The sequence below is a fragment of the Balaenoptera borealis genome (assembly GCF_965194805.1).
Source record: "Balaenoptera borealis genome assembly, chromosome: 20".
NCBI lineage: Eukaryota > Metazoa > Chordata > Mammalia > Artiodactyla > Balaenopteridae > Balaenoptera > Balaenoptera borealis.
In genome coordinates, this window is record NC_138879.1 from 42,752,665 (window position 1) to 43,211,094 (window position 458,430).

The 458,430-nt window shown below is 41.3% G+C and overlaps 3 protein-coding genes, 1 long non-coding RNA gene and 2 pseudogenes across 19 annotated transcripts; 2 read left to right on the plus strand and 4 right to left on the minus strand.

The window, feature by feature from the left end:
• Nucleotides 1–6,981: 6,981 nt before the first annotated feature.
• On the minus strand, nt 6,982–19,006 carry LOC309617944. Its single transcript, XR_014238209.1, has 3 exons — nt 18,874–19,006; nt 17,218–17,581; nt 6,982–7,096 (listed from the first exon to the last, which is right to left on the minus strand). It is a non-coding gene; the product is annotated as an uncharacterized lncRNA (long non-coding RNA).
• Nucleotides 18,511–368,472, plus strand: MYO1D (myosin ID). 10 transcript variants are annotated; one of them, XM_082370869.1, is made up of 22 exons: nt 18,511–18,989; nt 118,382–118,590; nt 120,582–120,675; nt 123,456–123,621; nt 125,862–125,915; nt 127,095–127,190; nt 131,081–131,197; nt 132,859–133,062; nt 137,372–137,517; nt 137,597–137,711; nt 142,512–142,682; nt 146,238–146,308; nt 149,781–149,855; nt 155,012–155,144; nt 166,322–166,488; nt 175,836–176,043; nt 209,829–210,052; nt 213,637–213,781; nt 214,644–214,748; nt 227,427–227,540; nt 238,438–238,569; nt 242,517–242,735. In XM_082370869.1, the coding sequence occupies exons 1-22, from the start codon at nt 18,895–18,897 to the stop codon at nt 242,718–242,720; spliced, it is 3,045 nt and encodes a 1,014-aa protein (XP_082226995.1). In that variant the 5' UTR covers nt 18,511–18,894; the 3' UTR covers nt 242,721–242,735. The 10 variants fall into 10 exon arrangements, 7 of the variants coding, with proteins under 7 accessions (XP_082226995.1, XP_082226997.1, XP_082226999.1 ...); XM_082370870.1 differs by lacking the exons at nt 238,438–238,569; nt 242,517–242,735 and adding exons at nt 261,731–261,885; nt 366,329–368,472 and having other exon boundaries at nt 18,512–18,989; XM_082370871.1 differs by lacking the exon at nt 238,438–238,569.
• On the minus strand, nt 236,279–238,431 carry LOC309617941 (small ribosomal subunit protein eS24 pseudogene; annotated as a pseudogene). The gene has a single exon. The product of its transcript is annotated as a small ribosomal subunit protein eS24 pseudogene (transcript).
• A 1,296-nt stretch (nt 368,473–369,768) lies between the features above and the next one.
• CDK5R1 (cyclin dependent kinase 5 regulatory subunit 1) lies at nt 369,769–375,291 on the minus strand. Of its 3 annotated transcripts, none has more exons than XR_014238204.1 (3): nt 373,911–375,291; nt 371,979–373,590; nt 369,769–371,288 (listed from the first exon to the last, which is right to left on the minus strand). XR_014238204.1 is itself a non-coding variant. In XM_082370933.1 (2 exons), the coding sequence occupies exon 2, from the start codon at nt 373,448–373,450 to the stop codon at nt 372,527–372,529; it is 924 nt and encodes a 307-aa protein (XP_082227059.1). In that variant the 5' UTR covers nt 373,451–373,590; nt 373,911–375,291; the 3' UTR covers nt 369,769–372,526. The 3 variants fall into 3 exon arrangements, 1 of the variants encoding a protein (XP_082227059.1); XR_014238205.1 differs by having other exon boundaries at nt 369,769–370,304; nt 370,766–373,590; XM_082370933.1 differs by having other exon boundaries at nt 369,769–373,590.
• A 2,697-nt stretch (nt 375,292–377,988) lies between these two features.
• On the minus strand, nt 377,989–408,019 carry PSMD11 (proteasome 26S subunit, non-ATPase 11). 3 transcript variants are annotated; one of them, XM_082370905.1, is made up of 15 exons: nt 407,859–408,019; nt 405,383–405,484; nt 399,953–400,077; nt 398,020–398,040; nt 393,106–393,177; nt 392,648–392,705; nt 390,382–390,576; nt 385,860–386,004; nt 384,861–384,921; nt 382,968–383,030; nt 380,963–381,088; nt 380,423–380,458; nt 380,107–380,158; nt 379,665–379,807; nt 377,989–379,546 (listed from the first exon to the last, which is right to left on the minus strand). In XM_082370905.1, the coding sequence occupies exons 1-14, from the start codon at nt 407,947–407,949 to the stop codon at nt 379,665–379,667; spliced, it is 1,290 nt and encodes a 429-aa protein (XP_082227031.1). In that variant the 5' UTR covers nt 407,950–408,019; the 3' UTR covers nt 377,989–379,546. The 3 variants fall into 3 exon arrangements, with proteins under 3 accessions (XP_082227031.1, XP_082227032.1, XP_082227033.1); XM_082370906.1 differs by lacking the exon at nt 398,020–398,040; XM_082370907.1 differs by lacking the exons at nt 377,989–379,546; nt 379,665–379,807; nt 380,107–380,158; nt 380,423–380,458; nt 380,963–381,088 and adding an exon at nt 381,095–381,229.
• LOC309619350 (very-long-chain (3R)-3-hydroxyacyl-CoA dehydratase 1 pseudogene) lies at nt 388,241–390,364 on the plus strand (annotated as a pseudogene). Its single transcript has one exon. The product of its transcript is annotated as a very-long-chain (3R)-3-hydroxyacyl-CoA dehydratase 1 pseudogene (transcript).
• Nucleotides 408,020–458,430: the final 50,411 nt, after the last annotated feature.

The following is a 458,430-nucleotide window of genomic DNA, read 5'->3' on the forward strand; positions in this document are numbered from 1 at the left end:
CCTACATGCCTTATCTCATTTGATCTTCCCACCAACCCCGAATAGATGGTATGATTATGTTTGCAAGGAAGGAAATAGACTCGGAGGGGCAAGGCCACTTCCCCAAGCTCTTTCAGCTTGTAAGTGGTAGAGCAGGAGTGGAACTCAGGACTCCCTGGCATCAAAGCCCAGACCACTCAAACCAGGAAACTGCCAGCTCTTCCAGTGACCTGGGTATCAGAACACAGCAGGTTGCCATGGCCCCAGCAACAGCTACAATAGCTAGAGCCACTCTATCCCAACTCTGTGTGCACCCCATCCTCAAAAATACACTTCCTCTGGTCCTGGAAGTGAGCCTGTCCCATTGTGATATCCTTTCACTTTGTTTTGTCTTTTCCTTCTGATGCCAGCTGCAGAGTTGTATCTGTGTCATTTGATCCTCCTGGGTGATTCCTTTTGCAGCACCTAATGCTGTGTTATGTCCTAGTAATAATAGATGGGGATAGTGCTGCTTGGCGGGCTGGGTGCCAAGCACCTAAGATACTCGTGCTCGTCCACTCAGGGCAGCTGAGCGTCCCCTGAAAGGCAGCTCCGAAGACCGAGGTGGGAAAGGAGTGAGGTAGACAGATGTCGATCACCTACCTTCCCCCCCAGCCCCCAACCCATAGCTCTGGGCAGCAGCCCCTTCCTTCCAGACAGGCAGGACCAAAACCCCCTCCTGCCCCAGCAAGAAAAGCACCTCACGTGGCCTGTAACCCTCACTAAACCCTCCCGACCCACCTCTGGGCCATCAGAGGGACAGCAGAACGGCATCCTTCACCCCCACCAGGTAGGCGGTTGAGAGTAGGAGCTGAGCCAAGGAAACTGCGGTCTGAGGTCTGCCTCCTCTGCTTGGAAGCTGTGTGATCTTGGACAGTTTCCTCCAAGTGTCCCCATCTGGAGAATGGGCATGACAGCAAAACCTATGGCCTCCAGTTGTTTTGAGGATTAAATGAGATGATGCATTTAAAATGCTCATCACAGAGAAAGTGGAATGGTGGTTACCAGGGGCTGGAGGGAGAAAGGAATGGGGAGTTGTTGTTTAATGGGTACAGAGTTTCCGTTTGGGAAGATGAAAACATGCTGGGGAGGAGTAGTGCTAATGGTTGCCCAACAGTGAGAATATGCTTAATGCCGTGACCATATACTTAAAAATGATTAAAGTGGTCAAGTTTATGTCATGTATATTGTATCACAGTTTTTTTAAAAAGTGTTCATCACAGTATGACATACAAAAAAATGGGGGCCTCTTTGACATTCCTCAAACATGCCCAGCTCACCCTGCATCCTGGTTGGGCTTTGCTCAAAAGTCAGGGCACAGGTTGCCATCAGGAGGGCAGGATCCACGCTTCATTTCCGTCTCTCGATCTACGTGCTGGTTAAATAGGTGGATCCACTTCTTTAAAATTCCCTATATTCCTGGACTCCTTGCTGCTGCTGTTCCCACGGCTCCCTCCCTCCCTTTGGTCAGATGGCTGCTCAAGAGTCACCTCTACCGAGAAGTCTTCCCTGATCACCCCATCTGAAGGAGCATCTCCCATTGTCCACACTCCCCTCGCCTGATGTGGTTTTTTGAATGGCACTTTTGCTACCGGACAGTGCACTAAATATTTGTTTATTGTTTCTTCCCTTTCAGAGTGTAAGTTCCACGAGAGCAGGGACTTGACTGTCTTATACTTTACTCTGCTGACCTCCAGTTCCTAGAACAATGCCTGGCATTTAGTAGGTGCTCAATAAACACTTGTGGAAGGAATGAACATAAAGCTTAACTATTGTCACTGTCATTCTACAGCGGGGATAGGAACTCTAGACCCATTCCCAGCACTCGGAAGCCCCCTGGGGTGTGGCCGCCAGGGGGAGGTTTAAGGCAGGAGGGTTAAGCCCGTGGGAAGCACTCAGAGAGGGGAAGGCAGCAAGCACTGGAAAGAAAGGAAAGTTGATCTGAATTTGAGTCGCAGTTTTAAATCCCTGATTTGATTCCGAGTTCATACTTGTTTGAAGTGTTCGGGCCCTTTTACGGGCTAGTGAACAGCTTTCCAAGGAGACAGAGGCCAGCAGGGAGGGGTTTGTGTACACGCACGTCAGTCCTCCTCTGAGCTATGGGCGTGGACAGACATCACAGTGAAGCCAGTCTGCCTTGCAGGAGCAAAAGCCAGCAAACTCTCAGAAGGGCTGGGTCTGGCAGCAGCGAGGGAACAGGACCAGAAAGCAGCGAGAAGGGAGAAGGCTGGAGGAGGGCAGGGCTGGGCCGGGCTCCCCACTGGGAACAAAGGCCAGATTTGCATTTCCTCTATATCAAAGCAACTGGACCAGTGGACATAGAGACCATTAATACAGATTTCCCCCAGGGGACATTAGGGCATGTGCACGTGGGCAATGGAGCGGGGGCGGGGTGGGGGGTCTCGGGGGGTGGAGCAAGGGAAATTATACTGTCAGTATGAGAAACAGTTTCATGTACATCACTTGACTTTTACCACAACTGTGTGCAGGGGGCATTACCATCACTATTTTACGGATGTGGAAACAGACGTGAGCAAGTGACTACCTGACTGCAAGTTCAGTGCAGACTCTTGCCACTACACCAGGCGGCCCCTAAGTTCAAAGTCAAGATCAAGCATGTGACTGTGAGATAAGAGATGGGGAAGAGGGTTAGAGGCGAGTTAGACAGTCTTCCTCCATTTCCATTTCTTGACCACCTTCGAAACCATCTTCTTCAACCTGCCCCACTCCAGGGTTCACGCCTCAGCGACACATCCTCATTTCACCCCCTTGTGCCTGGACTTAAAACCGGATTGGCTAACCTCTTAAAGTGAAAGATAAACAGCAGGTCTTAGTGAAAGGTAGTTAGACAGAATAATAAAAGTATCGATAACTTAGGTCATTGCACAGGGAGTTAGGCGTGCTATCTTGGTCCTCTTTGTATTTCTCGTGAATACAAAAACTAATTTGACAAGATACAAGCACCCCTATGTTCATTGCAGCATTATCTACAATAGCCAAGATATGAGAACCACCTAAGTGTCCATCAGTGGATGAATGGATAAGGAAGATGTGGAATATATATACAATGGAATACTACTCAGCCATAAAAAAAGATGAAATCTTGCCGTTTGCAACAACATGGATGGACCTGGAGGGTATTATGTTAAGGGAAGTAAGTCAGACAGAGAGAAACAAATATCGTATGATTTCACTCAAATGTGGAATACAAAAACCAACAACAAAAACATAAACAAAAGATAAAATAAACCAACCAGACAAAACAAACACATACAGAGAACAGAGTAGTGGTTATCAGAGGGGAAGAGGCAGGGGTGGGGGGAGGATGGAATGGATAAAGATGATCAACTGTACGGTGATGGACGGTGAGACACTGCAGTGTATACAGAAGTAAACATATAATGTTGTACACGTGAAACTTACACAATGTTATAAAGCAATGTTAGCTTAATAGAAAATTAGTTTTAAAAATAATGAAGAGGGGTAATAAAATACTAGAGCAAGAGAGGAAGGCTGTGAAATCTGTCTTTAGACGTCTTTCCAAAAAAAGTGTTTTGACAATTTTAAGTGTTTTGGCCAAGAGTACAGAACAGCTCCTAACTGAGATGCAACCAAATCCTTAGCCCAGAAGTCAAGCCTGGTACCTGTGATGGGTGACAGGATTTGGGGAGAAACTGTGTTTCCCTCTAGACTAAGTCAGACCCCAGCGCTTGGGGAAGGAGAATCGCGGGGGAGTTTGAGACATTAGGACCCTCTCAGCTCTTGAGTCAGCTGGGTTGACAATTCCCCAGGACAACCGTGGGCTGGAAGAGGTTTGCGTCACTACCTGGCATTTGTCTAAACCCTAAGGGTCTATACATTCCCAAAGCCATCTTAAGATGCTTGTTCTTGATCCCCAGGACGGCAGAGACCTAGCAGGGAAGCCCATGTCTGGGCTTACAGCTGCCAGGTTGCCTTCAATGCCTCGACTGTCCATGTCTAGTTACCCACCTGGGCAGCATCTCTACCCCCTTCGAGAGCGCAGGGCCAGTGGTCCAACTATGGAGAGAATCGGGGAGGGCTTGAGTGCCTCCCAAGTGGAGCAGAACGCCCCCTGATCACTTCATACAAGCTGGCTTTGGGGTCTGCTGACAACATAAAACCGAGAAGGTGCACTTCAACGAGTGGTCACTGGGTGTCACCCCTGCTTCTTAGGCAATAGCCCTCATGCGTTAGCTAACACTGAACGGTGCTGGAGAGAGAAAATTCCTTCTTTGAGATTCAGTTTACAGGCCTGACATCTTCCGTGCCTTCTGTGAATCCCATGAGGTTTTGCCCCTCTCTTCCCACTGCTCCCCGCCACATCCTGGCTGGCCTGGATTCGACGGTCCATCATGCAGTAGCTCCCTTGCTCCTCTCTCCTTCCTAGTTCACTCTGCAGAACCCACACTCTGCATTCTGCAGCCAGGCACTGGAGCAGATACATGCCGTGGAGAAAGTCACACAGCAAGACTGGCTTTGCTTTCAATTCATGACCACAGACCTTAAGCAGGTGCTCAGTCCTGGGGAGCCATCTGTCCACGTATGTCCCAGCTTCACACTCTTAGTCCCTTAGACAACAACTTCATATCTTATCTGCAAACTTCCCATGTCCCTCCTCCACTTTCACTTGTTTCACTCAAAAAAAAAAAAGTACTGATTTCCTCATTTTTTCATACCAAATCTCTAAACTTCCCATATTGGTACACATCTTCTCCTCTTTCATTTCTACTCTGAATCCCATCCCCACCATCACCCTCTCAAGGTCCTTGGTCCTTTGCCTTTTTCTACGTTCTTCTGAATCTCCCTCTACGCTGGAGAATTCCCATCAGCAAACAATGGCGTTCTAGTACCTATCATCTTCAAAATCTCTGAACCCAGTGACTCTCCAACTACCAGCCCAAGTCTCTGTTCCCTTTCAGCGCTAAATTTCTCCCTTTGTCTCAACACCATCAGAAAAGCTGTCTCCACTGACTAGCTCCCATTCACTCTTCAACCTGCTCAAATCTGGCTGATACCCACCCTGCTCCAGTGGGCAGATTTCTCAATGGCACCATGATCCCCTTGTCACCAAGTGCAACAGACACAAGCATCTCCTTTTAACACTCTCCCCAGGATTGTGCACAGTGGACTGGACCCCTTTCTCCTCTCCTGGCTTCCACGACACTACCCTCTCCTGATTTCTCACATTTCCCGCCCTTTGTTACCTTTGTCTGTTCTCCACTACCTGAATCTAAATATTAGAATTTCTTTGGTCTTGGTCCGAATTGTCTTCTCTTTTCCTTTTTATCCCATCTTCCTAGGTAATCACACCCATTCCTGCTGATGTATATGTTGCTATTTTATGCTGATTCCCAAATTTGTATCTTTGGTCCTTCCTACCTGTTTGACATCTCCATTTGCATGTTTCACAGGTATTTAAGACTTAACCTGTCCAGAATGCAAATCTCAATTTACACCTCTCCCAAAACACCTGTCCTCCTTCCTAGAGTCTTGTCTATTTCTATAACCAGCCCCACTGTCCACCACACTGCTCAAGCCCTAAACTTAGGAACCATCACTTTTTCCTTCACTTCTCATATCCATTCCATCACTTTTTCCTTCACTTCTCATATCCATTCCATTAGCAAATTCTATTGATTTGATCTCAAATTCTGTTTCATGTCTCCTCACTTCTTTTCATTGCTACCCACCATCAAGCAGCCCACCATCATCCCTCCACTAAACTCATGCAAAACATTTCGAACAAATCTTCCCATTTCCACATTCCCTTGAATCTATTCTTGACACGGCCTCAACAGTGAAGGAAATGTGCTGTATCTTATTCTGAGTATATATAAACATATATATGTAAAACTTTGAGGTATGCTTAAGATTTATACACCTTACTGTGGGATAAACCTCAACTAAAAACAACAAAAACCTAAACAAGATGTCAATTCCCTAGTTAAAATTCTTCAGCAGCTTCACATTGTCCTTGGAATAACAAACCAACCCTTCATGACTCGGCCCCAGGCTTTTTCTCCAACCTCATCTCCTAATGTACTTCTTTCTTGCTTGCTAGAACCCGGCTACTCTGACTTTCATTTAGTTTCTCTAACAAGCTAAAAGCTTTCCTGCCGGCCTCAGGACCTTTGCTCATGCTGTTCCCTCAGCCCAGAATCCTTCCCCCCTTCTTTTCCTTCATGTCGCCTACCCACGCTTTCCCAGACCACAATGTCTAAAATATATCAGCCCATTTATTCTTTCTGCTCCTAAATTATTGTATTTTTATACTACTATTATAATTGGTTTGATTTTCCATGGTTGGGACCAGCTTTTACATTTGACTGACACTTATTACATACATGCTATTATGCTAGGTGCTATATAGATAAACAACGTCATGGGTCTTATACTCAAAGAGCAAACAGACCCCTTTTCCCTTTATTTTTTAGTTTCCATAAGTCAAGGTAGGGGTGCTTAAATTAAGAAAAAAAAATGCTCAGTTCATATCAGGGCAGCAGCCCCTACCCTGGGGCTGGAGTGGGGGGAGCGATGGTAAGTCCACAGTGTAACATGTTGAATTGTGTCCAAAAATACAATAGGTAAGCTCAAAACAGGGCAGATGCATGCTTCAGAAAAAATGTTAAAAACCATAAGCAAGCATCACACACAAGAGAAAGTGCCTTTCCTTTATTTATTTATCTATTTTCCCAAATTAAGTCAGAGGCTAAAAATGCAAGACCCAGAGACCAGGTGTGTCACACCGAGACCACCACTGCAGCGGGTTCTTCTCAGATACTTCATCTTCCAGCTCAGTCCTCCAGCGGATCCAATTTTGTTTGACAAGTGTAATCATTTCAACAACAGGGCCATCCAGATTCACTTCATTTATTCCCAAGCTCTTCCGAGAGCATCTCTGCTTGACTGCCTCAAGGATCTCTCTGCTGGTGACGGTTCTTCTGTGGTTGTAGAGGGACAGTCTAACCGCCTCCAGGCTAACCCGTTGAAGCCACCAATCCTCCAGAGCTCCCAGTGCATCCAAGATCCAGGAGCACCCACTGAAGTCTGGGTGGGTCTGGGACAGAGACAGCATAAGGGTGAGACAGAGAAGTGAAGGCTCCCACAGTCAGGAACGTATGGTCCAACCCAGCACCTGAGTACCCACGGCTTCTGTGGATTCATGCGTCCGTGGAAACATACGACCCACCCAAAGGGACAACGGTAGGGATATGATGAAGGAAACTAGGCCATTGTACCTATCGGCTCTCTCTGAGGAAGAGGGAGGGAAGGGAATTTGTAGGTATGTGAGAAAGATAACCTTTGGATAATACAAACTAACTCTGGTTACTTCAACTTTTGCGCCTTGGTTTTTCCTAATAGAAGCAGTTAACATCTGGCACCTTCTGAAGATGGAAAATATAGTTTTAGCTTCCAGTATACTTTCACACTCTATATTCATACTAGTGAGCATTTAACGCTTTCTAATTTCCCGCCTTACTTCCTTGTGCCAACAGGATCTCCAGCCAACCTGGGAATACTTGCTCTTCCTCAGGTGTGTCCCTATGTTTTCCGGTCCCCATGCCACTGTGGATCTGTCACCTCTACCTCCCATGCCTGCACCCAGCTCCACCTTTCAAATCCCATCCATCCTTTAAGGCTCTTCCCCAAGTGCCACCTCTGGCTTTTCTGCATTCCACACAATCCCCCCACTGAGGACCAGAGCACTTTTTGTTCTCAGAGCCTGTGTCACACACTGCCTATGTCATTAGTGTCCTTGTCCGAAGTTAGAGAGGCAGCAGAAACAGTCCAAAGAACGCTGCCCTGAGAATCACCCCTCCTGGGCTCTAATCCTAACTAGACACGAGACATCATGTTAGCAAGTCATAGACTCACACTGGGCCTCAGTTTCTTGAAAGGAAAGGTTTGAGGTGGGATTCTAAACATTCCTCGTGGTTTTCATAATTTACAGGTATTTCCTCAGTGCGCCCCCCAACACACACACACACACACACACAGCAGCAGCACTGTGAGCCCCTCTACAGCAGAGCCCTCATCGTTTTCATCTGAGCTCCCGCAGCAGGCCTGGCTGGCACTTAGGCACTCAATACGTTTATCCTACCGACATCTGGTTTTATCCTCGCAGCGCCCTGAAAGGCTGACCCAAGGTCACGGACCTGACCCTTTGGAGGCTTGAAGAAGCAGGGCGGCCTGCTAGACCCACAAGGTTAAGGACAGGCCAAGGAAAAACTAATGCTCAGTAGACTTCTTAGTCCAAGTACTCCCACCGAAGGCCTTTCCAGCCAAATGCAGGATCTCCTGCAGGAGCTTGCAACTGGGGGGTGATTTTGCCCTCCAGGGGACATTGGGCATTATTTGTGGACATTTTTGGTCGTCACACTGGGAGGGAGGGTGCTACTGGCATTTAGTGGGTAGAGGCCGGGGATGCTGGTCAACATCCCACAATGCACGGGACAGCCTCCCGCGCAAAGAATTACCCAGACCCCACTGTCAACAGTGCTGTGGTTGAGAGCCCCGTTCTGAATCACACACCTTCTCTCCTTCTCCTGTCATTCCTTAATCCCATTTTCCCTACTTCTCCCAGGATAAACAACAGATTCCAAATGATACTACTGGAATACAGGGGGCTTCGGTACAATTACAGACATGAGCACTCAGCCTTGCTTCATGGGCATGAAGAAGTAAAATCCCATTAACATATGCACACTATTGTATATAAAATAGATAACACGGACCTGCTGTAGAGCACAGGGAACTCTACTCAACACTATGAAAAAGAATAGATACATGTATATGTATAACTGAATCACTCAGCTGTACACCTGATACTAACACAACATTGTAAATCAACTATACTCCAATATAAAATAAATATTAAAAAAAAAAAGAAGTAATATCCCAAATCAAGCCTTAACACATCTTTCAGAGAATCTCCTTCCTGTCTTCCCCATAGCTTCTCTTGAAGGGGAAGACTTTCCTGAATTTGTTTTCTACAATTTGTATGCCATGGGGTGAGGTGTTGGGTGGGCAGGAAAAAAGGAATGAGTGCCTACCTACTTAAAGAAATTTCTAAGTGTAATACAGATGACCATTTAATGAAAACCTGCTAGTTGCAACTCTTCAAAGCGACAGAACAGACGAGGTGGTGAATCCCCTCTCTGCAGGAAAAGGGGAGGGCATTTAAGAATCACTTTACAGATTAGCTATCAACAGATACAAGAAAGGGAGACACCAAGGGCTCAGGTGTTCAGAGTTGCTGCCAACAGAAAGAAAGGCAAGTAGGAGAAGATAGCAGCCATTCACAGATCCAGTTTATAGCAGCAACTTTTCGGGAGCTCAACGTGTGAGGAAGGACTCCTGCACCAGAAGTTGAAGTTAAGGTCACACCCAGGGCCACTAACATGATACCTGTCTTGGCCATCCTCAGTTTGCATAAAGAGAGTCCCAACTCACTTGCTTTAGGATTTTCCCCATGTAACTAAAATATGCCTCTTTCTTCTTCCTCCTCTTCTTCCCAAAGGCGGAGCTGGCCCGCTCATCTTTCTCTTTGGCTGGGATATAAATTGTGGGCTTCTTCTTAGGGAATCGTAGGCCATGTAAGCAAATGAAGTGCATGTGGAAGACTTGTCTTTACACTTCTAGCTCAGAGCACTGGCCGTAGGCAAGGGCAGTGCTGAAGAGGTTTTATAGGGAGTGCTGGAAGACACTCTTTCCTAATAAAATCAGTCATTAGTGACTGCACTTGCAAGAGATGAAGGCTCTCAGAATCCTCAAGAGATATTAGACGTAGGGTCTAAAGCCAGCTTGTGTTACCTTCCCGAAGGAGCATGAGGTGGGAAACTCATGTGTGCTTTGGCTCTATCCCAGGTGAAAGGGAGCACCCATTTGAGGTAACAGCCATCCATTTACCAGGTAATGCTCATTTCAGAAGTTATTCTTTGTATGTGCCTAACTCCAGGTGTTCTTATGACAATGGTTCTTAGCCATGAAAATTCCAATTCAAAAGGACCAGAAGTGGGATCCTGGAAGCCGTATTTTTCGAAAGCATCCCAGGTGTATCTAATGACCAGCCAGATTTGGGATTCATGGGTCTATAAGACCTTCCTAAAGCAACTACACCAGACTCGGGGGTGGGGTTGGAGAAGCTCCTCACAGATGTGATGCTTAGGCCCCGTGTATTTCTATCTGCCTTGCGAGAGAAATGTCTCTCTTGAAAGGCAAGTGTGTGCCTGGTTATGCAAATGCAATTAGGAACTCAGGAGGCAAAGCTTGGATGGGAAAGCCAGCAAGTCACTGTACCTTCAAGACTGAAGGTTGAGAAATTGTAGATAGAGAGGCCGTGAACTGCCTGCGATCAGTGTATCAGCTCAGCTACAAGGACGTGACCAGCCTGACACGAACCAGCAGATAAGAGGACACCAGAGAACCAGGGTTCAAAAGACAAAAAGGACCAGAATGGAACACTCTTTCCTCTCCCACCTGGTTATGAGCCGTATCGAAGTCCCAGTAGAGGGACTGGTGAATAAGGAAGTACTATCAGCTTACATTTATTGAGTCCTAACTATGTCCCGGACCCCATGCTAGGTGCTTAACATACTTTATCCCACTTAATTATCATAGCAATATTACGAGGTAAGATGTATGTATTACTTGAACTTTACAGAAGAGGAAACTGAGTCTCAGAGGGCTGACGTGACTTGCCTGATGTCACATCAGTGCATAAGTGTCAGAATCAGCCCCTGAGCCTTTGCTTCTAACCCCACACTCTACCACCTTCCAGACCTGAACACCAGAGCCCCACGACCCTTATAATTGCCCGTGTGTGCTCTGTGCAGTCGCTATGTGTATCATTCATTGATGGAGAACTTGGAATGTAACTTATCCATAGTGTAGGCTCAATTCTTCTGAATTAATCATTTGATCACCACCACGGAAGCTAAACTGAACCCTTCCGTGAAAGGAAAAAGTGATTCCCTCTTACCTGTGTCAAAGCCACGTCCCGCCCACCACTCCAACTCCTCCTCCCATTTCACCATTTCACCAGCTTCCTCTCTCATTATTTCTCTGTTTAAAACATAATCTATGCCTAGAGCACACATTGTATGATGAAGTGAATTGGACGTTTTAATGCACAGAAGTAAATGAAAACTGGCAGGTATCATCAAGGCATTGTGGGATGGTTCACTGGAACCGGGCAGTGGGAAGGGTCAGGCCAGGAGGGAACTGAATCACTGCCATAATGTCAAGATGCTGGAGAGCATTTGGGGGAAGGGTGAGAAGAACAGATGTGGTGTTGCCATGGGAACGTAGCACAGAAGGCCTAGCCAGATGGCATTCTCTCGATGCAAAATATTCGGCAATTTTTGATCCCCTACTAAGTGTGAGGTCCATGGTTATGCATGGAAATGGTAATAAATTACCAGTACGAATCACAAAACTCAGAGGAAAACATGATCAGAAGACGCACCAACATCTATTAGAAATCTCAGTCTCCTAAAAAGGACATGAAATCAATGATTACATGCTAATAATTTCCCTATCCTGAAGATAAAAGAAGAAATTACACTAATAGGCACGCTAGCTCATATTCATTGAGTGCTTGCTACCTGCCTTGAATTATACAAATCACCTTATAGACATCATCTCATTTCATGGTTTTAACACTCAGAGATGGGTTTTATCATCTCTTTAACAAAGATGAGGAAACTGAGGCTTATCAAGATGACCTAAGATGTTCAAGGTCACACAGGTAGTAAGTTGCAGAACTAGGAATTGAGCTGCAATATGTCTGACATCAAAATTCCCATCAATATTTCTCTAAATTAGGCCCCCTGCCCACCGGCAGCAGAATCCCTTGGGCTGCTCATTAAAATGAAGACCCCCCCAACCCCTATCCTACACCACCAGTACAGGTATCTAAAGTTTGGGTACCACTGTACTACCTCCGCCTCTTGAGGATGGGAAAAATGCTACTCTGAACTGAAGGGCTATTCTGGACAGAAGGGCTAAATAGAGACTTGGAAAGGATGGGAACACTGGGAGAAAGTGACTGTGACATGGCTAAGAGATAGCAGTCAGACACAGAACTTAACATTGAGAAGGCAGAGTTCAAAGAGATCAGAGAAAATAGTGTTAAGGTTCTATGGATAGAAACCCTAAAAGGCAGGTCAGCTCAAAAAAAAACAGGAGGCTCTTCCTTAACTGGCTATGACCTCGGCTCCTCTCCTTGATTACAATTCACTTCAATCTGGTCCTCTCTTGGTGGAACAGCAGATGCAAAGGGCAAACCAAGTTCATACATGCGGATTATGAGTAACCGGAGCAGAGGATGGGAGTGTTGGGAGCTGGCTGACATACAGGGCACGGAGCAAGTCTGAGCAGTGATTCAGGAGTCAGATTGAGTGAAAGGGTGTTGAGCCCGCTTTTGTGTGGAGACATCTGCATGGCATGGAGGAGGCCTAATGAGTCAAATGCCTGGTAGATCCAGGCATTGTAGTCAATAGCATATGGTAGAGGGGATTCAGGCATTGGGTGGGATACTGGATCACTTGGCCACTGAGGTCTTCTAGGTTTTGTGGATTCTACTTTTCAGTCATTAAAAATTCCCCCCTGTATCATTTCTTTAGAGTTCAGGTTGTCAGAATTTGGATAGAAGTACTGCTCATCGTATTCTACCTCTAGGTAGTCTGAAGAATGAATCCAGTTGACTGGATAAAGTCAGAGGGTCACACTGTGCATTTTAACATCATCTTATTTCATGATCTTAACTGTAGGAGATGAATACAGCTGCAGCTCACCAGCTGAGAAACTTCTCATGAACGGCAGGAGGAGATGGGGTCTGGGAGGCAGATTAGAAGACGTTACCTTGAGTATGATGTCACACTCTTCCTGCAATGTCAGTTCTCTGGATACTAATCAAACATTAATGGCGGATGTTATCTGTACTAACTACTTGCTATTCTGTCAGGTGGAGGGGAGAAAGGAATTGGACTTTTCCTGACCCCAGCAATATTTTCTCTAGCCTCTACTCCAAGCTTTTAGAAGAGAACAAGGGGAATGGGGAAAAGGAGGACATCAGCCTCCCACTTAGAAATGGGGTAGGGGGGTCCTGGGGTTACCCAGGGGAGATCTAGGGTGCTGCTCTCCCTTTTCTTTACTACACACACACACACACACACACACACATACACTGTCTTACAAGTGAGTATTCATGTTGGATAGTGGAAGCAATCCACTACCCAAATCGGAAGTTGTAAGTTCTGGTCTCAGCTCTACCAGTGCCTCACTCTGACCTAGTCAAAGTCAGAAGCTCTTCCTGGGGCTCACTTTCCCCATCCGTTAAGGGGTACATATGTTTGATTACATGGCCATTAGGATTCCTTAGAATCCTGCTACCCAGGGAGGTCTGGTCTACAATCTGGCTGCAGCAACATCACTAGGGGATCCTGTTAAAATGCAGATTGCAATTCAGTGAGTTCAGATCTACTCAGGTGGGACCCGAGACTGCATTTCTAACAAGATCCCAAGTGATTCTTATACACCTTAAAATTTGTGACATCCTGCCTTAAGATGCAGGATTCAATCCATGAATTGATTGTGGATGTGTTTTCCCTCTCATGGGTTCCTAACACACTCCCAAATTTTCTAGCTCTAGGACTCCTTCTAATGGCCAGAATAGCTTGAGTTATTGATTTTCTGGCATAGGGCACAGAGAAATGCCACATGCTCCCTGAAATATAACCCTACATCTACACACCCCCATTTACAAATAAATTAACTCACTAATTAATTCACCTACTCGATTCAAGAAATATCTAAGGGGCATCAGGCACAGACTGAGGGCTGGAGATAAAAGGATGAGTAGGGCGTGGCCTCTGTCCTAGCGAGTTGAGGGACGTGCCTGGACAGCCAACTCCTACCATCTGACCCTGTCTTTCCTGAGGCCTTAAACAATGTGGCTCCAGTGCCAACTCCTGGGGACGTGCTCTTGGGACAGCCCTTTTCTGGTGACTCACGGGATACTGACAGTCATGCCTTGCTTAAGTTCTTCTCCATTCCCCAATGATTAGGACCTGTGGTGTGATCCCCCTCTTAGCTCAGGGGTTCTTTTTTTCTTTTTTTTAAATTTATTTTTTGGCTGCACCTCGCGGGATCTTAATTCCCGGACCAGGGATCAAACCTGGGCCACAGCAGTGAAAGCGCCAAGTCCTAACCACTGGTCCACCAGGGAATTCCCAGGGGTTCTTTTTTTTTTTTTTTTTTTAACATCTTTATTGGAGTATAGTTGCTTTACAATGGTGTGTTAGTTTCTGCCCAGGGGTTCTTAACTTGGGATCCACAGACAGGTTATTCTGGGCCTGGGAGAATCAGGAGAGTCCACGTGCAAACTGTTTTGCATGTGTGCTTAAGACATTTGTCTTGGGAGAGAAAGTTCCCGTGTTTTCATCAAAGGACAATGAAACCTAAAAATTGGAAACCAGTGTCTTGTTACTATCCACTTGCTGCCCTGAGACCCTGGCAGTTGCAGCCACTTTCCTTCTCTTCTTCCTCCTCCATCTCCTCCTCCTCCTCAGCTGCTATCATCTCCCAACTTCCTTTGCGCTTAGGTTGATTATGTTAAAAGTAGCTCTGTCTATAGTATCAGCCATTTCAAAGAGCTAAGGGAAGACCCTTGTCCCCAACTCAGCATCGTCACAGGTAAGCACAGCTGAACCACAGGCACAGCGGGCAAGAAACTCCTAGAACCCGGAGACAGGTCTTGAGCAATTGGTCCGCCGTCCCTCTGTCTTTAATAGCTAGAGGTGAGAAGGTGAGCTTCTTAAGTCACTTTCTGGGCTTTCAGGGTAGTTTATGACAGTGACCTCTGCTATGAAAATTCCCTTTCCTTTGGGCTGTGAGATGTCTAAAGAGTGAAAGGCAGGGGTGAGGGAGTTGGGGGTGGGTGGGGGGAGGGGTCCACAGGTGGGCAAGTCATCAATGACACCAGGGAGACAACTGTTGGGTCTGTTTTTACTCTAAAAAATTTAGGCTTCAGAAACCATAGAGAGCATATACGCTGTCTTTGATGTATCGTTCTTAGTTCAAATCCAACCTTAGGCATGAAAGAGGAGGATGTATGTTTTGGATAATATCTAAGGCAGAGGGTTCCATATCATTTCCATATGGTTGTGAGTGCATTAGGAAGTTATTTTGCAACATAAATTCGCCTTTCTACTTCTGCTCTAGAATAATTGGGGCTTATACAATAAATTTATAAAATGCCCTTTGAATGTACTTTGTGACTATGTCTCTCCTGGCCTTCCTGCTTCTGTCTTGTGGGACTTATGCTGAGCCATCTTCCCGTATACAACGCACCTGGTAAAGAGAGGGAGGGTGGGCAGCCCAGAAACATTCTGGGAAAGTAGAAGAATGGGAGCAAATATCTGCTGTGGAAAATTCAGAGTTGATTTTTTAGGGAGAACCCAGAGCAGATCCTCTGCAGCTGGTGTCAACAGCAGACGGGTTTTTCGGACAACAGCTTTTGTTCAGTGTGAACATGTAGCATGCAGGCCTGGCCCCAAGAGAGAAGTGAACACAGCCCTGAGACCTGCCTGCAGGGGCAGGAGATGAGAATGAGATAAACGCTGCACAAAGAACGGCTTTTAATGCAGAAAATCTACCAACAAGGGTGGATTTACAAACTCACATTACATAACCCATAGATTCACAGATCATCCCCTATTCCTTCATCAAGCAAGCGCCTATTAAGAGCTTCACACGCTAAGCACTGTGCTACTAGGGGCCAGAGCTACATCCAAGAACAGGACAGACACAGCTTCCAGTACTCATGGCCCTGACACTCTAATGTGATAGATGGACAATAGGTTTGTTAAAGTGCATTCAGCCTGTAACGAGGATGACACTTCCAGGGTGCTGTGGGGGCACAGAGGAGGGACTTAGCCAACCCTGACTTAGGAGATCATGGAAGCCTTCCTGGAGGAAGTGACGTTGAGGCTGAGGGCAGAGGGATGAGCAGAAATTAGCTAGGCCACAGGGGTGAGAGGCAGGACAAGAGGGAAGAGAATTTCAGGCAGGGAACAGGTTGTACCCTCTCTGGGGCATATTTGACAACTAAGGTAAACATGAAATTATTTCATCTAAATTATAAAAACATATTTAAAATAGAAATTGTTGAAATTATTTTTGGTTTTAGAATTATTTTTGGTTTTAGTGTTTATAATCTCCTAGCATATGTATGGCAACCAGAGCGAATAGATAGTCTGTACCAGAGCTTTCAAAGTGTGTGCTGGTTTTCCAGTTCTGGAATGTCCGCAAACTTCCGATGTGACTTTCATTTCTAAGTGTTACATGATTGCTTTCTCTCTCTTTTTTTTTTTTTTCCTTTTAAGTATAGTAGATTTGTAATGTATTAGTTTCAGGTGTACAGCAAAGTGATTCAGATGTGTGTGTGTGTGTGTGTGTGTGTGTGTGTGTGTGTGTGTGTGTATTCTTTTTCAGATTTTCTTCCAAAATAGGAAAAAATTATTACAATGTGATTTCTTAAAAATAAACCTTTTAAAATTTTAGAACAGTTTTAGATTATTTGATTTTTAACTTTATATTTCAAAATAATTTCAAACTTACAGAAAAGTTGCAAGAAGACTGGAAAAAAAAAAGGCTCCCATATATTCTTTATACACCAATAGTTAATATTTTCCTACAGCCCCACTGGACAGATTTGGGTTCAGCAAAAGAGCTTCATTGGTCTCAATGCCTGATTTTATACTAATTTGCACTTTAAGTTGATACACTACACTTTGCATATGTTGTGTATATGTTTTACACATTGGGCTCCTGTACAAGACACTGATTAACACAGGAGTCCCCTTGCTTTGGCCATGTGAAAACCACAGCTGCATCCCACCATAGATCCTACCCACTGTACAACTGCTTTTGCCCTAACAACCCAGGGGATATACCTACCTCCATCTTCCAATAATCGTTTCCAATGAGTGTGGTCCCTGGTTGCTCTAAATTGCACAGAATTTGAGATTTCTTCCTTTTCTTTTTGAAACTCAGTTTTATTGTATACTAAAACATACCAATGCAAACATTTTAGGAATGTACCACACTCTATGCAATCACGCACTTAGCCACTGACCCACCCACACAAATGACCCAAGCAAAGGATGGTCCTACCTTGGAAAGTATCTAACCCAGAGGTCTTATTCCACGAACAAGGATGCTGAGATTCAGAGAGGTGTCTTCTGAAGAACGAGAGCTGCTAATGGTAGTCAGACTACAACTCATCTCTGCCTGTGACAGAGATTGGGGTGGCTTTCTCATGGCAGACGTGCTCATGCAGGAGGTGATCAAGCTGTCTTACCCTCTCTCTTGGCCAGGGTGGGTTGTTGGAAGCTGAAGCAAACGTGAGCAAGGTCCTTAGGTCTGGCTTACGCATCTCACAGTCAGCCATAGTGTAGAAGTCCAGCCAGGTCTATGGGGGCTTCTAGATTTCCTGGTAGGTTTTGAAATAGAAGATGGTCCTAATAGAAACACAGGACTGAAGAGGTGCAGCTGCCTTAGAAAGCCATTTATAATAGATTTTCACTAATAAAATGCAGTCTAGGTTCCAAAAGAATTTTCCAAGATCAACCAATATATCTATAAATTGGAGACCACTTAAAACCCATTGTATTCCATTGAACCATTGTGCATTTCATATGTACATGTGCAAGGCACTACACCAAGCTCCTTGGTGTGTGTCAAGGGGGATATGGAGAAGTTCAGGACATGGTCCCATGCTCAAGAAGCCTACAGTAATCCCAGGGAGATGATACATAGATAGATGAAAAACTTAATAACAATATAAGATAATGTTTGATGACATGCTTAGGTGAGTGGAAGAGAAAAATGGATCACGGAACACTGGAGAAGGAAAGCAGTCTGCCATGTGGCTAAACGCTGGGGCTCATAAGTCAAATGACCTGGATGAAATTGCAGCTTCCCCACTACTTAGGTAGCCGTGCGCAAGTTACTTAAGTTCTCTAAGGCCCTTATAAAAGCTCTGGGCACTTTTGGTACCCCCAACGTGTTAATTATTATTACTATCTCTCAGTCTGAGCGTGAACCATCATTTTAAGGATGGAGAGGATGTGAGCAGAAGAGCAGGAGAGGGCTTCGCAGCAGGGTGACAGAATCGTAATGAATTATCCACGCGAGAAGCTCCACAAGATACTTTCGTAACTTTGTTGGCATATACCAAGCCCGGGCGGAGGCGGCAATCCTGGAAACTTGATTCCACCCACCTCCTACGTTCGCACGCCTCGGCACCGCCCCCCTGAGCTCCCAGCGCCCGTCCCCAGAGGGCGCTGCCACCCCGCCGCCTCTGCCCGGCCCGGAGCGCGCCCCCGCCGGCCGCCCCGCGCGTGCGCGCCGCCCAGGTGAGGAGGTGGTGGCCTGCGCCGCGGGGGCGGCTCCTCGGCCGGGGGGGGGGGGGCGGGGCGGGGCGGGGCGGAGAGGCCGGGCCGGGGCGGGTGGGGCGGGCAGCCGCGGGGCCGGGGCCAGACAAGGCCAGAGGCGGGACCAGCCGCCGCCGTCTCCGTCTCGTTGTCTCTTCCCCCACAGCGCCGGGCAGCAGCCGCGGGAAAAGCGGAAACTGCCGGGTGAGCCGCGCCGGACGAGAGCGCGCTGAGGAGCAGCGGGGCGGCCTCCGTCCCGCCCAGCCCCGCCGAGCCGCCGCGGCGCCCCCTTCCCCGCGCCCCGCCCCGGCCCCGGCCCCGCCCGAGCTCGCCGCGCGCCCCCGCCCCCGCCCCCGCCGCCCGAGCGCGCCCACCTGAACCCGTCCGCGCCCACCTGAGCCCGTGCGCCGGCGCCATGGCGGAGCAGGAGAGCCTGGAGTTCGGGAAGGCGGACTTCGTGCTGATGGACACCGTCTCCATGCCCGAGTTCATGGCCAACCTCCGGCTCAGGTGAGGGCGGAGCGGCCGTGCGCAATGCCGCGAGCCTGCGCTTTCCCGAGAGGGGGCGCCCTTGCGGTGCGGCCGGATTGGGGGTGTCGGGGGTGCACCGAGAGCGAGGGATGGAGTGCGGCCGGATTGGTGTGTCCGGGGTCCGCTGAGCTCGATGGTTGAGCTTTCCTGAGAGAGGACGCCCTGGGGTGCGGCCGCATTGGAGTGGAACGGGCGTGCCGAGCTCCAGGACTGCGCCTTCTAGAGAGGGGGTGTCCTTGGGTGCTGTCCGGACGGGGGAGGGGGTGTCGGGGGGAGGCAGCGCTTGGGGCCAGGCAGCTAGTGCGCTGCCCCAGGTAAGTGCTGTGGGCGGGCCGGGTGACCTAATGGAAGCAAGAGTAAAGGGAAATAAAAACTTTTGGGAGAGTCGTGGCGGCCGCAAGGCTCTGGGAAGACTGGAGGGTTGTTTTGGAGAGAGGCTAGGGTCTCATCGCGGTTTCACACTTGGTTCTTTTCTTTTTTCGCTTTCGTCTTTTTTTATTTTTTCCTGGCGTGGTTCCATCACGTCATTCAGGACGCTATGGAGTGATCCCTGAGCTGTCTGTTCCGGGACACCGGCTATTTTTTAGTTACTCTCTGAACGTAATTAGACACGTTTCCAGACATCGAAGAGACTGCTCTGCTTGCCAGTGCCAAGATAAACTGTCTGAATTTGACAAGGCATTCGTGGTTTCAGTTTTTTTCAAGGAGTTGTGGATGGAACCCTTGTGTTACTGACATCCTTGAGAATGTAGTCACAACTCAACGCCCCGGGATGGGCTTCCAGGACGAGTTTGTTTTAGAAAGGCTTCTACATAGGATTATTTCACTCCTGATAGAGTAATATGTAAGCAGAGCTTTAAAGTAGTTTGACCTTTTTTTTTTTTTTTTTTAAAGAAAACATTACAGTAAATGGAGTTTCAAAATAACTGAGTTGGGGGGGAGGGAGGTGTTTCCTGGAAGTTCTGACTCCATTTCTTGTAGGTTTTAAATATCGCTCCATAAACTTAAAAGTGAAAATCTTAATCTCTGTTTGGGTGCTTAACTAATCCCACTTCTCAGTATGAATTCCCCTGTTAACTTTAAGAATTTTAAAAACTTTTTTAATCTTAAAAATTGCAGTCTCCATAGTCTTCATCTGCTCTTAGCCAGGCTTCATTATGTCCCAGAGTAAGGAGCAGGGGCACAGACTGGAGTTCTACACCCACCTACCATAAACGACTTTGAGCCAGTCCGTGTGTTTGAGTTTCCTAATTTGTAAAATAATGATCTCCAAGATTTTTCTGCCCTTAGGTTCTGTTTTTGCTTTCACATATCATTGGTTGCAAAGTCTTGTGAGGCTTGCCTCTTAAGAAAGATTATTAATGTGAGCCTAACTTAGCTCAGAAGAGAACTTTGCACAGGAGAGAACTTTGCAATTTAATTCTGCATTATGCAGGGTACTTTAAGAGGTAAGGTGGGAGGGTCCAAAGAACCATCAGATGTGTCCTTACCTCTCAAAGACATGCAATGTTTATGAAGACAGGGAGCAAGGTGAAAATTTTTATTCATTTAAATAATAGGTCAAGAAAACAACAGAAAAGCTTTGTAGAGCTTAGATGATTCTTTGCCAAGTAATTGTACAACCTGATTGTTCTGGAAGTTCAGCAGAGGGAGAGATGCCTTAGGCTGGCTCAGAAACACCATCGAGAGGAGAGGAGGGGTTGAGAGGAGTTGCAGAGGATGGGTAGGAGCTGTGTAGGTGGAGAACGTTCCAGGTGGATAAAGTGCCAAGCAGAGGAGTGGAGCTTAAAAGCTGACTCTGGGTGATCGTGAATACACTGAGTTGTCCAGAGGGGAAGGAGTGGGTGTTGGGGAGTTGTGGAAGGAATCGCCAGCTCTCATTAGTATGACCCTTGGCTAACGCCCGGGTTTCTAGGTCTACCTTTATTCCCAGTCACCAGGTCCATCAAGATTCACATGTTGTATGCGTCTCACCTGTGTGTGTACTCGACCACTCTGCAAATTGTCTGCAAGTCTCAGCGCACGGGTTCAGTGATTGTTCATGGTTTATTTATAAGTTGGGAGGGGTTGGTTCCCGGGAGCTGTAAAAAAGGGTAGCAGTGCCCTTGCCTCCTCCCCAGCTGTAAATCTTGATGACCCAGGTGGAAAGCAGGCCGCTCTCTGATAGTTGGAATTTCCTATCAGCCTGGTGTTCCTCCAGACTGTTCCAGTGTTTTAGCTGTATGAGCTACTGGGCTCATGCTCGTGTGGACCCTTGGATATCTGTGTCCCTCTGCAGAAGGTGACCACAAACCCACTGTAGATCCAGGTGCGATTATGTCATGTAATGTTTTCATCTCCTGGAATATGGGTGGTTGGTCCATACGGGGTGTATATTTATGGTTGTATAGAGGCGAAATTTGAGTGTATTTCATCTCACAGTGGGTATGTGCGCATGTGCTCTATCATTCCTGCCTTCCCCAAGCTGCGGCTTCTCCTCTCACTCCCGTCTGGAATGTCCTGTCCCCTGCTGTCTATCTGGCTCTTCTGCAAGGCCCCTTTCCTTCATTTATGGCCTGTGACATGCATTTAGGCACTTACAGCTACAGTTGTTTCAGGGGTCTGTGTCATCCAAACTGAATTTTAATTTTCCCTACAGTAGCACCCACTGTGACAACATTTTTTATAGAGAGAGAAAAAAAGGAATGTTTCGGTTACTTTTTTTTTTTAAAGCTTTTGTGACATTGTCCATTTAGAATTATCTTCTTATTTTGCTACTAGTCTGGCTTTCTTTTCCTCTCTTGGGTAAAAGCTTTATTTTTAGACATCTGCTATAATCAATGTCACTTTCCCCTTACTGTTATTATTTTTAAAAATTGACGTAGGCATGTGTCTGTGCCTGCGGGTCTGGATGAGGCAAGACTCAATGATGTGGATTAGTGTGAGTTAGCATATCTGAGAAGGAGTTTCAGTTTGTATTTTACCCTTATACCAAAAACTGCTAGGATCTTGAGGGCTGCCTTCTCTCCCTCCTAGGAGTCTCTTGCTAAGGGAGATTTGTTCTATTTATTTGCTTTACCTTTTGGTGGAGGCAGAGGTGTCGGTGGTTTTGGTGATGGTGGTAAGCTCCTCACTCCACTTCCAAGGGTCCGATCCAGGAGTCAGATGCCTGCACAAGCACCTCCAGCCTTCATGGTCAGGCCTGGTTCCCGCCAAAGCCCCGCATGGCCACCTGAAGGCCCGACCTCGGCATCCCCGCCATGGTCTGCTTTCTTCCTAGCCACTTCCTTTTCAGAGCCTTTGGTTCCTTTTCTTGTGGCTTGGGCCGTTCCTGGACTTGAGTTCTAACAAAATTCACATCAGCTCTGCACCGTGTCTCGCAGTGAGAGACCCACCTGGTGCAGCCACGTGGAGCATCTGGTCCTCACTGTGCTCTTACTCGCCACTTAGCCGTCCTCGAGGAAGGAGGAATGCGGGCAGCTGTTCCTGGGGACAGTGGCCTGAGATATGTGCTTTTCATGTCACAGGTCGAGGAAACCCACTTTAGGCTTCCAGTTTCTAATTTTGCTGGTGGTGGTTCCTGTTTTGAGAATAAGGCATCTGCTCAGCCTGGTGTCTTGGCTCTTCGGAAATTTAATTTGTCCTCTTTTCTTACCGGTTTTTCTCTTCCATAAAAGCAGTGATTTGAAGCACTGTGTTTACCGAAGCTCCAGGCAACTTCTCACCTTTAACCTAACACAATGTTCCTTTTGTACCTTTGCTGAGACCAGGCTTTCCCCAGTCTTGGTGCTGTTGACAGTGGGGCTGGGTCATGCTTTGCTGGGGGGTGGGGGCTGCCCTGTGTGTTGTCGGATGTTTGGCAGCACCCCTGGCCTCTACCCACCAGATGCCAGGAGCACCCCTCCCCTCCCATATGACAACCAAAAATGTTTCCAGATGTTGCCAAATGTCCCCTGGGGGAGGGGGCAAAATTGTCCCCAGTTGAGAACCACTGGCCTCGGCTGTTCTCACTCCCTGGAATGCCCGGGAATGTCCCCCTCATTCTCTGCTGGTCAGACTCTTACTTGTCCTGCGAGACCAGTTCTGAAAAGTCTTTCCCAAACCTCCAAGGCAAGGGTTAACCATACCCTCACCTGTGCTTCCAAGATATATGGGCACTTGATCATAACTGTTAGAGAGGATTTATCATGCTATGTTGTTTTCTCTGCATGTCTGCATTCCCACCAAATTGTGAGATTCCCTAAAGCCAGAGAGCCTGTCCAGAGGTGGATCCAGGTTGTGTGGTCCTTTGAAATTCATTACAGTTGGGGAGGGGGGAGCCACCTCTAAGAAAAAGAGTATAAATTAATGAATGTCAAATTAGATACACGGCTTTGGAAGGGCAAGCACAAGTGAGTAGCTGTGAATCAAACCCACCTCTAGCCTTTCTGCATTTTCTATCATGCTCCAGAATGGGGCAGCTATGTGTTCAACACATTTTAAAATGAGTGAACTGGGACTCCCCTGGTGGTCCAGTGGTTAGGACTCCGCGATTTCACTGCCGAGGGCCTGGGTTCGATCCCTGGTCAGGGAACTAAGATCCCACAAGGCACGCGGCGTGGCCAAAAAGTAAAAAAAATTAAAATAAAAAAATAAAATGAGTGAACTAAGCCGTCAAATGTTGGCTGATTATTCTTCAGCCCATGGAATTCTTAACTTTAAAAAAGCATACAATCATCTCAAAATGTTGTACTTAATTTAATACAACTTCAGTGTGTGGGGGGGGGCGGGCAGGAGCAATGAGCTGCAGAATTAGTAGAAAGGCAGTGAACAGGTGCTCGCTTTCGCTCTCTCACTCGCCACACAACCTCTGTACTCTTTCTGCAGCTCTTTGATCATTTGGAAAATTAGGACAGAGGGTCCCTCTTGCTTCCTGGGGCACAACCTTAGGTACCCTGGTGGTCCTCAAGCACGTGTCAATCTGTGATTGGTTCAGAGCGCTCCTTCAAAGGAGCTGTAGTTAGATTCATAGGAGAGGTGAATGGCACACTAAATCTTTTTGGCTTGCATGTGAAATTCTTTGGCAACCACTTTTAGAGGCCTTCGGAAAAGGACAGTTTGCTCTGGGCCTGTTTTGCACATTGGCTTCATATTGGGACAAAAAAATGAGAATTTGGGTTTCGGAGCTGCCATTTGGAGTGAATCACCCAGCCGTCTTGTTTCCTTTCCTACTCCGTGACAGATTTCCAAGACTATTTTTATTCGGGGTCATTTGTTGACCCTGGAGACTTCTGCTGAATTTAGCTCCCAAACAGAGCCAGATGTGGGTGGAATCAAGCACTCAGAAGCTGCTACTGGTGTGTTTCATCACAGGTTCTGAAGGGTTCTTCTTCTTCCTTAAAGAGAGGAGCTTTGACTTTTTGCTCAACTTGGAGACGAAAATGGTGACGCTGGTATAGACAGAAGTGTGTTTGTTTAATGACTCGTGTAAGCTGTCAGTGTTGTGAATTATCCTAATGTGGAGAGCTGTTTGCTGACATTTTCACCTAAGTCTGAGCCACCTCAGCAAAAAGGACCAGATCTCAAGGACCGGCCTCATTTTATGCTAACTCTCTGGCATCCCTTGCTGTGTTGCTGTTGGGACAGGATTGGGTCATGTGTGTCACTGCCAAGCCTATCTAGTGGGATCTGCTGTCAACAGTGGCTCCAGCCCCACTGGTGATGAGCCCCACTGACATGGCCTATCAAAAAGTCAACTAGATTCAGGAATGGGTTCAGAGGGTAACAGCAGTTTTAAATATACATTGCAAGCCTCTCTCTTTCTGTCTATTCAGTTCCTTGGTTGAGATAACAGTTTTATTTCCTCTGGGATGGAGGCTCCCTTCAGTTTACCTGCTATGTAGTAACTGGGCAGATCTCTTAGTCGATGGTGTTTCCCAAACTTTAGTTTTTGTCATTTATGGGAAGAAGAAAGGGGAGCATATGCTTACATCGGAAAGCAGTGAAGAGAGCACAGGCTTCGAGTCCTGCCTGACCAAGTTCAAATCCCAGCTTCACTTTCACTCTTTTTATTAGCATTATATCTTAGGGTAAGTTAACTTACCTAAGGCCTCAATTTCCTTATATATGTAAAATGATTGCCTCTTAGGGTAATTGGGATGAAATCACATGAAGTGTAAAAAGTGTCTGGTCGGTGCTTGGTACATAATTCCCTCCCAACTAATGTTAACTCTGTTTCTGAATCCTTCCCACATGGCCTCACCTCCCTGCCCTGACCCTGAAGGGCTTGCTAATCTCACCTCTTCCTTCCTCACAAAGACAGAGTCATTCGTTTTGGCTTTATTTGGGGGGCAAGAATGAAAAGTGTTCCAGAAGGAGTTGGGGTTACCTAGTGGAGAAAGCAGAAACATTGGAGATAAATAGCCCTGGACCTTAATCCTGTCTCTGTCCGCTACTACCACCCACGTGGGCTTAGACAAGTTGCTTAGCCTCCCTGAGTCTCGGTTTCTTCATCTGTAAAGATGAAGCGTTAACTGCAAAGATTAAATTCTACCACCTGTAAAACACCTAGCGTGGTACCCGTAGCATAGTAGATGCTCAGCAGATGGTCCTCTTGTCTCTCTTCTCCATCCCCTCTCAGTGCAGCCCTGTGGATCAAGTGCCCTTGTTGGTCCCAACTGTCTCCGTGACTGTCACACTCATAACCCTGTTCCCTCCAGGGTTACCACTATTTAGTTCCTGAAAATTGTTTTAAACTCTTTGGCAAAGGAGATCAGCTGTTCATATTATTCTTAAGTGTTCCAAAATATTTCATTCTTCATGTTTACTGTTCTCTGCTTTCATGAAGGTTGGTGGCATTGGTGCCTGAAGTCTCCAGGCACTATAGATGGGTGATTTAAATATAGTCTTAAAAAAAAAAAAAACCTCTAACTTACTTCCTTATTTAACTATAGACCTTATGTATTTTTAATATAATCTCCTGGCTTTAAAGCTAGCAACTACTTGAATTCTTGCTGTGTGCTCATCACTATGTTGGGCACTTTGGTGGGGGTTACTTTATAAAAAGTCATTCTTTGGGGGATAGCTTAATTAGGAGTAAAAGATACCTTAATAAATAGATCCAGGTCAAGTAGAATATGATTGAGCCAAAATGAATATTGCAGACAGTCAATTATTTTTAGGGCTTCCTAGAGAGAAGGAGCCAATGAAGCAGATTTTTTAAAAACAGAACTGATGACAGTGTAATTAAGAGTTGTATATATGTTATGTACTAGAGTTCTCGGGGAATTCAGAAAAAGAGAAAATGGGATTGGGAGTAAGTAGACAGTGCTCTGTGGAAGAGGTAGAATGTGAGCAGACCCTTGTTGGAAGGAGAGAGAGTTTCTCATCGGGAGACACCCCTTTCACCTGGGCCCTGATGTCCTAGCCCTTTGCTTTCTCACCATCCACTTTCAGCGCCAGTGGGCTGGCCATGCTGCCCGCCAGCTTCCACTGCTTGAAAATATCCACCACCACCACCACCACCCCACGCATTGTCGGCACTTTTTTCATTCCTGTCTTATGCTACCCCCAAATTCTCCCAACTAGAGACTGAGTCAGGCTGATAAGAATCCTCTTCCAAAGTCAAATACTTCTAATGCAGCCCAGGCACATGAGGGTAAATTTGCTGGGTCCTTTCTGTCTCATGCCTTGATGAGGTCAGTTAGAAGGAGGGACTGAGAATTTCATTGCTGAGTAATAATTTTGCAGCCTGTCACTGCAGACCTGCGATGGAGAGCTGAACTCTGGTGGGAAGGATGGGCCAAAGATAGTGTGAGCCCAGTTTATTCCTGGGGAGGCAGGCTCTGAGGACAGAGAGGGAGGGTGCCAGAGAAAAACTTGGCTCAATTAAAAAAATTGTCTGTGGCTTATCTTTGGGCCTAGAAGAGGAAATGGAAAAAAAATTTTTTTCTTCCTTTATTTTATGCCGAATTACAGAACTTTTAAGACTCAGCACCCAGACTGCGTGGTGAATACTATGGTCATTCCATTGTGGGTTAGAGACATATGTGAGCCAGCCTGTGACTCTAATCATGGCTTTCAACATTTCTTGGTGAAATAGAATGGTCCACTTTTGGAAAGTAGGCCATTTTAAAGTAAGGGTTTCTGATAAGTGACTTTAATTGATGGAGAAGGGATTTGAGAGCCTCAACTGGTTCCTTTCTGATACTTCGCCCACCTTCCCGTCTCCTCCTTGTCTCAGCCTCACCCCCGAGGATACCCCAATTTGTATTCCAGACACAGCTGCTCATGGGGGAGTAGTTACTCTATGTCTCAATGAGACCGTCTTCATTCTCCCCACCTTTCTGCCCCTTGGTGCACAGTGTGGAAATGGATTTCGCTTTAGTGAGATTAAAGCATTAATTTTAGTAAAGCTATTTTGCTTTAATAAAAAGGTTGTTTAGTGCTGAACATAGCTTTTTTCCAAAAAATACACAGGCCAATTCAAGGTTCTATTAAAACAAAACAAAACAAAACAAAAACTTCTGGAATAGATGGGGAAATGCATCAAGAGACAAACCCAACTTTGCTTTCATTCCTCCTCTCCATTTATCACCCACAGTCATATTACTAAGACTTGGGGGAAAAAAATTACTGCTTACATACACCAGGGTCCCATAAGCGCTAGAAGCCAATGAATTAGTCAAAAAATGGCTTCGTCTAAAACAATGAAGCAAACACCAAGAGCAATTCAAACAATTTTTTCCCCTCTGGTCACAAAGTCTGCTTTGAGTAACTTGTACAATAGAGGATCATCCGTAGCCGGGTCAGGGCGATCCCGAAGGGCTTTGTCTCAAACCGCTGCTCTGTGCCCAGTATAAAGTCGAGAAAAATTTCATAGTCAATTTAAAAAAAAAAAAGTCAAACTCCATTTAAAAAAAACACAAAACCTTACACTTATTTTGTTTTTTGTTTTTTTAAACATCTTTATTGAAGTATAATTGCCTTACAATGGTGTGTTAGCTTCTGCTTTATAACAAAGTGAATCAGTTATACATATACAATATGTTCCCATATCTCTTCCCTCTTGCATCTCCCTCCCTCCCACCCTCCCCATCCCACCCCTCTAGGTGGTCACAAAGCAATACACTTATTTTGGATCACCCTAAAATCAGTTATGTTTCAGTTTTGGCTTTCATGGACATCTCGGTCATTTAAAATTTATTGTAAGAATAGCCTTTGATCATGAGGTTGAGTTAGCCTGATTCTGCCATCCTAGCCTATGTTACTTGTAACTAAGAAGAAAACCTTTTTTAAAAAATCCTCCAAAGAACATCTCTAGAGTAGTTCAAATGTCAGGAAGTACAACTATGAGGAGTTCTTTTTTTTTTTTTAATTGCATTCAGCCCATGCTGTCAATTCATCTTTGTGTCCTACCTCTAGTCTCGAAGTCCCGAGGGCAACTTTATCTTCTTTATCTCTGAAGGCTTCTTTCCAGGCATTAAGAACAAAATGTTTTCACTTCTATCAGTGAATGAGTAAATGAACGCATAATATTTCCACATCTTTGATTCCTGCCTGAACTATGTATTTTCTGGATTTTATGTATTGTATTTTGTATATTTAAACAATCTGATTTTTCTGTTGTAACTCTAGTCTTTGGGAAGATAGGAAAATAAAACTACCATTACTCTTGGGGGAGAAAAAAAGCACTAAAATATATTTGGGATCCTTGTGAAATGATAGACATCTTTTTTCTTTGCAAAGACTTGTAGAACTCAGACAGGTGGAGCTTGTCATCCATACAACAAGGGGGAAACCTACTTGAGTGGTTCTGTAGTCTCGTGTTGTTGCTTACCTTAGCAAGTTGATGACATTTTTACCAGCATCGAGAGGCCTTTATATAACTTGGTATCATTTGTTGAATGTCTCTAAAGGGACGCTCTTTCATACAGCAAACCCAGTGACTCAGATCATATGATTGGTGCTCTTTCAGTCTGCATCCTGTGGTGTCCTGGGCCATGAGAAGCCATCTTGGATGCCAGGTAGGGGTGGAGTAAGGCTTTAGCCCCTCTCCTTTCAACAGAGCAGCTCTGCATTTACATATTGGGGTTCCAAGGAATTTTTTTCTTGATGAGCTAATTTATTTTTATTTTTAATTTATTTTTCCAATGAAGTATAGTTGATTTACAATATTATACTAGTTTCAGGTATACCACATAGTGATTCAATATTTTTATAGATTATACTCCATTTAAAGTTATTACAAAATAATGGCTATATTTCCCTGTGCTGTACAGTATATCCTTGTTGCTTATTTATTTTATACAGAGTAGTTAGTATCTCTTAATCCCTACCACTATCATGCCCTTCCCCTTTTCCCTAACCACTAGTTTGTTCTCTATATCTATGACCAAGGAATTTTTTGTTTGAGAAGAAATGCTATCACATTGAAAAACCAGTTTGAAAACCACTGTTCTAGGTGCTTGTTTTCCAAATGGCTTTTAGTCTTACAACCACACACATACACACACACACACAAAATTAGAAATACTTCTAACCAAGATGATTTAAAAAGTGGCAGTGCGGTATGATATAATGAGCAAAGGAAATATTTCAGTTATCCGAACTTAAGCATGGCTCTGCTATAGGTACTATATGACGTAAACAATGTACTTCAGTTCTCTGGGCCTCTACTGCCTGGTTTTAAAATGGGACTGATCCCTTACAAGGTTATTTCATAAAATGAGATCATAGATGGGTTGTTTATTGTTGTAAACATATCAAGGATGCTCAAATGCTAATGCTGTCTCACTCTTGCTTCCTTAAACAGAATGCAAGCAACGTAATTTAACTTTTTCCCTAAAGGACCTAGATCATGATAGTCATAGTTATGAACAATTGTTTTCACACCTCTGGGGTTTATTGAGGTACTGTGATGTTTTGTTCCACACCAAATTGATGTGAACAATGTAACATTTTAGAGTATATGGTTAAATTTCTATAGTTTCTCTTCGTGTGCCTCCCTATGGATTCTCTACCCCCTCTTAATCTACAGATGTGATCTGCTCTGGGACTGTCTCATGGAAAGGAATAGAGAGGAGTTAATGAGTTCTACTGAAGACTGAGGGGTTGCCCTCAGTCAACTCAGGGTTGCCCTCAGTCAAACACTGAGGGGTGTTTCAGTTCTGGGGCATGAATTTTGTGACGTCTGTTTTTGTTTTTTGTTTTTTGTTTTTTTAATTAATTAATTTATTTATTTTTGGTTGTGTTGAGTCTTCGTTTCTGTGCGAGAGCTTTCTCTAGTTGCGGCAAGCAGGGGCCACTCTTCATCGCGGTGCGCGGGCCTCTCACTATCGCGGCCTCTCTTGTTCTGGAGCACAGGCTCCAGACGCGCAGGCTCAGTAGTTGTGGCTCACGGGCCTAGTTGCTCCGCGGCATGTGGGATCTTCCCAGACCAGGGCTCGAACCCATGTCTGCTGCATTGGCAGGCAGATTCTCAACCACTGTGCCACCAGGGAAGCCCAAGACGTCTGTTTTTTATCTTCTCTGCTCAGAATTATTTTTTGATTGCTTTGGTGCGTGAAGCCAAGGCTGAGTTCTGAGTCGTAGGCAAAGTGCTAGTCCAAAACTTACTCCTGCCCTTGGTATTTGAATTATTTGTGTGGTTGAACAAACCAGCGCATGCTGCATGGGTTTTTCCACACTGCATGCACTTTATGATTGCTTGTTGATTCGTGGGAGGCGGCAGCTGTTGGCAGAATCTGTTACCATTTGCATCTCTGCCTCCTAGGTTCCTGGTTTATCTGAAACCATTACTGAAAAGAAACCTGTTCTTTAACTTCTTCGTTTATCCTAGGCTGGTGGTTCTCCAATTTGGCTTTGTATCAGAATCACCCAGCTCTTAAAATACCCAGATTCCCAGGACTCTACCTCCCAGAGACTCTGATGTATTGAGCCTCCTGAATGCCCAGTGATTCTCAGGTGCAGCCAGGTTAGGGACCACGATCCCGATCCTAGGCTACTGGTTTTTCATCCACAGCTGTGTTCTGTTGAAGCTATATGGGATGTGAACTGACTGGCATAGTAACAAATGTATCATAACTTATCCAGATAATCCGTGTTCTTAGTTCTATTGTGATTACTAAAATCAATTTAATTATTTGATAGTCACCTTTTTATCTTTTTCTTTTTTGGCTGCGCTGCATCGCATACGGGATCGTAGTTCCCCGCCCAGGGATCGAACTTGTGCCCCCTGCAGTGGAAACACAGAGTCTTAACCACTGGACCGACAGGGAAGTCCCGATAGTCACATTTTACTCTTCATCCTTACAACACATTTTCTTTCACTCTGTGGTTATGGTTGTCCACTTTTAGCATACCGTATATTATTTTTCTGTCACCAGATTCCCCATACCAAACAAACAAAAAAAAAGTGTAATCATACCATCCTTGTGAATACCTTGTTATATTTCCTTATAGTATTTTGTACATATATAAATGTATATATTTAAAAATTTGGAATCTTCCTGCTTAAACAAGATACACTTTTGTAAACAGTTTTCTCACATAATGATGTAGTGTCCTCAGCATGTCTTTCGTGTCCTTAAGTTGTCATTGAAAGTATGATGGCAGCCACAGCATGGTCGTTCTTTTCTGGGTACGCAGGGGCAACCCAGACAGACGTGGTTTCTTCTCCCATAGAGCTGAGGGAGACATACAAAACTGGTAAACAACAAAAGAATAATTACAGGTGGTAATAAGTGCTAGGAAGGAATGAGCAGGGTTCCCTCCCAGGGGAAGTGGCAGCGGTATGTGTTCACGCCACAGAGAAGGCATTTTATGAGGAAGTTGACTTTAAGTGAGATCAGAAGGATGAGGTATCTGCGTGGGGGGGGGGTGGGGGGTGGAGGCAGGTATGGGGCAGGGAAATCAGATAGGGAAGGGTGGTTCAGGCCAGGCAGAATGAGTCACTAGAGAGGGAGAGAGGCAGCTACTGATGGAGCGCTAGTCAGGACCACACTTTGCAAAGGGCCTTGGGAACGAAGGGCTCAGACTTTAAGTGCACTGGGAAGCATTGAAGGGCTTCCCGCATCTTGCAGTCACTTCAGGTTGATAGCGTGCTTTTTAAGTGTCTGGGTTCAGCTGCCCAAACTCCCCAGGTCTGGTGGCTGTGCTGAATGTTTTTGTCAAATTGGTGAATGGAGTGAGGAGTTGGCAGTTGCTTTCTACACTTGTCGTTCAGCGACGGTAAACACACATACAGTTCAGTCTTGATCTGTCGTATAACAGAGCTGTTTCTTGGAAGAGGCAGCCCCAAAACAGTGTTTTGTTGATTTGAAGTCAATCTCAATTAATGACTAATAGGCTACAGCTGATTTTTGGCAGCTGCTTTTTCTGATTTTATGCTTCAAGCAGTAGAAGAAGGATTCTGAGCCATGAATTCCCTGATGAAATCTCTGAGTTGTAGGACTTTAATGCCAGAAGGGAACCTGGAGGTTATCTCCCTGATGTACAGATACATGAAATTAGGAACACAGAAATTATGTGATTTTTTTCCCCCCAGGATTCTTCAGTAGTCTAGTGGCACAGTTATAACTGGAGCAAAAATCTCTGGTGTCCTAGCTCTGTATTTGTTCTTCTGCTTCTGTCTTCTTTACTCTGGATTGCTTTGCAATCAAGTAGCAATTCTTTAACTTCCTTTTTCATCCCCCCCCCCCCTTAAAACAAACTTACTTTAAAAGATCTGAGCAGGTTGAAACAATGAAGAAGCTAGCAATGTAAATATGAAGTAAATCTCTAGTTCTCCTACTGAAGGGTAACAGTACAAATACAAAGTAACATTTTAGGAGTGCCAAAGATGAGGGTTTTAGGAGCCAGTGTTATGTGTCAACATCCACCTGGGCTCTATCAAGAAAAAAGGGGACTTGGAAGTTCTACCCTGGTTCATCCCACCTGCCCTGGAGGGGTGTGTAGTTCTCACTGTTTTATCAGGTAAAATGCTGTTGGCTGCAGTGAAAAGAAAACCTGACCAAACTGGCTTACACAGAAAGGAAACACATTATCTCGCACAACCAGAAGTCAGTGATAAGAGAGGCTCTGGCTAGTCGTTAAGGACTCTGGCTCCACTAGTCTGTGATTATCTCAGTTTTGTCCTTCTGGGGCTGGTTTCACCCTCACACTGGCTGAGGATAGTTACAGCAGTTCTGTGCATCTCATCCAGACACAGTACCCTCCAAAGGAAGAAGAGGGGACCATCTGCTTGTCTTTGCTTCTTTTTTAGGAAGTCCCTAGAAGACTTCCTTGTGTTTCATTGGTCCACATTTGCTCACATGCAAATTATTAAGCCCATCACTGGTTCTGAGGAATGCGGTTATCATGATTGATTTAGAATGCACACAGTTATGTGGAAGGGAGTAGATACTGGAACAAAATCAGCTTCTTTTAGGGAGGAATGGATTTTAGGGGGGAGAATAGGATGTTGAATAGGCAACCAAGAGTGCCTACCCTGTACACTTTTATAAGCTGTGTAGACAGAATGATGTTCAGAAAAGAATGCTCAGTGTGATGAGGGCGCATGAAACTATGTCATTATGAAACGATCTCATTTTTAAATGACTGAAGGAGCCATGGAAGCCACCTAAATGTCCATCGATAAGATGAATGGAAAAGAAGATGTGGTACATATATACAGTGGAATATTACTTAGCCATAAAAAAGAACGAAATAATGCCATTTGCAGTGATATGGATGGACCTAGAGATTGTCATACTGGGTAAAGTAAGTCAGAGAAAGACAAATATCATATGATATCGCTTATATGTGGAATCTAAAAAAATATGGTACAAATGAACTTATTTAGAAAACAAATAGTGTCACAGATGTAGAAAACAAACTTATGGTCACCAAGGGGGAGATAAATTAGGAGATTGGGATTGACATATATAAACTACTATATATAAAATAGATAACTAATAAGAACCTATTGTATAGCACAGGGAACTCTACTCAATATTCTGTAATGACCTATATGGGAAAAGAATCTTGAAAAGAGTGATGTATGTATGTATAACTGATTAACTTTGCTGTACAGCAGAAACTAACAGCATTGTAAATCAACTATACTCCAATAAAGATTAATTAAACAGTAAAATAAAATGACTGAAGGAATAAGACAGGATGTGATAACTTTGGTGTGTTTTCCAGCATCACCAAGCAGTTCTCCACTTCTCAGTGGACACCAGCTGGGTGTCTAACAAATTTAATGTGCACATTAAATGCACATTTAATGATCTGGTATGATCTACAGATCCTACAGGCTAAGGGCTCCGTCCCACAACACTGCCCGCCACTTCAGACAGCAAGTCCAGGCTGTCACTTGTGCTTCGGACCAACCAACTGTAACTTGGAGGTTCCCACATCCCCTTCCTCAGTTTTGATTTAATTTGCTAGAGTGGCTCACAGAACCCAGGGAAACATTTACTTATGTTTACCAGTTGATTATAAAGGATATAGGTGAACAGCCAGGTGAAGAGGTACATAGGCTGAGATCTGGAAGCATCCTGAGCACAGGAGCTTCTGCCCATCCACACTCTGCAATATTATAGACCAAACTAAAAGAAAAAGGCTGTGTATGTATTGGCCTGAATATATGCCATGATATGTGATATTGGGTTGGCCAAAAAGTTCCTTCAGTTTTTAAGTAAAAATAAAAGACACATTTTTCATTTTCACCAAGAACTTTATTGAACAGTGCAGTCACCATTCTGTTCCACTACCTTCTGCCATTTTTCAGGCAACTTCATAATTCCGTCTCCCCAAAACTTTTTATCTTTTTAAGCAAAGAACTGTTCCAGGTACCTTTTACAGTCTTCCAGGGAATTGAAATTTTTTCCATTAAGAGAATTTTGTAAAGACCTAAATTAATGGAAATCCTAAGGTGCAGTGTCTGGTGAATATGACAGATGAATCAGAACTTCCCAGCCAAGCTGTAGCCATTTTTACCTGGTCATCAAAGAAACATGCAGTCTTGCATTATCCTGTTGGAAGATTATGCGTTTTCTGTTGACTAATTCCAGACACTTTTCGTCGAGTCCTGCTTTCAGTTGGTCTGATTGGGAGCACTGCTTGTTGGAATTAATCGTTCGGTTTTCCAGGAGGAGCTCACAATAGAGGACTCTATTCCAATCCCACCATATACACAACATCACCTTCTTCGGATGAAGACTGGCCTTTGGTGTGGTTAGGGGTGGTTCATTTCGCTTGCCCCCTGATCTCTTCTGTTCCACATTGTTGTACAGTATCCACTTTTCATTGCCCATCACAATTTGTTTTAAAAAAGGAACGTTTTCGTTACGTTTCAGTAGAGAATTGCATGCGGAAATACAGTCAAGGAGGTTTTCTTCGCTTAACTTACGTGGAACCGAAACATCAAAGTGATTAACATAACTGGTGCAAATGATTTTCAGTGCTTGATTTGGATATTTTGAGTATGTTGGCTATCTCCCGCATGGTATAACATTGATTGTTCTCAGTTAATGTCTCGATTTGATTGCCGTCAACTTCAACTGGTCTACCCGCCTGTGGAGCATCATCCAGCGAGAAATCTCCAGCACGAAACCTCACAAACCACTTTTGACACTTGGACCAGTCACAGCACCTTCTCCATATGCTGCACAAATCTTTTTTTGTGTTTCAGTTACATTTTTACCTTTCTTGAAATAATAAAGCATAATATGCCAAAAATGTTGCTTTTTTCTTCCATCTTCAGTATTAAAATGGCTACACAAAAATTCACCAATTTTGATAAGTTTTTTTTTAAATGTGACGCTGATATTACAGCTGTCACAATACAGTCTAACAAAATTGTTTCAAATGAAGTTAAAGATAACTAAGTGCTACTGGAGCCATCTTATGGAAAAAAACAAATGAACTTTTGGGCCAACCCAATCTATTTAATGAAATAGGTGGTATAATTCCATTTTTATAAATAAAGAGGTGAATGGTATCCCTTCCTGTTTTAAAACAAACAAATAAAAAACAAAAAGCAAGATGAGCCTGCGGCATCTTGCTGTGCCAGAAACAAAAGAAGTCCTCAAGGAATAATGGACAATGTAAAGAAGATACAAAAACCAGCTCGAAGGAGCTCCCTCTGGCTAAATCTGGATCAGCTTGAGCATCCAATTGAAATAGGAAACCACGAGTCCATACTTACATAAACTAATCCGCTAATATCTTGAAATTTGTTGAGGAATGAGATCTTAGTATCACGTTCTTAGTATCTCAGTATCTCCCTGCAAAATACTCATTAATTAATATCAAAGAAAAACTAGAATATTGTTGCAGTAGAGAAGCCTGGTAGACACCACCTAAGTAAGTGAGCATAAGGGACTGCATCAGTAATCGGACAAGTCAGATCACATACTACGGGCACAGGTGCAGTGAGAACACAGTATAGCATCTTCTGAGACATTCTTGCTAAAGATGCATAACCTGGGTCTAATCAGAGGAAACATCTGGCAAATTCAAAGCAAAGGACCAAATAACTATAATCTTTAAAAATGTCACATTCATAAAAATCAAGGAAAGACTGAGGAGCTATTCTAGAATGATATAACAAACTAAAGGTAAAGCACGATTCTGAACTGGATTCTTTTGCTAAAAAGGACATTATTGAGACACTTGGTGGAATTGGAATGGAGTTTGAGAATTCATTGTTGGTAAATGTATCACATATTAATTTCCTGATTTTGATGATTGTGTTGTGGTTACATAGGAGAATGTCACTGTGGGAAGCACATATGAATGGGTGGTAGGGCATCAGGTCAGCACATTACTCTCAAGTAGCTCAGGAAGAAAGAGGTAGTTGCAACTTTTTTGGTTGCAAGTTTGAGATTAAAAAAAAAAAAAAAAAGTAACTGCTACCTAGCCATCAAATGGGTTCCCAAAGGTGGTAGTGAGCCTCTGGTTGTAGGGATGCATTGAAACAGAAGTTGGAAGTTCACCCGCTGAGGCCATTGCAAAGGGATGTTGTACATCTGGAAGGCTGGTCTACATGGCCTCTGAGGTCCCAGATGCTAAGATTCTGGGTGTCTATATACATATTTTAAAGTAATAGTTGAATTTATTAAATGATGTTTATGCCTTCAGTTATTGCAAATCAAAGGAGCTTGACCTCATACCAATCAGCAGGTGTTATTTAAAACTCTTTGCTAGAGGGCTTCCCTGGTGGCACAGTGGATAAGAATCTGCCTGCCAGTGCAGGGGACATGGGTTCGATACCTGGTCCAGGAAGATCCCACATGCCGTGGAGCAGCTAAGCCCATGCGCCACAACTACTGAGCCTGCGCTCTAGAGCCCGCGAGCCACAACTGCTGAAGCCCACGTACCTAGAGCCTGTGCTCCACAACAAGAGAAGCCACTGCAATGAGAAGCCCACGCACCACAATGAAGAGTAGCCCCTGCTCGCCGCAACTAGAGAAAGCCCGCGCGCAGCAACGAAGACCCAACACAGCCAAAAATAAATAATACAATTTTTAAAAATGAAAAAAAAACACAAAAATACTCTTTGCTAGAGACTTTGTATACTAAGGACTGTGTATGACTCCCTACAGGAAACGTTAATGATGTCATTGGGTAAAAAGGGCACTGACATAAAAAAGAATCTGACCCCCATACAGTAGTATATAATAAATACCAGATCAGTGGGACTGATATTCTACAGTTCAGACTGGGGGATGTTTCTGTGAGCTCAGGAAGGCCTTTAAAGAGCTATGGGATGGGGCTGGGTGCTGGAGCATGAGTAAGACTTAGGTATGCATGGAGTAAGAGTGGAAGGGAGACATTCTATGCAGAGGTGCCTCTGTGAAGGGGCACAACGTGTTCGGGGACAATGAGAGGACTAGTCTGACAGGTTTGGAGGGTTCCTATAGGAGAGCCCTGCTTTAAATACAGTGTAGTCAGGGAGACAGGACTAGCTTCCATAAAAAGGAAGACGGGGAGGAAACTCAGGATTGGGACATCAGGCACTGGGTTAGATGGTTTTTTAATTTGTGAAATTCATTCATTCATTTCTCTCTTAATGCATTCAGTCCTACAAGATAGGTGTTGCACTCATTATACGAATGTGAAACATTGTATTCAGAGAGAGGAAATGACTCTCTGAAAGTCACAGAGCTGATTTAAGAGGCAGTTTGAATCGGAAGCCAGATCAGCATGACTGCAAAGCCCCTACCCTTCCTCTACCCCATCTGCTTCTTACACGTGGAAAAGGAATAGAGGGCAGTGATGTACGCTGGGGTTGCTGACTGTGTGTGTAGAATACTGGAAAGAGTATTGGAAAAGGGAGAATGTCTCTCAATACCTCCTGTCACGTTGAGATGGAGGTGCCCATGGGACATGCCGTGAGATTATCGGAAAAGAGCATGAGGTGTGGGAAAAGGGCCAAGGACTGAATCCTGAGGAGCATCTGTGCTTAAGGGACAGTCAGAAGAACACCCTCACGGGATCCTGCAGAGGAGCGTCCAGGGAGGTTGGAAGTAAACAGGAGAGTGTGATGTCACAGGAGTCCAGAGGAGAGGGTGTGGTTGGCAGAGCTGAGCACTGCCTAGAAGTCAGGGAAAATGCAGGTGGAGAAGCGTCCATTAGACCCAGCACCAAGGAGGGCACTGGGGACCTTAATGAGAGTGGTCTCAGTTGCGGGCAGAGGTGGAAAACAGTCACAGTGGGTTGAACAGTGAAGGGGGAGGGGAAGAGAACTAGAAACCGTGAAAGGTGAGAAGGCTTTCAGGAAGTTTTCTCTGAAGGGAAGGAGAACAGGCCGTAGCTACAGGAGGTGGTGGATGGAGTTTTGCTTTTCTCTTATTTTTAAGCCTGGAAAGTTGAGTAGGAGTAAATGATGATGGGAAGGAGACAGGAGAGAGAGAGAGAGCTTTGAGAGAAGAGAGGGTCTGATGCAAAAGGTGAGACCCCTGAGGAGATGGGCAGGATGGGGGGGGGGGATGGAGGCACCATGCTCATTGTCTACACTGCCTGCTTCCCCCCACCCCCAGACACCAAAAGTCTCCGTGTGCCCATGCAAGGTGGCCTTACTGACCATAGCTTCCTGGTCCCCGCCATTTCCAAAACACATCATCCACAAAGAGCATCTGCTGCACATTACATTTGGAACAAGGGCAGCGAAGGAATATTCTGTTTAAAGTGGCTCAATTCAGTGCTGTCTGTTTGTGCTCAATTCAATGCTATTTGTTCTGAAATAGCTTCCTTTAAAAAAATAGGTGTCCAAGGAGAATGAGGGAATGAGAATGAATACACTCAGGCCAGGAAAGCCAGTCCTGCCGAGACCACAGCCTGGGCCAGCATGGCCTTGGATGGGCCTCAGCCTCATCCAGGAGAGTCTAGGCCATGCTTCTCAGGGCTGAATGTGTTTTGAAACACATGGTGTTTACTCTGTCATGGCCTCATTTACCACCATTTAATTGGGCATCTGAAGAACTATTTTGATCTGTAATAGCTGACAAAAACTGTTTTGAATAAATGAAGCATGCAAAAAAAAAAAAAAAAGTGCTAGACCTGTATGTTAGATGTTAAAATGCAAGACGGAGTAAGAGCCCAATCTTGGGAAGAACACAAGTTCCCATCAGGAGTGGGATGGAAAAATAAATGGTGGTATTCGTACAGTAGAGGAACTAGATAACAACAGAAAGGAATGGATCACAGCTCCATGCGTCAGCACGAATTAATCTCACAATCGTAACACTGAGCAAAAGAAGTTGGACACAAAACAATCCCTACGCTGTGCCTTCATCAATATAAAATTCAAACCCAAGCAACACTGATCTGTGGCGTTGGAAGTCAGGGTAATGGGAGTTTGGGCAGAGGAGAGAGGGAGCAGTGATTGGGAGGAGGCTAGAGCAGGGCTTCCAGGGCTGCGGGTCGTAGTCTTCTTAACACAGGAGTGTCGCACAGGTGTGTTCCCTGCGGTAATTCATCACATTGTGCTCTCATGATTTGTGCCCTTTTATGTGTGTGTATTACGCTTCAATAAAATGTGTTTTTTTTAGAAGAGACAATAAGGAAATGGTTGAGGAAGCAGTATAAAAATCAGCAAGCAGTTCAGAGTTGGTGGAAGTCCTTTGACTTTACGCACGGCATCGTAAATCTCATTGCAGCCAATGAGGATTAACTACCAGTTTATCAGTGCCAGCTGAAGGGTGGCATGACTGCAGTGGATTTGCAGAGGCTGGAAGAGCAGCTACCAGATACGGCATCTGTGCGTGTGTGTGAGGTGACGTTCACACACGATACGTACACACTTGTATACCAGGCGTCGGTGTCTGAGAGAGACCACAGTGCAGGGACTCAGTATAGGGTGTGGATTCAGCCAGTGTGCTCACACCCAGCAGTGTCCCAACTCCTTATCTCCAATTTGTGTGTGCTATAGGCATAGTTACAGATTTTACTGGGCTTCCTCAACCTTTACTCTGTGTTTATTGCTTCCCTTCAGATTACTTTCTGATTTCATTTTGAGTCTCGGATGCCTTCAAGAATTGCACACTTACGGGATGTTTTGAATCCCCAGCTCTGCTTCACTGACTCAGTGGGTTTGTGTGCAGAAAGTGCAAACTGATTCTAATATTAGTTTGTCAAATAAAATTAAATCTCTAACCACTGCATAAAGTGTATAGTGTATCCCAAAGTGAGGCAGAATTATTTTTGGATTATTTGTTGTTTGCAGTTGACTTCGTCAATGATTTTCTGCCTTAGGCCGGAGAAAAACTAAAGTTGTTTTGCTTCCATGTGCAAGCTCGTTCACTTGCAGGTTTATTTCAGGTGGAACTTTGCTTTTTTGGAGAAGGGTGACTCACTTGTGAGGAATTTTGAGTAGTTAAGCAAGGAAGAGATCTGTTTTTCAGGGTTTCATAAATTGTCAATAGTCTCTACTTTGCCAGGATACATCTTTATTTCTTCATAACCCCTTATGAGTTAGATCTTCATGAAAATTCTGGTTAATTTAAATTCCCAAGGGTTACCTCTTGCATGTGTTTGGAATGAATGGAGAAGAAGCTCTCCATGAAGTGAAATGGAGATTTTATTTTTCTTTAGTTCAGACTGATTCCAGTATGATTCCAGTTGTTGACATTGCTGGTAAAAAGAGTATTTGACTTTTTCTATTTTTAGGAAACTAAGATAATTTTTGCCTATATTTGAAATCAGTAGCTCTGAAAGGTGACTTTCAAACATGTGCCTCAGAGAGAAAAAAAAAGTTAGGGAAAGATTCTTACGAATTAATCTAAAAACGTGTACACTTCCAAAGTGACTACAAGATAGCTATGTAAACTTAGTCAGATACCACACTTCATAATGTTCAACTTATTACTTGTTTCAGTTATTTATTTAGTAAATTTTCCACCTTGCATGTATTGATTCTTAGAGCACTGGTTAAGTTGTGTGAGAAAAAAAAAAATCCATAATTTGTTAATCCATCCTGTACTTATCTTATTACCCAAAGTAGGAATATGGGGATGGTGGGGCTGTTTACCGAGACTAGAGAGAAGAAGATTTGGAGTGTGGGAAGGAGGCTAAGACAACAGGTAGAGGCCATGGTTCTTGTGAGTCATCACAGGGAATTGTCTAGAAGCCACATGGAAGCTCAGTTCTGAAGCTTAGAAGAGTGACCTGCGCTAGGGACACAGGTGTCAGTCATCTGTAGATGGTGACATTTGGTGCTTCTGGAGTACATGAGATTACCTGCTGGAGAATGGGCAGGGTGAGAAGTGAAGGCAAATATCACCTTTCAGGAAAAAAGTTTGGGCCCTCTTATTGAATTTCTTTTTCATACATGGGTTTTTTCCTCTAAAATACAAACGATCCCTGTCAAAAACTTGGAAAGTGCAAAAATATATAAAGACAATAAGATTCACCAATAATGTAATTCTCATTTCCCAAGAAAATCACTGTTAACATTTGGAATATTTCTTTCCACACTTTTTCCTATGCACATGCTTTCCACACAGTTGAGATGCCACTGTGTAGACAATTTTGCATCATATTTTTTTCCACTTAACATTAGTTCAAGCATAGTGTCATCTTACTAAAATTATAAATAACATTGCATTTAATATTTCTGTGCAAGAATTATTTCTTTCATTATTTAGGATTGTCTTCTTAGCATGGATTCCTAGAGGTAGAATAACTGGGTTAAAGGATATGAACAATGTAAAGTTGTACAGTTTATTAAGTGTTTTTCAAAATTTTTGTATCAATTTCTACTCCCATTGATAGATGGCTCTAATTAACATTTAAGGGTTTCACTGGAGGAAGAGTTAATAAAAGAAATAGATGAACCAGAAAGTAATGGTATGAGAGAAACTAATAAAAGAGAGAATTCCTAGAAAGAAACATCAGCAGTAGTAAATGCTGTAGAGAGGTCACATAAGCAAAGGATAGCCGGATCCATTGGGTTGGGTGCCTGGAGGCATTGGTGTAATGGTAGGGTGTTAGCCAGGTTTACAGTGAGCTGACAGATGGATGAAGTAGATATGGTTTATTCCAGAATCATAGCTGTGAAGGGCAGGAAAGAGAGGGTTATTAGGTAGAGGGGCTGCAGAATTGATAAAAGGTGTTATGTTGTTTGTTTTTAAAGATGGGTGAGACGTAGGCCTATATGCAGGAATTGATGCTGGAGGACGTGAGAGAGGCTGGGGTCCAGAGCTCTAGGGCCACCTCTTTTTCAGAGACAGGAGGAAGGGGGGTCAGGATGGGAGTGGATGCAGGTAAACTGGTAGGAAGTTGGAGGAGTTTCTGTCTAATAGCTTTATTTTTCTCTGTGAAAGAGAAGGCAAGACATTGGCTGAGAGTGAAGGGAGTGGTAGAAACATCCGCTCGGTGACGAGGTGACGGTGAACAAGTTTACTTTCTGATGCAGGTGACAGTCCAGGGAGCTGTCTGAGGACAACCATGGGCATCACCAAGTCGAACCTTCACCAGCGTCGGAGGTTTTCCTGAGGTTGAAAACCACAAATCTGTAGCGTTTCCCATCTGTCAATATGGGGGATTTCTCTGGCAGTACTTTAACAGCCCAGGTGCAGGGGAAAAGCAAAGTAATCAGTTGGTCCTCCGAAAAAAATTTTCCTTGCAAGTATATTTAAATAACTTTAAAGTAAGTACAGCGAGGTTTATTCTCTCATAAACAAGAAAAAAGAAACGGATTGACTCCCATGGTAAGCTGGTGATCAAGCTCCATCCAGACCTTGATAATGACTCTGTTCCCTTTGAATTGACTAATGCTTGTAGTTAGGTTTTAGAAAAAAAAAATTTTTTTTAAGTGCTGGTAAAAGAAAAGTTGGCATATCCTTGTATGCTAGATCTTAGAAAAATAAAAAAACAGGGCACATAGTTTAAGTGAGGAGAAAGAAAAAAAAAAAAGAAGGCATCATTACTATGCTATTCCTGTTCAAAACTGCTGAATGTTATTGGAGGGGCAGTAATTATTTAGTCATTGGAAGTTTTAGAGAAGCAATGACAGAGAAGGCAATAGAGCACTCACAAAAGCCATTTAGTTTTTGTACTGCCCAGACATTTTACGTGAAGGATACCTTTTTAAAAATTATCTTCAAATACAATTTCATTTCAAAATAAAATGGCTGTGTTCTATGGTAGTATTGCTGTACAGACAGTAAAAGAGCAGTACGATAGTTCAGGGCCAATGGTGTGATGTGTTAGAGGATGGGCAATTGTCCATCTAAACGTTAGTGGATAATTAGCATTATGTTTATGAGAAAAGTTCACACAGTTTGACTCACTCTTCAAGTATTATAAAGAAACAATAATTTCTTTATCCAACTACCTTTTTTCTCTCTTAACATGGTTTTGAGTGAATCAGTTTTTAGTGAATGTAAACAACCATCCTCTGGAACAGTAGCTATTAAAATTGGTTTGAAAGCTGCTTGACAACGATGAAAAAAAAATATTTTTTCCCAAAGGACTGCAGTAAGACTGATGATTTTTATGCTAGTGGAAGGCCAGTTTTTACCACAAAAATTTCCCTGTAACCTTTCATGATTGAAAACATATTACTTGCTATTCAAAAACACAGGCAAATTAGTGAGGAGAGTTTCTAAAATAAGTTCAAGGGTTAGACATATACTTTGCGGATGACATGTAAAGTGTAGTCATGATAGTGAAGTGTATTTCCTTCTGTGTTTTGTTTTAAACTGTAGAAAGTATATGAAACACCACAATTCAGGCTTCAGACATGTTTTTACAGCTGTAAGATGAGCACACCGAATTTTTAAGGGACTGTCTGTTTCAAGTGTCTATGTCTTACTCCAGAATGTTTATTGCTCGCAATGTATTTCTTCTCTTATTTTATAATATATGTTTATCTGACTTTGCATGGGTCCATAGGAATGTCAGGGAACTTGGCGTTGCCTTTGAAATGTTCATCTAGGAGCCTCTTCATTACAGGGCTGTTCTCTTAAAACATATATTTTAAGGAACAAATGTGAGATTTGGGGCTGCTGGGGTGAGTGAGCCCAACTACAGACTGTGACAATAAGGGTGCAGAAGACAGTAGCTAGATACTAACTGCCCCAAGAATTCATGCTTTAAGTAGTCATTGAATGACCCCACGGTAAACAGCCATGTGCTCTGCTATCAGGAGTGAATCAGTTCTGGATCCAGCATGACCATCAGAGCTAGCAACAGAATACAGTGGCCCTTCAAGCCAACTAAAGGCCTCTGCAGCATCCAGAACATTCCATTTCCTTGCTCACTCTGAGACTGAACCACCACAGAACCACTTGTTTTCTGAAGGAAATGTCAAGAAAAAGATGAATTAACTCTCTGGTAACTTTTTAGTTTGGCATAATTTTAAATTTCTGAAAAGTGACAGGACCTCCCTTGTACTCTTCCCCCAGCCTCACCGATTGTTTGGCATTCGCTTTGCTGCTGCCCTCACCAGTAACGTGAGAGTAAGTTGCAGGCGTCATGCCCTGTATCCCTAACGCTTGAGTGTGCATTTCCTAAGAACAAGGAGAGTCTCTTACCTAACCCCAGTGCAGATACTGGAAGCAGGAAATTTTACTTTGGATTAGATAATTGTCTCGTATCAAAGTCCATGTTGAGATTTTGCCAGTTGCCCCCAATAATGTCTTTTATAGCAGTTTTTTTTCCTGGCCTAGGATTCATACCATATCTCTTTGAGCTGGATTAATCTTAAATGAATTAACTATTTTGAGTGAAACGGAGAGGGGGGCACGTTTTCATTGCATGCTTTTGTTGCATGCGTGTCCATTTCAACATCTTTTCTGAAGCAGAGTGACAGGAGATTTTATAGAGCAGCTGTCATGTAGTAAATACTTGTACTTCATGGCTCATGAGCCTAGTACCTTTTTCAGCAGGTGAACTACTTTCTGTACAAGCAACCAGTGGTTCTTATGAAGTCTTGCTGTAAACGTATTATTGTTTGCTGAGTACAGTACCAAGCTTTCTTTTGTTCAAGACTGTCTTTTTAACATGTGAGAGCTGCTATTTCGTCCCATTGAACATTTTGTATGAGTTTTGAGCAAGTTGTGTAAGTTCAACTTATCTGCAGCTTGTCTTTCGCTGAGGAAGGATGACGGGTCGCCATCGTTTTTCTGCCTAAGGCCAGCAATTGGGCTGTGATTATTCTCTGGAGCATGGGAACAAAGCAGCATATGCTTGTTACTCAAAATCACTCATAACCTCTACCACATTTGTTCCATTGAAAACTGCATGACAGTTTTCTGTTCTGATGTTTCATTCTATAAGGTGTGGCAGAGCTCTGCTTTCAATTCATTCTCACAAGATATGAAGAATTCCCAAAATGAGATTTTTCTTAGAAGACTCATGGCCTAAATGGAATCACATAACTAAGAAATTCAGTACAGTTTTTAAAGGGTTATTTTGTCTAATGTTATGATTCTACAAAGATGAGAATTATGCTATCATCTCATCTCTGTATCCTGTCTTGATTATTTAAATTGTTATAAATGTTTGGCTACAAAAGGATATAATGTTCTTCCCTAAGTTGATCTAGGAATGTGCTCTTAATGTTTATACTGTCAACCTATTCCCCTGTTTATTTAATGATTTGAAATTTGGGGATAGTTTTTGTACATAAAATTATTAGGTTTCTTAACTACCACCAGTTACTGTAGTTTACTTTTTTGCAAGACTGTATTTCTATTTCAGATGATAGAATTTCAACACATAAAGTACAAAATTAGATTTTTTTCCCCAGGATACATCTAGATACTTACCTATAGATGGACCTGTATTAGTAAGTCGGATGACACACTTTGTCCATATTGCTGACTCCGTAATGCTGATCAGATATAACTTTAACAGTCGTGTGTGTGATCACATGATGTATGTGCACGTTTTGGGTAATACCTGAGATGATGTTTAAGTAGGCATTCTGCTATTTGACCTTTCAGAGGTCAAGACCAAAGCCACAAGAAGGTGTTACCCTGTCAGCTTTCTTCTCATCTTGTTTCATTAAGCCCAAGTTGCATTGCAGACCAACTCTGAGGCACAGAGGCTGTGTGGGGCAGGGGTAGACACCTAAACAAAATCTTAGCTCCATTACAAAGGAAGAGGAGGGTGACTAGATGCTAGGTAGGCAGCCCCCCGAGTTCACTGTACCACCTTTCGGGTTCTTCTGGTGCCCCTCTTCTGCTATTCACTGTTCCCCAGCTATTCCAGCCACCTTTCAGTTATCCTAATTAAGCACAGTTTTTTTTTTTCCTATAACTTTTCAGAGATTCATATGTTGTAGGGAAAGATCATCAAGTGATATCTTCCTTTTTTTCAAGAGGGCAAAGCAAGGGTGTAGAAAGCCACCACATGAGTGGAAAATGTTATTGGCATGGAAATCGCATCATTTCTGTGGTGATGGAAATATCTGTATCTGCCACAGTCCAGCACAGTAGCCACTAACCACATGTGGCTACTGAGCCCTTGAAATGTGACTAGTGCAACTAAGGAACTGAATTTTAAATTCTGTATCATTTTAATCAACTTAAATTTAAATAACCACTTGTGGTTAGTGGCTACCATCTTGGATGGTGCAAGCTAGCACCATTATTCACCAAACTGAGACCCTGGACTCATCCTTCCACCTCTCCTAACTCAGGCTACTTATCTTAAAAGTGAGGATTATGCTTCCCCTGCCTTTTACGTAGACTTGAGGACCAAATAACATTGTGGATATAAAGGCTCTTTAAAAATTGTAATTGAAAATGTAAAATGACATTGTCAGTATTAAGGCACCCCTGTCTTTTTTCCATACAAACCTGGAAACAACCACTTTTTATTGGTTATCTCAGTCCTATTATTTCTCCTGTTCTACTGCTGATTATTTCTTTTAGCAAGGATAAACTTAGAGTCTATTGTATAAATAGGGAAAGGAAACAAAATTAAAATAATTCATTATTTGATAATAATTTTTGAACCTTATTCGCTCTTAAAAAGGTTTGAAAGTGAATTGAAGATAGATTTGTTAAAATGAAAACTTAATGTATAAAAATAATATATGGTCCTTATTTTTTTTTTAATGGAGTCAAGACAGAGTTACAAAGAGGAAAGTAAAAATCACTCCAAGTCTCACCTCCAGAAAAGCCATTGTCAATGTTTTGGTATATCCTTCCAGATTTCTTTTCTTCTATATGTATAACATTTTATAAAACACAAATATGGGAACATGCTCCTTTTAGCCTGCATTTTCCACTTAAAACGTCTTATTGATATATTTACATGTCAATACATATACATGTACTTTGAAATAGCTATAGGTCTCCAATTACAAACATAATACAAAGTCCCACAAAATTAAAAATTCAAGCATTGTATAAATATAAAATAAACAAAGAGAAATTCCCAGAATTCACATCCCCCATGACATTATTGTTCGGTGCACATTTCTTCTATCTTTATACACATATTGAATATGTATATACATGTCTACATACACATTAACATTATTTAAATTTTTATTTTTATAAAAACTAGATGACACTATATATACTCTTTTTAAACTTGCTTTTTTCACATAGCAACATATGTTTAATACATGTATTTTATATACAGTAAGTCCCCTACATACTAATGGGTTGCGTTCCGAGAGCGCGTTCGTTAAGTCCAATTTGTTCATAAGTCCAACAAAGTTAGCCTAAGTACCCAACTAACACAATCGGCTATAGAGTACTGTACTGTAATAGTTTCTAATACTTTTCACACAAATAATACATAAACAAACAAAAAATTAAGAAAAAATTTTAATCGTACAGTACCTTGAAAAGTACAGTAGTACAGTACAACAGCTGGTATTCAGGGGCTGGCATCGAGTGAACAGGCAAGAAGAGTTACCAGTTGGAGGAAGGAGAGGAGGTGGGAGATGGTAGAGCTGAAAGATCGTCAGCAGTAGGAGACAGAGGGCGAGCTGCAATTTCACTCACGTCTGACATTCATGGAACGCACGTTTGTGTCTTTGAAAGTTTGCAACTTGAAGGTTCGTATGTAGGGGGCTTACTGTATTATTTATTGTATTCTATACAGTAGAATATTTAATCAATTTAGTGGTGAGCCGCTTTCAGTTTTTTGCTAATAAAGATATAATTGCGCTAACGAATATCTTTGTGTGTGTGTGTGTGTGTGTGTTTATAAAACTGTGTCTTTTTTCCTTAGTATAGATTCCTAGAAGTAAAATAAGGGGTCAAAATGTATGTACCTTTAACATTTTTATATTTATTGCTAGATTGCTCTATAATTAAAGTGATGTTAATTCAATAGAACATGAGAGTGTCTTCAAAATGGGTATTGCCATATTCATTTGGGGCAAAAAAAAAAGAGTTTTATTATTGTTAATGAATTTTGTTTATGTTTTTCCTCGGTTGAAGTTGAGCTAGATGAGTCTGTGTGTATGTGTCCTTAGGGGGTTGTAGAGCACTGCCCCCCACCCCATTTTGCCTGCAGTACCTTGATGAAGCCCACTGCCTTTCCTTCAGTCCTGGTTCCTGGGTCTGTAAACTACTTCTTCCTCCCTTATTTCTATCTTTGCATACCATCCAGAAAATACTTAGTGACTAAGAAACATAAGGCTGGCAGTCATTACTAAGCATTCCATTTGATTCATTCAGCATTCCATTACTAATTCGCCAGGTTGTTGGGCAGCTTTGAATACATTTTATATAAACACACTTCCCATTTTCTCCTTGGTCACAGGAGTTTGTTCTTTATAGATACTCAGTGTGGTGTATGAGCTTTAGAATAAGAAGACAGTTGTCTACTTCTTGGGCTGTCTCAGTCCTTTCAATCAAGAGTATTTCATAGTCTCCAACTACACACATACATTTTGGCTTAAAAATTGAATTTAAGAAGAATTCCTCTCCTTAAGGAGAATGAGAAATAAAACAAATGACAGTATAATTTTGTGGAATAAAAAAAAAAATCTCTGTATTGGAAGAAATAGTGATTTGTGTTAGGTAAAATCTTGGAGAGCTTCCTTGAAGAAATAGGGTACTTACCCAGGTTTTGAAAGTTGGTGAGATTTTGCAATCTGGGCACATGGAATGGGAAGTGTATTCTGAATGAGAGTGGAGAGAAGGTGTGTAAAACGCCGTGGGTGGAAGGTTGAGTCCCGCCGCATCTTGGAAATAACATGTTGTTTTCTTTGGATTGGAATAGATAACCTGACCTGAGAAAGAATGCAAGTAGCTTATCAAGGGGGGGTAGGGAGAGAGAGAGAGAGAGAGAGAGATGGGGGCACCCCCCTTTAAGTGTATACTGTATATAAAGGCTTTGAGGAATAATTGAATATTTCTGACCAAGCAAAATATCAGAGAAACCATCAATCCAGTGTGCATCTGACTCATAAGGGGCCTATGTGATCCCTGTTGGGACGCTGCTGGGATTAACTGTCTCAGAAACCTTGCAGCTGACTAAACTGGTCATGCGTCACATCCCTGTGCTCTTGGTCATCTCCCAAGATGTCATCTGTCTTCCCGTTCTCATACTTCTTCCTTCTTCCTTCTGACCTGGGATTGTCAACCCAAGCTCCATTGCATCTGTCTTCTCAACCTTAGACTGCACTGTCCCGCTGTCCTTCAGGGGCCCTTACCTGCAAAAGTCCAGCCCTGGACCTATCAAGTTGCTCTTTTTCATTTGCCTCTATAGATTCTATAGATTCTATATTAGGGCAGCTGAGACTTGCAGGAGAAAATTATACTACTGTACAGATAGGTATCAATAAATTTAGAGTTGCTACCCTCACTCAGGTGGTAACACTGCTGGCATTCCTCCTGCGCTTTCCTAGGCTGCTCGCCGTTATTTCACATAGCATCTATTTCATATTCTTTCCACTAATCTCATATTTCTATCCTGCCCCCTCCCTCCTGCATCACTTTCCTGCTTCTCAGAGAGATACTTCTTCAGACCTGAACTATACCAATTCTGCCGGCACATCTAAACCCTGTGCGTTCACCCACTCCTTCCTCCTTCCTTCCTGTCTACTCCTCCTCTGCAAGGCCGGTCCCACCTACCCTACCATGGACCCTGTCTCTTCTCACCCTCACAGGGACACTGACCTCGCTATTATCATTTTGCTCTTTTGAACCTTCATCCTTGCCCTCTCTCCCAGATTCTTCCCTTCAGCGTTCAAATCTTGTAGTGAACACCTATTGTTTTTCTGACTAGCATCCCTTCCTGCAGTCTACTCAAATGGTAACTCTGGGACCTGCAATTTAAATACAAGATACTCTTCCTTTTTTTGGCCACTGTTGATTGGTCCAGGAGTGGACACCTGACTCAAGCTGGACCAATCATAGTTCTTCACCAGAATTCTATATTTGAAACGAAATCGTTTTTCTCTCTCTTTTGGTGGCAGGGAATTCAGAATGTGTGTATTTTGGAACTGTTTGGAATTGAATTCTGCTTGAGTATTGAAGAGTAGAAAAAAATAATAGAGAAGAATGAGGTAACGGAGACAGAGAGAGAGAGAATATGAATGAATGAATTTGAAAGAATTACAGCAGAGGGACCAAAACAGCATTTCGTGAGTTCTTTACAAGTAGTAATTGCCAGCCCTTTTCATGTCATGACCCACATACAATAGGATAATATCAATACTGCCCATTGAGGGAAATGAATAAGGCTGTGCTTATGGCTGGTGGGTACACCTGTGATCTGAGCACAGGTTAGGAAGCTGTATTCTACAGTGTTCTGGGAGAGCACACCTTTAACCCACACCCAGGTGGGGTTACCCTGTTCCAGTGTCTGGTTCCAGGTCTTAGCTTGGGTCCCAGCCTGTGGGTCCTATGGGACACCCACATAACCTTCCCATGGAGTCACTTCCTCCAGGCCGCCTTCCTGAACTCCCCACAGGCCTCCCCCATGTGCTCCCGTGCTCCAGTCCCCCATGGGACCTTGCACGCTGTACTCTAATTATCAGTGATTTTTCTCTCTACCCCCTTGTACTTTGAGCCCCAGGAGGACAGGAAGCACATCTCCCTTTTCATCCTGAGAGCCCCAGTGCCTTGAGTGTAGTAAACATCTCTGGAATGAAGAAATTATGCTCTGCCCAGGTAAAAAGATTAGGGGGAAGACTGTAATTGGAGCAGAGTCTTAGGTGTAAGATTCTTTTTTTCTAACAGAGACCACTTTGGGAGCCCTGGAAAGGAAAGTGCATGAGAACTGTGTCTTTTTGTCATTATCAATCTAGCAGTTTTGTCAGACTGAAATCTTTCAGTTTCCCATATTTTGACTTAAATTACATATCTCAGCGTTCGAAGTGGAAAATAAGACTCAAACCATTTTCAGAATAACAAATCTCTTGTGAAAAAAATGCCCTTAAAGACCCTAAGAATAGTGTCCATCGACAGATGAATGGATAAAGAAGATGTGGCACCATATATACAATGGAATATTACTCAGCCATAAAAAGAAACGAAATTGAGTTATTTGTAGTGAGGTGGATGGACCTAGAGTCTGTCATACAGAGTGAAGTAAGTCAGAAAGAGAAAAACAAATACCGTATGCTAACGCATATACATTCAACCTAAAAAAAAAAAATGGTTCTGATGAACCTAGGGGCAGGACAGGAATAAAGACGCAGACGTAGAGAATGGACTTGAGGACACAGGGAGTGGGAAGGGAAAGCTGGGACGAAGTGAGAGCAGCACTGACATATATATATATACTACCAAATGTAAAATAGATAGCTAGTGGGAAGCAGGTGCATAGCACAGGGAGATGAGCTCGGTGCTTTGTGACCACCTAGAGGGGTGGGATAGGGAGGGTGGGAGGGAGACACAAGAGGGAGGGGATATGGGGATGCATGTATACGTATAGCTGATTCACTTTGTTATATAGCAGAAACTAACACACCATTGTAAAGCAATTACACTCCAATAAAGATGCTTTAAAAATAAAAAACCCTAAGAATAAATATAGATGTAACAAATATGGGCAGTTTCTCTGCTTTGTCGATTGGCAGAGTGATGTGTCCATTCTTGTTTATCAATACTGAAGAGTGCTCCGAGGCATAGTTTCTTTCTTATAGGGTGGACCTCCTTCCCTGGGTTTCCTTCATTCTCTCTCTTTCTCTGGAGGAAGCCTTTTAGCCCCAGTTTGCTGTCTATCACAGAATTTGCACGTTCACCGCTCCACTTTGCTTTGGTGTGAGAGAATCCAGCCTAGAACTGATTAGGTGAAGCCATACACAGATACAGTTTTGAAGCACCTGAGGTCTGCTTTAGGATCGTTTTCACTCCTTTGGTTCTTCGCCCCCAGTACTATGGCTTATAATTATTTCGGTAAAACTCCAGCATGCTTTGAATTCTGGTCAGAGTTTTTTTCTTTATTCACTTCTTGGCTTTTGGAAAAATAAGGTTCTTTCTTCATTGGGACCTAGGCATACCTGTATTTAATGCTGGAGTTTAAAACGTCCATCTGGCTCTCTCCAGACAGCTTGGTCTGCCTTCTTGGCTTAGACCTTAGTCCTTTTTGTTTTTGCTTCCCTTTGGCTTTTGGCATTTCCTGTGTTTTTGGTCAAGATTAAGCCTCTCCTGTCCCGCCTTTCCCCCTTCATTTGTGTTTTGCTAACAACCATGCATAACCACATAACCTTCCCATAGAGTCAGTTCTTCCAAGCTGCCTTCCTGAACCCCCCCAGATGCGTCTCCCCTGTGCTCCAGCAGCACCTTGCACCCTGTACTCTAATTGTCTAATTATTTTTCTCTACTTCCTGTTGTATCATGAGCCCCAGGAAGACAGGAAGCACATCTCCCTTTTCATCCTGATAACCCCAGTGCCTTGAGTGAAGTAAACATCTTTGGAATGAAGTAATTACGCTCTGCCCAGATAAAAAGATTAAGGAAGTCTTATGTTCCAAAAATACATGGTGAAGGGAGATATATGGTTTAGCAGCAGTTATTTAAAAACCGTAGGGAAAATGATACATAGAATTGTCATTCTTCATAAGTTCATTTAAACGTTTAATATCATTTCAAATAAAGTCACAGTTGGATTGGAATGGAGTCAGGTGTACAGGAGGGAACTTGGCTAAATAATTTCAATATTAATCTGGAAAAATAAATATGTCATAGTAGCATAGAAAGTTTGAAAAAGAAGTACTGAGTCAGGACTTAATTCTACTACTGGTACCCTAGGTAGGCTCCTTGGCTGTTCTCTTGACTTCTAGTAAATGATTTTTTCATCCTTCTATAGCCAAAGTGGTCTTTCTAAAATACATATCCAAAGTGGTCTTTCTAAAATGCATATCTGAACACTTTGCTCCATGATTAAACCCTTGAGTGGCTTCCCTTGCCCTCAGGAGAAAGTACAAAATCATTTTTAAAGTCTAGCGTGATCTTGCCTTTGATACCTCTTCAGCCTCAGCTCTTACCACACTCCTCCTCCCACTCCATGCTCCACTTCCAGTGCCCTTTTCTCTTTCACTTCCCGATCTTTTCAGCACGCTTTCTGCTCGGCCATAAGACATCACCTCCTCCAGGAACCGTGTCCTCATTCCCCACGTCCAGGTTAGGGGCCCCTCAGCTCCCTGTGCATCTCCTATCATACGCATCGCACTCTGTTGTCACCACCTGTTGACTTGTCTTCGTCCTCCCACTAGTCTGTACATGCCATAAGGACAGGAACCAGGTGTGTGCCTTCACCACTTTAACCTTAGGATCTAACACAATGCAGGGGCTGAATGAATATTAGTCAAATGAAATAATTATAAGGCTACAAGAATGGAAACAATATAATTGTATTGTAAGAACTGACAGACAAATTGGTGGAACTGAAAAGAGCCCAGAAAGAGATGATCACCTGTATAAAAAATTTAATAAGCGATAAAGTATGCATCATAAATCCAAAGAAGGAAGGAATATTTGTTTGATAAATGGTACTTCCACAGCTGGTTATCAGTTTAAGAAAAGATAAGATTTAGAGATAAGTCCACTACAGTACTGCCCAAAAGGTTGCTAAGGGACTAAAGAGTTAAATACTTCTAAAAATAGAAGAAAATGGATGTGAATATTTATAGAGAAATACTCATAGGGAATACTTAATAGGCAATATTGTTGGGAGAAGACATTTCTAAGCTTGGATGTGATCAGAGATTTGACTACATAAAACTTTTAGAAGCACAAAGCACATTACATCTTGGGGAATGATTGCAGTAAATAAAATAAAATAAAATAATATTAAAATAGTATGGAAAAGGAAAAGAAAAGCTTAATACCTTGAGTGAATGAGAAAAACTCTAAAGACCCCAGTAGATAAATGCACACACACAAAATGAACAGACCATTTGCAAAAGTGAAAAATAAATGGCTAAACAAAAATATTTTCAATTTCACTGGTAGTCATAGAACCAAATATTAAAACAATAAAATACTAAATTTTTTTCTATCAAACTGGTAAAAGATTTTTTTTTTTTTTAAAGCCAGAGTCAGGACATGGTGAGCAGGTATTCTCACGCACTGTTGAGTATCAATATCAATTGATAAAATTCTTTCTGAAGCAGCTGGGCTCTGTCTGTATCAATACCAAATGGTCATATGCATTGATTCAGTAATTCTACTTCTGTGAATCTAGGTTAAGGAAAAATTTTTAGATACAGATAAAGCTTTAAAAGTTGGTAATCAACAAGTTTGATTACAGCAAAGATTAGAAATAATCTAAATATCCAGCAATAGGAAAATAGTTAAATGATGACATATCTAATTGATAGAATAATACATAACTATTAAAAGTGAATATGAGCCACATTTGGAAAAAGATTTTTGCAATACATATATCTGACAAAAGACTCATAGCCAGAACATGTAAAGAACTCCTACCAAAAAAATAAATAAAAATAAAAAATAAAAATAACCAAATGATCAATAAACACTTGAAAAGTCTACAGTATCATTGCACATCAGGGAAGTGCAAGCTAAAAACCGCAGAATAGCATTACATGTTCATCAGAGTGGTTCAAATTTAAAAGACATGACAAAAATCAAATGTTGGTGAGGGCATGAAGCAGCTGGAACTGTTACCTATTGCTATGAAGACTATAAATGAATTCAGTCACTTTGGAAAACTCTTTGGCAATGTCTCCTCAGGTTAGATATATACCTGTCCTATGACCCAGCAGTTCGACTCCCAGGTAGATAAATGCACACACACAAAATGAACAGACCATTTGCAAAAGTGAGAACTCAATTCATTCAGGAGAGTGAATTCATATGTCTACCAAAAGACCTATGCATGGTTGTTCAAAGCAGCTTTATTCAAACTAGCCCACAACTGGAGACAACCCACGTGATCATAAGAAGAGGAGCATGGATTAATAAACTGGTATGTTCCTATATGGAATACCGTGTAGCTATAACAAAAGAACAAATTAGTCACGCACATGACAACATGAATGAATCTTACCGACATTATCTTGAATAGAAGAAGACAGACTGAAGGAGTGCCTACTAAATGATTCCAGTTATATGATGCAAGAACAGGCAAATTAACTGATAGTGAAAGAAGTCAGATCAGTGGTTACACCTGGGTGGGAGAACTGACTGGGAACGGACGCAAGAGAACCTTCTGGGGTGATGAAAGTTTTCTAAATGTTAATCTGTATGAGGGTTACATAAGTCTATACATATGTCCAAATTCAACAGACTGTACATTTTATATGTATGCACTCCTTTACATTTCTCACTGATTTAAAAAAAAAAAATCAGGAAATAAAGGACACGTGGCCTTGGACCAGTCACTTCATTTTCCGAAGCTTCAGTATTCTCATCTGTAAATCATAAGGATACTTAACTTGCATGTTCGTTGTTAGAATAGCACATGGTCAGTGTGTAATATATGACAGTTTCTGAGCAACTAGAAGTATTTTTAAATGTTTATGACATGTGAAATATGTATAAATTGAATATATAGTATGGTTGGAGAAATAGAAAGCAAAACTCCCTTATATGTTAAAAAAATTAATTCATAAGATATACTCAATGAATTAGATGTCGTTGGTGGGATTTATTTTTCCTATTTTTAGTTTACAAAAATGTTTAATGACTGTTGGTTTTGTAATGGAAACCTATTAACCTTACTTTAAACATTAAAAATTTTTCAGGCAATAGTAAGCTCAGTAAGAACCAACAATTAGTGTGAACCTGCACATATTAATTCTGTTTTAGGTGAGGTTAATTGAAGAGTGGAAACTACGACAAGGGAAGCGATAGTCATTTGGTTCTAGGGGCCACCATTCTAAAGGGATATAAATAACCTAGAACCTATTCAGAAGAAGCACAGCCAGGAAGGTAGAGAGAATCCAGGTTGTGATATATGAAAGAAGGCTGAAAGAACTGGTCATGGTTCTCTGGGAGAAGAAATACCCAGGAGGATCTGACGGTTGTTTTCAAATTAGAAAGGCATTCGTGTGACAAAGAGTGTGTTGTCGGGGGTGAGAAGGGGAAGCTGGGACGAAGTGAGAGAGTGGCATGGACATATATACACTACCAAACGTAAAATAGATGCTAGTGGGAAGCAGCTGAATAGCACAGAGAGATCAGCTCAGTGCTTTGTGTCCACCAAGGGGGTGGGATAAGGAGGGTAGGAGGGAGACGCAAGAGGGAGGGGATATAGGGACATATGTATACGTATAGCTGATTCACTTTGTTATACAACAGAAACTAACACACCATTGTAAAGCAGTTATGCTCCAATAAAGATGTTTAAAAAAAAAAAAAGTGTGTTCTCTGTGGTTTCAAGCAGAAGCAGTGTCAGCAGGTAACGGCCATTCCAGGGAACCAATTTCAGGGCTGTGTAAGAAAACTCTGTGGCGATTGTATTCATTCATTTATTCAAGATATTGATCGAATGCTTTTCTGTTGTAGGTGTTCTGCTTAGCCTAGAGTTTGGAAAATAAGTAACATGTGGTCCCTTCAGTGAGCTTGTGTAGTGGCAAAGGAAGCTCTGCAAACAATAACAGATAATGTCCTCAGTGCTGTGATAGAAGTAGGAACGGAGTGTTAGGAGAGCATAGAGGAGAGAAGCATTCTCTTCTGCAGGGAATTGGAGGAGGTAACCTTTTAGTGGAGCACTGAATGATGGGTTAATCAGTGTTTGCTAAGGAGCCAGACAGGGAATGGTATCTGGGGCAAAAAACCAGAGCTGTGTTGGATGAACCTACCAAGGTATGTTTGGGACCAGATTGTTCAGGACTTCGTAAGCAATGAGAAGTGATTAAAGAAGTTTAGGAAAGGGAATGCAGTGGTGTTTTTGTGGGGGGCAGTAACTCCAGCCACATTGTGTGAGACAGACCGGATGGGGGGAGACTGGTAGCAAGATGCTAGTTGGGGGAATACTACTGCATCTCTCAGGGAGCAGACTGAAGGCTGGGGAATTGACTGATGGAGGAGCTAGAGGCTTTGACTGTGTATGACACATTCCTGAGGTAGACTCAAGAGGTCTTGATGACAGATCTGTTCATTGGTTTAGAAGGTAAGGGAGAAAAAAAATTGTGGGTGATTCACAGGTTGCCAGCTTGGGAAACGGGGCCTGCTGACCCCGACCTTATCTACAGGCACCTTTTGATCATGGTTGCAGGGACAGGGGAGTAGGTACCTTCACTTGACTGTCACCTTCATGAGGGCAGGTACTGATCTGCTGTTTTCCCAGTGACAGTGACCCTGAATGAGTGAACAGGTTGCCTCCCAAAGGGTCCTACTAAATTGGTGGCAATTCTTGGACTTCTGTCTTTTGTACTTAATTACTATTGATCAGGTTAAACATGATATCAAATATTATTAAAGTTTGGAAAGCTGACTCATTTGTTTATTCAACAAATGCTGATTGAGTGCCTACTGTATGCCAGGCACCATTCTTGGCTCCGGAGGAAACAAAAAAGACAAAATCCATGCTTTCATGGAGTTTTTATTCTGTGAGGGGGAGTAGAAGGAGATGTAGTCAGAGCTGGGGGTGGATTGGAGTCAGAAGGCTGATGGAAGGGTGTGGCATTTTTCTGAGCTGAGAAGCCTTGGAGGGTTGGAGCAGAGGAAGGACATGACCTGACTTACATGGTAACAGAATCACTCGGGCTGCTGTAAACTGAACAAACGGAAGAGGAACCAAGGGCAGAGGCAGGGAAGCTGTGCAGGGGGCCGTGCGATAATCCAGGTGAGAGGGATGATGATTGCGTGGACCAGGATGGCAGCAGCAGAGGTGGGGAGAAGTTGGATTCTGGATGTAGTTGGAAGATAGGTATTGCTGACGGATCAGGTGTGGGGTGTAGAGAGAAGATGGGGCAGGCTCAGGATACCAGGAGCTCAGTTTGAACATGTTATGTTTGAAATGCCCAACACACATCACCCACGACTCAGGGGAGTGCCATATACAACACTACTTTAGAATCATGTAAAGGTCCCTTGGGAAGATTTCAGATTATGTTTTGTAGGCACAAAAACATTTTATATTGATAGATCAGGTAAATTAAGCTGCTACCTTGTACCCAAGTTAAAAATTATTTGCATTTTAAAAACAGTGCCTTCTTAAATCACGTATAACTTCTGTTCTTTACATTTGCTTTTTAGTTTTACTTTATTTTTTAAACATGCCTCTTAAGTCAGTAAAATTGGTGACATTAACAATTTTTTGTGTGTGCAGCCACCTTTACTCTAAACATCCATTCCTTTCTTTTTTCTTTTTTCTTTTTTTTCTTTTTGGCCATGGCATGCAGGATCTTAGTTCCCTGACCAGGAATTGAACCTGTGCCCCCTGCAGTGGAAGTGTGGAGTTCTAACCACTGGACTGCCAAGGAATTCCCCCATTCCTTTCCTGTCTTGCTTTGCCCTTCTCATTAATGTGTGTTCACAGACTGCAAGTTAATTTTAACAAATGTATGATGTAATTAGGAAATAATGCGGAGTATACCAGACTTAATTCCCTAATTTATGAATGATAGCTATAAGCAGATTGGGAGCTATAAGTCATATTTAAGCATTTTTTATAGCTAAACACTTTATAATGTATAAACACTGATATTCTATTTACTGTAGCATTACTTTGAGGACCCTGAATAGTACTTACTTTAGTAAAGAATTATGAAAAATAGCCATCTTGATACAGTGGTATAAAATGAGGATTTGTTTGTTAATGAAATCTTTTCCCTTTCTTTTAATATTTAGTCTCACACACAATTAATTAGCATTTGTTAAGTGTATCTGTTATGGAAAGCATTTGGCCCCGTCTGGGGTTGGGGTAGTTGCCTCAGACACCACCTGAAAAGGTAAATAGATTGAGTTGGTGAAAGCGTGGAACTTTATTCATTCTTTCTTCTAAGCCTACTATGTTTCAGGCATTTCATTTAATCTAATAGGTGTTAGATGTAGAGAAACTAAAGATATTCTGGAAACAGAACACAGTACAATAGAAGTACTCTGATAGGGGAAAATAGAATCAAAAAGCGATGAGAGGCAGCAGCAAAGGATCCTACTCGGCTTCACATCAGTGATGTAATGACAGGAGCCTGACACTCATGTAACAGTATGTGTGACGCACAGTGTAAACCCATTACATGTATCAGCTCTGAACAGCAGCCCTACTGAGGTTGGTGCTCTATCTCCATGTGCACTTGTGGAAACTGAGACAGAGATGTAACTTGCTCAAGTTCACAGCAAAGTGGTAGAGCCAGGATTTGACTAGGCAGGTGTCACTCTCGAGTACTTCCTTCCTGCCAGACACTGTGCTGAATGCCTTATATACATTCATCTAATGAATCTTATTCCCCACGTAGAAGATTGTAACCCCCATTTTTATACCTGAGGCTGCAGAAGCTTAGAGAGCCAACTACCCAAAATCACACAGCTAGACTAGGGCTCAAGTCCGGCTCAGAATCTGTGCCACTGCATTGCCACAGCTAGAAAAAGTCAAGAGATGCTGAAAGATGCCTTGCATTTATGTGTTGTGACGGTAGCATGCCTAATTACCTGATCAAGCAATTCAAATCCCAGGAAAAGAAAGCAGCAGGTCAACATGAAATTATGTCAATATTTGTTTAAGAATAATACATAAACCTAAGTACAAATACCCCAACATAAGTTATTTTAAGTGTTTTTAAAAAAAAAAAAGTAATCAAATTCTCTGGGGCACAAATTGAGTTAATAAATGCAATGCAGTTTTCTTTTTTTAACTGCACACAATTCTGGTTATTATTTTGCATCGCATCAATAATTATTGTTTTTTCCTCATTTACTTAGAATTGAGCATATGTTACATTGTAATTGATCCTAAGCCTTCATTTTAAAAACAAATTAGTAGAAGCCTGATAATCACATTCCTCTTTAAACAGTTATTTTAATGGAATTACTAAGTATTTCATTATCTGAAAGCACTTAATTCTCTATCAGCATGGGTTCTCCTAAGCAATGTTCACACATTAGTTCGAAAGAGAGTGAAAGAAATTCCATCTGTGAAGATTTCCCTGGGTGTCATTAGTAGAGAGTACCCTTTATAGATTTCCTGCAGTAAAAATTCAGCATGCTCTAACACAGAAAAAAAAAAGCAAAAAGCAATTTCTTTTTTCTCCCAGTGAATATTATGTGCTTTGAAAAAATGTTACTCTCTTTCTCAGCAGAATTTGGAAGCATTTTCTGATTAACACTATCAAAATTGCTGCTTAGAACTGTGCCAAATTCTATTTTCTTTTTAATTTGTGACACTGTTTCTTCTCTCTGTATATTGATCACAAGTCAGTAATATATTTGTTAAAACCTCGTCTTTCCCTGCCCTTTGCTCTCACATCAGTATCTTTTAAAACCTTTTTCTTTTGTTGTAGAAAATAGAAATTGAGTATTAGGAAAAAGAAAAAAAAAACCTGTAATTCTTCCATTTAGTGATAACCAGTCTTAATATTTTGTGTTTATCTGCCCAGACTTTTTCTTGCATATAGATACAGATATACAGATAAGAGAAATGCCTATGTGATTTTTAAAAATAAAAATGGATTCCTACCATAAATAGGTATAAGACTGTATCTCATTTATTGTTTTTTAAAACTTTTTCCTTTGTCAGTAATGTCTCTTCAACATTATCTTTATCAGCTTCATACTCTGTTTCAAAGCCTTGCCTCTGCCTACCCTGCTTTTAGTCATCCCCACTTTAATCCAATGATAGCAGTTCCTGGGGGTACACGGCTATTATGCATTTTTAGTATTATATTAAATGAAAATTAAGTTGTGATAATGCCATTTTCATTGGATGGAGAATTTTGCTTTAATGATGAATATCTTGATTTAAATGTTACCATTTTCTTTATTTACCCCAGTTATTTAGAACACAGTTGAGGTCAGAGTAAAATTTATTTCATGCAAGCTAAAATAGATACTGTAATCAATTCACTTCATTCCTAGGAGACCGTCCCAGGCCTTTATTTGGAGCCTTTTTTCTCTCTAACTTTACATATGACTCTAGAGCTAAATACTCTAGAAATTAGGGGCTTCAATTACCTGGAAAATTTGATGACATTGTAATTAAAGTAACTACACCTATTAAGTCAACTCTCTTATCCTTAGAAGAAATGTTTGTTTGATTGATGGTAAGGGGGTGCATAGACCTTTTGATGATGAGTCCTATGCTCACCTTTTCATTACCCCTTTGCAAATTCCCCAAGGCAGGTATTCCATCGTCTGTGTCTCTGTCTCTCTCTTCCTTTCCTCATTTGTTTAAAAAAAAACAACAACATGAGATCATGTTCCTGCTCCTACCAAGTGATAGAATAAAGGTCCAACCTCAGGAATGATGGCAAAGCCCATGGTTTTAGGATTCATGCAGAGTGTAGGTATATGTATAATTCAAAGTGGAAAAAATAACTTTTGATTTGGGATAAACACAGTTTTACCATTCGTTTGAAAAATAGGTATGTCTGATGTTCTGATAAACACCAGCCCTCCCTCCCCCAAAAAAGGGCATAAAAGTGCCCCAAGAAGACCTTTCTCAAAGATGCCCTTGAGAGATCCAGTTTCCCTGTTGAGTGTCTGCCCGGCCCCTCCCTGTGAGTCAGCTCTCTTTTGCTACTATTTCAAGATCTCATCTTAAAAGTAAATGTTTTGTAGTTTATTTTGGCATCCACCAGAGCATATTTTCCTTCTATCATTTCCATTTTTACTCCTGCTTTACTGTGTCCTGCCTGTGTGGAACTGAGGCTGCGCAGCTCAGGAAGCCCTGAGCCTTGGAGTCAGTCCTGGCCTTGCCTCCCACCTCCGTTATTTACTATGAGAGTGTGGCTTCAAGCAAGTCTACCCAACTTGCATGCGCCTCAGTTTTCACGGCAGTCAAATTGGAATATAATAATGTGGAATCAATAGAACGCGTGATACAGGATACAACCCCAGAGAGTCGCTGTGACCTTCAAATGAGAAAAATGCATAGAAGGTAGCGACTTGCCTCTCAGCACAAAGCAAGGACTCAGAACTTAGCTCTTACACCCCTTGTACTCCTTTAAGTAATATGAAGTCATCGATCTTGCTCAGTGGCTTACACTGCCCATTCCCCCGTCCCCCTGCCTCCACCCCCATCCTGCCCTTGAATACAGAATTAAAGAGAACACTGGAATGTGGCATACCACTGCCAAGGGTCTACTCATGCTCTGATGGACTCGTCCACATATGCACCTGTTTCCTGTCTTCTCATCTGAATAACACACAAGAATGAAAACAGTCTGATTTACTTACACAAAACAATTACCTCTTACCCAGAGCCTTTCTGGTAAATGACACCTGCCATTTGTATTACTGGCTTCCACGTCAGCCGGATCGCTGGAGGCCTGAACTTGAAGTGTTTTCCAGTGTGCATTTAGCCTCTCCCAAGTTCAGTGTTCTGTTCTTTGTCCAGTATTTAACAGTTAGTGATCGTATGCTTTCGCCGGTGGTATGGTTCTGACTCGGTAAGTGTTATCTTTTTGATGCTTTACAGTGACATCCCTTTTTTCCCTTGTTGAAAATGTAGTTAATAAGTGAGGATAGGCATCATCTTTTACCTGCAAACCAGACTTCTGAAAATATTTTGCAGATAGTTGCTTAAGTGAGTTTCGTTTTAAGCTCACTTTTTCCTCATTGCCTTGGCATGAAAGACAATTCCTTGTGTACATAGTCACTGACTAACTGTTCTGTGGGCTGTAGATTCTAGAGAGGATCTAGAATCTACTAAAGTTTAGTCTTTAAACTTAATGACTTTTTTATTTTCTACTTTGTGTGTGTGTGTGTGTGTGTGTGTACACATTAGTTGACTAGATTGGAGGTTGGAAATATAGAGAAGTAAGGAAAAGCTTTTGTTTTTCAAAAACAGTGAAATGCTTCCTACTCAATTTTTATTGTGGTAAAATAAAGTGTATTATCTTCACCCTTTTGAATGTACATTTCAGTGGCATTAAGTACATTCACATGATGTATAGCCCTCCCCACTATCCATCTCTGGACCTTCTTCATCACCCCAAACCGAAACTCTGTACCCATTCAACACTGACTCCCCTCAGCCCCAACTCATCCCACCCTACCCCCATCCCTGGTAACCACTCTACTTTCTGGCTCTAGGAACTTGACTATTCTAGGGACCTCATGTAAGTAGAATTTGACAATATTTATCCTTTTGTGACTGGCTTATTTCACTCAGCATAATATTTTCAAGGTTCATCCATGTTATAGCATGTGTCAGAATTTCATTCCTTTTTATAATTAATTTATTATTATTTATTTTTGGCTGCGTTGGGTCTTCGTTGCTGCACGCGGACTTTCTCTAGTTGCGGGCAAGCGGGGGCTTCTCACTGCGGTGGCTTCTCTTGCTGTGGAGTATGGGCTCTAGGGCGCAGGCTCAGTAGTTGTGGCGCACAGGCTTAGTTGCTCCGCAGCATGTGAGATCTTCCTGGACCAGGGCTCGAACCCGTGTCCCCTGCATTACCAGGTGGATTCTTAACCACTGGACCACCAGGGAAGTCCCTCATTCCTTTTTAAGGTTGAATAATATTCCATTGTATATACACCACATTTTGTTTCTCCATTCGTTTGGGTTATTTCCACCTTTTGGCTGTTGTGAATAATGCTGCTGTGAACACTGGTGTGAAAATATCTGAGTTCCTGCTTTCAATTCTTTTGGGTGTGTACCTAGAGATGGAATTGCTGGATCATATGGTAATTCTGTGTTTAATTGTCTGAGAAACCACCATACTGTCTTCCACAACTGGCTGTACCACTTTACATTCACATGGTTCCTAATAAAATTATATAGACTTAAAAAAAATTTTTTTAATAAATAATGTATACCTTTCCAACAATGGTCCTATCAGAATTGAGCAGGAAATCATGGAATGGCATGAGAAATGCATAACTAAATATTGCACTCTTTCATGTTTCTTCAAGATAATTTTATGTCCATCAAATTAGTTTACTGTTTGGTATGAGTTGTCTTCTGTTCAAATAGAAATTTTCTACTATCACAATAGTGTGGAAGATCTAGTGCCCACTGTGTTCTAACTCAGCCCAGGATTTTTGGTATCCTAGGTGGTATCACCTAGGTAGATTACATTGTGTCCAGTTTTATTAAATATCAAGTTTCGATAGATTTCAGATTTTAACAGTAGCAAAAAACAATTACTGAAGGGATGCACATTTTTCTACAGGTAACTTTTCAAGCCATAGATTTACTCATTTGCCACTAAATATTTAAGTTTCTATTCTTTCTAAGGTAATAAGATGGTGTCAAAGAAAAAAATATTCAAGGGCACTTGTTAAAGCTCAGTAAGGAAGACTTTATTCAAGTGGGCTGCACACTATCTCATAGGGACCACCCCTGCAGTGGGATTTTACAGTGGGTGGAGAGATTGGGCTCAACCCTAAAAACAGCATGGGAATGTAGGAATTTTTAGCCAAGGAGCAGGGTGGGTGTCAGTGGATGGAAAATTACTAAGAGGAAACATTAGGAGTAAGGGGTGTTCTGGCTAAACCGACGTAACAGAATTCTTGCTGGAAACAGGCCAGGGTGATCAGACATCAGTGAGGGGGCTGGTGGGGCATGGAGGGTGAGGAACCTTATCAGATATGGAGAGTGATCAGATATTGAGGGTGGGGCGTTCTGGTTAAACTGACTTAGAAGGGTTCTTGCTAAAACTAGATTTTGCAAGGAAGTGCACAGATGCTGCCTAGGAAAGGCTTCAGGAGCCTGATTAGTTTGGTCAAGCAGGGAATCTTTGTCATTGGCTATTGTAACTGAAGTATCCCTAAACATTTTTCCACGTATGTCTAAAAGCATTTATGTCAGCCAACTTTTATTGACTTGCTGTGTGCCAGGCTCTGGGCTCAATGGGTTGGGATGGGGATGCTGATTACAGACAAGCAAACAGACAAGTCCTTATGGTAAGTTCTGTGAAAGGGGAGGTACAGAGTATTTGGGGAGTGGATGGGAGTAAGCAAGCTACCTAAGATTTGGACATGAGAGGAGAACGTATCACCAAGATCCCTAAAAGACCTCAAAATTCTTCAGGAAGTATATTCTCCCTTGAGTAGTCAACTCCCAGGATAAAGAAGTAATAAACATTTTCATAGCATTTTAACATCATCTCTTGTTTGTAAAATGAGTATTCTGTTAAGAAAGCAGCAATTATGCTCAGGCTATTAAAATACCAATAGAGTTTCAAAACTCTATGAATATGAGCATGTTACTGTACTTAAAGAAAATTCACCCTGAAATAAGGAATAACCTGCATTATAAAGTAATGTATTATGGAAAAATTTCCCCCGGTTTTACTGAGATATAATTGACATATAACATTGTATTAGTTTGAAGTATACAACATAATGATTTGATGTATGTAATACTGTCAAATGATTACCACAATAAGTTTAGTTAACATCTGTTACCTCATGCAGTTAGTTTTTTTCCTCATGATGACAGCTTTTAAGATCTACTCTCTCAGCAACTTTCAAATATATAATACAGTATTGTTAACTATAGTCACTATGCTGTACATTACATCTTCAGAATGTATTTATCTTATAACTGGAAGTTTGTACCTTTTGACCATCTTCACCCACTTCTCCCACCACCTACCCCCTGCCTCTGGCAGCTACTAATCTGTTTCCTGTTTCTATGAGTTTGGGATTTTTTTTTAGATTCCACATGTAAGTGGGGTCATATAATATTTGTCCTTTTCTGTCTGACTTATTTCACTTAGCACAGTGCCTTCAAGGTATGTGTGTGTGTATATATATATATATATATATACACACACATATACCTCACATACACACACATACACACATACCACATTTTCTTTATCCATTCATCCACTGATGGATACTTGGTTATTTTCATATTTTGGCTCTTATAAGTAATGATTCAATGAACACAGGGGTGCAGATAGCTCTTTAAGAGGGTGATTTTGTTTCCTTTGGAATTGCTGGATCATATGTTAGTTCTGTTTTTAATTTTTTGAGGCACCTCCATACTTTTTTCCATGGTGGCTGCACCAGTTTACATTCCCACCAACAGTGCACAAGGCCTTCCTTTTTCCACATCCTTGCCAACACTTATTACCTCTTGTCTTTTTGTTGATAGCCATTCTAACAGGTGTGAGGTGATAGCTCATTGTGGTTTTGATGTGCATTTCTCTTATGATTAGTGGTGTTGAGCACCTTTCCATGTACCTGTTAGCCATTTGTATGCCTTCTTGGGAAATAACTATTCAGTTTCCCAGCCCATTTTTAAGTTGGATTACTTGGTTCTTTGCTATGGAATTGAATGAGTTACTTATATATTTTGGATGTTAGCCCCTTATCAGACATATGACTTGCAAATATTTCCTCCTATTCCATACATTGCCTTTTCATTCTGTTGATGGTTTTCTTTGCTGTGCAGAAGCTTTTTAGTTTGATGTAATCTCACTTATTTATTTTTGCTTTAGTTGTCTTTGCTTTTGGTGTCAAATCCAAAACAATCATTGCCAAGACCAGCGTCAAGGAGCTTACTCCCTGTGTTTTCTTCTAGGAGTTTTATGGTTTCAGATCTTACATTCGAGTTGATTTTTGTGTATGTTGTAAGGTGTAGGGGTCCACTTTCATTATTTTGCATGTGGCTGTCCAGTTTTCCCAATCACCATTTATTGAAGGGACTGTCCTTTGCTCATTATATATTTTGGGCTCTTTTGTTTTAAATTAATTGACCATATATGCATGGGTTTATTTCTGGGCTCTACATCCTGTTCCATTGATCTGTGTGTCTGTTTTTATGCCAACATCATACCATTTTGATTACTATAGCTTTGTAATGTAGTAGTATTTTGTTAAGGAAGCAGCAATTAACTTCCGTCATGCTCAGGCAATTAAAAATATCAATAGAGTTTCAAAACTCTGTGAATATGAGTATGTTAGCTTAATTAAAATTCATCCTGAGATCAGAAATAAACTGTGTTAAGAGTAATGTAATATGGATATTTTTGTTTTAATAGTATTCAGTACTTCATTTGGGTGTGAAAATGTTCCACACAAAGCTAAATAAGCTCAACAAGTATTTCTAATGTCACAGTTTTCAAGTAAGCCACAGCTGAGATGTAACAAAGATATGCTGTTCTTTGGATAAACCTTCTCTTTGAATTAATTTGTTTTACATCTTAGTTACTTTTAATTTGGCTTACTTTTTTTTATCCTTATTTTCTTTTTAATTATTAAAGGAAAACATCTTTCCAACAAGCCAAAGTAAATGAAGTAAAATGTGAAATTTCCCCCCTTCCTACTCCTCCCCCAATGCTACTCCCCCAGAGTAAACACTGGAAGTTTGGTGTATCTCTTTCCAGAGCGTGCAAACATTTGGACAACTAACTAGTTACATATATAAGAGGTAGGAGAGAGTAAGGAAGGAAGAAGAGAGGGAGAGAGATTGTGTGAGTGTGTTTGTGTGTGTGTGCACAGGCATGTATACACACATGTATAGTTTCAGCTTAAAAAATAATATAATGTTGTATGGTATTAAATCTCCATAAGAACAAACAAAATTTTAACAGGGACCATGCCATAATAATGTTCTATAGTGTGGTTCTTTTTCCATTTAATACAGTGTGTCCTTAACCTCTTTCGGTGTTAAGTGTATTGGATTCTGCCTCACTCTTTCCACTGGCCACATCATATGTCATTGTTTGGATGTAATCATTTTCCTAGTCATGATTGTTTGTGAAGTGTTGGCATTACAAGCATACTGCAGTGAGTACCCTTGTGTATGTATTTTTGCACACTTGGGCTAGTATTTCTATAGGATAGATGCCCAGAAATGTGATTGCTGAGCCCTTTGTATATGCACATATTCATCATTTAAAGCTCTTTGATGCAGTTTACCAAACTGCTCTTTCAAATACTTGAACCTGTTAACCAAAAACCTTATCCCTTTAACACTCGATTTTACAATTGTAAACAGCTTTTGCTAATCTAAGGTGAAAAATGCTATGTCATTATTTTATGGTACATTCCTGCATTGTTAGGTTGAGTATCTTTTCCTAGATGTATTAGCTATTTATATTCTCAAAGTGCCTATTTTTATTAGAGTGTTTGTTGTATTCCTATTGATTTTAATAACTTTTTAAATATTATTCCTCTCTACTGCATAAGGTGGGAATATTTTTCATCTTGTTCTTTTAACTTTATGTGTAGTAACTTTTTTTTTTTAAATTAATTAATTTATTTATTTATTTTTGGCTTTGTTGGGTCTTCGTTTCTGTGCAAGGGCTTTCTCTAGTTGCGGCAAGTGGGGGCCACTCTTCATCGCAGTGCGCGGGCCTCTCACTATCGTGGCCTCTCTTGTTGCGGAGCACAGGCTCCAGACGCGCAGGCTCAGTAGTTGTGGCACACGGGCCTAGTTGCTCCGCGGCATGTGGGATCTTCCCAGACCAGGGCTCGAACCTGCGTCCCCTGCATTAGCAGGCAGATTCTCAACCACTGCGCCACCAGGGAAGCCCTGTGTAGTAACTCTTGACAGAAGTTTTTAATATTTATATAGTCAAATCTATCAACTGTTTCCTTTATGGCCTCTGGGTTTGGTATCATGATAATAAAGACCCTTCCAAATCCAAGATTATGAAAATATTCATCTACTTCTATCTGTTCATTTATTACATTAAATTGTGAATGCATTTGCAATTTATTTTTATGTAAGATACAAAAGATCTAATTTTATTTGTTTCAGCATAGAGGTTCACTGGTCCCAAAGCAATTTATTGAATAATTTTATCCTTTATTCGTTATTTAGAAATACCACGTTTTTCTTATGAATGGCGTCCCTTATATTCTGTTTCACTGAGCTACCTGTCTTGCTAGGAAGCAGTTTTGTGTAGTGAGCTAGGCCAGAGCACCAGCTCTGGAGGAAGAGGTCCTGGGTCAAACCTGAGCCATCACCTACTGGCTGTGTGACCGTAGACAACGATGCAATCTTCCTAAATCCCAGTTTTGTCATCTGGAAAATAGGGGTGGTATCCTGGCTACTCTGCAGGGTTGTGAGGATTAAATGAGATAATTCATGTAAAGCACTTACAGCAGTGCTTTACACATGCCACACTGGACAAACAGTATTATTGTGACTACCCTAACTATGATTACCTACCCTTTATGCTGTGTTTTCCTGTGTGAAAGGATACAGATCTCTTTATTGTTCTTTACTTTTCCGAAGTTGAACTTTAAAGCCAGCTTTTCAAGTTCCAAAATGAAAGTTCATTAAGATTTCAAGTGTGATTGCGTTAAATTTGTAAATTCAATTTTGGGAGAATTGGTACCAGTTTTCAGAGTTGCTTTGTTCCAATGAGTCACTTGTGTTCAGCCTATAGTTTGCTTTTACTTTGTGATCATTCTGAGTCTTGCTTTAGATGATTTTATATGATCCTTTATTGATATGACAGATATGTTTGGTCTTAGTTCTATCTTAATTTGTGTAATTTTTTTTTTTTGCTTTTAATACTTCTTAAATAGTTTTTACCCCAGGTCCCATGTTTGCCTTGCTTTGTGTTGTGTGTTATTTTCCTTCTGACAATTTGTACATTTATAATTAGTTTTTAGTGGTCTTTTTTCCTGTAGTTATCTTTGTGACTACAACTTTACATTGCCCCTCTCCCGTTCATCACCCAATTTTTGATTAGTTATATTACAACTAGTCATTTTTCTAGTGATAGTTCAGTTAGGATTGTGTTTGGTTTTTATGGAGTGGAACTCCCACATCAGTGGCCTCACCAAGTAGGGGTGTATTTTCCTCATAAAATGAACAGTGCAGAGGTCAGCGGTCAGGCTGGTTTCATAGCTACCCGACGTCATCAGCATCCCTGGCTCTTTCTTTTTTTTTTTTTTTTTAACATCTTTATTGGAGTATAACTGCTTTACAATGGTGTGTTAGTTTCTGCTTTATAACAAAGTGAATCAGTTATACATATACATATGTTCCCATATCTCTTCCCTCTTGCATCTCCCTCCCTCCCACCCTCCCTATCCCACCCCTCTAGGTGGTCACAAAGCACCGAGCTGATCTCCCTGTGCTATGCGGTTGCTTCCCACTAGCTAGCTATTTTACATTTGGTAGTGTATATATGTCCATCCCTGGCTCTTGGTGCCCTCCCCCACGCTAGCCTCGGCTTTTGTGCCCATGCTTGCCTTAGAGTGGAATGCTGGTTGCTCCACCTTCAACCTCTCATCTGCATTCTAGATGGGAAGGAAAAAGAGGAAAAGGGAAAGGGGTGCCTGAACTGGAGAGGCAGAACTTTCCTAGAAACCCTCCACTGTGTCTCATTGACCAGAACTACGTTGCACCGTCATACCCTGGCTGTCATCGTGGCCGGGAGGGTGAGTGTGGTTAACGGGGCCCGATGCCTCTCTGAACCAAATCGTGGTTCTGTTGGTCAGGAGGGAAGGTGACAGGACATCGAATAGGCAGTTAGCTCTGTAAGGCGCAGTATGCGTTCACATCTTTAAATAGCAACCCGTATCCTCTCATAACTTAGCCTGTGAGCTGTGAATGGTACCTGCAGACGCCCAACGGGGAAGATGAAGTCAGAATATTTAAACGAACTTCTGCCTTTTTTCCTCTCCTGCATTTTGTTAATGATATTACTGTTCTTAATACACATTGTCACTTTTTTACCACATTTTCATGCTGTCCACTCATGAATCCAGCACTTGCCTCCCGCCCTTTTGCTTCCCCTCAGCCCTTGGTTGAAGTGACTCCTCTCTAAGTGTCTTCAGAGGGGACTCTTGTGAGCATTTCCATTCCTGCACTTTTCCAAATCCCTGCGTGATGCCTTTATACTAAAGGGATGGTTTGGGTAATAAAATTCCCCTGTCGTACTTTCTTTTCTGTGTAATCATTGCTGTGCCGTTGTCTGAGGTTGAATATTACTGAAAGTCTGAGGCTTGCCTAATTTTTCTCTTGCGAGTGACTGTGGCCTGATTTTTTTTTCTCGTTTTAATGTCGATGGAATTATTTTGTTGCTCTTTTATCTTTGAAGCACAGTAACTTCACTCCCGATATGTCCTGGTGTTCGTTCATCTCTATTAGAACATATTTAGCCCTTCAGCGCTTTAAAACGACCTCTTGGATTTCTTGAATTATCCTTTGGAGCCTTTTCATTTCTTTGTTCTTCAGAGATACCAATGAGGGGAATGTTGATTCTCCACGGCCTCCCCCTATATCTGTTATTTTCTCTCAAATCCTTTTGTTTTCCTTTGCGTTTTCTCACTTTTCTCAAGCTTGTCTTCCTTAGCCTCAGATGCCTTTTCAGCAGGGTCTTTGCTCCTTTTCATTGCTTCCAATGTGGCCTTTTTTATGTGATGACTTTTACTCTTCCTTTCCTTTCTGAGCGCCGCTAGCTCATTTTTTTCCACCTTTACTTGTTGTATCATTTCTTTTCTCTTTTGAGCTGTTTTAAGCTCTTGTTTCATAAAGCCTTTAAAGATTACCTGTAACAAACTACCACAAACTAGTGGTAAACAACAAAGGTTTATTATAGTTCTGGAGGTCAGAAGTCTGACGTGGGTGTCACTGGGCTGCAATCAAGCTGTCGGCAGGGCTGGTTCCTCTCCGGAGGTTCTGGAGGAGAATCCCCGTTTTCTCACCTTTTTCAGCTCTTGGAGGCCGAAGATACTCTCACCTCGGGTCCTCTCTCTCCACCTTCAAAGTCGGCAAAGCCCTTCCCACATCGAATAGCACTGCCCTTCTGACCTTCCGTTAGTCACATCTCCCTCTAACTCTGATTTTTGTGCCTCCCTCTCATTTTTTTTTTTTAAACGCTAACCTAATAGGGTACCCCTATTTTAACTCTCCATTTCCTTGCTTTTACTCTTTTTTTTAAAAATTTATTTATTTTATTTACATTTATTTTTGGCTGCATTGGGTCTTCGTTGCTGCTCGCGGGCCTTCTCTAGTTGCGGCGAGCGGGGGCTACTCTTCTTGTGGTGCGAGGGCTTCTCATTCCAGTGGCTTCTCTTGTTGCTGAGCTCCGGCTCTAGAACGCAGGCTCAGTAGTTGTGGCTCACGGGCTTAGTTGCTCCGTGGCATGTGGGATCCTCCTGGACCAGGGCTCAAACCCGTGTCCTGTGCATTGGCAGGCAGATTCTTAACCACTGTGCCACCAGGGAAGCCCTCCCTCTCATTTTTAAGGACCCTGGTGATTCCATTGGCCCCATCCGGGTAATCTGTGATCATCTCCCTATTTTAAAGTTAGCTGATTAGCAACCTTCATTCCCCTTTGCCATGTAAGGTGACGGATTCACAGGGGTTAGGACCTGGACATCTTTGGGGGTAAGGGTGAGGCATAATTCTGCCTACCAGAAAGATCATGTTAAAAGTAATGTCTTTGCTCACAGACATAGAGATCAGACTTGGGTTGCCAAGGGGTGGGGGGAGGGAAGGGAGAGGGATGGAGTGGAAATTGGGGGTTGGTAGGTGCAAACTATTACATGTAGAATGGATAAACAACAAGGTCCTACTGTGTAGCACAGGGAACTATATCCAATCTCCTGGGATAAACCATAATGGAAAAGAAAATTAAAAAAAGAATGCCTATATGTGTAAAACTGAGTCACTTTTCTGTACAGCAGAGATTGGTACAACATTGTAAATCAACTATACTTCAGTTAAAAAGTAAAAAATAAGTAAAAGTAATATCTTTGGCCATGATCTTTTACCTGGTCTTGCAAAATTATGGTATATATTCTTTTTTCATTTCCCACATACATATTCCTTTTCCCTTTCTCCCTCTCTCCTTCCTTCTCCCTCTTCCCTCCCTCCACTCCCCCTTCCCTCCCTCCACTCCCCCTTCCCTCCCTCCACTCCCCCTTCCCTCCCTCCCCCCCAGTATTTTTTAGAAGTACTTCTGTGTTTGTTCTTAAATAAGAGGAGTTTTTCCTTGACCCAGGCTGTTCGTGTGAGCCACGGGTTGGAGAATAAGCTGCCATAGCTGGTACTTTGAATTTAGATCTGTCCGTGGAAATTCAGTTCTAAGGCAGGACCTGATTTTTCTGGATCCATAGGGAAGCCCCCTCTTAATCAGGGGTGTGTATTTGTTCGTGTGTATGTACGTGTGGCGGGGGAGGTGACTTAGTTTTATTTCTCTCCAGCTGACAGGCTCCTGGCACCCCTTATTTCTCTACCACAGTACTACTCTTACCTGACTTGTAATTCTTAAAGATAAGTTTCAGTTAGTTGATTTTGAAATATTCCTAGAAGACAGACAATGAAAGGGATGGTTATACTAGATGTATGAATTAATTAAGTATGCCTGCCTCCCACCTATACCCTTTTTAAGAGTAACCACTGTCTACAGCCTGGCCGAGCAGAGGCTGTGTTTTGAGCCGTCGGATCCCCCTGCTTCCCTCCACCCTCACCCTGCTGCAGCTGGGATAGGACTTGATCCAAAGACGGCCAACCTGTGGTCTTACCAACAACCCATGGCTTGATTCAGAGAGTGTAACTCAACCCGTTTTAAGCACTACGTATATTATCTGTGCTCAAATTCAAGCTCAGCCAGTTACTAGTCGGGTAACCCTGAGCACCTCCCTCAGGGTTCACTATGCCCCGGTTTCCTTTCTGTAAAATATTAGATCCTATATAATGTTTTGAGAATTAAAAATAGTTAATTCACTTAAAGTTCATACAGCAGGGTCTGGCTCATACTCAAAGCTGCATAAATGGTGGCCATTCTTATTATTCTACTAGGAATTTGGAATTAGGAAACTGAATGACTATGAGAGTCACCAGTAGAAACGAAAGCTGGCATGTCAGGGGACAGAGCAGAGTGCCTCCCTCCTTTTACGGAGTCATTGCCTTCTTGAGGCATCTGATGAAAGCACGGGCAGTTCCCTGCAGAAGGGGACACATGCATATGTGAATGTACACAAAGTCAAGGTGGAAAGCGCCTCATCTAGAGAAGGAAGGGAAGGGCTCTGGCAAGTCAAAGCCACGTGCAGGTCAGATTCATGAAGGAACAGAAACACATCAAAGCAAGGGAGCTGTTTCATAAAGGGCGGAGGTGGACTGAGTAAGCAGAGAGAAACAGGAGCCGGGAGACACCCCTCAGTTCCCGGTCCCTCGATTTCTCCCCCAGGCTTCCCCTGAGACCCCTGCCCTTCTCCTCACTGACCTGGACATAAACACGCTGGCCCACTCTCACATCTTGCGACCAAATTAGCCAGACAAAAGCAGTGATGACGCTGACCTATACATGATGAAGAATTACTGCCGTGTCATCTCAGATTGCTTGTAGCCAACATTATGAAGTTTTCCTGTGGTGTGATTCTATCAACAGCCAGTGCTCTCTGAATAAAGTGAATAACCAGCTGCCGCAACTTTTCAACGACTGCCGACTTCCTTTTTTGTAGGTTGAACACATTCCAGGAGTATCCTATTTTGTAATATTCCAGTTTAAGGAAAAAGCAAGGAAGAGGGTGACATCAACCTCTTCAGTGGAATTCTTTTTTTTTATTTTGGTTAATCTTCACAAGTGTTTGAACTGAAAATGGGGCCGAACTTCGTAAGATTTTTAGAGCTGGAAAGGATTTTAAAGATTTTCTAGTCTCGCTACTTTTCGAAGTAAAGGAAACTGGACCCAGTATCACATTGCACGCCCCGCCTCATCTAGTACTCACAACACCCGTGTGTGGTACAGTACCCTCCCTTTACAGATGAGGACACAGGCTTGGAGAGATGAACTCCTTACCCAAGATCAAAGATACAACAAGTGGTGGAAGTAGGATTTGAACCCAGGTCTTTCTGACTACAAAGCATGTTAGAAATGCCTCTGTGGGCTCTAAAGCTCGGGCTAGAGAAGAGCGAGGCTTTTATTTTACATTTCCTTCCCTCTACATGGTCTTTCTTTCAACGTCTCTTCCAGAAAAGAAGGCCAGAAATGTACAGTCCCCGCTTTTTAACCCGTGAGCTAGAAGGGTCTTGAACATAGCCATCGACCACCTGCCTCCAAAGCAGTGAAGTATCCACCAATTAGAAATCTTCCTACCGAGCTGGAACTGCTGTTGGAGATCTATCCAACCTTCCTTCAATATAGAGGCCCTCACGTGGAACCACAGCCAGGCGGCGCTAGGGGCGAAGGTCAGAGACTGCTGGGGCCTCAGTGTCCAGTTTGAGCATGACCTGAATCATATTTGATGACAGATTACTTGCAGAAGACAGGAGTGGTTAAGAGCTCTGGCTCTAAAAGAAGGCTGCTTCCGTGAATCCCAGCTCTTCTGTTTGATGCTTGTGTGACCTTGAACCAGAATCTACTGCTTCTCAAAGTCGTGGTTTCTTTATCCATAACAGAAGGGATATGTGATACATTGGATTGTTGCGAGGATGAAATGCAATCATGTATATAAACCACTTCACACAGGGCCTGGCATAGTCATGCTCAACAGATGTTGGCCATTATTATACTCCTTGAAAACAGTGTGCAGAAACAGCAAGGAAGAGGTGACATCAGTCTCTCACTAGAATCCTCTTTCATTTTGGTTAATTTTTAAAAGTTTTTGAACTTAAAACAAGTAACTTTATAGGCTTTCATAGCTGGGAAGGATTACTTTCCTTGAGAGTGGTTACTTGAAAATGGCAACTCCAGTGTTGAGCTGACAAGACCAATTTTTAAAACTGCAGTCACGTTATGAGTGTAAAGTATTCATTTCAAAATGCAGAAGATGTACATACGTTTTATGACTATAATGAAGAGAGGTAGAAATATGTTCTTGCTCCGAGTTTTTTTGTTGCTAAACCATTAAATAATATGGCTGTGGTTTTCCTGATCCTCAGCAGAATAAGGAAGCTTTAGTGCCCATGTCTTTTTGGACTGAAAAAATTTTATAGATTTTTTAATGCATTCTTATAACATTACTATGAAGTGGCTAGCAGGTGAATACTATTTTTATTTTATTTATAACAATATACCAATATTCGATTTTAAACAATAACTCAAAATTCTCTTCTGGTTCACTACCCAGATGAATAATTTTTAAATATTTTTTGTTCTCATAGACTACATGATTTGTGTTGGGCCATAGTGATTTTTGTAGTTTCCTAGACATTTCAATGTACAGTGGAAGTCTTGGTTTGCACAGTGTACTACCAATTAATGTATAAATTGTGCCAGTGTACAATTTATTATCGTGCAATGTACTTATTGTACAAACTTACAAAATACAGTAATGTGGGAAGTTCTCTGGTGGCGCAGTGGATAAGAATCCGCCTGCCAGTGCAGGGGACATGGGTTCAATCCCTGGTCTGGGAAGATCCCACATGCCGCGGAGAAAATAAGCCCATGTGCCACACCTACTGAGCCTGCGCTCTGGAGCCCGTGAGCCACAACTACTGAGCCCACGCACCTAGAGCCCGTGCTCCGCAACAAGAGAAGCCACCGCAGTGAGAAGCCTGCACACTGCAACGAAGAGTAGCCCCCGCTCGCCGCAACTAGAGAAAGCCCGCGTGCAGCAATGAAGACCGAACGTAGCCAAAAATAAATAAAATTAAATCTTTAAAAAAAAAATACAATAATGTACAATTTACCATTAGGTGATTTTCTGGGGCAGAGTTACACATAAATTTGAGAGGCTGACATTTGACAGGTACAAAACCACATGCATTTAGAATCATAATAAGTTGACCTGGAAGGGAATTTAGAAATGATTCCAGACTAGTACCTCATTAAATAGAAAACTGAGGCGCAGATAGTCACTTGTCTAAGTTACATAGATGAGTTGTGATCGTTTTTCCTTTCCAAAAATTTTTGTGCTGTGGCTTCTATTGCCATTTGTCTTCCCCCTTATTGTTAAAAATATTAATTAAAAAAAATTATTTTAAAAATCCCCAAACAAGGGCTTCCCTGGTGGCACAGTGGTTGAGAATCTGCCTGCCAATGCAGGGGACATGGGTTTGAGCCCTGGTCTGGGAAGATCCCACATGCCGAGGAGCAACTAGGCCCGTGAGCCACAACTACTGAGCCTGCGCGTCTGGAGCCTGTGCTCCACAATGAGAGGCCGCGACAGTGAGAGGCCCACGCACCACGATGAAGAGTGGCCCCCGCTCGCCGCAACTGGAGAAAGCCCTCGCACAGAAACGAAGACCCAACACAGCCAAAAATAAACAAATTAATTAAAAAAAAAAATCCGCAAACAAGATAGTATTGTATTTGAAGAAGAAAGGCTGAATCCTCTTTTTATGATCAAGATGGATTAGGGTTTTGATAGTGCATTTTCCGGGAGTTTTCTACAGTGTCTGCAGTTAAGAGCATCCATCTATTAGATTTAGACCACTTTTTAAACATAAAACAATATCTAAAGCAGAACTAACTCATGGTCTGCTAATTGCAAATAAATAGTGTAAGTATTTTCAAACAAAAAATGCATTCAAGAGTTTTCCTCTCCTCTAGTATTTGAAGATACTGTTAAAGAATTGCAGTCTATTGCAAACTGGGCTGGTTAGGATCACACCGCATTGTTTAAAATTCAGTTGTAATAGTGCTCCAGCAATCAAATGGGGAGAAAGCAAAAGAAGTATTAAAATGATTTCAGAGCTCAAAACCAGAAGTAATAATATCGGGCTAGGTTTCCAGTCTTTCCTACCACAGCCTGTCCTGCTCCCTTGGTCTGGAACATTCTTTTTTTTTTGTCTGTTTGTGTTTTTGTTTTGGCCTGCGCAGCTTGCAGGTTCTTAGTTCCCCGATCAGGGATCGAACCCAAGCCCTTGGCAGTGAAAGCACGGAGTCCTAACCACTGAACCGCCAGGGAACTCCCTGGTCTGGAACATTCTTAACCTTCTTCCGCACCTGTCTAACCCTTATTTATCCTTCAGGGTCCTGCTTTCATCTCAGTGGAAACTTCCCTAAACCAGTGAGGTCTCAGGTTAAATACTATGTTAGCATTCTGCTGTCCTTCATATCTCTAATTTATCTGGATCGTAATAATAGGGTTATTGGTAGTTTTTAAAAAAACTGTGTTCCTCACTTGACTATAAGTTCTATCAGCTCAGGAACCAAATGTCTTTTTTACTGCTACGCCCTTCATGAAGAGCATCATGCTAGATGCATAGACATCCTCCAGAAATATTTATTGACTGATGGATGAATGGATTCCTTGTTTAGGATGTTGTCGCAAAGAGACGTTGAGAGGACTCAGCTGGCTGCTTCACACAGGCCTTCAGGTCACGTTCATTGCTACTAGGTCACTGTGAGTAAAGGATTTGGTTAGGTTTGCAAGCCCAGAAATTTACTTTGATCGTTTTGATTGTCAGATTCATTTGTAAACAAACTTACAAGAAGCTAATTTGTGTGCCAGAATACAACTTTTCAGTTTACAGTAGGAAATGTACCCAAGAACTGGGCCTTACAATCTGTGCAGGTGTGGCCGAGACACTAATCACTGAATAACCTTGTACTTTTTTTTTTTTTAATATTTATTTGGCTGTGTGTGCCGGTCTTAGTTGCGGCATGCGGGACCTTTGTTGCCGTGTGCGAGATCTTTTAGTTGCGGCACGTGGGCTCTTTCATTGCAGCATGCATGCAGGATCTAGTTCCCTGACCAGGGATTGGACCCTTGCCCCCTGCATTGGGAGTGTGGAGTCTTAACCGCTGGACCATCAGTGAATAACTTTGTACTTCTCTACATTTCCCAGCCTGGCCTGCTGTTAGGTTGGGACTGCATAACTGGAACTGACCAGTGGATTCTGAGCCAAAGTGATAGATGTTACTCTGGGGCCCAGGTAGTTAGAGCTGATGTGCTTTCTTCATTTCTTTCTCCTCTGCTATGGCAGCTAAGCCATGTGTTCTAGTTGGCAAGTCTACAAGATGGAAGAGGACTGGCTAACCAGGATGGGACTCAAATGAGCAAGAAATAAACCTCAGTGTTAGTCACTGAGATTTCAGCGGTTTATGTGTTACCATAACATAGCCTAGTATTACCTTGATTAATAAATTAGAAACTTTCTCTTGGTTTATAAATTTCCATTCAGAGAAACAAATTATAAACATGAAGCTTGTTTCGTGGGAAAAACCTCCATATTTGGATCTTACCTGTTCCCTTGACCTTGAACTACCTCAAACGATAACTATGCTTTATATAAAAATGATGAGAATAAGAGCTAACGAATGAAAATGTAAAACATCTAAGTAATTCATAGCCAGTAACTGGGATTTTGTAGTACTTTAGAAGCCGTGTTCATGATTCCTATTGAACCACAAGTTTGGCATGTTTCTTCCACAGTAATAATTTTGGTCTCTTCTTGGTAAATAAGAAAAATTCCAGGTTGAAATGAGCAACTGCTATATATCAAGATCTTAGAAATCATCTTTTTCCCCTACATTCCTTCAGTTTTTGTATTCCACAGTTCTTTTAGCAGCAGTTTATGCCATAATGTGGGTCTCTTACAGGGTAATATTTTTCATAAAGTATTTTTTTCAATACGATTGTATTTGAGTACTGGGATTCCAGTTCTCTTTGAGATACTGTTAGGCTTTGCCACTTTGCAAAGATGAATGAGTCAGATGTCTTGTCCTCAGAATTTTCCCATCTGTGACAGAGACTGCTAACTATTCACCAAAACTTGTTTCCTCTTCTTTATGGGCACACCCTCCCTTGCAATTCCGTGTCTCGTGTGACCAAGTTCTTGCCAGTGGAACTTCCGAGGTCCAGCCACTTCCAAGCCTAGCTCGTAAAAGCCTCCCGCGTGTGATTCTTCATTCTCTGCCCACTTCCGCTTCGATGCTCACGGTGACCTGGAAGTCTTGAGCTGAAGATGGAAGAGTTTCTGTGAAACAATTCACTGTATGATTGCCAGGAGCAAAGGCCCGCTCCCTCTCCCCAGAAGCATTTGTGTTGGACTAATGTGTGAATAACAAACTTCTCTTGTTAAGCCACTGGAAGTTTGGAATTTATTATTGCAACTAACATCACCCTAAGGCAGCATTTCATAGCTAACACAGCACTTTCAGAGTAAATATTGAACAGTTCAAGAGTGATGAACTTATGTCTTAATTTGTAATGTAACTTAGAAGAAACAAAGGTTTCATTTTAAAATAATCTGCTAGTTCTCAGTCTTTCATTATTCCAAATGACTTGGCTCTTCCTAAAACAGCCAACTAATGGCTACTCTGATTAAGTAGGCCCTTTGTTTATCCTCCTTCCTCTCACACCATTTTATAAGGTCACATTCTGTGTTTACACATCCAGGGAGCATTTACTCTTACTTAAAAGCGCAGTAGAAAAAAGAGAAGGGAAGACATTTAAAATGTCAACACAAAAGTGTAATTTATGTGGCTGACGCAGACTCTGGCAGGTCACTTTTCTAAAACGTGTCGCTGCCTTGAGAAATTTACCAACATGTAAAAGCTGCTCTGTGTTCAGCCTTCCACCTAACGCCCAAGCCAGAAATCTGGTTATTCTTGATTCGTCTCTCTTTTTAACCATCTCCACCCCCATCTAGTCAGTCACCAGATGGGGTCAGTTCAGTTTCCTAAGTGTCTTTTGAATCTGTCTCCCACTGTGTTCTAGTTTAGGTCTCTATTAAGGGTCCCATGGATGCAGTTTCTCCTAACTGGCCTCCTAGTTGTCTCCTGTCTTAATACTTCCATGCCATAGCCAGAATTCGCTTTCTGAAATGCAAAACTCAACACCTATGCCTCTGTGTTGAAATCCTTCAGTGACTCTCCCTTTGGGGATAAAACCTAAACTTAACGGGACTTGCAAGGCCCTGTGTCATCAGTGATTAGTTCTCCTATCTTCTCTCTCACTGTCTTTCCTTCCCTTTACCTGCACTATCTTTCATGTGCTCTGTGCTCCAACCTTACGGAACTTCTTTTCTTTAAACATACCTTCTTCTGTCTTAAGCTTCTCAGCCTTTGTTCCCGCTGTGACCTCTGTGTGGAGCACTGCTTTCCCACCACCCCATCTGTATCCCCTGATCATGCCTACCCATCCTTTAGTTCTCAACTTAGATGTTCCTTCTTGGATCACCTTCTCAGATCCTCAAGGTCTGGGTTAACTGCCCTTCATTTGTACTCCAGTATCACCCTGCATTTTCTCTATCATGATAGCTCCTGTGCTGTATTTTCTACTTACTTGTTTGTATACCCTGCAAGGCTGTCCGGAGGATCTCAGGCCATGATTATATTGATGACCATTGTACATAAGCCCGTAGCACACTGTGTAACACAATAAACACTTGGATAAATGAGTAATAGGAACCCAGTCTTTTTCAGGTTTGTCCACAAAGCGACATTTGAGGATATAATAAAGGTGACTAAACTTAGTGCCAGAGTATCTTTCCAAATATTGGGAAACCATTGGTGCTGAAGACCATTTATAGGAGAAATGATTGATTCTGGATACATTTTGAAGGTTGAACTAATAGGATTTGCGGATGGATTTGCTGATGGATGTGAAGGACTCTATGCTTATAAATTCTATTTGCATGGTGAAATTGTTCATGAAAAGATGGTGTCACGATTATGGTTAAGGTAATTGTGAGGATTAAATGATATAAAGTTTCTACTAGCCTAGTGCTTGGCATTTGGGTAGGTATTCAGTAAATACTATTTTCCTGTTTGTAAGTGACTTAGTATCTTGTTAAGACCAGAAAGTGAAATGCATTGTAGCTGCTCCTCAACCAAAGCGTGCATCGGGTGTCGTCGGCGTCCAGCCTCTGCCTGCACCTCTGCGCCCTCTCTCTTGTCCTGTACAGACTGTCCACAGGCTGTCTCGGGGCCAGAGCCTCGCCCCTGACCTGGGACTCTGGTTGTCTCCCCAGCTCCCTCACTTTCAGAGTTTGTGACTGTTACACCTCACTCTTTCCCTGCAGATGAAACTGCGCCTTTTAAAGTTTTATGCTTCGTCTTTACTTCTCTGATTACTGCTCATTACGACTCCACTCTTTTCCCTTCCTGTGATTTAAGCGTACGTCGCGTGGCATAAAGAGCTGAGCGTTTACTCTGTCGTCAGCCAGCTGGGTTTGAACTGCGGCACTGATACCAACCACCTTTGTAACTTTTGGCAACTTACTAAACCTCTCTGGTCCTCATTTCTGCCGTATGTAAAGTAGGGATGGAAACTTCATTGTTGCGAGTTGTGAGGATAAGAGAGAGATTCTTTTAATACATTTGGAATGGGGCCTAGCCCATAAGAAGCACTGAATAATTGTTAGCCGTCATTAGTCATAATCATACCTGGTGACTGCAGCTACTCTGATGTAACTGGAAATGTCACTTCTGTACTTGAATCTACTCTCCTCTCCTCTCCCCCATTCTCATCCTTTGATCTTGTTTCCACTTGGATGTCCCACAATAAACTCAAACTCAGTATTCATAGCTAAGCTTATCAAACTGTTATCTGTAGCAGGATGCTTTGGCTACAAGTCACAGAAAACCCAAATAAAAGTGGCTTATAAACAACAAGGGAAGTTATTTCTCTCCTGTAACCAGAAGTCTGGAGGTAGGATAGATCCAAGTTGGATAACCCAGTTGCTCAACCCTGTCCTCAGAGACCCAGGTCCTTTCCATTCCCTCAGCCATTTCACTGATCCTTTTCAGCCGGCTCCCCTCACATCAAGATGAAAATCCAGAAACCGTGTACAACATTCTAAAAGGATTTCTCCCTCATCTTCGCTCAGATCAAGGAGACTTTCCTAATCTGATCACTGACAGGGGGATTGGAATTCCCAGTTTCAGCTTGCTAACCAAGATCCGTTTTCCTGGAGCTGGGGAGAGGATTCCATTCCCTGAGCAGACTGAGGGGGTGTGTGGCGGGAATGGGGGTACGGGGGGTGGGACGCTGAACACCTGTACGGAATCAGGGCTCTGCTGGCAAAGAAAGAGGGTTGGGGGATGGATTTGGGTAGAGACCATACAGAGTCTGCTACCGTGTTCGAAATATGTCATACTTAGAGGGGAAAAAAATCTAAAACTGAAGAATTGGGAGTCACCATTGAAGTCAGGAAATCTGGGTAGTGGGTATTGTAGAAAATCAAGTCAGACCAAGGAGTGAGGCTGGAGCAGAGGGGGTGGATTTGAGAGATGCGTCTGGCGTCCTCAGTGGCTGGTAGAGGGTAGGGAAGAAGGGCCTCATTTGCTTTCCAGTTTCTTCATGGCTGAGTGGATAACCATTCATGGAGATGTGGAAAAGAACAAGATTTGCAGGCTTCATTGATAGGAGTTTAAGTTCCAAACACATTGAGTCTGAGGTACCTGTGAGACATTCCACAGGCAGTAGGAAGAAATATCTGAATTGGAAATACAGATTTCAAAATGCCACTCTTTTGCCCCCCAAAGTGCTGCCTTTCCCCTTTCCTTCACTCTCGGAGCTGTTGCCCAGTGTCAAGCCCTCCTCTTCTTCCTTGATTGCCTGTCTCCGGTCACTAGCCTTCTCCTAGGTGACAGCCTTCTCCCTCTCTTCTTAGGGAACCCATCCTCTTTTGGCGAAGCCATTGCTTCAACCACTATGTGCCCAGGTTTCAGTGTAAGGATGGAAGTCAAGTAACCATCCGCCGTTAAGATTAATTCAGAATTTACAAAGCCAAGTGATTTAGTTAGCCTACTTTTTAAAAGGCCCATAAACATTATTAAATTACAAAAAAAAAAAAGCAGCTCCCACACCAGAATACTTCTACACTCATGCCCAGGAAATTGTGATAAGTGGACAGAGTTGTTTAAAGGCATATTAAAAGTTACAGTCTTACCTTAGGGATTCTCCCAAGTTACAACCATGAAAATAGTGTTCAAAGTATCCACTTTCAGTTTGCTCTTTAGACCTAAATTAGCAGGGAAAATCAGCACATTCTGACAGAGGACACCCAACCATCTGTACCTTTACTGAGTCTGTGAACCCTGGCCTTCAGGGTTGCCCTTATCAACTCTTTGCCTGCTCCCTTCTGTTTCTCTTGCCAACAGCTCCCCAGCCTGCCCTTTCTCCGCCTCACATCTGGTGTCCTGGCACTCTCCTCTCCAGCTTCCTCACCCTTCACATGCGATCCATTGTCACGTTGGTCCCTGGCACTGGTCACTACTTTCAGTGTCCTACCACGTCTCTGGAGTGTTTGCAGACACCTTTCAGCCACATCAGTCTCCTTGCTGTTTCCCGGTCAGACCTCTCCACTCACCTGCACTGCTCTTGCTTCTTCCTGCCTGCCCTGTATTACCCTCATCCTTTACTTAGCCCATTTCCCTGGCCTTTAGGAGAGGAGAAGCGTTAAAGTAGTTTGGACCTGACATTGGGGCAGCTTGATCGCTGTGAATTTGTTTTGCAAATACTACATAGATTATGAGTTCATCTGACGGTTATAGCTGGACCTCTTCCCTTAAGATAATGCAAAAGGCTTGCCCAAATATTAGCAGTTGTTATTATTGCTGTCACAGAAACACAGCATGAACGCCTCTTATTTTAAAGACAGCCATAGAAGAGTGTGGGGAAACAGGCACTCTCATGGAGAGGCAATTTAGAAATCTCTCTCAGAATCTACCCTAAATATACATAAGTGCATGCGTATCTCTATATATGCATATACATATATCCATACAGAACTATATAATTTTGCATATATATTCATATATTTGAAATCTCTCAAGATACATATGAAATTGATAACATTGGTTATAGTCAGAGGAAGGCACTGGGATAGGGTGTGAGAGAGACTTTTCGTTGCATTCCTTTGTGTGCCTTTTGAATTTTGGTCATTGAAGTATTACTTATTTAAAAAATATTTTTAGTGTACTATTCTATGCCCAGCAATTCCACTTCAAGGAATTTATCCCACAGAAATATTTGTATACGTGTTAGCAAAACTGCATGTAAAATAGTGTTAATGGTGACATGTCTATAGTAACAACAATAACAAAACTAGGAGCAACCTCAAAGTCCATCAGTAGGGGCTGGTGCATCAGTTACTACTTACCTCTACTGTTGTTTAGAAGAATGAGGTAGACTAATACGGAAAGGTTGCTGAATTAGGATGTGGTAGGGTATGCTGCAGTCACAAACAACCCCCAAGTCTCAGCAGCTTAGTGTAACAAAGGATTGTGTCTCACTCCGAGAAAACCTGTGGATCCAGGAGACTCTGCAGGCAGCCACTGAGCACTCAGGCTGCTTGGATCTTGTGGCTCTGCCGGCTCAAACACAAAGCTTCCTCAATCACCAGGGTGGCGTGGACGCCAGCTTCTCTGCTCTTTGGCCCAGGAGTGTGTGTATCCCATAGCCCGTTGGCCAGAGCTAATCACATGGCCTGCCTCACTGCAAGAGGGGCTGGCAGTGCGGGAGAACAGATGGGATGTTTGGGGTGCAGCCACCTTGGCCATATCATTTAGAGTAGACTAATTTGAAAAAGCAACGTATAGATCAGGTTATATAGTGTGTGTGTATGTTTTATATATTATACACACACACATATATAATTTTATTTTAAAAATAAATGTATCTGGAGCATAGGCACATAAAGTTTTCTGGAAGGATGTATAAGAAGTTTTTAACAATAGGAACCTCTGAAGAGTGGGACTGAGGTTTCCTTGTTTGAATTTTTTTACCGTTATTTTTAATATTTTCAATCTAACAAGAAAATGTTTAAACTGCCTTAAACACTATAGTGTAGTCTTTACCTTCTATTAATATATATTGAGGGTAGAATTAACAAATATTAATTTTTGTGGTTTTTTTGAATCTGGTCTAAATTGACTCCATGAAATGATTCCTGAAAAAAAATTTCAGTTTTGAGAAATCTGAATTGTACCACTGTTAATTTACCTTAAATGAAATTAATTTAGAGCTCCAACATGTATGTGTGTATATAATATGAACAGAGTAGAGAGAATAGCAAAATCCACCTATATTTGTACTTCCTTTTGTTCTTTAGTTAAGCCTCACATTTGCCAGTTTTTTAAAATGGGAAATGCCCTTCACCATTTACTCTGTACCACTCCTTTCCTGAATATGCTGGAATTAAAGGGCAGGCAAAGAAATAAGCAATTCATTCATTGTGCAAAAGCAAGGAACTGCCTTGCGTCACCTTGGAAAGCCAAATACCCAGCGAGCTATAAAAATACAGTAACAGATGACATAATCCTTACTCCTACGAGAAATATCTTAAAATATATTAATCTCTTGAGGCATTCAAAACACGAAGGTTCACTTTTACAGGTTAATGCCCTCTTTCTACAAAACCAGACATTTTTATTTACAGATGGAGTATATATTCAATGTACATTTAAAAAATACATTTAAACTCTGATTGAAAAACCAAACAGCATACCACCTTGGATGCAGTGGCCTTAGGTTCCTTTTACAGTCGGCATCTTCTCTCTCTCATCAAACCCTCAAAGGACAATGTAATCCCTGAAGGTGCCTATGGCCTGAAAAGAACAATGCGGTTTGAGCTTGTCTGTCTACCAGCGAGAGTCTCTGAAACCCCAGGAAAGAGCCTGCAGCCTCTGATATAGCTCTTCCAGTTCAGGTCCAACACCTATGCTTCTTTGCCCGACTCCTATCTTGATGTCCTTATGGACTGCCTTGACCAGGCTGAGACTATCCTGTAAATGTTAGCTTTTTCTCTCAAATACATCTTTTGATTTTGAAGTTATTTCTTTATGTGTAAATGCTGCCTTATTTTGATGCTTTTATGGCTTTATTAGTTAGTCATCTCTGCCAATAACACACCTCCCCATCAGTTGTGGCTCCAAAACCAGACTCAGTGTATGAGGGACTCATACCTCTCAGTGAACTTAGTACAAACTCTTTTGGTCTCCATTTCTCTGGACCCACTTTCATCATTATCATTTGGTTAACTACGACTGCTACATTCAGAAAAGATGTGTCTTTTCTGGACAAAACAAGGCTGTGAAGCTTATTTTGCTGAGGATTAGGCTTAAGTTAAATTAGATTAAAAATAAATAATACAAAGGGGGGGGCCTTCAAGATGGCAGAGGAGTAAGACGTGAAGATCACCTTCCTCCCCACAAATACATCAAAACTACATCTACATGTGGAACAACTCTTACAGAACACCTACTGAACGCTGGCAGACGACCTCAGACTTCCCAAAAGGCAAGAAACTCCCCACTTACCCAGACGCCCTCAGGGGACCTACACGCAGAGACGGGGCCAAACCCAAAGCTGAACCCCAGGAGCTGTGTGAACAAAGAAGAGAAAAGGAAATCTCTCCCAGCAGCCTCAGGAGCAGCAGATTAAATCTCCACAATCAACTTGATGTACCTGCATCTGTGGAATACCTGAATAGACAACGAATCATCCCAAAATTGAGGTGGTGGACTTTGGGAGCAACTGTAGACTTGGGGTTTGCTATCTGCGTCTAATTTGTTTCTGGTTTTATGTTTATCTTAGTTTAGTATTTAGAGCTTATTATCATTGGTAGATTTGTTTATTGATTTGGTTGCTCTCTTCCTTTTTTAAATTTTTTATATATATATGTATATTTTTTTCCTTTTTCTCTTTTTGTGAGTGTGTATGTATATGCTTCTTTCTGTGATTTTGTCTGTATAGCTTTGCTTTTGCCATTTGTCCTAGGGTTCTGACTGTCCTTTTTTTTTTTTTTTAATATAGTTATTAGCGCTTGTTATCATTGGTGGATTTGTTTTTTGGTTTGGTTGCTCTCTTCTTTCTTTTTTTTATTACTTTTTAAATTTTTTATTTTTAATAATTTTTTTCTATTTTAATAACTTTATTTATTTATTTATTTATTTTTCTTTCTTTTTTTTTCTCTGTTTTCTTCTGAGCCATATGGCTGACAGGGTCTTGGTGCTCTGGCCAGGTGTCAGGCCTGAGCCTCTGAGGTGGGAGAGCCAAGTTCAGGACATTGGTCCACCAGAGACCTCCCAACCCCACGTAATATCAAATGGCGAAAGCTCTCCCAGAGATCTCCATCTCAATGCTAAGACCCAGTTCCACTCAACGACCAGCAAGCCACAGTGCTGGACACCCTATGCCAAACAACTAGCAAGACAGGAACACAACCCCACCCATTAGCAGAGAGGCTGCCAAAAATCATAATAAGGTCACAGACACCCCAAAACACACCACTGGACGTGGTCCTGCCCACCAGAAAGACAAGATCCAGCCTCATCCACCAGAACACAGACACCAGTCCCCTCCACCAGGAAGCCTACACAACCCACTGAACCACCCTTACCCACTGGGAGCAGACACCAAAAACAATGGGAACTACGAAACTGCACCCTGTGAAAAGGACACCCCAAACACAGTAAGTTAAGCAAAATGAGAAGACAGAGAAATACACAGCAGATGAAGGAGCAACGTAGAAACCCACCAGACCAAACAAATGAAGAGGAAATAGGCAGTCTACCTGAAAAAGAATTCAGAGTAATGATAGTAAAGATGATCCAAAATCTTGGAAACAAAATGGAGAAAATACAAGAAACGTTTAACAAGGACCTAGAAGAACTAAAGAACAAACAATGAACAACACAATAAATGAAATTAAAAATTCTCTAGAAGGAATCAATAACAGAATAACTGAGGCAGAAGAATGGATAAGTGACCTGGAACATAAAATAGTGGAAATAACTACCGCAGAGCAGAATAAAGAAAAAAGAATGAAAAGAATTGAGGACAATCTCAGAGACCTCTGGGACAATATCAAACAACCAACATTTGAATTATAGGGGTCCCAGAAGAAGAAGAGAAAAAAAAAGGGACTGAGAAAATATTTGAAGAGATTATAGTTGAAAACTTCCCTAATATGGGTAAGGAAATAGTCAGTCAAGTCCAGGAAGCACAGAGAGTCCCATACAGTATAAATCCAAGGAGAAACACACCAAGACACATATTAATCAAAGTATCAAAAATTAAATACAAAGAGAAACTATTAAAAGTGGCAAGGGAAAAGCAACAATTAACATACAGTGGAATCCCCGTAAGGTTAACAGCTGATCTTTCAGCAGAAACGCTGCAAGCCAGAAGGGAGTGTCAGGACATATTTAAAGTGATGAAACGGAAAAACCTACAACCAACATTACTCTACCCAGCAAGGATCTCATTCAGATTCGACAGAGAAATTAAAACCTTTACAGATAAGCAAAAGCTAAGAGAATTCAGCACCACCAAACCAGCTCTACAACAAATGCTAAAGGAACTTCTCTAGTCAGGAGACACAAGAGAAGGAAAAGACCTACAATAACAAACCCAAAACAATTAAGAAAATGGTAATAGGAACATACATATCGATAATTACCTTAAATGAAAATAGATTAAATGCTCCAACCAAAAGACATAGACTGGCTGAATGTATACAAAAACAAGACTCATACATATGCTGTCTACAAGAGACCCACTTCAGACCTAGGGACACATACAGACTGAAAGTGAGGGGATGGAAAAAGATATTCCATGCAAATGGAAATCAGAAGAAAGCTGGAGTAGCAATTCTCATATCAGACAAAACAGACTTTAAAATAAAGACTATTACAAGAGACAAAGAAGGACACTAAATAATGATCAAGGGATCAATCCAAGAAGAAGATACAACAATTGTAAATATTTATGCACCCAACATAGGAGCACCTCAATACATAATGCAAATGGTAACAGCCATAAGAGGGGAGATCGACAGTAACACAATCATAGTAGGGGACTTTAACACCCCACTCTCACCAATGAACAGATCATCCAAAATGAAAATAAATAAGGAAACACAAGCTTTAAATGATACATTAAACAAAATGGACTTAATTGATATTAATAGGACACTCCATCCAAAAACAGCAGATTACACTTTCTTCTCAAGTGCTCATGGAACATTCTCCAGGATAGATCATATCATGTGTCACAAATCAAGCCTTGGTAAATTTAAGAAAATTGAAATCGTATCAAGTATCTTTTCAGACCACAACGCTATAAGACTAGATATCAATTATAGGAAAAAGTCTGTAAAAGATACAAACACATGGAGGCTAAACAGTACACTACTAAATAACCAAGAGGTCACTGAAGAAATCAAAGAGAAAATCAAAAAATACCTAGAAACAAATGACAATGAAAACACAACGAGGGCTTCCCTGGTGGCGCAGTGGTTGAGAATCTGCCTGCCAGTGCAGGGGACACGGGTTCCAGACCTGGTCTGGGAAGATCCCACATGCCACGGAGCAACTAGGCCCGTGAGCCACAATTACTGAGCCTGCGCGTCTGGAGCCTGTGCTCCGCAACAAGAGAGGCCGTGACAGTGAGAGGCCCGCGCACCGCGATGAAGAGTGGCCCCCACTTGCTGCAACTGGAGAAAGCCCTCTCACAGAAACGAAGACCCAACACAGCCGTAAATAAATAAATAAATAAATAAATAAATAAATAAACCCAAAGTTTAAAAAAATGTCAGGACTAATCTCTACCTTCGTTAAAAAGAAAAAAAAAGAAAGAAAACACAACGACCCAAAACCTATAGGATGCAGCAAAAGCAGTTCTAAGAGGGAAGTTTATAGCAATACATTCCTACCTCAAGAAACAAGAAACACCTCAAATAAACAACCTAAACTTACACCTAAAGCAATTATAGAACGAAAAACAAAAAAACCCCAAAGGTAGCAGAAGGAAAGAAATCATAAAGATTAAATCAGAAGTAAATGAAAAAGAAATGAAGGAAACAATAGCAAAGATCAATAAAACTAAAAGCTGATTCTTTGAGAAGATAAAAATATTGATAAAACATTAGCCAGACTCATCAAGAAAAAAAGGGAGAAGACTCAAATCAATAGAATTAGAAATGAAAAAGGAGAAGTAACCGCTGACACTGCAGAAGTACAAAGGATCATGAGGGATTACTACAAGCAACTGTATGCCAATAAAATGGATTACCTGGAAGAAATGGATTAATTCTTAGAAAAGCACAACCTTCCGAGACTGAACCAGGGAGAAATAGAAAATATAAACAGACCAATCACCAGCACCGAAATTGAGACTGTGATTAAAAATCTTCCAACAAACAAAAGCCCAGGACCAGATGACTTCACAGGCGAATTCTATCAAACATTTAGAGAAGAGCTAACACCTATCCTTGTCAAACTCTTCCAAAATATAGCCGAGGGAGGAACACTCCCAAACTCATTCTACGAGGCCACCATCACCCTGATACCAAAAGATGCCACAAAAAAATAAAACTATAGGCCAGTAGTTTGATGAACTAGATGCAAAACTGATGAACATAGATGCAAAAATCCTCAACAAAATACTAGCAAACAGAATCCAACAGCACATTAAAAGGATCATACACCATGATCAAGTGGGGTTTATCCCAGGAATGCAAGGATTCTTCAATATACGCAAATCAACCAATGTGATACACCATATTAACAAATTGAAGGAGAAAATCCATATGATCATCTCAATAGATGCCGAAAAAGCTTTTGACAAAATTCAACACCCATTTATGATAAAAACCCTCCAGAAAGTAGGCATAGAGGGAACTTACCTCAACGTAATAAAGACCATATATGACAGACCCACAGCCAATATCATTCTCAATGGTGAAAAACTGAAACCATTTCCACTAAGATCGGGAACAAGACAAAGGTTGCCCACTCTCACCGCTATTATTCAACATATTTTTGGAAGTTTTAGCCACAGAAATCAGAGAAGAAAAAGAAATAAAAGGAATCCAAATGGGAAAAGAAGAAGTCAAACTGTCACTGTGTGCAGATGACATGATACTTTACATAGAGAATCCTAAAGATGCTACCAGAAAACTACTAGAGCTAATCAATGAATTTGGTGAAGTAGCAGGAGACAAAATTAATGCACAGAAATCTCTTGCATTCCTATACACTAATGATGAAAAATCTGAAAGAGAAATTAAGGAAACACTCCCATTTACCACTGCAACAAAAAGAATAAAATACCTAGGAATAAAACCTACCTAAGTAGACAAAAGACCTGTATGCAGAAAACTATAAGACTGATGAAAGAAATTAAAGGTGATACAAACAGATGGAGAGATATACCGTGTTCTTGGATTGGAGGAATCAACATTGTGAAAATGACTATACTACACAAAGCAATCTACAGATTCAATGCGATCCCTATCAAACAACAATGGCATTTTCACAGAACTAGAACTAAAAATTTCACAATTTGTATGGAAACACAAAAGACCCTGAATAGCCAAAGCAATCTTGAGAAAGAAAAACGGAGCTGGAGGAATCAGGCTCCCTGACTTCACACTCTAATACAAAGCTACAGTAATCAAGACAGTATGGTACTGGCACAAAAACAGCAATATAGATCAATGGAACAGGATAGAAAGCCCAGAGATAAACCCACGCACATATGGTCACCCTATCTTTGATAAAGGAGGCAAGAATATACAGTGGAGAAAAGACAGCCTGTTTAATAAGTGGTGCTGGGGAAACTGGACAGCTACATGTAAAAGAATGAAATTAGAACACTCCCTAACACCATACACAAAAACAAACTCAAAATGGATTAAAGACCTAAATGTAAGGCCAGACACTATAAAACTCTTAGAGGAAAACATAGGCAGAACACTCCATGACATAAATCACAGCAAGATCCTTTTTGACCCACCTCCTAGAGAAATGGAAATAAAAACAAAAATAAATGGGACCTAATGAAACTTAAAAGCTTTTGCACAGCAAAGGAAACCATAAACAAGACGAAAAGACAACCCTTAGAATGGGAGAAAATATTTGCAAACGAAGTAACTGACAAAGGATTAATCTCCAAAATATACAGGCAACTCATGCAGCTCAATATCAAAAAAACAAGCAACCCAATCCAAAAATGGGCAGAAGACCTAAATAGACATTTCTCCAAAGAAGATATACAGATTGCCAGCGAACACATGAAAGGATGCTCAACATCACTAATCATTAGAGAAATGCAAATCAAAACTATAATAAGGTATCACCTCACACTGGTCAGAATGGCCATCATCAAAAAATCTACAAACAGTAAATGCTGGAGAGAGTGTGGAGAAAAGGGAACCTTCTTGCACTGTTGGTGGGAATGTAAATTGATATAGCCACTATGGAGAACAGTATGGAGGGTCCTCAAAAAACTAAAAATAGAACTACCATACGACCCAGCAATCCTACTACTGGGCATATACCCTGAGAAAACCATAATTCAAAAAGAGTCATGTACCACAATGTTCATTGCAGCTCTATTTACAATAGCCAGGACACGGAAGCAACCTAAGTGTCCGTCGACAGATGAATGGATAAAGAAGATGTGGCACATATATACAATGGAATATTACTCAGCCATAAAAAGAAATGAAAGTGAGTTATTTGTAGTGAGGTGGATGGACCTAGAGTCTGTCATACAGAGTGAAGTAAGTCAGAAAGAGAAAAACAAATACTGTATGCTAACACATACGTATGGAATCTAAAAGAAAAAAAAAAAAGGTTCTGAAGAACCTAGGGGCAGGACAGGAATAAAGACGCAGATGTAGAGAATGGACTTGAGGACATGAGGATGGGGAAGGGTAAGCTGGGACAAAGTGAGAGAGTGGCATGGACATATATACACTACCAAATGTAAAATAGATAGCTAGTGGGAAGCAGCCTCATAGCACAGGGAGATCAGCTTGGTGCTTTGTGTCCACCTAGAGGGGTGGGATAGGGAGGGTGGGAGGGAGACACAAGAGGGAGGGGATATGGGGATGTATGTATACATATAGCTGATTCACCTTCTTTTACAGCAGAAACTAACACACCATTGTAAAGCAATTATACTCCAAGAAAGATGTTAAATAAATAAATAAATAATACAAATGTTACTTTCCTGAAGTAGCTGATAGCGTTAAACTGCTAATTCAAAACCAGGCCTTATTCAAAATTTAAAGAATTGTAAACATAGAAAGTAATAAAAATAAATACATGCTTACATTGCTGAGATTTTTATGTACTTTTGAGTTAGATTTTATAAACTATTCTTAAGTATTACAAATTGTAACTTGGTCCTGCCGTGGATGACGAATATCCAGCCTGGGTCATGCTCGACTACACCATAAGAGTTTAACAGCATCCAGAATGGTCCATACTTTGTTGAACAAAATGAGTTCACTGGTCTCACTCTTGGCTGTCACTGTAATGTCAAATTGCCATAAAGAGTTTCTGAATGCCCTCTGTTTCCGTACTTACCACAGACCAAGCAACAAACAATTTGCAGACTGGAACACTTGGAGTAACACTTCTTGGAACTATTGGAGAATATAAGGAAATATAGAAGCACTTGAAATATTAAACAGCAATAAAAATTCTGTAGCTTAAAGGGTAATAAAAGAATGGCCCCAGTGTAGCATCCAGTTCATTGACAAATAAGTTGTAGGGTCAGTGAATCCTTAGTATCCAGTAAAGAGAGATTATTCAGGCTAGAGGGGCCAAGGAGAGAGAGTGGAGCTGGTGGGACTTGAAACACTTCTTAAAGGATAATTAAATGTTTAAAAATATAATTCGGATCAATTTTATTTTAGTCATTGTAGTATCTTGATTAACTAACTGAATTGTTCTATAAGCCAAAACTAAACATTAGTCATACTAATTAGTAATATGTAAATACTGATTTTACTACATAAATCTTAATGTCAGCCTTTGAATGCAAAGGACACTTCCTTGCTCGTGTTCTTTTTTAAAAATAAATAAATTAAAAGTCTTTGTTCTTTTGAATCATTACAAATTTCTTGGTAATTACTGTGTTTGAACCAGATTCTTTGTAAGTGAGAATACTCTGTAAGTTTCCTTTAAAAAGCTCTGCTTTGCAGATGTTGTTTTGTAATATGGGATCAATTCTTGCCAGCTCAATCTTCCTTTTTTATTTATCCTGCATGTAGTTTGTATTGCATCACTTCCTTTGCAAGGGAATTGACTACAGGATCCGAGGGTAGGGTCATTTTTTCATTGTTTTTGCACAGTGTCTATTACCTATTTATGGAATTATAACTTTCTGTTAGTCATCACCAAAAATTAAATGGGAGTTATTATTGCACCTGTCAACTGGTAGTGTGGTGAGCTGTACACAAGTGAGAGATGAATTTTTTTTCCTCAGACCAGATTTATTATTTTTAAGCCTTAGTCCCATTTTAAAATAGGATACTATCCCTAAAAGAATCCATATTTCTACCTTCTCTTGAAAAATCAGAACTTCTGGCGCAGCTCAGTCTACATTTCAGAATAGGAACCATCTATGAAAGTAATAGCTGCACCCTTTATACAGAGCACACACTTGTCTAGTCCCAGCCATGCCATTTGACTGACTTTCTGCTTCTCTTGTGTTTCTTGATGCCTGGCCTTCATAGACAGCTTGATTTGATCATAGGACTAGTGTGTAAGAGCATGATTTACCCACCAAATTCAAAACCACACCAAAACAAAACCTTCAGCTTTAGCAGCACCATCAGTTACCTTTCCTAACTTGACATATGTCATTTGAGTAATTAAATTATGTATAAATCTGTGGTTGAAATAAATTGGTTGATCTCAGAAATAGATTATTATCTGTATAAACAAATACTGTGTGTATATGGATATTTACACACACATTTATGTGAGAATAAGACAAATCTGAAAACATGCTAACAATTGGAGAATCACCTGAGTGAAGGATATTTGAGAGTTTCTTAATGCTCTTCCTACAACTTTTAAGTTTGAAATTATTTCAATATGAAAATTATTTTTAAACGTCAAAGCTAACTCTCAGTCACAGATTGTCAGTGAGAAAGATTTTTTTCTTCCCTAAGTGATTAATCTTTTAGTCTGAATTTAGGGAAGGGGAACATTTAAGGCCAACCTAATTGATACCATGTCTTACAAGTTATCTTCCAGTAAAGAAAAATTTTTTTCTTCTAGTTGATATGCAGAATAAAACTTAGAAAAAAGATTTTTTGTATGTATGAGCAACCGAAACAACTTGTCTCTGCATCTAATTGTTAGTACCCTGACATAAGCAAGCATTCAAAGCACAAATATTAATAAATGCAGGCTTCTATGTATCCAAAGAAGGACCTTATTAGCAGAGTTTATCCATATTTCTGATGGGTAGACATCCACATCTTACATATTTTAAACAAGCAACCATGTTGTCAAGAGGGCACAGATTTGAGCTACGTGTTCATTTGTGGTGAAGAATTTGTGCCAGTTTAGTCGCACACTTTGGCCTCATCAGCAGTATGTGTCTCCTAGAAGGCTGGTAAGGATACCAGCTGTAGCGCACACAGCCGCAACAGAGAACAAAGATAAATCGTCAACAACCAAATGCATTCTCCTTACTTTCCCAAATAAGCCAGACGATTTGTCCCAGATTTGGGTAGTGGAAGCCTCTTTGTGCTGGCAGCAGTATCCTTTTGACATGTCCCTGTCATTCTTGGAGCACTTCCTTACTCCCTGGCTCAGGAATACTGATTCCAGGTTCATCTAGTGCTTTCCCTGGCCGGGTGATGGATTCAGCCATTTCTTCCAAGAGCCTTGGTTCCTGTTGGTGGTGTGTGGCTTTTAAGAACCAAGATCTGGGTCATGGGTCCAGTTGTTGCTGCCAGTGTATCATTACTTCCAGGCTTGCTCAGCAGAATTTGAGGGGGAACATGCTTACACACATATACATACGTGGGTTTCTATTTCTTTGTCTATTTATGTGAAATATCAGGAGTTCATCCCAGTACCTCCCATTTCAGTCTAACCCCCTGGGTTTGTTTGCGCCGTCTCGCTTCCGTATTTGTAATTTCCTTCTGCAGAAGTGAGAAGCCTGGCTCCCATCATCCTCAACATATTTACTTATTTCCTTAATCCTCCCGTATGTAACTGATTTCCCCACCGTGCGGCCCCTACCCTGTTGGACACCCCAGCTGCCCTGGTGGAATCCTTCTCCTGGCCTCACCACTCAACACCGAGCCAGCCGAGTCCTCGGTCCTGGCTCTGCCAAGTACACTAGCCATGCTGGCCAAACCTTGACTTTTTAAACTTAGATGACTTATAAGCAAAAACTCGAGACAGCGTATTTCCTGAAATTAGAAAATGAGAGGATTAATATTTTTCTTTATTCAATCGCATAGTTTCAATTCTTATTCACAGAGGACGATGGAAGTTATTTCAGTTAAAGATTTGGAAATAATGCTGTTTATAAGTAGGCTTAGCTTTTCTTTTCCTTTTTGAAGTGTAACGTTAACAGACATTTAGAGAAACTGCGTGCAGCTTCCATGAGCAAGGCTGAACTTCAGGGACAGCTGCTTTCTGAGGGCAGCTAGAGCTTTTCCTATTGGCCCGGTGACAGGGGGACACTTAAAAGAAAAAATAAATATTATAGTATTTGTCTTACATTGGCCACCAGTCTACTCACATAAATTCCTTTCTCAGTTTGATCTTAGCAATAATAAAAAAAGATTTTTTCTGCTTTAGGAACTTAGAAAAAATAGGGAAAATTATTTGTTTTTTCCATTTCCTGATGTATTTGATCTGTTTTTAGTTTTTGACTCTCTTCTTTGCCACCACATTCTTCCTCTCTTAGTTCACTTCCTGATGTCTGCTGCTCCTGAGTGTAAGACAGCACTTGGTTATTTTCACAAGTGGAAAAGGACCGATTGGATCAAGCAGAGTCGTTGATTATCCATGTCTGTGTGGCTTCAGAATGTGTTGATTTTTATCATTTGAATATGGGCCCATCTAATACTTTCCAATTCTAATAATGAATCTCTTATGGTGCCAGGTCCCTCCTCCCTTAATAAAAATTCCCTTGGGTCCCACGGCAGCGTGCTAGGAATGAGTAAAAATAAATTTAAAAGAAATCTGGCTCATGGTTTCTTAGGGAACTTGATGACAATTTAGGAATAAAGCTGTAAAATGCAACATCTCAAATATCATGTAAAGATGAAAACACTTTGCAGAGCTGTAAGAGTTGATGGCTTTTGACTTTTATATCTTCTCAACCCCTTCCAAAGTCAGCTCCCTTCTCCTTACCATAATAACTTTATCCCCAAATGAACAGCCATTATTGAAGGACCCTGGTGAGCAGCTCTTGATATTTCACTTGGAGATGCCATGTGACATTCTTAGTTTCCTTTTAAAGCTTGTTGGCATCGGAGGAGTTGCAGTATTAGCAGATTAGCACTGTGAAAGTTCTGTACGCCCCGGACACTTCCAACATGGGACAGTAAGTGTGCCAACTTAACCTCCCTCCTTCCCCTGAGGCTACTGTCCCCAGCCCCAGAGTCAGGCTACCAAAATGACATGTATCCTACACCACTGATAGGGGAAAGGAAGTTAACCCTTCACTCTACCTTAGACACAAAACAGGTTGTTTAAAAAAAGCAAAACAAAAAACCGCAAGCCAAGAGAGAAGGCCAGCTCTAGCAAGTACGAAGATAATGCAACATTAAAAGCTTTACATGAGGAGATGTGGCCTTAATAGATGTTGCAGACTTCTGACAAGGAAAGCCAAGGAGAGAGCCAGGCGACAAAGTTTCTGGCCATTCATTCAGTAAATATTTTTGCTGGTTTTAAAATCCTCTGCTCAGTGGCGGCTATTAATTCACCCCAACAGAAACAATAGCGGAACACATAACTTAGGATCATCTGGGCAAATTTGCAGTTTCCTTACTCTTATGAAACCCCTCTGTAGTAGAAACAGATCTCCCTCCCAGGCCAATGAAAGCTTTGCTTTGTGGTTCACATTTCTCCAAGCAGAGATAATGGTTAGGAGATTGTTTTAAATCTGTGGTGATTTTCTTCTTACCTGTAACTGGGCATGTGACATCAACAAAAGGTTTGGGAAGATTTTCTGTTAATATTTAAAAACATATGATTAGCAACATATGTGAAAGACATCTAACGCAGTTCTTGATACAACAGGTGCACAATAAATATAAGTTTAGTGTGACTTTGTTTATTGACTTAAAGCAGGTGTTTAAGTTCAATAAACAGGTGTATTTAAGACAAAAAACAGCTGTATTTACAAAGGAAATCATTCATTCACTTGGCTACAGAGCCATTTATTTCTCTTCAGGGTCACCTGCAACATAGCTACCACCCAGCTTATACCCAAAAGCTGCCTACCTGGTTGACCCAGGACTGAATAGCAAAGCCTTCACATGTTATGAAAACCGGGATAAGGATCTATAGTTTTTGAAAAGTGATACAGTGTATTGATCAGGTGTTCTGTCATTTACTAAATTAGGCATAGTTGTGAAAAAGTGACAGGGTATGCCTGTTAGCTTTCCTGTCTCCCAGGGAGCTCAGGGAGCAGGACACCTGGGTACAGGTAAGGTAGAGGGGCTTCCTACCAGTATAAGTTTGAGGGTGGGGTGGGATAAGAATCCTAAGTTTACTATATATAAAATAGATAATCAACAAGGACCTACTGTATAACACAGGGAACTCTACTCAATATTCTGTAATACCCTACATGAGAAAAGAATCTGAAAAAGAATGGCTATATGTATATGTATATGTATAACTGAATCAGTTTGCTGTACACCTGAAACTAACACAACATTGTAAATCAACTATACTCCAATATAAAATAAAAATGAAAAAAAAATTTTTTTAATGCTTAATAACTAAACATTCAAAAAAAAAAAAAAGAATCCTAAGTTTATCCTATTTAGTTTCAGTTCTCAGACATCTTTGGGATTTATATATGTGTTTTTTAGGAGTGTTCAGTACTGTAGTTTAAGTGGTTTATAGTATTATTCAAAATGCATAATTGTTATCCATTTATGTAATTGTGCATTCCTACCGAAGAGTTTTCTGACTCACTTTCCTGAGCAGTGTTCGGTTTATAAATAGGCTAACTCCTTGGTTAAGGCAAAATGGAGTTAACTACTTCCCCAGGTAGACAAATGGTTACTGTAATCAAAAATCATTTTTAAATGAAATGGATATAAAGGAATAAATATGTAACAGTTGAGCCCTGTGTTGGATAAATTATATTTGTTACTTGTCGATTGGAAGAGAAAATATTGTGTCATGTCATTAATAGGACAGTTTCCTTTTTTTAAATATTTTATTTATTCGGTTGTGCTGGGTCTTAGTTGCAGCCGGCAGGCTCCTTAGTTGTGGCGTGCGCACTCAGTTACAGCATGCATGTGGGATCCAGTTCCCTGACCAGGGATCGAACCTGGGCCCCCTGCATTGGGAGCATGGAGTCTTGGGTAGTCCTAGGCAGTTTCCCTTTTATCTTTGGTCTAGATCTTCATGCCTGTCATTATCAGACACTCAGCATCTCATAGCTAAATAATACTATTGTGATATAGTCATACACTGACATTGTAAGATACATAACATCTTTATTATGGGAGTTTTTTGTTTTGTTTTTTGTTTTTACTGATTTTACGTTTTTTGTTTTTACTAATATTATTTGAATATCTGAGCATCCGTTCTCTTGGTCTGAGGGTCTCTAGTTTCTGTGGACTCTTATAGTTTCTTATAGTGACTTTACTGTGGTTCAGTTCACCCATCTTTGTATTTCCTCGACTAGGATTTGAGGAACATCAGTCAATTAAATATTTAAATACTATCTAAAAGCTACAGGGTGGCAGATGACCAAAACAGATGATGCGAGTTCCATGGTGTGGGTTTGGTAAGCTTACAGACCTTTTATGATCTCATGGGAAGAACAGCTTTCCTTGAAAGATCAAAATGTGGCCATTTCAGATTCATTTTCAACAGTGTGTTGAAGGTGCAGGTGCTCCAAACCTAACAGTGACTCTCTACCCTGTGTGGACATGTCCTGACACCAGTAGTAGTAGAGACTCACCTATTGTAAAGTGGCTGGTTGGCTGAGTGCCCTGTGAGTGGGCAGTGTCCTTCTCATGATGCTGACCGACTTGAAATTTGAACCTTTCCAGACACCCCAGCAGACAAAACAACACAAACTGAAAAGCAGTCCATTTACAGATGTCAACCCAACTGCTGTATTTGACAGATTATGTTTTATATCCTCAAGACTTATCTTGTTTTCATTGAACTATACCTTAAAATGCTCTGTTTCCTTTTGCCAGGTGAATGAGTTGTGATCTTTGGTAAAAGTGTCTTTCATAGGCAAGAGATTTAGACAGTGTACTGAGAGCTAGTCATTGTATTTTAGTTTTTAACCAAATTGCCTGGGACCTTAGGAGATAGCCTTTATGGAAGTGGGTGTTGGATTGTTTCTAGTGTTTTCTTATACCAAGAAAGGAGAATCACTGAGTAACTTGACATGACCAAATTCAGTTAATGAAAAATTTAAAATAGAACCCAGATATCTACTATCTCTTTAAAATCTTTTTCTTGATTTTAAATTGGGCAGTAGAGCATGTGGTCCCCTGGCAATGTTTGCCCACCATGACAGGTAAGGATTTCTGGCTGCCCTTTCTGTTTTCTTTCTTTTTTTTTAAATTTTATTTTTATTTTTTTAAAATTTTATTTATTTGTTTGTTTGTTTGTTTGTTTATTTATTTATGGCTGTGTTGGGTCTTCGTTTCTGTGTGAGGGCTTTCTCTAGTTGCGGCGAGCGGGGGCCACTCTTCATCGCGGTGCGTGGGCCTCTCACTATCGCGGCCTCTCTTGTTGCCGAGCACAGGCTCCAGACGCGCAGGCTCAGCAACTGTGGCTCACGGACCTAGTTGCTCCGCGGCACGTGGGATCTTCCCAGACCAGGGCTCGAACCCGTGTCCCCTGCATTGGCAGGCAGATTCTCAACCACTGCGCCACCAGGGAAGCCCCTTTATTTTTATTTTCTAAATTTTATTGAAATATAGTCAGTTTACAGTGTTGTGTTAGTTTCGGGTGTCCAGCTGCTGTTTCAGGTGTACAGATCTTAATTGCAGCACGCAGGATCTTTCGTTGCAGCACTCGGGGTTCTCTCTAGTTGTGGCACGCAGGCTCCAGAGCGCATGGACTCTGTAGTTGCGGCGCACGGGCTTAGTTGCCCCGCGGCATGTGGGATCTTAGTTCCCTGACCAGGGATCAAACCTGCGTCCCCTGCATTGCAAGGCGGATTCTTTACCACTGGACCACCAGGGAAGTCCCCCCTCTCTGTTTTCTTAATACTCTCCCACCCTCTGTGGTGTTCCTTTTGTGTCCAAGGGATCAGATTTAATTAGATTGTGAGAGAAAGAAGAGGAACGTCTTCAGTTGGCTGTCTCTCAGGAATTAGCCTGTCTAAATCCCGGCCACCTCCTAAAATCCTGCTCCTCCTCCACTGTCCCCGTTCTCATTCACAAGCAGCATCGCGGTCTGCTCAGCTGTGGAGGTGAGAAGCCTCGACCCCTCCTTCTTTCTCACCTCGCACATCCAGCCTGAGTCATCCTGTCTCATCAGTTCTGCATCTGCGCTTCAAGCCTGTCTGCTGCTGCGTCTCTCCACCGCTCTGTCCCAACCAAAGCCCTGGTCATCCCTTCCTGGGGCTAATGCAGAAGCATCCTCACTGCTCCACCACCAGGCACTCAATCTTTTCCAGCCCGTGGTCAGAGGGGGCTTGCAAAAAAGCAAATGTGATCAATACTTAGAACCCTGCCCTTGAGGTAAAGCCCAAAACCCCTACGATGTGCCTGCAAGGCTTGCATACTCTAGCCTCTCCCCTCACGCCCCTGACGTCACTGTCCCCTTGCTCTCTCTGCTCTGGTCACATTGTCCCGCTCTGGATTCCCCAGGCACGTGTTCTCCCCTCCACCCATGCAGCGTACGTTCTGTTGCCTCTTCCCCACACCCCTGTTGAGTGCTGTCCTTCTCGTTACCCTGCACTGGGGCGGGGACAGGTCTGCCTGTTTGTTCCTCCACCCATGGCTCCCAGCACAGTGCTTAGAACATGGGCACTAATAATGGTTTATTGAATGAATGAATGCAAATAAAATTAAAGACAGCAATAAGAACATTTAAAGTTACTATTTCTCTACAAAGAATGCCTTACTATATAATAGAAATGTGTTTTGAAAAAGCAATCATAATCTTAAAAGGTATATATCAAAAATAAATTATTTCCATTGGGAGGGAGGGAAGGGTAGGGACGGGAAGGGAGGAAGGAAGGGGAGAAAAGGAAGGAAGGGAGGGAGGGAGGAAGGGAGGAAGGAAATGAATGAATGAATGAATAATTCAGCCAGGCATCTCCAGACCACACTTTCTGGTTGACTACCTTTGGTGTTGCTCACATGAAGAGATGTTGCTCTGGAGAAGAAAACCAAGAGATGAACTCAGGAAGTCCATAAAACCACCGCCAGTGGCCCTAGCTAGTTTCCTATATCCTGTGAAAAGCCTAAACGTTTTTATGGAGGGGTTTTGGCTTCAGAGGGTCCGTCCTAGAAGAACGCTTTCTGTCCATGATGCCTAGCTGGATCACGATTCATTCCACTAACAGAAGTGACCCTTGCCTGAGGATAAACGCAGCGCAGCACAGCACAGATGCAGCAAGCGGGACACTGGGACCTGAGCGGGGGAAGGACACTTCCTGCCATTCAGAGGGCTGGCGGTGCCGCTCACGGTAAAAATAGGACCTGGTCTTCTGCACCGCGTGCCAGTAGTGTGCCTCGGGGTCCGTGGTGGAGTGTTTCATTTCTTATCACGGTCCTGGGAGGTGAGGTAGACACTAGCATTGTCCCACCTTCCAGATGAAGAAAGACCCTCTCTAGCAGAGAGGTAAGATCACTTGCCCGTAATCATAGAGCTGGTTGGTGCTGAACCGCCGTCAGGTTGCAGAGCACGCTTTCTTAATGCGCCCTTCTGTCTGCTGTGAGGGTCCAGGGAGGCCTTGCGCTGCACTGGTGGGCTGAGGTGGTACTGCTCAAGCCCGCTCTTCCAGGACTGCAGTGTGTTAATAAAAAGTCAACATCGAGCATCCATCCTATCTCAGATGCTCTTAAGGCAGTGTAAACCAAGAGGTGCCTGGAATTACCTATATGGAGGCTGTATAATCACATAAATAACGTAAATGTCAAGTAACTTAATTTTTAGGATGCCTTGCTTGAACCTTCCCACTGCTAGAGATGGATTAGGTGTCTTTTCTCTAAGCTTCCATAGCATCCTTTCTATCTTGTTGCCTTAAATCTTTTCTGAAACAGCATGTGTGTGTGTATCTGTGTGTGTGTATCTGTGTGTGTGTGTGTGTGTGTGTGTGTGAGAGAGAGAGAAAGAGAAGGAGGGAGGGAGGGAAGAAGGGAATGATTTAAAAAATTATGTAATTTTTAAACTCTCTTTCATTATGCTTACCACATGGCCTTGTCTGTTTATGTAAACCTTTTAGTACAACAATGCCATGCCTTATTCTTTGTAACTCAGGCTCCTGGCATAGCGCCTGGCACACGGCACTTATTAGTTACTCACATGTTTATGAACACACACAATCAGCAACTAGCAGAGCAGGATTCAAACCCAGGGCTCCAGGGCCGTGTAACTCTAAAGCTCGTCATCTTTCCAATGTAGTCCCTGCCCATCTCAGGAACATACAGTAACAAAGGGGATAAAACGAATTGACTCCATCACGTTGAGACCATGATTTTGCCAGAAGCAGAAACAAGATGCTTTCACCCTTGGGAGAGATTCTCCCCTAAGAACTTGGGGAGGTGAACTGAGCCATATTAAAGTTGGCAGTAAGCTAATGAGTGTTGCATAAGTTTGGTACACCAGTAAAGAAAGGGGTCAAAGTTTTGTGTACTTTGAAAATAAAACTGCAATATAGTCTGTCCTTTTGAAACGGGCCAGCATCATTGATTGAAAAAACCCACACCCAGGAAACAGAAATCTCATAGATTGTAAGTGGAAGTATAAATTGCTGCAACCTCTTTGGAAAATAATCTGGCAATAATTCATAAATTTAAATTGCAGATAATCCTCTGAATTACCAATTTCAATTCTAGAAATGTTTTCTACAAGTATATATACACATATGCACAAAGAAATATATGCCATTATATATATAGTTGCATTGTTCATAGTAACAAATGATTGATAATAATCAATTAAATATTTTATTGTATATTCACCCATGAAATGAAGTACTATACAGGCATTAAAAATGAGGCTTTTCTCTATTTACTTACATGAAGCCATTGCCAAGATATATATTTTTTTAATTAGAGAGACAGAAGTCATCCATGGAAAAAACTACATGAATGCATATGTGTGTGTATGCCTAAACTATTTCTAGAAGAATTCACAGGAGACCAGTGGCAGTGGTTACCTCTGATGAGGGAAGCTGTGGCAGAGATGAGAGAAATACTTTTCACTACCTATTCATTGATATCTTTTGAATCTTTTACTAAGAGTCTGTATTGCCTATTCAAAAGTAATAAATTAATAAAATTTAAACCTACTATATAAGGAAGCATGGAAGTTGGATTTTTATTACCAACTTTTAATTTTGATATAATTTCAAATTGACAGAAAAATTTCAAGAATACTACAAGAAACTTCCTAGGAGTATACCTTGCATTTAGTTGTTATCTCTCTCTCTTTTTTTTTGTCTTTCGGCCACGCTGCATGGCTTGTGGGTTCTTAGTTCCCCAACCAGGGATCGAACCCATGCCCTCAGCAGTGAAGGAAATGGAGTCCTAACCACTGGACTGCCAGGGAGTTCCTGGTGTATCTCTTCTAATCTGGACTGTTATTAAGCATTTGTCTGTTTTCTTGACTGTGAAGTTTTCTACTTATTTTGTAGACTGTCCTTCAATTTAGGGTTGTTTTCTGTTTCCTCCTGTTTAGATTCGGGTTGTGTGTTCTTGGGAGACACCACAGAAGTGATGGCTGTGTCCTCACTGCCTTCTACCAGGAGGAACTGTCTTTCTCTGGGTTCTCAGCCCCGAGGCTACAGGAGACACAGCTCTCCTTCAGGGCACACATAGAGGCTTTCAGGTCATTTCATGGCTCTTAAGCTGGGAACTTGAATCCCTGAGGTCATCCTTTTCATTCACCACTTTGTCCAGGGACATTAGGACCTCCCAGCCAACTTCCTATACTTGTTACTTTTCCAAGAATGTTTGAAAATATCATATATAGTCACCCAGCTCTTTGTTTCTTACAAAGGTTGATTAGGAGTATCCAATGGAGATTTTTTTTTTAGGTGAGTTTATTTTTATTTATTTATTTACATTTTGGCCACGCCTCATGGCATGTGGGATCTTAGTTTCCTGACCAGGGATCGAACCCGTGCCCCCTGCAGTGAAAGTTTGGAGTCCTAACCACTGGACCGCCAGGGAAGTCCCCACGATGGAGATATTGATGTATCTCTATGGCCAGATCACACCATGGACTATCAGTGCTCTCTTTACTATTAGAAATAGAGTCATTAGTGGCTGTAAATCTAATCATATTAGAGAGCCAATTCCAGAACCCCCAGAACCAGTTCAGAAAACTCATCCTGAAACGGGAACCTTCCTGCACTGTTGGTGGGAATGTAAATTGATACAGCCACTATGGACAACAGTATGGAGGTTCTTTAAAAAAATAAAAAGAGAACTACCATATGACCCAGCAATCCCACTACTGGGCATATACCCTGAGAAAACCATAATTCAAAAAGAGTCATGTGCCACAATGTTCATTGCAGCACTGTTTACAATAGCCAGGACATGGAAGTAACCTAAATGTCCATCGACAGATGAATGGATAAAGAAGATGTGGCACATATATACAATGGAATATTACTCAGCCATAAAAAGAAATGAAATTGAGTTATTTGTAGTGAGGTGGATGGACCTAGAGTCTGTCATACAGAGTGAAGTAAGTTAGAAAGAGAAAAATAAATACCATATGCTAACACATATATATGGAATCTAAAAAAGCAGTACTGATGAACCTAGTAGCAGGGCAGGAATAAAGACGCAGATGTAGAGAATGGACTTGAGGATACGGGGAGGGGGAAGGGTAAGCTGGGACGAAGTGAGAGAGTGGCATGGACGTATATACACTACCAAATGTAAAATAGATAGCTAGTGGGAAGCAACCGCATAGCACAGGGAGATCAGCTTGGTGCTTTGTGTCGACCTAGAGGGGTGGGATAGGGAGGGTGGGAGGGAGGCGCAAGAGGGAGGGGATATGGGGATATATGTATACATATAGCTGATTCACTTTGTTGTGCAGCAGAAACTAACACAACATTGTAAAGCAGTTATACTCCAAGAAAGATGTGGGGGAAAAAAAAAAAACTCATCCTTAAAATTCTGTTCCTCTGGAACCACTCTTGGTACCAAAATCTGTGTTAGTTTAGGTTACCCAGAGAAACAGAACCAAAAGGATAAGAGAGTGTGTGTGTGTGTGTGTGTGTGTGTGTGTGTGTGTGTGTGTGTGTGTGTGTGTATAAACAGTTTTTGGCTTATGTAATTTTGGACACTGTGAAGTCCAGGACCTGCAGTCGGCAAGCAGGAGACCCAAGACAGCCGATGGTGTAAATTCTAATCTGAGTGTGTACTAAGGCAGGAGACCTATGTCCCAGCCAGCTCAAAGACAGCCAGGCAGAAAGGATGCCTTCTTACCCGTTTATTCTAATCAGGCCTTCGACAGTTGGATGAGGCTCGCACATTGGGGAGGGCACTCTGCTTTGCTCGGTCTACTGATTCTAATGTAATCTCAACTAAAATGACCCTCACAAACACACCCAGAAAAATGTTTGACCAAACGTCTGGGCACCCCGTGGCCCAGTCAACTTGACATATCAGATTAACCACCACAGGCACATGCGTTTGTTTGTTTCAGTATGGGTGATATTAATTTTGATCAGTTGGTTTAAGTGGCTATAAGGTTTCTCCACTAAAAATTATTATCTTTCCCTTTTGTAATTAATAAGTGATTTATGGGGAGATCCTTTGAGTCTGTGTAAATATCCTCTTCCTAGTCACACTTTCAACTCCTTGTTTAGCATACATGGATCATTTTCTAACTCACATCATTCCTTCTGTATTTCTTAAGTGGCATTCCACTCTAAAGAAGGGCTTTTCCTTCGCTTATTTATTTCTTTTTTACATTGGTGTGGACTCATAGATTCTTATTTTATCCAAAGGATTATAATGTTCCTAACCTTAATTATTTTAATGCTCATATGGTCCTAGATTTGGCCAGGAGCCCATTCAAGCTGGCTGCTCTGGCCTTTTGACATGTCCCCGTTGTTCCTTGAGTACTTCCCTACTTTCTGGCTCAACATGCTATTCCAGTTTCATCTTCTGTTTTCCCTGTCCAAGCTCTGGAGTCAGCTTTTCCTCCAAGGAGCCCTGGGTCCTTTTAGTTAATTAAGAAGGACGGTATTTATAAGCCAACATCTGGGTGCCATTGCCTCTAAGCTCTCTCAGCAAACGGAGCTAGGAAATGTATGTGTACATACATCATCCCCCCTTTTATCTCCCGTAATCCATAAATTTATACTGAAATCTCCAATTCTAAGTCAACCCCATGTATTTTGTAACTTCCTTCTCTAACAGTGAAAAAAACCTGTCTTGGTTGGAGTAGGTACCGTTCAATCATATTTTCCTGGAATAAAAATTGCTATTTATATCTAGATTATGTGAAGTTTCCCACATGAAGGGAAAGATTATTTTATGTTGGGTCATGGGGATATGGCCCATATTTAACTAGATGACATCTTGCTATATTTAGTACTCCCCCCACCCCAGTTTTTGAAAGTCACAAGGAAATAAGAGAAGTGAAACAAAGTATATAAATAGGAAAAAATGGTAAGGATGGCAGGTGATTTAAAGTTTTGCACACCTGATAGCCTGGAAGTAGAATGTAAAACCATTTTCTGAGAGAGTAGAGGTGGGATAAAGGAATATATTCATTCATTCCTTTATTTTTTCATTCATCAAATATTTAACCACCCCCTATAAGTTCCAGGAGCATGTTGCATGCTGAAGATAAAACAACGATCAAGATAGATATGATCTGTACTCCCCCTCTGGAGACAGACAATAAACAAGAAACTGCTTGTGGTAAATACTATAAAGGAAACAAGTAAGTGTGAGATGATGGGGGTGGGGTGCAGTTTAGACGGGAAAGAATTTGTTTTATTCTCAGCCAGAGCACACAGTGACCGGGAGTAGTTGGCATGAGATGGGCCAGTATCTCAATATCAGATTGGCCTGACATTGAGGTTTTCCACGGAAGATATTTAAGGATAGGAATGAGTAGTTAGATTTATATTTTCAGATCATGCTTCCTGCTGTATGGAGATTGAAAGGGGACAGACCAATTAAGACGATACCTATGATGGGGAAGATACCTGTGACTCCATATTCTTGCTAACATTGTTCACTATAAAACTCTTGATCTGTAGGTGAAAAATTGTATCATATTGTTGGTTGGATTTGCATTTCCTTAAATGTAAGTGAAATTGAGACACATTTTCATGGAATTTATTTTGGTATAACTAGTTGCATCAGGTTCCTAGAGTTGCTGCAACAAATTACAACGAACTGGGTGGCTTAAAGCAGTGGGCATTTATTGTCTCACGGTTCTGAAGGCTAGAAGTCCAAAATGAAGGTGTCAGCCGGCCATGCTTTCCTCTGAAACCTGTAGAGGAGAAATCCTTCCTTGCCTCCTGCTAGCTTCCAGTGGTGACCATGAGACTGTGGCATTCCTTGGCTGGTAGCTGCATCTGCCTCTGTCATCACAGGGCATCCTCCCTCGGTATCTGTCTGTCTTCACAGGCATTTTCCTCTTCTTGGAAGGATACCAGTCATACTGGATTAGGGCCCGTCTAATGACCTCATCTTGATCACATCTGAAAAACCTCATTTCCAAATAAGGTCACCCTCCCAGGTACCAGGGATTAGGACTTCAACATACCTTTTTGGGGGAACACAATGCAAGCCACCACACTAATAATCTGCATTTTGTTTTTTCAGGTGGCTACCTCATTTTCTAACACTATTTATTGACATTTATTATTGGTATTATGCTGTTTTGAAATGTCACCACTGCCATATACTAAAGTCCTCAGGAATACCAATTATGTCACCTCCGTTATCTCCTACTTCTAGAATTCCTTCTTTCTATTTTAATTTTGTTTTTCCATTTCATTTTGCTTACATTTCTCTACCCCTTCTTCTTGTCCCTGGCTATTTTCAGCAGTGCCCATTCCCCTTTTCTTTGTCTTTTAATGTGACCTTCATTTCTTTGGGGTTTTTTCCTTGAGCTCTTTCAATTTACCTCCTTTAAAAAAAAATGGTTTTAAATATCCTTTTGCTCTTTTTAAACAATGTTTTCTTTGATCTCTTGGTTTATAGGGCTATATTTTCTTTACATTCTTTGCTTTCATGCAGAAATACTTTTTCATAGTTTTTCTCCTTTATGGCACACTTTTTTTTTTCGTGGGTATTCTTGATCTGCTTTTTGTCCGTCCAATTCTTTGCCTCCTTTTTTCCTTTAACATCTTATCATGGGCGCCATTCTGTTTCACTTTTGGTTACTGCCATCTTTTTTTTTTTTTTTTAACATCTTTATTGGAGTATAATTGCTTTACAATGGTGTGTTAGTTTCTGCTTTATAACAAAGTGAATCAGTTATACATATACATATGTTCCCATATCTCTTCCCTCTTGCAACTCCCTCCTTCCCACCCTCCCTATCCCACCCCTCTAGGTGGTCACAAAGCACAGAGCTGATCTCCTTGTGCTATGCGGTTGCTCCCCACTAGCTAGCTATTTTACGTTTGGTAGTGTATATATGTCCATGCCAGTCTCTCACTTTGTCCCAGCTTACCCTTCCCCCTCCCCATATCCTCAAGTCCATTCTCTAGTAGGTCTGTGTCTTTATTCCCATCTTGCCACTAGGTTCTTCATGACCCTTTTTTTTTTTTCCTTGGATTCCATATATATGTATTAGCATACTGTATTTGTTTTTCTCTTTCTGACTTACTTCACTCTGTATGACAGACTCTAACTCCATCCACCTACAACCAAGATTACTCATACTGCCATCTTTGAATAGGTGTGTTTCATTCTGAGTTGGTTAGTGGCTGAAAGATAGTGTGTAGAAGGACCAGTAGATCGCTGAGTTTGGGATCTGTTACTTCTAGACTCCTTCTCACCAACACTCTGCCCTGAAATGGCAAGAAGTTTGCTTGACTAGCAAGCAGGTCCCATACGTACGCCATGAGACTCCAGCCTGGGAGGTGAGTTAGCATTACCTCTTTTCATTTATGAAGATCACCTGCCATAGAGCAGTTGTGTCTAATTTTTCATTTTCTCCTCTCCATTCTGACAGTCTGCTTTTTTGCAAAAACGTATTGAATAATTTCTACTCATTTCTTCACGTAGCTCCACCTTGCAGCTATTCAGAAGTGTCAAATGGGACGACCCATTTTGTTCCACAGCCACCTGCATCCTGAGACCCTGCCACTCTTGTCAGAAGGCAGTTGCCTTGGCCGCTTAGGAACTGCAGCCACTTCTGGAGGACTTGCCTGGGCTTTGCAGAGGCACTCGCTCCCTCTTGGCAGCCTCCTTCCATGAGGGCTTGTTTTCCAACACTTCACACCCTTTCTTCACAGATTGTGTTTCCGAGTTGTAGCTCGTTTTCTGTTTCCTCATAGGTAAAGTTTTCTTTTCTGGTTTTATTTTGTCTTGTTGATTTTCAGAGGGTAGAGTAGGACTAAGGTATCATTACTCCAGCCTCCTTAAATGGGCATCCCTTAGGTGGTATATGAAGTTGATACTGGACCCAACCCTAGAGAACTTAAGTGTTTAGAGATCTTTAGGAAAGAGGAGCCAGCAAAGGAGACTGAGGAGGAAAACCCAGAGAATGTGGCCTCACAGAAGCCAAGAAAGAATGTGGGGAGGAAATAGGAGTCAATGTCAGATGCTGCTGGGACACCAGTAAGTTGAGGACAGTCAGCCAGTGGATTTAGCAGTTTCATTGGGAACTTACTTTGGGAAGTTTGATCAAGGTTTACTGAAGTGCTGGACAGGAACCCAGATTGGAGTTGGTTGAGGAGATAATGGAAGACAAAAAAAAAAAAAAAAGGCATGTGTAGGTGAACATTCCTGAGAAATGCAAACATTCAAAGCAATTTAAGATTGCCTTCGCATTGAAAAGGGGAAGAAAACAGGCCAAATCGATGTGGTTAAGCATCACCTATTTGAAAACGTATGTTCTCATGAAATAAATAGTATTTATTCGTGAATAAAAATATTATTAAGTACATAGTAGACTATTTTTTTTTTTTTTATTTATGGCTGTGTTGGGTCTTCGTTTCTGTGCGAGGGCTTCCTCTAATTGCGGCAAGTGGGAGCCACTCTTCATCGCAGCGCGGGCCTCTCACTGTCGCGGCCTCTCTTGTTGCGGAGCACAGGCTCCAGACGCGCAGGCTCAGTAGTTGTGGTTCACGGTCCCAGTTGCTCCGCGGCACGTGGGATCTTCCCAGACCAGGGCTCGAACCCGTGTCCCCTGCATTGGCAGGCAGATTCTCAACCGCTGCGCCACCAGGGAAGCCCCCCATAGTAGACTATTCACAGAGAATTTTCCTCCTGGTGATAGAGTCCATATAGTTTAAGAAGTCGATCAAGGGTAACACTGAATTCTGTTAGTGGGTGAACTTAGAATCCTCGGGAGTACATTTTGGAATCTCATCATCCAAAATAAATTCCTTTTTCTCTTCCACCCGACTCAAAAGTTAAATGTAGTTTTATCTCTTGTGTTCAGCAGGTGTTCAAATTCTGCCCACTCTCCCTTTGAAACAACTCAAATTTCTCTTTCTCTCATTTCTACTGTTGTTCCTTTCATTGAGGCCCAGCCTTATTGATCTCTTTAGCTAGAAAAGTCTTCACTTTTTTTCTTGTTTCCAGTCACATCAAATTTAGACTTCCTCAATCTGGTTTTCAAAGCCTATCGTGTCAGAAAATAACCTAAGTGTCCATCAGGGGATGCATGGATAAAGAAGATGTAGTACATATATACAGTGGAATACTATTCAGCCATTTAAAAAAAGAAAGAAATCTTGCCATTTGTGAAATGAGGGCATTACGCTGAGTGAAATAAGTCAGAGAGAAAAACAAATACCGTACTATCTCACTTGTATGTGTAATTTAAAAAAAAAAAACCAACAAAAACCGAAGCTCATAGATACAGAGAACAGATTGGTGATCACCAGAGGTGGGAGTTGGGGCGGGGGGGGGATGGGAAATGGGTGAAGGGAGTCAAAAGGTACAAACTTGCAGTCATAAATAAGTCATGGGGATGTAATGCACAGCATGGTGACTAGAGTTAATAACACCGTGTTGCCTATTTGAAAGTTGCTAAGAGAGTAGACCTTAAAAATTCTCATCACAAGAAAATATCTGTAACTTTGTATAGTGACAGATGTTAACTAGACTTATTGTGCTGACCATTTCACAGTATATACAAATATTGAACCATTACGCTGTACGCCTGAAACAAATATAATGTTGCATGTCAATTATACCTCAGTTTTTTTTAAAAAGCCTGTCATATCAAATCTGACTCCCTCCTACTTTTCCAACTGTTCCCTGACATTCCCTAGTACAGGTTTTCTGCTCTGGTTAGGCCAGCCTCCTTCCCGTACTTCTAATCTTGCCACATGGTTCTGCCTTCATGCTTAAGTTCATGTTCGCAATTAGCACTTCATTATCTTTAGGATTGTTTTGTGTGTGTTGCCCCACCCGCAGTGTCATACTTCTCTATAGGGTTGTACACATAGTCTGTCCATGTCTGATCTGAGGGAGCTGCATACATCTTGACTTATAGGTAATCTTTTATAGAAGCACATGTGCAAATTAACGAGGCTACGTTTTTAAAAAAATAAATGTTTCAGGGACTCCCCTGGTGGTGCAGTGGTTAAGACTCCGCACTCCCAACACAGGGGGCCCTGGTTCAATCCGTGGTCAGGGAACTAGATCCCACACGCCTGCCGCAACTACGAGTTCACATTGCCACAATTAAGGAGCCCACCTGCCGCAGCTAAGACCAGAAGCAACCCAATAAATAAATAAATAATTTTAAAATAATAATAATAGATGTTTCAGAATTGATGTACGAAAGACTATTGTTCTCCAGAGGCATAACCTTGGTATTTTCTCCATTGCTACTCACTAATTCAAAAACTTTTTAGAACCTCTTTGTTTCATTCAGAAGCCGGTGAAAACAATCCAGCGCATTCAATACATATTTTTAATAAACTCCTTAAAGAAATTGTTTTAAAAATCAATTGCTGTTAAGCTATTTTCACTATTTGGGAAGTTTCAAAGGGAAAAAAAATATCTGAACAGAGCGAAGACTATAGTAGCCCTAGTGTTGGGGATGGGTACCAAGAATGGCTTCCTCGAGGAGCTGAGTTTCAGGCTTTTGAAGAAGGAGTGGGAATCTGCCAAGCAGAGGGGGGAAGAAGAGGCCGGTGGAGAAGGGCATTCTAGGCAGAATGGACCCCGTGGGCAAACCATGCAGGCATGGTGGCCTTGGGAACTGGAACTAGCTCATTAATGTGAGAGCAAGAGTGACATGGGCTGGAGGGGTGGGAGTGGGGTTGATGTGTGGAAGTGTGTGGAGTTAGGAGGGTCCAGTGGAGAGAAATGTGGAGGCCAGAACACAAAAGACTTGTGTGCCCTACTGTAGTTTGTATATTACCCTTCAGAGTTCCATATCAGAAGGAGTTTGTCGTGATCTTTGCCACCATGGTACCTGCTTTTAGCATCTTACCTATCACACTGTGTCATTATTATTTATTTATAATACTTCACTGTTCTTTATTCCTTTTTTAATCCCCAGGGTCACACCCAGTGCCTGGCACAAAGTAGATATTGAATAATGAATTATAAAATTTATGAAACCTGAAATATTTCAACTATGCAGAATGAGTGATAAAAGTTTGTCATAAAAGGTTTGCACACAGAGGTCCTAGAAATGCCTTCCTTGGTCTCTTGTAAGAGGTGGTATCACGCATTTGTCATCTAGGATAATTACTGACATTCCTCCTAGAGGCAAACCAAAGAGGTGAGGATTACCTAAGTGCTTGCTTACTTCATACCCTGAGGCTCTCCAAAGCAAACGGAAATCTTGGGTTGGTGTTAAGGTGTATGCTGACACCATCTAGTGGTGATTTTGAGACCTAACCGAATTGAAAGTTTCGGCTTTAACAACCAAACTTTTGCTGAAACATTGTATTTAATGTCGTATTTTGTTAAGCCTTTGCCACTGTCTTCAAGTTCATAGCTACTCAGTGGATGGTTTTACCTATTGTGTTTTACAAAGATGCTCAGAAGTTTTGATAAACAAAACATTCTATTTGAAATAAAATGGAATTTCAGAGAAGGTACATGATTGGACGGACCTGGAGTCTTAGAACAACATTGTAATCTCATATGTTATTTGCTGTCTCTTAGTCACAGAGTTCCAGACTCATGAGGCAATTTTTTTTTCCTAATATCCTTCTCCTTCTCTTTACTTTTCTGTTTGGACAGTGTTTTTTAAGCTAAAGAATTTTGTCCTTTCAATTCTTATCTTTGAAGATAGCTATCGAGCATGTCCTTCAAATTTTCAGGTTAAGCCAGAAAGGCTTAGCTTCTTATTATGTTTGTGGGTCTTTGAACATGAGTTATGTAGACATTTTGCTTGTGACTTGTGTTGGTTGACAGCTGAGGCAGGGAATCGAATTAGGATCACTGCATTAATTCCTCGCGTGTAGGGATTGCTGTGATTTTCGTAGCAATGTTAATAAAATAAAAGCATTCATAAAAAATCTCCTTCATGCAGAACGTAATTGGATGCATAAGATTAATTGCTTTTTTTTTTTTTTTAAGTACTCAATGCCAGAGGGAGGGACGGGTATAATTATCACCATTTTACAGGTGAAGGAGGCTGAAACTCATGGAGGGTAAGCAGCTTTCATAGGCTCGCTGCTCTTAAGTTTGCAGGGTGAGCCTTTGGACTCAGGTGTCAAGGATTCCAGGGTTGGTGCATTTAGCTAGCATGTAAACTTTCTGTCCAACAATGGGGAGGATGCCTTGGAAAAGCACAGGAGAAAAATGCACAGAAAGCCTTAACGTGGTCAGTAACTCTTATTTAAACATACACTAACTACTTGATAAAAATCTTGGTCTTAATTTATTGTTGACATTATCAGCATGTTTGTTTCCACTCCTAATTATAGCTGACAGCCTTCATTCCAGTGTAAAGGGAGTTTAAGGGTCTTGCCCTTTGGTCTCAAATGCTTTAGTTATTTCTCTGCTGCACTGACCCTACAACAGGAGTGCTCAGAGACCCGGCCGCTGTCCATAGACCAGCATTCTCCCACCCTGGTGCTCCCTTCTCCCAGCTCTTGGAAGCGAGCTCTCTGTGCCTGTGCCTCTCGGCAGGTGGAGAGTGTAGTGGCAGCCACTTGTGTAGAAACGTCCATTTGGGTGTTGGCCTCGCTCTGGTTCATATGTGTTTATATGTGTGAGTTAATGTATCAATGGTAAATATATATGGGTTTTCTAAATTTTATATTGAATTTTTTCTTTGCAAATATAGTCACATGATTTTGCACAATTGGAGTCATATCATGTATGCTGGGTTTGTTTTTTTTACTCTTTTTTTTCTTAGTTCCTCTGGCTTTCTTCCAGCTGCCCACACGGCCTTCCTCCTCATCACCCTACTGTATGTATTTAAAAATACGTAAGACATAATATGCAGCCTTCCATATTTTTCCATGCTCATGTAATCATTTACAAAATATATTTATGTACAATTTATATACATATCATATATATATACAGGGTGGATTTTTAGCTTCTTATATGTGTGAGTGGTGGGATCATGTTATACTTTTTAAAATACACATACCTTTCAACCAGCTATCCCATTCCTGGGAATCCGTTTCACAGAAATAAAGGCACTGATTTGTAAGATTATGTGCCAAGAGTACTTTCTATAATATTGTTCATAATAGCAGGAAGGATGGGGGGATGATTGAACAAATAAGGGTATATCTGCACTGTGGAATTTTAGGCAGTCATTTTTTTAAAAAGTGAATTCGATTTATGCCAGAAATGTCTCCTGTACCATTCTCTCTGGTATGGATTTTGCTGTTTTTATTCCTTTACTGACATTTTAGTGGGATTTCAAGAGGGAGAAGAAATAAACGTATTTGGACAATTTTCTTTACAACTGAAAAACTGCCTAAATGGATTTCAAGACCTGCTCCAGCTTCTGTTATCTTTTCCTCCTAGAGCTCTAAGGTTGTCTTCAACTCTTTTTATTTCTTACCCTTCTGTATTTTGGAAATTAGGAAATCCCCAGCCTCCAAAATATTAAATTCTTTCTTCTCTCTTGGCTTATAACCCCTACTGGTCTTTTCTACCAGCAGCATCCAAAGGAACCCAGCCTCAAGCATTATCTCTAAAAGTAAACTCAGAACCGTGAAATGTCAGTTCAGAAATAGTTCCTGGGATGTTTAGATTTTCTTGGAAATAAGAGACTCACAGGAAAGAAATAGCATCTCTGTATAACCACAGCTCCATCTTCCTTTTCTTTGGCTTCTGTGCAGATTTGAAAAAGGGCGCATCTACACATTCATTGGAGAAGTCGTTGTCTCTGTGAATCCCTACAAGTTGTTGAACATCTATGGGAGAGACACAATCGAGCAGTACAAAGGGCGTGAACTGTACGAGAGACCTCCGCATCTTTTTGCCATCGCCGATGCTGCTTACAAGGCCATGAAGAGGCGATCAAAGGACACTTGCATTGTGATATCAGGTATTTAAGGAGTTCCCTGTACTTCCAAGGTCAATATATATTTAACTTACTTGGTACTCAAGGGTCTGAACAATTGATTAGGTCTTTTTTGAGGTTAAAAGCTTAAATAATTTTATAGGAGGAAAAAAAAAATGTAATGCCAGATTACTTCTATCATTTCTGAGCATCTGCTAATCTTGGTTCATTTACACATTACATATTATGTTTGGATGGACTTCTGGTCAATTTTGTAGACTGAGGTGACATGGGAAATTCATCCTCCCATCTCAAACACGGAAAACTACTGGATAAAAATGTAACAAAAATTATTTTAAATAATCACAGAATGAAACCAGGAAAATGAAATCCTGAGGTACCAAAAAGGAAGAATGAACTCCAAGTCAGACTGGTGAACGGGAGCTAGTGACCAGGGACATACAGAGGCCTGGGGGCTGGAAACAGGCTCTCAGACCTGGGGGCCAGAGCTTTAAAGGCCGCAGAGGGGGAGTCAGGTGACAGACCCTGGGTGCCCAAGTACAGGAGCCAAGCCCTCTGTGTAAAGCTGAGCTCTTCAAGGAATCTTGTGTAGTGAGTTGGGAACAAGAAAATACTTGCCCACTGACCCAAGATACCCTCTCCCAAACTGTGGGACTTTTTTTTCGTGCTAATAATACCTCATATTCGCATGAGTGGCTTTATACTTTTACAAGGCTTTGGTGATCTTTATTCCATTTTGGTTATCAGTGCAGCTCTCTGATTGGTAAGTAGGACAGTTGTGTTTCTACTTCACAGATGAGGATATTAAGGGTCAGAGAAGTGAGGGAACTTAGTGTTGGAGTTGAAGAATTATATCCTAGGGCTACATTTTATTAAAACAAATTTTGAAGGCAGTATTATTGCCTGATTGTAAAAGGTGGCGGGGTGCGGGGGAGGCAATTTTACAAGTGTATAAAGTGAAAGCAAAAAGTTCCTTTCCCTTGAATACCTTGTTCCCCCCAAAATTCTAGCAGTAACGCCTGTGAACAATAAAGCATTTATCCTTTTAAACATTTTCTCTGTGTGTGCACATATGTATAGTCACACATGCATATGTAATTATAAATATAGAATTATAGAATTATGTTATAACTGCTATTACATAACTTGTTTTTCCATTTAACAATGTCTAGTGGACATCTTTTCATTAGAGTACCTATAGAAGTAGTGCATTCTCTAACAGTTGTGTAGTATGCCATTGAATAGTTGAATCATAATTTATTTACCCAATCCTCTACTGATGGGCATATTATTTTCAGATTTTAGCTATAACACATAGTGTAGGCTGCAGAAATAGTCTGAAAACCTTTGAAGATTATCATTGGATTATATTAGTATTTTTAGTATTTCTAGAGTATAAAATTCTACAAGTGGAGTTTTGGGTCACAAGGGATAAACATTTAAAAATCTGGGTTGATAATTATAAACTTATCCCTCTTCCCCTCCTTATGTAGGTTGTCATGCTTTTTCTGTGACACCATATGTCTGGAGCTTGCTGCTTTTGTTTTGTTTTTTCACTAAAATTTCTCTAATTTTCTGAAAAAATTATTTCATCCCCATTAAGATTTTTTAAAACTCTGCCATAGAAAACAAAGTTATATGAGTTTTGCCGTGGCCACTGTTTGTCACCTTCTTGTTTCTTTTCCAATGGACTTCAGAGTCACTAAGTACTAAGACTTTAAGGAATTAGTTTACCACGTTTTATCCCTCGATATTTTTACTAAGTAAATCTTGATCTGTAATCTGTTATTTTGCTTCTACAATAGTTTTAATTTTTTCAACATGTTCAGACCTGTTAGAACCAATCCCATATCAAGACAGGATGAAATAACTCAAAAAAACCCCCCAAAAAACCAAACAATGAAACATAAGGGATTTCAAATGAATAACTAATGTCAAAACTTGAAATTATTCTATTAAAAATTATTCCTCTTGGTTTAAGTTGTGATCTTAAGCCTTGCACAATTTTTCCCCAGGGGAAAGTGGAGCTGGTAAAACGGAAGCCAGTAAGTACATCATGCAGTACATTGCAGCCATCACCAACCCCAGTCAGAGAGCGGAGATTGAAAGGTAAGGGCAGTCTAACAACGCGAGGAAGTTCTCACTGGAGCTTCATTTTCTATACAGACTTGACTAGGTTAGGCCTAAACTCTGATATGCGTGGAGTGTTTATTAATGGTTAAGCTGCTTTGATTCCCTGCCTGCATACTGTCCCTGTACTTTTATTTATATCCCTCGATTTCTATATTTGTTTTTAATAGAAAGATACTGCTAAGGTGATTCTAGTCTATCACCGCTGCCTTCAGTGTTATGTGTGCTCAGCAAAGATGTTATACTTACTGGTAGCTGTATTGTTCAAGCTCTCACAGGTTTCTTGCTCTTTCTACTTTACCAGCATCTTTTCTAAACTGTGTTCTACACTCCCTAGAGTGAAAGGGGGACTCTAGGAGGCAGATCCATGCTGTTCCATCATTGCTAGAAGCAGAACCTTGGTATTAGAAGCTCTGAATAGGGTTCATTTCCTGAACGGGTTTCAGGCCGCATCATGCTCTGCTCACAGCAAGATGAGTGATAAAGTGGGTACGCACTGTCTGGGGCCCAGTGTTCAGCAGAGTGTCTGGTACGTGGTATTTACGTAGTAAATATGTAAGGAATGAAGGGATGGGTTTTTTTAAAAAAAAAAGAAAGTAGGAAGTGTGGCTATAAAGCAACATGACTTGACTTTCTTATGTGGTGTGGACTTTTTGAAGAGGAAAAAGCAAGAGCTTTCCAAAGTTGCTACTTTGAGGCTCAGTATTTATTTACAGAAGAATCACATTCTGTATATACATCTCAATCTTCAGTTTTATGAGTAGAGAGAAAGGAAGCTGGGTTGGTCTGAAAGCAGAGAATTTGGACGAGACTACCCTGCATGGGTAGAATTGGGCTAGATTGCCAGGTCAAAAGAGGTATTTTTCTTAATAGTGATACATCCCCAATTCTGATTCTGACTTTGCAACCTAATAGGACAAGAACAAGGATATAAGTAAGTTTTTAAAATTTCCTTTGGAGCTGAGGAGAGTAACTGGCTGAGAACTAAATTTTATTTCTAAACCCAGTTGGTACAGTGGAGTAAGGCATATTTACATTTACTAGTTTATTTATTTATTTTTTATTATTATTATTTTTTTGGCTGCGTTGGGTCTTTGTTGCTGCGCATGGGCTTTCTCTAGTTGCTGCGAGCGGGGGCTACTCTTCGTTGCGGTGCACGGGCTTCTCATCGCAGTGGCTTCTCTTGTTGCAGAGCACAGACTCTAGGCGCACGGGCTTCAGTAGTTGCAGTGCGTGGGCTCAGTAGTTGTGGCTTGCGGGCTGTAGAGCGCAGGCTCAGTAGTTGTGGTGCACGGGCTTAATTTCTCCGCGGCATGTGGGATCTTCCAGACCCGGGCTTGAACCCGTGTCCCCTGCATTGGCAGGCGGATTCTTAACCACTGCACCACCAGGGAAGCCCCATTTACTAGTTTTTTTTTTTTTAGAAATTCACGTTCTTTTATTTATTTATTTATGGCTGTGTTGGGTCTTCGTTTCTGTGCGAGGGCTTTCTCTAGTTGCAGCAAGTGGGGACCACTCTTCATCGCGGTGCGCGGGCCTCTCACCATCGCGGCCTCTCTTGTTGCGGAGCACAGGCTCCAGACGCGCAGGCTCAGTAATTGTGGCTCACGGACCCAGTTGCTCCGTGGCATGTGGGATCTTCCCAGACCAGGACTCGAACCCGTGTCCCCTGCATTGGCAGGCAGATTCTCAACCACTGCGCCACCAGGGAAGCCCCATTTACTAGTTTTTTAAGAGCATATCTTACCACAGTTTTATAGACACTTTCCTTTATTTACCATAAGCAAGCAGTTTCCCTTGCCCCAGTTATAAGTATACTTTCATTCGGGAGGAGATAAATTTGTAGGGTCACTGAACAGTGGTAGTGGAAGGACCAGGGGATCCGGTACATCAGGTTATTTCGGCGATATGCCCATGTAAGAGGGATTTTGTCAGTGAAATAGAAACAAAGGCATAAAGACTAGAATGAAGTTAAAATATATCCACTGGGAGAGACTGCTCTATAAAGAGTTAGCATTCATCGAATAAAGAATGACTTCAATACCTGGTACCAAAGAGAGATTCCGTACAGCGTCAGACGAAATGACGAGCAGTTTCTAAACTAATCAAGACCACATTTATGATGTATTAACCAAATGCAGTAAATTTCACTAGGCTTTATAAACAAGAACTTTAAAAAATGGAGTCATTTTCTGTATCATCCGTTCTTTTCAGAACATCTCTTTTTAAGATTTTTCTTTATGTAAATAAAATATGTTCATTTAAAAGAATAACTAAAATTTACAGCATGATGTAAAGCATGAAAGTTTCCTGAAATTCCGCCCTGCCTACCCCATCAACCTAGGTAACCATAGTGAAGTGTGCTGTCCCCTCCAGATCTGTAAGCATTTACTAACACGTGTGTGTGTGCACACACACATGCACCCCCCCACACACACACACACATGCACCCCCCCCCCACACACACACACAAATCCTGCAATACATATTATTTTGCAGCTTCATCTCTCATTCATTAATATATTCTGCACATCTTTCTATGTCACTACATATTATACTGGGAAACAAAAATTTATTTTTATCCATCCCTATTGGTGGACATTTAGGTTGTTTGCAATATGTATATTTTTTGATGTTACAAACAATGTTACAGTCAGCATCTTTGTACACAAATTTGCATGTCTTTTAATGAAATTTAGTTTCTTTAAAGTCCCAGCCTTTAAAACTGTTACAGCGACTTTCATTTATCTGTGTTAAAGAGTGAAGAACATGTTGCTTAAGTCCAACTGTGTCTTGGAAGCTTTCGGAAATGCCAAAACCAACCGCAATGACAACTCAAGCAGGTTTGGAAAATACATGGATATCAACTTTGATTTCAAGGGGGACCCTATTGGTGGACATATCAATAACTACTTACTGGAGAAGGTAAAAAGTGCTTAATTTCTGAGGGTAATGTTTGCAAATGCTGATTTTTTTTTTTTTTTTTTTTGCCCTAGAATTGTCTTTTCAAATTGAGTTATAATTAACCTACAATATTAGTTTCAGGTGTACAATGTAGTGATTCAGTATTTTTATACATTCTAAAATGATCACCACAGTAAGACCAGTTACCATCCATCACCATACAAAGTTTACAGTATTATTGACTATATTCCCTATGTGTACATCACCTCCCCGTGACTTATTTGTTTTGTAACTGGTAGTTTGTACTTCTTAATCCCCTTCACCTATTTCATCCATCCCCCCAACCCCATCCCCTCTGGCAACCACCAGTTTGTTCTCTGTATCTATGAGTCTGTTAATGCTGAATGTTTTTTTTAAAAACCTGATTATATTAATAGAATTTCTTTCATTGCCCCAAAGTAGCTTTTAATCCTGTTCTCTGTCCCTTCCTGCTCCTCAGTCAGCTTTCTATGGCAAAATAATCTCTTTTTGTGTTCTCTTATTAGCACTTACAGTATCAAGCTGGGAAAAGTTATAGACTTTGTAGGTAAAGGTTTAGGTGGGGGGAGGGGTGAGGGGTGCCAACTTTGGGTAAGGTTTAACAAAAACCTATCTAGGATTAATCACTTCTACTCCTTCTACACATCCTCCCATGTTTTTATTTTAATTGACTGGCAATCTCGTTTTCTTCTAGTTTCTCTTTGCTCACTGCTTTATAGTTACATAGATGTACTTTGTGATCTTACAGCCTAATTACGAAGCATACTGCATTTGGTCTGTGAAAACTTAGAGTGTGTTTTTATCTGCCCATGTGAATGATAGGCCCAATTTGTAGAAGATTCCAGTTAAAACTCTCCTCTTGGGACTGCCAGAGAGATTGTGTCCTAACTAATCTTGAGTAGATTCGCCTGGTTATTACAGTTAAGATTGAACTTTACTAGGTTAAGTCTCCACCTTGAATTGTACTCAGGTTTGAACTGACATGCCTTCTCAGTTAAGTGTTTTCCATCTCAGTCACACCATAGCAATCTTTATGGCAGCAGAATGCAGTATAAATCTTATTTTTGTTTGTTAAACTGAAGTCAAACTGTTAAGGAAATCTTGTTTTATCAGAGTCAGTTGAAAAATGACAGGAAATGCCAGTTATTATCAGTCTTTTTTCCAGAATGTTTCATGGCTTCACTTTTATGTACATGCTCAATCAAAAGAATCCCCTTGAATGAACATACATTTTGAGTCCTCTCTCAAGAGCAATCTTTTTGAAACCATCTAAAGCAGAGGTCTCTGTATATGGATTTTGTTCAGCTCACTTTATTACAGGATATAAGGCATTGCTCTTTGAAATACCAGCAGACCCTCAGGAAGGGAATGTTGAGAATATTCCTCCCTAAACATTCCTTCCTGCTCGCCCCACTTGCAATCCCCCCACCCAAAAAATTTCCTCTTTAGGCTCTAGGTTTAAAAAATCAAAATAGCTTCATTTTCAGAAAGTTTAAGGAACTCTGTTTTTAAAAGAGTAAAAAGAATTATCAAAAAATTGCACAGAAAACCCCATAGAGGAGATCTAGTTTTAGGTTGGTCCCATCCGTGCGGTCTTTAGGACATTTCAGTGCACTGTTGATACAGGATTCCCTGGGAAAGTGGCTCTCACTTTCTTTTAGGAGTACATTCTCAGATTAGTGATTTTTTAAAAATTTATTTTATTGAAGTATAGTTGATTTACAATGTGTTAATTTCTGCCATACAGCACAGTGATTCAGTTATATATGTATATTCTTTTTCATATCCTTTTCCATTATGGTTATCACAGGATATTGAATATAGTTCCCTGTGCTATACAGTAGGCCCTTGTTGTTTATTCATTCTATATTATATATTCTATAATAGTTTGCATCTGCTAATCCCAAACTCCCAATCCATCCCCCCCCATCCCCTCTCCCCTTTGGAGATCACAAGTCTGTTCTCTATGTCTGTGAGTCTGTTTCTGTTTTGTAAATAAGTTCATTTGTATTATTTTTTAGATTCCACATATAAGTGATATCACATGATATTTGTCTTTCTCTTTCTGATTTGCTTCACTTAGTATGATAATCTCTAGGGCCATCCATGTTGCTCCAAATGGCATTATTTCATTCTTTTTCATGACTGAGTAGTATTCCATTGTATATATGTCCCTCATCAGATTAATGATTTTAATGTGCTTTTTTTCTTTTTTTTTTTAGTCTAGAGTGATTGTGCAACAGCCAGGAGAAAGAAGCTTTCATTCTTTCTATCAGGTTAGTAATCTGTTATGCAGATAATCAACCATTTGCTCAGTTGTACAGGAAGTGGATGTTTTTATTTGGGACTCTCTCCTGTCCTGTGCCTCCCATGCCTCCATTGGCCCACGACACATTACACATGCGTGCACACACGCATACACCCTACCCCGTGGGCTTCTTCAGAGACTTGACGAACATGGCTGTTATAAAGAGCCAGCAGGTGGTTAACCAACCAGACGACTGCCTTAGTTGAGCATCCCTGTGTTTCTTTGCAGTGTAGGTAACATTTTAATGACCCTAAAAGCTTTTGAAATGGTACATTCTGAATATGTTAAATTAATTTTGTCTTATTTTTGAATTGAAGCTTTTGTTCCCATTTTGGGGTGTTCCAGAGATGGGAATAGAAATTCAGGTTGTTTTCGTTAAAAAAATCAATTTTAAAAATCCAATAGTTACATCTTTTCAGTAAACCAAAGTGTGCAGTTTAATATAGAGGATTTAAATGTATTACCTTCTAAAATGCACGTTCTATGTAGAAGGACTATGCGTATTGTATTTGTGTTTTTGTTGACAATTCGCCATGTTTCCAATAAACTAGCTTTCTACCCAATATAAGAGTTCTGTTCATTTCAAGAACCTGTAACTTTTTCCGCACTTGAGTGAGAGTGTTGGAATTTGTCTTTGTCCACCACTACAGTCCTGGTTACCCAGTTGTCCTTTCCTGGGATATAGAGATTGATGAGGAAAAGCTGTTTGTTTCCAGTGTGATTCAACATATGACTGGCTGCTGACACCTCTTAGTTCTGAGGCAATATTGACTTTTTCTGAATTTGAAACATAATCCTATGCTGTCCAGATAGCAAGGCTGCTAAACACGTGACCACCACAGAGCGCGAGCTCCTGTTTTACAAATGGCCACAGTCAAAGCAAAACCTTTCATGCCAGTTATGTTGTGAAAGGGCTAAGACTTTTTTAAGTAATCTTCCTCATGACTGTATAACATTGTCCATCACTGATGATGTTGAAGCCATTACCTTCGAGGTTTAAAAAAAAAAAATCTTCAAAGCTAGAAACAGGAGGACCTAAGTGAATTAGCCCAGAAAATGAAACAAAGCTAGACTACCAGTAAGAATACATGGTGTGTTGGGTTCAGGATGTATTTTGCTAACTTATTTTTAATTAAATATGTTTCAGCTACTCCAAGGAGGTTCAGAGCAGATGCTCCGCTCTCTGCATCTCCAGAAATCCCTTTCATCCTACAACTACATCCATGTGGGAGCCCAATTAAAGGTAAGAGTTTCCTTTTTGAGATGATTCAGAAATAGAATCAGAGAATCAGAAGGGACATTAAATAATTATCTGGTCCAGCCTGCTGCCTTTAGGCAAATGAATGGCTCTTTTATTCTATTCTATTTTTAAAATTCTCAGGGACGGAGATTCAATATATTATTGACTCAATACTTTGCTTAATAACCCATTACTGTATTTTATCACCATCTGATAGGAAAGAAGTTTCTCTCTTATGATCTTGTGGGGTTTTTAAAAATTTTTAATCCTATTACTTTTATTTTGACACTATAAAAATATTGTTACAAGTAGGAAGTCCACCACAAAAGAAGGTACCATATCATTTGGCCAAAGGCAAGTTGGTAAGACAAAAGAAAGTTTAAAAGCACTGTGGTTATAAATAAATAAATAAATAGATAGATAGATAGATTAGATAGATAGATAGCACTGTGGTTGAAAATGGATGTCAAAGATTGCCATTCACTGTTTTTTCCAATAATGATTTTGATGTATCCTAGAAATAGTTTTGTGACCCTTGGAGCATTTCTATTCAGCCTTCAATTTTTTTCCATTTTTTTCCCCTTCCTTTGCATGTAAGCCCTTGCTCACACATATGCAGATCTTTTTGCCCTTTTATTTCTAATTAGTTTTCTGCTATATATATAATACAATTTCTGCTAGCCATTTTATAGCTAATCCTAGTAATATAGTAGTTTATTGATGATAGGTTATAAAACAGTAATTGCAGTGTTATCCAATTTTGTTGGGGGAAAGTGTGTGTGTGTATATATATACACACATACATACACACACACACACATATACACACACACACATACATGAAATAAGATTTGGAGGGAAATAGACCAGGGTTTTACTTGTTTACTCTGGATGGATGAGATTATGGATATTTGTGTTCTTCTGCTTTTTCCACATTTCACATTTCTTCTATAATTAAATATGCACAGCTTTTGTAGTTGGGGGAAAAATAAAAGAATTTATAAAAGGAAAGAATCTAGATGTGGAGGTGTTTTGGGTTTTTTTTGTAATTTTTGCTCTTCATCTTAAGCTAATTATACCTGCATTACTTGTTTAATGGTATTTTTATTATTGTGCATATAAATAAATGATATTTAGGGTTTTGCAATTAATTTTCCATTGTTTGAAATTTAAGTTGCACGAATTTTTTACTTTTACAGTCATCTGAGAACAGGATGTTTGGCTGAAAATTAATTGAAAGCAAACAAAACACCAGAGGGCAATACTCCAGCTTTCTGAGAATAGGTCAGAGGTACTTAAAGATGTATAAAGGATTGTAAAATCAACACTTAAAAAGCCAGTGACTGAAAATATTCTTTTTAAATCAAATTGTCTTATTGACCAAGTGGCTTTTGGCCCGGTCATGTAGAGCCCCACAGAAAGCAAGTATTAAATAAACATTTAGCCTTTTTTTTCAAAGCTAAATTTAGCTTAGGTTCCGTTTCCATCAAAGTTTTCCATTCCTATTCCTCCCCCTCCTTTTTTTCTGCCTCTCTAATAAAAACAAAGAAGCAATACATGATCACAGTCAAAACCTAAAATAAAGATGAACCAAAAGGAAATAAAAATATGCTAAAGCTCACCATCCAGAGATAATTATTGATAACAACAGTTTATGTGTATATATTTATTCATGGAATCATATAATAAATCCTGATGAAATAAACCTTTTATTATATTATAATATAATCATTAATATCTTCCCATGTAAACAAATATAAATTAATAGAATGATTTTAGTAACTATAAAGTATTGTACTCTGTGTATCATACTTTTACTTAGCTGTTCTAAAATATAGGACTCACGTACAATTACGACCCTGTGGGTTTCAGGTAAGGTAAGACCCAATTAAAAGTCACCAAAAACAATAAGGAACTTGGTTATCTCACATAACAAGAAGCCCTAGGATGGGGCAGCTCCAGACGTGGTTAATTCAGTGCCTTAACAATGTTGATAGGGACCCAGATGTTCGTTTATTTGTTTCTCCCACTTACCATTTCTGCCATCCTCGCTGGATCGGGCTGGTCTGATACAGCTGATTTTCCTCATGGTCCCCAAATGGCAGCAGCAGTTCTAGGAGTCACAGGCAGAGGAAACGTTCCTGGCTGTAACCCTTGATAAGCTAGGGAAACCTCATGTCTTATGGACCAGAATGGCATCACATGCCCATGGCTGACCAATCACTTGGTAAAGGGAATAAGGTCCCTGTGATTTGTTTAGACCAATGAAGATTTACCTCCTGAGGCTGGCACCAATCCTGAAGAATGGGTGCACTCAGAGAGGGGTAAACAAATCAGGGTTCTATCAACAAGAAAGAAGTGGGGCTGGGGAATGCCTGTTAGGTAAGCAGCCGACAGTTCTCCTCAGTAGGACACGTAGACTTTGTGTCTGGTTTCTTTGCAATTTTGACATGGTTACAGCTTCTAATAATAGTAATATCTGATACTCGAGTGCTTTTTATGTGCTAGGAACTAGGGAGGTGCTTTATATAAATTCTCATTCCATTCCCACAACAACCCTGTAAGAAAGGTATTATTATGCCCATTGTACCCACGAGGGAATTGAGACTTGACAAGGTTAACTGTCTCACTCAGAGAACTGGGAGGGGGAAGAGCTTGCCTGGTCGTGTCCTGGACGTTAGAGGACCACATGCTCATCAGGCAGAGGGGAGCCCTCCCTGTGCTCTTCCGTAGCAGGTGAGCATCTGGCCAGGTCTCTGTGTCCTGGCCAGAGCAGAAACTCACCAAGGAAGAGATCAGGCCCTCCGCAGATGCTGCTTTGGGAAAACAGCTAAGATAGGCAGTTACCGTTGCTTTATTGTAAATTTTATTGACACGCTTGTATTTCCAACCTGAGGGCTACAGATCCTCAAGGCAGGCGATTTATCTTTGAACCCCCGTCTTAGTCTAGCTGGGCTGCTACAACAGAAATACCATAAACTGGGGTGCCTTATACACAACAAAAGTTGATTTTCACAATTCTGGAGGCTGGGAAGTCCATGATCAAGGCACCTGCAGAGTCAATGCACGCTTCCTGGTTCAAAGGTGGTGCCTGCTTGCTGTGTCCTCACAGGGCAGAAGGACCAGGGATCTCTGGGGTCTCTTTTATATGGGCACCAATCCCATCGTAAGGGCTTCACCCTCAAGACCTAATCACCTCCCAGAGACCCCACCTCCTAACACCATCACCTTGGGGGTTAGGATTTCAACATACGAATTTGGGGGTCAGGGGACAGACATTTATTCTACAGCAGCACTTCTGTGCCATTTAAAGATCTGACTTGCTGAATGTTTGTTGAATGCCTGAAAAAGTGAAGTGATAGTCCCAGACTAGCTTGCTGAATGATCAAGGCAGGCCACTTGGCTTTGGGAGGCCTGCTCTTCCTCACCTGTGGAGTAGAAAGCCTGACCGTACAAGCGTGGGAGTGTTGTTACAAGCCTAGACAAGACTAATTGTGGAACAGAAAGCCACAGACGACAGTAGCTAGGCATATGTCTCGGAGGCTCCGTCAGTCAGAGTTTCCATTTGTGGTCTCACATCTCATGCCACTTCCTCCACACATCCTGGAGCTTCTCTGTGCCAGCTCAGGACTTGCTTCCTCACCAAAGGTTCCAGAAATGTTCCTGGTGCTTGTCTTAGGTGACGACGACTCTCACAATTGGGCATTGTGGGTGCTGCGTTATGTTTCTACCCCTGAAATCATTTTTATTTTCTTTGGATACCCATCATCCCTTCAATGACTTACTCCAAAGGCATCAAGACCGTGGCTACACTTGAATTTAGTCTCATAGTTTTTGGATGTTAATGCTCACATGCAGTGTCTGTGACCTCAGTTTCCTGTTTTCATTCCTAGTCGTCTATCAATGATGCTGCAGAATTCAAAGTAGTAGCTGACGCCATGAAAGTCATCGGCTTCCAACCCGAGGAGATTCAAACAGTGTATAAAATTTTGGGTGCTATTCTTCACTTGGTGAGTGGGGACGCCTCTCAGAATTCTTCGCCTCCCTGTGGGACTAGGATGTTCTTTCAGAAGGTTTGGGGTTTTGTAAAAGGTAATTTATGTAGAGAAAATTCCTCTGACATTTTGAAGAAATTACTCTATCTGTAGTTTCCTCCAACGTGTTATAATAATATGAGGGATTTTCCAAGCCACTGTGGGTTTTGAGACTGTGGCTTTAGTTCACTGCCTTCCTGGTATGTCAGACTTCGAACTGGTTAATTTCAAAGGTAAAAGAGTTCAGCAGTGATGTGACCACCAGTGGGATAAGCTAAAATCTTTTGAACGGAGCAAATTTCTAAAGGCATTTGAAACATAGAATCATAGATTTCTAGAACTAGAATTTTGATGATCTCATTTTATAGATTGGAAATGACTGGCTTAAAAGCACATCCAGTTCATTGCAGCCAACACCACGGACCACCCTGGCCCACTTAGGCACAGGTTATTTTCCACACATCACACCAACCTTAGAAGTAAAGAACCGTCGGTCGGAGTCCTTTCATTACTGGCTATATGATCAGAGATGTTGAAAACATAATGAACATGTAACCTGGTAGTAAATGAGTGACAACATGGATACAAATCTGGAGTAAAAACGACCTTTCACTTTCCTGCGGCGAGATTTAACTCTAAGTGAATCAGAAATACACAGGACCTATATGAAAAATATTATATAGTAGTATATAAACAATCTCTTAAATGTTCCTGACTAGGAAGACTTTAACATTCTAAATTGTCTCATTCTTTCAACTAGTTTATACATACGGTGCAACAATAATCCTTCAGAATCCAAAGAGGAATTTTGTTTTTCAGTTGACGTAATGATTCTAGAATTTACCTAGAGCAATAAACATGTAAGAAGGTCGAATAAAATGTGTTAGAGTAGTAGGGTAGGGGGAGCAGGGGAGAGGAGGCACGACTAATTCCACCAGGTTTAAAATGATAGTAAAAGCCACAGTACTTTAAAACTTGCTGCATAAATTCAGCACCAGATTAATCAACAGATTAGTTCATGTGCTGGACACTTGGTAGATGGCTAATAAGTATTTATTGCTTATTGAATGAGTGGAATATAAATAGACTCAAAAACTTGGTGGAAATTAATATGTAATAAAGGTGATATTTCAAATCAGGAGGAAAAGCTAGACTATTCGATTAATGGTGTCGGAGCAACTAACCATCTGAAAAAAATAAAGTTAAATTCTTACTTTACACCACATACCAACATACATTCTGGTGGATAAAAAGCTTAAATGTAAGAATAGCTGTATGAGGAATAGAAGAAAATATTAAATATTCATAAAATCTTCAGAGTAGGAATGATCTAAGTATAACACCAAAGAAAGAGAAACCCGGAAGCAAATGAGTCATAGATTTGACTACATAAAAATGTAAAATTTCCATCCATCAAAAACATATGCTGAAAATTAAAATACAGATGAGTGTCGGGGGAGGAAAAAATGCATAAAACACTAGGTTTTTATATGCTGAGATATTAATGTATTTAGGAAAATAGGCGCTCCAAACAAGGTCCCTTGGAGTTCTCTCTTAAACTAGCAAATATATCCCTGACATCGTGTTTCAGAATCTCATTGGAAGTGGTGTGTCTTGGTTTTTCTCTTCTGATACAGGGAAATTTAAAGTTTGTAGTGGATGGTGACGTGCCTCTGATTGAAAATGGCAGGCTTGTGTCTATCATAGCAGAATTGCTGTCCACCAAGACAGACATGGTTGAGAAAGCCCTCCTTTACCGGACGGTGGCTACGGGTCGTGATGTCATCGACAAGCAACACACAGAACAGGAAGCCAGCTACGGCAGGGATGCCTTCGCTAAGGTGGGATTTTAAAGGCATTGTGTCTGCCTTGCGAGGGTTCTGGTACCAGAATTTCTAACATCATGGGGAGGAGGTGTTTCCATACACCGCCAGCTCTCTGTGATGCCAGCTGGGTGTCCTACAACTTAACTCAATTCTAACACTGTCTACCAGAGATAGTATCACATCCCACAGGTTAAGGGCTCAGTCCCGCAAGTCTGTCCCCCAACACACACGCGCGCGCGTGCACACACACACACACACACACACACACACACACACACACACAGGCTTATCACCTGTGCTTCTGACCAACCAGCTATAGGTGGGAAGTACCAGCAACCTCCTCCTTGGATTCCATTAATTGCTAGAGTGGCTCACAGAACCCAGGGAAACATTCACTTACATTTACCAGTTATTAAAGGATATGATAAAGGATACAGACCAACAGCCAGATGAAGAGATTTACAGGGCAAAGTGTGGGAGGGTCCCGAGAACAGGAGCTTCCGTCCCCATGGAGTTGGGGTACATCACCCTCCCAGTGTGTGGATGTGTTCGCCAACTGGGAAGCTCCCAAGCCCTGTACTTTGGGGATATTATGGAGCTTCCTCATGTAGGCATGGTCAGTTATTAACTCCATTTCCAGCCCCTCTTCCCTCTCTGGAGGATGAGGGGTGGGACTGGAAGTTCTAAGCTTCTGATCGTGGCTTGGTCTTCCTGGTACCCAGCCCCCAGCTAGGAGCCCACTCAGAGTCACCTCAGTAGAGTAAAGATGCTCCTAATGCCCTTATCACGCAGAAATTTACAGGGGTTTTAGGAGCCCCGGGTCAGGGATGGGGTCCAGGACCAATATCAGAACAAGAGACGCTCCGAGTGTTCTCATCACATAGGAAATTACAAGGGTTTCAAGAGCTCTGTGCCAGGAACCAGGGGCAGAGACCAGTGTATTTTCTATTATCTCACAGCCTGGTGTTGATCTCAGTTTCATTTTTAGTGAAATTCTGTGAGGAGGTGTTCAGACGTTCCTTGAAAGCAGGTTAAGCCTCTTGAAACCAGAGTGGCGCTTTTTGACCATCACGGTCTCAACAACACCCCATGGCTGTGAGCATCGCTGCCAGAAACATTCTCAGAAAAGCAGAAGCTGACTGACCGGGGAGCTCAGGGCCCCTCGCTTGCACAGGCCCCTTTTGTGGCCCTTCGTTTTGCTTTCCTCACTCGATAATGCTTCGTGCAAGTCCCCTTCAGGCCAACTGATGGACCCATTGTTTTAGTGTCTGTGTGGTGATGGGACCATAATTTATTAACCATCCACCTCTTACGTCATTCACCTTGTTCTCTTTTTTTTTTGCCACTACAAACAATGCTGCATCCTTGTCCATCTTTCCTTACACACCAGTGCTTTTATTTCAGTTAGATGGCCTCCCAGGAATGAGCAGGTCAAAGGACACCCCGATCTGAAGCTTTAAGTGACTGATTTTCTGGGTGTACAGTGATACCTCATTGTTACTTTAGTTTTCATTGCTAGTGTATTTGAGCATCTTTTCCTATTTTTGTAAAGTATTTACATCTATTCTGAGAATTGCTTGGGTATATGCTTTGTACATTTTTCTTTGGGGCTGTTATCTTTTTACTGTCCATTTGTAAGAGCTCATAACTTTAACCCATTATCTGTTATCCATGTGGCAAATATTTTATTTTCCCAAGTTTACATTTTCTCTTTTTCTTGTTTGCTGGTTGATTAGGTTGCTCCATATTCCATTGTTTACTCTTATAAACCTCTTGCTTGGTTTTTAGTCTTCAGAGGAATTTGAATTTATCCAAATGCAATGGAGAGTGGAATATTTTAAGCAGAGGCAATGTCATCAAGTTTGAATTTTTAAAATGATGGCTCTGACCTTAGTATGAGAATCTTATGGGGCAGTGGGTAGGGCAAGGGTGGAAGCAAAGAGACCAATTAAGAGGATATTTCAGTAATCCAGGAGGATGCTGATAGCAGCTTGGACAGGGAAAGTAGCAGTGGAAATGGGGAAAAGAGGATGATTTGAGACAAACTGTATCTGGAGAATAAAATCCACAGGACCTGTTGTTCTGGGGATGAGGGAATCAAGGATAATTTCTGACATGGTCCAACCCACCTCTCCTGTCTCATTTCCTGCCATATTCCAGACTCGTTTCTCCCCTTTACCACATTAGACTTCTCTCAGGCCTTACATGTTGTCTTTATCCCTTTATCCTTCCAGCCACAGGGCCTCTGCACATGCTGTTTCCTCTGCCTGGATTGTTCTTCTCTCCCCTCTCACCTGGTTAACTCTTACCATCCTTCTGATCTCAGCCCACTTTCTCAGAGAAGCCATCCCTGACCTTTCTGAACACTGAACAGGTTGAAGTCTCCTCACATCCCATGCTCCTCATCTGTGTGCGTGTGTGCACGCATGTGTGTGATTTTCCTTCACTCTACTCCCTGAGCTCCTTGGAGACAGAGACAATGTTCATTTTACTTGGTACAGTATCTCCCACAAACTGCACAGAGCAAGTACCCAGCAAACATTTAATGAGTGAATGAATCCCCACGGTTCTGTTTCTATTTATTTATGGTTAACAGTTGGGTAGGAAGGACTTCCCTGGTGGCACAGTGGTTAAGAATCCACCTGACTATGCAGGGGACACGGGTTCGAGCCCTGGTCCGGGAAGATCCCACATGCCGCAGACCAACAAAGCCCATGCACCACAACTACTGAGCCTGCGCTCTAGAGCCCGCGAAGCCACAACTACTGAGCCCGCGTGCCACAACTACTAAATTCTGCGCACCTAGAGCCCATGCTCCTCAACAAGAGAAGCCACCGCATTGAGAAGCCCTCACAATGCAACAAAGAGTAGCCCCCGCTCACCGCGACTAGAGAAAGCCCACGCACAGCAACAAAGACCCAACGCAGCCAAAAATAAAAATAAATTAATTAATTAAATTAAAAAAAAAAAAAGTTGGGTAGGAACAGTTTTAGGAGGTGGGAAGATCAATAGTCCAGACAGGACATAAGTTTGAGACAGCTGTGAGACATCCAAGAGTGTTATCGGGTAGGCAGTCAGACACGGGAGCCTGGAGCTCGGAGGAGAGGTCTGCATTCAGGTGATACATTTAGGGGTAATATTATATCACCGTTCTTTAATGTTGTATGAAATGACTTAGAGAGGAAGAGATAGGGAGTGAAGAGGACTAGGAAGAGATCCAACTTTTAGAGATCAGGTAGAGGAGGAGACCTACTAAAGGTCACCGAGAAGGAGCAGCCAGTGAAATAAGAGGAAAATGAAGAAAGTGTGGATTCAGGACTTCCCTGGGAGTCCAGTGGCTAAGACCTCACTCTTCCACTGCAGGGGGCGTGGGTTCGATCCCTGGTTGGGGAACTAAGTTCCCACATGCCACCTGGCATGGCCAAAAACAAACAAACAAACAAAGTGTGATATTACGAATCCCAGAGAGCCCAATGTTTCAAGACAAGAGTAGGAAATTGGGTTGAGTGATGCTGAGTATCTGAGTAAGATGTCCCTGTAGAGGTACAAGAAAGGGTCCATATAGAGGTGCTTGGGGTCCTTGATGAGCCATTTCAATGGAGTCAAGAGAGAGAAGTGAAGGCTGGAGTGGCTGGAAGCATAAAGGGGGGAGGGGGAGGGGAGGAATGGAGGTGATGTGTATAGATGTGTGTAGGTGAAGAGAGAGGGTTGCTGGAGGGAGATGTTAAGGAAAGGTTTTCTAAAGATGTGACATTGCAGTGCACATTTGTGTCAGGATGTGAATGTGTGTGAGTGTGTGGTGCCTTTGTCCCTGTGTGTGTTTGCGTGTGTATGCTTATGCATTGACTGTGTATTTGATTCTCAAGGAATTTGAAATGGTGGCCTTTTGGCTCAGATCTTTATTTAGCATTATAAATCAATGTTCATATATTTAGAATCCATAGGGCATAGAACTCATTGGTTCTCTGCTTTTTATAGTTGATGAGATTAAAATAAAGCAATGAAGTGACTTATACGAAGCAGTAGGCAAATTATTGGTATTAGCAGGGCACAGAAACACACCTAAGGAATGTTGTTGGAATACAACACATGTAGTGACCCATAATAATCTTTTAAAACTCCAAACGTCATGCATACGTCGTATAATTTTTAAACAGATGATGTGCATTTCTCATTTTTCAGCTTAGAGGATTAACAGCTATGCTAAACGGTAAGGAGGAGGTCAGTAGGAATTTAATTCAATAGGAATTTAAAACTTTTCACAAATCCAAACAGGGGACGCATTTCCAATGGGCAAGAATTTACGATGTCATTTTCATCACAGGCCATATATGAGCGCCTTTTTTGTTGGATTGTTTCTCGCATCAATGATATTATTGAGGTCAAGAACTCTGACACCACCATCCACGGGAAGAACACTGTTATTGGTGTCTTGGATATCTACGGCTTTGAAATCTTCGACAACAACAGGTAAACCAGATAAGATACTGAAAACCCTATTGTTTATTTTTTTTATTTGTTTGAGCCTAATTGATTCCTTTTCTTGCAGCTTTGAACAATTCTGCATCAATTACTGCAATGAGAAGCTCCAGCAGCTGTTTATTCAGCTGGTCCTGAAGCAAGAACAGGAGGAGTACCAGCGGGAAGGGATCCCCTGGAAGCACGTGAGTGGACTCGTACAGACTGTTCACGATAATGTCAACTCTTAGCATCTTGGGTATCTGCTGATCTTCTTGGGTGCTTGAAACACCTAAACCTTAGCTTTCCTTTTTGGGGTATTGAAATATTACAGTTCATTTTCAGGGTTGATAGGTGGGATTTCTCTAATTTGGTTGACTGTCGGGTTGGTGCCCAGAAAAGGCTGAGTTAAAAATCAGTAAACTTATGTTCACTTTACAGCTGATACCACATAGTTTTTTGATTCACATCTGTCTATTAGAGTTTAGCATCATTTATAAGTTATTCAGAGCAGCAACTTATGCCTTCAGTTGGCTGAACTTTGCTTCCAAATTGAGTTTCTTCCCCTTCCTTCTTTCTTTTTTTGCTCTGATTTCTCCTTTTTTCTTCTCCTACTTTGTAAGCCCGGTGGCATTTTATTGTCTTTGGTTAATGAGGTTCATATTCCCTGAAAGCCATGCATGAAAACATGTGTATTAACTTTGATTTCCATTTACTTTACTTTGTGTCACACAACAGCTGTCACCTCTCTTTTCCTGGCTCTCTGTGAACTTTGTACTCGTCACTAGTCCGATAAGATGCAGCCAGGCAGTATGATTGACGCTGGGTGCAATACCACAGATCACAGCTAAAAACATGACAATTAGACCTCCTGCTCACGATAGAAATGGGACCCTGTAATTTTCTTTGAAATTTGTATTCTTAAACAATTTTGAGGACAGACATGAAAAATTCAAAAACTTGAGTTTCCATAAATTTCTGTGTTTATCCTTTTGCCAAATAGCATAGATAATGAAGTCAGTATTTGTATTTTGATATCCAATGTAAGCAGTAAAAAGCTATTTGAAATGCTGTATTTAAATTACTTTTATATTCCTTCCCATCTTCCTACTTTCCATCTCCTCTCATTCAGAAAAAGGATAATAACTAGCTTTCCTGCTTCAAATTTCTTCTTTGCCTTCCATCCATCGTGTGTTAAATATTAGAATACCATTACAATTTTGTTCAAGTATAGTAGTATGAATTCTACGTATTTACAAATAAAGCAAAGGGTGTATTATTACTTTTTAATAGGAATACCTACAGTTTTGATTTAAAGAGTGAAGTCTCATCACATATTTAAGATGTAATTCAGTTCAATTAAGTTTATATGCAGCTTTCTTAGAGTGAATCTGTTGCGTAACATAATACACAACTATAACTAGGGCTTAGGTTTTTACAGCAAACTTAATCATAAACCTTGTTATTCAGATGCGGTTCAGAGATACTGGTCCAAAATATCCTTTAACAATCAGAATATCAAATTCCACAGGCATAGTTGATAAAGGGAAAAGTCAACAATTGCAGGAGACTATTTCAAACATCCGAAAAAGGAGCAAAAGCCCTTTAAAACAATTCTTAGTGAAATAAACCAAGAAAAATGTGACCTAGAGGTAACAGAAAGCTCACTCCAAAATAATAGTTACTGAATACAGCCCGGGTCCCCAAATTAGAATCTCCATTCTGGGCAAGTGTTTCCTTTAAAAACTCCAAACTTTAGAACATAGTGATTAATTTAAAAAAATTTTTTATTATGGAAAATTTCAAGCATACATAAGAGCAGAGATCACAATATAATAAACTCATTGTACCCATCACTCAGCTTTAATAGTTATCAGTGAATTGCCAGTCTTGTGTCATCTGTACCCGACCCACCCCCAGATTATTTTGAAGCAAATATCAGACATCACATTATTTCATCTGTAAATATTTCAGTGTGTTTCTCTAAAAGATAAAGACTTTTATAAGAAACCATAGCCACGACACCATTATCACACCTAAAAAATTAACAGTAATTCCTTAATGTCATCAAATATGCAGCCAGTGTTCACATTTCACATTTCCTCAGTTGTCTTAGAGTTTTTGGTTTTGCTTTTACAGTTTGTTTGAATTTAGATCCAAATAAGTTACTTACGTTGTGATTGGTTGATAGGCCTCTTGAACATCCATTGATATTCTCCTCTCTCCTCTCTCTCTCTATTTTCCTTGCAATCTTTTGTTGAGAGAATGAGTCATTTGTTCTTTAGAGTTTCCCACTGTCTGGATTTTGCTAATGGGGTTCCTGAGGTGTCACCTAATCTGTTTCTCTGTTCCTTATATGTCCTGTACATTGGTTATTAGATCTAGAGTCTTGACTGGTGTCAGGATCACCGTCTACTTCATAGGTGGTATGTGAACTTCCACCAAGAGATTCATAATGTCTTGTCTCCCTAATTGATTCGCCTTTACATGATTTTGGTGCCGTAGTTTGCAAGTCATCTTTAGGTGCTGAGAACTTGACTCTATTTGGCACAAAGCTGCTCTATTTGGAGTGAGGATGGGAGGCCCAGAGCCCTGTGCCCCTGAGCCATCCCCTCTCATCTCTCTTTGTCCCCTGCATCCGCTAAGAAACCTCCTGGGAATACCAGGTTGCCAGAAGAACCTAGTTTGAAAACCACGACTGTAAGCAGTGTTTGAAGCAACGTTAAACTGTGAACCAGAAGCTACTGGACTCTTCAGCAAAGACTAATAATCACTTTTAGTTAGACAGTTGGAATTTGGGGAATTTAATGCTTTTGTTCTTGGCACAAAAGACTTAATCTTTAATTCCATAGTCGCAAAGTCTACGATTTCAGCTGTTAATTACTACAGAGTTCCTGCTTTTTGAATATTTTAAGGATATTTTTTCCAAAGATAGAAATAACTTTTCTTCATAATGAGAAATGTAATAAGTGCCCACAATAAAAGTAAATACTTAGACCAGGGCTCCTCCATCTCTGTACTAACATTTTAGACCAGATAACTGTTGTGAGTCTGTCCTGTGCTTTGTAGGATGTTTAGTAGTATCCCTGGCCTCTTCCCACTGGATGCCAGTAGCATTCTACTAGTCATGACCACCTAAAATGTCTCCAGACATTGCCAAATGCCCCTGGGGGGCAAAGTCACCCTCTGTTGAGAATCACTGATTTAGACAAACCAGAAAAGTATAAAAAACAAAGTAAAAACCACCCAGTTTGGGGGCTTCCCTGGTGGCGCAGTGGTTGAGAATCTGCCTGCCAATGCAGGGGACACGGGTTCGAGCCCTGGTCTGGGAAGATCCCACATGCCGCGGAGCAACTAAGCCCGTGAGCCACAACTACTGAGCCTGCGCGTCTGGAGCCTGTGCTCCGCAACAAGAGAGGCCGCGATAGTGAGAGGCCTGCGCACCGCGATGAAGAGTGGCTCCCGCTTGCCACAACTAGAGGAAGCCCTCACACAGAAATGAAGACCCAACACAGCCATAAATAAATAAATAAATAATTCCCATTTTTTAAAAAAAAAGTCAAAAAAAAAACAAAAAAGGAAACCAAAAAAAACCCACCCAGTTTGCAGACTTTCAGTCCATGGAATACAGAGGAGGACTTGGAAGACTAGGGATGGAGCTGAAAGCCACAGACAGATAGCTGGCATGAGCCCTTGGATTTTAAAAAGCATTGAACAGGGATCCATGAGACACCGTAATACTCTATCGTGAGTGTGTCGATCTTACAGAAGGTAGTGGGGACAACCTGCAGTTCAGGTACCTCCTAAATGAGGCGGGACACATCAACACACAAGATTAAAATGTATAAGCCGCCCGTCTTCAAATGAGGTACTAGAGCTTTCCTGAGTCAGGCCCATGTGTGCTTTCTGTGCGTGTGGTGATACGTATGCTGCAGGCTATCGGAATAGACCGGTGTAGAAGAGGATTATTACACAAACCTTGTGTGTGCTGAAGTGGCTAAAGAGCCTGCAGTTATTTACAACTTTATTCAGCCTTGTGGAAGCAAATGAAAAGCTTATTCTTATCCTTTACGGATACTTATATCTCAGAATTAAATTTTTTATATTGTACCCTGGAAACCTCTGTTAGACCCATATATGCTTTTTAACTTTGGAAAACTGAAGGAGATACTCTTTGGGATTTTTAGTCAGCCAGGGCCGTGTAACTAAAAATGCAAGTTCTCGGAAACACCTTAACTCCATCAAGTTCAATATCAATGAATACTTCAAGGTTATTTGTTGATACTTATTGGAATCTGGGTCTTGCGGTTAACAGCCAGCAGATTGAGGGATTGAGGGTCTGACGAATAAGGTTAGGTGCAGGATATGAAGACAGGATTAAAACAAGAGTTAGCGAAGGGAGAAACATTATCTACTTTATAATTTTTGCCTGGAGCTGTACTCATTTAAGGCAAAATGTTTTATGATAAAAAGTCCACAAATACATTTTTAAAATAAATTTATTTATTTGTTTGTTTTTATTTTTGGCTGTGTTGGGTCTTCGTTGCTGGGCACAGGCTTTCTCTTGGGGCGAGCGGGGGCTACTCTTCCTTGCGGTGCGCGGGCTTCTCATTGTCATGGCTTCTCTTGTTGCAGAGCACGGCTCTAGATGCACGGGCTCAGTAGTTGTGGCTCGTGGGCCCTAGAGCACAGGCTCAGTAGTTGTGGCGCACGCGCTTAGTTGCTCCTCGACATGTGGGATCTTCCCAGACCAGGGCTCGAACCCGCGTCCCCTGCATTGGCAGGCGGATTCTTAACCACTGCGCCACCAGGGAAGCCCCACAAATACATTTTTTTAAAAAACCTCTGTTAGAATGTGTGCTCCTTTTAGCGTTATACCTCATTAGTGTTATTCACCTCTTTGACGCCAAAGTGACTTAAATTCCTGATACCTATGGAGGCATTGCTGTTGCACCTGTTCCTGGTTTCCGTTGCCTTTGGAATTGCCGCTTTGCTGTGTCCTGCAGATCGATTACTTCAACAATCAGATCATCGTGGACCTCGTGGAACAGCAACACAAGGGCATCATCGCCATCCTGGATGACGCCTGCATGAATGTCGGCAAAGTCACCGATGAGATGTTCCTGGAAGCACTTAACAGTAAACTGGGCAAACATGGTCATTTTTCCAGCCGAAAGGTAGTGTGTATAATGAGAACTTCCTCTCATTTTGATCATTAAGAGTTTCCTCATTGTTGGACAGAATTCAATGACTTTATATGTTGGGTTGAAAGAATGTCCACTCAAGTGAGAGAGACCATAAACATCCATGAAATGATTTATTGCTGTGGCTAAATTCTGCCTTTCTGGTTTGTAGGATGACGAGATTGATAGAAATCACAGTGTCCAGGAGAGGGAGCTCTAGACTATTCCATTTGCTAGAAATAGGAAAAATGAACATGATGCTTTAGAAAGCATGATGTCATTTATAACCAATAGGTACAGAGTCCTTGTTCATGTGCTAGAATTTTGCTCCTGCATCTGATAATTCTGGCACTGAAAATAGCTTTTGTCCTTGACTTTCTACTGTAATCCTCAGTTATAAAAATCTAGTATGTGTTCTCTGCTGTAGTTCTTCCGACTATGTGACTTTCTTGAAAACAGAGAAATTCTAGCTGAAATCCTAGTGTTACAAGGAAACTCATTCCTTAAATGAATGGTGATCCTTCTTAAGTCCCTATTTTTCACATTCTAAAAATGTTATAAGCAGATCATATCTCCATGATAGTTGGTGGCAGTCGTGGTTATCCGACATTTGTGCTGTGCCTAGCATATAGTATGTTTGCCATAATATTTGTCATAGAAGAGACACGCCGTCATCCCTAGGTGTTCCCTACAAATGTAGGCTTGTCTAGCAACCATAAGCTGAAGGAAAAACAGGCCGCATTCTTCTTCACTTCCAGAAGGAAAGGGGCCAACATTTCTGCTCCTCCATAATTCCATATAAATCTATGACCCACTGCCACTTTTTAGCATGAATAAATCTGTATTCTGACTTTGTCCCTTCTGAAATTATATAATCAGAACAGTAAGAGTCCCCAATTAACTGGAGACAGCACAAATCATCAAGAAATATATTACTGGCTGATATTTATTTTAGACTAGTTTATTTCTAAAATATTCTCCTTGGTCTATTACTGAGGACTAACTTGTAGCCTGCTGTAAGTCGGCTTTCAGATGCTACAGTCTGATCTTTGACATTAGGGGTCTAGCTAGGGTTATTCCTTCAGTCATTTCCTATTTATAACACAAATACTTCAGTGCCTCTCATTTTCCGGGTACAATCCTGGGTGCTGGGGACAGAGCAGCGAGCCAAGTTAGAAGCCCCGTAAATAATTTACAGAGGTGCTTTGAAAGACGGCATGATTACAGGGCAAATGTCCTGTCTCTGAGGGGTTGGGTATAAATGTCCTTTATAATCTCAGTTCAGGTTTTGGAGACTCGCCTGGCATTGGTAGACAATCTGTGTTTGTCCAATTCAGTTGAATTGGTCACAATCATACCAAATAGATCTTATGAAATATTGAATTCCAAACTAAAACAGGCAAGGCTCCACTTTGTTTAAATAAATAACTGTGATTCTCATGTGAGAAATCACTTCATTTTGTTATGTTTCACCTTGGCCATTTATACACTCGAATTTATCAACCAAATATTTTGAAATATAATTTCATATTTACAGTAGAAACTGTACGTACGGTACTTTTAAGCAGCTGCTACTGACTTGATAGGAAATGCTAAATAGTAATTTATCTGTGGAGGTGGAATTGTTTTTTTCTTTCCTTTCTTTTCTTTTTTTTTAATGTGGGAGCCCAGGTTTTCCCAACTCTCAGACCAGGTGGTTCCTTTCTCCCTCAGCATCCTCCCCCAGACAAATCCCGAGATGGAAATTTTTTGTGTGTTCTTTTCTGGGATTTTTGCCTAATGAAGGAAAGAAATGAAATAACCAAGCTGTCTGGATATTTTCATCACTATGAGTCTTTCTGTTAAATAAATGCTATTATTCTGTATGTTAAAGCAGGTATTATCATTGCTATTGGTTATTAACGATTAGCTAGAATTATTGACAGGCTAAATAAGAAGTTTCTGGCTTGTGCTTATTTAGGGGCTAAATTGTTTCTCGTGCCTTAAAGTTATCATGGAGAGGCAGGCAGATGATCCAGTAAACCATAAAATAAGTGTGTAAAATATTATTAACATATAAAGTTGAATGATAAATACATAACTTGTATTATTTTTTTATAAAGTAAAGAAAAATCTAAAAACTTCTGTGTTTAGATCAGTTAAGACTTTGCAGTATCCAAATGTAAGAATATTCAATTATAATAGTATAGATATCTCTTGGGTCCTTTTCCTTTGGGCATTTTGTAAGTAAAAGGGTTTTGTAAAAGTGGTTAATAAGAGAGAGAGAAGGAAAGAGGAATTAAATATTTTGGAGACCCCGCTGAATGTTAGACACTTTGGTCTCCATAGTTCATTTAACCTCCAGACCAACTCTCTGAAATAAGTGATTACTAAAGGAAACAGAGCAAGTAGATGGTAGAGCCAAGATTGGAACCTCAGAAGTCTGACACTAGCTTCCTATAATTATTCACTTGTTGAATTAATAGACTAATTATTCCTTTAATAATCTAGACATCCACATAGAACCCACCAACCTGGTTGGGGTTGTTTGCTGTCTAACACTACAAGTCAAGTGGTGTTTGTATGTAACTGCACTCAATGCTTATGGATTCTTAGACATCTGCTTTTGAATCTATAGGATATCAAGTGATCCTTCACAGGGCGGTCAAAGAATCTAGGTGCTACTGTAATAAGGAAATTGCAGAAAGTTATAGAGACCCAGGGCTATATAAAAACTGCCTTCCCATAAAGTACCTCTTCAGTGAGAAACAGCTGCAGAAGGTTGATCTGTGAAGCGATAGACCTGGAGTCCCGGCTTAGCAGAAGACAGGTGAGCCAGGTTGTTGTGTACATAGGAGAGTACAGACATTGCATTCAGTCCCAAGAATCCTTCCCAGAGCTACCACTTACCAGCTGGACCTTGGGCCAGTTACCTAATGTCTTTGAGCCTTAGTTTCCATGTATGTAAAAGAGAGCCCATAATACTTAGTCTAGATGTCAATTGTGAGTATTGAATGAGATGTCCATGCCTAGGAGATAGCAAACCCTCAATATGGTCCTCCTTAAGTGGGACATGGAGGAGAAAGAGACTCTATCAGTCAAGGTAGGCTGGGCTGTGTTAAGATAGCAACCAAGATTTAAGTGTCATAGACAATAGAAGTCTGTTTCCCTCCCAGGGACCCAGACTTCTTCCATCTTCTGGCTCTTCCAGCCCCTGGGGACTATCCTTCTCTGCATCCAACTAGTGGGAGGTGAAAAGAAAGTACAGAGGAGAATCACCCACTTCTTACCAGCTTTGGCCTTGAACAGCCTCACCTCACTTGCACTCACCTTCCATCATCCAGAACTTGATCACTCGGCCAAGAAATGAAGTCTGACTATGTGGACTTCTGGTGAAAGTTCTCAGTCTTTACCACATTCGCCAAATTAAATCAAGCCCCACTCTCTGTGATTTCCTTCATAATGATATCGTGATTTGTGACATGATTATCCTCTCCTATTAAGTTGGAATATATTTTTAGGAAAGAGAGAATGTCTGTTTTCAAGATCATCCCCTTCTTGATTTCTTAGCTCTGCGCCTCGGACAAAATCCTGGAGTTTGATCGAGATTTTCGAATTCGACATTATGCAGGTGACGTGGTGTGAGTATCTTACTTTGGTACCCGATGTGATGATTTGCATGCAGCCTCACTTCAGATAATATAATCGAGGAAAATGGAAATTGTTTTTGTATTCATTTGCATTTTCCAGCCATTTCATATGCCAGTATATTTTAATTTCTTCACTTAAAACATTGGCATAGCTTCATTCATCCCTTGCTTTTCAAACATTTATTGAAGACACACCACGTGACCATACACAGTTCCTGGCATTGTTGGCACTCAGTCAAAATCAGCTGATGGTTAAATAAACCATGGAAGTATGTTAAGAACTGGGATAGAAAGATGGGTAATATGGGCCGTGCCCTGAAGAAGCTAACAGTTTAGTGGAGGATACAGGCAGAATACATGATAAGTTGTTATAATGGAGAACGGAAGGGGTTAAATTGGAGACATGCAAGGCATTATGGGAACACTGAGGAGGAGTAATTAACCCAGAGTGAGGAGTGTGGCCAAGCCTTGTAGGAAGTGATGTCCCAGCTGAGTCCTAGGAGTAAAAGAGGCTTAGTCAGAAGACAGAATTAGGAAGAGAAGAGTAAGAGAGGGCATTCCAAGCAGAAGAGATAGCAGGCCTGCAGGCCCAGAGGTGAAAGTCACCATTGTACATAAAGAACTACTAGTGGTTGGGTAACTATATGAGCAAAAACCGGTTTACCATATGAATTTTCAAGTGTTATTTGAAAAAGTGAAATTCTCACAAGCTACATTTTCTGGTTATAATACAATAAAAGTAGAATTGGGGAAGAAAATGAAGCTAAAAAAATATACCTAAACTAAAAAAATACGTTAGTATTTTCGTTTCCTAGGGCTGCTGTAACAAATGACCACAAATTGGTGGCGTAAAACAGTAGAAACTTATTCTTTCACAGTTCTGGAGGCCAGAAGTTAGAAATCTAGGAGTCGGCAGGGCCACACTCTGGAGGCTTTAGAGGAGGATTGTTCCTTGCTCTCTCCAGCGTCTGGTGGCTGCCAGCCTTCCTTGGTTTGCGGCTGCATCACTCCAGTCTCTGCCTCTGTGGTCACACTGCCTCCTCCTCTTCAGGGTGTCTGTGTTAAATCTGCCTCTGTCTTAAAACTACACTTGTGATGGCATTTAAGGCCCACCTGAATAATACGGGATGAATTTCTCTTCCCAAGGTCCTTCATGTAATCACATCTTCTACCATGTAAGGTAACATTCGCAGGTTCCAGGGAATTTGACATGGTTGTCTTTCAAAGGTGGCATTTGTCAGTCTGCTACGCTTACTATGTTTTGCCCACCCAACACTGCTTACTATCTTGTTTTTGTTTGAAGTCCCCTCTTTTCCTTTCTGCTTATTTTTTACATTAGGAATTCTATTCATGTAACCCATTACAGGAAGAAATTAAACAACAACAGAAAGCAAATGATCGTCTCTATAAATGCCAAAAAGACATTTGAGGAAATTTTAATAGCTGTTCCTGATTTGAATTAAAACTCTAGAATCATAAAATAATATGGCTCAAAATTATCACACACACACCCCTCTGTCAAACTAGCCGTTAGTGCTGGGATGGCACCATTATCCACTTTTTCTGGTGCTATTTCCAGGTTCCGGAATACTGAAGAGGGAAGATCCAGTATCATGCAGATATCTGCCTCTGAAAATCCAGGCCTCACTTATAGAGAGTACTTTTTATACAGCCCAGATTGGCATAACTGCAGAGCTGGACAGAGGCCTTAGAGAACATGCAGGGCATGAAGAAATTTATGCAGATTGTGTAAAATTCTTACCCAAGGTCACACAGCAAGCTTACGGAATAGCTGAGACAATAACTAGGTTTTCAGACTCGTGGTCCAGAAAGCTAACCGGCCCCATAGCGGAATATTTGATGCCTCAGACTTCCCCTCCTCTTCTTAAGCTCTTCAACCCTTTTTCAGATTTTTGCTGGGTATCTTCTGTGTGCACAATACTTTATAAAGTATGTTCCCTGCCCACAAAGAGCCTTCCATGTAAGATGCATACATACATATGTGGTTGTGTGCATGTATTTGTTAACACACACTCCCATATATATATACACATACACACATTTATATACATACACTGATACCACAAAAGATGGTTGAAAATAATTGCCATATGAGTAATAATGTGTTGCCAGAATTAAGAATAAGCAAATGATATAATACTTCTAACTGTGTGTGATAAACCCAGGAAGGCAGATGCTGGTCCTTGGGTGCTAGGAATTATTTTTATAGGAAAAAGTGGGAAGGAGGCTAAAAATATTTAGGAAGTAGTAACTAGACCCATTTGACTGGAGTGTATCCTTTGGTGGCATAGAGAAGTAGAAACGCCTAGAAAAGTAGATTGAGATCAAATCACAATGAGTCTTAAAGGCCAAAATAAGGAGTTTGAAGTTTGAATTGTATGGGTCTAATGATAGATTAAGAGTCAGGTGACTTCAAGGGCTCAGTCAGAAGAGACTTGAAGGTATTAGGAAGAAGACCGAGGTTGGAGGAGGCAAGGAAATAATTTTGGACCTGACGGCCTTAAAGTATGCCCACGGGCAGCACAGCCTGAAGGAACGTCCTTGCAGAATTAAACATGTAAGGCTGGAACATCGGTGGGGGGTCAGGGTTAGGTGCGATTGTCAAGGAAGACAATACAGTCAGGCAAGAAAGGAGAGCTGTAAGGAGCAGCTGCCTCTATAGGGTTACTACTTACCCAGCCTCCTCTCAGCCTGTTTTAATCATGCAGAACCCTCCCTTCCTGTTATCCCCCCTCATCCCCTAGTTTTCTCCCTCTAGAGCCATGCCAGTCACTGCAGCAGAGCAACCCCCATTCCTACCTTTGTCACCAGCTGCAATCTTAGCTAGACCTTCAGGACATTACTCACGTCCCTTCCTCCAAACCATGAACACTGACCTTTTCATTTCCTCTTGAGAACGCCGCGCATGTGCCTGCTCCCGCCCTTTCATTTAATCTGTTTCCCTGTGTGATCTGCCTTCCTCTGTCTCTTCTGCTTATCCAAATCTTACCGTCCTTTGCAGCTCTTCTTGGATTCTTTTCTCCCACCCTGAACACAGTGAGCGAGCCTTAGGCAAGTCATTTGACCTCCCTACGGATAAGACTGTTAGATCCTGTACGTTGCCGTTTTGCTTTTATCTTAGGAATGCTGGATGATAAATACAGCTGTCTTTTTAAAAGTCATCGTCTTGAGGTAAGCAACAAACCAGTAGAGAATGATGGTCTTAATCATAATGATGACACTGATGTTGGCTCTCCTTTTGAGGAATAGAAACAACACCCCCTCTGTACAGTAGGTGAATTTGTTATTCTTTAGCCCAGAACCGGGTGGACAATATCAGCTTTATAGATGATTGGTTGCATAATTTAACTGTGGAAAGGCTTGTAGACTTCTAGAAAAGCTTAAAAGTGGCTCTCGCGTGGTGAATAATGTGTTTTCTTTTTTTTTTTTTTTTCTCAACTAGCTATTCTGTCGTCGGTTTTATTGACAAAAACAAAGACACTTTATTTCAAGATTTCAAGCGCCTCATGTATAACAGGTAGGATTGAAATTTTATTATTTGTCTTTATGTTAAGCTCTTTGACATGTATATTACATAATATATATGCACATGATTATTTTATGTCACCATTTTAAGAGTTTCTGGTAATTTTTCTAGTTCTGCTTGATCATACTTAGTGAGTGAAATAATATATTACTTTATGATGATAAAATCTGTAAACTTAGGGCAGGAACCCTGTTATTAATATGATGTTCCTTGATTTCCCTTGGGTTGCCTCAGTTTCTCCGTTCATTGCTGCCATCCTCTGGCACCCCCGCCAGTGTACTCAGCAGTCCCCCGGCCAGGCCAGTGGCCATGGGAGAGTGTCAAATAGCCTCTGGCCCAGCCGAAAGCTTTACATACTCAGATTCCCACTGTAGTGTCTTTGTAGTGTGTCCAGCTAAGGGACCACCCTAATATCAGAGTGGCTATGGTGTCAGTGGTGATAGATCCTGAGTGGTCAGAATCTTCTCACAATCCAAGAAAATGTGAAAAATCTGTGGAGAAATAAAACCAGGCAGAGGATAGCAAGTTCACACCCAGTACGGATACCTTGGAAAGAAGGCCTACGAAGAAGAGAAGCTTCCTAGCCAGCTGCTTCTTTTGGATTAAAGTGTTGTCGCTCATGTATTAAGTCTACTCAGCCCGTTGGTCAGTAGGTCAGACAAGGTGTATGGAGCACCTCTGAGCTACACATTCTTCTGTGCTCTTGGGGTGCAAAGCCCCTGCCCTCCTGAGGTCTTTTATTCTAGTGGAGATGACAGTTAATAAAATAACGAACTTTCAGGTGGTAACAAGTGCTGTGAAGAAAAGTAAAGTAGGTGAGAGATTGAAGGGTACAGACCAGGAAGGGCCGGGGAGGCATTACAGGTAGGGTGGTCGGAAAAGGCTTCTTAAAAGAGGGGTCATTTGAGCTGAGACCTGAGTGAAGTGACAGCGTGAACCATGAACAGGGCGGGGAAGAGAGGGGGAGAGCATTCAGGCAGAGAGAAGGGCTAGTTCACCAAGGCACTAAGGTGGGAACGAGCTTGGGTGTGTTGAGGACGGCAGGAAGGCCAGTGTGGCTGAAATCAGTGAGGGGAGGGGAGAGCGATTGGGAATGACTGCAGAGAGGTCCGCAGGGCCCAGCTCACGAAGAGTCCATGAGCCAAGCATGATGGGAAGCCGTTGGAATGGATGATGTGAGGTGATCTCTAATTTAAAGAAATCATCGGAGCCGCTGTGTAAAACCCAGACTGTAAAGGGCAAGAGTAGACATGCAGAGACCAGGTAGGAGGCTCGTTGAGTGATCCAGGCTGAGGCGTGGATGGGGGTTACAGAGATGATGAAAAGTGGTCTGAGTGGGTGATGTTTTGAAAGTAGAGCCAGCAAGGTTTGCTGATGGATAGGATGTGTGATATGAGAGAAACAGAAATCAAAGACGATGCCTGAGCAATGGGGAAGGGATGCTCGATTGTGGGAAAGACAAGAGAAGGCGCTCATTTTGGGGGGAAATCAAGAGTTTCGTTTCGGATGTGTTTTGTCGGAGGTGCGTTTTGGGCATCCAGTTGAAAATGCCAAATAGGCGATTGTTTGTGTGCATCTAGAGCTCAGAGTAAAGGCAGGACTAGAGACGTAAATTCATGGTCACCAGTCTGTTGATATTATTTAAAGCCATAGTCCTGGGTGAGTTTGTCTAGGGTGAGCAGAGATAAAAAATAAAAGAGAGAAGGGGTTGAAAGATGAATCCCTGAGATACTCCACCGTTTCGAGTCAAGCAACGAAAGAGGAACTAGCAAAGGAAACTGAGAGCATGCCTGTGAATTAAGAAGAAAGCCAGGAATCTGGTGTCAGGGAGGCCAGGTCAAGTAAAAAAGATAAACTGTGTCAAACACTGTCAAGAGCAGAGTCCTGTGAGGACCAAGATTCACCATTGGATTTGCAAACATGAAGTTCATTGGGACCCTGACAACACTGGCTTCAGTAGAGTCGTGAAGACAGATGTCCGACAGAAGCGGTCGCGAGAGAATGCAGAAAATGAGAATGTGGAGAAAGTGTGTTTCAACAGTTCTTTCAAGAGGTCTGGGTATAAAATGTTTCATCTGGATGGATGAAGCCTCCCAGAGCAGAGATGGACCCATCATCCATGACTAGAAAGTCACAGAGACGTGGGAATGTGAGAGGGGACCCATGTAAGAGCTGATTTGGGGAGAAGAGAGTTTCAGAAAGAAGTTTCAGTGCTCGGTTTATCAGGTAAGGTGCACCCATTTTGAGAGAGAAATCAAAGAGTCTGGCATTGCTCTGTGTGTAGAAAATGTCAAAAAGTCAAATCGGAAAAACGGCCTCAGTCGGCCAGTGACAAAGTCAGGGTGTGTTGCCCGGGGAAGGCAGCCAGGCTGTGTACCGGGAGGCTGCACAGGGTGACATTCGTTACCTTCTTGAATTATCACAGCCCAGAGGTTCAGCTCACAGAGAACAGCTGCACCTTCTAGTGGTGGAGTCACGTAACCCCCAGCTCGCAGGACCGATGCAGAAACAGACCAGCGAGCAGATTTATTTCCAGCGGGCAATCTAACGGTCTCATGGTATGGAACACTTGCATGGGGATAACGGCTCTTCTTCCCCATTGGAAAACCTGCCTGGGAAGTCAAATAGAACTCTGTTAATTGCCCATGAAAAATATCACCTATAGAATGCTTAGTTGCTTGGTAAGCCTGGAATCAGAACAGAGGAACTTAGATAAATCCAACAATTAAGGGCATCAGTCTGAGATGAATCCATTTCACAACAGGGATGGTCTTGCCAAAGGTATAAAAACATTAAAAGTCTGATCATTGCAACTTGTTGTATATATCTCCGTAATAGGAAAGGCCTTGCCAGTGGGATGGAAAGTCTTGAAATGATTTTGGTTAAAACCATCCTCCTAGATGGTGTTTAGATGGGCTGCCTTTGCCTTTTCGATGCTTCCATGGCTAAATGACCTTTCCAAATTCAATCCTTTCTTTCTTTATATCTGTTTAAAGAGTAATCCCTGGACCTCTAGTTCTGTAGAGTATCCATGCATGTGTGCAGGCACATGCATGTGTGTGTGTGTATATAAAGGGAAGGAGGCAAGGAGCAAGCAGGTGGCATGCGAGGTGCACAGATCGCCCTTTACCACTCTCGTTAGCCAGCTAAGTTCCACCTTATCTGTTACACGTACTGGGTTTCTGGATAAATAAGCTTCCCTTTTAAGGGAAAGTTTCTTCTAAATAAGTTTGAAAACTATGTTGACTTACTGGCCTGAAAGTTCTTTTTCTTTAAAACAATTGTATGTGTCTGTTTTGATTCATTATGCATCAGTTCTACCGTTTATAACGTAATAATAATAAACATCTTATTTCCTTCATTCCCAACATTCCCCCCTCTCTTCATTTACAAGGTAGTGTCTGAAACAAGACCAAAAGGGAGTAAGGTGGCACTGAGGGTAGAAACTGTGTAGACAAAACGAGTGATTTTCTGTTTTTGATGTGCATCAGGATTTTCAAAGTGCACATGCTCTAGTTTCTGGAAATTCTATTCCAGAGGTGTTAGGAAGGCATCCAGGCATTGTGGGCACTAAAGGTTGAGAACCATTGCCTCAAGTTCTCTCTCTGCTAAAGACTGAAATGGAAAAGTTAAGGAAAAGCAATATACATTTATGTGGTCATTTTTATTGGTACGTGTATCATTGGAAAATTGTGGAATAGGATTAGAAGGTAGTAAAACTGGATCCATGAACCACAGATCATGCATTATTTTATAGCCACTTTTGATGGTAGTTGGCACAGCTTGCTGGCAATGGAGAGGGTTAGGACTGTTTTTCTTTTTCTGCCTTCATTCACAGACCCAGTCAGTCTTCACCTCACCGTTTATCTTCTTCACTCTTGTCATCCATTCTGGCAGTTTGCTGCTATTATTTAGAGCCTTTTTGTACAGAATTTTACTAGGTGTTCGGGGAACCAACTCAATTTTCTCAGTTTTATATCAGGAAAAGAAAAGTGGGCAAAATGATGGCAGCAGTAAACACAATTAGAAGAAAAAAAAATCCATGTTAGGTCTTTTCTATTCTCAATCCCCAATTTAAAAAAAAAATTCTGACGAGAGAAAAGTTTCCAGGATGCAAGCAACATTTCAAGTTCCAGTTACTTTAAAATCAAAAGCACCCAATGTTGTGTTCGTTTCAGGTGTACAGCAAAGTGAATCAGTTACACATGTACATATATCCACTCATTTTTAGATTCTTTTCCCATATAGGTCATTACAGAGTATTGAGTAGAGTTCCCTGTGCTATACAGTAGCTCATTATTAGTTATTTTATATATAGTAGTGTGTATATGTCAGTCCCAACACAACATTGTAAATCAGCTATACTCCAATAAAAATTTTTAAAAAATCAAAAGCACCCAAAATGAAACAGGAAGAAAAGCAGAGCTGAGACCACCATACATGTTTATAAAAATGTCTCCACTGAGCCAAATAAAGAATACAGTATATCATTTTTAGCCTGAAAACTGGCCTTAAGTACACTTTAAGAATCGGATTGCAACCGTCTTAGTGTCACATCAATAAAATACTGTAACCGCCGCTGCTACCTATAATGTGTTCATAATTCAGCTGCAGTAAAGGGATTTACTAGATGACAATGTAAAAGTGGTTATTTTCTGTTCCTATCTGTATTTTTTGAAAGACCTGGCTTTTTGTGACCTATACTGAATGAATATTTGTTTCAATTAAAAGATGCTTTCTCTTTCATGATTTCTGCCCATGACATTGAGGATCGTTTTCCTACTAGTGGTTTGTTCTCATTCTTATAACGACCACCAATACCATTTTATTTTAGGTATATGGTATCAGAGCTATGCAAACCATTTGAGGATCCTGCATAATAATAACATCGAGGTCACTTTAAAGAAGTTTAAAGAATTTTTCGAATGTGGTCTCGTTTGGACACATCTTCTCACTCTGTAGTGCAGTATCTGTCATTATACCCTCAGCCTAATTTTCTGGGTGGAATCATTTTTCCAATCAGGGCTTGTGAGTTCTGTCTGCAATGCAATCGTGGCTCCCAGGATACAGTTCAACAGGATTGCTTAGCAATTCATATTCAGCTTATTTGAATGTAGCATTCAAACCACGCTTTCTTTGCTTCTCAGTTCAAATCCTGTGCTGAAGAATATGTGGCCCGAAGGCAAACTGAGCATTACAGAGGTGACCAAGAGACCTCTGACTGCCGCCACCTTATTTAAGAATTCTATGATTGCTTTAGTAGACAACCTTGCATCAAAGGTAATTACTGTCTTTTTTAAATATCCATTTCATTTCATAGATTCCCTCTTGATATATGTTATAGAGAATGTAAGTGTGGTTTGTTTTGTAGGTGATTATAGTAAATCAAATTGAAGAACATATTTAAAGTGAGTGTTACAGTAGAATTCTTAATCCTGTTTTGTTTGTTTGTTTTTTAACATGGCTTGGTAAAACAGTTGTTTGTGTCCCAGATGGAATGCTCTTCTTAAAATTTGGGCCTTTTATCCTACTGTAGTCATTAATGGGAAAGTCTTAGTAAGATCTTTAAAAAAAAAAAAAAGCAGTATACTACAGGCATAGTATATGCCTGACAAAATAAACTTCAGCCCTGTGCTGAAGACAGGGCCTGGCTTAAAAAAAAAAATCTTGAAATAAATTGTAACATACCATCTTTATGTTGTATCTGAAGACAAAATGACCAGATAGAGGTTTAAGAGGAAGTTTAGTATTTAAGTATTGTCCTTAGGCTGTTTTAAATAGTTGAACTAAAAAGATGTATTATTGGCAGTTATTTCTGCTTTTTATTGTTCCTTTGAGGTCTAATACTGTTTGATAACTTTAGTCTGGGATTTTTTTTCCCCTTAAAGAACAGATTTCTACTCTTAACTGCTGCTGTTGACAAGTTTGATAAATTAGGCAGCATTCTGGGACTCATTATTTTTAGTGCCTTCATTTTTATCTTTCTCTTCTGATGCTTTTCCAGTATATTTTTTCTTCTTCATTTTTAACTTTTTTTTTTAAATCAACTTCCTCTCTAAAAATTTAAATCTATATTATTTTTGGTTACTTCCCTGTGGATAAATTAGGCAAATGCCACAAGAACACATCTATTCAGTAGCTTTCTATTCTGTTCATCAGGATTCTTTGGCCTCAGGTGACAACAGATAAGCACAATGTGTTGGCTTGTATAATCAAAAATCCAGAAAGGCAGGGAGGGGTAAGGACACGGAATGGTAGACTAGAATACCCTTAGGGCCCCTCCTCTTGTCCCTCAGCTTCTCTCTGCATGTCAGCTTCAACCTGTCTCATCCAGCAAGAAGGCAAGTGAATCTAGAAGGAAGGCATGGGACACAAGAAACAGAGTTGAACACAGAATTTTATAAAATGTATTTTATACAATACATTAATTATAAATATATTGTTTATAAAACATATTCGATTTATTCAATTAACTAGAAAAGAATCACTTTTGTTTTCTAAATTTGGTAGTTAAATGTGAGTTTTTTTAAAATAAAAATTCTAGAACCATCTATAATTTCTGTATGGGCAATTGCATTCAGCTACTAAACAACTGAACCCCCCCTCCCCAAATTAGTGGCTTAAACAAGAGACACATTTATTTCTCTCTCTGTAAATGAAGTACAGAAGAAGGTATCCCAGCACTGGTACAGCAGCTCTAAGGTTATTAGAGACAAGTTCCTTCTGTCTTTCTGCTCTACCATCCTAGTGCTTGGCATCCCTCCTCCTGGTCCGAGATGGCAATTGGAGCCTCTTCCCTTTTAAAGAGACTTCCTGGAAGTCTCATATAGCAATTTAGCTACATCTCATTTGCTGTACCTAGTTGCCAGGGAAGCTGGGAAGTGCCTTTTTATTCTGGTCAGCAGTGCACCCACCTAGAAGTAAGTTTTCTGTTTTGAAGTAGGAAAAAAAATACTGTGTGTGAGGTAGGCAATGAGTCCAGCAGTCTCTGCTACAGCTCCCCAGTCTGTGTGTTTGTAGAGGTGGGGGAATGAGGGAGGGAGTAGGGACAAGCAAAAGAATAGAGACAACCTATCAGTCTAATAGAAGGCAGGAAGGTGGGCAGGGCAGAAACAAAGGAAAAATGTTACATTTAGAAAATACATACATGATAGAAATAAATCTAATTAATTGGTACTCACCATAAATGTAAATAGACTGAACAGACTGGATAGGTGGAAAATCCAGGTACAGGCATACCTTGTTTTATTGCAATTCACAGATAGTGCATTTTTTACACATTGAAGGTTTGTGGCAACCCTGCAACAAGTAAGGTTACCAACACCATTTTCCCAGCAGCATTTTCTCACTTGTATCTCTGTGTCACAGTTTGGTAATTCTTGCAGTATTTCAAACATTTTCATTATTGTTATATTTGCTGTGGTGATCTGTGACCAGTGATCTTTGATGATCTACGGCTCGCTGAAGGCTTAGGTGATGGTTAGCGTGTTTTAGCAATAAAGTATTTTTAATTCAGGTGTTGTTTTTTTTTAGGCATAATTCTGTTGCACACTTAATAGACTATAGTGTCATGTAAACATAACTTTTATATGCACTGGTAAACCAGAAAATTCGTGTGACTTAGCCTGTTGCAGTATTCATGTTATTGCCATGGTCTTGAACTGAATCTGCAGTAACACCAAGGTTTTGCCATGTTGTTTATAGGAGCTACCTAGTTGACACTATGCAGAAAGATTAAGAACAGAAAGGTGGATAAAGATATATCAAGTCCCCACCCCAAAAAAAAACCCTGGTGAAAGCAATATTAATGTGAAAAAACATAGAATTTAAGGGAAAAAAGTATTATTACAGATAAAGAGACTAATCATAATAAAATGAAAACTCAATAAAGCCATTTTGAACTAGCTACCTAACAGCACAGCCATGAAGGTACTTGAACTCTATAAAGCAAAAAAAAAAAAGAACCTGAAAAACTGTAAAAGGCAAAATTGACAGGTCCACAATCCTAGAGGGAGATTTTAAACCAACTCTACCAGAAACTGATAGATCAAGCAAAAACCTTAGTAAGAGTGCAGCAGCCAAATTTAAACTTTATCTAATAGATCAAAAGATCTCTGTACCCAGGAGATAGGAAATACATATTCCTTTCAGGTATACATGCAACATTTACAAGAATTGACCACCTGCTAGATCACAAAAGAAGTCTCAGCTATTTTAACAAATGTATATATAGATGCATCTCCATCCTCACAGCAAATGAAATGAAAATCAGCATTAAAAAAGTTTTGTTTTTGTTTTTAATGTGCTTGGGAACTTAAAAATACTCCTAAAGTGGTCTACTTGTTATGCCTTTATTTAAAAAAAACAAAAAAACAAGGAAGACTGAAAGTAAATGAGTTAACTTCAACTCAAGAAGCCAGAAAGGGAAATCCAAAAAAAATCTAAAGAAAAAATTAAGAAAATTTTTAAATAGCAAAAACTAAAAGTAATCAAAAAATTAATCAAATAGACCTTTAAAAAACTTATTTTAAAAAGAGAAAATAATGTTAAGAATGAAAAAATGATACAACTTTATATATTGCAGAGATTTTTAAAAGTATCAGAATATTATGAACAACTGTATGCCAGTGAATTTGAAAAATTCGTTTTCTAGAAAAATATTATCAAAATTAACTCAAGAAGAAATAGAAAGCCTGAATAAATCGGTAACCTTAAAGATTCTGAATCACTAATCAGAAGTCTGCCTTCCCCCAATTCTGCCAAGAACTTCAGGCCCAGATGGTTTTACAGATAAGTTTTACAAATCCTTCAAGGAGCCAGTAATTCCTATCATACATACACTGTTTTGGAGGATGGGAAGAAGAGAGGCCACTACCCAATTCATTTTATGAGCTTAGTATTACCTTAGTACGAGGTTAACGTGAAAAAATGAAATTAGAGATGATTTTCACCTAGGAACATAAACATGAAGATTTTTAAAATACATGTAAGTAATGCATTTTCCAGCAACAGGGTGAACAAAGCACCCCCTAAAACCAACTGAGAGCAACCAAAAATTGGTAACTTATAAAAACCAACTTCCTGAATACGGTTATGAACTAACAAGAAAGCAAAGAATATGCAGGCCTGGTGCTGAGTGAAGGCAGAAATTAACTGAATGAAGGGAAAAATAACTAGAGCACCAGAGCTGCTTTCACCCTGTCAGCATCTGTTGAAGTGGGTGACTTTGAGTATAGGTATCCAAGGCTGGTCCTTGGAGGGAAGCCCAGGGCCTGCCCAGAGTAGGGTGACTAACAAGGGATCACAAACCACATGCATACTCACACATATGTACACACACAAACACATGCACACACACAATGGTAGGTCTCCAGAGGGCTGCCTCCTCAGAGAGCTACCTCTGGAATGAGCTAGAAATAACCCCTCATTATCTGAAAGGAAAACTGCCTGTCTTGGTCCTCGGCACTGAGCCAAGCAGGGTGGGTGACCATCCCTTGAGAATTTATAATTGTAAGCCAGCTTTTGTGAGATTTGCAGTCCAAATTCATGCTACCTGGGTGGCCTGAAAAGGCTCAAGCCTGGTCAATTCAGGTCTGGTATTGCCCCCAGGCATCTGATGGAAGCAAGGTGAGGGAACCACCTTCATTCCAGACCTTAAAGAACTTCCACAGATGGAGTTCTAAGGAAAATAAGGAGTTCATAGTAAAAGATCTCCACACACATAAAGAAGCAAGACAGGACACAGGGAGAGTCAGACTAAACAACAGACTCATGAAAATGTCTTATACTGGATTATCAGAAACAGACTATAAGAATGTTTAATATGTTTCAAGAAATGAAAGGCCTAAAAATATGAGAACTAGTAATTTAGAGCAGGTAACTAGGCAATTGATAGAAATAAAAACTAAATAATTAAAACTCAGTGGATAGGTTTAACATCAGTTTAGACAAAGCTGAAGAGAGAATAGGGAAATGAAGGAAACAACTGAAGAAATTATCCAGAATCCCACTTAAAGAGACCAAGAAATTAAAACTATACAAGACACATTAAGAGACATGGAAGATAAAATGAAAAGGTCTAACATGCATCTAACCAGAGTCAAAGAAGGAGAGGAGAGAATGGGCAGAACGATAGAAGGAAAAGAAAAAAGAATTTCAAGAATGATGAAAGACACTACTCTACAGGGTCAGGAAGTCCAGTGTATCCTGAGCTGGAAAAATTAAAAGAAATCTGCTCCCAAGCACCTAGTGAAACCCCAGAATACCAAAGACGAAGAAAATACCTTAAAAGCAGATTAGCTTTGAAGAGAGAAAATAACTAAACCAGAATTCTATACCAAGAGAATTTATATTTTTCAAGAACAGAGACACAACAAAGAATCTTTCTGAAAAATAAAAATAGAGAGTTAGAACCACAGTAAAGGAAATTCTAAAAGATATATGTCAGATAGGATGATGTCTGATTACTGAATGAAAGTCTGAAATGCAAAATGAAGAGCAAAGAAATTGGTAAATATGAGGGTGAATATAAATAAGCTGACTCTGTAAAATAATATTTTACTGGATTAAAAATACAGGTTAGAGCTAAGTAGCACAACAACAATAGCATATAAATTGGAAGGGTGGGTGATTATAATTCAACTGTTTAAGGTCCTTGGTTGTTCAGGAAAAGGATAAAAGTATTGGTTAGCTTATAACTCTCATGAGTTATAAATACATATAAAATTTTCTAGTGTAGTCATTGAAAGAATAGAAATGAGTTTATAACTTCCAAACTAGTGGTTGGAGGTGGGGGAAGCCAGAATGAGAAAAAAAATCATTAGTCCTAAAAAACATAGGAAAGAGGAGACAAAATAACATAGGAAAGCTGGGACAAATAAAGATGGTAGAAATAAATCCAAATATATTAGTAATTACAGTGAATATAAATGGAGAAAAATTATCAAATCAGATTAAACAAAAAGAATACAGATATATTGCCACTTATTAATGACATCTAGTCATAACAGAAAAGTTGAAAGTTTACATTTAAAAAGATATATCAGGCAAATTCTGACATTCTGGAATCACCTTAATCCAATTTCAGGACCTGTAGTGGCTCAGCAGTGAGCTGCCTCCCATCCCTGAAAGTGCCAGACTATTTTCCATTCACCTTTAACTCCCAAGTTTAGCTCTTCAGGATTCCAGACCAAAGTGTAGTTCTGCATCCAAGGTCTCGAGTTCCAGCTTTCATCCCCTGAACCCCACAAGGCTGTCAGCAGCTGTGCTCAGCCTCACGGCTGCCTCTCCAGATCGACGGTTGCCTCTAAGACAAAAGCAGCCCTGAAGGCTGGCTTCACCCATCTGGGCTTTAGTCTTACTCTCATCTTGGCTATGTTATTAGCTCTGATGCATTGAGATTTCTCCCCTCTCCCCATATTTTGTGTAGCACTTATTTTCAGTGACTTCCTCAGGAAGGTTGGTATGAATTGCCTAGTCCTCCATCACGAGAAGTGCATTTTCTCAGAGTCCACACAGTGGTTTTGTTTTGTTTTGTTTTGTTTTACTTTTTAAATGTTTATTTATTTTATTGACATACAATTGACATACAACAGTATATCAGTTTCAGATGTACAACATAATGATTCAATATTTGTATATTTTGCAAAATGATCACCACAATAAGTCTAATTAACATCCATCACCATGCACAGTTACACTTTTTTTTCCCTGTGATGAGAACTTTTAAGATTTACTCTCTCAGCAGCTTTCAAATATATAATACAGTATTATTAACTATAGCACACAGTGTTTTTAAATGTATGTCTTATCGCCACCTAGATTATAAGTCTTTTGAATCTAAAGAATGACTTCTACTAATTTTATATACTTCTTGATACCTCATAAAGCACTCTGGGGCTTCCCTGGTGGCGCAGTGGTTGAGAATCTGCCTGCTAATGCAGGGGACACGGGTTCGAGCCCTGGTCTGGGAAGATCCCACATGCCACGGAGCAGCTAGGCCCGTGAGCCACAACTACTGAGCCTGCATGTCTGGAGCCTGTGCTCCGTAACAAAAGAGGCCACGATAGTGAGAGACCCGCGCACCGTGATGAAGAGTGGCCCCCGCTTGCCGCAACTAGAGAAAGCACTTGCACAGAAACGAAGACCCAACACAGCCAAACAAACAAACAAACAAATAAATAAATAAATAATTTTTAAAAAAAGTCACAGGCTGGCAATCATGCACTCCAGCAATATTTAAAAAAAAAAAAAGACACTGAACAGATGGTCAGTAAATTATTAAATGAACCTGAATTTGCCTTTGACTCTATTTATACTGTTCAACACATGTTAAATATCAATAGATGAATATCTATCTAAATCAGGTATCTTCTGCCTAATACATATACTGATTGGTGTACTTTGGCAAAGGATGTTTTTCACAAAAATATAGGGAGAAATAGGTTTGAAAGCACAAGATAATAAGATCACTATCAACTTTGGGAATTTAACTTTAATAAGACACTTAGAATTTGTCAAATTTAGGATTTCTTAGGTTGAGTCAATCTGGATATTTACAAAGGAGAGAGGAGGCGGCGTTTATAAATTGAAACAGAATTCTGATTAAATATAGAGAAAGTATTTCCACTAGCTTCCTTATCTGAAGGTTTTTATGTTACTAACCAGGATGAAAGGGCATTCCCCCACCCCTTAGCTGGTCATGAAGTGTCTATTCCAGTGTTACCACTTCCTATGCATAATCAGTCAATACTGGTAAAATTCCATTCAACTGGGTTCTGTTTAGTAAAGTTACTTATACTACTCAAATGATACCTTACACTAAGATTGCTTTGCCCACATGATTGCATAAATTATTGAGTTCAAAATATTTTCTAATTCATACTGTAATTTTCTTTTAGACCTGAGGGTAATTTAGAAGTATATTTCTTAATTTCCAGCCTTATAAGATTTTCTAATTATCTTCTTGCTCTTGATTTCTAGCTTAATCTCATTTGATCAGAGGATAGACTCTGTGTGATTTCAGTCCTTAGAAATTTGTGAAGTTTTCTTTATGTGTTAAAATTATTTGCATTTAATATTCTACACACATCCATTAGTTTGTTAGTCATATTATTATTGTCCAGTGTTTCTGCATTCTTACTAATTACTTTGTTTTGTCAGTGCTGAAACGTGTGATAAAACCTACTTTGATTCTGAACTTGTCTACTTCTTGTTGTACCTTCCATTTTTGCTTTAAATATTTTGAGAATTTATTAGGCTTATTCAAATTAGAACTGTTATATCTTCCTACTGTTTGAGTCATTTATCACTATGAAATGTCTTTATATTGCTTTTTGCCTTAAAGTCAGCTTTGCATGAATAAAAAAGTTAAAAGCAGCTTTTCTTTTGGCCAGGGCTTGCATGGTCTATCCTTTTCCACCCTTTTACTTTCAACCTTTCCATATCCTTATGTTTCAAGTTTGTCCCTCATAAATAGCATATAGTTAGTTTTGTTTTTTATCCCTTCTGACCATCTTTGTCTTTCAAATAAATCACTTAGTTCATTTATTCTTTTTTTTTAATAAGTTTATTTTATTTATTTTTGGCTGCGTTGGGTCTTCGTTGCTGTGTGCAGGCTTTCTCTAGTTGTGGTGAGCAGGGGCTACTCTTCGTTGTGGTGCACGGGCTTCTCATTGCGGTGGCTTCTCTTGTTGCGGAGCGTGGACTCTAGGCGTGCGGGCTGCAGTTGTTGTGGCTCGCAGGCTCTAGAGCGCAGGCTCAGTAGCTGTGGCGCACGGGCTTAGTTGCTCCGCGCATGTGGGATCTTCCCAGACCAGGGCTTGAACCCGTGTCCCCTGCATTGGCAGGTGGATTCTTAACCACTGTGCCACCAGGGAAGCCCAGTTCATTTACTCTTAACGTAGCTACCGTATGTTTGTTGTATTTAAATCAACCATCTCATTAGTGCTTTCTGTTTGTCTCTTCTATATTTCTTTTTCTTTGCTTCCTAACCTTTTTGATTGATTACTGTGGGCAAAAGGTAAACAGAATTCTATTCCTTCTGCTTGATAACCTCAGTTAAATTTCTAGCTCTGTTCCCCTGTTAACCTAGTATGATGTATATTAACTATATTACTAGGCAACATCACTTAAGATAAAAATTACCCCTATTGGTAAATTGCACCTGTACTGGGAAAATGATAATTGTCTGGTGGGGATGACATACTTTTGGCTTCCTGAGTGTGATGACTCATGTATTAGGCATGTCCCTTTCAAGGACCCTGGAAGCTATGTCTTTAGAGTTGTTACAAGAGATATTGAATCCTATGGGGCATGAGGCTTTTAAACCAAGGGCACTTCCCACATCTGTCTGATATGGACCTCATCTTACTGTGCCCAAGCTATTACCTGACTGTGGTATGGGCTGCTGCACGACCTTGACATGCCTGCTGGCAAACCGTGTTCTTGTCCTCCTGGGTAGACTCCTGCCAAGTGCGGGCTGTAAGTCTTTTGAGTCAGAATGTTTAGTTAAACCTAGGGAGGCATCCTTTCCTTGCACTGTCACCGCCCCCCCCCACTACCACTCAGTATTGCAATGATTTTTTATTACTACATTTATTCACGTTATTATTTTGGAAGGTTTACATTATAATATTGTTTTGGTGGTTACTCAAGTTATTACAGTGTCATTTTAGACTATAGAAATCTAATCTTATTTGGTGCTTCTAGCTCCTTCCTGGACAATGCAAGGTCCATAAAACATCTTAATTCCATTTGTCTTCCTCCCAACTTATGCGCTCTTTTGGTCATGTACTTATAAATATTTATTTTATTTATTTATGTATATACACACACAGATATATGTTATATATCTATATATATATAAAGCCAGTAAGATGATGACATCATCATCATCATTATTATTACTACTAGGTATAGTCAATATCTGTTTAGATTTACTCATTTATTACTTCTTTTTTCCTCTTTCTATATCACTGAGCTTCCTCTTGGACCATTCTTCTTCTGCCTGAACTTCATCCTGTTATATCTGAGGCCTGATGTTGACAAACTCTGAAAATATTTTATACTGTTTTCCTTCTTGAAGAATATTTTTGCTGGGTGTAAAATTCTACATTGGCAGTTCTTTAAGCATTTCAAAGACAATACTCATTTGTCTTCTGGATTCCATGTTTTCTTTTGAGAAGTCAGCTGTCAGTCTATTTGTTGCTCCTTTAGGTAGTCAGCCTTTTTTCTTCTGGCTGCCCTTCTTTAGTTTTCAGAAGTTTAACTGATGTACCTAGGTGTAAATTTTTCTTTTTAAATCTTGCTTGCAGTTTGTAGCACTTCTTCAGTTTGTTACAGCTTGATTGTTTTTCATCAGTTTTACAAAGTTCTTGGCTATTAGCTCTTCAAATATTGCTTCTGCCCCTTCTGTCTCCTCCCTTTGGGACTGCAGTTACTTAGACCACTTCACGGTGTCTTCTGTGCCTCTTAACCTCTCTTCTTTATTTTCCATCTTTCTGTCTCTCCATGATCCATTCTGGGAAAATTCTTCTCACCTTCCTTCTAGTTCACTAATTTTTTTCTTCACCAGTTTCTAATCTACTCTTCTACTGATCCACTGAGTTCTTAATCTCCATTATTGTATTTTTAAGTCCTAGGTTTTCCACTTGTTCTGGTTCTTTTTTGTAGTTTCTGGTTCTCTAAAAAAATTCTCAATATTGTCTTTTGTCATCTTGAACATGCTAAGCATAGTTGTTTTAATATTTCTATCTGATAACTCCAGTATCTGGACCCTTACAGATCTTTTTATTTTGTATGTTGTTTTGCTATTTCTGATTCATGTTATCTTGGCTCCTTATATATCTGGTTAACTTTTATTTTGTTCCAAACATTATATTTGCAAAACTGTTTATAGAAATAATTGGAGGCCCAAGTTTATGTAATCTTTCTCTAGGGAAGATTTATCTTTGCTCCTTTTAGGCACCTAAAAGCACTGATATTCCAAAGAAGCTATTCCAGTTTGAAGGACTGAAATGATTCAAAGCTGAAAGGAGCACTTAGTATGTACCAGGGCTGTGCCAATTATTTTACATTCTTCAACAATGCATTTTTACCACAGCTTCTGCCTCTTTCTATTAAATTACTCCTTCTGTTACTTTTAACCATGTTTCTGTAAATACACAAAAACTTGATGTTTACATGTCTCAGTTGTTTACACCCTAGTTTTATCCCCTTTCTACTATTCCTGATGAGTCCTAAAATATAATAATACAAAATTTTAACTGAATGCCTGAGAATTTCCAGGCATTAAATTGAAGGGAAATTTAAGTTGAAGGGAAAGGAAGAATTTTTTTATAAGTCAAATGAGAGTCACAGAGCTCAATTTGACACAGCTAACACTAATGACATGTTAATGTCTTTAGTCCGGGATTTTTCTCCAGTGAAACTTATCATTTGCCGATTCATTTCTTTAGGAACCATATTATGTACGTTGCATCAAACCCAACGACAAGAAGTCCCCACAGATCTTTGACGATGAACGCTGCCGGCATCAAGTAGAGTATCTTGGACTCCTGGAAAATGTGAGGGTGCGTCGGGCAGGGTTCGCCTTCCGCCAGACCTACGAGAAGTTTCTTCACAGGTGAGAATAGACTAAACAAGGAAACCTGCTAGCACACTGAGAATTATGGAGTCCTCCCCATGTTTAAACATGCATCAGCTCCTATCAGACAATCTAAATGTTTGTTGAATGAACAGAAGAGTTGAGGAAACTGCAACTATGAAAGACCTTCCCAGAATCGGCAGGAGTCCCCTTGAGTCTGTGGTTTACGGACCATGGGGAAAAGTTTTATTCTTCATGGGGAAAATGGGGGCATATAGTATAGGAGAAAAAACAAGGATTTGGAGTCACAGCTGGGTTGGAATCCTGGCTATGCTACTCATTTGCTTCATGACCTTGAGCTAGAAATTTAACTTCTTTGACTCTCCTTCTGCATCTATAAAATGAGTATAGTAACACTACCTCATAAGCCTTTTGTTGTGAGGATTAAATTAACCAAAGTAAAAAGGCTAGGTGCCTGGCACATAATAGATGTTCAATTAATGCTGCTTAGCATTATTGATATTGCTAACTATAATAATAACAAAATATTAAGTAGTTAATCATGGAGCCCCTAAAATTAGTCTACCTGATTGAATCCTGGCTTTGCCATTTCTTAGCTTTTTGACCTTAGGCAAATCATATAACCTTTCCATGCCTCAGGTTCCTATGTATAAAATGGGGGAAATTAATTAATTTTTTTAAATGGGAATAATAATGGTAACTACCTGGTAGGGCTGCTGGGGGATGAAGTAATATATGTGAAGTACTTAGAATGGTACCTGGCATATAGTAATCACTCAATAAATGTAAGGTATCATTGCTATTGTTATTTATTTTTACTAACAATAATGATAGTTGACACCTGGTATCATAAAAATAGTGTTTTAAATGCCATCTATTCATTTATTTTAAAATATTTATTGAGCATTTCCTATGTTGTAGACTGCAGATTCCACAAAATATGAATAAACAAATACATAAAATACTGATTGGTGAGAAGAGTATCTAAGGAGATAATAATGACAGGAAGGGGTCAGCCATACAAAGGTCAAAGAATAGAGCAGGTAGAGCAGAGGAAACAGCGGAGAAAAGTCTCTCTTGCAATAATAAGTGGTGTTTTAGGTACCAAACATCATCCAGTGCGGTTGGAGGATGCTGAGTGACAGGGCAGTGGTGTAGGGTGAGATCAGAGATGGACATAGGCCAGATCATGTTGAATGTTGTAATCCAGACTAAACAGTTTAGATTTTGGCTAATTGTGGTAGAAAACCACTGGTGGATTTTATGCAGGGAGCAACCCAATCTTATGGATGTCTTAAGATATCACTGTGGCTGCTGTGTGAATAGGAAGCAAGGAGACATTTAGAGATGCTATTCCAGGAAACCAGGAGAGGCAGCTCAACGAGAGTGCCTTGAACAAGGAATTATTGTAGATCCAAGAGTAGTGGACTGATTCAGGGTATGTTTTGTGGAAAGGTAGACTAGACTGGCTCACGGATTGGCGCGATGAGAGAGGAGGAGAGAGGGATGAAGGGTAACAAGTAGATTCTGGCTGGAGCATCTGGGTAAGCATGGTACCATTTGCTGAGGCGAGAAAGATGGGGGAAGAGAAGTTTGAGGAGGAGGACATGGAACTGGGGCAAAGATGGAATCAAGATTGTCTCCTGACTGTGTTAGGTTTGAAATGGCTACTAAATGTCTAGGTAGAAATACTAAGTAAGTTATTAGCCATACAAATCTGGAGTTCCGGGAAGAAGTCCAGGCTGGAAATAGAAATTTTGGAGTTATTGGTATACAGACTGTATATAAAGTCTTGGAACTGGATAGAAAAGAGGAGGAGGCCCATGCCAACATTTAGGTTTGTGGTCTGACATGAAAGAACCAGCAAAGAGAAGAGAAGAAGCAACGAAGAAGATAGAAGAAATATCAGAAGAGGGTTATGTCACAGAAGCCAAGAGAAGATGGCATTTCAAGAAGAAAAGTACAGTTATCATATTAAATGTTGCTGTGCCATCAAGTAAGATAAAAGCAGAAGCTTAACCGTTAGACTAGGCAACATAGAGGTCAAAGGAGAAAAGGCTGGACAGAGCCCCATTTGAGCAGGATGGGGAAGTGAAGTGAGAAGTTGGATGTCTCTGGACAACTCAAGAATGTGTGCTATGAATGAGAGCAGAGAAAAATAGAAGCAGCAGCCAGAGTGGAATGTGAGGTCAAGGAGATACTAGAAAATGTTTGTATGCAGGTGGGAATGATTCAGAACAGAGGGAGAAACCAGCGACACAGGAGGGAGGGAGATAATTGTAATAGTAACATCCTTGAGAAGGCAAGGAATGAAATCCCAAGCACAAGTGGGAGGTTTGTCAGCTTTAGATGGGAGCAGGGATGCTTCACCCTTAGCAACAGGATGAAAGGCAGAGAATATGAATACAGATGCAGGAAGCCTCAAAGCTTGGCTGATGGCAAAGATGAAGATGTTCCTATCTGATTGCTTCTATTTCCTCAATAAAGTATGAGGCAGGGTCATGAGCTGAGAGTGAAGATTAAGAGATGTGGTGTAGGAGGTTGGAGGGGAAATGAAAATACTCATTTTGGAGAGTGGGAAAGCATAGGTGTGTATGGTAGTTTTGCTGCTAGGAAGATCTGAGCGCCCACTTGGCATTTGAGGTTATAAGTGTACAGTGACACCACCCAGCACTGTCTGTTGTTCTCCACCAGTGTTCAGCTACTTGTGTGAAGAAGTGAAAGGGATTTACACTAATTGGAGACTCTTGGAATGAATAAAACTTTATAGCAGAATAGCCTAGAAAATTGAAACAGTTTTATATTGATCAAAAGGTTATGCTCAAAACTGATCATTTTCCTTATTGAAATCATACTGTTCTTTAAATTTGGTTCTTTTTTTTATTGAGGCTGTCGAGTAGGAATGTTGTCATGAGTAGAGATGTGTTCATTCTGAGTCTTGACTTCAAACAGTGTCAAATTATATTAATAGGAAGATTGTTAGTCCCTTGTCATTACTCAGAATTCTAGCAATTACTCAATTGTAGTATTGATTTTTGTGTTGTCGCATGTATAAGATCAGCAGAAGTTAAGTATTAGAATGAGCAGGGTGGGAATGGGTAACTATAGGATGGGGCTGAACTAAAAGTATATTTACCTAAAATATACATTTATCTAACTAAAAATATATTATCATGACACCATGATAATAGAAGCCATGGAAAGAAGTTGAAATAAGAGAATAAGCAAGCTTGATTTGGAGGGGACACGGACTTTTGCAAGTGCGTATCCTCACTCTTAATCTCTTTATGCACCTATTTTACTTTCAACTCAAGATGTTTGGTGTGTTTTTTGGCATGAAAGACATGCTATAAGGATTGGATTCTGTTTTCTAATACTCATGTAAAAATAGAAAAGATTAAAAAGAACCTATGAATTTCAAATATGATGGTCTTAGGAGTACAAGCTTAAATCTCCCATTCCCACTCCAGAACATCCCCCAATAATATAAAATATGTGTATTTAAAGCCACATTAATGCATAGCCACACTATGGAATCAAAAGGGGGATTCTCAGTGAACCTCCTAAATACCTCCTAAGATGTGAATCACTCCTAAATACAATATGAAGCAGACATGAAGACCCAGAAGTAAGCCAAGGTCACAGTTTTAAGGAAAGACTGCCTTGTGAGGCTTGAGCTGCCATTCAGGAAGCATCTCAGCTACTGTGCTGGAGTTTACCCAGCTGCAGCACCGGGAGGTTGCCATAATGGCCAGGCCAAGTAACCACCTCAGCAACTGGAACGGAGACATCATAGGTATATTGGCCGAGACTCAGGAAGCAAAAGTAGCCACGTAACAAGAGGCCAACAAAGGCCAAGATGTACACGTACATAGAAGGACTCTGGGGAAGGAGACAAGATAACAAACATCTGAGAAAGCCCAGACCAATGAAAAAGAGACAATAAGCTCAACAAATAAAAAAAAAACCTCACCCCCAAGGGACCAGAGCAAGGAGTGAAAGACATTAGAATAAGCCTATTTCATATTCTCCAAGAGATAAAGGAGAGAATTATGGTCCTAAAATAGGAATACAAAGTTAGAAACAAGAACAGGTAGTTATTTAAAAGAACTAATTAGAGATTTAGAAAATGAAAACCAGATCAAGCACAATGAAAGAGTGAATTGTCCATCAATAGGAGTCAGCAATTTGTAGTGTAATCATACAATGGTTACTAATCAGCATTAAAGAGAATGAATGGCTAATACAGCAACAACGTGGATGAATAAAACATTATGTGGAAAAGGAGTCACCGAAGAGTAATTTCTTTATGCTGCCATTTATATGAAGTTTAAGAACAGATAGAAATCAGAGCAGTGCTTTGCTCTGGGTTGGGGGTTAACTGGAAAGGGGGAAGGGCAATGGGGGAACTCTTTGAGATTATGGAGATGATCTGTATCTTGATTGGCATGTCAGTTCCATGGGTGTACACATTTTTCAAACTTACTGATTCGTGTACTTAAATGTGTGCATTTTACTATACGTAAAGTTTACCACAATTAGAAAAATTTTTTTCTTAACTAAACTTCTTTTAAACAACTTAGTGAGCTAGAGGATCAAGCTGCAGACTTCTTCCAGACCTCTTCACAAAGAAAAAGAGATGGGAAGTACTAAAGAAAGGTCAAGCTGCGTGTAAGGTTAATCCAGGAGGGCCAAAAGCCATCTAACTGGAGCTCCAGAAGGAAAGAAGAGTCTAGGGGTCAGATTGAAAGAATACACTGAGTGTAAAACATACGAAGTTTTTTAATGAAACTTAAGTACATTATGTTCACTTTCAGAATGTTAGACATAAATAAAAATGCTTAGAGCTCCCAAGAAGAAAGGCAAACTACCTATGAGGGAGTGAGACTCATACTGACATTAGACTTCTCATTAGCAACATTCAGTGTAAACAGACAAGGGAGCAGTATCTTCATAGTGAAGGGGAATGAAGTTTATGCTTAGAATTTTATTCCATGCCAAGTTATCATTCAAGAGTGTGGGCAAAATAAAAATGTTTTCTGACATAATACAGGCTCAGAAAGTTTACTATTCTGAGAGGGTCATAGACCCTCTGAAAAATCTCTAGAGGGTATACTTTAGCAAAAAGGAGAATAAATGCAGGAGGGAAATATGGAATGCAAAAAAGCAACATTGAACAAATAAGTAGGTAAAACTTTTTGTGAAATCTGAACAAGTATTGATTGTAAGGGGGAAAAAGTCTAGTAATCATTTGCAGCAAAAATTAAAATAGTAGTGAGAAATATAGAGAAGTAAAGACTTTTGTACTCCTTATGGGAAGAACATAGATGTTAATTAACTAGACAGGAAATAGTATGTATTTTTACATAAATAAATTTTTACATATTTAATTTTTCAGAATGATAATAATAATAGTGCTGACATCGTGAAGTGCTCCCACCATATGTACCCAGCACTGTTGTAAACAATCTGCATGTAGTCTGTCCCTAAAGCTGGCAACCAGATGAGGAGAGTGTGTTACCCCCATTTTATGCAGATGAGGAAACCGAGGCACACAGAGGTTAAGGAACTTGCCTCAGGTCACGGAGCCAGGTAGTGGTGTAGCCGTGTCTGAGCTCAGGCAGTTGCCTCCTGAACCTACCGTCTTTAAGAGTGCACCGCCTCACAACTGAATGTGCGGCTTTATCAGAGGAAGGAATAAAATGGAATAAAGAAAACTCAGTCTACCCAAGAGAAAACAGGGTAAAAAGCAACGAAGAGAAAGCACAACTAATAGAAAACATTAAATGAGAAGTTGAGAAAATTGAAACATATTAATAATCACAATAAAAGTGTCAGACTTGCCCTTTAAAAGACAGAATTGTGGGAAGACTGAAGTCTCTCCAGTTGATGACTATCTAAGTCGAGATTAGGTCCTCTCTACTAGACTCATCTAGGAAGAGTGCTGGATGAGATGGTGGGATGTGCATCTGGGAAGATGGTCTATCCCTCCTCTGCAGGCTGTGTTTATCTGCCACTTTACATAAAATGAGTTTGTTCACATTGAAAAATTGACATTTTATTGTCATACTGATTGAACTAATTAACAATGGGACATGGGGTAGGATGGAAGGTGTGTAGGACATTGGATCAATGTTTTCAGTCCTGGTGGGAGAAAAAGTAATATTTTCCGCAATGAGTTTGTGCTTTTAGATTCTGCAGATTTTTTGTAAGCTAGCTTTGAACCTAAATTTCTACTTGTCATTTTCATTTTCATTCTTTTATTGAAAAAGAGAGAGAAGGATTTTAAATGTACCAATAACCTTAAAAGCTGCTAAAGTCTTTCAGGGAGGTAAAACTAGTTGTCAGAAAGCAGATGAATTTAGCTTTTTAATTTGCAAGTTCAGGATGCTGGTTTGCTGAAGAACTTGAGGCATGCCCTTGACCGTCAGGAAGAAAGGAAGGGCGCCGTTATCCTGATGTGTTAGCTGAGCAGTGTGGCAGTAGGATTGCTTCTAGTTTCTGCAACATGCCTAAAACTTTAAACAAATGCCATTACTCCCTGTTGACTCTTATTCTATCGAGAGTTTTATAATGAATTTGGAAGTTTTTAGATTTTATTTCCTTTTTTCACATGACGTTGCTTAATATTACCTTTCTCTTCATATTAGAACTCTGGATTCTGTTTCTGTCTCTATCTGGCAAGTGACTAGACTTTTAAATGTATTTTCTTCCATTCTTTCATTCAGTAGATATCTCGTTCCTCATTGTATGGTGGACAACACGATAGGCACATGGCATATAGTGGGGAACAAAACAAAATTCCTGCCTTCGTGGTACCCATAGACTGACATTCAACAGACAAACACACAAATCAATATGATTACAAACTGTGATGAATGGTGTGAGGAAAAGAAACCCATCTGGCTGCCCTAGAGAGGAATAATGGGGGTGAGGGTTGATGGTTGATGAAGGAAAATCAAAAAAAGACTCTAAGGAGTCTCAGCCTTTCAAAGAGTAGATTAAAAAGCATTCCAGGCAATGGGAACAGCATATGCAAAGTCTCCAAGGCAAGAAAGAGGCAACCGCATTACAGGGCCCTAAAGAAGGCCAAGGTGACTGGAGTAGAATAATGAAAGCAGGAGAGCAGTAAAAGATAAAAATGATGTGAGGCTTTTTGGAATACTACTCTGGCTGCTAAATATGCAGAATGGATTGAAGAGGAAATGGAAAACTGGTTAGGAGTCTATTGTAGTAAACTTGATGGTGGCTTATATTAGGATTGTAGCAGTAAAGATGAGAATAGTTGAATTTTAAATATATTTTGGAGGTGGAGTCAATAGACTTGATGATGGATTAGAAGGAATGATAGAGAAGAGAAGGGATCAAATATGACTCCCAGGATTCTGGCTTTAGTAACTGAGGACATTGAGGTAGGAAGGACTGAAAGAGGAATTTAAGATGCCTTTAGGTCTATATAGGCATTGGATATGTGAGTCTGAAGCTCAGAACTGAGAACTGGGCTTGGGATAATAAATGCATGAGTTGAAAAATAAAGTGGATGGAATAGATGAAGTGATGTGGGAGGTTGTACATAGAGAGAAGAGGGCCTGATATGAGCTCTGGGACACTCCAACATTTGGGGGTCCAGTAATGAGGAGTTGCCAGAAAATGAGATTGAGAAGAGATATCCGGAGAGACAGAAGGAAGCCAGAGAGTGTGCTGTTGTGGAAGCTAAGATGGAAATCAGGAAAAGAGAGAGACATCAAGAAGAAGGGATCACATGCCCCTTAGATACATAGTATCTTAACCAGAAATGTGTAAAGCCCTAGGAGGAAAATGTGAAGACTCCTGAAAGGCACGAAAGTAGACTTGAACTAATGGAATGATATCCCTTTTTCTTGGATAGGACAACTCGACATCATAGCTAAATTTAATGAATTTAACATGGGAACCCAATAAAAATACCAGAAAGGATTCATTTGTTTTGTGATAGTTTTTCCCTGGAACTATGCAAATTGATTCTAAAGTTCATATAGAAAAATGAACACATAGGAATATCTAGAAAGACCTTTAAAAAGGAAAAGAAGGAGAAGAGACCACCAGATATTAAAATATACTTATAACATCTATAATTAGAAATTTGCAGTACTGGTGGGGCAGAGGGACAGACAAAGCAATGAAACAGACCAGAAAACCCAGAAATGAACTGAAGTACATATGAAAATTTAGCATATGATAAGATGGCATATTAAATCAGAGGGAGAAAGACAGACGTTTTAGTAAATCATATCGGAAATAGCCTTTTGTCAAAAGTTGGATCCGTATCATGTGGACCCATATCAAAATAAACTCCAAATGGATCAGAGATCTAAATATAAAAAATGAAAACATATAAGTACTAGAAGAACCCATAGGTGAATTACTCTGTAACCTGAATGTGAGGAAAGCCTTTCTCACTATGACTTAAAATTCAGATGCAGTATGTGAAAAACATTACTAAATTTGACTACATGTATTAAACAACTTTGCACCAGGAGTGGAGGAAAAGCACTGCAGTAGGCAGCCTTCTAAGCTGGTCCCAGTGATCCCCACCTACTGGTATTCACGCCTGTGTAATCCCCTTCCTGTGCGTATGGGCTGGCCCTAGTGAATTGCTTCTAGCAAAATGGAATACGTCAAAAGTGATGGGATGTCACTCGTGAGATTAGGCTACAAAAGGCTGAGACTCTGTGACTACTGTTTTGCTCACGGTCACCCTCAAGAAGAAGCTGGTGTGTAGTAAACTAACCTATGAGAGGGCCACGTATTGAGGAACTGTTGGCTGCTTGTATGTAGAATTGCAAATGATCTGTGTATTGACCTTATGTGCAGAACTGTGCTTAGTTTTCTTTTAGTGATGATAGTTTATCTGAAGATCTGCTTGATGTCCTTTGAAGCGAGTTATATTGTTCATAAGTAATGTTTTGTTCCTTCCCCAGTCATTTACCAGTTCAAAAACCCATGATAGAGGCATCCTTTTCTTGTTTTTGTTTGTAAAGACAATGCTTTCCAAGGTTGCCACATTACAAATAATATTTGCTGCAAGTTTTTGGCAAATAGCTTTTATTAAATTAAGGAATAACCTTCTAATCCTTGTTTAGTGAGTGTTGTATTTTATTGAAGGAGTGTTGTATTTTATTGAAGGAGTGTTGTATTTTATTGAAGCCTTTTTCTATGACTCTTATCAGGCTAATGAAATTCATCCCTATTCCTAGTTTGCTAAGAAGTTTTTTCTTCTTTCTTTCTATGAAGCATCTTGAATTTTATTGGATAGCTTTTCTGCATCTATTGATACCACATGGTTTTTCTCCCTTAATCCGTGCCGTGTTCTTTTTTTCATCCAGGTACAAAATGATCTCTGAATTCACCTGGCCCAACCATGACCTCCCTTCAGACAAAGAGGCTGTCAAGAAACTGATTAAACATTGTGGCTTTCAGGATGATGTAGCTTATGGGAAGACCAAAATTTTCATTCGAACACCCCAAACATTGTTTACCTTGGAAGAGCTCCGTGCCCAGATGCTCGTAAGGATTGTCCTCTTTCTACAAAAGGTAATTTAATATTTTATATATAAGGATAAGACCTTAGTTTTATGTTCTTAAAGATGAGTTGAATGTTTTCTTTGATTCAAGAAATGTTCACGATGGTATATTTTTTGCATCTATATGCATATCTTAAGAGTGTTTTCTGTTGCCTTCACACATGGAAAACTTACTGGGCTGTGTGAACTCAAAATTATTTTATCCTCAGAACTCTGAAGCTATTTTGTCTTCTGGTATTTAGAATCAGAGAGATGTCTGAAGCAGTCTGGTTTTTGTCTCTTGCAGTTAACTGAGTTGTTTGCCTCAGCTTAACTGCATAAAGGACTTTTTCTATCTTATAATTCAAAAGCTTGGCCAGCCTGTGTGAAACCACCTCCCTCACCCATCACGACCCACCACCAGCACTTGCCAAGGTGTGCAGTGCTCACTCAACGATCCTCGTAAGACCATGGTACCTGTCATCATTGATCTGTGCAGGGCCCCTTCTCATTTCATTCAATCACTCAGGTATTTCTTTTTATCCCTCTTACCCATTTCCATACCTTCTGATTGAACCATTTTAATGTAAAAAAATTATATATGCATATAAAAAGAAATCGTGTTCCTCTAGGAGAATGTCCTTGAGGTATCCATCAGGGGAAAGGTGGCTGGGTCATTGGGTATATGTAGACCTAATTGGTATAAGTAGTGCCAGGCTCCTCTCCAGAATGTCTGCCAGTTTGCACATCACCAGTTTGTATGTAGAGGTTACTATGTGCCCACATCCTTACCAGTATCATCCAGGTACCTAAATTTTGCCAGACTAGTAAGTATAATGATATCTCATTGTTGTTTTACTTCCTATTTCTCTGATTACCATTGAATTTGAGCATCTCATTAAATGCTTGTTTGCTTTTTGGGGTTTCCTATAAACTGCCTGTTCATATCTTTTATCCATTTTTCTACTGTAATTGGTATCATTTTCTTGTTGATTAGCAGGAATTCCTTGACTATTTTAGACATTAATCTCTTATTCACTTTAGATATTATAAATATATTCTCCTATTCTGTCGGCATTCTAATGAACTTTCTAATGTGCTTTGTTGAAGAGAATCCTTAATTTTGACATAATCAAATTCTTCGATTTTTTTTTTTTTTTGGCCTTATATTTTGTGCCTTGGAATTTTATTTAAGAGGGCTTTCCTTGTATCTAGGTCACAAAGGTACTATCCTGTGTTTTCTTCTATGAACTGTATAGTTTTACCTTTCACATTTAGGTCTTTAATCCATTCAGAATCCATCTATGTATGTGGTTCTCTCTAGGAATCCAGTTTTACTTTCTTCTGTATGGTGAGCAAGTTTTCTCAATACCATCTAAATACTAAATAATCTGTTCTTTCCCTATTGATTTGTGGTGCCACTTTTATTATGTATGAAGTTTATATATATATATATACATATACATATATACGTATTCTGTTTCTGAGTGCTCTATTCTGTTCCATTTTTGTATCTGCCTCTTTTCATACTAATGCCATATAGTTTTTATTGTAGTATGTTTTAGTATATGGTAGGATAAGTCCATCTTCTCTACTTTTCTTTATTGAGGTTGATTATTCTATACATAGACCTTTATTCTGTAATATAAATTTTAATCTGTTTATTGAGTTCATTAAATTCAACAATACTTTTTATTAGGATTGCATTGAATTTATAGGTTAATTTGAAAGGATTAACATTTTTATAATATTAAATCATCTTAAGAGTATTGAATAGGCTTATTTAAATCATTTTTTTGACTTTTAGACTTAGAGAGGTCTTATGAAGTCATAGTTAATTCCTAGATATTTTATTGTTTTTGTAGCTGCTGTGCTTTTATTATTGTGTTTCTATTATATTTTCTATGTGTCAGTGTTGGTATAGAGAAGTAATATTGGCTTATGTTGGTTTAACTGTATCCAGAATGAAACGTTTCTTGATTCATATTTGTTGATTCTATTAGTTTTTCTGGGTAAAAGATTATATCATATGCAGATTATAAAAGTTCTCTTCCAGTTGCCAAGATGTTTCTGAGTGTTGGTCTCATTCATTTATTTTTCCTAGAACTCAGGAAAACTTTTGAAGTGGAATACTAAATTCTGTTTCATCTTAGAACAGTTTCCTTCTATTAATTGTTTTTTTTAATATTGCTTTTACTCCGTTCTGTTTTCTTTCTCAAGACAGCTTGTAAATTTGCAAGGTGAATCTCTGTTTTTTGTCTGCCATAGTAAGTTATTTTCACGCATCTGTTCTTCTGTATATTCAAATCCTTACTTTTGATCTTCCCTACTTAGCAGTGGGATATTTTGTTGTTGCAGATCTGCTACTTTGTCTTTCTTCTTCATACCTATCCAAGACATTGACCAGACTCAGGGCTTGGCCCTGAGCCAGGATGACCATACCTGTCAGTTTGGTTGGGACAGTCCTGGTTTATGACTGTGGTCTGTTGTAAATATTAGTAGGAAACCTTTCACTCTCAAAGTGTCCCAGCATGGGTGACAAATGATACAATAGTCACCCTACCGTGAACTCACTTTCTTTCCACTTGTTGGCTGGTAGAATCCTCTTCTTAAATCTACATCGGCATTTTGTTTACTTCTTTCACAATTGTCAGTGTCCCACAGACTTTAACCTGTTGCAGCTCTCAGCCAAAGATGGGGCCCACCCTGTCCCTCCCCACCCCAGGGCCCAGCCCTTACAGAAAAGGTTGAATTCGAGATAATACACGCCTACTAGGACTCGTCCTTTCTCAGTCCTCTCTCTCTACAGCACCTCTGCTTACTTTCTGGTGAGAAATTACAATTTCTACCCAGAAAAGAGAGATTCTAAAAGACAAGGGATGGCTGCTTCAAAAACCATCACCTGCACCATGGAGGGAAAGCTGTCCAGTCTTCTCTGTGGTGTAGATCTTGCGTTTCTTAACCATAACGCAGTGAGTAGGGGATGACCTCCCTCTAAATTCTCAGGCACACCATCCTAGAGTACGATACATGTGATCTACTGATTATGTTCTTCGAACCAACTCCATGGGCCATAAAATTCGTGAGAATTTCAGTTTCTGGGAAGAGGTCATCAGTCACCTAACTTTCCATGTGACGTGTTTTCAATTTTTCTGTTTCCTTATGGGAATGTCGTGTGACGCTGTAGAGGCAGCATCAGGAGATGCTATTTTAAACAAGACTCCCCAGCAATTGATTTTTTTAATTTCCTTTTTAAATAAAAATTAGCTTTGTCTTTTTTATCGTATAATTAAAGTGCGCTCATTGTAAAAACAAATTCAAACCATAATGAAAAGTATAAGGAAATCCATGGGAAACCACCTAAAATCCCACCATCCAAAGGTAACACACCAAGTGTGTGAATTTTTTCCATTCTTATCAGTAAGAAATGCTACCTCGTTTCTACTATTTCATTTTTTATTTTCATGACTACTAGCAAGGGTGTGTTTATTGGCTTTTTGGATTGCCTCCTCTGTTACTCATTTTTATCAGTGGCCCATTTTTCTGTTGGATTGTTTGCCTTTTTCTTAGGAATTTCTGGGAGCTATTATCTTTATGTGTTGCAGCTATTTTTCCCAAGCTGTCATTTGTCATTTGATTCTGTTCATGGTATACTCTTTGATGTGAAATTTTTTCACTGAATGTAATGAAATATGTCTTTTTCTTTATAGTTTTTGAGTTTCTTCCAGAAACAAATTATAGATCTGGGATTTCATTTTGTACATGGTGTGATGTAAGGGTCCAACTCTATTTTGATCCAGCTATTCAATTCCATTTATTTAAAAAATTCCTCTCTTTTTTCCACTAAATTGAAATCCCACCTTTGTCTAATATTAAATGCCCATATATGCTTGAATCTATTTCAGGACTCACTATTTTGTTCCATGGTCAATTCCTATGCTAGAATCATACTGTGTTTGTTATAGTACATCTTAATAGGTTTTAACATGTGAGAACGTGCCTTTCAGTACCTGTTCTGTGCCTTAGTAGAGATTCAGTGTCAAGTTGGAAGAATCAGTGATGTTGCCTAAAACCAGAACCTCCAAAATTAATTGTTCTTAAAGGAATAAACTGTATAACCACAAAGATTGCAGAGGAGATACAAACTATGTTGCTTTCTGATTCATAAAAAAATGTCTAGTTCTCCACTGTCACCATCTAAACCATTAACCACTTGGTATCAAGAATTATGGATAATCCGTGTAGTGCATCTTGTTTCTCTTCATATACTTGGTCATATGCTTGACATTTTAGAGGATTTTTGAAATTGCTAGAAATATCTTTTTTTAAGAAATAACCCTCTAGATTTCAAAGAATTTTATTGGTTTTATAGTACATAAGTAATAGCAATACAAGTTCATGTAGAATCGTGAAAAAATATAAATCCTTTTATAGTTTTAAAATGTAATTTTTTTATATTATACATAAATTTAAATCATAACATACCATTGTATAATATTTTTTGTTATAACTTTACACGTGTAAACACTTATTTGCATATTTATAATAACTGACTTAGTCCTTAATATGATTTACTAGAGTTTCCTCAATCTGTCTGCTATTACTGGATGTTTGGGTATTTCCAGTGATACATTCTTACAGGTCCCATTGCAGGGCACATCTCTGTTTACTTAGAGTACTGCCTAACACCAAGTTCAATAATGATACCTGTTGTTATTACTACTGCTACTGCTATTACTACTATTAATTATTTGTAAACATCCTCGATTATTTTCTTGGAATAAACGCATAGACACAAAATTGTTGGGTTAAAAGATGCGTACTTTTAAGATTTTCTATACCTGTTATCAAATGGCTTCCAGAAAGATTGTGCCAGTGTATGGTCCCACCAACTGATGAGTGAAAGAGCTTGCCTCACTGAAGCACTGGATATTTTCATTCTTACAAATACCCTTTCTGGATGACCTAAAATCTGAATGTTTTGCCTGAATACAGGCATACCTCAGAGATACTGCAGGTTCGGTTCCAGATCACCACAAATAAAGCGAATATTGCAGTAAAGTAAATTACATGAACTTTTGGTATCCCAGCGCACATACAAGTTACGTTCACATAATACTATCGTCTGCTAAGTATGCAGTAAAATTATATGTAAAAAGAATGTACATACCTTAATTTAAAAACACTTTCATGGCTAAAAAATGCTAACCATCATCTGAGCCTTCAGCGAGTCATAATCTTTTTGAAGTAGTAACATCAAAGATCACTGATCACAGATCACCATAACACATATAATAATAATGAGAAGGTCATCTGCAAACAGTGACAGTCTTACTTCTTCTTTTCCAATTTGGATTCCTTTTATTTCTTTTTCTTCTCTGATTGCCATGACTAAAACTTGCAAAACTATATTGAATAATAGTGGTGAGAGTGGGCAACCTTGTCTTATTCCTGATCTTAGAGGAAGTGGTTTCAGTTTTTCACCATTGAGGACGATGAGAAAACCATAATTCAAAAAGAGACATGTGGGCTTCCCTGGTGGCGCAGTGGTTGAGAATCTGCCTGCCAATGCAGGGGACACGGGTTCGAGCCCTGGTCTGGGAAGATCCCACATGCCGCGGAGCAATTGGGCCCGTGAGCCGCAATTACTGAGCCTGCGCGTCTGGAGCCTGTGCTCCGCAACAAGAGAGGCCGCGATAGTGAGAGGCCCGCGCACCGCGATGAAGAGTGGCCCCCGCTTGCCACAACTGGAGAAAGCCCTCGCACAGAAACGAAGACCCAACACAGCCATAAATAAATAAAAATAAATAAATAAGAGAGAAAAGTAATAGCCAAAAAAGAGAATTATAAAAAAAAAAAAAGAGAGACATGTACCACAATGTTCATTGCAGCACTATTTACAATAGCCAGGACATGGAAGCAACCCAAGTGTCCATCAACAGATGAACTGATAAAGAAGATGTGGCACATATATACAATGGAATATTACTCAGCCATAAAAAGAAATGAAATTGAGTTATTTGCAGTGAGGTGGATGGACCTAGAGTCTGTCATACAGAGTGAAGTAAGTCAGAAAGAGAAAAACAAATACCGTATGCTAACACGTATATATGGAATCTAAAAAAAAAAAAAAAAAGGTTCTGAAGAACCTAGGGGCAGGGCAGGAATAAAGACGCAGATGTAGAGAATGGACTTGAGAACACGGGGAGGGGGAAGGGTAAGCTGGGACGAAGTGAGAGAGTGGCATGGACATATATACACTACCAAATGTAAAATAGATAGCTAGTGGGAAGCAGCCGCATAGCACAGGGAGATCAGCTCGGTGCTTTGTGTCCACCTAGAGGGGTGGGATAGGGAGGGTGGGAGGGAGGCTTAAGAGGGAGGGGATATGGGGATATATGTATATATATAGCTGATTCACTTTGTTATACAGCAGAAACTAACAAACCATTGTAAAGCAATTATACTCCAATACGGATGTTAAAAAAAATAACGAGAAGGTTTGAAATATTGTGAGAATTACTGAAATGTGATACAGAGACACGAAGTGAGCAAATGCTGTTGGAAAAGTGGCACTGATCGACTTGCTAGATGCAGGGCTGCCACAAACCTTCAATTTGTTAAAAAAAAAAAAAAAATCTGTGAAGGGCAATAAAATGAGGTATGCCTGTATTTAAAAAATCATTTTCTAAGAAGCCCTGGATGTAGTACCACATGTTTGCATCATTGAATTAAAAGAAATGAAGCTGTGTAGCCAGTGGGATTTTTTTTTTTTAAGATCATCTTCTCTTCCTTTCATAATATGCAATTGCTTCATTTCCCCACACACCCTCTACACTGGAGCTTGTGTGTGTTCCTTACATCACATTTGAATGAGAAATCAAATAAGGTGGAATTTCTAGACAGCACCGAAGAAACTACAGTTTTCAGAATTACAGCTTTAAGCAAGGAGGTGCCGAGACATCGGTAGTCAGTTCAGCAGCAAACACACAGGGCTGTCAACATGTGTAATGATTGTTTTAAGTGTGTTGTGCAGCAGAGCTGTCCGAGCTGATTTCCTTTTAGCTTTTTTCCATCTTCATCCTGTACCTTCCTGATTTGGTGTTTCCTATCATCCATCTTCTATACGTTGTATTCATTAATTCCCAGAAAATAAAGATGCTTACTTGTTGTGTGGTTGGGGAGATCCTGAAAGAAGACTATAGTTTTCACTGTTAACTGGTAGTTAACCGTTAACTGATTTTTAATGAAAATATCTCACCAAATGCGTTACAAAGCATCACCGTTCTCTAATATTCTGTACTCACTTAGTTTTAAATATTTTGCTCTCTCAGAAAAGGAGTGGGGGAACTTCCCTGGTTGTCCAGCAGTTAAGACTCTGCGCTCCCAATGCAGGGGACCTGGGTTCGATCCCTGGTCAGGGAACTGGATCCCACATGCCACAACTAAAGATCCTGCATGCTGCAACTAAGAAAAGATCCCACGTGCCGCAGCTAAGACCGGGCACAGCCAAATAAATAAATATTAAAAAGAGAGAGAGAGCTTATTAAAAAAAAAAGAAAGAAAGAAAAGGAGTAGGGTACAGAACCCCTCAAGAAACTCCCTTATTTTTTTGGTGCATGTGTAGTTTTAAATGTATGTTCTCATCGTAGGGTATCATAGGACAAGATCAAAATCATCATATAAGGTGATATTAAAAATGGATTCTCCAAGGGAGATAGAAAAGTACTGGGAGACTTCATCTTTTGTGTGGCCATTACCAACAAATGTGGAATGAGGTGATGGATTTTGAAGAGTGGCTTTCTTGACCCACCTATAAGACAAATAGATGCTTTTGTGAATTGTGTCTTCTTTTGGGGAAATTGGCCCTTTCTTAAAGGGCATCTATAATCGATTATAGACAGACATCTTAACTGGTCACTGTGTTATGTATTTGGGCCAATTCAGATCCCACAGCTTTGATCCTAGCTCTAGGAATAGATTTATCCTTTCCAGTGTGCCGTGTTGTAGTTAAGAGACCAAGGCCCCTCCTCTGCCACATACTGAAGGCTACTAAGCATAGATATTCTTTCTTAAATTAATATCTTAAGGCTCTAATCATTTTTCTCCAAGCAATTTGTGGTCACCCTGAGATCACAATTACAACTCCCGAATTCCCCAGCAGCAAGAGCTGCCAGCCCTTTGAAAATTTAAATTATGCTAGCCTCTGACCTGCTCCACACTCCATGCCACGAGTTTTTGTGGGTTTTATTTCAATCCTAAATATGGCTCACAGCTTGTAGCACCCATGACACATGAGCTGTGGGGTCCATAGTCAAGCTCGAATCTGAAATCAGTTGTCAATCTTCTATTATAGTCATGTGAAATTACAGACATGTTTATATGGGAAATACAAAAGCTTCATGCTATCAGTGTTCAGATCAGTCAGCCTCCTGGATCACTTGGCTCCCAGAATTTTATTTTTGCTTGTCTGGTATCTGCCTGAAAGGATAGTAGTGGCTTGATTATTAGGTCATAACAAAATTGGTGCAATCTCAAAGGCAGGACAGGGGAGAACAAAGGAATGAGTAGAGGAGAAAGTGTGGAAAAGATGTGAAAGAGAAAAAAAGGTAATGTAATGCTGAGAAAGGAGGAAAAGACATCAAGTTAGTGAAATAAAATACTCAAAATGTAGGCTAAAATGATATGTGATTGTCGTTTCTAATTTCATGTGGAATTCAAGATGGAATTGTATAGGGCTTCCCTGGTGGCACAGTGGTTGAGAATCCGCCTGCCAATGCAGGGTACACGGGTTCGAGCCCTGGTCCGGGAAGATCCCACGTGCCGCAGAGCAGCTAAGCCCGTGCACCACAACTACTGAGCCCACATGCTGCAACTACTGAAGTCCGTGTGCCACAACTCCTGAGCCCGCGTGCTACAACTACTGAAGCCTGTGCGCTCTAGGGCCCACGTGCCGCAACTACTGAGCACGTGTGCTGCAACTACTCAAGCCAGCGCACCTAAAGCACTGAAGCCCATGTGCTCTAGGGCCCACATGCCGCAACTACTGAGCCTGTGTACCGCAACTACTGAACCCTGCACACCTAGAGCCCGTGCTCCGCAACAAGAGAAGTCACCACAATGAGAAGCCTGCGCACCGCAATGAAGAGCAGCCCCTGCTCGCCACAACTAGAAAAAGCCCGTGTGCAGCTACGAAGACCCAGCGTAGCCAAAAATAAATAAGTAAATATTTTTAAAAATTATTAAAAAAAGGCAGCTCATGTATCACAAAGACTGCCCTGGTTGTTTTTTCCCAATTAATAATTTAATATTATTTTTATGTTCTTGTATTTATTTGTTAAATTCGCATTTTTCATTCTTTTTTTAATTAATTTTTATTGGAGTATAGTTGCTTTACAACGTTGTGTTAGTTTCTACTGTACAGCAAAATGAATCAGTTATACATATACATATATCCCCTCTTTTTTGGATTTCCTTCCCATTTAGGTCACCAGCACTTTACATTCTTATTGTTGGGTTATATTATAGTCCCAATCACAAGAAGGATCTTGTGAAGAGTTAAGAGTGACTCATAAAAGCATAAACGTATAATGAAAATAGCAAATTCTGAAACTGAGAATAGTATCATCACTATTAATTATAAGTAATCGCAAAGGTTAATATAGGTCTGAGTATAATAATTTTGTAAACCAACCAGAGAAAAAGTGTGAATAGAATCATTATCTGAAAATTAGATCGTATTGGTGTAGTTATTCATTTGCCCCTATTCCCTGATGTATTGTTTATTGTGAAACTTTGTCAAGTAGTAGCATGAAGCTATGGGGCTTTCACGTTATTTTCAAACAAAGCTCACCGGCTTCTTTGTGAAACCAGTCAAGTGTTTTATTTCTCAGACTAAAAGCAAAATAATTATCTCTCATATGAAATTGATTACTTTTGCCCTTAAATTAAAAAAAAAAAAAAGCTACTAATGTAGCTAATCTTTACTGAGTGGCAGGCACTATTCTGAGCATTTTGCATATATTAACTAAATCTTTATAAGAACTCTGTGAATGAGTGTCTATCAGTATTTTTCATCTAATAGGAAAGGGAACTTAAGCCACGTGAATAGCTGAGTGCCTTGCTGGAGGTCACACCAATAGTGGACCCCACAGCTGGGGTTTGAACCCAGTGGTACAGCCTTCTGCACACTTTTAACCCCTATTCACTTATACCACACTAGCATCATTCAGTGTGCACTCCTTATAGGAAAAACAGGTATGACTCACACTATTGAAGAAAAGTTTATAAAACCAGCCACGAAGATGATGATGGCATCATGCTCCGAGAGGAAGAAGAAGGTGATTTGGCCCTAGTGCTGTCTGAGTCATTGACTATTGAGTATGTGAACTAAGATATATCTTTACTACGATTGGAAGGAAACACTGATGTTTTCTGTATGAATCAGCTCTTGACATATGTACGGTAATGAAAAGTGATCAGTGACTCTCTTTTACTGAGAATACATGCTCCAGGAGAAGAGTTTTACTTGTTGTGGTAAAAGTTACTTTCGAGCCAGGAGTGGGTTGGGAAAGGTGTGTCTGGATGACTGTGGACAAAGCATGAGCTGAATTACAGGAAGGGTGGGGGAGGCATGGCTCTGTGATAAGAGAGGTTGCCCCCAGTGCCAGTCAACTCACTGCTTTATTCATGGGGAATATTTATGGTCAAAAATACGCTGCTTGACCTCAGCTAGTATTGAAAGAAATAAAGAAAGATGTGCCTTTGATCAAATGACCACCATTGACATTATGTCTTTTCAGTAGGAGGTGAGAAGAAACAGGTAGCTAATGTCCTTTCCAACACTGTGATGTGTGGCCGCGTGGGAGAAGAGCACTCATGTATTTTAAATGAGTAATAAACATGGATTTGTCCATTCATTACTGAATAGGGATATACAACGAACAAGACAGGGGTCCATCCAGAGGAAGCTGACAGCCGAGGCAGAAGGGAGATGTGTTAGCACTCAACCAGTGCAGTAGAGTAATGGTGACACTGTTGAGTAGGTAACGACTGCCAGGTGGGCTCAGAGAAGCGTCACCTACCTGAGCTGGGAGAGAAGGCTTTTTGGAAGAAGGAGAGATGCCAAAAAGTTGGAGAACAACTCTGTTAGATTTACGTTTTACTTGAAAGTCCATTGTAGGGAGGACAGATCTTAATCTCTATTTCATAAACCATTTATACAGATTGAGTTCATTGGAGCTGGGTCATTGATGTGATAGCAGGTTAATTGGCACTAAGGTTAGTGGGTAAACTAAACTTCCTATGACAAAAACAGGGAACAAAGTTCTACAAAAATACCAAACAAATGTTGTTTTCCATAATAAATGTATACTAGTCTCAGTCCTTGGAATTACTGAAACTGCCCTTTCAATGTTACAGGAGAGTTCTTTGCCCTCCTTAGAAATTAGGACAATTAAGATGCAAATATACATGGCAGCCATGCAACTTGTGATGACAGAATTAAATTTAGCTGAATTTTATCACAAGTTTATAAATATTTACTAACCTTTCCCCTGTTTATCTAACAAGAGGTAAAGAGCTAGCTGTGGATTTGTCTTCTCAAAGCACCTGGGTCAACCATTTCTATTCTGTCATGGTTCCTCATTAATAACTGCTAGTAAAGGCTGGCAGCCTCTGATTTGATTGGGGGTTTTTTTGTTTGTTTTTGGTTGTGGCTTACAATATTCTGTTTCCACACTATACTGTACAAAGTCTCTGCAACTTGAGAGAAGGGGTGCAGAGGCAGGAGCGTATTTGGAGGAAATTAATAGTTCGGGGCATAGTTCAAAGTGCCTCTGAGACATTCGAGTCAAGATGACCAGCATATTGGATGTATGAGTCAGGGAAGCAGAGGAAGTAACAAATTTCAAGTAAGAAGGAATGATCAGCAGTGTCAAACACAGAATCATCCAACAAAATAAAGGACTGAAAGTGCTCACTTAATCTGGCAATTGGGAGATCACTGGTTGATTAATAACCAGCATGTTAAAGATGATCAGGATGAAAGGCAGAGTACAGGAAGAGAAGAAAAACACACCAAGTACTAGAATCCTCCAGGAAGAAAGTATGTTGAACATTTGTTGGTAAATCATGGTAATATGGTAATGAACATAGGTATGGGAAAGTATGTATGTTCTTAATGAAGAAATCAAGGAGTATTTATCATCTACAAGACATTTAATAAGTGATTATTGAATGTTGAAGCCTTACCCCTACATATGTTACTAAGCAGTCCTAATAAAATAACATTATTCAGTACAAGTCATTGATTTTTATTATTGTGAAGAAAATTTCTGTTGATTTATAATGTAAGCCAATAACTGATGCCATTTAGTATTTACATATTGACAAATGCAAAGCCCTTTTAGAACAATAAAAATGCTTCAGCAAAAATTTAACATTAGAACAACAGAGCATCCTTTCTTTCTCTCTCTCTCTCTCTCTCTCTCTTTCTTTCTTTCTTTCTCTTTCTTTCTTTTTCCGTACCCCCCTCCCCACCCTTTTCCTCCTCCCACCCAACTGAGGAATAAAAAAGATAAAAGCATATTTGGAAAATAATGATGACATGTCAAAAATAATTTGTTTATTTATCTCCTCTCAGATACTGCCAATAAGAAGCCACTGCCGCCCCTTCCCCAGCCTGTTCCCCTGTAAGTTGGAAGCAGATGATTTGCTCTCCTGAAAGAGCAGCAAATCCGTTGCCCGGGTGATATCTCATTACTAAGGCAACCAATTTGGTGCATCAGTGTGAATCCCAATTTTAAAATGTAATTATGCCAAGATATGTACATATGCTTGAGATTTGCTTAAAAGAAATCTGTTCTCCTTTGGAAGGAAAACATTTCCTATGTTAGTTGAAAGAAAGGGGGAAATACTTCTTTTATTCTTTGCTAGTTAAATACACCTTTCAACTGAGCTCCCACCATGCTTAGTGAAAGAGCTTGCATTCGTTCTCTCTCACCACTTTTTTTTTAACTTGAGATCTTCCCTTTCCAAGACACTTCTCTCTTGAGACCTGTCACTCATAACCCAGCAGCTGTTGTCACCATGACAACATTTTCTGGCCCCTATAGGTGGCGGAAGGAAAAAAAAAAAAAAAGTGGCTCCATTTTCATTGCACTTTTCTTTTTAATTGCTGGGAACTCAAGAGATTGACTCTTTGTAAGGAATTAATTAGTGAAAGGGAAGTGATTCAATGAATAGGTGTTAACATTAAATTAAAAACTTGTGAACAGTTCAGTGAGGATTGCTATCCCGGACTCAAATGAAAGATCTTATAGATAGGAGGTGTACACCAAAAGCTTGGCTGGAGGAAGACAGCCAAGCCAAACAAAATACCATCAAATCACTGCTGAGCAATTAATTTTTCTTCCTCCTCGAAAAAAATTATTGTTTAAAAATTAAAAACGTATTTGGGTGCAGGGAATATTTAATTACCAATCTTATTAAATAATGAAACCCATGCAACTCATTAAGTTTCCCATTTGCTGAAGCTGCCAGGAAGTTCAGGGTTCAGATTTGTACTCAGATCCAGGAACCATTCTTAGCTGGGGTTTCAAGTGTGACTGTCACCCTTCCTACTGAGACCCCCACCCATTGCCTACCTGTCCTTTTATCCTCAGTTGGGTGACTATGTTGTCTATGTACCTTTTTTTAAAAAAAATTATTTATTTTATTTATTTTTGGCTGCGTTGGGTCTTCGTTGCTGCACGCGGGTTTTCTCTAGTTGCAGCGAGCGGGGGCTACTCTTCGTTGCAGTGGGCGGGCTTCTCATTGCAGTGGCTTCTCATTGCGAAGCACCGGCTCTAGGCGCATGGGCTTCAGTAGTTGTAGCACACGGGCTCAGTAGTTGTGGCTCGCGGGCTCTAGAGCACAGGCTCAGTAGTTGTGGCGCACGGGCTTAGTTGCTCCGTGACATGTGGGATCCTCCCGGACCAGGGCTCAAACCCGTGTCCCCTGCATTGGCAGGCGGATTCTTAACCACCTTGCCACCAGGGAAGCCCCCTTGTCTATGTACCTTTTATGTAAGTTCCCTCCGATCCTTTTGGAAGTAATTGGGTGACACATATTAAAGGCAACGATGAAAATATCATAATGGGTATTCACTACCTAGTGGCAATGCTGATATTTCACGTAAAATATCACCCCCCAAAAAAAATGATTTTCAAAACTACCTTTTTAAAAAGGCCTTTCTGAAGTACATAATTTTGCCACATATTTCATTAAGCCAAGACACTTTATGGGTGACAAAATATATCCTCATATCCTATTAGGTATATAAAAGAATATATGTGGTTTAAATGTAAGGGCTATGGTGTTGAGGTTTACTTTAGTCTTTTTCTTGCTATAGCACCAAGAAATCTAAGTGTGTCAGAAATTGCTTATATCTTTGTCCTGGCACATTTAAACACATTCTGCTTGGACTATTAAGTTTTGCTAACCAAAAAAAAAAGTTTATGAAATATTCAAATGTTCTGGGAAATGTATCATTATTTATTGCATATATTTAGAGCATTCAGTTTCTCTTTATGGGGAGACGTATAGTGGCTTTAAACTCGATCTTTTTCATTTCAGCACATGCAGAGTATAAATACCATTAACGTACAAAAGGCCCTTCCAAAGAAATGAAATAAATACCTCACTAGAAAACTGAGGAAAACTATAGACAATAAGTCCACCAGAAAAAAAGAAAAATGGCCCGCCACTATATTTTCACCTATCAAATACTCAGGGTTTGTTTTTTTTTTTCTTTTAATCCTACACAGTGTTGTTGATGATATGTTTACTACCGGCATGAGAGTAAATTGGTGAGAACTTTCTGGACAGTAGTTTAGCAGTGTGTTTCCAAAAAATCTAAAAGTTGGGTTTGCCTCTAATCTAGCAATTATACTTGTAGAAATTTATACTAAGGAAATTCTTGAAAATTCATGTAAAAATTCAGTTGTAAGAATTTTCTCTTCAGTATTTCTCATGAAAGTGGAAAATAATGGAGAAAAATGTTAAGAAGTGAGTCATATAAATTGTGGTAGATCCCTACAATAGAAAACTAAGCAACCATTAACAGTGACAATATAAATAAATTTAATAACATCAAGTGCTCATGGTAAATGTTAAGTGAGAATATATGTTACAAAACAGGATGTTCAGTATGATTCCTTTTTAACCACATTGTTAATTCTAGACATACCTACACATGCATGCACGTGCGTGTGTGCATGCATGTGTGCACACACACCCATTATATAGACTGAGGAGGAGTCATTCCTTTGGGGGGGCTTTATTTATAACTAAAGAAAATTTAGGGCTATTTATTTATATTCAGTATTTTTTGTCAGAAAGTCTTACTGTTGCCAAACATCACTCTCCATTCAAATTCAGTACTACAAGGAGAATCTGTATTTTTTCTAAATTGAAGTATAATTGAATTACAATGTTGTGTTAGTTTCTGCTGTACAGCAAAGTGATTCAGTTAAATATGTATATGTATATATATACATATATATATTCTTTTTCATATTCTTTTCCATTATGGTTTATCACAGCATATTGAATATAGTTCCCTGTGCTATACAGTACAACCTTGTTGATTATCCACTCTATATATAATAGTTTGTATCTGCTAACCCCAAACTCGCAATCTCTCCCTGCCCTACTCCCCTCCCCCTTGGCAACACAGGTCTGTCCTCTATGTCTGCAGGTCTGTTTCTGTTTTGTAGATAAGTTCAATTGTGTCATATTTTAGATTCCACATATAAGTGATATCATATGGTATTTGTCTTTCTCTTTCTGACTTACTTCGCTTAGTATGATAATCTCTAGATCCATTCATGTTGCTGCAAATGACATAATTTCATTCTTTTTCATGGTTGTGTAGTATTCCATTGTGTATATGTACCACATCTTCTTTACCCAGAGACTCTATATTTTTAAGAAAATTTAATTTCAAAATAAGATGTTTACTAGCCAGTTGTCCTGAGTTGGTCTTATTGTATTTGTGTAGATACAAACACCCAAAGAAATCAAACACTCATAGAAAATATGTCAGTGACAAATATCCTCGGGGAACTAAAAATACAATCAAGCACTCGTGATTTAAATGCAGGTTACAGACCAAGTACTTTATTCACAAGTTTACTGTACTTTAAATGGATTATAGGGCTTCCCTGGTGGCGCAGTGGGTAAGAATCCGCCTGCCAATGCAGGGGACACGGGTTCGAGCCCTAGTCTGGGAAGATCCCACATGCCATGGAGCAGCTAAGCCCGTGCGCCACAACTGCTGAGCCTGAGCTCTAGAGCCCGCAAGCCAGAACTACTGAGCCCGTGTGCCCTAGAGGCCATGCTCCGCAACAAGAGAAGCCACCACAATGAGAAGCCCACGCACCGCAATGAAGAGTAGCCCCGGCTCGCCACAACTAGAGAAAGCCCATGCGCAGCAACGAAGACCCAACACAGCCATAAATAAATAAATAAATAAATTTATTTTTAAAATGGATTATAAATAGGAACAACATAGAGCTGTAATCACATTATTTCCATCTAAAATTTTAATTGTTTTTATTATAAAGTAATATGTATTCATTGTGAAATTTAAAAATATACTTAAAGAAGGAAATAACATCATCCATCATCTCACCACCAAAAGGTAACTACTATTAATGGTTTGGAAGGTGTCATAACAGTCTTTGTCCTACTCTCTCTTACACACACAGTTTTCTAAATTGAAGTCATGCTGTGTACACTGTAAAGGGCTGTTCCAGATGAAAATCGGCAGAACCACGGTGATGGTTGTGGTACGGGGTCCCTGGACCACTTCTGTGTCATCTTCCAAGCTTCTCTCCTTGACCCACATCTGCAAAGCATCACCATCTGAGTTTTAATGATGTTCCTCTGTTCAAAAGCCCTTCAATCACCTACAAAATTCAGACCAGGCTCTGCCAGCATCTTTCACTGTGCCACCATGCAGCGTCATCGTGTTTTTCCCTGCACTCTCACATACATCTCTTTCCCACTTGTGCGCTTTACACATAACCATTTGCCTTACCTTTTGTATCTTCAAATTAGACTCCACCCCCTCACTCAAGCCCTCCTGGCCAGACTAGTCTAAATAAAGTCATCTTTACTTCCTTCACCAGCACCCATTTGTCGATTTTATGTGGCTCTCTGAGGCAGTAACTTCAACAGGAGGTAGGAACTGTGGGCCTGCTGTTAGTTTGGGGGTTGTGTAAGGTTTTAGGTCATCACTTCCTTTATCTGTAAAACGATAGGCTTGGATATGGGCACATCTGTTACAATCAAGTATGAGGTGTATTATGAGTAACTTGGTACTAATAATAAGTTAGCAAAGATAATGAATTAATTTGTAAATAGCTGATGCGAGGTTATTTCTATAAAATTTATATTTGCTTTCTTGAGTGGTCAAGAAAGGCCCATTTCAGGGATGGTACAACCCCCGAGGGTTTTTGCACGTGTGTTGCAAGTGTGTTGCACGTATGAGTGTCCTTCCTAAGGTGTGCTGTGGAAGAATCAGGGCAGAGAACCTCCCAGCTGATGGTTTATAAGAGGTCTTCAGCTCAAAGATTCCCTCCGAATTCTAAGATTTCTGTAGTCTGTAGAGCATCTATTAATTTTGCACCTTTGTCTTCTCTCCTCAACCAGATTATAAATTGTTGAGGGAAGCAGCGTCCTTACGCTTGTTTGTACTCCACCCAGGGGCCCCAGCATGGTGCCCTGTGCACAGTGGCTCACGTGGTATTTTGACAATAATGTAGTATCATGACTCAATACTAGGTGCTCTGGGATTATAAAGATTCCTATTAGCTATGTTATGTTTATTAATACTTAAGAGCTAGTCATATGCATTTAAATGAGGTACCTTCATCATACCAAGCAAATGGAGTAATTAGTAGGCATAAGAGTTATTCCTAACTGGGAAAGAAGCCTTTAAGTTTTAACTCTGCTGCCAGAGTTGAAGAATCGCTAATTTCTGTGTAATTTCTAGTCTCTACTGCTGCCTTACCAGCAGGTAGTTCTTGGCTTCAGTCAACCACAAGGCGCTTGGGTTCCAATCCCAGCTCCAACACTTACAAGATGAAACTTTGGGACCTCTCTGTTCTTCAGTTTCCTCATCTGTAAAAGGGAAGTAAGAGTACCCACCTTATAGTATTGTTGTGAGTATTAAATGACTTAATATATTCAACATACTTTGATCAGTGCCTAGCATATGGCAGGTACTATATGTTTGCTATTCTTATTAACATTGATATTATTAATATTATTATTATTGGTTTGGGTATATATCAGTTGACCATTGGCATAATTATGCCACAAACCACCTGTATTGGTTTCCTATGACTACTATAAAAATGATCACAAACTCAGTGGCTTGAAACAACAGAAATTCATCCTCTCACAGTTCTGGAGGCCAGAAGTCTGAAATCAGTTTCACTGGGCCAAAATCAAGGTGACATCAAGGCCACACTTCCTCTAGTGGTTGTAGGGGATTATCTATTCCTGGCTTCTTCCAGCTTCTGGTAGCTGCCAGAATTCCATGGTTTGTGGCTGCAGTCTCTGCTTCCATAGTCATATGTCATCCCCTTGTCTGTCTTCAGATCTCCTACCACCTCCCTCTTATATAGATATATGGGATTACATTTAGGGTCCAAATAGATATATGGGATTGCATTTAGGGTCCAAACAGATAATCCAGGATAATCTACCCATCTCAAGATCCTTAACCTAATCACATCTGCAAAGTCCTTTTTTTGTCACGTGAAGTAACATTTACCGGTTCCAAGGATTAAGAGGTAGAAATCTTTTCGGGGGCGGGGGGGGCGGGGGGTGGATTGTTCAGCCCACCACATCTCTAAAACACAGTGGCTATAACAGTCAGAATTTACTTCTTCCTCATGCATCCAAGGTTTGGCCATTTTTGGCTGAGCCCATCCCAGGCCGTGGGCTGAGTACAGATTGGCTCCACGTGTGGCTTATTTTTTTCTGGTGTCAGTGGATCCCAGGGGCATGTTCTTCTCATGGTTAACAGCAAAAGCCTAAGAGGGCAAGGCTGACCACACAAGCACATTTCAAGCTGTTCAGGTCACATGCATATGTATCTCGTTGACCAAAGCAGGTCACATCAATGGGGTGACCCATGGGTCAAGAGGAAAGGAATAAATATTTGCTATCATAACAACTTAGCATGGGGTTTTCTGTAGATGACAGCTAACTTAAAGCTACATTAACAATATATGTATTTGGAAGAGGAAGAAAATCCAGGATTCAAAGCAAAGTTATTTAGTAATAAGACAGTTTCCTATAGTTGTTATTTGAAGGTTAAGTCAAGAAGCTATGTGTTTTGTAGTCTTAGCCTGGCCAGATACAGTCGTGAATGTGGTGATCACAGGAAACTTGTTGCATGATTTTTGATTTAGAGGATAAACCTCCACAGACGTGGAATGAGCTACCTAGCTCCTTTTGCCATAATGTAGTGACTCGGTGAACTCCTTGGAGATGTGAAAAAGAAGCAAGAGTTTTCTGCCCCTCTGGCAGAACAGAATATGTGCTGGGTAGCCTCGCAAGAAGAGAAGGGAACTAGAGAATACCTGTCAGCTGCTGAGTTAAAGCCAAAGCTACATTAATTACAGTATCTTCTCAGTCATCCTTGACCTATGAGCCTGAATAGATAGTTCATCTAAGTGATCTAACCAAGAGCTGGTTCCTTATACATTCATTGGAACCTGATTTTTGTTAATTTGAGAACTAGTATACAATATTTGTATATTTGAATTGGATAGAATTTCCCAGTCTAGGGGTTTTTTTCCCCCTCTTTCCTCTCATTCCAGTAGTAGAGGAATTAGATTATTCTCACAGGCCCAGTGAAAGAAAGGAATAATACACAGTAGAGTCTATGAGCTCTTTCTCAGTCTCTTTGGCTCCAGGACAGAATAAAGGATGTACCAGGTCACATTTTCCTCGGTCACTTGATAAAAAGCAGTGACACTAAGGTGTTGACTTGTGTCAAGGAAAAAAAAAAAAAAAAAGGAAGAAAGTAAAAAGGCAAAGGGGGAACTTTTCATGAAAAGTCCTGTAACTGGGATGAATGGAATTAGGAACTTAATTTAGAGTATCCATATTTAAGATGAAGATTTTTACGTTTTTAGTGAAAGAAATTCTTTTAACGTAAACGAAACATTCACTGAAAACCAGACTTCTTCACGCCTCGTGTTCCTCACTGGCAAACTGGCAGCAGTTTGCCAAGCAGATGCTCATTCATGCTAGACTGCCCTAGAACCATCAAGCGTCACCACTGATCTTGAAATTCCATTAAGGCTTGAGAACCGCGTGGCAGCTGCCGCGTGTCACTTCCTTGGATGTTTCATCATTTGCTTGGCTCGGCTGCACTGCTGTGTAACGGGATGGGTTGTCTGCTTCTCTTAAGTGAGCTCTTAAACCCTAAGGTCACTTGGTTGTCAAACATTCCGTGGGGCCTTTTTCACAGATAAGTAAGTCTTCTTTTAAACTTGTAAGAAAAGATCTTTAGTGTATTCAAGCCAATAAGTATCCATTCATTCAACAAATGTGTTTATTGCCAGACACTCTTTGGAGACACCGGGATGAATATAATAGAAATAGTCCTTGTCTTCATGCAACATACATTCTAATTGAGGAGTAAGACAGAAAAACTTAGTCAACAAATAATTATAAGTTATGTAACAGGCATGAAGGAAAGGAAGGCCTGAATTGGGACAGTCATTCAGAGGACAAGGGAAACGGGCTGGTCAGGGAAGACCTCTCTGAGGAGGTGACATTAAAGTGAGACCGAAAAATTGAGAACGAGCTGACTCTAGGAGAAGTCCAGGGAGAGGAGATGCAAGCAGAGGGAACTACATAAGCAAAAAACTCTGCAGCAAGAGAGGGTGTGAACATTTGGAAGGCATTTTCAGCAGTATCACTGCCGCGTCTGTGCTTCTGTCACTTTTTTTTTTTTTTTTTTTTTTTTTTTTTGAAATACTGGTGCACATTCCTTTCTTCAAGGCTCAGTGCAGCAGAATTTCTGTCTGTGAAGTTTTCAGCTGGAATTTGGGTTTAGGTTTTCTGGAAGGATACCTAGAGGGCAGCTAAGGAAGAGTTCCCTGAAATATTGATCACAAGCCAGTTGAGATGAGTGAAAAAGACCAAAAAGAAGGGTAGAGTTTGATGGTCCAAAAATATTTCACAGACAGAAAGAGTTGTTTATTGGCAAGTCTAACGCTGATGTTCGTTCTAAAAGCAGTCTGATTATTCTCTAAATCCAAGATATGGTTGAGCTGACTTTGTATGAAAATGCTGATTTAATATGACTTATATATTAAAATCTATAGAATATACCCTTTCACTATAGCTTACGCCTTTTGCAGTCAAGTAGTTTTATGTATGTGGGTGGGTGGGAGTGTGGCTATATATATATCTCCTGGTTATTATATATTCCTGATTATTTCCCAGTGATTTTTTTTATGCAGCTATTTCAGAGGAGACATCCTCATAAAGATTTCCAGTGTTAACTCTTCTTAATGCCTGACCAGGTAGGATCTGACTTAGATTCATTCCACTCACATAAGTTTGATCCAAATAGAACATTTCTCCTGTCATACTCATCAGCCGTAGCTGGTAACTCATTTGTATTTCAAAGAATCCAGAGCTTTAGTGGGCATTTCACACATCTTTAATTATGGATAATCTACTAGAGTAGACACAGTTTCCTGCCATTCATGAAGTGATTGTGAAATAAAGGCTCTCTCCTATTTGTGATTGAGACCACTCCTCCACATAGAACTTACATTTTAACAAGACAAATTCTTTTTATAGACACACATTTAAAGTTTTTTTCTAAGAGATGTGCAATTTATTTATTTTTATTTATTATTTAAATTTTTTGGCCACACCCCGAGGCATGTGTGTTCCCCGACCAGGGATCAAACCCACACCCCCTGCATTGAAAGGCAGAGTCTTAACCACTGAACTGCCAATAAAGTCCCTAGACACATATTTGATTTTAAAGTAGGGAGGGCCTTTCTGAGTTTAGCAGCAGCAAAAGAAGAATCATAAGGGCAAAGGTTGATAAATATCTCTGAATAAACATTTAAAATTTCTGTTTCTCAAAAAATATCATTGTATCACAATGTGTTCAGTTGCAAGGAAGGGAGAAGGGGAGAAAGAGAGAGTAGGAGGGAAGGGGAAAGGAATAGAGGGGAGGAGAGGAGAGGGAAGGAGAGGGGAGGGGAGGAGGGGAGAGCGTAAAAAGAAAACTCAACTCAGACGGGCACAGAGTATAACGGGGATTTATTTCATACATCAGGAAGCCTTCTCTTGGGTCATCTTCTTTCTCAGTGTGGCTCCCCCTTGTGGTTGCCAGATGGCTGCCAGCAGTTACAGAAGCCACGTTTCGTTATTCAAGGAAATCTCTTCTAGAAGTACTTGGACATTCTCTCTGAAGAGTGAGACATTTTCTTTCTCAGAAACACCTAGAAAATGTCTTCTCATGTTTTATTAGCCAGGACCAATAACCATGGCCAGGAGATGTTAAAAGGCAAAATGCTAAAGAGCCTTTGTAAATGTAATAAAAGTTTAGCTTATTTCATGTATAAAAAGCCCTTACAAATCATTATGTAAAATTACAAATATGTGATGGACAAAAACAAGGAATGGAAAGAGAATTCACCACAGAAAAAATTCAAATAGCCAGTGAATTTTTTATATTCCTAATCAAAGCAATTGAACCATAGCAACAATATGTTATCCTATATCAATCTAGTTAATTCTTTTTAACTCTTCGCATGGTAGAGTTTGGAAATGAATACTTTAGCATGTGGCATTTGGAAATGTAAATGAGTCGCAGCAGCAATTCTATTTCTAGAATTAGAATTAGAATATGTACAATGATACTCCTAAAATGATATTTTAAATTGCAGAAAACATCAGAAATACCACACAGTAGGAGGTTGGTTAACTGAATTATATGCATGTATCTGGTTGAGTACTGTGAGGCCGTTCAGAATCACATTATAGGAGGATATTTGATCACATGGGAAAATGTGCTTGATGTATCAAATAAAAAACATTGCAAAGCACTTTATGATAATTATGTGATCTCAGTTTTGTGTAAAATATGTATGTAACCATAAAAGAAAAATGAATACATTTGACCGCACACAATTTTTTTAAAAGACAACTTCTGTATGGTAGTATACCATAAATAGTACCAAAAGATCATTGGCCTACTGGAAAAAATATGTAAAATGCTAATAACAAAAAGATGATTCCCTTAATTTATAAAGAGCTCATACAAATCAATAAAAGACAATCCAAAGAAAATGGATTTAAAAAATAGAAATATGCCGTTTATAAAAAAGAATTTTAAATGACTGATAAAAATATACACATTATATTTATATTTATATTAGTTGAAAAATTAATTATATTCCTGTTGACATCCATTTTAAATCTGTTCTGACTTGATTGGCATATAACTAAGAAACGTCAGTCTTCAAATATTGTTATAAAACATTTCTTGGGAAAGAAATAGATTAGGTAGTAGGATTTTTCAGATTTGTAAGTACAAGGTTGTGTTTCCGATAGGATTTTCAGTAATATAGTTACAGCTATGTGTACAAGTATAAAACCTCAACATCACTGAGAAAACCTAGCATTTCAGTTTAGATTTTTCTCTAAATAGTAGCATTTCTGTCTGTCTCACCACAGCATTTTTCCAGCATGAGCTACTTAATACTCTGATCATAATAGTGTGTTGCCTACTATTATGATAAATCATGCACCCAACAGCGCAGTTGTATTCTTTTTTTTCTCTTTGGCATTGAGTTATGACCAGGAATGATCTTCATAGTTTTTTAATCATATTATGTTGAACTTGTGTAAATTTGAACTGTTGAAAAAGTATCTGTCCTTAGTAAGTGTACTTTTTCTTATCCTGCCATTTCGCCTTACATTAATTACAGTCTAAGACAGAAAAATAAAAAGAGGAAGCATATTTAATGTTTACCCAAGTAATCTAAGGGGCCTTTTCCAAATTATTTCCTTTCCCCCAACATTCTGAAATCCCCCCCCCCAGGAAGCATCATCACCCCACATCACCATTGGTGTGAACACTGGGAACCAATAGCATATTTGGGGTACAGGGATACATTGAAGAGCGCTGGTCTCAACAAAACCCTGCTGGCACCATCACCCATTGCCTACAGCCAGAGCCAGACTCCTAGCAAGAGCTGTTAATATGAATCACATTCCTCTGTAGAAGCAGGGTTTTAGGTCTGAAAAATGACTGTTTCTCAAAGCCAGGTGTTTGCCAGCAAAAAATATATTAATGTATGACTTCAAGAAACTTATGTCAAATGTATTCCCTGCTGTTTTTTAATGTTGAATTATTAGTAAGAGAAACATAAAGCAGCAACGTACAAATATATGTCAAGCATAAGTGCTTTAAAAACCTATTTTTAATGTATATCAAGTGTCTAGCATAAGGCCTAGTACATAATAATGAAATAATGTTTTCTCTCCCTAGTCTGAGGAGTCATAACAGTAATCTGATGAAAATCAAAGATAGTGGTTGTCAATGCCATGTGCACTTTAGATCAGAAAGAACCTTTAACACTTAAAAATTTTTGTTCATTATCAGTAGCTGTTAAGATAGAATATGAGTATGTGCTCTTATAAATCATCTAGTGTAACATCCTTGCTTTACAGCCGAAGCACCTGAAGCCTGCAAAGTAGTCTGTAGGGAATGCTGGCCTCTCCAGGGAAAGATTCTTTCCACTCTACCCCAACTCCCTGCCAGACAGGGAGCTGTCCCTCTCGCAGTGCTGGACTTCTTGAAAGAGCCTCACTGTGACAGGAATTCAAGCTTCTTTACATTGAGGTTTCCATTGTTGTGGCCTTTGACCAGATCTCACTTTTTAGGGGATCAGTTGTAGTTGTTTCCCAGTTATCTCATAGGCATGTTTGGTTTTTCCTAGAATATCATAGGTGTCCCCTGTTTTCCTCTGTGTCCCCGATAGAAACCAAACATACAGTAGGAATTTGGGAAATTCTTATAGAATGAACAAATGCTCAGTAATGCTTATGCCACCATGGCATGTTTTGGGATGGCATATATTGATCCCCTTCAAAATGAATGAGTAATCTGTGTACAAAGGGTTCTGTAGTTAAATTTTGGTTTTAAATTTTAAAAATTGAAATGTTTTTTAAATTTTGTTGAACAAAGTTAAAATAGGTTTACTTACATAGAACTTCTTAGAGCTTTTAATATGCTAATGTACATTATGAATCTCCAAAAAGGAATTGCAGTATGCAGCCTTCCTGAACTTACTGAAAATGGAACCCTTTTTTCAAGGAGCATTTCAAAGGCCTTATGTTCCAGAATTCACTTTTGAAACTCTATAGAAAAGAATGTTAGGATGCACCTTTGGCTGGTCCTTTCAAATACCAGTTATTATCTGAGTTTTTGAGAGACCTAGGGAACCATTCAAAATTGAGTTCATTTGCAAGCGTCTGAAACAAAGGTTACTGGGTTTTGGGGGGTTTTTTAAAGGATTTCTGCATGTTCTAGATGCTAGACATAAAGGAAGAAAAGTCAGAACATTTGTTACATAAGATAAAAGCCCAACCTGTCCCCTGACTGGTTGATGAGCCACCTCTGTCTTGGATGACAGTGGATCTGGGGGTGGACAAGGCAGCAGGTGTCTTCACACAAACTTAAAACATCCCCAGATGCCTCGTTGGATCTACTGAAATGCCCAAACACTTGACCCAAACCCTGAGGTTCTATGTCAAAAAGCAGTTCTGAAATAGACTTGACCTGACCGATATTTGAAGATGAATTATCAACTTTGTAACTCTTAAGAAAAAAAATTTTTTTAACCAAACAGAAGAAAGCAACCACTTCAATAGAGCTCCACAGGCAGTTTACTTTTGAACAAGATTGAATCCTGAAAGGCCCATCAGAATTACTTAACCTGTTAGCTGGAGTAATTTTGTTTTCGTTTATCTTCAAACTAATTGCAATTTGGGTTTTGACAGAGTTAATGTTGAGCTAGTCTTCTGACAATAATTGACTAAGAGGTTCAATTGCTTCTTGAAGTTACAGTTACAAGGAGGTTGTCAGACTATAGCATCATCATATTAGGCAACAGTTGTATGCACTAAAGAATTTCTAGGCTAATGGATCTGGAGAAGGCCATATAGAAAATGTATGAGTCCCAAATGAAGGTCACAAGTCAAATAACTTGGCAAGTTAGTCTGCCAGACCAAGGTAAAGCTCAGGGGTGATCATTTCTAAATTACACTCACACGCACATAGTTAAGTTCATCAGGATAATTTATAATGATCAGGCTCACACATGCTCTTTTTTTTTTTTTTTTTTTTTTGGCGGGGTGCGGGTCTCTTTATTTGAAGGTTTTACATCTGTTTATTGACTGAAGATCTGGTTATTTCATTTCTTTCTTTAATTTTTATTTTATATTGGAGTATAGTTGATTTACAATGTTGTGTTAGTTTCAGGTGTACAGCAAGGTGATTCAGTTATATGTATACATGTATCTATTCTTTTTCACATTCTTTTCCCTTATAGGTTATTACAGAATATTGAGTAGATTTCCCTGTGCTATACAGTAGGTCCTTGTTGGTTATCTGTCTTATATATAGTAGTGTGTGTATGTTAATCTCAAACTCCTAATTTATCCCTCCCCTCCACCTTTCCCCTTTGGTAACCATAAGTTTGTTTTCTAAGTCTGTGAGTCTGTTTCTGTTTTGTATATAAGTTCATTTATATCATTTTTTTAGATGCCACATATAAGTGATATCATATGATATTTGTCTTTCTCTGTCTGCCATACTTCACTTAGTATATTTCATTATTTCTTAATTTCTCCCCTGGGTCATCTGAAATGCTATTAATTTATCTGTAAAACCAAGGAATTTTGTGTCAAAATTTATGCTAAGAACTTACAAATTATATTCACTGGGTCTTAGTTTCTTCTTGGTACATATTAACCTGCTATTCTGGTAAAAACATGGGTACCGCACTAGCATTTTAAAAATAGCACATCAGGTCTTTATTCATTTTGTCCCTCATAGAGATATTTGGGTTGAAGAGGAATAACTCAGAAAATTTTTTCTGTCTTTGAATCTTCCTTTAAAATAACTCCTAGGAGGGGCCTTCCTTTAAAATGACTCCTTCGTTAACCAATCATGAAATATTCCAAAATGGGTGTCGTATTCTAAATATGATGGGGTATATGGATACCAAAGATAGATTTTGTGTGTTTTACAATTTGCTCAGAGTTCAGCCTGGTACCTAAATAAATTCTCCTCCACCACAACTCTTTAGCAACCATATACTGTCAGAACTCAGCCAAAATGACTGTATGGAGGACTTAAGGCTAGAAATAGAAGAAAGATGCTTCTCCCAAAGTTGTCCCTAGGCATGGAGGGCCTCGGAAGCTTGGAAGCTGGAATTTTGAAGGATTTCGGTTGTAGAAACTAAGAGAATATCCAATTCAAGGCAACAGGGAGCTGTTTGAGAACAGGCAGAAAAGACCCAACACCCATAATGACTAGAAAACAAAAACATGGAGAACTAGAGAAAAACAGAAAGCTGACCTGTGTTTGTTTCTGAAGCTAAACTGAAGCTGTGTAATTGACCTACTTCTTAACAGAGTGTTACCTAGAATCCTACATCTTTTGCAAAGTGTATCTTGTACTTTAATGACTGACAGATGTTGCTTTGAAATGCTTGACCACCAAGGAAGAGGAAAACATGGTCGAATTAAGATGGCATTATAAAACATCTGGTTAGACATGACAGACTGTGCTTATATCTACTCCTCTCAAAACCCCTCAATCAGCAGTAGGGGATGAAAATTGGAGAAACCCACAAGGACAAATAGAACCATAATGGAAACAACAGCAGAAAAGAGGCATCATCATAATTTTGGAAGTAAGTGAACATGTGGTTAGTCCCCCAAGCTGGTGGAGAATGCTGAAATCTAAGTGCCTGCAGACAAGCAAGCCAGGTTACCCAACCATGGGGCTGTAGGAAGATTCAGGATGGGAAGGACCAGGTACCTCTGTAGGTAGGGGTGAGGGGTAGAGCTGGAGGAGTAGAATGGTTGAAACTCTGTATAAAGAGCAATTATAGTGACTTCCCTGGTGGCACAGTGGTTAAGAATCCACCTGCCAATGCAGGGGACACGGGTTCCAGCCCTGGTCTGGGAAGATCCCACGTGCCACAGAGCAACTAAGCCCGTGTGCCACAACTACTGAAGCCCGCACTCCTAGAGCCCGTGCTCCGCAACAAGAGAAGCCACCGCAATGAGAAGCCCGCCCACTGCAGCAAAGACCCAATGCAGCAAAAAATTAATTAATTAATTAATTAATTTAAAAAGAGAGCAATTATACATCCAACTCTCCTAACCTCACAAAGTTGGACGAGCTACCTCAGTCTCATTCTGATAGAAGACAAGAAGTTTACTCTGAAGAAATTGAACCAGAGAAGCTCTGGGCTTGGGGACATCATGCACCAGTGGAGGAGAGGGGTCAGGCACCATGTTGAAATCAAGTAAATTAAGCGAAAGTCTAGATACGAAAGATTTCCTCCAGCCCCCTTCACTCAGAATTCTGGCAGCAATGAGAAAACAGTTTAAGGTACAGACATTGCTGGGGTCCCCCAGAGATGGTTGGTCCCCACCTAGTCACCCTGTAGTGAAGTCCACCACCCACAAAGCACACATACAGAGCTTCCAAGTGGCTTTTCACTTTTCAGTGAATGGACAGCCAAGGATCCCTAGACATTCAAGCAAGACCTCTAGCTCAAAAGACCAAGACCAAGACAAATGGGAGAAGAGGGGATTTATAGGTAACAGATGCAATGTGGGGAGCAGCATAAAAAGTAAAACCATAATTCATCTGCTTGAGAGGAAGGATGCTTTTGTAAAACAAGAACAACATGCTTTTAAAAGGGATATTTGGAGAACGAAGATGAGTTCTTGAAAGTGGAAAACGTGACAGCGAAAATGAAAGATTCAATATCAGGCTTGCAAGATGAAGTTGAAAACATTCAGCCACTCAACAAATACTATTTTTTTTTTAAACATCTTTATTGGAGTATAATTGCTTTACAATGGTGTGTTAGTTTCTGCTGTATAACAAAGTGAATCAGCTATACATAAACATATATCCCCATATCTCCTCCCTCTTGCGTCTCCCTCCCACCCTCCCTATCCCACCCCTCTAGGTGGACACAAAGCACCGAGCTGATCTCCCTGTGCAATGCAGCTGCTTCCCACTAGCTATCTATTTTACATTTGGTAGTGTATATATGTCCATGCCACTCTCTCACTTTGTCCCAGCTTACCCTTCCCCCTCCCCATGTCCTCAAGTCCATTCTCTACATCTGCATCTTTATTCCTGTCCTGCCCCTAGGTTCTTCAGAACCTTTTTTTTTTTTTTTTTTAGATTCCATATATATGTGTTAGCATACGGTATTTGTTTTTCTCTTTCTGACTTACTTCACTCTGTATGACAGACTCTAGGTCCATCCACCTCGCTACAAATAACTCACTTTCATTTCTTTTTATGGCTGAGTAATATTCCATTGTATATATGTGCCACATCTTCTTTATCCATTCATCTGTCGATGGACACTTAGGTTGCTTCCATGTCCTGGCTATTGTAAATAGAGCTGCAATGAACGTTGTGGTACAGGACTCTTTTGGAATTACGGTTTTCTCAGGGCATATGCCATACGACCCAACAAATGCTATTGAGTGGCTACTATGTCCTTGGCACTGTTCCAGGCAGTGGAGATTCATCAGTGAGCAAAGGAAGCAAAGATCCCTGGCCTAGTAGAGCTTAAATTCCAGTAGAGGGAGAGCATAAACAATACAATCATATGTAAATTACAGGTGTTATAGAGTGTTAAGTGCCAGCGGCAAGAGAAGAAAATAGAGCATGGTACAGAGAGTGGAGAGTACCAGGAGGGGAGGGTGGACAAGGGGAATTTTTCCATAGATGGTCAGGGCCGGGCTCATTGGGAAGGTGACAGCTGAGCAAGGACTTAGAGAGTGAGGAAGATAGCCATGTGATATCTGGAGGAAGATCCTTCCAGGCAGAAGGAAAGGCCCTGAGACAGGAGGCCTGTGCAGGGTAGAGCAGGGCCCAGTGTGGCTGGAGTGAGCCAGGAGAGGACAGTGGAAGGAGCTGGCCGGTGACAGTACCAACTCATGTGGCGCTTGTGGGCCAGGGGAGGGACTTTCTTTGGCTTTCACTCTGCGGGAGCTGGAGCACCGCGGCAGAGTTTTAAGCAGAGAAGTGACATGATCTGACTTTGGTCTTAAAAGGATCACTCAGGGGACTTCCCTGGTGGCTCAGTGGTTAAGAGTCCGCCTGCCAATGCAGGGGACACGGGTTCGAGCCCTGGTCCAGGAGGATCCCATATTCCGTGGAGCAACTAAGCCCATGCGCCACAACTACTGAGCCTGCGCTCTAGAGCCCGCAAGCCACAACTACTGAGCCCGTGCGCCACAACTGCTGAAGCCTGTGCGCCACAACTGCTGAAGCCCTCACGCCTAGAGCCTGTGCCCCGCAACAAGAGAAGCCACTGCAATGAGAAGCCCACTCTTGCTGCAACTAGAAAAAGCCCGTGTGCAGCAATGAGACCCAACACAGCCAAAATAAATAAATTAATTAATTTAAAAAGAAAAAAAGGATCACTCAGCTGCTGTGTTGAAAATTAACTGTAGGGGGTCAAGGTACCGAAGAGAGGAATTGTGTCTAAAATTCAGTAGCAGGGATGTGTGACCTGTGGCCCTAATGTTCTCTTTTTATACCTCAGTGTGTCCTCCAATTCACCCGCTCTGTTCGCCTCTATCCTCGGTTCCACCTAAGAAATGACTTGCTTGCCCTCTCCGTCAGCCTGATCCCTGCCTTGTACCTTCTGATAACTTCCTTTCCCAGATCCCATCAGGTCTCCTTCAGGGTTCAGCCCCCACTCTCTTGCATCAGATCCTAAAGCACGTAAGGTCTGGTTGGTTCCACTTTTAGTGTTCATATTGTTGAATGAGGGCCCCTCTGGCTCCCTGGTTTTTTGCTGAACCTCTCTAGGCATAATCAAATGAGCATTAAGCATTTGCTTATTGAATATAACATTTAATTTTCCCCCTTTAGACGCTCTATCATCAGGCTAAGTCCTCTCTGGAGGTAATCTTTGTATGACTTGAAAAACCCCACAGTTTAAGCTCTTTAAACAAAGAGGGAAACGGGAAGATCTGTCTCATACCTTAAGTTCCAACCTTCAAACCCTTCATGAGACGATCAACCACAGCCCTTCTCCCACACAAAGTCCTGGGGAGCATATCCGTTTATAAGGCATTATAAGGGAAAATACATGAATCATTTTTTTGCATAGAAATCATTTGCCTCCGTAGTTTTCACTGCCACTTTTTCTCTGATGTTAGAAAAATAAATAAAGCCGAAGGGACTTCTGATAAAGTTGATGATATTACTGCAGGCTTACAAAATTCCTTTCTCCCAAATAATATAGTTAATATAACAGATGTAATAATGTAAACACTATGGACTTTAAATTTTTGATGTAATTATTATTGGGATTATAAAGGAGAGGTAATAGTGATGGTAGGAGAGCTAAATCACCAATTTCTGTAATTTGGATAGGGTCTCAAAGGATCCACCAAGAAATAACAGTATATATGTATTATACAGCATATGTGTATACTGTGTATATGTATGTGTATACATATAAATAAATTATATGTGTATTTAACTGTCACGAGAAGAAACAGTTAAAATAGTTGGCATGAAATGACACTGTGAGATGGGGAGGTGGGCTTAGGTGGGCAAGGGGAAGGGCTGCTGTCTTTTTTATAGCATTTTTGTGCTATCTGATTTTTCAACTACACAAAACCTAAATAAACTAAGGACACAGATGAAATCTAAAAGGTTGCCCAAAAAAAAAAAAACTACCCCTTAAAAAGCACCTACTTATACATTTTTTTTCAGATTATACTAGAGTCTAACCAAAAACATTTAAATAAAAAAATCTTTATAAAACACTTTTTGAAAATTATAAGATTGATTTCCTATATAGATGTGGCTCCAGGGGGGTCTTAATTTCCTTCCTCTTAAAAAAAAAAAAAAAAAGCAACAAACAGTATGAAACTTTAAAAATGTGTTTTCTTTAAAAAATTGAATTCCAGATTTCTACCTTCTAATTGTACTCTTTTGGTTTTTCAAGATACTAAAGAAGGGACCTTTATTTTAGCACTTGGGTGAAGGCCTGACAAAGCCATGTGCGTGATAGATTCGTCCACAAGAAGCGAGGCATCTTGACTAGAACAAGTTACTGTGCTGATGCCACACGCAGCAACGAGTGACTTTTCACTGCCTCTTTGTCTTTATATATTCTGTTTATACGTGAGCTCCAGGTTCATCCGAAATTGCTCCTATGTCGTGTTTCCCTCACATATCATGGTTTTTCTTGACCCATTAGTTCCTCTTTGGGGTCCGTGGATGACCTCCTCATATTTGTACAGCAGGCTGGAAAGGGAGGGCTTTGCAAGCACATGGTACCTGTTGAGGAGCCTTCGTGAAGACCAACCTAAAATGGCTGAATAAAAGACGTATCATACCAGTTTTTCTGAGAGAAAGTGGTGGGCACAGATGGGGATCTAAGAAGAAATAAAAGAACCCTGAGTGATCCTGGAGAACCCATACTGTGGGCTTTGAACTGGAGGTTGAATATCTTGGTCCTGAGAGGCCAGAGACAGGGAGGGAAGTAGTACCATCAACCTAAGAATTGGGACAGTCATTTAAGTAGCAGCAGTGAGTATCACCTGGAGCGTGATCCCGATGTGTACGAGGAGTTTATCCAAGAAAACAATGAGGAAGTTTGGGGTCTTGGGACTGTAGTAGCAGAAAGGGAAAGAAAGGGATTTATACTGGAAATACCGTGGAAGAAAGAATACGTTTGGTGGTAGAAAGCGTATTTAGGCGAAGAGCCAATAATGAAGATTACACCAAATTTCTTTTTACTTGAGAGATTGAGAAGTATGGGGTCCTGAAAAAAATATAAGTATCTGTGACTTCACCATGTTTGGATAAAGCAGGCACTGAGACGTTTACGTAATGTCTGATTGATTTCTGATCACTGAAAAAATTTAACAGATTCATATTAGTAATTTGTTTTTTACCCTTTCTCCAGGAATACATCTAAATTCTTGGGAGTTTACCTGGGGAGGGGGGCTGCACAGACTGTGTATAAATCAGTTCATACATCCAACGTGACATTACACTAGTGGCCAATGTGTATAATCTATGCAAAGCTAGGTTTCATAAGAGAATTATGGATGCTGATGGCTTTGTGTTCTGACTCATCTTGCTTCCTTTCAACATTCTTAAAATATTTATCCAAAGATAATGGTATTTTGGCTTTCTTCTTTACACGACCGTAAAGTTAGAACAGGGCTCTGCTTCAGAATCCGCACACGCCTCCTTTGGAGATAACGAACAGCTAGACACTGAATCAAAATGAGGGACGTGACTCCTAGTGCCATCTGTTGGTGGCAGGCAGAATTGACATGCTCTGGCTGATTTTGTGACGCATACAAATTGCCAGGTTGAGCTTCTAAGTAAAGGAGCTTCTGTGATTTCAACGTGATCTACTACTCAGCCAACCAGCAACATTTTCCTTTTTTTTTTCCTCTATTGCGAAGGTGTGGCGGGGCACCCTGGCCCGTATGCGGTACAAGAGGACCAAGGCAGCTCTGACAATTATCAGATACTACCGTCGCTACAAAGTGAAGTCATACATCCACGAGGTGTCCAGACGCTTCCACGGCATCAAGACCATGAGGGACCACGGCAAGCACGTGAAGTGGCCAGCCCCTCCCAGAGTGCTCTACCGTTTCGAGGAAGCCCTACAGGCTATTTTTAATAGGTAAGGACTTGGTATGTGCTGCATCCATTTGTGGCAGTACACGTACTGTATAAATTTACAGATCTGAGACCGTGACATTAGCTCTACCATTTGCTACATGACGTTGCTTTTACCTTGTGTCTCCACCTTCATAGATTTCACTTTCAAAGGGCATTTGCCTACCCCTCCAAATAATAGAACTGTCCATTTATTTTTCCATTAGCAGTAGACAGCAGTATGCCACAAGGCCTGAATCAAGCCAAGTTTAAGATAAGCTAGTGGCATGATGTCTCTACTTTCTTTTATTAGCAAAAAGATAACTTTATTAAAATCACCACACGTCACTCACACTAGGAAGTCTGTTCATCCTTTCAGAGCAGGGGTTCTCTATCCCGCACCTGACATTCACAAGGAGTTTATAAAACACACTGATGCCCAAGTCCCACCTCCAGAAAGTCCTGTTTAATGGTGCCGGGGAGAGGAGCCCAAGCGGAGGTCCTTTTTAAAGTTTTCCAGGTGATTTTAAAGTAAAAGGCAGAAAACACTGTTATAGAGCAAGCTATTTTTTTAAACAAATAAGTAAATAAATTAATTAACACCCATGTAACATTTGATACCTTTCCAGCTAATCTTCATTTTTTTAATAAACTGCCCTGAATCTGACTTTGTAGTTATTCGTAGCTCCTTTCTCCTCGCTTTTTGAGCTTGTTTGTTGACAGCGTGCACCAGATCTGTTTAGCTATGTCTTAGACACAGCCATCTAGTTGCATAAACTAAGCTGATGGTTCTCAAATGTGGTCCTTTGGCATTTATGGTATTCCACCAAGAACACCATGAACTAATTAACGTATTGATGTAATTGATGTATTGAATGTAAATCAATGTACTGAATGGCAGATATCAAAAGAAAGAAAATGCATGCAAGGAAAACTCTTTAATACGTATCTCATTTGCTTTTAAAAAAATGATTGCTCATAAAAAGAAAAAAATAAAACAGTAGAGCATTATTGAAAGCAAAAGCACCCCAGCCCTCCATTCTCCCATACAGTACTATAAATGTTAGCTGTAAATCTTGGCAGCCTTTTTACTGCACAGATAAATTTTTTTTCATGAATTGTATCATGTCACCTGCATATTTGACATAATCTAAAAAGTGATTACATGATACATGAATAAATGCTCATTTTTTTTGAAGTGACATAGGGACTTCCCTGGAGGTCCAGTGGTTAAGACTCTGTGCTCCCACTGCAGGGGCATGGGTTCGATCCTGCTTGGGGAGCTAAGATTCCACATGCTATGCGGTGCGACCAAAAAGAATTTTTTTAAGTAAATAAAGTGACATAATATAAAAATTTGCAGGATATAAAGTTGAAATCCTCCACACCTCCTCTTGTCTCTCCCCATTTTCTTTCTTTCCCCTTAGATAACCACTCATTAACAATTAGTTTGTATCCTTCTAAATCTTTGTCTGTGCGCTTACAAACACATACACACATAAGAGAAGCATGATACAGTGGTTAAGAACACACACCCTGGAGCCTGGGTTCATATTCTAGCTCTGCCACTGACTAGCTGTGTAACCTTGGGCAAATGAGTTAACCTCTCTGTGCCTCAGTTTTCTTATCTGTAAAAGGGCCATAGTCATAGCACCTGCTCGTAGGGTTGTTGAAAGGATTATGAGTAAATATGTATAAAGCATTTCAGATAGTGCCTGACACATAATAAGTACTATGGAAATGTGTGCTTATACTGTGAGTGTGTATGCATTTGGGTTTTTTCCCCTCTCTTTTTTCCACAAGGAGGAATATATGTATGGTTATATGACTTTACTTAAAAATAAGTCTTGGAGACCTGTCCATCACAATAAGTAAAGATCTATGTCATATTTTTAATGGCTGCAAAGAATTATTGATTTCGATGATGTCGCACTATAGCCTGTACAGTCTTCTTTTTTAGACTTGGAGGTTTTATGTATGGCCTAGAATTGATTATTTTTTGTAAAATTCAGTTTATTCATTCAGCAAGTATTTACTCAACACCTGCTGTGTCACAGACACTGACCTAGGTTCTAGGGATACAGTGACAAACAAGAAGGATGTGAAATACTGTCCCAGCCTTCTTAGGGCTTATAGTCAATGAGCATTTTGAAAATAATATATCTGCTCTGTGTCTTGACTGTACACACACACACACACACACACACATTGAATGAATCTTGCCAGCTGTGTTAATCTAGTTCAAAGGCACACTTTTTCTGTAAAGGGCCAGATAGTAAATATTTTAGGCTTTGTGGGCTCCATATGGTCTTTGTCACATATTTTATCTTGTTTGGTTAAACACGTAAAAACTATTCTTAGCTGTATGGGCCGTGTTTGGCACAGGCTGTAGTTTACCAACCCCTGGTCTAGTCACTGTATCATATTTAATTTATTCTTGCATTTTTGATCTGTGGAATCCTGAGAGAAGTGTGTTAAAGGATTTTGCTGTGATTGTGGGGTCTTGTTTTCCTCTAACATCTCCGTGTGTGTCTAATCGTACTTAAGCTCGCTCCCACTCCTCCTAGTAACTCTTTCTCATCCCGGGAAGGCTGGGAGCCTTCCTCACGCCCAGCTTCTTCATGTGGTCAAAAGGCTGCTCACGTTTCCGGCGGCAGCTGTTGTCGGCTACACGTGTTTAAAGATGGCAGTTTGCTTGATCAGGATGAGAAGTGTGTGCTTCTGTTTGCCATGGGTCTCTGGAGTCAGTCAGCTGTGGACCCTGTCCTGGGCCACTGTGGGCAGTGAAGAGGGGAGAGGCTGACCAGGCACAGGGCCCCCTTGGCTCTGTGGATCCTGGCCCCGGCTCTCCCTCTGACACCCCCTCCTGTTCCCCTCCCCCAGGCCCCTGCTCCAGCTCACAGGACTCCTTGCTTGTCCTCTCACACACCAAACCAGCTCACACTTCAGAGCCTTTGCACTCACTGTTTTCTCTTCCTGGAACAAGTATCCATACAGCTGGCTCCTCCACTTCCTGCTCACATATCCTCATCAGGGGTGCCTCCCAGACCACCCTCTGTGACTAACACCTGCTCCCTGGTCCTTCCCTCTGCGGCACTCCTGTCCCCCTTTCCTTGCCTTATTTTCTTCCATAGCACTAATCACATCATCCATCCTGTGTACTTAAGCATTGGTTTGTACCTTGTCTGTCTGCTCTCTAGACTATCAGCACCTAGCAGAAAGGACCTTCATCTGTTTGTTTACTGCTGTGCTTCCACTCCCTAGAACAGCATCTGGAGTTTAGTACGTGCCTAGAAAACATTTGTTCAATGAATGAGTGATGAATCCGAAGTTCCTACACCCTAACTATAGATATAAGAGAGTCCACATATCACTAGATTCTGGTTGCTTCCAAAACACGCAAACAGCAAAGGAAGTTTTACCAAAAATCTCTGTCCACATACAACTATGTGTATTTTAACATGTTCTGTGTATATTTTGGAGGCATTTTACTTTTTTTAGGGTAGCACGCAAGTAATTTAATTCTATTTAATGGCTGCTTCAGTTATTTTTGAGAATGAATGGGATGTGATTTCTAAAGTCTCATACATTTTGCTTGTTTACTTATAGATGGAGAGCATCCCAGCTCATCAAGACCATACCTGCTTCAGACCTGCCCCAGGTTAGGGCAAAGGCTGCAGCTGTAGAAATGTTGAAGGGCCAAAGGGCTGACCTTGGGCTCCAGAGGGCCTGGGAGGGCAACTATCTTGCTTCGGTAAGTCCAGGAGGACAAAGTGGAATCCACTCCTGCTCCCCTAACAGAGAAAGAGAAGGATTTTTCTCCAAGTGTTTGTAGAAAGACTAAGACACCTTCAGAAACTAAATTTCTATGAGAGATACTAAACTAAAAGACTTTATTGCTTCTCAGTGTACGATATTTGATGTTTCCCTCACTTTAAAGAGAGTTCTCTGTCTTGTATCCATATGAATTACGTACATTCAGTAATCTGGCTTTGATCATTTAAACCTTCCCTTGCATAAGTGAGCAACTATTTTTAATTACCACCTTTGTATCAATTATCTCCGAAGCTGGATTTCATCCTCTCTCCCATTCCTTATTTTTAAAATATTCTAGGACCATTGGTGTTATAATAACCCTTTAGTAGCTTATCATCTGGGATGGGGAGGTAAAAAGTACATGTGTGAAGTTATGTGAGTAGAGTTATAAAGCAGTAAAAGACTGCCTTCTCATCTAAAATGTTAAGCAGGGCTTCCCTGGTGGCGCAGTGGTTAAGAATCTGCCTGCCAATGCAGGGGACACGGGTTCAATCCCTGGTCTGGGAAGATCCCACATGCCGCAGAGCAGCTAAGCCCGTGCGCCACAACTACTGAACCTGCGCTCTAGAGCCCGCGAGCCACAACTACTGAGCCCGCACGCCTAGAGCCCGTGCTCCGCAACAAGAGAAGCCACCTCAATGAGAAGCCTGTGCACTGCAACGAAGAGTAGCCCCCACTCGCCACAACTAGAGAAAAGCCCGAGCGCGGCAACAAAGACTCCACGCAGCCAAAAATAAATAAATTTTAAAAAAACAAAATGTTAAGCATACTCATTTTATCGTGTTTCCTTGATCTTTCAGAAGCCAGATACACCTCAGACCTCAGGCACATTCGTCCCCGTTGCGAACGAACTGAAACGGAAGGACAAATACATGAACGTCCTCTTTTCCTGTCATGTCCGTAAGGTAAGGCAAGCTTGAAACAGACCTCCTTGGAAAGAAAAGTCTGATTCAGGTGAAACTGACTTAGCTATGACCACAGTAAAACAGAACAATAGGTACATAACTGGCTTCATCATCAGTGAGCTCTACCTGTATATATATGGTGAGGCATTGATGGAATGGCTGAAGTGACTACAAGTTTGGGGTTAGGCTATAAAGACTAATTAGGGAAGTGAATATTTTTGGTAGCCATTTCTTTTTAAGACAGGAGAAGGGGAATCTCCCTGAGGTCAGGGATTTGTGTTTTATTGCATGTATCTTTCATAGCACTTTGTCTATAGCATACTGGTCTGGCTTGTATTTAACGGTCATTCAGTACTTTTTATACATGTTTTATTATGATTTTTTTAAAAAACAGGGAACGGGGAGAAAACGTAATTTGGAAAAGGGAGAAGGACATAGTGAGACTTGGAAGTGGGGTGGAGGGGAATTATGTGCTATGACTATATTTGCGTATCTGAAGCAGGACACATGAGGACTGTTTTTTACCTGGGAATGAGAGCAGTTGAGCAAGGGGAAATATGGAAGCTGGAAAGTGGAAGGAAAGGGATATAGTTGGTGTTTAAAACCTTAAAACACTTGTTTTCAAAAAATAGAGGGAAAACTGAGATAATTGTAAAAGAGCATTTTGAAAAATTATGCAAATAAATTTTAAAATACCAATGAAATGGGTGAATTTAAGAAAAATATTGCCTAGATTGACCCCAGAAATGATATTGACATAAATATGCCAATATTCCAAAGGAAGAATTAAGAAAATTATCAAAGAATTACTTATAACAAAGGTCCAGATTTAGGTGATTTTAGAGGTGTTTTGTATCACATCTTCAAAAAGTGCATAATTGCAGTATTATTCAGATCAAAATAGTGAAATATTATTTTTCAACTGTAAATTTAGCAAACTTTAAAATGTTGATAACAACCAGTATTCTCAAGGGTTTGGGGAAATGCTATTGGTAGGAGTATAAGATACAGTCCTTTTGAATGGACAATAAATAACACAGACCAGGACTTCCCTGGTGGCACAGTGGTTAAGAATCCGCCTGCCAATGCAAGGGACGTGGGTTCGAGCCCTGGTCCGGGAATATCCCACATGCCACGGAGCAGCTAAGCCTGTGAGCCACAACTACTGAAGCCTGCACGCCTAGAGCCCAAGGTCCGCAGCAAGAGAAGCCACTGCAGAGAAGCCCGCATACCACAACGAAGAGCATGAAGAGTAGCCCCCACTCGCTGCAACTAGAGAAAACCCACGCGCAGCAATGAAGACCCAATGCAGCCATAAATAAATAAATAAATAAATTTTTAAAAATAAATAAAATAAAATACACAGACCACTTTATCTAGGAATTCCATAACTCAGGATTTATCCTGCAATATATTTACACATATATCCAAAGATAGATATATGAACAGTTTCATACATTGTAGCAGTCAAAAAACTGGGTGAAAAAACATAAGTATGCATCAGTATGTGATTGGATTAATAAATAATCATGTATGTACACAATAGAATACAGTGTATCTACTAAAATGAATGAAAGGATAAAGGTTAAAAAAGCAAAAGGACAAAATATGTGTAACTGTGGTTTTCAAGACAGTGCACATGCGGGAGGGAGGGACTGGGAGTTTGGGGTTAGTAGATGCAAACTGTTATGTGTAGAATGGATAAACAACAAGGTCCTACTGTATAGCACAGGGAACTATATGCAATATCCTGGGATAAACCACAGTGGAAAAGGATATAAAAAAGAATGTTTATATGTGTATAACTGAGTCACTTTGCTGTACAGCAGAAATTAACACAACATTGTAAATGAGCTATACTTCAATTTAAAAAAAAAAATACAGTGCACGTCCAGCAAGGAAAGGCAGTGATCCCCAAAGGATGAGAAACAAATGAAGTGATGAGCCCTACAATTAGCCAGTTTACTTCCTGGAGAGAGTTCTGGTCTGTGGCGTGAGCAGGGGGCAGCCAAGGCAGAGCTGCGAGCTGGGAGATACTAAGACAGCTAGAGTTTGCAGCGCAGAGTACCGGAGCAGAGAGAGTGCACAGAGAGAACTCCAGAGATCTTCAGAGGGTCCACTTCAGGTATTCAGCCGAGTAGTTCAGCACATGCATGTGAGGAAACCACCCAAGGCTTGGGAAAGAACCACCCAAAGAATTAGAGGTAACAATACCCAGTGCTCACACAGGGTTGCAAGTAGTGCCTGTCTCTGCAGCCAGATTGGAAAAACCTCATGATTCATGGGACATTGGGTAGAATCCTAACAAGAATCTTGGCCTCAGTGGTGGGGTATAATTAGCCCTGACTAAACACTGCCCTAATCCCACCCAACAAATCACCAGAAGAACCAAGTAATCTAACAGTGTCCCAGAACAAAGCCCTCAAATATTTACAGGAATACATAATATCCAGCACTCAGAAGATAAAATTCAGAGTGCATGGCATCGCCAATCAAAAATTACCAGGCATACAAAACAGCAGGAAACTATAACCTAAAATGAGAAGAAAAATCAATCAAACTGATCCAGAACTGACACAGATTATAGAATTAACAGACAAGGTCATTAAAACAATTGTTTTAATAAAATATGTATATTTTATTAATATAAATGAAAAATATAGTGTCTGAGGTTTTAAAAAAATACACTTGATGGAATTAACAGTTTAGACATATGCAGAAGAAGAGTAAACTTGAAGATATAGCAATAAAACTACCCAGAATGAAATACATGGACTTCCCTGGCGGTCCAGTGGTTAAGACTCCATGCTTCGGGCTTCCCTGGTGGTACAGTTATTAAGAATCCACCTGCCAATGCAGGGGACATGGGTTCGAGCCCTGGTGCAGGAGGATCCTACATGCCGCGGAGCAACTGAGCCTGTGTGCCACAAATACTGAGCCTGCGCTCTAGAGCCCGCAAGCCACAACTACTGAAGCCCACGTGCCTAGAGCCCCTTGCTCCGCAACAGGAGAGGCCACCGCAATGAGAAGCCCGTGCACCGCGGCGAAGAGTAGCCCCCGCTCACTGCAACTAGAGAAAGCCCGCGCGCGGCAACCAAGACCAAAAATAAATAAATAAAATAAATAAATTAAAAAAAAAAAAAATGACTCCATGCTTCCACTGCAGAATGAAATACACGGGGTGGGGGGGCGGGGGGAGATGCTTCCCCGAAAGAACAGAATATTAGGATGCCATAAGCCAACTTCAGGTGGCCTAATATAAGTGCATGTGGAGTCTCTGTAAGAGAGAGGAGGAGGGAAAATTTTTTAATATTTGAAAAAATAATGGCTGAAATTTTTCCAAATTTGATGAAAACTATAAATTCATCAACAGACATCAAACACAAAAAAACATGAAGAAAACTATACCAAGGCACAACATGACAAAAAACTGCTTAAAACCAGTGATAAAGAGAAAAGAGACAGAGGAAAGAGGTGAGGATGCATCAGATTTTTTGTCAGAAACAATGCAAGTGAGAAGACAGTGGAGCACCAACTTTAAAACTTTTTTTTTTTTTTTAATTTTCATTTATTTATTTTTGGCTGTGTTGGGTCTTCGTTTCTGTGCAAGGGCTTTCTCTAGTTGCGGCAAGCAGGGGCCACTCTTCATCGCGGTGCGCGGGCCTCTCACTATCGTGGCCTCTCTTGTTGGGAGCACAGGCTCCGGATGCGCAGGCTCAGCAGTTGTGGCTCACGGGCCTAGTTGCTCCACGACATGTGGGATCTTCCCAGACCAGGGCTCGAACCCGCGTCCCTTGCATTGGCAGGCAGACTCTCAACCACTGCGCCACCAGGGAAACCCTAAAACTTTTTTTACTGAAAGAAAAAAAAAAAAACCTGTCAACCTAGAATTCTGTATCTAGCAAAGGGTATCTTTCAAAAACCAAAGTGAAATGAAGACTTTTTTAGGCATGTCTGAAGATATGCACTCATAGGAAATGTTAAAGGGAGTCCTTCAGGCAGAAGGAAATGTGGACATACCCCAAAGAATGAAGAGCAAGGGAAGTGGTAGCTACATGGGTAAATACCTAAAATTTTTCTTATCGCTTAAATCTCTTTAAAAGATAATTGACTGTACTGCAGTGTTCATAGCAGCATTCTTCACAGTAGTTAAAGGTGGAAATAACCCAAATGTCCGTCAACAGATGAATGAATAAAGAATATGTGTGTCCATTCAGTGGAATACTGTTCAGCCATTAAAAAAAAAGGGGGGAGGGGAATGAAATACATGCTACAATGTGGATGAACCTTGAAGATATTATCTAAGTGATAAGACACAAAAAGACAAACATTGTGTGATTCCACTTCCATGAAATATCTAGAACAGTCAAATTAATAGAAACAGAAAGTAGAATGGTGGTTACCAGGGGCTGGGGGGAGGGAGTAATGGGGAATTATTATTTAATGGATATTAGTGTTCAAATATTCTATGGAAAAAAGATCAACTCAGTATAATACAGACTTTTTAACAAAATAGCAGCTTGTTTTAAACTTAGAATGAAATACACGTCTCCAAGAAAAGCTTGCTGTCAGTAGCTTGGGGTGGTTACCAAAGTGTAGAGTCTAATTCTGAACTCCTAGATCCAGAAACTCTATTTTATAAGTATACCTAGAGCTGATCAGACAACCAAGAAATGACTTTTGCTAACCAGATGCACACACCCACACAAAACAGTATAAGCCATGATGCCAGTTTTTGAATTTGACAAAGGAATGTACCATTTTAGTGAATTCATTTAGTGAATTTATCTACTATCTAGGATACCTTCCTTTCTAGTATCAAGATATCTGGGAAGTCAAATTAGTCATCAGAACAACTGATCAGAGAGAGTTGGATGGTTTTGAGAATTACATCATCTGCTATAGAAAAGCCTGGCATCTCTGGTTCTGTCTTTCTAGTGATAACAATTTGATGTCTGACAGCATGTCTCTCCCTGGGTCCTACTGCATAAAAACTGAAAACTTTTTAGTCATGCTTCTGTATTTCTAAGTTCCATGCAAAATAATACAGTGTATTTCTTCACATTATAGCTTAGATAATGTCATCTTTAAAAACTTTTCAATCCCCAAGGATGTACCGAGGGAAACTTGATATGATTTTACTAAAGCCCTCTTCTTTATGCTTTGGTTCTTTTCAAAACAGCCACTTTCCATTAACTACAATTATAAAATGTCCTTTAAGGTCGGAGACCTGTGTAAATAGTTAGTTGCACCCATAATGTGTCCTCTCCTGGTCTGACTCCAGGGAAACTTTATCTCTGGCCCCCTGTGGAGTTGATGAAACCTACAGACAGATCTCTGGAGGTGTTCAGGCAAGAGCAAGTGATAGGGATTTTTCTCTGGTTGAGGGTTTTAGCTTGGGTAATAGAATACATCAGATGAGATCTTATCTAACACTGAGTCTGTGATCTAGTTTTTCTTTTACATTATGAATTTAGGAGGACAAAAATTGTGTCCCTATGCCAGAACTACTTTAAGTAAGTCTGAATTTACAAATTCACATGTGTATGTAAGACATTTGTCTTTTCCGTTTTGATTGAGCTAAGTTTTGCAACTCAAAGCTTTTCCTTCGTTACATCAATGTCCTTCCCACTCATTTGATTCATGCTTTAAGGATGATTTGAGTTGCTAAACCTCAAGGTAAAGTCTTTTGACCTGTTCTCTTTAGAAATTACATTTCTACATTAAAAAGAATGAAATGTTTCTAAACAGTGCTTCAGTGGAACTACTGCTTTTAGGTTTTTGTTTGTTGGTTTCCAGATTAACTCATGGACACATCATAAGAAGAGCTATACCCTCCACTTTACCACTGTGCCTATTGTTTTTCTGAATCTTGTGTGACCTTGTGAAATTATGCAACAAGTTTTGTTTTTTTCATTTTCTTTTGCAACACACATATATTTCTCAGCGTGACTTCACAAAAGATGAGGAGCCCTACTTTTACTTGTTATTCAGATTCTATTTTAGATGTTCTCCGTTTTCCATATTCTAAGATGGATACAAATGACTAGTGTTCTCCCAGAGGGTTTTCACAAACCAATGTTCCATTGAATATGAATTTGTTTTTTTAAAAGAGTTCCACAACTAAATGTGTTTGGGAAAGGCTGGGTTAAACAGTTAAACATGCTTTTTAAGTGCAGAATTCTATGAGCCTTTGATGTATCCCTGGGATCTGAACACCACTGGTGGGGTGGGGGGGGGGGCGGTGAGGGAGGAGGAGGGTGTTTGCAGTTCCTCAAACCAGCTTGACTTGGAAACCTGTCTCTCACAAAGCATTGCACAAGGCTAGGGTTGTGCAAAACAACTTAGAAAAACGCTGATGTAGAAGCTCTGCAACCACCTTGTTTCAACTCTTATGACAAGTGCCAGTTCTCTTTTATGGCAAAAACCGTTGCTATGTGAAGTAAATAATTACTACCAAGACTGGTTATTACTTTACCACATAGACTCTGTTTTTCTCTTAATTACAGATACCATTTTTGTCAAGTTGAAGACTGGAAAATATGCTCTGTGTAAAGGAATGTTTAGAAAATGGACTGATTTCTAAGACTATGAGGCAAAGGGGAGAAGACAATAAAATTCAAACTAAAACTTGAAGTTTAGTTTGCTATATCCTACCTATAGCAATATATTCCACTACATCCTACCCTACCTATCCTAATTTAGTTAACTGTATCACAACTATACCTTCTGGTCTACTAAGGGGAAGGTTCTTAGTTGGTTCTTTCATTGTTTTCTTTTGTTTTGTTTTGTTTTGCTTTCCTTTTCCTTTCAGTCACTGAGACACATGACATGGTAGTTGTTCAGAAATTTTTAGTGCTTGGTATCTTGATTTAAATATTACCCAAATCTAAAATTGAACCGTCCTCATCAACAAGTTGTTAACTACTTATTTACAAAAATATCCTGTGGTTAATTCTGTCTGTTAGGAAAAGATTTACCTGCAAATGTGGGCATTCTCTGACTCTCTAGCAAAGTAGCACTCTGTAGCATCAGACACGTACATTTTCTCCCAAACCCATTATCCAGTTTTGTTTTCTTTATGTGAAATTATATTTATATTTATTTATATTATGTTTTTCTTTCTATGAAATTACTTTCACTTTTTAGTTTCTTATCTATCTCAACTCCCATCTACCAGTCTCAGATTCCTATTGTTAACAGAGGACTTCATGTCATTCCTTTGTATGTCATCAGCAGTTTTTAAAGTGCTTGAAAATGCACATTGTAAATTTTGGGGAAAAAAATTATCAAATTACTTAACTTGAGTAAATGCTTACCAGTATAATTTTTTTTCAATTAATAGGAGTTGGGTGCTGGATTTCAAAATGTAGAAATAAATAAGCTCAATCCCATCTTTAGATTTCTGGTAATAAAAAGACACATTACTCAATGAAATTGTGAGTCTAAAAGAGATCTTAGGGACTTCCCTGGCGGTCCAGCGGTTAGGACTCCGCGCTCTCACTGCTGAGGGCCTGGGTTCAATCCCTGGTCGGGGAACTAAAATCCCACAAGCCGCACAGGGCAGCCAAAAAAAAAAAAATTCTTAATAAAAGTAAATAAAGAAATAAAAGAGATCTTAGAAGGGTAGCTACTACCAAGCAACGCGTCATTGCAAATACAGACTCGGAACCACTGAGGACAGCTTCTCTGGTCCATTGGCATTCTGTGTGCAGAGTCTTATAGTGATGGCTGGTCGTAAACGTCTTGCCCTCCAGGGACTTAGACTCCGAAGGGAAAAATTAAATTAATGCATGGAAAAGATACTTTATGAGAGAAAAGAAAATGTACAAGTAAATCTCAACAATTTCAACAAGGAGAATAAAAAATAACAAAACAGTAATCCGTGTGCTTATGTAGTACATGCCATGTTAGGGAGCTTTTCATTACAGAGACAGCTGACGAATAAAATGGCTGCCAGCCTCAGAAATAAAAAAGCGAGAAGTCCGAGGTTGCCCTTTCTTCAGTGAAGACATGAAGTTTTTCCACGACCCAACTGGGCAGTGGGGACTGAAGCTGTTGAGCCACTGTGCTTTCACTTGCCACTGGGGAGATGCTTTTCTTACATAATGCAGCCTCCGCAGTGTGCTGCAGCCGTCTTCCATCTGTTTTCCAGCCAGACAGTTCCTGTCGTCAACACTGATTGGCTCATGTAGGGAAGAAGACTTCTTGAAATTATCCTGTGGGATTAAAAGTGCTCTCAAAGCCTGTTGACTTCTCTGGTGGCGCAGTGGTTAAGAATCTGCCCACCAATGCAGGGGACACAGGTTCGAGCCCTGGTCCGGGAAGATCCCACATGCCGCAGAGCAGCTAAGCCCATGCGCCACAACTACTGAGCCTGTGCTCTAGAACCCGCGAGCCACAACCACTGAACCTGTGAGCCACAACTACTGAAGCCCACACGCCTAGAGCCCATGCTCCGCAACAAGAGAAGCCACCACAATGAGAAACCCGCGCACCACAACGAAGAGTAGCCCCCGCTCGCCGCAACTAGAGAAAGCCCGCGCGCAGCAATGAAGACCTAATGCAGCCATAAATAAATAAATAATTTTTAAAAAGAAAGTAAAAACAAGCTTTTAAAAAAAAAAAAAGTGCTCTCAAAACCCACTGATAAGCAAGGATGTACTAAGTCCTACAGGTTGCCCACTTCTGTACTGGGGGCTGTGAGGTACAAGAAAAAAGGCACCATACGGTCATTACCCTCAAGGAGCTTCCAGGCGGGCTGGAACACAGGAGTACTGTTCATGAAATAGTAAGGCAATAAATAAAAACCTGCCCTGGATATCTGAGATTCTACATTGTTCTTGTTCTGTTCATGCATTTGTTTGTATTACGGTATAATTCATGTACAGGTAAATGCACAGATCTCAAGTATACAGTTCACTGAGCTTTGACTAGTGCATACACCTGTGTAAATCACAACCCCATCAAGATACAAAGCATTTCCATCACGAGAGAGAGCTCCCTCAGCTCCCTTCCCAGCCAAGCCCCACCACTACCAAAGGCAACCACTGTTCCGATTTCTTTTACCACAAATTAGTTAAGCTGTTTCTTAACCTGCATTAAAAAAAAAAAAAAAAGAAATCCTACAGTTGTATGTGAGATTTTTACTTTGTTTTGAAGTGAATTTGTTAGTCTTATTTATGACTATTTTGATAACTTATTTGTAGCTATTTTATAAGGAAAGTAGCTTTTGGATAGACTTCCAATTTTAAGACAATCTGTATAACCTTTGATATTGGCTCAGTTAATTAGAGCTCGATTAGTGAGGATATAGTCAGTAGATTTATTATCACAAGATTAATAAGTAAAATCAACCTCTTTTGCTAAACATAGCTTCAACTATAAGTTTAAAAAACACAGCATTCCACACAGCTATTTTAGCAAGTATATTTTTCATGACAAGCATCCATGGTCTAAAAGTTACAAGTCAGCTGTCCTTAAAATTATTAAAACATTCCAATTATTAAGTGAGAACTTCTGCCTTTTAATAAGAGAGATATAAATAGTAACTCCACTTCATACAGAGACTAAGGATAGATGTAACTGAATTGTCTTGGTTTTATAAGCATCGGCCAACCTTCCTTCCTCCCTATCATTTTCTCCAAGCAAAGAGTAATGATGTAGCCAGTGTTTTCCGTTAGCAAAAGCACTTAGACTAATAGTTTCTCCTATTCTCAGGTATCCTGCTTTAAAAGTAAAACCTGTGCTTTTTAGTTTCAGGGTCAGTTTTTTGTTTCATTCTTAATTCTGCATATATCCTATATATTGATTCTACAACTGTGTTGTAGAAGTTCAGAAAAAAGCCATGAAAAAAAGAGTGAAATAATGTCATTTGTGGCAACACGAATGGACCTAGAGATTATCATACTAAGTGAAATAAGCCAGACAGAGAAAGGTAAATATCATATGATATCACTTATATATAGAATGTAAAAAACAAAATAAGATACAAATGAACTTATTTACAAACCAGAAATATAACCACAGACATAGGTAACAAACTTATGGTTACCAAAGAGGAAAGGGGTGGGAAAGATAAATTAGGAGGTTGGGATTAACATATACACACTACTATATATAAAGTAGATAACCAACAAGGACCTACTGTATAGCACAAGGAACTGTGCTCAATATTTTGTAATAACCTATAGGGGAAAAGAATCTGAGGGGCTTCCCTAGCAGTCCAGTGGTTAAGATTCCACACTTCCATTGCAGGGGGCACACGTTCGATTCCTGGTCAGGGAACTAAGATCCGTCATGCAGCACGGCATGGCCAAAATAAATAAATAAATAAAAAGAGTCTGAAAAATAATAGATACATATATGTATAACTGAATCACTTTGCTGTACACCTGAAACTAACACAACATTGTAAATCAACTATACTTCAATTTTAAAAATAAATAATTTTTAAACTTTTTAATTAAAAAAATTTTTAAATAGAAAAAAAGAGAGTGATCATTTTTTACTAGAGGAATTGAAGAGGTTTTATAATAAATGAGAAATTGAGCATTATCTTGACATATACATGGGTAAAGAGAAAAAGGAGGGAGTAGAAAATCATTTAAGAGAGAGCATGACATGAGGAAACCTGTCAGAAAGGAGCCAGAGCCCTTGAAGAAATATGTAAAGTCAAATAAGTAGAATAGTGGCAGATAGGAAAACTCTTGAGAGTCAGATAAAGGAATCGTAGAATCTGAGTGGCAGGGTACCTTGGAGATCCTTAGACTTCCTATTTAAAGCCCTTCCCTTCCACCGCACCCACATCAGATGTCTATTTAGCTTACGCTGAATCTTTTCTGTGTGGGCACTTACTGCCTTCTCATATGGTGCATTCTTTTTATGGAGAGTAATAATATGAGGAAATTATTTATGCTATATGCAATAGGAAGGCACTATCTGTTTTTGGATATTTAATCTTTTTTATTTTGTATGTTACAGCTGTACAGTGTAGTGATTCACAATTATAAAGGTTATACTCCATTTATAGTTATTACAAAATATTGGCTATATTCCCCATGTTGTACAATATATCCTTGTAGCTTATTTTATACCTAATAGTTTGTACCTCTTAATCCCCTACCCTTATACTACCCCTGCCCTCTCCCACTGGTAACCACTAGTTTGTACTCTCTGTGAGTCTGCTTCTTTTTTGTTATCTTCACTAATTTGTTGTATTTTTTACATTCCACATATGAGTGATATCATACAGTATTTGTCTCTCTCTGACTTATTTCACTTAACATAAGTAGATTTAATGTAGAACATATAGATTCATAAACATGTTTTAGGGAATTTAATCTGAAATATACCTGCCCAGTGCGTTAGGAAAGGGACAGAATGAGTTGTTTCAAACAGGTTTTTTTTTAACAGCTTTATTGAGATATGATTCACTTAACATACAGTTCACCATTTTAAAGTATACAGTTTTAGTGTGTTTAGAGCTATATATCTATCTCTACAACCAATTGCTAAACATTTTCATTAACCCAAAAAAAAACCCCACACCCCTTAGCTGTCCTCCCCGCAAACCTCCCATCTCCCCCAGCCCTATGAAACCACTAACCTATGCTCTGTTTCTATAGATTTGCTTATTCTGGACATTTCATATAAATGGAATCATACAACATATGGTCCTTTGTGACTCTCTTCTTTTACTTGGCATGTTTTCAGGGTTCATCCACATTATAGCATGTATCAATACTTTATTCTTTTTATTGCCAAATTATATTCCATTGTATGGATACATCACATTTTATTCATTCATCAGTTGATAGATATTGAGGTTGTTTCTACTTTTTAGCTATTATGATTAAGGCTGCTGTGAACATTCAGGCACAAGTTTTTGTGTGGATATGTTTTCAGTTCCCCTGTGTATATACTTAGGAGTGGACTATCTGAGTCACATGGCAATTCTATGTTTAACCATTTAAGGAGCTGCCAGACTATTTTCTAAAGCAACTTCATCATTTTAGACCCCGACCAGTAGTGAGGGTTCCAATTTCTCCACATCCTGGCCAACATTTGTTACTGTCTTTTTTATTATTGTCATCCTAGTAGGTGTGAGGTGGTATCTCATTGTTGTTCTGATTTACGTTTTCCTGATGGCTGATGATGTCAAGCATCTTTTCATGTTTTTTACAGCCATTTGTATGTCTTCTCTGGAGAAATGTCTGTTCAAATTCTTTACCCATTTAAAATTTGGAGGGGGGGGCGGTCTTTTTATTATTGAGTTATATACTCTAGATACAACTTATATTCTATTCTTTATTTATTCTAGGTAAAAGTTCCTGTTCAGATATATGATTTACAAAATTTTCTCCTATTCTGTGGGTTGCCTTTTCACTTTCATTATAGTGTCTGGGTTACGTGTTTTTAGTTCTTTAATTCTTCTGTGTTCTTCTTGTTTTCCCTGTTAGATGGTAAACTTGGGAAATTTACACTGTAAAATTCCACAAATCTGGAAACACTCCTTTTCCATCTCTGTTGCATCCAGAGAGTGGTCATAGGTGGTGCACATCAATTACAGAATCTGGCTTCACAGCCAGCCACCTCTGCTCCTAGATGTTTTCCTGACAGATCATTTGATTTCATTCTTGATGAGATATTATGGTTTATTATTTTGTTTTCTTACAGGTGAATCGCTTTAGTAAGGTGGAAGATCGAGCAATTTTTGTCACTGACCGTCACCTGTATAAAATGGATCCCACAAAGCAGTACAAAGTGATGAAGACTATCCCTCTATACAATGTAAGTGTTCTCTGCTTCTCTCTGAATAAAGGATTCTTAACCTGGTGTTCATAGACCACGAGTGGGTCACCAGACTGATCACTAGAACCTCTGGGGCTTTAGGGAGTCCATGAATTCCTAAAATTTTCTGCCAATCTCATGTTTTATACAAAAGTACGATTTTCTATAAGGAGGATCAAAGCTTCCAGTAGAAAAACGAAGGCGTTTTGTTTTAAAGTGTAGGACTCTGCATTCTACGTGACCTTTATCACTAATCCCACTCACTACTTAAATGTTATGACATGAAATGTATTTTCTTATTGATTTTCATAAGGCTTGTTTTTACGTGGAAATGGAATCAGGTAGAGAAATAGTAGGGAATTACTTTATGAAAACGTTACCTCTCTTTTAAATGTAAAATGTATGCTGTTTCCAGAAGTTATTTTCACCAATATATTTTACCTCTGATCTAAACCCGCTTAGTTATTCACTTTCTCCATGGGGTTTTCAAATTCTCTAATCATTCCTTATTTGAAATATGAAATTTGGTGGGTGTCTCCTTGAATTTCAATTTGAGACGTTAAAAAATTTGTTTATCCTGCTGTATGGGGTCTGCTTTACAAGTGACAGTTTGTTCTGATCTTTAAAAAGATCCTCCTGGACTGCTGGATCTTTCCATGTGTCACGTGACTTTCCTCTGTCCGCTCGTTCTTAAAGAGGGAGGTCTGGGTTTGTCCAATCATGGGATCTATGAGGAGTACTATTTAAAGATTGTTTTAAATCCTTTTGGCCTCTGCAAAAGGGAATAGGAAACATACTGTTTTATAGTTTTATTTCGTTAAATCAGGAGTCCTGTTGGCTGTGAGGTTCAATGAAGACAAACTATTCCTGGCTTTGCTAAATAATTTAGAACATCCCTGCAGGCCTGTCACCCGATGATGAGGCTGAGATTTGTCTCCGTCACCCAGTCCCGCCATCCCACACACACATGCATACACACCTTTCTCCCTTTAGTAGGAAGGCGAATGGATTGCAGCTAAGAAGGAAATGATGTTCTGAGACATTCTTGATCATATGTAGTCTTCTTAGCAAAGACTTGTAGTCTTATATAGCCATCACAGTTTAAGCCTAATAACCCTGCAGTCTCGAAGAAGGAGATGAAGGAAGATACAGGAGAAAACCAAATTTTGTCAAAGTCTAATAAAGTGTACCTTATTTCTTTTCCTTACTTTCTATTAAAGGGAAATCAATCAGGCACGTGATACGAGTTCAATAAGTAGTTAAGCAGGTCTTTGAACCGAAGTTATTTTCGCAAACTACCTTCCTTTTTCATGTTGACTGGTGTACACTTAGAGTCAGTGTTACCCTTCATCATCATTGTCATCATCAGTGTTATCAATAATATCATATTATACAAAAATTAACCATGCTTAACACTCGTAAAGGTAAACGATGTCAATAGGATGGATACACACTGTCACAGATGCTGTCGGTACTCTGCCCACCTCCCCTTGTATTCCCTTACCATTTTTGTACACAACAGCCTAACTTCTGACAGCCAACACCTTTGTCGAAAGGCTTCCCTCAGGCTGCTGGAGTCCATGGAGGGCTGGAAACGCCCAGCCACCCAAATGACTAGTGGGTGTGGGGTATAAATGCTCCATCCCCACCATTCATCGGTCACAATGATTCTCAGGTGTGTTTCACACCATTTGCTGGAGCTCTTCTGTAGGAATCGGCTGCGCTGCCCACCGTGTTAGCTGCTTAGTAACGGGCCCTACTGGCTGCTTTCCCTTCCTGAGCCACCTGCCCACTCCCTCGCCCGTGTACCTGCACCTCCCGGATCAATTCTGAGGCTCATCGGCCTTTGTCTCGGGACCTGCTTTGGGGAGGAACTGCCCTCTTAGGAGGGAGCAGATTGAATGGGGCACAGGACCTCCAGCCGTGTCTACCTATAAAAATGTTGTTCAGTCTGAAGCAAACACAGCCAGATATTAAGTCTGGATCATAGGGACATGGGTGTTTGTTATTTTATTCTTTATCCTTTTTGTATGAAATGTTTTGCAGTTACAAAGTTTAAGACAAGGAACCTTTAAAAATGATACTGCTAATAGCAGGGATGAAGAAGCTGGGAGGGGAAGAAGGAGAAAGATTTCAATCTTAACTAAGTTGAGTTTCAGGTATTGGTGAAACTTGTAAGTATATACCCCATAGATCACTGGCGTCTAATATTGTAAAGGAGTGGTGGGTAGCATTCAGCACTTAGGGTAAAAATTTAAGAGCAGACAGATGCATGTATAATTGGAGGCTGAAATTATGAGTCTAGAGGGAGAAGGGGCAGGTGATTTGAGAACATCCATGCTTAAATGGTGGGGAAAAGAGAGTGGCTGAAGGAAATGGAATAAAAAGGAGATCTCTTCTTTCTGGACCTCCATTTTCTCCTCTCTCTTCTAATGTGCCAAATGAGCTCTAATTTCCCTTCAGTTCCATAAGGTTATGAATTATTCCAGGAAGGGAAAGAACTTTGGGAACACTGTGTTTCAGAATCAAGTTGGAAAGTTTTCAGAAATAAGAGTAATCAGTGGAAACATATAGCTGAGGATCCCACAGTTACTCTTCCCCTTCTCTGCTCTTCATTCCTCCTTCTGCCCGGGTGCCTTTCCTGTGTTAGTTGGACTTTTCTGGCTCCAGGGAACAGATTGGTATTAGGGGGAGGGGGAAATTTCCCCCTGTCCCTGTTGAGTTCCTGTGGCTGGACTAATAATAAAATTGACACGAGGCAGATTAACAGGAGAAAACCCAACTTAGTTTTGTGGGCACAGGAGATCATAAAATGATGCACAGAGAGTGACCAAAAGCAGGTAACTTTTATGTCTTTATGTACAAAAAAACAATAAATTTGTGAGGATTGGACAGGACAGAGAAACTTAGGTTCGGGTGCATAATTATAAGGAATTTAAGCAAAGATTGGGCTTGGGTAGTAAATTAGTAAAGAAGTAGCAAGGTTTATTTATACAGGCTTCTCAGACCTGAATTCCCTGTCTCTGACGATAATGATGTCTTTCTACCTCCCAGCCCAGGGAAGGCACCTTTCACATGAGAGGTTTATTTCCTAGTTTCAGAGAAACAGAGAGGAGCATCAAAGTGTCCTTCTTGCATTTGGTTGTTTCTTAAGTAACTTTAATTCAAAACAATCGATATGCCATTGAGACATATTTGGGGGCCTGCCCTGGGCCCCAATATGACTATATACTATCTCAAGTAATGCTTTGCTTTGTTATTGATAGAGGATACACGTGGTAGTAAGGGAAAGGAATCTCACAGAAACCCAGGAAGCTATTCAGGTTTTAAGGCAGCTCTGAGGGATCATATTATTCCGTGACCCCCTCAGCAACATGATGCTTAAGATGGTCTAAGTTTCTGCCATTCTCTGTCTCTACTTCTCCTTGTGTGTCTTCTTACTAACAATTACCTTTCTTGCCAGATGGCCTGGGCCAGTGCTAGGCTTAGGTCTGAGTCAGCCAACCCACCAAACCATTAGAGTTTCATCCTGCAGTAACATTGAACACCGTGTCTCTGATGAGGCCTCACCATAGCAACCAATTCTGCAGGATCCAAACTGGTACTTCAGCTCCTTGTCAAGCACTTGCAAATCTATGCATAGTCTTCCCTGACTTCTCCTAGCATAGCACCGATAATGACTACAGTTCATTTGAGGTGTAAATGATCTCTTCCCTCTACAATTTTTGACTGTTGTCCTTAGGCCCCAGCCACATTTGGACGTGCTGATTATTGAGGTGGGTCATTAGGTTTTCCTAGTGGGAAAGAGTCAGTGGGAGAGCAGTGCTTCAAGTAGGCTACATTCATCAGGCATCCTTGGGTCCTTGGACTCTCCCACCTACCGCCATTCCACTTGCCAGGATCCCAGTCTTTGTCAAGCAGGACCTAAATTGCGCCCATGGACGACCGCCATAGGTAAAAATTCAGCTGATGCTGCAATTTGACAATGGGTCTAGCCAGTTTTTGAACCTGTGCTTTCAGCAGAAAAGTATTTCCTCAGTTTCTTTATAGCTCCCAGCCAGGCAATATGGGACCACTATTTGTTGCTTTCCTAATGCACCATAAAAAGTACCCATCCAATTCATTATCTATATCTTCTAATTCATTGAACTTCTATAACGCAGCAGCACCTAAGTGCCCCAAGCACTTAACTTTAATGGGCACTTGGTGTCATTTAAGTAAAACTGAGAGCATTGGATTGGCAGACCCTTGGAATATTTTATTGACATGTAGCACACCCTCTACTGCTATTCACATCTGGGCAAATATTTTCACTTGCTTATTGAAGTATGCCCTACATGCAGAAAAATGCACAGATCTTAAGCGTATAGCTTGACAGATTATCACAAAGTGAGTTCACCTGTGTAACTGTCCCCAACGTCAAGATATAGGTCATTAACAGGACTCCCCAAAAAACCCCACGTGTCCTCTCGCAGTCGCTACCTCTTCCTTCCTTTTCAGAAGCACACTTTTGCTCGTTTTGAATTTAATGTAAGTGAAATCAAACACTGTGTATTCCTTTTTGTGTTTCTTTCAACATTATCTTCACGAGAACAGCCACGTATTTCATACAATTCTAGTTTGCTCATTTTCATCACTGTGTAGCATTCCCTTGTGAGAATATACCACAAGTTGTTTATCCATTCACATGTTGATGGATATTTGAGATTTTAAAAATCACTCCTGTGCATGTCTTTTGGTGTCTATATGATGCATACATTTTCATTGGACAAACGCCCAGGAGTGAGACTGCTATTGAATTTTAGTAGATAGTTCCAGTTTTCCAAAGTAGTCATACTGGTTTACAACCCCCATCCCCACCCCCAGCAAAATGGGAAAGTTCCAGTTGCTCCATTTCCTCTCCAACCCTAGGTACTGACAGTCCTGAATTTCAGCAATCCTGATAGGTATGTGGTAGTTACGGTTCTAGCTTAATTGAGGTATAACAGACATATAACATCGTGTAAGTTTAAGGTGTACAGTGTGTTGATTTGATACATTTATCTGTTGCAGTATGATTACCACCATAGCATCAGGCAACACCTCCATCACGTCACATAATTGCCATTTCTTTTTTGTAGTGAGAACATTGAAGATCTGATTACTTGGCAACTTTCAAGTTATGTAATACTGTATTATTAGCTGTAATCACCATGCTGTATAACAGATCCCAAGAACTTATTCATCTTCTATCTGGAACTTTGTACCCTCTGACCAATATCTCCCCATTTTCCCCACCCTCCCCTGAGCCCCTGGCAACCACCACTCTACTCTTTGTTCCTCCGAGTTTATCATTTTTAGATTCTACATATAAATGATATAATAGAGTATTTGTCTTTCTCTGTCTGACTTATTTCCGTTATAATGCCCTCAGGATTCACCCAGGTTGTTGCACACGGCAGGATTTCCTTCTTTCTCACGGCTGAACAATATCGCATTGTGAATGTATACCACATCTCTATCCATCCATCCATTGACGGATACACATTGTGGGTTTTCTTTGTAATTCCCTTATTACTAATAGGGTTGAGCCCCTTTCTATGTGTTTATTGGTCATTTGGATGTCTTTTATGAAGTGCCTGTTCAAGTCTCTTGCTGTTTTTCTATTGGGCTGTCTTCTAAAAATTGATTTCTAGGAGTTCTTTTTATACTCTGCCTGTGTGCCCATTGACAGTTACATGTGTTGCAGATATTTTCTCCAGCTCTGGGACTTGCCTTTTCATTCTTTTAGTGTTGTCTGTGAACAACATTTTTCACGTTGATATAGTTCAGTTTATCAGTTTTTTCCTTTAAGGTTGATGCTTTTTTATTTTTGTTTAAGAAATCACTCCCTGTCCCAAGGTCGCGAAGATATTCTCATCTGCTGTATTCTATAAGCTTTATTGCTGTGCCTTTCACATTGACATACTACAGTCCACCTAGAATTGATTTTTGTGTATATGCGAGGCATCAGCCCAGGGTTTATTTTTCTCCCGTATGGGTAAACAGTTGAAAAGACCATCTTTCCCCCATTGCTCTTCAGCCCCGCATTTGTCCTAAATCAAGTGTGTCCATATGTCTCTTCCTAGTTTCTCTACTCTGTTCTGTTGGTCTATTGTCTATCTTTGTGCCAAAGACAGTTTTAATGACTGTTGGGCAAAGATTTTATGAACTCTAAAATTATAACAAATTTCCAAAATCTCTCCCTTCAGTTTCACCCTCCTCCCAATATAATGTTCTCATTAGCTGTATCCATGTGGAGGAAAAGAGAGCTGGGGATGCTGGTAAAGCAGATCCTAGCAGAAGGGACAGCTTGCTGTTTACCCATTTTCTTTGTCAAAAAGTCAGATTCCTTTAGGAGTCAGTCAGGTTCAGAAATGAATAAAGTTCATACCCATCAAGGGGCAGTCACCACTCCACTGTAATCGGTTGTGACCACGCCAGAGTCTAGTATGCCAGACCTTTGGATTCACCTAGAAAAAAAGCTGAAGTCTGTATTATATGTAAGGTCTCCTGATTGTTAAATGCCATGTAAGCCAAACAGAACACGTCTTGTAAGCCGTATTCAGCCCACGGGGCACCAGTTTGCTGCTCCTATTAAAACAGGTCTTTACCATGGAGAATGGACTTGGAGACACGGGGAGGGGGAAGGGTAAGCTGGGGCGAAGTGAGAGAGTAGCATTGAAATATATACACTACCAAATGTAAAATAAATAGCTAGTGGGAAGCAGCCGTATAGCACAGGGAGATCAGCTCATGCTTTGTGACCACCTAGAGGGGTGGGATAGGGAGGGTGGGAGGGAGGGAGACGCAAGAGGGAGGGGATATGGGGATATATGTATACATATAGCTGATTCACTTTGTTATATAGCAGAAACTAATGCAATGTCGTAAAGCAATTATACGCCGATGAAGATGTTAAAAAAAAAGGTCTTTACCTATTTGTTACTCTAAGTGAGCTATAACCATATTCCTTGGCCTCCTCCCTGCCAACCTTTAAAAATTCTAAAATCTGTGGTATGTTTTATTCTGGATTTTACGTATCAATAGTAGAAACAAACACTAACCATTTCTCACTTATAGAAAGCTATAACTGGGTGTGAGCTTTAGAAGAGTATATTTTCTACTTCAATTAGCCAGGAAGGAAAGGAATAAAGGAAATCTTTGATATAGGTGTATTTCCAACCTTTAGAACCTTCTACCCCTTCAGAGTTCACTGCTAATTCTATTCTTCTGACTTTTTATTATAAAATTTTTCAAATGTACAGAGAAGTTGAAAGGATATTACAGGGAGCACCCATATGCCCTCCACCTAGATTCAGTATTTAATTTACTTTTTGGCGTATTTGTTTTCTCTCTCTCATGACACTTCACCACTAAAATGCTCCCGTGTGCATTCTCCTAAGAATAAGGACATTCTCCTTCATAACCACAATACCATTTTCATATCTAAGAAAATTAATAATATTTCCATAATATTTAATATAATACATAATCATTATCCATTATGTGTTGGACAACTCATATTCAAATTTCCTCAGTAGTTCAAAGAATGTCTTTTATACCCATTTTTTTAAAATCCCATCTAGGTTCATATTTTGAATTTGGTAGTTACATCTCTTTTAGTCCAAAACTGTATCTCTACACACACACCCTTTTTTTCATTATAATGACTTTTTAAAACAGCATTACTGAGGTATAATTTACTGTTATAGGCTGAACTGTGTTCCTTCAAAATTCATTTGTTGAAGTCCTAACCCTCAGTAATTCAGAATGTGACTGTGTTTAGTGACAGAATCTCTAAAGAGGTAATCAGGTTAAAATGAGAGCATTAGGGTGGGCCCTGATCCACTATGACTGGTGTCTCTATAAGAAGAGGAGATTAGGACACAGACACATACAGAGGAAAGATCATGTGAGGACACAGGTTGAGACAGACATCCGCAAGCAAGGAGAGAGGCCTCAGAAGGACCCAGCCTTGCCCACACTTTGGTCTTGGACTTCCAGCCTCCAGAACTGTGAGGAAATAGATTTCTGTTGTTTAAGCTACCTGGTCTGGTACTTTGTTATGGCAGGCCTGGCAAACTAATACATTTAGAGTACTTACCCCAAAATTCACCCATTGTAAGGTACAGTTCAGTTACTTTTAGTGAACTTATGCAGTTGTACAAACATGACATAATTCCAGTTTTGGAACGTTTCCGTCACTCCAGAAAGTTCTCTCGTGCTCATTTGCAGTAAATCCCCACTCCCAACGTCAGCCCTAGACAATCACTGATCTTTCTGTCTCTATACTTTTACCTTTTCTAGAAATTTCATGCACACAGAATTAAACAATAGATATTGTTTTGTGTCTGGCTTCCTTTACTCAGCCTAATGTTTTTGAGGTTCATCCATGTTCCATATATCATTGGTCCTTTCGTTTCATTGCTGAGTAATATTCCATTGCATGGATCTACTGTATTTCATTTCTCTATTCACCAGTTGATGGACATTTGGCTGCTACGTATGTTCTCATACAAGACTTTACATGGGCATGTGTTTTCATTTCTCGTGGGTGGCTATCTATGAACGGAATTATTCCATATGGCATTTGTTTAACTTTGTAAGAAACTACCAAACTGTTTTCCAAAGTGGATGCTCCAATTTTACATTCCCTTCAGTATGAGACTTCTGGTTTCTCCACGTCCTCACTAACACTTGGTATGTATGACGCTGAGTTGTTTTTTTTTTGTTTTTTTTTTTAAGGGACAATATTTATTTAATTTTTTTTAAACATCTTTATTGGAGTATAATTACTTTACAATGGTGTGTTAGTTTCTGCTTTATAACAAAGTGAATCAGTTATACATATACATCTATCCCCATACCTCTTCCCTCTTGTGTCTCCCACCCTCCCTATCCCACCCCTCTAGGTGGTCACAAAGCACCGAGCTGATCTCCCTGTGCTATGCGGCTACTTCCCACTAGCTATCTGTTTTACGTTTGGTAGTGTATATATGTCCATGCCACTCTCTCACTTCGTCCCAGCTTACCCTTCCCCCTCCCCGTATCCTCAAGTCTGACGCTGAGTTTTTAAAGAGTCCAGCACTGGTCTCATCTGGATTTGTCTGATTGTTTCCTCATGGTTCATGTAACTTACTCTCCTAGTGCCTGTATTTCCTATAAACTGGAAGTTAGATCAGGAGGTGTTAATTTTGTTGTTTCAATAGTACACTTCCACATACTTCAGATTATACCTTGCATCTCAACAAAGAAGGCACACATACAGCAAACTCTGCCTTGTGGATCGCCTTTGGAAAATGTTTCATTGTAGCCAAGCTATTATTATGTTGCCCTCCCTGTAGCCTAAATTTCTAACTGCTTGTAGAACAGATCCCATGTTTTCCTGTGAACAATTAGAATTTAGCATAAAAAACTTAAGATAAATATTGCCATCAAGTATTTACCTATTAATAAGTTGCCCATCAGTAACAATACCTGTTATTTTCAGTTCCTTTTCCCAATCTCTTTTTATAACAAAGTTCTTCCAATGCTTTGCTGCTTGATAGTTCTTTTTTTTTAAGTTTTCACAGTTTTTTAATCCTCTTATTTAAAATCTGCACAATCACAGCAGATAAAGTCACTGCATCATCTTGACTCCTTCTTTCTGTCAGCACCATCAGTGGCCTTTACAGTCCCCCTGACTTTGTTCATTCTGTTCTTGTGTTCCTTTCACTGTTTTCTTGAAGTCTTTTTCTTCTCATACAGGCCAGGTCTTGCAAGTCTATGTATGGCTTTATTTTTCTTTGCATCATCCAAGGAATCGTAAATCACACCAAAGCCATTTATCTTGCCACCACTGAAATGGTTCTGAATCCAAACACAAAGATGACACCTAGTGTAGTCTTGTACATTTTGTCTGGTTTTTCCCAAATTTCTTAGATACTGTTGCCTTTCCAGGATGAAGGACATCAGTGACCATTTGTTTCCATAGTTGGTTGGTCATGAACTTCCTGGTCCAGATAGTTACTGTGTCATTCCTAATGGTGGTTGATCCTCAGGCAGCCAGGAAGGAAAACCTGGATACTTCTTATATGTTTCTACAACTATTCTCTCTCTTCCCCAAACCTCTGGCAACCACTGATCATTTTACTGTCTCTATAGTTGTGCCTTTTCTAGAATATCATATAGTTGGAATCATACAGTATGTAACGTTTTCCTTCTGGCTTCTTTCACTTAGCAATAAGTATTTGAGGTTTTTATATACCTTTTTGTGGCCTGATAGCTTATTCTTTTTATTGCTGAATAATAGTCCATTGTATGGATGTACCATAGTTTGTTTATCCATTTGCCAATTGAAACATCTTGGTTGCTTCCAGTTTTTGGCAATTATGAATACAGCTGCTAGAAACATTCACATGCAGGTTTTCGTATGGGCGCGAGTTTTCAATTCATTTGGGTAAATACCTTCAAGTGCAATTTTAGCTCCTGTGATAAGGCCAAATTTGGCTTTATAAGAACTACCAAACTGTCTTCCAAAGTGACTGTCATTTATGCAGTCCCACCAGCAATGATTGAGAGTTCTGTTGCTTCTTACCCTCACCAGCATCTGCTATTACCAGTTTGTTTTTTTTTTAATTTTAGCCATTCTAACAGGTGTGTAGTGGTATCACATATTTTTCTATTACCCTAAATTATATAACCCAGCACACACTGGGGTCTCAGTCAATCTTTAATTACAAGAATCATCTCTCCCCTCTCTGTGGTTAGTTCGTTTGTGTTCAGGAGATAACGACTGATCTTTACATAAGCCTAAACAAAATATAATTAAAAGATAAATTTGAGACCTTTTTTTCCCTTCCATTAGCAAAAATTATTCAGTCAATTTATCATTTAGCCATGGTTCCAGTCACTCTTCACAGGAAAGATAAAAATAGGAAACCGTGAAAGGTTTTTGCGAATACCCTCACAAATGGCATGGTCAACTAACTGTACACAGAAATCTGAGGATGAAACACTCAAGTTACAGGTGACCCCTTTATTAACCACAGAGTGACTTTCTAGGTACAAATGCTGCATAGTTAGTTAGGTTAGGAATCGGTGTTATTGTCAAATTAGTGTCATCCCCCTTGAGTCACTCTCAACACTATATTTGTAAATGGTAATATCGAAATAAAGCATTAATTCCAAAACAGTTGTCAAGAAAGGTTAAAATTTATACAGGGTGGGGGGCAGTGGGATCAGAATCCAAATGTTTTGCAAAGCAGGGAGACTCGTGGTAGCCACAGCTTGATGCAGAGAACAAAGGCAAGAAGTAGCCCACACAATTAGTCACGTTGTATGCAAAACTCTGGTCACAACCTCTTTAACTCTGTGTATCATCCTAGAGATCACTATAAATCAGTGGGGAAAATTGCATCCCATGGCTGTGGCACATTGCTCGAATCAATGCACTGCTGCCCCTGCCTTTCGAGTTCCTGTGGGCATGGGCTCTCCCCAGCCGGCGCTCAGGGAGCTGATTGCCAAGGCTGAGTTTAATTTGCGTAAACATGAAATCTGTTCACCGGTTTCGAGGGAGACCGCATAAACTGAAACATTTAACCTGACCTCAGCTGGAACTCCTCTCACCCTTTTGTTGGGGGAACTGTGTTGGTTTTGCCTGATGGGTTGGTTTGAAAAATATTTGAATCTGCCCTTGAATGCTATTTGATATAGTCCCTTTTTATCAGTATGGGCTTGATGGCTAAGGAAGCAGCCAATTAATTTACACAAATACCTCCTTTAGTCCTATGGAGAATACTTACGAAACAAGCGGGCGGGTGAGAGAAGAGAGACAATTATCTGAAAGGGTGTGACTGTTTTGTAGAGGTAAATGGATTGTAATTTTGCCAGGCATCATGCTTTATTACTCTATCTGACGCGACTGGCTGGAAAGATACTGTTTCATTTGGAAGATAGATTGTCCTTGTAATATGTTACAGGGCTGAATCCTGCTAAAAATCCATGGGCCTGCTGGCTCTGCTCCCCATCACCATTTCTAAAGCACCCTGCCCTCGTGGCATTGTCCCAGGAGAAGGTGTTTCCATGGTAATCTCAATGGAGGCAGTCAGCTGACGTCTGGCACCGCCTGAGCTGGTGCGCGCCAGCCTTCTCTCTCACTCCTCCCTCGAGCCTTTAAACTATATTTATTAGTCCTCTTTAATGGAAAGTATATAACCCCTTAATGTCAGACACTGAGTGCACTCGGGTTTATTTATTTATTTGGGTAACAAGCCTACTACCTTCCTAATTAATTCTCAGCAGTTCCTGCAAGCTGTATTATTATTTTGAATATCTTGTGCAAACGTTTATATTTTTGCCTGTTACAACAAAGAGCATTGCTTAGCAATATTGGGTATTTGGAAACCTCCGTTCTTAGAAAAAAAGCAATGTCTATATTAAAGAAGAATTTTAAAAGATAAAGATGTTAGGGTTTCAGTTTAATTTTTCAAGAATCTTTTCTTGCTCTGATGCTGTGGCAATGAAATGGTCCACTCTCCTTGTAATTTCTTTCAGCACTCCATTATTTTATGATTGGATCTGAGTGAGCCACATGGTTTTAAAATACTTCTAAGAAATGTGACATCTAGCCATGTTATCTCATTTTTTTTTTAAATAAGAGAAAAAAGTCAGAATTTCAGAGCTAACCTGAAATTGATTGTTTTCCTGACATGTGTTTGGAAGTAAATGCCTTTTGTTGTACCGGTTAGAGACCCCCGCTTAATGCTAAACCATACTAAATAAGCAAACCGACTTACAGTTTCAAAAGACAGTGCTTTGGGACAGAAGGTAGAGTCCATTTTCATTAGTACTGTGCTTGGAAATTCAATTACAAATGTAAAAGATGTATGAAAGCGGTGTCTGAAAGCAACAATCATTAGAACCAATGCATGACTCCTTTGAAAAGCTATCTTGTTAAAGAAACACAAAGCCTTTTTAAAAATAAAGCATAAGAAAATTAGTATGACACCACCTCATTTATCCAGAGGTCAGATTGCTAGAAACAAGATCCTTTTAAAACAAAGCCCTGAATGCAGGCATGCACATAAAAGATCTGTGCATTTGCAGAAACAGACGTCACTAACCTTGCAGTAATAGGTTTCCTTTTACACAACTGTCTTATCAGCGCTCTCTTTTCCGCAGTCAGCCTTTTTGAACACCTACTATGTGCTGTGCATTTGCCAGGCACTAGCAGTGGAATAGTCTATCACTCAGTCTGCCCACAGGCCCGTGGGAGAGGCAGAGAAGCGAACCAGCCCGCCCAGCACAGGCCTGTGGCAGCTGTATAGGTACAGATGACTGTACCTTCCTCTCCAGGGGAAACTGTCGCTCAGCAAGGTAAAGTAATGGCCAAGGTCACAAAGCTCACAGGCAGTGGCACCTGGCTTCCGTTAGACCCTGGAGCCCTCAGAATCACAACCCCGATGGTAACCTCCTATCACCGCCTCCCATTTTATGATGAATAACGCATACAACTCAGATCCTATTTTAAGAAGAGGAAAGAAATAGCAGAACTAACGTTAGTCACATGCCCAGTGTCAGGCATTTATTAGGAGATTTTTTTCTCTTATAAATTTATTTATTTATTTTTGGCTGTGTTGGGTCTTTGTTGCCGCGCACGGGCTTTCTCTAGTTGCGGTGAGTGGGGGCTACTCTTTGTTGCGGTGCGCGGGCTTCTCATTGCGGTGGCTTCTCTTGTTGCGGAGCACGGGCTCTAGGCTCATGGGCTTCAGTAGTTGTGGCTCTCGGGCTCTAGAGTGCAGGCTCAGTAGTTGTGGCGCACGGGCTTAGTTGCTTTGTGGCATGTGGGATGTGGGATCTTCCTGGACCAGGGCTCAAACCCGTGTCCCCTGCATTGGCAGGCAGATTCTTAACCACTGCGCCACCAGGGAAGCCCTATTAGGAGATGTGAATATACTGTGTCTCCATCTTTATAAGAATTCTATGCAGGAAGTTAAGTATCATTTATCAATGAATCACTTGAGTTTCCAAGTACAGTACTGATGAAAATGGAGTTTACCTCCTGCCCCAAAGCCCTGACTTTCGACATTATAACTCGATTTGCTTAGTACCATTTACCATAAGCAGTCGTCTCTAACCATTACAATTCCCAGAGGTATTGGTCACTAGTGCAGGATTTCAGTACAGATTTTCAGACACCAGAGCCCCAAAGCCCTAGTGAGCCGTAATGCTAAGCATCTTCTGGCTTAGTTGCGTGTGATGCTCTCTCTTTTTTTCTCTCCCCCCATTCTCCTTGTTTATTTAGGTCTTTTCTTACAATAATAATTGCTTCCTAAAATATTTCATCGTAACCTTTTGAGGATAAGTGACTTGTAGGCCTTGGGGATCCCGCAGGAAATGACATAATCAAGACAAGAGCTTGTGTACCAGCCGTGTTCTACCTGTCAAGGACTCTCAAGGTGTGGTGCATTAGGGTACAAAAAGAAAAAGAAAAAGGAAACCTTTTGCTTCATTTCTTTTGGAGAAAAAAAAACAGCACTTGGAATCGAGCTGCCACATTGTACTTCCATTTGCACAGCTGTTTCTCTCTTAATTGCAATCCTGTCTTTTCCAAGAATAAGCATGTAGGAAAAGGTACCATAGTCTCAGACAGGCCAGAAAAAAATATGGTGCTTTTCACTGCTAACCTGATACTTAGGAGATTTGAATTTGATTTCATTTAGTTTCCACTTGTCAAGCCCAAATCAAAAATGTTTGTAGCTTCTAATTCGGGGGTTCTCAACCTTGGCCGCACATTGGAATAGCTTGGGGAGTTTTTTTAAAATTCTGATACCCAGGCCACATCCCAGACGAATGAAATTGAGTCTCTGTGGGTAGGCACCGGCATGTTTTAAAGGTCCCTAGGGTGCAGCCAGGGAGGCAATCCACTGATCTAACTATTCTGTTAACCAAATTTATTCACTTTTGTCGTTCTAGCTATTTCTTGGAATCATCTGTTCAAAGTTGGACTTGCCCCCAAATTCAGTTCTGCCATTAGATTTTTCTCAGTTCTGTGTGTGTGTGTGTGTGTGCGCGTGCAAGCACACGGGCACGTGCACACATAGGTGGGAAAGTGACAGGGAGAGAGTGTGTGTGTTTTCTGGAAAGCCTCGGGATCCTGTGATCTATATCAAAAATTAAATCTTCTTGAAGGTACTGGCTATGGTTTCATGTTTGCAGATGGTCTCATCGGAAGATCTTCCTTCAACAAGAGTAGTAGAGATAATCACTTTATATTTGCTGACTTCCATCCCTTGTGATGGACGTCACCATACACTGTCTCACTTGACCCTCCCCACATCACTGGGAGGCAGTCCTGCACTGGTCCTGAACTCTTAGGTATTAAATAAATGAGCTTATTTCTTTGTTACTGGTTGAGGTTCAGAGCAAACGTTCTTTACACTGAATGATTATAGCAAAGTTCTAATGCACTGCAGGGAGAATCTGATTTTCTGACATAACAGACCGAAAAAAAGATTTTATTTTATTGGAATTATATCTAAATAAAGACGTCTTTACAACGTGTCGGGGATGGAGATACATCAGGCAGGGTAGGTAGAGTGGACAAGTTCAGGATCCTCTCTCCTGACATGGCTAGATTACTTCTTTGGCTTCTGTGCACGGAACAGTCACTTTGCTCCATAGGAAGCCTCCTCCAGTGTCTGCCCTTACTCCCCTGCTCCTCCATCCCTTACCATTTCACGAAGCCCGTTGAACTGTAAAAATATCTCACGTTGCATTTAAAGACTATTACGCTCTAAATGGTAAAGGACAGAAGAAGAGTCACATCCCGGTGGGCAGTGTCTGGCAAACACAGGCATTAGGATATGTGGAAACATGAGGGTAGTTGTTGCATTTATGCCCCATTTTAACAATAGCACCCACCGCAGTGGCGCGTTGAGGCCTGAAATGAGGTGCATGTAAACAAGTGTGAAGTCATGCATGTGAAGTCCTTAGCGTAGCTCTTGTCACATAGTAAAATGCTCAATAATTATCAGCTCTTAAACCCCCTGCAGACCGGCAGTCCAGTGCCTGTGGACAGCAGAGGGGTGGGATAAAGTCAGCCCTCAGCGTCCTCACCGTTTATTCTGTCCTCTCGCTTGTCCTTCTGCCTGGAGTGTTCTCCTCCCAGATAACTGCCTGGCTCCCTCACTTCATTCAGCTCTCTGCCCAGAATAACCTCCAAGGGGTTTTCTAGAAGCATCCATCCTATCCCTCTCTACACCTCGGTACTGCTACTATATTCCTCCTCATAGACCCTGTCACCACTGTCACCTTATACAGCTGTTTACGCTCTGGCTCCCCCTACTCCCTATTAAAACATAGACTCCATGAGAGAAGGGCTGTGGCCATATAGTAGGTGCTCAATAAATGGGCATTGACGAATGCACTAGAGGGGTCAGGACTGGTGACAGGGAAAGCAGTTCAGAGGCTGCTGCTATAATCCTGTTAAGAAATGACAAGGGCCTGGGCTTCCCTGGTGGCTCAGTGGTTGAGAATCCGCCTGCCAATGCAGGGGACACGGGCTCGAGCCCTGGTCCAGGAAGATCCCACATGCCACGGAGCACCTCAGCCCGTGCGCCACAACTACTGAGCCTGCGCTCTGGAGCCTGCGAGCCACAACTACTGAGCCCTCAAGCCACAACTACTGAAGCCTGCGCGATTAGAGCTCGTGCTCCGCAGCAGGAGAGGCCACCGCAATGAGAGGCCTGCGCACCGCAACGAAGAGTGGCCCCCACTCGCCGCAGCTAGAGAAAGCCCACGTGCAGCAGTGAAGACCCAACACAGCCAAAAATAATAAATAAAAATAAAATAAATAAATTTAAAAATATATATTAAAAAAAAAGAAATTACAAGGGCCTGAACTCAAGCAAGGACAGTTAAAGGGGTCAAGAGGTCTGGATTCTAGAGCTATTTAAGCAGTAGAAGGCCTTGGGCATCGAGAGGAAAGGGTCTAGACTCATAGATTTCTTTCTTGGACAACTTGGGTAGGCAGTGATGGTTACTCACCAAGATGGGAAATGTAGGTGGGGGGAAACAAAGATGTGGTAGGAGAGGGTGGAAATAAATTCAGTCCTAAATGGATTTCATTTGAGGAGTCTGAGGAACGAAAAATGGAGAGGCCCGCTAGACAATTAACTGTCTAGAGAACGATCCAGAATAGAGACAGATTTGGAAGCCGTGAGTGGGTGTAGCTTAAACCGTGAGAGTGGATAAGAGCATCCAGAGAGGGTGAGGAGAGAAAGGGGAAATTACCAGGAGAACAGGGCTTTTAAGGCTACAGTGAAGGGTAGGGCTTTGATAAAGAGGAACACATGGGAACCATCGGAGTTTCCTGAGCAAAGAGGGCCCTTCGACCTCATCTGTACCTTTTACTCATTGTCCTCCACACATTCAGTAAATCGTGATTGTCTGCTGCCTACTGCGGCGCTATGGCACTGTGCTAGGTGCTAGAAATAAAGAGGAAAAAGACTGCCTCTGCTTGTTGTTTAGTGGGTGAGGCAAATAGATACAGACATCATCGCAGGACAACTCCTTACATGCTAAAACAGAGCAGCATGAATTGCTGAGAGAGTGTGGAGGAAGGGTGGACCTGGTTTCTCAGACAAGGAAGAGTTTCAGGGATTCATAAGTATATGCAAACACTTGTGCACTTTTCTATACAGAGTACCTGTGGCTTTTTTCAGATTCTTAAAGGGATTTGTGAATGACTGCTTTTGGCAACGCAGAGCAACAGATTTTAAGAGGCCTGAAGAGGTTTGTTTTTTAGGAAGCTAATTCCGACAACGTTACAAAGTTTGGATGAACTGGGAAGAGGCTGGTGAAATAACTACCATTCAGTAAATACTCTTTGGGGCTTGGGACATGGTGCCACTGGTGATACCGAATTGAAATAGGGCCCCAAGAAGGACAGTGGTTAAGGCAAGGTAATGAGTTTCATCTTGGTTAAGTCAAATCTGTTGTCCCCATGGGCCCTCCACGAGACCCCTGTCTGAGTTTTCCCCAGACAGGCCAAATACCCATCTGGCACTCCAAGAAATATCTAAGCTGACATTCGCATTGGAGAATTATCGGTATTTTAAGGAGAGGGAAACTTGCAGCTCCCTCTCCCACTAAGCCCATGTGGTCCCCTCCTGCAATATATGCCTCTTGGCTCCCCAGCTGCATCATGAACTCACTAAAGAGAAAGCCACATTTTCTAATTCATTTGCATGCATGATCTAGAATAGAGAGTTGGAACTTCCAGTTCTGGACAAGATAGAATAGATGCATTTCTCCCTATCCTCCTCGCTAAGTACAGCTAAAAACCCTGGACATCATATTATAAAACAAACGTTAAGAAGACTCTGAAAGGTGGAGAGAAAGTGAACCAGCTAGGGACTTTAAGACTTGAAAAGCAACATGACCATGAGCTCCTTGGGATTTCTTTTTGTCTCTGTACATCCCAGACTGCATTGCTGGAGAAGCCCCCTATCCAGATGGGCACAGACAAGAAAAGCTTGCTCTCTCTTGCCAAGGACCAGGAAATGGGCAGCCTATTTGACAGCAAACATTCTCTGGAAAAACACCTAGGAGGGTTGCAGGCCCCCCTAACTTCCATCAGCAAAGGCCTCACAGAAAGCCTGGACCTCTACCCTTTCCTGAAGCGAAGAGGTACCCTTCCCTGTCCCCACTGGGGTGGCATCAAAGAGACCCAAAGGGGAGCCTGGACTTGCACCACCCCCCCACCCAGGGAAAGGGCGGTGCCCCTTCCCCTCTCCATAGAGTCAGGGGAGGCCAGGTGAGGAGCTAGCTTTCCACCAGCTCCTGGTGGTTCTAAGGTGCCTCTCATACTCCCCAGCAGGGTGGTATTGAGGAGCCCAAGTGGGGCCTGGACTTCCACTCCTCCCACCCTGCAGTAAAGCATTGGTGCCTCCTTCCCCTACTGGTCCCTTTTCAGCAGAAGCCTGACAAAGTAGATTTACATTAAATCCAGAGTCTCATAACATAATACCCAGAATGACCAGGATGTGATCAAAAGTCACTCATCATCCCTAAAATAGAGCAATACTAGTCTACATGGATTCAACTTGCTGACAAACATAAGATAAGGAAAGGAAACCTAAAACTATGAGGGAATAATCTCTGCATTGAGAGGATCGTTAATTTGTAAGGTTAAAAAAAATTCAATGAAAAGGCCAATAAGGAGAGTAACTTAAGTTGGTATTTTAAGAGAGAAAAGAAAATAAATTCAAAATCATATAAAACTTGATTAGTAAAACAATTAGCTTTGTAAAGTGATAATTTGAGTGTCTAAGATGAAGTTATGTAATGGTTTTACCTAAATCAATGGTGGTGTGTGATTAGAATCACTTGGGGAGGTTCTAAAAACTATAGATGCCCAGCCGCATCCAGGACCAAATAAATCAGAGTAGCCCCACTGATTCTAACATGCAGCTGGGGTTGAGAACGTTGGCCTAAATGAACCATAGGGGATAAATAGAATATAAGTGGAGAAATTTTACAACTTTTGCAGAGTCAAGATAGATGTGATGGAGTTTGTGTACTAAATTTTGCATGCTCTTTCTAAAGAAGGGCCCTCTTGGGCCATTTATCTTGCTTCATGCACCCTTGGGATGAATCTGATGATCTGGTCCCCAAGCCCACAACAATAAATCTGAAGCAGTAATTAAGCAGGAGCCAGTCTCTCGCACGCAGGCATATTGATGGTTGCAATATATGAAAACTGAAAGTACAGGAGGACTCTGAGGCGATTCAGTTTAGTTCTACTAGATGGCTTGGTATTAAAAAGCTTGTTGGAGTGATTTCTTGAGCTGTCTCCTCAGAGCAGTCTTTTTGGAATTAAAATTCAGTTTTTCATGAAACTACTGAATACCAAGCTGCAAGACAAACCCTGGAACTCAAACTGCCAGATAATCTAAGAGAGAGACCTCCAATAGGCCTGTCTGAGATTTTTAGCAAAAAGAAAACAATTAGCCATGTGGCTGATACCCATGAACTGGTAGGTTCTAACCCCCTTTCTAGTAAGGAATTTGACACACTTAATCTAAATATGAAAAAGTCAAACTTGCACGCCACAAATGAGGTACTTGCACCAAAAGGGAAAAATGACTCAAACATTTAAATTAATAAAGGAGGCTATGGCAGGCCCAGATTCCTGGGTAACTCTCTCTAAAGGAATTTGTATCGTAAAGTACAAAGTTCGTTTGTGATGGGAACATTATCTAGGTTGTAAATTTTCTTCTTGACGGTGCCCTTAATCCCTGTCAGGATGAGGAATATTTGGAAGAAATTGGAGTTGAATATGGAGATGTCATTTATTCAGTGCAGTTAGATGGGTTGATATTGGAAATTTATTGAAGAGTTTTGCTGAGTTGCTTTCATGAAGCTGTTAAAATCAAGGGTTGAAAGGCCTTATCGATAAATAGTAGAAACTTAGCCCTTTTGTCAGTTGATGACAATGATTTTCATTGACCTGAATAATATTGATCAATAGTACTAGGCTTATAACTAAGTGCTTGTGCCTAAAGTTGATTAAACTGGCTTTAAGACAATTTTTTGGTTACTGCTCATGGCACGTATTTTGTAGAAAAGGGTCTATTTCACCATTAGAATGTCATGTGCTTTACACACACAGGCATGATTTTTGGAACATGTGGTCCAAGGGGTATGGTCATAGGAACGCCAGTAGCCCTGAAGAGGCATCTGTTTTAAAGCACGTTTACTTATTACTGTTCACCATAACAACTCTGAATCCTTAAGAAAGTAAAAGAATAATTTTATAATGTTTAATGAAGCTGGAAAATATTTCTGAAAGAGAGTGTGTTCTTACATGTTCTTCCAACATGGTAAAATTTTTAAAAAATGTTTTGTTGAAAGTGATTTTTGTTTGTAAAGGCATAAACTCTTAGTTATCCTGAACTATGCATTCTTTCCATGACACATTTACAAAATTAAGATTTCTCTATTTTCTGGTCACTATTGCTGCATAACAATTTACCCCAAACTTACAACCACCTCCTTTTTATTATGGTCATAGGTTTTTTTAGGTCAGGAATTCAGAAAGGGCAAAGCAGATGGCTTGTCTCTGCTCTGCAGTATCTGGGGCCTCAGCTGAGGAGACTAGAAGGTTGGGGGGCGACTCAAGGGCTGAGAGCTGGAATCATTTGAAGGCTCATTCACTTCGATGACTGACACCTACCTGGGCTGGGAGGACTTGAAGACCGGGGCTACTGACTGGAGAGCCTTATGAGCCCTTTCAGAGACTCTTGGCTTCCTTATGGCATGGTGGCCGCAGGGTAATCAGGCTTCTTACGGGGGGCTTAGGGCTCAGAATATGAGCGTCCCAGTGAACGAGGCAGAAGCTGCATCCCCTTTTTATGACCTAACCTCGGAAGTCACACAGCATCACCTCTTTGCATTTTATTGGTTAGAAGCAAGTACTATGATCAGCCCAGATTCAAGGGGAGGGAACAGAGACCCCCGTCTCTCAATGGGAGGAATGTCAAAGGATTTATGAACAAGTTTTAAACCCTCCACAGTCTACCCCTTCGTCAAAAATTATTTTCAAAAAATAAAAAATTATTTTCATTACTCTGACATTCAAAATATACTCACCCCCACCCAAGATGCCCCAAAGTCTCATCCCCTAATGTCATCAGGTTCAGGGTTGTGGTCCAGGATCTCATCATGTAAGTCAGTTTAGATGCAGTTCCTCAACTAGAGTTCTTCAATCTGAAGACCTGTGAAACCCAGGTCCTTAAAAGGACAAGTTGTCTGCCCCACATACCCAACATACAATGGTGACACAGGGATGGGATACCCCACTAGACACTCCCCATTCCAAGAGATGGGAAATGGGAGGCACATAATAGTCAAGGGCCATTTGTGTTTGAAACTAAGTAGCCTTCTTGGTCTGCTTCCTGCCCATCAAAGGTTGGGGGTGCAAAAGCCTCTGCACATTTTGTAACGTCTCTGCCCCTTTCAGTCCAACCTGATACAATTCCTTTGAAATCTTGGTGGGCTTATTGTGCATCAATTTATAATCCACTGAAACCACGCCCACAAACCTCTGCAAGATAAGCTCTCCTGTACCTGGGGCTCCTTATGAGCTACTATGGGACAAGGTCCCTGAGACTCTTAAGAGCCCCATTGTTTAATAGAGAAAGGCACGCCCTGAAGATCTTTAATCTGCCTGGAAGTTTCTATGTGACACTGCCTTAGATCTTTCTGAGGTTTTGACAAAGGATTTTACAGTCCCGCTCTGGACTTGATCATTGCCCTGAAACCGTTTCCCAATTTGAGAATCATTTGCCATCTGGAGAAGCTGGGAATAAGAAACAGTTTTATTTTCAAACCCAGCAAGTGCAGGCTGCTTTATATTTCCTCTAAATTTTGCATGAAAGCTGAACAGTTCTGTATTAAGATCATCTCTCTCCTCTCACGTGTTTTCATAGACAGCAAGAAGCAGCCAGATGGCACTTCCAGTGTCCTGTCTAGAAATCCTTATCTAGATCATTGAATTTGTTAGGTACGTTTTCTGTTTTCTGCCTTCCCATAGTCAACAGTGTTGTCAAATTTCCTGCCACTTTGTATCAAGGGTCCCCTTTCCTCAAGCTTGAAATCATATTTGACTTGCTTCCCTTCAGGCCCTTGTGACCACCTGCTTAAAGCCCATCGTGATTTCACCAGCAGGCTCCTCAAGGCTCTTCCAGCTGTGACCCACTTCACAAAGCCAGTGCCAGCTGTTTAGTATTGTGTTACAGTAGCACCTCTCTGCTCCCAAATTTTGATTCCAGTCAACTATTGCTGTGTACCCAACCACCCCAGACTTAGTGGAGTAAAATAAATGACCATTTTATTATTTTTTTTAATTTTTATTTTGTTTTGGAGTACAGTTGATTCAATGATGTGTTAGTTACAGGTGTACAGCAAAGTGATTCAGTTATACCCATACAAGTATCCTTTCTTTTTCAGATTCTTTTCCCATTTAGGTTATTGCAGAATATTGAGCCCAGTTCCCTGTGCTATACAGTAGGTCCTTGTTGGTTACCTATTTTAAATATAGTAGTGTACCACCATTTTATTATGATCATGGATTCCATGGGTCAGGAATTTGGAAAGGGCACAATGGGGCCAGTTCACCTTTGTTCCACAATACCTAGGGCTTTGGTTGGGAAGACACAAAAGCTGGAAGTTACTCAACAACTGAGGCTTGGGATCATTGGGACCCTCATATGCTCACTCTTCTGGCGCTGGGGCTGGAAGGGCTCGTACCAGGACTGCCGACCGGAGGGTCAACCCTTGACCTCTCCAAGAGGCTTGAGATCCTCATAGCACAGTGACCTCGGGATAGAGCCACCCCTACATAGTGGCTCAGGGCACAAGCATTGCTTCCAAATGATGAGGGATAAACTCTTATTTATCCCAAACTCTGCATTATTTCTATGACAGATCTGATTCATTAAGATCTCTGATTTATAGCTAGTTGGGCCAAGGAGAGAGAGGAAGAGAAGGAGGAAGAAAGAGGGAAAGGGAGAGAAGAAGGGAGATCGGGAGAGACAGATGAACAGAGAACAGGGAGACAAAGCAAGAAATAAAGTCACCAGGCATCCTACAGAAAGTCAGAGCATCTGTCTTCCAAGCTTCTGAATGGAAAACAGAATGAACAGAATGTTCTCCATCATTGAGCAGCCAAATCAATTTGTTAAATGAGATCAAAAGAGCATCAATATTATAACTCTGCTGTCAAACCAAAGAACTGAAGTAGGGAATAGAAAATCCCAAAGGCCAAGTGTATATATCACAATACAAGCAGATACCTGAAGAAACGAAATGATTTTCGTACAATTTTATGAAAGCTCTTTGAGTTTTAAGCACATCCCTGATTGGGGTGGGGGGCAGCCCCAAGTTAGTGAAGTCCCTTGGAGGTGTTTGCAGAGAGCACTAACCACAGAAGAGAAGAGATCCCCCCACTCAAGAAGACATGGAGTAGCTGCTTCCTGGGAGTAAGTCTGGAACAAGAAGGCCCCAGAGTGAAAACTAGCCAGGAAGCCCTATAAAAAGGCATGCATTCTCCTCCCTGGTCAGACCTGGATGGCTTTAAAGGAGTTGATCACCATTTTAAAAGATTAACTCTTTTCAAAGTCACAAGAGCTCAAGGGCTCATGGCCTATTCCATTATTAGAGATTTTTGTCATAAAGTATCAGGGCCCTTTCTCGTGATTCCCACATTCTCCAGAAGTCTTCAGTGTTTTGAAATTGTTGTTTGGGATCCTGGAATTTACTGCTAGCATTTTGAGGCCCCACAGTTTTCAGTGACAAAGCTTGTGCACACACGTACAGATGCAGACAGAGAAATAAAGATAGAATGTGAAGCAAAAGAGACAGCAAGCACAATTTGAAAAGATACTTGCACCACAATGTTCATTGCAGCACTATTTATAGTAGCAAAAACACGGAAGCAACCTAAATGTCCATTGACAGATGAATGGATAAAGAAGATGTGGTACATATACAATGGAATATTACTCAGCCATAAAAAAAGAATGAAATAATGTCATTTGCAGCAACATGGATTGTCACACTGAGTGAAGTCAGACAGAGAAAAACAAATATATCGCCTATATGTGGAATCTAAAAAAATGGTACAAATGAACTTATCTACAGAACAGAAATAGAGTCGCAGATGTAGAACACAAACTTATGGTTACCAGGGGGAAAGAGGGGAGGAAATTAGGAGATTGGGATTGACGTATACATACTACTATATATAAAATAGATAACTAATAAGGACCTACTGTATAGCACAGGGAACTCTTCTCAATACTCTGTAATGACCTGAAAGAATTTTTACAAGAGTGGATATATGTTTTAAAAAAAGACAGCAAGCAAAATGACTTGTGGTTACAGTGGACTTTGGGGAAGTATTAACCCCGTCCCTGTTCTTGTCCTACAAAGTGAGGCTGAACCCAATCCAACAACTGTGGGTTTATAGCCTCAACATAATTTTTTTTTAATTATTGAAAACTGGAGGTTAGAAACCAAGGACTATCTGTCATTAAGAGAAATCAAATGAAGTTAAATTCTATTGCAATGAACCTTATTATGAGAAGAATATATAGACCACCAAAAAATAGTTTAAATTCCAAACTACCTATTTCAAGCAATTTGAATAAACCTATATTCTATTATTATCATATTTTAAATAGTTCCTTTAAGGGCTTCCCTGGTGGCGCAGTGGTTGAGAATCTGCCTGCCAATGCAGGGGACACGGGTTCGTGCCCCGGTCTGGGAAGATCCCACATGCCGCGGAGCAACTAGGCCCGTGAGCCACAATTACTGAGCCTGCGCGTCTGGAGCCTGTGCTCCACAACAAGAAAGGCCGCGATAATGAGAGGCCTGCGCACCGCGATGAAGAGTGGCCCCCACTTGCCGCAACTAGAGAAAGCCCTCGCACAGAAACGAAGACCCAACACAGCCATAAATAAATAAAGAAATAAAGAAACCCAAAGTTAAAAAAAAAAAAGCTGCTCATTCTTTAAAAAAAAAAAAAAAATAGTTCCTTTAAGATTACCATTACAGCATTTGTCTGGTTTGTCACCTTCAAAGATTAACTATTTTCTTTGTAAAATTCTCATAATCCTAATGGTAACAATTTATGAAAATAGAGAAAAGATAAAGAGAAAATTCAGTATTTTGTGAGTTTGTTCTTACTATAGTGGCCCTCTGGCTTTCTAGGTCTAAGTAATGAGCTAATCTTTTTAGCTCTCAAGAGCTAAGTAAGCCAATTTGACTTACAAATATAGAACTAAGTCTTTAAAAAGAACATTCAGAGGAAACTCTCTGGCATGATGGAAATGTTCTGTATCTTGATTTGGGTGTCAAAAATCATCTACCTAAACACTTAAAAGTCTGTGAATTTTACTGTACATAATTTATACCTCAATTTTTAAAATCCTATTTGACTGATGGGTCAAGATGTATGGAGTATTTTGGTGTGAGTAGGGTCATATGTTTTAATTTCCAGTTAATTCTTTTCTTACCTGCTATTTATAAAAATAGTAAAAGACAGTATCTATTAACATACTTAGTCTCTGTCATTTAAAAATTGTATTAAAAGATCCAGGCCAAAGTCTCCATGCTCAGTCATGATACTTGTTTCTAGTCCAGTAATAACTTTTCTACAGGGGAGGAAGTCTATTCTCTCCTTTATCCACAATGCTTTGCTGCCAAAGATTACCAGTGGTTAGAAAAAAGTTAAAACTAATATTGTAGGGTTGATATGATAATAAATACATTTGAGTATTTACCAACTTTCTATGGAGAGAGATACTGTTTTATATACCGTGGAATACTGTAAAATAAAAACAGTACAAGGACACAACTTCATACTTGCCTTGAAAAAGTGAAAGCTGTCAAGCAAGGAGATAATTCTAGTGGGACAAACACACAGATAACGCATAAATGTGACCTATTAATCAGCTGAGCAATATGGATGCATTTCTTATTAGTGAGCCATCCTTACACTTGTGAACCGTGCCCTCTTGGTCATGGTGTATTAGCCTGCTGAATTGAGTTTGTTAATTATTTTGTATATTTGCGTCTGTCCTTGTGAGACTCGTCTCTAGGTGTGTGTGCGTGTGTGTGAAAGAGATCTTCATCAAGTTTTGCTACCAGGATTCAATAAAATGAGTCGGGATGGTGTCTGTTTATGTTCTAGAGCATTTTCCGTAGCATAGGAATTACCTGGGGCTTGATGGCCTATACTACCATCATCTGTGCCCAGGAACATTTAGGAGAGTGTTTTCTGCCAACATGAAAAAAAATTCCCCTAGTTATGAATTGATTCTGATTATTTCATCTTTCTTTGAGTCAATTTTTAGTAATTTGTATTTTCCTATAAAAGCATGCATTTCACAAATACTTAATTTATTAATAGGAAATTACAGATGTTATTCTCATAATTTCTAAAGACATCACACCTTTTCTTAAATCTCTTTCTCATTCCTCATGTTAGATATCTGTGTTTTTGCCTTGTTTTTTCCTGATTAGACGCTGCCAAGGGTTTGGTTCTTTAGTGGTCTTTTCAAAGAACCAGCTCTTGGGTTTATCATCTATATTGTTTTTCTCATTCATCGATTTCTGATTTTATCTTCACTGATTTTTACCTTGATAGATTTCTTTTCCTCTTTCTCTAGGTTTTTGGTATTTAATTTACTTCCTTTTTTTCTCATTTAATAACAAAAGTATTTAAGGCAATGTGTTTTCTTTTGAATATAGCTTTGGCTGCATCCATGAATTCTGATGTAAAATTCTCTTTCTCATTAACTTCTTCATTGTCTGTAGTTGCAACTATAATCCAGGAGTTGCCTAAAGAGATAGTTCTTTTAAAAAATTCTCAGTGATAAGGTTGTGTTGTTAACCTTTATATAATTTTCTAGTTTTACTGCACTGTGATTAGGGTCAGTGCATATCCTACTTTTTGTAATTGGGGAGAGGAATGTTACTTTTGGCCCAACACATAATACATATGTGTAAGTGTTTCAGGGACCACAATAAATGTGTGTAAAAATTCCACGTAACTGATAATCAAATACATTGATTATTCAGCCACTCTCCATACTCATTTGCTTTTTGCCTGCTTGAACTGCCAAGCACTGGGTCGTCCACTAAAATCACAACTTGGTCCATTTCTTTTGTATAAGAATAATTTTTGCTTTGTATGTTTCAGTACCATGTTATTCAGTGCATGAAGATGGTGGTTTTCATTTTTTGTTATATTTTTGTCAATATAAAACGAAAAAGTTTTGTTTTTTGCCTTGAATTTTGCTTTGTCTGTTATTACTATTCCCATCCCTAGTTTCTTTCTGGTACGTCTTTGTCCATCCTTTCATTTTTGTTCTATGTCTTTTTGTTTTAGATGCATCTTTTATAAACAGAGTATAGTTAAGTTTCTTTTTTGACCTAATCCATGACCCATTTTCATCCAATAAAAGAGTTGTATCCCATTCACATTTCTTATAGAAACTGACAAATTTTGTTTTCTTAAATTTGATTGTGTTATTTAAACGCTTTCCATTTTTAATACTTCTGTGCTATTTCCTTTTTTTTGTAGTTGCTATGTTGTTCAAGTTTTATTTATTCTCTTTTTACTAATGATTAGAAAGTTATAACGCTCTTTTTACTTGTCTGGTTATGTTCACTGTTTGGTCCTCCATAGGAGGAGGGTCTAGGAGAATTGAGTTAGATTAGCATCAGAGATTGTATCTGCCCTGCTCAAACCTTCAAAACCAAAGAAGAGGAAGGTTTAGATTTATCATGGCATAGAGATCTCACAGATTATGAAAAATAAGAAGGCAACTAGTAGGGGGAAGCCCTGATAAGGAGTTTCACTTTTGTTCAGAGAACTTACTTGTGTATTCTGGCTGCCCGAAGATAACTGAGGTAGGATCCCTTCCCTAACTAATGTATTTGCATACAATACCTCCCTTGGCATGGTACCTTGTGTAAAGTTTTTCAAATTTTGGTGGCATATCTTCTCTTAGAGTGTAAAAACCCTTGAAGGCAGGGGGTTTTGCTTATTTATCTTTTTATACCTCTGAGTTGCTCCTATTTGATCCTTGCCACAATCTTACGAGGTAGATGAGACACCTAGTAGGATCCTTATCTTGCAGAAAAGGAGACAGATGGCCTCCCCCAAAATTAAATGATTCGCTCAGGCTCACGGCTGGATTGAGGTGAGCACCCAGGTCATCCCTTACTCCACTGCTTTTTCCCATCTAGCATCCTGTCTCCCAGAACAAAAGAGACATCCTGGATGCTGTTTGTCCTGCCTTGGTGACAACAGGATCTTAATCTTTCATTATCTGTGCAGCAGAGGAAAGTAGGTGCTGTTTTCCCTCTTTTCTGCTGGAGCTCTGGCACGCCCATAGGCCTGAGAACACACATGAAGAATTCCTATGTCCATCCAGGTGAAGCCTCTCAGGCAGGGCAGAATAGGGAAGGGCAGGAAGGGAAGCCCACGCCCCGAGGTGGGAAGGTGGCTGAGAAAACAGTCATAGGTGCCTCTGCTCTAGCCCGACAGCATCCAGGAAGGGACCTTCTATCTGGATGGTTTCAGCATTCACTACTGAATCGGTCCCTTTCCCCGGACCCCTGCAGCTAATGTTCCTGGGATATGCAGGCAGAGTTAGTGCTGTTAGAATTCTCATTTTATTAGGCTTTAATCAAGCTCTCCTGTGAAGTGCTACATAAATTTCATTTTGAATTTTGTATATAAAATAAATGAGAGAGAAGGATCATAGACATACCATGTTTTTTTAAATGAAAATGATATTTTTAATTTACTCATATAAAAATCATCTGGGGGTGGGAGAGGGAAGGATTGGGAGTTTGGGGTTAGCAGATGCAAACTAGTATATATAGGATGGATAGACAACAAGTTCCTACTGTATAGCACAGGGAACTATATTCAATATCCTGTGATAAACCATAATGGAAAAGAAATGAAAAAGTATATATATGTATAACTGAATCACTTTGCTGTACAGCAGAAATTGACACAACACTGTAAATCAACTATACTTCAATAAAATATTTTTAAAAGGAACTTTAAAAAAAGCCAATATACACCAAACCAAACCAAAAAAAAAAAAACACAAAAAAATCATCTAAGTGTCAGAAAGATTGTTACATTCTCATATCCATGGCCTCAGAAAACCCATGATCTAACGTAGGTTTGTCAAATGATTTCCAGCTCCTTGAATATTTTGCCTTCTCTCCATTGAGCGCTGACCCTGGTATTCTTTAAAATCAACCTAAGAACTCACCTGCTATGAAAATCAATTTATGTGACATTTAGGGATGCTTATTTTTACAGCTTAATGTTCATTTGTCCTTGATATTTGGAAAAGCCTAGTGTGATAGAAAGAACATGGGTCTGGGTCAGTCTGCAGGCCTGAGTTCCAGTTTCAGGGTCTGCAAGTCAGCTAACTTCTTTGAGCCTCAGTTTTCTTATCTGTAAAATATGGGCATGAGACTAAATGACCTTCCAAACGTATGAACTGTTAAAGTGTTCTTCAGTTGTTGGGTATGTGTCTCTTCCACTCATCCAACTGGATCATGAATCCCCCTAGAACAGGGATTATACCTTCTGCATCTTTGGTACTTCCATCCCCACCCCCAGTCTGCCTGGCACTCTGCGTGGCCCCCAGCGGGCATCCTGTCAAAGCTGATTGCCAGACTGACAGCACCTGTGGCAGCCAGGAGGTGGCACTTTGGTATTTTCTGCAATAGAAGAACAAACCACAGAATAAGAAATCACTCGGGTTTCTGCTTTATTGACCAAGGTGGATCTAGGGATCAAAATAACCAAGGAGCTATATTTTTTTAATTTGCGTATAATAGATAAAATTGGCTTTTGGTAGTGGTGATTGTATACAGGTCTGTGGGTCTTAATACATGCATAGATTTCTGTAACCACCACCACAATGAGGATACAGAGTCATTCCATTACCCCCAAAAAACTCCTTTGTATCAGACTCCCCCTGACCCCGATCCCTGACAACTATATTCCAGAATATCACATAAATGGAGTCGTATAGTATGTAACCTTTTGAGACTGGCTGCTTTCACTCAGCATAATGCCTTTGAAAATAAACCATGGTGATGCATATCAATAATTTGTATTATTAGTTCATTCCTTTTTATTGCTGAAGAGCATTCCATTGTATAGATGTATCACAGTTTGCTTATTCACCTATTGATGGATATTCTGGTGGTTTCCAGTTTGGGGCAGTTATGAATAGAGCTGCTGTAAACATTCATGTGTAAGTTTTTGTGTGAACATAAATTTTTATTTCTCTGGGATAAATGCCTAGGACCGAGATTTCTGGTTCATGTGGTAATTCTATGTTTAACTTTTTGAGTAACTGCCAAACTGTTTTCCCAGTGATCGTACCATTTTACATTCCCACCAACAATGTATGAGAGTTGATTGTTCTACATCCTCTTTGGTATTGTCACTTTTGTTGTTCTTCTTCTTCTTTGTTTCGTCTTTATTTTGGCCATTCTGATAGGCTTGTGGTGATATCTTGTTATAGTCTTAATTTGCATTTCTGTAGTGCCTAGTGATGTTGAGCACCTGTTTGCCACCCATAGGTCTTCTTTGGTAAAGTGACTTCAAATCTTTTGCCCATTTTAAGTTGACTTGTTTGCTCTCTTGTTGTTGAGTTTTAAGAGTTCTTTATATATTCTGGACACAGGTCCTTTATCAGATATATCTCTGCAAATATTTTCTCCCAATCTGTGGGCAGTCTTTCCATTCTCCTACCAATGTCTGTCTTAGAGAAAAGTTCTAAATTTTATGAAGTTTAGTTTAACAGTATTTTTTTCTTTTATGGGTTGTGCTTTTGGTGTCATTTCTAAGAAATCTTTGCCCAATCCAAGGTCACAGAGATTTTCTCCTGTGTTTTCTTCTAAAAGTTTTATGGTTTTACATTTTACATTTAGATCTATGATCCATTTTGAATTAATTTTTCATGAGCTGTGAGATTTAGCTCAATGTTTATTTCTTTTGGCATGTGGATGTCCAAATGTTCTGAGTTGTCCAAATGTTCTGAGTTATCCAAATGTCCAAAGTATCCTTTCTCCATTGAATTGCCTTTGCATCTTTGTGAAAAATCAATCGGTCATATTTATGTGAGACTATATCTGACTCTCCATTCTGTTCCCACTGATCTATGTTTTTATCCCTTTGACAGTCCTTTTGACAATTACATTGTCTTGATTACTGTAGCTTTATAGTAAGAAAATCAGCTACTGTGAGTCCTCCAACTTTGTTCTTCTTTTTCAAATTGTTTTGGATACTCTAGTTCCTTTGCCTTTCCATATACGTTTTAGAATCAGCTCGTTGATATCTACCAAAATTTCTGCTGGGATTTTGGTTGAGATTGCATTAAATCTATAGATCGATTTGGGGGAAATTGGCAGTATTCAACAATATTGAGTTTTCCAAACCATGAACACATTATTCCTCTCTGTGTATTTAGATTTTCTTTTATTCCTGTCATCAGCATTTTCATTTGATTTCTTTCATCAACATTTCATAGTTTTCAGCTTACAGGTCTTACACACGTTTTGTTATATTTATATCTAAGTATTTTTGGTTTTGAAGTTGTGGATGGTTTTGGTTTTAAATTTCTGTTTCCAGTTTTTCATTGCTGGTATATAGAAATATTTTTGTCTGTTGACCTTGTGTTTTGTGACCTTGCTAAACCCACTAATTAGTTCTGAGAGCTATTTTGTAAATTCCTTGGGATTTTCTACATAGACGATCATGTAATCTGAAAATAAAGTCATTTGCTTCTTCCCTTTTAAACTGTATGCCTTTTAATTTATTTAAACCTGCCTTAAGGCACTGGCTAGGGCTTCCAGTATGAAGTTGCCCAGCAGCAGTAACAGTAGAAATCCTTACATCGCTGCTGATCTTTGGGGAAAACATTCAGTCTTTCACCACTTAGTAAGATGTTAGCTGTGGCGTTTTTGTAGATGTCATTAATAGGTTGAATTCTCTTCTAATCCTGTTTGCTGAGAGATTTATATCATGAATGGATGTTGAATTTTGTCAAATGCTTTTTCTGCGTCAATTGATATGATAGCTTTCTTTTTTTATATATCTTGATTGGAGTATAATTGCTTTACAATGTTGTGTTAGTTTCTGTTGTACAACAAAGTGAATCAGCTATAATTATACATATATCCCCATATCCCCTTCCTCTTGAGCCTCCCTCCCATCCTCCCTATCCCACCCCTCTAGGTGGTCACAGAGCATCAAGCTGATCTCCGTGTGCTATGCGGCTGCTTCCCACTAGCCATCCATTTTACATGTGGTAGTGCATATATGTCATTGCTACTCTTTCACTTTGTCCCAGCTTCCCCTTCCCCGTGTCCTCAAGTCCATTCTCTACGTCTGCGTCTTTATTCCTGCCCTGCCACTAGGTTCATCAGTACTGTTTTTTTTAGATTCCATATATGTGCGTTAGCACACAGTATTTGTTTTTCTCATTCTGACTTACTTCACTCTGTATGACAGACTCTAGGTCCATCCACCTCACTACAAATAAGTCAATTTTGTTTCTTTTTATGGCTGTGTAATATTCCATTGTGTATATATATGCCACATCTTCTTTATGCATTCATCTGTCAGTGGACATTTAGGTTGCTTCCATGTCCTGACAATTGTAAATAGTGTAGCTTTGTTTTTTTTTTCTGTTGCTGTGATGGATTACATTGATTGATATTTTTAATACAAAACTAGCTATGCATTTCTTAGATTAACTCCACTTGGTCATGATGCATTTTTGTTTTTATGTATTTTTGGATTTGATTTGCTGATATTTTGGCCATTCTAATTACATCCATGTTCATGAAGGATATTGGATATTGGTTTGTAGTTTTCTTGTACTGCCTTTGTCTATTTTTGGCATCAGGACAGTGCCCATAAAATGAGTTGTGAAGTGTTCCCTTCTCTTCCGTTTTCTAGAAGAGATGTGGAGAATTGGTGTTATTTCTTCTTTAAATATTTGGTAGAATTTACCAAAGCAATCATCTGAGCCTCCTGGAGTTTTCTTTTTTGAAAGGTTTTTAACTACAAATTTAATTTCTTTAATAGATATAGCAGTATTCAGGTTATCTATTTCTTCTTGGGTGAATTTTGGTAGTTTATGGCTTTCAAGGAATTGTTTGGTTTTGTCTAAGTTGTTGAACTTATGTGCATAAAGTTGTTGTAAATATTCCTTTATTATCCTTTTAATGTCTACGTGGTCTGTAGTAATAGCCCCTCTTCCATTTCTGATGTGGGTAATTAGGTCTTCTCTCTTTTATTCTTTCGGACTAGAGATTCAACAATTGTATCTATCTTTTGAAAGAACCAGCTCTTTGTTTCATTGATTTTACCCTATTGTTTTTCTGCTTTAAATTTTGTTAATTTTTGTTCTTATCTTTATTATTTCCTTTCATCTGCTTGTTTCATGAAGCTCGATAAGGATTAATGTCATCAGAGTTACTGAGTAGAACCATTACAAACTGTATTTTTAAATTCCTTCTTTTGAGAACCACCCTTACAGTTTCCATGCCTTGTCTCCTTGCAGTTGACTGGTCTGAGCGTCTCCAATGGGAAGGACCAACTGGTAGTGTTCCATACAAAAGACAACAAAGACCTCATCGTCTGTCTCTTCAGCAAACAGCCAACCCATGAGAGTCGAATTGGAGAGCTGGTTGGAGTCCTGGTGAATCATTTCAAGAGGTAAAGTTTGATTTTTGTTTAACTAAGTTGAAAATATATGAAATCTTTTATCATAATTCTCACTGAACTTGTTTTGTGCCAATTTTAGTGTACTGAGTTATTTTCCTTCTTAAGGAAAACTTAAATCATCTGTTTCCCAGAAGGCAAAATTAGCATCCAGCCTTAGTTTCAAGATGAGGGATGATCGTCTACTTTTCCAGCCTCCAGCTGAACCAACAGTGAGAGATTTCCCCAATGGTGATTTCTTCACTGCCAATCCAAATGTGATTAAATCCAAAAGACAGAAAACTTACTTTATATTCTTATTGTCACAGCTTCTCATTTACCCCACGTATAATCAGTTAGAGTAGCTACTATGAATATAAACAAATTAGAAGGCAGGTTTAGGATGACATGTAGGTCCACAAAGACTAAAGGGATTCTTTTTTTTTTTTTTTAATAAAGTGATTTATTTTCTCACAATTCTGGAGGCTAGATTTTGAGATCAAGGTGTCTGCAGGGTTGTTTCTTCTGAGGCCACTCTTCCTGGCTTGTAGATGGCCATCTTCTCTCTGTGTCTTCACATGGTCTTCCTTCTGTACATGACTATGTCCAAATTTCCTCTTCCTTTAAGGATACCAGTCATGTTGGATTAAGACTCACCTTAATGACCTTATTTTGACTAAAGGGATTCTGAAGAGGCAATTACCTCTGCAAAAACATGGAGTCATGAGGGAACGTGGCATTGTCTTGAGAACTTCATAGTAGCCCTAGGCGATACCTGGGGTGGTTGTTTATGTCTGTGTAGTGAACAGTGATGTGAGAGATATAAACGGGGAGCAGATCCTGATGGTGATGGGGACCAGTGAATGGATAATTTTAAGCAGAGAAGTGACTTGTTATTTATTAGAGTTGTTTTAGAGATGGGGTTTCTCTTCCCAAAGGAGGTCATGGAGTATTTGGAGTTGGGTGTTTCTCTGACTCCAAACTCAGATGTTCTTCCCATTGTGGCACACTGTCTCTGCCACCCCACCACCCTGATGCCAGAAGGAGACCACTCCTCCAAACTCAGGGACTGAGAAATGAGCCCAGTGTCCAGTTCCTTTTCTTCCTAAAAGACATTTACTACGTTGCCAACAGTAATCTAGTTCCTCATGAGTATTTCTTTTCCTTTAAGTTTAGACATGGCTTTTCTCTAAACAAAGGCATATTTAGAATCTGCTGTCCACACATCTAATTCTGCTGTGTTCCTTTTTACTGATAAATGTATGGAGTATAATTTTAAAAGTGAGCTGCACAGGCCATTTATTTTATGTTCTTAAACCTTGTATCCTAGATCAAAACAGATCTTTAAATATCTTATATAATTAAATGTTTTTAAATGCTATAAATAAAATAATGTTTCATGGTCATCTGGTGGGAAAAAATAAGATCCAACTAAGGAATTACCAAAAGATAATAATAAACATATAGGCCTTTGAAAAATTCCCTTCCATCTGCCAAATAACTATCAAGTAAGAGAAATACTGAAGAGTTTAGAATGGAAGGGAAAGACATGGAGAAGGCATCTCTACAATAAAGTCTATAACTCAAATAAACAGGCCTATTTTCCTCCTAATATGTAGTTATAGCACAGTATGGATAATCAAAGGGATTTTAATCTTTACCTTTCATTTGGATGGATGCCTGTAGTAATAAATAGTTTTTGCCTGGGAAACTGAAGTATTTTTTCTCAATCTGAGTCCTTATTTCTGAAATTCTAACCCCTGTTAAATGCCTCTACAAGTGGTGGAAATATGTGAATCTGGTTCTAGAATCCATCAACTGCTTTCTTTTCCTAGCATGTGTTCTGAGATACATTTCTATCTCAAATATATGTAAGAATTTTTTTTAACATCTTTATTGGAATATAATTGCTTTACAATGGTGTGTTAGTTTCTGCTGTATCACAAAATGAATCAGCTATATGCATACATATATCCCCATATCCCCTCCCTCTTGCGTCTCCCTCCCACCCTCCCTATCCCACCTCCCTAGGTAGTGACAAAGGACCAAGCTGATCTCCCTGTGCTATGCAGCTGCTTCCCACTAGCTATCTGTTTTACATTTGGTAGTGTATATATGTCCATGCCACTCTCTCACTTCGTCCCAGCTTACCCTTCCCCCTCCCCGTGTCCTCAAGTCCATTCCCTACGTCTGCATCTTTATTCCTGTCCTGCCCCTAGGTTCTTCTGAACCTTTTTTTTTTAGATTCCATATATATGTGTTAGCATACGGTATTTGTTTTTCTCTTTCTGACTTACTTCACTCTGTATGACAGACTCTAGGTCCATCCACCTCACTACAAATAACTCAATTTCATTTCTTTTTATGGCTGAGTAATATTCCATTGTATATATGTGCCAAATCTTTATCCATTCATCTGTCGATGGACACTTAGGTTGCTTCCATGTCCTGGCTATTGTAAATAGAGCTGCAATGAACATTGTGGTGCATGACTCTTTGAATTATGGTTTTCTCAGGGTATATGCCCAGTAGTGGGATTGCTGGGTCATATGGTAGTTCTATTTTTAGTTTTTTAAGGAACCTCCATACTGTTCTCCATAGTGGCTGTATCAATTTACATTCCCACCAACACTGCAAGAGGGTTCCCTTTCTTCCACACCCTCTCCAGCATTTATTGTTTGTAGACTTTTTGATGATGGCCATTCTGACCAGTGTGAGGTGATACCTCATTGTAGTTTTGATTTGCATTTCTCTAATGATTAATGATGTTGAGCATCCTTTCATGTCTTTGTTGGCAATCTGTATATCTTCTTTGGAGAAATGTCTATTTAGGTCTTCTGCCCATTTTTGGATTGGGTTGTTTGTTTGTTTTTGATATTGAGCTGCATGAGCTGCTTGTATATTTTGGAGATTAATCCTTTGTCAGTTGCTTCATTTGCAAATATTTTCTCCCATTCTGAGGGTTGTCATTTCATCTTGTTTATGGTTTCCTTTGCTGTGAAAAAGCTTTTAAGTTTCATTAGGTACCATTTGTTTATTTTTGTTTTTATTTCCATTTCTCTAGGAGGTGGGTCAAAAAGGATCTCGCTGTGATTTATGTCATAGAGTGTTCTGCCTGTGTTTTCCTCTAAGAGTTTTATAGTGTCTGGCCTTACATTTATGTCTTTAATCCATTTTGAGTTTGTTTTTGTGTGTGGTGTTAGGGAGTGTTCTAATTTCATACTTTTGCATGTAGCTGTCCAGTTTTTCCAGCACCACTTATTGAAGAGGCTGTCTTTTCTCCATTGTATTTTCTTCCCTCCTTAATCAAAGATAAGGTGACCATATGTGCATGGGTTTATCTCTGGGCTTTCTATCCTGTTCCTTTGATGTATATTTTTGTTTTTGTGCCAGTACCATACTGTCTTGATTACTGTAGCTTTGTAGTAGAGTCTGAAGCCAGGGAGCCTGATTCCTCCAGCTCCATTTTTCTTTCTCAAGATTCCTTTGGCTGTTCGGGGTCTTTTGTGTTTCCATACAAATTGTGGAATTTTTTGTTCTAGTTCCGTGAAAAATGCCATTGGTAGTTTGATAGGGATTGCAATGAATCTGTAGATTGCTTTGGGTAGTATAGTCATTTTCACAATGTTGATTCTTCCAATCCAAGAACATGGTATATCTCTCCATTTGTTTGTATCATCTTTAATTTCTTTCATCAGTGTCTTATAGTTTTCTGCATACAGGTCTTTTGTCTCCTTAGGTAGGTTTATTCCTAGGTATTTTATTATTTTTGTTGCAATGGTAAATGGGAATGTTTCCTTAATTTCTCTTTCAGATTCTTCATCCTTAGTGTATAGGAATGCAAGAGATTTCCATGCATTAATTTTGTCTCCTGCTACTTTACCAAATTCATTGATGAGCTCTAGTAGTTTTCTGGTATCATCTTTAGGATTCTCTATGTATAGTATCATGTCATCTGCAAACAGTGACAGTTTTACTTCTTCTTTTCCCATTTGGATTCTTTTTATTTCTTTTTCTTCTCTGATTGCTGCAGCTAAAACTTCCAAAACTATGTTGAATAATAGTGGTGAGAGTGGGCAACCTTGTCTTGTTCCTGATTTTAGTGGAAATGGTTTCAGGTTTTCACCATTGAGAACGATGTTGGCTGTGGATGTTTCATATATGGCCTTTATTATGTTGAGTTAAGTTCCCTCTATGCCTACTTTCTGGAGAGTTTTTATCATAAATGGGTGCTGAATTTTGTCAAAAGCTTTTTCTACATCTATTGAGATTATCATATGGTTTTTATCCTTCAATTTGTTCATTTGGTTTATCACATTGATTGATTTGCATATATTGAAGAATCCTTGCATTCCTGGGATAAACCCCACTTGATCATGGTGTATGATCCTTTTAATGTGCTGTTGGATTCTGTTTGCCCGTATTTTGTTGAGGATTTTTGCATCTATGTTCATCAGTGATATTGGCCTGTAGTTTTCTTTTTTTGTGGCATCTTTGGTTTTGGTATCAGGGTGATGGTGGCCTCGTAGAATGAGTTTGGGAGTGTTCCTCCCTCTGCTATATTTTGGAAGAGTTTGACAAGGATAGGTGTTAGCTCTTCTCTAAATGTTTGATAGAATTCCCCTGTGAAGCCATCTGGTCCTGGACTTTTGTTTGTTGGAAGATTTGTAATCACAGTCTCAATTTCAGTGCCTGTGATTGGTCTGTTTATATATTCTATTTCTTCCTGGTTCAGTCTTGGAAGGTTGTGTTTTTCTAGGAATTTGTCCATTTCTTCCAGGTTGTCCATTTTATTGGCATATAGTTGCTTGTAGTAATCTCTCATGATCCTTTGTATTTCTGCAGTGTCAGTTGTTACTTCTCCTTTTTCATTTCTAATTCTGTTGATTTGAGTCTTCTCCCATTTTTTCTTGATGAGTCTGGCTAATGGTTTATCAATTTTTTTATCTTCTCAAAGAACCAGCTTTTAGTTTTATTGATCTCTGCTATCGTTTCCTGCATTTCTTTTTCATTTATTTCTGATCTGGTCTTTATGATTTCTTTCCTTCTGCTAACTTAGGTGTTTTTTTGTTCTTCTTTCTCTAATTGCTTTAGGTGTAAGGTTAGATTGTTTATTTGAGATGTTTATTGTTTCTTGAGGTAGGATTGTATTGCTATAAACTTCCCTCTTAGAACTGCTTTTGCTGCATCCCATAGGTTTTGGGTCATCGTGTTTTCATTGTCATTTGTTTCTAGGTATTTTTTGATTTCCTCTTTGATTTCTTCAGTGATCTCTTGGTTACTTAGTAGTGTATTGTTTAGCCTCCATTGTTTGTATTTTTTACAGTTTTTTTCTTGTAACTGATATCTAGTCTTATAGTGTTGTGGTCAGAAAAGATACTTGATATGATTTCAATTTTCTTAAATTTACCAGGGCTTGATTTGTGACCCCAGATATGATCTATCCTGGACAATGTTCTATGAGCACTTGAGAAGAAAGTGTATTCTGTTGTTTTTGGATGGAATGTCCTATAAATATCAATTAAGTCCATCTTGTTTAATGTGTCATTTAAAGCTTGTGTTTCTTTATTTATTTTCATTTTGGCTGATTTGTCCATTAGTGAAAGTGGGTTGTTAAAGTCTCCTACTATTATTGTGTTACTGTCGATTTCCCTTTTATGGCTGTTAACATTTGCCTTATGTATTGAGGTGCTCCTATGTTGGGTGCATAAATATTTACAATTGTTATATCTGCTTCTTGGATTGATCCCTTGATCATTACGTAGTGTCATTCTTTGTCTTATTTTAAAGTCTATTTTGTCTGACATGAGAATTGCTACTCCAGCTTTCTTTTGATTTCCATTTGCATGGAATATCCATTTCCATCCCCTCACTTTCAGTCTGTATGTGTCCCTAGGTCTGAAGTGGGTCTCTTGTAGACAGCATATGTACAGGTCTTGTTTTTGTATCCATTCAACCAGTCTATGTCTTTTGGTCGGAGCATTTAATACATTTCCATTTAAGGTAATTATCGATATGTATGTTCCTGTTATCATTTTCTTAATTGTTTTGGATTTGTTATTGTAGGTCTTTTCCTTCTTTTGTGTTTCCTAACTAGAGAAGTTCCTTTAGCATTTGTTGTGAAGCTGAAGGTGGTGCTGAATTCTCTTAGCTTTTGCTTGTCTGTAAAAGTTTTAATTTCTCCGTCGAATCTGAATGAGATCCTTGCTGGGTAGAGTAATCTTGGTTGTAGGTTTTTCTCTTTCATCACTTTAAATATGTCCTGCCACTCCCTTCTGGCTTGCAGAGTTTCTGCTGAAAGATCAGCTGTTAACCTTATGGGGATTCCCTTGTATGTTTTTGTGGTTTTTTTTTAATAAGTTTATTTATTTATTTATTTATGGCTGTGTTGGGTCTTCGTATCTGTGCGAGGGCTTTCTCTAGTTGTGGCAAGCGGGGGCCAGTCTTCATCGCGGTGCGCGGGCCTCTCACTATCGCGGCCTCTCTTGTTGCGGAGCACAGGCTCCAGACACGCAGGCTCAGCAATTGTGGCTCACGGGCTTAAGTTGCTCCGCGGCATGTGGGATTTTCCCAGACCAGGGCTCGAACCCATGTCCCCTGCATTGGCAGGCGGATTCTTAACCACTGCACCACCAGGGAAGCCCTCCCTTGTATGTTATTTGTTGCTTTTCCCTTGCTGCTTTTAATATTTTTTCTTTGTATTTAATTTTTGATAGTTTGATTAATGTGTGTCTTGGCGTGTTTCTCCTTGCATTTATCCTGTATGGGACTCTCTGCACTTCCTGGACTTGATTGACTATTTCCCTTCCCATATTAGGGAAGTTTTCCATTATAATCTCTTCAAATATTTTCTCAGTCCCTTTCTTTTTCTCTTCTTCTGGGATCCCTATAATTCGAATGTTGGTGCGTTTAATGTTGTCCCAGAGGTCTCTGAGACTATACTCAATTCTTTTCATTCTTTTTTCTTTATTCTGTTCCATGGCAGTGATTTCCACCATTCTGTCTTGCAGATCACTTATCCGTTCTTCTGCCTCAGTTATTCTGCTATTGATTCCTTCTAGAGAATTTTTAATTTCATTTATTGTATAGTTCATCATTGTTTGTTTGCTCTTTAGTTCTTCTAGGTCCTTGTTAAACGTTTCTTGTATTTTCTCCATTCTATTTCCAAGATTTTGGATCATCTTTACTATCATTACTGTGAATTCTTTTTCAGGTAGACTGCCTATTTCCTCTTCATTTGTTTGGTCTGTTGGGTTTTTACCTTGCTCCTTCATCTGCTGTGTATTTCTCTGTCTTCTCATTTTCCTTAACTTACTGTGTTTGGGGTCTCCTTTTCACAGGCTGCAGGTTTGTAGTTCCTGTTGTTTTTGGTGTCTTCCCCTGGTGGGTGAGGTTGGTTCAGTGGGTTGTGTAGGCTTCCTGGTGGAGGGGACTGATGCCTGTGTTCTGATGGTTGAGGCTTGATCTTTTCTTTCTGGTGGGCAGGACTGTGTCCGGTGGTATGTTTTGGGGTGTCTGTGACCTTATTATGATTTTGGTCAGCATCTCTGCTAATGGGTGGGGTTGTGTTCCTGTCTTGCTAGTTGTTTGGTATGGGGTGTCCAGCACTGGAGCTTGCTGGTCGTTGAGTGGAACTGGGTCTTAGTGTTGAGACGGAGATCTGTGGGAGAGCTCTTGCCGATTGATATCACGTGGGGCCAGGAGGTCTCTGGTTGTACAATGTCCTGAACTCGGCTCTCCCACCTCAGAGGCTCAGGTCTGACACCCGGCCGGAGCACCAAGACCCTGTCAGCCACACAGTAGTTCTGTGATCATGGACCAGGCAGTTAACTTCTTGTGCCTCAGACTTCCTTTCGTGCAGCACCTCCTTGCCCCAGAGGCCCAGTCAGGTGTGAGGGAAGGGCTGTCGCTCACAGGCTCTGCAGGGAGGAAGCCCGCGAGGCTGGCACAGGATGCTTTGAATATATGTAAGAATTTTAAATGTCTTTAAAATTTATAAATGGAAGGAAGAGAAGACTGTCAAGATACTGGATTTTTTTTTTTTTTAGTTCCTTTTTTTTGTCACTGCTTTGTGTGTTTGTTTATTGGCATATAGTTGAATATAGGGCTATGCCCTAAGAATACAAGGATGGTTATCCATTAGAAACATCTATCTATTCACATAATAGTTCTTAATGGAACACAAAAGTACTATTTGATAAAACTGAATATTTATTATTGTTCATAAATCTTCAGTAAAATAGGAATAGGAACAAATAAGAAGCAAACCTGCAGCTGCCAACTATAGTCATTAGAGCAGAAATGGTTACAGGGATACACCCAGAGCACCTGTGGCCTAAGGAACTTCTAAGTCATGCTGACCCCAGTGTATGGAAGGTGAAGAGGAAGGACAGAGTCAGCCGAGGGAAGAAGTGGCCTCAGGCAGAGGCTGCTGCAGTTTGGAGAGAGGAGGACGTGAGGTCAACAGCCTGAATTGAAACTGTAGGACAACCCTAGTGTGGTAACCTCACCTCTTCTAGGGCTGCATTTCAACAACCCTAGTGTGGTAACCTCACCTCTTCTAGGGCTGCATTTCAGCAAATAACTGCCCCCACTGAAAGCAAATAATAAGCCAGAAAGAAAACAGCAAGAGAACTATGCACAGGCAAGATGAAAATAAGGAGCAAAGAAAACAAGGAAAGCCATATGAATAAAAAAGGAAAATATGGGAGTAAACTTTACGTTAAAAGGGGGAGGTTGACTAGCCTTACCCTTATACCTAAAACAACAACAACAGAGCGAAGACAGAATCTGTGAAACAGCCATTTTCAAGACCGTAGACGTCAGGCAGTGAAGGGCAATGATCCCTGAGAGGTGAAAAGCAAACAAGGTGAGGCCTACAATTACCCCAGCACACTGCCTTGGGTGAGCTCCAGGCCATGGTGCATGCAGGGGGAACCCAGGGGAAGCACAAGGACTCCCTGGGTTCAGGAGATGGAGGCATGTGTCTGGGGAGACCAAGTAAGCTAAAGTTTGCAGGACAAAGTACCAGAGAGGAGCACAGAGAGAGAAGGCTAGAGATCTGTGTAGGATCTCCCTCAAGTCCCACCTAATAAATCTTAAGAGCAAGACCCAAAAGGATCAGACTGCTACCAAGTAATTTAACTGTGTCCTAGAAAAAAGCTCATGTATATGTATAGCAATGCAAAAATATCCACCCCCAACAAGGTAGAATTCACAATGTCTGACGTCCAATCAAAGATTACCAGGCATACAAATAGGCAGGAAAATGCAATCCAGTATGAGGGGAAAACCATCATCCCATTGAAACCAACCCAGAACTGACAAAGGTGTTAGAATTAGCAGACCCAGACATGAAAACAGTTATTATAACTAAATTTCAGGTGTTCAAAAGTTAAGTAGAGACATGGAAAATATAAAAAAAGACTCATCAAACTTCTAGATGAAAAATATACTGATGTTTGAAATATTTCATGATTAAAAACAAAAACAAAAATGTTAAAGCTTATGGCTTTCTCCTCTACCTAGTGAATTTCTCATGACCATCTTCTCTCACGAGCTGAAGCCAGCCCTTTCCTGGCATTTCCTTCTATACTGATCTGAAACTAGATCCAACTAAATATAAATTAGCCTTTCTCTCACCTCCTTCAGTCTTTACTTAACCTGGACCCATTATTTCTGCCTCTGCAAGAACTCACGCACACATTTCACATTTTCTAAAACATTTGAAGATAGTCTTTTAATAAAGTATATTCAAAGGGGTGACATTTACAGTATTTAACAACCAGCATGGCTCAAGCACAGACCATTCAGAACAGACGCCCTCCAGAAACACCTGATCTAGCCATACCAGCAAGTCCTGGCTACATTCCACAGACTGGAAGTTATACCAAAGCAGAAAGGTAAGGGTCCCAGAGTCAGGTATATTTAGGATTCCCTGATGAAGTTAAACAGGTTTCTTTACTGCAGTACTTCTCAGAGCTTTTAATATGCTTTGTTCATTTTAAATACAGCCAATTAAAAAATTGTAAGGACATATATATGTGTGCCTGTATATATATCACACACACACAATTATGTATATTATAGACTATATCCAGAAAGACATTCAGGAAGTGAGTAACTATGTTTGTCTCTGGAGAGGGGAGATGGGGTACTGGGAGAAAGAGGCATAGGAGGTATAGGAGGGAGATTTATTTTTCACTGTAAACCTTTTGCAACAAAAATATGTGTTACTTACCTAAAAATTTTTTCATTTAAATAATAAACGGCAGCTAGTTTTCAGGTATATTATAGATGGCTCTAAATTCATGGTTATTTTCCTTTTCTGTTTAGAAAAGTAGAAAAGAACAAAAGAGCTTTCTAAGTGAATGATTTATCTCATGGCATTGAATAAGTTGAAATAAACCCAAATAAAACCTCTTGGAATACTACTGTTCTCTGGGGTCCCATTGTGTCGGTCACATGAAGCTAAGGTGAGGTTTCTTTGTGGTGGTTATGCCAGTGGTTTCCCAGGCCAGTTTGCTTTGCCGAGGTTATGAAAATGGCTGACTTGACTTTCGGTTTGTATCTCATGCTCAGCAGTGACTACCTACCGGTAGTGAGCTTTTCTGCCCACTAGTAAACAGATGGCCTCACACTGGCCACCCTACAGAGTTACCAGAGTTACCAGAAAGTCTGTAATATTAAGCTGTCAAAGGACCCATCTGCCCTAAGCAGCTGTCCAGGCATTTGCCTGTCTGGATGCTGGAAACCTCAGTATAACCCCAATCTTAGGCACAGAAACTTCTTATTTTTCTTGTTCTGTTTCTGTGGTGAAAGCCAGAAGTCAGTGCCATCTGCTTCTTGTTTTTCATAAGCAGTATCTTTAACACCTGCTTAATTAAAGGAGCACCGCTACTGAATTTAACTGAATGCTTGACCTGCTTCTCTGTTGTAGTTTGCTTATGTTCTTTTTAACTCACACTAAAACTATGGGTAGAATCAGACGAACAAGCAGGCCATTGCTTATGGCCACACGGGCCAGGGGAGATGAGCCCTCCTGAGCAGGGGTGAAGGTGGAGGAGGGAGGCCACCTCACAAAGGCCTCTGCTCCTGGCCCTCTCTGTCCGGTCCTTCTGAGGCGCACGCCTTCCTGCTCCTCCCTCATTATCCGCGCTCCTCTGCCCCTGAACCCGGATACCCATTTTCCTGGCTCGTAATCTGTATTCCCAAACTGCTTTCCTTGAATGCCTGGCTACTAATCATAGTAGTTTATATTACAACTAAAAATATTTAAGTAAAATAGAGATAGTTGAAAATAATGTAGATAGACAACTACAGTTGTCCCTCAGAATCCGAGGGAGGATTGGTTCAAGGACCCACTGGCAGGAGATCCGCAGATGCTCAGGTCCCCTAGTGGGCCCTCTGTATCCACAGTTCCTTATCCGTGGATTCAGCCAACTGGGGAATCGTGTGGTCCTGTAGTATTTATTGAAAAAAATCCACGTATAAGTAGATCCAGGCACTTCAAACCTATGTTGTTCAAGGGTCAACTGTATAGAAGATTGGTTAATTATGGTACATCTTCTGAACAGAGTATTGGGGCCATTTAAAATGATAATTATTGAAGTCATCTGATTCCTGGTGACAGAAAAGTGAGTGACCACAATTCACCCTCCTCTGCTTTCCAGTAGAGATACACATGAAAACATAGAAAGAGATACCAACGTTCCTTAGTACAGGAAACTAGAAATGTTGCTCAACCAGAGGTCCACTGAGAGGTACATCCTTCACCTCTGCTCACATGTCACCTCATCAGGCCTTCCCTAACTGTCCTGTAGAGAATAGCAGCTCACTCACCCCAGAACTCCCTGACTCCTACTCTGCTTAGTTTTCCCCCATGGCTTTCATCTCCATCTGACACTGTATCTTTAGTTTTTGCTTATTGTATATATTCCAACTAGATATAAGCCCCATGTAAGCAGAGACTTTATTTCCATTTATTTCTATTTCACTGCAGTTTCCCTAGTGTTCAGAACATCCCTGGCACTCAGAAGAGTCCCAGTAAATAATTGTTGAAAACGGAGGCTGGCTGATGGGGCTCTCTGGCCGTAGGATACTCCTAGCCCTTTCCTACCAATATGTGCGTCTTGCCCACCAGAGGGTGGTAACTTAGTCCTCCTTCTGTATGAAGGAAAAGAAGAACTCTTTTACAGTTTCCTTCCCTTTATGAATACTTCTCGTCTTATACCGATTGCGGGATTACCACTCTAAGCAATGTAATACATCTGGGGACAGAAGTGAATAGGTATTTCAAGATATTAAATTAGCAAATAAAAGAGCTATGGGCTGGAAGAGCCATGGGTATGTTGTATGCTGGGGGTTGCAGCTTTTCCTTTACTGTTTTTTTTTTTAACAACTTAAGAACTAGAAATAATTTCAAACTTTCCTTCTCGGTAGGCTGACAGGGCAGCAAGATGTAGGGATTCCCTCTCAGATCAGCGTCTTCATAGTAAGTAAAAGACTTCAGAACCACACCTAGAGGCTGTGTCCATAAGGCAGCTCTCCAGCTTAAAAGCGGAGAAATGGATTCCAACTATAAACAGGTGGACTTTAAGGACGACTCCAGAAGAATCCATATGCCCCTTTCATGCGAGAACACCAGAACTGTCTCCTTAGTTATGAGACCTATAAAGAAAGCCAGTAGCAGTGACAATGGTGTAGATTATAGCCTTAAAAGAAAAAGCAAAGCATATTTCTGAAAAGGAGTATAACAGAAAATTCACATTATAGAAACTAACTGTATTCTGAATAAAATTCAAGAAAGCATGGATTCTACGTAAACATACCAAAGATTACATGACAGACCGAGATGAAGAGGGTCCTGGCTGAGAAACAAAAATGTCCAATTATTTGAATGAAATAAGAAATGATATTAAAGAATTTAAATTAACATGAAAATGTAGAAATGACACAATTGGTATTGCAGAAAATAGAATCAATATGAAAGAAAAGTTTAAGACGGTCTCTTGGCATACAGAGGAAGGGGGTAATAACAAAGAAGCTGACAGATATAGAAGGCAGAGAACAAAAAATTTACATTCAAATAATAGGTGTACTTGAAAAAGAGAAATACACTGAGCAAAAGTAAGACTTGTTTTACTGATTCTAAGGAATACATTTTTTAAAATTTTAGCATCTCTGAAATTGGGGTGTGACTTATAATTGGTGGATTCTTACAGTGATAATGGGCAACATCTTTGTGATACACAAATAAGGGTACATCTTACAGAGAAGGCATCTTATATTCAATAAAATGTGTTAGTTTAAAACATAGTAGAAGAAAATCTTCCTGTGTCAGAGTAATCAAGATTGTCACCACGTGGGTAAGATGCCTACCCCAGCAGAAGTCACTTTGGCCAGAGAAGTGGGTCTTCTCAGAATATGGAAGTCTCCAATAAGACCAGGGGAAGAACATTTTTTGGAACAGGGCAAAACAGCTGGGTGGGAGTGTTTGGAGGTGAAGAATTTGAGGCCAACATTTCACAAAAGAAGCAGAAAGTGGTGCTGTGCAGAAGAAACAAATAGTATAGCATCATTATTAATTGTGAAAACACAGAAACCATATAAAAGTCCATGAAAATAAATATGGTTAAATATGTTATGGTATTTCCATACAAAGAAATAGCATTTGCCATGAAAAAACAATGATAGTCTTTCTTTTTTTTTAATTATTTATTTTTGGCTGCATTGGGTCTTTGTTTCTGCGCGCAGGCTTTTCTCTGGTTGAAGCGAGCGGGGGCTACTCTTTGTTGCAGTGCTTGGGCTTTTCATTGCGGTGGCTTCTCGTTGTGGAGCACGGGCTCTAGGTGCACAGGCTTCGGTAGTTGTGGCACGTGGGCTCAGTAGTTGTGGCTCGCGGGCTCTAGAGCGCAGGCTCAGTAGTTACGGCGCACGGGCTTAGTTGCTCCGTGGCATGTGGGATCTTCCTGGACCAGCGCTCGAGCCCATCTCCCCTGCATTGGCAGGTAGATTCTTAACCACTGTGCCACCAGGGAAGTCCAGTGATAGTCTTTCTTTAGCAGGGTTCCTTAAAGTGTGGGCGGCATCTGCATTGGGATCACCTGGAGGTGCTTGTTCAAAAGGCAAATTGCTGGGCCCCATCCCAGGCCTTCTAAATCCGAATCTCAAGGAATCTACACCTTTAGTGAACTACCCAAGTGATTCCCATTGGTTTCATGAACTGACACAGAAAATGGCCAGGATAAGCACATGATATTTTCATATGGCCTTTTTGCTGAAGCCATGTGACAAAGGTAGCATTTTTTTTTTTAAAGCAAACCACTAAAGCTTCGTGTTTTTAAAATGATTATTACCAAATAAGGTGCAAAATAAGCATCTCCTCCTACCCCGGGGAAGAGAGGCAGGGTGAGGAATGGGCTGAGGTTCAGGGAGAAGGGTGAAAGAGGGGTGGAGGTGAGAAGTGAGATAAGAATTGGCAGGAACCAGGATGCTGTTTACCACCTCTGCTTGTCCCAGAAAGAGCCACTCCCCATTCTAAGCAATGGTCTTCAATTACCCTATGAAGTTTGCAGTTAGGACCTGCCTGCCCATTTCCAGGTAAGATACCCCACCTGCAAATAACAGGCTTCCATGGAATGAACTTAACCCATTTCTGTATAGTCATACCCATCTTCTATACACAAAAGAACCCCAGAGAGAAGTCTTAAAAGCTTTTCAGTGTGACTGAGGCAGGACCAGAATCAAACAGCATTAAGGTGTGACAGCTGTTGAGGACCGTGAGCCATCTACCGACGTTCCATTTCTCTCGCGCTGCACCGTGCCCGTCTGCCTTGAGAAGCAGCTGCCCTTGGACAAAGCCCCCTCAGAGGACATGCAGGGGTGCACGGTCATCCTCAGCTTTACCTGCTCTTATGACAGAGATTTACTGGAGATTTTTGTGCAGATCAAAGATACTTATTTGCTTTATGAAATATCCATCTTTGCCTTTCATGTTGAAAGAGAAAATCCAAAAGTACTGGAAAACTGATCATCTTTTCAGCATCTCTGCAGGAAGATATGGTACAGTTAGAGTAATCGTATTACTTTTTTTAAAGGCCCATAGCACTAACATTACAATATATGTTAAAATGGAGATCTTTCTGTGAGGTATTCATGAATTCACCAAGTGATTATATACCCTGGTTTGTGCTATCTGTTGGAATTTTTTCCTAAATGGTCAGATAGAACTTTTTAACTTAATGAGTTTTTTTTTTCTTTTTTTTAAAGGAAAGGGGGAGGGTTTTTGGTTTTTTATTTATTTATTTTTGGCTGTGTTGGGTCTTCGTTTCTGTGCGACGGCTTTCTCTAGTTGCGGCAAGCGGGGACCACTCTTCATCGCAGTGCGCGGGCCTTTCACTGTCGTGGCCTCTCGTGTTGCAGGGCACAGGCTCCAGACGCACAGGCTCAGTAGTTGTGGCTCACGGGCCTAGTTGCTCCGCGGCATGTGGGATCTTTCCAGACCAGGGCTCGAACCCGTGTCCCCTGCATTGACAGGCAGATTCTCAACCACTGCGCCACCAGGGAAGCCCCTTAATGAGTTTTTGAAAGCTTTCTTCGTGTGTTTATTTCAAGTCTTATCAGCTGTATAGGAAGCGTAATGTACTTAAAGTATTTAATCTGAAACCAACACTGCTATATTTTCATACTGTCATTCAGCCTTCATTCTCTGGAACACCCACTGCAGATCTGGCTATGGGTGAGGGGGGCGAGGGGTAGGAGGGATGCAAAGATGGACGACTTGGTCCTTTTCCTCAAACAGCACTTAATCTCATGGGGAAGACTGTACGCATGCTCCATTGTCTGATACATGGTGCGATGGGGCTGGGCCATGGACGCACAGGGGGTGAACTGCTTCCCTTTGCCTGTGAGAGTCAGGAAAACCCTGATAGCACAGGTGATCATCCAACTGGGTCTTCAAGGCTGGCTGGAGTTTTATCAGTTGGGAATGGAGCAAGGTTTTCCCCTGGAGAATGGAGCAGAATATGCAAAGGCTTGGTGGATGGGGCTTCCCTGGTGGCGCAGTGGTTAAGAATCCACCTGCCAATGCAGGGGACAGGGGTTCAAGCCCTGGGCCGGGAAGATCCCACATGCCGTGCAGCAACTAAGCCCGTGAGCCACAACTACTGAGTCCGCATCCCACAACTACTGAAGCCTGCGCGCCTAGAACCCATGCTCCACAACAAGCGAAGCCACCGCAGTGAGAAGCCCGCGCACCACAACAAAGAGCAGCCACATAAGCTGTGACAAAGTGAGAGAGTGGCATGGACATATATAACGTAAAATAGATAGCTAGTGGGAAGCAGCCGCATAGCACAGGGAGATCAGCTCGGTGGTTTGTGACCACCTAGAGGGGTGGGATAGGGAGGGTGGAAGGGAGGGGGACGCAAGAGGGAAGAGATATGGGAACATATGTATATGTATGACTGATTTACTTTGTTATAAAGCAGAAACTAACACACCATTGTAAAGCAATTATACTCCAATAAAGATGTTAAAAAAGAAAAATTGCATCAAAAGAAAGAGAAAATAAAAGCCTAATTCATTCTGGTAAAAAAAAAAAAAAAGTCGAAAATAATATCTCATTTTTGAAATTACCCATGAAAACTGGCAACCACTCTGTTGAATAAAATGTTTAGCAAATTTAAAAAAATACATAAATAAAAAACTCTCAGACCTAAAAAATAGTAGCCACCGCTCACCGCAACTAGAGAAAGCCCGCACAGCAACAAAGACACAATGCAGCCAAAAATAAAAATAAAAATAAATAAAATAAATAAAAAGGTTGGTGGAAAAAAATAGTTGAAATAAGAGTTTATAAGACCCCATGCCAGTAACTTTGAACTTTATCATATAGGTTATGGGGAGAAAATAAGTATTAAAATATACAACTGCCCAATGACACAAAGCCTAATGACACAGATATCTTCCATGTTAGAGATGCTCAGGAAGGCAAAACAATTGTCCACTTAAGAGAAATGGAAATTTGAAGACACTAGTTGATATATCATACATCTGTGGCCCCCATATGCCAAAAAGAATGAATTAAATGGAGAAAGAGTTAGCAAGTTAGAGGTTAGAAAGACAAGTGCAACTCTTAGTAATAACATCAGAAATCAAAAGTCCTCAAAGGAGTAAGAGCTATAACAAAATTCCTTAGCTTTTGTAACTTCCTTCCTGTTATTTTGGCGACCTAAAATATATAGTAATTAGCAAAAAAAATTCCCTAAGATGAGAAGGAACTAGATTTTTGCCTTCCTGGACAGCGGGGAAGTAAGAGGTTAAAGAATGTTCACTGCATGCTACAGCCATTTTTAAGCGAGAGAAGATTCTCCAGGGGTAAATGATGGTGACACTGAAGAGAGGGTGGAGGCACTTGGGTGTGGGGACATTTGTCGTTGGGTCTCTGTAGCAGCCCCTTCTTCTGAAACCTCCCTCTTCCCTGTCATTCAGCTCCATGGTTCCCACCAGAGGCGTTACATCCTTACATCCCCCGACTCCCTGGAAGAGCTGAGTAGCACAGGGATGGCACCTGGCCCACACTGCACCACTTTTCCCTTCCTCAAGATTGGTGGGCCTCAGACCAGAGAAGACTTACAGGTCATTGCCTCTCCAGAAATTGGGAGCTGTGGTGACCACACTTCCAAAGGTGGAGAAAGCTGCTCTCAGAGAGAACGGCATAGCTGACCCACAGAGAAGCAGAGATGGCAGTGAAGGAGAATGTGGTGCAGTGGGGCCCTGTGTCAGCTGAACTGTGTGGCCAGCCTCCGTGTGGCCTCACATTGTATGACCTTGTTTGACACTAAGATCTTGCATCATCTGATGCAGGCTGCTTTATCAAAAATCAGTTCACCAGTGCACATGTGGTTGACAGGACTGTGCTGTATGTATACTTGGAAATTGTTGAGCAGGTGAAGTTTTTATTATGTGGCTTTCCTTTCCAGTTTTTTAAAAATAGATTTAAAAAAATCAATTTGCCAAAAGTCAATTTGCCAAGTGGCCAGTTCACTGAATTTGCAAAAATTTGCAGAGTTACCAAAAACTGGTTTCGAGGAATATCCTTCTTGAATTTGTTCCTTGTAACAGCATTTTAAGGCATGTTCAGGTTAAAGAAAACTAAGCCTTTTGGATTAGCTTAGTCTTTTTGTGGATTTTAGCTGAAAAATGGACTTCACTCTATTTGCACATGTATTGTTTGGAGTTTATTTAGAATGGTTAGGAAAGGATATCCTTTTGTTAGATACCTGCAAAGAACCAGCAAGAACATATGTCTTTTATACAAGCATTGTGCTCTTAGGGCCTCAGAAGTCCATAGAACCATTCCCAAATAGCAGTGCCACATGTTATGGTTTGACTCACAGAGAGGCAGCCTGCATTTCAGGTCATCCAGACTCAAGCTTTTCCTAGAAACTGGCACCACCCACTTTCCACACCAGATCTTAAAATACAAAGCAACTGTCAGAATCCACAGATGTTAACATTTCCTTACGGGAAATTTAGTTTATACAAAATCTTCAAATTCTCCTTCAGTTATTTTCCATTTGATATTTAGTACTCTTCCATCAAATTTGCCCAAATGACTAATTCATCTCATTTACCAATTTACCAAAAATTTGTTCCTTTTGACTCTTTATAAAGTTTACAATTCAGTTAGATGAGATGGCAATTAATAGCTTTTGAGAATTTCCAGGAAGTGTAATTGATCAGTTTTCATAACAACAGTCTAAGGAGTCCCTTTGTCTCTGGCCCTGCTGTTGTAGCTGGAAGTAGCCGGAAGAGAGGAAGGAAGAGAGGAGAGTGTGTGCCCCATGCACCTGGGTGCCAATCCTGGTGGGGAGGGGGGACAAAAGGGACAGGCTGATAGGTGAGGGAGAGCCGAACGGCCCAAGAACCGTTAAGTGTCCAGCCAATCCATCCAGCAAAAACTGGATAAACAAAAACACAATTTTGTTAAATATGCAAATTTGACAAATTTGTCATTCAGCATATTGATCTTTGGTGAATTCACATTTGGCAAATTACTTTTCCTCAATGAATTGTCCTAGTTCATAACAGGTTCCCCTCACTTAAGCTAGTAGGAACTGGGTTTGTGTCCCTGTATCCAGGAGTCCTAACTCAATGCACTGAAGTCCTGCAAAAGTCAACAGTTTTGATACACTTGTACCTACTAATAAATAATATAGCAGATGTTGTTGGATCTTGGTAAAACATATAGTTGGTACTTTATTGCCAACATTTAGTATTCCTCCTAAGATACCTGTTGAACCTGCCTCTAAACTCTTTTTTTTTTTTTTTTAATTTATTTGTTTTGGCTGAATTGGATCTTCATTGCTGCACGCAGGCTTTCTCTAGTTGTGGCGAGTGGGGGCTACTCTTTGTTGTGGTGCGCGGGCTTCTCACTGCAGTGGCTTCTCTCATTGTGGAGCACAGGCTCTAGGCGCACGGGCTTCAGTAGCTGTGGCTCGCAGGCTCTAGAGCGCAGGCTCAGTAGTTATGGCGCACGGGCTTAGTTGTTCCGCGGCATGTGGGATCTTCCCGGACCAGGACTCGAACCCATGTCCCCTGCATTGGCAGGCGGATTCTTAACCCCTGCGCCACCAGGAAAGTCCTCTAAACTCTTTCTGGAGTCTCTTTAGCAGATTGAAGTGTCCCTGTTTTGTAAATATTGGGGTGTTAAACTCGTCTGTAGGTATTAGAGATGTTCCTTTATAAATTGATATTGTGAAGTTGTATTTTATCCAATTTAACTTTGCTGATTTTGTAACTGAGCTTTTTAAAAAATGCTTGAGAATCTGCCAGCTGTTGGTTGTAGTTTTTTCCTCGTCTCTGGGCATCAACATTGAAGACATCAGTTATTTGGAATTTTTAATTGCTGTGTTAGTGTCTGTGTTGCCAGACAGACATCATTCCATTTTCTTCCTTCTCCATCCAGGGACATATTCTCGTCTCTATGTTTTATTTTTTTGATTGACGTAAAGTTGATTTACAATGTTGTGTTAGTTTCTGCTGTACAGCAAAATGATTCAGTTATACATATGTATACATTCTTTTTTATATTCTTTTCTATTATGGTTTATCACAGAATATTGAATATGGTTCCCTACGATATACAGTAGGACCTTGTTGTCCTTGTCTATATGTTTTCAATTCTTCCCAGCATTATTTTAATTTTTCCTCAGGGGTGAAACAAAAAAATCTAATACACAACTGAAATGAAAACAATAGATTGTCAAGTCTGTTGGAAGAAAATGGATTTTGTAATGACAAATGAGGCAAGTCTGAGGATAGCCAAACTCGAGACTTTAGCAAGCAGGTCTCAAAAAAATACAGAAAATGTGAGTGTTAATCCATGACTAAACCCTCTAAAATAAAATATGCTCAAGAAAAGAAACATTTCCCTTACTCATGAAATCTCTACAGTTTTATATAACAAACAGGGGAGGAAATTAAAGAAACCAACATGGCTGAACCTAAATAAGCCTGAGCTCAGATTTAAGAAAACCAGGGGGAAAGATAGAAGGAAGGTGGTAACCACAAGCAGTGATAAAAACATCAGTTGCCCGTAAAAATACTGTCAAGAAGACCTAAGTCATAGATGAGCTGAGACTTGGGGAAAATAATAATAAAAATGAGGGAAGAACACTGCTTTGTTGAACAAGGATGGGAAAGCGGTATCATGTGAATAGAAGGTGTTTTCATTTTACCCATCAAGAAATGTTTCTGAAACTAAAAGCAAGCATTAGGGAAAGTAAAGCCCAACTAGGAAAAAGAAGACAGCTGGATGCTGTATTAGTTCCAACCTCCAAGCCAGGCGACTCCCATCCCGAGACTCTGGAAAGGTTCAATAGGAGCCCCCGTCCACTGGCAGGAATCTTTGAGCAGCCAGAGAGAATGGAAAAGGTGCCCCCAAACTGAAGACAAGCTTTCCTAGTTTTGCAAATGTGAACAGGGATCCAAAAATTATAATTCTTGTTGAACCTGACATAATCTTTCAGCAAAAGTCTAAAATCAACAGTTATATTTTATAAATACTTAGTGAAAAAAGTAACAAAAGTGAGAAGAATTTGAGTTAGAACTCACCTCTCAATGATTTCCCTCAAACAATGACTTAGATAAAGACATATTTACCAAGTTTGCAAATAGCACAAACCCAGGAAGGATAACTTGTATTTTGGATGACAGAATCAGGATTCAAAATATCATCAGGCTAGAATAATGAGAAGAAACCACAAAAATGACATAAATGTAAAGTTCTGCCTTTGGGTTCAAAATGTCATTTGCACACGTGCCCTAGGAAGGCCTCTCGGGGGGGTGTGAGACCTCCCAAGACTCTAGTATCTGTGATTCAGTCATGTGCAGCACTGGCGTGCAGGTAAGGAACTTACTGCTAGAGAGGAAAGCAAGAGATCATTCTTTCATATTTAATTGGAACAATTTTCTTGAATTTTCAGAGGGCAAGGAGCATAGAATTTTCTAGAGCTTAGAACACTGAAATAGTGCCAGAAAACAAATTCTTGTGTTTTGCTCAGTTGTTTCAACATGGCATACGTTCCTGGCCAGACCCTCTGCAGAGCCCAGGCTTCTCTCTGTAGAGGGGGAAGGTTTGCTTTGTTGAACTCAAAGCCCATCGTCCAGCCTTTCTGAAAAAGGTAATAGCAGTTACTTCCTTTAGCTTCTCTTTGACACCAAGAAAAATTGTTCCCAGCCTCCTTTTCTTCATATTTGAGACCAAAAGAAATAGCCAACATGACATTTATGATTTTTTAAATGGTTTTTGCATTTAATATCTTGTTTATGGCTTTCCTTTTAACTTGTCTAAAAAATTATGGAATGTCAAATTTTCTGTAATTGTCATTATTAATTTTTATTTATTTATTTATTTATTTTTGGCTGTGTTGGGTCTTCGTTGCTGCACACGGGCTTTCTGTAGTTGCGGCGAGCGGGGGCTACTCTTTGTTGCAGTGCGCGGGCTTCTCATCGTGGTGGCGTCTCTCGTTGCGGAGCACAGGCTCTAGGTGCGCGGGCTTCAGTAGTTGTGGCGCGGGCTCAGTAGCTGTGGCGCGCGGGCTCAGTAGCTGTGGCGCGCGGGCTCAGTAGCTGTGGCTTGCTGGCTGTAGAGCGCAGGCTCGGTAGTTGTGGTGCACAGTCTTAGTTGCTCCGCGGCATGTGGGATCTTCCCGGACCAGGGCTCGAACCCGAGTCCCCTGCATTGCAGGTGGATTCTTAACCAGTGCACCACCAGGGAAGTCCCGTCATTACTAATTTTATAACCAGAACAAATATTTAAAAGTTATGAGATTATTTTAGAATATCTTTTCTTCTAGAAACAAAGCAACTAACAACCAGTAAATTCCCATGAAATTTTCATAGTGGAAAAAAATCAGCTTGATCACATGCATCCATCCTTGGTGAGAAAGAATCATTACTAAATGAAGCAAAGAGTTATATATCCTGGTCTTAGAAAGATACCAGGCCTAGGGATAGCATAGAAAATGAAAAGAATCTGACTGAGGCTGTAAGGAGAAAAGAAATTTTGGTATAAAATGGAATAGGAAAGCAGCCTTACAGTAGTACTAGATGACTCAGAGAACCCCTTATCAGAAAAAAAAAAATCAAGGAACAGTTTGTTAAAGAATATTATATTGCTTTCTAACCAAGACAAATTAAAAAAACTCAAGCCCAGCCTCACTAAATTATGCCATTCAGAATTAGTAACTTCTGACTTTCCACATCTGAGGCTTCTTTGATGCATGGCGATTCTTAGCCTTCTCTGTTCAGCATGTGCATTGAATTAACAGACCTGGAAGGAATGAGTATTTGACAGGAAACAGTGTGTCTTCTGGTCTTAACTCCACCACCAGCTTGCTATAAGCCCTTGAGCAGATCAACCTTTTTTTTTTTTTTTTTTTAATTAATTAATTAATTTATTTATTTATTTTTGGCTGTGTTGGGTCTTCGTTTCTGTGCGAGGGCTTTCTCCAGTTGCGGCGAGCGGGGGCCTCTCTTCACCGCGGTGCACGGGCCTCTCACTGTCGTGACCTGTCCTGTTGCGGAGCACAGGCTCCAGACGCACAAGCTCAGTAGTTGTGGCTCACGGGCTTAGTTGCTCCGTGGCATGTGGGATCTTCCCAGACCAGGGCTCGAACCCGTGTCCCCTGCATTGGCAGGCAGATTCTCAACCACTGAGCCACCAGGGAAGCCCCAACCTTTTTTAATCAAGATTAAAAGTCTTCACCAAATTTCTTTATTCATTTAAAAAAATATATTTCTATTTGCATGATAAAAAAGCTCTGGAGATATTTCACAACAGTGTGAAACATTACTGAACTGTACACTTACAAATGGTTAAGATAGTAAAAATAAAATAAAAGTCAGTGTTGGGCTTCCCTGGTGGCGCAGTGGTTGAGAATCTGCCTGCTAATGCAGGGGACATGGGTTCGAGCCCTGGTCTGGGAAGATTCCACATGCCACGGAGCAACTGGGCCCGTGAGCCACAATTACTGAGCCTGCGCGTCTGGAGCCTGTTCTCCGCAACAAGAGGCCGCGATAGTGAGAGGCCCACGCACTGCAATGAAGAGTGGCCCCCACTTGCCGCAACTAGAGAAAGCCCTCGCACAGAAACGAAGACCCAACACAGCCATAAATAAATAAATAAATAAATAAAATTTAAAAAACAAAAGTCAGTGTTGGCTACTGAGCACCATAGAAACAGGGTGAGGGGGGTATATCTTGAGGCTCAATCATATATCAGACATTGTCTTAGGCATAGTGATACAAAGACCCACCTCCTGCCACCAAGAAGCTTGTGGTCTGTCAAAGGAAATGAATGCATAACTCATAATAAGCTTATAAGAGTACAGAGAAAATGGCTTAATGCACAAAGATCAGAGTATATCTTTAGACTGAAGTGAGAGACGGGAACAATGTTCTGGGGAAACTTCATCAAAGAGGAGTGGTGTTTGTACCAGGCTTAAAAGGAGATCTCCAAAGTTTAAAAAGTGGCCTTCCACGTCTAGCCAAGATGGAGTAACAAGGATGAAATTTACCCTCTTACCTGATACAACAAAAAAAGCAGACAAAATATATGAAACAATAGTTTTCAGGATACTAGATATCAGACAGTGAAGGATGGTGATCCCTGAGAGACAGAGAACAAATGAGGTGAGCCCTACAGCTGCCCTAGCTTACTGCCTTGAGAGAATATCCAGGCTGTGGCACAGGGAGGGGGAACCACCATGGAGCCTGGGGGCCTGGGAGACTAAGGCCACTGAAGTTTACAGTTCAAAGTAACAGAGGAGAGAGCTGCACAGGAAACTGGAGATCTGCAGGGGCCTCTGTTAAGTATCCACCTGAATACTAATCCGCACATGTTGTTAGAAAACCACCTGAGGACAAAAGAACAATCAGGAAGATTAGAAGGAGCAGTGCCTGGTACTCACAGAGACTGGGGAGTAGTACCTGTTCCCAGCAGCCAGACTGGAAAACCTCATTAATTCACGGGGCATTAAATCTAGTGCTCAGAAGGATCTTGCTTCAGTAGTGGGGAATAATTGGCCCTAGACTGAGCACTGCTCTGGTTTCCTCTAACAGATTTGAAAGTAAGACCCAAAAGGATCAAATTATTTCCAAGTAACTTAACTGCAACCCAGAAAAAGCTCAAGAATATTTATAGGAATACAAAATTATCCACCGTCAAGTAGGTAAAATTCACAGTGTCTGGCATTCAATCAAAAATTAGCAAGCCTGTGGAGAAGCAGGAGAATGAAACCCATTATGAGGATAAAAATCAATCAGAACCAAGCCAGAACTGCCACAGATGTTAGAAATAACCAACGGGACATTAAAATAGTTATTATCACTTCATTATAACAGTTAAAGACATGGAAGATATCAAAAAAGACCCAAGTCAAACTTCTAGAAGTGAAAACTACATCTGACATGAAAATACACTGGATGGGATTGATAGCATATTAGACATTGAAGAAATAAAGATTATTATTAATAAAGTGAACCTGAAGACATAGCAATAGAAAGTATCCAAAATGAAGCACACAGAGAAAAATTTTTTGAAGAAGGAACAGATCATCAGTGAACTATGGGATAACTTCAGCCGGTCTAATATATGGGTAAATGAAGTCCCCGACCAAAGGGGGAAGACAGAAAAAAATATTTAAAGAAATAATGGCTGAAAACTTTCCAAATTTGATGAAAATCTCATAAACCGACAAATCCTAGAAATTACACCCAAAAAATCATGAAGAAAATTACACCAAGGCATATCACAATCAAATTGCTCAAAACCAATGATAAAAATAAAAACTAAAAGGCAGCCGGAGGAAAAAGACACATTTTATACAAAGGAATAAATATAAGGCTGTAGCAAATCTCCCATTAGTAACAATGAAAAGTGAGAAAGCAGAACAACATCTTTAAAATACTGAAGGAAGAAACTGTCAACCTACAATTCTATACCAATCGGTAATAGCTTTCAAAAATGAAAGTGAATTAAAGACTTTTCAGACACACAAAGGCTGAAACAGTGCATTTACCAGTATATTTACAGCACAAGAATGTTAAAGTCCTTCAGGCAGAAAAATATAGATATACCAGATGGAAATACAAATCTCCACAAACGAATAAAGAGCACTAGAAATAGCAGCTAGGTGGGTAAATATATAAGCTTCTTTCCTTGTTACTTCAATCTTTTTAAAGGCAATTGTTTAAAGAATGACAGTAACAAAGTAATATGGGTCAATTCATAAATTGACCATAACCAACCTAATTGTTCATGCCCCTAATAAGAGAGTTTCAAAATATGTGAAGCACAATCTGATAGAACTACAAGGAAAAATGGAGAAATACACAATTACAGTTGTAAATTTCAATGCCCCCCTCTCTCAGTAATTGATAGAACAAGTCAACAGAAAAATAAGTAGGCATACGGAAGACCTGAACCACACTGTCAACTGAATTGACCTAATTGACATTTATAGAACATTCTACCTAACAGCATCAGAATACACATTCTCTTCAAGTACATATTTGCCAAGATAGACCATATTCTGGGCCATGATACAAGTCACAATTAATATAAAGGATTCAAGATCCCTGCCATAATGAAATAAAATTAGAAATCAATAACAGAAAGATCGCCGAAAAATCTCCAAATAAGTAGAAGCCAAATAACACACTTCAGAGCAACACATGGGTCAAAGAGTTGATTAAAATGAAAGATAGAAAGTATTTTGAACTGCATGAAGATGAAAACACAGCATATCAAAATTTATGTAATGCTGCTAAAGCAATTCTTGGGTGGAAATTTATAGCACTAAATGCCTAGAACAGAAAAGGAGAGAGGTCTCAAATCAGTGAGGTCGGCTTCTGCTTCAAGAAACTAGAAAGTCCCGTTTGAATGATAACAGCCCATAATCGAGCCCTTAGGTGCTCAGTGTTCTACATACAGATCTTTTTAAAAAAAAAAAAAAAGAAAGAAACTAGAAAAATGAGTAAATTAAACAAAATAAGCAAAAAAAAAAAAAGAAAAAAGAAGACAATAAAAAATCAAAGCTGAAATCAATGAAATAGAAAGCAGAAAAACAGTAACAAATATCAGTGAGACCAAAATAAAATAGATCAGCATCTAATCAGATGAAGAGGAAAAACAGATGACACAAATTACCAGTATCAGGATGAGAGAGGTGATATGCATACAGCTTCTATAGATACTAAAAAGATTCAAAGGGAATATTATTATTAACATTTTATGCCAGTAAATTTGACAGCTTACATGAAACGGGCAGATTCTTTAAAAGGCACAAACTACACCAAAGCTCACACAAGAAGAAATAAATAACCACAATAGTTCTTTGTCTATTAAGGAAATTGAATTAGTAGTTAAAACTTTCCCACAGAGAAAACTCCAGGTCCAGGTGGCTTCACTGGTGAATTCTATACATTTAAGGAAAAAATACCAGGTATATCCAAACTCTTCCAGAACACTGAAAATGAGATACTTCCCAACTCATTCTATGAGGCCAGCCTTACCCTGATACCAAAACCAGACAAAAATATTACAAGAAAAGGAAACTACAGAACAATATCCATTGGGAACAGAGATATAAAAAATCTAAGCAAAATTGAGTATATCCACTTCAGCAGTATATAGAAGGAAAAATCAAATCCAACAATATATAAAACGAATAATACATTATGACCAAGTGAGATTTATCCCAAGCATGCAAGGTTGATTTAACTTTCAAGAATCAATCTATGTAATTCACCATATAAATAAACTAAGAAGAAAAACCATATGACATCTCAATAGATGCAGGAAAAGCATTTGATAAAATCCAACCTCCGTTTCTGATAAAAACTCTCAGCAGACTAACAATAGAAGTAACTTCCTCAATCTGATAAAAGGCATCTGTGAAAAGTCTTTCACCATGTTTAATGGTGAAAGATTGAATGCTTTCCCCCTCAGACAGGATTCAGCACAATTGGATATTTTTAGGATAGTTACATTGTCCATTTTGGATAATTGTATTAATTGGATAATTTGTATTGTCCTTTATAGTGTCACTTTGGGAAACGGTGGCAGTTTTTTAAAAAGTTAAACATACCTAACCCTCCTAGGAATTTACCGAAGGGAAAAATGAATGCATATAAGCACATAAAGACTCATACACAAACGTTCATGGCAGCTTTATTTGTAACAGTCAACTACAGGGAATAGCCCAAATGTCCATTAACAGGTGAATGGATAAGCAAGCTGTGGTATCCGTACAGTGGACTCCCACTCAGCAATAAAAAGAATGACTATTGATACACACTGCCACATGGCTGAATTTCAAAATTCATTTCAAAATGGACACTTGGTCAAAGAAGCCCACCTTAAAAATGTACATACTGTATGATTCCGTTTCTATAAAACTCTAGAAAATACAAACTAAGCTACAGTAACAGGAAGCACATCTTAAGTGGTTATCTGGGAAAGGAGGGTAGGTGGGGAGGAGGCAAGAAGAAGAGATTACAAAGGAGAACAAGGAAACTTGTGGGGGGCAGCGGATATTTTGAGCATGGCCATGCTTTCAGGGTATATACACATCTCAGAACTTTTCCTATTGTACACTTCAAATGTGTGGAGTTTATCAGATGTCAGTGATGCCACAATGAAGCTGTTAATAAGCTTGGAACTGGGCTCTAGAGTCTAGGGAAGGAGGTCCAGGTGAGATGGGTCAGTGCATTGGGGGTAGAAGAAAACAGCATGAACAAAGCCATAAAGGGAATACTTGAAAATACTTGGGCTCTGTTCTGAGAACAGTGAGAAGTAGTCTGGTGTGGCAGCCTCAGAGGTTGTACAGAGGGAGTGGCAAGAAATACTAGAAAGGTATGTAGGTGTGACCAGATTGTCAAGGAACTTGAAGGCAATGTCATGAGTCTGAATTGATGCCAAAGCAGGAGGAAGTTGCCAAGGATAACATGCAGAGTGAAAAGAGGGACCAGATTGGAACCCTAGGCAAATCCCATGTTTAATGGATGGGAAGTCAAAAGGGTAGAAGGAGACTTGAGGGAAGTAATCTCTTGGAAAGAAGAGGACAGCATGATCAAATGCCTCAGCGTAAAAGGAGATTAAGACCTGGAAAAATCCCTTTGACTTGGTGGCCTTAGAAAGTGCCTTTATTTAAGTGTTGGAAGTAAAAGCCAAATTGCAAAAAAAAGAATTAATCAAAAAGATTGAATGGAAGTATAGTCTGATCTTTAAAATGTTAGCTTATCTCTTTCTATTCTAAATTCTATGACTTGACACTCAGAAATTTAATTTTTTTTTGTACTGTACCAGTTCAGGAAAACCAGCTCCAGATATCTCTGTTGTGAGTGAGAACCTGAAAGGCCAGATGTAGATGTTCTAAACTTGACCGGCCAGTGCTGACTCCCCAGTGAGCAAGGTTCTGAAGTTGTTATTCTTCCGCTAGGTGAAAGCAGTAATTCTGCAATTGGTAAACAGTGGTTGATCCTAAGAGATCAGGGTACAATTCTCAAACCTTATACACATAGGGATTCTGATACCCCATCTCCCATGGGACCCTCTGTTATTTGATGGCAGTTTATTGGACCTCTCCTGTGGGTTGAAAAAAGAACTTAAGGGACTTCCCTGGTGGCGCAGTGGTTAAGAATCCGCCTGCAATGCAGGGGACACGGGTTCCAGCCCTGGTCTGGGAAGATCCCACATGCCGGGGAGCAACTAAGCCCGTGAGCCACAACTGCTGAGCCTGCGCTCTAGAGCCCGCGAGCCACAACCGCTGAGCCCACGTGCCACAACTACTGAAGTCTGCACTCTCTAGAGCCCATGCTCCGCAACAAGAGAAGCCACCACAAAGAGAAGCCCGCGCATTGTAGCGAAGAGTGGCCCCCGCTCACCACAACTAGAGAAAGCCTGCAAGCAGCAACAAAGACCCAATGCAGCCAAAATAAATAAATAAATAAAATCATTTTTTAGAAAAAGAACTTAAGGCCATGAACAAAGGGAAATAGTTTTACAAAGTAACTTGTTTTATGTATATGAACTTTCAGAGACATATTCTACTACTTTCTTATATACAATTTCTGCCAATTGTTTCTTATATTTTATAAACCCAAGCATTCTAATAGCTAACTCCAGGGTCTCTTTGAAACTTGTTTCTGCATCTTAAAAGTCATCCCATCTGTCGGATTCTTATTTCAGTGCTATTTTCAACTGTCACTAGTGGAAGCTAAATCATATTCACTATTTTGTGACTAGACTCTGAATCCTTGGTAAATAAACTCAGCATTGTCGGTTAAATGATAGCCATCTGTTCAGAAGAACAGAACTCAAACCTGAAAGTATACCTTTAGCAAAAGGGAAGGTGTAAAAATAAACATCTCAGCACCCGACAAACCTTGGTTAATTGTTAGATATTACACATTATTCCTGTTCTAAGTCACTTAACCTTTCTAGAAGAGAGGCAGTAATAAATCAAAGCTGGTGTTTATCACATTGAGAAGATGTGAATATTAACTCCCGGAAGCACATTTCTTAGCCCCTGGCCTACCATCATATCATGTAGTCCAGGTGGGTGGTTTTGATATCCTGAACAGTGTGTGAGGTGCTTTTGATATGTGTTACAGAATTTTCTTTAGGGTTTTATACTGTTCAGAAAACTTTTTCACCTTTGTTGCATAAAAGATTAGACAGTTACAGTCGTCCCCAGGAAGCCTTGGCAGGTGACTCTAAAAGCAGATTCCTGGGAACTTCCCTGGTGGCACAGTGGTTAAGAATCCACCTGCCAACGCAGGGGACACGGGTTCCAGCCCTGGTCCGGGAAGATCCCACATGCTGCAGAGCAACGAAGCCCATGCGCCACAACTACTGAGCCTGGGCTCTAGAGCCCACGAGCCACAACTACTGAGCCCACGTGCCACAACTACTGAAGCCCGTGTGCCTAGAGCCCGTGCTCCACAACAAGAGAAGCCACAGCAATGAGAAGCCCGTGCACTGCAACGAAGAGGAGCCCCCACTCGCTGCAACTAGAGAAAGCCCGCGTGCAGCAACAAAGACCCAACTCAGCCAAAAATAAATAAATTTATTTAAAAAATAATAAAAAAAAGTAAAAGCAGATTCCTGGGGACTTCCCTGGTGGTACAGTGGTAAAGAATCCACCTTCCAATCCTCAGGGGACGTGGACTAGATCCTTGGCTGGGGAACTAAGATCCCACATGCCACGTGGCAACTAAGCCCGTGCACCACAGCTATTGAGCTCACCAGCCTCGACAAGAGAGCCCACGTGCTGCAAACTACAGAGCCCACGCACAGACGGAGCGGACTGTGCATAACAAAAAGATCCCACAGGTCTAAACAAAGATCCCGTGTGCCGCAACTAAGACCCAACGCAGCCAAAAAATAAATAAATAAAAATAAGGAAAATAAATTATGTTTAAAATAAGTAAATAAATAAATAAATGCAGGTTCCTGAATGTGCTGTCCTTTGTAGCTTCCATCCTGGATAGAGGAGTAAGAAGGTCAGGAGACCCAGGTTCCTTTAAATATAAAACCTTATGGTTTAAAAACTTGCCATCAGTTATAGTGCTTGGAACCTAAAATAGCAAATAGGGCAGAGTAGCACGCTTGCCAGTTCTACAGTGTTCTTCGTCTTGCACATTTGGGAAAATAGATTTTTTTGACATGCTTCCTCTTCCTTCTCCCTGACTCTCCCCTGATCTACCTAGCAATGAGTTAAACTTATTGCAATTTTGTTCTCGGATTCTATTAGCAGATTCCCTTTAGTAGTAAAAAGGAGTCCGATATAAGGCTTTTTGTGGCTTTCAGGTTCCTGTCTGCCTTGTTTCTGCACCTCTGCTGTTGTCAGATCTCTCAGACGAGGGCACTGATTGACCACAAACCAAAACAAAAAGATGCTCCCTTGCTGATAAGCATCATTGGAACCTAGCTTTTAAGAAGTCCTATTTTCTTCCCGGTGCTGTGGGTATGCTGAACCCGGGATTGATGGCTACTAGAGGTAGTTGAGCAGATAATCATCGTGGGAATTCTGGAGTCCATGTGATGAACTTATTCCTCACCCCTCAACCTAGCTATCATTTCTCTGAAGAGCAGTCATCCAGACACACTCCAAAGAAAGAAATAGGAATCCTTACAAGATAATGGATGGAAAACAATATTAGGAGAAGCCCGCCCCAGAGGGAATGGTGAGTGAAGGCCAGGGCATACGATGGAAAGAGGGGACCTGCAGAGCAGACAGAGAACTCAGTGCATCTAATCTAATAGGACTGAAGTAAGAAGATCGATATCCTTAAGTCACCCCAAAAATCCCTTTCCCAGTTGTACGTTATCACACCACATGTATATTTGGTGTTGTTTAACCAAACAAAATTTATTGTAAACATAAAACTTATAATAAAACCTCACTTATTTCTGTTTTACTCATTCAAAATTTTCATCAGTAAGGAAAAGGATGTAAAAGAAATCGAACGTAAGACTTTGTAGCTTGAGGCTCCTGCCTAACAATTTTTTAATGGATTGGGCTGTACACACAAGGTCAGTCAAAGGTGGCAGGGGTGGAACTGCAGGAGGTATGAAGGACTTTGGGCCTGGACCAAAAGGAACCTCAGATTTAGAAACTTGTTAATTATTTCAGTTTTGCTATAGATTATTATCATCATGCTTAGTATTATGTGAAACAGTCTATAAAATCTGGATTTTTTCCATCAAAATGAATGCTTTAGGTTTGATTTCTATATATCAATTTTTCATTGCTTTTATTAATGAAAACAGTAGTAGTAACTACTTAAGATCCTATTATTATGTCCATTTATTTACATAAATTATAGATTTAATCTTCAAAGTCACTGTACTGCAGCGTAGACATTCTTATCCCCATTTTACAGGTGAAGAAATGGGTTCAGAGCATATAAACGATTGACTCAAGGTTGCAAAGCTAATTAAGTAGCAGAGCAGAGTCAGAGTCAAAACCAAGTTCTCTGACTGTAACACTCATGGTCTCTGAAAGCCACTGTCTTTGTGTGAAGACCAGGAGCGTAAAAAGCTTGACAGGGACACGCGTCTTGACTTTCAGAGAACTTTAGCTGTACCGCGCCTTGTATGGCTTTGCTCTCGTTTCCTCAACCTGTAGAGTGAGCCCTGACTCAAAAGCATGAGACTTTCTGTAGATAAGTTAGATGCCAGAGATACAGCAAGACACCCCTCCTTCCCGCACTGAGTTTACAAATAGATAACAAAAAGCAATTACAGTTTTGCTGAGAACCATGCAGGTGAACTGAGGAGTGCTGTGAATAAGAGGTTTGCTTAAAAAAATTAAAAAAATAAAAAATTAGAAAAGACTTGTAGGAAAGTATTTAGCCTAATCATGAGAAGAATTTGTGGAGAACTTCCTATTTTTAGAAGAAATAAAATTGAATTTCTTTACTCAACGAACTATAATTCAACCTAATTCAGGCAAAACTAGCTAGCTTTGCAGAATTTTATCTTTTTTTTTTAACATCTTTACTGGAGTATAATTGCTTTACACTGCTGTGTTAGTTTCTGCTGTATAACAAAGTGAATCAGCTATATGTATACATATATCCCCATATCCCCTCCCTCTTGCGTCTCCCTCCCACCCTCCCCATCCCAGCCCTCTAGGTGGTCACAAAGCACCGAGCTGATCTCCCTGTGCTATGCGGCTGCTTCCCACTAGCTATGTATTTTACATTTGATAGTGTATATATGTCAATGCTACTCTCTCACTTCATCCCAGCTTACCCTTCCCCCTCCCCGTGTCCTCAAGTCCATTTTCTACATCTGCGTCTTTATTCCTGTCCTGCCCCTAGGTTCTTCTGAACCTTTTTTTTTTTAGATTCCATATATATGTGTTAGCATACGGTATTTGTTTTTCTTTCTGACTTATTTCACTCTGTATGACAGACTCTAGGTCTATCCACCTCACTACAAATAACTCAATTTTGTTTCTTTTTATGGCTGAGTAATATTCCATTGTATATATGTGCCACATCTTCTTTATCCATTCATCTGTGGATGGACACTTAGGTTGCTTCCATGTCCTGGCTATTGTAAATAGTGCTGCAATGAACATTGTGGTACATGACTCTTTTTGAGTTTTGGTTTTCTCAGGGTATATGCCCAGTAGTGGGATTGCTGGGTGGTATGGTAGTTCTATTTTTAGTTTTCTAAGGAACCTCCATACTGTTGTCCATAGTGGCTGTATCAATTTACATTCCCACCAACACTGCAAGAGGGTTCCCTTTTCTCCACACCCTCTCCAGCATTTATTGTTTCTAGATTTTTTTGATGATGGCCATTCTGACTGGTGTGAGGTGATATCTCCTTGTAGTTTTGATTTGCATTTCTCTAATGATTAGTGATGTTGAGCATCCTTTCATGTGTTTGTTGGCGATCTGTATATCTTCTTTGGAAAAATGTCTGTTTAGGTCTTCTGCCCATTTTTGGATTGGATTGTTTGTTTTTTTGATATTGAGCTGCATGAGCTGCTGGTATATTTTGGAGATTAATCCTTTGTCAGTTGCTTCATTTGAAAATATTTTCTCCCATTCTGAGGGTTGTCTTTTCGTCTTCTTTATGGTTTCCTTTGCTGTGCAAAAGCTTTTAAGTTTCATTAGGTACCATTTGTTTATTTTTGTTTTTATTTCCCTTTCTGTAGGAGGTGGGTCAAAAAGGATCTTGCTGTGATTTATGTCACAGAGTGTTCTGCCTGTGTTTTCCTCTAAGAGTTTTATAGCGTGTGGCCTTACATTTATGTCTTTAATCCATTTTGAGTTTATTTTTGTGTATGGTATTAGGAGGTGTTCTAATTTCATTCTTTTACATGTAGCTGTCCAGTTTTTCCAGCACAACTTATTGAAGAGGCTGTCTTTTCTCCATTGTATATTCTTGCCTCCTTTATCAAAGATAAGGTGACCATATGTATGTGGGTTTATCTCTGGGCTTTCTATCCTGTTTCTTTGATGTATGTTTTTGTTTTTGTGCCAGTACCATACTGTCTTGATTACTGTAGCTTTGTAATATAGTCTGAAGTCAGGGAGCCTGATTCCTCCAGCTCCGTTTTTCTTTCTCAAGTTTGCTTTGGCTATTCGGGGTCTTTTGTGTTTCCATACAAATTGTGAAATTTTTAGTTCTAGTTCTGTGAAAAATGCCATTGGTAGTTTGGTAGGGATTGCATTGAATCTAGATTGCTTTGGGTAGTATAGTCATTTTCACAATGTTGATTCTTCCAATCCAAGAACATGGTATATCTCTCCATCTGTTTGTATCATCTTTATTCATCAGTGTCTTATAGTTTTCTGCATACAGGTCTTTTGTCGCCTTAGGTAGGTCTATTCCTAGGTTTTTTGTTGCAGTGGTAAATGGGCATGTTTCCTTAATTTCTCTTTCAGATTTTTCATCATTAGTGTATAGGAATGCAAGAGATTTCTGTGAGAATTTTATCTTGTATGCATCACCCTGAGTAGTCTTTGCCAATTACTGATACAACTGTTTCCTTTGTTTCTTGTAAACATCTTTTTTGGGAAGTCTTAGTTGGCACTGAGATTGTACCTATAACTGTGTACATATGTGAATTCTCTTCACTTATACCAGGTGGTGAAAGACAATGGAAAATTGTCTGTAACGCACTGAGAGGAAAGTATTGTCAACCTATAATTCTTTACCCAGCCAAAGTATTAATCAGGTGTGAAATTAAAAAACGAAAACAAACGAACAAGGGGGAAAACATGGTCAGACAAGCAGAGGCTTTTCACACACCCTTTCATAGGAAATTTTCCGAGGATATATTCCCGCAAACTAAGGTAATAAAACAAGAACGAGGAAGACTGGAGGACCAAGATGTAGCAGATCCAAATCAGGAAGGAAACAAAGCCTGAGCAGCAGCTGTGGTTTAGACTTGGCGGAGCCATCCGTCCAGATCAGAGCGAGCAGATAGAGGACCATCAGTGAATGGTCCCTGGGGAAAGGGGGACTCATGGGTTTCTATTTTATCCTTAAAAAGCTAGACCATGATGACAAAAGGCAATTATAAATTCCAAGGGGGAAAAAAAACATTCAAGACAGAATGTATTTTGGGACATTACTGAAGTAGTGAATAATAATTACATGGTTGCAGTAATAAAACACTGCTTGATTTCCAACTTTTGGAATTAATCTTAGTCAAAGCAATTGCTAAGCATGGAAGCCTTTGAAATGTTACAGAACACTGAGTTGATAATAGTCAATATTTTTTTAATGCCTTCTATGTTCCAGGCACTGTTCTAGATGAGGGGATACAGTGAACAAAAGAGCTCTTAATGCTCACATTCTAGAAGCCGGGGGTGAGGGAGGGGTGGGGGGGGCGGTAAACACACACATACAAATAAGTAAGAGAATGTCTAGAGTAGCATGAAGATAAACAGGATAACATGAGAGCGCATAGCTAGGGGTAAGAGGTTGCTTTTGCTCATGCGGAAGACCTTTCAGAAGGAGTGATGCTCCAATTAGGATTCCAAAGATGAGGAAAAGGAGAAGATCCGGGGTGTTACCAGTCCAAGAGCAAAGGCCTTAAAACAGGAATGAACTTGTGATGGTCAAAAGAGAAGGGGAGGGAGATGCAAGAGGGAGGAGATATGGGGATATATGTATATGTATAGCTGATTCACTTTGTTATACAGCAGAAACTAACACACCATTGTAAAGCAATTACACTCCAATAAAGATGTTAAAAAAAAAAAAAAGATAAAGGCCAGTTTAGCTGGAGCAGAGCAAATGAGGAGGAGAGTGTAAGAGCGTGGATGTTAGAGAAAGCCCAGGCCAGATCATTGAAGGTCTTATGGGCAATGGTGAGGGGGTTGCAATGAAAGACCACTTTTTAACAAGAGGAGTGATGTGATGCGATCTGATTTATATTTCAGAAAAATCACGCTGGCTGTTTTGTAGAGGACAGATTATAGCGAGATAAGAGGTGCTGGTCCTGGAGAGAGAAGATGATGACTTGCACTAGTGTTTTAGCAGTGGGGACGGTGAGAATATATTTTGGAGACAGCGATGACAGGACTTATGTGGGGTGAAAGGGAAGGAGAGGATTCATTTCTGGCTGGAGCACCTGGTAGTTGGGGTAGCGTTGACTGAGAGTGGGATATTTGGGATAGGAGCACCTTTTGGGGGTAAAATGAAGAGTCCATTGTTGGAGATGTAACAAAAGAAATATTCTCAACCTCGAGGAGGTACAAGTATTTGGCAGGGAAGCAGAAGTGCTAAAAGGATAGAGATGCCAGGATCCTCACCTTATACAGTGAGCAGTAAAAATATGGTTTCTTGTTGATGGAGCAAAGCAAAGGATACCTATATTATTTCATGTAATAAAGAGAATCCAAAGTGATACAACTATATTGATTAAGTTACAGATGAGGGGGACAAGAGGAGGCTATTAATGATATAAATGCAGATGTGTCATAAAAAGAAGTCAATGGATAATATCTAAAGTTGGTAAATTAAGAAAGAACTGTATGAGCATATTATTAAGTGATTGGAGCGAACCATCAAAAGAACTAAAAATAGAAGCAATTTAAAAAAAACAAGCATGAAAGAAGGGAGCTGTTGCTTTTTTTTTTTTTTTTTTTTCAGTCCTCTGTGTGGGTTATTTCGTTAAAGAATGAAAGGGTAATGTTTTTAATGGCCTCAACAAAATCAGATTTTCTGCATATGGCGTGGAAGTACTTTTTGGTTTCCCAAAATTAATTGAACAGTGGGGAAGGAGGTGGGTATTAAAAGTCTTATTTCTCCAAAATAATACCAAGAATCTTCCACTTTAAAACATGCTAGAAGGTGGGTGTGCTACCAGGTGTCAAAAGAAGAGGTTAGTCGTCTGTTCCTTTCTTGACCTGTAGGTGTTTCAACAATTCTAATTTAATTTAATTCTAATTTAAATCATGTTCTACCACCTTCTAGAGAACCATCCAAGCCCCTACCAGAATTTACCGTTTTTCTGGGCTATTTGGCCAACTTAATGGAATGGAGAGTCCCAGGAAAGGAAGAAAGGCTGGAGACAGAAGGCAGTGCAAAGGAGCAGAGTGGCAGCCGCAGAAACAGACACTTAAAAAGTGACTGTGGGGACTTCCCTGGCGGTCCAGTGGTTAAGACTGCACGCTTCCAATGCAGGGTGCGTGGGTTCGATCCCTGGTCGGGGAACTAAGATCCCTCATGCCGTGCTGCACGGCAAAAAAAAAAAAAAAAGTGACCACGGAGGGGAGGGCCACAGGGGGGGTTGCAAGTATATAGTTTAGCTGGAGATTTGTGGTCAATTCCTTGGCCACGTACCTATCAACAAAAGTGTCTTTACCCACACGCCTGCCTCCTCTCTCCCAGCCCTCCAGCCCAGCCAGCTGAGGACACACTTGCCACTGACTCACCTGCTCTAGCATAAATGGGGAAGAGACCCTTTTAAGACCTCTTCTGAGTGATGTTCTGAGTTGCTATCAGGAGAAATTCTCTTCCATGTGTTTCTATTTACTTTTCTCTCCACTCTCTTAGCCTGTTTGTTACTGTGACTTCTGCTTCTCCTTTTGCCACACATTCTCCCTCCCAGACCCCTTCCTCCCTGGAACCACCCTTTCCGTAGCCTGGGCTCAGCTACCTTCCCTCACCTCCTCCCCCGCAACAGACATGCGCCCTGGGTGGCTGATATCCATGGAAGATTAGTTACAGCATCGATGGACACCCTTAGGATGCGCGTGTTTTAGGAAGAGGAATGTTGTGTTAAAATTCCATCCAGGTTCCATCCCTCACTCCTTAATATTTAATTTAATGCCTCACACCCCAAAGCGTGGCATCATAATATCCATCTGTGCACAGAGTAATCCCATCAAACTCGAATTTCACCCAGTCTTGTGGATTTTCTGGAACTTTACAACAGAAGCTTTGAAAGCATGAGCAATGTCAGAAGAGCCTTAAACAGCGTGATAACCTTAGCCTACTGTGGACGTGCACTGGTAGGAGGAAACTCTCTCATTCCCATCTTACAACCAAGAAAGTTTGACTAAACATCAGGACAGGTTTTTGACTGTCAGAGACTGATGAAATGATGGGAACTGCAGATATAACTGCTTTCCATCCTTAGTGATACCTAAAAATAGAAGTCATATTATATTGTTGCCCGGGAGCAAATCAGGTAACTTCTGAGGTCCCTCTGCCTCTCAGTTCTGCTCATCTTTCACTGGCAATTGATGGAGTATCGTGAGACTGTAGGGTTGGGAAGAGCTTAAAGATTCCAACCAGTTGCAGGCAATGGTCAGATTTCAACAGAACTCATCCCTGACTGCTTAATAATTGCTCTGTTTGTAAGGACCTCCAGACAAATCGATTCCACAGCTCAAATATCCCACTCAGGAAATTTGGTCCTCTCCCTAAACCAAAATTTCCTATGCTTTGGTTTCTTCTCGTTCTCAGGGACTGTGGGTACAGCTGTCACCATCTAGTGACTCACCTTATGATACCTTCATATACTCATCTGACCTTTTATCTCCTTTATTCTTGGGTCTTATTCTCCGGCTCTTTAATGTATTCAAATTATGTGTGCTCAAGATCAACAACAGTTGGAAAGCAGTCATAGTGGGATGACTGCTGAGTTGTGTCTACTTCCTCACTCTGTATTACTGGAAATTCAGATTTAGCTCGACATACCAATCGTTGACCAATCATTGCTCATCACTCCCAGATTCATGCTTTGAGAGACAGGAAATTCACGCTACTGGGCGTGCACTCCATGGCTCACGCAGAGGGAGGTGGCATTTCTCAGTCTCGGTCTGAGAAACTTCCTTTCGCTTCCCTTAGGCGCTCCCCATTGTAAGAGACGGGTTCGATTGGGAGGGGCCGCACAGGAATGTCACGGGTGTCTTGGCTGTAGCAGACACCAGCACAGAGTCTGTCTGCAGGCCTGAGAGCGGGTTACAGCGCAAGAGGCCTGCGTGCCCTTGGGCCCGAGACAGCTCAGAATGCTCCAGAGATTAGTCACCCTTCGCAGGTTCAGCATTTTGGCCTAGAGCAACACCATCCCCAGTGAACAATGGAAGTGAAATATGCCTCTTACTATCTCCACCACTGAGAAAACGAATTGCTCATATCATTTTTCTATGATACCAGGACAGTCAGTGGCTCGGTAATAAAACGCTGTAGTCACGAACGTTTATTGACAGGGCAGACATCAAGGTATTTATTGAAAAGCTATCAGATTCTCTAGTCATGGAATTAATTTATTATCAATGAACATTTACGGAGCACTTATGACCCAGGAAACACCCTTCTGTACATTGTCGGTAGCCACACGCATCCTTCGGTCCCCGGCCTTGAGGAGCTCCTAGTCTTGAGAGCCAACATGAACCCAGACAAGCACTGGTACCCCAGTGAAGTCTGTGTTAAAGGTGCATGAAAGCATAGGGGCCGGAGCCCCTAACTCTGCCTTGGAGAGTACAAGGTGCTGTTCTGCCAGCTGGTCTGGAAGCACTTGTCCAGCAGAGAGGCGGGGAAGGGCTGAGGTACGGCGCCGGAAAGCACCAGAAAGGCAGGTACCTCTCAGGGGCTGATCTGGGTGGGACAGATTGCCAGGCATCTTCTATGTGAGATGACCGTAGGTCCTAGCTTGCCAGGGACAGTCGTGCTTTATGGCTGTTGCCCCAACATAATAATTAATAGAGCTGCCTCTTTTAACTCTGAAGAGCCTCCCAGACAGATGATCAGTTACACAGCCACCTGACGTATACACTATGCAAGTGGGCTTAGTAAGTTTTGTAAAGCGGTGAACTAATCAGATTTGTGTTCTGGAAAGATAACTCCAGCAGCCATGAGGAGGACAATTTGTAGAGGGAAGAGACTAGAAGCAGAGAGAGAGGGAGAGAGAGAAGTAGAATTAGATACCACTTGCCTTGAAAACTAACTCTGTCCTAACCCTATCCCGAACACAAGCTTGCCTAGGTGTTGGTTATAAGAACATCTCTGTCTCCAGTTATAATTTTTTGAACAGCCTCAAAGCTGCATAGATGTTCTGAATGTGTCTTGGTCTTTTAAGTTCTTAGTAGTTTTCAGAAATTATATTAGCAATGTATCTACCAACCTGCCTTTTTTTTTTTTTTTTAAACAATATCACAGAGACAAAGAAGATTCTGAGAAATTCTTGGGGGGGAAACATCTCCAGACGTTTTTGGAGAAAAGGTCTCTGCAAGGTAGAGGAGCTCTGATTTGCTCAAGTTTGTGTTAGAAGGTCACGTGATCTTTTGATAGGCAGCTGCTCCTGGCCTTTACTGTGACATTCCTTTGAATGGCTTTCCTAGCCTTACAAGCAGGTTTTACCAAGCCACCCACACTTCTCAGGTGTTTTCTCTGAGACAGATGACTTGGGCCGAGGTGTCTAAGCCATGGAGCTGAGCTAATTGGACCTGGAGACTAACCAGGAATAGTGGCCTCATTAGCACCCCTGAACTAACCCGGCACAGACTCATTGCACAAGGCACTTGCGGTAAATGCACCTTGTAGGCGGATGTCTGGGATCGCCCACATCTGGGGCATGTGTGCTTCCTTCCTATGGGGCTGCTTGGACAGGGTTACTAAGCATGGTGACAGCATGAGACCCCGCAGCGGCCAAGTCATCTGGAAGGGCCTGGAGCCCAACTTACCTAACATGTTCATGCTTGAGAAGCAGCGTGATGTGGCCGAAAGCACAGGCTTTGGACTGAGACTGGCCCGCGTTTCAGTGCATTTCTGGACGAGACACCTTGGGTGTTTTCCTAAACCTCTGGATACCTAATAATTCATCATCCGTGAGTGAGGATGACAGTGCCTGCTTTGCATGTTGGTGGAATGGGGTTAGTCCAGCCAAACAACGAGCACAGCTGTGGCACATAATAGGTGCTCAGTTGATGGTGGCTGAGTTTATTCCTGTTGTCATGATTATTACAGAATCGGTTCTGTCCCAATGCAGCCATTCGTCCAACAAATACTTTTTGAGCACATATTACTTGCTGGGCAGTGTCCTCTGCACCAGGGCTATAGCCATGAACAAAATAAACAAGGCTTCTGTCCTTAGGATGCTTAGACAGACACCCTAATTCACCTCGTCTTCCTTCATTCACTTTTTTTTTTCAGTTGTTTATAACATGTTCTATTGTATGTAATTTTTCAACCTTCTTTTTTTCATATTCTTTTCCATTATGGTTTATCACAGGGTATTGAATATAGTTCCCTGTGCTATACAATAGGACCTTGTTGTCTGTCCTCTTCATTCACTTCTTAATTTATCAGCTTCTGCCCCCACTGCCACTTGTTACCCTTTGCCAGTGTCCCCTTACCCTCAGCCAGAAACTCCTGTCTCCTCAATAGTTTTACCCCATTAACACCCCCAAAAAGCCAGCATCTGCACCTCCTCCTCACCTGCAGGCACACCCACTTCCCTTCACAGATGGTCCCTGACTTATAATTGTTCGACTTAGAATGTTTTGACTGTATGATGGTGTGAAAGTGATAATCATTCAGTAGAAACTGTACTTCACATTTTGAACTGTGACCTTTTCCCAGGCTAGTGAGGTGCATCCCTGACTCTCTCGTGACGCTGGACAACCACGCCATCACGAGGGTGAGCCACCGACACAGGTGCGACCACTCTGTACCCAGAGGACCGTTCTGTTGTTCACTCTCAGTACAGTATTCAACCAGTTACATGAGATATCCAATGCAACAGACATTGTGTTCGATGATTTTGCCCAACTATAGGCTAATGTAAGTGTTCTGAGCACATTGAAGGTGGGCTAGGTTCAGCCGTGATGTCAGTAGGTCAGGCGTATTAATTGCATTTTTGGCTTATGATATTTTCAGCTTACAATGGGTTTATCGGGATGTAACCCCATCGTAAATTGAGAAAGATCTGTACTTTCTCAAGCAAGCGGCCCACCCTACCTACCTTGGAGACGTCTCAGGTGCTAGACCTTCTGCTGGGAATGGACCCCCATTCATCTTTCAGGTTTCAGCTTAGATGACCCCATCCCCAGACAAATTTAAGTCCTCATGTTCGTGTCATCTAGTAACACCCTATTTTTCCCTCATAACACCACAGTTATAATTAATTTGTGTGCGTGTGTTAATTTAGCATCTGTCACTTTCAGGAAGTTGTGAGGAGTTCCACAAGGGGAGGTCTGTGCCTGAGGACCAGTCTAGATGCTCAGAAACTATGTATTGAATGAATATTGATTTAGGAAGCCACAGATGGATTTCTCATCACTGAAGGTGTTTGATCGTAATGAGAAACTTTGAAGCAGGTGCGTGGAATTGACCTTCAGTGCTGGACTCCCTGTTCAGATGCCACTGGTGGTGACACAGTCCCTCCTTGAGAGTGTTTAGTGATGACCATGCTGTAGGTCAGTTTGGTCCCGAATAGATGTGTCCTCAACTACCAAACCGTTGCTGGCCAGATGAAGAGCGGCTGCTCTCAGGGACAGAGGTGGCAGAGCAAGTGACTGAGAGCTAAGGGTTGAATAGGTTCCAGAATCTGAGCAGCTGCTCCCTGTGGTCAGGGTTCCAGGATCCAGTGGGGTGAGGTTGAAGAGGGACAGAGGTGGGAACTGCATTGTGAAAGTGGGTGCTGTCAGGATGCCTTCTGTTGCTACGGAGAAGAATCTTCTCTTTAAGGGACAGGTTTAGCACATGACAGTGTTTCCTAGATGATGACATTATTTTTAGTTCTACACATTATGCAACAGCAAGCACTGTCATCAAAGGTGATGGACTGTTTGTATAATTCTGAGGCTAGGGGGTATGTTTTCTCTAGAAGGATCACATATTCCCTTTGCAACAGTGACAACAAAATGCAGATGGGCCTTGTTGGGATTCCCGTCTGTACCCTCACCCTTAAGTGTCACATGGCCTTGAACCTCGGATGACTCCTTAGAATGAAGTGGAACTACATGCAGGGGCCTCTGTGCCTCTTTGTTTGTTATTATCTCTGTGCTCACCGTTACCTTCCCTTCGTTTTCTAGTTATCCGTCCTCTTAGTCTGTCTCCCCCCAGTAAACTGTAAGCTCCCTAAGAACAGGGGATGTGTCGTGTGTATATCTGAGTCATCCACTGCCCCAGCACAGGAAGCGCTAAACAAACATCAAAGGAGGGAAGGAAAGAGGCAGGTAGGCTCTGGTCAGAGGAATTCACCCTGGGTTGTACACTGCACGGAAACCCTGACTGTAGAGCCACTTAGCAATCATTGACAAGTACAGGGTGTCGGCTTAGAAAGGAAAGGGACCTAACACGCTGACTGAGATTTTCCTAAGTGACTTTGAAGGAAGCTGACGTCGGATCCAGATTTGTGTGAATAATTAGAAACTTCAGAGCGAGCATAAGAAAAATCTACCTGCTAAATGACAGCCCTCTTCTCAGCCCATTTTGACCCAATCTTGAAGGGAAAGAAATGCAGAGGTGTGAGGTTCCGCTCCTTTTGCGCCTGGGCTCCGCTCCCAGCCTCCCACAGCAGCCAGGACCCCACGCGGTTGCTGGAAGCCGGTGTGGTTACAGGGGAAAGTGCTTCTACAGACAATCTGCTAACTGACTTCCAGGTTCTGACAGATAAAGTTAAGCAAAGCAGGTTTTAATCAATTGTTGATACATCTCACTAGCTCTCGCTACTTTTATATTCCCACATAGCCTTTTTAGCCCAGCAAGAAAGGTAGTAAACCAAAATAACATCATACCAAAAAAGGTTTAAAAAACCAGATACATTAAATCAAATACTTAGTAGCTTATCTTCCACCGAGACACAGCAGTCTAAGGTGGGATTGACTGTCGTGCTTGCAGTGGAGGGAGGTGGGAGGGGACAGAGAACCGCATGATTTTCCGGCTCCTCACGGGTGAAGCAGCCCTTCACTCTCCTGATTCTTACTCAGTGTGAAATCGTTCCCACTGGTACCCAAATGCGCGGGCTAAGTACATACTTAGGAGCCTTAGATTAACCTCATCCGCCACTAATCACTATGTATTTAGAAATACCTATGTTAGCAAAGAAAATTCACCCAAAAAAAGATACCAAAAAAGATAGAAAAAATGATACACATTTGAATACATATCAACTTCATTAATAATCAAAGGTATGTCAACAAAACAATAAGGTACTACTTTTCCCTTCAAGTCAGTGTAGTTTATTTTAATGATAACGTTCTACATTCGTGAGAATGAAGTAAGATTCTGCATTGGTTTATTGCTAGTGAGAGAGGTAATTGATACAGATCTGGAAAACCATTTGCAAGCATGAATCAAAAGACTCGAAAATCTTCCTGCCCTTAAAAGGAATGAAAGGAAATATAATAGAATTTAATATTTAATGTAATAGTATTTATTTCAAGGATTACATTGTACATTTAGAGTCAGAGGAAAAAATAACATTACTAATTTTGTAATGCTCATATTCTTTGTCCTAACAATCACCTTTCAAGATATATGTCCTCAGAAAGTAATTAGAAATGTGGACAAAAATCTATATGTAAAGATGCATGTAGCAGTTATCTATAAATAGTGAAAACTGTAAACAACCGAAACATTGAAAGAATATCTGAACAAATACTTGTATAGCCATATGATGAAATTTTTTACAGCCACTAAAACTTATCTTTACAAACTTTTTGATGTCAAAAGAAAGTGCTTATGATATAATAAGTTTTTAAAGTACAAAATATTATATCCAATTTGCAATCACAACTTTGAAAAGAATATAGACATAAAAAGGAGTAGAAGAAAATATACCAAAATGGTTAATGCTAGGTGCTTTTGTTCTTACTTCTTACAATTTTTCTGTGCTTTCTAGCTTTATTTCAATGACAATCAAGGGAAAATTGTAAGAAAAAATCATTTTTATGGCAAAATTTAATCACTAGAAAGGTATGTTAAATATCAGTGTTACTATGTAAATACGTCAAAATATTAACCAAGGTTCTCTCCCGAGATGGTGAGATAGTATTATGGGTAAAATTTTGTTTCTCCTGCTTTATACTTTCCTCCATTTTCCAAATTTTCTACAGTGAACATGTATGAATTTTAGAATTAGATAAAAAGAAAAAAGTTGGAAAACATGAAAGCAAAAAGAAGTGCAGAACGTATAATAGGACTGAGTTAATGACAGTAATAAATGTTGTTAGTTTGCTCGTAAAAATCTTCAAAAACATAGCTTTCTCTGAATGATTCACCAACTAATCTTGAGAGTCAGAATTTTAACTTTCGATATGAAAGTTTTGTATCATGGATCGTTTATTTTAGTTGTCTCTGGGTATTAAAATTTCTTTTTAATTCAAACGCTGCATAATATACATATTTTTGTCGCAGCAAGTTTCTGGGACTACTAGTCATCTAGGTTGGCTTTGTCTCAGCAGTCCTTATAAACTAGAAGCTGTATCTCTGGTGACCTACCATGGCCATATACATCAGTTACCATACTTACGCATAACGAGGGATTAGGTTTTTCCCAAAATAGTTTAATATTTTAACAACCGGCGTATTCAGTTTGCCACAAACACTCTTTTGCAGTCGAATGAGGTTTACTATAGGATAACTACCCTGTTATTATACGCACAGCATTGATAGACACAGAAGGTGAAGCTGAAAGGTCAAGAAATACTTCATTTAAAGTTCTGTGGCTGGGGATGGACATAGTTTATTTACATTTCAAGAAACTGATGATAAGTGATCAATAAAAGAGGAAGATATTTAAGAGAGTAGAAGGAGTATTAGGGATGGAAATAATAAAACATGATTAAAAGGTAATGGTCATAAAGCATATGAGAAAAATTAACTTCAAACAATTAAGATCCCTATTGCATATGGATTACAAGTATGTAGATTTTTTTTTTTAAGACTTTTTTTATGCAACCTTTCTTTAAGGAACTTCCACAACAGGCAAAGGGCAGGAAATTCAAGATCACATTCAGTAATTTAAAAGCCCTTGAAGGACAATTTGGTTCATAATCAAAAGAAGATTCATAGCTGAGTAGCCTTGGGCCACTAAACCTCGGTTTATTTCCTATGAAAAGGGGATAATACCTGGCCAGCTGAGGATCAGATTAAAATTTGTGTGTGTGTGTGTGTGTGTGTGTGTGTGTGTGTGTGAAAGCACACACATGAGCACACATTCTGGGGTACTTGATAAGCACATGAAGATAATAATAAAAACAGTTAACATTCATCCTGTCCTTATTCCAAGCTAGGCTCTATTCAAAGCACCATACGTGCACTAACACACATAAACCTCACAACTTGAGAAGGGTGCTATTATTATCCTCATTTTATAGCTGAAGAAACTGAGGCACAGAGAGGTTCAGGAACTTGCTCAAGAGCACAGCTAATTAGTAATAGACAAGCACCCAGACATCCTGTACCCTAGATGCTGCTTCCTCTCCAGTGTAAAGCACCCGTATTATTCAAAGCGGAAGGAGTGAAGTATTTAGAACGGAGGCACACTTTAAAACAGAAAATGAGAGGGGCAGAAGGGACCTTGGAAATAACCTCTATTTCCTCTCATCTCCCTGGGAATGCATTCTATAGCCAAACCAGTGAGAATTGTGGAGGGAGCCTTTTTCTCATGAAAAGGATGTTTCCTGGGCTTTCTTACTGTCAGCAGTTGTGTCATCTGACAGCGAGCCTTGGAAGGAGAACGGTTTGTATGCCGTTTCAAACCACAGGTGCAACCACGTGATGATAGCTGCGTGTTACTTATTTGCCATTTATCCTGCAGTGAAAAGGCACTAATATAATGTGCTTCCATAAAGTGTGAACCAAACACTTTTACTCAAACTTCAAAGAACATTCTTCACTTCCAAGAGCAAAGTCTTTTTCCCTCGTTGCTCCGTCTTAAATTAACCATCCAGTGCCTGACATTGTTTTCTGGTCTGGTCGTGCTCAGAAATAAGTTGTTTCTATTGGGCCTCGGCGCTCAAGTGTTGGAACTTACTCTTTGGAGATCAGGGCTCTGCCTCTGAGAGTGTGTCTTTTCACTGTCCAACTGCTGCCCATACAGATAAACTGCCATAAACTAGCCCAGAGATCAGCAAACTGTGGCCTGCGGGCCACACGTGGCCCGCCACCAAGGTGGTTTTGCATTTTTAAATGGTTAGCAGAAAAAATCAAAAGAAGGATAATGTTTCATGACACCTGAAAATTACATAAAATTCAAATCCATTGTCCACAAGTAAAACTGTCTGGGAACGCAGCCGGGCCCGTCCATTTACGTCTATACAGCCGCCAAGCTGAGTGGCTGCAGCACAGATTGTATGGCCTGCAGAGCTGAAATAGTCACTCTCTGGCCCTTTAGAGAGAAACTTTGCCGACCCCTAACTAACAACGCAGCATCTCAGGCCCCATCCAGTTTGGCCACTTTTACAAAAATAGGCTAAGCCTCCCGAGTTGAAAGGCTCACGTTATTTCGCTGAGTAATAACTGCACTGCTGAAACCTCAGTCGGATTTGACACTTTGTCCAAGTCACTGACCATCTCTGCATTTGGCATACTTAAACTAGACCATCTCTTAAGCTGCCTTAATTGGGGTGAGTGCCCTGCATTATTTGTCTGTAAAATGTTTGAGGTTTCTGGGAGCACACTGTAAAAGAAACAAACATCAGTTTACAGGTTCCACACAAGGAGCCTATAAATTCCTTAGATTAAGGAATGTGGCACAATTCACTTTCTGACAGACCCAAAGGCACCATGATATTCCTCTTTTCCCTTCTTTTAATTCTACAGTCTTAATGTTAGATTTTCTGTTGTTCATTTCTTTTTTTTCTGAAGCTCAGAAATTGTTAACTAACCAGTTGCTAAAATTCGTTTTAAAATGTAGCTAAAACTTTTTGTTGCCACAAACCCCGTGCCTGCCCACAATGTGTGAGCAGCGTTTCATCATACGTGTGAGTTGTAGCAGCTGCTCTGTCCCAGCATGGTTTCCTCCACCCACTGGGAGCCCCTCCTCCATTCATTCAGAGCACGTGCTTGTTGAGTGCCTACAGCGCACCAGGCCTTGACCCTGTACCCAGTCTCCATCTCAGAGCACCTACAGTCCATTTCGGGTTTGTAAAGAAACAATTGCATTAGTGTTGTTAAAAATACAGTTAGAGAGGGACTTCCCTGGCAGTCCAGTGGTTAGGACTCCATGCTTCCATTGCCATGGGCCCGGGTTCAGTCCCTGGTCGGGGAACTAAGATCCTGCAAGCCATGCAGCACAGCCAAATAAATAAATAAAAATTAAAATACAGGGCTTCCCTGGTGGCGCAGTGGTTGAGAGTCTGCCTGCCAATGCAGGGGACACGGGTTCGAGCCCTGGTCTGGGAGGATCCCACATGCGGTGGAGCGGCTGGGCCCGTGAGCCACAACTGCTGAGCCTGCGCGTCTGGAGCCTGTGCTCCGCAACGGGAGGGGCCGCGAAAGTGAGAGGCCCGCGCACCGCGATGAAGAGTGGACCCCACTTGCCGCGACTGGAGAGGGCCCTCGCACAGAAACGAAGACCCAACACAGTCATAAATAAATAAATAAAAATTTAAAAATAAATAAAGCAAATAATTAAAAAAAAAAAAAATACAGATAGAGAAAGGTTGGTGGAGATGAGCACACAGCGCCCCATGGGAAGACAGAAGGATACGTTACAGAACAGCTGGCCTTTCCATTGTCTGTCCATTCCATAAGGAACTATGTTCTCCCAGGTGTGAGGCCCCAGGTTGGATCATAGCCCCAGTCCTCCTGGAGCTTACACTCAAGTAGAGCAAACCCCCCCTCCCAAAACAAGTAAACAAATGAATAAAAATAGTTCTCTATACTAGCAAGTGCTAAGGAGGAATAAACAGGGTTCTGAGACAGAGAATTAAAGGAGGTGACCTATTTTGGATAGAGTGGTTGGAGAAGGCCAAGGGCAGAGGTGACATTTAAGTTAAGGTTCGAAAGATGAAAAGGAGCTCTTCATGTAAAGACGGGAGCCAGGCAGAAAAAATGGTAGGTGCAAAGGCCCTGAGGCAGAAGAGAATTTGGTGAGTTGAGAGAAGACCAGGAATTGGAGAGGCAGACTGTTTAGAAGGATGAGGAGTTAACCAATCCTGGGAGCGCGGTGGAGAGGAAGGAGAGGTGTGGCTCTGCGGGCAAAGGTTTAGAACAACCAGGCTTGCTGGTGGATAAGCACGAGACTTGGCGAGCCCCGAATATGGTACTCTGCCGGGAAGAGCAGGGAGAGCAGGCTGGGACGCCGATGAGGAGCCAGATTGTGACAGGCCTCGCATATCAGGCCAAGGGATTTGGGTTTCATCCAGTAGACAACAGGCAGCCAAAACGGGAATTTTTGTGTCTCTAGTTAAAAATAGTTTTTTCTGATAACAAAAGTAACTCTATGTGTGGAAATTTGGGGAAATGTACATGAGGACACTGAAGAAAAAGGTCTGTACGCACACATGCAAACCACTGTTAACATTTTTTGTATCTTTTGCATACCGATATAGTTTTCCAAAAATGAGATTTTTTTTAATAGTCTAATTTATAATTGCTATTTCACTTAACAGTGTAGAGCAAACATTCTGAAAATGTCTTCCTATGTCACTCAGTATTCTTTTCCAGCACAACTTCGCATACCTTTGTGGTATTTCATGCTAAAAATGAACTAAAATTTATTTATATTGTTTCATTGTCAGCCCTTACAGTTGAGCATCTAGAATGTTTCTGGTGTTTAGTTCTATAAGCAGTGCTGTGATAATTGTCCTTAGAGGGATGTATTTATATCTATCCATGATTGTTTCCTTAGGGATTCCTGGAAGTGGAATTGTGGGGTCAAAGGGCATATATTCTATTTCTAGATTAGCTTTCTAAAGCTTGAGCCATTTTGCGCTCCCACCAGCCAACTATCAGCGTGCCTCATGTACCAGATTACTCACTCAGCACTGAATTTCATTTGCCTATTTGACAGAGAAAAAACTTTATACCTGTCGTTTTCATCTACATTTTTTAAATGAAATTGAACAGTTTCTCCCATGGGTCTACTTGTCATCTGTACATGTGCTGTGAATTGTTCATATCCTTTGCCTCTTTTTATCTTTTGGTGCCTCCATCATTGGGTTACTAGTTTGTAAGAGCTCTTTATCTATTAGGACTATTACCCTCATATGGTGCAAATATTTTCCCAATCTGTCTTTTTTTAATTGCATTATTTTTTTCTACAGAAGTTTCGCATTTTTGTGTAATCAGATCTGCCTTTTCCTTTAGCCTTCGCATGAATGCTTTAAAAAGTCTTACCCATCCAAAGGTTAAAGACTCCCTTATATTTCCTTCTCATTCTGCAGTAGTTTTGTTTTGTATATTTCAACACATTGTCATCTTTAATCAGACTTCCATGTTAAAAAGACAACTGGAGAATTGTGGAGGAGATTTTAGAGGGAGATGAACTGGTATCAGGGGGCCATTTAACTAGTTACTGCAGTTGGCCAAGACGTATGTGGTCATGCCAGTGAATCTAACCCCCAGACACAGTCCAGCTGCACAGCGTATGCCCATCAGTAAAATCGCATCACATGCAGTGATTCTCAGCTGAGGGGAGGCAAGTGGGAGAACTCCCAGCTCAGTTGGGAATCCCTGGTGGAGATTTAAAGGAAAGGGGATTTTTTTTTTTTTTTAATACAGCAGGTTCTTATTAGTCATCTGTTTTATACACATCAGTGTATACATGTCAATCCCAATCGCCCATTTCATCACACCACCATCCCCACCCCCCCGCCGCTTTCCACCCTTGGTGTCCATACGTTTGTTCTCTACATCTGTGTCTCAATTTCTACCCTGCAAACTGGTTCATCTGTACCATTTTTCTAGGTTCCACATATATGCGTTAATATATGATATTTGTTTTTCCCTTTCTGACTTACTTCACTCTGTATGACAGTCTCTAGATCCATCCACGTCTCAACAAATGACCCAATTTCGTTCCTTTTTATGGCTGAGTACTATTCCATTGTATATATGTACCACATCTTCTTTATCCATTCGTCTGTCGATGGGCATTTAGGTTGCTTCCATGACCTGGTAATTGTAAATAGTGCTGCAATGAACATTGGGGTGCATGTGTCTTTTTGAATTATGGTTTTCTCTGGGTATATGCCCAGTAGTGGGATTGCTGGGTCATATGGTGGTACTATTTTTAGTTTTTTAAGGAACCTCCATACTGTTCTCCATAGTGGCTGTATCAATTTACCTTCCCACCAACAGTGCAAGAGGGTCCCCTTTTCTCCACACCCTCTCCAGCATTTGTTGTTTGTAGATTTTCTGATGATGCCCATTCTAACTGGTGTGAGGTGATACCTCATTGTAGTTTTCATTTGCATTTCTCTAATAATTAGTGATGTTGAGCAGCTTTTCATGTGCTTCTTGGCCATCTGTATGTCTTCTTTGGAGAAATGTCTATTTAGGTCTTCTGCCCATTTTTGGATTGGGTTGTTTGTTTTTTTAATATTGAGCTGCATGAGCTGTTTATATATTTTGGAGATTAATCCTTTGTCCGTTGATTCGTTTGCAAATATTTTCTCCCATTCTGAGGGTTGTCTTTTCATCTTGTTTATGGTTTCCTTTGCTGTGCAAAAGCTTTTAAGTTTCATTAGGTCCCATTTGTTTATTTTTGTTTTTATTTCCATTACTCTAGGAGGTGGATCAAAAAAGATCTTGCTGTGATTTATGTCATAGAGTGTTCTTCCTATGTTTTCCTCTAAGAGTTTTATAGTGTCCAGTCTTACATTTAGGTCTTTAATCCATTTTGAGTTTATTTTTGTGTATAGTGTTAGGGAGTGTTCTAATTTCATTCTTTTACATGTAGCTGTCCAGTTTTCCCAGCACCACTTATTGAAGAGACTGTCTTTTCTCCATTGTATATCCTTGCCTCCTTTGTCATAGATGAGTTGACCGTAGGTGTGTGGGTTTGTCTCTGGGCTTTCTATCTTGTTCCATTGATCTATGTTTCTGTTTTTGTGCCAGTACCATATTGTCTTGATTACTGTAGCTTTGTAGTATAGTCTGAAGTCAGGGAGTCTGATTCCTCCAGCTCTGTTTTTTTCCCTCAAGACTGCTTTGGCTATTCGGGGTCTTTTGTGTCTCCATACAAATTTTAAGATTTTTTGTTCTAGTTCTGTAAAAAATGCCATTGGTAATTTGATAGGGATTGCATTGAATCTGTAGATTGCTTTGGGTAGTATAGTCATTTTCACAATACTGATTCTTCCAATCCAAGAACATGGTATATCTCTCCATCTGTTGGTATCATCTTTAATTTCTTTCATCAGTGTCTTATAGTTTTCTGCATACAGGTCTTTTGTTTCCCTAGGTAGGTTTATTCCTAGGTATTTTATACTTTTTGTTGCAATGGTAAATGGGAGTGTTTCCTTAATTTCTCTTTCAGATTTTTCATCATTAGTGTATAGGAATGCAAGAGATTTCTGTGCACTAAGTTTGTATCCTGCAACTTTACCATATGCATTGATTAGCTCTAGTAGTTTTCTGGTGGCATCTTTAGGATTCTCTATGTATAGTATCATGTCATCTGCAAACAGTGACAGTTTTACTTCTTCTTCTCCAATTTGTATTCCTTTTATTTCTTTTTCCTCTCTGATTGCCGTGGCTAGGACTTCCAAAACTATGTTGAATAATAGGGGTGAGAGTGGACATCCTTGTCTTGTTCCTGATCTTAGAGGACATGCTTTCAGTTTTTCACCATTGAGAATGATGTTTGCTGTGGGTTTGTCATATATGGCCTTTATTATGTTGAGGTAGGTTCCCTCTATGCCCACTTTCTGGAGAGTATTTAACATAAATGGGTGTTGAATTTTGTCAAAAGCTTTTTCTGCATCTATTGAGATGATCATATGGTTTTTCTTCTTCAATTTGTTAATAAGGTGTATCACATTGATTGATTTGCATATATTGAAGAATCCTTGCATCCCTGGGATAAATCCCACTTGATCGTGGTGAATGATCCTTTTAATGTGTTGTTGGATTCTGTTTGCTAGTATTTTGTTGAGGATTTTTGCATCTGTATTCATCAGTGATATTGGTCTATAATTTTCTTTTTTTGTAGTATCTTTGTCTGGTTTTGGTATCAGGGTGATGGTGGCCTCATAGAATGAGTTTGGGAGTGTTCCTTCCTCTGCAATTTTTTCGAAGAGTTTGAGAAGGATGGGTGTTAGCTCTTCTCTAAATGTTTGATAGAATTCACCTGTGAAGCCATCTGGTCCTGGACTTTTGTTTGTTGGAAGATTTTAAATCACAGTTTCAATTTCATTACTTATGATTGGTCTGTTCATATTTTCTATTTCTTCCTGGTTCAGTCTTAGAAGGTTATACCTTTCTAAGAATTTGTCCATTTCTTCCAGGTTGTCCATTTTATTGGCATAGAGTTGCTTGTAGTAGTCTCTTAGGATGCTTTGTATTTCTGTGGTGTCTGTTGTAACTTCTCCTTTTTCATTTCTAATTTTATTGATTTGAGTCCTCTCCCTCTTTTTCTTGATGAGTCTGGCTAATGGTTCATCAATTTTGTTTATCCTCTCAAAGAACCAGCTTTTAGTTTTATTGATCTTTGCTGTTGTTTTCTTTGTTTGTATTTCATTTATTTCTGCTCTGATCTTTATGATCTCTTTCCTTCTGCTAACTTTGGGTTTTGTTTGTTCTTCTTTCTCTAGTTCCTTTAGGTTTAAGTTTAGATTGTTTATTTGAGATTTTTCTTGTTTCTTGAGGTAGGCTTGTATAGCTATAAACTTCCCTCTTAGAACTGCTTTTACTGCATCCCATAGGTTTTGGATCGTCATGTTTTCATTATCATTTGTCTCTAGGTATTTTTTGATTTCCTCTTTGATTTCTTCAGTGATCTCTTGGTTATTTAGTAACGTTTTGTTTAGCCTCCATGTGTTTGTATTTTTTACAGTTTTTTCCCTGTAATTCATTTCTAATCTCACAGCACTGTGGTCAGAAAAGATGCTTGATATGATTTCAATTTTCTTAAATTTACTGAGGCTTGATTTGTGACCCAAGATGTGATCTATCCTGGAGAATGTTCCGTGCGCACTTGAGAAGAAAGTGTAATCTGCTGTTTTTGGATGGAATGTCCTATAAATATCAATTAAATCTATCTGGTCTATTGTGTCATTTAAAGCTTGTGTTTCCTTATTTATTTTCATTTTGGATGATCTGTCCATTGGTGTAAGTGAGGTGTTAAAGTCCCCCACTATTATTGTGTTACTGTCAATTTCGTCTTTTATAGCTGTGGGCAGTTGCCTTATGTATTGAGGTGCTCCTATGTTGGATGCATATATATTTATAATTGTTATATCTTCTTCTTGGATTGATCCCTTGATCATTATGTAGTGTCCTTCCTTGTCTCTTGTAGCATTCTTTATTTTAAAGTCTATTTTATCTGATATGAGTATTGCTCTTCCAGCTTTCTTTTGATTTCCATTTGCATGGAATATCTTTTTCCATGCCCTCCCTTTCAGTCTGTATGTGTCCCTAGGTCTGAAGTGGGTCTCTTGTAGACAGCATATATATGGGTCTTGTTTTTGTATCCATTCAGCAAGCCTGTGTCTTTTGGTTGGAGCATTTAATCCATTCACGTTTAAGGTAATTATCGATATATATGTTCCTATTACCATTTTCTTAATTGTTTTGGGTTTGTTTTTGTAGGTCCTTTTCTTCTCTTGTGTTTCCCACTTAGAGAAGTTCCTTTAGCATTTGTTGTAGAGCTGGTTTGGTGGTGTTGAATTCTCTTAGCTTTTGCTTGTCTGTAAAGCTTTTGATTTCTCCATCAACTCTAAATGAGATCCTTGCCGGGTAGAGTAATCTTGGTTGTAGGTTCTTCCCTTTCATCACTCTAAGTATATCATGCCACTCCCTTCTGGCCTGTAGAGTTTCTGCTGAGAAATCAGCTGTTAACCTTATGGGAGTTCCCTTGTATGTTATTTGTCATTTTTCCCTTGCTGCTTTCAATAATTTTTCTTTGTCTTTAATTTTTGCCAATTTGATTACTATGTGTCTCAGCATGTTTCTCCTTGGGTTTATCCTGTTTGGGACTCTCTGTGCTTCCTGGACTTGGGTGGCTATTTCCTTTCCCATGTTAGGGAAGTTTTCGACTATAATCTCTTCAAGTATTTTCTCGGGTCCTTTCTCTCTCTCTCTTCTCCTTCTGGGACCCCTATAATGTGAATGTTGTTTCATTTAATGTTGTCCCAGAGGTCTCTTAGGCTGTCTTCATTTCTTTTCATTCTTTCTTCTTTATTCTGTTCTGCAGCAGTGAATTCCACCATTCTGTCTTCCAGGTTACTTATCCGTTCTTCTGCCTCAGTTATTCTGCTATTGGTTCCTTCTAGTGTAGTTTTCATTTCAGTTATTGTATTGTTCATCTCTGTTTGTTTGTTCTTTAATTCTTCTAGGTCTTTGTTAAACATTTCTTGCATCTTCTCAATCTTTGCCTCCATTCTTATTCCGAGGTCCTGGACCATCTTCACTATCATTATTCTGAATTCTTTTTCTGGAAGGTTGCCTATCTTCACTTCATTTAGTTGTTTTATTGGGGTTTTATCTTGTTCCTTCATCTGGTACATAGCCCTCTGCCTTTTCATCTTGTCTGTCTTTCTGTGAATGTGGCTTTTGTTCCACAGGCTGCAGGATTGTAGTTCTTCTTGCTTCTGCTGTCTGCCCTCTGGTCTTGCCATGTGGTCTTAATTTGGATGTCCAGTGGTTGTCTCGGTGGATCTTCTCCCAGAATCCTTCTTGCTGGAATCCATCTTGGCTGAGCAATGTGTGTGCCACCAGGAAAGACCCTGAATCAGAATCTGAAAGGGGATATTTAACAGAGGTTTAGGAGAGGTGCTGATTGGCTGTAAGTGATAAGCAAAGTAACTGGTGACTCTGGAGTTTTTATTTGGGTGATTGGGTGGATTGTGGTTCCATTAACCTAGACTGTAGAGACTGGCAGAAACAGCCTTAGAAAGGAGGAAGGAGCATGAAAGGTGATAGAGACAACTTAGGACTTATTTGTTTTGAAAGGCTATATAGGTCGATTTAGGTTGAGATAACCATGCAATGAGAAACGAGTGTCTGGAGCCCAGAGGTCTGCACTGGGGAATGTAGATTTGGAAGCCAGCTGCTTAAAGGAAGTTGAAGCAGAGGGAGTGAATGAAACCATCCGTGTGAGGAGAATAAGAAGGAGAACATGGCCAAGAAGGAACTCTGGGGAATGCTAAAATACAAGGGCTGGGGGAGGCATGTTGAAGAGGGAAAACAAGCAAAAGGAACTAAGAAGAAATTGCCAAAGAAGTAGGAGAACCAGAATACAGTGGTCCCAAGAGAAAAAGAATTTCAAGGATAGAAACTGGTCTCCAGCATTGGAACTTTCTAGGACGATAACTGGGTCCTTCTCTGTACAGCCAAAACCTACCTCCTTTTTCAGCTACCGCTAGACTCCTCCTTGTGCTTCTCATGTATCAGACCCATTCCCAACTCCTTGTAGCTGTGCATCGTGCTTCCGCTGCCCAGCGACGGTCCCCTCCTTTTCCACATGGTAAACCACTCATCTTCCAGGAGCTACCTCAGATGTCACCTCCTCTGTAAAGGTAATCCTGCCTACCCCTCCCCAGAAGTGTCCCGTTCATGCTCAGAACTCGAGTTCTTACCTCTAGGCTAACGTGTCACCTTGTGTGGCAGTTACCTACTTATCAATGCTCTTCAGACTTAGGAAATACCCCTAGCAAGAGAAGAGTAAACTCAACATTCACTGGGGTCATATCCTAAAACAGCCTATGGCATGTTTCTTTTAAAGTCCTGTGTTTTATTTTAACCATTAAGCTACTTTTCATGCTATTTTTCATTCTGTCTTTTTAAACACTGGCGTTAATTTGAGTGTTAAATGTTTCCAGTTATTTACATGGAGTAAAGCTGATCCTCCTGTAAGATTCTCTGTGTTTGTTCCAGGGCTTCACTTACTATAGTACACTCCTGAGTAGCCAGGGGAATTGTACCCCAGTTTAAGAATCTCAAGTTTACACACCCATATTTCCCAGCAGATCAATAACACTTCCACTACAGAGATTATGTCTTCTTCAATACCGTATTCCCAGTGCGGTACCTAGTACATCGCAGACATTGATATTTATTTACAGAAGCAAAGGAAGGAGAGAGGGAGGAAGGGGATGGAAGACAGATGAATGGATGAAGGAAAGATGGGAGGAAGAGGGTAGGTGGACAGATGAATGGGAGGGAGGGAGGGAGGGAATGGATGGATGGATGGATTGCAAAATAATGTTAAAGAATAAACAGTACAGAACTAAAGGTAATGTATATACTCTCTTAAAAAGCTTGACTATAAGGTGTGATGAGAGAGGGAACAATAGCCAGGAGGGCACTGGCATTCTGGATAGTTTATTTTAATTTGGGGGCATTTCATGGCTCGTGAGGAGAAAAGAATGGTGGGCTTTTTGGTCTTTAATAGGAGACTTGTACCTGCTTTTAGGCTGAGGAAAAAGCAGATAGCCAGTGGAGGAGAGACCAAAAATATTTATTCAACTACCCCAAGAAATGTTTATTGATTACCAACAATATGCCAGGTACTGTACCAGAGAGTAAGCAAGACAGGGCTTTTATCCTGGTGGGAATATAGGGGAGAGAGAGAGAAAGGATGATGGGCTGTCATCCAAGAGAAGATGGAACCTCATGCTGATTGCTGCTTTCTCAGGAAGAGCAAAATATTTTAATGTTAGTCTAGATCAAACATAATTATGGAGGTAAGACTGCTGGGGGAAAAAAACCACATGCATTCCAAAGCCTCCTGGATATGGTGGGTGGGTGGGTGTGTGTGTGTGAGAGTGAGAGAGAGAGACACGGAGAAAGAATAAGGCTGGATGTGTCCAATATATATTTGCCAAAAAGATTTCTCTCCTGTGATTCAAACAAGGTAGTGCTTTCAGGATATAGAAGTGGAACAGGGGCAGAAAAAGACGTGGTTGCGTCTCCATCTAGCCAGTTGGCCTAAGCTTTTCTGGTATTTAGTAAGTGACTCATTTCCCTTTTGTGTGGTTGTCTTAGCATATTCTGCATAAAACTAGCTGTTACATCCAAATGCAAATAAAACATGTGATCTGGGCATATGCTGCATCTTGATTTAATCCACTTCATGATCATATCGATGTTCATTCTCTTGGAGTCTATAGTTTAGTCCATTTCACAGACCCCACCCTCACCCCCAGAAGTCATTTATTACCAGCTCTGTGTTTAGTTACAGTGAATAAAATATTTTCAGTGTCAGAAACTAGAAGATCTCATTTGTAACTCTAGATTAATTCTGTTTCATAGATATTATTAAGAAGAAATGGCTGTGAATTAGATGAAAAGATTATTTTTAAATTACTCCATTTTTATTATTTCTGTTCCTTTTATTGTAGGCTATCCCCAAATACTTTTTAGAAGTCGGCAGAGTGTATTCACAAGTACCTTTTTAATTACTTAGAAAACAAATCTATAAAGACTAAAAACATTGGACTCAAGTGTGTGATCTGCTCATTTTTAATGATGCGGAATTATAGAGGCCTTACTAATCCTCTATGATTAACTGTGGAAAATTTTGCTTTAATCTTTGCAACAGGTTAGATCATGAGGCAGTGAATGCCAAAAAAAAAAAAAAAAACACAACTCTGTACTATTGAAATTTTTATATTGAATATTTCTTAAGAAATCACTGCTCAAAGCTTTGAAAATCATTTTGTTTTCCATGGTGATTGTAAAGAGACTTGATCTAATATAAATATTAAGTTTTAAATTGTTTGTAGAATACTGAGTTAGGCACATTTTTATAGATTTGATACTTTTCTCAGGGTTTTTTTGTACTTTGCAGTTCAACCTCACAACACTCCCATAAGGTAGAGAGTGGAGTTAACAGTATCCTTCATTTTACAGATGAGGATGAGGGAGGCACCGGGTTAAAGAGGCCTGTCACAGGTCATACAGGTAAATAGACATCTGCAGATATCACAGATCTTGCCACCAAAGAGTTTAGAGTCTAAGGCAGAGGCAAGTGAGCATTTATAAGAGTAAACCTCATTCCCATGAGCAGAAAGAAATGATCTTAACAGCACTAAACACAGAGCTTCAGGAAGTTGCCAAGTCAGTGTTGTTCCTCCTTTGACCTTGCTAACCTTTCCAGAAGGTAGATCACTGCTCACTGCCCTTCTTTAAATCTTGGTATTTCTATTTGGAACAAACAGCTATACATTTTGTGGAGAGTGTGTGTCTATGTGTGTGTATAATTCGAGTCTCATCCAAAACACAGCTTCCCACTGGCACTGAGGAACAGGTTTCTTCCCCGTGGGGCAAATGGTCATAGAGTCAGTGATCGGCTGAGATCTTCTTGTTGAGCTCAAACAGATCCTAACCTGGCTCGTTCTCATTTCCCTCTTCTCCCATCCATACCCGGATATTCTAGAGGACAAACTTTCAGCCAGAACCAAGTTTCCTTAGTTTAGCACTCAGTAGAAGCTCCAACAATGATTGCTCTTCGCTCACGTGAGGAACAGACCAAGACTGTTGTCCAAACACAGACTGTTCTTAGTAAATTCTCCATCACTGGTTGTACCCAAGCTGAGAGCAGACAATCAGCTGGGATGTCTTAGAAGGTGTTAGTTGGTTGGAAAAGAGAATCATGAAAGCCTTTTCCTAATCCAGGCATCTATCTATGATTCTAACGCAGCAGAAGTCACCTTTATCTCTGTGGGCACAGCTTGTGTGATGTGGTAACACCTATGCAGTGTGGAAGAGCATGGCGTTTATTTAATTTACCTAATTGCGCTGAGCTGCACATTCCTGAGCTGTAAAATTGGGATAAAAATACCTGCCTCACGGGATTTTCAGGCAGATAAATTTAAATCATGACACAGAATGCAAAATGCCTGGTACAGTGTCTTTCATTTGCTAAGTGATGGTTATGTTTAAAATTCCCCATATACCAGGTACCATTACATATTCAAAAAAGACTTGATTGCTGCTCTGGATAAGAGTGTTCTCCCTTTTTGTGACTTGGTCAGCCTTCAGTATTGGCACTCAGCAATAGCCTAGATAGTGCAAACAAAATAAAGCAAACATCACTTTGTACTTTGAGTTGCATCCCTGAACTTGCATTTGGGCATTACTGATCTACCCATAAACCTTTAGGCTTTATAGGATATGAACTATAATAGAATTTAGGATTTGTTTCTCAGGGTCTCAAAAGACAGAACTCATTTTTCCATATTTGGAAACACAAAGATTTGGGGAAGCAGTGGCTTCTCTTTAAACAGTATCCCTAACAGCTATCCCCCCAAAAATCCTTTGTCTGCTTCTCTAGGAAAGGTGCTGGAAAGGAGCCAGCATGTAGGAATTTAAAAGACAACTGGTACAGAACGAAATGTGTGCTAAAAATACCAAAACCAACAAGGATTAGTCTGAAAGCAGAATAGAGACTCTGTATGCCCTGCTTCTGGATTTGCTCAGAGCGGTGATGGCTCTGTGTTATTTGGGGAATGACAGTAATTATGGAGCTGGGGTGCTCCTCAGCAGAGACAGACAGAGCTCCAGAGTGGAGGAATGGTTTCCATGGCAATAGCATCAGCATCTGAATGACTTCCTGTCACAACAAGTTGGTGATTTAATGAGTTCATTACTGAATTCCAAAGGAAAACTAGAGAGTGGATGAGCTACTGTTCAACCCTCCAAGTGCCTAAATCCATAGTGGGAGAGCCATTTCTTTCAGTGCAGCCTCAGAATGGAAACGCTTGTATAACGCTCAGGGCCGTTATACAAGCAGCCTGGGGGCTCCAAGGCGGGTGTACCAAGGGGAGGGAATCCAGAACTGAATCTGTAGCCACGTGGTCTGTGAAGGCCTCAGTGCCTGTTATTCAAGGAGTGTGAAAGAATTACTTGAGTCTCCATTCTAAGCTTGCCCTGTCCAAACCTGATGAAATTAATGATCACAGGAATCTAGCCCAGGGCTTCAGATGCATACACTCAAGTATCCCAAGTCCTTTAGAAAAAAAACCGAGAAAAGAGAAACAGACCTTAAATTCTAATAGTGTACGAACAGAAGCAAAGGAGGAAAGCATGTCAGCCTACTTCTATTCTACAATGTAGTATAGAGAGAGAGACACTTAATATGGGGAAAAAAAATCATCCGGATACCTTCAGAAATCCGGGCTGTCATTCCTATGGTCAATTGCATATGAAATTTGAGCAGAGAGGTAATGTATTAGAGTAAGAATGTATCCTAATTAACCTTTCATACCTTGCTTTCTTTGCTGGTGAAAATCAACCATCTGGCTGGTAAAGCCATATAACCTTAGTCTGATCGATTCACTGGGAGCCAGAGGAGGGCAGAGTAAGGGAGTGGTCGTGATTCTTCAGGAGCACCTTGTTAGTAGGAAGTGCAGTGGTCTTCCATTCCTCTCACATCCATTTCCCCATTCGTTCAATAAATATTTGATCCCTCAAAGTGTTCACAGTCTAATAACGGGGGCCGAATAAATTCAGAAGGAAGCACAATAAAGGAAAAGAAGATGCTGCCGTCTGGGGACCGCTGGCTGGGCGCTACCCCCGAGCCTTGTGCTTCAGGTACGTTCTTCTCCTTAAGCTTCTCGTAACCCCAAATGGGATGGGTGTTGCTCCCATTTTTCGAATGAGGAAGCTGAGACCCAGAGAGGCTGTGTCGCTTGCCGGAGATGCCCACGGCTAGTAAGCGGCAGGGCCAGGATTTCACCTCAGTCCTCGTTGACTCCTCGACCCATGTTCTTATCCGTTCTTCCTAAAGAGAGGTGCAGACTTGGGGCCACGGCGTGAAGCAGGGAGAGGTCAGAAAGGAGGGGATACTTGATGGGACCTTGGAAGGTGGGCAGATTGCTCCTCCCTCCCTCCCGCTGCGTTAAGCAGTGGCTTCATGTTGGTGCTGTAAGGCAGGTGGGCCAGGTCTGTGCTCAGTTACAAGGAAGAGGAAGTTTAGAGAAGGAAAAACCACAGAGAACTAAAAATACTCATTTTATCTTCCATCACCTATTCTACCAGATCAACTAATAAGGTAGGAAATTTGACTAATTTATATATATATATATATATATATATATATATATATATATATATATATATGTAAATATATTAGAATAGCCTAGAAGATAAAGGGTGTGTGTCTGTGTACACATGCGTGCACATATGCCAGTGCTGATCCTTTTCTGTTTTAATAAAGAGAAGGAAAAGCCTGACTGACAGGACACCCACGAAGAAAGTGTAGTTGAGTCTCATTTGTCTATAGGCGAATGTACTGACTTTCAGACATGACATCTGCATATTTTCCCAGGATCCCTGAGAGCTATTGGCCTTTCGTTGTTTTTCTAACCCTAACCAATAAAATACACCGGAGCCAAGAGACAGTTGATAGTGTTTGCTAAGAGTACTGCCCTAAGATGTGGCCACTGACGAAAGTTCTTACCAACTCAGCCCTCCTCGTGTCTGGAGGATCCTTTAAAATATAGCACCGTTTCATTAAGTCACGTGCACAATTTAGACAGTGTTTTAAAAAGAATGCCAGCATCAGATAAAACTAAGCAAGCCCTTATTGCTTGAACAGACACGGGGTTATCTAATCAAGATTTAGCCGGCGTCCCTGCAGGGCAGCACTTCGGAGGGTGCCTCTCACCTAGACTGTGCTGTGAAGGGGTCTGCCCCAGAGTTGCGCAGCACAGCAGCCCTCATATTCCAGGTAACTCTCACCAGACACTCAGATCAGCGCATCACAGATTACAGTAACTGGAGTGGAGCTAAGGATCCCCAAACCCAGCCTCTCCTCGCTCCCCACGTCGTCCGCCCTGGCGTGGGTGCCTCTGGATTAGGGCACTCGCTATCTGAGGTTTAGAGGCCTCCCTGGACTTAATCACTGACTGTGCTTATGACAATCATGCCTTCCCGTCCCCAGACTGTGGGCTTTTTTTTGAGCATTACCTCCTACAGGGTTTGCAAATGCATTTTCCCTACGCTGCAAGGTGTGAACATCACGCCGTTTTCGCTCTTTAGCTGTCCCTTCCATTAAGTACACGTGTCTGAACGTGTGCATCAGTTAAGTACTAATAAACCAACAGGGCCACGGCTAAAACGGAACCTGACCTGGGTCACGAGAGAGGCCATGCATCCCTCCCTCATCACTCCACGGGAAGCAGGTGGTGGGCGAGTCTGCACATGTACGCGTTTAAGATAAGGCACAAGAGCAGTCGCGCTGGGCTCCCAGCCCCAGAGAAACAGGGACGGTCGTCAGTCTGAAAAGCAAGGGGAAAATCTTTCCTTTTTCCTAGGAGAGATTTTGCTGTACTAGCGGCGCCGCGGTAATTCTCTTTAGGCCCAGCGGTCATTTAGCACGTTCACTTCTTACTCTGTGTCACTCTGCTTGGCACTGAGCATATAAAAATGAATAAGACACAGCAGACAGACAGACGCCCTGGAGCATGGTGAGTGCTGAGAGACTGTGTGCCCACAGCTAAGCCGGCGGAAAGGGTAGGTGGTCTTCAGAGCCTATCGGGGACACTTCCTGGAGACATACAGCTGAGGATACACAGAAGGGGAGGAAAAGAGGAATTAGCCAGGTGAAGGCAGCAGAGAAAGAATATTCTAGTAAAAGCAGGGTGTGCTGTGCCTGTTTCAGGGGACTCGAAGAGGTAGTATAGCGGGGGGGGAGGCGATGGAGGCTGCCCTGAATGAGGGTTAAAGGGATGAAAAGGGGCCAGAGGTAGGCAAGGGCCAAGTCCCATAGAGCTTCAAATGCCAGGTAGATAATAACAGTGGTCACATGTAGGGTATCTACCACGTGCCGGGGACTTTGCTAAGGCCTTCCATACATGTTCTGTCTTATCCATCTACACATTCTCCTGGAGCTAAGACTGGACCAAAGACTGGTTCTGTAGACTGACTGTGTCTGTCTGTCTGTCTATCTATCTATCTAGAGCTTTACTGAGATATAATTCACATACAATATACTTCACTCATTTAAAGCATACAATTTTCTGGTTTTTAGTAGATTCAGAGTTGTGTGACCATCACCACAATCAACTTAAAACATTTTCATCACCCCAAATAGAAATCCCATACCTATTGGCAGTCACCCACCCCCAATTCCCTCTAAACCCCTAACCCAACCCCAGGCAACCATTAATCTGCTTTCTATCACTATGGATTTTCCTACTCTAGATGTTTCATATAATGGAATCATAAAATAGGTGGTCCTTTGTGACTGGCTTCTTTCACTTAGTGTAGTGTTTTCAAGGGTCATCTTTGTGGTAGCAGTGTATCCTATCACTTCCTCATTCCTTTTCATTGCCAAATAGTATTCCATTATGTGGATACACAGCATTTTGTGTATCCATTTGTCAGTTGATGAACATTTGAGCTGTTTCTACTTTTTGGCTGTCATGAATAAGGCTGCTGTGAACATTCCTATATAAGTTTTGTGTGGATTTGTTTTCATTTTTCTTGGATATATACCTAGGAGTGAAATTACTAGGTCATATGGTAACTCCGTGTTTAACTTTCTGAGGAACTGCCAAATTATTTTCCAAAGCAGTGCACGATTTTATATTTCCACCAACAGTGTATGAGGGTTCCAATTTCTCTGTTCCTTGCCAATACTTGTTATTATGTCTTTTTTATTATCACCATACTAGTCAGTATGAAGTGGTATTTCCTTGTGGTTTTGATTTGCATCTCCCTGATGACTAATGATGTAGAGCATCTTTTCATGTGTTTCTTTTTTTTTTTTGGCCAGTTTCATATCTTCTTTAAAGAAATGTCTATTTAGATCTTTTGCTTATTTTTAAATTGTTGTTTGTCTTTTTATTATTGAGTTCTAAGAGCTCGTATAGTCCCAGTACAAGTTCCTTATCATTTATATTATTTGCAATCTTTTTCTCTCATTCTGTGAGTTCTTTTCACTTTCTTGTTGGTATCCTTTGACACACACAAGTTTTTAATCTTGAAGTGCAATTTATCTCTTTTTCTTTTGTTTCTTGTGCTTTCTCTGGTTGCAGCGAGTGGTGGCTACTCTTCATTGCCGTGCATGGACTTCTCATTGCAGTGGCTTCTCTTGTTGTGGCGCACGGGCTTAGTTGCTCCGGGCACATGGGATCTTCCCGGACCAGGGCTCGAACCCATGTCCCCTGCATTGGCAAGCAGATTGTTAACCACTGCACCACCAGGGAAGCCCTGTATTTTTTTTTTTAATCAAACTAATGCATGAGTAGGCTGATAATGGCTCCCAAAGATATGTCCATGGGCTTCCCTGGTGGCTCAGTGGTTAAGGATCCGCCTGCCAATGCAGGGGACACGGATTCGAGCCCTGGTCCGGGAAGATCCCACATGCCCCGGAGCAACTAAGCCCGTGCGCCACAACTACTGAGCCTGCACTCTAGAGCCCGTGTGCCACAACTACTGAAGCCCGTGTGCCTAGAGCCCATGCTCCGCAACAAGAGAAGCCACCACAATGAGAAGCCTGCGTACCACAACCAGAGAAAAGCCCGTGCGCAGCAACGAAGACCCAACTCAGCCAAAAATAAAATTAATTAATTAAAAAAAAAATTTTTTTTTAAAAAAAGGTATGTCCATGTCCTAATACCAGGAACTGGTGAATGTTACTTATTTGGAAAAAAAGGTCTTTGCAGATATAATTAAGTTAAGGATCTTGAAATTGGGAGATATCCTAGATTATCCAGGTGGGTCCTAAGTGCTACCGTGAGTGTGCTTGTAAGAGAAAGGCAGAGGGAGATTTGACACACACAGAGAAGGTGATATGAAGACAGAGGCAGAGATTGGTGTGATGCAGCCACAAGTCAGGGGATGCTGGCAGACGCCAGAAGCTGGAAGAGGCAAAGAACCCTTGAATCTCTGAAGGAATGTGGCCTTGGAAACATCTTGATTTCAGACCTCTGGCCTCCAGAACTAGGAGAGAATAAATTTCTTTTTAAGCCACCAAGATTGTGGTAATTTGTTACAGCAACCATGAAAAACATACAGTGTGGTTTTTTAAAAATCAAAGAGTGGAAGGGTTTTTAATGAAAAGATATATAAACAACATGCTTATGCTGTTATCTTTTAAAAATTTATCATGCTTATTTATTTATTTGGCTGCATCAGATCTTCGTTGCAGCATGCGGGATCTGTAGTTGCAGCATGTGAACTCTTAGTTGCGGCATGTGGGATCTAGTTCCCTGACGAGGGATCAAACCCAGGCCCCCTGCATTGGGAGCGTGGAGTCTTAACCACTGGACCGCCAGGGAAGTCCCTAAAAAATTATCATGTTTAGACATTATCTATTGACCTTTGACTCTAAGAGATGATGGTTTATTTAGCTGCCTTTGGTCACTCCCTCCCAATAACTGTTAGTTTTTTCACTGTCTTTAGTTTACTATTAGTTACTTTTACAACTCAAAATACTGCATTATCAAATCTAAGATGCCATCTATTATAAGATGCACCATTATTTTATATTCCACTAAGGAAAACAACATGCCAATTATACTTTTAAGGTATCCTCAAGAGTAAGGAGTATCCCAGTTTCAAATATATTAAAGGTTGAAAAGATGTGAGCTTTTACAATCTGTGAAATACAAAAATATACAAGAATCTCTTTTTCATGCTCCATCAACTTCAGACCTGACCATCTCTTAACTCACCAGTATGTGGAATGAAGATACAGCTGCCCCTGCTTGAACTTTTTGGCACTTAGAGCTTTACTTTTACATTGTTAATATTAATATTTACATTGTTTTACACTTCGGTGATTGACTTTAAAGCTGAAAACCAATAACTAGCCTTTATATTACTATAATGTTATAAACATAGTTTCCTTCAGAGCCAAGCAGTGTACTAGGATACGTTTCTTTCTCTGTGGATTCATTTCTTTCTCTAGGATCCCTTTGCTACTTAATGGCCAGCCCTTGGTTCAGACTGTTCATTTCCCATCCCCTGATCTAGAAGAATAAATTCTGACCCTCATATCTGGGAACAAGAGTCAAGATTTTGGGACTTCCCTGGTGGTCCAGTGGTTAAGACTTCGCCTTCCAATGCAGGGGGTGTGGGTTCAATCCCTGGTCGGAGAGCTAAGATCCCACATGCCTCAGGGCCAAAACCCAAAACATAAAGCAGAAGCAGTATTGTAACAAATTCAATAAAGATTTTAAAAATGGTCCATACCAAAAAAAATAAACTTTAAAAAATAAAAAAATTTTTTAAAAGAGTCAAGATTTCAACTTGGAAGGTTTTGAATAATATAGATTTAAATGACTGTGACATGGATCACATAAGACTAAAATAAACACCTGAAAATCTAAAATTCTTGAGACATGGTTAGTGTGGGTTATCTTAGGGCACTAGGAGGAAACAAGTCCGCTGAAGTTGCATTTCTCCATTTCTTGGGTAAATCAAGTAAGACAGAACAGAGAAATGTCTTTCATCCAACCACACATTTCTGGGTCAAAGGTGGCCTTTTAACTCCAAAAATAGAATTCTTCCCAACCTCCACTTCCTGCTAACAAGAAGTGTGAACCCTTCGATTTCTAACTGTGAAAGGATGCGATTCATGGGACTTTTCTTCAACCACCAAAATGAAATCCTGGGTAAAGAAGCTTAAAAGGAGTCAGTAACAATTGTTGGAATATTGCCAATGTTTAAGGCTGCCGAGTGGAAAATTCTACAGATCAGACCCAGGTCTGATTCCAAGAAATAATTCAAACTTCAAAATGAAATATACTGCTTAATAATATTTTCTTATTCATACTGTCTTTTTTTTTTTTTCCCCAACTCAGATCTAATTCTGAGAAACTAATAAATTGGCATTGCCTTTAGAATTATCCATTTGAAAATCTAGGAAATTAAGCCAGGACATAAGGTTCATCACTCACTTAACCCAAACAGCCATATTTATGGTTCATTTTCATATCTAAACTAATAAGAACTCACTCACTTTATCCAGCTGTAACAATGAAAGTCAATTTGGAGTTTTAAATGACCTGATAACAATAGGATCTTCTTTTGTTGTCCCTCATCAAGACTTGACTTATGATTTCATGCTGGTTTCCTTTTTTCCAGATCTAGAAAATAACAGAATCAGAGTCTGTGGCTAGGAGGCTTGTAACTCTTCTCTGCTCCCTTCTCTCTTACTGTCCCCTGCTTCTCATGTCTTTGAGGACACACTCTTCACAGGAACAGGGTGACACACAAGAAATTGGCCATTCTCCCTCTTGTTGCTACAGTCTTGTATCTGTAGGGAAAACACTCTGAGATTCTCAAAGATTTTATCTAAATGTTATTGGGTTTTCTATAAATATTATATAAGTACAATATTGTCTCTCTTCCAAAAGCTTGAACTCTTGGTTTCAGAAGTATGTTTTTCAGTTATTTACTTGATTACTTCGTTATTTAATACATGCTTTGCAACAAATGCTCTGTGCTAGGTCATAAAGTGAAAACTCAATCAGCAGTTAAGTGAGCAAAAGATGCTGTATTTTCAGTTTTATGCTTTAAGATGATGTTTTGTGTAAGCTAAAAGTTTCATCTCATTTTCCCAAAAGTATACCATTCTCTTCCAACATGGCTTATGGATTAAACTCCAAATTTAATTAAGACAGAAAAGAACCTTTCATGGAAATAGTATACATGCTTGATTGGGTGGGAAACTCCCTTTATATGTAATATTCTCAGGCCTGCACTCAGTGTCTCCTGTTACTTTGCAAAGACAGACGTATCACAAATGGCCACTGAATACAGCTGTATGGACTTAGCTGAATGATCTTCATTTTTCTGGAGAACAAAACGTTTGTGTGTTAACTTTCCATTCTCTGTTCGTAGCTGGACGCACAGATTGGCATGGATACCACCTGTTGCTCCCTGCTGACTGAAGCACAGCAGCTGGGGGGGTTTAAGAGTTAACCATATTTTGCTCACTCAATTCTTGGGGCCCTCCAGCTGGTTCAACAACACGGAAACATATGCGCATATCGACAGGGGGTTAAGAGGAGAGGGCAGAGGGATTTATTCAGTGATGGAAACACACATCCCAAAAATGAGGAGTTAATATTAGCCCTAGCATTTGTCATTTGTCATGTCAGCAGAAACCTCCCACACCCTCTTCAGCTGTTTTTTTACTTCACCCTTTGCAACAGATTATTATAGAACTCACTAACAAGCTTCTAGATATCACATCAGTTGATTTAAACTTTCCATACAAAGCACTCCTCCCTTGAGACTTGGTCTGTCTACATCTACCCTCATATTACCTGGTTCAGGGATATTCCTCTTTAAAAAAAAAAAAAATCACTGCGTTTTTTCCTAATTAGGAAAGTAATTACTGCATGTTCATGGGTAAATTGTGAAAAACATAGAAAAGTCTAAAGAAGAAAATTTAAATCACTAGTAATTTTGCCATGCAGAAATAACTACTGCTGCTATTTTATTTTATTTTTTTTAATTTTATTATTTATTTATATTTATTTTTGGCTGTGTTGGGTCTTCGTTTCTGTGCGAGGGCTTTCTCTAGTCGTGGCAAGCGGGACCCACTCTTCATCGCAGTGCGTGGGCCTCTCACTATCGCGGCCTCTTGTTGTGGAGCACAGGTTCCAGACGCGCAGGCTCAGTAGTTGTGGCTCACGGGCCTAGTTGCTCCGCGGCATGTGGGATCTTCCCAGACCAGGGCTCAAACCCGTGTCCCCTGCATTGGCAGGCAGATTCTCAACAACTACTGCGCCACCAGGGAAGCCCACTGCTGCTATTTTAGTATCTATGAAGTTGTGATGGAAAGCAAGTTTCATAATTTGGTTTTCTCACTTAATATACTATGAGCAATTTCCCAGTAACACAAAACTTCATGCAGTCATTTTAAAACTGTTTTTGTTGGCATTTTGGTAGTTTTCAGGGTTTTTTATTGTAATTTGTGCTGTGATGAGTATCCTATAATAAATACATGTTGGCATTTCAGATTATTTCCTTAGGATAAACTTGGAATAGGGAAGGGGTGACGAGGAAAGAGTGTGCTGGCAAAGTGAAAAGCAAGTGAAAGCCAGGAACTGCCAGCAGGGCCGAGGAGTATCTGGAAATAGTTGAGTAGGTCTGGAGCCCAGGAAGCTCAGGAGGGAGTTGAGGAGCCCGGAACAGGAGAGGTAAGCAGATCACAGAGATACCGGCAACAGTTTGGACTTGTTCCTGAGAGCGGGGAGGAGCTCAAGGAGAGCTTCAAGCAAGAGATCAGATTTGTAATTCTGGTTGCAGCTTGAAGGGTGGAGGGGAGGCAGGGAGACCAGAAAGGAAGCTGTTAGAGTGATTTGGGTGAGATTCGATGGAAGCGTGGGTAGTGGAGTGGTAGTAAGGATGAAAGGGGAGACATGGTGAGAGAAAGAGGGTGGAGTCCGGGAGCATCTGCAGGCTTCTCGGGTGGGTGGTTGTACAATAAACCAACCAAGAGGAGATGCCCAGGAGGCAGCTGAACCTAAGGCTGGGGATTCACATGGGCTATAGGTATAGATTTGGGAGTTATCAGCATATAGAAATGAAGCCATACACGTGGAGGAAGAGGTCGGGAGAAGAGGACGGGAAGGTTAAACATGCTGTACCATGGAGGCCACGTAAGAGGGTGTTCTAAAGCCACCACGTCAGGCACTTCAGGGACATCAAGGGACAGGAACGAAGGTAGAAAACCAACTATTGACTGAATTCATTGACCTGGAAAACCCAGGGAAGCAAGGCGCCATAATGAAGGCTGGCTTCTTAAAGAGGATCTCTCTCATTCATTTCGTACCACCATGCAAAATAACCTTAGTGTGGATAAAGGTAAATAGAATTGTTTTACACCCAGTAATGGGAGCAGAGGGCCTCAGCTCTGCTGTGACAGAATGGACACACCAGTCTCTACGTATTCTAAGATGCACATAGAATTTTTAGTGAGATCGTCTACCCAATACTGGTTCTCTTGGACTTTGAATAATCCCCCATTTGTGCTTCTTAGATTAATCCGAATGCCCCACTATGGGCACCTCTTTTAAGGCCGTGGGTCACCACAAGGGGTTGGGACTATACTGTTTCATCTGCTACAGTCTCTTAATTTCTGAATATGTGTCATTGAGTAGGCCCTATTAGTAGCAGATATAAACTTGTGTAGAGGTTCCAAAGAAGGCAGATCCTGTCTGGTTAAAAGAGAAAAGAAAGATGGAGATCAGAAAAGGGTTCAGAGAAAGATTCATATTTTTACCATTCCTTTGTCTCTGGTACTTACTTGTTTCAGAGAATTGTCTTCTCGCTGCTTAAACTGGATGTCGTCAGTGGAATTCTCAGTAGCCACAATGGGGCCAGGGATGGTGCCGGGTAGGGCCTTGAGAGTCTTCCTACCCTACAGGAGCATGGTGGATTAGATGCCACGCCACAGCAGATCAGCTCTTTGGTGATGGGGCTTTGCAGCCACGTAATGATGTAGCCATTAAGAGCGAGTGTAAGCTTTAAGTTCAGTGGCCTCTAAGATAGTACCATGTTGTGATTCCTGATGCTACTGTTGAAACATGAATTTTTCCTGTTCAGTAAGCAAACAAACAGTATGAAAAATAATAACCGGTGCTTAACAGTCTAGAAGCTGAAATGTTGTCCCAATCACTCGTCCACATTTCAGCATTATTTTCTGTGTATATGTTGAATTCACTTCCCCATGCTGGTCATGCTCGTCAGGTGTTAGAATAATCTAGCTTCTCCCAGTATTCATCATGATGCATGCACGTGGCCTTTTTGTTTGATTAATACAGAAGGTTGTTAATGCTGAGCCAGGTTTAGAAAACTGGGGATTGATATCTCCAAATGCTGAGCTGATCTCATGTTTTTTCAGGAAAAACAATGACCTCTGTAGAATCTTTTTCCAACAACATTCTTATTTGCCCTTCATCAAGGTTTATTTATTATTGCACAGTAAGCTCACACTATAAATCAGAGCTCTTTCAGATGAAGCGACCAGTTTAAACCCAAAATCGAATATCCTGGAAGGAACTCACAGAGTTGTAGGACCCTGGGGGCTTAAGCACTAGAAGCAAGACCCTTTTTTCTTCCCCTAGCCAGACTCTCTCGGCTCCACTCCCCCCAATCTCTGTGTGTTGGCCTCATTCTGTCTTACTACAGGCTTCTTCTACACAGGGGAAAAAGTGGCCATGGGCAGCTCCAGGCTTGTATTATGCCAGCATAGCAACTTACAGGAAAGAGAAAATCTTTCCTACTTCAAAATCTATGAATCCCAAGGAAGGTCCACTCTGGATCACATGACCTCCATCCAGGCTCAAGCCCTGAGGCTGGGGAGTGTGGTCCTGGCATGGGCACCACTGCCTGTGGCTGGAGTTGGGGTAGATCGGCTCTTGGAGGCCTGGAAAGATGTCTCTCATTATTGTCCCAGAGTGTCCTGATGAGTCACAATGAAATTATTATATTCTTGGCAAGAAGCTAACAGTCTGTATTTTTTTCTACCCCTCATTAGTATCATGTTTTATATTTCTTTATGCTGTACATTACTATATCATAGGTTGGGACACAATTACTGTAACTTGAAAAGCGCTTTCACATACATTATCACATTCAATTGTTTTTAATAAGCCAAGCCATTTGTAATTATATTAACCCTATTTTACAGATGGACAAAAAGACTTAAAACCAAAGACCGCGGAGGCAGGAGAATTGGGGGCTTGATAAGCACACATCTTCTGGCTCCTTTGCTAGTTCCTCTTGGGTTCAGTGCCTTAAGACATCTGCCACCTGTATCTTTGTCTGGTTTGGGTCTTTTGTTCCTCCCCGGAGAAAGGAGACTGTGCCCTCTGCAGCTGGCCCTTGAACAACATGGGGGTTAGGGGTGCAACCCTCCCTGTGGTCGAAAATCCAGGTAGATATAACTTATAGTCGGCCCTTGTTCCTTTGTACCCACAGATTCAACCAACCTCAGGTGGTGGAGTACTGCTGTATTTACCATCGAAACGAATCCGTGTGTAAGGGGACCAGCGCGGTTCCAAGCCATGTTGTTTAGGGTCCACCGTACTTTTCCTGCAGACCCTCACACAGCCTCCTCTGTGCCGACCTCCCCCTCCTCCTCCAGTGCCGCGGATACTGTGCATGTTTAGTAAGTGGCGCTGACTGGAAATGAATTGGGGGTTTAAGACGTTGTCGTTCAAGGGTCGGTCCAACTGGGAGCCCGGGGCTGTGGTCCCAGCCACAGTGAGGGGACTGGTCCCCACATCTGTGGACCCGTAGGGAGTCAGCACAGGGCCTCCTCCATGGCCGGGAGCCTGTCTCTGGAGAGCCTCTGGTATTGCTGCCGGGACCATGGAAAGAGTGATCATCCCTGCCTCCGGGCATTTCTCACCTCCTGTGCCCCTTCATCTTCCCTTGGAGAGACCATAGCAACACCATAGCCTCCTAAGCTGGAAGCCGTTCCTTAAGCTAAATGACACCCACCCCACCCCCCAAATGCCACAGGAGCCCAAAGATCGCACCCACCCAAAGCAGCACCTGTACCACCCATGCTGGCCGCGGCCACAAAGCGCACCCAGAAGTCAGATGCCCCTGTAGTCCTCTTTTTAGAAATGAATCACCACCCTGGAGGATACCACTTATCCCTAGGGAAGAGTTTTAAGATGGAACAGAAAAAGGGCCAGGCCTTCCTGCACCCCTTATTCTCCCTGAGGGAGCAGCTTCTTAGAGGTGCAGGCAGGCCCCTCCCTTCCCCGCTCCAAGGCGTGTGTTCCTCTCCCCGCTGACCAGGATGCGCACACCTCGGAGGGAAGCCTCTCCTCATCTTCCTCTGCTTCCCTTCTTGTCTCCATCGTGCGTCCGCGATGCCTTCTTGGGCTCTCCCCGATTAAGCTGGGGGAGATGGCCCCGCACTTCTTTTTTTCAATTCACAGCTGCCTGTTCCAATTTGCAGTGAATTACTCTAGAGATGGCCTAACGCTGCAAAGCTAGATAAGAGCAGTTGCTGAGTCATATCCAGGAGGGGTGGGTGTGTGTGTGTGTGTGTGTGTGTTCGTTCCGAATTTTGATACTGGCTCCACGTAGTGAATATAATACTATGAAATGCTTGTTCTCTTTTATTGGTCCCCCCCCTATAATGCTTGTTGGAACTGAGTCAGAAGTCTTATCAACTGGCACGTCTACCTAAACTGTAGCTTAGTTTCTCATTGCTGCCGTAACAAATCACCACAAACTTGGTGGCTTACCAGTGGTCCCCAACCTTCCTGGCACCAGGGACTGGCTTCGGGGAAGACGGTTTTCCCACGGGCGGGAATGCGAGCGATGGAGAGCAGCAGATGGCGCTTCGCTCGCGGGCCCGCCGCTCACCGCCTGCTGTGCGGCCCGGTTCCTAACGGGCCGCAGAGCAGCACCGGTCTGCGGCCTGGGGGCTGGGGGCCCCTGGCTTAAACAACAGAAATTTGTTTTCTCACAGTACTGCAGGTCAGCAGGCCGAAAGCAGTCCAAAGTCAGTATCGCCGATTTGATTTTGGCCTAAAGTCAAGGGGTTGGCAGGACTGTGCTCCTTCCGGAGGCCCAAGGGAGAATCTGCTCCTTGCCTCCTCCAGCTTCTGGGGCAGCCGGCACCCCTTGGCTTGTGGCCGCATCCTTCCGGTCTCTGCCTCCCTGATCCTTCTCTCCCGTCCGTGTCAAATCTCCCTCTGCCTCCCTCTTATAAGGACACCTGTGATTGCCCTTAGCCTCCGCCTGGATAATTCAGGATACCCTCCCTATCTCAGCATCCTTATGTAATCACATCTGCAACGTCCTTTCTTGCAATGTAATGTTACAGTCACAGCCCCCAGGGGTCAGGATGTGGATATCTTTTGCGGGGCTGTTCTTCAGCCTACCCTCTGCCCATCCCCATAATTCCCACGCACATACCCCCGAGTTCTGAGGAAGGGTTAGCTCCCCTCCCTTTTGACTTCCTGAATCTGAGGAGACCAGCTTCCCAGCACTGCCCTTGTGCTCGTTATCTTTGTACTTTCTGCCATCTGCAGAAGCCACGGGATCCTGGGTGTCTCGCAGCCAGCCCTCCAGAGGGCAGAGGACGTTAAGCGTGTCCTCTAGTCAGGACACCTTCTTCCCCCAAACCTGGTGGGCCAGGACAGGCACAAGCCTTAAAGTGGGTAGACCCCAAACAGGCCAGTTTTGTTACCATGAGAATCAAGTTGTTTTGCGTTTGCTTAGATTTGACTCGTGCAGGGAACGTCTTGCCTCTGCCTGTCTGACGGGGCATCTCTAGAATGTCAAGCCAGCAAGGGCAGGAAGCAGATCCTTGGCCCCTGGCCCACGGTGCCTGGCGATATCTCAACAGACTAGACACCCAGTCACCACTCATCTTGCCCACACCCCTCGGATAGCCACGCGGGCCCCCACCCCCGCTGTGGTGGGCCACCACCAGCCAGTTATCTCACCAGCATACGGGGTAGATCTGGAGGCACCAGACACGGCTTCAGATGCCACTAGTGTCATTCTGAAGCCCTGCGTTTGGATGGAGGTCTTGTTCCTGTGACCTTTTTTCAGGCAAAAAGTTGAATCCCATGCCAAATACTGTGTTACAGTTCTAAGAGGCGTGTGCTGTCATCATAAACACCATGTATACTGCTGCATGAAGACACCACTGGACGGTGAGGGCTGGGGAAAGACACCCATCGTGAAAAGGTGAAAAATAGTCCCATGAAAAGTCATCGTGGAGAAACCAGCGGTGGTGCTGTATGGCACTGCTGATAATTGCGGGCCCTGGCATCAGCTCCTATCTGCCGGGAGCAGAAAGTTGGGGGTGGGGAGAAGAAGGGACTTCGTGGGGACTGTATGTGACAGAACACTTCCTCTCCACTGTAAGAATTCTCTCGAAAGGAAATAGAAAACAGTTCCGGGTGATCAATAGAAGATTTTTCTTGGTTGGAAACCTCTGCTATCTCCTCATCAAGAAGAACTATGCCTGGGGCTTCCCTGGTGGCGCAGTGGTTAAGAATCCGCCTGCCAATGCAGGGGACACGGGTTCGAGCCCTGGTCTGGGAACATCCCACGTGCCGTGGAGCAGCTAAGCCCGTGAGCCACAACTACTGAGCCTGCGAGCCACAACTGCTGAAGCCCGCGTGCCTAGATCCCATGCTCCACAACAAGAGAAGCCACCGCAATGAGAAGCCTGCGCACCACAACGAAGAGTAGCCGCCACTCGCCGCAACTAGAGAAAGCCTGCGCGCAGCAACGAAGACCCAACGCAGCCAAAAAAAAAAAAAGAGAAAACTATGCCTTGAAAATAGGGGTCCAGACTTACCAGCCCACAAAAAACAAAGGCTTCATGAAGCAGAATGACCAGGAGACAGAGGAAAAGTCTCTAGCTCCTTCCAATTATCCAGCCCCGGTTTCCACTTTTCCTTGATGTATTTCTCATAGACACGGACACTATCCAGGCGTCTACAGCGTAACCTTTTCATACCTATAAGCACAATTGAAGAACTTTTTTCAAACTCAGAATTAACAAAGGACTTGATCTGAATAGATACAGTGATGAAATAGAAGGCTTAGAGAACTGATTTGAGGAGCAAAGAGTTGGATACGGTCTGAAAAAATGTATAGGAGGGAGGAAAAAAAAGAGGGAGTTCTTGGTGAGTCTGGAACATTATTCAGCAAATACTTACAGACCACCTGCTATGTGCTCGGCCAGACACTGGGCTAGGAAGTGGAGAGACAACAGAGAACCAGACCCCAACCCTGCCCAGGAGCTTACAATCTAGTTGTGGGGAGGGGGTACTGGATGAGTAAACAGGCGATTACAATCCAGTGTGTTAAGTACATTGAAGAGACAGTGAGCCCTGTCTTGAAGGATCAGAAAAGGCTCCTAAAAGTGATGCTGATGTTGAGAATCAAATGACAAATAGAAGTTGGTCTGGAAAATGGACCAAGAGCCTTCCAGGCAGGAACAGCACATGCAAAAAGGCCTGAAGGCAAAAGCATCATGGCAGATGGGTGTATGTGGGTGAAACCAATAGACTAATAGCTGCATGACCCAGAGAGATGGGGAGGTAAGTGTCTCGGGGGAGAAAAGATGGTGAGAAGTGGGAGGAAGCATGCGGTCCAGCCCAGCTCTCCCCGCAGCTGAGTAACACAGCCTCTTGTACATTTTAGCTGTTGTCACTGAAGGTAGGCTCCCCACAGGCCGGCAAGCTGCTTCATCCTCTCTGCTTTCTTCCTGAGACCCCCAAGACACAGTGGCCCCGTTTCTCAAATTGGAAAGCTAGAGGGAGGGCCTTAAGGAAGGTGTCAGAAGCAGAGCCCACCGCAGTGTCGCTCGTCCCAGACCTGGTAGTTGTGGGGCAGAGAAATTTGAGTCCCAGAAGCTGAAATACATCTTCCTTTCCAGCAGGGTTCTGGATTCATCCCTAATCTGGAGCAGCTTATCGGATGCACAGCTCAGGTGTCACACCTAAGACACCAGGGGAAAAAAGTTCTTGGGATCACCTGGAAAAAAACAGGGAATTTTAGAAATCACCTGATAAGAAATGTCAAGTAATACTGACTGGAAATCAAACCACAGCAGCTGCTTTCCACAGCTGCATGCCATGTGGTGACCGTGTTTGAAGACTTTGACTAAAAGAGGCTAAAAATAACCAGGAATGTAAAACCCTTCAGGAGTCAGGTCTCTAAATGAGATAGCCCAAGAAATCCACATGGGTATGAGGATGGGGAAGGGGAAGGAGAGAGAGGGGAGGTTTGTCTTTGAGCCACTGGCTCAGTGGTCAGAGGATTATCACCTGAGAGGTCGAAGAAATAACACTGCTGGACCCCAGGAGCCTGCTGTTCCCCTTTCATATTCATTGGTTCAACGTTGTGGTACCCATTTTACAGATGGTGAAAAATGTATGGCGCCACCTGAACTCTTGCAGACTGAGGATTCCTAATCTCAGCTCTAATCCGAGTCCAGTTGACTTCCTACGGAAAACAAGAGTAATGAAATGTAGAAATGTCACCTCCTCCTTGTTTCCATCCTACACCTCGGCCCTGGTAGCGTGGTGAGAGCTTGTGCCACTGTGCTAAGAAGCAACCTTTTATTTAGTTGTGAAACTGAGACTGGGACTTTCTCTGCAGTGGAAGAAAGAGTAAGGTGACGTCAGAAGGAAGCATGCTTCACCAAAGACAAAAGCAAAAGGATGCTTTTTATATTGTGGGAAACTCAAAAAGATATAGATACTCATTTAGCCCCAAAGAAAATAGATATGCTTTCCCATGCAGAGAAACCACCAATGAATATTTTTTACTGCATTTTTCTAGTAAGAAAAACGAATTTGTCCCTGGTTGTGGTAGCTCTATAGTAATCATAATAATAGTAACCACAAATGCTTATTAAGTGTTTATACTCCAGACACTGTTGAGAAAGCTCTTTGCCACGGATCACGATTTTTTTGATCTTCACAAAATCTATATGAGGGGTGATACTACCATTATCCCTATTTCATTATTAAGGAAACTGAGGCCTGGACAGGTTTAGAAATTTGCCCCCGGTCACACTGCCTCTCAGTGGAGAAGTCAGGGTTTGCTCCGACCAGACTCACGATGCTTTAGTTCACTGCCTCAGGTTCTATTATTTTGTCATAAAGACTAAATAGACTGATTTCTAGAATCTTCTCAATTTCCTGTGAAGAGTTTTTCTGTTTTTCATTTGCATTTTGCTCTTTCATTATTGGTGATATTTGGTACTTCTACCCTTTCCTTTCCTCTTATAAACTAGATGAATGGACGCTGAGTTGGAAGTCTGAGGTCTGGGTGACAGTTTCACTTCTGCCACTACCTACCTAAGTGATCTGGCGCAGTTCACAGCTTCTTTGGGCCTGGTTCCTTCTCTGGAAAATGAAGCTGTAGGATTGTAACGAAGGTCCACGCCTATGCTGAATACACCCTTTTCTCTTTCCTCCTGCCCTTCTTGTCCTCCCATCCCCCCATCTCTCTTCCTTCCTTCTCGTCCTGGCCACTAGCAAGCCCTCAGGCCCTCCGTCCTCTGCGTCTCTGGTCTTCTGTCTTACACATGGCAGGCAGGCAGGGGATGTGGTGTGAGAGCACACCCTTGTCAGGAAGCTTGGGGACACGGATAGTAAGGAGATAGACAAGCAGTGTGAGGTAGCTCAGTGGAACGCTGGCCGTCCTCAAGAGTGTAGGGTGAGTCAGTCTTGGCTTTGGGAGCTCTCTGCCTCTGCTCTGGTTCTTCCTTGGTCCCCATCATTAGCGTCCTCGTACTGCCCTTCGGCTTCCTATCCCAGTCCTCTTTGTACCAGGTCATCCCATCCTCCTCCTGTCGTGCCTCATCTGAACATCACGTGGTACTTGTCCTGTATCCCGTTCCCTCAGGACTCTGCTGTCTGTTAAGGAAACAGTATGTCCCATCTTCCTCATGTGTTCACTCAGCATCCCCTCCAAGCATATACAGTACTTTATCTCGTCTCTTTTGGCTGCATTGGGTCTTCGTTGCTGCGTGCGGGGTTTCTCTAGTTGCGGCGAGCGGGGGCTACTCTCCGTTGCGGTGCACGGGCTTCTCATTGCGGTGGCTTCTCTTGTTACGGAGCACGGGCTCTAGGCACGCGGGCTTCAGTAGTCATGGAGCGCGGGCTCAGTAGTTGTGGCACACGGGCTTAGTTGCTCCGCGGCATGAGGGATCTTCCTGGACCAGGGCTTGAACCTGTGTCTCCTGTATTGGCAGGCGGATTCTTAACCACTGTGCCAGCAGGGGAGTCTTTATCTCGTCTTAAGAAACATCTAAAAATTAAGAAGGCCTTCAAGAAATTATGGTGGTTTTGGGCAGAATTCTTTCATTCTGACCACCAATGGAGCACCTACTTTTGCTCTAAAGGCTTCCTAACCCTGAATCCAGTGCTTTCATGATTAGGAGAGAACACCAGGTCTCCCACGGTGAGATGGGAGCCAGGACGGCAAGTGGGAGGATACCCCAGGAAGAGAATTGATATGATAACTTTGTCATTTTTAGTTTTTCTTTTAACTACAGAACAAAAAATCATTTGCTCCTGAAGAATATGTACATTTAATTAGACATGAATATTTGAAATAGTCCAGAGAAACAGATTTACTTAATTCTGGTCGGCTGGTTAGGATTCCATGGACAAAGAAGCAATCACCAGCCATGTCTCAGCCAATTAAGGTTTTCCCAACTCATTTTAAATTATTGGGCATTCATTTCACTAGTATCTATTTAATATTTAATATTCCTTGAAGCACAGGCTACCAAGCAAAGGAGAAACTTATATGAGGCCATGAAAATTCCTCTTCCTTTAACTTCCTCAGAGTTCTTTCCAGTTTGTTGATGATTGTGTGGGAATCTGTGGGCCTTCGTCACACAAAGTCAGCCCCTAAAGGGAGACTGCTCTAACGTTCACCATCAGAATTCTCCTTTTAGACTGCAGAAACGGCGTGCATCGCCTGAGCCTTCACATCCCTATTTTAGGTGTGTTTCCAAGGAGTAGGTTGGTTGTCATGGTTTGGGAGAACTTCACCGTCAGGATGCAGTAACTCTAGGGGGAGGCACGGCCCATCTGTCCCTAAGGGAGAGGTCCAGAGGGAATAAATAGCCTGCTGGCCAGAATGTTCTAGATGTTTCCCTGCTTAAAGCAGCCCTCAAGGTTAGAGCCTCTCTCAAGGCCCAGTTCTAGAATTCTCAGCTTCCAGAATGGAGGTTTGGTCTCTTCGGTCAGTCCTTTAAAAGACAGTGTGTTATCTGTAGGCCTTGCTGAGCAGAGGGGGCTCATTCCCTGCCCTGTGTCCTCAGCATCTTAGTCCTTCCATTCCCTGTTTATTCTCCAGCTGCCGGGAAGATGAGCTTTGCCAGTCATCTTTGACTATGGTCAGGTCAGAATTCTGGGACGCAAGAGTAATCGCAGTTTGCGTTTCTTACTCTTATTCATGGTTTTTCTGTCACTGGCTGTGGCAGGGTCTGGTTGAGAAGACTCCTCCCGTACCCTGGGATGCCAGAGTGGCTTCCCAGATGGTCCCCAACTACTTAGGACTCTTGGAGTAGACACAGCGCCTGTCCAGAAAGAGAGACCCAGTTGTATGGGTCAGGAAAGGGCCCTCCGTTCAGTCGGAGACTGCGCCCTCTCATTCCTGGGAACCCCACAGCTCGCAGAGCAGTTGGGAGCCAGCTCCTGCCAGCCCACACTGCCCTGTCAACATGCCTATTATTCATCAACATCCCTCTTTATTTTCTTACCAAGTATGATGCTCCAGACCCAAGCGAGATGTGTCATACAGGGGAGACTTCACCTGGTGGATAAGAAGGCATATGTTCCTGCCCACGCTCTGCTGAGTTTTCAGAAACTTCCCAGACACACCCGTTGGTCTTTGTTTGCCTTCACGGCGAGGCCTTAAGGCATCGTGCTCCCAGGATGTTTCTGGGCCCAGTCCCTCTTACACTCAGGAGGCTGGTCTCCGGAAGTCCTCTCTGCAGATTTCACTTGTGCACCGTGGCCAGCCATCGCCCTTGCCTGGGATGTGGCGAGTCCCATCATGGGCTCAGCAGTTGCAGCGATGATTAAGGCCAGTTTCTGCCCTCAGAGTACAGTTTCATGAGCTTTTCCCTGTTTGTGCTGAAATAATACAGTTTGAGAGAGAGTACCATGGGGTGGGGCTTCAAGTACCAAAAAAAAAAAAAAAGTGCACAGATTGATTTTCTTTTTCTGGAGCAGGAATCTGAGCAGGAAAATTGTCACGTGTGGCAAACTGCTGCAGGATGGTTCCCGTGGGCCTTGGTCTTCAGGGTTTCCGCTAATCCTATTTCACATGTCTGCAGGCTAGCCCTTTCTCCTCCCTTTCCTTTTAACTATTTCTGGCTAATTCACAGCCCTGGTTTTAAAAAAAAAAAAAAAAGAAAGGGAGGAAGGAAGGAAAGAAAGAGAGAAAGCAAGCCTATTTGCCCAAATATTCCGTTTCTTGATGTTTTTGTCTTAAACCAGTCACATACCCTTAGCTAACCCAAATCCATATGCCCATTCCCTTTTAGCAGCCCAGTGAGCTCATCAATATGCCAGCAGATGATCTAAGCCCCCAATTATCACCTTCTCTAGAAAGACAAACAAACAAAAACAGCCGGAAGGAGGGAGGGCGGATTGGAAGCGGGTGCACGATAAATGATGCATAAAACTACAGCCTAAAAGGGGCCCCCGCCGTCCGGCCCCTCGGAGGGCGTGCGTGTGTGTGAGCGCACATTTTCCACCCGCCGGCCGAAGCACCCCAGCTCCGGGCCGGCGGCGGCGGCGGCGGCATTTTAATGTCAGATGGAATCGCTAATGCCCGCGTTGCCATGGCGACCGCGGGAGCGGCGGAGCTAAAAGCCGCTGCCTGGGCCTGGCGCCGCCTCCCCCGCTGCAGCCCACCCGGGCGGTGCAGATTCCCTTTGTCTTGCTCGCTCCCCGCCTCCTCCCTCTCCCTCTCTCCCTCTCTTTCCTTTTCCATCCCCCTTCTCCCCCTCTTCCGTCCTCCCTCCCCTCCCGGCCTCCCTCTCCTTTGTTGCCCCGCCCCCACGCTCCCCGGCACCAGCCCTTCCCGAGCTGCCGCAGGTCCTGGACCCCTGGCCTCCGCTCCGCCGCAGGTGCCGGATCAAGCAGCCCGCTCCCCTCACCCGGAGGCATAGACAGGCCCGGGGCCCGGTTGTTATTCTTGGGGACCTTATGCCTCACTTGAAACCAGTCTTTTAAAAAAGAGGATTAAGAAAACAGGAAGTATTGTTCTTCCCGCACCTGGACGGCTGCCCTTCGGCACGTGGTCTGTCTCGCCGGCCCCCGGCCCGCCGTGGTCGCCCTGGCGTGAGGGGACTGGCCGAGGCCCCCCGCGGGCGCTTGTTGCCCCTCGCCGCTCCCCAGAGTGACTGGAGCTGACAGTCCTGGAAATGCACGTGCCTCATCTGGCCTCGGAGAGGACGCAGCAGCTATGGCAGTTCCTCACCTAGGTGGGCTTTGCTGCCCCCAGAGCAGAATTACCAGGGCTTCCAGGGCCTGAACTCCTGATTGGGGGCGGGGGGCGGGGGGGTAGTGTCCTGTACTGCTACTAGCATCCACCTAAGCTGGTAATGAAGAGCACTGAGACCACAGTAATGACCCCCAACCCGTAACCCTTGTGTCATCCATCTTTGTCCTGGGGCAGCATAGCAGCTCTAATGGCACTGGCTTAAAATGTCAGATTAGCTCATGGTCTAGCTGATGCCCTCATCTTCGAGGAGAAAAAAAAAAAAAAAGCAAAAAGAAAACAGATTTGTGCCACTCTATTGGAGTGTCTGTAAAAAGGACACACCATGGTCTAATTAGATTTTAAAAATAAAAGGCATTTTCTAGACACCAACTGTATCCAACACACAGTTAGGTATTTGGTTTAACACTATGTTTTGGAATGACTTCTTCCATGTTCTGAAGGCTACACCTAGTATTTAAATGGTGAAACACTGATTAGCAGCCAGCAACCTTGGACCACTCTTACCATGGTCTTGAGTCAGTGGCTCTGCAGTATCCATCTTGCTTCCATAACATACCATGGCCCCGTCACTGTCACTCCTACATCTGGAATGAAAGGTATGCCTTTAAGATGGTTAAAGGCTGGGGTTTTGCTTTGGAGTCCCTGCCCCCCAGCGAGTATACATGTATATGTATGTAGGTATTGGCTACACTCACACAGAACAATGCCTGCACGGATGCACACACAGTAAGTGGAACTGCAGTTGCCTCTAGGGAACACTTTCCCCAAGAGTAGATGAGACTAGACTACATCCCCCCACTGATTCCAAAGCATTCTGCACTTTTTCCATTCAGAGCTCTTCCCAGAATTAGGGATAAACAGTGATGAGTGTGTAATTCATGTTTACGTACGTCTCCACACCAGACTGCAAGCTTGGTGAGGGCAGGAGCAACGCTTGTCTTTTACGCCCCTGTATCTTCAAGGGCCAGCACACATTCAGGGTTTAGTATGTATCTGTTGAATAAAGAGATGAGAGGTGGACAAGAAAGAGGGTGCTGACAGAGTGATGGGGCCTGGGGGCTGTCCAGAGGGTGAGCCAGGGGTGCCAGGAGGGGTGCCCATCTCCACGGTCCTCTTGTGAGCTTAGGGCCCCCCCCCCAGGGACTCCACCCTTCCTGTACAAAGTACCTCAATAAAGCTGTTCTAAGTAATTCTTGTGTAACTAGAATATGTCTGAAACTCATCATAATAAAAAGCTTGATGAATCAGTTAAATTGTGAATAAGGGGAACGCTGTCCTTTGCCAAGCCAGTTCCTGAGCAGCTGACTGGAGCACTTACCCAAGGCAAGGCAAGGCAGCCCTTCTTTCTGGTCCTTCCCAGGGAAGGTGATGCTTTGGTGCTCTGCGGCAGGGCCTCACAGGAATACTACCCAGGGCTTTAAAACACTAACAAACATCCAAGGGCCCACATGCAGACTGGCTGATCAGAGTCTCTCCAAGTAAGGACTGACCACTGCTTTTCAGATGCTCCTCTGACAATTCTGATGCTCAGTCAAGGTTAACAGCGTTGCTCTGTGGGCTCCCAGAAGTGGAGGTAAGAGGACGCAAGGACACTGAAACTCACCAAACCCAGAGATTCGACTTCAGCTATGAAGCTGATGCTGATACACTTTAGGCTGAACAAAGAGATGATTGGCTGCAGCCCACTTCAGGTTGTTTCAGCACTGCTCACAGAACCTCTCTTTGCCTTAAAAAGCCTGCGGGTCCCCTCCTTTGACAGTCGTTTAAAACAAATCTGTAACTGTCTAATCAGGGCACGAACCATTTTTCAGACTTGCCCAGGCAGCAGTGACCTAAATATTACTCAGGGTGTCTGACTTCCAGCCCCAGAGGAAGAGTGTATTTGGTTTGATTGTTTTTATGCTGATGAAGTTGAGCCAGTAATTCAAGGTCCCCATAGGGATGGCTGAATCATTCGATGCTATGAATTAGTTCTTTAGACCGAATGCAGTGGTGCAGAGTTATTATTGAATTACTCACTTCTCAATAGCATCACTTATGCACTCACTCGATCTAATTTGTTGTGCCATTTTTAATTGATATGAGCTAAAATGAGCAGAACCTGGAGGGTTTGGTGGGAGTGGCCCAGCCCATTTATACCAGCCAGGTATAAAGAGTAGATCTCTGGAAAATGTGACTAACCCATTTCGGAGCCAACGGGCGTAGCGGCAGATTGCTCTGCTCTCTCTCCCAGGTAACCCTGCAGGCAGTAAATAGAGCCTGTATTAGAAGCCACAAAAGCTGAAAACACACACAGCAGGGAAATCTGCCTAAATTGCCCAACAAGATATCAGGTGCAATTGACTTTCCACTAGAAGTGTGTCTGCCCGCAAGGTCAAGGCAATTTGGCAAGAAGCCACATGGGGACACTTTACGTTGAAATCTCTTAGGAAACTGAGGACAGGGAAATAAAGGTTAGTCTTGGGCTCTTCAACCAAGTTAGTGATTGTGGAGAGAACAGGAACTCTTCAGGTCAGGCAGGAAAAGCACCGGTGTGGCCCGGGCAAACCCACACTGTCTTTCCCAGCCAGCAAGCTCCAGCCTGGATCCAAACAGCCCATTTCTGGGAACTTAAAATAAAAACTAAGATAGCAGTCGAATGGTCTCAAGTCCCCTACAGGGCCTTTGATGTGTATCCCAGCAGCAGCAACATGGTGAATGGTTTCTGTAATGTGGGATTCCCGGGCAAGTGGGCCTGGACCACCGCCACTGGTTCCTCTCTCATTATAGGGCCAGAAATAGATGCCGCGTCCCAGGAAAGGGGAAGTAAGGCTGCATGGAATGTTTCATCTGTTGGAATATTGTTCTGCGCCGCCTGACAAGATTACTGAGTTCTCAGTTCTGTAGCAGTGGCATTGAGTAAGAGTCTGAAAATTGATGTATTATGTACTCGCTTAGAATAGCAAATGCAGAATAGGAAAAGCAGAGCCGCTAAGAAGTGTGCAGAACATATTGATGGAAAGGCCTGTGTTGCCTCTGTCATTACCAGCATGAAAGGGTGTATCGGAGCAGGGGGTGGATTTTCCATCAAAAGCATTCGTGTGGTAAAGGCTTCTGTACCACAATGAGTCAGGGGTACATTTTTTAGCTAACATAACTGAGTGCAAATCATTCTGTTCTCAAACAGGTGGTAGAAAGTGAGCAATTTGTTTCTTTTCATCTCAGGGTTCTGGGTTGGTTCATGAGATAGTTGCTTCTATTTTAACCTTGTTGAGTTCCCCCTTAGAACAGAAATCCCCAGTTACTTGCTACCTAATCAGATGTTCCGCGCTGTGGATTACAGCTGCCTGGATGGGCAGAAAGGTGTAGGGCGAGTGAGGTGGAAAGTGCATAAAAGGAATGTGTCACCCGCCCCGAGAAGAAAGCGTCATGTTTAGTCAGCATAGATGGGATTTTAAAATGCTCAAGAACAAGTTAAAAGGGCCTTCTGGAATCAACAAGCCTTTTCACCAATATGGCCCTAGGAGGAGGCATGGTTATTGCTTAAGGGGCTATCCATGGTCAAACCAAGAGGCCTTGAGACTCAAGGGCAAGGGTCCCTTCAGCCCCTGTATCAGTTGTTTAACCAACTTTCTAAACATAAGAACCTTCTTCTTTAAAGCACTTGGCTCCATTAACAAACGTTCAAGGGGCACTTACTCCGAGCCAGGCGTTGCCCTAGCCACTGTGCCTATGTATATTTTGTCCTTTAACTCTCACCAAAACCCTTTGGAAGAAAGCGTTACCACTGTTTATTCTCCCAGTTCAGGAAACCAAGCTTCAAAGGATAAGTGATTGCCCAGAGCCATACAGCTGGATTCACACCCTAGACTGGCTGATTCCAAAGGCCTGTTCTCTGTACCAGGCCCCGTTGTCTCCTGTCTTGATTAAGCAACATTCCTAGAAATACACAGAACCTGGAAGTCCCCAGTCCCCGTGTCTTCCCTGCTGCCGCTGCCAGCTGGAATGTCTGACTCCCGGGTGTGTTATCACCAGAGTTCCAAAGGACTCGTTAGTATCCACGAGAAATCACTTTTTCCAGGCTCAGCAAGCAGTTGGATGTGCAAACCGCCCCTACGTGGGAACTTGAATTAACTGTTCAGGAAACCATAACGTTCTGATTGTTGTTGGACCGTGACCAGTTTCCGGTTTCCTGGAGGTCACCACAGTTCTAGAGAACGTGACCTTTTATTTGCAGAGCAAGAATTAGGCCTTTCTTTTCCTCGCCCCTCCCCTCCACCTTTATAATTTGCACTATTGCTGCTAGGAATACTGCTTTTAAAGTTTGGACATTTTCAGATAAAAATTGCTGGAAAGAATGGTGGGAAAAGTATCAACAAGAAGACCATTGATGGGCTTCTCTGGTGGCGCAGTGGCTAAGAATCCGCCTGCCAATGCAGGGGACACGGGTTCGAGCCCTGGTCCAGGAAGATCCCACATGCCGCGGAGCAACTAAGTCCATGTGCCACAACTACTGAGCCTGTGCTCTAGAGCCCGCGAGCCACAACTACTGAGCCCATGTGCCACAACTACTGAAGCCCGCGTGCCTAGAGCCCGTGCTCCACAACAACAGAAACCACCACAATGAGAAGCCCGCGCACCGCAACGAAGAGTAGCCCCCACTCGCCGCAACTAGAGAAAGCCCGTGCACAGCAACGAAGACCCAAGGCAGCCACAAATAAATAAATAAATTAATTAAATTTATTAAAAAAAAAAAAAAGACCATTGAGACTTCCCTGGTGGTCTAGTGGTTAAGACTCTGCGCTTCCACTGCAGGGGGCTCAGGTTCAAACCCTGCTCAGGGAACTAAGATCCCACATGCCGCGGGGAGTGGCCAAAAAAAGAAGAAGACCATTGAATAAAAAGTGAGAAACGTTAAGGAGTTTAGGGTGCATGAGAATGGTAGGCTGCTCACTTGCCATTTTAACACGGAATTGTCAAATTGGAGGCTTATTTGCTTAATATAGCACGGCACCAGGATAATATTGTAAATACTTACTTTATAGCAGAATTTACTTACAAAATAGGTTTGGGAAACGATTTTGATATCTGATCTCCCCACTGGATCACACAGTCCTTTAAGTGGGGGAGAACAATGAGGTGTATGTTCCCCAGTGAGTCCTCATAACATGTAGCGAAACCCTTTGGATCGTTTCCAGAGGAAGTGAAACTCAACATTGTCCCAAACCAAACTCACTCTCTGTTTCCTTCTCCATCACCCCCGCTGACAACCTAGGGTTGTGGAAGACTCTACCTTTTACCATCTACGTTCAGTGGTCACCAAATTCTTGCTCTGAAGCATCTCTCAAACTTGACCTGTCTCTGCCCTCTTAACAACCACAGCCCTTTCTTCCCTGATTTACAGTTTCCTACCTGATCTGCCTGCTTTTAAATGCCCCCATCAGTCTATCCTCCACATCACCTGTTTCCTATCAATTTCATGTATTCGCTCGTTTATTAAATAAGCACCTACTTTATGCCAGACACTCTTAGGCACAGCGATAAGGAGGAGGTCCCATTCCCATGGAGCTTCCCTTTCGGAAGGGGGTGGGAGCCATAGGAAGACAGACAGTAAACAAGCCAAGAATCAAATAGGTCAGTTTCAGATAGCGGTAGGTAAGTGCACTGATGAAAACAAAGTATTATCTCTCTTCTCCACTCAAGGATCCTTAAGGGAGTCCCCACTGCCTGCAGAGTTAAGCCTAAACTCCTCGCCTGTTATCTACCCCAGCCTCTCTCCCACCACGGTCTCCAGACACAGTTGCATCCTGAACTACAGCCCCACGCTTGCCGTTCCCTGCATATTCTCTAAATTTCACTTTTAGGCTTCAACAAGGCCATCTCTGTTCGTCCGAGTCCTCCTCACCCTCCAAGGGGCAGTTCGTCACCTCCTGTCTTTGGGTTTTGGAGATCTGGGCTGGGGAGGCCCAGGTAGGCTGCAGGGAGGAAGGGCGACTAGAGCTTGAGGGACGTTGTTGGAGGGAGGAGAGGTGCCGGCCGAGCGGGGCGAGGCTGCTAGGCTGAGGGTGTGCCCGTTCCCGCACGCTGCCCCGCGGCTCTGGCTTCCTCCACAGGCATGGGGAGCAGCGTGAGGAAGAGAAATCAGGTCACATTCTGGACCGGGGTGCTGAGAGCCCAGCTTATTCCCATGATGCATCTGCATTTCAAAGCCTCAAGCTCCACGGCCCAAGAGGCTGCACCCAGCAGCAAGCAGGCAGAATCCTTCATTCCCTGCACCCTGCGCTTCCTGAGCGCACCCTGCAGCCCTTTAATGGTGCCAACTTTCGCACCTTACATAGTAGCTGTTTGTCAGCAAGTCGGCCTCCCTCCCCAGACTCTGAGCTTCTTGAGAACGGAGGCTGTTTTATTATTTATCTTCTATCCCAGAGCCTTAGACGCAGATATTTGATGTAGGACATGTTTCAAGATAATGCCGGGGAATTCCTGAGCTCACGGCAAGACTTCTTCTTAGTTCCCAACCCTGTTCAAAAGTGCCATCATTAATCATATTTAAGCATTCTTTGATGACTCTCTTTTTAGTATATACGTCCCCAGTGTGTGTGTTTGTGTTTGTGTGTGTGTGTGTGTGTGTGTGTGTGTGTGTGTGTAGCTGCAAACCGCCTGCAATGCCCAGTTCTCGGATGGCAGAGACTGGGGTCCTACAAACTCCCCTGTGCAGTGGGGCCACAGCCCCACACAAATAGAAGCTCAGATGCTTCTTGATGATGGTGAATAGAACAGGTAGATACAGAATGGTATTCCAACAAACCACTAAAAGTCATCTGTTCAAAGGAAGATGCGGGTCCTGATTTGTGTTCAATCCAGTCTTATTTAGCACCTTCATTAATGATGTGAATAGAAAATAAACACCAGTGTTCACAGACGGAGCTGACTTTGGAGGTACTGTTAACAGAAGTGTCAGGATAGGAGGAGGAGAAATGTAAGCAGGAAACAGCCAAGATGGAAAAAAAGAAAAGAAAAAAAAAAGCTTAACACAGCAAAGGGAAAAAAAAATCTCTCAAACAGATATTTTTTGATAAAGTCCCAAAGACAATAGAGCCAGTCACTGAGATGAGAAGTTGAAGGGAGACAGAGAAAGAAGGGAGAGGTGGGAAGAGAGAGGAGGTCACAGAAGGTGGGATGGACGCAGAGGACCTGAGCTCAGGCTCCAGAGCCGACACCCTCTTGTTGGAGGTGATGGGGCAGCGCCCTGAGGGGACGCCACCCCCCCGGCCCCTGATGCCGTTCTGTCCACAGCTGCCATCCCATTTGTTTTGTGGTAGAGGTCTGGTTTGGTTTGGTGGTGTTTTGTTTTGTTGCTTCTGTTTTCTGTTCTTTCCTCATATCTGAGGGAGCGGTGGGTTTGTTCTTTTAGTTCAGTTTTGAAAGGTTTCATTATCCCCGGCATAAAGCATCAATTTGGACATTTTGGGAGGGACAGAGGAATGCAGCCTGTAAAGAGTCCAGATTCCAAATATATAAAGCAAAGTGGAACATCCTCAATGCCTTGGTCTCTGATGTTGGTGGAAGGGAAACAAATCCAAGGGCCGAGCAGCAGTCCCCGGGCCTCTCAGGATGGGCTCAGCCAGGCCACGTCCAGCACGCAGAGGCCAGGCCCGGGTCCACCTTGCCAGGGGAGGGCCCCCGACGCACGAAGAATAGGAACCTTCTGGTTGACAAAACCAGAAGCCAGGAGCCTCCAGAAAGCAACAGTCCTCCTCAGGGACTCCAGCTGGAAAGTCAAGATGCCAGTGTGTGCTGGGGAATAGTTTTAAAAAGTACATGAATTCTCCAAGTGCCAGGAGAGCACCCCTTCTTTGACAGCCTGGAATCAACCAGGCCTGGAAACACCGATGTAAAATGTTGTAAACGGGGGCTTCCCTGGTGGCGCAGTGGTTGAGAATCTGCCTGCCAATGCAGGGGACACGGGTTCGAGCCCTGGTCTGGGAAGATCCCACATGCCGCGGAGCAACTAAGCCCGTGCGCCACAACTACTGAGCCTGCGCGTCTGGAGCCTGTGCTCCGCAACAAGAGAGGCCGCGACAGTGAGAGGCCCGCGCACCGCGATGAAGAGTGGCCCCCGCTTGCCGCAACTAGAGAAAGCCCTCGCACAGAAACAAAGACCCAACACAGCCAAAAATAAATAAATAAATAAATAAATAAATAAAATTTAAAAAATAAAACATAATATGGTAACTTAATGCCAATACATTAAAAAAAAAAAAATGTTGTAAACGCCAAGGAAGTGAACGACAAGTGGTGACAGTGGGGGTCATGGCTGTGGGTCAGGATGCCCCAACCTTAGCACCATGACAGCAGATTCCAAATGCTATTTCCTGACTCATAAGCACCAAGTATTAAAGAATTGCATGCAGCAGAGGTATTGCCCCACGCTACAGCTAGACACATCCGTCCATCTGAGGTCTAAATGCAATGGGGCAAAAATAAATAAATAAAGCAAATAAATAAATGGAAGGGGGCTTCAATGTGTCACTCAAGAAACAGACACCACTTTCCAGCTGTGCAGAACTCCTTGACCTTGCTAAGCTTCTGTGCCCTCATCTATGGCGTGGGCATAATGACAGTGCCTCGTAAGGTGTCAGCAAGGATTAAAGGAGATGCTGCATGTAAAATGTTTAATGCAGTGCCTAGTGTGTGGTAAATTCTCCGTAAGTGGAAGATGATGATTGTCAAGCTCCCCTCCCCCAATCCAAGACCCCTTTTACAGCTACACAAGACGCGCTGCTAAGTAGCACCAGCCATAGCCGGCAGACGGCTAAGTGATCATGGGGCATATCTGTTCACATTACTCCGGGTATTACTGAGAAACATGCATGGCACCAGTGTCTGCCCATCTCCATTCAACCTCAAAAAAAAAAAAAAAAAAAACAATACGTTCATTGATGTAATTCCTGGAACTTCTTCAACCTTGCGTGTATGTTTCCAGAAATCCATGAGTCCAAACGTTTGTCATCCTACGAACATTTTTGTTTCCCTGAGAACTTCATTAGCAATGGGGCGGCAGCACCTAATATGTGAGAGTTTGGATTTGCAAAGCAAAGTAATGATTCACTTTGCAGAAGGGTTCTTTGGCTCCCGAAAAGCAACCCTGGAATAGTGAGCATTCCTAGGGCCTCTTCATCTGCCTTAATCACACTCTACACCTCAACACACCCTTGCACAGAGCACAGTGCCAGGAGGGCACCTGCTCCCCAAAGCCCAGCCCCTGCTCACCGATGGCGCCAACTCACTTCTCAACAACACTGATTTGAAGATGCTTGACATTGCCCTCGGGTCTTCTGGTTAGTATCCGATGTCGAAGTGAGTCCCAACTGCTTTCTTAATTATGTCTCTTTAAAAAATTCATTCTTTCTGTAGACAGTTATGGAACTCCTATTCCATATCAGATGCTGCCCTAGGAGCTCTTGATTGGGGGATGAAAACTGCTCAGAAGCACTTAGTAAGTAGGGAGCTCAGCTAACGATTATATTCTAATGACTATTTTAGTGGCAGTGTGCACAGAGGTTAAGACTTGGACTCCAGCCCGGGTGCCTGGGTTCAAATCTGGCTCCACTCTGTGACCTTGGCAGGTACTTAGCCTCATTGGGTCTCATATCCTCTTCTGAAAATGGAACTTACTTCGTGCTGTCATGAGGATTTCATGAGTTGCTATTTGTAAAGCACTTTGCAAAAAAGCATACAAGGACTTCCCTGGTGGCGCAGTGGTTAAGAATCCGCCTGCCAATGCAGGGGACACGGGTTCCAGCCCTGGTCTGGGAATTTCCCACATGCTGCGGAGCAACTAAGCCCGTGTGCCACAAGTACTGAGCCCGCGAGCCACAACTACTGAAGCCCGTGTGCTGCAACTACTGAAGGCTGTGCGGCCTAGAGCCCGTGCTCCACAACAAGAGAAGCCACTGCACTGAGTAGCCCATGCACCGCAACAAAGAGTAGACCCTGCTCGGCACAACTAGAGAAAGCCGGTGCGCAGTAAGGAAGACCCAATGCAGCCAAAAATAAATTAAAAAAATTTTTTTAAAAAGCATACAGTACTTACTATTGTTATCATATTCTCCTTTCATTTGATTTCTATTTGTATTGCATTATAGTCAGAGAAGATAGTTTCAGTCAGATGCTAATTCTTAAGTATTTATTGAACCACCTTTTAGGGTCTGTTACCTATTCCAAGTGTACTTCAAAACAACGTGTATTCTCTAATTGTTGGGCGTAGTTGAGCACACAAGCTTATTAATCGGGTTCAAATCTATGTTATTAATTGGGTTCAAGTCTATGTTCTTTTAATATCTGCAGATCTGTACGTTTTGGGGAAAAGTATATTAAGATTGTTGACTATTTGCAGACATGTCATTACATCTTTGCAGAGCTCACGCCATCTCACACACATGTTATTAACTTATTTTCTGGAGTGTATCTTCCTGGTGAACGCCTCCTTAATAAAGGAGACAGTTATCTCACGAGTTCTTTCCCCAGCAGCGCTGTTTGCCAGCTTTCTTGTGATTAACATTTGCCTTATGTATCTTGTTCCGTTCCCTTAACTTTTCTTTGTCATTAGGCTCTAGATGGGTCTCTTGCAAATAGTCTCATAACTGCATTTCTCAATTCAATCTGAGAACTCTCTTTTAACAGGGATTCCCATCCATGTCAGTTTGTGTTTTCTCATCCTCATGTTTCTTTGCTCCTTTTATTCCGCTTTCCTCCTTTCCATTAAGTGAAGCAGACTTTCTTCTCCCCCCCTTCCTTCTACTTCTCTGGAACGTGTACGCTGCCATCTCACGGTCTCATTTACTGTCAATCGCCTTCATTCCCCAGCTTGTCTGTGGAGCCTGAAGTTCATCGGCCCCCCTACCCTCCTCCCAGATGAGACAGGGACCTTGAAATGCTTCCCTGGGATCACACCCCGTCTCTCATGTTGTTCTTCTCCAAGATGTTGTTCTTCTCCAAGATGTCGTTCAGCGTTGGTTTAAACCCCCCAAATAGTCATCTTCGTTGGTGCTGCGTTTACAGTGAACGCTTACTTAGATTGACCTGAATGTTTGCCTGTTTGTCTGCTCCCCACGCGTCGCCCACACCACTCTTTTCCTCTGGATTCATTGTCTTTCCTGACGGACGACGGGTCCTTCTTTACCTGAGAGGTGAGCTTGCCCGACTTCCCCAGGCACCCTTGTTTCGTCTGAGAAAGTCTCCCTGTGGCACTCGCGCTCAGGTGATGGGTTGGGGATAGAATTCTAGGTTGACGGTTATTTTCCTTAAACCCTTTGACAAGTCTGTGTTTTCATTTTTTTCCCTCATATTTGATGAGAAAGCCTATTATTCCTTTGCAAGCAAGGTCTCTTTTCGCCCTGGGTGTTCTTCAGGTTTGGTCTGCCTTTGGTGAACTGCAGCGGATCTGCTTTCAAAGGGGTCAAGAGAAGAAAGCTTGAGGTTTCCGTTTCTTACTGAAAAACCTTTGTGTGTGTGTATCTTCTCACGCCATGGTTCCGTGCCCTTCTGCCAGGCTGGGAGGCAGACTCCTGGTGGGCTTTCCTAGGCGGGGCAGCCTCATGCTGACCTCAGGCCTGGTGCCCTCGCAGGTGGCCTGCACGTCCTGGGCTTGGCATCCGCTGGCCTCCCATCCCCTCCTTCCTCCTGACTCCCGGAGGTTACCCTCCCTTTCCTGCAACCTCCGCTTTGATTTTAAATATTCTTTCTGGGGAGTTGTATTCACATCGGAGACACTTGTAAGCGGTCGGGAAAGCTTGTCAGCTCCGATCGTGCTGTTGGAAGCAGCATAGCACCATTGCCTGCTCAGAGCTTCGAGAGAACTGGGGACACAGATGAACACCCAGTTCAGCCTGGGGGTGGGGGTGGGAGGCAGGCAGTTCTGGAAAGCTCCGGGGAATGACTGAAGAGGTTTCAGCAGGGGGACGACAGGATCTTTTTCGTGCCTTTGAATATCTCTCTGATGACAATGTGGAGGACACGTTTGAAGCAGGGTGCGGGGCAAAGCGAAGACAGAGGAACGGGTTAGGAGGCTACGTTTGGAACCGGGAAAAAGGGGCTGAGGTTCTGGGCAGTGATGGTGGCAGCGGAGAGAGAACGAGAAAGTGAAATGGATAGAACTTGGTGCCCTGACCTGGGCGGAGGAGGGATCCAGGCTGATCCAGGCTTTCTGGCCTCCGTGATGGGTAGATGACGCCACCTCTCCCCGGGACAGGCTTGACAGGAGGAGGGAAGCAGTTTGGGGAAGGGGCCAAGAGGACGAGCTCAGTGTTGGACACAGGGAGACTCAGCCGTCTGCGGCACATTCAGGGGACTTGTCTGGTCGGTGGTTGCACATATGTGCTTGGACCCCTTGCTGGGACAGGGGACACTGGGTAATTGTCTGTCATTGAAACCGCAGCATGGGTGACACACTGGGAGAATGTACAAAATGAAAAGGACCAAAGGTAAAACAATATTTAGGGAGTGAGGAAACAGACATACTCCTGCAGGATTCCTGCTGCTTCTTGAGGTGTGGGTCTGACACGGCCCCTTGTGGAAGCCCACGCCAGCCACCCACGCTTAGATGGCCCCTGTGCGTATCTCGGTGTTTGTTCACCTTTGCCCATCCTCTCGGTGTTGACGGGTGCCTTGAGGTCGGGGCCTGCATCCCACCCATTTTGTGTTCACTCTCTCTGGACGAAGCCCACCTCATCGTGGGCGCTCGGTAAATACCCGCCAAGAGAAGGAGAGCGGGTGGGGGAGGGACGGGTGATGGGGGCCCAAGAGAGGAAAGCCCTGGGGGAAGGGGGTCCCTGACCGGAGGGCCAGGAGGGTTGGGGGCTGGGCGGGGGTTCCGCCCACTGGACCAGGAGCCTGCGCCGGGGGCCTCGGGACACACGTGCTGCCTGCCTAGAACCATATAGTGACTGGAGTTTTATTTTCTAAATAAAAGTGGTGTCACCCCATCCCTCACCAGCTACAAACCCAGAGAGGACTCAGCAGGTCGGGGATGCGACATGCCCCCCTCAGGACGGCTGGCCTCTTAGACTCGCTCTAGAAGTGACTGTGGGCGAAGTGTCCATTCGACCCTGACAGAAACAGAAGTAGCCCTTCCTAAAGCAGGATTTTGAAAGAGCTGCCCTCTGTGATTTGCCATGAGCAGAGGGTCTTCCTTCTGGAAGGAAGCGAAACACACGGAGAACAGCTGCAGACGTGAGCAGGCCATTGTCCTCAGGGAGAGCTGGAGACCCTGCCCTTGTGTCCCGGCGGCGTCCAGGTGGAGGGCCGCCTGTCCTGATGACGCTGAGGTTTATCGTGAAACACTCACTCCGCGTATCACCCCCGGGAAAAGCATCTGTTTACGACCTGCCTGTGCTTGGTGCAAGGCGAGCTTCCCCACACACACATCCTGTGACCAAACACAGAGAATGCTGCGTTAGCGCCGAAGTCTCTGGAAGTGCTGGCCGCTCCCCCAGAGGATCCGTACACCAGGCCACTGCACTTCACCTCACTCCCATCCCGGTTCCCTTGCAAGTGCTAGAGCTCCAGTAGGAAATGCCACTGGAATGCCATGGAGAAGAGAGGGTGGCTCAAGTCCCGGGCTGCCAGGGGGTAAGAGTCTTCTGCTGACCAGGGGTCTGTACAGGAGGGGACATGTTCTGGGCTGCTTCAGCCCCTGGAGAGACTTGTGATGTCCAACCCCGTGCAGGACTTTTCAATGCGCGGCTGCACCAGGACGCCCGCGGATCCGGTCTTTCATTGACCCACGGATTTCTCTGATGAGCGGAGGACGAGGAAACGGAAGCAAAGTAACTTGATCGAGGCCATTTGCCTGCAGTGATAGCTTGGAGCAGATGAAGCAAGATGAAAGTCCCCGAATTCCACAGTTTGCTGAGCCATTAAATCCTGTAACAGAAGATGGGGAGGAAAGCCCCTCCCCCTTGCAGCCAGCCAGCCTCCATCGCAGCTGTCACTCGCAGCTATAAAATCTGCTTTCTTTTCTTGAAAAAATAAGGCGGGTGCTCTGGTTCCATAAAGATTTCCAGTGTGAAGCGCCAGCAGGAGATGCCACTGGACCCCCTGGAGCGTCCACTCCCCTGTCTGCTGCTCGGGCCCTGCCACTGCTCTGTCTCCAAAATAGGCACAAGAGACCCCTCACTGGCCTTAAAACCATTTTGGTTTGAACTTAAAATGGGGAGAAAAAACATGGTTTGAGGGCAAGTTCTTATTTTTCCTTTAGATCAACCCATTTAAAAAAGATTATTGTGTGGACTTCCCTGGTGGTCTGGTGGTTAAGAATCCGCCTTCCAATGCAGGGGACGTGGGTTTGATCCCTGGTCAGGGAACTAAGATCCCACACGCTGCGGGGCAACTAAGCCTGCACGCTCTAAAGCCCGCGCAGCATAACTAGAGAGAAGCCCTCACGCCGCAATGACAGATCCCACGTGCCGCAACTAAGACCTGACGCAGCCAAAAAAAAAAAAAAAAATTTTTTTAATTATTATAAAATACCCATAACTTAAAATTTACCATTAGTCACAGTTAGTACATTCACAATGTTGTGCAACCATCACCACTGTCTAGCTCCAGAATATTTTCATCACCCCAAAAGGAAACACCCTGACTCCTCTGCTTTCTGGCTCTGTGGATTTGCCTATTCTGGACATCTCATATAAGTGGAATTACACACAGTATGTGGCTTTTTGTGTCTGGCTTCTTTCACTTAGCATAATGTGTTCAAGGTTCATCCGTGTTGTAGCAGATATCATTACTTCATTCCTTTTTATGGCTGAATAATATTTCATTGGATGGATAGACCACATTTTGTTTGTCCCTTCATCAGTTGATAGATATTTGGGTTATTTCTACCTCTTTTTTTTTTTTGGAAGTATAGTTAATTTACGATGTTGTGGTAGTTTCAAGTGTACAGCAAAGTGATTCAGTTATATATATATATATATTATATATTATGTATATTTATTATATATTATATATATTTATTATGTATCATATATTATATTATACATATATTATTTTCCAGATTCTTTTCCATTATAGGTTATTACAAGATGTTGAGTATAGTTCCCTGTGCTATACAGTAGGTCCTTGTTGTTTACTTATTTTATATATAGTAGTGTGTATATGTTAATCCCAAACTGCTAATTTATCTGTCCTCCATTCCTCTATCCCCTTTGGGAACCATAAGTTTGTTTTCTATGTCTGTAAGTCTATTTCAGTTTTGTAAATAAGTTCATTTATATGATTTTTTTAGATTCCACATATATCATATGATATCACTTATTTGTCTTTCTCTGTCTGGCTTACATCACTTAGTATGATAACCTCTAGGTCCAACCATGTTGCTGCAAATGGCATTATTTCATTCTTTTTATGGCCAAGTAGTATTCCATTGTATATATGTACCACATCTTCTTTATCTATTCATCTGTCAATGGACATTGAGGTTGCTTCCATGTAAATAGTGCTGCAGGGAACATTGGGGTACACATATCTTTTTGAATTATGTTTTTCTCTGGATATATGCCCAGGAGTGGGATGATACTATAAAACTCCTAGAGGAAAACATAGGCAGAACACGCTTTGACATAAATCGTAGCAATATCTTTTTGGATCTGTCTCCTAGAGTAATGGAAATAAAAACAAAAATAAACAAACCGGGGCTTCCCTGGTGGCACAGTGGTTAAGAATCCGCCTGCCAATACAGGGGACACAGGTTCGATCCCTGGTCCGGGAAGATCCCACATGCCGCGGAGCAACTAAGCCCGTGTGCCACAACTACTGAGCCTGCGCTCTAGAGCCCACGAGCCACAACTACTGGAGCCCACAAGCCACAACTACTGAAGCCCACGTGCTACAACTACTGAAGCCCTCACGCCTAGAGCCCGTGCTCCACAACGAGAAGCCACTGCAATGAGAAGCCCGTGCACCGCAATGAAAAGTAGCCCCCGCTCACCACAACTAGAGAAAGCCCGCGCACAGCAACAAAGACCCAACGTAGCCAAAAATAAATGAATTCAAAATAAATTTTAGAATAAATAAATAAAAAATAAGCAAACGGAGTTTAACTAAACCTAAAAGTTTTTGCACAGCAAAGGAAACCATAAACAAAATGAAAGAACCTACAGGATGGGAGAAAATATTTGCAAACGATGCTACCAACAAGGAATTAATCTCCAAAGTATACAAACAGCTCATAGCACTTAATATGAAAAAAAAAAAAAAAAAAAAAAAAAAAAAAAAAAAAAAAAAGAACCCAATCAAAAGATGGGCAGATGGGCTTCCCTGGTGGCGCAGTGGTTGAGAATATGCCTGCCAATGCAGGGGACACGGGTTCAAGCCCTGGTCTGGGAAGATCCCACATGCCGTGGAGCGACTAGGCCCATGAGCCACAATTGCTGAACCTGCGCGTCTGGAGCCTATGCTCCGCAACAAGAGAGGCCGCGATAGTGAGAGGCCCGCGCACCGCGATGAAGAGTGGCCCCCACTTGCCGCAACTAGAGAAAGCCCTACGCACAGAAACGAAGACCCAACACAGCCATAAATAAATAAATAAATAAAATTTTTTTTAAAAAGATGGGCAGAAGACCTAAACAGACATTTCTCCAAAGAAGACGTACAGGGACTTCCCTGGTGGCACAGTGGTTAAGAATCCGCCTGCCAATGCAGGGGACATGGGTTCCAGCCCTGGTCTGGGAATTTCCCACATGCTGCGGAGCAACTAAGCCCATGCACCACACTACTGAGCCTGTGCTCTAGAGCCTGCGAGCCACAACTGCTGAACCCATGTGCCACAACTACTGAGCCTGCGTGCTGCAACTACTGAAGTCCATGGGCCTAGAGCCCATGCTCTGCAACGAGAAGCCACTGCAATGAGAAGCCCGCGCACCGCAACGAAGTAGCGCCTGCTCGCTGCAACTAGAGAAAGCCCGCATGCAGCAACGAAGATCCAATGCAGCTAAAAAATAAAATTAAAATAATTTTAAAAAGACATAGATGGCCAAAAGGCACATGAAAAGATGTGCTAATTATTAGAGAAATGCAAATCAAACCTACAATGAGGTATCACCTGAGTCAGAATGGCCATCTTCAAAAGGTCTACAAATAATAAATGGTAGAGAGAGTGTGGAGAAAAAGGAACCCTCCTACACTGTTGTTGGGAATGTCAATTGGTACAGCCATTATGGAGAACAGTATGGAGGTTCCTTTAAAAACTAAAAATAGAGCTGCCATATGACCCTGCAGTCCCACTCCGGGGCATGTAATAGGAGTTTTATAGTATCCGGTCTTACATTTAGGTCTTTAATCCATTTTGAGTTTATTTTTATATATGGTATTAGAGAATGTTCTAGTTTCATTCTTTTACATGTAGGTGTCCAGTTTTCCCAGCACCACTTATTGAAGAGACTGTCTTTTCTCCACTGTATATTCTAACCTCCTCTGTCATAGACTAAATTGACCATAAGTGTGTGGGTTTATTTCTGGGCTTTCTATCCTGTTCCATTGATCTATATTTCTGTTTTTTGTGCCGGTACCATACTGTTTTGATTACTGTAGCTTTGTAGTACAGTCTGAAGTCAGGGAGCATGATTCCTCCAGCTCTGTTCTTCTTTCTCAACATTGCTTTGGTTATTCAGGGTTTTTTGTGTTTCCATACAAATTTAAAAATTTAAGTTCTGTGAACTAGAACAAATGAAAAATGCCATTGGTAATTTGATAGGTTTTGTGAACTAGAACAAATGAAAAATGCCATTGGTAATTTGATAGGGATTGCATTGAGTCTGTAGATTGCCTTAGGTAGTACAGTCATTTTAACAATATTGATTCTTCCAATCCAAGAACACAGTATATCTTTCCATTTGTTTATGTGGCCTTCCGTTTCTTTCATCAGTGTCTTACAGTTTTCGGAGTACAGGTCTTTTGCCTCCTTAGGTGGGTTTATTCCTAGGTATTTTATTCTTTTTGATATGATTGTAAATGGGTTTGTTTCCTTAATTTCTCTTTCTGATATTTCATTGTTAGTGTATAGAAATGCAATAGATTTCTGTATATTAATTTTGTACCCAGCAACTTCACTGAATTCACTGATGAGCTCTAGTAGTTTTCTGGTAGCATCTTCAGGATTTTCCATGTTTAGTATCATGTCATCTGCGAACAGTGACAGTTTTACTTCTTTTCCAATTTGGGTTCCTATTATTTCTTTTTCTTCTCTAATTGCTGTGGCTAGGACTTCCAAAACTATGTTGAATAAAAGTGGTGAGAGTGGGCATCCTTGTCTTGTTCCTGATCTTGGAGGAAATGCTTTCAGATTTTCACTATTGAGTATGAGGTTAGCTGTGAGTTTGTCATATATGGCCTTTTTTTTTTTAATTTTTATTGTAATATGGTTGCTTTACAATGTTGCATTAGCCTCCACTGCACAACAAAATGAATCAGCCATACACATCCAGATATCCCGTCCCTTTTGGACTTCCCTCCCATTTATATGGCCTTTATTAAGTTGAGGTATGTTCCCTCTATGCCCACTTTCTGAAGAGTTTTTATCATAAATGGGTGTTGAATTTTATCAAAAGCTTTTTCTGCATTGTTGTAAATAATGCTGCTATAAACATCCCTGTACAAGTTTTTGTTTGAACACCTATTTTCACTTCTTTTGGGTATATATCCAGGAGTAGAATTGCTGGGTCGTGTGGTAATTCTGTGTTTGACTTATTGAGGAAGCAAACTCAATCCACGTTGTCTTACCTTGTTGTCTGTTGATGGCAGTGTGCACGGCACCAGCCGGGGGTTGCTTAGCTGCCTAGCTTTTCAGACCAGAAAGCCAGTTCTTCTTCCTGCCCTCAACACATGGAACCACTCACCCCCATCTCTTCTGCCCAAATCCCACGGCAGCCCCACGGAGACAGGCAGGGAATCAGGGCAGGGCCACTCAGGGCTGCAGTGCTGGGGCTTTGCTTGCTCCAGGCCAGCAAGAGGGCCAGGATGAGGGTCGAAGGACCCCTCACCCAGATCACGGGCTGTGCATCTACCCCCAGGGCAGCCTGGCTCCCGCAGGAATGGAGAGGTGCCCGAGTCACTGCCTCCAATGGGCTCTGCTATTTTTATGTCCAAGTCTGGTTAAAAATAGCCGTCCTAAGCCAAGGTTTTAGCTGCAGCTAACAAGACATTAAGCATCAGATACCTAATGCCCACGAGAGATAACCACGGGTCTCTTCCTGTGTTCATTTTCTGTTTCTACAAGATGTTTAACAAGAAAGGGGGCTTCCCTGGTGGCGCAGCGGTTGAGAATCCACCTGCCAATGCAGGGGACACGGGTTCGAACCCTGGCCCGTGAGGATCCCACATGCCGCAGAGCAACTAAGCCTGTGCGCCACAACTACGGAGCCTGCGCTGTAGACCCCGCGAGCCACAGCTACTGAAGCCCACGTGCCTAAAGCCTATGCTCTGTAACAAGAGAAGCCACCGCAATGAGGAGCCCGTGCACTGCAACGAAGAGTAGCCCCCACTCGCCGCAACTAGAGAAAAGCCCGCACGCAGCAACGAAGACCCAATGCAGCCAAAAATAAATAATAAAAATAAATAAATTAAAAAAAAAAAAAAAAAAACAGGTAGGAAACAGCCATGAGGAAAGCCCCTAAGAACATCTCCATCCCTGCCCCCTGGGCGCTCCAACACAGCCCAGCCCAGTGTTCTGGGCACTCAGAGGCCAAGAGCGCCACTGCCCGCGGGCCCCCTTCCTGCAGAAAGTGGGTCTGAGTGATGTTGCCGCCCAGGCCAGCCAGTGCCTGGGCAGTGCCTCCCTGTCCCCTGGGCCAGGCGGGCGGACGCACAGTTGTGCCGGCCTCCCCTGCCGTCTGACCCTTGGCATCCCCTGTCCGACGCCGAGAGCAACAGCCACCCAGGGAGCCCGGCCCGCCCGCCCCCAGCGCCGCCCTGGGGAAATGAAGGCGTTCAGAGCACAGGGAACAGGGCCTTCTCCTCTCGCCTCCCAGCGCAGAGAAGGCCGATGAGGCATGAGGCGCAGCGCTGGACTGTGCCAGCCGCTGAGTCTCCCAGCTCTTCCACCGGCGGCATCTGAAGTGCGTTCAGCGCCCGGCCAGGCGCCCGAGGACGGGCTGCTCCCACCCAGCAGGTGCGCAACCACCCCGCCGGCACTCCGGGCCCTCCCCGACTGCTCAGCAGGTGGGAAGAAGCCCGCTGGGCCTGCAGGGCCGCGTGGCTCCTGGGCAGGGGAGCGCGCTCCTGCCCCGCACGCTGCCGGCCACACAGGTAGACGCGCCGCTGACCCTCCCTCCCACCTTCCCGGCCTCCGGGAATCTGACGTCCGACCGGTTCTAACAGCGGGACCCGCGACAGGCAGGGCCGAGCCGGGACTCACAGAAGACATTTCTCTCATCGTCGTAGTCGGGTACCACGTGCAGGGAAGAGTCTCCATTTATCCCTGGACGCAGCGCCCCCAGGGCTCCGTGTTGCCATCAGAGAGAACTGATAAACAGTGGCATCGGAGCCCCGTGCTGTGACATCCCCCCGCTGACACCTAAAGCCCAGTGCCTGGTCCTCAGCCTCAGGCCAGAGGGTGCTGGCCGCGGCTGCACCGTGGCTGCCCCCCCTGTGCTGCCCCACACGCGGGTTCTCAGAGCCCGGCAGCGCCTGAACCTCGGGCCCTGGCTCCCCGATGGCTTTGGTTCGGGACCGCAGCCCAGCGCCCGCTCTCCCGCCCTCATCCTCTCCGGGCCTGGAGACGCCTGTGAGGCCCAGGGAAGGGCCGGGGAGACTCCCCCACCTGGGCCCCCCGCTAACCGCCTGTCTTCTGTTCGGTCCTTCCAGTGAGAAGCGCCACCTGCAAGTCAACGTCACCAACCCTGTGCAATGCAGCCTGCACGGGAAGAAGTGCACCGTCTCCGTGGAGACGCGGCTCAACCAGCCGCAGCCCGACTTCACCAAGAACCGCTCGGGCTTCCTCCTCAGCGTGCCAGGCAACTGATGCGCAGGGAGGTGGGGCCGCCCGAAGCCCGCCCGCTAGGCTCCACGCTGGCAGGGGCCCCGCCTCCCCTGCGGCCCCTCCCCGAGGCCCACCCCCAGCTTTCCGCCTTTGGCCTCCGTCTTCCTCGGCCGCAACTGTCCACAGCCCCCTCGGCAAACCAAAGACCCCGTGTCCTGTCCAGCCCCTAGCCACGCCCCGACTACAGCTCCCCTGCAGTCAGTGAAGGCTGCCCGCCGCCAGGCCGCCAGGTCAGCCTGCCTGACCCCGTGACCAGCAGCTGGCCCTGCAAGGCGAGGGGTTGGGGAGCCCGGATGCAGCTTCTAGCCAAAGCCATGCCCCCGGGTCGGGGGAGGTTTGGGGGACGTGAGCTGGGGAGGTAGCCCTCCCGTCTCCCTGGGCCCAGCTGCCCTCTCCCCAGGGTGATGGCAGCCCCATGCCCTGGCTCAGGGAGCTTCTCAGAGCTCCTCGTGGACCCCCTCCCCGCCAGCAGCCAGCCAAGGCCACCAGGTGAGCAGGTTCACCTGTAGGGCCAGCCCCTCAGCCCAGGAGCCAAGGGCCAGCAGTCTGTCCTGCCCAGAGCCTGCCCCCAGCCCCGTGGCCACTTCCCCAGAGAGCGCAGCGCAGGGGATGCTCCAGGGATCATCTTACTTAACCGCGCAGCCTGGGCCGTGGTTGTCTTACACTTATTTTTGCAGTTTGTTAATCAGATATCATGTCTGCTGTGCCCACACTCGTGTCAGGAACGCTAATTAATAAAGAAAATAGAATGGGGGGCGGGGAGCAGGGGAGCACTCGGGGGTTTGGAAGTTGCCCCTCCAGACACCTCTGCCTCACACTCATGTGGAGAACCAGGACTGGGGTGAGAGGGTCTGAGCCCCAGGAACTTGGGGAAGTGGAACGACAGAAACAGTGCGGGGGTCCTGGCACTGCAGGCCAGGCCAGGAGAGCCGCCGCCTTGCCAGTCCCTGCCCAGCAGAGAGCGCGTGTGCTCCGGATGCTCCCGGGACCACCCTCCTCTGGGCCTCAGCCGAGGAGGACGCCACACACCCCTGGGCAGCCCGGGGCTCCCGGCCTGGAGCCTTAAAAAAAGGAAAGACTCAGGCACCTGCTGTGGTCAGGGGGCTGAGGGTGAGCCCACGCCCCAGGAGGAGGCAGGCCAGGTGTCAGAGGGATGTGCTGACGTTTTCTTCGCTTTCTGCCACAGAGGCTCCCCCTGCCACCCCCCTCTGTGCTCCCCTCCTGCCACGCCGACCCCACAAAGCATACGAGGTGCCACCTCCTGTGCCTGCCGCGGCCCCCTGGCCGGCTCCCAGGCGGTCCCAGCAGCTTGGTCTCGCGGCTGCCCCACCCCTGCTTCCCAGGGCTCGAGTACATTCTCACCCCGTGCAGTGCACAGCAAAGAGCCCCGCTGGCATCCTGGCCTTGGAAACCCATTCATCCTCCAAGCCTGGTCAGCTGCCCGCACGGGACCCCGTTCAGCAGCGCCCGTAGCTTTGCCGATCGCCTTGACACTATCGATCCATCTTAACTGGAACATCACCTCTCCTTTCCACTCGTTTCCCCAAACTTGTTGCTTTACTAGATACATGGAAATGTATGTTTTAGACACACCAAAAAGAACATGCCAAACGAGTGCCGTTCAGAGGCTGGAGAGGACGGGGTCTGGAGTCCTGCCCTCCCACCTTTTGGTGTCGCCTCTGGTCCCTGAGCCCTCAGCCAGAGCACCGCCGCCGTCCACAAGTACTTTTTCATGATGTCCTACAGGAAGTCACAGTGTGTGGCAAGTGAAGAAAGAATTTCGGGTGTGATCACAGTGCTGAGGGGAAAGCAGGAGGACACAGTGATTGTATGCAATGAAGTGTTTCTCTTGATTTAATTAAATGCGGTTTTATGGTTTGGTGCGTATATTCCTATTTTCCATTAAATTAACTTTATTTCTAAAGCATATTTTGATTTATCATCAAGAGCAATAAAGCATTAAATCTTACATTTAAAGGTGTTCTGCTCTTTGAATTGAAAACTATATCTACAGTTGTGAAATTTTGGCTTCTATAAACTCAACTGTTATCCCAGAGGATGGAAGGGAGCATTAAACACAAATCAGGTAAAAATGGAGGATAGTTTACGTGGGGCTGTTGATGAAAAGTATTCAATAGTGAGTGAGCAGCTGTGGGGAGGAGGAGCCAGGAGGCAGACAGGCAGTGGAGTTAAATCCAAACACTTTCTCCCACTATTTTGAGGCCTGTGCACTAGACTCGAAGCTCATTGCTTTCACATTTACTGAAATCGAAGCACGTATAGAATAAAGGCAAGGCTGGGAGCCCCAGGGCTGCAGTTCGAGGAGAGGTCTGAGGGAGCCGTGGCTGGTCAGCCTCTCCCTGAGCCCTCAGGTTGGGGTCAGGGAGCTACAGGCAAGCAAGGCCCTGCGGGGAGACGGGGCATCCCCAGCACCCAAGGGCCCCGCAGCCAGAGGATGCTACCGGGTCCCCGGTCACTGGCAGGACGGAGCCCGCAGTGATGGCTTCTGACTCAGACAAAGGAGGTGCCCTGATCACAAGGCTGACAGCTTCCAAGGTGCCACTTGAGCAGGTGCAACGCGCCCCGCCCCCAGGCCCAAGGCAGCTCCAGCCAGCGGGGCACAGGGCCAGGGAGATTGGAGGTGGGGGACCAAATCCAAAACGCCAGGTCCCAGCGGCTCAGGGTGGTGGCGTGAGTGGGCACAGACCGCTGGCAGTACAACCAGTAGGGGGACCCACCCTTGCCACAATTAGGGGCTAGGGTGGCTGCTTATCTGGGAGCCCTGGGGCTGGAGTTCTCTCTTTCAGAAACCTGCACAGAGCTAGGCTGGCGGGGTTGAGCCACACGGGCCCCTGCTGGCCTGGGAGCCTCTGGGCCGTGGGCCACGAGCAGAGCCGGGCCCAGAACACCTGGAGCCAGCAGCCTTAGTGCCAAGCCGGGTGCCCTGCAGGACCCGCTGAGCCAGCCCTCACCAGGCCATGCCTGGGCCCGACCCTCTGGCTGGAGGTCCCGGTCACCCAGCTCCGCCAAGCCAAGGGAGCCTTTGGAGAGCAACTCCTGAGAAACCAGAATTGACTTAACCTGTGCTTCTTTCTTAATCACCTTAACATGAACGCGCTTGTTAAGGCCTCTCCCCCAACCCTCCCTCCTCCCATACTCCCCTCCCCCACAATGCAATCCAATTATGTTTTGAGCGCAGGAATCATTTATAAGAGGGGCCCCCAGCCTGCTCGTGAAGGATGTGCCCACAGAAAAGGTCTATGTAATGGATGGTCAGTGCATTTTATTTACTCAGCACAGTACAAAAATAAATAAAAATAAGGGAAGGGGAATTAAATTACAGCCAAACTGAGCTTCATGACCTTGTCAGATTATAAACCACACATACTTACAAACACGCTACGCATACATACAAAATGAGACAAATATAAATTAATATTAACAACACCCACAGTTTGGTCAAAGAATAGCTACAGAAGAAATTGCACTAAAAAACCAACATACATCGCACGTGTGTAATTAGCAGTTTCAAATATACAGCTATGAATAATTCTGAGTGAAAAAAATGGCACATTTTCTTTTCATTGCAAGTTTAACAACTGCTGGAACAAAACTAAGTTCTAATAACTGCATGGAAAGAATATATCAACCCTTCAGGTTTACAAGAAAAAGAGAAAAACCAAATCCTGAACTATTATTCCTGTGACTTGTTCTGTGCACGGGTGTAGTTTTCACAGCCATCTGTTCTAAGATTATTTTTCTTAAGACACAAAATGCTCCTGGTTTGCATGCACAATATCACTGTAAAAGCAACAATGAAAGAATAAAGGTTTTTTTTTTTTGTAGGTTAGTTTTTTCCTTTTTTTTTTTTTAATTGTTCTAAAAGTAGTCTTCATAGCAGCATGTCAAATGGGTTCATTGCTTGCACACTCAAGTATATCAGTTCCTTTACACAATACTGATGACCAGTGCAAGGGAGGGAGGAGACCCCACCAGGCTTCATATTGATGGAACTAGAGAGTTCTTAGTCCCCAACCACTCCTGAAATTTGCACCGCCTCCAAAACTTAAAAAAATAAATATGGAGAGAGAGAGAAGGAAACACACAAAACTGGAATCCTGCGGATGCGCCTTCCCGCAGTTTCAGGCCCAGCGCAGCCCGCGAAGGAGCGACTACAGACCCACGCCCCTGCTCTTCAGAGTCGGCACCCGGACCCCCCTCTCGTGTGCCGCCAGGGCCCGCTGCCCCCACGGGCCTCCTACCTCAGGTCACACATGGCAGCAGGATCTGCACAGACGGGCTGGGTGGCAACTCCAGCAGAGAAGAGACGCCGCGGCGAGGTCCGCACCAGCAGCCGCGGGCTCCTTCCAGCCCCGCGGCAGGTTATCTGGCCGACTGGCCGAGAAAGGCTCAGCGTGGGCCTCGGGGCGCAGCTGCGGCCAATGATCTCCCGCTCGGGCAGGCCCTCTTCCTCGGGAGCACCACAGGCCCGCAGGCTCGGCTCCGGGCCTATTAAATCGGGACCTCAATTTCACAGCTTTTTCTTTTTTCTGTGAATTTCAGTAGTGCTTCTGCTGAAATCGGCAGCCACCTGGAAGCTAATCCTATGTAAAACAGCCCCCTGCCTCCCCCCAGCCTCTCCTTCCAGCACCCCCTGGGGGACCGGGACTGGAAGAGAGAATTCTCTGTAGCATCTTCACATCAGTCTTTGTTCCCCAAAGCCGAAGGGACAGAGGAAGACTTGCTCCCTTCTCTTGGTCCTCTCCCAAGCCCCAAGCCACCGATCTGGGAGAATTAGAAAGAAAATTGATTAAGTACACATCATGTGTTTTTACAGCCACCAACCAGGCTAAGGTGGAAACCAAAACCAGCAGCTGCAAATGATCAGTTGTAGAATCAGCAGGCAATCAGGAGTTCTGCTCCCGTCTTGTAATTGTCTCCAAGATCCAGCTGTCTCACTGGGCCTTTCGGGACAAGGCTTCACCTTCAGAAGAAACTGAACTGTTTGGAAACAGCTTTAAATCAACAGGGGTGAGGGCAAGGGTACCTCACTACCACTACCACATCACCCTGATCCCTGACATCAACCCCCACCCCCCCGCAGCTCTGCAGGACAAACGTCACGTGCACCAGCAAGAGGCCTTAGCCCTTAGGTGGGCACCGGCTCAGTCCCAGTCATGGCAACCCCACCTGCCCAGAAGTCAGGCTGTTGACAGTGGGCACCTGAAGCTGTCCTGGCCTTCACCACAGGGTGACTAAGCTGCATGATTCAAATGAAAAATTCACCCAGGAAAGAAGTTGTCCCCAGCTTCACCCCACCCCTTTAGAGCTGGGACCCAAAATGAAAGAACTTAATGAGTCAAACCAGCTCGTTAACCAACACTGCCAACACCGCTGGGAGCAGGGGGAGGGGGGCGAGTTCCACATCTCCACGAAAGGAAAGCCCTTCTCCCTAAAAAAGAAAAAAGAGCAAACCAGGGGCGTGCATGGTCAAACAACAGGACACCATCTTTGCACCAGGCCGGCTTCCCCTCAATTGAAGAGGCTGTCCCAGGGCCATGGGCATCTTGCCTCACAGCCCCACATGCGGCTCGGTCAGGGTGGCTGGCTCCAGGAGCCTCTGGGAGAACGGAGGACCCAAAACGGGACCCGGAAAAGGGCCTCCAACCAGAAACTCCAATTCCTCTCTGGGCTGCCTGGCTGTGGGAAGCAGAGGGCAGCCTCCCCTGCCTTGGTCCAGCGAGAGCACAGGCGGCAGAGGCAGGTCAGTCCTTTGAATTCCCCAAAGTGAGAGATCAGGAGCCAGGGTGGCTCTGAATACATCTTCTGAATTTTGCACAAGGTTCGGGAGTTCAAAAGCATCCAGAGTTCTTGGCAGGGCTGAAGAAAACCCCAAGGAGAGAAGGTGGGAAGGGAGAGGCCCTTGGTGGCTTCGCTAGACACATACTGTACACAAAATCTGATTTAATAATAAATTTTTAAAAATGAATTGAATCCTTGAGCCGTGATGCAGGCTAGCGGGCTCACCGGTCCAGCCCTAGGAGGAGCCGCTTCTTGTCCTCCTGGCCACTCTCGTTCTTCAGGTCGGAGAACACCTGTGTGAAGTAGTGGGGGTCGGCGTTGATCTGCAGCATCTTGGAGCTCATGAGGTTGATGACGGAGAGGCAGCGGTCCCAAAAGGCCTCCTTGCAGCTCTCCACCAGGAAGGGCTTGAGCGGGTAGGAGATCTCATTGCCCATGTAGGAGTAGGAGAGGTACAGGCAGGTCAGCAGGACGGCCTGGAGCTCGTGGTCGGAGCCCACCTCGGAGGAGATGACATCCCGGCAGAGCATGTAAAGGAAGACCACGTTGGCGGGCGTGATGAAGCCCTGGTCCTGCCAGCCCTGCAGGAGCAGCGAGCGGTCCACGCTGCGCAGCCAGAGCACAGGGTCCGTGGGGGACAGGTGCTTCAGGCGGTAGCACCGGCGACAGAGGAACTCACCCAGGCAGCGCAGCAGCTCGCTGGTGGACGCCTGGACGATGACCCGTTTGGGCGTCCCTGCGGAGGTGACGGCAGGATGCGGGGCCTTCTTGACGGAGGAGGAGACCCCCGTCTGGGAGCCCGAGAGCTGGCTGGCAGGGGGTGCGGGCGGCTGCGCCGGTGGGGGCTGGGCGAACGTGGACAGGTTGGCGCACGACAGCGACTTCTTCAGGTTCTCATTGTTGAGGTGCGTGATGTTGTTCTGGTAGCTGCTGTTGGGCTGCACCTTCTTGGAGTTCTTCTTCTTGGCCGACACGGCCACGATCCTCTTCCAAGGCAGCACGGAGATGATGGAGTGCCGCTTCAGGTTCTTGTCCTTGGCGTTCTTGCTGTTCTGCACGGCCGTGTAGTGGCCCACCGTGGCCGCGCCATCCTCAAACAGCGTGGCCTTCCGGTAGCTGGGGGACAGGGACAGCACCGTGCCCATGGTGCCGCTGCGCGCCGGGCGGGGACCTGCGCCCCTGCGCGCCCAGCCTGCCGGCCGGAGGGACGAAACAGCTCACCGAGCCCGAGGCGGCCAGGGGGAGGCCGGGGGCGCTCCCGGGGTCGCGTGCCGCCCCTTCGGATCTGTGTGGAAAACAAGATGGTTCTCAGCACCAGGCGGGGCTCGCGTCGCGCTCCTCCGCCCCGGCCTCGGCGGCCCCGCGGACCTGGCCCCGGACCCGCGCCCAGGCCTTCCCCGGCCGGCACGGCCCCGCCCGCGCCCCCGCGCCGCAACCCGGCCTCTCCACTGCGGCACCGGCACCCGCGCCCGCCGGGGTCCGGATGGCAGCGCGGGGGACCGGGAACCGGCGGAGGCGGCCGGGGACCCCGCCTCGACACCGCGCGCGGCCGCGACCCCGGCCCGGCTCCCCGGGGACAGCGGACGGCCCGAGGCGCAGGCTTACCGAGCAGGTGGCTCCTGCGCTCTGCACCCTCCGCAATGCGCGCCGCGGCTCGACGCCGCGGTCCCGGCGCTCGGTGGGGCTCGGCGGGGCTCGCGCTCGGCGGCGGCGGTGGCGGCGGCGGCTCCGGAGCTTCTGTCCAAGGTTCTGCAGGCGCCGCGGCCCCGCCCCCCGCTCGGCCGCCTTCGCCGCCGCCGCGCCCGCGCCCGCCCCGGCGCGCACCTCAGCGGCCTCCCTCTCGGGCGCGCGCGCGGCCCACGCGCAGGACCGGCCAGGCCTGGTCTCGCCCGGGAGCCGGAGCCGCCGCCGTGCTCAGCACCAGCTGCGCGCGGTGCTGGCAGCGACACGGCCGCGAGCCCCAGGCGCCGCTCTACTCGCCGCACCCCATCCAGGACCCGGGCTCGGGCGGCGGGTACTCGCGGCACCGCCCCGCCCCGCGGGGCCGCCCCCCTCCCGCACTGCTTGCAGCCCTCTCGGCGCCGCCCCGCCACCAACAGCCCGGCCGTGTGAGGCGCGGGCGCACAGCGCAGCCGAGCTCGGGCGGGTGGGGAAGCTCCGGGCGGGGCGGGGCCGAGGGCCGACCCCGCCCGCCGCCCCGCCCAGACACGTGCTGCCTTTGTTCCCGCCGCGGCTCCGGCAGCTGCGGGCCGCGGGGGCGCCCTCGGCCGCGTCCTCGCCCTGACCGCCGGAGAAGCCATCCACGGAGGCTAGGACCCCCGAGCAGCCTCCTTCCATTTAACCTCCTCGTCCCCGGGGAGGGAAGCTAGGGAGCTCAGGGAGCAAGGTGGGGAGAGGCTAAGCCTTTGCTGAGGCCGCCTGAGCGCCCCGAGCATCCCGAGGGGACTGTCCCATCAGTTTTGAGTGCCTTTCCCTCCGGGATCTCCGTTGCCCCATCCCAGGTAAATGCCCACGGCCCAGGTACAGAGCGACTGGCCTTCCCACACCACACCTGGGACAGAGCCCTGAGGCTCCTGGCTCGGTCGCTGCCCCAGAGAAGGGCCAGTACTGAGCCCATCACAAATGTGACCTCAAAATTTCCACCGGCCCTCTTACCTGTTATAGAACGACTGAAGCAACTGCTTCTCCAACCAGCCTCTGATCTGCTGATTTAAATATTTTTCATGCTAAGCATATATAATTCGAAGATTCGGTGCCCATAAAATTAAATTCTGAGTAAAACTCTGGTTCTAATAAGAACTTTTCCTCTCACAAGGAACAAGAATCCAGATCCTTCACAAAGGCTAGTCTTCATTTGTTATTCTTTTAGTTTAGTTCTGGAGATTGACTCAGATTTGACCACAAACCTGGGAAACAGGAGACTTAAACTGTACCTTAATCCAAATTACCACCTCTGGACCTGGTGATGAGGAAGTGGCAATCCAGAGAACACCCAATCCCGACTCCCAGACCGCTCCAGCACACAGCCTGTGCCAGTTCTGCCAACTGCTCTACGCAGTAAAGAAATCTGGTATCAAACAATGCTACCATCATCAGAAAGTACTTGAATTTGCTAAAGTACTACCCAGAGATTCCTCTGTCAATAGTGGCAACAAAGCTTTAGGGGCCTTGGTGACCATATAGTGGGAAATGCATTACTCTGTACCCAGAAGGCTACTTCTTGTAGAGTCCTTGAGAAACATCCACAGTAGCTGTCATCTTAACTTAGAAGATAAAGGCAGGCCCTTAGCCCAGTGTGCCCCTCCCTCTGAACATTCCTCCGTGTACAACCCCTACCTGCTCTTCAAATGGAGCTGTCCTCCACAGTAAGGAGCTCTAAGAATCAATCTGCTCCAGGTCCACTGGCCCAATGACTCTCTTCCTAAGGCAAAGTTGCACTCCAGCCTTTTTTCATCCTGCCCCTAATGGAGGCCCAGCTCCTGAGTTGGCCCATGTCCACATTGCCTTTCCTATGTTGAGCAGGGGTTAAGTGCTTTCCACTTCCCGAAATAGGCTTAGATTTCTAAGCCTGTAATCCACCCCTCAGAACTATCTGGAGCCGCCCTGTACTTACCTGTACCTACAAAATTTCAATACTAACTATTCCAATTCATGGTGGGCAGTACCAAGCTCCACTTCACCCCACCCCATTTCCCAAACCATGGACGCTCGCATTGGCCTGGGCCTTTTCCAGCCTGCGTCCTCTCTTGCCTTTGTCCAGCCAGCTCTCCCCTACTACCTTCAAAAAGAGCTCTTGGCAGAACCACTCCAACCTCCTCACACTTGTCAGAGGCAAAGTCGTGTGTGCAGCAGAGCATGAATGGGATGGCACTGCCAGCACAGTGGCTTTTGTGACCGAAGAACCCTGAACCCTGTCCACCCGTGTTGTGCCTGCTCTGCCTGTTTTGAGGCACCACACCACTCCTCTGCTCACTCAACACACCAACAACCCCCCTCCCCCTCCAAGCTCCCAGTACTTCTCCAACTGCGAAGCAAAGAAGGAAGAGCTACCATCTGCCAAAAATGGCAGATCAAGGACCCAGGAGGCAGACCTGGATGAATGATGCACAGCTGTTTTCTTCCCAGTCTTCACCAGAGAACTGCAGGGAAGCTCTCCAAATCCCACCCCCATCAACCAGCCTCTTTATCCTATAGTCTATCTCTAGCTGCCGGAAAAGCCAGCCTGAGTGTTACATGCACGGCTGGGATGTCCATGGAGAGTTCCCATCCTCTGCATGCCCCCTTCCCATACCACTCTGAGGAAGGGAGGCAAGGCCCCAGCCAGCCAGCTCCCAGAAAGGGTTCCAAATAAAGCAGGTCTGAGCCCTGGCTCCTGAGGAAGTCGTGCTTTGTTCTCTCAGGCATCACAGAGCAGCATCTAGTGGCCTCTCTGGGCAGCACAGGTTACATAACTAGCATGCAGCAGGGCTCCACAGCCAAGGGCCGCAGCCGCCGCTCCCAACGCCATCAGGATCTCATTAACACACAAGGAAGCCCAGGCACCGTGAAGCCTGGTGCCAGGAAGGGCCCATAAGTGAGGGAGCCAGGCCCATGCTAGCCCATGGCCACCCCACCCTCTCAGCTGCACCTAGATGCAGCTTATCGAGGCCTGGGAGGGGAAGCAGTCCCTCGAGGTCTGCAGCAGCGCTGTCCAAAAACAACCATGAGCCACAAATGCAAGCCACATAGATAATTATTTTCTAGCAGCCACATTAAAAAAGTTAAAGAAACAGGTATATTTTAATAGTAATTTAACCCAATAAATGCTCAAAATATTTCAACATATATAAAAAAGAAGTTGGGCAATTTTTCATTCTTTTTTCACATTCTTCAAAGTCTGGTTTGTTTACATTTGCAGGGCATCACAGCTTGAACTAGCCACAATTTCAAGGACTCAACAGCCATATGGGGCTCATGGCCACACACTGGACAGCACGGGTCTGCAGGAAGTCAGCAGACCTGCCCAGGGAGATGAAGAGAAGGTTGCTGCCCCACTGAGCTCCTGGGACTGCCCTCCCCCCACTGCTCGGGCTCTGGATCTCTTTGGAATATTTTTGAAGTCCTTTATTGAAGCACAACTCTTCCTTAAGTAAAACTATACACAGAGACACAATACTGAAAGAGAACAGAGAGTGGCTCGACTGGAGTTGGTGGCTAGAGCCCCCCCTCCCTCCCAGTGGCCCCAGAGCCCCACAAGACAGGTCACTCCCAGGGTCTGGGGGGTAGTATGAAAGTCAATCCTTTTGAACAAGATTCCAAAAAACTAAAACTAAGCCACAACTGAATGCCAGGGCTCTGCAGGCACCTGTACTTCCATGACTTCATGTAACACTCCCACCACAATTACCTACCAAGAAAGCGCCATCACTTGTCGTGTAAGTGAGGAAACGGGCTCAGAGGATATTACAACCCAAACCCCATGTCCTCACTGGACCACGATGCCTTGGAAAAACAAAGATAACTGAGCCCCATTTCCCATTTTAGCCCTCACAGACCAACTTTCTCACCCAAAGCCCTCCACTTGACCTCGGATCTAAAGGTCTCCCATGAAGCAAATGAGACAGTAGAGCTTTTTCCAGTCTAGAAGGCTACACAGAGCTGTCTGGACTTGATCAGAAGCCCTCCAGCACTCAAGAAAGGACACTTTTTGAAAAAAAAATTGTTTTTATTGGAACTCATCTGAACATCAGATATACCTGGTGTTGGTTAGCAAGAACCGTTTGTACATTTGATATTGATGGTGCCAAAACCAAAACAGTGACTGGACATGATGGGGAAAGATGTTGAGAACAAAAACCTGATTTTGGAGAGGAAAATAAAAACCAGTCAGATTCAGTGAGGATGCAAAACCTGGTACAACAAAATCCTTTTACAAAATATAAATTTATTACGAAAACCTGGAAGGATAATCTGACAAAGGGAAAGAAAGATAAAAGGAGGCCAGCAGGAAGGAGGCAGGAGGAGGGGGAGAGGAAAAAAGAAGACAAAGAAGAATGAGAGGAAGAAGAAAATATAGCTGAGCACAACAGAGGTGCAGAAGCTTACCTGCCCACATGGCATTAAAGCCTTGCTATGTAATCTCATCATAAAACAAAGCATGCTGGAGTACAGTGCTCTACCTGCCATCCGTTCCATCTCTAAGAGGTAAATAAAGAAAGCTCCCTGGGAGGGGGACATGAGGTTGCTCAAAAACCCAACAACAAAAATTGGGAGGAAAAAAAAAAAAAGAACAACACACCCCACAGTCTCATTTCCGATGTTCACTGTTTAAAAAAGGAATAAATCCATCTGACAGCAGGAGAGAAGCAGGGGGATGGGGAGAGAAGCTGAAGGATTTCAGACAGCCTGGCTCCCCTGGAGGGGGGAAGGAGGAAGGAAGAGAGACATGGGATGGTCTCCTGGTTGAGAGAAGGGGAAACAGGGGGAGAGAGAAAAGAGCAGAGGAGAGGGGCAATTAAAACACTGACACCTAATCTAGTTTACTGTGTTAAAAAGAGCCACATGCACAGCAGGCCCCCTGAGGGCCCACACTGCTCCCCGTGTGGCCATGGTGACACTAGCTCCTGGCCATGTCCCCATTCCTTCCCAGGTCGGAGCGGAGCCGTGCAGGTGCTGCTGCGGCGGTGGCGGCGGCGGGACCTTCGGCCAGTCTGCTGGAGCCATTGTTGGGGGGAGGGCGGGGGGATGGGCCACATGGCAGGGGAAAGGACACCGGAACGCCTCATTTCAAATAAAAAGGAAAATAGCAGTCTATACACAGTTGTTTGTTTTGGTTCAGTACAAACAGAATAAAAAGTCGTTGCTTTGATAGGCGAACACCCAATTCTGAAGAGGAGGCGAGGTGACGCCCAGCGGGTGGGTTAGGAGCCCCAGTGGCTGGCGGAGCGCCTGGCTTGGCGGCCCTCTCCCAGGAGGCAGAGAGCACAGCTTTAGGTAGTGTAAGCCTTTTTCCTTTTATTTAGAATAACCTTTTTTTTTCTTTTTTTTCTTTTTTTAAGCAATTTCCCCACTCCCAAGTTGGGCCAGTAAAGATTACATGAAAACTGGCCCACCTATCGGCTGGGATACAGATGCACCAAATGAGGATTTAAAAACTTTCTGAGCGAAAAGTAGAACAGAAAGAAAAAATCTCCTAGCATTTTCCCCAAAGGTTTCACTCTCCCGCCACACACACTCTCCAAAGGACCGCTACAGATCCAACTCTGCAAGAGAAGACAGAGCAGTGTCAATCGGGGAAGCCGCAAGGCCACCAGGAGGCTTTCAGTCTCGACAGGCAGAAGACAGCGCTGCCCGGGCCCGGGTCCCGGAGTCAGCACTCACCTATGTCAGTTTCTTGGCTTTGTTGTAGAGGGAATCCACTACTTTACTCATGTTCTGAATTGTTTCCAGAGCAGCTTCATAAGTTTTATCTACTGGGGGTTCATCAAAAATAATCAAGACACCCTCCCCCTGGTCCAAGATCCCTGCAGAAAACACAAGCAAACCCAGGTAAAAGAAAGGATTAGACACATGAGCATTTGAGAAGCAGCCCACTCCCTAGCTGCCTCACTTTCTCCAGAAAGGAGGGGAAACAGAAGTCATCTTCCTGTTCCATTCGTGCATGTTTATTACACTCTCATCACAGGCATGAGAGGGGCAAGGATCCCAGGGAACCACCAGGTGATACAATGGAGCATCTTCTTTCAAGATAAACAAGAGCATGATGCCTCTTCACCATTTCATCACCTCCACCAGCCCCCTCGCCTGTATGACTGTTACTCACCATGAAATTTCTTGTCAAGAATCATCTGTGATAATTTCCTTTCCACGTCGGCCTAAAATCAAAGCACATGATTAAAGGGCCCAGCATCTACTAGTCAGAGATCACACTGACATGAAAGGCTTGTATAAAAGGATCTTATGGCAAACGGTCTGAAAATAAAACAGCAACAATGCATCTGCAGCTCTCAGCCCACGGTCCCCAGTCCCCACTGAGAAGCTTGGGAGCTTTGCAATAAGGCCCAGCGGGTGTAAATGGCAGCCCCTCCACATGCCCCTTTCCCCATCCCTACCCTCAAGACAAGCTCAGGACTCCTTACCTTGGAGAGTTTGATGAGGCTAGATATGTGTTCGATCTAAAAGGAAAGGTAAAAAGACACCAACACTGAAAGTTTTACTTCTGCCTCTAATATCGGGATGAGGGTGGTGCTGTATCTTGAAATCCTGCCGAATGTCTCTACAGAGACAGATTCTCTTTGGCTGTGCTTAGGTCTCTTGTGCTTGGTCCATCTGCCTACCCTGCATCACTACAGACAACAAATACACTCCTGTCCCACACACCCAGAACAGAAAGCATTTACCACACGCACAGTGACTGCAAAAGCTAGGCGGAGACTGCACTGAAAACAAGCAGGGGCAACCTCACCAGCCTCTACCCCACAGCATCCCTCCCTCTCCTTGACTCTCATTCCCTGTCAAGAAAATCCCAAGCTCTTGGGGGTCTCTTGCCCAGCAGGCACACCCTTGGAAGTGAGTTCCTATTCTGGACGGTGTGGGAAGGGAGGTGGCTACAGTGAGGACACCTAGCCAGAAACCCCCTGCCACCAGAGAAGAGCTAGGGTCCCCAAGAGGGTTCTTACCTGTACTCGGGAAAAAGGCTCAATGACTCGGATCAGATTCTGTTCCAGCAAGTTATCATACAACTTGGCCAAGTGTGTGCTGATGATTGGGTCATCCCGGAGCTCTGCCCGGTAATCTGTCAGAGCCTGCCAAAAGAGCCGAGATTGGCACAGAAAAGGACTTGAAAGTCACGCTACTTGCAGCTTCCTAAGTAGTGTGCTGGCCCTTGTAACTACATGGTTGACTGTAGTTCTGGAGGATTTGGGAAGATGAAAGAACAGCCACGACTGAAGGCAAAAGAAAATGAAAAGAAGTAAAAGACGGAGCCTAACCCTAGGCACCATCTTCCCGTCCAAAAGCCTCACATTGACAGCTCAGACAATGTAAGCCCTAAGAGCAGCTCAGCTTGCAAGCTAAATTCACTGCAAAAGCAGTTCTCAATATGTATTCCACAGAACAAATAAGGCCTCCATGGGGGCAGGAGGAGGGGGGATTCTCAGGTTAAATAATAGGAAATGCTGAATTCCACAGCTACCTCTTGGGGTTTTATAAGGAATATCAGCACAGAAAAAAAAGTACCTTTCTAATTTTGTTTAGCCCTAGTGTTTCCCAAATATCTGATCACAGACCCTTTTTTTAATCCCTACTAGAAGTGTTCCATCCAAATTTGGGGATAAAATGATCTAGACTCTTTGTTTACTTGTGTATGTGATTTATTTACCTTTAGTAATGTTCTCACAATATCCCAGCCTCATGTCAGCTGTGCTATAAGGTGTTAAGGGAAGCAAGCAAATCATGCCAAGTAAGGAAATGAAATTGGCAAGAACCTCAAGGAAGATGATGAACCCTGGGAACAGTCAGAGAGCCACATCGTCTAGTTTCTGTCCATACTACTTTTCTTCCTGGATCTAGGTTTTTATTAAGTTGGTCATTATACTCAGACTAAGAGAGAGGCTCAGAGAAGTATAAGTCTCACCCTATTGCTTAGACAAGTTTTTCTCCCTTTCCAAACCCTCACAAACATTGAGTGAAAGGCACAGGAGGCAAGGCCAGCCTAGAACTTCTGTCCTAAGGAAGTGTCTTTCAGCCCAGATGCACACATCAAAACTTCTCTTCTGTCCACAGAGGAGAAGCAGGCCTGGCATTTCTGGAGCTGAAGTAACATCTAAGACCATGCCGCATGGTGCTTGTGTCAGACCCTGACACACATGAGCTGTGTGACCCAGGCCTCCTCTTTAAATTCCAGCTTCCCCAAGCATAAAATACAGGTAACAGGTTTGCTGTGAAAAATCAAATGAAAGGGGACTTCCCTAGTGGTGCAGTGGTTAAGAATCCGCCTGCCAATGCAGGGGACATGGGTTCAATCACTGGTCCATGAAGAGCCCACATGCAGCAGAGCAACTAAGCCCGTGCTCCACAACTACTGAGCCTGCGGTCTAGAGCCCGCGAGCCCCAACTACTGAGCCCACGCACTACAATTACTGAAGCCCACGCTCCCTAGAGCCTGCACGCCACAACTACTGAGCCCACGTGCCGCAACTACTGAAGCCCACACGCTCTAGGGCCCACGTGCCGCAACTACTGAGCCCGTGTGCTGCAACTACTGAAGCCCACACGCGTAGAGCCCGTGTCCGCAACAAAGAGTGGCCCCCTCACTCGCCGCAACTAGAGAAAGCCTGCACACAGCAACGAAGACCCAACACAGCCAAAACAAAACAAAAAAAATCAAGTGAAAGAAGGATGACAGAACTTTCTGAAACTGAAAGGTACTGTATATAAATGAGGTATGACAACTCAACAAGTTTCATTGTACAAAAGTGCTTAACTACTTCCTGGTTTTGATACTGTACTATAGATAAGATGTAACCACTGGGAAAAACTGGGTGAATGGTACATGGGATCACTCTGTACTATCTTTGCAACTTCTTGTAAAACTATAATCATTTAAAGATAAAAAAAACTTTTTAAAGTGCTCAAACGCCCCTCCCCTCCACCAGTTCCCTACCAACCCAATACCTTGCTTACCTTTTCAAAATCTGCCAGTGATCTGTTCTTGCTAGCCTGAGCCACACATTTTAATGCTTCTGTCTAAGAATAAAGAGAGAAACAGTGAAAGTGATCTGCATACTCACATCCCAACACGTCTCATAAGGAACATGCTATGTCCACACAGCTTCTGGCTGCAAGGAAGAACCTGCCCCACCACTGCTCTTCTTCAGAGGCCTAGGGAGAAAAGCTGGAGGAATACCACTGTGTGCCAACCAGTTTCCCTTTGAAAGCTGAAGTGACTTAAAGGTACTAGGAAACAGGAAGTTTTCCAAAAAAGAGACTTTGATAAAGCATTCTCCAAAGATGACAAGCTAAAAGGGAAAATGGCCAGAGAAGTGCGATTTCCTCCCCCCTCCTCCAAGACTCCCTATCCCTACACCCCACAGATGCCTTCCTGCCCTCAGACTTGATCATACCTTGTGCTTTATAAAAACTCATTCTGCTGGGTTTGGTGCAGGGTACAGACCAAGGTTTACTTTCATTAGGCCTGAAGCATCAAAACTCTACGTATCATACTGAATGTTAAAACCCCAGAGTGATGAAGGTATAACCAAGGGTTGAGGGGCAACTTCTAACTTTATAAAACGTTATAAAAAGTACCCAACCAAGCTGTTAAGTCTCTACTCAGCACGAAATCTACAACATTCATCTTCCTGAGTGCCTGACTCCTGCTTGAAAGCTGTCATCAAGGTGCAAAGGACCAGAGGGAGCTCCTCTTGTACCAGCCTATGTACTTAAACAAGGAAGGTAGTGTCTTATACTGCAGACTTTAAAAATGATGCAAAGCTAATCATTAGTGTAGTTTGTCTCCAGCATTTGTCCTATAGACAGAAAAATGTCATAATGAGAATAGCATGAAACTCAGAGCCAGATAACCCAAGTTCAAAGTCTCGCTTCACCATTACTAGTTACCTGGCCTTGTTCTGGACACTTGACCTCTCTTAGCCCATCTCCTCAACTCTAATTCTAGATATGATAGTGAGTCTTTCACCACAGAAATAACCAATATTCTTTTGGTCAAAACTAGGAGCTGATCTGAAACTTTTTCTGATGAAAAGCCAATTAGAAAAAAAATAGAAAAAAAAAAAAAAAAAAGCCAATTAGGGCCACTTGTATAGAAGGAAGAAATCATCTGTTGTGGACATTCTGCCAAAGATACAGTGAGATAGCCAACATGTCTGTTGTTTAGAGACAACTGCATTTGAAACCTAGAAAGACTACTTTTACTTTACCAGTGATAATCAAGTAAAGTACAAAGTGATGATGCAGACATCTGAGACATCATCTTTACACAGGTCACACTCTTACCTATTCAGGCATAAAAGCCATCACAAATAGGGCTACCGACCATCAAAGGCCTCTTCTTGACCACACCCAAACTCAGGACAAGAGTGGGAAGGTACTGATAAGAGAAGCACTTGAATGAGTCATCAAAACCTAGTTTCTGCACCAAGCAATCTGACCTCTCTAAAGCACATGCGCACCAGACCTTACCCGGCTCCACACTCTTGGAGAATCCAAGATTTCTTATTCTGCACATTAAATTTTCAAGCCAAGATCGTGGTAGATACACTTTCCGGTCGAAGCTAAATGCAACCTAACTCACTGTAAATGCTACAGTTCAATTCTGAGTTCTGTAAGTCCCTCAAACCACCCGATACCCACAAGAACACCAAACATTGACTTTTCAGGCCAAGAATTAACAATACAGGGAATATACCGAACGAGCTTAATGAAAAGAAGAGGCGGGAAGAAAGAATGAAGAGCGGAATGGAGACCTGAAGAGCACGGTCTCACTGAACACCATGTCTAATAACACGCTGCCTCAGAGTGAGCAGAGATCAGAGCCGCAGTGAAGGCATCCCCTACCTGCCTCCCCGCATACCGAAGTGCAAGCTTCCCGCTCACCAAGGCCTGGACATCTTCTGGGCTAAAAAAAAAATACATACTCGGTCAACTGCTCCAGGATGTTATGCTTCTAAGCATATGTTTAGGCAAATATCTTTTCCTCTGAAAAGACTCTGCCCACCCCTAAACCCACAGGCCTCTCACACCACAGAAGCTAGGCTTTCTCCACTCTGGGCTCAGTGCTGAAAAGCAGCAAAACTGAACATTAAAAAGAAAGCCACACTGGGAATTCCCTGGCGGTCCAGTGGTTAGGACTTGGCGCTTTCACTGCCATGGCCCCGGGTTCAATCCCTGGTCTGGTCAGGGAACTAATATCCCGCAAGCTGCACGACATAGCCAAAAAAAAAAAAGAAAGAAAAAGCAAGCCACACTGAACCTACCAGAAGTAATAGACCCAATAGGCAAAATGATACATATAAATCATATCCCAGTATAACAGATCTTTCAAAACACAAGCCCTGTTTAATCCCAAGATCCAAAAAGAATCCCAGTCAGTATCTCATTTAACCCCAAAAAAGAATGTGGAATAATTCTGTAAATCTTTAGAAAAAGATCTAGCTGTCATACTTGCCATTGTCGCCTTTTTCAAACCTCTCCCTAACCTCTCCTTTAACCACTCCCATTCTGGGTGGCCCAATGGCTGGTGGTGGTCTGTAAGCCATTTCCTGGCCCTCTGTCCTGTGCTCAACAACTCTCTGGACAGAATTGTAGGATGAGGAGAACACTCAGAGGGGCTGGGAAAGAGATTTCTGAAATCTGTCTCCCCAATTCTGAAAGACTAGCAAGGAAAAGTGCTCTGGATTACCTTCGATCCTCCCATTCCACCTCAATCAGCCCCACGAGGTGGCAGCCGCTGCTTCTGTAACTGGCCAAACTCCCTGCCCAAGCCATCTCTGCCATGGCAGAAAATCTTAGATGAAGGACCTGAGTTCTCATATCCCAAAGTTAATGTGCACCTACGTGTTGAGCATGATTTTGCACAGCAACATGTACTTCAGAGATGTGATGGCCTTGGGGCTATCGATGGAGTCATAACCCTCAAATGCCTCATAGAAATATGAGTATGCAGTTTTCCAATCCTTCTCCTCTGCTGCATGGATAATACCTGGGCATTGAAAAGAAAAGAGTAAGAACCATATGAAATAATAGAACCATAAAATGTCACAGCTGGGAAGGGCCTCAAAAATCTATCCCAACCTCATCTACTTATTGATGAGGTCAAGAAAGAATAAAGGACCTGCCCAAAGTCACTGCCATCTAGTGGCAAAGCTGGGATTAGAACCCAGGTCTCTGGCCTCCCAGTTCAAGTCACCTTTCCAGTATTAATTCCAAAGGAGTTAGAGACCCAACAAAAGGGGATCCTAAAAACCGCATACGGTAACATCTTTTCGCACCACCACAGCAGTCCTGCTATCCATTGGAACCACTAGAAAAGGCCACGTTTACCCTCCATGACATTATCTTCACGGGTAAGAAAACTGACACAAACATCCCTCCCTGGTCTGCCCAAATTAGTAGTTTTAATAACATCAACCATTTCTTTAAGGTAGCTTTTCTAAACTTGACATTTTTATAAGTAAGCAAGCTTTCATGAGAGAGAAAAAAAAAATCCAACCTCTTACAGTCTCATTTCAGATACTGGTCATTTATAGATAGATGTACCTTTGCCTTGATGCGATCAGTAAATGGATTTCATGTAATGCCAAATCCATGAACTTAATTGTACACAGTTAAGCAGTATTTCCTTAGGCTGATACGCTACACTTCATCTAACCAGTTCTCTTACTGTTTAGAAGTTGGGTTGCTCCCAATAAGCCTAACTTTGACTGAACCTGCTATTACTTCCAACCTATGCTATCACGTGGGATGACGTGAAAATTAGTTCTTCCTAGCTTGGAAGGCAACTAAGCCCTAAGATTCTGTGTATCAGTTCTAACCCTGCCTCAGCCACATCCATTTGTTTACCACAGGGCTTCCCAACTTTTCCACATCAAGGTACACGAATAAAGTATTCAGCACACTGGAGTAAAAGGATGAAACTGCTCACACATGACCCCAGGGGATCACTGTTTCAGACCACCCGTCACATACCTGTGTGCCTGGCATGCCAGTTGGGAACTTATGAATTAACTAATAACCACTACTGAGTGATATGTGCCAAACCTACCCAAAAAGCCTCCTGTTTAGAGGCTGAAGGAATCAGGATCAGGTCCTTCTCCTACTACTGTTCTTAACTACAGAGGCCTGAAGAAAACCCACCCTCCTCTGTAGCCAAGGAGACCTCCCTCAAAAATACCCAACAGACTACTAGCACTGCCAAATTAAATGAGACAAATGCCCATTTTCCCATTTTTCCCAGTCCAGAGTTAGAATAGACCAGACAAAAAATAAGACTGATTAAAAAAAGAAAAAAGTAAAGAACTGGTATACTGCTTTCCAAAACACATTAGCAAATAGAGACCACATTAGGACTACAAGTATCACAGCTGGCATAGGACATTTATTATTTAAAGAAACAAAACACTAGACTGTTACTCATTCAACACAAATATTAACAAGGGCCTACCATGTGCCAAGCACTGATATAACTACTATAGAGAAAATAAATATGAATAAGGCCCTGAAGGAGCTCACAGTCTCACAGTGGTCATCAAAACAGAAACAAGGAGATTCGTACCATAATATGTACCAAAGAATGCACCTTTCATAGGGAAGTCCAAAGTAAAGAAGGCACTGAAGAGGGTTTATAAGGCAGACATGTGAGCTTGATCCGGAAGGATGCATAGGAGTTTGCCAAGGGGAGAAGATGGAAAGGGGAATTCCAAGCACAGAAGACAAAATATATAAAGGCACAGGAGCAGGAACACATAAAGTCATTTGGTGACTAGGACTGAAAACCAGAGATAACCATGAAAAGGATGTCTTCCTTTTGAATGCACTGTTAAAGTAAAATAGCCTGGGGATAATGGGGAACCATTGGAGTTGCACGATCAGATTTGTGTTTCCAAAAAATGACTTTAGGACTAGTTAGCAAGATGAATTGAGAAAAGTGACTAGGGACAGTTAGATCAGTAAAAGACTACTCCAGTGGTCCGGTGGCATTAATTAGAGCAGTGATTGTAGAAATGGAAAAGAAAGGGCAGATTTGGAGATAGACTCAACCTGATACATCAGAAGAAAGAGTGACTGAGGATAATTAGTCAAGGGAGGAGAACCAAGAAGATAATGCTGTCAAAGAAGCATGGAGTGCTCAACAGTGTCAAACCCCACCAAATCTGACAGAGGATACAGGGGAGTTACTGTCTTTCAAGGAGTCAACAGAGACACCAGAGTAATGACATTCTTTCAATTTTTCCAAGAAGCCTGACAGAAAAGGAGAAGACAGCAATTTTAAAAGGACAAAAGGCTGTGCTTTTTCAGCTGGAGCCGTTCAACAACTGAGAGGAAGGCAGGGGGCCGGGCTGGCAGGGCTGGCGGGGCGCCTGACCGTGGCGGCAGCAGTGCGCTCAGCCAGGCCCCCTCCCGCTCCCCTGCCCCTCTTGTCCACGTTCCCCCAGCAAGGAGGGCGGCACCAATGGTGGTGCCTCGGAGGCCGGCGAGAAGAGGGAGGCCGTGGGCAAGAGGAGGCGCCTGGGCTTGTTGGCCACCGCCTGGCTCACCTTCTACAACATCACCATGACCGCAGGGTGGCTGGTACTGCCTATTGTTCTTATATGGAAAAAGGAACACACAAAGGTTTATATAGAAGTATTCAGAAGACACTTAAATTTTTCCAGACATTCGTCTTGCTTGAGATAGTCCACTGTTTAATTGGAATTGTACCTACTTCTGTGCTTGTGGCTGGGGTCCAAGGGAGTTCAAGAATCTTTATGGTGTGGCTCGTTACTCACAGTATAAAACCAATATAATTTTTTTATCACCTTATATCCTGTCGGAGTTGCTGGTGAACTTCAGACGATACGCGACATACAATATACGCTGCCTTACCACACGTGAAGAAAACAGGAATGTTCTCAATAAGACTTCCCAATAAATACAATGTCTCTTTTGACTACTATCATTTTCTTCTTATAACCATGGCCTCATGTATACCATTGTTTCCACAACTCTACTTTCATACATTACGTCAGAGAAGACAGGTGCTTCATGGAGAGGTGATTGTCGAAAAGGATGATTAAATGATCCCTACAACAAGGTGCTTTTTCCAGAATAACCAGGATTACTTGAGTCCAAGTTTTAATAACAAGAATAAAGAGCTTGATGAGAAAAAAAAAAAAAGACTGAGAGGAAGATCCAAGTGGAGACGAGAAAACTAGACTTAGAATTGAAAAACTAAAGACTTAAAAAAGGACAGGTAGAAGGATCATGCTTGATAATGGGTAAAAACGACCAATGAAACAAATTCTGGGGAGGAAAGAGAAATAAAGAAGGTTCACATAAAAATGGCCTCTATTTGCTCTGAGAAATAAGATGCAAGTTCATCTCTTGACCATGAAGAAAGAACATAATGAAGAGCAGTGGCTTAAACAAAGTGCCGGTATTTGGTCAAAGCAAGGTACTGTGTGATAAGAGCTTACATTCATCATCTCATTTAATCCTCACTCCCATCCTATGAGGAGGTACAATTATTTATCGCCATTTTTCAGATGAGCTGAAGAAAAATTTAAGTAACTTGCCCAGTCACACAGCTAGAAATTTGCAGAACCAAAATTTCAACCTAGAAAAGTCGTTTTCTAGACTTTTTTCTAGAGCTTCTGCTTTTAACCTGAATCACAAAACATGCCATTTGATACTTACAATACCTGAGAGGCAAGTATGGTAGCTATTATCTCCCTCTTACAGTTTTACATGGAAACAAAGATTGCGAAGAGGTAATACCAGGTAACACTAGTTAGTCCTCTGACTCCAATAATGCTCGTTCAATATTGATAATAAGTTATAACTAATAAAAGCTGCTGACTACAAGAAAAAGTATTCTATTGCCAATCCATGGCCTCCTAGCCCCAAAATTCACACACTCCATAAGAAAGCAACCCACTACACTTGACTGAAATGGGGGGGGGGGGTGTCCTTCCTCAGCCTAGATCTGAGGCCCTTTAGAAAAGTCCAACATGCTTTACAAAGATCTCCAAGTGACAAGAGACTTGGGTTAGTCCAATTCTGGAGAGAAGTGCTACCATTCTGAGTAAGTGACTAAGATGGAAGATAAGGGAGAGCTTTTTAAACCTAAGTGAGACCTCTCTAGGGTGTTGGCTCTAATAATCAGTTTGCCTGGTCAACCACAGGTTAAGTATGTTCTTTATATATTTTAGGCAGTTAACAGCAAGTGAAGAGGAGAGGGGCAGCTAGTGAGAGAGGTAACCTTCCATTGGTTTCTCTGAGGAAGCTTGAGCCAAAACAGCCAATTTTATTCTCCAGCCCTAACCTCCCAGTCCTTTCACCTGTGAGGTAAGATGAGCTTTAAGAAAACATTGGGTGTTACCTGACTGCATATCCAAGGTGGCCTGCAATTTAGGGGGGCAGTAAATGGCATTTGCTGTGGTTCGAGCAGAGGTTAAGGCAGCTCGGGCTTTTGGCAGGTTGCTCAGGGCATGGTATGTTTTGCTTTCTAAAAGCTGTACTTCCACCAAAAGGGCTTTGTCATCCATCTTTTTCAACTCCCGCAGCAACTGAGAACCTGGAGAAAGAAAAAACATATACCCCCTTTGTTAGCCATAATCTTAATATTTTAATATCGTAATACTTTCCTCTCACCCTCATAAGAACACTCAGAATAAAGAAACCTGCCTGAACTCAAAAAGAGGTTATTTATTTGCAAGATTTAAATTTTCTGCTAATGTGCTATCTTCCAAAAGAGAAACACAGATCTCTTTGAAGCCTTTCTGCACACAAAGGACATTACAGTCAAGAATCATATAAGCTTACTCCTAAGATTTGAATACAGTGGGAATCCCCACCCAGAAAATGCTGAAATTACTTATCCAGTTCAGACAGACACTTGATCTCACTCTCTTCCTGTCCAATAATCACAAGACTACATAAGAAACACCAGGCACTAGGGTTGGTGGGGGAAGGAAAGAGTTTTGGATATACTAACATTCTCCAAATACACCTTCTTCCCCATGCTCAACATCACTAGTTTAGTCATTAAGGAAATGTAAATCAAAACCAAAATAAGATACTACTTCACACCCACTAAGATGGCTAAAATTAAAAAGACAGACAATATTAGGAAATGTTGGTGAGGATGTGGAGAAACTGGAACTCTCCTCATACATTGCTGGTGAGAATGTAAAATGCTGTAGCCACTTTGGAAAACAGTTTGGCAGTTCCTCAAAAGCTAAACAGAGTTACCATATGACCCAGCAATTCTACTTCTGGGTATATACCCAAAAGGGAAACATGTCCACATAAAACCTGTTCACAGCAGTATTCATAATAGCCAAAAAGTGGAAACAATCTAAATGTCCATCAACTGATGAATGGATGAATAAAATGTTGTACAGCTATACAATGGAATATTATTCATCAATAAAAGCACTGCTATATGCTACAACACAGATGAACCTTGAAAACATTATGCTACAAGAAAGAAGCCAATCAAAAAGACCACACACTGTATGATTCCATTTATGTGAAATGTCCAGAATAGGCAAATCTACAGAGGCAAAAAGTAGTTAGTGATTGCCTGGGAAGGTGGGCAGGCAGAGATGATGGATGAGGAATTAATGGGAAGAGACAATTAATGGGTACAAGGTTACTTTCTGGGGTGATGAAAATATTCTGAAATCAGACAGTGGTGACAGTGGCACAACTCTGTGAATATACTAAAAATCACTGATTGTACACTTTTTTTTTTTTTTTTAATTTATTTATTTTTGGCTGTGTTGGGTCTTCGTTTCTGTGCGAGGGCTTTCTGTAGTTGTGGCAAGCGGGGGCCACTCTTCATCACGGTGCGCGGGCCTCTCACTATCGCGGCCTCTCTTGTTGTGGAGCACAGGCTCCAGACGCGCAGGCTCAGTAGTTGTGGCTCACGGGCCTAGTTGCTCCGCGGCATGTGGGATCTTCCCAGACCAGGGCTCAAACCCGTGTCCCCTGCATTGGCAGGCAGATTCTCAACCACTGCACCACCAGGGAAGCCCCTGTACACTTTTAAAGGGTGAGTTTTATGGTCTGTGAATTATATCTCAATAAACCTGTTATTTTTTTTAAATGCTACTAGTTGTTTGAACCATATGAAATTTCCATTTTTGCAGGATAAGAATTGAATATTGGCAATTTTTTCAACTTAATAGATCATGAAAGCCGTGTTCTTCCATCTGGAGAAAACAGTCCAGATGTATCCATTAATTAAAAAAAAAAAACAGTAGGCAAAGATTTCACAGTGTTTAAAAGCCAAAAGGAAAAGCCTTTAGTTGACCCACTTCAGGTTTCCTATGTATTTGCACCCAGTTAATTTCTTGATTTTTAAAATAGATTTTAGGAATAATTATAAACAGATACAGTAGATGTGATAGTAAATACGAGCAATTTGACCCTTTTGTTCTCTAAAGTTGACAGTTAGTTTCTTAGAACTTCTAAATGGCATTTTTCCATGACAGATTCAGTAAATGTAAGCCACCCTAAATCCTTCTTAGAAGTAGGCAGAATATAAATTATTAATATGTAACTAATAAGAGTAGCCAGGTTTGGAATACATTCATTTAGCCAGCTACAGACGCCTTACTAGCTTCCACCAGCTTACTTACCCAAATGCAATGCTTCCTGGTACCTCTTGGTATCAAAGTACAAAGACACCAGTCTTGCCTAGGAAAGAGAAAAGGCATTGACTGACGGAAAGGGGAGGAAAAAAGCCACAGAAAGAAATCAAAGATTGACAGTCACAGAACTGTTACTGTTGAATATTCAAGTCCTGATGAAAGCATCAAATTCAGCCTAAAAAATCATCTAGCCCGTGATATTATCTCCTATTATAGCCAGTGACTGACTAAACCACGTTGCTGCTTACTTTTCTGAGCCAAGCAGCAGGTCTGTCTCAAAACTTCAACCAGAGCAATTCTCATGAGTGGGACACTGCTACCAATAATTTCAGGTGCCTGGATAATACAAAGTTGCTGAAAATACTTTTGATCAGGATGGTATTACTTATATGCACAGTCCTTCAAATGCCTAGAGATCTGAAATCAGTACTAATGTAGGCACATACCTCCAAGGCTTGGCGTAAGAAAGTTCTCTTCTCTGATTTGGCCCATTCGATGCACTCTAAACACAACTCGACCTGCAACAGGGAGAGACAGTACGTGCAACATTATGTCTTCACGTTCTTCCCACAAGCCTTGCTCTGGAGAACAGCTTTCATCTCCTCCTTACATACCCATGTTTACTGTCTCAGGGGCATGCCTTGATCCCCAGTATCTCAATATGTAATGATTATAGCATAATGGAAAATCAACTTGGCCTTTTACACACAAAGTATCTTTGTACTTAGATTGTGTTCCCTTGGAAAAGAGTTTCATCTTCAAGATTCCTCTTCTACTGTCCCAGGAGGGACCCAGGCTACATACATAGCCCTGGAATGTAGATTTCTATAATGGCTGAGAAATTTTTAAAGCAGAAATTTCTCCCTGAATAGTAATAGTAATGTGTTCATGTGACTATATTGGTCATAAAGGGGAGAAATTCTCAGCCTAGGCACAAGTATCTTACTCCTAACAGTTGCTTGTAAGACTCAAAAGGCCCATCTGGCTTTTCCCTTCCAGATTCTACGAAGTGCAACAAACAATTCTCATCACAATACAGCAAACTTAGCTTGTACTAAAGGAAGTAAAAAGAAATGAGAATTAGCCTAACACTTTAAGAGGCTTTTAGGCTTTCTTTAAAGCTACTTTGAACCCCAGTTCTGTATGCTACCCAAGCAGTAAGGTACCATGCAAAGTAACTAACGTAAAGTAGTGTTCTATGCTAGATGGTCTACATGCCATAGGTACCCTTGCCACAGTAGCTCTGACAAGTACATATTAAGAGCTTAAGATCTTGTATCACATCTGTTACTGCGAGTTAAGATTCATAATCAGAGCATAAAAAGAAACTAAGCTTTCCAGAGAACTAAGTGCTAAAAGAACAGGTTTTTATGTAAATCCCAATTTCTCTTAAGAGATGTTACAAGGAGGGAAAAGTGAAGGGACAAAATCCAAATTAACAGACCTTCTGCCTTTAGATAAATGGATGGCATTACATGGTATTTGGAGGATTCACCAGTAAGAGTCAATGAAATCTTTATAACTCACTGGAGCCCCCTAGTGGCTACTTAATACCCAACTCTAAACTCAACTGCCCTCATACAGTAAATTCTACAAAACCTAAAATAAAAGCAAGCCAATCACAATTTCACGGTTTTGAGTTTTGTTCTAAAAAGCCAAACTCAAAGTAATATCTCTGTTCATGACATGAATGGAACTGAAAATATTTTGCTGAACATTTTTAGCAACAAGAATAAAAATCTTCAGTCCTACGTGTCTTTGGGGGCTAAGAAATGCTTACCATCAGTTTTACCCAGCAAGCTTTTTCAAACAATGCAGAAATGAACACCTAGGCTCCTGATCCAGTAGTCTGGAATAAAAGGTTGGCCACTCTGATGTATATCCCTAATTAAGAAACACTGAGTTCTACTCTAGCATCTCAACCTGTCCCCATTTCCCTGACAGTCCAGATGTTAAGTGACTCACCCAAGGTCACGTATTCAGCTGTTGGGACCAGAACTTGACCCTACCTCAACCCAGCCTTAATAAACTCAGGTCAATACAGACATTTCTCCTAGAGCGGGGAATCTGTACAACATGAACTGCTTATCTGTTATCAATTACAGGGTACATGCTTTGCAATATCTGGGACTATAATTGGTGAAACCAGTGCTTCAGTTTTAAGAAAAAATTTTAAAGGCCACTGCCCTTGCTACATAGCTTGAGAGGTTTTGTCCTTTGTTAATGCTAAGGATGACTGATAAAGGGGATAAGAATACACAAGAAGCCCATGCTTCTGGAGGAAGCCCTACTTGAGTACAAAAGCTTGACACGGTCAAAATTAGGTATTTTTTAAGCTTTAAGTAAATACACTTAGTCATTTTTTATATGCCTTTATTAACTAAATTCCTAAGGGAAAAAATTAACTACCACTCTAAGTCTGAAATTCTCTAGCACAAACTCCCTTTTTTCCATTGAAATAATTGTTTCATTAACAGGATTTTTGATGTAAGGTTTCTTAAAATGTCCTATTGTGTTTTAGCTGGAAAGACTACACCAAAAAATGGCTTCCCATAGAAACTGCCTAGAGATCCCTAGAAGGTAGAATGAATTCTGGAATTTCAGTTCACTATTTGGCAGGGATCTGGTTCACTCTTCTTGCTCCCCTCTTCACCCCAACTCTCTACTCCCCTACCCTTGCTAACCACCCCAATCCTCAGTCCCCCACCCCACCCATATAGCCTCACTTCCTAGGCTCTAAACTTTAGTACTGCAAATGACCAGAACCTAACTTGAATCATATCCGCTTTCGGAATACAGCAAGCTGAAGATTGTTCTGTAGATCTGACTTATGGTCAGTCCCCAAATACAAAAAGGCAAGGAAAATCCCCTCCCCCATACTCTTGGTGTTAAACTCCCCAATACTCTAGCTCTTGGTACCAAACTCCCCCAAACTCCTAGCTCTCTTAACAATGTCCTAACACTTCATATTTTGCCTCAGGCCTCAATAGTACTATGACAGTGATCCACCTATGACTTGCTCCTCTATCCTTTCCCATTAGTCAATCAAAGAATTTTAAAAGAACCTAGAATTTTCCAAGATGAAGAAAACTATATCCAATTTCCCCAAGTCAGAGGCCTTGAGTCACATAGACAAATGTAGTAACAATACCCCATGCTTATATCTCAAGTCAATAAACTTAAGTCTTAATTCAACAAAGTATCTCCTGAGCACCTACCATCTGGAAGGCATAATCCATACATTCCCTCAACAAATACTAGTTATGTAGCTTCTCTGGGCCAAACTACTCTAAGTGCAGAGGATGCAGCAGTAAATAGGACACAGTACCTATCCTCATGAAACTTATACTCTAAGTAGGAAACGGATGTTAATAAGTAAAATAAATACGAAGAAAGCAGAGACAGGCATTTTAGATAAGGTGATAACAGAAGGTCTCTGAGGAAATGAGATGTAAGCAAAGACTTGAAATGATGTGAAGAAAAAAGCCGTGTTAAGATCAGGCTGAGAGCAGGACTTCCCTGGCGGTACAGTGGTTAGGACTCAGTGCTTCCATTGCAGGGGGCACAGGTTCGATCCCTGGTCAGGGAACTAAGATCCCACAAGCAATGCAGCGCGGCAAAAAAAAAAAAGGTCAGATGTATAAAAATGCCCCAAAGCTAGAACAGTTTAGAGCTAAGGCAAAAGGCCAGTGTTACAGCTGTAAAGAAAGTAAAAGAAAGAATAATATGGTAGGTGAGGTCAGAGATAGCCATGGTTAAGGAATAGCCATGAATTAGGAATGAGAAAGGCACTGTGGTACTACAAGGGATATAGGGCTTTACCTGAATGAGACTATATTACAGTAAATAAAATAAAGCAAGGGACTTCCCTGGTGGCGCAGTGGTTAAGAATCCGCCTGCCAATGCAGGGGACACGGGTTCAAGCCCTGGTCCAGGAAGATCCCACATGCCGCGGAGCAACTAAGCCCGTGCTCCATAACTACTGAGCCTGTGCTCTAGAGCCTCGAGCCACAACTACTGAGCGCGCGTGCCACAACTACTGAAGCCCATGCTCCACAACAAGAGAAGCCACCGCAAGGAGAAGCCCGCGCACCACAATGAAGAGTAGCCCCCGCTCGCCACAACTAGAGAAAGCCTGCGCGCAGCAACGAAGACCCAAAGCAGCCAAAAATAAATAAATAAATTTATTTATTTTTTTAATTTAAAAAAAGAAAGAAAATAAAGCAAATGTTCAGGTAATCATCATACAAGGCATAATCAAAAATATAACATGTACAAAATACAATATGGATCACTGAAGAGTTAAGATCACAGTGACATCAACAAGGAAAGATTTCAGAGGAGGTGGTACTTGACATGGAACTACAGAAGGGAAAGGTACTATCATGAAGAGTGTACAGGACTTGCTGAGCAAGTATCCAACAAGGCTGGCATGTTTGGTACACTTCATAGAGTCTAGGAGATCAGACTGTCATGCTAAGCTGTATTGTAGAAAAACGTGTAATACCTAATTCTGTAGGCAACAGAGAGTCACTGAAGGCTGAAGTTACGGGTGAACAGAGAGAGGAATAAAATGTTCAGAGGGTTACTTTGTGGGGATCTCTCTCAAAACGGTGGTACGAGGCTTTTGCAGTAGTCTAAGTAAGAAATAATTAGAACCCACTGTATATCAACAATACCTCAAAAAAAAAAAGAGAAGAATTAGAACCCAAACTAGACGGCAGCTGTACATAGAGAACAAATATAAAAAGAGGTGGAGAACAGAGACTGAAGAAAGTTGCATTGACAGAATTTAATAAATGGTTGGATGTTGATGTTGCCATGTTGAGTTTGAGGTGCAAGTAGCACCGTCTAGATGATTGATAATTTATTCCAAAACAAGCAAATAACCTATAATCCACAAAAATTACTGAAAGAAGACCTGCTAAGTGGATTAAGACTCTCGCTCTTGATAAAAAGCTAAACTACTGTGACTTCCCTGGTGGCACAGTGGATAAGAATCCACCTGCCAGCGCAGGGGACACAGGTTCAATCCCTGGTCCGGGAAGACCCCACATACCGCGGAGCAACTAAGCCCGTGCACCACAACTACTGAAGCCTGTGCGCCTAGAGCCCGTGCTATGCAACAAGAGAAGCCACTGCAATGAGAAGCCCACGCACCACAAGGAAGAGTAGCACCCGCTCACCACAGTTAGAGAAAGCCTGCACGCAGCAACGAAGAACCAACGCAGCCAAAAATAAATAAAATTAAATCTTTAAAAAAAAAAAAAAAAAGCTATACTACTAAACATCAAAAACAAAAGAAACCAACAGCTCTTACTCAGCACTAAGATGACACTGACAATAAAATGACACAGTACCTGAGAGTGTTTCCTTTCACCCTAAGATAAGGAAGAAAGGTTTCTAGTTGACAAAAAAGTAAAAAAGTAATGTGCAATGAACAATAGCAATGTACACACACAGTTAAAAGGAGGGCCTACCCAGACATGGAATACATGACAAAGGCCAGTAAACCCCACTAGCCAATTACAGGAGAGCACTAAATTATTATTTCAATAATTTGGACAAAGGAGTAGAACTGATCATTAAACAACTGCAGTTCTATCCACTGAGTCAGCTCTATGTTATGGGAAGGGACAAATTCCAAGACTTCAGTGTCAAAGAAGCAGCTTGGATAATTAATTTTTTCTGCCTAAAATGTTCCAAGTAACATTTATTAGCCTGTTTCAAGTTAACACTTATTGGTCAGCCCATTCTAAGGCATCCTAGGGGACTTCCCTAGCGGTCCAGTGGTTAAGACTCCATCCACGCTTCCAATGCAGGGGGCGCGGGTTCGACCCCTAGTTGAGGAACTAAGATCCCACATGCCGCACGGCGTAGCCAAGGAAAAAAAAAAAAAAGAACAAGGCATCCTAATTCAAACAAAAGATGGGGTGTCACTTTTTCATGAGAACAAATACAATTTTTTTTAAAAATTAGGGTTAGATATAAGAGTAGTACCCCTTAGAAAAATCACTTTTTCTTTTAAATTATTCATAAAAATAATTCTAATGCTTTGGTTCAAAAGGCAGCTATCTACGTATCTATTTTTGATCTACTGTCATGAAACACAGTTCTCCCAGAAACAAACGAATTTGAAGACTTCACTACAGATGAATTTTCTACAATGAAGTTAGTTTATGATGTTTAAACTAGGTTTCAAAGAATCATTAAGGCAAGAAACCAGATTTTACAAAATGGTTTTTGTAAAACCATTTTACATGATTTCAAAGGGAGATCCATATGTCCTAGGTTTCTGAAGTTCCCCATTATTTACTCAATATGCCACTAAGCCCCTTCATATCTTTTACACCCACAGAGGCTATGGCAAACAATGAGATATATATATATATATGTATATATATATAAAATAACCAACTACCAATTCCTATCCCTGCCTTTATACCATCTGATGTTTTATATATTTGTTTATTACCTGCCTTCATCATTAAAATATAATTCTCATGAGAGCAACAACTGTATGCTGTTACAAATGAATCCCCAGTATCTATAACAGTGCCTAACACATAACAAGCACTAGTGAGTGCTGATCAATAAATCTACAGAAAAGACTACAACTGTAGTCTTCCTACAAACAGATTCAAGCAACCACCATATACCCTGCTTGAATCTGCCACTTTTTACAGAATGAATTTTAACTTTGGTAGCGTCTCCTTCTCCTGAATTGCGGACAATACAGCTATCTTTGAAGAATGGGAAGAGGCTCAGTGATTCCAAAGAGGCACTCTTCAGTGCAGCTCAGGGTCTAGTCTGAACTCACAGAGGACATATACGGGTATACCAGTCACTTCTGCACACACAAGACAAAAACAGATGGATGCTCACCCCTCAATAAAGGCATAAATGCAGTACAAGACATGCCAAGAAGGGATGCCACAAGACTTAATTAGTGCTCACAAGGAGCTTTGTGACACAGAATGAAAGGTACCACAGACACAGAAAACATTACAAAGGTGTGGCAATACAATACCTCAAAGACAAGAATCAGTTTGTGACCCTGATGTAATGAGGATTCCAGGGACCACTGACAATCTCCACTTACAAAGCAAAGCATGGAACAGACCCAAAGTATCAAATGCCCTGTAACAAAGAGAAACTGACATGATAAGTCCTGCGCTGTCCTCCCAGTTGTCCCTTCCACATTAGTACCACAATGCAGGCAGGCATTTCTTTCACTGAAACAACACTTTGCTCCATATTGTCTACCTTCTGTCATTAAAGTAGCTTACTTACCTCCTGTCCTGTAGCTGCTTCCATATCAAGAAACAGATCAAGAAGAGATCGGACCAGACGAGCTGCTTTAGCCTTGCTGATGGAATTCAAGAAGGGTCGCACATACTTCAGCAGTCCTCCAAGCTCTGTGTGGAAGGCAATTCAGAGAGGAAAAAGTACACATCAATATTAGGGACAAAATACCCATTAAAAAATGACCCAAGATCATAAAACCAGTACTGATGTCTGGAATCAGTCAAAATGAAACTTAGTAGGAATTTAAAGCATTCTTAGCAGGTAATGGAGCAGCAAAAAAGTTAACAACATATACCAAATCTGGATTCCATTCCCCACTCAGCCTCTGGATTACTGTGAGGGTCCTGGGAAAAGCTCATGTCTGTCTGCCTCATGAGTACAGCAAAGTACTCACACTCTCAGAAAACAGTTTTCTAGAACACGAAATATGCTATGCCTCTACCACCTTAGACAAAATTACTTCCCCACAGCTAACAAATTTATCAGGTTATAGGAGTTAATTTTTTTTTTCCTAATTTCCAACCAAGTCTGTCTCAGCAGTTCCCCTTAAACAGAGATTTTCAATTCCAGGTTCCTTTTTTCCTCCCTTCCTGAAGTAATGCCCAGCTTAGACTTTTACCAATATAATTTCCATGGCACTCTTCTGAATCAACTTTTCACATAAAAGTTAGGATGTTTGTCCCTTAAAGTTATACTATAACCTTTTAAAATTCCTCATTAATCGGCAAAACCTAAGTCTTAAACTATGACAAAAAAGCCGTCTACCACAGAGGTTCCCCCCACCCCTTATGTAAGAAAAGAGGGTGGCACAGTAATCTAAGGGAGCACCTTTAGAAACAAACGTGAAAATCAGAGAACATTTCAACTACACAACTAAGGAAGTACTTTTGGAATGTAGGTTAAAATTACTTTAGTGCCACTGCCTCCAACTGTAGACTCAGCCTCCTGAGAACTCGAATTCAGGGCAAGCAAGCCTCCCCCTCCTGAGAATGCTAATTCAGGGTCTTGAATCCTCATCTGCCTGCACAGTCACAGGATACATGGGACTGTGCCAGGTATAAAAGGAACTTTATACAGAGTGGAAAAGTTCATCTTTCCCTTCACTCCCCAGTACTGACCTGTGAATCCCACCGTCTTAAGATTTTTTTCCAATTCTGCCACTCCATTCACCCCTGTACTGACTACACACACGCCTGCTTTCATGCCTCGCTCGTGCTGCATTTCCACCTGGAATCCCTCCCCATCACTTCGACCTATGTAGATCTTAGATATCCTTTTAGGTCCAGCTGAAGTCCTAGTGAGTCTTCCATGCCAATGCCAGGCTACACTGATTTCTCTCCCTCAAATTACTTTTGCATTTATGCAAACTTCAATTATGTTATATAATCATAGCTTTTTAAAAGCAGTCTAGTGCAATGTCCCTTCTGAAACAGCATTTCCCACTATGCTTGAACAAATCTAAACACTCCCTAGTGACAGAAATATTCAGAAAGTAGACGATTCCAGTGTTGGTCAAACTAAATTGTTCTTTTCTGAAACATGAGTCTATATCCTCTTTCCACGTGGCTTCAAATATATGAAGATAACTATCCTTCATATCTCCCTAACTTTCCCTTTCTCCAAGCTAAACAGCTTTAACTATTTCAACTGTTCCTCCAATGTCCTGGTTTCTAGATTCCTTGTCACCTTAGTTGCCCTCCTCTGAATTAACTCTAGTTTGCAAATGTACCACTTGTGGTCCCCAGAACTGAATCAACGTTCCATGTAGAGTCAGACCAGCAGTCATGGCTTAATTCTCCTGATTGGACTGCCACATGTAACACAAGAAGCATGTTTTGCTTTTGCTAATAGCACTCTTTGTTCAGACTGAGTCCATAAGGTCTTTTTGCATAGAGAGGTAATTCCCCACGTTCCTCTGTTTTGATAAATAGTTTAAGTATATAACTTTATACTTTCAACACTGAATTTAATCTTGTTGGCTTTGACAATAACTCTGAATCTTAATTCTGTTCTCTACTGTACTGAATCATCTACAAAAATAAGCACACCTTCCGATATGGCTTTAGCTATACTGCCAGATACTGACCAGAAGAACAAGGACAGATCCCTATGACATGATGCTAGAGACTTCCCCCCAGCTCGACAAATGATCCATTTGTCATGGCAAATGTTCAAAGACCCTGCTTACATCAGATATGTTGTCTATATCATTCTTCCTATCCCAGGGGTGGCAAACTTTTTCTGTGAAGGACCAGATAGTAAATATTTTTGGCTTTGTGGGCTATATGGTCTCAGCGGCAGGTACTCAACTCAGCCACTGTAGTGCAGAAGCAGTCATGGGCAGTATGTAAACAAATGGGTATGGCTATGTTCCAACAAAAGTTTATTTACAAAGACAGTTGGCAAGCCATTGCCTGTGGACCCCTGCAAATCTGCTGTCTGATAAGGCTAACCAAAGAGAACCAAGGTGAGTTTGGAATAACCTTTTCTTAATAAACCCACTGCTTTATGTGCTTAAAACCTACTTATCAAATAATCTGTCCTGGAACTTTACTGATGATTACCAGTTTACAGTGTCTAGAATTTATTCTTTTCGTTATCTTTTTGAAAAGTGGAATAATGTTCTGCCCATCCTCAGTTTCCTTATACCTCTCCACCCTCCATGATTTTTCTCAGAATAATAGTGGCTCTATAAATATATCTGCTACAACTATTCTTTTGATATTAAAAGACAAAAGTTTTCAGAGCCTAGAAACTTGAACTTATTTAAAAAAGACTACCTGCTCTCTCTTCTCTCACCTACCTTAGCTTTAATTCTCTCTTTCTAATGTTATTTCTATCTTTTTCTTTTTGAAAATCATTTTCCTTCCTGGAAAAGGCAGAAGTGAAACATGAGCTAAGGAGTCTGCACTTCTCTCCAGCACTTGCTAGCATTACAGTATCTTCTCCAAGTTATTCTTCTTACTCTAACAGAAAAACAAATGACCTCTTAGTTGCCAAAGACTCAGTTCATTTTTCATTTTAGTCTATTACTGTTTCTTAGTCGTTCTTGGTTATATTCCGTTTCTTGCCATTTTCACACGGATTTTTTTTTTAATTCTTATAGAATCATATTGAGTTCTTCCTTCTATTCTTACTGAAATAATTTGCAACTGTGTGACCTGAGCTTCCTTTTCAGAACCTCACAGAACTCAACACACTCCTTTTAAGAGTCTCAGGCTATGAAATCTGCAGATCCTGAGCCTAGGCATCATGTCTGATGACGAACACCACTACTTTCAATCAATATTCTGCATCAGACACTGTCTTATTCACTAATTCCCAAGTGATTGATGTCCATCAGGGACCCTACCTTAAACTTTTTGAGTAGAGTACTTAGTGCAGTGCTAGCCATATATTAAATGCATAACAAAACAAAATTAAAAATCAGTGGAACAGACATATTTTCTGTTCTCAGGGAACCCAAAAATCAAAGGAAACAACACAAACCGATCAATTATTAATAGCAAAGATAGGTAAATGAATGTAGGCCCCAAAACTTCCTTATTATACTTGTCAAAGTCTTTCTTAGAAAACAATGATAAGTAACCTGGAAATGTTTTTTAAAGTTCTTATGATTCACCTGTTAAATTCCAATAAGTTTCCCTGTACACTTCTAAACTTCTCAGGTAGGTCACAGGGAGGGGAGGGCAAGGAATAAGGAGAGAGTAAAGCATGAAATAACTTCAAGCAAAGCAGTAACATTTTTGGACAAATTTTCTGGAACACTGACTATACTACATGCTGTTTTTAATTATCCATTCTACTTGAGAAAAACAGACATTTGGATCGTTCAACAACAGAAAAATCATTTCAGGGAATTCCCTGGCAGTCCAGTGGTTAGGACTCCGGGTTCTCACTGCCAAGGGCCCAGATTCAATCCCTGTTCAGGAAACTAAGATCTCACGAGCCACACAGCGCAGCCAAAAAAAAAAAAAAAAAAAAAAATCATTTCACCTGGTTTTCTAATTCTTTCAGGAAAATTACCTTATTAATTATATTTCATGTGGACTAATGATCAAAAGTGTTTTGCAACCCCAAGCTCACATTAACTGACAGGCAAACATAAACATGTTAAACAGGAGAGAAGTCAGCCTAAAATGAAAAAACCACCACCTACCACTGATAACTCATAAGTGGGTAACTATGGAAAGCAAATACTTCAAGGTCATGAGCTCTGAAATAGGACTACATGGATTCAAATTCTGAGTCTCCCATACTAGCTGAGCGCCCTTAAATAAGATATTTAACTTTTCTGTGCTCAGTTTCCTCAGGTATAAAATAGGTAATAGTATATACCTTACCAAGTTGTTTCGAGGATTCAATAACCTAAATCCTGTTTGGGCTTAAAACAATAACTAGTTCATAATAAGTACTCAAAAATGGTTTTTCTTATTATAGCTATTTTTAATGATATTTTAAATAAGATACAAGATCCATATAAACACATCCTCCCAATTTCATACAACTTTATTCAACTTTCTATTGACTGAGCCTAATAATTAATAAGTTATCATCCTTAATTGGAAAAGATCTTTGTTTTCAAGTTCAAGAAATTTTGCTAACTTACACGTATCATCCTTTTGGATAACAACATAATTTGGGGGAAAGTAATTCACGAGATCAACCACGTTTAATCCATTCTAATCAGATAAGCTCTAAATTCACTTTAAAGTTGACAAAAATCATCCATTTTAAGTTTAAGCAGGCTACTCTCTAAATACTATTGTCACTTTACTGTCAAAAGCCCTTCCTTGTCAAGAAGACTCTCTCCTTCTAAGGACACACCCACCCATCATCAGAATATCATCTCGAGCTTGCAAAGTCAATGGCTCAATTACAACTAGAATGTTTGGGCAACAACAGGCACAAAGCCCTAGGTACCAGTGGAGAAATCCTGGGAAGGTTCTCTCCATTTAATGTCTTACTCATTGTGTATCAGGAAAAAAGGACAGCAAAGCCACTTCCTTGGACACAAAATCGCTAGTCATTTTGAAGTCAGGGGCCTAGAGTCACTATCCAACGTAAATACATTAGAGCAGCTCCATGAAATCACCGAAGACTGCTACTGCCCACATGTAAGGGAATGCAGTGAAAATCCGAACCAGAAACAAATCACAGGTCACTATATTCCAAAAGAAACAGGATTTTTTCCCCTCATCTGCAGAACAAAAGTCTTCAATGAAAGACGTGAGTTTAAAGGTCTCTTAACTTCCTGATAGAAAATTAAAGCTCAACAAGTTGGCAATAAAATTGAATTACACTACCAATAAACTGTATGGATGCATTCCTATGTTCCCTCACTCCAACCAAAAAAAAAAAAAAACTTCACGCAGCATTTCAGGTAAAAGAAAGCAATCCACTTGTAGCACTTACCTGCAGCTTGTCCAGTCTTCGCCAGGAGAGACCCCAGTTCCAGGATGCTCTGCTCTTTGACCTGCACTGCCTCCTCATCATTCTCCTGAATGTCACGCTTCACTGGGAGAGGAAAATGCAAACTCTCTTAAAATTCTGACAAAAAATGAATACTAAAGGAAATTTCACCCTCACAAGACCAACTACAAACTCAAACAGTTAGCAAAAGACAAATTCTAGAGAGTTTTAAAAAAAAAACTCTAAACAAGAAAAAGTAAAATGATCATGTAGTACATGTCCCATGTATATCATAAGAACAGATTCCTCTCTTTTGATTTTAAATGTGCCTTTTCATTCTACCAATTAGAATTTCCCTTACCCACATACATTGAGATTTCTGTTGCTGTCACTTGGTTAATGCAAAATTCAAACAAGTTCTTCCAGTTGTGGTGGTAAGCCCCATGCCAGGAACTATGTTATGTGAAAATATTAAATATACCTGTCTGTGCATTTACCTGCCACAAACTAAAATCAAATGACCAAGTTACTGATAACTATAAAGTCAAAAGTCTTTCAATAAACTTTAGGCCTGTGGAGAGCCTCAGCTGATGGGTGTGTTAGGGATAAATAATTCTACAAAGCCATTCAGGAAACATAACCCTGTCAAAGCTCCAGTGTGATCCTTAGGAGGGAATGCTACTTTAAGGGATTCAGGACCTGTTAAAATAACTTCGTGCTATCTGTCCCACTTCCAACTGTTAATAACTATTCTACCACTCAAACACTGGACAGCCTCTTCAAGTTTGTAGTGATAATTTTAGCAATCATCACTAGTTATCACTTCTCTCACAAAGCATCATGACTTGACAAAAACCAAGATTTTGATACTCCATGATGGAGTCCGGAAAAAGTAAGGCTGTCAACCATGATGACTCAAGCTTGTTCTAACAGGAAAGCTTTCAAGGAAACTCTCTCCCAGTATAGTGGGCAAGCAAGAAATACTCTAATTATAATGTTTACCATAATTCGCACTTTATAAAAGACAACGTAGTAGGCAATAGACGCAAAAAATAAAATAAAATCCATGCGTCTCACATTAGTTCTAAATACTAGTGTGTATTCACAGGAAGAAAATACACATTGAAAATGACTCTGGTTCTTAACTATAACTGACTTAAGTCAAGATCAGAACTTCAAAAGGAAACACCCTTTATTTACCAATATCATCCATTCACTGATGCATCTTAACCCCCACTTCCTCCCTTTTTCTAGTAACCCCAAAGATAAAGACATCCAGATCTTGTCACTGTCCTTCCTCCATGAAAGTCGGGAGTACCAAAATTCAACGGACTAATGAGTCGACATAAAAGCCAACAGCCCTGAGGTCCCACATACACGTGCAAACTACTTGTTGATTCAACCCGAATCTTCTCAAGCTATATTAAAAAAGATCACACTACTACATGTGCAGTGAAGAGCTAGCCCATGCCCTAACTGAACCCTTGATGGCTGAACATTAAACGCCCCCTCTGTCATCGTAAATTTATTTCTGGTCACACCTGAATCCCAGTAGAAAACTGTCGGAAGCGACGGGCTCCGGCTCCCATTTCAGTTTTCCAGTCGTGTGCAAGGTGTAAGGCAATCATACTACAGTGCTAACATGTTTTTCTTTGATTTTCTCCAGCAACGTGCAGCCGGCCGGTTCCAAAGAGTTCCCAGAACTCCGCGGCTGACAACTAACTCCCCGAACTCTCTTCCACCCTCTACGGCAGACTAGGACGATTAGTCACCTCCTCTGGCCGGGCGGTCCCACGCCAACACCTCGCTCTTACCCCCTACACGGGGGGCAAAGGAACGTCTCAGTCACCTCCCCAAACCAAATGCCAATCCGAGGTGTGTGTCCCCTCGGTATTTCAAACCACACTCAGAAAGAGACCCCCTGAAGTGGAGCCTTCCGCGGTGGGGCTGCGAGAAGTAGCAGCTCCCAGCGTCCCGGGGAAGGAAACTCCAAGAGAAGAACGAGCGCTTGCGCTCGCGCTCCCACCCGAGCAGGCTGGGCTGAGAACAACGGCGGGAAATGCCTGTCCAGAGAGGGTTTCGCCAAGGCCCTCAACACGAGGCGCTCAGCCCAGTTCGCGACAAGCCCGCCGGCCAGCACCGCTCGCGGTCCCGGGCCAGCCCGCACGGGCCAGAGCGGGAGACAAGGCTGGGTAGTGGTGGGGCCCCGGCTCGGCCCACTCTCCCACACCGCGCCGAGCCCACCGTGAGTCAGCAGCCGGCGAGTGGACGCCGGGGTTGCCTCGGGGCTTCCCACCGGGGTGGGGACCAGGAAGCCCCAAGGAGCTCCGAGCGGCCTGAGACCCCGGCCCGGCCCCCCTCACACACACAGTGAGTCAGCAGCACCAGAGCCGGCTAGCCCGGCCCCGCTCCGCCGCCGTGGACCGACACAGGCCGAGCTGGGCCGGTGGGGCCGGAAAGGGGGCGCGGCGACCTTTACCGATGGAGTGGAGGATGTCGATGGAGGCCTCCCGGTCGGTGCTGAGTAGAGACTGGGCTCTCTGGAACTCCACCACTGCCGCAGCCGCCATCTTACCGCTCTCACACCGTACCCGGCCGAGGCCGCCGACGCCGGAAACACACGCCCGGAAGGCCCGCCCTCGCGCCTCTCCCCGCTCCCCTCATTTGCCCCGCCTCCTCCACTCCCAGAGCACCACGGGAGTTGTAGTCTCTCCGCGGGGCGGGGAAGGAGGGATGTAGGGGTGTGGATGAGAGCTGGGGAGCTTGCCGCCCACCAGCGAGGCTCTCCAGCACCGCCCAGCGGCTACCCACGAATAAAAGAGGCGGTGTCTAGCAATAGGAGCCCGAGGCTAATCCCCACCCACCCTAAAAAGAGGCCTCTTAACCCCAACTCCCCTCGCTCGCCCTTGACAGTATTTGAGCACCCGGTGGGTATCTAGTGAAAGCTGTTTAGTTTTCTTTGTAGCTTCCACATTCGGCCATTCATTCAGGGCAATAAATGATCTTATAAAGTGCTCACTATGTGGCAGACAAAGAATAGCACCATTCAAATGCGTTCAAGTGTCCGGACTCGCGCGCGCGCGCGCACGCACACGCGCGCACGCACACACACACACACACACACACACTTTCCAGGCTACAATCCTACAGAATCCTAGCCAGGCTGTGATTAAACGCACCAGTATTAGAGAAAACTGATGTTAGAAAGTAAAATATCATCTTTGCCCCCATTCACTCAATCCCTCTTGGGGGGTCACATAGAAATCTAACAGCTACTCCAACTCCCCAGATCAATAAAGAAAAAACGGATTTTTCCTTCCAATGTCTCCAGTGCCTTCAACTAAAATCACAGGTGTCTGAAAAGCTGTCAAGTAGAAGGGAAAAAAAGACATTCTATGTGCCCACTGAGGGTTGAACTTAAAGGAGTACTAAAACGTATACAGTCAGTGCAGTATGAGGAAGATCTTCCTGCAGGTGAAGACAATCCAAAAATGCAATATGCTGGGACTTCCCTGGTGGTCCAGCGGTTAGGACAACACCCTTCCAATGCAGGGGGCATGGGTTCAATCCCTGGTCGGGGAACTAAGATACTGCATGCCGCATCTCCCAGCCAAAAAAAAAAAAAAACCAAAAAACAATATGCTGTCCCCTAATGGAACCTGTAAAGGAACCAACTTTGCACTCCTCTGTGTCTGGGTTAGGCAATTTATATGTCTATTTCCTTTTACTTTACCAGCAATGTTCTGTGAAGAAGATATTATTTACACCCCATTTATAGATGAGGAAACAGGGGGTTTTAAGTGATTTGGTGAAGCTCGTATGGTAATTGACAGCACTGAGATCTGAGAGTTAGGGAATGGGTTCCTAGTTCCTGGATGTGTTCAAATGAAAACTGGATAACATCTCATCAAGTCGTAAACAGGATTCATGACATTGATTGGGGAATTGGATAGAGTGGCTTCTAAATGTCTCCTAAAACTGAGCCTTTCTTTGCTCAAAAAAGGCATTCCTCACATCTCAATTTGGTATGCAATTAATATTGTACCAGAATGTTAATGGGCTGTAAAATTCCAAAGCTGAGACCAACAGGCCATACGTATCCCCACCTTCTAAAGAAGCGTTACCAGTTACATCCCCAAAGAACTTGCTAAAAAGTGACTAGGCCAGTCCTGTAACCTTCATCCACTCCCAGCCTACAGCAGGGAGACATAAAAATTCTAAAGGAATTCATTAGAAGAAATCATAGAATAGGACAGTGTGCTTACCTCACTACAAAAAGGGGGTACTACAAAAGACTAGGGGTGTCTGCCAAACCTCTCTCCCAAGCTGGTGAGTCTTGCTGACTGTAGGAAATTTTAAGTTCATCTCTGCGCAACCACCATTGTGAGAGTTGGAGGTGAACCAGGTATGTTTCTCCGGGAGTTTGGGGCCTTCGTGCACATTCATGAAAAGAGTCACCCACTTTTGGACTGCAGAATTCTGAATTAGTGAAGTTGGTTGATACACCCCACAACAGGACAAGGAGAAAGGGCAGCAGTGAGGCAGCCTCCACTACCTGTGTTTGACATGCGCCAAGTGCAAAAGTAGATTACCCAGGACCATCTTGAAAGGACCTACTCAGTAGGGCCATCTGCCAGAGTGAGGAGACCTATAATAAAAGGCTGGAATGATGGACTTCAGGAAGCATTCACTGAACGGAGATTGTGAGGTCCACCAGCGGAGCTGCCAAAGAACCCACAAATGCTTTCAACAAGAGAGAATCAGCACCTATACTTTCAATCCAGTAACCATGATAGCACTCTGTTTTACTTTCTACCTAGGACATAACACAGTCTGTGATTTTATTATTTCACCTGTTTAAAGCTCATCTCCCTCCACAAAGTTTCAGGGACCTCATCAATCTTGTCCAGTTATAGTCCCAACCCCTACAATAGCAGCTTGCACAAAGGGCAACCACTCAATAAAGATTTGTTGGGTAATGAGTGCTAAAATCTGTCCTTCCACAATCTTCTGCTACCCTAAATGTCCATGTCCTACACTATGTGACTATTCACTTGAGCCACTGCTGACTGGATTGGGGTGAGTGTGAAAGGGCTGTCACAGATTAACCAGTGACCTAGGGCATATAGGGACTGGCCTGAAATGATTAGCTGGACCAATACAATTCCTCCCTCGGGAATTGGGGAATTGAGACCCTGAGCCAGTTAGCCAAGGGAATGGAAATCAAAATCTGTCACTTGGAACCAACTAGAGCCAAGTTGCTAGAGAGAAAACTCAGTAGATGAGTGGAGAGAAGCAGGAATATCATGGAAGGAAATCCAAATACCTCCATAGAAGGCCACCTCAGTTCCTATCAACTTTCTACTTTCCAGCTCTTCTCCCATGAGGTCCACCCACACCATATTCCCCATTCTTGAAATACTGTGACATTTCCTTTCCAAATATCTTCATTATTCAATCATTATTATGTGAAGAAGAAAGGTCCAGTGAGGTGTCATTATGTTTTTAATGGCTCTCTATTAAAGATATTCCTTTATCTTTCTTTTTAACAAAGTGAGAGAAGGCAAGAGTATCTAGATGGAGTTTAGATTTCCTTGTTTTTGTTTTTATGGATACATTCTAGTTATGGCCAATAATACTACTGGTTTTCCATTGAAGGTAGAGACATAAAATTACAACGAAAAACAAAGTGGGTCAATTTAAATAACTTTTTCCATGTGGACATGGAAAAAGTCAGGAATATGTACAATAAGCAAATGACTATTTGGGCTAGAAAACCAAATCCTGATTTTAATATCACTGTGTAGACAACAATCTACCTTTCCTTATCATTCTTTTTATTCCAGAATCACAACTCTAATTGGAAGACCCAGTTAGTCCTTTAGGTTCCTGCCCTAGATTTATAATCTTTAAAGATGACTTTCAAGTTACTCCTGGCAAAGGCACACTACATGCTGTAGAAGAACAGTACGGAATTTGAAGTCGGACAAACATGGAGCACAAATCTTTACTACCAACTAATTGTCAAATTACTTAAACTCTCTGAGTTTGGTCATCATTAAAATTATTTTAAAAATCTACTTCACTTTATGGTTGCACAACAATGTGAATGTGCTTAACATCACAGAACTGTGCACTTTAAAATGGTTAAAATTGTAAATTTTATTATGTATGCTTTACCACAATAAAAAAAATCTACTTCACAGAAGTATTTGAAGATTATATTTTCAAAGACAGTGGAACACTTCACCACTATGACTGACACATGTAAGTGCTCATTAAATGGCAGCTATTAAAATAATCATCAAGCTGCTGAATAAATTAGCTGTGGCACACACTACTCCCCTTCCTCAGGGAGCCCACTTGGAGGGCTAAACAAATCTAATCGGTGATTTTTATAGCAATAGAGGGGCAAACAACTGTCAGTTCTGTTTTCCATCTTAGACTTCCTCACCCTTGGTCTGGCCTCTTTTCCCTCTCTATCAAGCTTCTTTCTGTCCCAAGACAACTCCCAAACACACTACAAAGCCCTAATCTCCCCTCATGCTATCTATAGTCCAAAGCTATTTCTTTCCTCTCTGTACTTGTTAATTTTTCACTGAGCTTTCTTTGTATCACATAGTTGAGCAAATAGGGGAATGCTATAATGTACTATCCTGCTAATACGAGAGTATATACTCCTCCTCTTTCTTCTATGCCTATACTCTGTGCAGCAGACAGGAAGCTAAGGTTAGGAATTCTAAGCTAGTACTGATCCCTCAACTCTACACATTCCCTGCCATTGGAGCTATAGAGAGAGAAAGAGAGAGGGGGAAAAAAAAAAACTAAAGAGTATACAAAGTATGTCATTATTATCTTTTCACCCTCTTTGGAAATCCTTCTCTCTCACACTGCCACCTCTCCCCAGACCTCCAATACCTTGCTGTATTTGTGTTTTATTATGGTTCTCCTTCAGTGAAAGTCTGTCAGTGATAAACTTTGTCTTCGGCTGAAATGTCTTTATTTTACTCTCATTCTTAATCCATCGTTCCAGTGGGTACAAAGTTCCTACACTGACACTTATTTTTACTCAGCATTTCAAAGATATTAAAGATGACTCTTCTCAGTCTAATTGAAGTTCCTTCATAGATAATCTGTCTTTTCTCTTTGGTTAATTTTAATATCTCTTCTGTCCTAGGCTGTCTACAGGTTCACTACAAAATATTTACACTCTGATGAAGTCTTTGAGTCTGAGGATTCATGCCTTACATGAATCCTGGAAATTTCTCAACCATATCTCTTCACATACTGCCTCCTCTACTTCTCTTCTCTCTGGAAATCTTTTTAGACATAAGTTAGATCTACATTGTCCAACACGGTAGTCACTAGCCACATGTGGCTAGTGAGCACTTGAAATGTGGCTAGTCCAATCTGAGCTGTGGTACAAATGCAAACTATCAATACACACTGTATTTTATTAAAGACAGTATGGAAAAAAAGTAAAATATCTCAGTCACAATTTTTATACTGATTATATGTCAAAATGATATTTCAAATTAATCTCACCCATTCCTTTTTACTTTCTTTAATGTTGGTACTATGAATTTTAAAACTATATACTTATCTCACATTATATTTCTATTGGACTGTGCTGTTAGACTATCTGCTTCTTTTCACCATATTTCTTATCTATTCCATCTCCTCATCTCTCTGTGCTACATTCTAGGTAATTTGTAGAAAGTTATTTAATAGTTCACTGATTATATCATCTGCTGCTTCTAATCTGCTATTTAGTCCATCCACTAAGCTTTAATTTTAATGAAATTTGAAATATATATTTCCATTTCCACAAGATTGATTTGGTCCTTTTTCCAAACTGTCCCTTTTTCAAAGTATTGTATTATTATGCTTTGGGTTCCTTCTTTCATGTTCTTAATCATTTAAGCCAAAGTCTATAATCTGTATCTGATAATTATTTGATGTTCTTGGGGATCTAATCCTACAGGTTGTTGTGTCTGCTGACTCTCCCTCCTGGAGGATTGTCTCCTCATGTGTTTGTAATTTTGGATTGTGAGCTCATCTTCAGCAGGGTTTTATCTTCCTTATTCCTAGGAGACCTAGGTTGGGTTTGCTTCTGCCAACCTGTCCTGATATCACTGTTCCATGACAGTAATTTATGTTAGTTTACAGACTTTGGGGAATTCCTACACTATACAGATAATAACAGACATGAAGAACAAAGGCATCTACCAAAAAGATAACTGATGTCCCTGAGATAAGGAACCTAACAAATAAAATGGGAAAATCATTTAAAGAAATAATTTTTGAAAAGTTCTCTTTTACAAATGAAGAAATTAGTTACAGATGGAAATAACAAACCATGTTCCAAGAAGGAAAAAAAAAAAAATGACACAGAATGGTGACACCGATCTCTATCCCAGTTGAGTTGCTAAACATCAAAGAAGTCTTTGAACAACCAGACAGACAAAGCAAGTCGACTAAAAGGCGTGAAGTGGAGTGGGAATCAGTCTTATCTCAGATGTCTCTAAGGCAAGATTCAATGCCAGAAAACAGTGAAATATTGCCACAAATTTGAGAAAGAAAGAAAAACGTGGCCCAAGAATATTGTTAAATATAAGAGAAACAGACAGATATTCTCAACCCAAAAAAAATCAGGGAATACAAGACAAAGTGCTTTTCTAGGAAAAAAAATATTGACAAAAATCTATGGATTAGGGACTTCCCTGGTGGTGCAATGGTTAAGAATCCGCCTGCCAATGCAGGGGACACAAGTTCGAGCACTGGTCTGGGAGGATCCCACGTACCGTAGAGCAACTAAGCCCGTGTGCCACAACTACTGAGCTTGTGCTCTAGAGCCTGTGAGCCACAACTGCTGAAGCCTGGGCACCTAGAGCCCATGCGCCGCAACAAGAGAAGCCACCGCAGTGAGAAGCCCGCACACCGCAACAAAGAGTAGCCCCCGCTTGATGCAACTAGAGAAAGCCCATGTGCAGCAACAAAGACCCAACCCAGCCAAATAAATAAATAAATAAATAAAATTTTTTAAAAATTAGTGGTTTAAAAAAAAATCCATGGATTAAAACAATGAACTCAATAATGGGAAGGCACTGCTGACAGTAAGCAGTGATTCCATTTAAATATAGAACTAAGACTAAATAGGACAAAAAGTAAATGTCATAAACCCTGACAAATAATAACATCAAAAACAGGTGGGGAGAGAAGACAGAAAGTTTATCAGTGTTAGCTTCAATTTCTTCCTCTATCCATAGTAAGATGTTAAGCAAGTATCCAAAAATAAAACATGTGGTAAAATATACAATGATTTCAATTATTTAATGTTTTTAATGTCCTTTTTCTTAATTTTGAAGTGTCTGGAAAATAATAGTTCTTCCAATGAAGAAATATTTACTGAAGTTCAACCATTTCTTGAATTTTACTTTCTTTTTGCTGTTGTTGTTAAATTTCTGAGGAAAAAAGTAAGTAGAGAAAAGTAGTAGGAATTATAAAACAAACTCTTACATTCCTACCACTCAGAATTAATAATTATAAATGTGTCAAATGTGATGCATCGTTTTAGGGAATAAAACATTAAAGAGAGATAACTAATGTCCCTTTTAAGCTCCATTCTTAGTCCCATCTCTCCTATGCAGAGCAAAAACTTTTCCATTCAGTTTACGTAGATAAACAGACAGATAGATAGATATCAGTAACTGATATATAGTATTGCCTTGTGCGAACAATCATTTTTTATTTATATAATGATAGCATATCAAACATATTATTCTGCATCGTGTTTTCATTCATTGTTCAATGAGCTGCATATAAGAGCTAGTTTATTCCTATTAACAGCATAAATTCCACTGTGTGACTATTCCACATTTATTCATGCATTCCACTATTAATGAACACTTAGACTGTTACCCTTGGATTTATTTTTTGCTGTTACAAACAATGCTCCCATGAACATCCTTGCACAAGTGTAAAAGTTTCTCACTATACCTAGAAGTGTAATCATTGGATTATAAAAATAGGCACATTTTCAATTTTATTAGATACTGCTAAATTGCTCTTCCAAATGACCATGTGTCAATACACCCAACCCTCAAAAAAAAGGAAAAAAAATTTTTTTTAAAGAAAAAAAAAAATACACCCAACCCTTTCTCAAGTGGTGTGACAGAATACCATTTTCTCCATATCTTCGACAGTACTTGATATTTGGGGCCATCTAAGTGAAATAGTATCATGTTGTTTTGTATTTGCCTAATACTAATAGGGTTGAGATTATTTGCATGATGGCAGACGGAGTCTTCCTTTTAAAAAATGAAATTTCCTCTTAAAAAAATTCTCCTCTATATATAACACTTTGGTATTAAATTGCTACTCTAGATGACTTTTGGCTACTATTTGCTTGCTGTATCTTCTTCTATTTAATATTTAGGTTTTTTATGTTGTTTTACATGTGTCTCCTGTAAATATCATATGGCTAGATTTTGGCATGTGTGTGTAATTTTAATCCAAGCTGAGCTTTTTTAAAAGTAGTGTATTTAAAAAAAAAAAAAAAAAAAGTAGTGTATTTACTGCGGTAACCTACATGGGAGGGAAGTCCAAAAGGGAGGGGATATCTGTATGTGTATGGCTGATTCATTTTGTTGTGCAGTGAAGGCTAACACAACATTGTAAAGCAACCATACTACAATAAAAATTAATTTTAAAAAAGTAGTGCCTTTAACCCATTTTCTTTATGGTAATTTATAAAATAAATTTTGAGCATTCTACTTAATGTATTTTCTCCTTTTTATCTCCCCATTGCCATATTCCTGACTTCCACTGGATTGATCATTTTTTCACTCAGTTTTTTTCTACTCTCTTTTGTTTGTTTTTGTTTTTTGGCCACACCACATGGAGTGCAGGATCTTAGTTCCCTGACTAGGGATGGAACCCATGTCCCCTGCAGCGGAAGCGCAGAGTCTTAACCACTGGACCGCCAGGGAATTCCCCCTCTACTCAACTTTTAATCTTCTACGTGGCTACCTTTAAATTGTTACACATATAAACATTATTTTTCTAATAATATCTAGAGGTAATCAATATCTGTATCTCCCCCTTGAAAAGACAGGGTTCCAAAATCCTTGGCATGTTTTCACTTCCTCTTGCTGAGTGCTTCCCTGCCCTAATACACCATACCTACCACATTGTTATGACTGGAATTTTGGCTCATAACTACTTTAAAACTTTTAAATCCAATTAATATTTAGACAATAAGTTCCGCTCATTAATTTGCTTACTGTTTCTTCTTGTACATCATCCTTGTTCTTGCAAAGCACATCTTCTGTCAAAGAAACCAACTTAAAAAATGACATACCTGTAGGAGTATCCTTTGTGTGCACCTACATTGGAGCACCCCTAGGGTAAGGCAGATGTTTCACTTCTGGATAAAACTGAACCTGGGTGTGAGGCTGCAGAAAATCTAACTAAAATAACTAAAAGTAGTTATTTCAGAGTGAATTTATGCGTGGCAAATTTTCTAAGCTCCTTCTGTGCCTCTAATTATTTATATTTTCTCCTCAAATTTGTGTGATGGTTTGGCTGGAATATAATTCCTAATTGCAACATTTATTTTCCTTTCAGCACTCTGAAGAAATTGTTTGTGAAATGGGCAGGTATAATTCTGACTTAAAAAGAAATGTGGGACTTCCCTGGTGGCGCAGTGGTTAAGAATCTGCCTGCCAATGCAGAGGACGCGGGTTCGTTCCCTGGTCTGGGAAGATCCCACATGCTGTGGAGCAACTAAGCCCGAGCACCGCAACTCCTGAGCCCACGCGCCTAGAGCCCATGCTCCGTAACAAGGGAAGCCACCTCAACAAGAAGTCCGCGCACCACAATGAAGAGTAGCCCCCGCTCGCCACAAGTAGAGAAAGCCCGCGCGCAGCAACGAAGACCCAACGCAGCCAAAAATAAATAAAATAAATTTTTTAAAATAGGAGAAATGCGACATGAAAAAATTTGTCTCTTGGTTGCAATCTTGTGGACCTAAAAATACTTTCTTTATGCAAGAGTTGCAACATGCTGTGACTTGCCATTCTCTATGCCAATAAGAAATACAAAGATACAAAATATTTACAATCCATCAACTAAAGAAAGAGCCTTGATCAAGGAGAGTAAAAGGTCTCAAGTTAAATTTGACATGCTCTGTTTTCTATCTTAAGTTACAGCCCTTCTTGCTGTGCTTTGTGGCAGAGATAATATCTCCTTGAGATATCAAATTGTTTTATGTCAAACCTTTTAACATGTGAAATAAAATCTCCTCACTCCAATGTTTGGGTTAACTCCAAAGCTCATAAAACATGTTTCAAAGAATTGCATAAAATCAAAATATCAAATGTTAAGAAATATTGGTCCATAACATACACCTATTATTATTCATTTAAATTATAAATTGTCTCAATTCTTTTATGTATGCATTTTCCCTCCAATGTATAGATAATGTGTAAAACTTCTGGGCAGAGAGAACAGTTCAGTTTTCTGGCCTCCCTGTGCTATCAAGCTTGAGTTTAAAGATACATCATGAAGTCTTCTAAAAAAAAGAACATAGCATGAAGCTCTGTTTTTCCCACATGCTCCACAGCATTCTTGTGTCAGAGGTTGCTGAAGAAAAGTCACATGCCAATCTGATTCTTATTCTTTTCTCAGAAATCTACTTTTTCTCTCTGATAACTTTAAGAGTGTCTTTTATTTTTTGATGCTCTAAAATGTCATTATTACATGACTCTATACAGGCTTTTTCTTATTTATTCTGTCCAGCAATTATCTCCAAATCTATAAATCACAAATAGAATTCACGTTGTTTTTCTTTAAATAAAAACAGTAAAAATATTGTAAAATTTATATAAAGGAGAAAAGTCCATGAATAGCTGAGCTAACCTTAAAAAAGAAGAGAAAATGGGGAAAAGGAGGCTTGCTCTACCAGATATTAAGACACATTGCAAGGCCATAATAGGTGGGTATCAGTGCAAAAGGACAAAAGGAACAAGGTAGAAAACTCTAAGAAGGACCCATTTATAATGGGAATTTGATATACAATAAAGGAGGCATCACAAATCAATGGGGAAAGATGAGATCATTTATTAGGTGGAGTTGGAAAAACTTGCCCACTACATGGAGAAGAATAAAACTGGATTGCTACCTAACATCATCTGTAAGGGTGAACTCCAGATGAGTTAAGGAAATAAATGTGAAAGTAAAACCATAAATCCAACTGAGTAAAATGTAGGATGAACTTCGTGACCTAGAGACAGGGAAGAACTTTAAATGTCAAAAGCACAAACCAATACAGGAAAACAATCGAGAATTTGATTATATCAAAATTATTTCTATCCATGAAAGATACCACATAAACAAAGTTAATAGGTGACAGAATAGAAGGAGGCATTTGCAAAGTCTAAAACATATAGGGGATTAACATCTAAAGTATACAAGGACTCAAGGTCCACCTTTCTGTTCAGCCATTCTCAGCACTGCTTTTGTCCCCAAGTGGTTGCAAGATGACCACTACAGCTCCAGATAGTGTATCCTCACACAACTGCATCCAAACACAGGAAGCAGTCGTTCCTTGTGCGTCTCTTGGTATTGTGGAGAAATACTCATAGAAGTCGCCTAGCAGAACTCCTGTCTGGTCCCACTGGTCAGGACTGGATCACACATCAATGCCCCAGTTGCAAGGGTGACTGGAAAAACAATTGGTGGGCATGTTCAGCAACTATGGTGGGAGACAGCCTGGCCAGCAGGGGAGAAGGGTTGGAGAACAGCAGTTAGAGGATTAACAAAAAACGTTGCCATATCTGCCCTCCATTTTCTCCACTTTCTCCTGTCACTCCTATTAGATAGATGTGAGCACTTGATCTACCCCCCCATGGCTTTCATTCCTCCACCTACTTTCTTTTCCTACTGCATTCTGAGAGAATTTCTCCATCCAGTTTTCCAGAACAGTATTCACTCTTCTGTGTATCCACTCTGCCATTCAACCCACCTATTGTTTTATTTCAAAAAGTATGTTTTTCATTGTTAAGAGCTCCAATTTACTTCATTTTTGTAATGCCTGTTCATGCTCTGTGGATGCAATATCCTTGCATCTCTCTGATTTTATTCTAAAGGTTTGTTCCAATTTTATTAGCTTTGTTTCCTCAAGTGAAATTCTTCTCTTTTATTAATTCCATTTCGAGGTGCTACTCAAGTATACGGGGATTATTTACCCAAGATCCAGTTTTTCCACTGAGATCAGTTTTATGGTATGTGAATTATATCTCAATAATGCTGTTTTTTTGTTTTTTGTGGGTTTTTTTAAAGAAGGAACTGATTGCTTACACTTCTGCCTCTGAGAGGAGTACTCAGACTTTTCCTTGGGCCTCTGAAATTACACTCTGTACTAGCGAGGCTTGTTTGGAAACCCATCCTGTGCAAGAACTGGAGCATTATTAGCCTTACAACAATTTATAAAGGGCTTTGTGGCATCTACAACTTGCTCCATTTGTTTTTCCTCCACTGGGCAGAAGTAAAATGATTAAAAATAAGTATCACAAGTTAGAACAGGACTCAAAGTGCTAGTGTTACTGTAGCTAGAGGCTAGAAGTGAAGTGACATCATGCTCTGCCTATCGATCTTAGGAGCTCCTTGGCAGAAGGGAGCTTATCAAGTATCCAATAGTGAAACTTTCACATATATTACTTCACTTCATCCTTAAAGCCACCTTTAGTAGCAGGCACTACAGATCTGTGTTTTACAGATGAGGAAACTGAGGCTAGTTTAGAGAAGTTAAGGAACTTGCCCAGAACCCACAATAAGAAAGTTGTGGAGTCACTGTAAAGCACCAGGGAATTATACAAAGATCAAGGAGAGTGAGAAGACATAAACTTACCTCACCTGAGACAACTCCAACAAACAAAGCCACTCAGATGTCACCATTCAATGGCTGTGTTCTTGGCAGGCATTTTGATACACAGGTATTTGGTAGCTTTTCTAAGGAAGTCTCCATTTCTCCTCGATTCTTTTTTTCAGAGACAATTTTTCATGACCTTTTTATTACCTGGATCATCTCAAGAGTATTTCACTGTCCCTCTCTGAAGAATATTCTAAGCCAAATAAATGTCCTACCTTTACCTGATGGTCTGGTGCAAGCTAGTAAATTCGAGGACCTCTTCCCTGACTTTGCTTCTCAGGACCTGATGAACACTTCTTCAAGATATGGCAACACAGAACCACCAGCATATCATCAGATCTGTGAAGTCTAGTCAGGGTTTTGTGTATCTCAGAGAGGGTCTTTCAAACTCATGTTTATTCTTAGGCATCACAGGGAGTCTGTTGTCTTTTATCGATTAGAGGTCGCTGCTTCAGTCGGTTTTAGCCATCTTTAGTAACTCATACCGCCGCCGCCCCCGCCCCGCCTCCACCACCACACACACTGATGCACACAGAGCTGCAAGGTTTCATCCTGCACAATGCTTCTCTGACCAGCCTATAGTTTACCATTGTTTTGCCACAGCAACAAGACCTATATAACAGAAGCCTGGTCTCAGATAACATCAGGACTTGCCTCCAGTTCTTATGACTTCTAGCCCAGGTTCGCTTTGCATTAGTCCAAGCTACATTTTATGTAGATGATTCTGACATATTATGTGCAAAATCTGGACAGAGCTGTATGGTTACTAGACAAATAAGCCGTCTGCATTAAGTTGGTAAATCACGAGCTACATTTTTAGAATGTTTCTCTTCTCACTTGGCTAATTCAATAATACAGATATCTGTCCAAATTTTAAACAAGAATTTTGTGCGGTCAGAATGAATTTTCCTAGTAGAAATTGTTTCTGGTACAAGGTGGTAGCATTTCCATTATGTAATGTATAAAGTAAATGTATTCAATATGTATAATCTGAGTTACTAGTAACAGCTTTTCCTGATACCTCACAGTTTCTCTTTGTTCATCACTATAATCAGTGAGATTAAAAGACAGAGATCTTACATATGACTCCTCATACACCTGGGTTTTCGATTCCATCTAGTATCTATAAATTTCCCTTTTCAAACCACCTCCTTAGGATCCTTATCAGAGAGCAAGGAACAGAAATTCTATGCCATTAGATCAGCAGAAGGTAAAAAGTACTCTCTACATATTATTCCATTTAATCCTCCCAACCCTTTGGAAATAGACATTATATAACAACAACAAAAAAGCACATTGCTATAAAAGATCAGAGGTAGTATTCAAATCCAGATATTTCCAACCTAAGAACTCATGTTCTTCCTTCTATACCATGATATAAGAAGCAGACACATTCATGTAATAATATGACACAACTGTAACATAATTTCTCATAAGAGAAATATAAAAATGTTCCCCCAAACTCATGGTTCCTTTTATTTAGTATAAAGAGAAAGGATTCTTGTTAGCTAGTAGAAAAACTGGAGAAGACTTTGGGAGAAAATAGCAATTAAGAGAGGCCTTTAAGGATGGATAAAACGTCAACAGGTCCTGAAAATATAGCCATCAAGTAAATTCGCCATGCAGATTCACAGGGACTGTCTCTCATAATCTTATCACTCTGAAAATTCCTCAGGACTTTGAATCCCTGCTCATCTTCAGAGTTCTCTCCATTCCATCTGCAAATGCTCCCTGAGCCCCACCCCAAACTCCTTTATAAATTTTCTTTCAAGACACTTAGGGTTATCATTGTTTAAAAATAGCCTATCAGCTCTGAGGCATAAGACTTTTTAACAGCACTCTGAATTCTACTCATCCCATGCATTATGATTCATTTGCATCTACCTAATAGTGTCTTATCTTGGTTTGTACTTCACAAGATTTCTTCCAGAGCCTTTATAAATATGGCCTGGTCTCTATTCCTCCTCAATAGCAATTCCTATTCTAAAAGCTAAAAGCAGTAGGCCTAAGGATGTGTTTATTTAAGTGTAATATGAACTGGATAAAGAGATCTAACAACAAAGCTAAAAAACAGAATGCATTTCCTTTGATGATCAAATGTTAACAACACACAATTTCAATAACTGGTACAGTAATATTTTCATGAAAATTTCTTTGTATTAACAATGGAAAACTAATGTTAGAAGGGAACTCTAACTCTTTACTGAGTTTACATACCTTTGAGGTGCAAATAAAATGTGCCAAATATTGCTCCAGCTGTTTGTATCATTGATAGTAGAATAATTGTACTTACTATATGCTAAGCACTGTGGTAAGATTTTATTTAATTTCCATTACCCTATAAAGTAACACTAGTGCTTTTTTTTACAAATGAAGGAATTGAGATTCAGAGAAGTTAAGTCACTTGCCCAGAGTTACAATGCTAGTCAGAGTCAGGATTTGAACCCAAACACTCTTGATTTGAGCCCAAATCACTCTGATGACAAAACTTCTGTTCTTTCAGTTACAGAATGTCACCTTCATCCCCAAATCCTGCACAAAAGAGGAGGTCAAATTACAGAACCAACATGAGATTTTCCCAAAATTATCAATTATCTCACGATGTCCCCACATGTGGGATGATGGTTAGTCACTAATCAAATCTGCATCTGAATTCCACAAAAGCAACCAGAGGTTAGTAGGCAATGTTAACACATGCCCTCTACCAGATATTGCAAATCTATCATCCAAAGGCCAGTCCTGGTGGAAAATCTTGACTTGGCCTTGGTAAGGAGACTAGCAGAGCCAGAGGATCTCCCTGAAGGCTAGCATTCTCTGATTTGATGATAGCACTGCTCAAAATAATTCCATTATTTCCTTGGGTAGACGTCTTATGTCAGAATAAATTATCAGAATAAAGGGATCCCATTCCAAAAGAAAACCAACTCCTAACAAAGCTTTTGTTATGGTGCTCACAGGGTCACTTCCACATGAAGTAAGGAACTCTACACAACACATAAAAGAATCTGCAGGGACTTCCCTGGTGATCCAGTGGTTGGGAATCCACCTTCCAATGCAGGGGACACGGGTTTGATTCCTGGTCCAGGAACTAGGATCCCACATGTCGCTGGTCAACTAGGTCTGCGCACCACAACTACAGAGCCCACACGCTCTGGAGCTCACGTACCACAACTAGAGAGAGGCCCGCGTGCTGCAACTAAGACCCAACACGGCCATAAATAAACAAATAGATAGACAGAGTTAAAAGAATTTATTTTAAAAAAAAAAGAATCTGCAATAGATTTGTATATTTTTCCTTGGTATCAGATGTGTATTGGTGTAATTAATATGTATATATGCTCCTGAAGGAGCACAAGTGTATTTAATATGAATGGATTATTTATTCATCACTGATGCCTAACTGAAAAAAAAGCAAATTTTTCTGAGTGTATAAGAGACATACCCTAGAGGAATGGTTTCTCTGTTTCTCAAAATTTAAAAATACCTTTCTACTTAATTATGTTATTGATATGCTGATCACTTCAACATCCCTGTGGAGCTAATAATGATAATAATCACAGATTTTCTGTTCTTCATTTCAGGGGCTTTTGTTTTTGCTGAAGTTTGACTCTTTTCATCTACTTCAAGCAATAGATTTGCCATGTTTTATTTCTCTCCATCTTTTTCAGATCTAAAAATAACAACACAAGGGCTTCCCTGGTGGCGCAGTGGTTGAGAATCCGCGTGCCAATGTAGGGGACATGGGTTCGAGCCCTCGTCCAGGAAGATCCCACATGCCGCAGAGCAACTAAGCCCATGCGCCACAACTACTGAGCCTGCACTCTAGAGCCTGCGAGCCACAGCTACTGAAGCCCGCGCACCTAGAGCCCATGCTCCGCAACAAGAGAAGCCACCGCAATGACGAGCCCGCGCACCGCAACAAAGAGTAGCCCCCGCTTGATGCAACTAGAGAAAGCCCACGCGCAGCAACGAAGACCCTATGCAGCCAAAAATAAATAAATTAATTTTAAAAAATAAAATAAAAATAACAACACAAAGCTACAAAGCATTAATTATCTAAAATATTTCTAATAAACAAAATTGCATTTTGGATGCAAGGGGCCAAATTATGCACATAGATTAATTACTCCTTCTACAAATACAATATCAAGGAGGGTGGCCTAGGTTCAATGTTCTAATATATCACTCAGATTTTTTGGAGGAAAAAAATTATAACTGTGGAAAATACAATTTTCAAAAGTATATCAAATCAGCTATATAAATTATAAAATATAATTCCAAAATGGTGTAAAAAAACACCAATTCTTCCTTGAAACAAAAAATGTAATATATCAAATCAACACATTGTGCACCTTAACTTACACAATGTTACATATCGATTATTTTTCTCTCAATAAAGTTGGAAAAAAAAGGAAAAAATATATAAGAGTATGAGTGCCATCAGTATCTATCATTAACACCTCCCAATAATGTCTCTCCCCTGATCACTGTTTTCATATAAACACTTCTGACTATATTCCAGTGTTGTCTGTTGATGTTACCTGAGGTCAGAGTCCTTGTCTTATCTTTGGGTTCCCAAGATCTAGTACAAAACCTAGCACAAAAACTACTCTATAAATGATCACTGAACTGAAATAAACATCCTTTATGTATCTCTGAGGCACAAGTGAAATAATATATGTAAAAGCACTTTGGAAATGACATTGGATTTGTCAATGATTTCTTGGATATGAAAAAACAGACAAACGACTTCATAAAAACTTTTTTACTTTTGTGCATCAAAAGACACTATCAAAAGAGTAAAAAGGCAACCCACAGAATGGGAAAAAATATTTGCAAATGATATATCTGAGAAGGGATTAATATTCAGGCTATATAGAGAATTCCTAAAACTCAACAGCAACAAGGACAACAAAAAACCAACCTGATTCAAAAATGGATGAAGGAAAAAAAAAAAAAAAAAAATGGATGAAGGACTTGAATAGACATTTCTCCAAAGAAGATCTACAAGTAGTCAAGAAGCACATGAAAAGACACTAAACGTCACTAATCATCGGGGAAATGCAAATCAAAACTACTATGAGATAACACTTCATACCCATTAGGATGGCCACTATCAAAAAAACCCCAGAAACAACAAATGTGAACTGTTGCTGGGAATGTAAGCTGGTACAGCTGCTGTGAAAACAGTATGGTGGTCCATCAAAAAATTAGAAATAGGGACTTCCCTGGTGGCACAGTGGTTAAGAATCCACCTGCTAATGCAGGGAACACAGGTTCGAGCACTGGTCTGGGAAGAGCCCACATGCCACGGAGCAACTAAGCCCGTGTGCCACAACTACTGAGCCTGCGCTCTAGAAACCGTGAGCCACAACTACTGAGCCCATGCACCTAGAGCCCGTGCTCCGCAACAAGAGAAGCCGCTGCAATGAGAAGCCCGCGCAACCGCAACAAAGAGTAGCCCCTGCTCACCACAACTAGAGAAAGCCAGCGAGCACCAACGAAGACCCAACAGCCAAAAATAATTTTAAAAAAATAAAGTTGTCTTAACGTTCCAGGTTTTTTACTTTTTCATACAAAATTTTTTTTTTAATTTTAAAAAATATTTATTTATTTACCTGCATCAGGTCTTAGTTGCAGCATGTGGGATCTTTAGTTGTGGCATGCGAACTCTTCATTGTGGCATGTTGAATCTAGCTCCCTGACCAGGGACTGAACCCGGGGCCCCTGCATTGGGAGTGTGGAGTCTTAGCCACACTAAGAGAAGTCCCCCATATAAATCTTAGATTATTGTCAAGTTCCAGGGAAAATCATTAGGCATACTGTTTATAGATTTGGAGAGAACTGTTATTTTTCTGATACATTTTTCCATCTATGATTCTATCTCCATGACGTCAGGACTTTTTTGTTCCCTGATAGTATCTTGCAATATTTTCCATTGCATCTTTCATTACATTAATTTCTGAGTAGCTTATGGTTTAAGTCACTATTATAAATTGGATCATTTTTCTATTACATATACTAATCGTTACTTGTAAGAATGCTAATCTTTATATAAGTTACATTGCTGAACTTTCTAATAAGTTTTAATAGTTTGTAGATTCTCTTGAATATTTAGTGTAGACTTCCTTTACAATTAGGACAGCTTTTTTTTTACTTTTCAATTTTATATCCCTTAGTACTTTTTCCTGTCCTTGCATAAAATTGAACAGGTGAGAGCAGCGACTTCTTGTCTCGGCTCTGTCTTTGATGTAACTGTTCAAGTTTCACCATCAAGTATGCCATTAACTAAATTTTTTTATCATTAGCAAGTTAAAGACATTCTTTCCTATTTATTGTTTGCTAAGAGTTCTTATCATGAATGAATAATTTTATCAAATTCTTCTGCATATGAGCCTATCATATGATTTTTCTCTTTTACCCTGTTGGTAGATTTTCTGATGTTGAACTAGTCATTCATTCATTCAACAAATATTTACTGAGTGACTGTGATGTGCCAGGCACTGTTTTAGACTCTGGGAAAACAACAGGGAACAGACTGGCAAAAACCCCTGCCCTCATGAAGCTTAAATTCTATTTGGGAAGACAGGTAATAAACAATAAAATAAAATACAGCACAAGTCATAAGTGCTCTGGAGAAAAACAAGGCAGAGCAGGAGGGTAAGGAGTGCTAGCTAGAAAATGAAATTTAACTAGGATAGTCAGGGAAGGGCTCACTGGAGTGACATTTGAGGGAAGATCAAAGAAAGTCCATAGGCTGAAGGAACCACAGGTGCAAAGGCCCTCAAGGCAGAACTTTTAATTTTGCCACTGAAGAATTGTGAGCAGAGGAGTGATAAATATGACTTATATTTTAAAATAATTTAAAAATTCTTGCATTTCTAAAATACATCCTCTTTGCCCATTATGCATTACTTTAGTACACTGTTAAATTTGTGAGAATGTTGTTTTTCTTTCATCTCTACTCCTGAGATTGGTTTCTGATGATCTTTCTTGAACACCCTTGCTCACCCTTGTATTAAGGTTGTAATCTTGCAAAAAGCATCATAGAATTAGTTGTTACTAGTGTTTTTTTCCCATTACATGTACTAACTGTAATGCATGTACAAGAATGCTTTTGTTTTTTGTAAGCTGTTTTTTTTTTCTTTAATCTGCTATACTAATTTCTGATTGAGCTGCACCAAAATTTTCCACCACGACCAGAGAGTCTGTCAATTTCTCCTTGCAGTTGTCAGCAAATACACTGGAAGGTACATAGTTTTTTACTTTAGTATCTTCTTAGATTTCTTTTACCACTAGGTACTGTCCCTCTTTATCCTAATGGGTTTTGCCTTAAATGTTATTTTGCCTAATAATAATATTGCTGCACAAGCTTCCTTTTAGTATTTACCTGAATTGTTTTCTCCTTTATTTTCAACATTTTCAAAAATTAGGTTTTAGCTGTGTCTCTTTTAAGCAACATATAAATGAATTTTTAAAAATCCAATATGACAAACTAATCTTTTACAGAGGAGTTGATTCACACTTTTGACTACTGATGTAGCTGGATTTATTTCCCTACTTTATAGTTTTCAATATATTTGTTATCCTTCTGATTCTTTTCTCCTGCCTTCTATTGAATTGATAGATTTCTATATTCCCTTTTATAGCTCTGCTCGTTTGGAAATTATAGATGCCTTCTTTTTCTTTCAGTAATTTTTTTTTTCTTCTTTTCTTTTTAGGCTGTGGCATGCAAACTCTTAGCTGTGGCATGTTGAATCTAGTTCCCTGACCAGGTATCGAACCTGCGTCCCCTGCATTGGGAGCGCAGTCTTAACCACTGGACTGCCAGGGAAGTCCCTATTCTTACTTTTAGAGGGCACACTTAACTTTACCTTTATTCTAAATATTCTTCAGCTATGTTTGCCTTCCTCCTGAAAATAAAGAGGTTCTTAGTGAAGAGGTCCTCTCTCATTAGAGCAGCTGTTCGAGTGTGTTTCCTGAGACCCATTCAAGAATCTGCAAGGTTAAAGCTGTTTTATAATATTACTAAGATGTTACTTTTTCCCCACACTGTTGACATTTGCACTGATGATATGAAAGCAATGATGGGTAAAACAGCTGGCGCCTTACATGAATCAGGGCAGTGGTACCAAACTGTCCCAGCTGTCATTGTATTCTTCATTGTCATGCACTCACAGAAAAAAAAGCCAATTATGCTTAAGAGTGCCCTTGATGAGGCAGTAAAAATTACTGATTTTATTCAATTTTGACCCACAAATACATCTTTTTAAAAATCTGGGTGATGATATAGGAAACATGCATAAAGCACTTTTGCAGCACACAGTACAGTGGTTGTCTCTTGGAGAAGCACTCGTGTGATTGAGTTTAACAAGCCACTTTTTTTCACAGAACATCATTTTTATTTGAAGAACGACTGACAAACCACGGCTCTGCAGACATGGGTATGAAGTGATCTTGTCACTTCAAGGAAAACAACTCAGTATTTGTTGCAAAGAAAAGAATTTAAGCTGTCAAGCAAAAAGGCTATTAATATATTCCCTTCTCCAACTACATGTCTGTGTGAGGCTGAATTTTCTACAGGTATTTCAATTCAGAAATAAGAATTTATGAATAATGTGATTCATCTATAATAATATATACATGAAAATGAATACTCGATTCATATATAAGAACCCAGTTGTCTTCTAAGCCACACATTAAAGACACTGGCAAAAATGTACAAATAATGCCACTCATTAAATTTCTATTTTGGGAAATATTTTTCATAAAAATGTTAACATGTAGTGGGTTTATTATTTGCAAATGAAATAGTATTTTTTAAATATTAGTTTTAATTTCTAATATGGCAAATATCAGTTGATATAACCCATGTAACAAAAGCTCTTTGGGCCTACAATAATTTTTAAGAGTATAAAGGGATCCCAAGACCAACACATTCAGGAACTGTTGGTTTAAATGTTTATTTCAGCTTTTTTATGACAAAAAGTGTCTACTTTACAGTCAATAACTGATTTAAATGTACTAACTTGTCAAATCAATTTCTATGTTCAGATTATTTTTTTAGCCACCTCTCCTACTGCAGAAACTGCCTTTGCTTCTTTACTCCCACATCTTCTCTCTGGATTCACTTTTCTCCTTGCAGAAATGTATCTTTTAATAATTTTTAAAAATAAATGTATTTATTTTTGGCTGTGTTGAGTCTTCGTTGCTGCGCACAGGCTTTCTCTAGTTGCGGCGAGCGGGGACTACTCTTCGTTGCAGTGCGCAGGCTTCTCATTGTGGTGGCTTCTCTTGCTGCAGAGCACGGGCTCTAGGCGCACAGGCTTCAGTAGTTGTGGCACACATCCTCAGTAGTTGTGGCGCACGGATTTAGTTGCTCCGTGGCACGTGGGAATCTTCCCGGAGCAGGGCTCGAACCTGTGTCCCCTGCACTGGCAGGCGGATTCTTAACCACTGCACCACCAGGGAAGCCCTCTTCTAATAATTTTTAAGTGAGGTTCTGTACTAAACTCATGTCTAAGAATGTTTCAGATTTATAGTCATTCTTGAATGTTATTTTAGCTGTGGATAAAGTTCTAGGTCAATATATATGCCCTCAGCATTTGAGACATTGTTTCCTGGCCTCTATTGTTGCTGATGAGAAGTCAGCTGACATTGTAATTGGTGGCCCTTTGTATATACAGTAGTGTCTTTTTTTTTAAATTTATATATTTATTTTTGCTGTGTTGTGTCTTCGTTGCTGCACACGGGATTTCTCTAGTTGAGCTGAGCGGGGGCTACTCTTCGTCGCAGTGTGCAGACTTCTCATTGACGTGGCTTCTCTTGTTGCGGAGCACAGGCTCTAGGTGCACGGGCTTCAGTAGTTCTGGCCTGTGGGCTCCAGAGTGCAGGCTCAGTAGTTGTGGCACATGGGCTTAGTTGCTCCCCAGCATAAGGGATCTACCCAGAGCAGGGCTCGAACTCGTGTCCCCTGCATTGGCAGGTGGATTCTTAACCACTGTGCCACCAGTGAAGTCCAAGAACTAGGTCTTAAATAGTGTTTTGAACCTACTTTGATACCCTTAAATCACAGATCTAGCTACTGAGTCAACAGGCTACTTGGCTGTTTTTGGTTTTAAAAAACCCCAAAGCCATGTTTTTCTCATTTACTCTCATTGGGCCCAGTTTTTTATAAAGCAGCAGTCCCAGGCCGAAAGTCAACAGTTTTACCAGCCTGCTTTCACAAACTGACACCCATCCCAGGCCCTGGCTTTGATCACTATTCCTAGCTCTTTTGCCTCGGTCATGGAGCTCTCAAAAAGATTTTTACGAACAGAGGTCATGGTCTTGGCCACCCTGGTTCTAGACCCAGAGCCTGAGTTCCCACTCACCATGAGGGCTTTCTCTTCTGTTTTTAGTCACATAAATATATCCGCTTTTATCTTAACCATTTTACCTGTTTATTGTTAAGTGTTTGAGGCAGAGGAATTGTGTAGAAGCATGAACTCACTTTAATATCTCAATCAGAGGTAATAACTTATTTATACATTTTAAAAAATGATAATGTATTTTGTAAGCAGAAAAAAAGCTTTAACAATTTTAACATTTACTCTCTTCACTATAACAGAGGCAAATAAAAAGTGGAGTTATGGATGCAAAGAGGAGAAAGAGCCAAATGCTGATCACGGGAACTGGAAAAAGCTTCACATTTCAACCAGTTGTTTGCCCACATCCTAAAATGGTCTATGGATTCACTGGAACCATAAAGGAAGAAGTGAGACAAATACTTAGTCATATCTAATGAACTTACTAGAAAAGAGTGATGCAATACTTGGTAGAAATGTCTCATCAGAGATGAAATGGAAGCTGTTCCCCTGCAGTAGCGCAGTGGAGCCAGTCCTGTGTGGGGCAGGAGGTGCACAAATACCAATTTAGTTTGCTTCATCTATGTGTCTCTGGTCTGCTCTGTCCTTTGTTATACATGGAAACTGGGGCAGTTTAGCAACTCGTTAAGAAACACATAAGATGGGCAGCAGATGGGGAAGCATCATGGGCTGGGGCTCACAGCAGTGGTGAGAGCAAAGCAGTCCCCAGTGAACTAGGTGTCAGGTAGGCCAAGAAAGAGGGGCAAGTTCTGAAAACTGGAATATGGCAGAGAAGGTGGAAATAAGACAAGTGCTCTGATACTAAAACACACTAAAGTCAGAATGAGTTCAACAAATGAGGGCAGGGAGGAAGTCAGTCCCAAGCCTGAGGTTTAGCTGGGTTTGTGGTTGAGACTGAGTGGCTCCAGCAGTGGAGATAAAGGACCCAGGTCAGACAAGGAGCCATACGTGTAAGTCCATATATTCAGAGCATGAGACCTATCAACAACATGGATGAAGATCCATGAAATTAACTTTAGATATTTTAGTGCTGTGCTCTAGTTCTATTTTTTAGTATTATAAAGTAGACATTAATTCACAAACAGCCAACTATAGGAACCTTCCTAACTCCTCAAGAAAGAAGCAATTTGCATACAGAGATATGAATATAAATTCAAGGTATTATTAAAGTTCATTCCCTTTTCTCCTAGCTGTCAATTACCTTAAAGTAAAACTTTAAAACAATGTACCCTAGACTCAATAGTACTATTAACTTTTTCAAAAAACAAAAAAAAAAATCTACTTCAGATCCAAATTTCTTGGTCAAGTAAAACTAAGAGATTGATCACTAAATTACAAAAACAAATCCATATGTTAATAATCTCAACTTTTAAATAAAGGTTTCTTCCCACCAATGCCAGAAAATAAAATTTTCATGAGTTGGCCTCACAAAGGTTGTGTCTAGACCAGAAATGCCCAATTAAAACAGACATAATCCAAGGTGCTGAGTTCTGAGTGGTTAAGCACTATGGACAAGGTACTAGCTAGTCAGAATGGCTACTGGTAAGGTGAGTTTGAATTATTGCCTGGAAGGGTACCAGCAATATCATATTAAACATTTACCCAGGGCTTCCTTTAAGTATTTGGGGAGGTGACATACCTTAAATATTAATGTTACTGTTTATTCATCAAATATTTATGGAACCCATACTATGGACCCAAACCCTGTTATTAAGCACTAGATCTGGTTCTCAAGGAGCTTGCCATGAGTTACATTGTTAATAAAAGCAATATTACTAACAAAAAAATTAAAATAAATTATGTGCTGTGTGCCAGATATTGTACTGTTTTATATTAGTATTTCACTTAATCCCATTTTAAAGGTGACAAAACTCAGGCTTAAAGGTTGAGTAACTTGCCCAAGTTCACAGAGCTAGGATCTGGTGCTGTAATTAGAACTCCAATCTGTTCCAGAGCCCCAAATCCTATCCATTATGCATATTGCCTCTGGTAAGGGAGATAAGACATAAAGAGCATAATTATCATATAAGGTCAAAAGTGAAAAAGGAAAGAAGAACTGTAGATAATTAAGCACATTCAAGAAGACAAATTTCTTCCAAGTGGGTGAGCAAGGAATGGCTTTGTGAAGCAAGTGAGATTTACACAGATTTTTGTCAGATGGATAGGATCTGGTTGTACAGACAAAGGATATGAAGGACAAGGTGTAAAAAGTATGGGTGGTGGAAGGCGTGTTGCACCTGATCGGAAGATCAGGTTCAAGCTTTACTCCTCAACTGTGCACAAGAAGCAAGCCACTTACCTCTCTAGGCTTCACGTTATTCTTATGTAAAATGCCCAGTATGGTTCATTAAAAAAAAAACAAAACATAAGCTATATTCAAGAAGATAGTCACAGTAGTCATTTATAAAAGTAAAATCTAGGAAACAACTTACCAACAATCAAGAAACGGGTAAATAACTCATTATTATGCAGCCTTTCTGACAATAATTGTGGATACTGTAGCAACATAGAAAAGTGTAACAAACAGCAAATAATAAAAACTATTCACTACTGCACTATTACAAACATACATATGACCAAAACTAAAGCATAGTATACAGAAATAAAATTTGAAAAATAAAAATACACATACCAAATCTGTTCCCCAGACCTCTTAAAGTAAAAAAACTCTAGGGATTCTCCAAGTGACTCTGATGTATACCCAGGACTGGGAGGCACTGACAGGATATCTAATGTTTCTTTCAACTTGAACATTCTAATTCTTTAAGTGCATTTCGTATACCATGGCAAAGTAGACAAATGCTAAGAAAAGATTATAGAAATGTACAGGGAATAAAAATTAGTTTGGGGTAACTGCACCACAGGATCTGTCAAAGAGAGCATGAAGGAACATGAAGGCCTTGATAGGCTAAGGAGGGGTTTGGACATCATGCAGTTGGCCATAGGAGGTTATCTATAGCTTCTGAGCTAAGTAAAACAGTGAGAGCAGCACCAGCTCTCTGGAGTCTGGAGTCTTAGCAGCCTTGGGGTTTCTGCTGCCTTTGGCTGGCATCACTGGATTTAAAGGGCCCTCACTGGTCTCCAAAAATGTCCCTAATTTTCTTATGAGGACAATCTAAGATAGCTCTTAGGGAGAGCAGGGATGTCAATTACCTGGCATATTAGGTAGTACTATATTCTCCCTCACCTGAGGCAGACTTCACTAACCACTCACAGTACTCTTTCCCAATAAGCCTAGTTGGCTTCAAAATAATTCTCAATACTTCTCATAGCCCTCCAGGAAGCCAGGAGACCCTTCTAATGGCAGAGATTTTTCCATCTCCCTACTCTTGAGCCTTAGAAGCAGAACCTACCCCTTCAATCTGGCTAAAAAGTGCTCCAAGGATTGGACAGGAACTCTAACAGTTCTAACTTCCTTTTGTGTGTGTAAGTACGTCACAGGTTCATCTTATACCAAGGGAAAAAGAAAAAAAACGGCACACAGGAACGTAATTCCTAGTTAAGGTAGTGAACTTTAAGGATTAAAAATAAATCATATAAAAGTACAGACAAAAGTAAATTTATCTATAAAGGAGGGGTGTGAGGGGAAAGCTGGCTTTGGTCTCCTTCTTAGCTACATCACATGCCAGTAGGTACAAAACTTACAGAATATTGATGGGAATTCTTTATCCAGACTGTTGATCACGTTTGAAGGCAACAGAAAAATGTTCTCAAATATGCAAAGAGTCAAGAAATACACCAGCTATGTACACTTCTTCTCAAAAATGTACCTGAAGATATCATCCAGCCAACCAACTAATGAAAAAAGAGAACACGCTTTTGATTTGGAATGTGTGACATGAAAGGACTAACAGTATTTGAACCTTTAAGGCTAAATAAGTAGGAGGATGAGAAGAAATATATGTATGATCATTTCCTCACATTTAATACAGTGAACAAATAAATTTTATTCTTGATGAATCAAGAAATATATATGAATATTATTTAAAGATACAAAAAACTATAATAAAAACAGAGAAAGCGACAAGGATTTACTGTACAGCACAGGGAATTATATTAGGTATGTTGTACTAATCTATAATGGAATATAATCACAGAAAAAAATAACTGAATCACTATGCTGTACTCCTGAAACTAACACAATATTGTAAATCAACTTTACTTCAATTTAAAAAAAGAGAGTCTATCATTTAATTTACCAGAAGATGGGAAGATATACCAAAAATACATAGAGAAATGTGTGGAGGAATATGCATCAAAATATATTAACATGTTATCTCCAGATGGCTGGATCGAGGGTAAGTTCTGCTCTCTTATTCTTTAAATTTCACCACAGTTCCCCACCTCATGGCCTTAGGACTTGCTGCTCCCACCACCTGAAATACTCTTAACCTATCTTCACATGGCTAAGTCCGTCTCTGCAGGGCTGTCTCTCTCTCTCATTACTTAAGATACAGCTCACATACGATTTATTTCCTCAGAAAGGCATTCCTTGATCATCCAATCTAGAGCAGTCCCATCCCCACAAATCACTAGTATTTTACTGTCTTATTGTGTTCACGGCACTTTATCAGTAACTTAAATTAAAAATTATCTTATTTTTTCTTTGAATATTGTTAATCTTCCACACTAGAAATGGAAGCTCCATGAGGGGAGGGGCTTGTCCCTTCTGTTTCAATGCTGTATCTCCCCTTAGGACCTTGAAGCATACTTTGGCACATAATATTTGTTGAAAAATGTATATCCATAAGTCAATTTTGTAATCAGAACAAAAAAATAAAGTTACTTACTTTTGAGAAATGAAAGAAATAAAAGCAGAGAGAATTAAGTTAGTTAAAAAAGTGAAAGATAAGACTATACTAGGATATCATTTTATGCACACTTAATTGGCAAAAAAAATGTATAAGTATGAGAACCTTAAATGTTGGAAAGGATATGGCTCAATGGGAACTCATATGTCACGGGTGGAGTATAAATCAATTCACTACTTTGGTAAACAATGTGATATTCTCTTATAGAGTTCATCATTTGCATGTCCTATTACCCAGCAATTCCACTGCTGGAGAAACCTCTTCATATGTATGCACCAAGAGACACATGTTATAATGTTCACAGCAACACTGTAAAGGCAAAAGAACTGGACTCCTAAACAGCCATCAAAAAGAAAACGAATAAATTCTGGTACATCAGACAAAAGTGGAAATGAATGTACTGCAGCTACCCAAAACAACATGGATGAATCTTAGTATGATTTAGCATAATCCCCATGATTCCAATTTTATAAAGCTTAGAAACAGAATTAAATACATTGTTTAGATATAAGTAGATGTACAAACAAAAACAAAAGCAAAAATATGATAAACATGTTCCATATATTCTTTTGTGTCAGCTATTTAAAAGAAGTTAAATAAGGAGACTTCCCTGGTGGCGCAGTGGTTAAGAATCTACTGGCCAATGCAGGGGACACGGGTTCAATCCCTGGTCCAGGAAGATTCCACATCCACAGCAAGAGAAGCCACCGCCATAAGAAGTCCACGCACCGCAACAAAGAGTAGCCCCCGCTCGCCACAACTAGAGAAAGCCCACGTGCAGCAACAAAGACCCAACGCAGCCAAAAAATTAATTAAAAAAAAAAAAAAAGTTAAATAAGAAAAAAATTGGACCTCACTTTGGAGTTGACCATATCTATCATTCAAATATGAATACTACACTTTTAGGAATTTTGGTTACAAACAATGAATTTTTTAAAAAAAATATTAGTTCTAAAAAGAAAAACTTTAAAAAATTACAGTAGGCCTCTGACTTAAAGCTAACAATATTTTACAACTGTATTTCCTATATATAGCAGAGTAGGTGTTCAGTAAATATGTATTTGCTCAATGAATGATAGGTGATACATAATTGAAGGACTATTAATAAAAACAGCTAACTTTTATCAAGCTAGGAACAGTTTTAAACACTTCATATAAAGTGTTCCACTTAATCTTCATAATAATCTTATGAGGCAAGTCATATATATTATCCCCACTCATGGAAGTACTAGAAAGTTCTATGAGAATATAGAGAAGAGAGTACTTGTCTCAGCCCCAGAGGGTCGAAGATTATAAAAATGTCCTAGTTAGGAGCAAACTGGAGCAAATAAACTTATTTCAATACAATTTAAGTTTCTGAAGTTACATGCTTCACTTTCTTTTCTTTGATGTAGTCTGTCAGCAATAAAATTAAGGCAAATGTATTGTTAGGCTCATGTAAATTTTAAAAATTGTACCTGGTACCCTTTACAAATCCTGAATTCAAAAGTACAGCACTATTTACGTTGGAGAGAAGAAAGGAAATTACTAGATATCATTTGGTTGTATATAGTTTAATTAGTGAAAGAATTGAAGGCGTGTGAGGTATAATAAACTGGTTCATTTTCAGGAACTTAGGAAATTCTTGATAAAATGTGAATGCACAAAATTTTAAGGAAAACTTCTAGAATGAAATGGGGCTTTGTGATGACTAAATATTTTAGAAATGTACATTACAAATTTCCAGTTTAAAGATGAAAAATGTCGTATCACCATGGGAACCCTCTCTCCTTCACTTCTAAAAAGAATTTCAAGTAAACAAGACCAAAAAGTGAGAAACATATATAACTATGTTTAAAAGTCCGCAATAAAAAGTCATATTATTTAAGACATGGTAGCCTAAAGTATCACATATTAAAAAATAAGCACTTGCTACTAATTTGGGTGGGTTACAGGTTCTAATTTGCCCCATCCTACATCTGCTTCAAACAGCTGCTTCAAGCAGTTCATCTCTGCATCTCTGTAAAATGAGGTTAGACTAGATCTTTAAGGTGCCTTCTAATTCTAACATCCTATGGTTCTATAAAGACAGTACTTTTAAGCAGGATAATTTTAAAAATTCCAATCTTCAAACCAGATACAGTAGTTCTGATCCCAAATGTAAAACTTTTAACTGCTAGGCTTAAATTAAAATACAAACTAAATGTGTCTCCCTTTCCTGGTGGGGAGCTGAGAAGAACCAATTCAGGTGTCTTGGGTTTCCCAAGACTAGGGTTTTCCCACCACTAGAGTGTTTCTTAAGAGAGAAATACCAAGGTTGAGTCAGAGAAGCAATCAAAAGAGGTCATATGAAGAGGGCCAGGGAGAACAATAAAATAGAGGCAATATGGATAAATATCCAAGTAAACTCCCTAATGAAGACTTCATTTTGTAGATATCAAATCTCCTAATATTTGTATCCCTTTTAACTACTTCCTACCCACTTTTTCTAAGTTTTTTTAGGTGAAAACACCTCAAATTTAGTTTTTAACTATGCAAAGGGGCTCATAAATATTTTTGAATGAAAATCGGAATTCTGTCTGTATCCCTGGAGATCTTAAAATTCTTTTTTCCAGTAATACAAGAGGCCCTAAGGTACTTGGTCAAGAATACATCGGTCTAGAACTTGTACTAATTTTTATCTAAAAGCATAATTAGTTTGATGAAATTTATATGAATAAGATGATACACATGGGACTTCCCTGGTGGCGCAGTGGTTAAGAATCCACCTGCCAATGCAAGGGACACAGGTTCGAGCACTGCTCCGGGAAGATCCCACATGCCGCGGAGCAACTAAGCCCGTGCGCCACAACTACTGAGCCTGTGCTCTAGAGCCCGCAAGCCACAACTACCGAGCTCACGTGCCACAACTACTGAAGCCCGCGCGCCTAGAGCCCGTGCTCCACAACGAGAAGCCACTGCAATGAGAAGCACACCGCAACGAAGAGTAGCCCCTGCTCGTCACAACTACAGAAAGCCTGCGCACAGCAACAAAGACCCACACGGCCAAAAAGAAATAAGTAAATAAATTTATTTTAAAAAATATATATGATACAGTATCTATTACAAGGGAAGTATCTTTCTATATCACCAACTTGATGAGGCATATTCCATTACGAAAGTCCTACACACACAATACATTTCATTTTCAAATTGTGAAGTGCTTCTGGTAGTAAGTATGTACATTGAAAATAAGATTCTGAATTTGAAAAACATTTTAAGTATCAGAGAGCAAAGCTTCACTACTTGCATAATAAGGTAATAAATTATCGTTTATTACATAATTTTTTTTCAGCCACTGAGTATTAAGCCCAGAGTAAGACTGTCTCATATTTCATAAGAAAGACTTTCCAGGGACTTCCCTGGTGGTCAATGCAGGGAACATGGGTTTGAGCCCTGGTCCGGGAAGATCCCACATGCCACAGAGCAACTAAGCCCGTGCGCCACAACTACTGAGCCTGCGCTCTAGAACCCGCGAGCCACAACTACTGAGCCCACGTGCCTAGAGCCCATGCTCCACAGCAAGAGAAGCCACTGCAATAAGAAGCCTGCGTATGGCAACAAAGAGTAGCCCCCGCTCGCCACAACTACAGAAAGCCCGTGTGCAGCAATGAAGACCCAACGCAGCCAAAAATTAAAAACTGAATAAGGACTTTCCAAAGAGAAAAAATAGAAAAAAAAGAAAAAAACATTAAAAAAAGAATACTTTCCAGCAAAAACTCAGTCAAGTTTTTAATGATTATAAAAAAAACCCAGAAGATATAAGATTAAGGAGACAAGTACCAATACTCTTTATCCATTCACTAACTTTACCAAAATGAAATCCTCAAGGAAGCACTTGAGTACTGAAATATACCCAAGAACACCCAGTTATTGGTGTTTTTGGCACCTTATACTTTAAAAAATTGAGGATGCCCAGATGAGGTCAAGAAAAAAGTATTTGTAATTTACTTTAAAATACTTCAGTATTTGCAATGTGGCAAAATGTATTATTTAGGTTAAGCTATAACCCAGGTGCTAATCAAGAATAGACAGTCCCTGAGTGGTCTAGTGGTGTTTTAATTAGGAAACATAAAACCAGAAGCTGTACCTACAGGCCAATCTGACATCTCTAGTTACGTGGATCAGCTACACTTAAAACAGTCCTCACTCCTGCAAAAACAGACTGGATAAGAATTATGTGAGGCCTGTATCCTTTACTCTTCGATTTGATACTCTAGGTTAAATTTCCATAGGATCCTGTATCTAACAGTTAATTTTGGTTGATGTTTGCCCAGAGATTTCTATAACAGAGCTCGACCTCTGAAATTTTATAATTTTCTCTGAGTTCACTTTTCATGGTAGATGGTGGTTGGATTACCTAGAGGACAGACAGCTGCAACTTGCTTAGATCAATATGCTTTCATCTGGACACGGGATAAATGTCTGCCATGCAAACAGTGGCCTTTACTATATGCTGACCTCTCTGCAATAGATTACCTTTCTCCCACTCCATCTACTGTCTGCCCAACATCCTTCAAGACTCAGAAGTAATCACTTCTGTACAGTCTTCCCTCTTCAACCAACCACCACCAGGCTGCGTTAAGAAGTACTCCATTTCTATTTTTACAGCCCTTCGCACACCACACTATTTACACCACATTTTACGTCACTAAAACCATTGTCTGTTTCTTCCACTGGACTGTATGCTCAATGAGAACATGTGCTATTTTCTTAAGTATATCCACATATACACCACCTAGCTTTAGCACTTTGCTGTATTTGCTGCAGATCTTTAAGAAATAAAATATGACAGATAAGTTGAAGCACTTTGTTTACCTCCACCCCCAACAAGAGGTAACTTATACCCTGTATTTGGTATTTACCATTCCCATGCAGCTCTCCATACTTTTGTTACATATATCTGTATGCATAAACACTAGTGTTGCATGTTTCCAACATTTAAATGCTTTAACATTGTACATACCTTTACTCAACTTGCTTTTATCACGCATTATTTGATATTTATCCAGGTTGAGAGTTAATTTTAACTATTTTTTTGCATTTACCTATACATATTTATTCATTCCTCTACTGATGAATATTTTGGTTGTTTCAAATTTTTCAGTTGCAAATATCACAGTATTTTTGTACATCTCCTTGTGCACGTCTGGTTTCTATAAGACATATATCCAGAGGTGGAGCTGGTGGATCTAGGAATATGTCATCTCCAATCTTATTCATAATCTTGCCAAAATGCTCTCCAAAGTGACTGAACTAGTTTACTCTATGTGGCAATATCTGCTAAGAGGTCCAAGATATTCTCTCCTTCTTCCTTTAATAACAGATCCTCCAAATTTTAGATGGGCGCATAGCCAACTAGAATATATAATATCATTTCTCAAAATTTTTGTAACTATCTGTGGCCATGTGCCTAAGTTCTGGCCAATGGGATGTAAATAGAAGCTGGGCCACTTCTAGGTGATACCCTTAAAAAGATGAGATGGACCCTCCCCCTTCTTAATTGGTATGTGGATATGATGGCCATAGCTGGAGTAGCTATCATGAAACCAAAGAATGAAGTTGCCTACTAAAGCTGACAGATCAAAAAACTAAAAGAAGCCTGTATCACAAACACTTTTATCAGCTCTATGCTTGGACTGTTACGAGAGAAAAACTTCCACTTCACTAAACCATGTTACAGTTGGATTTTTGTTACAACAGTCAGAAAGTGTATCCTAACGAAACACACTCCCATCGGCAGTGTGTAAGAACATATGTTGTTCCGCATCTTTGTCAACATTTTTATCAGACCTTAATTTTTGCCAAATCGATATAGGTTTTTGAAATGGTATTCTACTGCTTTAACTTGTATTTTTATGACTCCTAGTGAAGTTGAGTCATCCTTTCATATTTATTGGTCATTCTAGTCTTCTCTCTTGTGAAGTGCCAGTTGATACTCTTTGCCCATTTTTCCACTGGATTATACTTTTCTTGTCAACTAAAAGCTTTAAATATTCTGGAGATATATATATATATATATATAGCAAAATACTTCTTCCTGACTTACCCTTACTGTTGTGAGCTAACTTCAGTTTACTTAGCTGTCCAACAAGGAGGTTAACATGGTTTTACAGCATTTTCATTTGAGTGTATATAGGCTGGGAACGTAATTCTCAGTTCTGAATATGAAGACATCTTTCAGAAAGCATCCAGGATTTGCAAACACACTTCTAAAATACTACATAATGGATTTTTCTTATAAAAGGCACACAACAATAAAAAAAAAAAAAGAAAAGGAATTCCAGAGACTGACACTGTCTTCAAAAAATTGTTAGAACTAAAGGATGTAATAAAGTAGGCAAAGTGAAAGACAGAGACAGACTGACTCCAGGTAAAACAAAAAACTTTACTGAAAAGGAAATGTAATCACATTACACTTCGTGGCCTTTTGAGTAATATTTACTATCATAAGAAATCTGTCGATTTCTAATTTTAAAATCTGTAAAAAGAAATAAAAAAATCAATCTATAGACAAAACATGTTGTTTTACAGAAAATGCAAATATCTGAGCCTTGACACTGCAGAAAGTATAGATGTGCAAAGTAAAAAGTGAAAGGTAGAAAAGGAACAGAAGAATAAACGATGATATATTTATGTTATTAAGCAAGGAGTTGAGATACTGTCTTTAATTGATGGAACAAGGAATAAAGATATGTTATAGAGGTAACAAATAGTGGAACAAAAAAAAGTGATATTATTACATAAAGAAGGATAGTATTGATGGAATAAGCTAAATCATTACTTAAGACAGTGGAAATCAACAAATGTTAATATTTATAAGTCAGTAACAGAAAGATGTCATTTATACATACTGAGAGGAAGCCAAATGAAAATACTATTAAAAGTAGTTCTTCCTTGGTACTGTGACTGGGGGTGGGGCAGGGAACTATTGTCTTTTTTTTTGGCCACACCACACAGCTTGCAGGATCTTAGTTCCCAAACCAAGGATTGAACCCAGGTCCATGGCAGTGAAGACGCCAAGTCCTAACCACTGGACCGCCAGGGAGGCCCCCTATTGCTTTTTTATTTGATCCACATTGGATTTTTAAAAGTGATATGCAATACTTTAAACAAAGATTTACTGTTTCAAAAAGGAACAGTATGGGGCTTCCCTGGTGGCGCAGTGGTTGAGAATCTGCCTGCAAATGCAGGGGACACGGGTTCGAGCTCTGGTCTGGGAAGATCCCACATGCCGCGGAGCAACTGGCCCGTGAGCCACAACTACTGAGCCTGCGCGTCCGTAGCCTGTGCTCCGCAACAAGAGAGGCCGCGACAGTGAGAGGCGTGCGCACCGCGATGAAGAGTGGCCCCCGCTCGCCGCAACTAGAGAAAGCCCTCGCACAGAAACGAAGACCCAACACAGCCAAAAATAAATAAATAAATTTATTAAAAAAAAAAAAAAAAAAGGAACAGTATGAACTCTGTACAAATTTCCAGGGACCACGTAAAAGATCAGGCGCGCTTAGAAATCATGAATTTCTGGAGTTAAATTCTTTTTTTTTTTTTTTGGTCTCACCACTACTTGCTTGCTGATTGAGAAACAGATGCCTGAGGTATGCTTGTCAATATCCTGACAGTTATCACAGCTTTTTTGATTTGAGAACTGAGATCACAGAGATGAACCTATTCAATGCAACAAACACTTATTGCCCACTATGTGCCAGGCACTATGAACCAGAGGTAGAATAAACCCCAGGGTAATAAATTTAGTCACCTATTTTAACTGTTTCCAAGATATGTCTTCCACCCAAACAATTCACTGGTTGTTAAGTTTTACTTTCATGATCTCAACCCTCTTAGAATACTGCACTGCCACCAAAACCCTTCTAGGAACTGAAATCCTGATGCTGAACACTAATTTCTTTATTTATTCCCATCTACAACCTTCAACTTAGTCATAGTGGCCAATTACTCGTTCAACTGCACCACTCTTGTTCCCCGACATCATGCTCCATCAAGCTGACAGATTATTTGCTTGTCCATTATCAAACCTTCCTCTCTGGGACTATCTGGGTTTCCCGCTATTGACAGCTGCTAGATAAATTCCCACAAACATCAGTTTCCATCCAAGAAGCCCCACACTGGTGACCCACAGAAGAACTGGTCTGAAGGTGTGTTTGGCTCATAGTGTTTCATTTAATTTTTAAAACAGAACTACCTTTTTGCCAAATTCAAAAAGATTTCTAACTTTTCTAGGAAAACGAAATCTGACAACCCTGATCAAACGTTACACACGGCATGAACCTCATTCAGAAGGGTCATGAGTTCAGCACTCTCCAATTGGCTCGTTTCACTCATTTCTACTACCTATCTGGTTCTAGGTATTTTATTAATAGTTTGCAATCCCTAGTCCAGCCTACCTCTATTCTAAATTCGAGCTGATCTTTCACCATGTAGGAAAGGGGAACTTTTTATTCTGGTAGACATCCTATAGGAAAAGTTACTTCTCAAAAATCCTTCTAATCTTCCTGGAAAAGCACAAACTACACTGTTTCTCAGAACAGTTTTGTCCAAGAAACCTTTACTGTTGGAAAGGGTTATTCATTAGCCAATCAATAAGTACCTTCTAAAATCCTGCTTAAAAAAAAAAAATCCTGCTCAAAAGAACAGCATGAGTTAGTCAGATTTAAACTGCACAATGCTCAAATAAAGGCACATGTCTATGTGAACCGCTAGTCTGCTCTGATGAAACCAACCCACGATTGGCAAGTTAGTTGAATTCAGTCATTATTAAGTGCCTCTCTTTAAGTACTGAGTTGGCCAAAAAGCTCATGCGGGCTTCCCTGGTGGTGCAGTGGTTGAGAATCTGCCTGTGAATGCAGGGGACACGGGTTCGAGCCCTGGTCTGGGAAGATCCCACATGCCGCGGAGCAACTAGGCCCGTGAGCCACAACTACTGAGCCTGCACGTCTCGAGCCTGTGCTCCACAACAAGAGAGGCCGCGATAGTGAGAGGCCCGCGCACCGCGATGAAGAGTGGCCCCCGCTTGCCGCAACTAGAGAAAGCCCTCGCACAGAAACTAAGACCCAACACAGCCAAAAATAAATAAATAAATATAAATAAAAATAAAGGAATTCCTTTAAAAAAAGAAAAAAAAAGCTCATGCAGCTCTTTCTGTAAGTTACCGAAAAAACCCAAACGAACTTTTTGGCCAACCCAATACCACACAGCAGCATTCTACGTTTTAGAAATATAATGAACAAGACACACACCTCCATTCCAGGAGGCTGCACTACAGTCCAAACAGGCAACATTAACGGTTGAGTACTTGGGTGTAATGAAAGCATATATGAAGGTCATCGTGAAGGCTCAGGAATTTTTAAGAGGAAATAACCTCTAAACTAAAATTTGCTAAGTGTAAAGATGAGGACGTCAACCAAGACAAGAAGTAATGGGGAGGAGACAGGGCGTTCAGCCTAAGAGAATTGAGAGTTTGAACTGAGTACAAAGGGGAAATGGAAAGAAGTGAAACTGGGAAGATAAGCAGTGGTCAGATTATGAAAGTTCTTCCAAGCCAAATAAAGAAGTAAAACCTGAGTATCACTCTTGACTCCTACCCTTTATGCCGCTTCCAATCATTCAAGTTTCATCCTGAGGGAAAAGAGAAGTCATTAAATGAGGAACAGGAAAAGAAGCTTAAGAAGCACCAAAAGGAATAATCTAGAGAGCACTAAGAAGGTAGAAGTTGCTCTGTAAAGACATTATCAAGACAAGCGCAGAAAACAAGCACAGACTGGGAGAATACATTTGCAAAAAAAAAAAAAATCTGATAAAGGACTTGGCGCCCAAAATATAAAAACAAAATTATTAAAACTCAATAAGGAACCAACCCAATTTAAAAATGTGCCAAAGACCTTAACAGAAACCTTACTAAAGAAGATATATGCATATGAAAAGATGCTACATGTTATATGAAGGAAATGCACAGTTAAATGAGATACGACTACACACCTATTAGAATGGCCAGAGTCTAGAACACCGACACCATCAAATGCCAGCAAGGATGCAGAGCAGGAGGAGCCTGCACACATTGCTGGTGGGTATGCAAAATGGCACAGACGCTTCGGCAGAGAGTTTGGCAGTTTCTTATAAAACTAAACAATTTTTACCATACAATCCAGCAATTACATTTCTTCACACTTATTCCAAACGATATGAAACCTTATGTCAACGCAAAAACCTACACATTGATGTTTATAGCAGCTTTACTCGTAACTGTCAACACCTGGAAGCAACCAAGACGTCCTTCAGTAGGTGAATCGATAAACTGGTACATCCAACTGAATATTATTCAGCACTAAAAAGAAATGAGCTAACAAACCATAAAGACATGGAAGACCCTTAAACACATATTACTGACAGAAGCTTATCTGAGGCTATATACTGTATGATTCCAATTGTATGACATTCTGAAAAAGGTTAAACTATGAAAACAAAAAAAGATGTGATTGCTAGGGGTGGGAGTCGGGGAGATGAATAGGCAGAGCACAGAGAATGTTTAGGGCAGTGAAAACGCTCTGTATATTACAATGATGGATATGTCACTATACTTTTATTCAAACCCATAGAAAGCACATCTAGTGAACCCTATGGTAAATTACAGATCTATAGACTTTGGGTGATTATGATGTATCAGTGTACATTCATCCATAATATTTTTTTAAAAAAGTACCATTCGGTAAATGATGTTGATAATGGGAGAGGCTAGGTGTGGGGGCAGAAGGTATATGAGAAATCCCTGAACTCCTCTCAATTTTGTTGTAAACCTAGAACTGCTCTAAAAGAAAAAAAAAAAAAAAAAAAAAAAAGGCAGTTGGTGGAATTCCAGAGCACAGTAAAAGGAGTTACCATGAAGAATTGGATACTGAATCCAAAGCAATAAAGGGTGTAAATACAGATTATTTTATTTTATAGATATGGTATCTAAAAGTTAAAGGCTTTGACTTTTTATTACCTTCATGAATTAGGAAGCAAAGCCATGAGACAAGTACATATATGCCATGTGTGCTGGCATGGGAAGGAAGCAGACAAGGATTGGAAGACACATGGAACAAATCAGCGGAAAAGGTGACTATATCCTTACACAGAATTGCTTTGCAGCACCATGGGCTCAGCAAAGGTTGAAAAGGTTATATGTTATACATCTACAGTGTATGATTATACCCTATTAGACAACAACTTGCAAAGTTGTGTGATTGCTTCAATAGTGTCACTACAACCCATATTGTTCAAAAAATATTAATCATTCACTCAAAAAAACAAACAAAAAAAACCACTGAGCACCTATTACGTAAGTAGTGTGCCAAAGACTTCAATAAAAAGGAACTTTCAGGAGTCAGTAAATTAAAGCAGAGGGATAGAAGTCATGAGGTCAAATGGAACAAATGAGCTCATAAATAAGTTTGTTTTGTTTCAAGTAATGAGCAGCTCACTGATCCTTTCAAACTCCAGGTACAAATAAGCTGGATGAACAGCACACTCAGACAACTATTAGAAACTGACTGTGGAAAACCAGTTTGGGGGAAGGTTTTATGAAGAGTTCAGTTATGTGAAATAAGATTTACCTGGACCTAACAGAAAGGTTTTTGAAGCAGGGGAGCAGTCTTACTACTGAGAGAAAGTGCCAGAAAAAATTGAGGTATTACAAGACGGTGACCAAGTAAAGTCTGAGATACAGAGGGCTGCCAAAACGTTTTAAGCCAGCCCTTGTGAACAGGAGGAATTCTAGTTTTAACTTGACTGAGTCAATAGCAGTCAGGCCCAATTACTGTTCCTGAATCCTACTACTCCACATCACCAGGACAACAGTGTCACTGAGGAAATGGTGACAGTGTCTGATGATCTGGTGGTAGACTGTGGATGCTTCTGAAGAGATGTGGAGTCCAAAACGAAACTCTCATCAGTGAAGATCAAAGGCACTCCAATTCCTAGAGGAAATGTATATCCCTAATGTGGTATTCAAGGACCTCTACAGGCACACCTTACATTTTCTTCTCATTCTCTGCAACTTTCACTCACATACCTCTTTATATTGTTGGGTTTTCCAGTCATTCCCTTAACACTTTTTCATATTTGTCCAAATCCTAACAACTCTTCAAGACCTAGTTCAAATGCCACTTTTTCCCAACACAAGGCAGGTGGAATTACCGTCCTCCAAACTTCCTCAGAGGGCATTTTCACTTTGTGTTAGCATTTATCCTTAAAACTAAAAAGACTGAAGCTTTCTCAATGCCTTACCAGATCCTCAATAAACATTTCCTAAATGAAAGATCAGGTGTGGGCTAAACCATGTGTTAAGAGTCTAACTTTCAAATCTTTTTGACTTTTTTTGTGCTTAGGTTTGGCATCATCTAACTTCTTCTCCAATGATCATCTAAGCCATAGTAATTCATAACATCAGTTATTCTTGAGTTCTGTTTAGAGCCAGGTTCTTGCCTTCTAACTAGTCCCTATACTGCCCACCAATCCCCCCACCCTCAAACAACTTAGAATGAGCTTTTAAAAATCATATATACTACTCAGCAGGTCAAAGCCCTTCAATGACTTCCATTAGAATAAAATTCAAACCGTGACCTGTGATTTGGTCTACCTTTCCAAGCTGCGCAAAGGCCATCCCAACCCACCACTCATATACTTCATTTTTTGCTCCTCCAAGATGCTATGCTTTTCCATCTCAGCTTCTGCACATACTATTCCTTCTGCCTGTAATACTGTTACCCAACAAGACTTTCTGCAATGGCTGGCTTCTTAAATCCTCAACTCCAAGGTCCCTTTTGAGATGCATTTCCTGTCTACCTGTACACAGGAGAGTATCCAAGCATGTCACAGGCATTCATATTTACTAAATGAAATTTTTAGGTTTTCAATAACTGCCTATCCCGTCCCTAGCCCTGCCATTTCCACTGATCCATCAGGCAAGGCTAAGTTGTTTCACACAGTAACTTTTTCTCACAAGTCTAGGAAAATTACCATCATTTTAGAGAAGTTAACTTGTTCAAGGTCATAAAACTACTAAATGAGGGAGAAGGATCTGATTGCAAGGTCTAATTTTATGCCTATAGTCTAAAGCACTATGCTACTCCTGGCTCCATCTACTTGTTCAACCTTAATACCTAATCACAATTACCCCATACCCACAGTCTAAACCTCCTCATTTACCCTTTAAATACTTTCTCCCAATACACATTCCATATTTAATAAAAATAACTTTGTATTCTATTTCCCAAGGCATACCAAAAACTGTTCAGGGCAGCTGATGTGTATCATTATAATTCATTCTCAATAGAATTTGTTCTGGATACAACTTAATAAAACGGGCTCAGACAAGTATCATAAATAATAAATGAAAAAAAATTTTACTAATTTTTGTTCAGAACAAGCACTCAAATGTTTTTTTTCTCAAATATTTATTAATGGTCAATCATTACCTTGAAAAAGAGGCTTGCTTTTAAGTATGCGGAAGCAAAAATCCTTCAACCTTTAAAAGAAAACAAAAACTGAAAATTGCTTCCAACATGAAAATAAAGTACCATTTCTCAAATGGTAGTTTTGGCTTTCTTAAAGCCTAGGAAGCACTCCCAGATGACCTCAAAAGAGAAAGAAACTTAACACTTCAGTGCCTTTTGTGAGCTCTAATAATTACATGGCTCCATACACTAAAGAACACCTAGGAACATCTCTTCCATCCAAACCCTACCAGTAGGCTAAAATTTAATGTAGTTAACAACTATAAACGTGGTCATCCATTTTTCTTATGCACTATCTTCCAGGTGCTATGTCAAAGTGACAAAATGCACTACTACTTGTGTAAGAAAAAATTTTAAATACACCCTGCCCAAAAAAATTCCAAGTATTAATTGCTAGTGTTTTCTTTTTTTCTTTTTTGGGGTGGGGGGCGGGGGGCCCAAGCTGCAGGCTTGCAAGATCTTAGTTCCCTGCCCAGGGATGGAACCCAGTAATTTGGCATTGACAGCGCTGAGTCCTAACAACTGGACTGCCAGGGAATTCCCCCATGATTTTTTGGTGGGGGGGAGCTACAGTTTTAAAGTTGGTAATAATTTAAAGCTAGTATTTAATTACAACCTTTAAATCAGAGAGTTCACTTACTTACATTAAAGGTTATGCCACTAGTCAATATTTTTTTGTTTAGCTAGACCATTTAATCATACACATGGACTAGCATTTATCCTCCCTTGTTTGTTTTGTTCAGGTCCTCCTTACCATCGTATCATACCCCTTGTATGACTTGCTCTTCACTTCCCTCCTTGCCATTACAATACTGGAGTGAAGCCTGGAGACTGAATGGAGGGAAGCCACCCGCCCCCAGCCCCCAACCCCCAACCCCGGTCCCAACCCTTTAAGATCTTGTACCACTTCACAAAATAATGCTATACCAGTTCAGAAAAATGTAGACACATTGCTCAGATATAAATCACCTTCCCTGCTGTAGTAATTAAATGTTTTCACTTTAATCTCTATTTACTCTCTTCTTATTAATAGTAATGCAGTTCCAGGGAGGAGAGATTCCAAAATCTCACCACCTTTTTCTCTTAATTTAAAAACCACTCCTTCCATGAAAATCCAGCATTGGCTTAATATTATTATACAATGATTCCTACAATATTCCAGAAAGAGCACAAAGATTTCTTTCCCATTTTTGATCAGTTGTCTATTGTCAGCTTTAACTGGAGCTGAAAAACAGAAGGCCTACATAAACTGAAAGTCATCACTGAGTTTTAAGATAGGAAGATTTAAATAATTCTTCTTGAAGAAATTTTCTTTACCCGCCACTTATTTCTATCCTGAAAAAACCCTGAAATATGAAATTAGTAAAGCACCATACAAAATAAAAAGAAAACAATGCAGACAAAGGAGTAAGGTACATTTCAATTTAATCAGTGTGCACACAAATATGTAAAAATTCTAGACACATACATTAAGTCGCAAAGAAGATTCAAGAATTCTTGTTCACATCTAAATATTAGCTTAAACTGTGGAAATTTGGCTACTTATTCTCATCACTATTACATGCATTTAGTTACATACTTACCAAATTTTCTGTGTCTGCTTATCCTTGCTAGGAAAGGACAGAGTTCCTTAGAAATTTACTTCACTTTAAATCTTAAAGACATAAATTGAGGGTCCACACTTTGGGTAGTGCTTATCTAGAAGAATACATTACCATTATCACATATTCAAATTATCAATTTTCAGATTTATTTTAGAAGACTATCACTGTTCATACTAAAATGCATGAGTTGACTTTTTATTATTGGCTTACAAAGATCACAACAGGAAATACAACGTGAAAACATCCTTAGATAAACTGACGTTAGCTAGGATGTGGCTAAAAGCTAGAGAGAAAAAATCCATGTGTTACAATGAGGGAAGGGATTTAACAGGGGATCAAGTAATTAGAAATATGCTCAGGCTAATTTTCACTGGTATACACAGTCCCAGAAATCAGAAGTCCAACCCAAGTTTTTCATGCAAGGTTAGAATGATTTAAGAATACATTTGAAATTCTCAAGCCTCACTCAGAGACTCCAGTAAGCAATTAGTCTGCATGACCATTTTGGGCAAGCTTTCCTTCAACTCTATTCCCAGCTTAACTACTCAAGAATCACTGGACAGAAAGAAATTCTGGTCTTTAAATTTTAAACCTACACAACATGGCAACCAAAAGCACTGGGGAAAAAAACCACTTTTGCCCGTCAACTAAAAAAAATTTTAAGTTAAAAAAAATTTTTTTTAACACTAGTTTTGAATAAAAACATCTTTCCTATCTCACCAAAAAGAAATAATTTACATGTTAAAGTTTTTGCAGTTATATAGTCTATTAAGTGAAGGTCAGGAAAAAAGTGAGCCCCAATTATTAGAGAAACATCAGGAGGTAAAATAATCATCTTCTTAACATTCCCGATTCAGGTAATAGAGTGTAGAAACTCATACACTTTGATCAAAGTGTCCAACTTAAGTTAAATTTAAATGGAAAAAAAGTGATATATAAAAGTATAAAATAGTACTCACCAGAAAAGCAGCTTTAAAGAGATGGTTTTAAGGAAAACCATTTCCACTGTATCTACGCCATTTCTTATACAGATTAAACTGTGAAAGGCAATGAAACTTAAGCCCTTAGGCAATTCTATACATTAAAAAACAAGTGGATATCTTATAAAATATATTTTATTATCGATTGATAAATCAAGGTCTTTAAAAAACTTAACTGCAAGCATGACTTTCATATAAAATAACATTAAGATGATCTGTTTCCAGTGGCTCATCACCATCCCAGTTTAATAGGAGTAAAAGATCAGTAGTTGTACGGACAGACTCACATTACACTTAAGGTGAAGAGGAAGCCATATAGAATAGCAGAATGGTTCAGGCAGGCTTGTATAAACTAATTGTATACTTTCTTCTTCTCTCCTCAGTATTTAAAATTTTTATCAACATAAGAGCACAATATTTAAAGGTTAAAGGAAATCTCTGAAGGATGGTTCAAGACAACAATGAACGCTGGCAGAACCAATGAAAGTAATAAGAACTTTAACATAACTTTCATAACCTGTTATGTCCTCACTGCTCCTCAAAAGGAATACACAAAGAATGTGTCTAGATTTCTTGATGGATAGTCAGCTCTCATTTGAATATTAAAAAGGTTCTTCTTAGTTCAAATTAAAATGAACCCACAGTGGAGGTGCACCAACATGTTATAGTTTACAAATAGGATGAACAAAATTAGTACTTACAACAAGGGTTACTAAAAACATTTAAGAACAAAAAAGCAGTATAAAAATATATTCTGGCATATGACTGCACACCATTTATCACTACTAGAGGTGAGGAAACTTGACTTTTTATCTGTTGATTCATACTGTAAAAAGTTAAAAGGTAAGTATGAGTACCAAGGAGTGGCTTAAGTAGGAGACCCTGGACCCAAACCCCTGCACTCCATATACCAACATGGGCACATAGCCAATTGAAACTTTCACTGTCTTCCTTCTGTGTACAACATATCTATTTAGGTTTAACCATAACCCGATAATAAAGCAGTATTACACCTTTATTACAACTAAGGTGAGCAAACCTAGAGCTACTTTGGCCCAAGTACTGAGTGTTTAGAAGTGTCCAATGTCATACTCACATTTAAGTAACTGCACAGCTTTCTTCCTGCTGTGGGTTATATGGATATGTTTGAAAAAAATAGGAACATCAGGTACTTACAGATTAAACTAACCTGTACTGGCAGGGCTGTGGGATTTTTCTTCTCTACCAGTAAGTAGCAAATGCTGAAATTCTGCTGCTAGTTAACAAAAACACAAATTGTATTAAACTGAGGAGTTCAATTCATAGTTTAAAAAGTCAATGTGCATAAAATTTCCTCAGAGCCTGACATTACTACATTAAAAAAAATTTCCCTGTCTCACAAAAAGTACCTTATATTGGCTATTAAATTTAGAGTGACCTTATGAGAATGAGTTAATAATACTGTGTATCTCTTGGACACCTCTCAATTTTAAATAAATTATATATTCCAGTATGTGTACTACAAAGATATGGGTTACTCTAAAAGGAGAGGGGGTACATATATCTAGGAAAAAAAATCTCTGCATGATAATTTCTAATTTAAGTACATGTAGACACATCCCACAGAAACAAGCAATTTTTAATATTTTAAATTCAACTTCTAAAATACCTGACTTCATTTCCGTATATTAAAGATTTTCAAATTTAAAAACATGGGCTGAAAAGTACATTCTATTGCTTCTCCTAGAAGTACACCAACAAGCTAATAGCTAAAACGCAGGCTATGCTCAGTAACTAAATCTCTCATATTTTTCTAACTCAAACTTACAGAAACTTTAATAACGCTTCCCTTGGTCCACTTGGGTAGTTAAGCAGCCTTGTTTTATTAGTAGAAACTGGAAAATGACGTGGCAAACCTTGTTTATTTTCATCTCTGATTGCCAAATTATTTATAAATAAAAATATTAAGAATGAGCTACATTATAATAAATGATTTGATGAAATCTTGCATAACAAATGTAAACCAAGGCCAAAATACTATTACCTTTCATTACATTTAAGGTTCTTAAAAGTCTAACAATACTATACAATGGCCTCTCACCCAAATAATCACTACTGGTTTGTGTGTAGTAGGCTGGGCAGACAACATTCTTCATTTTTACCCAAGTTGGGCATCAATGAATTTCACTGCCAGTTCCTCACATTTAAACAAAAATGAAGGCATACGATTCTTAACCATAATAATGGTAAAAAAAAAAAAACCCAGACACAGTAAGAATGCCAAAAGGCCCGGAGAATTCCAATAAAGGACTTCCCCTTTTTACAAACAAAGCATTACACAAACCCCTGACCAAACACACAGCACATTACTGAAACTGTGCCGCATCACAACCTTACATACCATTACAGCATGTGGAATTAATGGCTGGGGTCCAAGTAATCAATTGTTAAAACAGTTTACTCACATGTATCTTCTCTGTAGTTAATGTGCCCAAAATTACAACATATACACAAACATATATTCTCATGATAAAGCTGGTGATTATTTGCCTCCTAAAGAACCTAACCATGAACCAGTCTTCATTTATAATACAGTGTTCAATTTGCTTCAAATAGAAATAGTTCAAATTAGCTTCAGTGAAGATGTCCTTTGGGTCTCCAATTTCTGCCTTAATCTGATTTCTATATCCTGACTCGTAAAATGTAATTTCCCCTGAGAATATACATGAGATTAGTTGAATAGATTTAAAGAGAGATGGTTCAAAAATTTCAAACTAATACAGTTTCAAGCTATTATTTTTCCAGAGTTGGGAAGAAAATGAAAAGCTCCTTCTTTTATGGCCAAATTATTATGCAAAATTGTATGAAGTCCACAGCAAGAAAAACAATGCTTATAAAACGCAATTCTCCTCTGAGCCTTACTGAAGAATTCTAGTTTTTTAAAAAATGATACTTTCAAACTTATTTTCCTACAAAAATGCCAAGTAAGAACATGAAAACACTTGGAAATGTTGGAGATGTTTAAAGTATTAGGGAGCTCAAACTGAGGTCTTGCTTTCCCCATTTGCTATGTATTAGTTTGAATTAGATTCATAACAGGGGACGCCTAAGAGCCAAGATATTAAAAGTATAGTTCTGAAAATTCAACATTAATTACAAAATTGTGAATATCCACTATGTGCATGACACTATATATAACATCATTAAAGTAGCTGCTTATTTTGCCAAGAAATATCTCACAGAAATGTTAGATGATTGCTATGCTATTAAAACAAAAGATCATTTATTAAAATGATTCAGATGACAGAAAACAAAATACTGAGAAAGAAGGCTAAAAAGGAGTAACCCATACTAATATTCAAATCATGAGACAGCCAGCAGAAATGTAAGTGGGAGAATGTTTCCTTATAAAACTCTGCCTTATATGTCAATGAATCTCTTCTTTTAGAAGACTTCCATAAAAGAGTAAGAAAACCAGTTTCATTTTGGAATAACAAACAAAGGTTATTCAATAAGGTAGATAAATACCGCCTTTAAAAAAAGACATACCTGATTTACACAAAATTTTAGGGAACATGTTTGCTACTTTTTAAAAAATCCCCTAACCGATACAAAGTGTCAGTTTATTTAAAATTTTATCTCAGTAAAGAAGTGACTTCAACATTTCCTTTCAGTAATTTACCAAGTTTTACCTGTGGATATAATAGATACCTGAAAGTTAAGTAATTCTCAAAACTGTATTTGTCTGAGTCAGAGGACTACAAAGACCGAAGAACCTACATCTTAGATTATCTATATCACCTTCAACAAATTATGTCACCCTCAGAAAATCCCCCCCACCCCAGTACTCAAGCATGTAAGAGGGTATTTCAATTATAATCACTTCAATGATCACTATTAGAATTAGGACAAGCAACTTCACTCTTGATTATTTCAGTATATTGGGGAATGATGGATGCAACAGAAAACAACTCCAACTGAGGAGTCTTAAAAGATGCAGTTATTGAGCAGGTAGTAAAATATTCCAGTGGAATTTTTTTGTTGTGACACAATTCTTTTTTCAAACATTAATATCTTTTTTCCATGATTCAGTTACAGAGAAAAGCTTATGTTCTAATTACAGAGGTGAAAATTTGGAATTCATTTAATGCATTTTTCTTCTTTATGCTTCCAAGAATTAAAACCACACAGAAACACAAGCGTGGGTTTGCTAAACATTGTACTATAAGTGAACTGTTACTGTTCAGAGGAAAATGCTATCTGCATAGAACAGTGGCTTTAACACAGGAAGGAACAAAAATAATCCAAGTTAATGTTTTGGCCTCTCTTCCAGTTCCCCCGTTACTTGCCCACTACAACACACACACATAAACACAACTTTTTCCACCAAATAAAAGCAATTTTTAGTTGGAAACAAACACGGATGTTTTTCATGTGTGCATATTGCATCAAATGTTGTTCAGTACGGATAAAAATGAAACTCAAAATAATCGTTCCAAAACCACAATTCAATATACTAAACTTTACTATGTGAAACAATTTCAGTTTTTGGCTGCCTGAAAATCTGTAATCCATCCATACTGATAAGTGTGTAATACCCAAACTCTTTTTTTATATCAAATGTGTAGTGTATACGCATACATACCACACATACACACCATCTTCCCACTTTTCACAGGGCTCTACATTAACATTTGCTCTAATGTGGTGAGATTTGGAAATATTAAAAATCACAAGCATTTCCAGATGACCTTTCAACCTTAACGTTCAATGCATAACTTTGGGATTAAAAATGCAGATTTCAGTATCCAGTGGCATTTCCAATGATTATTAACCTTGATGTTAAATTTAATAGTTTGAGGAGAAAATAACCAGTAAGATTTTCCTAAAAGTGAAAGGGAAAATTTGAATGAAACATTTCATGCCTCCAAATCAAGAACGTCAAATTTTATCAATTTACTGAAGTTCAATATAAATAACACCAGCTTTACTGAGGCTGTTAAATATTATGTAACACCAATTACATAAAATTACATGTCAAATACTTTTTTCTGTTTATTAACACCACAGTCAAACGTGAATATTAATATAGAGCCTTCTCTGCCAAAAGAGTATAAAAATCCTAAATTTAATTAAATTTAGGGGCCTTCACCAAACTTGCTGCAAGTTTGGGGACATGAATATCCAACAGCCATAAAGCTGTGAAAGCCCCTATAAGGAATAAAATAAATCCCACTTGCCTCAGACTGAACAGGGCAACACTGAGACTCAGCCTCAGCCTGTCCTATGGCAGGGCTATAGGAAGAAGAAAATTTTAATTTTAGAAAAACATTACCCAATTAATTTAAAAGACATGCATTAAAAAAAAATCCCAATGACCAAGCAAGCAAAGGAAAAAAGAGTAGCTCTTTAAAAAAAAAAAAAAATCTATTGTCCATTATAATTCCACTCTGAGCCCATACTTTTATTGGGAATCTCGCCCACCCCTGCAAATAACTAAATTTAATTAAACTGAGTTTAAGTTCAGTATGTGACTTGATCAGTGGAACAGGAGTGCTCAAAGAATATTTACCCCATTCCTAACAGTAAAAGTGTGAAAGATTGCTAAAATAGTAAGTATTCAAATCAAATGATATCCAGCAGTCACTCAAAAGTTGATCCTCACCTGCTGGTCTTGTTACTGTCATACACACAATAGAAACTAGTGCCAGACAAAAATCGTTTGTTTTTTTAAAGAAAGTGGTAACAGTGGATGTAAGGCAGAGCCAAAACTGGCAGCCCCATTAATCTTACAACTTCCTAAATTATGGCAATCACAATGCCTGCCGGTATATATCAAGTCCCCAAAGCTGTCTTCTGTGAGGGCAGATGAAGTTTATTTCAACTCAACTCCATCTATTCTTTAAGAAAGCGTAAGTCAGAGTTAATTATTTCAACATAATTTGTTCCACTCGTGATTTAACCACATTATGGACCCCAGAAGCAATTAGGTAAAAGATATTTTCTAGAAGCTTAATTATGCTCTGATGCATGCACAAATTACACATTAAATATACCAAATGGGCACCATCTGAGCCATATACCTACAAAATACAAGAGATGAATGATGTGCCTAAGTGTTATGCTTAACATTTTGAATTAACTTTTAATTAGAATTCTATCACTTCTTTAAAAGTGGCAATATTTTCTCCTTTCTGACCTCAGAAAGCAACAAACCTCAATATATTGGTTCTCTTTGCATTAAATGCAAATCAAGCTTTGCATAATTTTTGAAACATTACTAACCCATTTTTTTCCCTCTTCCTGATCCCTCTCCCCCACTGCTATAATCCATTCGTAGTTTGTTGATAAGCCTGTACATGAAATGCTTGAGAGACATTTGGTTTGGGAGAATATTTCCTATTTAATAATTCTAAATTTAATTACGCCATTTTTACCTTAAAGATTTTCAACACAGGTCTTTCTTTGGCAGTATTTTAAACATGCTGCCAAATCTAATAAGTATATAATTTCAAAACTATTTACGTAGACAGGCGTTTGGTGAGAAAGGGGTAGAGACTTGGCTGCTGGCAGCAGGAAGAAATGCATTCTTGGCGATACATGCATGTTGCCTTTTCAAACTATGAAATTTTTTGACCCTCAAAAATAGCACAGGAAAAAAAAAAATAGCACAGGAGCTGTAAAACCACTGGAGCAAAATAGCAGATTTAAAATAACACTCAGCTTTGTTAATACTTACAATGTTTTGTTTAAGATGAATGACTTTTACTTGTCACTTATATACACTCTTTTATGATAATTAAAACATCTTTCAGTATTTTCTTAATATGGTTAAAGCTTTCTTTTGTTTAA

Coding starts and splice junctions, on each gene's coding strand:
- MYO1D (XM_082370869.1), top strand. CDS start 18,895: ATGGCGGAGCAGGAGAGCCTGGAGTTCGGGAAGGCGGACTTCGTGCTG. Junction 137,518..137,596: donor GAAATCTTCGACAACAACAG/GTAAACCAGATA, acceptor CTTTTCTTGCAG/CTTTGAACAATTCTGCATCA. Junction 213,782..214,643: donor AGGGCAACTATCTTGCTTCG/GTAAGTCCAGGA, acceptor TTGATCTTTCAG/AAGCCAGATACACCTCAGAC.
- CDK5R1 (XM_082370933.1), bottom strand. CDS start 373,450: ATGGGCACGGTGCTGTCCCTGTCCCCCAGCTACCGGAAGGCCACGCTG.
- PSMD11 (XM_082370905.1), bottom strand. CDS start 407,949: ATGGCGGCTGCGGCAGTGGTGGAGTTCCAGAGAGCCCAGTCTCTACTC. Junction 398,041..399,952: donor AAGCAGCTACAGGACAGGAG/GTAAGTAAGCTA, acceptor TCCTTATCTTAG/GGTGAAAGGAAACACTCTCA. Junction 386,005..390,381: donor CACCTTGGATATGCAGTCAG/GTAACACCCAAT, acceptor TTCAATGCCCAG/GTATTATCCATGCAGCAGAG.